Source organism: Ambystoma mexicanum, chromosome 9 (genome assembly GCF_040938575.1).
Source record: "Ambystoma mexicanum isolate Mex_15411 chromosome 9, UKY_AmexF1_1, whole genome shotgun sequence".
NCBI classification, from domain to species: Eukaryota; Metazoa; Chordata; class Amphibia; order Caudata; family Ambystomatidae; genus Ambystoma; species Ambystoma mexicanum.
In genome coordinates, this window is record NC_090931.1 from 1,080,550,339 (window position 1) to 1,081,127,054 (window position 576,716).

Consider the following 576,716-nt stretch of genomic DNA (forward strand, 5'->3'; position numbering starts at 1 on the left):
CGCCCCACTCACCTTGGAATGGGGCGGTAAATCCGCCATCCACCATGGTGTAAACATAGTTTACACCATGGTGGTAAAGTTGGTGTACTTACCGCCTGGGTCGTAAAGACCCCATTAGTGCAGCGCTGGAAACACACCCTGTACATGGTGTAAGAAAACATACACAAAGATAGGCCCCACATGTTTTACAATAGTGCTTTTTGGAATTTATCTGGATTGGATTGAAAAAAGAGACTGAGGCCCTCATTACAAGTCAGGCAGTGGACCATGGTGCTATTAGCACCATGGTCCATGCCGGATTCCGCCATAGTGGATGGCGGAATTACCGCCCCATTCCAAGGTGAGTGAGGCGGTAATTCCCCATTCACCATTTGCCCTTCCCCATTCCCATTTTTGCCCCATAGGGCATAATGGGGATGGGGAAGGCGCTAATTACGGCACCAAGGTCGCTTAGCACCTTGGACTTTAACGCCTGCAAAAAGCAGGCGTTAAAGTGTGAATCAGGCATTAAGGGTTAACGGCGCCGACGGCGCCGTTAAACCCTGAACGCCTGACTTGTAATGAGGGCCTGAATCCAAAGAAGGTTTATCAGAACACAGAAAAATCTGGTACAGCACAAAACACTTGTGTACATGAAAATATACATCAGTAAAATGCAAACTTAAGTGTCCCTGTTTTACGTAGAGTAACAAGGAGCATTTCCCATTCTATGCATTCCTGAACGGTCAGCAGATGCCAAAAACACTCTGACCTCCCACCAGATTACTTGGCAGGCAATGCAAAGTTATCTTCGAAACTTTGGAATGCTCTCTGTGGTTACGCAATCCTGCAAGTGAATGACCGCGAATGGAGAGCCAACCACTGTATTCTATTGCATAGAGAAAAAATGATGGTGTACTTTTAAAAATATCTTTCTAATTTTCTCACTCTTATGCTTAACAAGTGCTTTAGAAGCTCACTGTCCCCGTCGCTGACAGCGAGTCCCCTTCTCCAAAGCACACAGACCCTGTCTCTGCCCCCATCAACTACTGCAGTCAGCTCAGTGAAGGACAACCCACACCCTCCTTTCTCTGAAGGCAGACTTCCAACACACAACCACAGTCTAGCACAGTTTCAGCTCCTCGCACACGTCTTCCACAGCTACTCCGTATATCTCTGATCTTTCTTTCTTCTTTCTCAAGCCTCTTCTTGATTCCTCTTTCTCCTTGCAGAAGCCCCTACTTTCCATCCTCACTCCCGTTTTCAAGCCTTCTCTCTGCCATCCCACTTTTCGTATTGCTCCTTACAGAAAGCATATCACTTTCCAGCCCTGGCTGTGATGTCAGCTATCAATCAAACTTCCTCTGTCATGCCAACTGCCAATAGTTTGCCAGAAGGTTCTCAGCTCCTCCCTACTCACCTTTGTACAGTGTTGAGTAGCATTGCTTCCCCAACCTGGATGAATATTTGTAACACTTTAATTCTAATTTCCTGTGCTTCCAGCTCACAGAGAATGGGCTGTTTTAGGGCTCTTTAGGCAGAATGATTCTGCAATTTCATCATACTGTGAGCCTCACATGCAGGCTGTGGATTGGATTGCAATTTGTGCTATTTGATTTCTAAGCCATCATCCACAGTCTGTCTCTACAGTTTGAACTGGCAGCTTGCACGATTGGGTATGGCCTAGGCTAATCCCACACTAATCACTAATTATAATGGTTTGGTTAAGATTAAAGTTAATGGGCCTCATTACGACCCAGGCGGTAAGTTACCGCCTGGGCCGTGACTTTACCACCATGGCGTAAACTACGTTTACGCCATGGTGGTTGGCGGACTTACCACCCCATTCCGACCTTGGCGGGGCGGTAAGTCCCCAATCCCCATTTACCCTTCCCCATTCCCATTTTTGCCCCATAGGGCATAATGGGAGTGGGGAAGGCGTTAATTACGCCACCGTAAATTACGGTGGCGTAATTAACTCCATGGTCCCTTAGCGCCATGGATTTTAACACCTGCTAAAAGCAGGTGTTAAGTCCGCCATGGCGCTAAGGGACCTCGTACTCAGGCGGTAAGGGTCGGCGCTGTTTACGCCGCCGTAAAACCCTTACCGCCTGGGTCGTAATGAGGCCCAATGTGTTAGTACTTAGTAATCAGTATGTTAATGGCTAGCCTACACTGTCATACTGTGCTATGCTATTCTATTCAATCAATTCAAGCTGTACTATGCTCGCACCTTTCCTTGGTTTGTATGACTGTCATCAGTGCCTCACATCAGTGCTAAGCCACAGACATCAGCTGCAACACCATCAGCATGTGTACACTGGCACACACTTTCCATAGGAGTCTGAGGTGCTGATAGAATTCTTGCATGGTTTAAATTCGCACCACTTGTTCCTACATATTTCCCCCCTTTTGTTTCTGTAAGTTCCTAAAAAAATAAAAGGGCCTCTGCAGAAACAAAACTCTTGACTACATTTGTAAAGCAGATTTGAACTACCATGGCCTTAAAACACATGTGCTCCATTTAACTGACTTTTCCTTTTTTCAACAGTCAACAGTGTATTATCATGTATAGCTTGACTGCACGTACAATTAACTATACCAAGATGGATACCATGGACACAGCTACAATCACCAAACCCTTTTCTGTCCATGTTTCACATGTTTAAGCATCTCCCTCTGTCAAACCCATATCACTCATAGTGATATTATTCCTTTGCATATTCATTTTAAGCATGCTCACATTTGTAAGTCTTTACAAATAATATCAGGATCAATGGGGAATGTATCTTTCTGGAATAATTCAATATTCTCTGTTTTACCTTCCCACAGGTATGATATGGTATGATATTGCATTTATAACGCGCCTATGCACAAGTGTTTCAAGGTGTGACGTCCCCATCCATGTGAAACAATGTTAAACCCTCCACTGTCACCACTTTGTCTTTAGGGACAGTCATAAAAAAACACCTTGTACTGCAATGGTTTGATAAGAAGCGAACAATGAATGAGATGGGTCACCGTAAAATGTGATGTGCATGTACTGACCAGCCACCTGTGTTCAACTAATTTAGCATATGCCAACTCATCATATTGTGTGTTACTTATAGACACCTCACACCCTTCAGCAATAACATGATCTCCCCCAACCAAAAATGGCGCTTGATACATCAGGTAAAAACGGCTTCCCCCGTACATATGTAATTCTGTTCCTTAAAAGTAGAACAAGTGTCCAATTTTGGCACTAAATACAAGTCAGACTCCCCATCTTGAAAAGCCTCTGTTTCAGGAGTTACAATTTTGATGTGTTTGTACCCCTGCCAGAAGCCCACACCATTCACCAATTTAGTCTTATCAATAAACTCTGGAGTGACATAAACGGAAAACCTATCCCTGTCCTTTCAACATCTATATATAAGGGTATTGCACTCCCCATTTCAAATGCAATTTTCTCCTGGATTGTTTCCACCTCTCTCTGTGTGATATGTGCTATCATTTGATGGATGATGTCAGATGACACAAGGTACAAGGTACAAAGGAATGTGCCCCTGTATCAGTTGAGACACTCAGTTTTGAATTTCTGTTAGGAACTGTATCAATACGCTTTTCAGAGGATTCACCACATTAAAAATATCCTCTATCAATTTGTCACTGTTTACTACAACGTTGATGCTATGTTACATTATCCTGGAATGTTCAGTTAGAGTCAACATTGTTTGATTTATATACTGAATTACCTCCTTTTGTTCAAACTTGAAATCATCTAGCCTTTGCTGAATCACTTTTAAATCCTGCCCCAGTTCTTGGGCCTTAACACCCAAAGTACTCACAGGCATTGCATGTGCAGTTGAGACTGTTGTCCCTACAATAGCACCAATTATGGTCATGACAATTGCTGCAACCAAAACCCCAACCATTCTTTGCCCCCTCCTTTTCTAATAATGGGATGAGTCTTTTCCCTCCCTCCCCTCCTCCTATTCCCCTCGTAGGGCTCTTTCCCCTCCGCAGGGCATACCCCTGATATGTACCCCTACCCGGAAGGTCTTTAAGGCTGGCAACCTTCTTCATATTGCCACTTTCAACTCTTGCTCTGCTGTCAAACACTCCTCTGACATTTTCCACCTCCTTGAAGAACTAGACCTTGATGTCCTTGGTCTTACTAAGACATGGTTCACGGCCACCTCTGTCATGAGCTTTGACAATCTACTCCCTGATGGCTAGAAGATCCTTTCTGCACCCAGATCCTCCCGGTCTGGTGGGGGGGATTGGAGTGGGTAGCCTTGATCATTCCTGAGTGGATTCCTACCTCTATCATTCACAGACAGACCTACTCCTCTTTTGAATGCCTTGTCTGTAGGCTCTCTCTCTCTCCTAACCATTCTCTTACTTTGGCTACCATTTACTGGCATCCTAAATTTACAGTTAATAATTTAGCATCATAGAATGGTTATCCCTTACTGCTAGGAGACCTACACCCTCAGCATAACATCATTGAGCCCTGCAATTGGCTTACATCTACCTCATTGATGGAAGCAGCATTGAGTCGGAAGGAAAAGCTGGCTGAGTCCACCTCCAAAGGCCCAGGACCACTATCTGGACCTGTCTGGGATGAAAGGGCCTCCCGTCCGACTAACCATTAAGGTATTAGATTGTTCTGGCTCCCGATACATTGCATCCCCTTTCCTACCCAAACTAATGCCCCACTACTCTGTTATCCCACCAACCTTCTTCCTCCCATCAGCCATCTCTTCCCCTCTGGTCTGCGGCACCCTGCACTTCGCTGTATTGACCCACGATCCTGATCATATCAACTATGACATGCACGATACCGCCAGGCTCACCTGCCTGAGGGCCCGCACCAAACCCCCATGTGCCTCCTTACCTATATCGATACCCAATCGATATACAAGACTCTGCTCATGCACATTGCTTACCCGCTACTCAAACTGTGCCGCAACCCAGATCCCTAACGATTCAGTCACCCCAGCCTTAAGAAGATCACACATCCCTGGCCAGCGCCTCCTGGAACAGCAAACATCACCAAATTGATCCAATCGGTACAGCTTTCTCAGCACACGCTACCCTGCAGAACTATGCCACACAGATCATTAGCCTCTTCAGAAGCCAGCCTGCTAATTGTGCCACTGCACAGCACCCTGAATACTGACCACAGCATCAAGCTGAAATCACCCACTACCACACCACACTCAAATTGGTTTCCTGCATCTACCCATGCAAGCATGCCACCTGCGTACGCCAGCAACCCAAACTACTTTTTACTGCACAGTTCTGAAGACCATGCAAGATGTATGCACACTGCGGCTCTGAACAGTCACCTGCATACCAACTCAGCATAGCCCTCCAATAGTGTTGGAATCAACTCGCCCACATGCATGCACACCAGCCTTAACATGTACCTCCCCATCTACTTCCCCAAAACACCTGGCACCTCAGAGCATGTAGTTAACTAAAACCTGAGCCAAGCAATGTGGACAGTGCAAACAGACTGTCACCTGAACCTAGCAAGTCTACCACCAATGATCATCCAACCCCTTTTGCCAGTCCCCTGATCTGTGCCTCACATGACACCACCAACTACCTGCCTCACAGTAAGGTCAGAAGCAGCCTACCTGCCAATCCCACTTCACCACAGCCCTGCGCAGCTAAGGATCACTGAGGCACTTGTCCACCAGCACTCCATCTGCCCCCCTTGAGCAGTGCCCTAATCAATGATATATCTGTTCTATCTCACCCCGTAGACATCCATGACCTTATTGCATCAAACAATTTAGACCTCCTAGCCATCACAGAAACCTGGCTACTTGACTATCTCTGATCCAGCCCTTTCCATGGCTATCCCACCAGGATTTACTATCCACTGCAGTGATCGACCGAATGCCAGAGGTGGAGGGGTAGCTCTGATTGTAAAAGATAATCTCAATGTTAGAAAGTTCAGCTCCACTCAGGTACCCAACTGAGACTTACGCTCACTCAAATTATCACTGTCCCACACCTCCGCCATCACACTCCAGAACCTCCCCTTTCTTTTCAAGAGGATCTCCTGCACATTCTTATTTCCAACATTATGCCAACCTCAAAAACTATCCCATTAGGTGTCCTCAACCTAAGGCTTAATGATGAGGAAAACCTTAATGCATCAGCTGTAGCCATCTCTCATAACACCTTAGGATTTATACAACGTATCACTACACCTAGTCATGCAAAGGCCGTACCTTAGACTGGCTAGCAGATCTCAACTGCCATATCTCATTCTTATCCAACATGCCTTGTCTGTGGACTGACCACCACGGTATACTGTTCTCTATCCCTACCTCCAGCCCACCTACTCGAACCAGACAGACATTACTGCCCACCATCGCCAGGAGCTCGTAAAGCCTAACTAAAGCTAGAATCCTGCCCCTGCTAGGCACTCGTCAGCCCACAATTTCTCCTAGTACAAACCCAGTCACGCTAGCCGACCTAAATCTCGAAACAATCATAAACACAGTTGACACCATCACCCCTCTAGCATCATCCAAAACCAATCCTACTACTCATCGCAATTCATGGTTCACCCCGGACCTGCAAGCACTCTGAGCCAAAAATAAAGAGACTGAGGCCAAATGGAGCAGAATTCCCTCACACACCCACAAATCCTACTACTCAATGTTTGCCAAAGAATACAAACGAGCCATCCTTTTAGCAAAACACACAACCTAAAACATCAGAATTGCCAACGCTTAGTCAAACAGTCACACGCTATTTACCATCCTTAGAGAACTAAAATACCCATCTGCACTGTCCTCCAACTTCACCGAAGATGAGGCCTGGTGCACCAATATCCAGAATGCCCTTCTAGATAAAATCTCCATCCTCCACAAAAAAATAAATGTAAAACAAAGCACCATCAACTCCAACACACAGCCCCCCTTCCTCTACCCTCTGCCCACTGTCCAGCAAGACTTCCCGATATTTCACTTCAACCTGGTCTCCAAAGCCGATGTTGCCGCCATCCTAAAAATCTTGAAACCATCCAGATACAGAGGTGATCCCTGCCCATTAACAGTTATCAAGGATTGCTCTGAAGCCCTGACACAGTTTATCACTACTTTCATTAACACATCCTTCTCCTCTTGCCTGGTACCCACTAGCCTCAAGGAAGCATGAGTTCTTCCGCTTTAAAACTAATTATCCCTGGACCCTACTATACCTAACAATTACTGGCCCATCACTACAGTCCCCTTCCTACTAAAGATCCTGGACAGAGGAGCGTACCTCCAAATTCAGAAATATTTGGAGATCTACCGTATCCTAGAAACATGCTAATCAGGCTTCCATCCGGGTCATGGCACTGAATCAACTCTGTTAGACCTCAAGAATCAGCTTGACGAGATCAAAGATGCTTGAAAGCCTGCACACCTTCTCCTCATAGACCTCAGAGCAGCGTTTGATTGATAGATCATAAGATCCTCTTCAGGACCTTACTGCTGCAGCCAACTTCTCGCTTGAAGCTACTAATCGGATTACCTCCTTTTTAGCCAACAGAACCATTAGAGTATTCACAGAAAACACAAGTGCACACCCCTCTCCAATCACATGCGGAGCCCCACAAGGCATGCACATCTCCCACACCTTCTATAACATATTTACAAATTCTTTTTCACCTTCTGAATCTTCGCGGCAGCTCCTACATGAAATAAGCTGATGACACCCACATTTTTCACCCAATCTCAGGTGACTATAAAAATGACTCTTCTACACTACTTGAAATCTACCGCACTATTCAGGCATGGATGGCCTCCCACTTTCTCTGCAAGAAAGGTGAAAAGACTGAAAACTGTAGGATCCCGAGCTGTGCTAAAATCCTGACATTCTTTACAGCTCTTTCACTATCAACGCATCTCGATAATGTCTTGATTCTGTTAGAGTTAACCATTTTCACACACTTTATGAAGCATTTCTACATCTCCGGTTATGTTTACTACTTCTTGCAATTTGGGAGGTTTGACCTGCCAAAGCTTTTCTTTGATTGCATTATTGCATGTGTGCTTCATAAGCTGATTACATAGATCTTGTCCTGTGTTGTTTCAAATATAGACATCAGGGCCTAGAAAAAATGTGTTTCTTTCTAACACTCTATTAGTCTTATCTAGTTACTTGTATTCCTTCATCACACTCTTCTCCATCACTTACCACATTTGGTAGGTGAATACACATCCTTCAATCCTCCTTTCCCAGGCAATATAGAAGAGCTGCTTCCTGTTGGTCATCAAGCTACTGCCAAGAAGAGGCAATTCTACAGTTCGCACTCAATCATTGTCTCCCCTATAACTAGTAGCAAGGGTTGAGGTCAACCCGAAGGTTAGAAGTGAGACTTAGCAACAGGCTTTTAGGCACTAGGGAATGTCGACCTGGCAAAGCGGATAGCAAGATGGGCTTGGGGAATAGGATCAGGACTCTTTGATAGGAAAGTGAGGTCCTCCCAGCACCAACACGCTCTTCTGAGCTAGCTGACTTTGGGGAGCCTTTATGGAAGCTTCTTCCAAGCAGCATACAACTTTAAGAAGAACAGCATACAACTTTAAGAAGAGAGCCTAAGACACCCCAATGATGTGACATAATTAGAGACTTGCATGGGATGCTCACTCATCCATCAGACCTCAGTTCATCTGAGCAACACAGGGCCAAAGACTGTGTATGACTTGAGAAAGAGACCTGGGAAGATGCTATTTGTATCAGAAACATTCATTGTGAAGCAGGTAAGAGAACAGGCCTGTGAATTTGTTGACACATTTGGATTCAGTCTCTAGCAAATCCAGGGCAGACAGAGAGATCTGGAAAGGTGACCGCTGGAACCCATTGCCAGAGGGGCTTTGGGAATCTTGTGAATACTGACTGCATGGTTTAAGCACCACAGAGGAAAGTGAACCTTTGAGAGACTTTTGTATTCGTTAATGTCATCCTGACCAGAGACTTAACCACCCTTCCCTTACGAAAGGGGGCTTTTAGAGAGACAAATTCCTAGGGTTATTTCTATTTCTTTTATTTTGAACCTAAGAGAAAACCTTCATCACTTCATAAAGGCACAGTTACTGTGAAGTTAATATAAAGATCTCAGTCTTGCATTGCTTTAATGGCGATGTCGCTGAAATAAAGCTGATATTGAATTGAAAGATCTTAGTCTAAAACACAACTCGTTTGTCTGTTTGTGTTTTCGTCATGGCCTTGCAACATTTCTTAAACCAGCTAATGAGGAAACTCTTGCAAGATCAATAAAATGCCATCAGGCTTATTGGAAGCCTAAGAAAACGGACAATCTGCCCAACGTTTCAGCATCTATCCAGTGGCTTGGAATACCAGAGAGAAGGGAGGTTCAATTGGAATGGCAGACAGTGGAGTCCTTTCATGGTTTGGGTTTGGTCAACTTCAGGAATAAAATACCTTCTTACCATCTGTGAAAACACTTTGGCCTGGTCAGCAGAGAGATTTGTCAACGGTTAGCTATTAATGGGCCACATTTTGGGAAAAGACTTTTAGCATGCACTCATCTGTGTTCTGGAACATGCTGTCTGCCTGTATTCCAGTGAAACAAAAATCGACGAGCTTTAAACATCTCTGAAAAGGTTTCTGTCTAGATGATGGATTTAGTTACAGGACCCCATCTTTCCCTACACTCCGAAGAACTAGAGAGGGACAGGCCACTGATATTGTACTGAGTTCACATTATTAATCACTTGTTCATTCATTCACTCATTCACTAGACCAGTCACGCCCTCCATGCCTCTTTCCAGGCCAGTGCATTACTAATATACAGAGTGCATTACTTTATCGTTAATACCATAGGGGGTAGGGCAATAGGAGGGGTTTGTTGTTGCAACACAAGCAAACTATCCTGAACAAATTGAAACCCATTAACGGGCGTTAAGGACACTTTTTACTTTTAAGTGACCCCCTTCCCCCAAGGGCACTAGAGTTTTGCAGCCAACCGTGGGGCAGGTGTAATTGTTTTCACATCTGAAAATATGTTTGCTCACTGCATGCAAGCACATATTAATCCCAATGAATAACAACAGAAAGCGGGCTGCATCTGAAGTCCACTTTCCATTTCTAAAATTGAAATTTGGACACAGTACAATACTGAGAAGGATGCAGGATGCCTGAGAAGAAAGCAGGATGACAGGATCGAGAGAGACATTCCGCACGGGCTAGTAAGTGTAGGAAGGATGGGATTAGACAGCAACCAGCATGTGAGTCGAAGGTGTGTACAGGTACACAGCACTCAGAAGCACAGGAGGGGCAAGCAAAAACTTTTGTGTAGAGGAGGAGCGAAGTACCCCCACCCCAACCACCTCACCCATATTGCCTTTATGTTGGGAGCCCGAATGCGAAAACCGTGCAGTACCAGGGGGAATACCAATACCTAATGGAGAATCCTGGAGGCAAGGTTTCCATTGAGAAAACCGTACTTGCATACAAGAAAATATGATGGCCATTTGAATGAAATCCCAGAAGAAGCAGAGCAAACGAAGGGCAAAGACGAATGGTGATGTCACACAGAGCTGAGCTGACGTGCATGGAAATGATGCAGAGACTAGAGAATGCAGATATTTTAGAAGGCATCAAGAAAGTATCAAGGATAAGTGACATCTTGGGAGCAAGGTGAAGAAGCTTATGCCACAGAAATGATGAAGATATCAAGTCAGTTTACACGTGTACAAGTGCAGAGAAATGCAAGCAGATAAAGTATTCTTGAGGCTAGCTTCATAATGAATAGATTCCGGCATGCACCAATATATACATATATGCATAAAGAGTAAAGGATGGATGTTTCTACTAAGTATTGTAGCAGTGCTGGACTCTAGAAAGAAGGCTTCATTTTCAGTGTGTCGCAGCTAATTGAAATAATAAAGTGAATCTCGAAAAGGCGAGGTTGGATGAGCCATGAAGTCTAGTCAACTAACATTGGATACAAATCGTGGTAAAGCACAAAACTCCTGTTCAAAAGACATGAACAAATGAGGAAGACATCAGAGGCCTAACAGTATTTTAAAGACAGTGAAAGCTTGAAATCGTGGTCTTCAGTCACATGGAAGGATGAAGTTGGACGAGAAAGATGCTCACACCTACGCATGAGGGCAGAGCGTGCCTTCAATCCCCTGAATTCTCCACAGGTCAGAACAAGCTCAAGGCCAAGCTTCAAAGCCTAATTGACTAAACAGACCACTGAGGTGATGATGGATTGATATGCTAATTGGTGGAAGTTATGGTTAAGACAAGCTCACCAGCAGCTGAAAGGCCAGCCTCCGTGCTGCTATACGTGGGTGGAAAAGTACTGATGAAGGTTAGAGTGCCAACCAATAGTAGGGGACTGTTTAATTAAGGGTCCTATAGTTTGGGTAGCCAATGGGATGTCAAATATTTAGTGACATTCATAAGTGGTCATTTTAGAGGGAGGGCTTAGTTGCCTTACCTGATGATAAGGAGCCAATCACATATTCCTAATTTTTAGGGTGGTATTGATCGTATACTTAGATGTTCACAAAAGCCTATCACAGTTACTCGTAGGTTTTTGTAGTTTGCCATGTATGATGACGCTGGTAGTAACGTAGGTCGTTGTCAATGATGATGAGTTTTTGATATATGAGCTCAGTTTTTTATGAAACTAGTTGAGTAAGATGATCGGCCGAATTCGTTGATGTTCGTTGTAGTCCCTGTTTTAGGTAATTGATAATAAATAAAACAGTTATCCTTTTTGCCAACTACCTGAGTCATTTTGATTATTGATGTATAAATAAAATCGGCATCCCCATCCATCTCCAGGGTAATTGCTACTCATCTTAAAGGGCTGAGGTTATTCAGTTCACTTGGTAGTGGAGAGGATGGTTTAAAAAAAAACATCGACATAAGGAGTCCCGGCAATATCGCACAACCCCTGCCATTCGGCTAACAGGACGTGAAGCTACCCGTAGATCGTGCTTTAGTTTAAATTGCTAAAATCTTGCAAGCAGGATGTAACGGGTCCCTCCGGTTTCAAACGGAATCCCCTCCCACGGTCTACGAGAAGCTGAACGAACGGGAAGTTGAAGAGGCGTACGATCCCGAGATTCGGAAGACAAACATGCAAATGGTGAGTAAAAACAAAACAAGCTGGCAAAACTGTGTATGGGCAATGAGTGACAAGAAGTGATAAGGGAAAGAAGTATAACAGGGGGAGGTGGGGTAACAGTAACTTGAGAATAAGAGTGTTAAATATTGAGTAGAAGTTGACTTATGAGAAGCCAAGCAATTGAGAGTTATCGTGACTAAAATGCCACAATAATAGAATATTCCCTGTGCCTGCGTTTTAAAGAATGTAACAGAAGAAATCTGAAACTAAAATCCCATAGCGGATGATGTAGAAAAGGAGTTTGGTTGAAGACGTAACTTAAAGAGGTTGTGTCAGGAATCTGTCAGGTAAGGACAAAGGCAGTGAATATGGCAAGGGATATATGCACGATATCAAACAGTGAATAGCTTGAGTCAACAACATACATACAGGAACCAAGACTCAGGTATACTAAAACCCAGGAGTGCAAACAAAGTGTGACAACAATACAAATATATGAAAAGGGATGTGGGGTAAGCACTTAAATACTCCTTATGACTGCAAGGAAAGTCGGCAAGCTCCTACCCACAATTGCGATTACAGGTTCTGACAGCACTAAGCCCACGTAGAGGGCAAGCAACAACAGATCTGTGATCTAACACTCTTGATGGTATTAAATAAGGAAACTTAAAAACAATACTCACGAGGACGAGAAATACCACTTGAATGTCAGCAAGCCCACGAACCCTGTTGATCAAACAGGGACCCCGAAAGGCTGTAACACCAATGGGAGGATAACTAAATACATAAGACTCAAGACAAGGGGCAAGTAGGAATAGTGATTACAGAATAGTGAGGAAAACATAGGCATTCATACAGGAGCTAGCTAACAACAGAACACCACACCTAATGATCAATGGACAGTATATGCAGAGGTGCAAGGGAAAACATGGAATGGATTCCAAGAAAAGTAAAGGAACAGGAGTAGGGAAAACGAAATTACAAGGGCAAACGTTCCCCACCCAACCAAGGAAAAGGGCAGAAGGCTAATCTAAAAAGAGGAAAGACTAAAGCATCAAGGTATACAGCAGCAAAGGACAAGTCAGAGAAATATAGAACACAGGCAAACTGGGCTGCACCAAAGGGAAAAGCACTGAGAAATGCTGCCTTCAAACAGGGGAAAACAGAAGGGAAATCTGAGATGCAGAAATCAATTAAGCACATAAATTCAAAATCCAAGGATAAGGAACAAGCAATGGAAATTTGGAACTAGGCACAAGGCTAAGAACCAGGAACAAGGGGTCAGTCAGAAACAGGAACACTGCAACAATGACCAGCGCTGGACTGAAACAAACTGAGGCTTTTAAACATGCTTAACGAGCACACGCCGCAGGTGTGCAGCTTGCTGCACCTGCAGCCACAGGTGTTGCTTATCTTCCACCCAGCCTTGTCCTGCAAGGGTGGAGATGAAGCAGTGGGCCAGGCATTCTGGGAAGCATAGTCATTTGATTAAAGCAGCATACTGGCTGGCAAAAACCTGGAATGGATCCGGAAGGGAAGTAGTTTGGCAAATAAGGATTTAGCGCTCCCAATTCATCACAGCACTATAGCATAAGGTTCGGAAGGAATGTCCAGTAGGGAATAAACCCCAAATCATGCCCCCAAGCGGTGGGAACGGGAGCGAAGGAAGCGGATCATGACAGGTTGATTTAAACTCTGTAGGAGTATTGATTTAGAGGGCAAGATGAGTCTTAGAGAAAAGATCGCAAGAGATAAGAGATATATGTCACTGGTCGAGTATGTCTATTTGTCTGTTTTGTTTTATGTATTTATGTGTTGGTGATGATGTAATAGTAAAAAGTGATTGATGAAAAAAGGAGAAACACGATGTTGGAAAATTTAATTGTTTGTACAAATTCAAGCTGATGGTGTTTTATAGCAAGATTAAAGTAAAAAACGTGATTTAAAAGGATTGGAGTCTGCGACAATTGGTGCACGCTCATATTATATTGTTTTTCTGAAACATATTTTTTCCAAATCTGTGACAAAAGCAAACGAGTATTGATGGTCAAGAGTGACGAGTTACAAATGGAGGATGTTACTGCACTTGTGCACCTCTGCGAGCAATTGCTGAAACATGCACCTAAGCTTAGATAGTATAGTGCGGAATGGGTTAAGGGAACCGCAGACAAAATGTTAATGCTGTGGCCGCAAGGAGGGTCACTATCAAAGGTAGTCCTGCAGCATATGACGACATATTTGCATGCAGCATATACGGGAAAAAAGCTAGACAAGCGACTAGCGAGCTTAGAGCTTTAGAAAATGTACCAGGAGGAAATAGAAGAGCCGCTTCCTATATATTGGATTCTAAATATATACAAAGAGGGGGGTGAGGAGCCTTCTGCTACCCCTGCCCCAGCTGAAATAGATGGTGAAAACAAGAAAGACGATGAGTTATACCCATTGAGGGAGCTTAAGGCAGCAACATGGTACAGCAACCCGGCATACGAATCACCTGCGCAAAGCAGTGACGAGGGCTCGGAGAAAAATATTGAGAAAGATGTAATCCCTAAGGTCCCGAGGGACAAGGAGAGATGCGACAAGGAGAGAAGTGATTGAGCAAGCACATTTTTAGATATAGGAAGAGAAATAAAGAGATGGAAGGGAGAGAGAGATAAAGCTAATGAGTTAGCACTTCTACAGAACGAATGGATGGGTGGACAGATTTTGCTAAAACTCAATGGTAAAGACATTGAGGATGTCAGACAAAGAGAAGATCAAGATGGGCAAGATAAAAAGGATAGAGAAAGGGAGGAACGATCGAAAGAAGAAGAGGTGAAAAGGAAAGATAGACAAAGACCGTAGGAGTTATATGAAGATGAACAATTGAAGAAGCAGGAAAGAGCAGAGGAGCAAAGAAAACGAGATAATGGACAAAGGGCAATCAATGAGAGGGAAAGGTTAGAAAGAAAAAGAATAGAAGAGGATGAACAGAAGTTAAGGGATAAGAGAATACAAAGACGAAAGGATGAGGAGATACGAAGGGCAAATGAATGAAAGGAAATGAAGAAAAAGAGGAAGACAGGGTGAGGGAGGAAGCAAGCAAGCGTAGAGAGCTTGATGATGACATAGAACGAAAAAGAAGGTAAAGAGCATGTAACCTCAAACGCCTGGAGAAGGAGGTAAGGAATCCCGATCCAGAAGTGGCATGGAAGGACATAAAGGAGTTCTTCCTGGAATATGAGTCCTTACTAGGCCCATCTAGATTAAATCTAGAGGACTCTAGAAGTATTGGGGAAGCGATTGATAAAGTTTATCATGACATGAGAGCCCAGAAAGAATTAAAAGGGAAGGAAAAAATGATCGGCTCGAGAGTACACAGTTGCATGTTACAGAGGGAGCCTCATGTAGCACAAGACCCAAGTAGTTGTGTTTAGATAGACTTACTCTACACAGAGATGAAGAGGAGAGAAGTTATACAAGTTGGGTACAGGAAATGTCAGACGAAGACAGAGACACCTTCCGCGGAGAAGCGAGAGGTGACGTATGTGGTTCTGAGGGTTGTTTTACAATGGATAAGGAAGTGAGATGGTCAGATTTAGATGTACCTATACCTCAGGCATCAAAATCATTGATGCAGTCAGATCAACCTAAAGGGCAACCCCATGGTGAGAGGGGGGAGTCACCACCTTACGTGAGCAGATTAAGGTCACTGCCAGGAAGAAAGTGGTGCAGAAATATTGTCCCTGCATTGAATAGACAGACAATGGGAGATGAGAGTGCGTTTGGGGTTTCACAGTTTCCCTTACTAGAGAAAGGGGGAGCTAGACTACAGTATATACCTTGGCCCCAGATGGACAAGGATCATTTAAGATGTAAACTTCTGAGTTTAACTTCTGGCACTGGTAAATTGATATATGTATTAGAAAAGATAACAGGAGGAAATACATTGGCTATAGGGGACATTAAGGGTCTCCTGATTGCCATCCTTGGAGAGAGAGAGATGATGTTTGGTCCAGAGCAGGGTATGCTGGTGTTACTACGGATAACACTACTCGTGACGGTGCACCGTTCAATAACTGCAGAGCGGCAGTCTGGAAAGCGCTTAGAGTACTGTATTCAGACACGTCCGATATGGGAGTTATAATGACGAAAAAGATGCAGGAATGGGAAGACCCGCTTGTTTATATTCAGAATTTCCAAGAGCAATGAGCCTTGGAGACACGCAAGGCTTGTGGGAAATCTATACCTGTGTTCTATCATATATTATGCCAAGTGCTGCCAGACCCGGTACAGAAGCAGCTCAAGAAGCTATTGGATATAGAGGCAAAACCATGGTAAGAAATTCAGCTGACCATCGCATATTATTGCAGACTCTTGCAAGAAAAGAATCGCGAAAAAGATGATATCAGGAAAGGCGTAAAGGCAAAGTTAGTGCAAAATAAGTTATCTAAGTATGCTATTGAAGGGGCGATGATAACTAGTGGAGATGGATCAAATTCACAGCAGGTAACAAACCTGCCACAGATGAATAATCAAAGGCAGTTTGATCTGGACAATAATGGAGTTGCTCCACAAGGAAGAGGAGGACTTCAAGGTAGACATTTTCAATATAATCAATGGAATTGACAGAACAATCAGGGAAACTTTCAGAGGAATCAAGGTAGGTTTCAAAATATGCAGAATGAAAATCAAGATATGCAGGATGGCTAAAATAGGAGATTTCTGCCTCCTTTATGTTGGGCATGTGGAATGATAGGGCATTTAGCTTGTGTGTGTAGAAGTAAAGGGTTTGTGCAAAATGGTATATTTTCAAGGGGGGGCTTCAAACACGCCTGCGTATTCACAGCAGAGTGGAGATGGGTTTGCTCAGAGTTAAACAGTGCAACAGGCACAAGCGAGGAGAATGCAGCAAGGATTGCAAATGCAGCAAGCAGCAGTGAATCCGCCGCAAGGGCAGTCGCAGCATTCACCTATGCAGATACAGAAAAGCACAAGCATGGGGCAGTTAATGACTCTTAGGGTAGGGGGTGTCACTGCAGATGGAGGGAATCCTTTTACAGGTACAGGAATGAAGCTGTGTCCACAATAGGACAGCTCACTGGGAGACTTGATGTGTTCAATACTACCCCTGACACTGAATCCTCACGAGGAACCGAGGGTAGATGTCAGTATAGGAGGCAACCGGTTTTTGGTTTTTAGTAGACATGGGTGCAGCACGCTTGTGTATAAAAGAAGGAAAATATTCAATGTCTGGCAATGCCATGAATACTCAAGGTTTCTCAGGTGCTACAAGCAGGGTTCCTTTTACTGAAGAATTACCAGTCTCCATAGGAGAATGTGACATGTTGGTGCCATTGCTGTATTCAAGGTAGACACCTGTCAATATATTAGGTTGAGATTTGATGACTAAATTGAATATGACAATCTCGTTTACTGATGAAGGTATAGTATGTTCAACACCAGGAATGCATTATTTAAACGTCAGTGAATTTATTATTGCATTTGCAGGACAAGTGACTATACGAGCAGTTCCGTTGGAACCTGATGTTTTTCATTATGGAGTACTCATTTTGTTGAAATGGCTACCAGGCCTAGTAGGCAGAACTGTAAGAATACCGGATGAGTTTCTATGCAGGCCAAAGATGCCTATGAATGAAGAGGAAGTGCAAATCTTTCCCTTAGAATTACAAGTAGCTACAGTGCAAGGAGAAATGGCTTTGCTTGATGGAAATGATAATGAGGGCAGACGATGGTGCACAGTAATTACCATCAGGGAGGGATACAGATCAACTGATGTCACTGATGAAGATCTGTTTGGAGATCACCCATCTGATGACGAAGTAGTGTTTGAAATGAATATTACTTATTGGGTACGAGCCATCAAATGAGAGGTTCCTCAAAAAATGATGATAGCACAAAAGCGTCCTGAATATTTTGATGAAGACATGACAAAAGTGCCAGTCTCATTATGGACTACAGGCCCTTATGATGTAGGCCTATTGATGGGGGTTGGAGAAGTAAAGATTAAATTGAAGCCAGAAGAAATTTTACCTCGAGCACGACAGTATCCTATGTCTCGAGAGGCACATGAAGGTATTTTTAAAACAATTTCCGCCATGATGGATCAAGGCATCTTGGTGATGTCAGAGTCACTGTGTAATACATCAGTGTACCCTATCAAGAAATCTAAGAGGGGGTCATGGAGGCTAATTCAAGACCTTCGCCCAATTAACCAGATTGTAGCGGGCAAGTTCCCTCTAGGTCCTAATCTTGCTACAATCCTATGTAACATACCTGTTGAAGCACAATATTTTACTGTGATTGATTAGAAAAATGCATTTTTCTCAATCCCCTTACACAAGGACTCACAGGATCTGATGTAATTTACGTTCAGACAGATGACGTTAAAAATCATGAGATAACCTCAAGGGTACTGTGAATCTCCATCGATTTTCAATACAGTTCTCCAGATGGATATGAGCAATATTAATCTGGAAAGTGTTCTGTTGCAATAGTTAGATGACATTTTAGTTTGCAGCACTTCAGAGGAAGGGTGCAGACGTGATTCTATTCAGTTGATGATTACGCTCGCTAATAAAGGATATAAAGTTGACAAGGAGAAGTTACAATATTGGCAACAAGAAGTGTTGTATATAGGTCCCTTTATTTTGCATGAAGGAAAAAAGTTTACTCCTGAAAGACCTGAGGCTATTTTGAAAACCACAAAGCCACACACGATAAAGTACATGCAAAGATTTCTGGGACTATGTAACTATGCCAGAGCATGGTTCTTTAATTACAGCTGACATATAAGGCCTTTTACAAGCTCTAAAGAAAGCACAGGCAACATAAGAGAACATTGTTTGGACTGAGGATATGGAAGATGGGTTTGATGAATTGAAAAAGGCAATCTGTACAGCTCCAGTTTTATGGATTCCTAATTATGCTGAGAAATTCTTTTGATTCTCGCATACGGATGGTACCGTTGTGACAGCAGTCCTCACACAGAGAATCACATTGGGGTACAAGCCCCTTGCATATTACAGTGGGATTTTCGACCCAGTAATGAGGGGTCATTTCCATGCAAACAATCTTTGGCAGCCGCTGTGTTCGCCATTGAAAAGGCTGCAAGTATAGTGATGGGATGCTCTATGACGTTGTTTGTTGAGCATGCATTATTTGCCACCTTGGAGAAACCGAAAGGGACGTTGACTTTTCAAAGGGGTTCTGCCTACAAGGTAATCATATCACATCTGGTGATTAAAATAGTTTGATGCAAGCTAGTGAATCCTGCCATGTTTGTAGCTGAACCAATGGCAGAGGGTAAGCAGAACTTCGAATTATGATGAGTTCTATGATAGAATCCCTAAGATAAAAGAAAATGCTTTGGCAGGGGGAGAAATTGTTTTTATTCATGGTTCTTCGAGGATCGATCAAAATGATGGACAGAGATATAGGGGTGCCGCTGCGGTAAAACACACAGCCAATGGGGAGTTTCAGAAATTGGTAAGTGCATGACCGCCGTCTCACTATTCAGCACACACTGTAGAGTTAGTGGCGATGATAGTCATGCTCGAGAATCATGCAGACCAGGAAGTAACGGTGTACAGTGACTCCGCCTATGTGACATTGACGGTACACGCAGGATTAGCATGTTGGAAAAGGAGGAGCTACCTCTAAGCGGATGGCACTCCAGTGCAGCATGCCACTTTATTGGACAGACTTATTAAGGCAATGCAACTCCCAATAGCGATCGCAGTCGTTAAATGTGCAGCTCCCATTAAAAAGACAGACTTTATCTCACGTGTAAATCAAGCAGCAGATGATGAAGCCAAATGCTCTACATGTTCAGAAATGATCATGTCATTTGATACGCCTAATGTAAATAAAAAAATGGTGGTAATGATGAGTGTGTCTGAATCCTATAATAATCTTTCAAAGACACAACTAATAGAGGTCCAGGGGGAAGCACCTCAAGATGAGAAAAATGTATAGACACAAAGAGGGTGTTCTTTAAACCACTCTGAAGCATTAAGGCGACAAGACAGCAGTGGTAAACCTGTAATTCCTGTAGCCTTATTAAGGGTGGCGCTGGAACAGATACACTGCCCTGCGCATACAACTATAGAAAACCTTGCTGCAACTATTGCAGAGGAGTGGTTTGTACCAAAATTGTTAGAACACGTTGCATTCTATGTAGTGAATTGCATCATTCATCAAAAAGTCACCGCTGGGCACACACTGTGCACAGTTAGAGGAGTTATCCTGAGACCTAATGGCCCCTTTCAGCATTTGCATATCCTGCAAGTATGTAATGGATATAGATACATGATTGTAGTAGTTTGTCCCTTTCCATGATTCATTCAAGCTGGTCCATGTACACACCCAGGCTGTACCTGTGCAGCAAAATTCTCAGTGCAAGAAGTTTTTCCTAGATAGGGAATATGTGAAGTATTAAGATCAGATAATGGTCCTCATTTTGTGAATCAAATCTTTCAACAGATTAGCTTGTTGCTTGGTATAAAGCACAAGTTTTCTTAGGTTTATCATCCACAAGGAAATGAGATCTGTGAGAGGCTCAATGGCTTGCTTAAAGAAAGAATAGCCAAGTTGAAGCTTACCTTGAAGAAAGGGTGGTTGCATTGCCTACCACTGGCATTATATGCATTGAGGAACCAACCAGGTTCGGACCACCATCTTACCCCCCATGAAATAGTGACAGTGAGGCAAATGAGGACACCCCTTACACCTCCATCCAGAGTTAGAAGTGATGCCCAGCCAACATCAGAACTGTTAGGAATGGAGATACGTGACTACCTTACTTGTATGACTTCAAGTATCTCTGTCATTTGAGATCAGCTATGGCGAAAAGGGTGTGGGCCATTACAGAACACAGAAGGAGATGCTTCAACAAGTGGATTTCAAGAATTTTGTATTCCTAAAGTGTTCCCCGAAGATGCCGTCCTAATCCGCAACTTTACAAGGAAGAAGTGGGAGCGCGCGCTGCTTCAACGGTCCTTTTATCGATGAGGACGTCACGCAGTCTGCAGTCAATATGCAGGGCAGACACGCTTGGACTTTTCTCGGAGATGTAAAGATTTATGCAGGAGAGGCCCCTTCGTCCCCGCACCCTTAGAAAACAAGCATCGGGGAAGAACCTCATCACGTGCAGAATAGGTCTATTATGAGGAAGAAGGATGTGGAAGCTGTTGAGTAAAGATAAAGAGTTTATTGGACTGTGGCTTATTTCAAATACTCTTTTCAGTCATTCGGGAAACAGTCAAGGGAAGATATTTATTCTTGAGCCACAGGAGTTTGTGACATTGGACCGAGGCATGCTTAAGCCTTGATAAGAAGAAACATATGCCAGATCTTGATTTTGTTTTCTACAACTGGAAGAGGGTACAGTACCCTGATTCATTTCTCACTGAGTTCCTGTTTGGATTTGCCCATGGAAGTACCCAATGACAACGTTTCACGGATCATATTTGTAGTTTTTCTTTTTGTGTTGCGCACATATCCTGCAATTTTCTGGAGAACTACTAGCATTCATGCTTTCCTGCAAGATCCTAAGAATGGTCCGATCATAAGGAGATTGCTTGCAGCAATTATCGAGCAAGTTCTGCAGCTTCCTGAATACAGTGGGGAAAGTGCAAATGCCCATATCAGCTGATAACGAGCACAGACTGGTCGGTCTAGTTTTTTACTACTTGATTAAAAAATGCCCACAGCTTCTTAATAGACACACAGATGTACACACTTTCCTAATGGACCCAAAAAATAATGCAGCATTGAATGAGATTTTGAGAGACATTATAGTACAAGTAAATACTTATTCTGAGAGAACTCTGAGAACTGAATGAGAATTTCCCTCGAGGGACAGGTCCAAGATCCATTGGGAAAAATAACTCTTGTTTCATGCTGAAAGAAAATCATCATGTCGTCTGGTGAAAGGCCGATTTGTGGGATCCATTGAGAATTTGTGTTCATCGTCCAGTAAGCAGTCAGATGATCAAAAAAGTTTATCGAGTGAGATCAGCCATTTCCAGAAACAGTACATAATGTTGCCATATTAAAGTTTTATTTTTTCCTTCCTTAGACAATAAAAATGGGCAGCATTAGTAGTAATATCATCATGCCAGATCCAGAGAGAGGTTCACGTTGTGTAAAAAATCGTTGCTTTACGTTCTCATACTTGTGTGCTATGTATGCTTGCATTCTGTTCATAATAATACTGCTTTCACTCACTGTGTGTACATCCTATTACCTAGATGTACATGGAGCAAAGACTCATGAGAATATTCCTAAGCAGAAGGAAGGTATAAATGTGGCAATTACTAGGTAAACACAACCCTAAGTAGTTATCCCTGTTCCGAAGAAGGATAAAGAATTACCTAGGTCTGCAGTAAATGTTACTGATAGTCAGTCACATGCGAAAAAGTGTCTTAGAGATTATTTCTGGGCACCAGAGACAGGCTTTACAAGGGAGATCAAAGAAATGGGTGTTGAAAGGTGAACCTACTCAGTTAATGCATGCAAATACACCTAGTCCACTGACAAGTGTCCTTGTGATTTGTTCAGTTAGTAGAAACAATGTTGATATACTTCATGAAATGATAGAAGAAGGTCACAAGAGAAAAATTAGACCTAAGAGAGATACCAGTGAGGATGACTTTGGGCTAAATGATTACTCGGATAGTACAGCACATTTGGGAAACAACATATGAGGGAAGTAGGAAGAAGAACCTCATAGGAGGAATTCTTTGCATGTGTACTCCTGCCTTATAGTATGGGGAAGTCTAAGATCTTCATTGCTATAGCAATAGTCGTCCAGACAGCACATTGTCTTTCCCACATAGCACTTTGCCGAACAAGAGGCCAGTTCATGGGCCGAGATGCCTATCTCAAATGGGCAACTGAATGGACAGATCCAGATGAAGATGATTATGTGCAAGACTCTAAGACAAGAAACAAAGATCACACCAAGAATCATGTGATCAGGTATGAGAAACCTGGAGACAAAAGTAGCTGGGATCAGATGAGAAGTAAACAAAAGACTGCAGAGTCCAGGAAAATCTGCAGAAGAAATTCGTAGATGGAAGAACAGAGGCCAAATGCAGATCTGGGGATCAGTACTATCAACAGATTGATGGGATGAAGGAGTGGTGATCTGCAGAGCCTGGGTGGTCATTGGGTGTTATAAAACAGCCATTGACATTGTACAGAATGGCTACAAGCCACTTTGACCAAGACTTGCTATACTACTGACCTGGGTCAAAGACAGTGGAGGACCCTTGCACATAGTGCCTTTGGACAGTGCAAAGCTGTGCTTCAGAAATAATGGCACAAGAAAAGTTGGAGAGAATCAGAACTGTGGTCGAATCTTTGATGTACTAGGAATGATACATAGAACAGCAGTAATCATGGATCACTATTGGGCTTGTGGGTCCAGAGTATATATGAGGCTACCCAATGATTGGGGAGGACAATGCTCATTAGTGAATGTTCATGTTCCAGCATTGGTGATTCTGAAAAGTGACTTAAAACTTGACAGTTTTCCAAAGGCAGATGCTCACCTGTGAAAGAAGAGATCCGTGGAGCTGATAAGAAGAATGAAGAGAGAGAACTATTTCTAAGCAAAATCTATAGACATTTTTGATGCTATTCCTTATGAGCACAGACTATTTAGCCAGACAGCTTCAGTGTTTTCATTGATCTTCATGCCGGCTATCCAGGTTGGCGCAAATACAAAATGGCTGCAGATTACAAGATGGGAATTGCTACAGACAATCAACACGATTATAAAGGGATTCAATGCAATTAGAGAAGAGATGAGAGCCATACGATTGATGACTCTACAGAACAGATATATATATATATATTTTTATTTATTCAACAGGTCATTTGGTTTACAAATTGGAAACCGTAAACCCTTTATCCCATCATTTACATAGAAGCTTGTCATAGTCATAGTACAAGTTAAAATATCCATGTCCTGTCTGTACCTCGCCATGTTAGCAAGCTCACAGCTTTGGTACTTATATCCAGGTTCCTGGCTACCCCCGAGTACCTAGTCATGAACGAAAAAGGTGGCCTCTAGTTTCTTGAGCATTAAGATTACCAGTTTTATGAGGGCTAGATTGATGTTCATTTTCCCTCCTTCAATCAAAATTATCCACCAATTGTCCACACTTCTGGTTACATAACTTCTCAAGATAATCCCCAGACACTGCTCGCGTTCTTTCCTTAGGCCCGGGCAGCTTAGAATTAGCTGTTTCAGAGTTTCTATCACTCCAGGGACCTCACACATCCTGCACCCCAAATGTCTATTGATGATGTTTCTTCTTTGGAGTATTTCTCCGGTTGGCAGTACATTAAGTCTAAATCTCATAAAGAGTGACTGGAAGTACCAGTTCGGAAACAAGGTCAAATATCTCGGCATCTGATTTAATTTTCGTGGCTGTGACCAAAAGTCTTTGTAGCCTTTATATTTCCAGTTGTGCTGCTGGGTGTCTATCCAGTCCACCATGTACAGTTATTTTTTTGTTTTGTCTGGATTTTTCAGTAGCTCATCCTCTGATTCATGTAGACTTGCTAGGAATACTTGACAGGTTCTTTGCCATTCCGATAGTACTGCATCTGTTTGTTCTTTTAAGGCTTTGTTCAACACACTAAAGCCCCCATTTGCATCTTCCTCCTAGCATTTACGGTAAAAGCTCATTGTTTTCCAGTCCACTATGGCTTTCAGCAAAGTTAATGCCAACTCTCTCCTTATCAGCTGTATCGGAACTGATTTGGGGAGTTGTAGCACTTTCCGCCAGGATAGGACCTCCAGGACTGGCCATGTTTGTACTGATAAGGATGTTAGTGTTTCTGCTCCATAGGACAATATGGGAACTACTTTAATCCTATAGAAGTTTACCAAAGGAGTTAAGGTAAATCTACAGTATCTCCTAAGTAGAATTTTCCCTTGCGAAGCCAGGTTGGCCGCTTTCCGTTTTAGCCCCTCAATTCTGGGAGCTTCGCTTTTCGTGTTGTTAATGAAAACTCGTAGCTATGTAAAGGAGTTAACTTCCAGAATTGTCTTGCCTTTTAGTGACCAGCCGATCTTCTGTCTTGGACATGATCACAGCAATGGATGGAGGTGTTTGTGCAAAAATTGAAGAATCATGTTGCACATTCATTACCTTCTCACGATGACGAGAATGGAACCTTGACGGAGGCCATAGGTTTTCTGACAAAGCTCCATAACCAGATGATCGATGAAGTAGAAGACATTAATGATGACAGCAGGTTTGGATCACTCTTCTCTTGGGTTCCACAATGGATGGCAGACATTTCTAAGTTCCTTGGAGCTCTAATACTAATGATATGGCTTGGATTCTGTGTGATCAAGATAATAATCTCCCAATGCAAGAAAACAGCAAAGAAAAACATAGGGATGAAGAGTATGATTGATGTTGAACCAGGATGGAAGGCTAAAGACTTGACAGATGAAGAAATTAGACACTTTGTGAAGGCCAGTATCCATGCACCTGAGGGGACGAAGTTCCTGTAGCCAAAGAATCATAAGAAGTATGTGGGAAGATGGATCTATTGCAGTCCAATTAGACAGTGCAGGCTCATGACATGGAACAAAGATGAGCATGTGGAATCAGCAGAATGCCTGAAGGGAGTCATAAAGATATGGGTCCCAAAGAAGCTTTTTTCGGACCAAGATGTCTGGATATGAAGGATGATGAGAGAGTGGTCGGTAAATCGCCCAGAGGGGGGAATGTAGAGGAGGAGCCAAGTACCCCCACCTCACCCATATTGCCTATATGTTGGGCGCCCAAATGCGAAAACCGTGCAGTACCAGTGGGAATACCAATACCTAGGAGAATCCTGGAGGCAAGGTTCCCATTGGGAAAACCATACTTGCATACAATAAAATATGATGGCCATTTGAATGAAATCTCGTAAGAAGCAGAGCAAATGAATGGCAAAGACAAATATTGACATCATACAGAGCTGAGTTGACGTGCATGGAAAAGATGCAGAGACTAGAGAATGCAGTTATTCTATAAGACATCAAGAAAGTATTAAGGATAAGTGCCATCTTGGGAGCAAGGTGAAGAAGCTTATGCCACAGAAATGATGAAAATATCAAGTCAGTTTACACATGTACCGATGCAGAAAAGCACAAGCAGATGAAGTATTTTTGAGGCTAGCTTTATAATGAATAGATTGCGGCATGCACCAATGTATATATACATGTATAAAGAGTAAAGGATGTATTTTTCCACTACATATTGTAGCAGTGCTGGACTCTAGAAAGAAGGCCTCATTTTCAGTGTGTCACAGCTAACAAAAATTTAAATAATAAAGTGAATCTCGAAAAGGCAAGGTTGGATGAGCCATGAAGTCAAGTCAAGAAGCCAAGGTCTTATCAAGTTGAAGTTAACTAACATTGGACACAAATCGTGGGAAGGAACAAAACTCCTGTTCCAAGGACATGAACAAATGAGTAAGACGTCAGAGGTCTATTAAAAAATAGTATTTTAAAGACAGTGAAAGCTCAAAATCATGGTCTTCAGTCACGTGGAAGGATGAAGTTGGACGAGCAAGATGCTCACACCTACGCATGAGGGCGGAGCGTGCCTTCACTCACCTGAATTCTCCACAGTACAGAACAAACTCAAAGCTGAGCTTCAAAACCTAATTGACTAAACATAGTGACTGTCCCTGTGTGTAAGAAGTAGGTTGAATGATAATCATCAGCAGAAGAAATGTATGCAATACTAAAATTTACCGAAAAAGAAACTGCCACTGAACTCGTTAATGGAAAGCACAATGTTTATTGTAGTAAAGATATAAATCCATCACATGCTTAAATTCCATGCATAAGACATGAAACAGCAAAAACTCACCATCACCTGATTAACTATCTTCCAGTCTGGAAAACAAACAGGTCCAAAGGATATGGGTCAACACACAAGACCCTTCACTCATGCCCTTGCAGAAGGTACGTTTATGTTCATTTTTTTTAAATTTAAACATGTGTATGGATGCGTGTATGCTTGTGTTATGTGTGTGTGTAGGGTGATGGAGCGTAGGGTGATGGATGCTTGTGTGAATGATAGAGTGATTGCTGTATGAATGTGTGTGTGTGTTAGTTTGTTTTGGTCAGTTGAGCTGATTTTGGCAAGTGGTGGATAGAGGAGGAAGGAGGTTTGTACAACAAAGGCATTTTAAAAATGTCTAAATGCCTTTGTTGCACAATCCCCCTACCCACCTGACAAAATCAGCTTTCCTTCAAAGGCGCTGTGGAGTCCTGGGAACAGGGATGGTATGTTTATACTGGTTTTCTATCATAGATGTCCAGTCAAAAATACCATGCTTTCCCCCTTGGCACCCCAATTCCTTGCATACACACATATCATAAATGTCCAGTAAAAAATGTCATGCCTGCCCCATGAGCCCCCCCAATACCAATTGCAAACAGTTTGGCTATTTACCCATTTTTTTTTAAGTGTTCTCTACAATGCAACATTACAACCCATTATTTTAAAAAATAAATCACGGGAGAAAACCCCCCGATCTCCTCTTGATTGGTTCAGACTCCCTCACTGTGCTCAGTCGCTAATGCATTTTTGGGGAAAATAGTTATGCCCCTCCACTTCAAAGATGCACCAGCCGCCACTGGCCCTCGGACTGTGTTGGGAACGGGATGGGGGGAGCACAGGGACTGTGGGGGGAGCAGGAAGGGTGGGCATCATGGGATAGTGGTGGGAGCAGGGTGGGGAAAGCCCATGGTGTGTGATGGGGTGGGGAAAGCCCAGGGACTGGGTAGGAGTGGGATGAGGGAGCCCAGCAACTGTGATGGGAGCAGGTAGGGGAGCCCAGGGACTATACAGGGAGTAGGGTGTTGTGACAGCACGCAATAGTCGTGACAGCCCAGGAGGATAGCTCAGCAGCAACGTGCTCACCTTGGAAGCAAGACAACACGAAGCAACACAGGTTATATCCCTGGGTCCGTGCTTAGAAACTTCTGGGTATTAAGTGCGTTATAAATAACCTATCATATCATACATACTGTCCATTTGGTATTTTTGAGGGGTCCTGGCCTGCCCAAATTTTGCTACGGGGGGGCCCCGGCCAAACAAGTTTGAAGACCACTGCTCTAAACACTTAGAGGTGAGAGAACAGTGAAGAAAATAACTGCCTTACCACACAGTACTGGGTTATACCCTAAACCCTATTAATTGCTACAACTGAACTGTGCAGTGGGTTTTGGCCCGTCCTGCCTTCTGCAGGAGCAATGCTGATTTACATCTTCTATCTGGCTTCTAAAAGGTTTTTTCAACTTCAATGTATTGTTTATTTTTTCTTTAACTGCATGACATAGTCATCTTCCATCTTTGTCACAAAAGTCTTAAAAATGCACACACAAAATGAGGTGCAACACAAGCGAATCTCCAACTCGTAAAAACACTCGTAAAAAAGTTATCACATTACAAACACTTCTATCCTGATCCGCATAAAAGCATCTACTACCATTTACTGCCTGAATCTTTCTTTGACATCTTTATTGTACTTATTATCAAAACTAGTCCATTTACTTTGTACATATAGTATGTTGTATATTAGACTCTAATTAACAAGTTGCTCTTTAATGATCCCAGTTCCCTCATTAATTTACCATAATCACAATGTTCAATTCTCCCATTACGTCCCCAAAAAGATCTTCATTAAAATATATGTTTCCAGGTCTGCCCAATCTAAGTGTTATTGCATCTACTGTTGTGCCCCCAGTTTAAGCACTCCTTTCTTCTATCCAGGTGTCAAGAATCTAAGTGTTATCACATCTACAGTTGTGCCCTGATCTTAGGCACTTTTCACTCTATCCAGGTGTCTCAAATCTAAGTGTTATTGCATCTACTGTTGTGCCCACATTTTAGGCACTCATTCCCCCTATCCCGGTGTGCACAATCCAAGTGTTATCACAACTAATGTTGTGCCCCCATTTTAGGCACCTTTCACCCCTATCCAGGTGTCCCAAATCTAAGTGTTATTGCATCTACTGTTGTGCCCCCATTTTAGGCACTTTTCCCCTTTATCTAGGTGTCACAAATCCAAGTACTGGTGCCTTTTACTGCTGCGTCCCCATTATAAGCACTCTCCCCCTCTATCCAGGTGTCCCAAATCTGATTGTTATTGCATCTACTGGTGTGCCCCCATTTTAGGCACTGCCCCCTCTATCCAGGTGTCCCAAATCTAATTGTTTTTTCATCTACTGTTGTGCCCCCCTCCTATTTTAGGAACTTCCTCCCTCTATCCTGTTATCGCAAATCTAAGTGTTATTGCCTCTACTGTTTTGCCCCCATTTTAGGAACGTCTTCCCTATATCCAGGTGTCCCAAATCTGATTGCTATTGCATCTACTGTTGTGTCCCCATTTTAGGCACTTTTCCCTCTATCCAGGTGTCCCACATATAAGTATTATTGCACATACTATTGTGCCCCTATATTTGCCACTATCCCCCTCTATCCGGGTATGCCAAATTTAAGAGTTATTGCTGTGTCAGCTGTGTCAGAGCTGAAAGACAGGAAACCAACCCTCATCAATTAGCGAAAAAGAGGCAATCCCGCCAGGAACCTCAACACATGTAACACAGAATCCCAGAGACAGACTAGTTTGTAAAACTGCTCAAAGGGAATTGATTAAAGACCCCTACCAAGACCACCCGAACATAGACCGTTTCTCCACATGAATACCCAAGACAACTCTTTAAGGCTGCACACATTACAAAACATCCCCAACCACTGACACGACTCAACCACTCTCAACAACCCCTACTCTACCCACAGAATGAAAAATCATTAAGAAACCACCACTATAAAGAATCCATCTGGAAACCAGCAAGGAAGAAAACAACAAGGCAAACAGAAGCACAGAATAACTAACACAGGAAGGCATACGCCCGTGTAACACCCCCAAAAAAACTCATGATCACGGGAAGCCACTCGCAACTGTGAGTCAACCCAAATAACCCCTGATCACAGGTAGCTACTCACAACCGTAAATCAAACTGAACAAACAGCACAAACAAGACTACACCATGCCATGTGAAAGTATCAGATGACGCAAGAGAAAACTAGAGAGGATATCCGAAAGGGAACCACAGCTGACCCCTACTATGACAGACTCGAGAGCATCATCTGAACACACAGCTGCGACCAATGTACGAATAAGAACCACCCCAAGAACAAGACAAAAATCACTCTACCTTACACCTTACCTGGCAATACCGGATCAACAGAACAGATACCCGTACACAATAGCAGGATACCAGGACCCCATAGGAAAAAGACAAACAACTGGAATAATGAGAAGCTCCACCCTCACTATATACATCACCAAACCCCAAAAGAACTGCCTACACCATCCAGAATCGGAAGAGGAGCCTGAAATGGTCATGAACCCGATTAGTTATCTAACTGACCAATTCAATGACAAAACAATAACAGTACAATGTGAACAACCTAAAGACGATAAGGAGAACCACCAACAAAACCCAGCAACGATGCAAACCAGAACAAATCAATCTACTACAAAGAGAAACCTACACTGTAACCTAATCATCGCCAGACCAATGTCCAAACACGCAAACAAAATCAACGACCTACTCTGCGATGGGGCAATTGACATCCTATCCGTCACAGAAACCTGCCAAACCCAAAACTATAAAATCTTATTATACAGCTGTCTACCTGACAACTTCAAATGCATGCAGGCAAATAGAAAACAAACAATATGAGGGGACTCGTAGTTACTTACAAAAATCACCTAAAAATTTAAACACTGGAATCTTTAAGCATCCAGGAATGCAAATGCCCATCGTCCACCTTCCCACAGGACAGCAATCAAACCTCACATTCATACTCGTCTACAGGCCTCCAACCTATGACACCACCTTCACAGTCACCTTCATAGAAGCAGTCACTAATTTGGCCATCAAACATGACAACATGATCATTCTCGGGGACTTTAACATATGGTTCAAAGAAGTGAACCCCAACTCGCCGAAAACGTTAACCAAACAACTTGAGACCATGAACCTCTGTCAGATGGTGCAAGGAGCGACACACTCAGCAGAACACACCATGGATGAAATCTTCGCCAAAAGAAACTGATCACGACAGCACCCCCCATCCAAATACTATGGAGTGACCACCTCATCATCCCATTTGTGATCCAAATACCATCAAACCCTTCCGAGAATCCACTAAAATACCCACCAATTATGAAAATAAACTGGAGAACAACTGACATAGATGGAAAAGCAAACCTCATCCAGCAATGAATTTCAGAAACAATAGCTATCATCTGCCCAGAAAAATGCCTCACCCCTTCCGTGGCTAGATGGGCCACCCCTCATCAAGAACCAACTGCAAACTAGAGCATGATTGCAGGAAAAACTACAACCAAGACAAAAGAGTAAAATACCAAAGACAAAGTAGAGCTTACAAATCAGAAATTCTCGAAGCAAAAAGGAAGCACTTACAACGAAACGAATGGATCAGAAAAGCCACCAACACTCAAGATAGTTATTCAACATCGTAAATGAGATGAGAAACCCATCCAGATGCAACAACTCACCAGGGCCCTCCGAAAGACTATGCAAGGCACTAGCAGATCACTTCAAGAACAAAATCATCAACATTCACAGAGTCATACCAAGCAGATCAATTGACAAAACAATACATCAGCTACCACCGACCCCTGGACCACAAAGCAAAATGTGCTGCTTCCAACATATGTGCCAAGAAAAACTACTAAGCCTGTTTAAAAACAGTAACGAGGCAGGTTCCCCAATGCACCCCTGCCCTCCAGACATCTATAAATCCATCCTTGCACAGGACATGCCATCAAAATACTACCTAAACCTCATCAATCAATCACTTACAACATGGAGAGTACCGAGAGCATTCAACACAGCCTACATCAAACCTCTGCTCCAGGACACAACAGACAATGTGGATGACCTCTCAAGCTACAGATCAATCTCAAACATCCCATACCCAGCAAAACTATTAGAAACCTATGTCTATGAACAACTACTGGAGCACATTGAAAAAGAAACATGTACTGGACAAGGCGCAAGTACGCTTCAGACCATTGAGAGGAACAAAGACAGCTCTATTATCAATATTTGGCCTTGGTGAACAAGGTTTATCTCATCATCCAGGCATGGATGGCCACACACGGACTATGCCTGAATGATGATAAGACTGAGATCATTATCCTGGGCACACCCTCGTCCCTTAAAAAACTGAGCACCAAATACTCAACCTTCAATATCGACAATTACATCATCATAGTTGCCAAGGAAGTAAAAACCTTGGAGTTCTACTTGGACGCCACTCTATCCCTCAACAAACAGGTAAACACCATTGCCTCGACCACAGCCTACACCTGCAAACTGATAAGATTAGCCAAAGCCTTCCTTTCCAAAGACAGCTGCATTACCTTGGCCAGAGCACTCATACTCTCAAAGCTCGACTATTGCAATGCCATGTACATAGGGGCGAACAAACAAATAACCAAGAAAATCCAATTCCTGCAAAACAACGCTCTTAGAGCTGCTTTGGAAATTGCAAGGAGAGAACATATCTCTGAGACAAGAAGAGCCAACAACTGGTTATCCACATCAGACAAAATCAAACTAAAAGTTGTCTCGCTCACTCACAAATGCATAAATAAGGCAGCCCCACTTTATCTGTCGGACAGAATTGTCATGAAACCTGCAACAAGAATAACCAGACCTTCCAATACGAACTGCCTCCTAATCCCCAGATTCAAGCTAAGTAGAGTGGGAGGCAACAGCTTCCAGGTTAAGGCATTGCAGCTCTGGAATTCGCTCCCCCCCACCTTAGAATAGAGTAATCTTACCATAAATTCCGACAATGTATATAAGTGGCTCAAGGACGCTGATTTCTAAGCGAACCTATGAAAACTTGTTAAATTGGCCTCGCCAGCCACCGGTCACTGCATACACTCCAGGTAACCTGCTTTGCCATAGACTACACTTACCACTATCTGCCCAAAGTTTGAATTTCTGACTTGTAAATATGCTATTTGTAAATACTCTGTATATTCGAAAATGTACTTATTTTACCATGTGCAACTATATTGGATGTATATTTTTTTGTGTAACTAAGCTTTGAGTGATCTTATGCAATGCGCCCGTATACCCTTGGGTCTGGCGCGTAATACAAGTAATAAACAAACAAACAAACAAACAAACAAATATGGGACGATCTAAGGACCAACACAGACTCCAACACCAATTTACCACTGATATTACTGGATCTCTCAGCTGCCTTTGACACAGTTAACCACAACATCCTAACAAAAAGACTGGAAGATATAGGACTCAGAGACACAGCGCTTCTCTGGATCAAATCCTTCCTCTCAGAAAGTACAGAAAAAATCTTGTTAAAACCTTTCAAATTCACACCAAGGGACACCACCTGCGGAGTACCCCAAGACTCATTGTTATCACCTCTACTCTTCAACATCTACATGACACCATTATTCAACCTAATCAAAAAACACAGACTAACATGCTACAACTAAGCAGATGATACACAAATCATCTTCAAATACAGCAACATACTAGAAGAGAACGCACCTCTAATAGAATGTCTCAAGGAGCTCTACCAATGGATGAACATCAACAAACTCAAGATTATCCCAGGCAAAACCGAAATCATGATTACACCTGAAGACAGAGGAAACAACAAGCGTATACAGTGGCCCATAGAACTGGGAGACCCTCAGACACAGTCTGCAACAGTAAAACACCTTGGAATTAACAATAGGACCCCAAGTTAACACAATAATCTAGAAGTGCTTCTTCCACCGACAAATGGTTAAAATAATTCTATCAGTCCTTTCATTCATGCTCAAAACACTGGCCATCATATGCCTCATCATGTCCAGGAGAGATTATGCTAACAGCATATACCTCGGAATGCCAGACTACCTACCAAAGAAACTGCAATGAATACAAAATGCAGCAGCCATGCTTCTCCTCAAACTCAACAGAAGAGATCACATCACACGGGCTCTTAGGATGTTACACTGGCTGTTGGTAAAAAAAAATCACTTTCAAAGCGATGTGCGCAACGCACAGAGTGATACACGACTAGGGAGCGGAATTTATTCAAAACAAATGCTCCATCTACAAATCCACCAGAACCCTAAGATCTTGCAACAACATCCGCCTAAAACCCAAACAATACACAAATAAATAAGTGGGTGGATCAGCATTCTGATGCTTCGCCGCAAACCTATTGAACTCCGCCTCAGGGAAATTGGCTCTTCAGATCCGAACACAACAAAAACAACTGAACAGCGCTTGCACACATCGTAACAGACTTGGAACTGAAAAGTACTGAAGTAGCCCAAAATAACTGAGGAATGAGGGATAGGACTGGAAAGAGAGACCTAAACAGAGACGGCCCTCCTCTAGTCCCCAAAAAGCAACTACTAACGAACAGGAGAAGCTGGTAGACACAAAACGATTAAGCCAAGAAAGGAAGCTCAAGGGAAGTCGGGGGAAGGAAAATCAGGAAAGGGTGACTCCCAGCCCAGACACACCCACACTAAGAACTAAGAGCCATTGAACGAACAGGAGTAATGCACCTGACCCTCCCCAACAGATAATAGACAACACCCAATGGATATTGAGGAAAATGACTAACCATTCCCTGTGGATCCCCCACGGGCCAGTAAATGCATCACCCAGCCAGAAGTAGGGCTTGTACCATGATTTCAGACAGCCTAACAAACCCTGGTGAAGCTCAGGAATCGCGACCGCCGAGGTCACAAGGTAAAACCCAGAAAGTATAACTAGGGTAGAGACAAAGAACACAAATACCACATATGAAGCAGCAAGATATATCTCATAGGCAGGAAATTTGACGCAATGAGACGGATTTCATGAGTGGGAATTGTGATACACTGGAAAGGATATAGGGGATAGGAAATCTTGCGCAATTAGGCCATTTTCAGATGCAGGAAATGAGACACTGTTCCAGGAAGTATGACGCACTCAGAAGGATTGCCGGGGTGAGGGGGTGAGACACACCTTGATTAAATTTGGGCGTGGGAAGGGCGGCACACGTGGGTGAATCTGGGGCTGCAAGATACATAACAGTTGGTTGGAGCTTCAAGGGGGCAGAGGGTGTGTGAAACACTTGGATTGACTGCCAGGGTGGTGGGGGTGCAAGCCTGAGGGGGATGGGGTGCACAGGATGGAGATGGGGTGCACAGGATGGACTCCTATGGAGGGAGATGTGAAGAACTGGGGTGTTTTTAAGGGGTGGGTAATGTGAATCACTTGAATGGACTTCCAGGACCTTCATCAACAGTCATTACTAACAAACGCACTCCTCTGCATGCACCTCACAAACTCTGAACTTGACACAACCAGGCCTCTACAGCACCACAACCCACACCTACTTCACAACACCACAACAACAAAACAAATCACACCTAACCTCGCAGAAAACAAGACATGACGGCCAAGTTCAAAAAATCGCACCTAGGCTGAGTGAACGGTGCTTCCGAACTGAAGTGGCAACAGCACATCACAGCTCTCTTGCTCTTTTCCCACTCAATCCTACTAACCACCCATCCTCCCCCCTTGCATTACAGATCAACGTGAGTGCCTGGAGACCATGAAAGTGTCATCAGTGCACAATATAAAAACCTTTAACATTAACATTAACGTATGTGGATAATGCAAACAGGGATGTTAAGAATCTACACCCTATCATCTTAATTCTACTCACAACACATAGCATCCTCCTCTGAATAAAAAAAAGAGACATAGATATGGAATGTTACTGTCCTGAATTACACAACAAAATTACACAGACTCTATGCATATATGGGTCTCTAATTCATTGTGGTGAGTGGGACAAATAATTGAATTACCTCACTCTAAATACTGATAGTAAATTCAATATTTAATATTATCAAAAATGCATATAAACAACCTACTAAACTATGTATTGCCTTTTTACTACTCAATAAGTGTAAAGTGCAGCTCAAGAAATGTACTTGTTAAAACATTGCAAAATTAATGATTCTATAAAAAATTAAAAGCAGTTCATACATATAAAAAACCTCAATATCTATACAAAACAACAATGCATATACCCAGTGTAGGTGCGTTGTACTTGTTGTTATTTCTTATTCAAAACAACCCTTGACCAATACACAACTACAAGTGTCACACGCCTTGCGAATAGGAGTGTGAATTTAACCCAACATGTTTCTTTCCTTATTCACTGTTATGAATTTGAGGAAATTCTTCAGGGGATTTATTAGCTGTTCACTGCATGCACCACTCCAATAGTGGGGCGGCGTATAATTCAGTCACTATACATTGAATCTCCTCATATGCCAACTTCTGATGATACTGGATTCCATAACTGGTGAGTTTAATTGTTGTTTACATTGCTCCCTTGAGTAATTTCCAAGTTAGTAATCGAGGTATGCTGCAAAGAATTAATTCTCTGGATCTTTCCTTATATGGCTCATCATCTGTTTAATGAATTGTTGGGGGTATTTGATCTTTCCTTCTTAATTATCATGTTCTCGCATTACCTTATTATCTTCAACACATTTAGTTCACATGTGTGTTATTATAGAGCGGTAGCTCTCGTGGGTGTAGATATGGTGGGCCCTCTTGCACTGCTCCAGTTTCGCTGTGTCGACAGCCGTGGGTAATGTTATAAAGTGCAGGCTCTTAGTGCTAGCAAGAATTGAACACCCGAGCGCTTCCGCGTCTCGATCTCGACCTGAATTACTACAGAATTTCCAAAAACAAAAATCTATTATTTTCTTAATGGATAAATGGGCCACTGTAAAACAAAATTTAAAAAGAACCACAATGGCACCCAGTATGAGCACTAAGCCCAGCGTGCAGTATGTGACAGAGCCATTTTAAAATATGAGTACAAGTAGAACATGTCCATTTTTAACAGCTGCATTTGTAAAAGTAATTTTGGTCTTGTTACAGATATGGTGGTAATGGAAAAACATAGCGGTAATGATATTACCGCCACATTTAGCATTCTGCCAAATTAAGGGTTAGTAATACGGGTGTTAATTCTGTCAGTGGAATTAGAACCAGAGGAACTGCCTTTGGCGGAATTGCCGCTGTAACCCGGCCGAAATTTCACCGGCGCTAATTCTGTTGACAGAATTAGTGCCATAAATAAAAACAGCATTTTCACTGCATTACAAGTGAAACTACTACTGAAACAATGCAGAAAACGGATGGCAAATGCATTCAGGTGAAGATAATTAAGCCAAAGGTGCACCCAATGGACTTAAACAGTGTATGTAAGGGACGCACTTTCACAAACTCCCTTCCAATCAGCATTCAGCCCATGGCGGTTGCAAACTTTGACATCCAGGAACTCCTAATCTACATTGACCTACAGAGGATAGCACATCAGCAGCAACAAAGGAAAGCACCAGGGCCAAATCAGAGGAGGGGCATGGCAGGGAGGGCACCTAGTCCCAGAGTCAGACCATCACTGGGGGCTGACAGATGCACAGTTAATACGAATGTATTCCCTCAACCGCCAAACCATTGCAGACCTCCTCACCATTATTCAGCCTGACATTGAGAGTGCGAACATCCATACCACCGCTCCTGCTGGTATCTGTCATTCACTTGTGTGCCACAGGCTTATATTAGCACACCATCGACATGCTGCATCGCATATGTCACAACCAACAATTTCAAAAGTGCTCGGACAAGTGCTGGATGCACTACTGAAACATGTGCATTAGCCCATCTCTTTGCCCAGCACCTCCGCAGAATTATGCAACGAAGGCCAGATTTTACACTACTGTCCACTTCTGCAATGCAATAGTAGCACTGGACTGCACACATGTGGCATTGGTGGTATACCAAGTATCAGAGAATGTGTTCCGAAACAGGAAACAGTACCATTCCCTGAATGGGCAATGTACATGTAATGCAGATCTCACTGTGATCCACTGCTGTACCCGTTTCCCTGGTTCCAGTCATGACATCATGGTACTACGGAGCAACACCGTGCATGCGTACATGGAGACCTACAGAAGACAGCACACTTGGATCCTGGGTATGCATTCATAAAGGAAGTGAATGGGGGATGCCAAAGATCCACCATGCACATGCAGTACAAGCTATCCTGGGGCATGACGCACATGGCCATGGAAACACTCCATGACATACCCCATCCACTTTAAAGCAGTCGGGCTGAAGGGAACACAAGTCCCAGAATGCATAGGACACTACAATTAAAAATATTTTTAAATGGTAGAGCGCCTCCTGTTGTCCCCTCAGATTTGATGAAGACCCCAGGTGGCCACCCATGGAAGGAGAACGGACAGTACCCCGCCATTCCCAGTAGCACACAACTGTCCAGAGACACACAATGCAGCAATCAAACACATTGCCATAGGCACACATCAAAAACACTGCAATGGCCAAGAAAAAGGCAACACCGGCCACAATATAGCAACACCCATTCGGCTATGCAGGGATGATTGGGGAATGCAGACTTTAGGGGTACATACATATGTTGCAGAGTAGGATGGGTGTAAGTCATTGTGCATTGTCAAATGCAAGGGAAACACACACCAATGGCACTAGAGTGTACTCAAATAATTACATGGATGTGTAAAACATGCACCACCTATTCAGGACTGGGAGGTACAACCTTTACCTATGAGCATTTGGCCCGGTCTCATCCCATTTGCATGTGACTCTGGCTACCAACAACTACCATAGCTCATGACTCCTGCAAGGAACCCTGGTATGCCACAGGAGACTGCCTACAATGAGGCACACACAAGGACTAGGGTGTGAATAGAGCACACATTTGGACTCCTGAAAGGAAGGTTCTGGTGCCTCCACCAAACTGGAGGGTCACTTATGTACAGTCCGCAGGCGGTTGGGAAGATGATTTTCCTTGTGTGTGTGTGATGCTTTATAATATGTGCATCTGAAGGAATGTTTCATTGCCTGCTGAGGAGGACGTGGCACAGGCAGACTCCTAGGAGGAGGATGACAAGACATGAGCCGGCAAACAAGCACAGGATGGCCATGAGGAAGGAAGGGATGAGAGCATGCAGCATCAGGAACTGTTATACAATTATTCATTTGCACAATGTACAATTTAACTAGAGAAATCACTGTAGTTAAATCTATGACCGACCTAAAAGACTACCAGATCTTTACTTCTCATGCAAACTCCATTTATTAAGTCTGTGACACCCATGTCCTCCCGCTGGCCTCACTCTCCAACACCTTTGTCCCCCCGCCACCCTCAATCCCCAACATGCATGTCCTCCCTCCCACCTCACACAGAACTCAATGTCCACAGAAAGTTGCTTTATGTCTTGCCGTGCTTGCCTGGTCTAGATGTATACTTTGGGGCTTGCATGACAGTGCATTGAGACCTGCATCTTGGATTACCTGCATGGGATCCCTCTGTTAGGGTGGCAGAAGTGGAGCGAATGGAATCAAGTCCATGAATGTGCTGCAGTGTCAGTAATAGAGGCCATTGCATAGATGTATTGCCTGCAGAGTAATTGTCTCAGTTATTTCTCACGCTCTGTCCTAGCACGTTATTTGAAACAGTACTGTCTGTGAGGTGTATGCACTGGAGTCTAGTTTTCCGCGCCACCCAGCGAGATGCACCCTGCCCTACGTCCCGTATTGCTTGGGCATGCTGCATTTGGATGTCTGAGAGCTCCTCCCTTCCTTGCGGCTGTTGCTCCATCCTTGTGAGCCTTTCCCGTATGGCTGTCATGTTTTCTTGCAGCAGCTGCTCTGGTGGGTGAATAGGGGGAGGGTGTGTCACCTAGGAAGTGAACTCAAATTCCGTCATCTGCATCAGCTGCAGTCTCTTTATTCTCTGTGCCAATATCTGTATCTATATGGGGCTCCCAGAGTGGACCAGAGTGGATACGAGGAACATGGAGATGCAGAGGCAGGGGCTTCAGTGCTGGGAAGGGGTACAGGTGCGGGCAAGTCATCCTCGGAGGATGCACCCACCCGTGCGTTGGCAATGATGTTGGTGAGCGTGGCAGTCTCAAAAGTGCCTGTGGCATGCCCGGTAGTGGTGATAGCATGTTTATTTGCTGCAGCAGTGGGAGTGCTGGCTGCTGCTGTCTTGGGATGCGCTTGGATGGTGGATGAAGGTTTCTTGCATGGTGTTGTTTTGCGGGTTGCCAGACTTTGCAGAGCATGGGTTAAGGAGACACTTTGCTGGCTGTTGTTTCTGAGCCTCAGTTGTGAACTTAGCCTGTGAAGGTTCAGCTGCACTGCTGCTGGTGTTATGTGCCTGACTGCTTTGGGATCCTGTTGTGGGGAAAAGTAGCAGTGCTCTAGGTAGTTGTTCCCATTTGGTTCAAACATGCAATTTAGCGCCTCGTCCACATGCATCTGGGATGGACTGGCCGTGACACATCTCTGGAACTGAATGCACATGACGCCTCTATTGTGCTTTGTCACTGAAAGTGGATGTCCCCTCTTCAGTCATTAGGACAGTGATGCTGGACCACCCGAGCTGTCCAGAAAAACTGTCTGTTTGCTTCAAAGGCACTTTGATGATGTCATTCTCACATACTCAATATCACAGCCTAAAATATGGGCCTATTTTTGGTATTGAGATTAGGAGTTTGTGCGACTTACATCATCAAAGTCCCTTAGAGCCATCAAATAGGCATTTGTGTTATAACATGCAGTATGTGTTGGTGCTATGATTCACATTGCCTGAAACCTGTGTTTTTGGGGGGTTGCAGTGTTTTTGCTTAGTAGTGTGTTGTCTGGCACATTATTCACGGAAGGATTTACTTCAAAATGTAGGTTAAGGGACATATGATGTCATTCAGTAAGGTAGCATTCAGCTGGCAGCCTGGATTTCACGTTGCCATAATATATATCGGAGATAGTATGGCCCTTTGGGGTCCTTTCAATACTGCAGCATTTATGAAAAGTTGCTGCCATTTGTATGCGTCCAACATGCTTTAGGCTCATATGCCCTGCTGACTTCACATGACTGTACTTTAAGATGACACCAATTACATTGAGATGGGAGGTCATGGCATAAGGAGAGCATCAGCTCACATGATTAGATGGGGTGACACTCCTTTAGGGGCATGGACTCATAGCATCACTTTCTGACAGGTTGATCAGTGCTTCATGCAATGTTTCAGTGTTCACTGGACGATTCCTGTGGAAAATCCGTGGTAATCACCCTTCTTTCTGTAGGGTATCTGTCCATGTTTGTCAGTAGTAATGTGTTTTACTGTGGCAAGGCTGGCATAGCTGGTTGACATGATTGTCACACAAAATGGGTCACATATTCTCTGACATTAGGATGTTGGCATGTCATTGCTTCTCCCATTTCATGGTCCATGGCACTCATTTGGTGTTTTGGAAGCGTTTCCCTGTTTGGGGATCCAGGCCCCTGTGTTTTGGCAGGATTTCTATATTGGGGAGGAGGGTATACCACAGACTTCCATGGGGCGGTTTCATCATGAATGTCTTGTGGGAACATTCATGCCAGTGTTGAATGAACTGCCATTTCCACCCACCGCAGCATATTGGATGACTACACTATTTTATTTCCTGTGCCACGTGCAGCTGCACACAACTCATGGCCTTTGTTCTCATATGTAGCCTGCATCCTCATTTGTACACACCTGGGTAAACTTGATTCCCTGCTCCCGCCTCTGCTGTGTCAACTCCCTCTATGCCAGTCATGTCTATGATGCTGCCAACTTTCTCCTCCCAGGGTCTGAGGTTTAATGGCTCCACGGTTCCCCCTCCTATGGCTGCTGTTTCACAACACAAGTTGGCAAGCAAAGTCTGCACACATGCCTTCAGGCCATTCCAGCACTTCCTGCAGTCTTCGGCATCATGCTGCACTGTGCCCACTGCCACCAACTTGTCCTCTGATGTCTTTCCAGGTGGTGTTCTTCCTTTGTATGGGAGTCTTACTTTGCTGGCCACCAACCAGCTCAAAAGCATTGGCTACCAACTCTCTTCTAACAACTGTAGCTTCCTCTCATTGAATTTGAGGTTGCGGGCTCGCATTTCTCGTACCTTGCCCTTGACCTTTTCTCTTGACATCTTTCTTGTGTGTATGGTGTCTGGATGGCTACGGGAAATTGACTGATTTTTTAAAGATGGCCACCAGTGAGATTCCTGCTTTTCAGCATGACAGAATTTCCGCTCAGTGGTAATTGCACGGGTGATATTACCCTTTGGCAATTACTCCACTTTTACAGACGTCACAGTAATTGAGCTGAACATTGGAGTAATTACTGATCGTTGTTTATTTTTTGGCAGTAATATCGCAAGACAGAATTTCTGTTACAGCCAATGGTTCGTGCCCATACCTGTCTACTTGTGACATGGCGGTAATACTGCTGGACACGATGGCAGTAATGGTAATTCCATCCAGTGAAATTACCATATTTACACCACCCAACTAGTGATGAGGCCCAAAGTTCTCCACGCCCCTCAGAATATCTGTTCTTTCTGTGGTCATGTAGCAGTAAGTAGCGTCTAGCGTGGCTCTAGCACACAACCACCTGACTACGCAACTCTCACATAGAACAAGCCAGATGTATAGTATGAGACACAGAGAGACAGTGGCAGACAGTGAGAGACACAGGGCCTCATTATGAGGGTTGCGGCCATGGTATGAACGGTGCTGGTAAGGCACCGGCACAGTTCATACTGTGCCGCTGCCTTATGAGTTCTGTTCGCGGGTTCCTGACATCCCGCCAGGTCTTACCAGGCGGACTGTGCAGCACCCGCCTGCAGAACTCGTGATTGCACTGGCACCGTTATCAACGGTGCCGGTGCAACCATGCTCCCCACCTCCATTCTGTCCTATGGCACAGAATGGGGATCAGGAGCCCGGCATTACCTCCACCCACGAATGGGCAATTACCGGCCCATTCATCTCGTAGTGGGCCGGTTATTGCCCAGTCGTGGGTGGCGGGGCCGGTAGCGAGCATGGCGGTAGCCGTGCCTGCCATACAGGCACGGCTACCGCCATGCTCGTAATGAGGCCCACAGTGAGGCAAAGAGCAAAGAGAGAGTGAAAGAAACAGTGACCGAGAAATATCTTTCTGTGGTCATGTAGCTGTAAGTAGCGTCTAGCGTGGCTCTACCACACAACCACCTGACTACGCAACTCTCACATAGAACAAGCCAGATGTATAGTATGAGACACAGAGAGACAGTGGCAGACAGTGAGAGACACAGGGCCTCATTATGAGGGTTGCGGCCATGGTATGAACGGTGCTGGTAAGGCACCGGCACAGTTCATACTGTGCCGCTGCCTTATGAGTTCTGTTTGTGGGTTCCTGACATCCCGCCAGGTCTTACCAGGCGGACTGTGCAGCACCCGCCAGCAGAACTCGTGATTGCACTGGCACCGTTATCAACGGTGCCGGTGCAACCATGCTCCCCACCTCCATTCTGTCCTATGGCACAGAATGGGGATCAGGAGCCCGGCATTACCTCCACCCACGAATGGGCAATTACCGGCATATTCATCTCGTAATGGGCCGGTTATTGCCCAGTCGTGGGTGGCGGGGCTGGTAGCGAGCATGCCGGTAGCCGTGCCTGCCATACAGGCACGGCTACCGCCATGCTCGTAATGAGGCCCATAGTGAGGCAAAGAGCAAAGAGAGAGTGAAAGAAACAGTGACCGAGAAATAGAGAGACAGAGGAAGTAAAGAGAGAGCAAGAGCGACTTCTACATTAGCGAATGATATGCCAAGTACATCTCGTAATACATACTTTCAATCTGGCAAGATGCATGCTACTACATTTACTTCTAAATGTAATATAATATGTATTTCTGGGTGTCAGGTCCCACGCATATTGCAAGCTGGATTCCATCAGAATGTGCTGATGGGTGCTGTTGCCCCCAGACATTGTGGGATACTGGCATTACATTTAAAAACTATAAACAAACAGATAACAGGCAGACTCGGGCATTCTGAGGTACACATTGCCAGGCATGGATGCAGATTAAAACAATGTTCAAGTAAACACTTTTGTTGATGTCTAGGTTTCCAGGATAGAAATTAGTGTTAATCCAAACAATGGGCAATTATCTACTGGCTCCAAGGAAAACGCATCCATTGAATCCAAAGACAGTGTGCCTTTGTGGTGAGAGAACAGAGCCGCCATTGCACTTTGCTTGCTCTTAGACAGAAGTCGTTTTTGTTTGTCTGAAAGAAACAATGGTGATGGGTAGCATGCTGTTTTTGCAAATGGCATCTACTTTTACACAAGTTATTTGTAAATATCGGGCGCCTGTAAGGTTTTGTTAATGAAACTCATAAGTGAATGTATCCGAGTATTTACTCCGCACAAGACACCTATAAGGTAAACAGAGGGCATACTGAAAATAACGACCATAATGAAGGACTAAAGAGTGAATACACGTCCAATAGGGGAAGGTTTGATGCAGCTGTCATTTCAATGATATTCTTCAAGGTAGTCACTGTGTAGATCTGGGTTAGAGATGGTACCATCTGTCAAGCATTGCCTACAATGCCTACAATGGGCTGCCCTAAACAAATATTGCTTTCATGAATGACACCCTTTAAATGTGGGTGCGCATCGCACTCCCCCTACAAAACAAACATTGGCCAAGCCAGCAGGACATTGTGTGCGAAAGTACATGTCCACGTTTGAGGGACAGGAAAGAGCACTGGCGTGGTGCACAAGAGGGGGAGGTGCACACATCAGGGATGAATGAGAGGGGTAGTGGGCATGGGGCACGGCGTGTCACCGAATAGTTTCAAATTGGTTTTTGCTGATAATTAGCCATGATCTGTCCTGGCTTCTTCGACATCCCAGAGCAGGATAATTAAGTGTGGGAGTCATATGAGACGATGGAGGCTGGAAAGGGAGCTATGGGAATGGTGTTTGGGGGCAGTGAACGGCGGGATGCGGCATGTTACTGCAAATGAGGCAAGTGACAATGGGGACCATGCACTAGGGAGAGGCAAATAGAAAGGATCACATGGGGAAGAGCCAAGGTTTAAGATACAGGAGAGAGGAACATGGAGAAAGGTATGAAAAGGGAGGAGCAAAGGGGAAGTCACATAAGGGGCTTATGGGGTCAAGGAGTATTGGAGAAGGAGTTCTGGGGGAAGAAGCACCTGGGAAAGGAGCAAAAGGGAAAGTAGTACTGAATGAATTACTAGTAGAAGGGATAGCAGGGCAGTACTCAGAAAGAGGACTGGCAGGTGTAGAAGAACTGGGGCGCGCAGGTGTACTGGGGTCGGTAAGGGCACTCATAGGGGGAGGAGCGCTATGAAGGGAAGGATCATTGTGTGGAACACTGTTTGCAGAGAGCGCTGGTGCTTTGAGACCAGGTGGGAACAATTCAGTGAGAGGGAGAAGGAGAAAATGGATGGAGAAACCCTATCGGAAGGTGCAAAACAGCTGTATTACTGGTGTGGAAGGAATACTGCTCTAATGCATCCCTGATGCCAACCCCTCTCGACAGGTCGCATACCCACTACAGCGATGGGGAATGGTGCATAATACCACGGTTCAGTCAACGGAGGAGCTCCTTTCCCTTCAAGACTGATGGCCTGATAGACAAAGCCTTTTTCAATGGGTAAATCCCATTGAAAATGCTTTACAAATAAGCCCCAATATGTTCTCAAAACTACAACTACCCAACGTAGTCCCCGTGCCCTGTGCATGTGCGTCCTCCAGAACTGTGCAAAACACTCAGAAGATGCAAGACTCCTCAATGATTTTATGCAGACCTGCTTGTATGCTTTCTCTTCACTCTTAAGCGGATTCCTGTTTTCCCCATTGATCGTCATCGGATTTTTCTGCTTGCCCTTGAATTGCCTGATTAGCAGTTGCCAGCCTGGACTGTTTGCATTGCCTTTTCCAGCTTTTTAAAGCATTGCTTTGCCATTGCTGACCCACACTGTTTGGACTTGCTTTCTAATCCTGTTGTAGAATTGCCTTGCCGTTGTGAACCTTAACCATCTGGACTTTCTTACTCGCCCCTCTATATCATTGCCTTGTCACCTCCGAACTGGACCATGAGGATCAAGCTAGGGCTTTCACGTATAACTTTTGCGCCACTGTTTGTACAAAGAAACTCTGTTGCTATTTGTTGAAGTTTTTTAAAAATTATATTTTATAATTTCATAATATCAAGAAGTTTTTAGCCTTCTATGATTATAATTTCATAATTTGAAGACGTTTTTCAGCCTTCGATGAGACATGTGTTTCGGCATCTCTTGTGTCTTTTTCAAATCAGGGCAATAACCTTGTTTCTCTCAAATTTCTGGTCAGTCTTGTTTGTGGTTTGCATATCACAGGTTTAATCCCTCCTGCAAATTCCCTGTTCTGGTCTCTTGCGTCGGCTCTCATGAGGATGTTTGCCCATCCCAGCCCATATTGCGGCTTACACTCCTGGAGGTTACTGGTGTCCTCTCTCTCTCCCTCCTGGGTACAGCTGACTACGTGCTGTTGGCTATGTATTTAGATTGGAACTTCATCCCTTTGCTCCTGACTTTGTCCTCGTGCAAACCCATTTTCACCCTCCTTGGGATCTATTCTGAGCTCAACTGGACCTGTTAGTTCCCCTGAAACCACTTGCTCTTCTGGTCATCTCATTCCAGAGCAGCTGTCTCCCAGGTTTACTTCAACTTCCCAACACCAACAGAGGTGCAGCACTGTGGATTGATACCTACACATCCATGCCTTCTATCCTATTAGCCTTTTTCTAACTTGCTTTTTGTTTTATAGCTGGGAGAAGTGAAAAGTTGGGTAATTTCACTCCTATCCTTCATTGCAGTTCTCTCTGGCTACAGTGGTTATCACTGCCATAGAGACTGAAGAGCGGGCTCCACATTTGCTTCTCCATATCTCTACCTCTCCTGTCTGTCACTTCCCCTAGCATTCACTGTTACCCACAATCTTACCCCCTGGGTACCACTTGATCTGAACCCAAACCTTTAGCTAACCTTCATCACTTGCATTGCCACCTTCACAATGTGAAGATGCAGATGAAGTAAAGGCATGAAGAAGTAAACATATGACAAAGTAAATGCCTGGCGAAGTGAAGGTAAACTCAGGAAGTGTAGGGGAGGTTTTCTAGGGGACATAAAGGGGGGGACATCTCCATGAGGGACATTGATGCACTCAACTGTGGTGGAGAGAACACTGATGAAGGCATGTGGAAAAGGGGCATGGCCTATAGAAAGAAGTAAGATGATGTGGAATTGTCTTTACGACACAACTGAAGTCCTTGTGTGGGAACATTAAAAGAAGATGAACAGTACTATGCATAAGAGTATTGACAAGGTGCATGGGGGAATTGTCCCTGAGTGAAAGAAGCATATAGGTGTAGAAGCATGGGGGGTCCACTATGGGTAAAGTGCAATAGCGGTGTGCTCTATTGCACAAGGTCCCTGTTAAATTTTCATATATTTGATGTGGAACGTGAATTTCCTGAGCTTCACAACAAATATTTCAAGTGTAGTTTTATTCAACATCAGAAGATTTATTCAACATCGGAAGCTGACATGTGTTTCAACCTTTGTGGTTTTTATGAAGGCTTCATTCACATTGTGCAAAGTAATGACATTACCAAAAAGTAAATCAGATTAAACCATGAAATACAACATAATATGTATAATCGAAATACATGATACAAATCACCATGGTTGATGAGAGTTCACATGCTGTATCTATGAAACAACGCAAGTATACATTTGATTCCCAAGTGTATTATACCATTTGTATGTCCCAAATGTGAGAAAATCATGGAGAGAGAGATAGGGGAGGGGGGGTAGATAGGAGAGAGAAAGATATTAAACAAGAGATGTGATTAGGTGTGACCTTACATCTCACTATTGGTAAGGGGCACCGGACTAGGAAGGAGCCCTCTTGAAGGTTTACAAATGAGGCCCACTGGAAGAAGCTGCACAGCAAAAAACAGTGGGGAGGGGCATGGACGAAGAGAAGAGAAAGAGGTGCACAATGGGGAAATGTGTAAAAAAGGGGTGAAGACTGATAGGTGCACAGGCAGGAGAACAGAAGAACACTGAATAGCTAATTATAGGCTCAAGCCATATTCAGCTAGTCAGTGCCTGGCAACTCCGAAGCGACAGCGGTACGATAGAAAGGTGTCATGATTCATGCCCCTCATGTCCCCAGCCCTCCAAGATGTCAGGCTGGAGCAAGACCACAATCACCTACATGGCCCTCAAGGACCTCTCCATCCCTCCAAGGACCCACTTGGAGTCAGACTTGGCGCTTGTGGCACCAGTCTCACTCACTCCCATAGGATAACATTGGGGATTGGACTTGTAGTGCATTGATGGGGACAAGATGGATGCCCCCAAATATTTCGGTTCCCAGAACTGCATGTGCAGTCTAGTCTTTTGGGTGTGGTTCAGCCCAGAGACACCTGGGATACCCAGAGACTATTTAAGCCACGTCCAGGCTGAGAAACATGCTTTGTGTTTTCCGCACCTGCAGCGTGACACTCACCGTGTTCGGATCGGTCTCCAGTAGGCCTGCATCTTTCTTCTGCGCTCAGCTCCTGCAAGAACAAGAACAACGTTAGGAACAGCCTTACCTTGCGGCGCTTCTGCCCATCATTCCTCGCTCCTTCTGTTCTGTGGGCATCTTCGGCGGTGTCATTCCCATCCCGGCACGCCGCTTCCTAAGGAAAAGGGAAAAGAACAGAAAAAAGGCCTTAGTAAGCATTCAGCAAATCTTCGCTTATTTTTAAAGACTGTACGAGCTTCAAACACTTACCTGAATCCCAGCCTCTCTGGGGGAACTGTGTAAACTTCTCATCCATCTGCAAGAGGGAAAAGACACTCCAGGTTAGCGTGGAAACATCTAGAGGCGCAGCATACCGCGCTTACTCACCGCATTTCTTCTTCATAACCGGCATCCACGCTGAAAACGTTGCAGCACCTAAAAGACACAGAAAAATAACTCAGTTCAATACAAATACGATAGGGTTGCATCGCGCATCGCGCTCTCACTCACCTTCAGCGCTACTCATCTCAGCAGCACGTCGCCATCCCCGGACACTGGACATCATCTAAGTAAGGAAAGGAACGAAGTTAGAGAACTGTTCAAAAGACTCATTATACTTACCTGTCGCACTCTTGCCAGTGAAGTAACTAGGCAGCAACGAGCCCGCATCAATCAACGCGCCCCTGCGCTGAAAGAGGACGGAGAGCACACTTTCCAAGAAAACAAGGTGAGCTGTGGATCAAAGGGAAGGGTTGGACCCCGAGGAAGAAGGGGTTCAAGCACACAGAGACAATCGGGAGTTAAACTCTACCAATCCTGTGTTTCAGGCCATGCTCCAGTCGAGTAGACTCCAGGGAAGGGTTCGAGGTCGTAAAAGGTCAGAACAGGCTGAGTGACATCCCTGTGGATACCAGGTGAGCGTTACAGAACACAAAGCCTCACATCAAAATCCACCTGGGCGTCATGGAAACGTCAGAAACTGACTAGTTAGCCCACATGTTGGGGCAGCTACGTTCCGAAGTACATGCAGCCAGGCAGGAGACCAACACCCTGAGGAGAGAGCTGATAGTAGCCAAAGAACGCACTGATGATTTAAGCCGGCAACTTCTCCAGTCACAAGCAGGGCATGCACCATTGCCGGGAAGCGTGCCCTCGATGCCAGCACCATCAGCCAATCCCGTTCAGATAACCCTTCCTGGGGCAGTTCCCTTGGCCCCGCCCAAACGATTTACGGGGGATACCAAGAGGTTTGCAACGTTCATGAACCAGGGCCGCCTGCACTTCCTTTGTAGAGCAGGGGCCTTTCCAAAGGACCAATCACGGGTTGCTTATGTGCTATCCTACTGAGTGGTAGCGCCGGGGACTGGTCTGTACACTTTGTGGCACAAGACGATCCTTTGCTGCATGACTTCTGGGGCTTTCAGCAGGAGATGGAAAAGTTGTTCACCCGTCGTACTCATGGGCAGGCATTAGACAACTGACTTCTGTCCCTACGCCAAGGGAATAAAGACCTATTAACATACATAGCCACGTTCAATAGACTCGTAGTTGAAGCAGAATGGCCAGTGGAGAAGAGAACCACGTTATTTCATCGGGGGTTGCGGGGGGAGCTCAAGGATGTTCTCACACAAGTAGTGAACCCCCTGAAAGACTGCCCAGAATTCATTGACCTTGTTATTCAACTGGATCATAGGTTGCAGGACCGAAGAGCAGATCGAACCAGACCGGACCCTCGCCCTATGTATGTGCGTCCAAAGGACAATATTGCCCGCACAACGGAAGGTTCAGGAGAACCAATGCAAATCAGGGGGGTCCGATCCCTCTTGACTAAAGCGGAAAGGGATAAAAGGAGACAGCAGCAGTAATGTCTGTACTGTGGAAGGTCAGGTCATTTCCTTAAAGAGTACCCTCTGAAGCCACCGAGGAGGACGTTAGGGGCCACTGTCAAGGAAGATACCATCAAGGAATCGGAAAACTCCCCAGCTCGGCAAGTGTAGGGGTCCACTTGTCGAGCGAAGAAAGTGAACTACAGACCTCCCATTGACCCTCTGTGGTCTTGATCAATCACCAACAACCATCTCGGATGCACACAGTAAGAGCATACATTGACAGTGGAGCCGTTGGGAATAACATCGACCAGGATCTTGCGGCAAAGATGGGGCTTCCGTTACGCCCTAAATCAACCACCGACACTGTTACCACTGTCGATGGCACGGAAATAGCTTCTGGTCCAGTATCCCATGCACTGCAGCTTTAACCCTTATGTGCCAGGATGGACACCAAGAGTCTATCGTTTTCGACCTCATTAAGGCACCACAGTTCCGGTTGATTTTGGGAATGCCATGGTTGGTAGCTCACAATCCTCGAATCAGTTGGTGAGCAAAAGAATTGGCCTTTCCCGAGACTTGCGCCCACACATGTTATCGCCAAGAGAAACAACCAATAGACACCAGAACATCCACGCTTGCGACTGTGGCAATCGGCACCCTACCAAGTGAATACCAGGACTTTCAAGATGTCTTTCAGAAAGAACAGGCTAATACCCTGCCACCGCATAGACCATACGATTGCCAAATTGACCTGATATCCGGTGCACAAATCCCTTGTGGGCGAATTTACACACTCACAGAACCAGAAAACCAGCACCTGAAGGCCTATCTTGACCAATACCTGGCCAACAGGGTTCATCCGTCCCTCGAAGTCTCCAGCAGCCAGTCCTCTATTCTTGGTACCGAAAAAGGAGGGGGACTCGAGAACGTGCATCGACTATCGCGCACTGAACCAGATTACCATAAAAAAACGATATCCCCTGCCACTGATCCCTGAATTGCTTGATCAAGTCAAAGATGCCCAAATCTACACAAAACTAGACCTGAGGGGGGCATATCACCTTGTTTGCGTAAAACAGGGGGACGAATGGAAAACTGCTTTTCGCACCAAATACGGCTTGTAGTAATATCAAGTAATGCCCTTTGTCCTTTGCAACGCGTCTGCAGCATTTCAATACTTCATGAACGATGTCTTACGGGAATTGATTGATGTCTGCGCTCTAGTGTACATCGACGATATTCTAGTATATTCCGCATCAAAGCAGGACCACGTTAAACACGTCCAATCCGTATTGGAGAAACTCCATCAACACCAGCTCTACGCCAAGCTTGAAAAGTGCTCATTCCACGTCTCTGAGGTGGAATTCCTGGGCTTTATTCTCAGCCCGAATGGAATCCGAATGGATGTACACAAGGTAGATGCTATCCTGAACTGGCCATCTCCAAATTCATTGAAGGGGGTTCAAAGTATGCTGGTTTTTGCAAGCTTCCAGCGCCCGTTCATCCCAGGATTTTCGCAAATTGTGCATCCCATCACGACATTGCTAAGGAAAAGCAACAAAAAAGTTCCAGTGGACAACAGAAGCAGAGGAAGCTTTCCAGGAACTCAAAGCAAGATTCACATCTGCCCCAATCTTATGCCACCCTCGCCCTGATCTCCCATACCTGGTGGAAACTGACGCCTCAAGCATGGCTGTGGGAGCCGTCCTCTCACAAAAGGACTCCAAAACGGGCCAGTTACACCCTGTTGCCTTCTGATCGCGTAAATTCACACCCTCTGAACTCAATTACGCTTTCACAGACAAAGAACTCCTGGCCATTAAGTCAGCCTTCAAGGCATGGCGGCACTACCTCTTGGGCGCCAGGCACACAATCACCGTAATAACTGACCACCGGATCCTCCAGTACCTAAAAACGGCAAAGGCCCAATCCTCACGACAACTACGTTGGGCTCTTTTTTTGCTGAATATAACTACGTGATTACATTTCGACCAGGGGTGAAAAATGGGAAGGCCGATGCCCTTTCCCGTATGGGGGTGGAAGAGCAAGGGTATCAGACCCCTGACCCAATAGCAATCATCCCGAGTGACAAGCTCCTAGGAATCACAGCAACCATAACTCAGAAAGAATTACATGAAGAAATCCAAAACCTGATGAGTCCGGAGCAATTACAAGTGTGGAGTGCACAAGGAGAACATTACATGATAAAAGATCCGTTGCCCTACTTCAGGAATCATTTATTCTTACCAAACCAAGAACTACGAGAACAAGTCATGTCCGGTTATCAAGATTCCTTGATCGAGGGCCACCCCGGAATCGCTAAAACCCTAGCCAAGGTAAAACAAAATTATTGGTGGCGCACATGGCGTAAAGACATTATCCAATTCATCCTATCTTGTGGAGTGTGTACTCAAAACAAGTCATCCAAGCAGAAACCGGCTGGGCTATTACAACCATTGGAAATCCCACCAGCACCCTGGCACACGTTGTCCCTCGATTTTATTACTGACTTAACACCCAGTCAAGGGTTTCACACTATTCCTGTGGTCGTGGACCTAGTTTCAAAAATGGCACATTTCATTCCTCTTAAGGGGCTCCGAAATGCTTCCATCCTGGCAAAGGTATTTCTTGAAGGCATCGTACGGCTCCATGGGTTTCCTTCAGTTTTAGTCTCAGACCGCTGTACTCAATTCGTATCTAACTTCTGGAGAAAATGCTGCTCTATGGCCCAGATCGACATCCGGCTATCCACCAGTCACCATCCCCAAACTGATGGTCAAACTGAGAGGACAAATCAGATGCTCAAGCAGTATCTGCGTTGCATGTTACACCAAGCTGAAGGAAGCTGGTTCGACCTCTTATGGATAGCTGAATATGCTTATAATAATTCCCTACACACCAGCACTGGGCAGACACCCTTTTATACCATGTATGGCAGGCACCCACGTACTTCTGAGTTAGACGTTCCTACAACCCTGGAAATGCTAGCAGTCAAAACCTTTCACACGACCATTTCTCAAACCTTTAAAAGGGCAGCTGAACACCTACTTCAAGCTAAGAATCGCCAAAAGAAGTTTGCTGATCAACACCGAGCAAATGCCCCCAACTACCAAGTGGGAGACAAAGTCTGGCTGGCATCTAAACACCTGTCCATTAAAGGAACCCAAACTTTCTGTTCAAGATACCTGTGTCCATTCACCGTCACCCCTGTGATAAATCCTGTGGCGGTCAGACTAGCTTTGCCGTCAAACTTGCAGATTCATCCTGTGTTCCACGTGTCTCTCCTTAAACCTGTTCAACCCGGGACCCGGGTAGCAACGCCACCACAGCCAATATTAGTCGACGGGGAGCCAGAATTCGAAGTCAAGGACATCCTGGATTCAAAGTACGTCAGATCCAAATAATACTACTTAGTAGACTGGAAGGGGTATGATCCACAAGACAGGTCATGGGAGCCTTGTGAGTACATCCATGCACCTCGCTTGCTTAGATGATTTCATCAAAACCATCCAAACAAACCAGGACCACACAGAAGAGCCACCTTGAGAGGGGCCTTGGGGGGGGGAGTGCTGTCATGATTCCTGCCCCTCATGTCCCCAGCCCTTCAAGATGTCAGGCTGGAGCAAGGCCACGATCACCTACATGGCCCTCAAGGGCCTCTCCATCCCTCCAAAGACCCACTTGGAGTCAGACTTGGCACTTGTGGCAACAGACTCACTCACTCCCATAGGATAACATTGGGTATTGGACTTGTAGTGCATTGATTAGGACAAGATGGATGCCCCACATATTTCAGTTCCCAGAACTGCATGTGCAGTCTAGTCTTTTGGGTGTGGTTCAGCCCAGAGGCACCTGGGATACCCAGAGAAGAGACTATTTAAGCCACGCCCAGGCTGAGAAACATGCTTTGTGTTTTCTGCACCTGCAGCGTGACACTCACCGTGTTCGGATCGGTCTCCAGTAGGCCTGCATCTTTCTTCTGTGCTCAGCTCCTGTAAGAACAAGAACACCGTTAGGAACAGGCTTACCTTGCGGTGCTTCTGCTCATCATACATCACTCCTTCTGTTCTGCGGGCATCTTCGCCGGTGTCATTCCCATCCCGGCACGCCGCTTTCTAAGGAAAAGGGAAAAGAACAGAAAAAAGCCATTAGTAAGCATTCAGCAATCTTCGCTTATTTTTAAAGACTGTATGAGCTTCAAACACTTACATGAATCCCAGCCACTCTGGGGGAACTCTGTCTCCGTAACTTCTCATCCATCTGCAAGAAGGAAAAGACACTCCAGGTTAGTGTGGAAACATCTAGACTCACCGCATTTCTTCTTCATAACCGGCATCCCCGCTGAAAACTTTGCAGCACCTAAAAGACACAGAAAAATAACTCAGTTCAATACAAATACGAAAGGGTCGCAACGCGCATCGCGCTCTCACTCACCTTCAGCGCTACTCATCTCAGCAGCACATCGCCATCCCCGGACGCCGGCCATCATCTAAGGAAGGAAAGGAACGAAGTTATAGAACTGTTCAAAAGACTCATTATACTTACCTGTCGGACTCTTGCCAGTGAAGTAACTAGGCAGCAACGAGCCCGCATCAATCATCGTGCCCCTGAGCTGAAAGCAGGACGGAGAGCACACTTTCCAAGAAAACAAGGTGAGCTGTGGATCAAAGGGAAGGGTTGGACCCCGGGGAAGAAGGGGTTCAAGCACACAATGACAATAGGGAGTTAAACTCTACCAATCCTGTGTTTCAGGCCCAGTCTCCAGTCGAGTAGACTCCAGGGAAGAGTTCGAGGTTGCAAGAGGTCAGAACAGGCTGAGTGACATCCCTGTGGATACCAGGTGAGTGTTACAAAAGGTAACTTCATCTCTCTGGTGTGGGGGCTTTTGGAACAAAACAGGGGTCTGGAGCACAGAGTGGAGGGACATGGGGAATGGAGCATAAGAATAGGAGCAAGAGGGAAGGCGCACAGAGGGACAGTGCATTGGAGGAATGAGCAATGAGTATAGAGCATGGAGATACAGATCACAAGGCAAACGGGGATACACCAGCACGCTTGCTGGAACCAATGGAGAAATCATGTGTGTATGACAGTGAGGCAGCAAGACTTCCTCAATCCTTAACATGTGCAACACACATCAAACTCTTTACAATACAATAAGCACTCTGTATCAAACAATTATAGATACAAGAAATGTAAGCCACTAAAACACATTCAATTCATTGTTACTTTAAAAAAGCTCATTGGCATAAGGTCAGTAGGCCAATAGTGAGGTTTTATTTGACACCTTTGACCTCATTAACACAAAAGTAAGCAGTCATTGAAAAATATTTAATAATAATCCATACGATTGCTAGGATAAATCTGTGCGCAGGCATAATGGAGTTGGTTTTCTAAGTGAAACCCCATGCAGAAGCCCCATTGACATTTCTAAAGGCTCTGCCTGCTTCGTGACCTCACACTACTGCATCACAATGTTGATGGTGATTGCCCATACATATAGAGCAACCTATACCCTTCTGCAGCCACCTCTCCTCCCTCCTTCTCTGCCTTTCCCTGTTCTCCGCAGACAAGGTTTCTAGACAAGTCTGATCTATGAAAGTCTTGTCAAAACAGGTTCACCCCTGTTCCTCCAAAACCATCAAGGACCACATTGACACCCTTGCTCCTGCTCTGGCTGACTTCTGTAACCACTCCTTTGCCACTGGAGTCTTTCCATCTCCCTGAAGCACTCCCTTGTGCACTCTCTTCTTAAAAAACCCTCTGCCGACCCCTCCTGCCTGGCTAATTATCACCAAATCTCCATCACTCCCTTCCTGGTTAAGCTCCTGGCAAAACTGGCCATCTCCCAGCTTAATCTCCATACTGAATCCATTGGTTGTCTTCATGACCATCAGTCTGCCTTCAGAGCTGCCAGAAGCACAGAAACTGCTCTCCTGATCATCCGAGAAGACCTGCTCTCCAACCGTGATTCTAACACCCCCTGTGTCCTCATCTTGCTTGATCTCTCTTCTGCCTTTGACACTGTCAACCATGTTATCCTGCTAAATTGTCTCCGTGATAACCTTGGTATCACCGGTCAGGCCGTGGTGTGGCTGACTTCCTTTTGTAAGAGGATTCAATCCAGCACTACAGCTAAGTCAATGCCTAGTCTGGGATACTGAATGGAAACCCTTATTGATATATCTTTATGTCCAGTTCATGAGTTCTGGATGACTATCCCTATATAACACCCCTGTCTTGGAACCCCCCTGACCCCACTGAGCCAAGAAGTAGTTCTGTTTTGCAAGTTTAAACAGTTTATTTGAGAATGTAAACAATATATATATATCACACTTTATAATACATTAATAATTAATATCACACTTCAGAACATGAGCAGTTAACAACAATGGGTAATGTTCTACTAATAAACTGATTTGATTACCCAGGAGTAGTATAAAGGATGAGGTAGCACGCTTGGGAATAGGAACAGAAGAATAAGGTGGTAGAGAATGCTTTATCTAGTTTCAGATGGATGCAATGTTGAATGAAAATGCAATACAGAAAATACTCAATATGATTTCAACAAAACAATGTAATCACTTTTCTCTGGCAATCCACTCCCCCCCTTATGCAAGTAAATGAGTAAATGAAGGGGAGAGCACACAGTTCTTAGAAATGCAATCAAATGTAATTCAGTTCACCCCAGCAATCTTAGACTACAAATAGGAGTTTTGAAACACAGGCAAAATTCTTTGAATATGGTGACAATGCAGTGAGAAATATGCTGAAAATGCTTTTAATTCCCTTCAGGAGGTTCAGGGCGAGTGGTATCTAGTTAATATGAATTCAGGCTCACTCTAGCAATGATTCAGGGATGGTTCGTAAGAGGCAAACGAAATTTAGCAGTTCAGGCAAAAGCAGCTATCTTTTTACAAGTAAAGAAATCGTGCCAAATCGCAAATCGCGGCAAAATTCACGAATGCGTGAATCACGATTACGGACAGGAAGGTGACTTTGTCACGGATCCGGTCACTGCGCACAGCACTTCACAGCGATCTGGTCTCCGGTTCCGAGTACAGCTCTGCTTTCTGGGTCACTGGCACTGCTCCTGGATCTTGGGTTCTGCTGGTCTGGTCTAGCACCGGTCTGCACGGCTCCTGGTCCCGCTTTCTCCGGACACAGCAATGTTCTAGGCAGGGAATTCAAACAGCTCGCCCGGCTGTTGATAGTCTGCAAATGATTTTTGGGTCTGCTGACAAATACTTTTGCTTGCAGTGGGCCTTCTTGGTTCAAAGTTCTGTAGTCTCTGTTTAGCTTGGAAGTCTAAGTGTAGGATCTCTGGATGTGAAGTCGTCGGTCAGCATGCTCCGCAGCAAATGGAATTGAATGTCTCTACCTGTCCCAGCAGTCTCTTTTTATGTGTTTTGAAAGTGGGTGGAGAGGCTAGCTTTCTAGGCCCAACCCCTTCAGAGTTCTGATAGGTTGGAGAACTCTTTGCGTTCTCACTGGAGAACAGAATTGTGTGTCAGAATGATGTCATTTAATGGCTTGCAGAAAGGACACTCCCCTGTCAAATTACACACAAATCTATATTTGACCTAAAGACATATTTCATAGATACACAGTGGTTTGAAATTACATGCACCCATCACGTATCACATGAGGTATACTCTGTTCAAACTCTGATGTTTCTAAGAGCTTGCATTCAGAAACGGCAACATTTTGTGTTTTTTAACTGGTTTTGCAATATTGGTTTTTCATTAAAAATTATACACATATACACGGCCTGTCCATACATACTCCAATAAATTCCCATGTCTCTAGCTTAAACACAGAGTCTGTAGTATACATAAATAGCAGGGTTTTGCCCCAGAACATCACACAAATTCCCAACGCGTCTTAAAACGTGCACAGAAAAATCACAAGAATTATGGTATCATTTAAATAATTTTGACAAGTCCGCACCATGAGTTATACATCTTTCTTAAAATCATATTCTGGCCAACAGGGGTGTGTCTTCCCAGGTCACATGGTGGAGAAACCAGTTTATCCAGTGTCTGCCAAGCTCAGAGTGCCTGCCCCTCCCAGCTTCTGCCAAGAGGAAGCTATTTTACGATTCCCCCAATAAACCATCTGCCTGGGCCCTTTCTTTAGTTTCTTGCAATCCCCTGGTAATTCAATCAGAGAGTGTGTGACCTCCTTTTGGCAGGAGCAACAGAATGCAGCCAGGCCTGGGAATGCATTTGTTGAGCAAGCCCCCACTCCTGTCGGGGGTAGCTGTCTGGCAGAATTCCAGTTTAACTATTAAGCCAGGTTTCAGGTAAAATGTCACTTTTTGTTCCCCAGTTTAAGTCAAGACAATTTTTACATATGCAGCTAGAATGCTGATTCTAAGTTCAAAACTATGACATTTTAACAGTTACAAACTATGTGACACTCAAAAGTAGGTCACTCAGTTAATTCAAACATCTCGATTTTGGTGGTTTTAATCCAGTTTCAGTTAGGCGGCTGACATGCATAGCTCAGCCAGTTTTGTTATGAACATTGTTTTGGGCTCTTCATCTTCCCAGATTTAGTATGCACGCATACTTCATTCTGCTAGATGTCCGCTGGTGTTCAGTGAGATTTTTGGATGTGTTGCAATGTTTGAAAATAGGCTTTTTGAGCTGGCATTCAGAGAAACAAAAGGTGATTTTAAAGTGCGGTTTTTCCTTTGGCACACATTTCACTCAATGCACCCCGGCCCATCCTGCTCGCACTGGTTGGTGGCAAGTTAGGCAACCATTTTAGTGTGCACAAACTGCGTGGTTCTCCTGGATTTTGGCGCACATGTGGGCTTTTTGGCCATCTTGGATTTTCTAAGCCCACAGCACCAAATGTTGCAGCATGATAGCTCAAACGTGGGTCAAGACACCCAACAAGGCCCCCCCACGTGACTGCACTTTGAATTTGAGTCGATGGGGAGTCGGGTGCACAAAAGGTGATGACCCACGCACTGGTATGTCCGCATAATCTTCTTCCAATTCTGCAAATGGCACAGTTCAGCATCTTTTCCTCCATCCGGTATTGATCGATCGGTTCTCCTCGCCGGTCCTGATGGGAATATTGGGCGGTACCCCGGGCCCCTTGGGTCTCTGCTCCCGGTCTCCGGATCGTCCTCCTAGGACAGTCTCCAGGTTCTTTTTCTCCTAGGACGACAAAGGAAAAGCGGCAATACCTATTCATGGACATTTCTCCCCCACCTTTGATATATTGGGGTGGCATATATATTTTAGAACTCAACAGATATGAACATGCACATTTTTTTTAAATTAAGAGACAGGAACACATAAACTTGAGAAACACATAATTTGATAGGCTATACGTAGGATATTTTAAGTTTGGAACTGAATTACTCTGGAGCGGCCCCCTCTGGTATTGCAGAGGACTCCTCCAGTTGCTGCAGAGTGTGCCTGGGATGGCAACACTTTAGCTGATTTATATGTACCCACTTGTCTTCCCCCTCTGCCAAACTGCCTTTGGGGATGCGGATCTTGTAGGCCACAGGGGAGATCTTGTCTAAAATCTCAAAGGGTCCCTTCCAAATAGGCAAAAACTTTCGCTGTTTGGCCTGGTTCCTTTGGAAATTGTATAGATAGACCCGGTCCCCCACCTGATATTCCTTCCTGGAAGTTTTCAGGTCATAGTGGGTCTTCATACTCTCGGCTGATCTTTCTAGATTCCGCTGAGCATAGGCAAAAGCATGTTGAAGGTGTTTCCTTAAATTCTCCACATACTCATGAGTTGTGGAGGCATTTATCAACGTTTGCTCTTGGGTTCTGTAGAGCAAATGCTGAGGAAGCACCATCTTGCGTCCAGTCATCAACTCAAATGGTAACATTTTGGTTGCAGATGGAGGGGTAGATCTGATGGCCATTAGAACCAGAGGTAATCGGATATCCCAACTTAGCCCAGAATCTGCCACAAACTTCTTTAATATGCTCACAATGGTTTGGTTATATCGCTCTACTGCCCCAGAAGAAGCTGGCCTGTAAGCAATATGTAGCTTTCTTTTGACCCCCAGTATCTCCCACATCTTTGTCATTACTTCACTGGTGAAGTGGCTACCTCTGTCTGACTCAATCCTTTGAGGTAGACCAAAACGGGAAAAGATGTGGTTAATCATCAAGGCAGCTGCCGTTTCTGCCTTGCAGTTTGGGGCTGGGAGACATTCCACCCACTTGGTAAACAAGCATGTCACAGTCAACTTGTACTTATTCCCCCTATCGGAGCGAATCACGGGGCCTACAAAGTCGATTTGTAAATCTGACCATGGGAGTGTCATTCCCCTCTTTTGGAGAGGCGCCCGGTGTGTGAGGGATGTTGGCTGAAATTGTGCACACACAAGACAACCCTTCAAATATTGGTTGAGGTCCTGCCCCATATGTGGCCAGTATGCAACCTCTCTTAAGATTTCCAATGTTGTGTGAAACCCCCTATGACCGGCAGTGGCCGCATCATGGGCGTGACTTCGCATCAGGCTTCGGAATGAGGTAGGAACCACCCACTGATCGTGGCCAGCTTTGGATTTCCTTATCAACAAACCGTCTTGGATCCAGAACATTTTTGGACATTTTATCAACACTCTTAGGTCCTCTTTCCCAATGTACTCGGTATCCGTCAGGGGAAAGTTCTCAGGGCCCTCAAGGTGTTGGTAAAACTTACCAATAATTGGATCCCCCTTCTGAGCTGTAATCAAATCAGCATCAGGGGTCTCCTTGCTCCATTGGGCAGTTGAAAGATCATTGTGAGCATTTGTCTGGAACCAAGTGATAGCAGTGACCTGGATTTCCCCCAACAGGGACTCTATTTCGATTAGATCCCCTTGGATGGCCCCGGTTTTGGCCAGCTGATCTGCTAAGTCATTTCCAGTTTTGTCTGGTCCCTCTACTTTGGAATGACCCTTGATCTTCTTCCAATAGATGGTCATCCCCTTCGAGGTGACCAGATCATCAATGTTTTGGATTAACTTCCCATGTTTCAAGCCTTTGTTGTTAGCACATAACATGCCTCTGGTTTTCCAATTAACCAGGTGCTCCACGAACCCGTTCCGTACATAATCCGAATCGGTGATTATGACCAGTTCATGGAGTTGATGTTGGACAGCAGTGAGGATGGCCTGATGCACAACCATCAATTCTGCCACCTGACTACTTCGGGGACCAATTTTGTATCCGGCGGAGGGTTCTGGGAACTCCTTCACCCATGCATTCCCTACGCCAGCCACCAGTTCTTTCTCCCCGTTGTTGTCAACATGGTAAGAGCATCCATCCACATAGACAGTGGGCATTCCCTCACACTTGTCCTCTTCAAAGACTTTGTGTGGGGAATTAAGGTATGCCTCCATGTTGTCCTTGATTTTTAGACTTTCGTCCTCGAGACAGTTTTCTCTGGCACAATCATGCAAGTCAGCCAGACCTTGCGCGAGGGGACTCTTCTTGTTTTGGCCATATCTGACCTCCACAGGAAAGCCTTGCATTGACAGAATCCAGGAAGTAATTCGGGAATTACTTACATTTCCGGCCCGGATTCTGTCACTTTGGAGATATTGAAGAGGCTGGTGTGAAGTCTCCACGATGATGTGTTCCCCCTGGATAAACGGGCGGTAATTCTTCAATGCCCACACCGTTGCCATGAGTGCCTTCTCACAATCGTTGAATTTTTCCTCCACAGAGGATAAAGTTTTGCTCGCATAGGAGATTACTTTATTGACCTTGTCATGCTTTTGGTATAATACTGCCGTCAAGCACGTATTAGAGAACCCCGTCTCCAGGAAGAACTCCTTGTTTCTGACAGGGTAAGCTAGGCAAGGCGCTTGTGAGAGGCTTCTTTTGAGTTGTCTTACTGCCTCGGCTTGTTCTGGACCCCATTCCCACTTGACCCCCCCCTTCAGGAGATGAATCAGGCGTCTGGTGATCTCTGCGTAGCCCTCAATGAACTTTCTGCTGTAATTAGTCAGTCCAAGGAGGCTCCTTAGTTCCCGCAGAGTTGTGGGGTCTTTCAGTTTCAGAAGTGCTTCCACTTTCTTTTCCTGGGGACAGAGACCCTGAGGAGTAATCTCATGCCCCAAGAAATTAACACGGGTTCTACACCACTGTGCTTTCTGAAAGGAAAGTTTTGCTCCGGCGGCCCTCAACTGGGTCAGAACATAACGGATCTTCGCTATGTGTTCCTCCACAGATGAACTTTTGATGAGGACATCATCTACATAAGCCAGGTTACCCCTTGCACCCAGGTCGGGCATGGCCTTGTGTAGGAAAATGTTGAATTCATTGCCGGAGTTGAGGTATCCGAAGGGAGTCCGGGTCCATGTGTACTGCTGGCCCCCAAAGGTAAAAGCCAGCTTGTATTGGTCCTCCCTACTGACAGGCACGGTCCAGTATCCATTGGTCAGGTCTATTGGAGTGAATACCTGTGACCCCTGGATCTGGGCCAGCCCTTGGTCAATGTAGGGCTGAGGCCATCGGGAAGTATGGACCCGTTTGTTGAGCTCCCTGAGGTCGGCGCAGAGTCTCCACTGGCCGTTTGGCTTCAGTATTCCCAGCACCGGATTATTGAAGGTGCTGTGTATTGGACGAATTATTCCCCGGGACTCAAGGTTCTTAATTATTTCAGTAAGGGACTCCATGGATGCGAGAGGCAAACGATATTGCTTCACAAACACTGGAGTCATGCCAGGGTCCGTGGGGATTGTTGTTGTGTGGATGTCGGTGCGACCACAGACATATGAGTCTACCGCAAAGAGATCTTGGAAATCCAAGAAAACTTGTTTCAACTTTTGCTTTTGTTCCAGAGTCACACAGGCATCAGCTAGGTTGACTCTCTCTTCCACCATCTGCCTGAAACCTGGAAAGACTTCTGGTTTGGCTATTTCAGCGGCCTCCTCCAGCTGGGTGGAGAAGTCCCTGGTCAGAGTGCTGATTTGGACTGGAGGCTTCAGGTGGGAAAGGCAGCCCTCATGGACCTGGAAAATAGCCTCATCCCTCCTGAAGTCACAAGTCACATCTTCCTTACCATATGGGCAAGAAGTGTACACCAGGAAGTTCCCCCCATCCCGGGTAAAAATCCTGTCTGATGTTGTATTGTCATCACTGTCACTGTCAAAGCAGTCCTTGGGGATTGGTCCTAACAGTTCATTTCCTAAATCAATGGAAAAATGTCGGTCATCAACCGCCATTCCAATAATGGTGCCTGCGGCTAGAGTAATACTCTTTAATTTGCTGTTATCCACTTCTATTGGAATGGTGTCATGTTCTATGTTGACTAATGGAGTTGGGTTTACCCCCAACCCTTGCTGTTGGAGAGAAGCATTTAGATGTATGTAAGCATCAGGGTTTTTCAAATGTTGTCCTCTTTTAACTTTCACTTCCAGGGAGAATTGTCGGGTCCTTTCTGGGATGGTGACTTCCTCTTTGATCTGAATTTCAACTGCATAAGGTAGCAATTGAGCTGACCTAAATGCTTTTTCTAGATCATCAAAGCCCATGGGATTATCCGCTAATCGGGACCAAGCTTTGAAGTTTATTAGGTCCAAACTAATGGCAAAGCGATTGAGAATGTCACTGCCTAAGTAAAAAGCGGCAGTGACGTCTCGCACGACCCAACAATTGTGGACTATGCTCTTGTTGCCAATGGAGATTTTGAGCATACACCTGCTTGGCAGGAGATGTTTGGAATTGGGTGCTTCCAGGTCCATTTCGCATCTGTCTATCAGTTTGAATGTGGGAATGGCTGGATCTTTTGGGAGTTGGCGGAACATGGCTTCGCTGATGAAGCTCTTACCGTTGTTCACACACACTCGAGCGAGAACAGAGTCCTTCCCATCATTTAACTGAACAGGGATGAACAACTGCTCTCCAATTTGATGAATATCAGCCAGGCTCTGAGCTGATTTCACATCTTTCTGGACCATAGGCGTGGGAGTTTCTGATTGTGGATTAGTAAAGAATTTCAGAGTGTTTCCTTCCAGTGTGGAATACCACCTTAAACTGGAAGGAAGGTTGATTTTCAGAAATACAGAGGACCCCCCATCACCAGTCTGTTGTCCGACTGCTATTACTGTCACGTCTGGAATTTGGTTGTTCTGGAAGTGAAATTCTACTTGGTCAGATTTTTGTTCAACCATGTGGCAGGTGCCGTTTAAACTAACATGGTTGACACTCTGTTTTAACTTTATTGGCCGGCTAGCCTGGGTCCAGAGGACCTTGATTACACAATCTATTAGGGGTGACAACCTTCTCAGGAGGTCATTCCCTAGTAAACAAGGGGTGCCCTCTGGAATCACTACTATGACCGGGTGTTTCACCTTGTGTCGCCCAATTCTAATATCCAAGTCTGCAGTCCCCTCGACAGGAATTTCCTTCCCGTCAAAGTTCTGCAGTTGTCCAGGAAGAGAGGTGAGGGGAATACGGTAATTCTCCCCCCCTTCCTGCATTTAGTTCCTCAAAGGCCCTTTTGTACAGAAGGGTAGCTTGGGATCCAGTGTCCACCAGTGCCAAAATTGTACCCTGCCCCTGTACTTGTACCGGGGCATAGTATCTTCCCTCCTTCTCCTCAAGGGGGCACAGATAATGCACATTTTTGGACAACTGGTGGGCTAACTTTCTGGTTTTGGACATTGCTAGCGAAGAGATTTGGGCAGAATTCTGTGGAGAGCCTTGGGAATCTGAAAGAAAAAGTTGGCAACTGGAGATCAGAGCCATTGTGGGTTCCCCTGGTTCCAGTTCTGGGCCACCCCCTCCTTCTTGGAGGCAGTCACCAGGATGGGTTTGAACCAGGGGATTTCGGTATTGTGGGTTCTGGGATGAGATGATGGGCGGCGGTAGGTCAGTCTCCATATCTCCCCAGTCTGAATTGACATCCCTTGGGACCCATTTTTCCTTGGGAGGAGTTCCCCCATCTCTGAAGGAGAAGATCCTTTTCCCAGGATCTTCTGAGGATCCCTCTCCCTCAAATTGGAAGACCTGTACCTCCTCCACAAAGTGGGTCTGTTTGGGTCCTTTGTTTCCCCTAACCCCCCCTCTGCTCCTTGAGAGGCAGGCTTTCAGGGGTAGGAGATTTTGTTTCCGGTTCCTGGTTTTCCAGGGGCTGTTTACAAGTTGGGAAGGAAGCTTCCTCCAAGGCTTTACACCCCCCTTCCCCTTGTGCCTCCTCCCTGGAACCGGTCTGTTATCGGGGTGCTGCCCCCGTCATTGCTCTGGAGCACCAGGTCCAGAGTTTGGGGCATTCTGCAGTGGCATGCTCATCTGAGGGTTCTGTTGAGCCCTCAGTATGTGACCCAGATCCCGTGCCATATTTTAGACCTGGCGCTCTAACTGGGAAACCCGCTCAGGCTGATATGGGGCTCTATTTTCTCCCCTGGGCTGATCCCGGGAAGGGTAGCTATCCCTTTTCTGGTAGTACCCCTGGTTGGGAAGATTTTGGTACCCCTCCACCCTTGGCCTCCCCTCTCCCGGATTAGGTTGTCTGGGCTCAGGGAATTGGGGAAAGAAGGATGGATGATTTTGGGGCGGGAAATTGGGTGGATACCTGGGGAAAATGTTAAGCCCAGGATTTGGAGAATTTCTGCCCTCCTGGGGGAAGTTGGGAGGGAAGTTCCCCGGGTTAGGTGCTTGGCTGGATCCCCCCCTTGGGCTGGAGGAGTCCACACATAACCCAGGATTGGTCGGTTTCCCTTGTAGCGGGGACTTACATAGTCAGGGGTGCGGGTGACCCCATTTGTGGGACTACCTCCTCGACTCCCTGTCTGTGACTGGCCCGAGGGCCTTCTGGGCTGAAAGTTATTTGGTGCAGGCAGGTTTTTAGGCCCCCATCTCCAAATCTAAAACGGGGATGAACTTTACCTCTGCCACCTTGGCAGCAGCAGGGGTGCTGTTGGTCTTGGGATTTTTCTGCGCGTTATTTTTATTTTCTATGGCCTTCTGCACCTCATAGATACGGGTAGCCTGTTCAATGACCCAGTCTAAAGATCTTTTCTCGTGAAAATCTCTCACGAGCTGGGTCATGATGTATTTGGGCAAGGCATGGAAAAATGTATTGACAAATTCTCTGCTGTCTGTGCGCACCCTTCTGGTGGTCTGCGCAAAGGCACATTTCAGTTCTTGCACGAATTCTTGTGGGGCCTGAACCTCCCCACATTGCAAATTGTAGGCTGCCTTGCGAGCCTCTTGGGGATTTCTGTGAACAGAATTTTATTTTAATATGGCCGCCCTATAGGTGGACCACCTTGAATGATTTTGGTCCTCCAGCCCCGCAAAGAAACTGGAGTACTCTGGGGAGAATGTCCACTTTACATATTGGATACAGCTTTGGCTGTCCTTCAAATGAAAAGTCTCCATCATTTGCTCATAGAGCTCCAAGTGTTCCCAAACAGAGTACTTGGCGTTCTTATGATAAGGCGTGATGACACTCCTGATTGCCTTAATCTGTTTCAATGGGTCCTTAAGCAAGGCCCTTTTTGCCTTATTGGCCTTTTTGGTTCGGGTAACCCTGGTCCATTCATCCTCTGACTCAGAGGCACTGCTCCCAGAGGTTCCTGTCTGATCTTCCAGGTTTTCCCGGATTCTGCGAGCCTGGGAGTGGCTGGCAGAATGTGGGGACCTGGTCTCCTGTGTCCTGTACCGTTCAGAGGAGTCTTCAGATTCCTCTTTGCTGCCAGGATTTGATGGGTACCCACCCACTGACCTAACTGGGCAGAGGTTTTCAGGATGCCCTTAATGGGCCTATTCTCCTGGGGTTCCCCACTAAATTGCACTGTGCCTGGGTGCCCATACCCGCATGCCCGCCCATCCATTCCTGGGAGGTACTGGCCTATGAGCCCCATGCTTCCGGCTGGATAGTAATCTGCCATCCCTGTGGCCCGGTGCTCATGTGCGCCAGGGGACATGGGGGTGGCATAGTCCAGGGACTGAGAGAGATAAAGGCCTCTGGTACTAGGGCTCCTGAGGTTATGCTCAGGAGTTTCCCTTTCCCAGCGAACCTGGTCTCTATCCGCCCCTGCTCCCTGTTGCAATGCAAGATCCTGCGCCTTCAGTTCCTCAGTTAAGGCCTTACTAGACTCTATCAGTCTCTCCTGCATCGCTACTTGTTGTTGGAGCCTATCATTGTGCTGGCAGAGAACCTCATTCTCTCTCTGAGTTTCCTGATTGCTCCTGGAGCACTGGGCCAGTCTTTGCTGCAGGAGGGTTACCTCCTGAGTCCCATCCCTACTGGCCTGCTCCTGTCTTGCCAGAGCCTCCTCCACCCTCCTGGTGTGCTCTAGCAAGTCCTGGTGTTCTTTTTGGAGGTCACCCAGTCCCTGGTGGGCCAGGTGATTTTCTTCCATTTTCCTTTTTAAGTGGCAGACTTCCTGGCCTAAGGTATCCCTTTCCTGACCAAGAGCCTGCATTTGTGACGCCAGGTCGTCCCTCTGCCTTTGAAAGGCACCAGCTTTCTGGCGTTCTTCATCAAACTCTGCCTGGGTATCCAGGTCTTTCAAAATCAATTTGTTGCTTTCCTCTTTCTCTCTCTCTAGTTGGATTTGCAGGGTGGCTACCTGCTCTGTGCATGCCCTGTTGAAATTGATCTGTTGCTCCAGCTTTTTCCTGCTCTGCAGCAAGGAGTTCAAACTGTCTTGGTGCTCCTTCTGCAAAGCCAGAATTCTGGTATCCTGGTCTGTCTTTTCCTGTTGCAGTATATTCATGTCCTCTTTTATTTTAATGATATACTGCCTACTATCATTTTCTGACTCCTGGCTCCTCTGCAGCCTCTGCTCAGAAGAATCCAGATCAGATTGGGCCTTCTGTAATGCCAGCAGTTGCCTACTCGCCAGATCTTGACCTTCAGCACATTTGTCCTGCATGGCTCCCATATGTAAATATAAATATGCCGCTACCCTGGCAATCTTGTTGTGCTCATCCTTAGCCTTAGGGGCCATATATAGTTCACTCAGGGCCACATGTAAGGGACCCTGGTCTCTCCATGTATCTGACCCTGTTTCAGTGATCTGGGGTGCAATTGCCTGCAACCAGACCGTCTGGTCCAGATGAGTCCACTCACCTCTCACAAATAGCTTATGTAAGAAGTGCTCTCTGGCTATTTTCATATCTACCAAGGTCGTCATTCTGTAATTTGAGTTCCTTCCTGACTTACAGAAGTTTGTATTTTATTTTTGCAAAACAGACCTTTTCCTTAGAGCGTTCCTTTGAGGAGTGCTTTACAGCGTAACACAGCGTGGTGATCCGACCGGATGTATGTCTCCTGTCAGTTAGCACACTGTATTAATCTGCACAAGTGATAGATCTAACCCAAACGTCCCGGACGAGCCCCCAATTTGTAAGAGGATTCAATCCAGCACTACAGCTAAGTCAATGCCTAGTCTGGGATACTGAATGGAAACCCTTATTGATATATCTTTATGTCCAGTTCATGAGTTCTGGATGACTACCCCTATATAACACCCCTCTCTTGGAACCCCCCTGACCCCACTGAGCCAAGAAGTAGTTCTGTTTTGCAAGTTTAAACGGTTTATTTGAAAATGTAAACAATATATATATATCACACTTTATAATAAATTAATAATTAATATCACACTTCATAACATGAGCAGTTAATAACAATGGGTAATGTTCTACTAATAAACTGATTTGATTACCCAGGAGTAGTATAAAGGATGAGGTAGTACGCTTGGGAATAGGAACAGAAGAATAAGGTTGTAGAGAATGCTTTATCTAGTTTCAGATGGATGCAATGTTGAATGAAAATGCAATACAGAAAATACTCAATATGATTTCAACAAAACAATGTAATCACTTTTCTCTGGCAATCCACTCCCCCCCTTATGCAATGTAAGTAAATGAAGGGGAGAGCACACAGTTCTTAGAAATGCAATCAAATGTAATTCAGTTCACCCCAGCAACCTTAGACTACAAATAGGAGTTTTGAAACACAGGCAAAATTCTTGAATATGGTGACAATGCAGTGAGAAAATGCTGAAAATGCTTTTAATTCCCTTCAGGAGGTTCAGGGTGAGTGGTATCTAGTTAATATGAATTCAGGCTCACTCTAGCAATGATTCAGGGATGGTTCTTAAGAGGCAAACGAAATTTAGCAGTTCAGGCAAAAGCAGCTATCTTTTTACAAGTAAAGAAATCGGGCCAAATTGCAAATCGCGGCAAAATTTGCGAATGCGTGAATCACGATTACGGCAAAAGTATAAGGAGTAGCAAGTCGGTTCTAGGTTCCTCGAAAAGCTGGAATTCTAAGCTTTCAGAGGAAAGTTGAATCAAGTTCCTATCCCAAACGGTTCCAGAGATACGGACGATTAAATAAAGGTAGTTTTTCGGATTTGAAATTTTAAAAGTTCAAAGCGACAGGTTACAGCTTGCAGCTAGAAAATGACAGGTGACAGTTCTACTTAGGTTAAATAGATTGAATTATATTATATTAAACTAAGGGATAGGTTCTGAGTTTTGCTGAGTACTCACAAGAGATTTTGGACAGGAAGGCGACTTTGTCACGGATCCGGTCACTGCGCACAGCACTTCACAGCGATCTGGTCTCCGGTTCCGAGTACAGCTCTGCTTTCTGGGTCACCGGCACTGCTCCTGGATCTTGGGTTCTGCTGGTCTGGTCTAGCACCGGTCTGCACGGCTCCTGGTCCCGCTTTCTCCGGACACAGCAATGTTCTAGGCAGGGAATTCAAACAGCTCGCCCGGCTGTTGATAGTCTGCAAATGATTTTTGGGTCTGCTGACAAATACTTTTGCTTGCAGTGGGCCTTCTTGGTTCAAAGTTCTGTAGTCTCTGTTTAGCTTGGAAGTCTAAGTGTAGGATCTCTGGATGTGAAGTCGTCGGTCAGCATGCTCCGCAGCAAATGGAATTGAATGTCTCTACCTGTCCCAGCAGTCTCTTTTTATGTGTTTTGAAAGTGGGTGGAGAGGCTAGCTTTCTAGGCCCAACCCCTTCAGAGTTCTGATAGGTTGGAGAACTCTTTGCGTTCTCACTGGAGAACAGGATTGTGTGTCAGAATGATGTCATTTAATGGCTTGCAGAAAGGACACTCCCCTGTCAAATTACACACAAATCTATATTTGACCTAAAGACATATTTCATAGATACACAGTGGTTTGAAATTACATGCACCCATCACGTATCACATGAGGTATACTCTGTTCAAACTCTGATGTTTCTAAGAGCTTGCATTCAGAAACGGCAACATTTTGCGTTTTTTAACTGGTTTTGCAATATTGGTTTTTCATTAAAAATTATACACATATACACGGCCTGTCCATACATACTCCAGTAAATTCCCATGTCTCTAGCTTAAACACAGAGTCTGTAGTATACATAAATAGCAGGGTTTTGCCCCAGAACATCACACAAATTCCCAACGCGTCTTAAAACGTGCACAGAAAAATCACAAGAATTATGGTATCATTTAAATAATTTTGACAAGTCCGCACCATGAGTTATACATCTTTCTTAAAATCATATTCTGGCCAACAGGGGTGTGTCTTCCCAGGTCACATGGTGGAGAAACCAGTTTATCCAGTTTCTGCTAAGCTCAGAGACCCTGCCCCTCCCAGCTTCTGCCAAGAGGAAGTTATTTTACGATTCCCCCAATAAACCATCTGCCTGGGCCCTTTCTTTAGTTTCTTGCAATCCCCTGGTAATTCAATCAGAGAGTGTGTGACCTCCTTTTGGCAGGAGCAACAGAATGCAGCCAGGCCTGGGAATGCATTTGTTGAGCAAGCCCCCACTCCTGTCGGGGGTAGCTGTCGGGCAGAATTCTAGTTTCCTTAAGCCAGGTTTCAGGTAAAATGTCACTATTTGTTCCCCAGTTTAAGTCAAGACAATTTTTACATATGCAGCTAGAATGCTGATTCTAAGTTCAAAACTATGACATTTTAACAGTTACAAACTATGTGACACTCAAAAGTAGGTCACTCAGTTAATTCAAACATCTCGATTTTGGTGGTTTTAATCCAGTTTCAGTTAGGCGGCTGACATGCATAGCTCAGCCAGTTTTGTTATGAACATTGTTTTGGGCTCTTCATCTTCCCAGATTTAGTATGCACGCATACTTCATTCTGCTAGATGTCCGCTGGTGTTCAGTGAGATTTTTGGATGTGTTGCAATGTTTGAAAATAGGCTTTTTGAGCTGGCATTCAGAGAAACAAAAGGTGATTTTAAAGTGCGGTTTTTCCTTTGGCACACATTTGACTCATGGCACCCCGGCCCATCCTGCTCGCACTGGTTGGTGCCAAGTTAGGCAACCATTTTAGTGTGCACAAACTGCGTGGTTCTCCTGGATTTTGGCGCACATGTGGGCTTTTTGGCCATCTTGGATTTTCTAAGCCCACAGCACCAAATGTTGCAGCATGATAGCTCAAACGTGGGTCAGGACACCCAACACTTTCTCTCTGACCGACCCTCGCAGGTCCAACTCGGGTCCTTCCTCTCTGCTATCTTCTTCTCTACCTGTGGTGTCCCCAACGGTCTAACCTCTCTCCCTGGCTGTTCAACCAATACCTGGCACTCCTTGCCCATTGCATTGCCGCTCTCTGCCCCAACTTTCAGTGCGACGCGGATGACACTCAGCTCATTTTCAGGCTACCTTGGGCCACCCCCTCTCTGTTTCTCATCGTCTGTCTGCTATCCAGGAGTGTTGTGCCGCCAATGACCTCTGCCTTAATGCCAGTAAGATTGAGATTCTCCTCATCGGCACCCCCCACTGCCTCCATTCCTGTAGCTCTCTGGCCGGTCTTCCTTGGCCCTCTTCCCGCTCCCACCTGCAAGGCTAAAAACTTCAGGGTCATCTTCGACTCCACACTCTCTTTCTCTCCTCACATCTCTGATGTCTCTAAGAAGTCACACTACCAGCTTCACCTTCTCAGAGGTATTCTTTCTTTCCTCTCGTTCCCCCAGAAGCTCACTGTCTCCAGAGCTCTGGTTCTCGCTAGGCTGGACTATCGCAACAGCCTCTTTCTAAATCTGCCTGCTTCTACTCTACGCCCTCTGCAACTCATCCAGAACAGAACTGCGAGACTTGTCCTTGGACTCAAGCCCAGGGATCGTATCTCTCCGGGAGTGAAATTTCTGTACTGGCTCCCAGTGGCTGCGAGAATTAAGTTCAAAACCCTCTGCATCGTCCACAGGGCTTTCGAGGGACTGGGGCCTCAATACCTTCAACTCACTCTTCCTAAATATCTTCCCTCTCGAGCTCTTTGCTCATCCGCCCCCAACTCCCTCATAGTCAGTCGCTTCTCCAAGCAACGAGTTGGTGGCAAACCTCTCTCTTCAGCTGGGGCCTCCCTCTGGAACAGCCTCCCTGCCTCCCTGAAACTTGAGGAGAACCATCTTCGGTTCCGGAAGCACCTTAAACCTTCCTCTTCGCTTCTGCTTTCTCTCCCCCTGTCCCCTGCTGAAGTCTTGACTAATACTGAGACTGCACTGGTTAGCTGGCCACCCATTTTATCTCGAGCCCTCTCCCTGCCAGTTGTACGCCTACACTGCCCTCCGGGCAACCCCTGCACCTGGGGACTGTTTTCTGTATCTCTACAGTCCCCCCACCAACACTTATGTCTGTACTCACCCTGCACTGCCACCAGCTGGCCATTCTTTTATGAGATTGTTATTTATTATACCATGTACTGCACTTTCCACTCCCCCCCCCCGCACTTTTCCTTTCCCCCTTCCCTTTCGCGATCTGAATGACACCTTGCCTAGTTAGATCATTGTCTGTCTTCCCTCTGTTCTCCCTCCCTTGTCTCGTCGCCCCTTGAAACACTTGTGTATAGGGGCGTTATAAATGCCATATCATAACCTTTCCTGTGATAGGGAAAGACATGAAGTTATGACCAAACAATTTTTTCCCATTTACAAGTTTACAAAATGTGCTTATTTTTGGACCAGTTATAGTGGTTGTTTGGAAACCCCCTCCTAACACAAGTAAGGGTGTATTCTGCAGCCAACTCTCACATAACTGAAACTAGGTGTCTTGAGCTCTTTTGGCATACCAAGTGACAAATTCACACTTTACCTACCTGTAAGGTGGTACTTCTGAAGGTTGGTCTGTACACATGACAGTCTTTTGGAACCTGTACAGCAGAGCGTTATTAGGACAGGGGTTAGTTATTGCAGCCAGGTCTTTTTCTTGTTGAGGAGCATGAACTGAATGGAGTTGTGGCAAAGTGCGCACAGTGGAACAGTGAGGGTCACTTCCACCAGTTGCCACCAACAAATCTGCCAGTAGCAAGGCACCAAGGGACCTGCTGCAAATGAATTGTGGCACTCCATGAGGTAGTTGTCTCCACTGGGCTTGGAGACTACTACGCCTTGCTAAGATTGATGTATACATTGGATTGGAATGAACCACTCTCAAAGCCGCCTCAATGGGAGTGAAGACAGGAAATCAAGAATGGAGAAAGACCCATGCCCAACATCCTTAAGGAGCAGAGACTTGTTTGGAGAACGATTGTGTTTGCCGGCCATTTAGGATCAGGGATCCAGGACAAACCCATACTGAAAGGGCCCTGGTGTAGCTGGAGTTAATCTAGAAGGCCGCAGGCCTGAGAGGGTTCAGCAGAAGACAGCTACAATTCATATGGCATCTAGGCGAGGAGCCGCCAGCATCCCCAAAGTGATAATAATACGTTCTCTGACTGTTGCTGATAGGGGGAAAGAAAGGCGAAGACGTATAGAGTAATTAAAACATGCACCTGTCTTATTCGGAGCGCTATGTGCCCAGGAGATAATCCACAGATGCAGCTAACCTGGAATATTACAATGCATATATTCAATTGAGGCACCTAAAATAGGGAAGGCGAGAGGCTAAAAGGATTTTAAAAAAAGAGAAAAAAAGCAACTCTGTAGAAAAAGAATTTCCCTTGTGTCGCGGTGAGCACATCTTCCAGGGTAGGGCATGAACATGTTTCCTGGTAGCGTTATACCATGTGTGCTCACATTCTCCATTTGGAAGCACATATACGTGTCTGGCTCAGACAGGTGCATGGATGACTGATGTGGATGATGCTAGCAATTTAGAAGCCACAATGTCTGCTGCAGAAATGGGACTAAGAATGAAAACACGGCTGAAGAGTGCTAAGAGTGCAAGGATTAGAAAGTGCCTCAAAACAATGTTTAGCATTTTGTTCAAAAGGTTACCAGAGTCCACATATGCAACCGGTGGAAATATTAATATGAATAAAAACAAAAAGAGTTTCTGGAAATGTCTTTTTATGGAGCATAACCAAAAATGATTAGCATGTTATGATCACTGGGGCAAGAAACAAACCAAAGTATAAGTAGGGGCTCCAGATATATAATGTTACTCATGTAAAAGAACAGACCACACAACCTGTTAATTCAGATCATAAATATGATGTTTTTGAAGGAGAATCCACAGTGGCTCTTCAAGAAGTCTGTCAACGTTGCAGAGACTTGGAACATGTTTCATTACTTCCATCATGGTCTACTATGTGTTGTCTTGCAAATAAATGTTTTCAACCTAGTGGTGTATGCCCATGGGCGCTTGCATATTTGTCTTCTGGGACCCATGTTCTCATATTTCTGGTGGTCATTCCAACATTGATTTTTTCAAAGTAGACAACATTAGGATGTTTTGCAGTTGAAAATATATTGCCAGGTCCATTCAGCAAGTGAAAGGATAGGATGCACATTTTACCCATGGGTAATGCCCCGCTATTGCAGAAAGCCCCCAACATCTAGTGATGGACATGGAGTCGTTACAGAGTGTTTACATTGTGAGCTTGTTTACAAGCAAACAGGTTTCAATGTAAGTCCACTGTTTCCTGTAACATGGCACTTTTTATGGATGGTTGTGACGATCAGTGTGTGATGCCTGTTGTCGATACTCACACAAGTCATTCTGTTTGAATTTGTCATTGTACTTTTTGGGGAATGTAAATCCTTCCTATCACGTACAAGTGCTTTTTGGTGCAATTGTTATAAGACGTTTAGGGTAGCCACAAGTTTAAAGTATGTTGGGCAGTGTGTGAAATCAGTGGCTTTCCTACAGTTATGCATGATCCTGAGGAACTGCCCACATGACAAATGTTATTTTGGTAGTTAGGGGTGCTGACTATAGAAGGGCAATACTTCTTCCTATCCCTTGGTTCTCTACAAAGTGATGTGTATAATTTTAGATTTTCACATTTAAGCCACATATCATGGAACACAATGTTTTTGTTGCCATGTGAACATGTGAATTTCAAGTTGTTGTTGTGTGTATTAAGCCAATTTTGAAATAGCATAATGTCTGCTGGATTGCTTGAAAAAAATGCTTTCCTCTTCAAAAATTGTCACCAAGCGTGGGAACCCAATTGGAAGCATATGCAGTGATAAAAAACCTGGGAATACTCATGGAAAACAGGCTCTAACTAGAGACACACGTCAATGTGATAGCTAAGAAATGCTTCTATCTCCTCCGACTAATTAGAGGAATCCTACCTTAAACTCCTCTTCTCACACAGAACCTTTGCAATCATCTCCTTAGTTTTATCAAGAACTGACAACGAGAACAGCCTCTATCTTGGAATGCCAGAACATCTCACTAAAAAACTCCAACGCATCCAATATACTGCAGCAAGGAACCTGCTCAGACTAACCGGAAGAGACCACATCACTCCATCCATGAGAAGCCTACATTGGCTCACAGTGAGAAAACACATTGGGCCTCATTATGAGGCAGGCGCTGACGGAATGAAGGGGGCTGGTACGGGACTGGCCACCTTCATTCTGTCAGGGCCGATTACAAGCTTCCCATCGTGGGACCCAGATCGCAGTAACAACGGGACACCTGTAATGTGCCCGTTGTTACCTCGCTCCCCATTCCCATTGAGCCCTATGGGGACTCAAATGGGAAAGGGAAATGGTTCCTGCAAGAAAGAATTACCGGGTCCTCCAATGTTGGAATGACCCGGTTATTCCATATTGCAGGAACCCGGTAAATTAGCTCGGTTTGGTGGCAGCCATGGAGCTAATAGCTCCATGGCTACTGCCAAACTCGTAATGAGGGCCATTAACTTCAAAGCCCTCTGCATTGCCCACTAATCACTACACGAACAAGGAGCTGAATTCCATCAAGCCAAAATCAACAACTACCAACCAGGAAAAACCCTAAGATGAAGCAACAACTTCCAAACTGAAACAAAACACTCTGAAAAAAGGAAATTTGGAGTAACCACATTCACCCGTCTAATAGCCAATCTACGGAACTCAATTTCGAAGGAAATAAGAACGACAGAAGATCACCTTACCTTCAGAAAATGACTGAAAACCTGGCTTTTCAATTCACCAAGACTAGAATAAAAATGGGCACCTCCCACAATTATTCACTGTGAACACAAATCAATCAAGGGACAGTACAGATCCTTGAACCAACAATAAAACAACCACACTGTACTAATCAGAAAGCACTAACCACCCTGATCCTCACTCCTCTCCATCATACCTCACATATACATCACATGACCCAAAGGCCCAGACTACCACACACAAAACACACATCCACTGAAACAACAGGCTGCTGAAAACAAACAACCAAGAAACTGGACATTGGCCCTTCGGATACAATAACGTCAGTTCACACAATCCAAACATGCTCAGAAAGCCGGCATGCAAAGGCACCAGTTCCTCCTGGTTCTGCAAGCACAAAAAGAAGAGTACAGCCTCTATCCTATCCCTCTTCTCTTACTAACATACCCAATCCGCTTTCTTAGAGAGCCACTTGAGCGCCTTGAGACTATGCTAATGGTAGCAGTGGACAGTGTAAGTCAACTTAACATACCGTACATAAACTGACCAGATTGAAAGTAAAAAAGCTTTTACAGTGATTCCTCTTCTTTGTAGCTAGTATTCACTGTTATATATGAACAATCGTCTGACAAGTGCAATGTTTTAGCGTTCAACTATAAAAATGTGTTTAAGGGCATAGTGAAGACTTGCATTTGATGCTTGTTGTAGAATGTTGATATATAGCGACTCCACATCAAATGAGACAGGAGTTTCTGTCTCTGGGTAAAATGTTAAAATAAATCTTCAACCAGGATTATGGTATCACATGTATACTGTAGGAATGCATTGGTCTTGTATGCTAAAGGTTATAGCAAAATGTCAACATATTTGTGAACAGCCTTCGAAATGGAGGCACATGCAGGTGTCCTGTAGAATTCAGTGAATGCGTATGCATTGCTGGAAGAATATAAACAGGGAACACTCTGGAAGTTTCCGTGATAATGTAGTCAAACTTGGTAAGGTTACGTATTCCTGCATGCATGACGTTTTCTACTGTGTTATATCACTAACTAATGCCATTAATGTTACATCATATTTCTGTGCACTCACAACCGTTAGCCCCTTCCGTTATCCACTGGCTCGGCATCCATGGAATTGCTGTTTTTAAAGTCCTCATTCTGATTTTGAGAAATTTCTTTTTTCAAATGTATTATAAGAAATCCTTTTTAACTGTGATTAATACAAATGTTGTGGGAACTAAGTCAGTCTTCCGATAATGCTGGACTGGGACGGGTGGAGGGGGTTGACCATTGACGGTGATCTCAGGCCCTTGGAATCTGTTTGTTAAATATATACATGGTCCTGGAAGTAAGCAGTGATTATACAGTTCCTGAAGAAGTCTCTCAACTCCACTCAATGTGGCTGTGTAGCAATGGGAGTCGTTTAGTGAGTACTCAAATGCAGTCTTCAACCATACATCTTCTGCATGGGCAGTATGGTTTGCAACTAGTTGTGGCGCAAGTGTGGAGGTGCACTTTCTTGCTGGTTGGCATATTGGCATGGAGAAACACAAATACACATGTTGGAGTTGTCTTGTGAAGTCACAGGGTATCGGTTCCTGTGCATTTTGATAGCCTTTGTGCATCTCATTCACTTTCTTCTACATAAGTGAAGTGGACGCCCTGCCACATCTCTGCATGAGACAGACCCAGAGTATACCATTCTACCTTCTGCATCCCCTTTTGAAGATAATGAGTATAATAATAGGACTCAGTAACAAGACACTCATTCAGGTAGGAAGGTTTTTAATATGGTGTGATCATAAGCATGCCCTTAAAACTGCACAAAGAAAAACATGATTTTAGATCACCTGCACAATATAAGTGTTCAATCAATGAAAGGGAAGGGGATTTTAAAGTTAGGAATACTTTACGGCTTAAAACAGAACATTATCAATGCTGAAAAGGATCAATATGTCAAAGAAAGCAGAGGTTGTATTGAAAAAATACAAGTCAAAATATCTTATAATGACAACTGAAAGTAAACATCGGGTTTGACTCACTGATAACATCGTTAACCAGAATTCAAACTCACAGTAACATGCTTTCAAATGTAAGTGTGTGTTATTAGTAATCGGGTGTGACCTTTGCCTGTTCCTTTTACAAAATATAGTGTAATTGATGAGGTATCTGACATACAGAGCAAGGCTAATATAAGCGTGTGGTCAGAGAAGCCTGGAAGATACTGGCACTTAAAAGCAGTCAGTGTCACTTATGTGGATGTTAACCTAATGGCTTTGCTCATAAAAGAAAAGATAGAAAAGGGTGGGTTTGCAATGTAAACATGCATGCCAAAACACAAGAGATTTCTAGATGATTGAAACCTTTCCATACCTATCTCAGTGACACACAGCCATGCTGAGGTTTACTGAACTGTTAATGCAGAGGCCTTGCACAAACAGCCATTAGTGTAGCGAAAAGGGAAGGGTAAGCCGATGAACTGAAGAGAACACTGTTTAGGTAGCCCACAACATGACTATGCACACTAGTTAACAAACGGGTGTAAGGAACGTAGTTAGAAAGGAAATCAGCAGACATCTTTTGCAAAATTGAGGTTTGTGGCTCATGTTAAGTGAGAAATTACGCAAAGACATGGTTTGATATGTCTTTGTTAAAACTGAAAAGTTGGCCAAATGTATTGGGGGTCGCATTCATGGCCCAGGCGGGAGTTAAATGCTTAATCAGATTAGGGTATAGAAAGAGAATTATGCAGAATCAAATTCACATGTAGTATCTACATGCATCATACATTACGCGGACATGCATTTGTGTTGAGTCCTGCCTTTAGTCAGGGTTTCTGACCCAATTAAAACTCTTGTGCAGCAGATGATCATACAAATATGAATAGTAGAAATTGAGAATGTTGACATCAAGATGATGGTAAAGTGTTTGCCTCATCAATACTGCAAAGGAATATATCGCTAGCATATTTATTCAAAGACAGAGTCAGTGTCACGTAACTGCTTACTCCCCCCCCCAAGATCCTCACTATTTATTCTTTTAACAACAGACTTAGAACAATTGAGACAATGTGTGAACTTGGTGGGAGAGGACCAGCTCCATCCATCTTGGTTCGTGAATTACTGGCATGACCCTTTAGCCTCATCCTGTAATTAGGTGGGAGACGTGTATGTCCTTATTAGGGGAGGCAGCCTCTGGACAGCAACAGACAGCGATACCCTGTTGACAAATGTTGGTCAGTGTAGAAGGAGAACGTGGTAGCCCAAAGGGAGCTGGCAGGATGAGTTGTTTACACGGCGCTATGGATCAGTGTGTAATTAGTACAATGTTCTTAAAGAAAAACATGTGTTTCAAAATAGGGACATTAAACTAATATATTGAAACTGTAACAATTGCATTTAGGAATGTGTTGCTTGCCCATTCCCAAACACCTTTTTTAGTGCTATTGGTTGAAATTGTTTTTGGTAAAATTGGCAAGCTTTGCATCAAACAGATGAAGGGTTGGTCTGTCATTTAGAGCTAAAACTCATTTTAGATTTTACACAAAATAATATATTAAAGGTTGATTAATGCACACATCCGTTTTGAATTAAGATATTAGACAGCCATGTCCCATAAAGAGGTTTATCATGAAGTCAAGTCTAACTGATCATATAGGCATTCTCTAGCAGTGGAATGGAGGGTCTGGATAGTAATGTGGCACCCCTTACAGTGTATCCATTCCAACACAGCCCTCCTAATGAATGTGGGGTGGAGGGGTGGAATTGGCTGGCAACAGCTGTTTCCTTGTATTGCAGAATATTTGGAAGAATAAATAACATAGGCATATGTGCAATAGAATCATTCCTGGACCTATACACCCATAGGGTGTAGTACAAAGGGACGATGAGCCACTACACAAAAGGAAATAGATACCACAGAGAAAATCATCCTTAGCAAGACCTAATGGGTTGAGAAAAAGCCAAAGATCCAATGGACACGAATGATCCCCGGGCCACAGTGTATCTCTGAATTGCATCTGCAGCTTTTCTACCAAGTGGAATTTGGGGAGAGAGCAGAGGCCCAGATGACACTCAGCTGGGTGGACAGATAGAAATGCGCAATGGGAGGAAGCAACTATGCCCAATGCTGCTAGCCCTTCAGCGGACCCAATAAGATACAGAAACGGAACCCAGTTCTGTAGCCCCAAGCTTGCTGCAGTATTGACAAGAGTTAATATTGAGGCATCGGTTAATTGTGTATCACAAAGCAGCAACACAGTATGTTATGGCTGCTTGCAGATAACACAAAGACATCTTATAGCATTGAAGGCACAGAGGCAGTAGAACACATCAGAAGCATTTGAAAACGTTGTGAGGGTTAGTGCATGATGGTAGCTGGGGTTTATGTACAGCAGGCATGTGTAAATAGCCTGTGGATATGATTTTGTTTGATGACATTCAATTTAGTAATACGGTACCATGACTGGAGTTGAGAAAAAGTAGGGTTCATGGCCATTCGATAAAACTACTATTGTAGGAAGGACTATGACCTAAAGAATTGGTGCAGCCTATGCTATGTGTAGTGTGACATTGGGTACTAACATGTAGTATTGGGATCAACAAAGGGGGGTGACATTGGGTATTAACAAATAGTATAGGGGTGAGTTGTGTGGGCTAGACTTGTTAGGCCACAGAGTCTGGGTGTACTATGTCGTGCAGCAGGCGCACAAACAAAACGCTGACTGATCCTTGCCAGTTTCAGAAATGAAGTGAAAATTGAGAGCTGAGGCCAGCTCTTTGTGAGGCAGAGCCTGCAGTGTATCTGCTAAAAGAATATCATGTGCATTGTGTGGAAGAGGAAGAGAGAGGACAGTGATGCAACATTACTGGGAGGTGGTGTGTTCCGAATACTGTCATAAGGTCATTTAAGCCTTGGTTGGAAAGTTACACGAGAGGGAGGCAGGGAATGTGCTGGAAAGTGCTCGAAAGTTCTGCCACATGATATGACAGATGACAGCTGAGGTCACACGAGAGGCTGGAAAATGGTAAAGTGAAATATGGGGACATAGCATAAGAAGTATGTCCCGCTGAAAGGCTTAATAAGGCTTGAAGGAAGACAAGGACTTTAGGTTGGTTTCTGGTGGTTCCAGCTTCCGAGAACTGCTCCTTTCTCTTGGCTGGAGGAAGGTGGGGCAACCATGCATAGCTGTCTCATGAGATCGGTGTATCTACAGAGAGGGAGAAACTGCTTCTGCACAGCTGGCTGGCTGAAAGAGGGGACTGTCCTGGGAGGGCGGAGACTGGTGTAGCTGCAGAGATGGCTCCTTGAAGGACACATCTCGAGTCGGAGAAGTGTCCAGCGAGGAACGAGCCAAATCATGCTTGGTAGCAAGAAGGGCCTGACAGTCTTTCCAAAAAGCAAAAGAGCCCAGTGTAAGTATACATCGGTCAATCAATAATCAATTAGGACCCTTTTCTGAAGAGTATTTTAATTGGCAAAGTTGTCAGACTGGAAACGGAAGGCAGAACTGTGTTATTCCTTCTGGTACTAAGGGGTTAACAAAGTAACCAGAAAAAAAGTGCTAGCATGGGGGGTTCATTAGCGCACAAGGGATCACAATCACAATCTAGAAAGCATAATCTTGCTACTAATCCAATGTTAGGTAAGGCTAGGGAATACATGAGAACTGAAGCTATATCCATAATGCATTTGCTTTCATAGCCAAAGTGCCAGCTAGGATGTTTCAGGTTAGAGGGAAATCACTTATGTTTCAAGTACTTTGTTGATCCAATCCAGAAGTAATTATTGATTCAAAGTATGTTTTAATGTTTTTGACACATGTACCCAATGAAAACGCTTAGCACGAATGTTTCCATGTTTATCAGCTATGTTAATGGTCTGATTGGCTATTGGCTTTCTGAGTAATTAATATAAAGTTGCCCAAGTGCATAACTGTGAAAGTGTGCAGTGACTATTATTGTGTCTGGTTTATATTCGGTTCGCACCCAAAGTAAATGTGCATCTCGAATTTTAAAAAAAAGCACAGTACAACGTCTGCAGATGTCTAGCCAAGACCCTGTGGTAAAAACTGTGGCAACAGAGAAGTGTCAGGATTGATCCTACCCCACACAGAAATAGAGATTGCGCTACCACTCTACAGATAACTATAAAGTCCATCTGGAGCATGGTTTCATATTCTGGAGGGCTCGTCTGTAAACAAATTTAATGTAAACAATGCAGTGGACAGATACATCAGCAGGATAGCGCTTGAAAGGCAAGGCTATAGCTGAGGCTCTATATAGTTGATTTGCAAAGCATAGACAATAACATGCACAGGTAAATGGGCCCAACACTCTTGCCTATAAACTGAACATGTCTTGGTTTCGTTTAAGAAAGCCACTTGAAACAGAAGCTTTATTTTATTTTAATTCTAGGATGTATAAAGGGCAGATTCTGAAATGTGAACATTTGCTGAAATAACTGTATGCAAAACTGTAATAGTCTATTGCACACCTTTTAAAGTGGAAATCACATTCCTTTGTCTCTAGTTTACTAAGCAAACTCCCCTAATTGCCTAGGTCTGCACACCCTCCACTCCCCACCCCAGCTGAGACTGGGTGATCTTCTAGCCAATGTTCCCTCGCTTGGCTGCTTGTAGATCCTTTGCAGCCAAACGTCTGCCCTCCCCTCCCCTCCCGTGCACTCCCCTCTCACTTATTTCTCCGCTCTCCTTGCTGTGCTCTCCCCCCAACGACTGTAAAGCGATCCATTGCTTCCCAAAGCTAGGTCTGCGCTCAATAAATACCCTAATAATTATGAGTATCAACTCACTGACAGCAGCAAGGCATTTGGCAGAGCAGGTCCATCTGTGAGATTGTAGGACTATGAGCATTCGTCTTGATCTATAGGGTATGGGAGCATTGATGCAGCAGAGAAAACACGGACACCACAACAATTCGCTCAGCTGTACTGCTCCAGATAAAAGTGTCCATGTTAGTAAGCGCGGCAGAGTGTTGAAAAGACACATGAGAGAATGGATATAAGGCTGACTCACAAAAAGGTGAGCTACAAATTAGAGTGAGGAGAAAAGTCAACAGAAAATGGCAGGGGGTGTGGAAGGCAACGTGCTGAGAGACTGATGTTTAGTTGCCTTAAAGACTCGGTCAAGAAATACACAGTAAGTCAGAAGAACATGTGAAAGGTCGCAAAATAATGTATGCTACATTATATAGATATGAATATGTGCACATCTGTCTTTGCAAAACTGTGAAAGAGGAATCATGGCCTTCAGCTTTTACAAGCGAAACTTGGTTCATTATTTCATGTAAACAGAACAACAATGTAACTATCCAAAACGGTTATTACTTTTAGGAAATAATAATTTACACAATTAAATACATTTCACACAAAGGTATCAATCTTGTCTTCCAACATTTCTACCACATTCAAATCATGTATATATGTATAAGTACAGAATGTGTTTTCCCTTTTCACCATACAATATATAATCCAACGTCATCCATTAATGAAAGAGCACATAAGAACATTATTTAAAATATAGATTGCACCTCCGTTTCTATTTTTTCACATTTTAAAAGTATGTACATCTTCTATATTACCATAACGCAAAACGCACATATTCCAATGCAAATATATGTCTAATGTCCTTCAGATGTATTTGTTGCCCATGTATTTCTTCCATTCATACCCTGCTAATGACGTTTCTCAAGGCCACTGCATGCAAAGATCTCAAGCAAGAAGGCTATATTTAAGGAAAGGACAAGAGTGTGCCAAATAAATGGAAGCTCAGTTAATACAAAGTGCAAACACATACACACGTAAAGTCATTATTAACAATAACACCTGTTTAATCATGACCTGAAACAATAATGGATCTAAACCGCTCAAACATTGTGGGTTGTTCTATTCAGCCAAGGATACCGTGGCCTTACAGTTGTACACTTATTTACAGCCAATTTAGCTCTTTTAAAAGGGCCTGGGATGCCAGCCACATATTTATGTTTTCATCATTGTGGTGTAGTGCAAGTAAAGGCTTTTGTAACCTTACAATATCATCTCCCTAACAAAGAACGCACTAGGGATCATTCAGTACATTCTATAGGCACTTGTGTGGTTGCCAGTCAATATCCAACATTATATTAGCAGGTAATGTGGTGGGAGGCTCCTGGTCCAATTTCCACCTGCAACCATTTGGGAAAACATCAAATAGATCAAGAAACCCACGGAGTTAGAACCACAAGCACAATAACATTGGAAGACAGTCAAGAAAGAAAAGATAAAAATGACACATAGTGCACAGTGACACAAAGAAAGAAACCATACCAAAAGGAAAAACGAACATAAACCATAGGGTTGCTCCTAAATTAGTGAGGTTAATCCAGATGTGGCCCTTCACACCCTGTGCCCAAAGGGACACTCACCTCAATCACGACACACCACACTGAGACCCAACAAGGCAGAAACACGAGTATGGGGATTGAGTTTCTACACTTGTCAATCAAAGGACTGCCTGGCTTTTTGGTGCTATTGTCTTGGTGGATGTGTTCAGAATGATGAGCACTTTTGAAGTGATACAGCTCACAGAACACGTTATCGTGCCTTGTTTGATCTCCTTAGAAGGGGGCTTGCAACCTTTTGGCAAATGTTGAAAAGTACACTCGGAATGGAGATTGAGATATTGATGGCTTGCCCTCTGCGCCTAGAGAGAGAGGATGCACCCCAGTAGCACCTTGTTGATGACGCCACAAACAAGCAGGAACACACGTGTGGAGATGGCGATGCTACACGTGCTCAGAAGAGACTCGCCTGGGATGTTGCTGCTGAGCTGCCTTTGCTGGTGGAACTGAACGGACGTGCAAATGCATATGTACCGCCTGATATGGCACAGAACGCTAAAACAATGCAGTGATAGCTCCTTGTGTATGGCACCATCCCATGAAGCACGTTACTTGGACCTCTTTATTCTCTTTTTGAGGACCTCAGATTTCTCTACTCACAGCTCCTATGAGACCGCTTGTGTTATACCAGCCCTTGAAGCCAGGCTCTGCTGTCCCTGTTTATTTATTTGAATGAAAGGTGTACTGGTGGAAATTCCACTTAAGCATGTTGCTTTCCACTGGATTTAGATACTGTCGCATGGTTTTTGTAAATCTCTTGTGCTGCTACTAGGATCATTTCACTGGCAATTGTCCTCCCTTGCTGTGTAATGATGCACTCTGCCTGTACTTGTCTTTAAATCTCTAGACATCATCCAGCAAGCTGTACTCTCCCTCCCACGTGCCCCCTATTTTCCCTATTATTTGCCACCCCCTCTTTCCCTCACTCCTTGTTTACTATTGTGACGAGCTGCTTGCGCTTTGGGGTGCTGACAAAGTGCTTTGTGACGTTGGAAACATACAGACATTTCAAATCATAACAGTAAGACCATGAAATACATCCACACACGCACACATACAATTTAGTTGGCAGCTTGATGTGTGATAAAGAAATGTGTTTCTTCGCCAGTAAGTTCTATTGGTTCATGAATAAAGAAGATATACAAGTCGATTTACATAATAGGTTTCTTAAAAGGCTATGGGAAAAATACTGTCAGGCAAAGATGGACCAGTAGACTTACTTGTACTCACAACTTACTTCAGAATCCCCTAAACGTTTACACATGTTTTTCGTTTTATTTAATGTGTTATTGGGGCACTTGATGATGGCAGCATCGGCACATTTTACGTTATGCTTTCACATATGGCGATTATGCCAGTTGATGTTGCATTATTGGGGCATGTGAGACTGCACTTTGCATATGACGACCTGTAATTTGTTTTTTTTTCTTCTATGGCTGCACAAATGGTAGCTGAGGGTAGATGACTGCAGCATTCAGGTCGTGATTGTTGTAGAGGAGCAGTTTTCCAAAGGAGACTGGCCTGTAGCAAGGTGCTATTGGCTGCTGTGTCGAACTGGGCGGATCTTCTGAAGTCCTTGCTGAGGGCTGAGATGTACGCTGAGGTTCTTGATGTAGTGAGAAAATGTAATGGGGGCATTGAAAAAGTTCAGGGTTTATGGACAAATGAGCCCCATGATCACGGAGCATAAAAGGCCTCACTCTTGTAATATGGGTCCAATGGCCCTCCAAATTGCCTTCTGAGTGCACGTTTTTGTCTGGTGAGCGCTTTTCATTGTAGCGTGCGGAATGCAAAGGCACCTACATTATCATTGAAACAGTTGTAATGTGGGATCACAGTGGAAATGGCAGATCTTCGACTTCTGTAACAATTGGCCAGAATGAGTGGCAATGCCACCCACTTACACCCACATCACAGTATGCATTGCCTATGTGCATACCCTAAACATGTGCTGTTTCAGCTTTCACTAATGTAGTTGGGAGCCCCTGAGGGGTGATTATGGAAGACAATCTTATAGGGTACCCACTGCACCCATAAAATCCAAATATTTGCACAATATGTTGTGACCTATCCCACATGCAGAGTGATAGTACATTGAGCCACCTGATCAAACCCATGCAGAAAAAAGAACTCAGTGGATTTTCCTCAGAATATCAACACCAGGCACAGAATGATTTTCACACATACACTTTCTCAAGGTTTGACAGACACATACAGGCTTTCCGAAGTAATGTCCAGAGATTCCAGACTCTTCCTGATTCCATTGTATAGAAGTGTGTTCACCGTCCACCAGTTTAGTATTTCTGACATGATTTACTCTTCAGCTCATGACTTTGCTGCAGCAGTCCTGTAGAACATCTTCACATCCTTGTACAAGAATGCTTTCCCCCGCCCCCTTCTTTTGTCGTAGCCCTCATCCTTTTGCCAGATACTTTCCAAATTTCCACTTCTGGTACTGATTGAGTGAATCACACTTGTTTAACCGAAGGACTTTCTGAAGGGGGTTCACTTCTAAACACATTGGCGGCTGCACGAACTCCATGACAATGTGATCCGTCTGAATAAAAATTAGGAAAAAAACCAGAATTTCATTAAAGTCCCCATGTCGATGATCAACTTCCATTCTTGTGAAAAAAGAAAAACAGCTAATACCAATATTTATTTGAAACAAAGGTGAGTTTGGAGATTGAAAAGAAAATCTAAAAATCACAAAAATCCAAAATTGAAGCTATACTTTGTCGAAATACATAATTTATTTGGGTATTTAATAAAGCGCTAACACAGTATTATGAATTGAATCAGGAACGTCAGGTGCTTCAGACGAACAGCGCAGCGCAGCCTATTAGAGATCAGATCACAATATAGGAACCAGGTGCAGCCTATTAGAGATCAGAGCGCAATATAGGAACCAGGTGCAGCCTATTAGAGATCAGAGCACAAAATAGGAACCAGGTGCAGCCTATTAGAGATCAGAGCACAAAATAGGAACCAGGTGCAGCCTATTAGAGATCAGAGCACAATATAGGAACCAGGTGCAGCCTATTAGAGATCAGATCACAATATAGGAACCAGGATGTGTTGAGCAGGTGAAAGGTGGGGAGAAGTGTGGGCAGCGATAGGCACAAGTGATTAGAACTACATTCAGTGGTCGAAGTGGGCGGGAGCGGTCGGGAGCGGTGCTCCTCTACTTCTTTTAATTAAGTTTTACGGTTCCTATCCTTTTATTTTAAAAAGAAACCGTTCCGGAATGGTTTTGTTTAAAATAAAAATGTAGGAAGCAGTTGAAACTTGCACTTTCAGTGCAGTGCACTGGACATTCCCTTAAAAAGCAGGTGCATGTGTTTTGGGGTTTGTATTGTGCATGGGAGGTGGTATAGCGATGGGGTGTGTGGGGAGCGGTGCAGGCCATTAGGGAACATAGTCCCACTACTTCTTTTTGTCCACTTCGACCTCTGACTACATTAGACCATTCCACATACTTATTCTTCTCTAAATGTGCATTATATTACACAACACATATTTACCATGTCAGACACATGTAGATGAATCAGTTTGGTATCTGAACATTTCTCAAGATTCTGCCACTTAACTGCTAGACCACATCTCTGACTACTGTTAATTTTGCATTCATTCCCAACCTGGAGGAGGAATCTTCTGACTGTTGTGTGCATGCAGAATGCAAGAGATCAACAGGCAGAGCAGGACATCCTTGGAAGCCTGCCTTAATGGACATCACGTGCATGCATTTAGGGCTTAATTTCGTGGCCTGTGTAATGTCCATGAATGCTGTGTCACTCGTATCATGCATTGTTTTCACTTCACATGCACCCTGTTCTCCTGCAGCAGTTGTTATGTAAGGTGTCTGTTGATGACATGTGCTACCCACTTGGTGGCTGTCTTGTGGCAGTGTATTTCTACCATGCATGTGGCATGCTGGGTTTCCCATCGGCCCTCACTAGCCTTCTGGGGCCACTGGGTCGGCATTGCGGGCTGGACGCACCTGGGGACATGACTGTGCTACTGGCAGGGTTGCTGTTGTGTGATGCAATATGGCCATTTGTCAGCATTGCTTTGGATTGTGCATGTTGCATTGTGGTACCTGTAGTAATGTTTGTGTTAGGAGTTACTTCCGTATGTGTACATCAGCTTCGCTTTTGAAGTATGTCCGACATGTCCATGCTCCCTCAGCTGTACTGTGACGTTGGTGCGGGAGGTGGGCAGGTACGTCTATTACATTTGCTTGTCATGCCATGCTTTGTGTAGTCATTGGCATCCCCCCATTTGGCCAAGTGCTTCTCTGCACATGCATGCAGGCAATTTTACTCTCTCACTATCCACGTCCATTGTCCTCTGTGCATCTCTAGGTATCCGGGCAGTGTGCTGTTCAGTAGGACCATGGAATCATGGGTGGAACCAGCATATCGGGCACAGCAGTGGGTGATGTACAGGTTGGGGGTTGCAGGTCATCTGCACATTCTGGGAGTGGTAGTGCTTGTGGTTACAGTGCACTGCATCATGGGCCACCATCGCACTGTGGGTACAGACCAGAAATGCTATCACATTTGGCATTTGGGCAACGGCCTAGAACTGTGCCTTTATGGCATTCACATGGGCTGGGGTGGTAGGCTATGTGATTTGGTATTGCACTTGCCACAAGAGGGCTTCAAGCACCTGGGCCAACACTGCACAGAATTTGGGCTGTGCCATGCCATGCATCATGGCCACGGAGTGTGGGAGGGTGCCAGTTACAAGGAATTGTACGATGGATACTAGCTTCAGCAGTAGGGGCAGAGCTGTCTGGCTGTTGATCCTGATTCCCTATGTTGTCCTGTATTGTGGTGAGCAGCTTGGTTATGGTGTAACTGTTGAGGTGGTACAGGGTGACAATCTGGCTGTCAGTGAGGCGCCAGGGTGAGGGCCTGTATCCTGGAGATGGGTGTATGTCTTGCTTGGGCTCTCCTCCTCCTCCCCCACAGTACTCTCTGTGCCCTGGCCTGGTTGTCCTGCCTCTCTACTTCCAGGCGCAGCATGAGCAGCTGCCTGTCCCAGCTCTCATTGGGTAGTGGCAGCATGGTGTTGAAAACAGTGTTTGCGGTAGGGGTGTTCCTTATGTAGGCCTCTGCAGTAGATTCGGATCACCTGTGGCTTCATTTCTGGCACCTGTGTTAATTTACCTCCAGCAGGAGGCTGGAGGTAATTGCGCCGTGTATTTGGTGGTATTAGCATCTGTTTTCTGCGCTAATACCACCGTACATGGACTTGTGATATTGCTGTTATTGCGCTTCGTGTTTCCGGCGCAGATACCGCCGGCTGTAATGGCACCAGCTGTAATAGCACCAGCTGTAATAGTGCTCGCTGATTTCACATTTAGCTGTATTTGCTCCGGCTCGTGATCTGGAGGAGTGGTATTGCTGGTGCTAATTCTGTTACTGCCACATGGAGGGCTTACCGCCCAAGTTGTGATGAGGCCCACAATCTCTTACTAAACTTTATTTGCTTTATTTCTTCCCAGCAAAATCATTGAAAAATCAGAAAACAAGTTAAGCTTTATTTCATGAAAACTAGGCAGTAGATCTGATTTGCATCATATTTAAACAGCAGAATAACTGAACACTAACTCACATTCTAGCCACACCTAAATTGCTGGAACAGTAGTCTTCAAAAAGTAAATTAGCCATTGTTCCTGCAAAATATGTGACTATGTGCATGTACATATATATGACCAGGAACAAATCATATGCTAAGAAGTAAATTGAGATGTCCACCAGTGAAAGAAGTACAACTCAACTAAATTATGAAGGACCTTTCACTCATTGAGGGTGGTGGGAAAAAACAATTAAGGTGACACAATTCCAACATATGTATATATTGAGGCCAATTCACAGTAAGAATATCCCACATTTGTGTGCCATCGTTGGAAAAAACATGTGGTGCTAATATGAACAGATTCTCTAAAACAAAACAGCATGCAAAATGCTTTGACATGTAGAGTGTTGGCTCACACATACAATCTGCATGAGTGGCACATGTAGGTTGAGTGTTATACACATCCAAGAGCAAATGCCTTATTTACAAAGGAATTATTTATGGTCCGTCCCTTTACAATTCTTACAACTATGTTTGATATTCCCTAGAGCAGACTCAGTTCATGGGGAATTTGAAGTGCAATCTTTCCAGACCCTCACTTGTGGTGCTGTGACCTAAATGGAAATGTCCATGCAAAGCATTAGGGTTTCTACACTTTTTTAATTTATACAATTCCATGACTTAAATAGGGGTGTAAATATAAAATGTGCATCCACTACAATGCATACTTTGCACCTAAATAGGCATCATGCTAAACTCTGACACTTAGATATGCAGGGCGATAGGCTACAGAGGAGGGTATAGTGAAGATGGTGTTGGCTCTTCAAGACTGTCAGGAGTTGAAATAAATCCTTCAGTTGACCCGGCCTTCCCCTAGGTGCACAAATAAACAAAAAATGGACTACAAACTCTTAATTCTATTATTATCGTTAATAAACTCAAGTTATTCAGTAAAATACTGACGCCCCCGCAGAACATCACCTTTTAAAGACAAGGAGTCTATTTGGCAGGGACATATTTTACATGAAATATGCTCTAACATCGAGGAACTATTGGGAAATCCCAATTGAGTAAAACTAAAAATTACACATTGGGATTGGACTAATCAACATGATATACTTAGAAGATATAATGTATACAACCACTAGAAATGCACAATTAGGAAATTGAACTACCTTCCATCTTATCTAGTTAAATTTCCAGATAGAAGGTTTTGAACAACATTCTTTAGATTTTATTTTAGTGAATTGTGTACACTTGATATTACAGGCCCTCGACGTGGTCTCCTACGTACTGATAGACACTGTCGTCTTTGCAAATCTATTGACGATGAAGAAAGTTGAAAGCACCTCTTGCTGGAGTGTGAGGCCAACTACTTGCTTAGGCACTGACGGTCAGAAGGGTTTGTCTTTGATATTGCTCAATATTATAATTAAATGCTCTGAGGACGCCGACTGGTGGGAAATCACATATCGCTTATTTTAGCTCTGGTATGAATAATCAAATGCATACATACTCGTTGGGTGATTGGCCTGCCTTGTGTTATCTGGACCTATTGGGAGCCGGCAGGCATGAGAGCCGGCCCCCTGCATGAAGGCCCACACTAAGGCCCCTGTCTGGACCTGTCAAGAGCTGGTAAGAGAACCCCTCTCTGCAGCTACTCTGCAATGCTCCCTAATGATTTACACAGACGTGGTCCCCAGCACACTATGACCACGATCAAAATCTTGACTTCAATTTGCCCTGGTGGACAATATGGATCACATTGGTCCAGCCACCTTCCTTGGACACTATGGCTGCTTAAAACTGTTACCTGCTCCTATTCCTACCTACCTAATTGTTAATCTCTAATCTCTACACCATCTGTACTATACATTTTGTACCCTGCAACTGTCGCAATGTCCGCTGACCTTTCCAAGTGTGCGCGTGCAGGTGTAGGGGAATAAATGTCAACCAGGGCAGGGGATGTCGTTTGTAGTGGAGGCTCTCAAAAGAACCGTTTTGTATTTTTTTTTAAAGGTGCTTCCAGTTTGTATAAGTGTTTTTGTTTGTTGTACTTCGCCTCACATTCTTACAAGCGTCTTCAGTGCAGCCTGCAGATTGGAAAACAAAATGTCATTGCCACTGTGCGACAATGAACTGCCATTTCCATTGAGAAGGTGCACATATCGATAACCAATGTTGTCATTCCCACAGGAGTACATCCCAGCAGCATGTAAGAAGTTACACATGCTTCTGTTGATAAGACGCCTTCCAACCTCTGGCTGCCGACAACATTAATTGGAATTGTTGTATACTGGGCTTGGTGGTATACATGAGAAAAGCACCTTCACAGTGGGAAAAATGTGCTTCATCTTTTTGAGTTGACCGTACACACTTGAACAAGCTATGGAACCCAAACGCAATGCTCCATAGTGCAGGACCACAATGTGTACAGTAGCGAAAGTTGCCACTCGTCGACATTCAGCAAGCAAATGGTCAAAAGTACGGACGGCGACACCACACCACAAAGCGTCCACTTCCTCCAAATTGAAATTGCCATTAAAGCCTCTTTCCACAGCATACTGGAGCAGATCTACCACAAAGGGATCACCCACTATGAAAACTGTGCCTCTCGCCATCTCTGCCAGCCTCACTACACAGAGTAATGAATCAAAATATGTCCGCTCTTTCCTGTGACGCACACTCTGACCACCTGATTGGACAATTTGCACAGTCCCATTTTCATTGGCCTGCATGGTGAGAAACGCAGATTGAGGCACGTGCGCTCTCCATGTAGCACTCGCAGTTTTGTACAACAGACCCTTGCATACACACCACACCCAGAAATGTTGTTGCGCAATCCCTCAGCCTGCACAGTCCCATTTCCATGGCCACCGGCCTGAAAATCCCTGGATGAGGCTTTCGTGCTGCGTGCATGAGTGGGGGAAGAAATGTCAATCAGGGTAAGGGCTTTCATTTGTAGGGGTGGTTCTAAAAAGAGCTGTAGTGTTTTTTTGTTTTTTGTTTTTTGTTATTATCTGCTTCCCCACAAAGAATGTGTTTTCGGTTTTGCACACTTGTGTGTTTTATTTTCATCCTCAGAATCTGACAGGAACCTTTTGAGTGCATCTTGGAGATGAACAAACAAAATAGCATAACCAATAGAGAACAACAAAATGCCATTTCATTGGAATAACTCTGCATTTGCAGAACTAATGACGTCATTTTTACAAAAAAACATGTCACAAGCGGACATAAAATCAGACATGCTTCTGTTAATCAGACACCTTCCAGCTTCTTGCTGGGTACAACAGCCAATATGAGTGGTCCATACTGTTGTTGGTGGTATGGCGGACAAAACCACCTGGGCAGTGGGAAAAAGCCTCTTCACTGCATTCATCAGCCTCTTGAGTCGACGGAGCAAGCGTAAACAAGACACGTAACCTATTTGAAATCTCTCAGAGTGCATGATGACAACATGCACAGTAGTGGAACTGGCCAGTTCTCTTCAAAGTGCATTCATATTGGCTAAACTGAGGTCATCGACAGCGCACCACAATGCGCCCACTGCTCCAAACCGACATTGCAACAAAAGTTTCTTTACTCTGCATACTTGTGCAGATCTATCACAAAGGCATCACTCAAAGGCAACACAATGCGTTTCTCCATGTCAGCCAGCCTCACTATGCAGAATAATGAATACCAGTATTATCGCCCCTTCCCGTGACTCACACCCTCAGTAACTGATTGGATAATCCACACAGTGCCATTTCCATTGGCCAGCATGGTGAGAAGCACAGATTGTGGCCAGTGCCCATCCCAAAGTATTGTGAGGGAGGTGCCCTAGTAAAATACGAAGACTCATTATTCCCTTTCCACTATCCTCTTCCCACCACAAACTTATTAGGCATTCTTAAGTAGTCACACACGCATCCACCAATGCCATCCAAGACATCAGCATCTAACACTGTCAGTTCTCCACAAGATGTCATATGTACCGTTACAAAATCAGCCTGCAACTGTGCTGTTATTGGAAAGCATGTCCAGTGGAAAGTTCAGTCAAACATTGCACAATTTGTGCATGCACATTCATCAACATGAGCACCCATCACGACAAAAGAAAGATATGAACATTGTTTTGGCAGTATGTTTACATATCTGTTATAAGTGCATCTGCTCACGATATCTACCTCTAAGCGTGCATTATGTGTTTGAAAGGCATACTGGTTTTCCTCCCATCTCCTACCATTTAATGGTATTTGCTTGCAACGTTTTTATTTACCCATATCATACAATGTATTAGCAAAACAGGAACTCAGGAACTCGCTTCTTTCCTTCCGACAATCCTTCAAAATGTGTTCCCCACTAACCCACCTCCTACATAAATCGTAAAAAGCTGGCACCAAAGCCACCACTGAATGTATCTTACCAACCTAAAGTCATTTCCCAAAAGGTCAGTGTGTGCACGGCTGTGGCTTTTTGTATGCTGCACTATTGCCACAGCCTCTTTTGAAATCTGCCAACTTCCACTCTCAGTCCTCAGCAACTCATCCATAAGAAGACTGCACAACTTGTCCTTGGCCTGAACTCAGGAATCGTATCTGTGCTGGACTAAAATGTCTGCAATAGCTCCCAGTGGCTGTGAAGAATAAGATGAAAGCCCTGTGCATTATGCATAAGACCTTATAGTGCCTGGGACCTCAATACCTTGCACTCTCACTTCCTAAATATCTGCTTGCTCCACCTCTTCCCTCATCCGCCTCCAACTCCCTCAGGGTCAGTTGCTTTTCACGCAACCAGTTGGTGGTAGATGTCTTTCTTCTGCTGGGGCCTCCCTCTGGAAAATGCTCTCTGTGTCCCTGCAACTTGAGGAGAACCATTTTAGGGTCTGGAAGCACCTCAAAACCTTTCCATGTGCTTCTTCTTTTTCCCCTCCTCTCCCCTGCTCACTTCCTGCCTTAAAATGATTGTGCACTGGTGTCCTACCCACCCTGTAATCTGTGCCCCAGGCCACCTCCCTCCTTACAGTTTCACCCCTGCACTGGCTTTCTGCCAACCCCCGCACTTGGGGCCTGTTTTCTGCAACCTTAACAGTCCAGCCACCACTTGATGTCTACACTTATCTTTCCACTTGCCAGCACCAGCCTTAGTTGCACGTATTGCTATTTATTTTTGTTCCCATGTACTCCACTTTGCCCTCCCCCTTCCCATTCACTTGCACACTCTGTGTAACCTGGCCTAGTGGGATAAATGTCTCTGTGTGGCCTCTGTTACGCTTCCCTTTCCTCGTCGCACCTTCACACACTTGTTTGTAGGTGCCGTACACATGCCGCAGAATACCATATCACATCATATCATATGATACACACGCTGCATTCATAACAACAGGATGCCTGCCACGTACCTTGTAGACTTCACAAAATGGTCTTTCCACTGTAATGTATGTACTGCAAATGTTGGAAAAGTGATCCCACAAAATCAACACAGAATGTATGTTAGTAACGTTAAGCAAGTGCGTGCAGTGCATGTATGCAAACAGGATGCCTGCCCACTTTCCTCTCCATAGACTCCTACATTTCTCTGTACAAACATACATTCTGCCACAGTGTTTGTGTACACACCACAACCAGCAACCACATTGCACAATGGCTTAGCCTCCACAGTGCCAATGCCATAGCTGCTATCCTGAAAAGAGCCAGATGTGGCACATCTAATCCTCAAAGTTCTGCGGAATCTGCAGAGTTACCGGGCTAGGAGGGGAAGGAGGTGGGGGTGTTATTGGGGGCAGAGGGGGCATTTGAATATAAAACAGGGTAGGGGATTGTGTCTCTAAAAACACTTTTTTTTGTCGGGTTTATTTTTATGCACGTGCGTGAATACAAGTGGCAAACAAAACACCATTGCCAATGGAGGTAAAAAGAATACCATTTCCTTGGAACCACTGGAAATCTTGCTGGTTATTAATGCTTTCATAGTTGGTGCAGAACATCCCAGCACTGCACATAAAGTCACACATGCTTCTGTTTATCCAACATTTCCCGACCTCTGGCTATGGAAACATTACACCAGCATGGTCCTATGCTCCTCTTGGTGTTATTGATGAGAAAATCACCTTGGTAGTGGGAAACATCTGCATCACTGCTGACATCAACTTCTTTAGGTGTGCGAGCAAATGTGAGCACGACATATACCCGAAATGTAGTGCTCCAAAATGCATGTCCACCACATCAACAGTACCAACGGAGGGCACACATGTGCAAAGAAAATCCATGCACCCAAACCCCACTCATACACTGTGCCCCAAAAAGCTTGCACTCCTTCCAACTAAAAGCCAGTATCAAAGCCTCTTTCCATGGCATACCTGTGCAGATCGCGCACAAAGGTATCACCTACTATCAACACTCTGCGTCTGTCCATCTCTGCCAACCTCACTGAATTGAAGTTTGGGCAAATACGTCACAGCCACTTCCTGTGAACCACACCCTCCACACCTCATTGGAGAATCCCCACAGTTCCATTTGCTAATGCTCCATGCTCAGAAGGGCAGGATGTGGCACGTGCGCTTTCCCACCTACAGCGAGGGCCATGCCCCAGTAAAGCAGACACAATACTTCTTCCCTTTGAACTGGCATTTTTCCAACACTCCCTCATTGGCTGCTGTGAAATTTTTTAACACGCATGCACCAATCACATACTGAACCTCTGGATTGCACACTATCATTTCTGTACATCACTCCATATTTACCGTTAAACACTCTCAGACACAGTGCCTTTGCTTCCAAAGTCCCTCACCAGAAACTTCTGCTAAAGGATGCACTACTTCAGCATCCACACAGATCCTGTGGTGTACCCAGCACACCTTTGGCCATGCACACAACAGTCCACCCTCGCCCACACCCAGCACAGCACTATGGATCCAGGCATGCAACCATGTGGACAGCTAACATTATGCACAAATGTAACATACGTAGGTAGCAGCACTTCACCCCAACTCGCCCACACCATAAAACACCCATTCACGAAAACATGTCACAATTAGCAGAATCCACAAACATACCATGGCCTCCACCACCCCTACTCACAGCCATTCACAAAGTATTTTGTCACTGCCAACCTACCCTCACCATTTTCACAACATTGGGCCTACTTCAATAAATCTGCACACAGCATAGTAACCAAGCACATATAAGCTGCACTTCAACCATAACTTCTTCCATACTGACAGTATGCAAACACTGCACCCAGTGCCCACACTGCATGACTTTTCACAGCACCATCTCCCACCACACATCAAAACCTTTACCGCACTTCAACCATACCCTCTTCCATACTGACAGTATGCAAACAGTGCACCCTGTGTCCACACTGCATGAATTTTCACTGGACCATCTCCAACCACAGATCCAAAAATTCACCATGTTGTAACAGTGACCTCACCTGCGAAACCAAACACACATGCTTTGCAGCTCACTTCGGCTGCTCTATGGCATCTGAAATCTGCTCCACAACCATTCCTTACAGGTCACCACCCTCTAACTGATGCAATGTCAAAAATGCATTACTGCTGTGGGTGTCCTCAAGTCCTAGGCTCTTGAGTGCATGGCCTATGGCCTACGGCCTTTGGCCATGCACCCAATAGTCTAGTCCTTGAACACACCCACTGCAATGTAATGCCACCCTGCATGTCACCATGTAAACAACTACGAAAATTCACATACACACCACTGCTACCAGCACTCCTACCCAACATGTGCACCACCATGGAGCTATGCAGCAACAAATTGCAACAGTTACCATAATGTACAAAGAAAACACTCTCTCCTGCACCCCTATGCACATTCATTCACTTACTATGGGTGTACCCACTTCCATTCATAAAGTATTGTGTCACTGCCAACCTACCGACATTCTGTTCGCAACACTGGCCCTACTTCAACCAATCTGCACACTCCACACTATGCAAGCACCACCCTCTACCAGATGCACAGTCAGACATGCATTGCTGCGGTGGGTATGCTGAAGCACTACGCTCTTGAGTGCATGCCCTACGGCCTACGCCTTTGGCCATGCACCCAATAGTCTAATCCTTCCACAGATCCACCGCTATTTCATTCACCCATGCATGCCACCATGTGCCCAATTACTGCATTCCATCTGCAGAGCACAGCCACCCGAGCTCCCACCCAACCTATGTCATGTACAATTCACTCCCCTTCTAAAATTCACCTGCCACCACTCACCACGAAAACAGGTCACCGCAAACAGGTCGCGGCAGAAGCTACCGGGCCGTTACGACAGCTGCCTCCAATCACGGTACAAAGCGCTCACCTGTCTAGGTACCCGCAAATTGCTGCAATACGCATGATTACTGGAGGCACTCCTCTGTCTTCTTCCACCTATATGTACATGTCGCATGAACCACTTCTCACTCTCCCACCCGTTCCCTCCTTTCGTGCTGCCATCACATGGCGTACGGTACTTTTTCCAGACCCTTCCGCCGCCGCACTGTCCTCCGATATACCATGGTGTCGTTTCCCAAAAAATGTTGACGCACAGCACACTTCTCTCCAGCCAACCACCGGCCATGCCCAATGTATCACAAATGTTTTGGGACGTGCATTTCAGTCCTTTGCAACAAAAGTACTGGTCCGATTTACACCAAACACACAAATGTACGCTTTCTGACCCAAGCCCCTGGTCCTGCTGCAAATTTGGTGGAAATCCGTCCAGACGTTTGGGCTGTAGCGGTGCGCAAAGTTTTTCCCCATTTAGTCTATGGAAAAAATAATAATTTGGGACCCCACTATAACTTTGCCCCCCCTGCACAAAACCTCACCCATCTTGGCGAAAATATTCAGATCTGGCCATATACTTTTTTTTGCAAAGTTTGGTGAGGATTCCTCCAGTGGGAGCAAAGTTATAAGCTGCCAAAAAAGGGCTCTTCCTATGAGTTTAGCAACTTAACCATAACTACACGGCCGCTATATATATTGAAGAGAGCTGGGGACAAACTGGCTTCCTGGGGAAGGGAACAGATGGCGGCAGGGTCAGATCTAATGCCACCCCAGTGAACAGCAGAGACTCTGCCTGACAGGAAGGAGGGAAACCAAGACAGAGATTGATGAGAACATCTGCCTATATTTTGAAGTGAAGCAAGCAGGATGTTCTGGTCCAATAAATCAAAGGCTGTGGAGCTATGGATAAATCCAACACAATCAGCAGACCACATTGATTTTTATCAACCATGTCAAGCATGTTGTTTGAAGGTCAAGAGAAGGACTCTCTGTGCTGTGGTGGGCCCTGAAACTGGATTGTCTAGCACTTTCATAATTTTGAAGAGCTGCTTGGAGCAGTTGTTAGCTTTGACTATTTGTTGATTTATATACATTTTCTTAGCATCAAAAACTGCTATTTTGTAGGTTTTTGTCAAGTCCTTCCAAATGTTTTGTTGGTGGCTCAATTGAGATTTGGTCCAGGCACGTTCTGCCTGTCATTTCCTCATTTTTAGTTCTTCAAGTGCGGGAGTAAAACCAGCAGTTACGTGAGGTTCCGTCTCTGACTGTAGTTGTTCTAATAGGTGCAAAGTGATCTAGCATGCGAGTCATATGCTGCTGGAATGTAACTGCCAGAAGGTTAGGTCAGTCGATGTCTTTGGTGTCTTTAAAAAGCTGCATAGTACACGTCGAGAGGTCTGATGGGGTCATTTCACCTCAGGACTTTCTTGAGTGGTTTGGACTGCTTTCTGTAAGACTGTAGTAGTTGGAGGTCAAATTCGATAAAAGAATGGTCAGACCAAATCCATGGCTTAGTTCCTGTAATTGTGATGTCCAGATTCTGACTGAAAAACGAAACTGTTTAATTAAACTGTATTTGTCTAGAGATTATCTACATCACAACAACACTGTTCCACTGTAACCAAGGAACATACTGCCAACCTTTCTCTCTACTTGTTACTCTACTTTTCCTGTATCATCATTGTATTTTGACTGTCCTCGCTGTCATTCTTCTGTATAGCTCGTGCAACTAGGTAAGATTACTGCAACAGCGCCACAATGCCTAAGGGCCGTTTGTGCGCTTTACAAATATAAATAACTAAATAAGGTTGTCAGTGGGCTCCTGGTTAAATACCTCAAAGTCACAATTGTTAAGTTTTGTTTTCAATTGGATTGCTTCAGGATCAAGGCGGGTAGCCACGCCACCTATTAAGATCTCCCAGGACTAAGATGACACTGTCTGATTTACTTTGTGGTGATATAATTTGAGTGAGGTCATTGTTGAAGCTAGGCATAGTTTCAAGTGGTCGATACAAGAGAATGATGTTAATGCAGGAGGTGTAGGTGGGGGTACGTTTGATATGTAGGATCTCACATCCTGGGCAGGTGAGAGGGTTTCATAAAGTTGTAGCTCCTTCTTGGTAATAATTGCCACTTCTCCTCCTTTACCAAACTCACAATTTCTTGAGAAAAACATGTAATTATATGGCACAGCAATGTCGATTGTGGGGCCATTAAAATCTTGCAGCCATGTCTATGTAAGATAAAGTAGGTATACATTTTGTTCTAGTATATAGTCATTCACATCAATGGCCTCAGCATTTAACAATCTGTTATTAAGAAGTGAGGCCTTGGGGGTTTGGTGGTCCATGGCCTTCACATAAAAATGCATATTTTTGTGTGAGAGAGGTATATGGAGGCCTGAGGTAGAACCAGGAACCAGTGTGGAAATGGGGGGGAGTAGGGGAGCACTTAGGAGGGGGGCTTGCTGGTTGACACTGGACTCAAAAGCAAGGGAAACTGAGATGCCATTGAAAGCATGTTGATTAAGTATAGCACTTACAACTATGTTGGCGTCACAAAGGGCAGGAACTGTGTGGGCAGCCTGACCAGCGGGACATCGTTGGATGGTGCGGACCAGCTTAGACTGGCTAGTTGCTGAAGAGCCGGTGCTAAAGCGCCTGACGGTTCAATCTATACTGATGGATTCTTGGCAAATGTTGTTTCTGGACGGTCAAAACTACAAATCGCTGTAAGAGTGCTTTTTCTCTCTGCGCTGAAGATGGTCTCCAGAAAAGGAGGTCACAATGTCTAAAACTCACAGCAAGGTGAGTATACCAACGTGCAGTTGTCCAAAATGTACAATATACAAGTAGGTTAATTATTAGCGCAGCATCAAAATTGAAAAGATGGAAAAACTTTCATGTATTTCAAAGTACACAATATACAAAATGTGTTAATTCAGGGTGCAACGTGATCATCAAATGCTGAAGAACGTGTACGTAATTTTGAATACCCAGTATAAAAGTATAGTGATTCAGAATGCTACATAAAAATCATATGATACAGTACGTGCACATGCTTCTGTAAGGACAGTAAACAAAGTATGGCAATTCCAAATGCAATGCCAAATCGAGATAAGAGGAAGTTGCAGGATTACCTAACCATGTCTAGCCCAGGCAGAAGTATATCAATCTGTGTAAAGACATAGCACTTCTTTAATACCGGTGAAGACCAGCTAGTTGCTCAAGCGCTGGTGCTGAAATACCTGACATTTCAATCTATACTGATTGAATCTTGGGAAATGTATTTTCTGGTTGGTTGGTCCGAGAAACTACAAATCTACGAGAGTCTCCTCTAAACAGGTGCTCCCCTGCTCCTCCAGAACCATCAAGGATAACATCAACTCTCTCGCCACAGCCTTGGCTGACCTCTGCAACTACTCATTCGCCACTCGCTCCTTCCCTCAACCCTTTAAGCACTCTCTTGTGCACCGTCTCCTATAAAAGCTGTCTGCTGACCCTTCTTGCTCGGCTAACTATCGCCCTATTGCTATCACCCCTTTTTTGGGCAAACTCATGGAGAAGCTTGTCATCTCCCAACTGACCCTCCACATGGAAGTAGCTGGCTGCCTCCATGACCACCAGTCTGGTTTCAAGGCAGCCGGAGGTACGGAAACTGCTCTCCTGAACACCCGTGATGACCTACTCTCCAACCTGGACTCTAACACTCCCTTTGTTCTGATCCTCCTTGATCTTTCTTCTGCCTTTGACACAGTCAACCACTATGTCCTCATAAATCCCCTCCATCATACCCTAGGCATCACGGACAGGGCACTGGTGTAGCTTTTCTCATGCCTTTCAAACAGACCTTCCCAAGTACAAATGAGTCCTTTTCTCTCCTCCTCCACACTCTCTACCTGTGATGTCCCTCACCATGGCTCCTCAGGCCACCTGATCTCCACTTCCTCCACTCACTTCCAGATGACACACAGCTCTCTTTCGCATTGTCATCCTCTACCTCCTCCTCCTAGTTCTCCCTCATACCTGACTGCCTTACTGCTATTCAGGGATGGTTCTCAGCCAAGGATCTCTGCCTTCATACCGGTAAGACAGAGATCCTTTTCATTGGGATGCCTGCTCCTTGTTTCCTCCACTCTCTGACCTGTCTCCATGGTTCCCCTCCGCTCACCCACCTGTGATGCAAAAAACCTTTGGATCATCTTTGTCTCCTCTCTCTCCACACATCACAGACCTTGCCAAGAAGTCCAATTTTCAGCTCCACTTTCTCAGGGGCATTCTACCTTTCCACACATTCCCACAGTAGCGCAACGTCTCCAGAGCCCTGGTTCGCTCTAGGCTAGACTACTGCAACAGCCTCTTAATAAATCTGCCTCTTTCCTTCCTTCGCCCCCTTCAATTAATCCAGAATAGGACTGCAAGACATATCCTTGGCCTCAAGTCCATGTACCGCTTCACTCCAGCCATAACATCTCTCCACTGGCTCCCGGTGACTGCAATGACCGCACTCAAGACCCTTTGCATCATCCACAAGGCTGTCTGGGGCCTGGGATCTCTTTAAATCCAGCTTTCCCTCCCTGAAAACCTCCTGGCCATGGTCCTTTGGTCCTCTGCCTCAAACGCTCTGCAGGTCAAATGTTTCTCCAAGCAGAGAGTGGGAGGTATATCCCTTTATCCCTTTCCTTGGCTGGCTCCTCCCTCTGGAACGGCCTCCCTCTCCCCTCATACTTGAGCCAGATCTTCTTAAGTTCCAGAAACTTCTCAAGACTTTCCTTTTCTCCTCTTCCTTTCCTCTTTGCCTCCTTTGCTAACTCTCCCTCTGCCACTGCAACTGGGGCCTGGTCCCTTCATATTCATACAGGGGCCAGACCATCCCCTGCCAGTCCCCACAGCATCCTTTGCCAGCACTGCCCTCGGGCTCCATTTCCCAGACTAGCCCAACTTGGCCTCCCTGCCCACCCAACGCATCCTCCCTTTCCCCCTTTTCCCCTGGCACTTGCCACCTTGGCCTTCCCAGAACTTCCCTGCTTCACTTCCCTGGGGGCACCCCACTCCTGCACTTCTCCCTCTACCCGCTTCCCCCTGGCACTTACCACCTTGTCAAGCACTTGCACTGTAGGATTGTCACAATGCCACTATAACCATTTTTGTTGTTGTACTTTCGTGGCTCCCATGCCCCCGCCCCCATCTTGTCTTGTAGCGCCATACAAATGCCCAATAAAATAAAACAATCATTTGTAAGTCATTGTATTTATAAAAGAATTGTACATTTTACCAATGAACATATGCTTTATATTAAAACAAAATAATAAAAAAATATAAATAAACAATGATGAAGCTTTAAGGTGGGGGGATCACAAAAAGCCAACACCTGGAGATGCATTGTCAGAGATGATTTGAGGCTTCTGACTAATTTACAAGCAGTTTTTCAAGACTAGACTTGCATTAAATCAAGGACAGTGGATTTTAATAAGCTGTGCATGACAGGATGGCAAGCTTAACCAAATGCCTTATGGAAACAAGTCTTCAAGCTCTCCTGAATTTGAGGAAGTCACAGTCAGCATGATGGTGTGTCAGGAGGACATTTCATAGGATAAGCTTTAAACATGTAGAGTTCTTCTTATGTATTTTCTGTATTTTTTATACCCTGTTGACACGATATTGGATAGATTCAGATTTGCTGACAGCAATCTTATATTCAGTTGGTAGGGTATCTGTATTAATATGTGCGACTTTTAAAGTTCTCCATATCGCGTCTGAAGAGGCATCAAGGCGCTCAGATCTTAATACAGTGCAAGGTAGAAGGCACATACATTCGAATGAGATTTTAAGTTGATTATTAATAGCAAGATGATCATCCACAAAGTGTCATTCCAGTGGGTACGAATTCCATAACCTTGAGTCCTGAACGAAAAAGCACCAACATCCCCTACTTCGATATCTGAACCGAGGAATTGCCAGCAGGCCAGAAGATTCGGATCTCAAATGTCTGCCTCGCACATAATGTACAAATTACCTACTGATAAAAGATGGTCCAGGCAATGTTGGTAGCTTTATGGGCCAAACACAAGACTTTAAATTCAAAGCCCTTCTTAAAAGGCAACCAATGAAGGGCTTGAACTGACGCAGAGATGTGATAGTGATGGCTCAGATGCAACTGCAGCGTGGCCCTTGTGTTTTGTTAGATCCCTTTCCTGAAGCCCCAAATAGATGGTGTTGCAGTAGTGTAAATGACTAGCCACAAAAGCACTCAGAAGCTGAACTCTTTCGGGAAAAGTACAATGTCTAGGAATTTTTTAAGCGTTCTCAGTTGCAGAAAACAGCTTCTAGATAGTATGCAGATTTTACTGTCCAATTGCAATGCAGGATCCAGCCAGACCCACACATTTCGTACCAACTCTGAAACTTCAGGGCACAGGCCATAGACGAATTCTACTCCTGTGGGTGAGGAGGATTATTCACAGTGCTAAAATGAACGGGTGTAGTATTCTTTCTCCGTTTTATTAGCATGTAACTATATGTAGATATATGGTGAGGACATCTTGAAAGGGTATCCTGGTGTGCAGCTGTCGAGGGCTTTGTTGAGACAGTGTAGGATCATCATAACTAGGGTGATGTGGTCTCAAAATCAACATCCATATATAAGACAGGCAGAATTACTGTGGGTTCTTTGTAGATTGTGTAGTGAATTATCTACCAATGGCCTGCTACTGTAATCTAGTTTGTAGACCAGGTGTAAAGAGTTAGGAGGTTTATTGACAGAGCTGTACAAAGGAGAGATTTGCTTTATGTCAGTAATGGTGGAAGAAACCTTCCTTAGCAACCATGTTTACTTTCCTTAGCAACAATGTTTACTTGGGCATCAAATTTGCAAACCCTCCAAATATGACTCCCAAATTGAGAGCTTTATTGGTGGTTGTTCGAGGTGGGCCCAAGGAGAGTGGCGTGGTGCTGTGTCTCCATCACATGACGAAAAGCAGAACACTTTAAAGTCTGTCTTTCTTGTTCACAGTCACAGAGGTGGATTTTCAGTTCTGCAGGAGATTGAAAGGTTGCTGGAAAAACCGGAGAAGAGGGGTCTTGCTGGAGTGGAAGAGGGACAATGATGAAAAGTGTACTTTAAGAGGCAGAAATTACGATTGCAAGCTGAGGATCTGTGAGGGAGCTGCCATCCATGGAAGCTGCAACAGAGCTCCAGAATGACGCAGTGCTTGATGTCAGACAAGGAAGTCAAAACAATGTCCATGAGAGAGAACCCATGGAAAAGGAAGAAGGAGAAAAGAACGAAACACTGTTACAGAGAGATTCGCCATATGGTGTACAGTTGTCGAGTCTGCTCAGGTAAATGACAAAAAGTCATAGAAAAAAAAGTGTTCCTCAACATAAATGATACGTTTTATGTTCATATTTGTAGGAATGTGTCCCATTGACCAGAAAAACAAAAACTTGCAGAGAGACAATTTTTAACTAGCAAGCGAGAGATTTTGATCAATGTAGCACTTGAAACGTAGACAATTAAAACACATCCCGTTTTTAACCCGAATGAATCAATGTGCGATTCGTTGATGATCTCCTGATGGCTACCCCAGTTCCAGGTGAAGCGGTTTATCATCAACGTACTTACACACACCAATAGTGTGTGCTTTAATAGTATAGTTTAATAAGGTAATGTAGATATTGAAAAGGATCAGTGACAGGGCAGATCCTATTAAACACCATACACGATGGTAGTAGTCATGGAGAGAGCGTCATAGCGTGACGTGGTTGCTATGCTGCTGGAAGAAGGAACTGAAGCAATTGCTCCCCTTCTCTGATTTCCACCCATGTTTTGAGGTGCTCCAGCAGTCCCTTGCTGCTGATGATGTCAAGCTGAAGTAAATGTCTCTTACCCATGATGTTATTCCAGGGATGATTTATCTACAACACAAAATTATGCTGATGAAAATCTTTTTTATAAGGTTAAAATAAAGTTTTGTATTCGTATTACCTTCAGGAAAAAGTAATTTAAAACATACTGAGAATGAATCCATTATTCTGTTGAAAAACATTATCTGAACCTTTTGAAACCAAGATTTAACACTCCATATGTGCGTCCCATCCCTGTGCTGGTGGCATCTCTCGCCACACCTGCTCCTGGTTCTCTTCTTCCTTTTCTAGTCACTGCCAATTTGTCTCCCCTTTCTCCTCTAGCGTCATCTCTCATCCCTGTCGTGTTCATCAGGAGAGCTCTCTTTCCACCATTCTCTTTAGTCTCTTTGATCATTCCCTTCTTTCGCTCATTGCTACCTCTGGTTTCTCTTTCTTTCCCTACACCAATGGCACAAGGCTGCCAATCATTCAGGGTGGGAAGCTGGGTGCCACAGCTGCTAAATGTAAGTGGTGTCTTTGTTCCCGCTCCATCTGTTTGAATGACAACTCACTTTGCTTAAACTGTGACAAGACCAACAACATATGTCTTTGGCAAATCAATTGCTCTCCAGAGTACTACTTTCTGGCCTCCACCAATAAAATCGATCAAGTTTCCACTTCCTGTTATTTCTACCTCAGTCTTCTAGCCAGATCTTCCCATTTATTTAGCATTCCACCCACATTTCTGCTTCTTCTGCCCAGCTAATTCTATTTACCCTGGGCTTCCTTCTTATTCTAGTAAACACCTTCAAATTCTTCCATTCGCACTCGTGGGAGTACCTGAGAGTACCGCTTGGCCGCTTCCCCTGCTCCTGCTGCCTGCTGTTTGCTGTTCTTGTGGCTTTGGATTACTGCTTTGCGAGCCTTGCATTGATCTACTAAGGTGACTGTGGACTGTTTGCTTGAAGGACGTTGCCACACCCACGCCTATCAAGCTCTTTCAGCACTTTCAGCTCTTTCAGCTCGCTGAACACATGTTTTGTTTTCTTTTCTATAGGAGCCCGTTGCGAAACGCCTCCACTCTCACGTCATCAAGCAACTCCCATATTACGAGAGCGCTCGCGCACAGCGTGCGCGCACTCGTGGGAGTAACTGAGAGTACCGCTTGGCCGCTTAGCCACGCAGTTACGCAGCTGAGCAGCCCAGCTGGATATCAGTCGCGTTTCCCGCGATTTGCAAGTTTGTGAGACCATCCTATTGGAACTAAGATTTGTTTTCTTGTTTGTATCTTGCTTCTAACAACCCGCTCAATTGTGTTATACATTATCCCAAGGATGGCATATAAATTAACTACAAATATGCCGACTAATATTCCACATCTGCTACTAAGTTCAAATCAACGGTTTCATGCTGGCACGGAGGCTCCTCCTCAAATTTTCTACTCAGCTATTTCAATTACACCCACTTGCTCGTCCTCTCGGCCTCAGTTAAGATTTCCCTTTGATGGGCCTACAAAGGAGGCGATTGTATCTGTATCATCAGAATCAGCCTCATCCGTTGTAAGCAGTGGCACTCCTTCTCCACAAATGGGCGATGACGCTCACGCTCTTTTACATACACCATGTGCCCGTGTGAACCCTCAGCCATTGTCAGATGCCACAATTTTAGCCTCCATGAAAAATTTTCCAATGGTATCTACAACTCATATCCCAATTTCACCAATCAACTTCCCTCCCTTGTCCCATGAGCAGTCTGGCTTATCTATACATGCCAGTCAATTTGAGTTACTGATCGCTTGGAGGGAGGAGGAATGTCCAAGTGAGTGCTCCCGTGAGGGTGGCGTGGCTTCCTTTCAGTCTTCTGGAGATCATCATAACCCAATGCTACAGTCCTTTGTCTTGCCTACACCTAGACCTATTCAGCCAATTTCTTCTGACAAATCCTTACATCACCTATTAATGATCCAACCAGCGCTCACTGCTATTAATACCACCATTATGAGTTTATGTAAATTGTTCGAAGCAATTGATACTAAAGTAGCTCATCAATCAATCCAATTTGATGAGTTGGTTAAATGGCTGACAGCACAACAGCCATCCATAACGAGTAAGAATGACACATGACCACTGATTCTAATGTGTTGTATAGGTCGCTGGTGCACAATGACAATCAGAATGCGTTAGAGCATTCAATACAGGCTCGGGTTGATAATTACACCACTAGTCCTACACCATGCGTTCTACCCACTATTTCTGGTATTGTACGTCCCATCAGTGACCCACTCACTCTGTCCACACTTGAGATATATGAGCCACCTTCCGCTCAAGCAGTACATGGTGAAACTTTGGATATGTGCAAAAGCAACTTGGAGACTGAAAAAGGGGATCTACCAAGCACTGGCACAAGTCATTTACTCTTGCTTAAAGCTAGAAATCCTAAGCTCATCAAGAAAAGACCCTTATCATTAATAATGAAAACAAAGAATATGGCAAAACTGAAATCTACCAAAAGTACACTTAATTCCTTTTTCAAAGCACTTGGTAAGTCAACCACATTACACTCTGAGTTGACTATCTCGACAGAGTATGTGCCCCCCTTAGGGGCTCCACTCCCATTATCCATGAGCAAGCCACTGGTGACAACCTCTGCAGCTATTTCTGTTAAACAAGCTCAACCAAGCATGTCTCTCTCTCCACTTTCCCATCTAGTTCTATCTATTGAGCAGTCAAAGGAAGCTGAGGTTTTGTCCAATTTGGCGTCAATAAACAAACAAAATGTGGTACCTTCTATTCCTCCAGTGGACACCTTTAGTGATTCCATACCTGTTGACATGCTGCAGAGACAAATTCCAACATCACACCAGGTTGCATCAAAACAAGTGCCCTTGCCTGTTGAATCTCAGGCTATCAAGAAGTCTGCTATCTTTTGTCCACAAGTCACTCCTAACTTGCCTAGCGATGCCTTCCCAACACAAGCAATGTTTGAGGGTTTGAAACAGAGAGTGGATGGCTATCTGGCTGCAAGTATGGCTAAAGCTTTCCCTAAGCCATCAGATGCCCAGACAGTAGCTAATATAATCCCTCCCTCTTCGGCTGAGACATGTATTGCTCAAACCCCTAATATCCATCTAAATGCTGAATCTCTGTGTTGGGAGGAAGCCAACAGAGCACAATCCAGGATTAACACTGGCATGGAGCACTCTAAATTGAAATGGACACCTCGTAAGCATACCCTGCAACCTGTTTCCAGGCATTTACATCTGCATCGAATGAACTTCCACACATTTATTTTAAATGTAGAGAGGGAAACTTTCCAGTTTATGATCTGAACCATCAGAGTGTCTTGAACATGTTTGGTGATGTTTCGGAGTTGTATAATGTAACTACACAAGACATTGACCAAATTGAGTTTATTTCTGAATTTACGTGCTCAGTAGTGAGGCTGTGGATTCCATCAGGATTGGTATGGCAATCTATCTGGCGTTGTAGAATGCAGCTTTTTGAGATGGGTTTTCTCCTAGCTGAAGACCCAGAGTGTGGCCCATTCAAAACTCAAACCACCAAACCAAAGTCTAATATTTACCAATGCATAAATAGAGCAAGTCGGGATATCCCAACACCCAGAGGCATTAACCATTAATACAAGATGTTTCATCTATTTTAAAAATTGCTAGCTGGAACACCGTAGGTCACTGCCATCTACATCAATCCATTTCTAACTTATCTTGTGTCTACCATGTGATAGTGTTACAAGAAGTGTGGCTCACCACTCTACCACTATGGGATGACTATGATCTTGTTTTGCTCCCAGCCATCCCCAGTGGAGGTAGACCATCCTCGGGTCTTCTTGTGGCTGTTAATACAACTGCTGGGTTCGCTATCACACCTTGGTCTCATGTGGGGGCCCAGATCCAGCTAGTCCAAATCACCATTCACACACAGGTGATAGCTTTGGTCAATATTTATCGTAACGCTGCAGCAATGACAGACAATGCTTTTTATGATGGTCTATCATCTATACTAGACATGATACTGATGAACTTTAAAATCTCTCACACAGTCATTTTGGGTGATCTTAATTTGGACTGCTGGAATACGACACGAAATAATCACGAGGTGCAGAGATGGACTGCCTTTATGAGTGACCGGAATTTCCGCATGCTCAATGGTGCTGTTGATGGTGATTCTCCCCCTCAATTCACGTGGCATCATGGTTTGAGTTCGAGCATCATCGATTATGTATATGTTAATCATCAATTGTTCCAAAGTGTTACTAAATTGATAATTTGTGATCAACCGTATAGCGATCACATACTTTTAGCTGAACACTTTGTTTGGGACTTTTCCCAAGAAAAAAAAGGCTGTTTTTCAAGCTGAATTTGTAGTTAATTCAGCGAGATCTAGCCTACGTTGGAACGTGACCTCTTTATTGGCCTTTGAGAATAAAATCGAATATAATGCCACCGAGTCCAACATAAGGCAGTATTCAGATCTACTGCAACCTTTTGTTAAAACTGTAATGATACCCCGCTATAATAGAGTTCGTCATCCTCACTCTTTTGATGCAGACACGCAGCGTATCAAAGCTGAGTTCAAGAAAATCAAGAAAGACCTTTTAAATTCAAACCATCCATATCGCTGGTCACACTTACAAACAGCTAAATGTTGTTATAAAAATTGGCTGAGAAGTCGGTAAGCCTCCCAATTTCAACAAGATGCTGAAGCCATGGCAAGCGCAACAGCCAATAAAAATTCTTCAGGGATGTGGCATTTGTTAAACAATCAACCATCTCATCTCCAAAGAGACTCACAAATCAATGGTGTCCACGAAGATTGTTGGCTCAAACATTTTTCGTCCTTGTATGCTGATCCACACTTTGCAGGGACCACATTTGAGCTTGTCTCTACTTCTTCATGGTACTTTGAGATATCTCCTGACATCATTCAAGGTATCATAATGCAGGCCAGTTCCTCTAGGGCAATGGGCCCGGATGGGTTATCTAATTTTATGTTTAAAACACATCCGGTTGAATTGGCAAACATTCTATATAAAATCTTTTGTGGTATATAAAGAACACGCCTTATTCCGCCCTCTTGGAAAACCTCCATTATTATACCTATTTTTAAAAAAGGAGATCATAGTGTGCCTGCCAACTACCGGCCTGTTGCGTTGCTGGACGCACCAGGCAAGATATTCACAAAATTGATACTATGCGAATTTAATGCTTGGACTTTAAAAGCTAATTTACGGGACCCGCACCAAACAGGGTGTGTGGCTGGAATGGGCACAAATATAAATCGTCTAGCCTTAAAAGCCATTAAAATGCAATGTCATATGCATAAGCAGCAGGTGTTTTTTGCTTTTGTCGACCTTAATGCAACTTTTGATTCGGTTAGCTGTCTGCTTATTCTATCAAAGCTCCGTAAAGACCAATGTCCTCCAATGCTGTACGATGTCATCCGCTCTTTGCATTCGAACACTTCCATACGGGTCAGTTTATCCCTAGATGGTTTACTATCAGAGCAAATTAATACCACACGTGGCTTAAAACAAGTTTGCTTATTAGCATCTACGATCTTTAATTATTTCATTCAGGATGTCAGATTTTTTTTACCAATATTGTTTCAGACTTGCCCAAACTCAATAATCAGCTAATTCAAACACTCATGTACGCAGACGATATAGTTCTTATCTCTAAAACTCAATCAGGTCTGAGTCTTTTAGATGCCTTTTATAGTTACACTAGGGTGAATGAACTAAAAATTAATACACTTAAAACACAAATTGTATCCTACTCGCCTAGGCAAGTTGGACCATTGACATATGTTTGGACATTCAATCAGTCCGTGATACAAATGGTGCCACAATATACTTACTTAGAACGCGTGGAGGCTAGACTTGCCTCAGCCATCTCACAAGCGCTCCTTATCATGTATAAGTACGGAACAATTTAGGTCTTGCCAGTATGGCATTTTTGGAATATGAAGATAATTCCAGCGTTATTATACAGTTTAGAAACACTGCATATTAACTCTCCCTTTCAGTTTACAAAATGCGAAGCTAAATTTTGGCGGCAGATTCTACACCTTCCTCAATGTATACCTGCTGCCTGGATAAGATATGAACTAGGCCTGGTCTCCCTCCAGGCACTGTATAATTGGTGCTTATGCTCCCTGTTCAGAAAATGTTTGCTTTCAACCCAACTCAATGTTATGTTGAAAACCTTAACCAACTACATTTTCTCCACAAATCATGTGTTCATCAAAATGTGGCTCTCGAAAGTCTATCACATGCTAATTATGGCAGAGATTCAATTAGATCTATTACTTAAAACCCTGATGAAGCAAAATCTAAATTATTTGAATCTGATTGGATGGAAACCAGAGCAATTTGTCTCTTGTACAAAGATGAAGCAGGGTGCTATTTCCCGCATAAAAAAACTGCAAAATCTGCCCCCTTATTTGGTGCGTTGCCCCTCTCACAAATTACGTGATGGCATATTACGATTGCGTTTTTAGCCTATAGAATACTAGAGATATTCAAGCTAAATGCAAACTTTTGCCTGACCCAGATCATTTCTGGCGATTTTGCCTGAAGATAGACATACGAGAAACCTTGGTACATCTTATTACAGAATGTTGTATACTTCGATCGGCAAGAGAAACTTACTTTGCAAGACATTGTAAATACTTGACTCTTGTAGATTCACACAATTGTTGGTCACTCATTTTGGGGTCATGTAATTTACCACTTCAAATTGCCACTGTTAAGTTTCTATCAAGTTTAAAGTTAGATACTGCAGAAACATCTTGATATCTATCATTTGAATTGAGATATGCAGCACAATTCAAACATGTTATGAAGTTTTGAGACAGTCACAATGGCAAAGAATGTTAAATTATTTTTATTATATTTATGTGTATAGTATGCGATTCATATGTTTTATGTATAATTTGTAAAAAAAATTTTTTTGTATTTTATATTTGAAAGGTTGATTTAATTCAGCCAATACAAATTAAAAAAAATGATAATAAAAAAAATAATTCTTCCATTGTCGACGCCTCTTCCCTTGTTAGCTGAAAACGTGGCTTTTCACATCTGCCTTTAACCTTCAGTTCCTTGTGTCACTCTCTCCTTTACACTCTGGGCCAGCACCAGAACCTGTTACACATTGTCATTGACAGCCCTGACAGAAATAATGCGACCAAACTGTTTGGACTGGACAGCCCCTTTTGGGGTGTGACCAAGCCTGATTGCATTTGGTCTTTGCTCTTTCTGTAATGGCTTTGCAGGTGAAGAACAATGGTCTGGCGGACTATCCAGGGTAATACCAGAGGGTAAGTTTATTCTAAATTTTCCAGCCATCACCTCTTTTGTTGTGTTGTGATTTTCAGAGACACAGTGAAACAAACCAGTTCTGGCCAGTGCTATTGAGACAGTGGGAATTAAAAACTACACTTGTCTCAGCAACTACCCAAAATATACCTGGAAATATTCATACATTGTAATATACACAACCCACTAAAGAAATATCTACCAACACACAGCCATGACTGAGGCCATAAAAGTCACAATTTACTCAACATTTTCCATAGAACCAATTATTAAAACAGAGGTTGGACTTGTTCCATAGAACCAATTATTAAAACAGAGGTTGGATCATTTCACTATTGCCTTAACTTAACATTCTTCGACACATCTGTACATGCTTGCCAGAATATCAGTAAACCATAATAGCAAATGTGTTTATTAAACACAGAAGTGGTTCTGCCAGGTCACAACAGTCACAAGAAATTCTACATACATCTGTGTCGAATGTAACCAACACTCAAAACTGAGAACATATAACTACAGCCCTTAGTAAGGAACATTACTTAAAGACATTCAAGGAAAAAGAACACCCCCAAAACGAAGGCAGCAAGAAGTGAAGGAAAAACATTTTCTTCACGTGATATATGATATGACATTTATAATGTGCCTGTACACAAGTGTTTCTAGGCACCACAAGACAAGAGAGGGAGGACATCGGGAGGACAAGACAAACAACAAGATAAACAAATGATCCTACTAGTCCTTGTGTAATTTGGATCGTGCAAGTGCGACAATGAGAAGTGCAAGGGCGAGAATAGGGGAAAGTTCAATCAGGGCATGGCTCTGAGTAAGTGCAACCAGGGCAACATGGCTCTGGGTAGGCGAAGGAGGTAGCGGGGCTATAGGGGTTACAGTAACAGCCCCAAGTGTGCAGTAAGCCAGGAGGCAGTGCAAAGGAGACTTGTCATGGAGGAGCCATGTATCCAGTGAGACTCTGAGGGAACCAAGTAACCCGTCGGTACAGCAGACAGGTAAGTTAGCAAGGGAGCGAGAGAGAGAAGGCAGAGGAGAAAGGGAAGGTCTTGAGCTGCTTCTGGAACTTCATGTGGTCTGCCTCAAGTCTGAGAGGTGCAGGGTGGCCATTCCAGAGGGAGGCACCTGCAGAGGAGTGAGATCTACACCCCACTCTCTGCCTGGAGAAGCGTTCGAGCCTCAGAGAGTTGGAGGTAGCTAAGTGAAGGGCTCTAGAAGGAAGATATTTCAGGAGAGAGAGTTGGATGCAGAGCAGGCCCTGGCCTCAGAAAGTGTTGTGTACAATATAGAGGGTCTTGAACTTGATCCTTGCAGCCACCAGGAGCAAGTGAAGAGATTTCAGGGCTGGAGAGATAAGGTCCATAGGCTTGAGACCAAGGATAAGTCTTGCAGTCCTGTTCTTGATTAGTTGCAGGGGGCGAAGAGTAGTTTAGTTTAGTTTAGTTTAGTTTAGTTTATTTGCTTATATAGCGCACCGAACCCAAGGGTATCTGGACACTTTTGCTTGATGAAACAGAGGTTGTTACAACATGGAAATGCAGTTATCAGTACAGACAAGATAAAAAGAAACTTACAATGAACACGAGGTGCAGTCCCAACAAGGAATGCACCTGTGCACATATAATGTCATGAAAGTGCAATACTAGTTATGGAGGTATGGAAGGTAGCTGTCCTGTGTTACAGATCAGGATGCATGTCTTCGTATAACAGGGTGATATCTCCAAGGGCATTAAACTAGTGTTACACATCTAGTTGTAAGTCCTATTAAGGCAGGTTGTCTAAGCATCCATGAAGAAACAATGGTGTATTGGCAGCATTAGTTAAGCTGAGAGAGGAGCCGAGGAGGGTTTGACTCTGAGAGCAGGGGGCAAATAATTCCAAGTCTTGGCTGCCAGCACTGGGAAGCTAGATCCGCCAGCTTTATGCAGTTTGAATTTAGGGATGTTAAGGAAGTGAGAGTAGTTGGTTCTGGTGTGTTTAGAGGGTTGATTTATAAAGAAGTTGTCGACTAAGTACTTAGGGGCTACATTTGTCATGCACTTGTGGGTGATCATAAGTGATCTGAAGGTGATCCTGTCTTGGAAAGGGAACCAGTTGATTTCATGTCTGGCTTGTGAGATGTGGCTCAAATGAGGGATGCTTAAGGCCGTTCTTAGGGTTTTATTTTGCAACACTTGTAGCTTATTTAGGTGGTGCTTGCTAGCGCCTAAGTATAAAGTGTCGCAATAGTCCAATTTAGAAAGTATGAGAGATCTTGCCACTGTGATGCAACGGTCAGTGGACAAGAAAGGTCTGCATGAGTTTATTAGTTTAGCAGTCTATGCTGTTGATGAAGCTGTAGCATTTGCTTGTCTGGAGAGGGAGAGGATAGAGTTCAAGTAGATTCCTAATATTTTGGCATTCTTGGCAACTATGATGTTGTTTCCATCAATGTTAAATGAAGTGTATTGGGCGTCCAGTTTATTGAGTCGTTGCATAGAGCCAATGAGCAGAAGCTCGTTTTGTAATCATTGAGACAAAAAACATCTTGATAGAGTGATGAGAATTTGCGTATAGTCCGCATAATTTGTGTAGCATCCACCCAGGTCATCTAAGTGGTTAAATAGAAGCTTCATAAAGAGGTTGTAGAGGGTAGGGGAGACACAAGAGCCCTGCAGGACTCTGCATGTGATTGGGGAAGGTTCTTCTGAAGCTGAAGGGGCAAAGACCCTCATGGTTCTGTCTGAGAGAAAAGAGTGGACCCAGGCAGCAGCGTTAGTGGAAAAGGAGGCAGCTGTAGTTAGATGAGTGGTTAGGATGTTATGATCGACTAAATCAAAAGCAGCCGATAAGTCGAGCAGGAGGTAGGCATTTTGAGAAAGAGGCTGTTGCAGTAGTCCAGCCTGGAAAGAGCCAGGGCTCTGAAGACAGTGAGCTTCTGGGGAAAGTGAGAAAAGGTAGAACACTTCTGAGGAGGTGCAGCTGGAAGTGGGACTTTTTTGTAAGGTCCGTGATGTGAGAAGAGAAGGAGAGAGTGCAGAAAAAGATGACATCAACGTTTCTTGCCTCACAAGAAGGCGAGGGTAGAGGGCCCAAGGGGGGTGGCCAGAGTAAGAGAGGGAAAGTGGGAGCAATGGTCTCAATGAGAAGGGTCTCCATTTTCCCGGCATTAAGGCAAAGATCATTGGAGTCGCACCAATACTGAATCATGGAAAGACAGTCAGGGATAAGCGAGGGAGGAGAGGAGGCTGAGGGAAGCCTCAAAGAGAGCTGAGTGTCATTTGCATAACACTGAAAGTTAGAAGAGATGGTGGAGAACAGGTGGGCCAAAAGGGCCAGATAGACATTGAAGACCCAGGGTGGGAGGATAGAGCCCTGGGGGACACCACATGTGGAGATAGAGGTTGTGGACAGAATAAACCCAAGTTGGACCTGGGAAGGACAGAAGGAGGTCAGCCATGCCAGGGCCTGATCCATGATGCCCAGGTTCTGACAGAGTCAGTTGATCAGGGTGGCATAATTGACTGTGTCAAAAGAAGAGGAGAGGTCAAGGAGGATGAGGACAGAAAGAGAGCTGGAGTCGAGGTTAGATAGCAGATCTTCACAGGTCTTCAGCAGAGCAGTGTCCATGCCTCTGGCTGCTCTGAAGTCAGACTGATGAGTCATGGAGGCAGCCAACAGATTCAGTTGGGGGGGGGGGTAAGCTGGGAGATGGCCAGCTTCTCCAGGAGTGCAGTTTACACGTGAAAATACCTTGTGTGAGCACATTTGTGTCACTGACAACCTATTTCCTTAAATAAATTCTCTCGAGACCATGCCTTTCTCCTCTTCCTACTGTGTCTTTATACTGTTTGGATGATATACTAAAGTGTTTTAGTGACTGAAAAGGTCAAATGTCAATGTAGTAACATTAGTTCACCTTTCCCTGTCACAGGAAGAAGAAAGATGTCCAACATTATAACTATATAATTGCAGGCATATTCCAAAAGAAGTTACAAGAACCAGTGTGCACAGAAAGGTGTTTCAGCCAATATAGAAGTATTTTTGCAGTTGCAATTTTAGGATAATGCTTCCGTAAGCAGGACATGCCAATCTAGGTGGCACCTGCACCCTCCTTCATTTTGACAAGACAGTAAGTGGGAATTTGCTGATGAAGTAACATTTGTACAAAAAATGGGCACTTTTTGCTTTGAACATTTAATTAATTCATATCCTGATCAAAAAAAAATTACTTACGTTTTTGCTACTATCCCATCCTTACAGGATCTATTGTGGATTTTTCATTTTAAAATATCACAACATCATACTTTTTAAATTAGATTACAGTGAACAGACAATGAAAGGTCATTGTATAGAGATAGATTTTGTTGGGTATAACTGACAAGCCAAAAACCTCAGCATTGGCAAAAAGCTAAATGTTTTGAAAGCAAAATAATCAGGTACAGCGGAAAAGCTTGGATGTTAAAATATCGAAATTGCCATATGTGTAAAACGGGAAAATGCCATTACCTTACACTTTACAAAAAATATGAAACTACAAATATGATGCATACTTACCAGCAATGGCTGAAAGCTCACTAATGACTTGTGAAGCCATTTCATGCTGTTGCTTGCATTATCACAATTATGCAGTCCAAGCTTTCCAGCTCCATTCAAAGGCACTAAGCATATATCACCCTGTTTAATTAGTCTGAGCCAAGTGTAGTTAAACTGTTGGTTCTGTTAAAAAAAAAAAGTAGACAATATTGGTATTTTATTACATATGCAGGTGGTACATTTGTTGTACAGGTAAGTGATGCATGCAATGTTTTAATTAATGGACATCACGTTTGCCTCAATTAAAGTTGCGTGAATACAGATAAAAATATTGAACTGTTTTCACGTGACACAAAACATCCCGAAAGAGTGTACAAATGAAAATACACATTGTCAAATGGAATGAAATCAGATCTATCGTGATTTATTAATTGGACATCAAGAATTCTCCAAATTGACTGGTTAGATACCAGAAAATGCACTACCATCTAAATGAAGGTGTTTAGAGACAGACCATATCAGTTGCATTACATTTGTTAAGAGTTGCTTTTGAGAGTACATACTGGTCCCTAACAATACCTGAATGTTATTTTGCATATTAACATTTCAGAAACTGTTCTCTCAGAAGCTCCACGCATTTTAATCTACTGTTGAGACAACAGAGCTCATGGCACACAATGCTTTTTAGGCTAAGGCTTTTCTAAAGGTCCTCCATGGAAAGTTGAAAAAAACTGGTTACAGATGTATAGGTGTAAAACCAGTCAAGCATATATAGTCATGGAATGGAAGAGCTGAAATAAAGTCTATGGCTTGTCAGGTCAATCCTCATCCACTTTGGTGGTGTATTTACAGGGATTAACATCCATGAAACATTTTCACTTTTGTCACATTTTAAGGAGACCTTTTGGAGACATTCACATTTTACCAGAAAAGCTCAAGTCTGCCATAGCATGACCCTAGTCTTTCTCAAATTGTCCAGGAGTCCAATGAACTTCTTCAAATGATGGACTCAAAATTGGGGATGTTTTTCATTGTTTTACACTATGTGCCCCAGCCCTGGCTCCAATGCATTATGATTGAGCGTAAAGTGAGGTTTAGCATGTTTAACGTTGTAAAACATTGCATTCAACACTTGAATGAACACTCGTCTCAAGAGCCAATACCCTTCTCGGAAGAGCACCTACACCTGACGACTTTTTTTGATCGTGGACAAGTTCATACTTCTCTGTTTTTGATAGGTGACATATTAAAAAAACAATGGGGCTTCTTACAAATGTCTAAAGGAAATAAGTGAATGGACATTTCTATTTAGTTGCCTGTAAATCGATTATAATGACAACAGACGAGGAATGCAATTATCGAATGAGCAATGTGTAGAGTAAACCACTCACCTCATTGTCAGCACTACACCTCTCAAAGAAGACTGTAGAATTTTTAATAGACAGGCATTTTCTCAGGCCTATATTTTCAAACTGTGAAAGAAAGGAAATGCAATATGTTACAGTCTTAGTGTATATCATGCATTGCATTTTGCAATAATTCCATCATCCGTAAATTCCAAATCATGGTTGCTCATTATGTGGCCTTCCAGATGTTTTGATCTAAAACTCCCATGATCCCTGACCACTGACAAAGCTGATTAGGGCAAATTGGAGTCATACAAATCTTCAGCTTGCCTACTGAGTAACCTAAATCATTTGAAGAACACAGCATTTTGGACTATATTTTGTTCACTAAAGTGCAAAGAATATTATGCCATAAAAGTGAAAAACGGCCAGTAAAATGCCATTAGTCTGTAGATAATAGATAAGATAGCACTTGTTTTTTTCATTTCATTGTGACTAATCAAAATGCATAACAGAAAAAAAGGCCTGATTCGTAAAGATGTCCATTTGTACACAAAATATACAGTAGGAGCACAGCGCCCCTGTCACCTCACGCAAACTGTACGTGCATAGCAATTAATCAAGAACCATATGAGATTAGTGCATAATGGTACAAGTCCTGTGTCAATGGAAACGAATGCAGAGAAAAGGGATCACACAGTCATAAGAATTAAAATCCATGAAAGGTGACTTTTACATGTGAAAAGCGAACAAAACATACGTCCATTTTTTGCTGAAAAGGAGCATACAGCGTAAAAAAATAAAAAAAGGTTTTGTTTGTCCCTGTAGATTTGCATGAGCCGCAAATCTGATTTAAATGAATGCTGCACCAGTGCAATTTTACATGCTATTAGTACTAGGAAACATTCTATCAATGCTTGTTTTTACCTTGGCAATGTATTCTCTTGTACTAATAGGGAAATGTATTGGCACTAGTGCGATCATTTACTCAGTGCACAAATGCACCAAAGGAGTGCATATTTGCACTAGGGCAAGTTTTATGCTGTTGCAGATACCATACCAAATTGCCCTCCTATCGTGCACCATTTCTGTAAAGATGCCCATGCTTGCAACAGTGGCAAGTTGTTAAGAGGGGGAAAACAAGCAAGACAGTTTGCCCTTTTCTGTGAATCAAGATGTCTTACCTGCATTTACAGGTGTTTCCCTCGTTTGCAGTGCCTGTCCATGAGCACACCTCAGACACAAATTTGCAGTAAATACAAATTGGCTATTAATGGTGGTTCCTTGTGTGTGCAAACTGCAAAGATGCTGCATAATCTGAACACGTTCAGTTTTAATGCGACCAATTGCAAATGGCCTGTTTTGTGATTCAGGTGCATTTTTCTCAAGCAGTCTTTGTAGCCGCAAAGACAATCAACACCAAATAATGAATTGTGAATCACCCCAATAGGTCTGTCATAATGATAATGGTTCTCGGATAAAAGTCAATGGTTACTGTGCATAGTATCACCCAAGAGGCGCAGATATAAATGCTAAAAAGTAATCACAACCAATGGCAATGTCTCTGGTCAGCCGTCCATTATTTGTATGTTTACTATGCTATAGCGGAAGGGGCAAAACAAATGCAAATCAAGCTTGGTGCTATCCCACAAATGCAGATTTGCACACAATGTTAAGTGAAAGAACTTCTACAAGAGACCACAAACGACTCTAGGGGCCTCATTAGGACCCTGGCGGAGTGGGTTTCCGCCAGCGCTAATCGCGGCGGACCCGTCTGCCGTACTACGAGTTCCCTTAGCGCCATGGAGGTTTTCTCCGCCTGGTTTTACCAGGCGGAGAAAACCATGGCGCTACGGGACCTCGTTGTTAATTACGCCACCGTATTTTACGGTGGCGTAATTAACTCCTTCCCCACTCCCATTATACCCTATGGGGCAAGAATGGGAATGGGGAAGGGCAGAATGGGGATTGGGGATTTACCGCTCCGCCAAGGTCGGAATGGGGCGGTAAATCCGCCAACCCCCATGGCGCTATCGACGGCTTTCCGCCGTGCTTCGCGGTGCATTTAGCACCGCGAAATCCGCCAGGGTCCTAATGAGGCCCTAGGTGTCTAATTCAGCATTGTCAATGATGTGTGGCTTTGGCACTAGGTACAGCAAGACATGAACGCACGTCTAGCATAAAAAACAACACAAGGTCTTCTAGCGAGTGATCGGAAGTAGGCTTCCTTGTCTCGTCCAGAAAAAGCTCTTACCTATTGTCCTCTCACATTGATTTTTCTTCCGACACCACTACACCTGCCGGGACTTTGGTTACTTCTTCCGCGTAATAACAGGAGCTGACCCGCTTGGGTTGTTTTGTATGACTTGTCCAGAGTTGTCCCTTGAGGTTTTCCTAAACATTATTTGGAATTTCTGTACACCTAATGCGAGTGGTCAATAATCATTCAAAGCCTTCAATTGATACATTTTTGGGATTTTAGATTGGCTCCATATTTGAGAGAAAGTATGATGCATTGTGGGTCCTTTGCTTGCTGCACCATAAGGTACCACGCCACACCTCACTGAAGAGGTCCAAAAAGGCTAAAAATGAAATGTGGTTGCTTGAGCAGACGTGGCCTAGTACCTCAGGCCAGGCAACTCACATTGGTGCCTGTACAAAGACTGATTTACATATGGCTTGTTCAATGTACAGTGAGTGACGCAGAGGGGATAGAAAACGGTGTGATGGATGCTACACTTCCACAATATCAATATCCACCCATCTATACATTTTTGGGGGTTAGTTTATTGCATCTCCCTAAATGAGGCAGGGTATGCCCAGGCATGGGTCCCATGCTTGCTGCGCCATAGGGGAAGCGCAACCTTACTAATGAGGTTCAACAAAACGGACACATGTCTGGGGTTGCTTGTGTTTCTGTACAGATGTGTGTGCCCTAGCAGTTTGGGCTTAACTGCTCCTATTGGTAGCAGATTCACTAGAAATGGTAGTGTGGACGGTTGCCAATGGCAATGGCAATGGCAATGGTCAAGATTCATTTATAAGCTCCCACCCATCACATTGTCTTGCTATTGTTGTCTCCCTAAATGAGAAAGGGTATGCTGAGTTGCAGGACCCTTGCTTGACACACCATAGAGACTGAGCTGCACCTCCCTGATGAGGCCCAGCAAGGGAAAGACGTGTCTGGGGTTGGCTGCATTTCCACGCAATAGGGACACGGCTTAGCAGTAAGTGCTGGACGGCTCCCATTGGTGACAGGACCAAGACTGATTTGCACATGGCTAGTCCCCTTTTGTAATGCAGCTGACGGGCTAAATAATAATGCTGCAGAACATTGCCCGGAGAAATGCCAGTTGTTAAGATCAATACATAACCTTTCAGCCATCACATCTTTTGGTTATATTAGAGATACATGCAATGACCTGTAACGCCCATTTCCAACAACAGCTTTTCAAAAGGATTCTCCATGACCTAACCAGTAACCACAGAACTGAAATAGTCCAAAGTCTTGGTTCTTCCCAAATCAGACTACTGCAACATCCTCGATGATCTTCCCTAAAAAAAGCAATCAAATACACCACAAATAAAGCTGATCTTAGATTACACAGTTAACCAGACATGTTTATCTTTATGTGTGATTCCTGCTAGAGAGGCGGCTAGGATGCCTCAAAGCCCTCTCTTGGAGTGTGCAGCGTGTGTCAGTGTATGGGGTGGTAGACTAAGGGGGAAACGTGATAGTTAGGTCATAAGGAGAGACAAGAGAGGAGGGTCCAACAGAGGTCGAAACTAGAGAAATAAAAGGGGAGCACAGTAGGGAAGGATGGGGATAGAGAGGGAGGTGGAGTAAAGGCAGAAGGAGAGTAAGCAGCAGGTAGAAGAGGGGAGATACAGGAGGGACAGAGAGTAGTGAGGGAGAGAGAGGAGGAACAGGCATGTGTGAAAAGAATTAGAGAGAAAGGGAGTAGAAGGGCTAGTTTTGGGAGAGAAAGAAGGAGGAAGAAGGTGGGTGGGTACGGGATGTGCAGGAGAAAGGATAGGAGAGGGAGTGCATGAAAAAGACAGAGGTGTGAAAGGGAAAGAGGAGAAGGGAAGGAAGGTAGCATGATTGTCTTGAATGTGTGGTAGTATTTGCTGTATGGTGTTTCGACTTCTGTGTATAGTGTGGTAGTGTGTGCTCATTGTGTCATAGTATGTGCCTTCTGTTCTGCGCGCAATGTGATTTCTGCATTGTGATATGCATGCTGTGTGGTATTCATGTTGAGTTGTTGTATGTGTGTTTTGGTTTGTCCTGTGGTTTGTGCTCTGTGTTCTGTACTTTGCATTGTGTTCATTGGAGTGTCGGCTAGGTACCATGTGTGTTATGTGCAGTGTGTTCTATGCGTGCAGGGTAGTGTTCTCTGCATTTGTGAATTGTGTCTTATTGTGTGTAGATGGTGTGGAATATACATTGTGTGTTACAGGCATTTTGTAGTGGCTTGCCAAATGTTGTGTGTGTTGTGCCATGTGCAATATTTGACCTGTGTGTCAGGTGCTCAGAGTGTGTGCCTGTGTATTTGTGTCTCTGTGTGCGTGTGGGTGTGTATAACAATTGCAATGTTCTGTTTATAGTATAAGGTTAGTGTGTTGTTTAAAATGTGCATTGTATGTAGTATTGAAAGGGCATTGTGTGTAGTGCTGAATGTGCATTTTATTGTACGTGCATTTTGTGTTAAAGTATGTGCCCTGTGCATTGTGATGTGTCTATTGTATAAATATGCAATGTGTCTTATGCACATTTTGTAGTGCCTTGTTATATGTGTGCTGTTATATGTGGATTATGGTATGTGCATTGGGTTGTGGTATGTGCTTTCTCTTATGTGTCATCTGCAATATGTGAAATGTGCTACATTGTATATGCGTGGTTTGAAATGTGTGCTTTGTTTAGTGTGTGATACAAGCAAAACCCAATTTTGTTTTTTGTATTATTTTCTTATTGTGTAATGCTATGGCATGTGCATTGTGTGGTAGCGTGTTGTGATAAATGTGGTATATGTTTGCTGTGTTATTGCATGCTATGTGGTGTGGCATGTGCATTCAAATTATAGGGGGTTTTAAGGAATAAGAAAGCATACAATGTGATAGAAGGCATGCAAGGAATAGGATAGCATAAAAGGTGCATTAATAATCAAAGAAAGCATAAAGGACACACAGGTGCAGTAAAGGTAAATACTGTCATGGTTGCCATGTTCTTTCAAGACCTTCAAACCATTTTGGTTCATGTAGTTGTTAAACCCAATACTGGGTCCCAAACAATGACCATATAGAATCTTAAAGTCCTCCTTAACCAAAGTCATCAGTAACTTGACAATTATGCACAGTTAAGTGTGTACCGTACCAGACGATAACATTCTGTAGCCGTCTGTTGTGCTGTAAATCAAGTCCTTCTCTGTCCTGATGGCCAAGGATCCATGCTGGTAGAATGTTGGTGAGTGTTATGATTGGCAGCTCAGGAGAATGTTGGGTGAGTGTTGTATGTGAGTGTTCCATGTGTGTTAGTTGGGGGCCTGAGCTGGTGATGTGAGGATGGCCGGTGGATGTACTGCGTGATCTATGTCCTGGACCATAGCTGAAAGTAACTGGAACTGTACAAATGTAAATATGTACAATAGGGATCCCTGGAACTACATCTGAGGCTCCAAAGCTGGCCTGTGTGCGAAACCTGTCTTGATATTACCACACTGTCCCTGGGATTTATTATTAAACCAGCTGTGACATAACGTAGTACTTGCTTTCATTGTAAAAATAAGCAAATGTGCAAGGGTGTCTCCATTTTGGGACTTTCCCATTGGTCACTTTGGCTGTGATGCACCATCCTCCGGCGCTTTCTAGAGTACTGGCGTTTAGCTTCCTGAAGAAGACTCTTTTCAAAGTGCTGATGTGAAGCCTTTAGGGAGAGGGGCAATGGGTGGACTATACAACATACATGTCACAACACTGGTCCTGCCTTAATTGCTCTAGCTGTAAGGGAAAGACGATTCATCAGCCTTACCTGATAAGATTCATGTGAGGAACAACAGAATAGCCACAGGAAGCCCTGAGCAATTGACACCAGGACAAGTACTAAGCAGCACAGCAGATATAAAAGCATTGTGAGGACAGCAAGTATATAGCTGCTTCAACCCAAGCTATGACTAGCTAAAATCATTTTTAGAGGTTCATCTCTTAAGGTTCATGTCAAGATGCGTGGAAAGCATCATGCCTTTTTCCAAGCGTCGTTCGAAAAAGGTTTGCGCTAATAGAACATCATGGAGAATAACCAACTGGAGAAGTGCTCTATTCTGACCTGAGGACCTCATGTTCAGCTTCAGCCTTCGGTATTGGCTTTTCATTACCTCTGGTTCTCACAAATGCAGGTACCTGCCAAGCATATCGAAGGGTCTGGAGCCCTCTTGGGACATTGCCTACTGTGGTCCATCAGTTAATAGAACTAAGCTCCATAATTTTTCTTCAGTTCTGAACTCACATTTCTTAGTGGGTCCTGAAAACGTGACACTGCGACTTGGACCAGTCACGGTTCATATTTACTTGCTGATGTATTCATTAGATTGAATCATCCATAACAATTAATTGATCTTAAGAAAGATTGTCCATCCCTACACACGATAACCTGTAATTGTAACAATGAAAACATGTGGATTTTAAAAATTCTCTATTGGTTTATGAACTGCACATGCGAAATAAACATCATGATGCTACTAATGAATTATAAACAAATCGAAAGATCAAGTCTTCATTTAAGCTGGGGTCATGTTCTCTGTGGACACTGTCATTCCCCGGTTTGGTGGTGCTGATTGCGGTGGAAGGTGGGGGTCTGGAGTTCTTACAGTGCACAATCTAGGTTGTCTCAGGAGATAATTTTACTTAAATATCAGAGATTACAATGGCGAGTTGTATTGTTATTTTGAAGCATGATCTGTGTATGCATTTGCTCTCAGCCATCTGGGTAGAAGCAGACTTTCAGGATAATGTTTCATCGATCATTATTTACTCTTTCCTTATGTGCCTACATTTAGAAACACATGCAATAGAATGCAAATTATGTTTGCTATAGGGTAAAACAAATCCGTACTTTAGTCCGTAAATTGTACTTTTTGTGGTGAAGCGCCGCTCTTTCATTCATTTTGGCCGGTACTATACTGGATGCACATTATTTTGTATTTGTATTTTTGTATTTTGTATTTGTATTAAATTTATAAAGCACCTTTTCTCCAAAGGCGCTGAACAATAAAAATATTCAATAACAGTACAATCAAATGATATAAATGGATCCAGATAACATCAGCAGAGAAAAGGAGAAATATATAATTGTATTTCTAGGAAGCAAGAGATGAAAAAAATAGCATTTAAGATTTGTTTGAAAACTGCAAAGAGATGAGGAGAAGCAAAGAGGAAGGACATTCCAATGTTTAGGCGCTAACCGAGAAAAAGAGCGGAAACCCAACGAAGCACAGGGAGGCTTAGGAACAGTTAGAAGAATTAGATTCCGAGATCGTAACCAACGTGAAAGGACATGAAATGAAAGTAGGGCGGAAAGACAGGTTGGGGCCAAATCATGGGTGCATTTGAAAACAATCGATAGAAAGTGATACAAGAGACGAGATTCTAAGGAGAGTTGTGAGATTGAGACCAGGAAAGATTTAATAGAAGATCTAAGGGGTACAGTAATAAAGAAGATTTATAGATGGAACGAAGAGGAAAAAGAAGACAAGCAGGCAGACCAAGCAGTAACACTGAGCAATACTCAATACGGGAAAAAACGAGAGAGAAAAGGAGAAGTTTAGTAGCATGAAAAGAAAGAGAAGGTCAAGAGCAGCAAATGTTAAACAAGACATTTTAGGCAAAGAAGGTCCACGTGATTTTGCCAATTCATAATGTAAAAGCTAAGATAAACAACATTTCTGCTTGCCAATTTCTAGAGATAGTGAGCTTCACCCATTGCTCAGGTGGTCAGATGTGCTGCATCCATGAGCCTGCAAGCCATTGACAATCACAGAGCCTATGAGCTGTTACTCATTCCTCATGTAGAACCATTATCCATGCCACACTCTTCAGGCCGGGAGCTATTCTCCATTCCTGACCTTGAGAGCAATTCCCCATACCCCACCCCTGAACCCGAGAGATATACCCAATTCCCAATCTGTGGGTCGCACCCAAATTCTGAGGCTCAGCGCTGGGCCCCACCCCACTCCAAAGCCAGAGTTCTGTATCACCTTTCCTGAGCCTGTGTGCTACTCCTCTCTTCGAGCTTGAGTGCAGTTTCCAAGTTCTCTACCCTCCTCCTATTTTATGCCCATCATTTGTGTGTTGTTACCATGATATTTGTCTGGGCCTTCTATGGATTACCTGAAATGCTGTATCCTCATCTGAAATATGTCATCCTTGACAGACCGTTTTCTTAAACATTGCTTTCTCAAGCTGCTGTTTGCATCACATTTAATACACATGACCTGAATGTACTCCTTCCAATGTTTGTCTAGCCTTTCTTGTATATTTTTCTGTATCTATTTTAGAAGGATTGTATTCCTACTACACAATTTGATAGAGTTGAAGACAGCACAACAATAATAGGGGCTCCTATCTATCACAATCATATCACACTGACAGATGAGGTTGATTAATGCACAGTGTTGAATGATCTCAGTGACTACTGCACAGTGCTGACATGAAGTAATAATTGCACACTCTATGTTCCCTGAATATCACTTTGTTGCCTCATAATACCTCACATGCATCTCTTATATAATGTATGTAAGAAGCCAACATAACAAAAAGAAATATGTAACATCTCACTAACATGCCAGACAAGTTGGGAAGAGTGGGGATAAAGGCGGTGCAGGATCAATCCTTGATTACAAAGTGTGGCAAGTGAGGAAAATGTGAACCTAAAGGATTATTAAACCCAGAGATCAATTTGATCTCAAAGATGCTGAAACCCCGAACCAGTTACAGTTCGTGAAAACTGCCATTTCGACAGGGAAATGGAAGACATTCTTGTCTGCAGTTGTAGGAAGGACACAGTTAGCACAAGAATTCTTACAGGCACTATTTGGAATACGCCATGAACTATCCATATCTGCAGAAGGATTAATCTTAAAAGGACATAGAATTGTGCTACCACTATCACTACACGAGAGAGGAGTCCAATTGGCGCATGAAGGACACCAGGGCGTTGTTAAAACTCTGGCATACCTAAAGTCTCGCATCTATTTACCCCATATGCAACAGAAAGTAGTGACCCTTGTGGAAACCTGCAGTGCCTGTCGTTCCTCTCTATGGAATATTTACCAAGAAGCACTCGTAGGTGGGAATCTATCAGCATTGATTTTTACACTATCGCTAATGAAGCCTACCTATTAGTGGCAATGGATGAGCACAGCAGGTATCCTGAAATAGAACTAGTATACTCTACAGAAGCAGGAGAAGTCACCACAGCCCTAGAAAAAATGTTTGCTGCACATGGCATTCCATTAACGATTCGAAGTGACAACGGTCCACCATTTACAAGTAAAGAATTTCACTGTTTTGTTAAAGAAACAGGAATACGCCATCATCACATTACACCGAACTGGCCTCGAGCAAATGAAGATGTAGAACGGTTTATGGCGTCTATCAACAAAACCATTTGAATTGCAAAGGACAAGGGCCGTAGATGGCTTCCTGAACTTTACAGATTTCTACACACGTACCGTCTTACGCCACATTCCTCTACACATGTTAGTCCAGTGGATTTAATGTTCCAAGTCCCTATTCAAGGGGGGTTACCTCTGCACTATTCTTGGAAACCGACCCAAATTGACTGGGGTGACAGTGAGGTGAGGAGAAAATTATGCAACGTAAGAGAAGATGTATCCAGGAGAGCAGTGAGCAGTAAAATACAAGTTGGTGACACAGTTTTAGTAAAAACTCGAAATCGGAGAGGAAAAATGTCACTGCCATATGAATCAGAACCCTGGACAGTAACTCAAAGAAATCATGGCCTAGTAACAGCAACACGAGGGCGAGAGTCAGTGTCAAGGAATGTTTCACATTTTCAAAAAATACTGCCAACACTGTGGGAAGAAAGTAAAAGAAGAAACAGTATAAATGAAGATCTACCAATACAGACAAGAAGAAACAGTGTAAGTGAAGATCTCTCAACACAGATCAACAACTCTCAAGAAAGGCGAAATGAAGAGGCAGATTGTAAATCCCCAACCAACCTGAGGAAGGAAGAAAAGCTTGGAGACACGCCTCGCACTCTCCCACGGGAGAGGAGTGAGAGATACACATTAAGGAGACAACCACTACCGTCGACAAGGCTAAAAGACTATGTTCTCAATAGTGTACACATGAGGTCACGGTGGTGATTGGAAAAGAACACAGGAGACAACAAGAACATTTAAAGACTATGATAGTACTTTATGAATGCCCACAGTTCACACAGACGTTTTTAAATTTGAACAGTTTCCTGAAAGTTTTATTAATTTTCAAGTGTCTTGTTTAGGTACTAAAACATCATTCATGTTTAATTAGTTATCATAAAGTTGATGAGGAATGTGATGTACACGTGACCACGGTCACGTGCACATCGAAGGAATATAAAGAATAGGGGAGCCGGATAAACGGCAGTTCCTGCTCTAGCCTCACACACAGCGTCTGTGTCGTTTTTCCTCCAGTGAAGTTACGTGTGTCATGAAAATAGGCCGGGCCTATTTTCAATACAACATACATTAGGACCTGGAGAACCTTAGAGCCTGAAAGGTGCGGAAACATTAAACACGAGTGAAACAACAATCTGCAAGAACCACATAGGTGACAAGATGCTACACTTAAGGCGTGACAATAATGTGAGACAACATGTGGGGTGATGAGACTCTGAACCTTTAGAGAGTGGAAATCTTGAACAAGAAAAATTATGAGAAATCGAGCATGATAGAAAAAAGATGACTCATTCAAAACTGGACTAGGAAGGTGCGGACAACTCTAACTTGAGAGATTATGAAAAACTGTTCTGAATCAGTGCAGACACCTCCAATTTCAGAGATGATCAGAAACCGAGCTGGAGTCGTGGGAACCTCTATCTTGAATGACAGTAAGAAACTGCGCTGAAGAGGTGGGACTCTCTAATTTGAGAAACAATGAAAAACTGAGCTCGAAAAGTAGGAACCTCTAAGGTGAGAGAAAATGAGTTGGAGAGGTGTGGAAACCTCAAACCGACAGATGATAAAAAAATGGAGCTGCTTGGGTGTGAAAACCTGTAACTTGAGAAGTGATGAGAAAGTGAGCAGCAGCGATAGGAACCTCTAACATGAGAGACAATGAGAACATGAGCTGGAGAGGTCTGGAAACATCTAACTTGAAAGATGATGAAAAACTGAACTGCACACGTGTACACATCTCAAAATTGAGCGGTGATGAGAAAGTGAGCCGCACAGATGTGGAAACCTCTAAATTGAAAAACAATGACACACTGAGCTGCATCGAAGTGGTCACCTCTGACCTGTGGGATTATGAGAAACTGAGCTGTAGAGGTGTGGAAACATCTGGCTTGAGAGACGATGAGAAACTTAAGTCGAAAATGTGCAGAAACCTTGAAACTGAGAGAGGAAGAAACAATAAACCTGAGAGAGGATGAAAGCCTGTACTTTACACGTTTGGCACCCGTGAAGCTAAAAAGGCGGAAAGCACATGTAAAGCTTGACCTGGAGCAGTTTGTGAAAGTTAAAACCAATTATTTGCTGAGATGTGGTAAGAAATCGAGTTTTGCAAGAGATATGAAACAAAGTCGAGCATGTTGGCAATTAGGGAAGCCCACAGCCATATGCAAAAGAGCCTGATTCCTCGTTAAGTCTGCAAAGCCCAAATCAAGGCTTTGACTAGTGGCACAGACCCCCAGGACTAGAAGGTACTCCTTGCTGGAAGAGGTTCAAGAAAGGGGGAAGCCTAAACCACTGTGTGAGCAACTCAGACCCAATGGGAAAGCAAAGAAGATTACGTTTAAAGTGAAGGTAAACTACATGCCCAAAAGGGAGAAGAATGGAGAGAATAAGGGTTTAGGGGCTAGAGGCCCATTTGAAGCAAACAGGGGAATAATAGGGAATAGTTTGGGAAAGACTGAAATCTTGATGAATAGATCAGAATTATTGAGGATTAGCAATGAGAATGACACTCATGAACAATGTTGACACAAGTATTTAAGTAATTGTATCTAACACAGAACACACTTCATGTGTTTCAGTTTAATTAGTCACTAAATGGAGGCCTTCATGATTTCCATACTTTACTGTCTCCTGCACTGCAGAACCTGCACTTTTGTAGGAATGGGAATAAATGTTCTTGCCACTTACATTTTTCTTTACTGTTCAAATTCTGTTTCCAGATGTTGGCTATACACAGACAATTCTCTGCAGATTAAAGTTATTCTGGGCTCCAGACAGGGGGGTTCTGGGAATTAAAAGAGGCCCTGGAAATCATTACTGGAGACCAAAAGAGGCCCTGGAAATCATTACTGGAGACCAAAAGAGGCCCTGGAAATCATTGTCAAAGTGGCCCCATATGACACATTTTCAGCAAGCCCAACCCTTTTCCTATGTGAATATTTGGAAATGCCACACAATCTCCAGAGTTCCCTATGGGCCAGTCCACCCCTGGCCACAGACATTTTCTTCACCAACAACGGTGATAGAAAATAAAGATGATTTTCCAAAGAAACATCTGTAATACCTTGAACCATCCCAGCTAATTCAACTTACCAAGCCAGGTTATCAGGCAGGGACCACAAAACTAGGAGTCATTTCCAGCAGCATCTGACAGGCTGTCTATCAGCAATGCTTTCAAAGTGTATTTCTCCCTCGCGCAGGATCTCAGCAGATGCTCTGCTTGACTCTGAGCTAATCCTCATTGCCCCATGCCCTCTGTGCCTCCACTTGCTTTGTTCCACTCTGTCTCTCTGCTCCATTGGAACCCTGCTGCTCAGCCCGTTCAAAGGCAGCATGGCAGTGTATCTTTACAAAGCTTTGCTTAAAGAGGACCTACCAGCCTGAGAGGATAGCTCAGAGGCAATGCACTGGACGTGGAGACAAGCTAATGCAGAGCAGCACAGATTCAAACCCTGGTCGCATTCTTAGAGGCTGGACTCTGGCATGAAGCGTGATATGCAGAACAAAACACAAAATGATTAAGAACGTTTCCCCTTTTTCTCCTATCCCTCCTACTTCTCACCACCACTCGTTCACGTGCTATGCCAATATTGTGTATTTGTACAATACTCCTCCTTTAGTTTGATGCACCTGCCAACCTAGGTTAATGCTTTCTTTGGAAGTCACATGTTTGGTATATTTTCACTATCTGTTTTGTCCCACTTTGTTCACGCCATAATTAGCTGGCTTACCACGTGTTCTCATTGTCCGCTAGTGCTATAACATCCCGGTGCACGGTCTCACGTGCTGCAGACGGATAGACTGGCATGGCCAGCACATGGTAAGCTGCAAAATACCCACACCCTCCCGACTGGCATGACCTCAGTCCTCCCGTGTGGAGGATGCTCCAAGACACGCTCAAAAGTGCCCGTCACATACAATGGCCACAATGTGGTAGACGTGCCGTAGGCCAATGACACCCTGCCGCAGACAGCGTTCCCAACGACAAGGCTGTTCAAGTGGGTAGCAGAGCCATGCTGTTTGCTTTAAGTGTGTTACCCACGATTCTTTGGGGTGGAGTGCAAAGCGAAACGTAAGAGCACATTTACACTTTCATTTTGCTCTCCACCTCATTCTAGTAACTTTCCGAGGCGTAGGAGGGCAGGATAGCAGAGTTTGCGTCTCTGCTTTGCCTTTTTCACCCATGGAATAACACACAGTTGTTACACATGCGGTTTTCCTGCAGGAGTAATACCAAGGAATTCCAATGAACTCTGCCTAGCATTTACGCCCCGTAAAAAGGAGGCGGATTCCATTGGGGTATATTATAAAACGCAGTCTGCCAAGTGTAATGTGCAGGTGGGACTTTATTGCTCACACAACGGAGAGGAAACGTGAAGAGAAAAGGCAACTTCACCTTGATTCACTCTTCCCAGGTACACTGTGCTTTGAGGGTGTTTAAACTGCATGCAGGGGACCAGTGTTGGTGATCCCTGGCATGCACTTAGCAGGTGGCATTAAAAGGCACCTCTTTGAGTACCAAGATGCTCCAATGCAGAGTGTTTATAATTGCATGCAGGGGACCAGTGTTGGTAATCCCTGGCATGCACGTAGCAGGTGGCATTAAAAGGCACCTCTTTGAGTGCTATGATGATGTATTTTCCAATGCTGGCCTTAGAGTGTTTTCAGGATATTTGTCACTTTTGCTTATGTTTGCCTAGGGAACGGAGAAAAACGGGAGATTGTGGCGGGTTGTACCCAACATTGTCACCTCGGATAACCGATGGTTATTCGGGCTGCTGTTTGACTAACAGCATTGTTGGGGACAATTCTCCGTTTCCTCCAAGTTAAAAAGAGCCCGTGTTATTTGTGAGGATTTTCATTAGAGGATGGTTTGTTGTCAGAATAAATGGTCTTCTACCCCCCTCTTGTGGTCACAGTATATGCATTCATGCCAAAAAAAGAAATGGAGCAGTGTGATATAACAAATGATGCATACGCTAGGAACATGCTTTTATGGCTATGACGTTACTGTCGATATGTTAAAGTTTTCATGAATTATACGACCGGGACCTTTTGAGAAACACATTTTGCACTAATTCAGTGTCATGGCATAAACGCAGGTGGTGCTGTCCGCACCGCAGCATTGATCAAAGCTGTGATGAGTCTAATGCAGAGCTAAAGACGCACAGGCTTTTGGGAGAGTGCTCGTTATTTGGGGTGGAATGTGTAAACTGCGGAAGCATATTTAATTACGGTTAATTCATTTGCCATCCTTTCACCAACAAACGGCATTTCATATTTTGAAAGCTACAATTTTTAAGCACAGAAATCACATATTTCATAATTCAATATTTTAAATTTGCACACTGTTAAACAATACTTTAGTGCAAAATACATATTCTTTCAAATCAGATTGGCACCAGTGCACATTTCGCCCTATTGCTATTGCCAACCAACATGCATTCACACAATGTGCTTCTTTCAGTGGGCCAATTAATGGCTTAGTGGTCATTGCACTTGCATCGATGCAAAGTTTCTGTAATGTGGCCCAATGCTTTTTTAGAGGTTGCCAGCCATTTCATGTGCACATATACTTGTGTTTGGTGGTTGTGCGAGGCCTAATGATAAGCAAATCATACACCCACACCCCTGAATGCCTGATTAACAAAAAGCGTTTTCAATGGCGCAATTACAAAAAAATCTAATTTTTGTCCAGATTTAGACCAGGAGTTATCTTATACTATGACTGGGATAGCTTGCACCTAAAACAATGTACAGAAGGAAATCATGTGTAATTTTGCATGTAATTTCCAATTGTCAGAAAGTCTGTCTGAGGTTATCCATCCGGCTCAACCGTCTCCGTGATATCCTGAGTATCACCGATCAGGTCCTTGCTTGGCTGACTTCCTTCCTCTCTGATCGACCCTCCCAGGTCCAACTTGGGTCCCTCCTCTTCTCTATCTCTAGCGCTACCTGTGGTGTTCCCCAGGGGTCTAAACTCTTTCCCTGGCTGTTCAACCAATACCTGGCACTTCTTGCCCACTGCATTGCCGCTCCCTGCCCCAACTTCCAGTGCTATGCGGATGACACTCAACTCATTTTCAAGCTCCCTTCCGTCACCTCTTATCCTAGCCACAAATGATCTCTGCCTTAATGCCAGTAAGACTGAGATTCTCGTCACCGGCACACCTGCTCCCTCCTTCCCTGTCACTCTCTAGGTGGCCTCTCTTGGCCCTCTCCCTGCTCCAACCTGTGAGGTTAAAAACCTTGGGGTCATCTTTTACTTCTCTCCTCACATCTCGGATGCCTCTAAGAAGTCACACTACCAACTGCACCTCCTCAGAGGTATTCTCCTTTCCTCTCCTTCCCCCAGAAGTTCATTGTCTCCAGAGCTCTGGTTCTCTCTAGGCTGGACTACTGCAACAGCCTCTTTCTAAATCTGCCTGCCTCTACTCTTCGTCCTCTGCAACTCATCCAAAACAGGACTGTGAGACTTGTCCTTGGCTTAAAGTCCAGGGATCATATCTCTCCAGGACTGAAATCTCTGCACTGGCAGCCAGTGGCGGTGCAGATTAAGTTAAAAAACCCTCTGCATTGTCTACAAGGCCTTCTGGGGCCTGGGACCTCAATACCTTCAACTTTCTTTTCCTAAATATCTACCTTCTCGAGCTGTTTGCTCATCCGCCTCCAACTCCCTCAGGGTCAGTCGCTACTCCAAGCAGCGAGCTGGTGGTACATCTATTTCTTCTGCTGGGGCCTCCCTCTGGAACAGCCTTCCTGTCACTCTAAAACTTGAGGAGAATAATCTCTGGTTCCAGAAGCACCTCAAGAACTTCCTCTTTGCTTTTGCTTTCTCTCCTCCTCTCCCCTCTTGATCTCCTGGCTGAATCTGAACTTGCACTGGTTACCTAGCAATCCTCTGGTCTCGAGCCCAGGTCCCCTCCCCACCAGCTGCACACTTGTACTGCCTCCCTGGCAGCCCTTGCACTCAGGGACTGTTTCTGTATCCCTAAAGGCCCTAATAGCACTTGACCCTGTTGTCTGCACTTATCCTTGCACTTGCCACCAGCTGGCCTCACTTTTTATTTATTGTCTCATTTATTGTATTTATTGTCTTTATTTATTGTTATCCTTTGTATTGCACTGCCCCCTCCCGTTTCCCCTGCACTTTTCCCTTCCCACTGCCCTGCACTTGCTTGATCTCAATGTCACTTGGCCTAGTAGTCGCTGTCTCTGTCTTCCCTCTGTTTCCCCTCCCATGCATCGTCACGCCTTGAAACACTTGTTTATAGGCACGTTATAAATGCCATATCATATCATATCCTATTCACAAAAAAATGCCCACTTATTCTGAAATTAAGTAAGGCGAAGAAGTTTGCCACAACGTATCTTACTTCCTACCAGACAAGACGGAATGAACAGTTTTCAATAATTGGTGATCTTTTCTCTCTCACAAATATGTTCCACCGCGCAATGTGATCTACCTCAAATTCTGCACGTTTACGCTACATCGACTTTCCTTTAGTGCCAGAGAGCACAGCCATTTTGACACCTAGAATGTTCAGGTGCAACATGAGTGTATAAACCAACGCCTCTACAGGAAGTTGGGAGTTTTGTGACTACATGCAAAGTGACACTGTTAACTCGTTCCTGCCCAGGCACCTACCAAGCACCTATGACGCAGCCACCTGGAAAAGTTCACTTTTGTGGCTCTCTTGGTAATTGTGGCTTGTGCTCGATAGATGAAATTGGACACCAATAGGAAAGTCATAAATCCTTTTATGAATCATGCAAGTCCATTTTTGAATCCGTAGTTACTAACTCAGGAACAAGGTGCTACTTTTTCCAGAAGTAAATCGTTCTTATTCCTAGACAAAGATTAAGTGACACAAACTAAACTAAACGGTGTTATCACAACTAAAGCAGAACCCTTTCCCTTCACATTGGCTCACTTTAAGCTTGGGCGACTTTCAAAAGCCGCATGCATCTCTGTGTATCTTTAGTATGCAACTGAAGCAGCTTCATTATTGTGCTGCTTACTCATGAAACTGAAGCCGCTTCATTATTGTGCTGCTTCCCTATTTTTTAGGGATGTGGCTATTCTTCTCCTGATCACCAAGGATGCCAGACATTTGCATCACGTCTTAACAATGTTCTTATCTGAGGGGGCGTGGCCTAGAGCGCCTCTCCTTAAATGTCAATGGTTTGAACTCTCCCGCTAAGTGCAGATCAATTCTGCAAAGACTACGAGATGAAAATGCAGCAGTAATTATGCTTCAAGAAACTCACCTGTTACCAACCGACACACGGCACCTACATTCAACATACTTCCCAAAACAGTTCTTTGCCACCAGTGGCACCAAAAAGGAGGTACAGCAATCCTGTTCTAGAAAGGGCTAAACCCCCAAATCCTGGACACGAGACAGTGTCCTGACGGCCGTTTCATAGCAAAAAAAGTGCCTGCTCCTGGGACAATTATATTCTCTTGTAGCAGTATACGCCCCGAACACGGGCCAAGCAGCTTTCTATGAAACCTTGAGCTCCACCCTCTCCTCCTTCCTGGAGGGCCAGATAGTGATAGGCGGAGATTTCAACGGGGTCCCAGACCCAACTCTTGACAAATCCCACCCGCCTGCCGACGGGGATTTTGCTTTGGTATTAGCGCTCTTACAGCTATTTAGACCCCTTGAAGTGGTTGACTCATGGTGAGTACTCCACCCTTCAGAAAGAGACTTCTCCTTCTACTCTTATGTGCATAGAACTCTATCCAGAATAGACCTCCTCCTGACCTCCCCCCAACTGCTGGCATTCACTAACGAAGTAACCGTAGGCTCCCGAATAATTTCGGACCACGCGCCAGTATCCATGGAGATTCGGGCGCAAGACCCTGCCCCATCGGCCCGACACAGATGGACACTATACAACCCGATGCTCAATGAGATGCCGCAATGGGATTCCAAAGCAACAGTAATTAAACGCTTGTTTGACGAAAACCCCAACGAAGACACTTCCCCTGCTAACACCTGGGACACTATGAAGGCAGTAATCCGGGGGGAGCTGATCGCCCAGGGGGTCGCCTTACATAAGAACAAGAAGCAAACACGTCTAATTCTCGAAGAAGACCTTCGAAAAGCTGAAGAATCCCAAAAGGAGAGAGGCTGGTCTGCAACAAAAAAAAGGGCAGTCCGCATAGCAAGAAAGAAGATCGAAGCACACTATGTGGAACATAGAGCCCACTCATTAGCAAAAACATAGCAGTTTTATTATGTAAAGAGCAATAAAGCAAATAAACTCTTGGTGGCCAAACTCGCAAAGACCAGAAGGAGAAACATGATCATAGGATTATGAGATACACAAGGCGAACTACACTACGCTGAACAGGACAAACAACTTTTAGCAGCAGACCACCTATCGTGGGTGATGTCTGCGCCACCAAGGACCTGGCAGAACAGAAAGAATACCTACCGAAGGCAAACCTCCCCCAACTGCAAGAGGCAGCCTGAGACATCCTAGATGCGCCTATCACAGGTGAGGAAGTGGACAAAGCCATAAAATCCCTCAAACCTAGAGCCCCGGGCTCTGATGGCTACTCCACCAGATTTTACAAGATCTTTAAACCACAATTGCTCACTCCACTAGTGGGCCTCTTTAATTCCTTTAGGGTCACAGGTAACATAACCCCTTCTATGCAGGAATCAATCACCGTCCTCCTGCCTAAGCCAGGAGAGGACCTAAGAAACCCTGCATCATACAGGCCAATAGCACTGCTGAACATCGACGCCAACATATACTCCAAAATTCTGGCAACACGCCTATCTCAGGTAATACCTGACATAATCCATCCTGACCAAACAGGTTTCATCAGAAACAGATCCACAAATGACAACATCCATAGAGCACTGAATTTGGTGTATCTAACCTCTCAAAACTCTCAAAAACGGGTCCTCATGGCTCTCGATGCAACTAAAGCATTCGACAAAGTAGAATGGTCCTTCATGAAACTCACCCTGGAAGCCTTTGGATCTGGGCCAGAGTTTAGAACAATGATCCTAGCCAATTACCATGCACCGAAAACCCTCCTTAGAATCAACAGCTCCCTCTCCACACCAATCTCCCTGACCTGTGGCACTAGACAGGGCTGCCCCCTATCCCCTCTCTTGTTTGCATTGATCATGGAACCCTCTGCTCACGGGTCAGGCTAAACAACCTCATCAAGGGCCCCTGTGCCGGCACCTCTCCACACAAAATTGTGCTGTATGCGGACGATGTCCTTTTGACCATCTCTGAGCCCCATTCCTCACTGCCACACGCCCTGGCGGAAATAGGCAGCTACGGTAGAGTAACCGGATTCTCAATCAATTTTAACAAATCAGCGGCCTTGGGGATAGGCTTAACTTCGGCAGACAAGGAGACCCTCGCCGCCATGTGTCCAATTCAATGGAAAACGAAGGCTATCGCTTACCTGGGAGTCCAAATCCCGGATGACCCAAAGATGGTCTACCAAGCAAATTTCCCCCTGCTCTTTAAAGAACTGGAAGCCGACCTAAAGCGCTGGGCATCTCAAGAAATATCCCTGATGGGCCGAATTACCGCCTGCAAAATGAATCTGCTCCCCAGATTCCGATACACTTACACAACACTCCCAATCATGATTCTGTCACCCGTCCTTCGCGGCCTACACAGGAAAATGTTACAGTTCATCTGGAGGGGGAGGAAAGCCCGTATCCCTAGGGGAACAATGCTAGGCAGTGCAAGACTTGGTGGCCTGGAGGTCCCAGACCTGCAAAAATACCAAATGGTGGCACAGCTAGCATGCACACAAGCGACCCAGATGGGTGGAGCTGGAACAATTGCGCCTCCCTCTCCCCCTACGCTTCCTCCCACACATCCCACCCCTGATGCGGAAGCACTGGCAGGGTCTCCTCAGGTCCAGCAAACATACAGTGAACATCTGGGACAGAGCCCAGAAACAGAAAGGGATCCCGAGAGGACTAAGCCCCTCCTCTCCAATATTCCTGAACCCAGCCTTCTCACCCAGAGCACACCCACAAAACTTTAAAAACTGGATCGAGGGGGGCCTGGAAGCACTGGGACAGCTCTTCGAAGACAGACTACCCCACACCTTCGAACAATGCAATGAATCCTTCTGGCTTCAAGAGAGCGACAGATTCACCTACATTCAGCTGTGTCACTGGTGCTCATACCCGCAAACCCGCCAAGCAGCGACCTAAGCCCCCACAGCCCTGGAACTAACTCTCAAAGATCTCCCGTCCCGGGCCAAAATATTGACTCTGTACAAATGCTTCCAAACAGATTTCCTAGCCTCTAGAACCAGATCTATGGCACAATGGGAAGCAGACCTATGCCACCCAATGGAGGACCAGGCCTGGGTGGACATCTGGACTCGCACCCACTCTGCATTGACATGCATCACTAACAGAGAATGCTCCAACAAGATCCTACTACGCTGGTACTATCCCCACCTGAGACTCCATCACATGAACCAAACCCTCGATCCAACCTGCTGGAGACGGTGTGGCCAAGTGGGATCCTTTTTTCATATGTGGTGGACCTGCCCTAAGGTCCAAAACCTTTGGAAACAATGTCTAACGGTCAGCACAGAGATCACCCAAACAACACTCCTTCTGGAACCCGAACATATCCTCCTGGGGTCTCCCATCCCAGGAGTCTTCCACAGGTCAGGAGCCAAAGCCAAGCTTCTATCCCAGTGCCTCCTAGCGGGTAGAATAGTGGTTGCCCGCACATGGAAATCTGTTGAGGGCCCGCTCATGCCCCTTTGGTGGACAAAAATATGGGATGTGCTGATAGCGGAGAAGGTAACAGCAGCCAGAGCGGGCCGACTCCATCACTTTCAAAACACTTGGGGACCAATAATCGAGTATGACCATGAATTCCCAGCCCTGAACTATAAACCGCAACTTGTCAGAAGGATCCTCGAGGGCGGACTCATGTCCTAGGCGTCGGGGGAGGGAACAGGGAACTGCGACACCCAGTCGGGATAACTAACTGTGAAGAGGGGGGGCAGAGGGGAAAGGTTTTACATGTTTTGTCTTAATATGTACTGTTACCGCTCTGCCTGTTTCAAAAATAAACATATTTAAAAAAAAAAAACAATGTTTTTATTTTTAAATAGTTCCAAAAGCTGCATTGGAGTGTGATGGGCAAATACACTCAGAAGTGTGAATAGGCTCATTGCCACTAAAATGTCCTTTTTGTTAAACATGAGCAACTCACAATAACACAGGGGCATGGCCATCTCATGTTCCTAGTAACATCAAAAAGAGATTCACCTTTTGTGTAGTAGGATTGTTTTTTCCCAAACCATTATACATTACCAATGTCCCCTATATTTGTGTTTAATGATAATAATAGCATAGCAAGCCACACTGTTTTCTTAGCTTTCTTAGCTTTCTTGCAGTTCCAAGCATATTTACAGGTGTAAACTGATTACTATCTTCATCTTGCTTCCAGCTTACTTCTTGTATTTCGACATTGTGCTTTCACTTTAGTTCACGATATGCTTATTCATGGCGTTTCGTCTCTTTGTGACATTCTCAGGTCGTCATTTCTTCTATCTGTGAGTCAGTCCGGGTTCTTGTGACATCACCATTCATCTTCCATTAAGACCTTTTTGGTTTCTTCCGGGACTTGTCTTAGAAAATCATCATTTCGTCTCATTTATTGATAGGGTTTCCTCACTGGATACCTTACTGTCCATGCTTTTCTTGGTACTGGTACTTTAATAGGTGCTGTTTTTCTGATAGGCACTGGGCAGAGCCCTACTGCGGCTCTCTGCTGGTTTATTTGCTCATCATACGTCACATATCTCGGTGTGAACGTTCCTGGAACTTCAAAATGGACGATTGGAGTGCAGGCTTTATTTGGGACCTCCTCTACACTCCCGCCTATGGGTGATTCATCGACCACTTTCACTTCCGTCTTTGGATTCATCTTACTCGGTTCTTCTATATTCATCTTCACTTCATCACCTTGGTTCATTCCTTCTTCATCTTCTGGATCTATACATAATGGTTTGAAGAAGTGTCTCTTTGGAATCCATATCTTTATTACTCCTTTCAAGCTTCCTGTGGTCTTTACATGTTCGTCTTTATTCCATGTCATTAATTGACATTGTCCATTTGGGCTGCTGTAAACCCATCTTCCCACATAGTTCGATGTTTCCTGGGGTAGAGAAACGTTGTTCCCTCTGGTGCGTGAATGCTAGCCTTCACAAAGTCTCTTATTTCTTCATCAGTCAGGTCTTTGGGCTTCCATCCTGGCTTGACATCATGATCTTCATCCCTATGGCTTTCCTTGCAGTTTTCTGGCATTGGGAAATTATTATCTTAATCACACAAAAGCCTAGTAATATCATAACTAGCAGGGCTCCCAGGAACTTGAATGCATCTGCCATCCATTGTGGGACCCATGAGAATAGTGATCCAAACCAGCTGTCATCATCCACTTTGTCAGCATACCTATGGCCTCTGTTAGAGTTCATTTTCCTCATTTTCCTCATCGTGAGAAGGTATAAATGTGCAACATGATTCTCTGATTATTGCACAAACTCCTCCAGCCATAGCTGTGATCATGTCAAGTTCTGGAGAGTCATCAGTCGGATGGCTCTTAATTCTTCTTTGATTGCGTTGAATCCTTTTATTGTGGTGTTGATGGTCTGCAGTAACTCCCATCTGGTTATCTGCAACCATTTAGTGTTTGCTCCGACTTGGACTCTTGGCATAAAAATAGTAGTGAACACTGGTGAGGTGAGGCTGAACAGCCTATGTTCATACGGAATTGCATGAAAAGCTTCTTCTGATTTAGCAGAGAAGTAATTGTCTCTCTTCATCCGTGTTAGTAGTTCCACAGATCTCTTTTTCCTTAGGTGAGCATCTGCTTTTGGGAAACTGTCAATGTTTTCAGGATCACCAATGCTGGAACGTGGACGTTCACTATTGTACATATACCTCCCCTGTTTTCCGGCAGCCTGATGTATGCCTTGGATCCACATGCCCAATAATGATCCATAATTACTTCAGTTCCATGCACCATTCCTTGAGCATCAAAAACTCTTCCACAGTTCTGATTTTCTCCCATCTTCCTTGTGCCATTATTCCTGAACCAGAATTTTGGGTTCTCTAGCGGCACTATCAGCAGTTTTGCAAGCTTTGGCCATAATGGCTTTCATCCATTTCACACTATGTTGATGGTAGGCTCATAGTGACCGAAGACCATCCATTCTCAGCATATCACTACTCCTTTCTCCCATCCATCTGGTGAAAGCACTGTTCCCCAAATGTGCATTTGTCCTCTGTTCTTCCATCTCCAAGCTTCTTCTGGAGTTTTTCCTTGGACATTTAGCTTCTGATTTGCTTCGCTTCTGATTTCTGCTCCTTTAACTCCAGGCTTCTCGTATCTGATCACAATGTGTTTCGTCTTTCACTTGTTTCTTGTCTTCATTTGGATTGGTTGCTTCAGTTGCCCATTTCAGTGAGGCATCACTACCCATGAACTGGCCTCTTGTTTTGCACATTTCTATGTATGAGAGATAGTGTGCTGTCTGAACATCAATTTCTACAGCTACGAAGATCTTGGACTTCCCCATCCTGTACGGTAGGAGTGCACAAAAAAAGCATTCCCCTTCTGAACTCCGTCTTCCAAGTTCTTTCATATGCTGGTACCAAATGTTGTTTCCCAAATGTGCTGTGCTGTCCAAGTAATCGTTTAGTTCACTGTCATTTCCATGCATGCTTCTCTTGATTGTTAATGTTTTCCTGTAGTTTGCTATCACTACATCCCTGAATGCATCTGTATGGCTCCTTCTTGCTGGAGGGTTCTCAGGTATCCTGGTCCATGGTGCAGGCTTCCTCATCGGTGCCATTTGAGTAGATTGAATTCTGGAAGTTCTTTCCTGATCCTCATATATCTTTTTATTTCTGGCTAGGAATGGTCATATCCATACTGGCGTTTGTCTAGTATGTGGCTGTACTGTGGAACTTGCACTTGTCCCTTTCACTGGAACATATGGGTTTGTCCATGCTGTCTCTGTGGCTTTATTATCTAACTTCTCTTGTCCTTTTTGTGCTCTGAATCTGCTATCAGTTGTGTTCGTGCAAGAATCTTTTCCAGGTTTCACTTTATTTCCATAAGTGCTGAATCAGGAATGTCCATTAGTGTTGTTCCTGTTGGCGTCTCCTCCACTTTCTTTTGTTTTTCCACGAGTTCAGTCCCTTCCATGTGTATTTTCACCTTGCGTGTAGTAGGATTTCTTGTAGTATGTGTTTTTTTCCTCTCTGAGGCTTTGAGTTGTGGTTTTGCAGTCATTGACACTAGTCCTGTTGCATGTGCATTCCATGTTTGCATGCGTGTGGTTGTCAATAATCTTGTCACATTCATACTTTGCCGACCATGTCTCCGGCCTTTTGACTCCTCTGTTACCATAAGTGTGTCTGTGTTATTGCTAATCACATCCATTTCAAGTTCATCCATTCCACCATCAGATCCTCTAGGGACTGGAATGCCTATATAAGGTCTGGGTGCCTGTGTAGGCTTCATGCATTCATCATTAGGTAGGTGCACTGGAATTGGAGCACTTTGTGTACCAATGAAAAATGCAGTTCTGATTGTTAATGACAGTAAAACAATGATGAATACATTACATAAATACATTATGCCCCTGTATGTCAGGCGGCAGCATTTACTTCCAGAGAATCATGGATGTCTTTCCTCCTGCAGGAGGACAAGGTTGCTGGTCTGGATCCCCATCTCGATCATTCGCCAAAATGTCTACTTTTTACTATATTTCTTTAAACAATATAGTCTTTTGGATTCTGTGTTGTGAGTTTCAGGTGTTACACAACAATTGTCCCCCCTCTTGTGAGTAATGAATTGTCTATTATCTCGGGATGCAGTTCTTTTGCTAAACTATGGGAAAAATCAAATCAAATAACACTTTGTCACGTCCTTTTACTGTGCATGTTCAAAGTAGGTCAGCTCCCAGTCCACGCCTCGGATCTGCTTCAGTCCTGAAGACATGCTGTGTCCTGGTCAATATGAAAAATGGAGAAAAATAACAACAAATGGAATAATGTGAAACACTTGACATTGTTTCCTCGATCTGTCCCTCGGCGGAAAGCTTTTAGAATCTCCTCAGATAGCTCTGTTGATGGTTAGAGAGTTCTATTTGTAGTACGATCCCATGCAAGAGCATGCCCATCTGTGCAACATTAGCTGGATCTCTGATGAATGTGAGGACGTCAACATCAATCAGTCTCCCCACTAGCTCTGGAAAGTCACTGACTAGACGAAAGAGGACATTGCAAGCCAACCTGCTGTCATCTAGTGACAGGGACATCTGTCCTGTCTTGCTGAGTTTAAGGATTGTATGCTTTCTCCTTATTGTACAAGATAAGGAACAAAAGGAGGGTTCCAACCACAGAAGTATTTCTAAACACTATTTTTTGGTGTCTAAATTATTGTTTTAAAGTTATTTACAAATTGAGGTTTCGAATAGTAAACCTAGTATCTAAATGAGTACACAATCGTATCCCCTATTGTAGAAAATAAGGCACAAATACCCTATTTATGTAGAAAATATGTATATTTTTAATTCAATTTATTCTTTTTCAGTATTATTAACTCATACACAATCACAGACTATTTGTCTGAAAGGGTGAAGAAATCACAAAAAATCAAACCAGAATCACAAAGGAGAAAGGACCAGAGCTGGTATGCTGGTTATCTAAAAAGCACATGTTAGGTGGGTTAGTAACATTTGTGTGATGCAGAATTCATTGTACAACATCAAGAAAAGCATTTGAAAGAGAAAACAGTAGAAAAAAGTTAGCACTGTATGGCAAACATTATTCAACATTTGCACACTTGCACATCGTAATGAAATACGTAAGGGCACCAGATATTGGGTCCCTGACTGTTGGCTCAGGATGTTTGATAACCTGGTTTGCCTTTCAATGTCTAAAGGTTTATTTTGAAGGGTAAAAAGGAAGAAAGGAAAGAACTGGTTGGTCTGGTCTCGGATAGAGCAAGGCACACACTGTCTAGCTATGCTTTAAGGACCTTCGCGATCTAACCAGGGTGGCTGTAAAATTCTATAAACAGAGGACCAAAACCATCGGTCAATGCCAGGGGGAGAAGCCCCCTATCTAGTTGGAAAAAAGGCAAATTAAGCACGGTGTGTGCTTAGTCCTATGGCGTTTCGGCTTGTAGTTGGAACGCCTTCGTCTGGGCCTCCGGGATGGGGATCTCTGTAGGGAAGACGCCACTTGGCGGTGCCGCAAGGAAGAGTTGTCCTGTATTCATTAGTAATACACTTGAAGGTGGGAAGCTGCTAAACTGCTCGCAGTGTTCCTTCGGTGGCCAATGGGTCTGGAGCAAAGTGCTCGAAGGGTCACCATGGATAGGGTGAACCTTTGTGTCACGTAGCTGAGGGCTTTTGATTCCTGCTGGGCGAAAAGGTGTGAATCCTAGATTAGCTGTAGGCTAAATGGGTCTCTGTTGCCGTGTGTTGCATACGTGCAGAAACAGGGCAGAAGCTGTGTCCATAATCCTCGCTAAAGCTGAGTCAAAAGGTCTGCTAAGCGTCAGACCGCTGTAATCTCCGGCTGCCGCAAGTGAGCTGTGTCCGGGAGTAAACAATGTCTGCACTGACCGTTTGCGTGGAGTGCAACTAGGATCATAATTTTATTTAGGAGGTGGATTAGATGTTCTGTATTCGCTGGATCTCAAAGAAAGATGAGTGTGTCTGTGGTTCTTCCAACAAGATTTGGGCAGTCTTCGATTATGCAAAAGAACAATGTATTGATATGTTCATTTACTTCCTTCTCTGCTTGGGACATTTGGTTTCTCTTCGCTGTACTCAGGAAGTAGGAGAAATTGTTCGACAATTACAGTAAGCAATCTTCTATTGCCTTTTCGTTCTTGGGATCTTGAAGAAAGTTAGCAACACTGGTGATTCTCCCCACCAATGACGGTTATGATCTTAGCACTAGATTAAAGTACATCACCACGTCTTTGTTGATGTCGCTAGTGTGGGACACCATGAGTGACTCCGAATAGGGTCTCGGTGTGAAATGAGTCTGGATACTGTACTTTCTTCCAACTTATATGTCCTCGATCAAAATTTGGCATGTTATTTTCATCACGGTTTTAAGTGTGCCTCAGTCCAAAGTTCACAGTCAACAGACTGTTGTGGTTCATAAATGCAGCTTTCTTCTTCACCCTGCAACTAGGATGCACAGAGTGTCTGTTTAATATGTCCTTATCCTCTTTGTTGCTCAGAGGGATGTCCCAAGTGAAACCACAACTATCTCACAAAGGTTCTTTGTCTTTACTTTTGCTGCTTTGCTCACGCGTCCTTCTTCTTTGTAATGGATCTCGTCTGCACGTGCAATGGTTCTTCCCCATCGCTCATAGTCTCCTCGTGCTGGGGGTGCAGGCAGGGGGCCTTCTTCGATGTAGGGTTTGATATCGGCCAGGAAAATCCAAGCTCTCCTGCCTTGTAGTTTTACTGTGGGCGGAGTGCAGTCCTCCATTGTGAAGGGACGTGAAATCTTGGCTCATCCCACTTTTTCTCGTATGGTTCCTTACAAGGACGGTGTATCCAGGGAAAACGGATGGTACACAAAGTCCTTGAGCTGTGTCGGTAGTAGTTTCTCCTTCTGTGTTCCGTGCTGCCCTGCACCCCTTTCGTCGTCGCTGCAGCTGGTCTGAAATTACAGTAAGGCAAGATGTCATGCATTTCAGGTAATTTTGCATTTCGGACCCTAAAAATTCTCCTGTCGACGGGGCATCACATCCAGCTCTATCTCAGGGTGTCAGAGGAGTACACATTCTTCTTCCTGTGGCTATCTCGTGTGGCGTAAGATGATGGTTGGAACCCGGTTGGTTCCTAAGTGCATACAGTGCCAAAGGAAGGCAGTGCAACCATCCCTTTCTTAGAGTAAGCTTCAACTTGGCTATCCTTTCCTTTAACAAGCCGTTGAGCTTCTCACATATTCTGTTACCTTGCGGATGTAACACCGACGAGAACATGTGCTTTACACCAAACAGCAAGCTGATCTGTTGAAATACTGTATTAACAAAGTGAGGGCCATTATCTGATCTCATAACCTTGCACAACCCCCACCTGGGGAACACTTCTCTTACTAAAAATTTGGCCACAAAGGTAGAGTCTGGGTGTGTACAGGGACCTGCCTCAATCCATCTAGGGAATGGACAGACCACAACAATTAAGTATCTGTACCCGTTACATATTTGAATCATGTCGACGTAATCGACATGCAAGTGCTGAAAGGGCCCATTTGGCCTGGGGATGACTCCTCTTATTATTTTAATGTGTGCCCAGCTGTGAATTGTTAGCAGATTACACAGTTTACCATAAAGAATGCAACGTGATCAGTCAAATTCGGTATAAACTTCTCCGAGTGTTGCTGCTAAATTCTCTTTTGTCATGTGGGTTGGGTAATGTAGCTGCTCCAGCGCTAATTGTAATAGGGCTATAGGTATTACTGGTTTACCAGTGCTGTCTTGCCGCCACAAGCTTTCAGAGGGGTTTAAAGACCACCCTCGTCGTTTCCAAAGATTTTTCTCTTACTGTGGTGCCTCCCCTTGCAGCTCCATTAACTGTGTTTGCCCAAGATTGTTATATCCTTCAGGTGAAGTCCGTGCAATCATCATTCTTTCATTGGTATAGGTGACTTCCACTTCCATAATCGTCTCTCTTTAGGACCCCACAAGCTTGGCTTAGATGTCTGCTGCTTGGTTTCCGGGTGAGATAATATCTGTCCCCTTCATGTGGGCGGCGCATTTCACAACTGCTATGCCCACTGGGAGCTGTAGTGCCTTGATCAGCCTGTCCAATTAGGCTGTTTGCTGTAATGGCGTGACGTCCACTCGGAGGTAGCCCCTCCTTTTCCAGCACGCTAAGCTTGCGTGCACTGTTGATGTCACGTAGGCGGAGTCACTGTACACTGTTACTTCCTGGTCTGCGTGATTCTCAATGGCGAGTATCAGTGCCAATAATTTCGCAGCCTGTGCTGAATAATGAGATGGTATTCGTGCACTAAGTAGTACTCAAAATTCTTAATTTACGGTGTGTTTCACTACAGCAACGCCTGTATATCGTTGCCCATCACTTTGATCGATTCTTGACGAACCGTCAATAAAGACAACTTCTCCTTCCGCCAAAGCATTTTCTTTTCCTTTGAGGATTTCATCATAGAATTCTTCATAGTTTGCACAGTCATGTATTGGTTCTCCTTTGGTGACTGGCTCTGCTATGAACATAGCTGGGTTCACTATCTTGCATCGGACTATCTTAATCGATGGATTTGATATGATCACTTCATAGGCCGAAGCTCTCTGAGATGTCAGTGTACCTTTAGATTTCTCTAGGACAGCAAATAGCGAGTGCTCGACGTACAACGTCATTGAGCATCCCATTACAATGGTCGTAGCCTTCTCTATAACGAATGCTGCGGCAGCTAAACTTTGTTCACACAGGAAATGACCCTCCATCACTGGGTCAAAATTTCCACTGTAGTATGCCAGGGGCTTGTACCCCAATGTGGTTCTCTGTGTGAGCACTGGCGTCATGATGCTGCCATTTGTGTGCGAGAATAAATAAAATTCCTCGGCATAATTGGGGATTCCTAAAACTGGTACTGTGCAAATTGCTTTTTTAAGTTCAATAAGTCCTTTCTCCATGGTCTCAGACCATTCAATCCTTTTTTTCATCACCTGGGCCTTCTTTAGGTCCTGAAGTAAAGGCTTGGTGTAAGAGCTATAATCGAAGACCCATGCCCTAACATAGTTGCACAGACCTAAAAAGCTCTGCATTTGTTTTATCATGTGTGGCTTAGCAGTGTTCAATATGGCTTCAGCCCTTTCCGGGGTATTTTTCTTTCCCTCTACATATATTGCAGGACAACACTTTTGAATGCAATATTGCTTAAGTCCATCTGCAGGACTCTGTTGAAAACAGATGGAGACTCCCAATACCCCTGGTGTAGCCTTGTGCTTTTCAGACGCATCTGTCTGAACGTAAATGACGTCAGATCTTGTGAGTCACGGTGCAACGCGATTGAGTAAAATGCATTTTTCAAGTCAATCACCTTGAAATATTTTGCCTCAACAGGTATATTACATAGGATTGTAGTCGGGTTAGGGACTAAGGGGAACTCGGCCTCAACAATATCATTTATTGGTCGTGAATCCTGGATTAGCCTCCAAGACCCTCCCTTTGGTTTTTTGATCGGATAAACCACAGTATTGCATGATGACTCTGTCGTCACTAAGATGCCTTGCTCCATCATAGCCGAAATTGTCTTAAAAATCCCTTCATCTGCCTCTCTGGACATGGGATATTGTTGTGCTTTAGGTAAAATTGCTCCTGGTTTTAGTTTCATTCTCACTTCTCCAACCCCTTTTGAGAGGCCTACGTCATAGGGTCCTGTAGTCCACACTGAGACAGGCACCTGGGCCATGTCGTCATCAAAATACTCAGGACTGCTTCGTGCCAACATCATGCTCTGAGGCACTTCTCTTTTGATCCTTCTCACCCAGAAAATGAGACTCACTTCCACCATTGTCTCTTCCATGTCTATTTGCTCTTCAAACAGATTGTCATCAGTGACGTCAATCAATCGGTATCCTTCTTCAATGGCGATTACTGCACACCACGTTCGATCCTCGTCATCATTACCATCAATCAAGGCCATTCTCCCCCGTACTGCAGCTGTGTGTATCATCAAGGGAAATACTTGTCCCTTCTCCTTGTGCATAGATATTCTTGGTCTAAATAAAAACTAATCTGGGGTTTTCATTATTCTGTCTGCAAGGCCTGGCAGCCCTGCCATTAGTATGCACATACCATATGCAAATATTTCTGGCTCGAATGGTATAGCCCTCATGGCTGTGTGTCCTGCGTATGCTCTGATTATTTTGCATACATTTGAATAGTGCATTCCTGGAGTTGAACATACTATGCCCTCCTCTGTGAATGAGATTGTCATGTTTAACTTAAATCTCGACCCAAAATATTTACTGGGGTCTGGCGTAAATATAATCAAGGCACATTCATTTCCCATTCTCCTATAGAGACTGGAAGTGCATTTGTGAAGGGAACACGACTTGTGGCTCCTGTGAAACCCTGAGTATTTATGGCCTCGCCGGACAAGGAAAACTTGCCTTCGCGTATGCAGGAGCGTGTTGCACCCATGTCAACTAAGAAGGAATATTCTTTCTCCCCTATAAAGACATCCTCCCTAGGTTACTGGAGAGGGTCTGGTGTCACTGATAGGATAGAACACATCAGGGCTCCCAGTGAGCTGTCCTGGTCCATATACAATTTTGTCCCACTTTGTGCTTGTGGATTTCCCCCATTCCCATTTGTACTTCCCATTCCAGTGTTCAGGGTCTGTCCTGTGCTCACTGTCTGTGACAATTGCAGCAGTGATTGTTGGGACTGTCCTTGTGGGAAACTCACCACATGTTGGGGCTGCAGGTTTTGCTGAGCTCCTGAGGTTTGCTGTTGAACTGTGTGATTCTGTGCAACTCCCTGTTGTAAAGCTACAAGTGGATTCACCATGCCTGCTCCCATACCTTGGCCGTTCTGCACCATGCCTTGATTTCTGTATGTGCGCTCCAAATGCCCTGTCATCCCACACAACCAACATACTGGTGGTGGTCGGATCATTTGCTCATTTGACATATCTTGATTTCCATTTTGCACGTTTTGGAAACCTCCTTGATTATTCTGAAAACCTCCCTGATTACTTTGCTATCCCCTTCCTCTAAATCTTCTTCCCCTGGGGTAAAACCCAATATTGCCATGATTATTCTGTTGTGTATTATTGACCTGTTGCATGCTTGATTCAGCTGTGCTAGTTATCATGGCTCCCTCAAGAGCATATTTTGAAAATTTCTTCTGCACCAATTTCGCTTCCTCACCCTTTCGTGTAGCTTCCTTTTTGCAATTCTTTTCTTGCAGAAGCCTGCAATAGTGTGCGATGGTCAGCAGTATTTCTTCCCACGGTTTTGCCTTAACTCCTACCAATTTCTTGAGCTGTTTCTGTACTGGCTCTGGCAGCCCTTGGCACAATATATGGTAGAACACAGGTATCGTCCAAGATTCATGAGTCTCGAGTACACACGCGTCTTGAAAATTCTGTATGTAAATTAATGGATCCTCAGACTGGTTCATTTTACATGTCATTATAGCTCCCGTATCAGAAGTGTCTCGGTAAAGCACTTGTAGTGTTTTCCATACTGCGGCTCTGCAGTTGTTAAATGGAGCTCCGTTATGCACGATATTAATTGTGGTCACAAGAGGGTAACCTGCTCGTGTCCACATGTCGTCTGCTCTCTCCAAGTATGTTGATTAGGAGACCCTTGATATCCCCTATAGCTAGCGTGTTTCCTCCTGTCATTTTTTCTAACTCATGTATCCACTTTCCAGCTCCCGATGTCAGCATTGGAAGCTTGTTTTTCAGATTTTCTCGATCCATGTGTGACCATGGAATATATTGTGGTCTTGCTCCCCCTTTTTCGAGTAACTGAAATTGGGTTGAATAGCTCTCTTTCTCTTCTCTCATTGTTCTCCTGTCTATTGCAGGGGTAATATTCCTGCATCACCGCCTGCTTGGCAATGTCCTAAGCCTGCTCACATAGAGCGGTGGAGACACCCCCCTCTGACCGTGAGATCGGACTGTGTGGCTGACTCTGATGCCCTTGGCACAGATTCACTAGTGTCGGACCATCATATCCCTTTCTCCCTTGGGATACGTCTTTCACTCCTTCTCTCTTCCTCATTTTCCTTGTCTTCCTCCCCTTCTGAGCCGGACATCGTCTGTGCCCAACTCGTTCTACTCCTTGTGTCTTCTCTGTTTCTACTTATTACTTATTACGAGTCTATCCAGGGATAGTTCTCTATTCCCACTACTTCGGGAGACATCCTCAGTGTCATAGAGCTGAGTACTCTCTAGGCGCTCGTCTTCCCCCTCCCCTTAAGGTATTTGCTCTAGTCCCATTTCATCATATATTCTATCGATTGTTTCTCCGATGCGTCTGGTATAGAAGTCATCTTCCATATTTGCCCTCGACGTGCCTGGTACTGAATCGTATGCAGGAAAGAACTCCACATTGTCTTCCCAATCTACTACTGGAGCAGGTTTTTTAATGGGGGGCAGTCCTCTGCCACAGCAGTCCTGTTTCTATTTCTGGACTCCTGAGAGCAGTAACATGAGCACCATGTTGGGCAGAGTTCTGTCGCCTTGGTCCTTGATTTGTCGGACGGCTGAAATAAAAGATGGACCGGTCACAAAGCATTTTGGTTTCCATTCTCCGGAGGCCCACTTCACCGTTATTCAGTTTGGGACCACAGCGAAAGGTAAGTGTTTGGCCGCGCATGTTTGTCCATTTGAATGTGATACTTGTGAAAGTGAGAGAAGCTCGCTCACTTTGCCTTCTGTAGATCGCAAAAGGAGCAAACACACGCCAGGGCATGGGAGGAGTAAATATTCCTTTTTGTAAACATTTCCGCGTCCTGAACTGAGGCGGTCCGGTAGAGCAAGAGGATATTACATTAGGTCAGAAGACCTTTCTTTAGCTCTTTTCACATACAGTTGTCATTCCTAAATATTAGGATAGCTATTTAAGCACCAGATTTAAAACACAGGCTTTTCTATTGTTCTCTTCTTTTTTAGAGACCAATTGCTATTTACATTAATGAGATCAAGTTTGCGGAAGAAAAGCCTTTGGAACAAAGGTATTTTTTGCATTTTTCTGAATTGCGTGAGACCAATGTGTGTTCTTTTATTTATAACTGTAATTCACATTGTGGTCCCTGATTTCGTGTTTTCTTCAGATTAGCTGTAGCTTGGAGATTTACCATTGCAGACTTATACCAGAGGCTACTGGAGCACAAGCGACACGGCAAACCTAATTGGGTTTGCAGGTAGGATCTAGTTTAGATTCCCAAACTGAATCACGACACGTTGGGGGCGGGGGTGGGAACAGAGGGGGAGCTATGGCACTAATTGATAGTGCTAAAGATAGGGAAACTATGCTAATGTGCTTCCTATCTTCTGAACCATTGACCCCTAAATTACTAAAGCGTTTAGATGGACCAGTGAAACTAAGCTTATAGGTATGTTGTAGTTTCTTTGACATTTACTGGATTCAGGCATTTTGTGAACATTAGGACCCAAATTGTGTCTATAAGGTCCTGACTAAAGGCTGAACTTTTCGGGTATAGAGACAGACCTTATGGATTTCTCCCCCTTTTTTGGTCTAATGCAATTGCGGGATAAACTGAGGAAAGGGAGACAGTAGTTTATATTTTAAAAAGTATTTTAATTGTATGTTTATCCGTTTGGTTTTAGAATTTTGTTAACGTTCATCCAATCCTGATGAAGACACACACAATCTGTCAAACTATTTGTCAACTGGGAAGCCCGTTTTTTTTAAAGAAGATTCATATGGATGGGCACCAATAGTCGATATTTTGTTTGGAGTGAACAATTATTAGCAATGCAATGGAAATTAATTGGAATTTTCTAAATATCTTAAAATAATTAAATGTTTTAAAAATTCAATTAGCTGAATGAATGTATGAATACATGTTGTTTAGGATGTTTTCTTAAAGAATTAATTAAAAATGTTTAATGATTTTTTACATTCAAATCAAAATAAAATAAAAATAATGATTTGATCCTTATAATCTTCTGCCTTCTTTCACCAGTCGTTCTCGCTACCCTGGCACCATTCTCTGTTTTACTATGTGTCCTTACCTCAATTTGCCAGTGATCGTTGAGGTTGACACTTTTGGGTTTGTTTATTAGGTGCAGCACATTGCTGTGTGAGGAATAGTGATTATGGATTAGGGTTTCTTGGAGTAGCCTTTTTTGGGTCTTCTGGAATTTTTTACTTCTGTTTTTTCCTTACTCTTTTGAGCTTACTGTCCTTAGTTGCTCGACCAGCTCTCTGTCTCTTTTGCACCTTTGCCCTACCATGTTGCCATCAGATTATGTTTCTTTTAGTGAAGAATAGTTAGAGGAGATCATCAAGATCCCTTCTTTCTTTGACAAATTACAGTTAGACAATGTGACTGGAGACTATCTGAACATTACGAGCGATAGTATATTACGTCTCAAGAAAAAGAAGTTCAGAACAGAAATGCACAGTCATCTTCTAACCGAGTATTTAAAGAAGAATACTATCCCCACTGGGTTACTCGTCCACAACAAACCCTGTATTTTTGTGAACGATGTAGAATACAAAAATGCCTTTTCCGGTATAGGAACGAAGTGTAGTAGAGACTGAATGTTCCTCACTATAAACACAGCCCTGCAAAAAAGTATGGCTGTTGAAGAAGAGATCCAAAAAGCAGAATTGGCCTTTAAAGCCGATACTACAGTTGCTAATATTAAAGAGAAATTAGAAACTATTGAAAATCAAGTTACTGATTTCATCAAAATTACCACTGCCAAAAAAATGGAAAAGCTTATTAAGGATGTCAAAAACTTTTCGAAAGAAATGGCGTACCCCTACCTAAATGTGGACTATCAGGGCCCGGCAAATTGGAGAGATCCAGACAACAACATAGCAGGGGCACCTATTTGCAAAAAGGTCACCTTTTCAGGAGATGGAACCAAAAAAGTAGGAGAGGCAACCAGCACAATTATAGACAAAGGAACAGAGGTTCCCTAAGAGGAGGGAGAAGAGGGAGACAAAACATGTTCTTCCAATATCTACCATATTTCTACCCACAAGGGTTTGCACCTCCTGGGAAGATGCAGCCCTATCCACCCCAGGAACTTCCTTTTCCTCCACAACAAACAGGTTAATATGACCTTGAAGTTATGAGACAGCTTAACAATCGGGAAGTATGTGTCAAATTACAAGGAGACCCCTCCCATAGTATTCTGAAAGAAATTGAGAGGCTGGGGAAGCATGTCTTAGAAAGGGAAATTATCACTCAAAAATAACTTAGTTTTCTCGTCCCCAGTAATACTAGGACGCCCTTAATTTATATGCTGCCTAAAATACACAAGAGCATGAGCGCACCATGGGGCCGACCAATTGTTTCATTGAGCGGTTCCATTTTGGAACCGGTTGGTCAATATTTAGACTTCTTTCTGAAACCGCTGGCTAAAAACACTCCCACCTATCTGTCTGACTCCACAGATGTCATTAGAATGGTCGAGTCCTTTCCCTTCAACAGTAACAATGATATGCTTATCACTTTAGACGTGGAGTCTTTATACTCCAACATCCCTCAGGCAGACTCCCTGGGGATTATGAAAAGATTTCTTCAAACTAGGATAGATACCACTTCAGTCCCTAGAGACTTTCTGGTAGAACTATTGGAAATTGCACTACCAAAAATTTCTTTAGGTTTAAGAACATGTACTACATGCAAATAAAGGGGACGGCAATGGGTGCATCTTTTGCACCTAACTACACCACCCTGTACATGTGGGATTTTGAAGAATCCAACATTATGGCAGATTCCAATCCCTTTAAATCTGCCCTTAAACTACATAAGAGGTATATCGATGATATATTTATTATTTGGGACATCTCCAGATTGGACTATAATGTCTTTTTTCAATGGATCAATAATTTGAATCCCAATCAAAATGTACCATTCAAACTAGCAATAAGGAGATTTCATTTTTAGACCTGTTGATTAAAGTGGACAAAAATGCACTAGCGGTGGACCTTTACAGAAAGGAGTCCGACAGAAATACTATGCTGCACCACCAGAGCTTTCATGCTCAGTCTTTGAAGTCGAATAGCCCTTATGGACAGTTCCTAAGGGCCCGAAGAAACTGTACTAAAGTTGAAGACTTCACCAAGCAAGCTTTGGCCATTGAGGAGAGATTGACAGAGAGAGGCTACCCCAGAAAATTGTTAAAACATTCTAGAAAACGAGCTCGATACCAGCATAGGGATGTCCTCCTGAGAAAGGACACCAAAGAAAGAAAGTTGGGAGAGGACCAATTAGTTTGTGCCCTCATGTTCAACACACAACATAATAAAATCAAGAGGATTATATCTAAACACTGGCACTTACTCCAGTTGAATATGTTGGAATTACCTAAACCCATTTATGCTTTTAAAAGGGGCAGGAATATTAAAAACTGGGTGTCTAAGGCTGATAGAAATCACATACAAGACACTCAACCCACCATCACAGCCACTTGGGGTATGCCCCCATTGTGGGACATTACCCGTGTGGAAATTGTTGTAATTGCTCCAGTACTTCTGCCACTTCCATTATTAATATTTACGAAAGGGACTGGAAGCTGAGGATCATTCCACCTGCCTTAGTTCCAATGTAATATACGTAATAATATGCCCTTGTAAAAAGGCTTACATTGGAAAGACGTCTAGAGCTGTAAAATTACGTATAGGTGAGCATAAATCTAAGATCAGAACTGGACAGCTGAACGCTCCTCTGACGACGCATTTTGTGGAGTTGAACCATAGTCCAGAGGATTTAAAATGGTGGGCTGTTGAAAAAATGTTTGGCACGGATGCTGCCAATGTTGTGGTACGTCTGTCCCAGAAGGAACAGTGGTGGATATACCACACCAACAGTCTAAGTAGAGGTTTGAACCAACAAGAGGAATGGAACTGATGCTTTATTCCACTTTAACCCCTGTTTGCCCCCATAGTTCTTTCTCCTATGTCTCCCCGTTTTGAGCATGCACCCTTATGATACATGGGGTGGTTTATCCTTTGCCTGTAACTGGGGCAAAGTTTTTTGTCTTTTATCTTGATTGCTGGTTTTGAGATCATTCCGATTCTGGCCTTTAGGCCATTTTTGCAGCCCTTTGTCATCTTTTTGAGGCACCTAGTACTTTAATAATATGTACTAGTCTTCTGCCGCAGCAGTCCTGTTTCGATTTGTGGACTCCTGAAAGCAGTGACATGAGCGCCATGTTGGGCAGAGTTCTGTCACCTAGCTTTGGTCCTTTGTTAGTGTTGATTAGTCGGACGGCTGAAATAAAAAATGGACCATTCAAAAAACATTTCGGTTTCCATTCTCCGGAGGCCCACTTCACCGTTATTCAGTTCAGGACCACAGCGAAAGGTAAGTGTTTGGCCCCGCGTGTTTGTCCATTTGAATGTGATACTTGTGAAAGTGAGAGAAGCTCACTCACTTTTGCTTTGCCTTCTGTAGATCGCAAAAGGAGCGAACACACGCTGTGGCTTGGGAGCAGTAAATACTTCCTTTTTGTAAACATTTCGCGTCCTGCACTTCAGACCACAAGAAGCGGTCCGGTAGAGCAAGAGGAGATTACGTTAGGTGAGAAGACCTTTCTTTAGTTCTTTTCACGTACAGTTATCATTCCTAAGTATTAGGATAGCTATTTAAGCGCCAGATTTAAAACACAGGCTTTTCTATTGTTCTCTTCTTTTTTAGAGACCAATTGCTATTTACATTAATGAGATCAAGTTTGCGGAAGAAAAGCCTTTGGAACAAAGGTATTTTTTGCATCTTTCTGAATTGCGTGAGACCAATGTGTGTTCTTTTATTTATAACTGTAATTCACATTGTGGTCCCTGATTTCGTGTTTTCTTCAGATTAGCTGTAGCTTGGAGATTTACCATTGCAGACTTATACCAGAGGCTACTGGAGCACAAGCGACACGGCAAACCTAATTGGGTTTGCAGGTAGGATCTAGTTTAGATTCCCAAACTGAATCACGACATGTTGGGGGCGGGGTGGGAACAGAGGGGGAGCTATGGCACTAATTGATAGTGCTAAAGATAGGGAAACTATGCTAATGTGCTTCCTATCTTCTGAACCATTGACCCCTAAATTACTAAAGCGTTTAGATGGACCAGTGAAACTAAGCTTATAGCTATGTTGTAGTTTCTTTGACATTTACTGGATTCAGGCATTTTGTGAACATTAGGACCCAAATTGTGTCTATAAGGTCCTGACTAAAGGCTGAACTTTTCGGGTATAGAGACAGACCTTATGGATTTCTCCCCCTTTTTTGGTCTAATGCAATTGCGGGATAAACTGAGGAAAGGGAGACAGTAGTTTATATTTTAAAAAGTATTTTAATTGTATGTTTATCCGTTTGGTTTTAGAATTTTGTTAACGTTCATCCAATCCTGATGAAGACACACACAATCTGTCGAACTATTTGTCAACTGGGAAGCCCGTTTTTTTAAAGAGGATTCATATGGATGGGCACCAATAGTCGATATTTTGTTTGGAGTGAACAATTATTAGCAATACAATGGAAATTAATTGGAATTTTCTTAATATCTTAAAATAATTAAATGTTTTAGGAATTCAATTAGCTGAATGAATGTATGAATGCATGTTGTTTAGGATGTTTTCTTAAAAAATTAATTAAAAATGTTTAATGATTTTTTACATTTAAATCAAAATAAAATAAAAATAATGATTTGATCCTTATAATCTTCTGCCTTCTTTCACCAGTCGTTCTCGCTACCCTGGCACCATTCTCTGTTTTACTTTTTAACCTCTCTCCCCAGATATTCGAGATTGCGTGCTCTTTGTCTTTGCTTACTTTCTACATCGTCATCAAATTCTTTGTGTTTCCTCGCCTCTTTTCTGACCCTATCTTCTTCCTTTTTCTTTTCAATTCTATATTCATCTGCCCTTCGGATCTCCTCATCCCTTTGTCTCTTTATTCTCTTCTCTCGTATTCTTTGCTCTTACTCTAATCTTTGCTGTTTCTGTCTGTTGTGGTCATTGGCTGTTCTCTGTTTGCGATCAAGCTGTCTTTCTTGCTCTTCGCGATATAGCTGTTCTCGCCTTTGTCTATCTTTTTTCCTTATTCTTTCATCTCTCAATTGCTTCTCATTTTCCTTTCTCTGTACATTGTCTAGCTTCCCTTTTTGTTTCGCATCATCAATGCCTTTGCTAACTAGTTTCAATAAAATGTACCCTCCCATCCATTCGGTTTTTGCGAACGTTATCTGATCAGTTCTATCTTTGCTTCCTTTCCATCGTTTGCCCTCTCTCTCTTTGTCGAGAGATGAACTTGTCTGTGCCTGGTCCTTCCTCTCTTCATCGCATCTCTCCTTGTCCCTTGGGACTATGGAGGTGATATCCATATCCTTTTCTTTACCTTGATTTTGTGTACGTGTCTCATATGCCGGGTTGCTATTCCCTGTAGCTGCTTTAAGTTCTCTCAGTGGGTACAACCCTTCGTCCTTATTGTCGTCAGCTTTTGTTTCAGACGTGGCGGGTGGCGCGGTAGGCGTCTCACCCCCCTCTATGCATATGTTAATTATCCAATCTATTGGTGGCTCCTCTTCCTTTCCCTGTTCGTACATTTTCCAAAGCTCAAGAACAGCTAGGCGTTTGTCTAACTTGTTGCCCGTGTATGTGGCGTGAAAATATGTTGGGGGTTATTACGACCCAGGCGCTAATTGCGCCAACTTTACCACCATGGTGTAAACTACGTTTTACATTCCAAGGTGAGTGGGGCGGTAAATCCCCATTTCCCATTTTCCCTTCCCCATTCCCATTTTTGCCCCATAGGGCATAATGGGAGTGGGGAAGGCGCTAATTACGCCACCGTAAATTACGGTGGCGTAATTAGCATCATGGCAGGTTAGCGCCATGGATTTTAACGGCTGCTAAGAGCAGCCGTTAAAATCAGAATAGGCGTTAAGGGTTAACGACGGCGTTAACCCTTAACGCCTGGGTCGTAATGAGGCCCGTTGTCATGTGTTGCAAAACAGCTTTAGATAAGGACTCACTTTGTGGCCATGGCATAAACATCTTGTGGGCTGTTCCCTTAACCCACTCTGTACTATATTGTTTGAGCTTGGGGGCATGTTTCGGCAATTGTTTGCATAGGTGTGCTAATGGAGTTATGTCTTCCATGCTTAAATCTAGTCTCTTTCTCCTTATATAACACTTGTCAACGCTTCACGTGACTTAAACAACTTCCAACAGTATGAGCGAGCACCAAATACGGCAAGCTCCAATCCCAATTTTTTCTGCAAAATTGTATATCTTCTATTTTACTCAAAAACCATCCATTTGCACGCGATATTATCCTGGCGATTCAATCGCGTAACATTAAAATCAGTTTTTTCAAGGAAAATATTTTGACTTGTGACGTCACAACAAATAACATGTAAGACAGACATTCAACAGACTAGACGAACACCTGCCAGTCACAGATATCTCTGTCTCTAAATATTACCCCGACATGGAGTTTAAACATACCCCTTTCATGGCGTCCATAATCGCTGTGGTAGTCTATTTGTTCCACATTTAGTTGGGACTATGGATACACGTTTCTTCTAGCCGCTTGTATTAAAAGCGTAGGAATAAGGAGAATCTTCTCACTTCTCGGGTGTCCTCCCCGGTATCTTCTCTGTTTTCTTAATTATTCTCGAGTCATTATCCCCTTCCCCTTAGATATATACATTCTTCTCTACTTCTGACTCTGTTTTGTTTTTTTCTTTCCCGCCTCCCTCCATTACCTTTTCCCTTTACTTGTTCTAAAGCATGCACTTTTGGCAAAACACTCAGTCTTTTTCACTCACCATGTGCATGGTTCCTCTGTGGACCCTCAGGATCACCGCCTTTGTTACCGCCTCCTTCGGCTTTTCAACCGCTCAGCTGCCCGTAGGAATGGGAAGGGGTTGCGCAGGGAAACACGGGTTCCTTCAGACCCTAGTCTGCAGATTTTTCTTAGAATACCACTGTCTACGAGGAGCTTCACAGCCGACTCAGCTAAATGGCAAAGGACTTGTGATATTGCTGAAGACCTAGAGTTTCTTTATGTCGACGGTCAATGGGTGTCTTATCCTGATCAATAATTGACAATCAAAAAACCATCAATCTCTGCTACCAAGTGTATTCTGAGACCCCCGGCCTGCCCATAGAGCCTAGGTTTGCTCGGAAATACTTTAAGATGAGATAGCTGCACCCTTGAGATGGATGGGGGTGCAGATTTGTTACTCAAGAACCAATCAATAAGGACAACTCAATGGTTTGGCAAATGGATATCAGCAGTGATGCGATCGTCCTTCTCGCTTCAACTCCAACAAGCTTCATACAAGTTGTAACATTGATACTCAAAACTCGTCATAATTGATGTGTAACACTCAAAAGTTAATAGGCACTTCTATTGGTTAGGAAAACGTAACTTTACTGTAGGTACAATATCTGTATATGGTAACGGAGTGAGGGGATTGGGTAACACTGTCAAGTGGGCATCTAAGCCCTTCCTTCAACAATGACTACTGTAGATGTCACTAAAAGTACGACATCTCATTAGTTTTACTAACTATAGGACCCTACATTACTTGGTCCACTGTGATTGGGTTGGCACCAACCCCATGCATACTTTTCCACTTTGCTTAGCAGCACGCAGAATGATCAGCCAGGTGTGAGGTGCCCCTTAGTTACCCGGCCTTTCTCCAATTATGGTCACAATCAATCATCTCTCTAGTAGCTATGTGTTAATTAGTTCACTGTGGTTGGCCTCGAAACTGCATCTTCTGTCTGGAAAAGTTCTGATATCTCTGCCTGGTCCGGTGCCAAGCTTCTTCTTGCTAGGCTGGTCACGTGCTTCCCACACCATGAATTTTTCTCTTTTCTCTCAATTTGTGTATTTGATTCTCATTGAGCCTGCCACCTGCCTATGTCTTCTTATCTCGACCTTTCAGAGGCATGATATTCTGTTCTTAGTTTCAATTAAATGTAGCTACTGTTCGCCTCGTCTATTGGTATGACCTTGGCTTCCCTGGCACAAGCTGCCTCTGCCGAGTTTCCATTCAGCCGTCTCTTCTCATTTTTCTAGAATATGAATCTTTTCTCGTTTGGCCTTTAGTAACCTGGGTTGATTCTGCTTCTTGTGCAAACTAGAAATATACTTATAATACTGTGCTTTGTTTTGCGGTAGATTATGTATAATGGTGCTTGCCGCACTATTCTTCTACTTAGCATAGCAAGCCGCACTGCTTTCTTAGCTTTCTTGAAGTTCCAAGCATATTTACAGGTGTAAACTGATTACTATCTTCATCTTGCTTACAGCTCACTTCTTTTATTTCAACATCATCCTTTCACTTTAGGTTCACAATATCCTTATTCATGGCGTTTCGTCTCTTTGTGTCATTCTCGGGTCATCATTTCTTCCATCTGTGAGTCAGTCCGGGTTCTTGTGATGTCACCATTCGTCTTCCATTAAGACTTTTTTGGTTTTTTCTGGGACTGTACTTAGACAATCATAATTTCGTCTCATTTGTTGGTAGGGTTTCCTCACTGGACACCTTACTGTCTATGGTTTTCTTGGTACTGGTACTTCAATAGGTGCTGTTTTTCCGATACAGGCACTGGGCAGAGCCCTACTGCGGCTCTCTGCTGATTTATTTGCTCATCATATGTCAGATATCTCGGTGTGAACGTTCCAGAAACTTTAAAATGGACGATTAGAGTGCAGGCTTTATTTGGAACCTCCTCTACATTTGAATTGCATTTCAACATAAATTCAGTGGGCGAAAACCATCGTAAAACCAAAAATGAACTGAAGCAGTGTAGACATAGGCAAGTGGGCAGTCAAGCCTATGCCAATGAACAGTTTTCAGCTCAATAAAGAGGTGGCACAACAGAGGTCAATATCATTCAGCTGAAGGATGAATATTATTCACAGGTTCAATCAGAAAATGTAGCCGGTGGCCCGGATTGGGCCCGTTTAGGGAGGGCTACATGATTGTCTGCTAAGTGAAATATAGACATAAAGACACAGAAACCAGAGTGTCTGGAAAAACTTATGTTATTTAGTGTTTATGTGTGTAGTGTTTGTGTTTTACTGTACTGACCTATCTGGACTGCACAATTCAACCCATCATGGAGCTGGATGAAATCTAAAAACGAAAGAAAAACAAAACAAAGGACTGAGCTTCCCTTCCCAAGAATGAGCCGGACAGAGGAGATAGAACATTCCAAAGGAAACCATTTGGAAAAGAAAAGAAAATGCAGAAAGTAAGAAAGGGAGAGGCAGAAGAGATTGGGGGCTCCTGGAGGGGGCTGTGGCCTTAAGCGACATTCTCAGGGGTAAAAAACTATGAAAGAAGTGGGTTGCCTCTACGGTGGGGGGGGGCATAGCATAATGTACAGGCCCGGGATGCATGCACGGAACAGCCCTGGCACCCACCGGATTGTGAAGGCTGTCGGTCCAACCGTGGACCAGACCAGATGGGACAATCATGAAAAAGGCCCAAGATCATGTGTGTAGGGACCACGTGCATGTGGTGGCCCAAATCAGGTGACCTGGCCATGCCCTCTGTTTGCCGCCCTAAGGCATGTGTGGTGGGTGCAGCAAATAAGTCCTCCCATCCAATGTATGCCATGTGAGTCCCAGGACTAAAAGAGATAGAAGGGAGGAGGCACTAAAGTTCGCCCTTCCGGGGAGGTAAACCTGAAGTCTCGAAATCTCAAGCCGTTCAATCGAGCAGGCCGGGTGAAGCAAGTAGAGGAGGGAGGTGCTCAAGCATGTCCCACCATGTCGGGCGGACGGTGAAGAAAGCTCCTGGCGACATGGAACCCCCAGATGAAGAGAAAACCAAAGTTCTGAGCTGCCACATCCTGGCAGCTCAGGTGAAGTTGTGGGCTCTGTCACGCTAGCTGGAAGAGAGGGCGAATGGTCTTGAGATCTCACAGCACGCAGCAGGCATGGCTGTGTATAACAGCTGCCTCCCCGTGGTCAGGAAGATAGTATCGCAGGGATCAGCAGTGATAACGGGCAGCACACCGGTCATGGGGCCACCAGAAGATAAGAAAAGGTTGCAGGTGTGGCTGTGACAATGGGTGGCCTCCCAGGCCATGGGGTCAGCCATGATGATCAATCAGCAACGTATGTGGTGGTGACAGGAGGCCGCTAGGGCACGGGGGACACTGAAGAGCATGACCTGTGCCTCAGGACCGAGGCGTTGACATGGACTGTCCCGCGTGGCTCAAGTGGCTACCTGAAAAGACTATTGTGGAGGCAGGAGTTGTGCGGGGTGATCGGGTGGCCTCATTTGGTGGATGGAGAAACCCCAGAAGAATGGCAGGGAACCCCCAGACTGGGTAACCACTGTTTTATAATCATAACCAGATCCGCAACCATCAACAGACAACTCCCATAGATACTGAAAAGGGCTGCAGCAGTCACTTCTAGGCATTTTAATATGCCTTTATATGTCAGCGTTTGTACTACAGATAAATGTATATTTATGTGTTTATTATAGTTATGGTCATTAATAGTGGCTGCTAGTAGGGAGTAAACTTGAATATGGAGGACAAGTAGGTACCCTGGCATTGGGCAGATAAGGGAAGTGGCAGCCTGCCAGAGGCCGCTTGGGGAGTGGGGCTACCCACTGGGGCTATCTACTGGACCCCCTCTACAGTGCTGGTGCCAGGTGGGAAGAAAGGCTCTCTTCCATCAGTGCCACCGTATGGGTCTACATTTGGCCCCATTATGGGAGGGTGGGCTGATGGAGTAGATTCCTGAGAGGGACCTCATTTCAGGGGAACATAAAAGAGAGTTGTATACATAGGTGTATCTTTATAAGGGAAGTATTTATGAAGTTACTGGATACTTTTAATAAATGAAGTGTGGTACCCGTGGAGATTCCTAAAAAAATCTACTTTGGTGTCTGTGCCCCATTAGAGCAGGAAAGGTAAGGACTCAGAGCATAGATCATCTCCTGTTTCAACATGATTTTATTGGAAGGTTGTAGTGTGCCCCTTTCCTATCCAGAAGGTCTAGCAGTGGGGGGTGGATTGTTCCCATGGGGACTGCTCCTGGGCTGGGATGAGGGAGGTGCTCACCCATGTCCTGGACCAAGGCCAGGAAACAGTGGCTACACAATTGTCCGTGATCAGCCCATTTGTTTTTCGAATGGAAGGAAGGTGATAGCAATGCAGTATGTAACTTCCGTTTCACAACACGTCACAACCTACGAAAGCCAGGCCCCAAGTGTTGGAGGACCTACGGATCCACAAAGTAGCTATTCTACTCCTGATCTCCAAAGATGCCAGACATTTGCATCACGTCTTAACAGTGTTCTTATCTTTAACTAGTCCCAAAAGCTGCATTTATGTTTCATTAAAGACACATGAATATTGAATACTGTCCATTATCTGTGATGGGAGTAAAGCTATTATGCACTCATGCTCCATTGTGAAAATCCAGTTTCATATATTTGCAAGTGGGAGGCATTTTTACCTCCTTTCAGCCAATCGGAATGCTCGTAATGCAACCAATTGGAAATGACTGCATGCCAAACATTCTGATTTCAGACGAAGGCAGGAAAACATAAGGTTTTACCCTGCATTAAAAAAACAAGAGTCAATTTCACAGCAAAATGAGTTAACAAGGCACCTTCTCTCTCTGGAAGGATCTATTTTCACAGCACATCTCTGGAAGGATCTATTTTCACAGCACCTTCAACGTGACAGGCTGCATGCTCAGACTTGGAAAATGCTTCCACTTTTGTATAAAGAAACCTTTCACTTTTACTTTCCGCATAATGCTTACTCATGTTAAAACCGTTTGACTTTAATTAAGCTTCCTGGCCACATTCCATACTTGGAAATAAAACCTTGTTTCTTAAATATTGGAAAATATGAACAGGTTTACTTTGCTCATACATTTTCTGCATTTACTTTACTCACTGTGAAACTAATGGCTCTGAACCTTCATTGCCATTACCGCTACAAGTTTGGCGGTGCAGTAAAGAAGTGGTGGTAATTCTGTTGCCACCACCTTTTCGGCAATAACGGAATTACGGCTGCATTTACCACACTACCAAACTACGAGTTTGGTCTTGAAGTGGAGGATTTATCCCTAGCATGGTGCTGGGCTATATCCTCTACTTTAACGCGAAATATCGGCAGAATTACCACTCGCGGTAAATCTGCTAAATCCCCATGGAGCTCAGTGTACTCCAAAAATGGGGACTAATACCGCCATACCACCACTCAGAATCCCTTGCCAAGTCCAGGGGACAGAGTGGTGGATACGGTAACCAATATTGTTGGTCATTCAGTAGATTTATCACCAAATGACTGCCAAACTCGGAATGAGGCAGAGTGAGCTAAGATCCTTCCAGATCTTGCGAGGGATAATGATCACTTGGGATAATGACTCTACTCCAACGTATGGCCCTCGGCTTATCTTGTGTCCATAAACTGGAGCTGGGCCATTATTCCGAGATCAGGAGCACTCGCACTGCAACTCACAACTGGGGCATTTCAATAGTGCATTGACTAATGTTGTTAGTTAAAAAAGCATTTGTCGGATGCGTTTTGCAGGTTCTATATCAATAAGCTGTTCTTCAGGAGTTCCAGTCCAATGCAATTTGTAACTCGATGTCGCTTGTGTTTTCCAACACAATTGTGCAATAGAAGCACTGCACATTTGGTCGATCTTCTAGAAACAGAATTCAATTCTTCAATTCATAATTACCACAGGCCAGCAAATCAGGATCACTTGAGTGTGGGTTTTGTTTTCCAATCTAAGGTCATGCTCGACCATGCTGTCCAGCTTCTTCACCAAGTGGCCTTCATTTGTTGGCCTGTCCCTGAACTTCAGTCACTCTTCCTCCCCGTTCTACACCATCCTCCAAGCCCCTTCCCCACTCATCTGATAACCTACCACGCAGCCCCGCCTGTCGCTCCACACCCAGATCCTCTGCGGCGTTCGACTGTGTCATGCCACACCTCGCCCATCCCTAATCAAAATGATCGACGGGTCCTGTACTGGCCAACTCTTTTCTTTTTTCTAAGTGAGGCTGTCTCACATGCCTGCTACCTTCCAAGTCCTCTTCCCCTAAAAGGATGTTTTAGCCAATTAGCTGGAGTGCTGATAGCTATAATGCGGCATTTGGTGGGATGACGTTAGTGATAATGACCCATCCTCAATGTTAAAAGCCCCCACAAACCCTGTGGAAGGCCTGCCGGGTGCTGCATGATAGTTAATGAGGCTGTTTCAGTGGAACTTGAAATGAAGCACGTCGACTATTTGGCTAATTGCTGAATAGAAGCACATTTACACACTTTCGAAATGCAGGGATTATTGGCGTTAACTAATTTTTTACATGCTAAATGTGTTGAAAATAGAAATAATACCCACATTAGAAACCACGTGCAGACTGCAGTAAAAAAGGTGTGAGAACAGACATTTTGAGACGAAACAGCAAGACGAGAGAGAGTGGCCTTCTTGAATAGTGCCCGCACTTGGTGCCTCATTACAGGCGCACAGATTTTTTGGTAGAAATATAATGGTGGTAATTGCCACTGCCACCAGTTGTATTCCTACAAATGTCCCCAATCACTGCTTGGCCACTGATGCACTGCCAGTGCTACTTCTGAATCACCGCGTGGGGTATTTTTCATTTGCATGTTTTCTATCCATTCTCACGCGCATTCTGAAGGTGGACACAAATGTACAGTTATGTTCTACAGCAATGCTGCACTCTTTTTAATAAACAAAAGGGTGAATTATTACTCTTATGCATTATACGGGAAAGCTGGTAAGTGGGTGCACAACAGAAATGTCCACTCCCCCCCTTCAAATGTCCCCATTCATAAAAGACTTTTTCACTTGCACTTCCCTTTGTACAGATAAAAAAAAAAAAATCTGGGGTGGGTAAAACATGTGGGATTATCAGGATTAAATACCACCTTGTAATAGAGCAGCATTTGCTGCCAACGATATTTCATTAAAATACAGAAATGTACCTTCTTAGCTGTAACAGCAACAGAGATAAAACAGATAGGGCCTCATTACACGATAGGCGGTAAGGGTTTACCGGTACCAGTATTTTACCGGTACGGTTAACCCTTACCGCCTTACTACGGGGTCCCTTTGCGGGTTGAAGAATTTAACGCCTGCTTTTTGCAGGCGTTAAAAACCAACCCGCAAAGGAACCAGGGAGCTAATTACGGTACCGCAATTTGCGGTGCCGTAATTAGCACCTTCCCCATTCCCATTTTGCCCTATGGGGCAAAAATGGGAATGGGGAAGGGCAATGGGGGAAGGGGGAATTACCGCCCCACCAACCTTGGAATAGGGCGGTAATTCCCCTTTCCACCAAGGTGGTGCCAGTATTTTACTGCCATGGACCAAGGTGCTAATAGCACCTTGGTCCACCGCCGTCCGTGCAATGAGGCCCATAGTATTTTGCAAATACCGTTTTACCACTATCTTCAGCCGCTTTTTACAATTTTTACCTCCACATCTGGACTCGGTAAACATTGGTGGATTTTTAAGCCGAAATACCACCTTGGCATAGAACAGTATTTACTGCCAAAGGAATTTCCTTTGAATACCTTCAGAGGTATATACCCCTTAGTTGTAATAGGAAGTGAGATACAAGAGGCAATGGGCCTCATTATAACTCTGCCGGTCCGGTAATAAAATGACGGTATTTACATATAATGTCACTGTACCAGACCGGCCGAGTACAAGTATGCTGATGGGGGTAACCAGACTTACCTCCAGCCAACAGCTAGTGACTCAGGCCCCCACTGGCATAAAAGAGTCTGTATTTTGGGAATCGGTATTGCCAGTGCCAAAAAATACCAGAAAATGCCCCCATGGAGTCCTCTGTGACTCCTTGAAATAGGGATTTACTGTCCTTTCCGACACCTGTAATATCCCACTAAAACCGGGATTTAAGGCTGCGGAAACGGCAGGTGCGTTTGCCAGTATCCTGGCGGATTTTCCACCAAGATACTGGTAAACCTATAATGAAGCCCAATATTTTGCAAATACTGCCTGTTTTATCATTAACTGTAATGTGGCCTTAGTCTTGCCTAAAGTCGCATGTCCTACACTGGTGGGGCAATATTTAACCCTGATCACAGAGCAAGACCAGCTGTCACTGGCACAGCCCGGGGCTTCAGGTATATGAGGAAAAATGTACAGGGCTAGTCAGGAAGAGAGAATAGGCCCAGTGGCAAGAAGCAAATTGCAATTTGGGACCATTCACAACAAGCTGAGTTGAACCTTAAACAACATTTAAGGGATAATTTGCATCAACCTGTGGCTTGTAAAACACATTGATCAAGTGATATAGGGGCAAGTGAAATTGACACATTTTAATCAATTTTGTTTCACCAGCAGGGTGATCTTTTCCTGTGCTGGCACATTTTGATTTTCTCTAAAATTTCGATTGTTTCTCCTAAAATGTCACTTTTATTGGGACTGCAAATATTTCTGGACCCTAAAAATTAACATTTCGGAAAGAAACAACATTTCTGGTGGAAAATGATTAGAAATGTTGTGTTGTTTATGAATGTTCCTTTTTTATGCCCGAAAGGTTTTGCAGGCTCTAAAAGAAAACTTTTTGTGAAAAAAACGAAATTACAGGTTGGAAAAAGCCGGAATAGGTCAATTTCACTCCATCAGCAAAATTGGTTGATGAATTGTTGCTACATTAACACATTTTGACTGGCACTCACCAATTTTTCCACTGAAAAACTTTCGGCCTTTTCGCACTGCCATAATCACATTTAAAGCTGCTTAGTAGACTATATCCTTAAACTGTCCCATATGTCCACAGAAAAACAGCCCACAGTTGCAAGTTGGGCTGGCACTTCAGCCACAGACCTATAGTCTAGTCTGATCCTGGCTGCATGTCCCACACAGTCCCTCGATTAAATTGGTAAACTGCAGAGTAAGTGAGTGTAGGCTGAAACCAAGGCAACAAAGTGAAGTAAACGGGAACAGGGTGCAGTCTTTGCCATCTGCTGCTGAAATGCTGTAATGCCTCTTTCATTGGTATGCTCCCATTGCCTTGCTTGCTTCAGGCACCTCTGTAGTTATGCAGTAGCCAAGAGTCTTGACTCTGGAGTAGGTGTCAGCATGTGTACTTTTTTTCCTGCCACACAGGTTGCATGCTGGAAAAGACTCAAAGGCCTTAATAACGCAACAGCCCGTAAAATACCTGACATATTGCACTGTAGCTCACCTCTGTCTCTTTCTCCATTCCCAAGGCACTTTATACAGTAGAGAAATACTAGACAGCAACCTACGGCTCAACCATCAGGCAGTCAGTCACCAGGCTCTGTCTTTAAGCTAATGTAATGAAAGGGAGGTAAAGCAGGCATTGTTCTGAAGATGCTGCCTGTTTTGCCATTAACTCCCGGCCTGTCGTGAGGCCTTAATCTTGACTGAACTGACATGTCCTACGCTAGAGGAAAAAGATTTAACCCTAATCACACGGGACAAACAAACAAACAAAGAGGTTTCAGTCAAGCAGAACAAAGCAAAAGCAAGTCCAGGAAATCAGTGGTGAAGTCCTAAAAAAAATGGGGGGACTCGTTAACATATGCAGTGGGGTATGATGTCACCGGAAATTAGCATAGTAAGGTGACACGAACAAATTTCAATTGGGTTTCCATGGTTATGTGTACAGACCCTTGGTATACCCTTATGGCACCCATGGGTGGGGGTACAACTCTGTACCCCTAGTGTATGTTTTTAGGTACCTGTGTGTGACCCACAGAGCAGGGCATGGGCTGGTGGCAGCTCCATGCTGAATTTGACAGGTGCTCTGAGTAGCCTCCATTTTGGGATACCCAGACCTTGCCATTGGAATAAGTTGATTCCTGATAGTTGACAAGATGGCCCCTGTGGCCCCTTGCTTTCTATTGCTTGTTACCTTGTTTTCCCAAAGTCCTGGGAAGCCCTGACTCTGTCCCTTCCCCTGACTGGCTGTTGGGTGGAAGTTCAATATAGGGTATTGTGGGGAAGTCCAGGCCAGACTGGCTGGAGCCTTCCCAGTGACTGTATGTTGTAGGTACACCCTTGGGGTGGGACCTGGGTGAATGGAGTGTGTGACCAATATGCACTTCATGTTATGGGTGTCTGCTTTCTGGTATGTGACACAAAGACAGAGACAGCCCTATCCGAAACTGGTATGAATGCAGTGTGGAGTGCTGAATGGCTGGGTACTTGTCCCAATAGCCATTTCTTGTTGTGAGTGTCTGGATGGAGGAGAATGGCCTGAATGCACTGTGAGCCTAATTGGCTGCCTTCCTGCATGAATGCACTTCTGGATGGTTGGTTGCCTGGGTGTGACCCAGCAGAGTGAATGAGAGACCAAACAGTATATCTGGGGACCTCTCACTGATGGAAATTGTCCAGAAGCTGAATTTGAAACTTGATGCTTACAGTCGAAACCGAGCTGCTGTTCCCTTCGACGCAATCTGAAAGTAGCCGTGCCGTTGAGTACTGATCCAAGAGCGGACCTGGTGGAACTTTTATAGAAGGAAATAAGACTCTAATAGACAATATATGGACTGAGCTTGTCAATATACTTTATTTTACAGGTTGCCCAGGTGGGGGATCCTCAAACAGAACTGTGCTTAGTGGTAGGGGCCCCTGTATTCTGGCAATTGTTTAACCAACTTGTTTTCCTCCAAAGTCTTTTGTTGGTTCACTTTATTAATTGATTTGTATGCCATTTGAAACTGTCTACAGTTGATGCATTTTAATGGAATCTGAAGAGTAACTGTGGTACCACATAGAAACTGTATATATTTATCATTTTAGAATAGCCTGAGCACAAAGTGTGTTATTGTATGTGTACATATTCAAAGACTCATTTATATAAATCACTGTGTTTTCACTAACATAGTGTGTGGACATTCCTTTGTGGGTGCTTGGGGACTACACTGTACTTAAGATCCAGCACACCTCCTGATAGCTAAGCCTTGATTGCTTGTCCATTGCTACCAACAATAGAGAATATTGGCTGGTGTGCTCTGTGCTTCTGCTCTGCCATATAGAAGGCAGGAGTACACCCCCCTCCAGTCTTTACAGCGTCCACCCTCTGAAAAAAGTGGGTGCACTCTGTATCTTAAGAGTAAAATGCTATTCAATCATTGGAGTTAAAAAAAAAAAGGATTCTTCATTGCCTTCTTAAAAGAGAGTACATTCTGCAGTGTCTGAAGGGTAGGATGTAGGTTGGTCCAAAGTTCAGGCATACACACATTGAAAATTGTCCCACCAAAGCGTTTAGTCTAAAACGGAGATTTTGAAGTTTATATCAGATCTTAATAATATAAGTGCAGGAGAATCACGTAAATGATTGATAAGATAACTTGGGGCCTTCCCTGTTCTACACTTATGAGTGAGTGTAAGTATCTTGTGTGAGATCATGTTGCAAACAGGAATCCAGTGGTGTTTTCTTCTGGCTTCTGTAATGTGCTCCCTTCTACCTAGTCCACACACAACTCTTATTACTCCATTTTGAATGACCTGCAGGCTGTTAAGGTCAGATTTAGATGTGCCTACCAACAGACTATTGCAATTATCAATTTTCGAGTAGGACTAATGTGGCTGCCAGAAATCCAAGTTGTTGGTAGATACATTGGGCCTCATTAGGACCCAGGCGTTAAGGGGTTAACGGCACCGTAAAAGGTGTTGGCGCCGTTAAACCCTTAACGCCTTACTATGAGGTCCCATTGTGGGACCCGACCTGAACGGCTGGTCTAGACCAGCCGTTAAAGTAGGGGCCCGCAAAGGGAATCTCGAGGTAAGTACGGTACCGCAATTTGTGATACCGTACTTACCGCCTTCCCCATTCCCATTATGCCCTATGGGGCAAAAATGGGAATGGGGAATGCCATGGTAGCATGGGGAAATACCGCCCCGCCAACCTTGGAATGGGGTGGTAATTCCCCATTCCGCCATGGCGGACTCCGGCATCGACCATGGTGCTAATAGCACCATGGTTTTCCGCCGGAGTCCTAATGACGGCCATTGGGTCTAATCTGCTTAATCAGCTTAGTGGTTACGTGCAGGTTGATCTCATGTGTGCAGTATGTTTTTCATGGACAGGTTAGAGTCAAGATACACATCAAGGGTCTTAACCAAAGAGACAATAGGACAGCAACTCCCCAACAGCTACAGCATCCCAAAACAGAGACCGACCAAACAAGACAGGCTGAGGCCTCACAGTCATCCACAAGAACTTGTGACCATGCACCAGAATTGACGTTGACAACTGGCTCCTTTGTAGTCCTCTCCTGCCACTTCCTTGCTCTCCCCGGCAGTCACAGTCACCTTTGTGCCACTTCTTTGATCTGACATACACAGTCACCTTCCATCTCATTTACAGACCACCCAAACCCAACACCGCCTTCATCAGAGATGTCACCACCTTGTCACCACCATGTCCCTCACGCATGCCAACAACATCTTCCTCAGCGACTTCAACCTCCCAGGAAACAAGGCCACCAAATCAAGGTAGGAAGCACTCCTCAGTCTTCTTGACACCCTCAGCCTCACACAGCACATGCAAGACCTAACACACTAGAAAGGTAATGTCCACAACCTAACCATCACTGAACTGTCTTCCCTCCACTACGGCTCTCCTCTCACTATTCTGACCATCAAGCTGTGCCTTTCAACATCCTGAACACAACCACAGTCAAGCACTCCCAACAGAAACCCATCAGACAAGCCTTCAGGTCCTTGAAGAAGTTCCTGGTGGAAGACCTCAACAACCTCCACCTGACATGGACTGAACACCCCAAACAGAACTGCAACTCTCTACTGGAAGCACTCAACACCACCCTTTCAGCCTCCATTGATGGCACACGCCTCTGAAACAATGTACCTTGAAACCGAAACCATCAGCACCCTGGTACACCCAAGAACTCAACCTCAGCAAAAGAGAACCTCAGCAAAAGAGTCATCAGGAAACAAGAGAAAACCTGGAACTGCTCCAGGACTGCATCCGACCTGGCGCTCCTCAAGGAACTCTGAGAAATCCGCTGACAACTCACCACCACAGCCGAGGTTCCTACTATCAGAGCATCATAGCAGAAGGGGACAACAAAAGCAGATCCCCTTCAAAGTGATTGAGCACTGCCTCAACCAGCCACCCTCACCTGCCCTACCACACTCCACTGGAAAATCCACTGCCATCAACACCTTCTTTATCGACAAATTTAGCAAGATTTGCAAGCACATAGACATGAGCTCTGAATCCTCAGACCCACCTCATGTGCCTCCTCGCAAAATCTCCACACTGTGGACAACATTCAAGACCCTTTTGACAGAGGAGCTGGTAGAAACCCTGGCTGCCCTCAAAGCCACCTCATATAGAGACAACATCCTCCCAGAAGCTCTCCTTCCCTACCTGGAGATCATCAACAGCTCCCTAACTCAAGGCACCTACCCATCGATCGACTCTAAAAACAGGACGAATCATCCCTCTACTAAAGAAACCCACTTTGGATCCCAACAACCTAGGTAACTATAGTCACATCACATATCTTAGCTTGCTAGGTAAGATCTTCGAGAGAGCGGTAGGCACACAACTACAAAAACACATCAACACCAAAAATCTCCTCAAAACCTACCAGTCTGGGTTCAGACCCAGATGCAGCATGCAGCATGGAGACAGTAACCATACAGGTGGTCGACAACACCCTCAGCATCCTTGATGATGGCCACCCCTGCTTCCTGGTTCTACATGACCTTTCAGCTGCTTTCGACACAGTAGACCGCCAGGTGCTTACGGACACCCTAAAGCGGTGCATGGGGATCAGCAATCTTGTCCTATGCTGAATCAAGTCCTATCTCACCAACCGCCAGCAGTTTGTTCAGATGGACCCTTTTGTACGTTGGCACAAACATACAAAAGGGTTCCAATCCCAGTAAAAAAACATATACTTAGAACTTGGACTGCAGGAGCTCTATCCATTTTGAAACCTACATAAAAGCAGCCGGAGATAACCAGTCCACCACAAATCAAGCACCAACACAGACTCACAACCTAGCACAGAGATCCACAGTTCCTAAAAGCTCCAAACGCATTTAACAAGCTTTATATCAACCATTCAAGCATTGGTCCTATCCCATCTGGATGGTGGCAATGCACTCCTCAAATGCCTCCCATCGGCCTCCTTTGTGCCACTGAGATGTGTCCTACACATGGTTGCATGCCTCATCAAGGGTCTACGCTAACAAAACCACTCACCCCGGCCCTCATTGACCTTCACTGGCTCCCACAGCATGCACGAATCAACTTCAAGTCTTGCTGCATCATCTAAAAAGCAGTCGCCCTCAAGTCACTCAGCTACCTTGCGCAGAAACTCAGAATCTCCAGCAGACAGCGCACCACCAGAAGCCAGGACACGTGCAGACTTGAAATCCGCTGCTGCAAAAAGTAAAGGATCAGAAAACAAGCCTTCTCTTCCTATGTCCCAAAACTATGGAACCTCTTCCTCGTCAGCATTAGACTCGCCCCCATGCTCCTACAATTCAAAAAAGAACTCAAGGCCCACCTCTCCAAGCATTCGCTCCACCTCAACATCTAGGCCTTCAAATCCCCCCTCGCACCATCCGACTCGATAGATGCCGCCCGACCTTCTCCCCACCATCCGGTACAGCTGGAACCCTTCTCGTTGCCCGTCTGCACCCCAACCCTCCTATATATCTGTTCTGTTTTTACCTCTGAAAAGCGCTCCATTTTGCACCTGTACTGTTGTATACCTCTGTAAAGTGCTGCGTTATGTATCTGTATGGTTGTATAGCTAGGTTTGTGTTCAATAAATACAATAATAATAATAATAATAATAATAATAATAATAATAATAATAATAATAATAATAATAATAATTCCTTTTTTAGGATTGGGGTAAACCAAACCTCTTTTAAACAATAGGCACATTGGCAGATGCAAAAGATGAATTAACACATTTAGTAATCACTGGTGCGAGACAATTGAAGGCATTCTTATCTATCCGTGCTTGGCAGGAATCGCCCTTATAGGAGGTTGGCTTGAGACTAGAACAGATTTCAACAATTTTGCTTTCGGACCCCGACCGAAAATTAAATTCTGTGGGAGCATGGCTAGTGTCCCTGATGTCCCTCTGTGCAAGTTCTAGAAGATAGAGTGTACCCTGCACGTCAGTTTGGCGCTTTTTGATATTGTGTAGATGTTGCTAAATTTTTCGGGAACATTCTGACAGAATGTTCGGTCACCAGCTATCGTTCTTAGGGCACAAACTACCAAGGCTTGTTTTCCCTTCCAGTCCTTTAAGAATAGAAAACAGCTACCTAGCGCTAGATTTTGGACCGTGGATTTTATTACCATAGTTGTCTTTTTTTTGGCATTACTAATCACATTCTTATAGCCTATACGTGTTTTTGTCTCAGGGCAAGGGTCTTTCTGCCATTTTTGCTTTTTACCACCCTGGCGTTTTACGGGGCCAGTATTTAAATTACTGTACACGTAATCTCCTGAAATTGGTATGCTATGCCATCCAAATCTCAGGGTAGGGGCATGTTCAACAACATTGGTGTGAAGAGATCAGCAAAGGCCTCGGAGGTGACCTTCCTCAGATTCCGCGCCTCCTGATATAGTCTTGGGTTGCTGTTTAACCATTTCAAAGGAACGGGAAGATATGCCGCAAATGAGTTGCGAGCTGTCTACGAATAGGGGGCAATCGAAAGGGTGGAGATATGAATATTGTAATACAATTCCATCCCTATGGGCAGAGGATGAGATATGCTTAGTAAAACCCAGAGCACTAAGCGCTCAGCCCAGCGCTATAGCACCATGATCTAAATAATTGTACACCCAAAGATTAAAATCACCCAACACTATTGTGTGTGTAGTGGGTTTCAATGAATCACTCAACAAGGTAAGAAGTTGTTCCTCATACACAGGAATATCCAGTGGTGGTTTATAGCAGTGTTATAATCAACAAAGAAATGCTCACAGTTATCCAGTGTGCCAGTACTGGTAGTGTGCATATTCAGAGTGTCTTTATAGACAACACCTCCTCCTGTAGATTCCTTACGGTCTGCTCTAAGAATTCCAAAGCCCCCTGGAGTGGCTAGCAGAGCTGTATGAGTGGCAGCGTCATGGAGGCACGTCTCAGTTACACAAATGTCTAGATCTAGAATAGTTATCAAATCAGCAACTTATGCTGCATGTGAAACTAATGATCTGGTATTGAGTACCACTTTCAAATTCCTCGAATTAGTGCGGGAGAGATTGCTTTTCAATATTCTAAGTCCTGCCCCTGAGTTAGGATTCCAGTGTCGAGGGACTGGTGATCCCGGGTTGTGAATTGCACTTTACATACAGTTTCTGGGGCAACAGTATCACACAAGGCTACACTGAGTGGTTCAATATACTCTCCCCCCACATAGCCTGTAATCATGGTATCACACAAGGCTACACTAAGCCATTTGGCATGATCTCTCTCCAGTTAGTCCCCACGCACCAGACCATTGGTCTCACTAACCACTGCTATAGTGGTCAAAATGTCAGTCAAAGGAGAGACCCCAGCTAAAGGCATAGCATCAGAGTTCATAGTTATGGTAGGTATTTCACTACAGATATCTATCAGAAGTTGGGCAGTATCCCGGCGCTAAATATGCCGGGATACTGTTGCACTCAATTAGAGTTACCGCAACTTGGTCCAGCGCTATTATCGTTAGATCACAAGTTGCGGTAGCAGGGTAAGTCCCCATTTTTTTGGAGTCCATAGGACTCAATGGGGTATTTTCGGCACAATTACCATGCCGATAATTGCGCCACAGTAATTACGCTGAAAATGGGCAGAAAGTCAGTGCATTCACCTCCAGCTCAGAGCTGGAGGTGAATGCTTTGAGTTTCCCCCAAACTCGGTTCAGGCGGTGTGGTAATGTGGCAGTAATAGCATTACCACTACATTTTTACAGCTCCACCTAACTCCTGATGAGGCCTATTGTCATTAATAGCACCATTCTCCTCCATGTCCCAATATTGGGCCAATATGTCCGAATACTGTCAGTGTTTACCGAGTGCCGCATTACAACTAACAACCTCAGGGAGGTCAGCATGCATTTGTTCAATAGCATTCAGCGAATGCATTATGAAAGAAAGAGTACACATAGAACTACCTCGTTCCATAGGAGGAGTACCAGCAGCACTTAATCTTAATATCAGGAGGACGATGCAAACCAGGACTGCAAGAGGCTGGCGCCGCAAATGTCGCGGACCGGCGTGGACCAGCATGACTCAGAAGCGCTGGCGCTGAAGCGCCATATTATGGTTATTTAAAGAACAAAGGGCTGCTGGTAAATGCAGTCCGGCTCGAATGTAAATGCTAAGGTAATACCGGTGAACACTTCCCAATACACTGAAAAAGCAGAAAGCTGCAGGCAGTTCTAACAGGTAAAATCAATTTCTAAAATTGCCAGGCAAGGTGGTTCCCGTTATTACTGGCTAGAGGGGAAATATCTTTCAAGGCACCATCTCCAGCAATTCTCTAGCACATTCTCTACCATATTCAATTTCCACCCCCTAATCACTGATCAGGTTCAGTGTTTCACCACATGGGGCCTGATTTGCAAGGTGTTTTTCAATGAGCCATTGTAAACGGCTATTGTAAGTAAGGCCCATAAAATGTACACTCAAACCTTTCTTTCAAGGCAGAAGCGGTGGTGCCCAGACATCCCGCCCTTTCTGTCTACTCCTCATTGGGCCTCATTACGAGCATGGCGGTAGCCGTGCCTGTATGGGAGGCACGGCTACCTCCATGCACGCTACCACCACTGCCTCCCGTGATTGGGCAATAACCGGCTCATTACGAGATGCCACAGGGCAGGCTGGGGGGGGAGCATGGTTGCGCTGGCAAGGTTGCGCCGGCACCGTTGATAACGGTGCCAGCGCAATTACGAGTTATGCTCGCGGGTGCCGCACAGCCCACCAGGTAAGACCTGGCGGGCTGTCAAGAACCCACAAGCAAAACTCGTAATGCAGCGGGACGGTATGAACGGTGCCGGTGCATTACCGCCACCGTTCATACCGTCACTGCCAGGATCCTAATGTCTTTAATGTCCTCAGATTGCGCTGGTATTGTGCAATTCTGCACCAACATAATCAATGGGGCATTTCATCACAGCTGTCGAAAAATATGTTCCAGGAATGGATCTTTTCACCGGACCATTTTCACCTTAGTACAAATGCCAGCGCAAATTTGAACTACTTCCATGCAAATGTGTGCAATGTAGGGCCTGATGTTTGCAAGTAACTCTTACTGTGCTCGACTGTGCACACGTTAAGGCTGTAAGGGCCGAAAAGGTGTGAGACGCGAAAGTCATCTTGTGGGTATTCTTGTCAGCAAGGAAGGAGTAGGTGTATTTATGTCTCCGAGAGCAGTGGCATTTGGTTTTCATGGAACCCTCGTTTTCTGGCATGATCATACGCTTACATGGCTTATTTTGCAAGAGTATTTTGACGATGTTCTTTTTTCTGGGCTCTGCAGTGGCCTTGCTGTACATGGAGACGACTGTGATGTTTGACAGCTGCAGAGCTTGGCTGGCAGCTACAAATACACTTACCGTGTTCAAATATACAAGCCCTATTTCAGGGTAGATCGCTGGCAGAGTTTGACAGCCTCGGAGAAATGTTTAAACCTTTTGAAATGAAATGCTTCCTGTATTTACAAAATATTCAAGTCACTGGTAGACTATTTTCTATTACATCTACCAGTGGAGAGGAAGGGAAACAGCAGCAGCTACCGGGCCAGGCGAAAGGAAAAGAGGAAAGGTTGAAGTAATCCCCTGGAAGAAATAAAACCCTTGCACTTCTGTTGAAATAAATGCGACCTGTTATTTTATCGGACATTTATTTTAAAAAGTGTATGAAGAGTGGGCAACTAGTTTACAACTTGAACTTAAAATGACTTTACAACTAGAACAAACGAAATGCATTATGTTTGAAATATCATTTTCTTATTTTAATGAAGCACAGTTCTGCACATTGTTTGCTGTATTATGCATTCAAGAATGTGATGGACTATTATTTAAACAAAAACGTCATGATATTGACTAACTTCCTTGTAACTATTGTAATTATGCAGAGATTTCTTTGGGTCCATTAGAAGAAGGGGGGCTTGGCTTAGAAAGTGGCTATTACGGATCTTGGAGAGTAGTGTGGCTTGACGCTAGGCATTAGAGGGTGCTTTCCTCTGGCTTTTCGATGGCTGGAGATCAGGCGTGTAACCAGAAGAGCAACAGAGAGCAAATGGAGAGGGTTGCCAGAGGACTGCATTACGTTCACTAGAGGGCTGCTGTCGGGCTTGGCCCTGGTGCGAGTAAGGACACTGCTGAGATTACTGGATGAGGACGGAGGACAGTGTTGGACATGGTGTCTTCACTGGCCCCACACCTTATGCGTCAAACCGCCAGGCGTGGTAAAGCCAGCGAGGTTGATGAGGTTAGGAGGGGCATGGGAGTGTGTAGTGCTGGTTACTTCTAAGAGAAAGATTGCATTGTTGTCCCCCCCAGTGCTGCACACTCAGCGTTACCCGGCTGGTTCTTGTTCTCATTTTGTTTTACCAGCTTCCTTGTGATAATAGGGCAGCTAGCTCTGTAGTGGCTTGGCAGTTCGCTGCCTGTGCCGGGACCGAGTGTATTAAGCAAACCTGGACTATGGTTTCCCTGAGAGTGTTCAGCTGCGGCACTAGGAAGGTGGACACTCCGACTTCCTTTTTACAGTAGTGTATGTCGCCTTACAGACTGGAGCTTAAAGGTCCATGAAGGTGTTGGAGTATCTGCGTGCTGACCACCGCAGTGCGTGTTGTGTAGGTGGTCCAGTGTCCTCTCTCTTTTTCATTATGAAGGTTAAATACAGTGCAAAGTGCAGTGTACCTTTGCTTGTACTGAAGTACAATGCGTGGTAAATGTAAAAGGTACAATTTAAGGAACCGACTCCTCTTAACAAGGAGGCTACCCGTGTGCGAGTGGAGGCTGCTGGTACGGAGGTTATGGAATCGCCTCCCTAGTCTCAAATTCTTTCCTCAAGTCTTGACTAAACTTTATAGTCAAACTCGAAAACAACCATCCATGACCTGTGCACCTCAACCTTTGACAGTCGCCATAGCAGCTAGTTCAGCTACGGCTATAACCTCTACCATTCATGTGGGTTCTTCCATGGGATTCTCAGCTGGTGGGCATTGATGGGGATACTGGTGTGATTAATTTCAATACTTTGCTTCTAAATACATGTATTAGCCTGGAAGAGGAAATTATGGATATGAATATCCTTAGAACTGATTTGAGTGCTTCACCCAGCCTATTCATGAATATTCAATATGCTCCAGAAATGCATTCTAATTCGCAAGAGGTTTCTCCCTCTTTGCCCCACCAATACAGTTCTTATCAAACTCATCATGACACAGTGAATCTTAAGTATTAGACTCCTCTACTCTGAGGGGTCACTCTTTGTCGGCTTCAAACCTAGTGCTTCAAGGCTCTGTGAGACTCTACCATAACATTGGTTGTGAAGTCTCTCTCCCTGGCTCGGTCAGACAGTAATTTATTATTAAACATAATACCAATCAACCTGATACATTCCAGGTTTTCCCTGCTGCTCTGGATCCTCGAGTGGAAGAATCTGCTCCAGTTGCGGGTTTTGGTACATCTTGTACTTTGGCATCTAGAGCCGCCTCGTAATTGAAGAAGCTAGCTGCCCCTACCCGCAAAGAAATCTAAGAATGTGATACTATGTTGCGCTATTCATTCTCATTACAAAATCTGCAGACACCTGGGTCAGTGGTCAGTATTACAGTTAACAAAAGAACAGCAGCAGCGTCCCACTCCCAAGTAGAAGGGAGATTCTTTAATGAAAATAAATAGCACAATATGGTATCCACCACAAGGCACTGATTGTGCTGACTGGCTGTTGTTAATAAATAAGGTTTGACCTGATCCATTAATTCTGTAATGCATTCTGGTGTCACTGTAGTACATACATTTTGTGAGTTCACGATAGCTCAATTTAACTCACATTTTCACCTTTCTTTGTGAAATATTTTGATCATTTGCAGTAACTAAATTTGAAAAACATGTTGAGTTGAGTTCCACAATGCATCCAAAGATAGCTCATTGTTCTGAGCACTCATTGCAGGGGTCTGTGCTCATATTCCAGATCACAGTTTCAAATTCCAGCAAGCCAGACTTAGCTTTTTCTCTCTCTGGGGTTCATAAACTTGTCTTGTGCAGCCCATTCTAAAGAAGCCCTTGGCCCATCATTCCTCTCCGGCTAACTATCACCCGATCTTCATCACTCCTTTCCTGGGCAAACTCTTGGAAAAGCTGGCTATCTCCCAGTTTACTCTACATACTGAATCTGCTGGTTGACTCCATGACCACCAGTCTGGCTTCAGAGCTGCAAGAAGCATGGAAATTGCTCTCCTCAACACCTGTGAAGACTTGTTCCAATCTTGACTCTACTCTCACTTCTGTCCTCATTCTCCTTGATCTATCCTCTGCTTTTGACACAGTCAACAATGCAATCCTGCTCAACCGTCTCCAGGACAACCTTGGTATTACTGATCAGGCACTGGCCTGGTTGACCTCCTTTCTCACCGACCGCCCCTCTCAGGTTCAACTGGGGTCTTTCCTCCCTTCCATCTCTCGCTCTACTTGTGGTGCTCTCTCCCTGGCTCTTCAACCACTACCTGGCACTTCTTGCCCCCCGCAACGCTACGTTGTGCTCCAATTTTCAAAGTTATTCGGATGACACTCAGCTCTCTTTCAGGTTCCCCTCAGCCACCTCTGCTTCTTCTTTTATACCAGACTATCTGGCTGCAATTCTGGAATGGTCTGCCGCCAATGATCTCTGCCTTGATGCCAGAAAGACTGAAATCCTCCTCATTGGGACATCCTCTCACTCATTTCTTCTCTCACTCTCTAGCCACACACTCTAGGCCATCTTCCTGCTCCTTTCTGTGAGGCTACGAAAACTGGTGTAATCTTCGACTTCACCCTCTCCTTCTCTCCTCACATCTCTGACATCTTTAAGAAGTCAAACTATCAGCTGCACCTCCTCAGAGGTATTCTTCCTTTTCTCACTTTCCCCCAGAAGCTCATTGTCTCCAGAGCCTGGGTCCTCTCTAAGCTGGACTATTGCAACAGCCTCTTTCTAAATGTTCCTGCCTTTACTTTTCAACCTTTACAACTTGTCCAGAACAGGACTGCGAGACTTGTCCTTGGCCTGAAGCACAGGGATCGTACCTCTCCAGCTCTGAAATCTCTTCACTGGCTCCCCGTGGCTGCAAGGATCAACTTCAAGAAACTCTGCATTGTCCACAAGGCTTTCTGTGGCCTGGGACTGCTCTACCTCCAACTTTCCCTTCCAAAACATCTTCCTTCTCGAGGTCTCCGCTCATCTACCTCCTACTCTCCGAGGGTCAGACGCTTCTCCAAGCAGAGAGCTGGGGGCAGATCTATCTCCTCGGCTAGTGCCTCCCTATAGAATAGCCTCCCTGCCTCTCTCAAACTTGAGCAGAACCACCTCTGGTTCCAGAAGCAACTCAAGACCTTCCTTTTCGCTTCCACTTTCTCTCTTCCTCTTCCCTGCTGATGCACCTGACTGCTTCGCGCACTGGTCACCTGGTCACCCTGTGAACTCGGGCACAGGCTCCTGCATGTCCAGTTCCCCTCACACTGCCTCCGGGTTCCCCAGCACTTAAGAGTCTGTATCTTCAACCCTACCATCCCTTCTCTCTGCACCTGTGAGCCACCGCTGGCTGCACTTGTGAGTTAACTGCACTTCCCCGTCCCCTCCCCCCTGGCACATCTCCCCTTCCCTCTTCCCAGCACTTGCGCAATCTGAATGACACAAGGCCTAGTAAGATCGTTATTTTGTCCTCCCTTGTGTCCCCCTTCTTGTATTGTCGCACCTAGAAACACTTGTGTACAGGCACGTTATAAATGCCACATCATTTCATATCATATATACACACTTTGATGATACTAATACCTACCTTACGACTGATCCAACATATCTGGACCAGAAAAGGCTAGTTATAATAATTAACACATCATCAGTATGGTGAAGGTCTAGAGCTTGGTTCTCCAAACGAGGTTTGTAAACAATAGGCCAAAGAAGATTATAATGTTAGAAGTAGTGATTATGTAGTCACATTACAGATAATGGATTCACAGTGTCAAGGCCCACATCCTGCTTGGCCAACAAACAATACTGTGGTTCTGGACAGATCATTTTATCTCAGTGTATAGGGCTGTGATGTCTTTGGTGGAAGGGTGTGGTTTCTCACATTCTAATGGCATATATTACTGGCAGACCAAGTGCCGGTAATGGTAAAACCATTTGGTGGTATCCCGCCGGATTTACCAGCGGGATACCACCAATCATATATATAGGGCCATAGTGTCTAACCGGTCAAAATTGCCAGTCATTTTCACACAAAATAGTTCAGTTCTTAAAATCGACACTAAGGGCCAGATTCTCAATTTTTTTTTGGCGCAAGTGAGGAAATGCGCTGGCATTTCCCCCTTTGTGCACTTCCGCAAACAAGGGGACATTTCTGGGCATTTAAAAGCCAATCCCAAATTCACACATGGGATGCACTTTTAAATGGCCAGAAAGGATCAGGGACGGGGGAGGGGACACAATTCATCTCAGGGTCATTTTTTACCATGTCATGATTTTATTTTTGAAGTGTGACAGCCACGATTTGAACTGCGGCTGTCACACTAGTATTTCCAACCCCAAACAGGGATGGAAATGCTTTTTTTCCAGTCATTTCACTGAGACGGGCCAGTAATGCGCCCAAATGAAAGGAGCCCATTCTCCGAGCCCCTTTAGAATCACTGTTTAAGTGGCTGTAGTGATGCTTCATATAAAATAGTAGTGATCATTGGTAAATTGCACCCGACCATTTGTTTCTCGGCACGCTCATGGAAACATCATTAAAAAAAAACACAGCCCCTTCTAATCTCCGTCCATGTTTGGGTATATGTACCTTCCTCTCTTTATGCTGTGGTATGTGTTCATTACTCCATTGCTTCCAATCTTTCGGCTTCACCCGAGCTTCATTAATGAATAATCTTTTAGGGTGCACATTCCAATGCTGAGGTATGTGTACCCCTGTCATGCAGCTACTGGTCTGGGCCCTGCTTCTCTACTTCACCATGTATACCTTCCCTGTGACTGTTTATGCTAAATGTGTCCTGTTCCTTTTCCAGCACCCAAGTGCCCTCATTGTGAATAGCTATTGTTGCCCTTGTAATGTAACTTCTGTTTACTATTCATATTCCAGCATGGTTTACAGGGATTAGGGGACTACGTGGGAGTACCCATAATTATATAAATCACCTTATTCATCCAAGCCAATATATAAAGATATAGGTTGTGATTATGATGAAGGGGTGTGAAAGAGGAACGGAGACTCTTGGGGTATCTTCCTTTTTTCGTTTTATGGTGTCCCCAAAGTTGTCTATACCTGGTTCTTAAATTAAAAGGGACAGATACAATTTCTCAGGATGCAGAGGACATACTAGGAGAGAAATAAACCACCGGTGCCCCATCTGCAGTTGGGCTCTGTCTACAGTTTGGATTATTAACTCCCATAAAAGAAAGCAATGGGAGCCGCTGCAGAAGGAGCATACTGCTAAAACAAACCCAAATAAAGGCCAGTATGTCTGTGATATGCCCAGCTCTGACCCAAGCAGAAGGGTCTGACTGACCATCGGGTAGAAGGGAGCTAACACCTTTAATTCAGATATGCAATTATCCGACGAGCAGAATTAGCACCAGTGGTAATTGCTCTGAAGCCTGCCATGGATTTCCAAACCTACATAAATGGCGACTAACAACACCATTTTCACACGTATGATCTGGCTGTAATTCTATCACACAAAGTGCCCAAATGATCAACATGTTATGTGGTAATTCCCCTGCAAGTACAGCCAAACTCGAAATGGGGCCCTAGAAATCCTTGCAAAAAAACAGATTGATTTTGAATTCTAACAAAGTCAATCACATTTTATTAAGTTTTCATTTTCAATTGGTCCACAAAAAGGTTTACAAATGCGCATGACAGGTAATCAATTTAGTTGTGGAAATTTTATGGCGCATTGCATTGTGAGAAGTCTATCTCATCATTCACACAATTTCAATGTATTCTGAATTAAAATAATTAAGTGTAACTTACCACTCCACTTGCAATGACGACTGGAGCTTCCAGGTCAGGATAGACATTATCCAAGTACCACTTGAAGCTTTTGCACTGGAGCTCTTTCCGCAATGTTCTTTGCTGTGCTAGGTCTCCGAGATCAAACTCTTTGAGGTTCATGTGGTACCCATGACCGTAAAAGACCTCTGAGTATTCGTCCAGCCAGACCTCCGCAACGCGGGCCAAGTTTCTTTCCACGGTTTTGATCCGGTCTTTAGGAAAAGAGTAAGGATTGTCATTTCTGAAAATATGACCAACTCTGGAGCAGGGGAGGATTTCAATTTCTCCGCCACACATCCACACCTAAGAAGGAACACCAATGCATAAATATAAATATATAGGTTTAGAACACCCTATAAAATGACTTACTGCTTGCTTCTTTTGTGCTTTCATTGTTATTATTCAAAGTTCTGAGATGGGAAATGTGTTGGGGGCGTCCAGACACACAGAAGAACTAGGTGAACTGGGAGAATCACCTGGCAGAAGGTCCACGGGTGGACAGAACCAATGGGTTTTAAGACACTTTCTAAATGTCAGTGGGACTCATTACAACCCTGGCAGCCGCGGTATGAATGGTGCCGGTAAGGTACCAGCACTATTCATACCGGGCCGCCACATTACGAGTTTGCTCGCGGGTGGCGGTATGCATGACTGGTCTGGCCAGACGTGCATACCGGCACCCGCGAGCAGACCAGGATGCTGACAACGGACCCGTCATTAACGGGGCCGTTGTTAGCATCCTCCCCATTCCCATTGAGCCCTATGCGGGCTCAAATGGGAATGGGGACGTACCGGGTCCCGAAAATGGGAATTACCAGACCCGCAAAAGTCGGAATGGCCCGGTAATTCCCTTTTTTTGGGACCTGGACACGAGTTTAGAGGTAGCCATACCGGTAATGACGGCATGGCTACCTCCAAACTCGTAATGAGGCCCAGTGACTTTGAATTAACACAAACAGGAAGAGCATTCTGCAGTGTCAAGCTTTGAAAATGAAGTCAGCGTCCTATTAAATGAATGCACAAGTGGTGACCCAAAACATGTGGACTTCTGACGGACCCAGAACAGAATGGCATGTGCTTCAGGCAAAAGGTTCTGTGAGGGCTGTGGTACTTCATTGGTAGGCAGAGTGAGGTCTTCATAGTTCAGGCGACATTGTGCTTTCCATTGTTGTTATGATGATTGACAAACCATGCTTATTTGTAGTGTTGTGCCCATTTGTGTTTCTTCAGCTTCAATGCTATGTTTCCCATTGCTAAGGCAGATGTATATGCTGCAGTGCTAGAAAGTGACCACCATTGCTTCCTGTAGGTCTCTACTCTGTGCCCAGGCCCGGCTGGCAGGCAGAGCCACTGAACCGGGCCACAAACAATAGGAATCAGCCTGGTGGAAGTTCTTCGGCCAGGGAGACTACTTGCGGGTCTGCTACGGGGAAGAAGCAGGCAGTACTTTTGGTCTCAGAGAGCACACACAGATTTCTCCACTTGGCCTTGTATGCAACTCCGGGGGCAAGTCCTTTGGTATACACGAGGCAACTAGCGAGGTGTGCCGACAGCTTCCTCCTCCAAGTACTAAATCAAGCACCAATCTCTGCCAATCTGTTTAGTAATGATGGAGAAGAAGCAGAGAGGGGTGAGGGACGGCAACACCGGCAGTGACTCTGCCTCTAAACTTGGAAGTCCCAGTAGGGAGAGGCTTCATTGTCACCTCTCTTCATATTCATCTTAAACTTTCAGGAGGGAATGAGCAAAGACATAAAGTTGCAGAAAGCATAACAAATGGCATACTTGTTATAACTAGCGCTGTAAGAAAAAAATATTCTAAAACAACTGTTTCATTTCTCCAATGTCGTGCTTATTAAACTAGACAAAAGTTGTAATAATGGATTTGCTTTGCTTCTATCAGAATGACCACAAATTTGTATGGCACAAGTAGAAAAAAAGCAAACAAACATTTTTCACTGTATTTAGTTCAGGAACTAAACCAACCCTTAATAATATATTCTGGCCCACCTGCTGAGTGTATTAACCCTATCCGAAATATTATATCTGGTTCCTCCTTCCCTCTTAATCTCACCTTTATTTGTATGAAAGATCTCTATGGATTGAATTTCAATAAAGTGTGTTCTGTGATCATCCACTCACTCAATGGCTGGTGGACATTATATAAATACCTAGAAAAAGGAATCAAAATTAAACAACGTGGATGGATTTAAATATTGCCATTGCTATTCCTATTTTCGGAGCTGACTATATTGAATTTCTACAGGGCCCGAGGACATACATGAGCCATGGGTAACACAGAACCACAGACACAGGTAAGGTGGTGACGCAGTGAAAGCTCTCAAAAGATATCATTGGCTGGCACAAACATGAGAGCCCATAAGGTGTGCGGCGATAACGTCAGCTTCTGCCTAATGAAGGCAAGGCATTCTCTCGCCTGCGAACCGGAACCGGCGTCCAATGGGTGCTAGTTTCTATATCAGGTCCTGCTATGTGTGATGGAAAGCTAATGGTGGAGGGTCTGTCATGTAGAAAGACTGAGCAGAATTGTACTGGTCGTGCATGGAGCTGTAAAGCTATGCCCCATAAAGGCTGAAGGATCTTCTGGGAGAAAGTTCATTTTTAATGTAACCAACTGTGTGTATCTTATAGACTTGTTTTGTATAAACTCCAATACGTATTACCTATAGGAACCCTGAGGACTGGGAGCTCGGTAGCCACAATTTTGGGATGTGGATACTCTGACGATTCCGCTGTCGATTTCTGCACAGTTATACGGAAATAAAACCTGATCCTACTTTTGCTGCCTGGCCTTCTTATTGGATGCATTTGTAGGTGTCTACACTACACAGTGAATATGATTAATTGTATTTATGTTATTATAATGTACACTTCTTTTTTCCATTAAAGAAAATCCAATTCAAGAAAAATGAATAAGTCCTCTTTTTGTTTCAATGCTATTATGAAGTTTGTATACTGTTTTGTTTCTCCACCAGACCTCTATGATCCTGTTCCAGGTGCTCAGTACAGAACTACAAAGGCATGGTCAATATCATATCTCTTGACAATACTTGGACTGACATACCAATACAACTGCCTCATTTTTCTGTTACAGTTTAATGAATGCAAAAATGCGAATAGATTCCACTACATCTGTAATGGCAAATTGTTACCTTAAATCAACTTTTTGCAAAATAAGTAGCACATTTTGGTGAATATTAGGTACATCGAAATGGCTTAACAACAAAGTCAATATCTAAGTGAAATAAATGATAATTTCCTAAAATCACTACCAACAGTGATGGGTGAAATTGCCACTTGAAAAAAGAAAACGAATGCAAGCAGAGATTAGAATTGTAATTGCTTAATGTCATGGTTCCACCTAAAATGTTCTGTTTTCAGGTTCATTTTATAGAGACATGTTACATATGGGTCCGTACACTATGCATTTGAGAAAAGCTTCTCTGGGTACGCTCCCAATTTAATTTGAAAATGACACTTCTCTAAAGTCTTGGATGGATGTGGCATACCCATTCAGACAACACACTGAATGTTCTGAATTTTCAGGACATTCACCGTTCCCAGAGTCCTGTTGATGTTAAGAAGTATAGTTCACACATTCTTTTCACAGTACGTGCCTAGTTCCCTGCATTATAAAACTCGTGTCAAAATAAGAGATAGTGCTTGTCAAATGCAAAGCATGTAACAGCTTCTAATTAGAGGCACTTGGCTGCAATTCTCTTCAGAAGTATCTCCCAGTACAAATCGGACTTTATTTTCAACTATTAAAATTGAAGCTGAAATCAGATCCCAGAAGGTTGATCAGCCACTGCAGCTGTTTCAGAGCTATCAGTAGGTCATGAGATCAATTCCCAGTACGAAAACAAAATGGCCCCCTTAAATCTTGTGATTTGTAGGTTGAACACACATATGTAGATGTATGTATTTATTTATTTATTGGGCATTTGTTGGGTACTTATAGAACAAGCAAAATTGCGTTTCATAGCTCCCACATGGCAACATGGAGGGAAGATGGGATGAAAACAATGAAACACTGAAAGATAAAGACGAACTTACTAGGCCTTGTGAGCATTCAGAGCGTGCAAGTGCATAGAGAGGAGAGGGGATTAGGGAGAGGGGGTAAGTGATGGAGTGCCCATGCTAGTGTGTGAGCAGCAGGTGTAAGTGCCCAGAGTAGGAAGTGCTAGGGAATTATCATCTGTAAAAGATACAAATGAATGGGTAAGTGCAGGCCTACAGTGGCAAAGGCCAGTAAGTGCCTTGGCAAGTGCTGTGTGTAGGCGGAGGCTGAAGGCGATTGGGTGTGGCAGGCTAGCGCCCCGAAGGACACATTAGGCTCCTGGTCACCAATCACAGCGAACGTGAGATTAGCCGAGGAAGGAAGAAGGGAGAGGGTGAAAAGGAAAGTCTTTAGGAACTTCTGGAATTTGGGCAGGTCTGGCTCAAGACGAAGAGGAAGGGGGAGGCTGTTCCATAAGAGGAAGCCAGCTGAGGATAGAGATCGGCCTCCGGCCCTCTGTTTAGCGAAACGCTTGACACACAGAGAGTTGGTACCAGGGGGACGTAGCGGTCTAGAGGGAGAGTATTTAGTAAGAGCAAGTTGCAGATAGCATGGTCCCCGACCTCAGACAACCTTATGTATGCACAGTAACCGGGTGAGTTATAGTTGTCCATGACAGTTGCATGCACAATATGTCAGGTATGTTGGCAATGTATGTAGAGCACATTAGAAACTGAATTGTTTCTTAAAACATAATAGCTGGTGTTAAAATATATGACCTGAAGGTTACCCCCATCTCTCTTCAGCAGATGCATAAACCGTCCATACTACACTAGTTCATGTGATGTGTTATGTGGATAACATGAACAATGGTGCAGCACTCTGCGTTCCACGTGGGAACACCTTGCTAGTTTCTTCTTCCACTGCTTCATTCACTCTTTGCCTTCTAGAATTTTATATTGCATTTGAAGTTTGTTTAATCCTATTTTGGTATTCATTAATGCCCCCCTAAACATTGACCTCCTCTAAAGATTTTAGCTCGGGTTATTTATAATATTATGGCAAATCACCAGGCTGATTAGCTCATGCCGACCATAAACTCCCAATCACTCCAGGGAAGAACATTCCAACCCTCTGAACAAGAGATCCACATATGAAAGGTAATGGATAACACTTTGATGCACAGTTCTCTCGCACACACCCTACAGAAAGTTCTTCTGAAGGTGTGTGCTTCAGTTGTCAATGCAGGCTGTACAATTGTGTCTATCATGTGCCCCTCGTGCTGTCCATCTGCTTGATGCTGTTACCTACATGTTTAGCCTTTTGTACACTTCTGGCCATCATGAGGATCAAGGGATGTGCTTTTGTGCAAGTGTGTAATTATTGGACTTAGCATAAAAAGAATATGCACGTGATGTATGGGCATGTGCCCTGTGCCAGGCCTGCTGCATCTTGAATATTTACCCAATGCTGATTGGAACATATTGAAAGGAAACGTATCAATGTGTGTTACAAGCAGCATAGGTAAAACATGTAACCTAAATGTGAACATTTGAAATGTTGTCTTTAAAGTGGTCTTGCTGTGATCAATCTTAAAGATGTGGCAACATGAATATAAGGAGCACAACAAGCATTTCGCAAACTCTGATTTCAAGATCCAAATCACAAGCAGGGCATCCCCTCAAAATCTAAACAATTCAGAACCCTGAACCCCAGACAAAGAGATGTTTAGTAAATTCTATACACCCAATTAAGTGTTCCCCAGTAAGGTAACACCGGGCTGTGATATTACCTTAGTGCGCACAGACCCAGGAGCATCACCCATGAGTGTGGCCTGAGACTAGTCATATTATTATTAGGTGATCCCTTTGCAAGCCCTTCAACAAAGCTGGACGGATACCCTCTAGTAACCATGATGGCTACTAAGCCAAAGGGGACAACCGCTCGATTGTGGGAACAAGTAATATAGCCAGGGTTCTAAAAATACTTGCCCAGAACCCATTATAGGTAGGTATGATCCCCAGAGAGCAACTGGTGCCTGATAACTCACTTTAGAGGAAGATAAGTCTTGCACAGTTTGGCCTTAACTTTGATGCCATCAAAGTGGGGTTGGTGGTAAGCTACATTTTAAGAAGAATGTTTTGATCACTAGAGGGGTTTGATTAGGGTAAGATCTTTTTCTTTAAAATATCAGGCAGTGGACCACTAAGCTAAGAGTCTACTTACTTACCACAGTTCCTTATTAAGTGTATGCTGCTTCTTGTCACTGATTACATGCCTAGGACCAGTGGATCCTACATGAGTCATGGGACAGACTCAATGCTGGAAACTAAGTGTCTGGAGACTGAAGACCAGTGTTGGCATTTCTGCTGCTCCATTTCATGTTGTCAAATGAGAAGGCACAGACACTGCAATGGGACCGTCGTCTCTCTTTTGAAGATGCTTTTATTCAGAAAGCCCCCTTGGCCGTTTTATGCTAAAGCATTTTCTTCATTGTGACGTTTCAAAGGCATGAGGGTGATAACTCTGGAATACGCATCAAACATCACAGATGGCGGCCTCTGCTTAAGTAAACTAATCTCTATCAACGTTTTTAAACCCTTGTGCCATGGTTGTTGGTGACAGGTAACGCAGAGGGTTGGAAGGAGGGAACGAGGTCAAAGGAGGACGTGATAAATGACAGAGCTGAGGATCAGGAGGATGAGGGGAGGATAAAAAGGAGGAGGCAGCTGGGGGCATAATGGGGGTGAAGTGGCATAGTTTGGCCAAGGGGGACAGAGTCTGCTGAAGGGGCAGAATCTGGTGAAGGTGCAGAGGCTAGTAGCGGTGTAGTAACATTGGAGAGGCATGCACATGCATATAGTGGGCCCAGGGCAGCGGAAAGCCTAAATATGCCACTGTGCGGGGGTAATTGGGGATTGTTAGGATGACCAGGGCAAGTGAGATAAGAAAGTGAAGCAGGGAGAAGGGCTACGTCGCTTAGGTGCAAGTTATTGATTTGCAAGTAGCAAGTAATAGAACATCCAAGTGACGGGAGGCCCATTTGCCAGAGGCCGCTATGAGAAGAAGAATATATTGGAGAAACTGCATTCGCTGACAGAGAAGGGCACTCAGCCAATCAGGTCGCTTGAAGAGTGGGCGAGAATACACTGTATACTGCACACTCTTTCCAGCCACCAGAGTACCTTCCCTGGGTGGCGCCATCTTTTTATTTTTACTGTGGAGAGCCAACAGAGGCATCTCCAAGCTCCCTGTTGCCTCCCCACCCTCCCACCTTCTCCCCATCCCCAAAACAAAATATACTCTTTCCCCATCCTCTCTCTCCCTAACCACTTACCAGCTGGACCAGAGCTTTCCCACTGACAACCGCCACCATAGTAATAAAAAAGGGACTTAGTCCCTTTTTCTATGGTGGTGGCTATTTATTTTTATTTTTTGGGTGATTGGGGTTGTACAATAAGTGGAGTCAATCACCCGTATAAAAGAATAAACCATTTGCATCCGAGACAAACACCGGGGTGCAAATGGCTATCACCCCCTTGTTGGGGGGGAGCGGGCACAGCCGCTAATGGCCCACAGCCCTTGCATAGGCTCGGGCTGATGGGCTGTTACCGGCCATGTCTGCCCACCATACATGGGGTGATTTCAGTATAATTGGTGTGTATCATCTGGCAACGGGACCATAACTAGCAAGAGAGAAAAGGCGTGAGAAAGAGAGAGAGAGAGAGAGAGAGAAAGAGAGAGAGAGAGAGAGATAGTGATGAAGAGAGACAGAGAGACAAAGTGAGAGAGAGGAGTGAGAGATAGAAAGAGAGTGTGTGTGAGTTGTTGAAATTGTTCTAAACATACAATGTAAACACATGTATAAAAACTATTCTTTCACCCTTGAGAAATATATAGCACATTGAAGACAATAAAAAGGGCCATATTGTTTAAACCCTCATAAGTAAAAGTATACTACACACACTATTACAACATAGTCATTGATTAAATTACAAACACATAAACAACTTTAATACCTTAAATGAAAGTTCCATATTTTCACCACCCCAAACATCTAAGCCAGGGTCATATGTTCCAAGTTCATAGAAATACTTCTTATCAATAGAGAACAATCCACCAGCCATTACTGGACACCTAGAAAGGAACAATGTATAGTATTAATATCTAACAAAATGCCAGCCATTACTGTAAACCTGAAGAGGAAGATTAATGCAGTTAAATCAATAGTTTATACAGATGAGAAACAATCAGGTACAATGCTCGAGTAAAGTAACAAAATCTTGGCCGTAGGCATTGCGCAAAATGAATCCCCTTCATAATTCTGGGCCGTTTAGATGCTCTGACAATGTTCATCTTGTGCCACGTCCATTTGGGAGACAACCTGGAATAAAACGGTTACATGACCCTTTGGAAATGTAACTCTTAAATAAAATCACTTGGTCATTAGTTGTACGGCCTAAATATATTAAGATATTTATTTATTTATTTATTTAATTTCAATGTGTTTTAGTTATTCACAAACTTTACACATACCTATATATCATAAGAGAAAAACATGTAAACATCAATTAAATTCAATTTCAATAAAATCAATCATAAAAAAATTGGATCCTAAAATACAACCTTAACAAAAACAAAAAAAAGGGCTGAGAGTTATTACCTGTAATTATGATCAAATAATTATTTGTAACTGCTGTACAGCGACTTCATTAAAGTGCTAAATGCTTCACGGTACAGTTCACTCTAAGTAATTGTGTTGCTTACTTTACTTGGAACCATACCTAGTAAAGTGTTGAGTGCAGTGATCTATTTTCACTATTCAAACAATAGTGCTAAAAACGATCTTCTTTGCACTATCATAGTGGACCACACGTCTTCCTAGTATGTTCATATACATATTTCCCAATTTCACACACTGAGTCAAAACAAGCCCCACACTTTCTATTTCAGTTGTAATTTTACAGATGCGACAATATCTAGTCTGTTCCTCCACTGTTCCAAGGTGGAAAGAATAAATGTAAACTTGTTCCAACACAAAGTTATAAGTAAGGTCGCCTTACATCTTGGTTGCACCGCTATTTGGGAAGTAACTTTCTTCCCTGTGAAGTGGATTTTCTTCTTACAAGGCATTAACAACACGAATGGAAATTAACTATGGTACTCGGCCTAACAAAGTTTCAATTAGTGCAAGTGCAAAGACACGGATAGGAAGGAAATGGGAAACAGACAGGCGACTACTGTACTAGGCCTGATGACATTTCTGGTCGAGCCAGAGAATTACACAAGGTGAGGTAGAGGGGAAGAGAAAGGAGGGAGAGGAACAAAACAAGTGACTATCGTACTAGGCCTAACAACATTTCAGATAGAGCTGGAGGCGGAGGGGGGAATAACAAGTAAAGGAGGGGGGAGACAAACATTGTTACTATCATACTAGGTCCAGGGACAATTCAGATAGAGTAAGTGCATAGAAGAAAGTAAGAAGGGGAGGAGAGAGAGAGAAAGGGGAGGGAGAGGAGAAGAGAATGGAGAATAAAACAGTGAGACAAGCAGAGAAGCGGGGGGGGAGTGAAGAACAGTTGCAGAGGTCAGTGAAACACATAATGTTGCAAGGGAAACAGAAAATGAAGGCAAGGATTCACGGTGAGGATGGGCAAAGCATGATTCAGAGTCAACCTGAGTGCGAGATCCAGGGATGGTCCAGCATGATAGTTGAGGGGGAGAAGCCCCAAGGCTCAATGTGTCCAAAAGTCCAAATCCAAGCGTTGGCAAAAGTAATTGATGGTGAACCCTTCGTGAATCAAGACAACTCCTACAATAAATGGGGCTGGGGGGATTGGAAGAGAGGGATAGGGGGAGGGGAGGAGGGAGAAGAGATCCAGGAAATGGCAGGGGGAGGGGGCACACAGCAACATCATGGGGGACTAGAAGGGGGTGGGGGGCACATAGGAACATCACAGGGGATCAGAGGGGTGGGGGGCACACAGCAACATCATGGGGGACCAGATGGGGTGGGGGGCACACCGGAACATCACGAGGGACCAGAGGGGGGTGGGGCACACTGCAACATCACAGGGGAGCAGAAGGGGGTGTGGGGCACATAGGAACATCACAGGGGATCAGAGGGGGTGGGGGCACAAAGCAACATTAGAGGGGACCAAAGGGGCGGGGGGTACATAGGAACATCACAAGGGATGAGAGGGGTGTGGGGGGCACACAGCAACATCATGAGGGATGAGAGGGGTTGGGGGGCACATAGGAACATCACAGGGGATGAGAGGGGGTGGGGGCACACAGGAACATCACTGGGGACCAGAGGGGGGTGGGGGGCACATAGAAACATCATGGGGGACCAGAGGAGGGTGAGGGGCACACAGCAACATCACCGGGGAGCAGAGGACGATTGGGGGCACACAGCAACTTCACGGGGGACCAGAGAGGGGTGGGGGCACATAGGAACATAATGGGGGACCAGAGGGTGGTGGGGGCACACAGCAACATCATGGGGGACCAAAGGAGGGTGGGGGGCACATTGGAACATAATGAGGGACCAGAGGGGGTGGGGGCACACAGCAACATCACGGGGGACCAGAGGGAGCTTTGGGGCACATCGGAACATAACAGGGGACCAGAGAGGTGTGGGGGGCACACAGCAACATCACGGGAGACTTGAGGGGGTGGGAGGGGTACACAGCAGCATCACAGGGGACCAGAGGGGGCCACACTGCAACATCAAGGGTGACCAGTGTGGGAACGTACCTGAAGCAGACAGGGAGCAGACAGGGGCCAGGAACGGGCCTTGAGAGGAGGGCCGGCCAAGCCTACCATCTCTCCCATAGGCCGATATGTTCCTAGCCCCAGCCAATCAGGGGCAAGCTGCTGCCAAACAAAGGCCTAGGCACTCAGGTGCGCGTGGGGTGGCCATGATGGGAAGGCCAGGCAGCACCAGCATACAAAGAATATTCAGAACACAGAGCTGGCATGTGGCATGCAGAGGCCTTCTTTGCCCAGGGTCAGCACTGCACAATTCCAAGTGAAAGTCAATTTGAAAATAGTTTTAAGAATTTGCACTCCATGCGGATTTGCATGGCAAAGCCTCCAGGGAATACCTCATGTCCAGGTGTTGAAGAAATGGTGATTGTGTATCCCGATGGAAGGGGGAGGGAGGGAGGGGCATACTGAGTTAAGCGGACATACCCTTACCCTTAACTCAGTGACTTCCCCTTCTAGAGAAGATGATAGGATCTCCTGTCTTTTCACATGGGTTGGATTCCCAGGGAGGATTCCACCTGGTCCTGGAGTTCTTTTCCCAAGTTCTATCAGTGCCGTCTGTGAGACCCAGTGTGAGAATTGGGAACTTCACTCCCAATTGTTAAAGGGACTGGTAACGTGGGGATTATTGTAGCACTCACCCAAACCTTTGTTCCCAAAATAGTCATAAGGATTTTAGCCACTGGGTACTTATGTCACAGTGTACACACCCAACTTCTTTCTTCCCGGTCTTCCTCCAGTCTTTAGACAATAGCTCAGGTTTAAAAAATGCAAACGTTTTACACCCAGTGTCTAAGTGGGCCCATCCCGGTCTTCCCTTAATACTGGCCAGTACTTTATAGGTGGTTTTATTCCCGGACCACAAGTATTGGTCAGTCCGGGCAGATAGCATGTCAAGGCAAGAGGGGATACGGGTTGGAAAGGAAATCCTCGCATTTCCCAGTTGTTTCCTTTTTGCATAATACTCTGGGGTTTCCTCTTCGTAACCAGGATACCAATAAAAGGGATCATCCATAGTTTGGTAATTCATTTCGAGTTTTCGATTTGAGTAGTCTTCTTCAACTGCCAGGGTTATCTCCTTGGCTATCGCCTGGGTTATCGTCTCGGGAGGATAGCTCATGGGCAATGGGCTCATCTTGGAAGCAAGATGCCGTGAAGCAACACAGGTTCAATCCCGGGTCCGAGCTTAGAAACCTCTGTGTATTAAGCGTGTTATAAATAACCAATTACAAAAGAGGGGTATCAGAGTCTTCTTCATCCGAAGCACTTGGGGATCCAGTTTCCTGGTCATGTTCTTTAAGGGGTAATTTTTGCTCATGGGGGTTACCATCCGATCTGTAGAGGTGAACATTGCAAGGGAAATCCTTTTGAAGATGTCCAAAGCCTCTGCAGAAATAACACGTGGGTCTTGGCGTCTCTACTCGTGAGGAAGAGAGTCTCCCCAAATGATGAAGGCGTACAGAGACACACCTCAGCTATTGTTAGGTGTGTCACCATTTGAAAAGATAAGAGGTAGGAGGATATGTTCAAAATTGTTTCCTCAATGGCTGACAGAGAACAAAGTGTGTGATGGCGAGATAAGCGTCACTGAGGGAAGGTTGGTGCATGTGGGAGATTTTGTCAGTGTAAAAAACCATTCAGTGTACTCAAAGGGTGTTTGCATTTCTTCAAGCCCATCAAGATCATGCGGATGGGAAAGAAGCACGTGGTGACCAGCGCTGGGAAACGCTGGAGTATGGACCGGGTTGCCATTGTACGGCATCCGACATCAGGGTTACTGATGCAAATGAACGGTGTTCATATCGTTCTCACCGCAGCGAGCATGAATGCTACCAAGATTCCCCGACCAGGGAAGACATCAGAATGAGCAGCGAGAATGCGGCATTCATCATATAATGAGGGAGCCAAGGAGACGGCCTTTATGGGGCGCATGGTGGAGAAGATGTGTTGCTGCAGAATGATGGGTTGGATGAGAGAAGGAGCTACGATGTCACATCCGGTCGTTTGACAAGGCAGCCTTTAAAGTTCAATGAGTATGCAATGTCAAATGTGTATCATTCAGAATAGTTGCGTATACACATTTCTTTTAGTTTTTCCATTGTGTATTCCTCATGCTAACTGTAAGAGGAAGCAGATGTTGTATCATTGGGGCACACATTGGCATCTCCCTTTTCTCCGGGTGCTATCGCCTGCTCGCTCTCATCAATATTCAGTGTGCACGTGATGGTGTTCAAACGTTTTAATATGGAATGCCTAGCGGACCTTGGATATAGACAGCTGGATCCATTTTCGGCGGTTGGCAGATAGGTTCCGACATCCATATAGGTCAGACCTGTGTTTGGGGTCTTTATGTTTTAATAAACTTATTGGATGTTATTACCTTAGTGGGTCACTTAAAATCACATATATGCGCCAAGGGTGTGTTCTCAGGCTGACAGGTGAAAAAGCTGCTCCTCTTTTGTGGCCAATGAAACACCTGGAAGCTCTTGTCACAGGTTCAAAGGGGTACAGGCTTACCACCTATACGGCTCAAATCCTTTTCTGTCCTCATGCTTTCAGGGTCTGCCATGGAACGTTCCCAGGCTGGCCAATGTAGAGAACATCCTAGTCTTTTTGCTGATGAAATGTCAGGAAGCACACGCCGCACTCCTGGTTTTAAAGGGGGTTCACTCGCATGACCAACACCGCTCCAATCCTCACCTGCAATCATACGTTTGGGCCGGCCTATGGAAAGGTTGACCCTTTCTTGGCAGTGATGAAATACCAAGAAGCTACTGTGTTGCCTATTCCAGGTGCCATCAGCTTCTCCTCTGCTGGGTCCCTTTCCCTTATGTTCCATACTGTTACTTCCGCTGATTTCACCCCACCCCGGGGAGACTTATGACCTCTTCTCACTGGTCTCATTGGCTCACTGGTACTCAGCTTCCCCTCCCTGTCTCCAAACTCTACTCAAATTGTCAATGCAGGGGAGAAGAAAAAAGCTCAGGATGTCATGTTCGATTGTATTGTATTTTTCTCTGTGGAACTCTTTGGTCAGACGTGAGTGTTCTCTGTTCCCTTGGTTTATCAAGAGTAACTGCCTCTTGTTCTGCTTCTATCAGCACTTATATAACACACAAGGTATCTTTTATATGCATTGGTGACACTCTAAGAAGCCGCTCTGTTACATTACTGAGGTTGCTCCCCCAAGTGATTGGGAATTGCCCAACAATGTAAGAAATGCTCTACTGAGAATTAACAAGAACTAAATACTTCAGAGGGGTGTGACCCACTCACGAGGAGCGTAAATCCATACAAGCTTCTTTTTTTCTACGCACCACAGAGAATAACGATGTACATCTCAGTCTGATCCAGCTCGTAATGGCAGTTCAGCCAGAAATGTCACAGCACGGTGCACATCATACTACACAAGCAAGCGGAACCGGTCTCCCCTTTTAGAGGAGCACACCCCCCTTTAAAGACTCCAAAGGCTGGACATCCGAGGAGAGAAATATTCACTGCCCGAACTACAGTTCTAGATGGTTGACTCGTGGAAGCCCTGCCTGCATCCTGTTTCACTACGTGCTTTTAGACTGGAGGTGTACTTATGATAAGAGGTTACCGGTACCGCAAGTTAAACATTTAAGTAACTTTATCTACATTTAATTTCAGACCGGTTCAGAGACCACAAACACCCTGTTCATATCTTGTGTTATGTCCACGTGGCTACATATTCCACGACTCCGAAACTATGCATTGTGCTACCGTGCTGTGAGTGGTTTTACGTAGCACAGACCTAGCTGTGAAGTCACCTAGCATTGGGCATTGATATATAAATCAGCTGGAAGCCGACTAGGCAGCATGTTTCTTATGCATATATTGCATTCAAGGGAACAGGAGCAAGCACAGGGTGGGAGCCATTCACCTCCTCCACACTGCACGCCTTGGATCTCTGTTTACCGGTGCTGCCGCCGCCTCAGAAACACTCAATGTGTGCATAGGGACATCATGAAGGACATGTGCAGCAGTGGCACTTCAGAGAATTGCCTCAGCATTGGTGTCTAGAGTGAACCACCAGAGCTAGGAAAACCTGTCCATACTTCCACTATTGCTGTATTCTAAAACATTCCAAAGGTCTTCAGAAATCCTCTTAGCTCTTGTTTCTATCCCTTGAATCTATATCTATTCCATGCAGCAGTTTTTTTTTTAAATTGGAGCTTTTTTGATCTACCTGCTACTAACAAACTTGGCAACGTGAGGATTTGTGAAAGTCCCTTACTTTACTATTTATGCGTGATTGGTTTGAACATGAATTGGGTTCGACCAGTGTACAGTGGAGCCCATCAAAACAATTGTCGACTGCTGAATGAATGCAAATTTTGTAAATGATAAAGGTGACTGTATTATATCTGGATGTAATAAACTCTGTCCCTGTTAGCATCACTGGTCAATAGACATGAACAGCACTGACCGATGTACCAGGTGCTATCAAGGACACCTAACAGCATCACAGCATGTCGCATGTTGTTGCACAGCCATGCTCCTTTCTTTTACTCACCAACCCTAGTGCTGCCATCCAGTAGCCACCGCTCCGCTTTTCATAAACGTATACTGCCTCCCAAATACTGCTTTTTTCCTTCCTATAGGACCCTAAAGAAAGCCCCAAATTACAGAAATCTGCAGCCTTTAGCTCTACAGATATTTGGGGCTGCAAGGCCCATAAGCCCTAGCAATCATTGTATGAGGATACTGGGAGTCATGGTACTAAACGACTCAAGAGCGGGAGTTTGCTCTCTCCATTCTGTATAAGGATGAATGCACGTGAAGATAAGGGACATCGTTCTCTACCATAACTAACTCAGTGTGCATACAGTTTAGGAAGTAAGATGACTATTTGGGCATTGACCTACACAAACATGACAGAATCACAACCATTGTCTAGGTGACGAATGATCAGCCACTACCACTAAACACATGCATAATGCAATACAGTATATGCCAGAGCGAATTCTGGAAAGTATGACTTTATCAGAATCTTACCTTATTGGATCTGCTTCTTTGATGTTATGCTTCTTAATGTCTTCAGGAGGGATCGGCTTCCATCCAAAATTCATTGGCCAAGAGAATATTCCTCTCTGATAGTTGTCCACAGTCATATAGCTAAATGGAGAAACAGAAAGGTACATTTTCTGTGTCTAGCTATGCCATGCTGTTAACACAAGCTCATTACCTACCACAACACTTTATTATCATCATCACGTATTGATCAGAAAAAACCCATTACAATAACACACAACAGTAAGTTCATTAAAGACATAGCCAACTAAATAGTACAGAATTTTAAATCAAAACTCTACAATTGGAAAATAATAATCCTATGCCTCATACTGCCCTATGTTTGCTTCTGCCGTTCCATTTGCACGAGAGGAACTGAGCCATGACACATACCATTGCTGATCTAGCTGTAGTCTGTGACCAAACCATGGCCTTATGAAGATGACTCATATGAGCTCCTTCCTGAGCAGTGCTTTCAACCAGCTGGTCTTGGCTGATCTGTATAAATGTCAATATTAAACTTTCTGAGGGTCTATATCCCTCCATCTTCCCACCACAGCTTCTAATGGAAGAGAACCAATGCAGAATCTAATATAGAGTGAGTGTATATCTTTAATGTACATGGTGTGAGATAGTGTTCTCAAGCCATGATCCACATTCAATTCGAAATACTGGGACTTCCTCGGATGTAAAGATGCCTTCTCCAGGAAGACCTCCATTTTTCACTCTCAGTATCTCGCCTTGGGGTGCCTTGTGTCAACCTTACTTCTTGCTTCAGAATGTATCATGTGGGGCAAATCTACAGTTGTCAGGACTTCCTGATTGCCTTGAACCAGCCCAGATCTTCCTACCAAGGCTGGGATAGCAGGTCTGTCCAATGACACATATAGTGGAACCCTCAGCCATCACCCAAAACATCAAAGGTCAAAGTTCTATTTTGTGAGAGATATATGCTACCCCCAACTTTTCATGGGTTAGTACTGAGAATTTTGACCAGTGACTTTCAAAGAAACATTTTCCATGCTCTGTATCCTGGGGCAGAGTCTGAAACCCCACAACTCAAGACCACAAGCTGCCTCTGGCAAGCCTTTGGTTTGGTAAACCTCCAATGCGGGATAGATTAAATGATTCTCAAAACAGTGGGAAAATGAAGCATTTCTCCCAGTAATTTGTCTTATTGTAGAAGAACCCTCATCTAGCTGGGCTACCCATGAATCATTGCCAGTGAAAGAAATGCCCAGTTAATCAGACTAAGAGACTTGATGAGGGGTTAACCAGGGGCTGGTGCCCCGTATGTGATAGAATTGTTCAATATTTGTTTCTTACCACTATCATAGTTCTGGTCTTAGAGCCATTGATAGTGAGGCATTTTCTCTGGCACTATGTCTCCAACCCTCACACCAAAGTCCTCAATCCATTCGCAGTCTGAGAGATATAACGGTTATCCACAAAAACGAATACTCAAGGACTTACTTCACATATTTCCAATTGGTCCTCAACCCAGCCCCCTTAAAAATAGGTATGATTTGCGCTATTTTCCACAGAGGAAAAACCACACCAGTAGATTTTACTGTGTTATACCATATACACAGCTTTAGGGCCCATATAGATGCCTCTAACTTATATAAACCCGAGGGTGTTCCATCTGATTCCAAATAAGCGTACTGTGTGGTGTGCAAAACTTGAACTGGCACTTTTTTCAACTCTATTTCATACTATCATTTCAGGAGTTTGTTATAAAAATGTAGGAGATGCATGGGGTACTAAAAGATTAAGCACTGGGTGATTTTACCACAAAACCTTGAATACCTAATGACAAACCAACCTATTTTAATAGAAATGTGTATGTGTAAATGTTTGTGTCCTAGTCTCGGTATTGTTCCTTCCAATAGCTAGGGATTGCACCATTTCATTAGAAATCTCTGCACCTGACTAATGGGCAAGCATGGTGTTCAGTCATAATATCGAAAAAAATGCCGAAAGACAATAATTTCGAAAAAATAATGTAAAAAAAAAATATCGAATTCTTTCTTTTTTTATTTGTATATTTTTTGGGGGTTTCACGAGTAAACAAAGGTTAGAAAAAGGGGGGGTTGTTGGGTAACCCCCTTTTCGAATAAAAAATGTAGTGAAAAAGAAATTAGATTTTTTTTTTCTACATAATTTTTTCAAAATTATGACTTTCGACATTTTTGTATTCAATATTAACACTATAAACCGGGCAGCATGCCGCACCATTACAGAGTCATGGCTAATACAGCACACATACGATGTCGCGGTAATACCTGTAACTAAGACTATATGGTCATCTTCTAAGTAGTCCTGGCTAGACAATTGTCACTCTTCACCTGTTCTTTACAACCTCCAATGCATCTAAATGATTGGTGTATGTGTAGTGCTTTGCCTCCATCCCCCACTCACTGAATGGGGATTTAATAACTCAATGGCATAGTTGTCATTATCTCCACCTCTCTATGAGAAAGAGGAAAAGTTCAGGAAATCAGACACATAAAGGTTTTTACAAGTGAAAGTATTACTTCTTATTCATTTGAAAAATACAATTAAGGAATAGTCAAGCACTTGTCAATCTAGCTAAGGGAAAGACAAACATCACCTTAGGCACGACTACAAATTCCATCGGGATGCTGATTGCCATTCACGTTTTAATAATCAATTTACCTGAAGAACTGCACACCCAGGTTCCACTACTATTGCAGGGTCACACAACAGGACTTCTTTTATAATACAGGCACAAACACTTAACTCTGAACTAGGGTAACATTGTGGATCAAGCTTCGGGAACAGTTGCTGACTGAAACGCTCCTGGTACTGGGATCCTAGCACGGCACCTATTACGCAGTCTCAGTGAGATCCAACAATCTCTGAAGGGTGTGTGCAACCTCTGAAATATCTGTATGATGTACCATTCAACATGCCCTACTTAATATTCTCTCTTTTTCGCAACTATAGCACTTCATCAAGGTAACTTTATAGTGAGGGGGAGCCATATTGGAAGCTCACAATCAGCTGCTCCCAAAGGGTGCACCTTTTTAAAAGTCCTTTAATGGATCAGCACACAGAGGCTCCTGGAGGTGCCTAGCTCCGTACACCACACACATCACACCCCAAGAAGGTAATTTCACTCTGCGAAATCTACACTTATCCCTTCAATGCTTCTACTCTCCAAACAATTCTCAACAAGATCTGACTAGACCTTAAAGGGTGCCAACCTATGGTCAGTCACACATGAAAATCACTCCCTCCCATTTTCAATTCAGCTATCATTTCACTCAGAACTCTCCTTGGGGTGTGGTATTTATTCGCACACTGATACTGTGCCTCTGTGCGCTATCTGCATTACCCTTTCTGCAGTGTAGCAACTGTGTCTTGCACCTCCCTGGCAGGTTAGATCTTCACTCTCCCCAAATGTGGCAATCTGTTTTTGTGGCACCACTGACCTGCACTCAGGCATCCCTGATCTTATAAAACCATTCTTCTCCATCCAAAAAAGATACTCCTGAATGCAAACTATCCAAATAATGAGCATGCAGAGAGTTATCAAATAGGCGCATGCCTTCTGTCAGGTTATGGCGTGTAATACCTATGTAATGAGCATGCAGAGCGTATTCAAATAGGCGCATGCCTTCTGTCAGGTTATGGCGTGTAATACCTATGTAATGAGCATGCAGAGCGTTATCAAATAGGCGCATGCCTTCTGTCAGGTTATGGCGTGTAATACCTATGTAATGAGCATGCAGAGCGTTATCAAATAGGCGCATGCCTTCTGTCAGGTTATGGCGTGTAATACCTATGTAATGAGCATGCAGAGAGTTATCAAATAGGCGCATGCCTTCTGTCAGGTTATGGCGTGTAATACCTATGTAAACAGCATGCAGAGCGTTATCAAATAGGCGCATGCCTTCTGTCAGGTTATGGCGTGTAATACCTATGTAATGAGCATGCAGAGAGTTATCAAATAGGCGCATGCCTTCTGTCAGGTTATGGCGTGTAATACCTATGTAATGAGCATGCAGGGAGTTATCAAATAGGCGCATGCCTTCTGTCCGGTTATGGCGTGTAATACCTATGTAATGAGCATGCAGAGCGTTATCAAATAGGCGCATGCCTTCTGTCAGGTTATGGCATGTAATACCTATGTAATGAGCATGCAGAGCGTTATCAAATAGGCGCATGCCTTCTGTCAGGTTATGGCGTGTAATACCTATGTAATGAGCATGCAGGGAGTTATCAAATAGGCGCATGCCTTCTGTCAGGTTATGGCGTGTAATACCTATGTGATGAGCATGCAGAGCGTTATCAAATAGGCGCATGCCTTCTGTCAGGTTATGGCGTGTAATACCTATGTGATGAGCATGCAGAGAGTTATCAAATAGGCGCATGCCTTCTGTCAGGTTATGGCGTGTAATACCTATGTAATGAGCATGCAGAGAGTTATCAAATAGACGCATGCCTTCTGTCAGGTTATGGCGTGTAATACCTATGTAATGAGCATGCAGAGAGTTATCAAATAGGCGCATGCCTTCTGTCAGGTTATGGCGTGTAATACCTATGTAATGAGCATGCAGAGAGTTATCAAATAGGCGCATGCCTTCTGTCAGGTTATGGCGTGTAATACCTATGTAATGAGCATGCAGAGCGTATTCAAATAGGCGCATGCCTTCTGTCAGGTTATGGCGTGTAATACCTATGTAATGAGCATGCAGAGCGTTATCAAATAGGCGCATGCCTTCTGTCAGGTTATGGCGTGTAATACCTATGTAATGAGCATGCAGAGAGTTATCAAATAGGCGCATGCCTTCTGTCAGGTTATGGCGTGTAATACCTATGTAAACAGCATGCAGAGCGTTATCAAATAGGCGCATGCCTTCTGTCAGGTTATGGCGTGTAATACCTATGTAATGAGCATGCAGAGAGTTATCAAATAGGCGCATGCCTTCTGTCAGGTTATGGCGTGTAATACCTATGTAATGAGCATGCAGGGAGTTATCAAATAGGCGCATGCCTTCTGTCAGGTTATGGCGTGTAATACCTATGTAATGAGCATGCAGAGCGTTATCAAATAGGCGCATGCCTTCTGTCAGGTTATGGCATGTAATACCTATGTAATGAGCATGCAGAGCGTTATCAAATAGGCGCATGCCTTCTGTCAGGTTATGGCGTGTAATACCTATGTAATGAGCATGCAGGGAGTTATCAAATAGGCGCATGCCTTCTGTCAGGTTATGGCGTGTAATACCTATGTAATGAGCATGCAGAGCGTTATCAAATAGGCGCATGCCTTCTGTCAGGTTATGGCGTGTAATACCTATGTGATGAGCATGCAGAGAGTTATCAAATAGGCGCATGCCTTCTGTCAGGTTATGGCGTGTAATACCTATGTAATGAGCATGCAGAGAGTTATCAAATAGACGCATGCCTTCTGTCAGGTTATGGCGTGTAATACCTATGTAATGAGCATGCAGAGAGTTATCAAATAGGCGCATGCCTTCTGTCAGGTTATGGCGTGTAATACCTATGTAATGAGCATGCAGAGAGTTATCAAATAGGCGCATGCCTTCTGTCAGGTTATGGCGTGTAATACCTATGTAATGAGCATGCAGAGAGTGATCAAATAGGCGCATGCCTTCTGTCAGGTTATGGCGTGTAATACCTATGTAATGAGCATGCAGAGAGTGATCAAATAGGCGCATGCCTTCTGTCAGGTTATGTCAGGTTATGGCGTGTAATACCTATGTCTAGTTGACAGCCAGAGTCTCTAAAAACACGGCCTCACACACTTTCTCCAAACTGCTAAAGAGCGAGTGTTCTCTGCCAAGCACACACGTGCATACCAAACAGTACCTCTGTAGCCGACACCCCTCATTCATTTGCAGAGTCTGCACTGCACACATTCCTTGACCCCTCAGATCCAAGGGGTGTAGACCTGTAATGACGTGCCTGATAGTTACCAGAGAAAAAAACATAGCGGTGCTTGGTGTTTTCCCCACAATGAGAACACATGCCAAGTACCTGTGAGCACAATATCAAACAGTGCTTTGAGACATTCATTCAAGCATAACTTGTGCACAGTAATAGGACAGCTGGTTTAGGACTTCATCCCACTGTCTTGGCATGTGAGGTAGAGGCGGCGTGTCTGTTATTGGAGCTTTCATATTTAATAACCACATCCTTAGATCTGCATAATGAACAGTGTTCACTGAAAACTGACCTGCTGTATTATTTAAAGTATAAATACTTGGGTGTGTTACCTGTTGAAACCTTTTCAAGGGGTCCAATCAAGAGTGGAAAAATAACTAAACAAAATATGGGGGTCATGGGATTTACTGTATAGATTGTTTTGTTTCCTAACTTGATTCCCGTATGATTTTCGTTCCTGTTAAGCATGTATGATGTTCTTTCCTGTTAAGCACTCGGCCACACCACGTGCATTTTTTTTTTACATGCGCAAGTGTTTTTAATTCCCTTCACAATACCTAACCGATATCACCTGCCACACTCATAACACTTTAGTGACCCGCCCTTATTTCGCCATTCACTCTCTTTTGGATGAAAGGAGTGTTTGGTGTGAACATTAAATGTGGCTGGAATAGAGACCGGTAGGAAGGAGAGGCGATGAGCCCACCACCACCCCAAAGCGATGAGGGTGAAGACACAAGCCCAAAAACAATAAGAGAAAAGTTATATGAGACGCATTTCCGGTTCTGATACTTTTCAGCATGAGTCCTTCTTTGGTACGTAATGAAATGGTGGCTCTGCCTTTTATGCTACGGATCCCAGCTGTGGATCTCGGCTCCTTTAGCCATCAGACCAGGTAAGCTATTACACCGCGCCTTTTCCAGCGTATTCTCTCTGTTATGCACCTCTGCTTTGTTTGCTGCGACGTCTCCAGGTCTAAACGTGGTGGACAAATCCGTCAAAAATAACATAACATAGTGACTAAGGAGTATACTAAGGTCCTGCTTCACATAATGTTTTCCTATGGGGTTGCGCCATTATAAGACGCTTCTATGAATCAGGCCCCAAGTGTTGAAAAATAAAAATAAAACACAATAATATTTGATATTCTACCTAATCGAGAGGCTAGATGATTAGTTTCAATGAATTTCACATTAAGGAAATGAAAGGCTGAAACAGAAAATATCAAGTGTACTTATACATAGCAGAAATAAAGGGGAATTATACCAGTATGTATTTGTGGAATGCACATTTTTAAATGATGGAAATTTTTATTTTAAGAATAAGGCTTCACTCAGCTCAACGTTGAACCAAATTGTGATGTAATGTAATGCACATTTAAATTGAGTCATTTTAACATCTAAAAATACTGTATCTAAATGACATTATAACCACATATGTTTGCTAAAAAGTACATTACTGATTGCTTAATGAAGCTTGTTTATGGGCCTTATTATGATTCCGGCGATAACCCTCCCGGTGGTACCAGCAGGTTGCTGCCGCACTCGTAACATTTTATTGGCACCTAGCTTCCCGGCCGGTAAATGTAAGTCCCCCTTCCTGTGGAGTCCCATAGGACTCCATGGGAATGGTTCCACAGAAGCGCAGGCAGCGTTGCAACCGGTGCTTCCGTGACGGCTCTGCCTACCGTGGCCGCTGCGCCTGGCAGGGTCAGACCTGTTGGGCGCAGTGGCTCCGGCAGGCACACTCGGAGTGTGGTGGTCCGGAAACAAGGGTACCGGTAAGCATACCAGCAACCTTATTTCCAGACCGGCAAACCTATAATGAGGCCCTATGTGTTTATTTAAAAACTGCAATACACAATCAATCGCAATAAATGTATATTAAAAACTCAGGAATCATGAAAAGCCTGGGCACCATCTGCACATTTGACCTCATAATTCTAGAGGTCTCTTTGGGAAATTGCCATGAATCCCTTTTTAAGGACACAATACACACATGCGTGCAAAATTGCACATAATGTGTAATATGTTTAGAACTAATAGAAACCAAATACTTTTCTGTAAAGTTATGCTAGGGCAGGTAGATGTGAAATGATCACTTACATGTATTGGCTGCTTCTAAGCCTAATTCCCCCAAAATGACTTTAAATGGATTTGGCATCCACACTGCATGACATGTAATCAACATCGGAAACAAACTCCCAAAAGAACTCTTTCAATGAATTTCATAATTGTCTTTTCACTTTATTTTAACATGCAAAGCAAGCAAATATTGCCAGACATTAGGTAAGCAAATATAGAAGGATTGCTATATTAACATATCAAATATTTTTATTTCATGTCTTCGTGCCTTTCCCACAATTTCTAATTAAACATAGAAAAGGTTATTTTCTCAGTGTTTACTACAACATTCTATGTGGTAGGGTGACTTTCATGTTTCTTTCTGATGAACCTGTCTTTGTGAAAGGTTTCTAAATGTTCACACGTTTATCTGAGCGGTTATATCAATTGAAAGTGATATATTGCAGAGCAGTTTTATTTCCTCTGGCGGAAAACATTCACAGACCGACAAACGTGCGTATGTTAGTACAAATGAGTCGTTTGGCCGGGTCAGATGGACATATCTCTGCACGTGATGCAATCTATTGTTCTGATGTATAGTCAGAAGCTAGCAAACGCGCACAAAGTGTGATGATTGGAGGAAGTTAGATGACGTTTCACTGCACAATCCTGGATCTAGGCTCATGTGAAGCAGCGTTTGCAGTCATGGTGGTTCTTAGGATCCATTTCAGCGGGTGTTAAGTTGAGTAACAGGCTACTCTTTTTAGTCCACGAGCAGAACTTTCAATACCACGATTTCAGCTCAACATTGACGAACGTCTGACTTTGGCCTTTTTAACTTTATCTCATTCTGTAACATATGTAAGCTTCGGATTTTGTTTGATGTGTCTCTTTATCGTGTACCTGCACCAAGCATTGTTTGCAATGCCTAGTTTAAGAGGTGCGATATTTTAAATTGGTTAGTTTACAGATTGCTTGGCCTTTCAGTTAGCTAAACAAAATTTCTGTTTCACTGTACCTGTTCTCTGCCTATATCACATGAGTGGGTTTAATACTGTCACACCAATTCTGCATAGTGTATGCAACATAAAGTGCTAATAGGATATGCTTAGACACATGCAATATATTGGACATGAGCGCCCTAAGTAATGACTGACTACAAGTGGTGCGAGGCAACTATTGGTGCCAAGGGTCTCCTGAATGGCAATAGCTTCATGAATGATTCAATGTGTGCATGCCCTCTGAAAAAGGCTAGACCTCACATTCAGCAAAGCCATGTACTGTAGGATGTTTATTAGCGTTGCATCTAATTCAAAGGATGTTCCACCCACTGCAAATCAGATGCACACAATTTTTATTTTTTTAATAAAGTTCTTTTTATGGACCAAGGGCCCCAAATTTAGCAATATTGATTTCCTACAGCCTTCCTCTACTTTCGGGAAAAGAAACACACAAGGTTGCACAGAAGGTCTATTTATTAATAAAAATAGTAATAAGTATGGCTGCTAATGTTACTCAATCCATGAAGCTTATAGACATGTTTGCTCCTCACCGAATCTCCATGTTGTGTCCTCAGTCTGCAGATATGTACTGGTCATGTAATAGTTTGGGTGTATCCTTTAAACACATGATCTTTGAATGTAAGTTTGTTCAATTATTTTGGGCGTGCATATGTACCATTTTGCAAATTGTGATTTTACAGGAAACCAAATTAATTCAGAACATCCCTTCCTATTTAAATGTTCCTACTTTTTATTCATTGCTAATAACCCCCTCCTCCCACACACACACACACACACACACACAGACACACTCAGTGGACATATCCAACATTCAAACAGCATTTCAGAAAGCTCCGTAATAAGACAAGCTACTTAACATTCTTACATGTGAATCACTCACAAAATGAAAATATGTATTGGCTACATTTTCTTCAGTGGTGTTTCTATTGCATTACTGTGTAACAGTTTAAATTTGTCAGTTTCAATGGGCAACTTAAAGATCAGAAATGGTTGACAGTTAATAACCCTCTCCTTTCTCTTAAATGGATCAGCACCAGCAAACAGGACTTGGCTCTGTGATGTAACAGAAAATGAATTACATTATCTCATTTTCTAGGTATGTACACGATGATATATCCCTTTGGCTCCAAGAATACTTCTTCTGTGTCTGATCATGACACAGAGAAGGAGTCAGGACACCCAACAGTACACTCACCATTGAACCTATTCCATTTAGAGGCCGATTCATGGAATTAATGTGCACCGAAATGTTCAGCGCAAGCGTGCGAATCGCAGTGCAAGTGCGAAAATCGCAGCGAAACCCGCGCACAGCGATTCATGGAAGTCCGTGTGCGTGTAAATCCCTGGATGTGCGATACAATTCTGCGTGGCGCACGCTGGCGCACACGTCTCCAAACGGAGTGCGCTAAGCGCACAGCGAAAGCGCACATAGCGCAGCGCATACAACAAAAGTAGGCGGAACAGAGAGCGTAACACGCGGAATGGGGAACAACACGTGAAAATGTGGGCGTCACGGGGGAAGTACAGGAGGCAAATGCGCGGAACGCCCACACGCGCTTCTACAACTAGTATTCATGGAATCGAACAGGGCTAATGCGTGCGCCAAAAAAGACGCGCTAATCCGGAAACACGTACGCCAGCAGGAAGCAGGCGTACGTGGACCCGCGCAGCATAAAAGTGCTCACAAACAACAAACAAGCTCAGACGCCAAGATGAATACACCGTTCCTAGCAGCAGTGGTCGTGGGATACCGCAGGAGGAGGAGGAGGATAGTCAGGCCCAGAATTTTTACACCCAGAAGCAGCCTTTTTGAGATGCCTGATGACCAGGTGTATGGGAGGTACAGGTTTCCACCTCACATAATACTCGACCTTGTGAGTGAGTGGGAGGATAACCTCACATCACCCACCCCGTGCTCCCAATCACTCAGCCCCCTGGAGAAGGTCCTCAGTGTACTGCACTTCTTGGCCACTGGATCATTTCAGCGGACAAGTGCTATAGTGGGGGGGTGTCACAGGCCACGCAGTCACGCTGCCTACACCAGGTGTTGGCCATCATGACTGCACCCCCATCAGTCCGCAGGCACATATACCTGCCCAGAACACCTGCAGAAAGGCAGGCTGCCGTCCAGGATTTCTATGGGGTGGCACAATTCCCCAAAGTGCTAGGTGCCATTAATTGCACCCATGTGGCTCTACGTCCCCCCAGGGCATCTGAGCACATCTATAGAAACCGCAAGCACTGGCATTCCATCAATGTGCAGGTAGTATGTGATGCCAAGGGAATCATCACCTCAGTGTATGTCAACTATTCAGGGTCCACCCACGACAGTTTCATTTACAGAATGTCAACCCTAAACCGGGACCTAGAAGCTGGGCGGCATGGCGATACATGGCTGCTTGGTGAGTATGAATGCCACTGCACATGCATGCATGTCAGATGCAGAGTTATGTCACTACCCCACTAATGATACCCATCACCACCTCACCAGGGGACAGTGCCTACCCTATGAGAACCCACATGATAACGCCAATTCGGAACCCCACCACGCTACCCGAGGTAAGATACAACACAGCCCATATTGTAACCCGGGGCATAGTGGAGCGCACATTCAGAGTGCTCAAGTCACGCTTTCGCTCCCTTGACCGCTCTGGTGGGCAGCTGTTATATGCTCCCCCAGTAGTGTGCAGGATCATAGTGGCAGCATGGGTCCTGCACAACGTTGCAACACGCCGGGGCCTGCCGGTGGACGTGGTGGTGCCCCCACATCCCCAGGAATTATTCTGCAGGGGAAACCCCACACTTTGGTGATATTCCCTCCTACTGAGTGAGGATATGAGATATTTATTTCTACAAAAGGAAGGAACAGTCAACACATTCCCCTCCGATAGCAATTACAAGACACAGCCCTTGAACAAATATAGGCTGCATTCTGTGTTTCAAATCATCATCAGAAAACATTTTCTTCACAAAATATCATTTTTAATATATTAATCTTTTGTTAAGCACAGGTAATACAAAAATTATTAAAACACATATACACAACACATAGTCATATACAAAGTAAAAACACTACCACCTCACAGTATCGCAACTAGTATGCTGAAATATTCAACCAGCATACCACACTATTGGCAACTCAATAAATCTCATTTTCCATTGTGTGACAAAGCCCAACTTATATAAGTTTCAGTCCTCTGTGTTAGATGTAACCGGACATTCATCAGGGGCAGAAGTAGTCCTGTGCTTTAGGTAGAATCTTCCTATTCATACACCAATTGCTATCTAGTTTTCATACGTCTTGTACTGGTCGACTGGAGTGAAAGGACATTTCTTGGGCCATGCTTGACTTCAATTTGCATCCTTCTCCTGTGTCGATGGAGGGATTCCAGTGTCTCACCTCTCGTCACTTAGGTGGACCCAACCCTGATGTCCCTCCACTTTAATTGCTGTCGGAGTGGCAAAAATCATTGTACAAAGGTTTGAATAAAGGTGCAACCCCTGGGGAGCAATGGCTGATGCTGCAACTCTTCAGATCCGTTGACGCTGGCTTTCGTTGCAGTTGACTGTTGATGAACAAACTCAATTTTGACTGGATGCGGTAAGCGTTTTCTGCTGAGAGATCAGAGGGGGGGGAAACGGCACGTGGTGAGGCAGCCCGTACGCAGATGGTGGCTAATTACTTCACATAAAATCACACCCCTGTGGAGTGCACACAGCCCTGGCACATACCAGCTGACAATCAATGATGATGGCATAAGGGACACTCAACTGTCACAACCATACCATCCTGAGATTGGTCACCTGGAAGTATTACATTGTGTGCATCCCTACCTACCCAAACACCACCAATGCTGTGTCATCAAAAGACATACATCTATGCTGCTAAATTCATTACCCCCTTGCTAAATACAACATGAGAACAGCGCCATGCCACCCAACCCCTCCCCAGCTCCACCACCAAACACACCATGGCATGTCATGCAATGTGAAAGCAAACAAAGCAATGCACAAGACCTGACACAAGTGTCACAAAGTACTCTGTCCCTAATGGAAACTGCCCACACACAATATGCTCCCAGTAATGTAAAACTAACAGCACACATTACCAAATACTTACCACCAACACAATGCTGCAACACACCATGGAAAAATGCAAAAACATGACAGTACTAAGTTCAAGTAGTGGTAGTCTTACAACCTGAATACGCCAGCACATCGACCCCTTACAACTGTAGAGTGTTGCTGCCAAGCAAATGACTCAGTGTACTGCATACAACATGAACTGCATCTGCAAAGTAGACGGCCTTGTGAAGACATGAGGAAGGAACCCGCAGATTAGGAGGAAGACATGGATGCACAAGCACATATCAATACACCATGCAGTGTACAATACAACAACAATATCCACTAGGGATGCCCACACAGTATTGACTACAGACTGCCCACACAGCTCATGGGAGTCCAACGTCACTGTGTAATTCACTGTCACTTGGTCACACCCTTTGCAAGCCCATGGAAATGGGAAGCAGGAGGGGTGTGTGTCTCACGAACCCAAGCATCTAACCCAAACTCAGGACAAGCCTGAATGTGCCCAGCTGGAATACAGTGGATGCCCACGGGAGCCACACAAGGCAACACACTGTAAAAATCAAATCAAAAATGGCCATGTGGGAGCCAGCCAGGAGGTTCTAGGACAGGGTGCACACCAACACCCACTTGCGTGGATGTTGCAAAAAAAAATACCTCCTTGGGCTCATGGCCTGCACGGCTGTGCCATTGTGGGAGAACTGCTGTCACTCTGCTCATCCTCTGCTGCTGCATCAGGAGGCGGTGGGACTATGGGAGGCAGCCCACGCGAAGCCCTGGTATGGTCCTCCATGGCAGCAAGCATGCGGGTCTGGAAGGTCTAATTCTGGAGGATTAAAGTGCGGAGATCCCCATGCAGCACATCATGGGTTGCCTGCATTTCTGCACGCATGGCCTCGCGTGATGCCCGGATCTCCTCACGTGCTGCATGCAGCTCAGCTGAGAGCGAACGTGTGAGCTGCTCTAGCTGCTGTTCTGCCCTTAAATTACTGGAAGCCTCAAGTTCACCAGAGTCTGCCTGAGGTTATGTAGTTCTACCCTCAGGGCTTCCCTGTGGCCCTGGGACTCTATTGATATGGATTCGCGCAGAGTCTCCAGTGCCGCCCGTCTGTCCCTGTTGGACGCCAACATGTCTTCCCTGTGTGATTGGCAAATGGAGTCTGTTGCCTGCTGTTGTTGCTCCATCTGCCTTTCAGGGGGGATAATGGAAGTGGCCACCTTCTCCATTGCCTGAGCCATCATTTCTACTGATGCTGCCTGTTGGGTTGTGTTACCGTACATGGAGTTTTCCCATACAGTATTGCCTGGTGGCACACGGCCACCACGTTGACGGGCACCACACCTGTTTGGGGCAAGGCAAACTGCACCTTGCTGTGTGGGCACTGCCTGAGGCTGCAGGACTGCATTCCCCCTCTAATCTGCTGGCCCAGGAACATGATCAGATGCTGTGGAGTGTGACCCTGCATCCGTAACTGCCAAAGGCGGACCTACCAACACTGACATCCCCATAGAGGGTTCTACCCCTGGTCCAGGTGGGTTGGACAGAACAGAATCCCTGCCAGAAACACTTACCCGCGACGACACATAAGTCTCATCATCCGACTCAGCACCTGAATAGAGGTCTGGGGAGGTGCACCCAGAGGCACCCCGGGACAGTATGGTCTGCAGTAACATTGGGTTTTCACCCACCACCACACCACGTCCCCCACTGGTGCCCGGTCGTGCCTGAGATTCCTCCGGGGTCTGCACCATCTCCTCAACCTGAACCTCAACAGCACCAAGTGCGTCATCACCTGGGAAAACATGAAAGACAACAAATGGAAACAGGCATGAGCACCATAGCACACACATAGGCCGTGACAAGCCATAGATCCAGTACATGATTTACACATGTCCCACAAGACTATAACCCTGCCATGCATGCACTGTCAAAGAGTTGGAAGTGGAGTCAAAAAGGCAGACACTGGGGAGAGCAAGATGGAAATGCAACACATTTGCAACATGTTAGGTAGCACTGGCATCACACATCAGGCTGTGAGTGGCATGTCCAATACACATACATGACACATGCCATCACACAGACGTCATGTAGCATAGCCATAGTAAATTATAAAACTACAGCAATATGTCAGTGAATGAGTACTGTCACACATCCATGTCACATCAACATGATGCGAAGATTGATGCTGAATAGTGTTGCAAAATATGCATGTGCCACACACTGAAACACATCCAGTGTCCAATAACACAGTCATTGTGGGCTGATCAATGGTTGGTCACTTTAACATTACAGGAAACATCTATCATCTTCCACATGCAAACAGGCCCTAATAAAAAATGTCTGCAGCCCAATACTTCATCGGCCTAAATGGTGTAATCATTAACATAACCAAGTAAAAATAGTGGCCCAGTGTGGGCTGTAAACAATGACCGAAGCATATCATATATGTTGCAATAGGGCAGAATAATGTGTAGCAAAAATGGGAGAGTGGAAACAATCAGCCTGAATGAACACTTACAAAATCTGAACAATGTAGTTGCAAGATGACAGTTCAAGGTAAAGTGCACTAATGTGGACCTAATTGGCAACTGTGGGCAGAAGGGATACAGTCATACCCAAATCCAAGGCACGTGAATTTATGGGAGGAAGCAAATGGGTGACCCATAACACTCAGGAGTACACACCCTAACCTGGAACTCAATCAGAACCTGTCACCCAAACAACATACTCATGGATTACACACACACACACGCATGGGCACTCACCGGACAATGCGTCGTAATCAGGTAGTTCTCCCACACCTTGGATCTGGTCCTCTGTGACGAAGGTCCCAGCAACAGACTCATGTTCAGTGAGTTTGTTGTCCTCTTGTGGAGACCCACCGCCAGTCACCAGAGTAGTGGCATGATTTGAGGCCAGCTTGTTCTTTGCTCTGCGTTTCAGGTCATTCCACCGCTTTTAGCAATCATCAGCTGTGCACCTCACAAATCCAAGGGCTCTTATGCAGTCCACGATGGTCTGCCAGTGTGCCCTACGTTGACCAGGTGTGGTCTTGCACCCTGCAGTCACCAACATTTCGCGGCTATGTGCCGACACACAGCTCACAAGTGCATCAAGTTCGGGGTCATTAAAACTTCCTCTTTGGAAGTTTGCGCGCTGACATTTGTTAACAGCAGGTCATCATTCTGCACATGTTTTAAACTGACTCACATTTGTTTATATTATTCATTTTTTTACTTCTGTCTCCTTTGTTTCAACAATTTAATACATTTTGTATGTTTCTATTTACTTTTCTTTGTCTTAGTTCATTATAAACTACACAATTGGACATTGACAATAAAGTCAATTCATTCGTGATATTGATTCACCATTTTTCTGAGTACTGATTAATGTCTGATTTCACCCTTTTCTTTTTACCACTCTCAGTTACACTCTTTCTCAATAATGGATACACATTATATAGGTAGCAGTTTCTGAACCTCTTAGATACCTAATCTGCGGGTGGGTGGAACCTATAGGATCAATGAATTTGAAGACCATTTCCAAAATTTAGGACAGTTTGAACTTAGAACCTGTCCCAATATTTTGTATACATTAGTTGTACTTCCCAGTGACACACCTATTTGTTAATGTTCATAGGGCAACATTTCAATCTCTCCTTTCCCCGCCCGAAAGCTAATTAGACTGTTATGGATAAATATACCACCCAAGGCCATATCAGTAACAGGCACCAATAGTGTAAGAATGTCAGCATGTTGTGATGCCAACCAATTAGAGCACGGTCTCATGATGCCTTGCATGGTGGGAGGGACCCTGGCAGGCTCAAACATAGTGATTATCCAATTAGAAGAAGTAATGTATGTAGCACTGTAGGTGATTGTATCCTAACAACCAGCTTGTGAATATTGTGTTTTTATGAATATGATGTAATTTGTTGAGTTTATAACTCCTGTGCTAGCAGGAAGTAATTGAGAATCTCAGTGGACCTTCTACCGGCCAAATGGAGTAAATAAAGCTGATTTCTTCGTGCACCATTGTTTGGTCCCTTATTTTGCTTAATGTGGATTAATGTGAGCTTGTTTACACTGGGAGGCCGCAGCAAGATCATCAGGATCATCAGGAGGCCATAGGCTCCTAGCCACACCCTTTGGGTAGTGGTGTTGGCCTGTCGAGACTGGAATACAAGCACAAAACAAAGAGGTAGCAGGCACTGAGTTGTACAAGAGTTCTGCCCAATCTCCCAGGCAGCACCCTGGGTGGGAGGAAGGTCAGGCAGTTGAGGGAGGTTTGACATCGGGGACCTCAGCGATCTCAGATCGTGAGTATACCTGTGCACAAAGAATGATAGCTGTGTAAATATGTATAATTCGTAGTTTGTTTAAGTGTTGAGGCCAAGAAAAAGAGACTTTTCTGGTGGACTAGAGTGTAATATCCTGTTGATGTGACCCAGAGGAACCATGTGGTTGTAGAAGTAGAAACGATAAGGAGATAATGAGATATTGAAGAATGGGATAACCCTATTGAATTAAGGGTAGACAGCATTGCACAGTTTTAGCATTGTGAAGAAAGAGGATATTCCCTGAGGGGGAAAGGCATGCTGTGCAGCGTAGGAAGGTTCCATATATGAGGAGAGAACCTTGTTACATAGCAGTGGTGTTTTTGTATAGTTATTGATTATTGTATTTTAGTAGGGTAGGCTTTTTCTGTTGAGAAGAGTTGAGATTTGTGAGATGTATTTGAATTTTGTTCAAAGTGTCTTTTGGGGTACACAATAAAAGGTTGGAGGGTGATTTGAATAATGGGAAAAGGGGAATAAGTTGTTAAATACTGCAGGAAAAGTGTTGATTCATAAAATTGGTAAGTAGAGTACATTAATGTGTATTATGTATCACCCTGTGGCAACCTTGTGCAAATCACTCATCCAATTTCATAGAAGAATTGGAAAGTATCACACAGAATGGGAACAGAAAACGGCAAGTAAAATGTTTAGGCCATGGCTCAGGGAGGGAACACACACAGGGAAGTATGGTAACACATGTACACACATTTAACCACCAAATATAAGGGAACAAATTTAAAAAACAGATTAAGCATTCTCAAACTTTGGAAGATGTTTGAGGAAGAACATAAAGGGTGATTAAATATGCATGCTGCCAATTGCTCTTCCTCTGCAATGCTTTCCAGCATCGATCTTGCCTGAACAGTTCCAGCTACAGCCAGTCACAGGATATACCAATTTTCCGGTTTACACCCCCAATGAAGACCGTGTCTAAAGTACAGGACTGATAAAAGAGCGCACACAAAACTCTCTTGCCTTGCAGGTAGAGAATGGTGCACTGTGGCATTTCGAAGACCAGGTGCGAGCAGCAAAGCAGGAACTAGAGAAAGAGAGGCAAGAAGAGAGGGACAAGGAATAGGGACAGTTTCATATAAATGGAGAGCAGGACAAATGATGTTTAAGATAAACAGCAGAGCTGTCGACGACCCCCAAGCGAGACTGCCAGTAGAAGTTAATGTGCAAAGGCAGAGGGTAACCGCCGGAGTGTGTCGGAGTAGGTGAACGAATAAGAAGAAGAGAGATTGCTTTGAGTGTGGGTCACCCTCACAGTATTGATTATGATTTAGTGCATGGGGGCAAGGAAGACAAATGGGAGGGCAGGGAAGAGGAAGGGCCACCGGGGCATCCATTTTCCAAGCCCCCATTTAAATGAAAGGAGAGTATCATTATATAGAGATAGGATTTCACGCCTGCCAGGTCATATGGCCGTGGCAACAGGGAAAAAAGTAAACAATGTACCCACGTGCATGAAGCAGAGAACACAGCTTTCCTTGTTACAGAAGGGGACAGGATTGGCTCAGTACATCCCGTAGCCCCAGACAGATAAGGATAATTTAATAGCTAAGTTGCCGTCAACTACAGAAGGGACAGGCAAGTGAATTTATGAACTAGACAAGAGAACAGCAGAATAACTCTAGCTTTGGGGGGAGATGAAAAGTTTATTTACTTCGGTAATGGGAGACCAGGCAGAAGACATGTGGAAAAGGGCAGGATTTGCAGGGGTAACAGCAAACAGTAAATAGCACAATGGATTGCCATTTAATAAATGTAGGACGCACAAGTGGAAAGCATTAAGTGTAATGTAGCCAGATACATCAGTCATGAGTGGCTTAATTGTGGGATGTATCAACCCACTCATCCAAACCGTGCAACATCACTGTGCATTGCTGGCAGCAGAAACATCATGATGGCCACTGGAAAGCATGCTGCTCGCTAGAAATCACCAGAAATTGCGCAGGGAAAACCTGAAAAATAGGCCACTATCTACTTTTGCCTATGTCAATGTTAACACAGGAGACCACTCCCAAAAACCACCATTGGGTTACCCACAAAGTAGCCTGAAACCACTTGCAAATAGCAATGCTGACTGCAAAAGAAACACAGAGCTGTTTGAAAATCTATTTTCTTGATTGTCAAAAATGTGCTAAAATCATGGCTCACAAAAGCACCAAAAAGATCCAACCTCTTTGTTGGGTGTTCCACATTACTCTACTGCAATAATCCATATCAATACAATGTCAGCAAGAATCATCTATGCTATCAGAGCAAATCCCCTTTTAAAGATACTGATGGAAAGACAGCTGTCAAAATGGGTGTAGTACCGTTACTCGCCTCTGTCGGGTGCTGGCAATTTATAATTCTGACAGGAGAACTGGTGTTTCAGAAGGTAAATATGCCAAAGAAGAGAATTCCATCAAAATGCCATATAGAGTGCCACACATTGATTTAATGTGGAAAAAGACTGGATTTAAAGATATGTTGCTTATTTTAAATGTATAAATGTATTTGTTTTACAAGGAACTATGTTGCAATTGATCAGAAAGTAACCTGATGCAGTTAAAACTCCAAAAGGATTGCTTCCCCTGAGAACCCTTCACACCTTGGGCCTTCCCATCAAATGGGAGGATGTCGCATGGACATGTTAATCAGATGGGGAGGGGATTTTCTCTGCTGGCAGGAGAAAGAGACAATAGAGTCTTTCAACTGAATAGGAATATGCTAAATTTGGGTGTAACTGTCAACAAAATGTTGGCAGGAAACAAGACATGTGACCATCTGACTCAGCCCAGCTCTAGGGGCGGACCAGACTGAGATGTGAATTGAATTGAAAGCAAATGTATGTTTTATAAAAATGCTTATAACAAAGTGTACCAAGCTGACAAAAGAATGAAACTTTGGGATTATTGAAATGAAAAATTCACTCACAATTTAAAACTAAGCTGAAATCTGTGCAATGTTCTAAGACTTAATCCCGGAATGTATTCATCTTGTAGCTGCTATGTTTATGCTAGGGACAAGAAAAATTACAGAGATGTGATCAGATGGAGTGTGCATGCCTGTGTAAAATTTGGCGCAGAACCAATATTGGGAAACCCACCAAAAGCGCAAATAAGTGGTCATTTCTGAACCCAAGCTCGAAGGAACATGGGACTTGAACAGAGACATGCCTTAATTAATCTGTGATGTGTATATGTATTATGAACAATTTGTATATCTGGGAAATATGTTTTTTGGGAAAAATAGAGTTTCTATGAAAAAGCAAAGGGGAGGGATTTCAGTTAAGCCATAAAACTCAGCATCACTCTGACACATATGACACACTGCTCCTGTCTCAAATCAGGGGACAGGAAATTCTCTGACCTATCAGGATCCGTAGAGGGTTGGGCATAGGGAGGCAGCCTCCCCACCCACTTTGGAAATACATAAATAGGGACTGCTGAGACCCAGAGACACACACTCTTTTCCACTACTCAACTATTCTTGGCGAAGCACCCTGACGGAAGACTCCAGACACCAGATAGATACAGAGATCAGACTCTAGAACCAAACTCTAGAACCTTGAAGCAGAGAGGCCTAACCCACAAGCTGAATCCTTTTCAGCAGGCTTCAGAATCTTTTGCAAACCTGATTCTAACCCCTAAACTTCCACGGGGCCTAACTAAACCATTCAACAGCCTGGCTGAGCTGTGTTGCTTCTAGCTAAGAACCCTGTGCTAGAACCAAGATCCAGAACCAGAGAGAGCAGTGCTGTATCCAGAACCCGTCAGACCCAGACCAGACGCCATGCTGTGAGCAGAACCCAGTGCATGAGATTGTCCGGTGGTGAGAGAACCCAGCCAAACCCTTGACCAGATCTTGACGGGCCGATTCAATTCCCAAGCCTTGGAGTGAGTATCTAGTCTAGAACTGTGCATAGTCATCTCTTAGTCTAAAGTAATCTTATTCCAACCATTTCACTTATCCAGAACTGCATTATAGAATCTTGTGTCCATCCTGTATGATTCCAAATCTGTAGATCTGTCATTTTGAAATCTTGACTTTATTTCTGAAAACTCTACCTTCACAAAAGCCTCTGTAACTTTTGAACCGTACGCCCTAGAGCAGAAATGTAACTGTCATTTTGAAGCTAAGATCGTAAGCTTTCTACATTCCTTATAGTTTTTCCGTAATCGTGATTCACGCACGCGGATTGCAATTTGGCTCAATTTCATTTTCTGTCAAAATAGCTGTTTTTTGCTTTCCACTGCTGAATTTCGTTTTCAATCTGATAATCATTCATGAATCATTGCTAGTGTTGACATGTATCAATCCAAAGTCATTCTCACTAGTGCTGAATATCCTTTAGCGAATTACAATAATTTTAGCATATTTTCCCATCCATTGCGATCACTTTCAAAAGCAATTTTGACCTGTGTTTTAAAATCATACCTGTTCTCTCTAATCTTTCTGGGGGAACTGTAATTGAACTGCATTATTGATTGTATTCTTGAAACCTTTGTGCCCTCATTTCTATCTCTTCATATTGCATGGGGGGGAGTTAGTAGTCACAGGGGAAAAAGTGATCATATTATCTTTTGATTGAAATCATATTAAGTTTATTTCTGTGTTGCATTTTTCCTATCATTGCATTTCCTTGAATCATATAAAGTATTCTCTGCTACCTTTTCCTCCCTATTCCTACTCCTAAGTGATTAAAGAGATTGTTGATTTTGTAATATTACCCATTGTTGATTACCATCCATATTCATAAGTGTGCTATTCAGATATTATTTTGTTCATAAAAGTGTGAAATATATATTGTTTAATTCTTCAAATGAACCTTTTCATTTGCAAAACAAACCTACTTCTTGGCTCAGTGTGGTCAGGGGGATTCAAAGAGAGGGGGGTTATATAAGGGTTCATCATCCAGATTTAAAGAACTTTGACATAAAAATATATGAATAAGGGCTTCCATTGGGCATCTCATCCTAAGCATTGACTTAGTTGGAGTGTTGGATTGAAGTCACTTACAGATTGGGGGCTCGGTAGCCGGGACTTCTGGATTAGATCTACCACTTGTGCAGCTTAATACAGTGGGCTAAATGACGGGATACATAAATCCTGTTGGGCTACCATGCTGTGTTACACTGTAAAAGCACCCCTGAAAAGGGAACACTCTCAGGAAACGGTCTGTTTTGTAAAATAAAATAATAAACGTCTGTAAGTCAGGAAGGAAATCAATTTCCAGAATGGCGACATTGGTAGACATCAAGATAGCTAGAGAGCACCTCTTACATAAGCTATTTGTGAGAGGTGATTGGACTGGACAGGACCAGAATGTGTGGTTGCAGGCGATACACAACAGGTCACTGCAACTCGGTTAGATATCTGGAAAGATCAGGGTCCCTTACACGTAGTCCTGAGTGAACTATATATGGCCCCTAAGGCCAAGGATGAGCACGACAAGATTGTCAGGATAGTGCATATTTATATTTATATATGGGAGCCATACGGGACAAATGTGCTGAAGGCCAAGATCTGGCAAGTAGGCAACTGATGGCATTAGAGAAGGCCCAATCTGACCTGGACTCTTCTGAGCAGAGGCTGCAGAGGAGACAGGAGTCAGAAAATGATAGCAGGCAGTATCTAGTTAAAATCAAAGAGGAGATGGGTATCCTGCAACAGGAAAGGGAAGACCAGGATACCATAATTCTGGCCTTGCAGAAGGAGTATCAAAAAGGTTTGGACTCCCTACTGCAGAGCCAGAAAAACCTGGAGCAACAACTGGACCTCAACAGGGCATGCACAGAGCAGGTAGCCACCCTGCAAAGCAACCTAGATAGATTGAAGGCAGCGAGCAATAAATTGATTTTTGAAAGACCTGGACACCCAGGAAGAATTTGAGGAAGGCAGAGGGACGACCTGGTGGCACAGAGGCAGGCTCTTGCTCAGGAAAGGGACACCTTAGGCCAGGAAGTCTGCCACCTAAAAGGGAAGCTGGAGGAAAATCGCCTGGTGGAAGATGCTCTGGCAAGAAAGGGGCAGGCCAGTAGGGATGGGACTCTGGAGGTAACCCTCCTGGAGCAAAGACTGGCCCAGTACTCCAGGACAAACCAGGAAGCACAGAGAGAGAATGAGGCTCTCTGCCAGCACAATGATAGGCTGCAGCAACAGGTAGCCATGCAAGATAGACTGATAGAGTATAGTAAGGCCTTGATTGAGGAACTGAAAGCTCAGGCTCTTGCATGGCAACAGGGAGGATGGACTGATAGAGATGAGGTTCGCTGGGAAAGGGAAACACCTGAGCATAACCTCAGGAGCCTAAGTACCAGAGCACTTCATCTCTCCCAGTCCCTGGACTCTGCCACCCCCATGTCCCCTGGCACACATGAGCCCAGGGCCACGGGGATGGCAGATTACTATCCAGTCAGAAATATGGGACTTATGGACCAGTACCTCCCAGGCATGGTTGGGCGGGCATCTGGGTATGGGCACCCAAGTACTGTGAAGTTTAGTGGGGAACCCCAGGAGGTTAGGCCCACTAAGGGCATCTTGAAAACCTCTGCCCAGTTAGGTCAGTGGGGGGTGGGTACCCATCAAATCCTGGCAGCAAGGAGGAATCTGAAGACTCCTCTGAGCGTCCCAGGACACAAGAGACTAGGTCCCCACATTCTGCCAGCCATTCCCAGGCTTGCAGAATCCGGGAAACCCTGGAAGATCAGACAGGCACCTCTGGGAGCAGTGCCTCTGAGTCAGAGGATGAATGGACCAGGGTTACCCAAACTAAGAAGGCCAATAAGGCAAAAAGGGCCTTGCTTAAGGACCCCTTAAAACAGATTAAGGCAATAAGGAGTGTCATCACGCCTTTTCACAAAAACGGTAAGTATTCTGTGTGGGAACACTTAGAGCTCTTTGAGCAAATGATGGAGACTTTCCATTTGAAAGACAGCAGTAGCTGCATTCAGTACGTAAAATGGACATTCTCCCAGAATACGCCAGTTTATTTGCGGGGCTGGAGGACCAAAACCATTCAAGATGGTCCGCATATAGGGTGGCCATCTTAAAACACTTTTCTGTTCAAAGAAATCCCCAAGAGGCTCGCAAGGCAGCCTACAATTTGCAATGTGGGGAGGGTCAGACCCCACAAGAATTTGTGCAGGAGTTGAAGTGTGCCTTTGCGCAGACTACCAGAAGGGTGCGCATGGATAGCAAAGAATTTGTTAACACTTTTTTCCATGCCTTACCCAAATATATCATGACCCAGCCAGTGAGAGATTTTCATCAGAAAAGGTCACTATACTGGGTCATTGAACAGGCCACCCGAATCTATGAGGTGCAGAAGCCCATAGAAAATAAAACTAATGCTCAGAAAAGCCCTAAACCGACCAGCACCCCTGCCGCTGCTAAGGTGGCAGAGGTAAAGGTTGCCCCCATTTTAGATTTGGAGATGGGGTGCCTAAAAACCTGCCTGCACAGAATAATTCTAAACCCAGAAGGCCCTTGGGCCAGTCACAGACAGGGAGTCAAGGAGGTAGTCCCACAAATGGGGTCCCTCACTCCCCAGGAGGGCAGAAATTCACCAAATCCTGGGCAGAACTTTTCCCCCAGGTATCCACAAAACTTCCAACCCCAAAATCATCCATCCTTCTTTCCCCACTTTCCTGAGCCCATACAACCTAATCCAGGAGAGGGGAGGCCAAGGGTGGAGGGGTACCCAAATCTTCCCAACCCGGGGTACTACCAGAGAAGGGATAGTTACCCTTCCCGGGATCAGCCCAGGGGAGAAAACAGAACCCTGTATCAGCCTGAGCGGGTTTCACAGTTAGAGCGCCAGGTCCAAAACATGGCACAGGATCTGGGTCGCATGCTAAGGGCTCAGCAGAACCCTCAGATGAGCATGCCGGCACAGAATGCCCCAAACTCTGGACCTGGTGCTCGAGAACAATGACAGGGGCAGCACCCCGATAACTCACCGGTTCCCAGGGAGGAGGCACAAGGGGAAGGGAGGTGTAAAGCCTTGGAGGAAGCTTCCTTCGCCACTTGTAGACAGCCCCTGGAAACCCAGGAACCGGAAACAAAATCTCCTGCCCCTGAAAGCCTGCCACCCAAGCAGCAGAGGGGGGTAGGAGAAACAAAGGACCCAAACAGAACCATTTTGTGGAGGAGGTACAGATGTTCCAATTTGAAGGAGAGGGATCCTCAGAGGATCCTGGGAAAAGGATCTTCTCCTTCAGAGATGGGTGAAGTCCTCCCAAAGAAAAATGGGTCCCTAGGGATTCAAATCCAGACTGGGTAGATGAGGGGACGGAGCAAGCGCCAGCCATCATCCCATCCCAGAACCAACAACATCAAAATCCCCTGGTTCAAATTCATCCTGGTGACTGTCTCCAAAAAGGGGGGGGCAGAACCGGAACCAGGGGAACTCAAAACCGCTCCTATTTCCAGTTGCCAACTTTTTCTTTCCAATTCCCAAGACTCCCCACATAATTCTGGCCAAATCTCTTCTCTCTCAATGTCCAAAACCAGAAAACTAGCCCACCAGTTGTCCAAAAATGTGCATTATCTGTGCCCCCTTGCGGAGAAGGAGGGAAGATACTATGCGCCGGTTCAAGTACAGGGGCAGGGTACAATTTTGGCACTGGTGGACACTGGATCCCAAGCTACCCTTCTGTCCAAAAGGGCCTTTGATGAACTGAATTTAGGAAGGGGGGAGAATTACCAAATTCCTCTTACCTCCCTTCCTGGACAACTTCAGAACTTTGATGGGAAGGAAATTCCTTTCGAGGGGACTGCGGATCGGGACATTAAAATTGGGTGACACCAGGTGAACACCCGGTCATAGTAGTGACTCCAGAGAGCACCCCTTGTTTACTAGAGAATGACCTCCTGAGAAGGCTGTCACCCTTAATAGACTGTGTAAAGAAGGTCCTCTGGACCCAGACTAGCCGACCAATACAATTAAAACAGAGTGTCAACCATGTTAATTTAAACGGCACATGCCACATGGTTGAACAAAAATCTGACCAGGTAGAATGTCACTTCCAGAACAGTCAAATTCCAGACGTGAGAGTACCAGCAGTAGGACAACAGACTGGTGATTGGGGGTCCTCTCTATTTCTGAAAATCAACCTTCCTTCCAGTTTAAGGTGGTACTCCACACTGGAAGGAAACACTCTGAAATTCTTTACCAATCCACAATCAGGCATCCCCACTCCTATAGTCCAGAAAGATGTGAAATCGGCTCAGAGCCTGCCTGATGTTCAGCAAATTGGAGAACAGTTGTTCATTCCTGTTCAGTTAATTGAAGAGAACGACTCTGTTCTCGCCCGAGTGTGTGTGAACAATGGTAAGAGCTTCATCAGCTAAGCCATGTTCAGCCAACTCCCAAAAGATCCAGCCATTCCCACATTCAAACTGATAGACAAATGGGAAATGGATCTGGAAACACCCAATTTCAAACATCTCCTACCAAGCAGGTGTATGCTCAAGATCTCCATTGGCAACAAGAGCATAGTCCATAATTCTTGGGTCGTGCGAGACGTCACTGCCGCCTTTTACTTAGGCAGTGATATTCTCAATCGCTTTTCCATTAGTTTGGACATAATAAACTTCAAAGCTTGGTCCTGATTAGCGGATAATCCAATGGGATTTGATGATCCAGAGAAAACATTTGGGTCAGCTCAATTGCTACCTTATGCAGTTGAAATTCAGATTGGAGAGGAAGTCACCATCCCAGAAAGGACCCGACAATTCTCCCTGGAAGTGAAAGTTAAAAGAGGACATAAATTGAAAAACCCTGATGCTTACATTCACCTAAATGCTTCTCTCCAACAGCAAGGGTTGGGGGTAAACCCAACACCATTAGTCAATATAGAACATGACACCATTCCAATAGAGGTGGATAACTGCGACTAAAAGAGTATCACTCTAGCCGCAGGCACCATTATTGGAATGCCGGTTGATGACCGACATTTTTCCATTGATCTAGGTAATGAACTGTTAGGACCAATCCCCAAGGACTGTTTTGACAGTGATGACAATACAACACCAGACAGGATCTTTACCCGGAATGGGGGGAATTTCCTGGTGTACACTTCCTGCCCTTATGGCAAGGAAGATGTGACTTGTGACTTCAGAAGGGATGAGGTGATTTTCCAGATCCATGAGGGCTGCCTTTCCCACCTGAAGCCACCAGTCCAAATCAGCACTCTGACCAGGGACTTCTCCACCCAGCTGGAGGAGGCCGCTGATATAGCGAAACCAGAAGTCTTTCCAGGCTTCAGGCAGATGGTTGAAGAGACAGTCAACCTAGCTGATGCCTGTATGACTCTGGAGCAGAAGCAAAAGTTGAAACAAGTTTTCTTGGATTTTCAAGATCTCTTTGCGGTGGACTCATTTGACTGTGGTCGCACCGACATCCACACAACGACAATTCCCACGGACCCTGGTATGACTCCAGTGTTTGTGAAGCAATATTACTTGCCTCTCGCATGCATCAATGGAGTCCCTTACTGAAATCATTAAGAACCTTGAGTCCAGTGGGATAATCCGTCCAGTCCACAGCACCTTCAATAATCCTGGCTGGGGATATTGAAGGCAAACGGCCAGTGGAGAATCTGTGCCGACCTGAGGGAGCTCAAAAAACGGGCCCATATTTCCCGATGGCCTCTTCCCTACATTGAGCAAGGGCTGGCCCAGATCCAGGGGTCACAGGTATTCACGGCAATAGACCTGACCAATGGATACTGGACTGTACCTGTCAGTAGGGAGGACCAATACAAGCTGGCCTTTGGGGGCGAGCAGTACACATGGACCCGGACTCCTTTCGGATACCTCAACTCCGGCAATGAGTTCAACATTTTTCTACATAAGGCCATGCCCAACCTGGGTGAGAGGGGTAGCCTGGCTTATGTAGATGATGTCCTCATCAAAAGCTCAACTGTTAAGGAACACATAGAAGAGATCCGTTATGTTCTGAAACAGTTGAAGGCCGCCGGAGCAAAACTTTCCTTTCAGAAAGCAAAACTTTCCTTTCAGAAAGCATAGTGGTGTAGAACCTGTGTTAATTTCTTGGGGCATGAGATTACTCCTCAGGGTCTCAGTCCCAGGAAAAGAAAGTGGAAGCACTCCAGAAACTGAAAGACCCCACAACTCTACGGGAACTAAGGAGCCTCCTTGGACTGACTAATTACAGCAGAAAGTTCATTGAGGGCTACGCAGAGATCACCAGAACCCTGATTCATCTTTTGAAGGGGGGGTCAAGTTGGAATGGGGTCCAGAACAATCCGAGGCAGTAAGACAGCTCAAAAGAAGCCTCTCAATAGTGCCTTGCCTAGCTTACCCTGTCTGAAACAAGGAGTTCTTCATGGAGACAGGGTTCTCTAATACATGCTTGACTGCAGTATTATACCAAAAGCATGACAAGGTCAATAAAGTAATCTCCTATGCGAGTAAAACTTTATTCTCTGTGGAGGAAAAATTCAACGATTGTGAGAAGGCACTCCTGGCAACGCTGTGGGCATTGAAGAATTACCGCCCATTTATCCAGGGGTAACACACCATAGTGGAGACTCCACACCAGCCTCTGCAATATCTCCAAAGTGACAGAATCTGGGCCGGAAATGTGAGTAATACCCGAATTACTTACTGGATTCTGTCAATGCAAGGCTTTCCTGTGGAGGTCAGATATGGCCAAAACAAGAAGAGTCCCCGCGCGCAAGGTCTGGCTGACTTGCATGATTGTGCCAGAGAAAACTGTCTCGAGGACAAAAGTCTAAAACTCAAGGACAACATGGAGGCATACCTCAATTCCCCACACAAAGTCTTTGAAGAAGACAAGTGTGAGGGAATGCCCACTGTCTATGTGGATGGATGCTCTTACCATGTTGACAACAATGGGGAAAAGGAACTTGTGGCCAGCGTAGGGAATGCATGGGTGAATGAGATCCCAGAACCCTCCGCTTGGTACAAGATTGGTCCCCAAAGTAGTCAAGTGGCAGAGTTGATGGCTGTGCATCAAGCAATCCTCACTGCTGTCCAACATCAACTCCACAAACTGGCCATAATCACAGATTCAGATTATGTACGGAACGGGTTTGTGGAGCACCTGGTTAACTGGAAAACCATAGGCATGCTATGTGCTAATAACAAACCCTTGAAACATGGGAAGTTCATTCAAAATGTTGATGATCTGGTCACCTCGAATGGGATGACCATCTACTGGAAAAAGATCAAGGGTCATTTCAAAGTAGAGGGACCAGACAAAACTGGAAATGACTTAGCTGATCAGCTGGCCAAAGCCCGGGCCATCCAAGGGGATCTAATTGAGATTGAGTCCCTGTTGGGGGAAATCCAGGTCACTGCTATCACTAGGTTCCAGACAAATGCTCACAATGATCTTTTAACTGCACAATGGAGTAAGGAGACCCCAGATGCTGATTTGATTATGGCTCAAAAAGGGGATCCAATAATTGGTAAATTTTATCAACACATTGAGGACCCTGAGAACTTTCCCCTGACGGATACTTTTTACATAGGGAAAGAGGTCCTCAGAGTGTTGATGAAATGTCCAAAAATGTTCCGAATCCAAGACGGTTTGTTGGTAAGGAAATCCCTAGCTGGCCATGATCAGTGGGTGGTTCCTACCTCATTCTGAAGCCTGATGTTAAGTCAGGCCCATGATGCGGCCACAGCCGGTCATAGGGGGTTTCATACAACACTTGAAATCTTAAGAGAGGTTGCATACTGGCCACACATGGGGCAGGACCTCGACCAATACTTGAAGGGGTGTCTTGTGGGTGCAAAATTTCAGCCAACATCCCTCACACACCATGCGCCTCTCCAAAAGAAGGGGATGACACTGCCATGGTCAGATTTGCAAGTCGACTTTATCGGGCCCGTGATTCGCTCCTCTAGGGGACTGTGACATGCTTATTTCCTAAATGGGTGGAATGTCTCCCGGCCCCAAACTGCAAGGCAGAAACAGCAGCTGCCCTGATGATCAATCACATCTTTTTGCGTTTTGGTCTACCCCAAAGGATTGAGTCAGACAGAGGTAGCCATTTCACCAGCGAAGTAATGACAAAGATGTGGGAGATACTTGGGGTTAAAAGGAAGCTACAAATTGTTTACCGGCCAGCCTCCAGTGGTGCAATAGAACGTTACAACAAAACCATTGTGAGCATATTAAAATGTTTTTGGCAGATTCTGGGCCAAGTTCGGATATCCGATTACCTCTTGTCCTAATGGCCATCAGATCTACCCCTTCATCTGCAACTAAAATGTCACCGTTTGAGCTGATGACTGGACGCAGGATGGTGCTTCCCCAGCATCTGCTTTACAGGACCAAAGAGCAGACATTGATCAATGCCTCCACAACTCATGAGTATGTTTAAAATGTATGAAAACACCTTCAACATGCTTTTGCCTATGCTCAGCGAAATCTAGAAAGATCAGCCGACAGTCTGAAGACCCACTATGACTTAAAGTCTACCAGGAAAGAATACAATGTAGGAGACCGGGTTTATCTATACAATTTCCAAAGGAACCAGGCCAAACAGCAGAAATTTCTGCCTTACTGGAAGGGACCTTTTGAAATTGTAGACAAGATCTCACCAGTCGCCTACAAGATATGCATCACCAAAGGCAGTTTGGCAGAGGGGGAAGACAAGTGTGTCCATATTAATCAGCTAAAGTGTTGCCATCCTAGGCACACTCTGCAGCAACTGGAGGAGTTTTCTGAAACCCCAGAGGGGGCCACTCCAGATCCATAAAATTTCAACCCTAAAATATTCCCTATATAGTCTATAAAATACAATAATAAAAATGTCTCCTGATTCATAAAATTTATATGTCCGTCCCACTACATTAATAGTGGTGGGGAAATGTCTAAAAACATGTTTTTGCTTTGTCATCCTAGGAGAGAAAGAGAGAGAGATAAACCATGGAGACTGACCAAGGAGGACGACCTGGGGAACGGGAGCAAAGATCTGAGGGGCCCGGGGTATTGCTCAAAACTCCCATCAGGACTGGCGAGGAGAACCGATCGATCCACCCCTGATGGAGGAAAAGACAATGAACTTTGCCATGTGTGGAATCCAGAGGGATGAGGCTTACATCCCAGCCTTGCGAAGTTCCATTGATGGAAGTTCAACGGCCATCGCAAGAGGTTGGCTTGTGGGATGTATCAACCCACCCATCCAAGCCCTGCAACATCACTGTGCATTGCTGGCAGCAGAAACATCATAATGGCCACTGGAAAGAATGCTGCTCGCTAGAAATCACCAGAAATTGCGCAGTGAAAACCTGAAAAATAGGCCACCATCTACTTTTGCCTATGTCAGTGGTAACACAGGAAACCACTGCCAAAAACCACCATCGGGTTACCCACAAAGTAGCCTGAAACCACTTGGAAATAGCAATGCTGACTGAAAAAGAAACACAGAGCTGTTTGAAAATCTGTTTTCTTGATTGTCAAAATTGTGCTAAAATCAAGACTCACAAAACCACCAAAAAGATCCAACCTCTTTGTCGGGTGTTCCACTTTACTCTACTGCAAGAATCCATATGAATACAATGTCAGCAAGAATCATATGCTATCAGAGCAAAATCCCCTTTTAAAGATACTGATGGAAAGACAGCTGTCAAAATGGGTGTAGTACCGTACTCGCCTCTGTCGGGTGCTGGCGATTTAAAATTCTGACAGGAGAACTGGTGTTTCAGAAGTTAAATATGCCAAAGAAGAGAATTACATCAAAATGCCATATAGAGTGCCACACATTGATTTAATGTGGAAAAAGACTGGATTTAAAGATATGTTGCTTATTTTAAATGTATAAATATATTTGTTTTACAAGGAACTATGTTGCAATTGAACAGAAAGTAACCTGATGCAGTTAAAACTCCAAAAGGCTTGCTTCCCCTGAGAACCCTTCACACCTTGGGCCTTCCCACCAAGTGGGAGGATGTCGCATGGACATGTTAATCAGATGGGGAGGGGATTTTCTCTGCTGGCAGGAGAAAGAGACAATAGAGTCTTTCAACTGAATAGGAATATGCTAAATTCGGGTGTAACAAAGTGTTGGCAGGAAACAAGACATGTGACCATCTGACTCAGCCCACACTGAGATGTGAATTGAATTGAAAGCAAATGTATGTTTTATAAAAATGCTTAGAACAAAGTGTACCAAGCTGACAAAAATATGAAACTTTGGGATTGTTGAAATGAAAATTTCACTCACAATTTAAGACTAAGCTGAAATCTGTGCGATGTTCTAAGACTAAATTCCGGAATGTATTCATCTTGTAGCTGCTATGTTTATGCTAGGGACAAGAAAAATTACAGAGATGTGATCAGATGGAGTGTGTATGCCTGTGTAAAATTTGGTGCGGAACCAATAATGGGAGCCCACCAAATGCGCGAATAAGCGACCATTTCTGAACCCAAGCTCGTAGGAACATGGGACTTGAACAGAGACATGCCTTAATTAATCTATGATGTGTATATGTATTATGAACAACTTGTGTACCTGGGAAATATGTTTGTTTGGGAAAAATAGTGTTTCTGTGAAAAAGCAAAGGGGAGGGATTTCAGTTAAGCCATTAAATACAGCATCACTCTGACACATATGACACACTGCTCCTGTCTCAAATCAGGGGACAGGAAATTCTCTGACCTATCAGGATCCGTAGAGGGTTGGGCATAGGGAGGCAGCCTCCCCACCACTTTGGAAATACATAAATAGGGACTGCTGACACCCAGAGACACACACTCTTTTCCACTACTCAACTATTCTTGGCGAAGCACCCTGACGGAAGACTCCAGACTCCAGATAGATCCAGAGACCAGACTCTAGAACCAAACTCTAGAACCTTGAAGCAGAGAGGCCTAACCCACAAGCTGAATCCTTTTCAGCAGGCTTCAGAATCTTTTGCAAACCTGATTCTAACCCCTTAACTTCCACAGGGCCTAAATAAACCATTCAACAGCCTGGCTGAGCTGTGTTGCTTCTAGCTAAGAACCTTGTGCTAGAACCAAGATAAAGACCCAGAGAGAGCAGTGCTGTATCCAGAACCTGTCAGACCCAGACAAGAGGCCGTGCTGTGAGCAGAACCCAGTGCCTGAGACCGTCCGGTGGTGAGAGAACCCAGCCAAACCCTTGACCAGATATTGACGGGGCCCATTCCTTTCCCAAGCCTAGGAGTGAGTATCTAGTCTAGAACTGTGCATAGTCATCTCTTAGTCTAAAGTAATCTTATTCCAACCATTCCACTTATCCAGAACTGCATTATAGAATCTTGTGTCCATCCTGTATGATTCCAAATCTGTAAAGCGCAATCTGTCATTTTGAAATCTTGACTTTATTTCTGAAAAATCTACCTTCACAAAAACCTCTGTGACCTTTGAAACGTACATCCTAGAACCGAAATTTAACTGTCATTTTGAAGCTACGATCCTAACCTTTCTTACAACATTCCTTATAGTTTTTCGGTAATCACAATTCACACACGCGGAAAAGTTGCAGAGGATTGCAATTTGGCTTAATTTCATTTTCTGTCAAAATAGCTGTTTTTTTCTTTCCACTGCTGAATTTCCTTTTCAATCTGATAATCATTCATGAATCATTGCTAGTGTTGACATGTATCAATCCAAAGTAATTCTCTCTAGTGCTGAATATCCTTTAGTGAATTAAAATCATTTTAGCATATTTTCCCATCCATTGCGATCACATTCAAAAGTAATTTTGACCTGTGTTTTAAAATCATACCTGTTCTCTCTAAGCTTGCTGGGGGAACTGGATTTGAACTGCATTATTGATTGTATTCTTGAAACCTTTGTGCCCTCATTTCTATCTCTTCATATTGCATGGTGGGAGTGAGTAGTCACAGGGGGAAAAAGTGATCATATTTTCTTTTGATTTAAATCATATTAAGTTTATTTCTGTGTTGCATTTTTCCTATCATTGCATTTTCTTGAATCATATAAAGTATTCTCTGCTACCTTATCCTTCCTGTTCCTACTCTTAAGTGATTAAAGAGATTGTTGATTTTGTAATATTACCCATTGTTGATTACCGTCCATATTCATAAGTGTGCTATTCAGATATCATTTTGTTCATAAAAGTTTGATATATATATTGTTTAATTCTTCAAATAAACCTTTTAATTTGCAAAACAAACCTACTTCTTGGCTCAGTGATGTCAGGGGGATTCAAAGAAAGCGGTGTTATATAAGGGTTCATCATCCAGATTTAAAGAACTTTGACATAAACATATATAAATAAGGGCTTCCATTGGGCATCCCATCCTAAGCATTGACTTAGTTGGAGTGCTGGATTGAAGTCACTTACATAATGGTGCTGAAAATAAAACAAGATGAGGACCCTGTGTAGTACATTGAGGAGATGAAAGAAAAATCGTGCATAGAAATGAAAGAGGAATGGGACATAAATATTCCTGTGTTTTATCACATTGTATGCCAATGGCTTCCTGATAGCGTGCAAGTTGAATTATGAAAGGTAGAAGGGATCGAGATGAAAACATAGCCCAAAATACAATTTCATATTGTTAATTTTTGTAGTTTTAAACATGAGAAGGAAAGGAAGAAAGAAGAAGACAGAGTGAGTGAAGAAGTAAAATTAGTGCAAAAGAAGTTATCGAGAATAGCAGTAGAAGGAGTAGTGATTACAGACGTAGGAGAGACACAATATCAGCAGGGAAGGACCAATGGGATAAAATGGAGGAAGAGAAGAATAGATGTATTATCCCAGAGGCACAGGGAACTTGCAAAGAGGAAGGGGAGGAGGATGTGTACAAGCATATGGAGCGGGATTTGACAGAGGTCGACCTAGATTTGTTGTCTATGTGAATTGTGGCGGACCATGGTGGACACATGTGATGATAGCACATTATGCTGGAGAGAGAATGCAGCAGAAGAGAGAGGGCACCCTATGGATTGGTGCTTCATGGTCACAGAGGAAGGACAGAACATTTTGCACCCATGTACTGTCTACAGTAGCATACACAGTAGTCTTATGATGCACTCCAAACACAATTTCTTAAAGAGAGGGTGGGAGAAAAGATTGGTGTAGGTTGATCTTATTTAGGGTAGAAATGCATACCATGAAGCTTTAACCTTCAGGTAGCTGGGTGCCTTCCCATATAGGCATTTGTGAAGCAAGGTTGCTGCTTTGAATTGACATCCGGCCGTGACCGGTAGCCAGTGCAGTTCCCGTCGATAGTTTGAGATATGACGCCTTCTCAGGACTTTCTTGACGATCCGGACCATGTCATTTTGGATGATTTGAAGGTGTTGTGGGCTTTTTTTATCAGCCCCTTCTAGGAGCATGTTACAGTAATCTATTCTTGACAGAATAGTTGCCCTAGCAATAGTGGCTGAATTTTCCTCATTAAGATATGGGCGAATATTCCTAAGACGTCTCAGGTGGTATGAGCAGTTTTTTACAACTAGATTCTCATGGGCTTCGGCATTCAGTGCGCTATCAGTTTGTACACCAAGTGTTTTCACTTTTTCTTTGACTGAGATGCAACAGTCCTGGATGGAAAACGACTGGTAGTGGTTGCGAAGTTTAGCCCTAGCTTGAGGTGATCCAAGGATGAGAAACTTGGTTTTGCCATTGCTGCGGCACATTCAGTTGTCCATCATCCAAGTGTATATTTGGGGTGTAGATATTTTGGAGGAGTAAGCTATCAGTGGCATAGTCCCCCGAGATCTCCAATTGACAGCATAGTTGTTCCAAAAAACTAGGAGACTGCAGAGAGAGAGATAATATATAGATTAAACAGTGTGGGGACATACATGCTCCCTGAGGCACCCCACAGAAGGAAAGAATAGAGTCTGGGGTGGCGTTTGACCAGCAAACTTTGTATTGTCTACCAGTTAGGAAGGATAGTATCCATTGTCAGGTTAAGACAGATAAATGACAGGTGTTCCTTACGATATGCATGGTCTAATAAATCAAACGCAGCCGATAGATCCAATAACACCAGGAGACCAGTTTTGCCACAGTCCATGATGCTCAGCATATGGCTCTGAAAATATACAAAGGTGGTCTCAGTACTATAAGCGAGGAGAAAGCCTGATTGCCTGGGATGTAGCATATTTATAGTCTCTATATGGTATTGGATCTGCAGGTTGCTTTTTATCTAGTATTTATAGAAAAAAGTTGCAGTTCGTGATGGGTCTAAGGTTGGCTGTGTCCTTGGAGTCAAATCCAGGTTTTTTTTCAAAAGGGGGGTTAACTGTGAAATTTGTAATGACATCGGGAACTACATGAGTATGAAAATAGGCATTGACAAATCAGGCCAAAAATGGGAAAAATGTGTCCTTGTTATCTAGGATCAGTTTTGGAGGAGTTATATTATCCGGTACAGCTGTTGGGTGCATAGTACCCAGAGTGGACAGCAGATCAGAACTGGACATATGCCTGAAGCTAAAAGAGATGCAGTCATGTGGGGGTGCTGAAGATTGGGGAGAGAGGGTCAGCAGTCCCTGGGGTGGTGTGCCTGATTTAGCCAGAATCTGACTTTGAATTTTGTCCCTGGCTTTGAATATTTTGCCTTGTAATGCACCCTGTATTCTGGTGCAGTCTACAGTTGAGGTTGTAAACAGTGTCATTTGGGCTTTGGGCTTTTTGAGGAGCTTTAGTATGTAGAACAATTATTTAGGTTTGTTATTGGCCTCTGAAATTTGCTGGTTAAAGGAGTTCTTTTTGGCCGCTTTGATTGAGTCTTTATAAGTTTTCTCAAGAGACTTCCAAATGTTTTTATTGTCAGGTGAGGGGCATTTAAGCCAACACCTCTCTGCCTTTCCTTTTTAATTTTTAACAATCTGAGTTCTGGTGAGAACCAGTTTTGATGGTTAGGGTTGTCCCGAACGGCTCCAGACTTGAGGGGGGCCAGTTTGTCTAAGAGCGGGTGAATTTTACGTTAAAGGTCTCAATAAGTGTGTCAGGGGTTGATAACATGATGTTAGTGATGCATTCCCTAAGGTCATGGGTTGAGATTTTCTTCATAATAGTTTTAGGGGAGTTGGACAATTTGAGATTTTCGACTCATAATAGTTTTAGGGGAGTTGGACAATTTAGGAGGAGGTGCTTGAAGGTTGATGTCGAAATTGATCAGAAAATAATCTGACCAGATGCAGGGGGTGGGATTGTCTATATGGGCCTTAAACTTTTGTGTGACGATCCAGTCTAAAATATTGCCTTTGACATTAATGGGGTAGTAGTTCAAAACGTGATGGTCGATGTTGCTGAGGCTGGACTCCAGCAGGATGGCCTCTTTATCTGATGGATCCCCTCGCCAGCAAATTCGATCTACCAACAATAGAGTTGCACTATTTGTCCATTTAAGGTCCGCTACCAGATGCGAAATGTTGTCATTGAAAGAGTCTGTGGTGGTAGGAATGTGGTAAATTAGGATAAAATTAATACAGCTGCATGGAGTTGGGTTAAGTTTGAGATGCAAGATCTCACACGCATTGCAATGGCTGGGTGTGTTAAACGAGGAGAGGTGGTTTCTAGCAATAATTGCAACTCCCCAAAACCCCAGTATTGCTTCTCGATTTTTGCAGTAGATGGTGCAGCCATCTGGGACTGCAAGGGTTATCATAGGTCCGCTAGTACCAGATATCCAAATTTCAGTCCAAAATAATAAGTCTAAATCGTGATCAACAATAAAGTCATGGATTTTAGAGGAGTGCTTGTTTTAAGATTCTGTGTTAAGCATTGCTGCTTTAAGTGCTTGACCATCAGCCTTCAAACTGGTCGGAGCCCCATTATTGATGGCAACTTGGGGATTGGATGCTAAGAGAGGCAGAGTATGTGAATATGGGCTGTTATAAGTACTACTGAGCAATAAGTTCTGGGACAAGGACTGGTTCATTTGAGGGGCCTCTGTTTCTCTGACTGCACAATTTGAACTTGGTTAGAATATTAACACGATAAGCTACAACCTTTCTTTGGGATAATTTACATTTACTAATTTGTAATTTTTTGTTGAATATTTCTAGATATATGAAAAATGAAAATGAAAATGTATTCAGCGCACAGCCCCTGATGAAGAGATTGTATCTTGAAACGCGTTTGGCACTTAAATTTGGAATAAATCATGTTTGAAAAAGAACAAAAAGACTTTGTGAATGGTGTACTCAGGGTCATATCTGACCGATAGACCCTTAAAGAAGACAGTGACTTTAATTGTAATATTTACCTTTACTAAATACCTATTTCTACTATTCTAAAATTACTGGGCTACTCTAGCCATTGATAGTGTGCAGGGGATGGGAGTTCCCCAACTGGGAACTTACTTGTGTTCTATCATTTGAGGGGCCTTAACAGGCAACAGATTGAGACTGTCTGTGGGCCAGAGATAATCTGCAGTGTTTGGTGCACCTGGCATTACGCAGGCAGGCTCAGGAATTTGAGATTGAGATTTGAGATTTGAGATTGGTTTGTTACCCTGGGTGGCTCCTCGTGATAGTCTGAGGGAAAGCTCATACGCTTCCTGTGGGTGGAATGTTTGCTTGTGAAAATGGAATCTCATTCCGGGTGTCAGACCTTTGGCTCATGAAACGGGAGATTTTTTGCAATCGGTGAGCCTTCTGACAGGAGAGAAGGAGGTTGAGTATAGGAGGATAACCTATTGTGCAATGAACGCATTGCCACGGGTCGTTTTCAGGAGTGCAGTGACATTAGAAGGCAGCAAGGGAGGCTAGTCCCCCTAGGCGATTACCTGTTCAGGCTCCCGCGATGAGTTTGTCAGGGACTGCTGAAGACCATCTTGCCGTTGAAGCGCTGGGACTTCCTATTTGTGCAGTAAGGGTGTCTGGGAGATGTAGTTCCCATTATTTCGCACAACTACACAATAGGATTGCAGAACAAACAGAATCGATGAGTGTGCTTCATCTATACAATGATCCCCCCCCCGTCTAAATGGGGGTGAAGTATCAGAACAAGTCCGAGCAGTTCCTACTGTGCTCCATGATGGTGCAGGTAAGCTGCAGGCAGAGTTACAGTAGGCAAGAAATATATCCTGCGCCACCCAGTCCTGTGGTATTATCACGGTAGCACGCATAGTGGTAAGGTGAATGAATCCCCATTTGGGAGTCCATTAGATTCCATCAGTATTTTCAACGGATTTACAGCCAGCAGTCATATCGAAGGATTTACCTGACGCAAACTAAATCATCCACTTTTCATCCATCCCTGTAGTGCGGCAGTGCGGTAATGCAACTGTAAAATTGTGTCAAAGGAACTGCTACCACTTAACCACACCACAGTGCAAGTAATGAGTCCGCCCCACATCTCCTGTGATATAAACATTCGTCCGTTGTGGACGCAGTGTTTCTACTGGCCAAGCATTTTTATAAAGGCACATCAACGCATTTGCTGATGCATTAGAAAAACACTTCTGGGTACTGTGGCATACACTGAGGTACCATATTCTTTCCTAAAACTTCCCACCAGAGCCTCTCCTCAATTTACTATCTATTTTTCCAATATATTTGGCAACATCTATACTAAAATACAACATTTTGTTTCGAAAAGCAAATTTTGGTGGTTGAACCAAAGCCAATGTTATAGGTTCAAGTTTGCTTGACACGCTGGTTTATGCAACATGGTGCTAAAATCAACCCACACCTAAGGGCTGTTTTGCATTATATGTGAAAGAAATGGGGTCCCACGCTGCTTACTGTGTACACACACATTGGACACAGTAGGGAGGTTGACATTGTCAGCACTGTGATATTCATTTGCTTATTGCTGTCTTATTGACCTTGAAGACGATCAACATGTGCCCATTACATCAATCCCCAGAATGGCAGTGGTCTTTGCATTGGCAGTAATGTAATATTGTTTGTGTTATTTATTTATTTTCAAAATAGGAGAAGCTCCCCGTGCTCCCTTTTTCATTTTACATTTTCATTCCGCCACATTTTAAACTATTTGTTTATGCAGTTTTTTCGGCGATGCAAATAAGTCTTATATTGCTGCTGATGAAAATATGTAAAGACATACCTGCAATCTGACACAGATGCTGCCATGTGTCATAATCAATAACACTGGCTTTTGCCCCTGAACCTTCTTAAGAACCCCCGCCTACACAGGAGTACTGGAAGTGAGTTGGGGTCCAACACTGCCATAGGGCTTCATTACAAGTCCGGCGGTAGCCGTGCTGGTAAAACCGGCAGGCTGATACCAGACTTGCACATTTTTCCGGTGCCTGGCTTGCCGGTAACAGTGGGGGATTCTAACCCCGCCGGTCCGGGAAGTCAGGCGCTGAAAAAATGGAATTCCCCATTTCCATGGAGTCCCATCGGACTCAATGGGAATGGGGAACACGGAAGCCCCAGCACTGTTAATAACCGTGCCAGCGCTTTCGTGTAGGTCTGCAAACCATGGCCGCTGTGCTTGGCAGGGTCCAACCTGCCGGGCACAGCAACTTCAGCAAGCAGACCCGTAGTGTGCCGGTCCGGTAACAACGGTTCCGGTCGGCTTACCTGTACCGTTGTTACTGGACTGGCACACTTGTAATGAGGCCCACAGTATAACAACATTTCTATGTATGCGAACCCAGTAGTGGAAACATATGGACTGTGGATAAATTGATGTTTAACAGTGATAAAACATTGTAAATACAGTAGAAGCACGTCTTTTTAAATATGGAATTCTTTTTTTGAAATGTTGTTTAGCATCACTGCATTGTTTGCTACAACTTTCAATTGTATAGATTGGAGTGAATAGTATTTCTGTTTCACAGCAGAAATGTTTGTAAGCAGAAGCAATGGACTGTTTGTGATAGTCGTGCTATAAATGTTGTACATTGTAAACATTGAGCAGCTAAATGAGCCCACAACTGGAGATTAATCAGACTCTTACCTCATGTCTTTGTCGCTAATCACTTCAATTACTGGGCATGCGACTTTCTTTCTGTTTAAATACACACTCTCCAGAAGAGGCTCTAACCAACCCACATTGCATTCCACGTGTGAATCTAGGAAAGTCAGCACATCACCTAGAAAAAGTCAAAAGCAGTTCAGAAAATGCATGTCATTTAGTGCAGGTTTATAAACATGAGCTCAATGCATATGGTGTAATTATAAAATATCTATTTAGTATAGCGTGTGCGCATTGTAAGACATCAAAGAAGGAACAACGGTTTCACACTGAAATCACTGCTTGGATGAAACTTCTTAAATTGTGCAAATCTATATTTTTTTTTAAAGCAGGTGTTTTCAAATTTAGTGAGGGAATCCCTCAAATATATATCTAAAATAAAAGGTAGGTGAAGTGAAACGTTAAGAAATAAGGCACATTTCGATGGGTGCAAAGGTTAGCCAAGTCTTGCAGCGAGTAGCATTGCCCTCCTTGGAAGGCTTGCCACTAAAAAAGATCATGGCATCTTCATTAAAGGTGTTTCCGGAGTCTCTACTAGTCCCTTATCAGTTTTCTCTTGCCTCTCGTTAAGGTTAGCCTAGTTTCACGGGTACCAAACCAATGGAAAGAAACATGTTGCATTTACTGACCCGGACTGTGAGATGGATTAATATACTACGCTAACCAAAGCATCCACAATTATGAGGATTCATTCACATAAGAATTGGGCATCTCTCAGAAGCTCAAATAATGTGCTTTCCATAAATGCACATTTTTGAAAACACAGGCTGGCAGGAAGGGGGTGGGTGGTACAGGAATTGGGCTCCCTCTACTGCCACATTCAACTTCAGGGGTAGGACTGGCTCTGGAGTTGCCTAGTAGGCCTCCCACTCCCAATTATGAGGGTGTCCCGCCTCTCCTTTTCCATACATTTTGGAACTCACCAATTTCCTGCTGTCCTATGTGGTGAGATCCCTGGACTCTTGGATCTGTGCCAACCCCATATTAATAAATGACAGATACCATCTTAAAACTGGAAACCTCTTGTTAATTCTCTTCAGACTGGCACATAAATGGCACTGATCGAATTCAGTACTGCAAATACAGGGGCGTTAAATGTACTCTGCACAGGTCAACTCTTCCCCTAAGCTCCAGATCAATGATAGTTTCTGATAAGGACTCAACACGCGGTAAGGGAAGCCATAACTATCAGACAAAAATGGGCTTTATCTTAAAATCTTCAGGCAACGTCACAGGATTCAGGTCTGTCCAACCACAGTCATAAGAGCCACAGGCAAATACGCTCAAGAAGTCTAAGAAGATTTGTCTTAGTTGTCCCTTTTGTGACCAAATAAAGTAGCCAACTACAACCTGAGCCCGCAGTCGAGGAGCAGGTAGGACCTATCTTGTCAGTCCCTGACCCCTCACCACCGTTATATTGGAAAAGTCAGAGAAGAGCTATCGATGGGACCCCCTGTATTGTTCCTATACCGCATTGAGTGTATGAAATGCATTATGCACTCAGACAGCCATACTGAATGTACCCTCGCACTGAAAGTGTGGAATGATGTCGTATGGAAGGATGTTGCATGCCAGGGTGTCAGAATGCATCGATGAAAATCGTGGACGGACGTTAAAATGAAATCTGATGACGACAAAGTGATGTCATGAAGAAGACATATGAACATATTTTGAAACAATATGAAAATACAAAGTACTGAAGTAACTGAAGTACTAAGAGTAACATGAATCTGAAGTTAAAGTGATCATGAAACTAAAAAGAAATCAAGTTACTTATTGACCAATAACTGTAAATACACAGTAACCAAGGTAGAAAGACAACATATAGAAGCTTGCTGTAGAGGAATAAATAACATGGCAAGGACAGCCATATTAGGAAAATGTTCGACGGTTCACGTTGAATGTAACCAAACTACCTCAGAAATAAGCCAAAGCTCTAAGAATCAGAAGGCATGAAAAATGCAGCCCGGTAAGCAGACCTGCCCTTGAGTCAAGATTGGCCCAGGGCGAAGATTCTATTTTAAGGGATAAGTACAGAGCTCAAAGGGAGTAAATGGATAAGCTTTGAACATGAGACATTCTTCTTAGATGAAGGAAGATGAAAGGATCTGTGAGAGACAAGCTGCTGGTCAATTAAAATTGTATAAAGTTCATATGAAATAGAATGAGCAAGTCTCTAGAGGCCAAGAGGAGCAATAGTACCTTGCATAAATAAATCAAATAGCAGTAAATTGAAGGCTGGAATGGGCAAATTCATGGTCCACTCACATGTGACCCAGAAGTCGAAACAAAGAGTATTCATTAGAGCTTTTAGCTAAGATAGTGGTGTGCTCATACTACCTTGAATGTTCCAGAACAGTGACCAGCAACAAGGTCAACTACAAACGCGAGACTTTGGCTGATGGCCTACTGGTGACAAATGATGGTCTAATTGGGAAAATGGGGAGTTGTCTGAATGGGATTCAAACACCTAAGTTTTGTTTTACGCAGGCGCTGCTAAGGAGTTAAAAGTCCAAGGTTGGGATAGTATGCCAACCAATCAGTCGGGTTGCAGGACAACCTAACATACAACATTACAAGAAGCAATGCTCTGATGTTTTGTTCATCATAATCAGTACTGTATGCATTTAGAGGTAGTTTAAGGCATACTGAAGCACTAATACTTATATATTTTATAAGTTGATATGTTCCCTTAACCAATCCCTCCCTTCGCTAGGTTTTGTCTTTTTGCCATGCAGAATGATGTCATAGATGACATATATTGGGGTATAAGATCTCCATGTAATCAAAATTGGGTGTGAGTGTGTGAACATCAGTCCGATGTCTGCCATGATTTATTAAAATGATAATAGAGTTGTACTTTGCCATGTTCTTTGAGCCTGTCTAGTTATTTGGTGTAAGATCTATTATTTTTTATAATTCCATCTACCACAGAAGACATGTCCAAGTTCTAGAGCACATTGCCACTCTACCAAATTTGAAAACTCTGTAAAGCATTCAGAAAGGTAACATTTTTGCATTCTCTTCTGAGTGGAGGTGTCTTTTTGATCTGTGCATTCACTGGGGCTATTAGCAACTTCTGCAATTCTTTCTTTTTGGGAATTCTCTTCCTCATCATGTCTTCAATAGAATCCTCTTCCTCATCCTTCTCTGCCTGGAATAATATAAAATGTATTTTGTGAATGGACCAACCAATCCTTGGCTTGCTGTGGGTGTAAGGGATATATTGTAAAAAATTATTCTTAATTGGAATTAGTACATTTATACACATGTTCCACAAGAAAACAAACACCTAAAGTATATTACCAATAATGGAATTGTATAAATCAGCAGTATCAGGAGGGGAATGGATCATACTACCAATTGCAGTACTCTCGTTCAAGAATACCTGACATTGTTTGCAAGAACTCATCTGATGCCTTGACCATTTTCCTTCTTAGGGATAGAGTACACTGACTGGGGTACGCTTGGATGCACACATATTTCTTCAATTAAAGTTCATCTGTACATGGCATCAACTGAGCACATTTGAAGGTTTGTCTTTTATCATCAAAATCTTGAAGGTCTTCACAGAGTCTCACCCAGACCTTTTAGGATCAGCAGGTTTAGCATTATGCTCTTCCTGTTTATAATTGTATTGGTCACATGCAGTGACCTGTTTTTGATGTGCAAAATTATTTAAAGTGCCTCTCGCACTGAGCAGTAACCTTCTGACAGGTTCCCTGACCCAGATGCTGCCATGGACACCGTTACATCCTATATTAATCCTAATGGTGCACCTGCCACTGAATTTGTGCTCAAGAACCCTTTGAGCAAAACCAGGCACTTGTTGGCTTTTGATTGGAAACTAGAGTCTGATTTGTCCTACTCTTTATTGAATCTTTTGAACAATGCTTCATTAATAATGCGTCTTTCGTGCCCCAGAGACAATTCTGTATTGACCAATTCTGGATACCCATATACTTGCACCTGAGTACAGGGGTCATCTTTTTGCATCTGGATTTCAGCAATGCCTGAAGTACATCTCCATCATCCTTGGATAGAATGTGTCTGAGAAACACTACTTACTATGTAGCAATAACATCTCAGTGGGATTTAATCTGCCTGTGTCTGCCATTTCTACTTGTGGTCCCAATGGATCCTAAGTAGTGTGTCATCCAGTTCTGAATCACTCCCCATAATGATAGTGACATCTTGCATGCACCCACTGCATTCCTGGGCCTGTCTACTGTATAGTGCTCACATGGTCGGCTCACTTGGTGAACCACCGTCTGTCGCTTTAACAGTTTCAAGACCAAGGACTAAATCACATCATTTACTACATCACTGAAATGTGAGAGGCTCTTTAAACAATATTTGCACATCAAAAATAGTCAGAATTAACAATCACACAATATCTCAGTTTATGCCTGTCTGCCGTAATGCCAACCTCAGTGGATCCCTCCACTGAAATGGGATCCCTTTCAAAATTAAACACAGCCTGCTCTACAGGCTGCATCTTCAAGAGATGTGTTTGTTCTCTCCCTTCGTTAATACTGTCCAAGAGCTCACTTGACAGTATTGTGGTCTAAGTACCAGTATTAACCAGTGTAGAAAAATAACATTGTCCCTGTAACCATTAGTGGGTTATGGTACCTGTCTTTATGCTCTCTAAGAGCACACAGAAAGGGTGAGTTGTTGCTAAACTCAGAGCTGAACTTGCTTAACCTAGTCCAGCTTTTCACAAGACATAAGAGCATGTGGACTGGGGCCTTGTCTTCTTTGTGAGTGAATCAATGTTGGTTTATTTCCCTACATTGTTTGCTGCCACAATCTGAATATTTAGCTGTGTAATGGCTGCCACCAGAACATCCTTCTTTCAAGCATGTGCAATGCAACACATGCTCTCTTACCTTGGGGTTGAGAGTGGCACTTGGCCCAGTAACCTTTCCAGCTTGTTGTGGTGGTCATGAGCAGTCTCTTGGGGCACAGGTTGTACTTTGTTTTTGTACTGTACCTGTTAACTGTATGTCACCAAACAGCCCCACTTTAAAGAAATCCTCTGTACCCTGACTAGGTGAAGACTCTTTTTTGGAGGCGCCTGGTTCTATGAAGAGAGGGCTGGTTTTAGACAACCCATTATGTAAAGACATGCATCCCCCATATGCGGATTTTGTTCCACAATCTCCTTTGTACTTTTGAACACATTTACACTCCTTTTGTCTGCAAAAGGTTCATTGCCATTGCACAGGAGCAGGATCTGTGTCCTATTCTGCAAGAAGTGTCCTGGGGTTTGCAATTGAAGAAAGAATAGGAGATATTCCCAACCTTTTCTCAGACAACGTTTGCACATCTGAATGGCTGAGACTACTCTTTCTTGTGTCTTCCTTTCGATTGCACTTTTCAGCATTTGTATCATACGTTTTAAGGTTCTCACTATGAATGTGTGTACTAATCCTGGGCACTGTACTTGCACTTGGACATCGGCCTTTCTTAACGTTCTTTAGAGTCTTGAAATAAAACTGGAATTTAAACTGTGTTTTTAACTTCCCGATTCTTTTTTGCAATAGAACACTCACCCTCCCTAAATGGATACATTACTTAAACTCTAGATTGGATTTTTGTGCATTTTATGGTTTTCAGATACATGAATGCCTTGGGGCATTTATTTTGGGCTAGGGGCTTCTTTCGTGCCTTACTCCGAGATTCTTTACTGAAATGTATGTGACTGACCCTGCACACGGTTCTATGTGATACTCTCGAATATTAAAAGCCTGAATCAATTCCACACACTCCTACCCCACCATTGAAATCAGGGGTTTCACCCGCAAACTCCTCTTCAACCTCTACCTTTTCCCCAGCCCCACCTCACTTACAAATACACACAAACACACACACAAACACATTCTGTCTCCCCAGCCCCCTCCCCCCTACAAACCCTGTCCCCTTTCATACACACGGACACACTAACATACACTTACATGAAACCCATCTTCCCCTGCCCGCCTTGGTCAGCCTGTCAGCCCCTGCGTGCACTTGTGTGTGGCAGAGGCGTGACAGTTAAGATTTAGAAAGACCTCTCTGAGTGTTCTTATAGTGGTCTTTCTAAATTGGTCTTTTTAATTTTCGGGAAAATGAAAAAGAAACGTTCACTTAATACCCCCGCACACAGCCAGGCACCTTATTAATCTTGCTTGGGAGTGTCAACAGGTAGCCATTTACTTGCACATTTTGTATTGTCTCTCATGGCAATCTCATCATGCTGTGAAAGTTGCTGACTAACAAATAACTTTCCCCACAAGTTATGGGAACATGTTTACTTGGGCATCATGTTATTTCTCTTCCCCACTAGCATTGCTCTGTTGTAATCTAGGCCCTAGTAGGAAAACGCTTGATTGCGTTCAGATGCGTGAGGAAATACCTTTTGATCTGTGAGAATACAAGGATGAGTAGTGGCTAAACCGCCTGCTCTACAAGCCAACAGTGATCCCAGTCATACAGATAATACAGCCATAGCTAACAGATATAGCTCCTTTGCCTTTTTTGGTAACATGCGCTGAGGGAAGGCTATACTCTCAGAAGGGGTGGGAATGCGAGCCAATAGCAACCCAAACAGCAACGTGAACCGGTTCCAAAATAAAAGAATGTATTGTATTTTGCTTTCTAGTTTCGATTTTCTCCCTGCTTTTTGCATGGCTGTAGTATAAAGATTCACATTTTCTGATTGTTTTTTGTAATGCAATAGTTTCATTGATGTATGAGATATTTATGGGGCAACAATTAATGCACAGAGATTGTTCCCCCCAATCAAAAGTGCAACACCAATATCAAAATATTGGTGGGTTCGTTACTAACACTGGGCCTCATTACGACCCTGGCGGAGTGGGTTTACGCCAGCGGTATTCGCGGCGGACCCTTCCGCCCTACTACGAGTTCCCGTAGCGCCATGGAGCCGTTTTCCGCCTGGTTTTTCCGGGCGGAGAAATCCATGGCGCTACGGGACCTTGTTGTTAATTACGCCACCGTATTTTACGGTGGCGTAATTAACGCCTTCCCCACTCCCATTATACCCTATGGGGCAAAAATGTGAATGGGGAAGGGTAAAATGGGGATTGGGGATTTACCGCCCCGCCAAGGTCGGAATGGGGCGGTAAATCCGCCAACCCCCATGGCGGTATTGGCAGCTTTCCGCCGTGCTCCATGGTGCATATTGCACCACGATCTCCGCCAGGGTCGTAATGAGGGCCACTGTCTTTAATACATATAACACCACTATTATCCCTCACCCCTTTTCCAATAGGCAAACCAAGAATCGGCTGGTGTGCAGAAAGAATATATATTTATTATTTCGTTGACATTACTCTTATCAAAATGCACGCCACCTTACTCTGTGGCTCACAACCTTTCCTTCCAGCAACTTCAATAAAAACAAGTTGTACACAATTCACTATTCGGTGCAAAATTCGCAGAGCACCTACAACAGAACAACATATGCATTCTGTATCTTTACTTTGTATTCACCCTTGTTAACTAGAAACACAGGTCTAAAGAATACTTCATATTTTTATTTCTTGATTTTTATATAAGTGCTTTTGGTTTTACAACAAAACCTTTTGCACTACTCATTCGATTGATAACAAATACCCAGGTTAAGAATATCTATATGATCACTATTACAATAATTGTCACATAAAAAATTCTTATTAAAACATACATTGTGCGAATGAAACAAATGTGTATCCTAATTACTGACAATGGTGACATATAAAATAGAACACTAATAATTACATCTACATAAAAAAACACTAACAATTTAGACCTAAGGTATGGTAACGAAAAGTGCAAGATCCTCTTTATGCGGCTGAGGTGATCACCAAAGAGTCAGCCACATAGATGACACTCTAAAATTGATCAGTAAGCAGACTCTCCTCATGGTCGATAAAATTACAGTATCCCTTGGAATCTTTCTCTTTAAGCACAATAAAAGAAGTAAGAACATGGCAACTAGTTTCTGTCGGTTGATGGCAAAGACGACAATCTCTCTTCTCATGAGAGATGCCTTGACAGAGTGGGCAAAATGTTAAAACATAGATGAATAATACATCTCCTCCTAAATTTAAGCAAGCACATTTTCATAAGATAAGTGTGGGGCACCAAGGGAGAATCTTTGTGTGCGATATTCAGTATATCCATTTTTAGTGCTCAATTTAGCAGTGATGTCAGATCTGCCCCAATCCAGGGTAATGTTAGGCAAGGAAAGGGTAAATGCTAAAGTCATACCAATACAATGTAGATGAACCAATACTGATGCTTGTAAACCAAGAAAGAATGGGTTTGAAGCATTGTCGTGAGCGTGGATAGCAACCAATCCTAATAGAGTATTGTTATCAGGATAGGAAGAGCATAGGTTTATGTAAAATGTACATCGCAGTATTAGCCAGAGGGACCTAATAGATATGAGACCAAGCTCATAGCCTTTACAGGGACTGTGCTAGAAACACCCAATAAAGAACGGAGGAGTTTCCCCTCTATTCTCTTGAGCCATGCAGCATATCACGTCAACAACGATTCAAGTTCATATAACAAGTCAGGTATCACAGTCATTTCGTGAATAGTAAGTAGAGCTTCCATATTGGATCCTTTTGATAACCAACCATATCATTAACACTTGAGGTAAGACAAAATCACCATAAAAGGGTAAGACTGGGCACATTTTGATAGGAAATCCCAGGTAAACGTAGCTATCAACTGTTTCCAATGTTTGTGTCCAAACTTCAATTAAATGGAAACTTGGTAGAGGACCTGTTGCCAATAAGCATGATTTTGGTTATCCAATAGTTTATTTTGAGTTTATTCTCGATGGCGAAGGCAAACAAGCCCTCCATGGAATGCAAAAGACCAATCAGGGTTAAATCAATTAGCTCTGTGTCATCAGCATAAGCCAACCGTGTGATACCTTCCTTCCCTGTATGTGGGGGAAAATAATGGCTAGACCTGATTGCCATGTCCAGGTCTGATAAGTAGAGATTAAACAACACAGGGGCAAGTATGCACCCCTTTTTCAGATCTTGGTTGGTGGGAATGGAGCTTGTAATGGTTACATCCTGACTGACACAGATGACAGCAGTAGTGTCAGAATACATTAGCTCGATAAAATGAAGCAAGTAAGGGTCTATGCCCAAACATTCAAGCTTACTCCATAATATAGGGAGCAAGACACAATCAAAGGCATTTGTGTAGTCAACAAAACAAAGAAACAGTTTTCTACCAGGGCAGCACAAAGCATAGGCCATCACATAATGAAGAAACCAAATATTTTGAGAAGTATTATGGGCTTGCCTAAAACCAACCGTATACCTTTTTGGCAAATTGTTCTCTTCGGCCCACTTATTCAGTTTACGTAGAATTAAAGAGGAGAACATTGTACCACTATAATCTATCACACAGAGAAGCCTTTAATTAGAAGGATCAGTTCTTTCACCCTTTTTAAAAACCAGAATTAAAATGGACTCACGCCAAATAGGAGGAATTATTCCCTGAGCAATGATTCAAAAGAATAAATGGGCAAACAGACCTGACCAAAATTTCAGATGTTCTTTTATTACAATCTTCGCCACTCCGTTGGGGCCTGAGATGCGAGAAGCCTTAATTTTCTTACTGACCTTAAGTATACCTTCCTCTTCAAAACCTTGCAAAGAAGGGGAAACCTGTCTCCAAGAGGAATTCAGAGTGCCAACCAGGCTATGATCATAATAGAGTTCTGTAATATAACTAACCCAGACTGTTTCAGGTATGGGATGAAGTTCCTGTAAAGTATTCCATACCAAAAATGCTCTATAGTTATACAAGAATGATTTACTATTGTTCCCTTCAAGCAAGCGGAAGAGACATTTCTAAGTTGCATTATTCACGTTGTGCTTATGGCTATTCAGCCAGTCCTTGTACTGAGTAGAGAAGGAAGTTAACTGCTTTTCCCTGTCAATTTGGGGCAAGGATCAGGATCTTTTAACAGGTGCAATCACCCTAAAATGGGTCTTTTTTCTTCTATGTATGATAACATAAAACAATCCCAACGATACGTTTTTACTATTGTGTAGGACTCGGTCCGAATTGATCAAGTCCAAAAAAATCACAATCAATAGTTGTATGCACCAGTCATTCTGAGAAAGCAGCAGATCAGGGGCATAATGATTATATGTGAGCAATCAGTTTGTTTTGTTTCTGGACATTATAATCACACCAAACCCTGGATATTCACATCAATATCTACACAGAAACAAGCAATTTGCTTTTTATAAGGTAAATTCTTAAGCCATGAGAGACCTATGTGGTCACTAAGATCTGTGAAATTGATCATCTAGTCAACAACATCAGTGAGGAGTCAATAAAAACATTATCAAGACTAGAAAAAAGCTTACCATTAGTCCAAGTATGTTTTACAGCCATCCCACCAAGGTCCTTTATATTTAAGCAGCTCAAATCAAACACTTTCATAGATTTCCCCCACTCATACCCCGCATAAATCCCTTTGCACCAGATAAAGACAGTACAACCTCAGTGCATAATTCATCAGCAGTGTCAACAGGAGAGAGAGCGCAACTGGCGACAAAATTATCTGCAACAATTATATTGCTACCAGGGAACCTGTCAATCCAGTTCAACAATAGACTTTCAATAGATTTTTTAATGTTGGTAGTAAAATGACCCCCAGCGGGGTCATAAAGATTGAGAATCAATCTCTTATTAACCGATGGGCATAGTCCTTCAATTACAGTACATAGAACATGCTGATCGACAAATGATGATATAACTATCAATTTCAAAATCACTGCATGCCCAAGTTTCCAGAAACATAAAGATATCACTGGAATTAAGGATGAAAAGACCAGATGGATGATATAAAACAGATTTAAAACCCTGGGCATTACATGAAATCCACTTAACAGCATCCAAATATGAAATGTGCCAGTGATTACTGTCCCGCAGAAAGTCAGGAATCCAGCATTCCACCTTGCTCAAAAGAAATCTCTTTGACATTGGTTTAGAAAAAGAGGGCATGAGACTAGCTATTTCCGTCGTAGGGCTGTGCGCCAATATAGATTGCGCAATCAAAGAGTGAACCAGCTGGATAATCTCTGTGGGCGGATTATTCAAAACATGTTTACGACATAATCACATTAAAGTCCAGTGATTTAAATGATGCATACACAAACATAACAGCCCCACAACTATAGGATCTATAAATTCTATTACTGCCCAGTTCGATACACTGTCAATAGCATGTAGTTCAACATGGACTGGATCATCAGAACTAATACTTCATATACTTGGGATCACTCACAAAATACCCTTGATATCAAGGTAATTTAGGCAGCACCCGAGAACATGACATGGCAGTATTGCTTTACCATAGGGATTGTAAATTGTCTGACCTTAAATCAAATGTAATGCTTTTCTCTTTGGCAACAAAATAGAAATGCAAAGTGCTCTTTATTTTGGTCCTCCCTGCACAGTTTTCAGTTCTAGCAAGAGTCTGGCACAATAACATTCATTAACAAACCCTTTTCTCAATATATAATTCACAATTTTCCTTTAACCTGAGGCATTGAATAATCTCTCATTCAATTTGGAGTCAAAAGAAATACAAATAAGAACAAAGTTAAACACACATGTGTTTATTGTAGACACTCTTTATTGCAAAGAGTTAGCACACAGTGTAAAGGTACCAACCATAGTTAAGCATTACATTACTTTCTATTATTGTTACGGTCACATAAAGGTACCAGACATGCAGATAACAGTGGAACAAAAATACATTAAGATTGTGGAAGGGGGAAAAGCCGATCAGGACCGGAATTAGTGTAAACAAACTACAGTAACACTGGATGTCATTGTAATTTTCTCAGATAGATGAAACCCTTCTTGTCACTCGATCATCTAGGGCTATCATTTATCTCAAGAATACATTACCTCAGCTCTCTTTTTGTAGCAGCTCCCAAATATATAATCAACTGCTTTCAGTCACTGATTAACTCTCATGCAAGGATTATTACCAATACCCAACCAAAGACAACATATGTCCCCCGTATGACAAAGTATACGCTGTCAAGTTTAAATGTCTGACCATTGTTCATAAATCAAGGTATCACAATATCTTAAGCGCTGCCTGAAAATCTACAGCTTAGACAAACCCTGAAGGTCATTGGCCAAACTTCTAGTTGATGTACGCCAGGTTCATCAAGCTCATGCCATGGGATGTAATTTTTCCATCCAGGCTAGTAATCTTTGGAACTCCCTCCCAGTAGCGATGCGCCTGACTCAAAATCTACTGAAATTCTGATGGGAATTTAAGCCACTGCTGTTTTTACTTAGCGCCTAGATGTCATTAAATATGCGTAACTGTCGTTGGAGCAACTCCAAAACATCATTTGCAGAATAATGCAGAAACACAGCATGTGGTCCTTCACAGGTGTTTAATGAAATCAGTGGTTGGCACGATAAAAAGAAGACTATAGATTCCACAATTTGCCCCACAAAGCTCGATGCATAGGGGGTGTTGTGGATTCAGAAAGGGAAAGAGAAGCATGGCGGCAGTGAAAGAAAGGCAATTGACAGCAAGGTAGTTGGGTGGAAGGATGGCAAATTGCAATGCTGCAATCTAGTTTTTGCAGTACCTATGCAATCCACTTAGCTGAACTGCTAAGTATTCAGAAAATCAACTAGTACTGAATAGTAATTTGTAATAGTAATTTGTATTCTTTTCAGATACAAATACTAGGAGTTGACTGAGCACATTTACATTACAAAGGGTGTCCGGCAAGGGTGCGTACTGACCCCACTTCTATGTAATCTGTATGTCAACTCTCTTTCCGATAGTCTGGAGGCCATTGGCATGGATTTACCAAGATGTGGGAGCAGAAGAATCCCGGTGTTGAGTTACGCCGATGATGCAGTAATTATGGCAACCACTCCAACTATTAGTTGTTGAATATAAATGTTATATGTCAGCTAGGGGACTACAAGTACATTGCCATTTTGTGCCGACCACGAAAAAGCATTTTGCACCTGTGACTGTGGACGGCCATAGACTGTCTGTACCAACTTTGATTATCTTGGCCTAAGATTCAATTCCAGGTTAATTTAGGGCAACCACATCAGAAAAACTTCATCCAGAATAAGACCGGTATCGGGGGGGGGGGGGGTATTATCAGATCTGCAAAAACAATACAAGATCACTCACCTCATCATATGCTTGCAATATATAGGGGCAAGGCAATCTGGGCAGGATCATATGGGTGTGAAATATGGGGCTATGATAAATGGAACCCTCTTCAGAAAGCTGAGAATGGCTTTTTGACATGATTATTGGCAGTCCCACAATGTACATTGGTTTAATGACCCATCTTGAGATGGGCTCAAACTCTCTGGCTGATCTGTTGTATTCTAGACCCATTTTTTTCTGGCAAGCCCACTGGACAAATGAGGAGGCGAACCTGACAAAGCTGATCCTTTCAAATATAATTGCACATTCAAACTGCCATAGAGTGGACTGGCTTGCTAATGTAAGATTATATTTCAATGTTACACAGCTTTGTTACACCAGGTCCCAGTGCACATTTGGAAGCATAAGATTATGCAGCATTTTGCTCATGTCAGGCCGGATGCAATGATGCATAAACACCAAGCAAGACTATACCATCCCCTCCGTGGAGGCTGCCGTATATTTTTCAATTGTCACAGATGACCACCAAAGGTTCTTTCTTTCTAAGGCCTGGCTAAACGTCCTACCTCTGTGGGCTGTGATGGCTAAATGGAGTCATGAGCCAATATCTGTGATGCCTCCTCATGTTTATATGTGGAAAAGGAGATATTGGTTAGTTTTGTTTTGTTTTGCCGCCGGTATGTTCAGATTAGAAAAACGGTGTTATTGGGAGCTCTGAAAGGGTCCGGTTTTAGACATTTGACTCTTATTTTTATTGCAGTGCTCAGTAGCAAAGGTGGCGGTTGCTCTGGTAAGTTACCTGAGGAAGGCCTAGACTAATAGAGCACACCTGTTACACAATCCTCAGCGGCAGGGTATCCGCATACTTGGCCACTGAATTCTTAATTCTTGTCTATCTCCTGTACTCATTTTTATTACAGATATTCTTGTAATTGGATAGTGTGGAGTGCATATTTGTTGCTGTTTTTATACTCGTTTTTACTGATTTTATGGACTAGGACATAGTTAGTACTACAGTGTATGAAAATGCATGTACCAATTGAACTGATATATGTTTTTACTGTGTGATTTATGTTTTTGAATACATTGTATGGATCATTGAATCAAAATAAACATTTCTCAAAGTCAAAGTACTTGCAGTATCTTTAGACCCCTAGTAGGTACTTAAATATTATAGATGTCATTGGAAAGCTCTGTGCAAGAGCCTATCTATTAACCAATTTGAATGGTAATGAGATGGATGCTCCCACCTCCAAAGAAAATCAGATTTGGTGCCCCAGAGGCAACAAATGTAAAGGCTACTCTGGTGGGTCAGATGAAGGACACAGACTATTGTAAGATATTTTGAGGTGATACTTCTATGGGGTATTCCCTACCTAACTAATAGGTAAGGTGCTCAATATCCATCAGTGAATGTCTGAAAAGAATCTTAAAATAATCTATCCACTGTCCAAACTAACCATAACTGGCCCTACCACTATCTTAAAAACTAAAGGCTGGAGAATGACTCCCTTCTCCTAGAGTCTTGCATCTTACAAACTTCTGAAAACGTCTGTTCAATAACTGTCCAATAACTGATTTTCAAAATTCTCTTGTGACCTCTTTAATCAGTTCATACTGTTCTCTTAATACTTTGTTAAACTGTTGCTTCTTCTCAACTTGGGTTTTCCTTGGACCTGTACTGATATCTTTCCTCTTATCAGTGGCTTCTTTTTGTTTGTTACTTTCCTCTTCAATTCTATTTCCAAAAGCTGCTCTTCCATTTTCTCAGGGTAAACCCAAATTCTCATGGGCATAAAATCAATGCTCAATAATGGAGTACTCAAAGTGCACGGTAACCCCAGATTTATTCAAAGCATAGAATCTCAGCTGGGACAGCATACACACAGCTCTCTCCAAATACAATAAGTACGCAGATTTTGTACTACAAATATGTCAACAGTGATGTCATAGTATGATTTCAGTTACAAAACTTATGAGGAGTTATGATTGGTTAATTTCTTAAGATACATATAGGGAGTCATTACAACCCCGGTGATAGCCGTGCCAGTAAAAATGGCACAGCTGCCGCCGGAGTCGTTTCTTTTCCAGCACCTGGCAATGGGGAATTACCGGGGCATTACAGCCCTGGCAGTCCCGGTAATTCCTCATAGCCAGGCGCGGGAAAAAATTACTTCCCAATCCCATTTGAGTCTCATAGGACTCAACGGTAATGGGGAGGATGTGCATACGTCAAGGTCGGCGAGCGGGTGCCTTTCCGCCCGTCAGGTCAGACCTGGCAGCGGGAAAGGCAGCCACACGCAGAACTTGGAGTATGCTGGTCCAGTAGCAACGGTGCCGGTAGCCTACCGGCACCGTTGTTATCGTACCGGCATACTCATAATGAGGCCCATAGACTATATAAGTGGTACTTTCTTCATTGGGCTATACATATCTGATGGCTCCACCTGAGTCCAGCCCATCACAAATAATATTTTCACTACATTATTATTTGCACCACTCATTGGCTGGCATTATTCATCATAAGTGGTATGGCAAGAAGGATTTGTACTGGTTGGCACATTTTCATCAACCATGGGCACTTTGACGAAATGTCAAAATATGAGAGACACATAGGTTAGGGAGTGTGAAGTCCATGGTCTTCACTCATTTCCAATTAAAAGTACTCATGCTTTCCAGGCCATTTGGTCTTGTGCATCATCTTGTGTCTGTACGTGCTGTGCAGAGTTTCAGCCAGTGTCTTATCTGTACTTGGCTTATAATTAATAGATAGTGTTCTTCATGTCTTGATCACATGTTAGGAGACCATGTTGGAGAACTAATTTCTTCCTATTTACCATATTTTTAGCTAATTCTAACATGCATGTTGTACTCTTTGTGGCCAATGGAGACACACATCATCTATAAGCGACTAAGTCTTTTAACATTCTGATCTCATCTGCATATCAATAGCTGTTTGTGCTCTTATTGTAACGCAATTAACTTGGGAGTCTGTGCTTATCGTTCTGGGAACTGTTATCTCGCCCCTGCGCTCTACTCATCCATTACTCCCTTTTGTGCATCTGACCATGGCACTTGCTACAAACTGCCGTCTGGGCAGCTTCAAGCTTCTAAAATAAATGTGTTTTTGTGAATTTCGTATCTTTGTCTGAGGCCTTGCTACTCTTAGGCCTGCTGAAGCCTCTATGCTAAGATAAGGGCTGTACTTCTGTGCTTCTCGTCTCCATATTAGAGACCTGTATTTGTCTGTTCATGTTACATTCACTTGTGCATCTGTCATACGCTGATTTTCCTGCCTGTGTATTCTGTATCTATTCTGCCTATAATTCGATCTGTTCTATCAGTTTAGTGATTACCCCTCTTGGTATCCTGGAATCCTCCTTCCTTCTATACTAGACACAGAGCACAATACTTGTGCTTTCTACTATCTAACTGTAATCCCTACTAGTGTCTCAAAGGCTAACTAATTCTTTATGGCAGAAGCGTGTACGTCGACTATTTAAAATATTGCTTCCTAGAATCTGATTTAGCTTGTTTCATCACTCACCCCTATCTTAATGGGGTGCTAGGGCTTCCTCTGCTGGTATTGTTTCTCACCTGTACGGTAAAAGTAAGGGGTAGGGGAAGGAATTGGTACTTGCATAGCAGGGACAGTTGTCAAAACCTGCATATTTATCTGCCCTATTACACTTACATTTTCTCTCTTTTTGGCAATGATGCCATCCTTACTTTGAGTTTGACAAGTATGAGTACTCTCATAACGATTACCATTCAGTTCATTTACAGTCAGGATTATATTCTCAATGTATTGACTGAGATGATTAGGACTAGTGCTACAACTATTCCCATTTACTTCTCTTGTTCTCACTGTTATATTCTCACTATCTTGACTGTGATGAGTATGAGTACTCTGATACTGATTCTCATTCATTTCTCTTATTCTCACAGTTATTTTATTGTTGCCTTGACTGGGACAAGTATGAATATTCATAGAACGATTCTTCTCTTGTTTTCTTGGTTGTATTCTCATTATCTTGACTGGGATGAGTATGCATACCCCCATAACGATTCTTCATCTCCCTCCCAGGTCTCACGTTTTCCCGTTATCTGACTCTTTCAGGGATAACGCTAAAAGGGTTTTGCTTCATTCGGCTTGGGTTCTTTCCTTTGGCCGTTCAATTCCTTTTCCTCTCTCGATACCTCACACTCTGAATCTTCCTATCACATTGCTTTCCGGTATCCCAGTTACCGGGACATTGCGTGGTCCCAGCCTCGTATTGCTTTCTGCATGGTCACCAGGACCACAAGTCCACCAGTCATTCTTCATAGTCACGCCATGACTTGCTGGTTCTCTCTCTACCCAGCTGACAGGATGCTGCATTTCCAATACTTAGATTATAGCTTAGCAGTCGGGTTTTAATTAATGGCTTCTTGGACTTCCCAGTCTACTCCCCTTTCTGAGGTTGAGTAGTAGTGGGCCTTCTGTGGCTTATCTCTGAATCTATCTCTTTCAGCCTGTTGAGGCCTTTCATCCCTTTTATTCATCCTTCGCATCTCAGTTAAATACAGTTCCTCATTTAAAGGAATATTCACAGTTTCTGGTTTACAATAAAACATACTTGTTCCTTCTTTGTACCAGTTCTTGCACGGTATCGCTGAAGAGGTAATTTTAGGAGGATCTTGAGAGAGTTCCTCACAGGAATGGCAGTCCTTGTCCCCACCGGGTGAGTCTTTCCCGGTGAAGTCCTATTTGCCTCTACCCCTAGGAAGGGTATTGATGAGTGGGCTCACCTCTCTAGCCTCCTCACAGGAGAGGTTCCCCCTTGGGAAGAAGGGACAAATTCCTGTCATTCGTCACACTACCTATATACATTTTCACATTAGTGCTAAAGCTGTGACAGGGTAGTCTTTAACGTGCCCCACAGACCAGCATCCATCGTCCCTAAGTTTGGGGCTCCCCAATTCTCAAAAGAAACATGCATTCTCAAGAAGGTATGCATTATTTATCAAAGTTTTGGGAGTTTTCCTTTCAGAGATAGTAAGGGGCTGGAGGCAATATCATCTGCACAAGATGTTAACTGTTTCCACACTGGGTAACCTAGAGTTAAGGAGTTACCGCCTCACCCACCAACAGATATTTTTCCCAATAAGAGGGTGGAGGAGATGCCTTACTGGAAACAAAAGATATCCTGACTGAAATAACACAATTTGGCAGGATTTGTAGGACAAGTGTTGAAAATGTTTTTGTGTAGTTTGGAAGCTAATTCCAAAAGCTAAGGAATGACAAATGGTTTAGCCATTCAGGATCATTTTGATTGGCTCATCAATTTCCAATCATCGATTCAGTTTTCTCTGAGGGATTTGAACAACTACATTCAGTTGTCTGTGAACGGCTTTATAGGATGCAAGACCCAAGCATGTATTGTGTAACTTCAATTCACTATTTCATAATTATTTCTTTAGTTTTCTGAAACATTCTGTTGGAATGCTTCACAGAACTAAATTAGGCCCATGGTGTACAGATTATACAAAAGGACCATGGATACAAAGCCAAACAGAATGGAGAATTGGAGACGGGCTCACAAAGGCGTTGAAGTAACCATCCCCACTCATCAATTCTTAAAATAATATTTTTTGACAATGCAACAAGAGGGAGAGCAACCCAAAGAAAGTGAGCTACTGATCTGCCTAACTTATATAATAAAAAGAAGGACTTTTGCCACTTCCAGACTGGCCTCCTTATTATGTGAGGCAAGCACCAAAGGTGATGAAATTATTACACCAACATTCTCAGGTGCAGTGTACAAGGAACTACTCCATAAACGTGAAAATGATTGTGCAGCGCTAGGTGACACTCAGCTATTAATAAATCTGGTAGGCTATGTTTTATAGTATTTGTGCCATAACATCATAATACACACACCAGTGACTCCTTAACCACAATATTTAATAAAGACACAAGTGGTTGAATACGTTCAGACTATTGTGGATCTCTCCATGGACCCAGGAGTCAAATTAAGGCAGACACGCTCACATTAGAGCAGTGGAGGATATTTGGTCCATGCCTTCCAAATGGCAATGTGGCAAGATGGTTCAAAAAGATTTGATCAATGGGGGATGACTTGAAACCAGGCCAAAGTAAGCTATAGGACAATGTCTCCCTCTGGGTAGTTTCGATGTCCTGGTCAAAATGTTCCTGATTGCAGTCAGGTTTCAAGCTTCAGCTGTGGGTCTCTCTCTTCTATGAGACAGTTGAAGGAAAGGGTCTTTCTCCCTTATTGGATCACAGGCTTCACTCATATGGAAGAGAACTTTGGGATGTCAAAAAAGCCAACAAGAATCAGCAGTGTTTTGGTATCCCAACCCATTTACTTTGGAATTCTAGGATGGATTGGTGCATTTTCCATCCCCCTACCAGGATTCAATCAGGATACCTCCTATTGACGGTTCTACTCTCTTGTACTTTAGTGTGTCAAGGTAATTCAAGATTGTGAAATGAAGTTGTTTCCATGTTTCTATATTTCCATATTCTGTCTCCTTGGATCAAAAAGCTTCTCTTTGTAATGATCTTCTCTTGCCAGGCCACTCCTTTTGATTGATAGGCTCCAGTGGGATGTGTTTGGTTCAGCCCACTCCTTAAAACCAGCCACCTTCCCTCCCTCAACCCCCCACTCGTGGTCTGAGTGTAAGAATCTCACAGGAAGCAGAACAGCCAGTACTTACCTTCTTTCTGCCAACCCAAACGTACTATCAGGCACCTATTGAGATGGATGTGGTTCTGCCCTGCTCATAGAATGGTGACCCTCCACAGGTGGGTCGGGAGTTACTTTGACAATTGAAGCTAACACATGGGTTCCTGGGTGGAGCTGAACTATCTGCTATCAACTTGGGAAGAGGATAATGAATCCAGGTTTCATCTCTTTCACCTGAGCAGCCAACGAGTGGTAGGCAACATTTATTGGTAACTTTAAAACAGCAAAATCAGGCAATCCTTTTAAGTCTCTCAACATCACAATATTCTGTATTAACTTAACTTCACTTTATGTATAGGATACTGGGATTCTGCCATCAGGGTTGAGTGGCAAATGAAAAAGTTAATGTTATTTCTTGAGATCTGTGTTGCCTGAGTGAATGATGTCGTCATGAGAATGCTCCTGAGTGCCTGGAATGTTTGCTTGTGAATAAGGGTTCTAGCTCAGGCTGTTGGTGCCAGCTAGCCTTGGCGGTGGGAGCCAGTGGGTCCCCTCTGGGGCTCTGTCCCATAACTGAGTCATCTACGTGTGTCATCTGAACTGTGTTAATTTACCATCAGCCTCATGAAGTCTTACTTTGAAACAGTGTTGACGAGCTGGTCAATAACTGGACCCAAGGAGAACAGAAGCTGAAGGGAAGCACAGAAGCAAGTGTTACCTGCTGCGGAGGGTGAAGGGAAAAGGATGGGAGACCCACTGACCCACTGCCCCAGATGAAGAGGCCCACCACCCACGGCTGAAATGTAGCTGCCCAGGGCTAGGCTATAACCACCAGGGGCATGGAATGGGGCCCAAATGGAAGTTTCGGGGCCAGAGAGATTTTAGCAGACACCTAGGGCAAAGAAGCTGCTGCTCTGTGCAATGAAATCACCCAGGGCTATGCAAGAGTGCTACCCAGGGAGGGGAATAACACTAACCCTTCTCTCGGGTGCCAGGGAGCACCCTGAGAGGCTACTGGGTGCAGAGGGATGTCAAAGGGTGCTCAGCATGGGTGACTTGGGTGCTGCTACACAGAGTACTGATTGCCCCCAGGCGGATGTTGCTTACAGGGCACTCAGGGAATCTGCACTGCTGGCCTGCTGGGTGGCAGAATTCATAGAGAGAAGGTCATATTTAAGCCGCTCAACCTATATGTTGGATAGTATATGGTACCAATGAGCCGGGTGGCCCGGAATTACTCTTACCTGCTAGCTGAACTGGAGAGTGACCGTTGGAGCGGTGGAACTGTTGGAGCTCCATCCAACTCTGTGATTGACTACATACTGGTTATGTCAGCTTGACGTCTGCAGGGTACGGCAGCCATCAGAATACCTGCCTTTGCGCATTCTGCACCGGGTGTTCCATCTCTGCCATCAGTAATCAGGAATGTGTGGAGGAAAGCACCTTCTGGCGTGGGCAGAATGTGTTTGTATCATAGTGCATCAGTATCAGTGATGGTGTGGAAACATCTTTGAACTGCCAACCGTTGCTAGAGTACTGAATCCAGCTCCATGGCGGCACGGAACTAAGATGTTTGAGGTATGAGAGCCACAAGTGTCTATGTATTGCAATGGATGTAGGTTTGAGGGGAAAAAAGGAAACAGTACCACTATGGGGGGAGTCAATGACTGCATGTATAGATATATATGTCAAAATATGAGGAACTTTGAGAGGGATACCAACTTCTAGGTCCCAGTGCCCTACGTTCACTTGTAGTTCAACACATGTGTCGCATGTGTATGAAATTGAAACTGAGAAAACGTCCCTCTACTCTGTAACTTGGAACAGTCTAAAGTTATTTCATATTAATCATGCGCCACAAAGGATAAGCTTACACATGGTTGTTTTAATTTGGTAATAACTGGTGATTCAAAAACATGGCTCTATGTGATAACACGTGTTTCGGAGAACAGTGCCTTTCTCAAATCAAGGCTAGTGTCCAACAACAACAGAGTTCAATGTCACTCGTCTGTATACCATATTTCCATTTCAAAGGTGCTTGTATGCAGACTGGTCATGGGTTAAATCCCTCCTGCATAGATTCTCTTGGCTTCAGCGTCCCTGCGTCCATGCATGATCAAGCGCCAGTTTCAAAACTGACGAGTGACACTAAACTCTGTTATTGTTGGACACTAGCCCTAATTTGAGAAAGGCACTGTTCTCTGAAACACGTGTTATCACATAGAGCCATGTTTTTGAATCACCAGTTATTACCAAATTAAAACAACCATGTGAAACCTTATACTTTGTGGCGCATGATTAATATGAAATAATTTTAGAATACATATATATGTGTTCTTTACATGAGCATACTGTTTCTTGAAATTATTGGTGTGATTCTAAAAGGTCAGCACCACAACTATTGTGTTGTATCAGCAGTGCTGCTGCGGTCTAGAGGTTTTATAACTTCCCATGAAGTGATGCTCACTGCTCTCTAAGGTATTTGGTCATGGGTAAAGAGGTCTCTCTTCTGTCCTGCTTGTGTCATAATGTGTGAGAGTCACGAGTGGCTTCCCATCCTCTAGGTGCATCATTAATGTATATCACAATGGCACTATCTTGGCCCAAGCTTCTCAACTTACTCTTCTCCTTCGTGACCGCCACCTGCCCTCTCTAATTAACTTTCCCCCTTCACCTGCTACTCCTCCTTCCCCCTCTCTAACCTCTCCACCACCACTGATGGGAGCACCACGCCCCTGTGCTCCTCCTCAGAAAACTTTCAACGGTGGTAATAAGCTTCACTAAGTTACTTTGAATGCTAGTTCCACTGTCAAACACTCCTCTGACATCTGTCTCTTTCTTGAAGACTTTGATCTTGACATCCTCCCCCCTGCCGAGACGTAGTTCAATGTCAGCTCAATCACTGCTCTTGGAACTCGCCTTCCTGGGGGCTACAAACTCCTCTCCAGACCCAGGCCCAACTGGCCCCGAGGTGGAGTGGCCTTGATTTTCCCTGAGTGGGTCCCTGCCTCTATCATACCTACTCAATCCTACACCTCTTTTGAATGCCTTGTCTGTAGGTTAGGGATCTCACCTACTCTCTCACTCATGCTTGCTACCATCTACAGGCACCCTGGCCCTATCCCTCTCTTCCTCTGTGAATGGGCCTACCTCACTTCCTCTCTCTTGACCTCTACTTCCAAATTCCTCCTCCATGGTGACTTCAATAGACATCTCGACTCTCCTGAATCAGCTGCTTCACAGTTCCGGGACCTCTGTGCCTCCCTCTCTCTTACTAGCCTTCCTTCTGCTCCAACCCACTCAGCCAGACACACTCTGGATGCCTTCATCTATGGCGACATCTCTATTACTAACCTGGTCATCCGATCTCCCCCCCCCTCCTGGTCCGACCATTCTCTCCTCTCCTCCCACTTGGGTTTCCTCTGTCCTCTGTTACGAGCCACCTCCTCTACTGCCAGCCTCCTTTGCTGTCATTCGACCGATGAAGCAAGTATCAGTCGCTGCCTTTGCCTCCACTTTCATCCCATCTCCCACCCCTGCGTCTGACTCTTTCTCTGACTCTGACCTTATCAACCTTCACATCTCCATCTCCAACACCCTTGAAATCCTTGCCCCTGTCCTGAGGATCCGCCTGAAGCCGGCCTCCAAGTGCACCTGTTGGTATGACTCCAATTTAGCCTCTCTGAAACATAAATGCAGAGTTGTGAATGGAAGTGGTAGACCTCAAAACTGACCTGTCGCCTGCTCCAAAGACAATATTGTTTCTCCATCCACTCCAAGAAGGGGGCTCAAATTCAAGCCCACATCTCTGGTGCCACTAGCAACATGGCTGAACTTTTCAAAATCTGCAGTAATCTCACCAATCCAACTGCATTCTCTACTCCTCTACTTTCTTCCCAGGCCTCTGCACCACTGTGGCCTCCCCCTTCACATCAGAAACTCAGGGCATCCTGTCCTCACTCTCCACCACCACCCTCTCCACGCCTGCTTCTGCTCCCCTGCCTCCCTTGGCTCCTCTCCCTCAAACCCCCACACTCTCATCCCTTCTGCCCATAACACCTGCTGAGGTCTGTAAAGTTGTCTGCTCTATCAAGGTCTCATCCAAACAGGTGCTCCCCTGCTACTCTAGAATCATTAAGGACAACATCTCTCTTGCCCCAGCTCTTGCCAACTTCTGTAACCACTCCTTCACCACTGACTCTTTCCCTCTATCCTTTGTGCACTCCCCTGTTCACCCTCTTCCTGGGTAAACTCTTGGAGAAGTTGGCCCTCGCCCAATTGATCCTTCATACTGAACTTATCAGTTGCCTCCATGACAATCAATCTGGATTCCGGGCATCCAGAGGCATGGAAACTGCTCTCCTGAACACCCATGAAGACTTGTTTATGAATTTTGACTCTAACTCTCCTGCTCTAAGTCTCCTTGACCTCTCCGCTGCTTTTGACATGGTCAACCATTCTATCCTCATAAAACGATTCCATGATACCCTTGGCATCACGGACAGGGCACTGGACTAGCAGACCTCTTTCCTCACTAAGTACCCATCCCAGCTGCAACTGGGCCCCTTCTTCTACACCACTTCGCCCTCTACCTGTGCGCCCCTCAGGGCTCTATCCTATCACAGTGCTCTTCAATATCTATCTCACCCCTCTTGCTCACCTTGTCTCCTCCTTCTTGCCTCATTTCCAGTGTTATACTGATGACACACAGCTTTCCTTCAAACTTCCCTCTTCTTCCTCCTCTTCCTCCTCTCTCATCCCCAGCACTCTGACCACCATCCAGGCATGGTGTGTGGCTAATGATCTCTGTCTTAATGCAAGTAAGACAGAGATGCTTCTCATTCGGACACCTGTGCCTTATTTCCCTCTTACCCACTGGCTGGCCTCCTTGGACCCTCTACCCTCACCATCCTCTGAGGCCACAAACCTTGGGGGCATCTTTGACTCCGCTCTCTCCTTCACCCCTCACATCCTGGCCCAATTCCTGCTTCACCTCATTAGAGGCATCCTCCATTTCTTCACCTTTCCCCAGAAGCTCTACATCTCCAGAGCTCTGGTCCTTTCTAGGCTGGACTACTGCAACAGCCTCTTCCTCAATCTCCCCCTTTCTTCCATAGAGGCAGGTCTCTCTTTGGCTGGTGCCTCTCTTTGTAACAGCCTCCCTGCCTCTTCAGACTTGAGCCGGACCTCCTTAAATTCTGGAAACTTCTCAAAACTCTGCTTTTCTCTACCTCTTTCCCTCTGTTCCTTCCCTGCTAATCGCCCCACTGCCGCTGAGACTGGTGGCCTGGTCCTTCATGAATCTAAGAGGTTACCAGGCCCTCCACCCAGTCAACACCAGCACCCACCCCCCGGCACTGTTCCTGCGGGCGCTCTGCCTGGTGGCTGTGCATTCCACCCGTGGGATTCCTCCGCCTTAGCACTTGCCATTGGCCTCCACCCTGGCCCCCCTTGAACTTCCCTGCTGGGCTCCCACCAGCACTTGTCCATACCTTCTCCCTTCCCCACTCCCTTCCCTATCTCCTGCACTTTTCTCCACTGCACTTGCACATCCGAATGGCACAAGGCCTAGCAATACCATGATTGTATATGTACTGTTTTTGCCATCGTTAGTTTACTCTCCTTGCTCCCTCCTCACTTTGCCTTGTGGCGCTTGCAAACACCATTCAGTTGTATAGGCGCTTAATAAATGCTAAATAAATAAATAAATAAATGAAGAAATTGGTCTGCCGGCCATCAAACTAGTGACAGAGCAGTAACAGCATGCGAGTCTTGCAGGTTAAAGCAGAAAAACTCTGCAAGGACTTCTAGTCACTGTACTTATTATAACTGTTTTTAAAAAAAAATTAAAATAATGTTTTCTACTGAAGGCTGCGGTAGGATTGTGACGGGTACTTGCTAAAGTATTTCACTATATATATTGTCAGTGGGGTACTTAGTGAAGGGTAGACAACTTTTAATGGCATTGTTCTGTATGTGTGTTGTCATATTAAGCTCTATGGCTGCTTAAAGGTGGCAGTTTGATAGTTACTTCTTGAGGAATTTTAGGGTTATAGTTATTAACGTAAAAAGACGTTTAGGCACTATGTACATTTCAGCAGGATGTTGTGCCTATATAGATGTGTTAGCTGTACGGAGTGCATGGTAGTGAATAGTGATTAACACTGGGGCATTTCAGGAGGACTACAAAGACTTTTAGGGACTATGTACATTTCGGCAAGATGTTGTGTCTAATGTAATTCTGCAGTGAGTGAGTGATAACAGTACATGCATGTTAGCATTGTGTATCTAATTGGACACGCATGCGTGTGTACATGCGTGTTTGCTGCTGGAGCAGAAAGTTAAGTGTTTTGAGGCCTGAATGTTAACGTTTCTTTTTCGAACTTTCATGTGTAATTGGACTAGTCTATTGTTTTTTTTTTTTTAATCCATATCGTGGTAGTTTATTGTGGATGGGGACGCCTCCCACACTTTTAGTTGTTATGTTTTCTATTTTTACAGCACCTCTCTGGCGAATGTCTCAATCATTTTTGCTACATCCTTGTGGTTGCCTGTGCAACCTCTTAGGTTACATTGATGTGTGACACCTGCATTTAGATAGAGTTGTGTCTCCATCTTTGCAGATAAAGAGTACAGGTATGTGCAATGGTGCCTGTGTCCCAGCTCACCTCTTAGTTGTGGGCGTTTGCTACTGTCACTAAAGCGAATTGTAAGATTTACAGGGCTAAAGTAAGTCTTGGCCAACCAATATTGTGTTTGCCTACCTATCTTTAGCTGGTTCCAGCGAATGGTTTTGTATTTGATTGAGGCCCTGTCTGTTTTTCATTTCCATCTCTTGATTACTCTCCTTTGTCTGTTGTGTATCACAGTATTTGTAGTAATGTTAATAATGTTAATGGGTGGCTGTGAGTGGCTTTTAGATGATAAGGTAGGTTTTTCTTCAGTGGAGAAAACACCCAGAGAGTTTCATGCTGTGGTTACTTAGTCAAAGGATGAGCAATAGTACACGGTGCACACCTCCAGGAATATTGCTAGAAAGTAGGGTTTCTTTTGAAACTGTTTAATGTGGGCTCTGCTGCCTGGCCAGTGGCTCAGTATGGATTGTAGTTTTGAGTTGGTGGTTCTGTGTGCAGTGATTCACCACCCAACCTGTACTTTTCGGTGCACATTATTTTTCTCTCCCATCATACACCGTTTTAATATTAAGAGGAGATGTGTGTGTGTGGTGTGAATGGTGTGTGGCTGTGATGAATTTTCCCTTGGTAAGTTTCACTCTAGTAAAGAAGTTATGGAGGTTGCAGTGTTATCTTGGTCATGTCTGTGTCCATCGTTTGCACTAGGCTGCACTTGCGGTCATTTGTACTTTCTCTTGTATGGCAGGGTTCAATGTTGGAGTGTGTGTTTCGTTCACAACTGGCATTAAACTTCAAGCTCGAGAGTGGCAGTCTCGCGACTTGCGGGTAGCAGGATTTTAGTTTCTTTGCAGAGGGTTGTGTTTAGGTATCTCTGTAGCCCATTGTATGTGGCAGGTTGGTTCTTCAATGTAGCTGGATCATGGTCCAGGGGTGGCAGCTCTGGACAGGAGGGGTATGGTTTATTTTGTAGTGTCTAAGAACATTGGAATGATATTTGGGCATACTTGAAATTTTAGGGTTCATTTGCTGAGAGTGTGTGTGTTATGCCGGTTCCAAATGTGTACTTTTGTTTATTGAAGAAGGGAGATGTGTTATGTCTTCAGATCTGTATTGTCTGAGTAAATTATATCATCCTGAGAATGCTCATGAGTGCCTGGAATGTTTGCTTGTGAATAAGGGTTCTAGCTCAGGCAGTTGGTGCCAGCTAGCCTCGGTGGTGGGAGCCAGTGGGTCCCCTCTGGGTTTCTGCCCCTTAACTGAGTCATCTACTTGTATCGTCTTAAATAGAGGAACCCCTGTGAATGTACCTGCAGCCTCATAAAGTCTTACTTTGCAACAGTTAATTAAGCAATACCCCAATGTGCTGGCCCAGGACCAGAGTTACAGCTACGAGTGAAGTGAGAACCCAGGCCATCACCTGACAAGTAATGCCCTTTCACTGAGTTGCCCATTTATATTAGTATCCCAGTATGCTTTTCAGAGGCCTAATAGTGTTTTATAAGGTGGAGAAATGGCACAGTTGCTTTTCCTGCACTTAAAACACTACAAAACAAAATGGCTACCATGGATGAAGGGAGCTACATGTAGTCCCTTCTCCCTTTCCAGGGTGGCCATTGCCGCGTTGGGGAAGCATCAAAACAGCATGTGTTTCCAGCACCTATAAGGGGTGAGGTAGCTGCAGGTAAGCAGTTTAGATCAGTTGGTGGGGGATGGGAACGTTGGGAATCAGGAGCAGCAGGGGAAAGGGGCAGTGGAATTACTTACCTTTTGCCAGTCAGTGAAGATGGCAACCTCCCACTTCTGAGGAGGCTTGGAACATGGAACATGGGTAACATCATGAGGAATAGCATGCATTTCCATATTCCTGGTTGGCTGGGAGGTCTCCTGAGCTCACTGCTAAGGGGAGTTAACAAGACTGAATTATTTCAGACATATGGCTTCAGCAGATAGTGTTAAATTATATCAAATATTCCTGTACTCTGCAGATTTACTTTAAAACACTGAAAATTGTCAATGGACACCTGTTGGACATTGATTTGTTCTCTTAGTGCCAAATGAGCTTTTAAAGGGAAACTTACACGAGAAGCTGCAACAATGTTTCTGCATGTGCTTATTTGAAGTGTCATAATACTTTTGTACCTGGTATGTGGTCATGTCACATTTCTGCAGTTAGTGTTTTTTTGGACTTTACAGGTCAGAACATTACACGCATCCATAATATGAATTGAATTGATCATGATACATGCTCGTTGAATCTGACATTGGCTCCTGTTTAACCATAGACAATACATTTTAGAAAATATGCCTACAGAGAAATTGTGTCGGTTTGCAGAGCACAATTTCCTTCAAAGATACCACTGTAAATTTGCATTGCAAAGATAGCCTACCCTTGTAGATGACATTCTGTCACAGCAACTATACATTCACATTTTGTTACATTTATTAGGTGATTGGTTGTTTTTTCCTTTTTTCAATCTCTGTAAACATACAACAGCCTTTCATCACATATTTTTTGAAGATATATGACCAATGGACTGGAGTTGGGAATCAAATGTAGTGTGATATCCCTTTGTGAGTTCACATTGGGAGGCCAAAAGGCATGGGATATCACTCCTGCTGCACCTATGATTTTGGTAAAATGGCACCACTGAGTTTTCACCTTAAAATACAAAGGCTTCAGCGCAGATCTAGATGAGGCTTTGATGCGAGATTCTTCATAATAGTTAAAGAGTGCACATTTGACCCGGTTTCTGCCATTATTTTTTGGTATCATCAGTGATTGTTTTCACAAACGAAAGTTACCCTGAATTGCATTCATGTTGTGCCACTTATGTGATATTCTCTGAATTCATAAACTGTACATTTGAAAAACTAAATTGGTGGAATGGATTTGATAATCATGATCAGCCTTTCTGGCTATAACGAGAAACTGCATCTTAGACATTAGCAAATTGGATACTGGCTTCATTGATAATATTTCCTGTTCCAATCTGACTTCTTTGAAATCATTTGGAAATATGCATCCAGATAGCAGGGCTCCTTCCTGCAAGATAATGCCCTATGAGAGCCACTGCGACAATCTCATATCAATGATTTCCCTGCATCCTTTGGAACAACTTTATTCCAGGAAAAGTCATATTCTTCAAAAATTTCCCAACAGAAATATACATATTCAAAAGAAAACATGTTACCTGTAGCAATATTTGCTCCTGCTATCCTTGCTCGTATTAATCCATACCTCTCCTTGAGGTGAAGAATTTTAACCTTGGAATATTGGGCCATATATTTGTCTAACTTGTCTTTGAGATGTTCTAAATTTAAAAAAAAACAAACGTTAGTCAATCAATAATTGTATAAGTGCAGCATTTCTAAAAATAAGACACATTACAGGTGCTGTATATAAAAAGTGTCTATCAGACGCTTAACAAAATGTGTGAATTTCAAAAGTAAGCTGAAACACTGACGTATGTGGTGCTGTTTGCAAATATTGGTTTGCAAATATGAATGCCTTCCTCCCCTTTAAGTGTCATTGTTTTTACAGCTCACTAAACCAATCCATCAGGGTTTAAACAAAACTACTGTTTCATTAACAATCTGAATGTGTGTTCCTAAAATACAAACCAAATGCACAATTAATATTGAGTTTAATTCAAGTAATGGCTGCATGGTGTTATTTCAGAATAAATAATGCACCTTGGAATTCCTCTCATGCCTCAACTATTATGTACAAACCAACATGTTTTTCAAAACATAGTCAAGCAAGTTTCAGACATGAAAGAATATCAGACCCTCCTCAGGGGTCTAAACAAGCACCTAATTAAGCTTTATAGACCTCGCTCCAGGGCCACACTGGGAGTTATGGGCCCTGAAGTACAAGTTAAAGGCCAAGCTCTGTCCTTATGCGGGGGAAACATACAAAAAAAGGAAAAAGGCAATGTGCCTGGAGTGGCTGCTGGGAACTGGCTCGTTCCCAGCAACCATGTAAACAACCACAAAGTGATGTGGAGGGAGGAGAGGGACTTACAAACGAGCCAGGCCACTGTTGAGGCAGCACAGCAAAGATTTCGGCGTAACAGTGGGTGGTCATGGAAACAAGAATCCCGGCTCTGTCTTCCTGGTGCAGACTGGCAGAGATTTTATCCAGGGGAGGGGTGGGCCCATCCCCCTAATACAGTAATGAGCAGGAGTGGGGTTGACATTGATGACTGGGCTGCATCTGTCAAGTATGGCCTGTGGGAGGAGCTCTGTAACGAGAACCCCTATGCTGGCAGCAGTGGCTATCAGAATGGAACTACCATGATCGCTTGTTTTGCCGGAACAAAGGCCCCTGTGCTGATAGCCGGCTGTCAGCACAGTGCTCCTGTGATTAAATTGAGCACTTCGCCGAGAGCCCCTGCGCTGGCAGTAGGGCACTCATCACAGCGCTCCCTATGATCCCAGAGTGCCGCACTGAGAGCCCTGAAGGAAGTGTAACTGACAGGAAGGCTCTCAGCACACCGCTTTATGATCAGAGGGAGCGCCACGCTGAGTGCTCTGCTGTCAGCGCCACTCTTACCATGGGAAATGACACAGCATCCCCGTATTGGCCAATTGTTGGGCCATATGAGATGTGAGAGCCATACATGCTCGTATGGCCCAGAAATTGGCCAATGGGGGAGTGCCACATCACTCCCCCAGGGCATAATTCCTATAATCATCTCTGCAATTTCGGCAAGAAACATTGACTGAGCGTATGGGGTTTGACAAGTTTCTCCGAAACCATAAAAGAGGGACTGAACTCAGAAGATAAATTAAGGATTTACTTATTTATTAGGAGGTTTCAAGGAGCAAAGAGTACACTGCAATCTTAAAGAAAAATCATTGCAGTAAAGTCCCCCTATACAAGACTACTTACACTCATGGTTTCCTCCGTTTGAGCCTCATATTGACACGTGCTCTTTCTTCCCTAACGTGTAGAACAAGTCAGCAGAATACCCCAGTTCCAATACATTGTTTCAGTTTATTTTCTAGCTGAAACGCATTTCCCAAGCAGGTAATGAATACATTTTGGATCGCCATTCATAAGTTAACATTCCCGTAATCAGTTTCCACTTAGCCACAAACAGACTACAGGCGACCATTGAGAGGCTCAATATAGTCACCCAATTACCCAGGTGCATGCTGCTCCCTGGGGCTATTTCCAACAGGGTGAAAGGGCCCACCAAATTGTGTTCTCTCCCTAACCTTTTTGTTTATTCATTTGATATGTTATGAAGCACAAACTGTTTTGATGAATATATTAGCTCATGTAAATAAGCAATGTTAACATATTGCAGTCTCACATCAAACAGATTATTAGTAGCAGGCCAGAGCCCTCAATTTTAAACATGGTAGAAAAAAAACATGTCCTTGTCCCTGTTCTGGAATTATATCTCTAACACAAAGAGGAAGTATCTTGATACACTCGGGAAAACTATTACAGTTTAAGGTACACTGAAGTCTGCATTTCCCTTTCATGCAACCTGATCCCACTTAACTGCAGCCACCTTTAGCTTATTTGAGCATATAACTCAATCTCCAAGTGCCCAAATATAGCAATAACACCCGATCCGGGGGACCGGATAGGATGGTAATGCCCGGGGCTCAAGTTAACGATGGACCCTGGTGCCATTACCACAGGATCCGGCCTGCGGATCGGGTGTGATTGCTATTAGCGCCTCGAGTTTGCAATTTGGAAACCCAAGGGGCTCACAGCAATTTACGAGGCGTCCCATTCATTCAAACAAAATACTTACTGAAGATAGCTGCCATGGAGCTGGAAGACGGGCTTCATACGGGGCCCCTCTTCCATTTCCATGGTGGCCGTTGGCGATACGAAACAACAGGAGTGGAGACGGCGGGGACGCCATTGCAGAGATTAGAGAGGAATGGAGGGGAGGGTAGCTGGAAGATGGCAGGGCAGAGAAGCAGCCTTCAGGTTGCTTGGAATGCGAGCTGAAACTGTGGAATTCAGCCCACAATCCGAGCAACCTGATTGGTTGCCGCCCCGGCCCGGGTGATAATTGTGGTTAAACCCTGGTTATGTACGCACCGTTTACTGCCTAACTTTCCAAAGGCTGAGAACTCCACCTAATAGGGTACCTCAAAAGGCCCTTTCTGATCTAGAGCTATCGATCTGTGCAGATAAGGGCCCACCCCCGTATTCCTATTGTGCTTTCTTGTCTATGTGCAATTTGTAATTACCTGTACAGCATATCATAAAAACTTTTCTAAATGTCGCGAGGGAGCACTTGAAACAAAAACAAGCACTGCATAAATATCTTAATTTGTATCATAATTGTGCATTCATCAAACATGATTGCAAAGTTCTGAGATCTACATAAAATAACTCTGCTTTTGTTTTATCTAGTAGAGAGTAGAAGGCTATAAATTAGAGCAAAACGTTTCTTATTCAGAGCCAATAGTCTGATAGTAGGGGTGCCTAAACAGCAGTGTTTTGAGATCATTTCTGAATGTGTGTCGAAATAGTGCTAGTTTTCCCCATGCCTTCTTAGCCTATTATTGTCAGTCTCTGAATTGGGGTGACTGTAAAACTGCTTTGCGTGTGCTTCTGTCAAAACAACTGCACAAGATGCTCCTCTCCCTGCCAGGACGTCATTTCACCAAAATGCCAGGGGTAGTGGAAGTGACATCACACGACCCTTGAACCCCCTGATGACATCACAGGAAGTGATGTCATTTGACCCCACCCCAAAGTGATATCGAGGGAAGCAATTGAGCATGACCTTTCACCAGTTGACATAGCATTGTACACTAAGAAAAATATGGTTATGATATCACTATAATATGATGTACATTTCATACAAGAATGGATCCCCATATGTATCGTTAACATCAGTGTGTATAGGCCCATATTACCAAATAACTGTGAATGGAAGTAGACGTCCATGACCAAATGATAATGATGTGTTATTATATAGCTTAAGCGCTTTATGTAGAAATAATATACACCCAATATCACCCAACCTGTGTTGGTACTCATTTATCGACCACAGAAGGATGAAAGGCTTAGTTGAGGCGTTTAAGAACAGACTAAATCAGTGACTCACCCCCTGAAGTGTGCCTGAAATAAACCTTTAATGGGTCTAGCAATTATTGTATAGAATTCCAGAAAGACACATTATTTGGTATTCCTACTCTTTCTTAATTAGGGTCAGTGCTGAAAGTGTAAAACTTGTGGCACCCCTGTTCTTATTTTTCTTATTTTTTTTAAGGGGCCTGAACAAGAAAGCCAGTCACTCCAGAAGTAATGAGCCACATGTTGCTGGCCACAGCCCAGGAGGTTGCATTACAAAAAAAAAGGTGTTGCTACCTCTGGCGACCCCTAAATGACATCGCTGCTCCCTGGATTGAAAATAACCGCACCTATGAGCTTCTTCACAGTGTAGAGTGAGGTGAGCTGTCTACACTTTTGATGTGATCCGCAAAACTAGGCCCAGAAATGCTGCAGATACATGGATGCAAAACCACAACTGTATTTAACTTAACAGTGATTAACAACAAGCCAAAACAAGTTATCAAAAAGCAAAGGGTGACATGAAATGATTACGTCTAACCTGTCTGTGGACCTTATTTGAACACCTACTAGACAGGCTTTAAACGCATTTACATGTATTATGAATTCAAGCATAAGAAAATTTTTGAAATCCCAAAATGTAAAGCCGTTTTCAAAGTCAGATGTGTGGCAACTTCTCAATCTGATTTAGAAGCTATTTCTAAACCTTCCTCTCAGGCTTTGGGATGTTTTCAGATTTCCACAGACCAGCTTTAGAAATCACTACAAAAGAGTGGCGCTGAAAAGTAGGCGGCTATTCCATTTAAAACTATTCAGAAAACTGCCACTGCAAAGTGGAAGTTGTTGTTTTCCAAATGAATTAGAAAGTCAAAAAACATACAAAAGGGCTTGTTTAGCATTCACGAGGCTGTGTCGCACATTTGTACAGCTGGGGCAGGGAATCACAACCTGGTTACAATTCTACAGTACATTAGCCAATATTTGCCCTAGTGTTAGACAACACCAAGATGTGCCTTTTCCAAGTTGCCAGAAAATTATGGGGTTGCAGGGCCAAATCGGACATAGTGCCATTTTCGGCAATTCATGTTATTTAAAGTAAAGTGCATGTTTTGTACTTAAATAGTGTAAGGACCCAACAACTTTGATATAGCATGGACAAAGGCTAGATTTGTCTCTGTATATTGCAAACAGATTGAATTTCTGAACTGGAGGGAGCAACCGATTGCAGTGAGGGAGCCCAAACTAAACAAGGAGGTGTTCGGAGGGGTGCTAGCACCCCCGCCACCCCCGAGAATGTTTCAAATTGTGCATTGTACATCACTTTTTTGGAAAATTGTGACAAATCCACACATTTTGCTATAGGTTTTGTATGGTAGCACATGAAAACAAAAGTAGATGAAAATCAACAGTGCACATGAGCATTTTTCAATGCATGTTCATGATGCCTTTGCTCACAATATCTGTGCCCATACATGATCATGCAGGCTGCACCAATATATGCCAGTATTACCATTTAAGGACTTAGCTAGTAAAAAATGCCATGCCACAGAAAGAGGTGCATCCAGACTGGCTATACCAAAATATGCCAGTGAACCACGTAATCACACTTCTTTTTTTATCACATTAGCACTATCCTTCATGCCATGTAGAAAAGGTCATGCCACATCCTCACTTTTCCCCAAAAGTTCACCGTCTCCAGAGCTTTGGTACTCTCCAGGCTGGATAAATGCAACAACCTCTTCCTTAATCTTCCTTCTTCCTCTCTCCCCCCATTCCAGCATATCCAGTATAGGACTGTGAGACTTATCCTTGGCCTCAAGCCCAGGGACTGTATCTCTCCAGCATTAAAATATCTTCACTAGCTCCCTGTTGCTGCAAGGATTACATTCAAAACCGTCTGCATCATCCACAAGGCCTCCCCTCCCATAGCACTTGCCCTTGGGCACCCACTGGCCTGTGTTGCCTCACTGGCCTGCACTTACTATTAGCAGGTTGATCACTAATGATCTAGTGATCTCTGCCATGCACGTACGTACTGCCTGCCACTGGCGGACTCCCTGGCACCCCCCTGTGGATTCTCCTTGCATTTACCCCTTTCACCTCTCCCTCTCTCGCTCTGCACTTGCATGTTCTGAATGTTCACAAGGTCTAGTAGGACTGCCTCTTTCCTGTCCATTATTTTTTTTTCCACTCGCCTGCTGTCCCATGTTCCCTTTCCCCTTTGCCGTGTGGGCGCTTTGAAACACAAATTCTTTTTGTACAAGTACCTTAAAAATGCACAATAAGTAAAATAAATAAATAAGATAGTAGGTGCAGACTGGCACTGCTATTGTAGGCCAGGCTAGCCAAGTAATAGCACTCATCATGTGTGCTTCACGCTTGATGGCAAGTAAAAAATGCCATGTCACACTAAGAAAGTATAAGGATGCATGTATACTAATGCAGGTCAGTCGAGCCACGTAATAATACTTATCGTATTTACTTTACACTTGATGCCAAGTAAAAAATGTCATTCCACATTAAGAAAGTAAATGCAGACTGGCACTACCAACGTAGACCAGTCTAGTTAAATAACACCATGTATCATGTTTGCTTTACCCTTGATGCTAAGCAAAAAATGGCATGACACATTAAGAAACTATATTCAGACTGGCCCTATTAATAGGACGTTTCTCCTGTCATCAAAAGTGTCTTTATTGCAATAAACAGAGGAGGAGGGGCCAGGCTTCCGATGCCCTACTGCCTCTCATTCTATGTGCTATGTTCATACCTGTAGCACAAACGCAAAGTCCACTGGATCCAAACACAGGTATTGGACCCCCAAAGCAGGCTAACATTTGTCAATTGAGACTTTTGCTTCTAAAAGAATGGGCTCCCACTACTTAGATCCACCTTTGAACAAACACTTAAGGAAGAATTTCTTGGGACCTTTGTTGTGATAGTTGACTTTCCAAAGACCTCAACCGGTTACGTGAAGACTGAGTGTCCAAGGCAAAGGTGCATCCTGTTCCCTATTCGTCTCCAGCACACATTGGGGATGAATCTGTTACTGGAGCAACACCTGCATCTCTGCCATTCAAGCTGCTGTCCATGAATGTATTATGGTGAATGACCTGTGGAAGTGCACACCATCTGCCCTTGTCCTGGGAGCCAGAGAACAAGGACTACACTTGTCCCTGTGACCTCTGAGAGAGACTCACAATACCTGAGAAGCCAAGACAGCCAGGATCCATGTTTATTTCCTCACATCAAACCAGTTGAACTGTCATCGGACCAAGTTGTCTGAATCTCAAACTACCCGAACCATCCAGAGCTGGCTTTGGCACTCACTCAGCTGTACAAACTCAAACTGCACATTTGAACCTGTTCACCACCACACTGTGCTTGCTAAACTTGTCATTCACTTTGCTCAAACCATAAGCTTTTTGTTGCATCAGCCGCTTTCGAACCGTTGCTTGGTACGCCAGCACCTTTGCTGCCGATTGTCATCACCAGTTGAAACGACCCTGGTAGGTCATCAAGCGCTGATCAATAAATGCTCCATTAGACTGTCCAAACTGAACCGTGTATGAAGTCCCCATCCTCTTCACTGTCTACTAACCATTGAACTGACCCTGGTGGCCCTCACAATCCACAAACTCCTTGAGCACTTAATTTAACAGATCCACAGTTCAGCTAGTCTAGTCACAATCATCTTCACAGTTGAACTGACCATTAAATCAACCCTGGTGTCCCTTATGATTTGCTCTTCTGCACACATCATCTTTGAACCGCAACACAATCCTATTCAACCTCTGCTCCACAGTTTTTCTATTCCGTTTTCTTGTAGATGATGTGTTTAATTAAAGTACATATATTTGTAATAGAACCTTGATTGGACATTCCCTTTATTTTGGACAGTTGTGCATTGCTGTTTTGGTTGCTACTGAATCACATTCACACCCCTCTTGAGAGTATATCCTTCCCAAAAAGGGGAAGGGGGCATATCTCTTATTTATTTATTTATTTATTTGTTATTTATTTATTCATTTATCTATATTCTGGAAGGAACAATGTGCTTTTTAATCACAAAAGAACATACAATAGATAAGAAACCAGATTCGACCAGAAGCAGTGAGCTTCTTACAATAGGGCAGAGATCTTCACACTGTAGGGCATGCCCGCCCATGGGGGCGTGGCCCATCACAGGGGGTTGTGCTAGAGTCCAGCATGAAATTAAAAAAAAAGTTTTTAGATTTGAAGAGCAGGGGTGGCTGAGGGAGTGCTCCTGGGGTGGCTGAACTGTCAAAGGGAAACACTTTCCTTTTGACAGTTCAGTTCCCCAGCCCCACATGCTCACTGAGCCATGCACGGATGGGGGCGTTTTGCTTCGGCAGCCTTGCATAGCTCATTAGAAATTCTGGCTAGGGCACTGCATCTCTGTATGTGTGAGGGGGAGCTCCTGCCCCTCCTCGCACATAGGGACAGAGCCACCTGGAGCAGGGCTTTCAGCACCCACACGCAGCCACCTGCAGAAGGTACGTTTATGTTCATTTAATTTTTTTAAATATGTGTATGGATGCGTGTATGCTTGTGTTATGAGTGAGTGTATGGTGATGGGTGCTTGTATGAATGATATAGTGATTGTTGTGTGAATGTGTGTGTGTGTGTGTGTGTGTTTGTTTTGGTCCGTTGAGTTGATTTTGGCGAGTGGGGGCAGAGGGGGGAAGGAGGGTTGTATAACAAAGGCATTTTAAAAATGCCTTTGTTGCACAATCCCCCTACCCACCTGCCAAAATGAGCTCTCTTTTTGAGGTGCTGTGGAGTCCAAGGGATAGGGATGGTATTTGTTTTACTAGAAATCTATTATACCCCGCCTGTTGTATGCATGGGATGCCGGTATGCCTGCCTGTTGTATTTCGCTACCCCCATCGTTGTATGCATGTGATGTCTGTATGTCTGCATGTTGTATTTCACTCCCCTCTGCTGTATGCATGTGATGCCTGTATGTCTGCCTGTTGTATTTAGCCCCTCCCTGTTGTATGCATGTGATGCCTGTTTGCCTTCCTGTTGTATTTCGCTACCCCCCGTTGTATGCATGTGATGCCTGATTGCCTGCCTGTTGTATTTAGCACCTCCCTGTTGTATGCATGTGATGCCTGTTTGCCTGTGTGTTGTATTTCACTCCCCCCTGCTGTATGTGATGCCTGTATGTCTGCCTGTTGTAGTCACCCCCTGGTTGTGTGCGTGTGATGCCTGTATGGCTGCCTGTTGTTTTTCGCTTCTACCACTTTCTGTATGCATGTGATGCCTGTATGTCTGCCTTTTGTATTCCCCACCTGTTGTATGTATGTGATGCCTGTATGCCTGCATGTTGTATTTAGCACCCCCTTGTTGTATGCATGTGATGCCTGCATGCCTGCCTGTTGTATTTCCCTCCCCCTGCTGTATGCATATGATGCCTGTATGCCTGCCTGTTGTATTTCACCCCCCACTGTTGTATGCATTTGATGCCTGTATGCCTGCTTGTTGGCTTTCGCTCCTACCCCCCTTCTTTATGCATGTGATCCTGTATGTATGCCTATTCTATTCCCCCCTGTTGTATGCACGTGATGCCTGTTTGCCTGCCTGTTGTATTTCGCTCCCCCCTGTTGTATGAATGTAATGTCGGTATGTCTGCCTGTTGTATTTCCCCCGTTGTATGGATGTAATGCCTGTATATTTGAATCCTTTATCTTGCTGTCCCCTCATCCCTTGGTAGCTCTCTCCTGCTATCCCCCCTACATCAGTCAAGCCCTCCCTGCCCATTGTGGGAGTTTGTATTGACACATTAAGGTGACACCATCACCGCCTTTGTTGCTGATGCTTTGATTTGGCTTTTTGGACTCGTGTGACTCATGTTGGTTCACCCATCTCGAATCTCGTCATTCTCATGCTGGACTTCCTTTAACATCACGTAATCATGGTGGCCTTGAATCATGCTGTGCCCATCTACAACTTGAATCTTGGCTTGCACTTGCCCTTCTCTTGAAACATTATGTGTTCAGTATTTACCCCTGCAACTTGATGTTCTCTCTCCACTTGCTTTTCTGCCCTGCAACACTGTATTTCGCCGGCTTGCCTCTTCTTCTCTTTCACCACCCTCACCGCTTCTCTGTTTTCTCTTCCTCTCCCATTCTTTTTCCCTGCCCCTCTCTCCCCTCCCCTTACTATATTTTATGCACTTACTCTATCAGAAATGTCGTCAGACCTAGTACGATAGAAGCTTGTTTGTTCCTCCCCCTTCAGTGCTATCTGAAATGTCGTCTGGCCTAGTATTATAATCACTTGTTTTGTTCCTCTCCTCCTCCCTCCTCCCCCACCCCTCACCTCTTGTCAATCTCTGGCACTACCAGAAATGTCATCAGGCTTAGTATGATAGTCGCTTGTCCGTTCTCATCTCCCCCCTCCCTCACCTCCTTATCATTGTCTTAGCTCTTGCACAATCTGAAATGTCACCAGGCCTAGTACGATAGTTAATTTTCACATTCTTAATGTCTCAAGGCCTTGTAAGAATGTTGTATTTTCCCTTGCTACCTCTCTTGCCTTGAAGTGCTTTGAGACACATGTGTGTATAGGAGCTAAACAAATAAACTATCATCCATTCATTCATTCATGCATTCATGCATTCATTCATTCATAAATGTCCAGTCAACAATACCATGCTTTCTCCCTTGGCCCCCCGGCGCCAATTGCAAACTGTTTGGCATTTACCCATTTTTCTTTTAAAGTATGCTCTAAAATGCAAAATGTTAACCCATTATTTTAAAAAAACTGAACCCGCCTTGATTGGTTCCGGCTCCATCACTGCGCTCCGTCAATATCGAATTTTTTTGGGAAATATTTATGATTCACCATCTCCCACTGACCCTCGGACTGTGTTGGGAACGGGGTGGGGGGAGCCCTGGAACTGTGTCGGGAGCAGGATGGGTGGGAGCACTGGGGTAGTGGTGGGGAGAGCCCAGGGTCTGGGATGGGGTGGGGAGAGCCCAGGGATTGGGTAGGAGTGGGATGAGGGAGCCTGGCGACTGTGATGGGAGCAGGTGGTGGAGCCCAGGGACTATACTGGGAGTAGGGTGCAGTGGCGGTGCATAATAGTTCATAGCCATTTGTATATTCTGTCCATTTGGCATTTTTGGCGGGGCCCGGCCTGCCCAAATTTTGCCCAGTGGGGCCCAGGTCAAACAAGTCTGAAGACCACTGCAATAGGGTGAGTTTGAGTGACATTCTGACCAGGTTGTGGAGAGGATTAAAAGGAACAGTCACCAGGGATGATTGATGGGTGGACATACAAAGATTAAGTACAATCAATATTAGCCATTTTTAAGTGCAGGCTGGCAGTACAGCCAGCTGCGTTAGAGATGTGACTATGACGGATGAAGTGCTAGAGTGGAGGCAGAGAAAGTGTAGGACAAAGAAGGTTATAGGCAAGGGTTAAAAGGTTAGCTAGAAGGCAGATAAGAGGTAGGTTAAGAGGGTAACTCAGAGGTGAGGAGGAGGAGGTAGGCTTTTAGTTTGGTTTTGAACAAATCAGTGTGGACTGTTTCTTGGATGCTTGGAGGAAGATAATTCCATGCAAGTGGAACAAGAAGAGGAAAAGAGAGGAAGTGAGAGAAATCACAGGGAGGGCGAGAATAGATACAGTAGTGCCTTACCATGGATAGATCTGTAAACAAGGAGCAGAATTTTAAATTTTGCCCTGTTTGCATCATCATCCATCCAGCCTGGTGATGGTACTATGAAGTAGGTGTGAAATGTGCGAGTTCAAAGAGAGTCCTGGTAGGGAAGTTAATGATCTTGTTCAAAGGACAGAAAGCATAGTTGGGGAGACCAAAGAGGATTCTGGTACAGTAGTCCAGTTTAGAGAAGACAAGAGTGGTTAAGAGATCCTTGGTGGTTTTAAAAGGAAGGAAGTGTCATCATGTGAGTAGTGCGAGGTGTCCGAAATGAGAGGTGGACACAAAGTTGTATTGTTTTCAACATCAGACATTTTAGAAACTCAAATGGGTTAGAAAAAATCCTTTCTATCCCTATCCTAAAGATAGTTTTGCTAACTAGGAAACTAAAGCTGAAGATCAGTCCCAGTCTTGTCATCACAATTATAAAAACAGTGCTTGTGTCCAAACTGTATCTGACCCTCACACTTAAATAAACAATCAAAGGTGCAAGGTAAATGTTCAGAATTTTACTTCAATAAAAGTGTAGAATATTCAAAAAATTATCCTTAAACCAGGAGGGGTTCCTTTCCCCTGGATTATTTCTGGTAGGATGACCAAAGTGTTCTCTAAAGTTCGGGTCTTTATCAGTAGCTGAAAAGTCTCTTTCATAAAGCACTTTCTTAAAGATGACAAAGAGTGTCCTTTTCCAAACTATGATTCCTTAGAAATAGCAGAAATGTATTTTCCCACAAGACTGAGCAAAAGGAAGTCATTTCAACTTTACTTAATGGAAAAATTGCCTATTTTTCACAACTACTTCAAAATGTAAAGAATGCCAAAATGTCTCTTTGACATTACTTTTCCGAAGATCGTTTCCTGGTATACTCTCTTGCCAGGTATCTTTAACTGTGTCTCTTTCTTTCCTAGGAATTAGGGTAGTAGATCTGGGGTATTCAGGGAGAGTCTCTCTGCGACTAGTTTATTTATTTATGAAACTGGCTGTGAGGATAAGCTTTGTCGCATTTGAAGTGTCGTAGGAGTGAACCCTTTGCTCCATAGGAATATGAACAAATTTGATTTGACACTTTTCATGATGTGCCAAACATATTTAATCAAAATGCATGCCATTAGGTTAACACGTGTTTCCGCCTTGAGGCCTTTTTCAAAACTGGACATGCACCCTTCTAAAAAGGATCGCGGTCGTGTGGAGATCTAAGTTCCTGAATGGAATACTCCAGGGACTTAAACCGAGATTGACATAGAAAACACATTTCTCTCACCCACTCTATGATGATAATAGACAAAAGTAGGGTGCATGTCCGGTTTTGAAAAAGGCCTCAAGTCCGAAACACGTGTTAACCTAAGGGCATGATTTTTGATTAAATATGTTTGCCCCATCATGAAAATTATCATCCCAAATTCTTTCTTTTATAGACTTGATGGATTACCCGGTATACTCCCCTGCCAGGAATTTAATGCTGAATGTGTTTTGTTCACCAGGTATTTCTACATTTACACTCTGTCACTGTTTATACCTCTTTTGCTTCAGGTACCACTTGTTTCAACTTCCCCCATACGGACATCACATCCATGGAGGTTTGTACAAGTTCTTTCTGTTAACCTCTTCATTAATATCTCGTTGATTGTGGCAATGCATGTTCCAAGTTTCCCCAACTTGATATTTCATATATGAGAGATTTGTACAATTCTTGCCTTTTCCACTCTATTTTGTCAGTAATCAAAATGACTACTCAATTGTTCATTAGTTTGCATACATGTCCCGGGACCCCCAAATTCTCTGGGCCCACTCACCAGTCTGAGGTTTGGCTGCGGCAAAGGGCCTTCTATCGGAAGGCTTCCCCGATTGTGCAGATCCTCTTTTGGTTCCTGTGTCGGCTTCCCAACTCCTTGCTGATGGAACCAGGGCAAGACCACCTCTCTTGGAGCCGTGCAGCAGCAGTCTGCCTTACTGCTGTTCTCCCACTGCTCTCCCACCAGTTTCCCGTTCCTCATGTGAAAAAGGCCTCCAGACGCATTCCTGTGAGCGTTTGGCTTTGCCAGCAGGGCTTGTCTACTCATCTCTACTTCTGCTGTTAGTCATGCTTCCCACTTCACCTGCTCTGCAACTCTCCTCTACTTTCTTCCATTGAAGTTTTGCATCAGGTTTAAATGCTCCACTGATTGCCAGTCTGACAACTGGTCTACATGTTGCATTTGATGTTCCTTTCATTCCACAATGACTCCTTCCTCCTCTTCCTCATCTCAGTACTTGAGTCGTTATGGGTGTTGCAGTCCCTAGGAGTTTCAAACCTTTTTATGTTTAAATCAGAAACATTAGTGATAGAAGATGGTATGTTGGTGTTATGCACACATGAAGTGGTAATGGCATTTCAGTTCAGCAGTACACTATTGATATGTTAGAGATTGTGTTTTCAGAAGGGTGGAAAGAATGCTGTGTTTTTTCTGGAGGAGTCATTTCCTCATGTTATTTGTCCTCTCCCACATGATACTCTCTCACAATACCACCCCAAGGGTCAGGATCAGGTAATGGCTGCAGTCCCCTGGCCATGTGGGAGGAGATAATCACTGGAGAATCAGTGACAATTCATAACAGTAGGTACACTCCATTTGCGCAGTAGCTGACGCATGTCTGTGGGGAGACAGCGTATGAATGGGGTGAGCTGGGGCAATCAACTGTGTCTGTTTTACCTTTACGATTGGGACTGGAATCACTGTTGATTTGTAGAAGTATGAGGATTGATAAGGTGGTTGATTTTCTACTCACCGCTATGCTCCTGCAGAGCAGAATTCATTTAGTGAAAGTGTCTAAGGCTGTTTTTTTAATACTCCTCAGTCAACAAAATGGTTGTTCACCTAAGACTGCCTTTGCATTCTTCACTGCCTACAAACTGTGTGTGTTTCTAATGCGGCATGTCTGTACTCCCCCACCTACAGAATCAACATTTTCATTACACTGCTTTGGCATACTGTCTCTCTTACAAAATCCATGTGTGGTATGTTCTCCCCACCTACAAGATTCTGTGGTCCCAATACTGCTTTGGCATGCACCCAAAACTAAAAATATTCACATGTGCCTTGGAATGCATTGGTGTGTTCCCCAGCCTACACAATTCATGTGTGCCTAGGGCTGGTGTGACTTACTGCTCAGACTCCAAAACTAACATGTGCCTAAGACTGCTTTGGTACTTCATGTACTCCTCCACCTACCAAATTCAAGTGTTCCAAACATGACTTTGGATTTCTACCATACCTACTAGACTCATGCATGCCAAATGCAGCCTTGCAGCTCTTGCACCCTGTCTACAAAATGATCATGGGGTTCTCACTGCTTTACTGGTCTCTTGCTGGGTGTGCTTAATCTCCACCCACAAATCATATTCCCAAAACCCCCCACAAAATGTTATTCTAATTCCCTCATTCCTCATATGCCCCATTTTGGATGTAATACTATTATAACCTACTCTATTACTAATCCTAGATTACCTCCTAAGAAAATACATTTCCTTCCCTTTCTTTCCAGGGCTCCATGGTTATGCTCCGGTCTCTTCAAACACTAACGACTGAGTGTCCTGATTCTCTATTTATCTGCCTATATATGAACGCACGGTCAAAATCAGGAGACTCGTATAACTCAAGCATTTGCAAATCACCATAAAGTTAAACCTGGCTGAACCAGATGAAATCCGAGAGGTTTGACCCCTGCAAAAGCTGTATCCCTCACTTCTAATCCGAAAATCAGGGCTTCAATTTGGCAATGACAATACTAGGTGGTTGCCTAGGACGGCACCAGCACTTTGTGGTCAGATTGACTCCACAGACAGAATATGTGTGGCCACTTTACCAAGACAGGGGGTAAGAAAATGTTTGACTAGTGAAACAAAACAATGGTCTTGCATAATACTTTAGCTCACGTTATGCAGTACTATAAAACAGAGACTAAAACGGAAGGTATGCACATATCAAATATAACATCAAGGCTTGAGTCCCCAATGATAAGGCTCCAAGGTACAATTTATTTGTAGCTGCTTGAATGTGGGTTCAGGCAGTGAGTGCAATGTCAGTTCTGCAATCTCTTGCTTCTGTATCAGACAGAATGTGACTGCTAGCCGCACCCAAAATCATAGCCCTATAAATATGATACTTGAGAATCTGCTCTTGTTTTACTATCAGCAGTTACTGTGGCTATGTGACACCAGATAGATTGAAAGTGTTGGAACATACTCCCTTTGATGTAAACTCTAACCACTACTAGGTGAGCATCTTCTATGTCTACTTCAGGACATTCCAAGTTTTATATATATTCCGACAAACTATGTAGCTGGTACAGTAAATACTTTGGAATTGTTGAGATGAGACATGTGTCACCATGAATCTGGAGATAAGCATATATGTATCATGTTTTAAGAGAACTCCACCCCCTCTCATCCCTAACATTAAGGAAAGCAGGACAATGTTGAAAATCTGAGGGAGAATGTACATTCCTGATGCAAATTATTTCTAAGTGGGAATTTATTGGTGTGTCTACTCTGTCATTTTAACTATAACACTTATTTATTGCATACAAATAAACAACCACAAAAGCTGTCTCTCCAACATCACCAACTGGATGGCCATCTACTTCCTCAAGCTCAACTCTTCCATAATGGAATACCGCCTCACCTGCTCCTCCAGGCACAACACTGACCTCAATCCCTGGATCAAAGAACTCACCACACATAACCCACATATATCCCTCTCCACACCTGTCAAATCCCTTGGCTTGACCATTGACACCCACCTTTCCTTCATGCACCACGTAGCTGCTGTAACCAAAACATGCCATCAACAACTACATGTCCTACACACGATCAGACACATCCCTCCCACTGATGACTTCCACACTGCAGTCCAGGTACTGGTCCTGACCAAATCGGAACTATGATAATGCTCTTCTCAATTGACTCCCCAACAGCATCCTTGCCAACTTGAGAGTCCTACAAAATACAGGAGACAGATTTATGCTCCACCTACACAAACATTCACACATCAACCCAGCTCTCACCCAACTCAACTGGCTCCCTGTACCCTCGGAAAATTGCCATCAAATGACTCAGCATTGTATGCAAAGCCATCCACCTCAGAACCCCGTTTTACCTACATGACCAACTCAAACCCATCACCCACACAAACACCAGACAAGTGAGCCAGCATCATCTGAACATTTCACTCTGCAAACTACCGTGCACACAAAAACAAGCATTTCCCCAGTGGGCACCCAGAGCAAGGAACATCCTACCACTTCATATCTGCACTGCACTCTCCAGCACCACTTTCCGAAAGAGCCTCAAAACATACCTTTTATCCCATATGTAATCCAGGCACTCCTCCTCCCCTGCTGCACTTGTCTATCCTGATCTCCCTATCCTATTCTGAAAACATGTTGTAACTTTTGTTTCACCTCCCATGATTTGAACCTTTGAACGTTGTAAAGTGCCCCGAGACCCTCTGCGGAAGGACAGTGATAAACTGAAAATCAACAAAAATAAAATCAACATTAAAAAGGTGTCAATCCGTCTCCTGGAAATGCCATTATCCAGCAGATTTTACTACAATACATTTCAAAGATTCTTTTCAAAGGTGGCATATGATTAAATGATTTCTGTTTGTGTCTACCTATTAGATGGATTACCATGTGCATGCACCTGGTCTTTGCTGATTGGGCCTTCTTGATTTCAGCCTGTATGCTGGTAGCACATCTTCAGTTTTTGACCAGGTGTGCTCACTCAACATTCCTTTTGCACATGGTTGGTTCAAAGCATGTAGCAAAGAAATTAATAAATATGAATATGGAAGCTAAGTAGTCACCCTAGTTACAAATAGAGGCCCCAGTTATACAGAACCGTGAAACATGAACCTGGAACCCTTTTTAAAAATTATTTTAGCTAAAGTAGGGAATAAAAGTATATTCTACTATGTTTGCTTTGCTTTAGGTATTGTCAGGATCAGGGACACATTTGTTTTTAATGAATGTTGTATATTTTCTTTTTTCACTATCTGTGTGTCCATCTTAGAATCTAATTGAGAAAACAGGGAAAGTGATGCATGTTACAATAAAGATATCAAATATTTTTCAGAATGGGCTGAAAAGCATTCAACGAAGATTCAGCTATCCTCGTGGCTTCAAGATAGCCCTTGCAACCATTGTGATTTCTGAAACATATGCAGAAGAAAGTGTTCAAATGTCTCAGCTTTGGTGCCCTCTAGGATACATGTAGATTTCGAGGCAGTGGTAGGCATTGGGTATGATGAGGTACTTAGCCAGAATACTGTTTAATTGGGCTTGAAAGGACCCGGTGGTTGATACATATGTGCTAGTTGAAGTAATTTATTGTAGGACACATTTGTCATATTGAGTATTTTCATAACATAATCATTGGTATAGCTTGATATTGGTGTTCATTCCAAGGAAATAGAGAAGAATAAAAAAAGTGTCCCAACTAGATTCAAAATCATCAGACAATAAAGGGGATACCCAAGACCTCCTACCTTCCAGCTAAACCAGTAGAGTACAAACAAGAAACTCAATTCACAGTAAGATAATAATACTCTTATATGTTCACCAAGTTGAAATCTAGAAGTCCAACAGAAAAGACTTATCAGATAACCACTATGGTGGCGATTTTGAATCTAACACACAGCTCAAGGTTTTTACACTAGCCTTCTCTGGAAACCTGGAGATACACATTTTGAGGACTACTGTGGGGAACAATATTCTCAGTTTTCAAAACTCTTTATTGGACTCAATATGGGAGTTCCATGGGAACAATAAGGTAGATTGCCTTCCCCTACTCCTTACTGTTTCTGACAAATATCCTTTAGACATGATCACTGGTACTATATTTTGTTAACTTGCAGATATAATTTGTATTTTGCTCCTGAAGAAGGGATGGTTCAGTCTCGAAACATGTTGAGTTGGATCCTACTGTTTTTTTAAGAATAAAGCTTCTGTATGGAGAGATTAAACAAAGGACATTATACTTTTTAAGTCAATGTTAGAATATATCTGATATCATCAGAAAAACAACATTGAACTATATTTAACTTCTTGGCGTTTAGCCTTTGATAGAGTGCAAGTGCCCTTAAATTGGGACACTATTCTTGTGGTGTGCAGTGCGCAATTTGTTAATATGTAAAATTGTTTTATAAGGTCAGGGAGCACCAAGGTGACTTGCAATATCCTTATGCTTATAGTAGCAGGTATTCTATTCCTTATAGTACATGTCACAGCGTATTTTACACAAACATAATTTGTAAAGCTTGACATGGCTATGATGGCTTTAATTTAGTGCTGGCTTTAATTTAGTGCTGGATTTACAACTGGCATTCTGGTAAAAGTATAAGGAGTAGGAAGTTGTAGGCTTGTTGGAAAGCTTAGATTCTAAGCTTTCAGAGGAAAGTTAAATCTCGTTCCTAGCCCAAACAGTTCCAGAGATACGGACGATTAAATAAAGGTAGTTTTTCGGATTTAAAGTAAACTCAAAATGACAGGTGACGGTTGTGCAGCTTTAAAAATGACAGATGACACGATTTCTAGGAGGCAGTTCTACTTAGGTTAAAATAGTTTGGATTAGATTATTTTAACTAAGAGATTGGTTCTGAACAGTTCTGCTAGGTACTCACAATATAAATTTGAACTAGGCCTCGTCACGGATCTGGTCAACACGTCCGGCTGGGTTCTGTCTGCTCGGCGGGTCAATCAGGCACTGGTTCTGCTCACAGCGATCAGGGTCAGCTCTGCTCTGCTGGTCTAGCCTCTCTGGATTGTGGATGTAACACTGCTTTCTGGGTACTGCTACAGGTTCTTGCAAAAATTCTCTGCAAAACTTCAAACAGCTCACCCGGCTGTTGAATAGTTTGGTTAGTTTTGAGGCCTGCTGAAGAGGATTCAGCTGGTGGATTCAGGCCTCTCTGCTACAAATTCTGGAGTTAATTTCTGCTACGGGTTCTGGAGATTGATGGATTTGAAGTCTGGATCTCTGGATGTGAAGTCGTCGGTCAGCATGCTCCGCAGCAAATGGAATTGAATGTCTCTACCTGTCCCAGCAGTCTCTTTTTATGTGTTTTGGAAAGTGGGTGTGTGCGTTGGTCATAACTAAACCTGCCCCTCTCACTTACCATTGGCCAATTCCTCCTCTCTCCCTTGATTGGGGGAAGGAAATGTGAGTCAGAGTGATGCTGTAGGTTCTATGGTCAGAGGAACCTCCCCTTGTCAGATTGCACACAAATCTATTTCTGACCCAAATACATATTTATCTATGTACCATTTTTCTAATATTATAGGTTCAGTTAACATATTTTCTGTAGCACCAAACCATCCGATCCCTGTCTTTGTACGATGTCGTGTCCACTGATGACAGAATTCTCCCCTTTTTATCCAGATAACGACCTCTAAACCTTTCCAGATTTTACACAAATGTGCACCAGGGATATGGGTTACAGATGATAAAGTGTCAGATTTGTAACATGCATACATTTGGAGTGAGACCCTATTTTCCGCTAGCAACCCCCCAGAATACACCACAGGGTCCTAACGCCTCTTAAAATGTTCACAGAAAAATCACAAAAATAATGATATTACTTATATAATTCTCACAAGTCCGCACTATGAGTTATCTATCTTTTTAAAATTATGCTCTGGTCAAAAAGGGGTGTGGCTTCCGACATCACAGGGTGGAATAACTGGTTTATCCACTTCCCCCAAGCTCAGCTGCTAGCAGAGGCACTGCCCCTCCCAGTTTCCCCTAAGAGGAAGCCACTTTACGCCCCCCCCAATATAACATTTGCCTGAGTCCAGGACAGGCCTTTGTTCAACTCCCTGTAGTCCCCAGCTGCCACTCCCCTTTCAATCAACAGGGCCATGTGACCTCAGGATGCAGCCAGGCCTGGCAGCCAGGCCTGGGAACACAGCTGTTGATCCAGTTTCAACTCTTGTCGGGGGTAGTTGTCAGGCAGAATTCAGTTTCATTAAGCCAGGATTCAGCTAAATGTCACTTTTTATTCCCAGTTTTCTACATTCAAATCAAACTGACAATTTTTACATATACATTAAATAATTACTTCCTTCAAGTCTTTTCAGAATATAGTTTTACTTTGTATCCACCTCTTAGCAAGTCTTTCCTTGGCCTGGTTTTGTTTCATTTGTTCAGTTTTACACAAAAGTCTGGTGGTTTTAAAACGCTGGCTTTCTGATAGTGGTGAGTACTGGTAATGCAACCATTTTTGGGATTAAGAAAATGAATTCCCCACAGTTCTGGGTTGCTTTTGGCAATCAGCATTGCCATTCTCAATGGTTTCAGGCTACTGTGTGTGTAGCCCAATGGTGGTTTTAGGCAGTGCCCTCCTGTGCTCACAACATAGGCAAAAATGGGTGGCAGCCTATTCTTCATGTTTTCCCTGTGCACTCTCTGGGGAGATCTGGCCATCATGATGTTTTCCATGCCAGTACTGCACCGTTTTATGGTAGGGCTTGGATGCATGGGTAAAAACATCCCACAGTAGTTAATCTCGCTCTTTGATCAGGGCCAGAGGTGTTGCTAGGCGGCGGGGGCTGAGGGGGCTACAGCCCCAGGTATTTTGGTTGTAGGCCTGGATAGGAGCTCAGGTGCTGTAACCAAAAGGCTATAGGTAGCCCTGAGTCCTGCCAATACCGGCATTAGCTTAGCCCCTGATCTTTTCCAGACCAAACAACACCTGTTCTATGCCAAACGCTGGCTGAAAACTCGATTGTCTTATCTTCAAGGAATTAATTTGTTTCCACGTTTTCCACATTTTCCATGTTTACAAAGCATTTACTTTATACGGTAGCTGGCAGTGCACATTATCTGTGCTCTCAGGATGAGGGGTTTAGTCAATACTCCCTAATACACTGCTCTAACCTGAGGTGCCAAATATGTGGAAAAACAAAGGGAGCCTTAATATTGCATGGCCACAAATTGTGCTCACCTATAAGATTTAGGCCCCTAACGGATCAAACCTGGACTGTCCAAGCAGCAAATGTGCTTTACATGTATTCAGTGTAGCAGGGTGAGCACCACTTGTAATATAAGTGTTTCATTAGGATATAGGTAAGCTATAGGTAAAATACCATATATGATGCAGGATGCGTTAGGGCCTCTTGGGATTGTATGCATTTGCACTGTGAACTTCCAATATATATGCTACGTTTATGCTCACTTTCTACATAGCCACCACTAGACTGCAGTTCCATGAAGATGCTATAGTGATGTTAGACATGGCTTCCGAGATCTTCCGCAAAGGGTTTGAAGATACAGCATCATCTCAACAGCCTGTGAGTTTAGATGAGGGTTATCGAGTTGTATGCACTTTTATGACTCTTTCAAAAAAGCAGTGGCCTGTGATGACAAATACATTGGAAATTGGGACCATTCTAGCACTCCTCTTCTACTAGGTAAGATGTATACAGTTCTTTTAGTAAACACTAATTAAGTAACAGTTATGTGAGTTAGATATCCTTTTTACTGTGCCAAACCACCATCATGGTGGTCTTGAGGTGCACAGGCATGTCTGGAAGTTGGTGGCTTGCTCCACTGCTCAGGTGATCAGACCATAGTCTCCAGAGGAAAAGAAAAGGGAAGCGATGCAGCAGTGGGGTAAAGAGGTTCCAGATAAAACAAGCTAGGTGGTTCAAATTGAGGTGGGGCAGGCTAAAGCGCAAGGATGCTGTCAGTGAGAGCTTGAATGCATGTTTAACCAGCCAAAGTAGATCAAAGATCAGAAATGCTGAAATTAGGAGGGTTAATTCCAAGGTGTCAGTAGGAGAAGGGGATGTTTACATGAAGTCAGTTTCCGAGAATGTTACTTAGCATAGGGTTGTCCAACTCCAGGCTTATTCATAAAATAAATATGCATACAATGATTGTAAATGTATGCACATTTTTGCTCATGAATATTAATGAGGGATATCTTGAAAACCCATCAGATTTCCAGCCCTCGAGGTCTGGAGTTGGAGGTCGTTTGTTAGGGAATGTTAGGCGGAAACCTGTGCAGTTCCTTCTGGGACCACTGCAAAAGATTTAGGACTACAGGTGTTTGGCAGTAAACCCACTTGGTAGCAGTCTGTACCACACAGATTCACTTGGTAGCTGTGGCTGAGCAGTCAGACTTCTCTCAAGAAGAGGTAGGCAGTATGTGGAGTATACAAGATAGGGCAATCTACACAGTACAACAAGCAAACACGGAACAAGATTTCGGTGTAAAGATATAAAGGTATTTATTTATAACAGCACATCTATGAAAAACACTCTGGTACTAATACGGCAAACAACTCAATCACGATTACTATACGAAAAAGATCAATCCCCCTAACAATAGTTCGACAAGTCTAGGTTCAACGGCACCACTTATTTGCAGACAGAGGTGAATGCTTTAACCTAGATGGCACTCTAGTATTCGTTAGGTCGGGAGAGAAAAATAAGGCAGGTTATGAAATCAACTCGGTAACAATACTTTACGGACAAATGCAAGGCAAGTAAGGCAGGGTCTACTGCAGATCACAAAGTTCAGAGGCCAGGCCCACTCGGAGAGAGGCAAGGTGATATGTCCCAAAAAGTGTCTCAGTGGAAATGCGCTTCGAGTCTTTATCGCAAATTGTTATGGAAAGTTTGGAACAGTTCAGAACAGAAAGTCAAAGAAAGCTTAGAGGCGACCCAATGGAGAGGCAAGGATTAAGACACCTCACTCTATCCGGCAGAAAGGGAAGCCAGGCGGACACGGTACCTTGTTTGTGGAGAGACAGCTCCGGCGGGGGCAGTTGTTCCTGGTGGTGGATGCACGTCGGGTCTTTGCCAAGAGAAGAGATGATCTCGTCGTCGAAGGAAAGTTGAAGATCGTTGCACCACCAGGGAAGAGACCAGCTGCGGAGTGCTCCGTCACAAGGCACCACCTTTTGGTCGCGGTACAGGGGTAGTAGCTATCTGGTTGCCGAGGTGCTCTGCACTGGCAATTCGACCACTGCGTCCTGGAGCTAAGAAAAAGCAAAGGGGACTGGTTGTTCCCACCAGTCAGGAGAAGAGACTCTCCGGCAGGGAGATCTGCTCTGCCGTTGGGAAGTGGTGAGTCGGTTAAGCAGGGCTCCACCGGAGGTGTCGTCGTTGCAGGTCGGCTCAACTTTACCCTCGTCGGATTCTTAGATCCTGTGGCGACTTCTGAAGATCCAGTCCCAAAAGCCCTGCTTTTATGCAGAAAACCCCCATTCATTCAGCCTAGCTGTCAATCAAAACACGCTAAGTGGTGAGCGGGGTGGCTCACCACTTGGGCCAATCACACCAGAGTGCGACTGGAGTTGGCAAGGCAACTCAGTCCAGGGTGCCTAAACCCCCTCCCACACCCCTCTGGTAACCCAGACAGAATGGCACCACTTTGGAGGGTCTCTGTACAGAAGCCCGCCAAAAGTGGAACAAAGGGCTCAACCTTTGGTTTAGGAGTCACAGAGACGAACACAGACGCCATTTTAAAAACCGAGTTCTGGCAGAAAATACCACCCGATAGACTTATTTAAGATAAGTAAACCGGTGGTATGTTAGAGATTAACGAGCAAAAGTATTAATCTCCAACAATGGGAAGAATCCCATAGGGTTATATTCGGGGTCGAATATAACAAGTAGTTTCCACTGCCACCAGCCAAAACTCGACGAGGGGGGACGGGACAGTGCCCCCTCGAATAACAGACCCACGAGTAATCGAATTACCCCTATTAGTACGTCGACAATAGGATGGTTTGTACTAGCTCTGTTAGTAAATTTAGGTCTAGTAAAGCCAATGGTGACTTTACATGCCCGGGGAGACAGTAGTCAGTCCCCGGGTATGGAGTCTATGATGGAGGTCTGCTAGGACGCCCCAGTGTTACGGCACGGAGGGTGCATTGTAACACACATAGAAAAACATATGAGACCCTATGGAGTAAAAGACCCCATAGCCCATAGAACACATTGACATTCAAAGGAATTACACACATTCATGTCCAAGAGTGGGAGAGAAAAGAGCCTCACTCTTGGCAGGATGGAAAAAACAAACTCCAGAAATCCAGCAAAGCTGCTGGGGGACTCACAAGGTTAGGAAATTCAGCCTAAACAGAGAATTCTCCCTAACAGGGAATTCATGTTTCATTCAAAAACACTGAAGAGGAAATGTTTACCAGACTGGCCACCCTAACACTTCCTTTTGTCTCACTTTGCCATACCTTTGGAGATACCATTTCTCTTTTCCCCACAAATGAGTTTTCCTTGATGGTTTAGGGTTCCCTCTGAGTGTGCCAGTATATAATGGCTTGAAAGCGAGTCTTGTGATGCCTGAGAGCAGGGGTGTTGCTAGGCCTGGAAAAGGCCCGGGGCTATGCTGATGTTGGAACTGTCAGGACTGGGGGCTAGCTAGCCTTTTGGTTGTAGCTCCTGAGATTCTATCTGGGGCTACAACCAAAAGACCATGGGCTATAGCCCGCTTAGCCCCCCCCCCCCCTAGCAACGCCTCTGCCTGAGAGACACAACCATTTTCTCTGAACATTGTGGATGAAAACAAAGCAGATGTTATATGCACATCATGGGGGAGGTGCAATGTTGCATAGCATTTGTACTGGAGCGAAAATTGCATGTTTGCAAATAGGCATTGTTTCTGGGCAATTTGGCATCAGGACACGTGTTCCGCCTGTGTGAATACCATGCAAAACCGCAACACTAACGCAGGCATTGATATTTTCGTTGAAGCCTTCCCTGACTACTCGGAAACATACGTTTGGGTTCACGAGCCTCGATGAAGCTGATAAAGGACAAATATCACCTTGAAGTTAGACATAAAGTGTCCCGTTAGTGTTCCTCTAGGATGGAAATAGCTGCTTGAAAAAAAATGATTTATTATTGAACATGAAAGGGTTCTGCTAAAAAATGTCCTTACAGATATCTCTTGCAGTGAAGTCTCCCACCAGAAATATCTATTGGATGAGGCGAGGAGGAGAGTACATTTTATTATAACCGATCATTTTTGTCTTAACAAAACTAATTTAGGAAAGGAAAGAAAAGCATGGAGGAGAAATGCCTGATTGTCTGCAGCTGGAACGAAAGCATTCCATGCTTGCTCTGCTGCAACAAACACAAATATCCAACTCACAACATTTTTATAAAGCACTATTATTAATAGTACGTAGAAAAATGACTCAAAATTGTTGTTTTTTTGGGAAATAAGGCAAACCTACGAAATGAATGCCTTGATGTGAAACTGGAAAAACAATGATCTTGAAAAATAAAGCAAATCATTATTTTGGCCGATTGCTTTATTTGGCAAGGAAAAGACGCTTACCAACCTTTGGTACTGAAGTCATCCACCAGAATGATCTCTTGTATAAGGTGTGGAGGAGAACGGTTGAGGACACTCATGACAGATCGCAACAGCGTCGACCACACTTCATCCACAAAGCACATTATAATGCTGGTCGTGGGAAGGTCATTATGAACCAGTTGCTCTGCACACCTGGAAAAAACACAATAAAGCATATTTTTAATACACTATTTTCGTGGATGATATCACTCTTCATTTCCTGGAGCATTATTCATGGGCAAGCAAGTAAGCTCTGAGCTCTGCACATATATATGTACAGACCTCATGAGAAGCACGCACATAGTCTCTCCTGAAGTGCTGCTTGCTATCAGCAGAGGCTATCCACCAGCGGAGCAAGCCAGGCGTTCTTCAATGAGTGGCTCTGTCTTTGTCATTCATAGAAATATCGCTGGCACATGATTCAACCTTCGGGCTGGTTACGACCCATTGTCTATCCGAGTGCTTATTATATATAATATAATCGTTTATTTATAACGTGCTTAATACCCAAAGGCTTCTAAGCATCAACCTGGGGATGGAACCTGTGTTTCTCCACGTCGTCTTGCTTCCAAGCCGAGCGTGTTGCCCCTGAGCTATCCTCTCAAGATATTGAATAGTATATTTATGTTTTCCATCGCTGATGGACATAGGAAGAAACTAATGGCACCTTTTCAACTCCTACATGGCAGGGCGCTAGACACAAACTGCACTGCCCACGTGGAGCTTTATGGCTGAGCTGAGTGAATGGAGACCCATTTTCCCTTCATATTTTTCTCTTGTGCGGGAATGGTTTGCTTTTATGCAGACATTATTTTTGATGCGCACAACTGACTAACAATGTAAGCAACTTCATCAGCATGCATCATTATTGAGCCATCATCTCTGAAGGGATTGTAGAATGCTGTTTCCACCTCTCCAGACAATGCAATTATTTACAAATCAGTACAAAAATCTTAGAGCACTTTTTCCAAATATATGGATACAAAATGTTTTATATGCAGATCCAAGAGAGCAAATAACCCAATCCAGCACATGACTCTCCCACAATACCGAGCAAAAATATTCCTGTGCAGAGGAAAATACATGTATGCATTAAATGAAAGCACTGGCAGCTCGGATTAGCTGTATGTATTCATTTGGCAAGTGGAGTGGCAAGCAACGTTAAGAGGCCACGAGGCAATGCAGAACATGTTCAAGGCCATTGTAAAAAAAAACAAAGCTTGCATGTTACAGACAACACATATAGCTCATCATAAGGATTGTGGCTGGCAAAACATGCAGACGTAATAATGCCAGCCAAAAGAAGTATTCCAGAAGGAAATGCTGATAAATGTTCATGTACCACCAGTGCAAAGTAAATCATGGGGCAGGAGAGCATGCCTCTCATTATTTGAGTCTGGAGAATAATTGCATCACAATTGCTGCAGCACTGAGTATGATATGCAGAGTTTCTGTGCAACTGATTATTACCAACATGATATTGCCCTGGGGAAAAACACTGGCAACACTTGCTCATAACTAGGAGCGTATTGTGATTGGACTTAATTTTATGGACATTAATCCAATATGGCGAATGGGTTTGGATTCGTATATCACTTGTTGTCATAAAATTGAACTATCAGACCAGATTGATCCCCCTACTCTAACCTGTATCTGTTAATTCTTTCCTTACAGGAGTGTTTGTTCAAGCTCAATATTATTGACATACATGGAAAAGGGAATGTTATGATATACATGAATATTGGACCAGCCTTGATAAAAACCTTTAGCACGGTCGAAACACGTGTTGACACAAGGGTGGCACAAGCGTATGGATACAAACATTGGCATATAAAGGTATGGATTAAAACACTGATATATTGTTGTAACACAGTGTACTGTGTGGAATATTGACACAATTGAACATGCACTTAACAGAAGTATATGCTGGGACTGTTCCAGTTACATTAACCTGCTGCTGATGTGCATGCTGCAAATGGATATGACAGCTGTTTTACAATCATGGAATGTGCAGGCAGGCAGAGCTGCCGCTGATAGTAATGTGGTCTTAGTGTATTGTATGGTCAGGACTGGTAGGGAAGGTGTCTGTTTATTAATTACACTGATTGTCAGTGATATGCACCATATGAGAATATACTATAATAAAAGCTATACACTATCTTTTAAAATTATCTGGTCATACCAGACTCTTCTTTTGAAACTAACACGAATTTGATTGATTACGATAATCCAGATTGCCCTATGCAGTTTGGTGTAAATTCCATTAGTAAGTCATCATCATTACCTTTATTTCGGCTGAGCGCCATAGAATTTGCATAAACACAATTTCTACATCGCAAAACAGGCCTCGAGACAGACATTGACTACTAAGAGTTCCTGCTTCCAGTCCATAACCCCTCTGATCTTTGCCCCAGTTCAACTAGGTTGGCTCCGGTAAGTGTGAATGGCTTGGGTCCAGCTTCCAATGCGGGCAGATTTCCAATAAGGTCGATGCCTTTCCAAGAGGGGGGAGGCACTAATGACTATAGAGGTGCTGGGCGTTGGGCCCCACCGGATATCAATTCCCAACAGACCACTAGCCAAGTTAGAGTGCCTTCATTCTATGCAGATCGCGTTTTACAGTCTTCTAGTATTGTTCAGTAGTCTTTTGCACCAAAGAATGTCCTCCCTGATCAAGGACTGACAGCAATGCACTCTCTGCAACCAGTGAATGCACTTGTTTGCAATGGAGGCTCTTGATTTGGACTTGGTGGCAGCGCATATGGGAACCCTCTGCATGTGGACCACCCCTGATCTTCGAGGCTTCCATGGACTTCTGTACTCCGGGTCTTGGTACTGAGGGACTTGTGGATTCGGGGCCTGTGGGTTTGATGCATATATCATTATTGGCTTCAGGTTGGCCAGGTTACACCATACCAAGCCGAACATACACACAGTAACTCTGATATCTGAGCCTAGGATCACCAACTGTAGCCTTACAACTTTACATAACCATTTGTTTTGTTGTTTACAAAATACAAATAATTCGCTGATTGGGAGCCTGGGGGCTAAGCCATTCTCTCTTTGCGAACAGTTTTGGCTGCCATTTTTAAATGTATTTCCACCTCTTTCAATTGCCCATAATATCAAATTCTGCATTTTATTTCCCACTCTGCAAATATCAGCACTATTTCAGTACAGAAAACAGATTTCCTTTAAACCATTTACAATCCTTCTTACTATTTATAGACAAAACAGTAATGGGTTACAGCTTATGTGACCTTGGAGCAGCAATTAGCCAGAGTTCTGTACACTCACTTGCTCACTGAAGATAATTCTTCCATCTGCAGAAATGCCCAGAAAGGGTTCATTTATTCGAACCAGCGGTCTAATGGCACATATTAAGACTACGGTTGTTTTTTTGTCTCTACAAAATTCTGAAAGTTACAAATTGTTTAGTCCACCATTTTGTATTTATTTCCTTTGAATTCTGAGTCCAGTTTTGGATCATGTCAACTCCATTGCCACTTTCCTGGCACATTGCACTTTGGCATATTGTATTGTTGTCTTTTTATGGTTATGTCTACTGCAGTTTTGGCCACCTTTTGAAATTTCTCTCCTAGGAATTTTGGGTCTGAGTGGCTGTGGGGTGAAGGTACTCCACAAATAGGAAGATGTGAACTTTCTGCAGGTGATCGATATTGTCTCTTGCCTCTTGGAAGGTGTTAACTCCATTACACATGGATGACTACTATCTGCCAAAGATGGAACATGTCCATAGGCTCTGATTTAGGCACGAGTGAAGGCTGTATTTAAAATAGTAATCGAACAAACAATTAAACTGCAGACCTTTCAACGCCCTTTGCACCCTTCCAAAGACCCCATTTTGAAATTGAATGAACATTTATTCAATTTGTTTTGCACGTGAGCTACTTCACATTCTATAGTTGCCATACCTCCAATGCATATAGCCATAAGCTATTTGGAGGGAAGTATTCCATAACTGAACACTGCCTATGGCGTGTCAGTCTCTTCCATTCCGTTACCCTCTCTGCCATAAACTTCCACACCAGTGGAATGCACCACTCACAGAGGAGGGTAACTAAGCATCAGGGTGCATGCATGTACCGTACACTGTAGCAGGTGGAGTTGCTGTGGGTGTTGTACTGTATACTGCAAGCGCTGGACTCCTAATGTGTGCTCTGTTCCTCCTGTGTCCCTTCTGAAATAGCACTCATCGCGATGCAAATTAGTGGGCATTTTCATTTCTCAACTGTACCCTCTCAAAACCTAGAAAAAAAATAGGCACGCTTCTGAACACTAACACTGTTGTTCACATGTACTTGTATGTGTGAGTGAGTTCATTAACCTTCATTATATGTAAAAAGGCACTTAAAAGGTTAAAGATGGCAAACAAAACGACAGCTCAAATCTCTTTTGACCGCTCATCACATGATCGGAGTTAAGGACAGAGTCATGTACTGTGCTCAGCGAGCTTTCAGTTAGAATTGGAACAGCATTACTTAGGCTGGGGGGGGGTGAATGAAGGCAGGTTGTCCTTTGTTTTTAACTTGTATTTTGCCAGTAAACATACATAAATAAACTGTATGTGCCAATTCCTTTAAAATGGGTTCAAATGTGTTGGCGCTTATCCAGTGCATCCATTCACTTTGCAGTCGGAGTTTCACAATGGAAAAAATGTAATCTTGTTAGTGGGGCTGTAAAGTGAGGGGGTGATATAGCAGCGCTGCATTTTTCTGATGTTTATGTGCATTTTTATGTATGCAAATTCCAGAAATGGTTTCTTTCTATTACTTTGCATGCTTTTCTCTTTGATCCATACTTCTAACAAAAAGGCAAGGTTGCTGCATGCAAAACAGTCAATCAAGTCAGGGGAGGACTTGGACGACATGCTATAAATAGAAGATACATGCATTGCACTTGAGATGTTCAACCGCATGGCATGTTAGAGAGAGGGCACCTGCCCAGAAATCCAGAGCCAAAGTATCTGGTGAAAGTCTATCCCTCCAAAAATTGCCAGACTCCATCCTAGCCTTTGTGGACACAGCCTTCTTCAAGGAGCACATTGCGTGTGGGTTGCTGACCCCGTATGTGATTAATTATCATGCCCAGGACCCCAACAACAAGAAAAATCTAGACAATGATCCCAAACATTCTTCTGCTGGAAATGTATAGAAAGTGGGTTGATACTCTGTCTGAGCCTCCAGGCTTAAATCTAATTGGGACTGTGTAGATGCACCTCAAGGTATATTTCAAGAGGGTTCAAAAACCCATGAACAAGGCTGTGCTCATCGAGGTCATCTGCACATTTTGGTATCAAGTACTCACATACAAGGCTCTATTTTAAGTTTCACAACTAGCTAATTGGAAATTCAAAATGTTATTAAGCCATTTTGAAAAACAGATCTGTTGTTATTACTTGCCTGTTAAATGTCTAGCTTTGATAACTAACTCTACAGGACTGGGTTTATAATTGCAGCACTGATTGGCATGTCAAATGTTTTGCTGCTGAGGTCTACAGCAGCCAAAGAGCTTTGTTTTTCTGGGCCCTCTTTCGCCCTTAGTATCGTCCCACCTCCAACCTTACCACCCCAAACTGCCACTACTGGGCTGTTCTCATGGGTTCCATTTCCACTTTGCGAGTGAAATGTTTATAAATTGCACATACCTTTGGGGTGGCTGCACATATTTTTACAAATGGTTGTATCCTTGAACAATGTGGTCAAAGATAATGGCCCTCATTAGGCCTCCGAGGGGAAAGCCATGGTGCTATTAGCACCATGCTCGATGCCGGAGTCTGCCATGGCGGAATGGGGAATTACCACCCCATTCCAAGGTTGGCGGGGCGGTAATTCCCCATGCCACCATGGCTCTTCCCCATTCCCATTTTTGCCCCATAGGGCATAATGGGAATGGGGAAGGCAGTAAGTACGGTACAGCAAATTGCGGTACCATACTTACCTCGAGAGTCCCTTTGCGGGCCCCTACTTTAATGGCTGGTCTAGACCAGCCGTTAAGGTCGAGTCCCGCTAAGGGACGTTTAGGGTTTAACGGCGCTGACACCTTTTACGGCGCAGTGAACCCCTTAACGCCTGGGTCCTAATGAGGCCCAATGTATCTAAACCATTGACAACATTAAAAGATGTGGTAAAAGTCAAGTACATTGCTTACAGGTTTAAATGACTCAACAGAAATATGTTTTCGTCACACTTTTTCAAAGTGATAAGAATGCTCGTGAGAGCATCCTGTTCCAATTCCTGCTAGAAGTTTCCTGGAATCAAAGAAGCACATTTGTAGATCTAGTTACGCATAGTTTGCTTTCTTGCAGAGCTAATGCAAAGCAATGTAGCATGGACTTTGCAGTCAATTAGCATGAAGAGAGGGCACACTGCATCTGATTGGTCCACTGAATCTCAGCATTGTTTCCTGATTATAGTGAGGAAATTACACAGCGTGTGCATGTTGACATGCAAAGGATGCCTCCAGGCACGGAGGCTAGCTGCAGCCGCAGAACTTAAATACCTATTTATTATTTATGTCTGCACCTTTTGATTTTGGGATAAGGTCATGGATGACTCCTGGGTGAGTGGTGGTGCTTGCTAGCAGAACATGTGATGGGTTCCCGCAGGGCCTCATGGAGTGGCCGAAGGCTTTGGAGGTCCCTCACAATAAAATGCCCCACCACACCTGCATGCTCTGCAAAGCCTTCGCAGTTGGGCATATTATCTCAGCATTGGAGCACAAGCCACTCCAGACATGTTCTTGCCCTGTTGGACCACATAAATTAGTTGTTGCTTGAGCTCTAGGCACTGTGGGAAAGAGACCGACATTTGGGTATGACACTGGGTGTGACACTGCCGTAATAAATCCAGAGTTACTTATGTGCTGGGCCTGACCTAAGCTTGTCCCCTTTAAGGAAGGGGTGTGGCCTATGATTTGTCTTTTGGCAGCAGGGCAAAAGCTCTTTGTCTATGATTTGTCCACTTCAGTTATGTCACAAAAGAGGCTGGAAAGGAAAAGTATCCATTAGAATTCTCATTGATTATAATTAAGTGTATATAACATAGGGCTCTGCATATCATTCAAATCACCTGCTGTAGAATTTAGTAAGCCACTGTGGCACACAGTTTTACTTCCAGCAAGGCAGCTTACATTCCATGCTGTATTCTTTGTCAAATCATGTTCTTCCAGATTTTCATCTTGACAACATAGTGTGAAACAGAGCAATTCATTCTCGCTCATTACTTGTGTTCGCTTATCGGCCGAAGTCGCAGTCACCTTGCTTAACAGGATATAATTCAGCAACAAGTGCTATTACAACTAGACATAATATCACTCTAGCTGGAATTTTAGCAGGTTGAGAAGGCCCTCATGCAATGCCCATCCTACCCCAGGATGTGATTTAGTGTCTAATTTGGCTGATTCCCCACTTCAACAAATTGTGTGATCAAATCACTATCTTCCAGCTTTCTCTCAAACAGCATTATACTAGGAAAATAATTTTAAACTAGAAGTGTTTCGAAACCTGTTCGATCTTGCACAATCCCTCAACCTCAAAAATTTCATTTTTTTGCAAGTGCAGTATGTTTTTCCATGCACAGTTTTACAGAACACTACACTGTTTGACAAGGTCAAGGTTGGGACCTCAGAGATGCTATCACGAAGTAGCAATATTGCATTTGCTGTTATTGTACCTCATGGTTGAAAAAAGAGCTCCTTGCAAGTCCAGCCTTGTGATGCTTCGTGCGTATCCTTTCTGCAAACCGCTGAAAATAACATGACCAAAATGCACACACAAAAGACACACTCACACTATGTGCAATGGCTGTAAAAAGCTTTTTAAAACATTTTTGTTCTGGGCATATATTGATCTCGGTGTTTCTCACTATATTGGCTGTTCATACACTGTTTTCCGTACCAGCAGCAACAGTTTGTCACCAGCTGGTTGACAGAACTTTATTGCCTTGTGGTTGTTGGCGCTATACACACTGCTATTAATGCTACATATAGCGATCCATTCTTGTTTGAAATGTATAGCATATTACCCTGATATCGTAACCATATTTTTCTTAGTGTATTGTAACAATGATATGTGTTGCAACTTCCTGTTTGAAAGGTTGTGTGCCATCAATTCCTGTGATGTCACTTGGGGGTGGGGTCAAATGGCATCACTTCCTGTGTTGTCAACAGAGGTCAAGGATCGTGTGATGTCACTTCCGCTACATGTGGCATTTTGGTGAAATGACGTCTCTGTCTTTTCACTTTTTGAAAAACTGGGGGGAGTGCCCCAATCTCACGCCCCCGCTCCATTGTGCCCTGTAGCATTCTAACAATCAACACATTTCTTAATTTTGCTCCTGGCTGGGCCCTCGGCACTTATTCAGATGGGAACAGGTGGGGGAAGGGAACAGCGAGGGGAGGGCAGCAAAGGGAGGAGTCACACAATCAATGTCAGTCTGACATGTGGGATGTTTTTACCCATGCATCCAAGCCCTACCATAAAACTGTGCATTACTGGCATTGAAAACATCATGATGGTCAGAACTCCCCAGAGAATGCACAGGGAAATGCATGAAGAATAGGCTGCCACCCATTTTTGCCTATGTTGTGAGCACAGGAGGGCACTGCCTAAAACCACCATTGGGCTACACACACAGTAGCCTGAAACCATTGGGGATGGCAATGCTGATTGCCAAAAAAGCAACTCTGAACTGTGGGGAATTCATTTTCTTAATCCCAAAAATGGTTGCATTACCAGTACTCACCACTATCAGAAAGCCGGCGTTTTAAAACCACCAGACTTTTGTGTAAAACTGAACAAATGAAACAAAACCAGACCAAGGAAAGACTTGTTAAGAGGTGGATACAATGTAAAACTATATTCTGAAATGACTTGGAGGAAGTAATTATTTAATGTATAGGTAAAAATTGTCAGTTTGATTTGAATGTAGAAAACTGGGAACAAAAAGTGACATTTAGCTGAAACCTGGCTTAATGAAACTGAATTCTGCCTGACAACTACCCCCGACAGGAGTTGAAACTGGATGCTCAGCCACTCTGCCCCTGGCCAAAAGGAGTTAACACCTCTCTGATTAGATTAGGGGTGGAGCAGCTGGGGTCTACAGGGAGTTGAACAAAGGCCTGTCCTGGACTCAGGCAAATGTTATATTGGGGGCGTCGTAAAATAGCTTCCTCTTAGGGGAAACTGGGAGGGGCAGTGCCTCTGCAAGCCAGCTGAGCTTGGGAGAAGTGGATAAACTAGTTATTCCACCCTGTGATGTGGGAAGCCACACCCCTTTTTGACCAGAGCATAATTTAAAAAAAGATAGAAAACTCATAGTGCGGACTTGTCAGAATTATATAAGTAATATCATTATTTTTGTGATTTTTCTGTGCACGTTTTAAGAGGTGTTAGAACCCTGTGGTGTATTCTGGGGGGTTGCTAGCGGAAAATAGGGTCTTACTCCAAATGTCTGCATGTTAAAAATCTGACACTTCATAAATTAATGTCCATACTCCTTGCGCACATGTGTGTAATTTTTGGGTAAATGTCCGATATTGCAAAACCAGTTAAAAAGTGCAAAATGTTGTCATTTTTGAATGCAAGCCCCCAGGAAGATCAGAGGCGGACAAGCATGGACCATAAGGAATATATAATGTGTACATGTAATTTCAACAAATTGTGTATCTGGGAAAGATGTATTTGAATCAAATATAGATTTGTGGGCAAACTGACCAGGGGAGGATCCTCTGACCCATAAATCTACCTCATCACTCTGACTCACAACTCAGTTCCCCCAATCATGGGAGAGGGGAGAATTGGGCCAATACCAAGTAGAGAGGGGCAGGCTTAGCTGAGCCCAGGCACACACCCATTTTCAAAACACATAAAAAGAGACTGCTGGGACAGGTAGAGACATTCAATTTCATTTGCCGCGGAGCATGCTGACCGACGACTTCACATCCAGAGATCCAGACTTCACATCCATCAATCTTCAGAGACCAGAAATTTACTTCAGAACTTAAAGCAAGGACCTAAATCCACAAACTGAGAACTCTTCTCAGCAGGCCTCAGTATCCTTAAAATCATTTGCAAACTATTCCACAGCAGGGCGAGCTGTCTGAATTCTTTTGCCAAGAACTCTTGCCAGTACCCAGAAAGCAGTGTTACATCCAGAATCCACTTGATCCGGACCGGAAAGCAGAGCAGTATCCAGAACCAGAGGCCGCCGAATCCAGAGAGGCTAGACCAGCAGAGCAGAGCTGACCCAGATCGCTGTGAGCAGAACCGGTGCCTGATTGACCCACCGAGCAGACAGAACCGCAGCCGGATGTGTTGACCAGATCTGTGACGAGGCCTAGTTCAAATTTATATTGTGAGTACCTAGCAGAACTGTGCAGAACCAATCTCTTAGTTAAAATAATCTAATCCAAACTATTTTAACCTAAGTAGAACTGCCTCCTAGAAATCGTGTCATCTGTCATTTTTAAAGCTGCACAACTGTCACCTGTCAATTCTGAAGCTGCAATCTGTCACCTGTCATTTTGAGTTTTACTTTAAATCCGAAAATCTACCTTTATTTAATCATCCGTATCTCTGGAACCGTTTGGGCTAGGACTTCCTACTCCTTATACTTTTTCCACAATCAGCTCAATTCTTTCCTTTGTTAAAATCTGTTTGCAACTTGGTAATTACTCATAGAGCATTGCTAAAGTGAGCCTGAACTAATACCAACACGCATCTCCCACTCACCCTGAATCTCTAGAGGGAATTAAAATCAGTTGGCACATTTTCCCATCCATTGCCATCACATTTAAAAAGCATTTTGGGCCTGTGTTTCAAACTCCTACCTGTTTCCTCTAAGCTTGCTGGGGGGGAACTGAATTTCGTATTGTCTTTGATTGCATTCCTGAGAACTGTGTGCTCCTCTTTCCATCTCCTTCCATTTCTTACATTGCATAGGGGAGAGGGGTGAATTGCCAGAGAAAAAGTGATTATCTTATCTTTTGCTAAAATCATATCAAGTATTTCTGTACTGCATTTTATTCCTCATTGCTTTTCCCTTGAAATCATAAAGGTATTTTTGCTACTTTATCCATCCTATACTAACTCCTTGTTGATTGTAAAGAAGTGTGCTAGTGCCAGATTACCCATTGTTGATCAACATCATATGTCTAAGTGTACTATCAGATATTAATTTATTATAAAGTGTGATATATATATATTGTTTAAATTCTCAAATAAACCTTTTAATTTGCAAAACAAACCTACTTCTTGGCTCAGTGGGGTCAGGGGGATTCTAAGAGGGGGGTGTTATACAAGGGTGGTCATCCAGAGTACTGAACTAGACATAAAAATACATTAATAAGGGTTTTCCTCAGCATCCCAGACTAGGCATTGACTTGGCTGTAGTGTTGATTGAATATCGCTTACAAAAGTGGGGGCTCGGAGCCGGGATATTCTGGGTTAGAATTACCACTTGTGCAGATTAATACAGTGTGCCAACTGACCAGATACACATATCCGGTTAGATCACCACGCTGTTTTACACTGTGAAAGCATCCCTCAAAGGAACGCTCTAAGGAAACGGTCTGTTTTGCAAAATAAAATACAAACTTCTGTAAGTCAGGAAGGAACTCAAATTCCAGAATGACGACCTTGGTAGATATGAAAATAGCCAGAGAGCACTTCTTACATAAGCTATTTGTGAGAGGTGAGTGGACTCATCAGGACCAAACGGTCTGGTTGCAGGCAATCGCACAACAGGCCACTGAAACAGGGTCAGATATATGGGGAGATCAGGGTCCCCTACATGTGGCCCTGAGTGAACTATATATGGCCCCTAAAGCCAAAGATGAACATAATAAGATTGCCAGGATAGCGGCATATTTGTATCTATACATGGGAGCCATGCAGGACAAATGTGAAGAAGGCCAAGATCTGGCAAATAGGCAACATATGGCGTTAGAGAAGGCCCAATCTGATCTGGACTCTTCTGAGCAGAGGCTGCTCAGGAGCCAGGAGTCAGAAAAGGACAGCAGACAGTACATCACTAAAATAAAGGAGGATATGGATGTGCTGCAACAGGAAAAGGCTGACCAGGATACCAGTTTTCGGGTTTTCAGAAGGAGTACCAAGAAGGTTTGGACTCCCTACTGCAGAGCCAGAAAAAGCTGGAGCAACAATTAGATTTCAATAGGGCATGTGCTGAGCAGGTAGTCACCCTGCAAAGCCACCTAGATAGGGAAAAAGAGGAAAGCAATAAATTGATTCTGAAGGACCTGGATACCCAGGCAGAGTTTGATCAGGAGCGCCAGAAAGCTGGTGCCTTCCAAAGGCAAAGGGACGACCTGGCGGCACAGATGCAGGCCCTTAGTCAGGAAAGGGATACCTTAGGCCAGGAAGTCTGCCACTTAAAAAGGAAAATGGAAGAAAATCACCTGGCCCTCCAGGGACTGGGTGACCTCCAAAAAGAACACCAGAACTTGTTAGAGCACACCAGGAGGGTGGATGAGGCTCTGGCAAGAAAGGAGCAGGCCAGTAGGGATGGGACTGAGGAGGTAACCCTCCTGCAGCAGAGACTGGCCCAGTACTCCAGGACCAATCAGGAGGCACAGAGAGAAAATGAGGTTCTCTGTCAGTACAATGCTAGGCTCCAGCAACAGGTAGCCATGCAGGAGAGACTGATAGAGTCTAGTAAGGCCTTAACTGAGGATCTGAAAGCGCAGGCTCTTGCATTGCAACAGGAAGCAGGGGCGGATAGAGATGAGGTTCGCTTGGGAAGAGAAACTCCTGAGCATAACCTCAGGAGCCCTAGTACCAGAGGCCTTCATCTCTCCCAGTCCCTGGACTCTGCCACCCCCATGTCCCCTCGTGCACATGAGCCCAGGGCCACGGGGATGGCAGATTACTATCCAGCTAGAAGTATGGGGCTCATAGGCCAGTACCTCCCAGGAATGGATGGGCGGGCATCCGGGTATGGGCACCCAAGCACAGTGCAATTTAGTGGGGAACCCCAGGAGAGTAGGCCCATTAAGGGCATCCTGAAAACCTCTGCCCAGTTAGGTCAGTGGGGGGGGTACCCATCAAATCCTGGCAGCAAGGAGGGGTCTGAAGACTCCTCTGAGCATTACAGGACACAGGAGACCAGGTCCCCACATTCTGCCAGCCATTCCCAGGCTCCCAGAATCCGGGAAAACCTGGAAGATCAGACGGGCACCTCTGGGAGCAGCGCTTCTGAGTCGGAGGATGAATGGACCAGGGTTACCCGAACCAAAAAGGCCAATAAGGCAAAAAAGGGCCTTGCTTAAGGACCCATTGAAACAAATAAAGGCAAGAAGGAGTGTCATCACACCTTATCATAAGAACGCCAAGTATTCTGTTTGGGAACACTTGGAGCTCTATGAGCAAATGATGGAGACTTTCCATTTGAAGGACAGCCAAAGCTGTATTCAATATGTAAAGTGGACCTTCTCACCAGAATACTCCAGTTTCTTTGCGGGGCTGGAGGATCAAAACCATTCAAGGTGGCTCGCAAGGCAGCCTACAATTTGCAATGTGGGGAGGATCAGGCCCCACAAGAGTTTGTGCAAGAATTAAAGCGTGCTTTTGCGCAGACCACCAGAAGGGTGCGCACGGATAGCAGAGAATTTATCAATACGTTTTTCCATGCCTTACCCAAATACATAATGACCCAGCTCGTGAGAGATTTTCATGAGAAAAGATCTTTAGACTGGGTCATTGAACAGGCTACCCGGATCTATGAGGTGCAGAAGCCTATCGAAAATAACAATAACGCGCCGAAAAACCCCAAAACCAACAGCACCCCTGCTGCTGCTAAGGTGGCAGAGGTAAAGGTTGCCCCGTTTTAGATTTGGAGATGGGGGGGCCTAAAACCTGCCTGCACCAAATAATTCACAGCCCAGAAGGCCCTCGGGCCAGTCACAGACAGGGAGTCGAGGAGGTAGTCCCACAAATGGGGTTCCCCGCTCCCCTGACTATGTAAGTCCCTGCTACAAGGGAAACCGATCAATCCTGGGTTATGTGTGGACTCCTCCAGCCCAAGGGGGGGGGGATCCAGCCAAGCACCTAACCCAGGGAACTTCCCTCCCAACTTCCCACAGGAGGGCAGAAATTCTCCAAATCCTGGGCAGGACTTTTTCCCCAGGTATCCACCCAATTCCCAGCCCCAAAATCATCCATCCTTCTTTCCCCAATTCCCTGAGCCCAGACAACCTAATCCGGGAGAGGGGAGTTCAAGGGTGGAGGGGTGCCAAAATCTTCCCAACCGGGGGTACTACCAGAGAAAGGATAGTTACCCTTCCCGGGATCAGCCCAGGGGAGAAAATAGAGCCCCGTATCAGCTTGAGCGGCTTTCACAACTTGAGAGCCAGGTCCAAAATATGGCACGGGATCTGGGTCACATACTGAGGGCTCAACAGAACCCTCAGATGAGCATGCCACCGCAGAATGCCCCAAACTCTGGACCTGGTGCTCCAGAACAATGACAGGGGCAGCACCCCGATAACCCACCGGTTCCCAGGGAGGAGGCACAAGGGGAAGGGGGGTGTAAAGCCTTGGAGGAAGCTTCCTTCCCAACTTGTAAACAGCCCCTGGAAAACCAGGAACCGGAAACAAAATCTCCTGCCCCTGAAAGCCTGCCTCCCAAGGAGCAGAGGGGGGGTAAGAGAAACAAAGGATCCAAACAGACCCACTTTGTGGAGGAGGTACAGTTCTTCCAATTTGAGGGAGAGGAATCCTGAGAGGATCCTGGGAAAAGGATCTTCTCCTTCAGAGATGGGGGAACTCCTCCCAAGGAAAAATGGGTCCCAAGGGATGTCAATTCAGACTGGGGAGATGTGGAGTCTGAGCTACCGCCGCCCATCATCTCATCCCAGAACCGACAATACCGAAATCCCCTGGTTCAAACCCATCCTGGTGACTGCCTCCAAAAGGGGGGGGGGCGGCCCAGAACCGGAACCAGGGGAACACACAATGGCTCTGATCTCCAGTTGCCAACTTTTTCTTTCAGATTCCCAAGGCTCTCCACAGAATTCTGCCCAAATCTCTTCGTTAGCAATGTCCAAAACCAGAAAGTTAGCCCACCAGTTGTCCAAAAATGTGCATTATCTGTGCCCCCTTGAGGAGAAGGAGGGAAGATACTATGCCCTGGTACAAGTACAGGGGCAGGGTACAATTTTGGCACTGGTGGACACTGGATCCCAAGCTACCCTTCTGTCCAAAAGGGCCTTTGAGGAACTAAATGCAGGAAGGGGGGAGAATTACCGAATTCGTCTCACCTCTCTTCCTGGACAACTGCAGAACGTGACGGGAAGGAAATTCCCATTGAGGGGACTGCAGACTTGGACATTAAAATTGGGCGACACAAGGTGAAACACCCGGTCATAGTAGTGACTCCAGAGGGCACCCCTTGTTTAATAGGGAATGACCTCCTGAGAAGGTTGTCACCCCTAATAGATTGCGTAAACAAGGTCCTCTGGACCCAGACTAGCTGACCAATAAAATTAAAACAGAGTGTCAACCATGTTAGTTTAAACGGCACCTGCCACATGGTTGAACAAACATCTGACCAAGTAGAATTTCACTTCCAGAACAACCAAACTCCAGACGTGACAGTAATAGCAGTAGGACAACAGACTGGTGATGGGGGGGTCCCCTCTATTTCTGAAAATCAACCTTCCTTCCGGTTTAAGGTGGTATTCCACACTGGAAGGAAACACCCTGAAATTCTTTACTAATTCACAATCAGAAACTCCCACTCCTATAGTCCAGAACGATGTGAAATCAGCTCAGAGCCTGGCTGATATTCAGCAAATTAGAGAGCAGTTGTTCATCCCTGTTCAGTTAAATGATGGGAAGGACTCTGTTCTCACTCGAGTGTGTGTGTAAGAGCTTCATCAGCATCAGATCCAGCCATTCCCACATTCAAACTGCTAGACAAATGGGAAATGGACCTGGAAGCACCTAATTCCAAAAATCTCCTGCCAAGCAGGTGTATGCTCAAAATCTCCATTGGCAACAAGAGCATAGTCCATAATTGTTGGGTCGTGCGAGACGTCACTGCCGCCTGTTACTTAGGCAGTGACATTCTCAATCGCTTTGCCATTAGTTTGGACCTAATAAACTTCAAAGCTTGGTCCGGATTAGGGGATAATCCCATGGCTTTGATGATCCAGAAAAAGCATTTAGGTCAGCTCAATTGCTACCCTATGCAGTTGAAATTCAGATCAAAGAGGAAGTCACCATCCCAGAAAGGACCTGACAATTCTCCCTGGAAGTGAAAGTTAAAAGAGGACAAAAATTGAAAAACCCTGATGCTTATATTCATCAAAATGCTTCTCTACAACAGCAAGGGTTGGGGGTAAACCCAACTCCATTAGTCAACATAGAACATGACACCATTCCAATAGAGGTGGATAACAGCGACTTAAAGAGTATTACTCTAGCCGCAGGCACCATTATTGGAATGGCGGTTGATGACTGACATTTCTCCATTGATTTAAGAAATTAACTGTTAGGACCGATCCCCAAGGACTGTTTTGACAGTGACAGTGAGGACAATACAACACCAGACAGGATTTTCACCCGGCATGGGGGGAACTTCCTGGTGTACACTTCTTGCCCTTATGGTAAGGAAGATGTGACTTGTGACTTCAGGAGGGATGAGGTGATTTTCCAGGTCCATGAGGGCTGCCTTTCCCACCTGAAGCCTCCAGTCCAAATCAGCACTCTGACCAGGGACTTCTCCACCCAGCTGGAGGAGGCCGCTGAGATAGACAAACCAGAAGTCTTTCCAGGCTTCAGGCAGATGGTGGAAGAGGGAGTCAACCTAGCTGATGCCTGTGTGACTCTGGAACAGAAGCAAAAGTTGAAACAAGTTTTCTTGGATTTCCAAGATCTCTTTGCGGTAGACTCATATGACTGTGGTCGCACCGACATCCACACCACAACAATTCCCAAGGACCCTGGAATGACTCCAGTGTTTGTGAAGCAATATCGCTTGCCTCTCGCATCCATGGAGTCCCTTACTGAAATAATTAAGAACCTTGCGTCCCGGGGAATAATTCGTCCAGTACACAGCACCTTCAATAATCCGGTGCTGGGAATATTGAAGCCAAACGGCCAGTGGAGACTCTGCGCCGACCTTAGGGAGCTCAACAAACGGGTCCATACCTCCCGATGGCCTCTGCCCTACATTGACCAAGGGCTGGCCCAGATTCAGGGGTCACAGGTATTCACAGCAATAGACCTGACCAATGGATACTGGACCGTGCCTGTCAGTAGGGAGGACAAATACAAACTGGCTTTTACCTTTGGGGGCCAGCAGTACACATGGACCCGGACTCCCTTTGGATACCTCAACTCCGGCAATTAATTCAACATTTTCCTACATAAGGCCATGCCCGACCTGGGTGCGAGGGGTAACCTGGCTTATGTAGATGATGTCCTCATCAAAAGTTCATCTGTGGAAGAACACATAGCGGAGATCCGTTATGTTCTGACACAGTTGAGGGCCGCCGGAGCAAAACTTTCCTTTCAGAAAGCAAAGTGGTGTAGAACCCGTGTTAATTTCTTGGGGCATGAGATTACTCCTCATGGTCTCTGTCCCCAAGAAAAGAAAGTGGAAGCACTCCAGAAACTGAAAGACCCCACAACTCTGCGGGAACTAAGGAGCCTCCTTGGACTGACTAATTACAGGAGAAAGTTCATTGAAGGCTACGGAGAGATCACTAGACCCCTGATTCATCTCTTGAAGGGGGGGGGTCAAGTGGGAATGGGGTCCAGAACAATCCGAGGCGGTAAGACAACTCAAAAGAAGCCTCTCACAAGCGCCTTGCCTAGCTTACCCTGTCAGAAACAAGGAGTTCTTCCTGCAGACGGGGTTCTCTAATACGAGCTTGACTGCTGTATTATACCAAAAGCATGACAAGGTCAATAAAGTAATCTCCTATGCGAGCAAAACTTTATCCTCTGTGGAGGAAAAATTCAACGATTGTGAGAAGGCACTCCTGGCAACGGTGTGGGCATTGAAGAATTACCACCCATTTATCCAGGGGGAACACATCGTAGTGGAGACTCCACACCAGCCTCTGCAATATCTCCAAAGTGACAGAATCCGGGCCGGAAATGTGAGTAATTCCCGAATTACTTCCTGGATTCTGTCAATGCAAGGCTTTCCTGTGGAGGTCAGATATGGCCAAAACAAGAAGAGTCCCCTCGCGCAAGGTCTGGCTGACTTGCATGATTGTGCCAGAGAAAACTGTCTCGAGGACGAAAGTCTAAAAATCAAGGACAACATGGAGGCATACCTTAATTCCCCACACAAAGTCTTTGAAGAAGACAAGTGTGAGGGAATTCCAACTGTCTATGTGGATGGATGCTCTTACCATGTTGACAACGACGGGGAGAAAGAACTGGTGGCTGGCGTAGGGAATGCATGGGTGAAGGAGTTCCCAGAACCCTCCGCTGGATACAAAATTGGTCCCCGAAGTAGTCAGGTGGCAGAATTGATGGCTGTGCATCAGGCCATCCTCACTGCTGTCCAGCATCAACCTTACAAACTGGTCATAATCACAGATTCGGATTATGTACGAAACGGGTTCGTGGAGCACCTGGTCAACTGGAAAACCAGAGGCATGTTATGCGCTAATAACAAACCCCTGAAACATGGGAAGTTAATCTAAAATATTGATGATCTGGTCACATCAAATGGGATGACCATCTACTGGAAAAAGATCAAGGGTCATTCCAAAGTAGAGGTACCAGACAAAACTGGAAATGACTTAGCTGATCAGCTGGCCAAAACCGGGGCCATCCAAGGGGATCTAATAGAAATAGAGTCCCTGTTGGGGGAAATCCAGGTCACTACTATCACTAGGTCCCAGACAAATGCTCACAATGATCTTTCAACTGCACAATGGAGTAAGGAGACCCCTGATGCTGATTTAATTACAGCTCAGAAGGGGGATCCAATTATTGGTAAGTTTTACCAACACCTTGAGGACCCTGAGAACTTTCCCCTGACGGATACCGATTACATTGGGAAAGAGGACCTAAGAGTGTTGATGAAATGTCCAAAAATGTTCTGAATCCAAGACGGTTTGCTGGTAAGGAAATCCAAAGCTGGCCATGATCAGTGGGTGGTTCCTACCTCATTCCGAAGCCTGATGTTAAGTCACGCCCATGATGCGGCCACCGCTGGTCATAGGGGGTTTCACACAACACTGGAAATCTTAAGAGAGGTTGCATACTGGCCACACATGGGGCAGGACCTCGACCAATACTTGAAGGAGTGTCTTGTGTGTCCACAATTTCAGCCATCATCCCTCACACGCTGTGCGCCTCTCCAAAAGAGGGGGATGACACTGCCATGGTCAGATTTGGAAATCGACTTTGTAGGCCCTATGATTCGCTCGTCTAGACGAAACAAGTACATGTTGACCGTTACATGATTGTTTACCAAGTGGGTGGAATGTCTCCCAGCCCCAAACTGCAAGGCAGAAACAGCAGCTGCCCTGATGATTAACCACATCTTTTCCCATTTTGGTCTACCTCAAAGGATTGAGTCAGACAGAGGTAGCCACTTCACCAGTGAAGTAATGACAAAGATGTGGGAGATACTGGGGGTTAAAAGGAAGCTACACATTGCTTACAGGCCAGCTTCTTCTGGAGCAGTGGAGAGATATAACCGAACCATTGTGAGCATATTAAAAATGTTTGTGGCAGATTCTGGGCCAAGTTGGGATATCCGATTACCTCTGGTCCTAATGGCCATCAGATCTACCCCTTCATCTGCAACTAAAATGTCACCATTTGAGTTGATGACTGGACGCAAGATGGTGCTTCCCCAGCATTTGCTCTACAGAACCCAAGAGCAAACGTTGATAAATGCCTCCACAACTCATGAGTATGTGGAGAATTTAAGGAAACACCTTCAGCATGCTTTTGCCTATGCTCAGCGGAATCTAGAAAGATCAGCCGAGAGCATGAAGACCCACTATGATTTAAAAACTACCCGAAAGGAATATAAGGTGGGTGATCGGGTCTATCTATACAATTTCCAAAGGAACCAGGCCAAACAGCGAAATTTCTTGCCTACATGGAAGGGGCCGTTTGAAATTATAGACAAAATCTCCCCTGTGGCCTACAAGATCCGCATCCCCAAAGGCGGTTTGGCAGAGGGGGAAGACATGTGGGTCCATATTAACCAGCTAAAGTGTTGTCATCCCAGGCACACTTTGCAGCAACTGGAGAAGTCCTCTGCAATACCAGAGGGGACCGCTCCAGATTAATTCTGTTCCAACCCTAAAATATTCCACATATAGCATATAAAATTCTGTCACCCTTGTATATATATATGTTCTTGTCACCTAATTTAAAAAAGAAAATGTATATGTTCATATCTTCTGATTCATAAAATGTATATGTACGCCACACCATTAATAGTGGTGAAGAAATGTCTACGAATAGGTATTGCCGCTTTGCTTTATCATCCTAGGAGAGATGAAACCATGGAGACTGACCAAGGAGGACGACCGGGGACCGGGAGCAGAGACCCGAGGGGCCCGGGGTACCGCCCAATCCTCCCATCAGGACCAGCAAGGAGAACTGATTGATCGACTGGAGGGAGGAAAAGATGCTGAACTGTGCCATCCATGGAATTGGAAGAAGAGGAGGCGAACATCCCAGATCTTGCAAGTTCCATCAGCGAAAGGACAGAATGGCCATCGCAAGAGGGGGGGCTTGTGGGATGTTTTTACCCATGCATACAAGCCCTACCATAAAACTGTGCAGTACTGGCATGGAAAACATCATGATGGCCAGAACTCCCCAGAGAATGCACAGGGAAATGCATGAAGAATAGGCTGCCACCCATTTTTGCCGCCTATGTTGTGGGCACAGAAGGGCACTGCCTAAAACCACCATTGGGCTACACACACAGTAGCCTGAAACCATTGGGAATGGCAATGCTGATTGCCCAAAAAGCAACTCAGAACTGTGGGGAATTCATTTTCTTAATCCTAAAAATGGTTGCATTACCAGTACTCACCACTATCAGAAAGCCGGCGTTTTAAAACCACCAGACTTTTGTGTAAAACTGAACAAATGAAACAAAACCAGACCAAGGAAAGACTTGCTAAGAGGTGGATACAATGTAAAACTATATTCTGAAATGACTTGAAGGAAGTAATTATTTAATGTATAGGTAAAAATTGTCAGTTTGATATGAATGTAGAAAACTGGGAACAAAAAGTGACATTTAGCTGAAACCTGGCTTAATAAAACGGAATTCTGCCTGACAACTACCCCCGACTGGAGTTGAAACTGGATGCTCAGCCACTCTGCCCCTGGCCAAAAGGAGTTAACACCTCTCTGATTAGATTAGGGGTGGAGCAGCTGGGGACTACAGGGAGTTGAACAAAGGCCTCTCCTGGACTCAGGCAAATGTTATATTGGGGGCGTCGTAAAATAGCTTCCTCTTAGGGGAAACTGGGAGGGGCAGTGCCTCTGCAAGCCAGCTGAGATTGGGGGAAGTGGATAAACCAGTTATTCCACCCTGTGATGTGGGAAGCCACACCCCTTTTTGACCAGGGCATAATTTTAAAAAGATAGATAACTCATAGAGCGGACTTGTCAGAATTATATAAGTAATATCATTATTTTTGTGATTTTTCTGTGCACGTTTTAAGAGGTGTTAGGACCCTGTGGTGTATTCTGGGGGGTTGCTAGCGGAAAATAGGGTCTTACTCCAAATGTCTGCATGTTAAAAATCTGACACTTCATCAATTAATGTCCATACTCCTTGCGCACATGTGTGTAATTTTGGGTAAATGTCAGATATTACAAAACCAGTTAAAAAGTGCAAAATGTTGTCATTTTTGAATGCAAGCCCCCAGGAAGATCAGAGGCGGACAAGCATGGACCATAAGGAATATATAATGTGTACATGTAATTTCAACAAATTGTGTATCTGGGAAAGATGTATTTGAATCAAATATATATTTGTGGGCAAACTGACCAGGGGAGGATCCTCTGACCCATAAATCTATCTCATCACTCTGACTCACAACTCAGTTCCCCCAATCATGGGAGAGGGGAGAATTGGGCCAGTGACAAGTAGAGAGGGGCAGGCTTAGCTAAGCCCAGGCACACACCCATTTTCAAAACACATAAAAAGAGACTACTGGGACAGGTAGAGACATTCAATTCCATTTGCCGCGGAGCATGCTGACCGACGACTTCACATCCAGAGATCCAGACTTCACATCCATCAATCTTCAGAGACCAGAAATGTACTTCAGAACTTAAAGCAAGGGCCTAAATCATTTGCAAACTATTCCACAGCCAGGCGAGCTGTCTGAATTCTTTTGCCAAGAACTCAGAAAGCAGTGTTACATCCAGAATCCACTTGATCCGGACCGGAAAGCAGAGCAGTATCCAGAATCAGAGGCCGCTGAATCCAGAGAGGCTAGACCAGCAGAGCAGAGCTGACCCAGATCGCTGTGAGCAGAACCGGTGCCTGATTGACCCGCAGAGCAGACAGAACCGCAGCCGGACGTATTGACCAGATCCGTGACGAGGCCTAGTTCAAATTTATATTGTGAGTACCTAGTAGAACTGTGCAGAACCAATCTCTTAGTTAAAATAATCTAATCCAAACTATTTTAACCTAAGTAGAACTGCCTCCTAGAAATCGTGTCATCTGTCATTTTTAACGCTGCACAACTGTCACCTGTCAATTCTGAAGCTGCAAGCTGTCACCTGTCATTTTGAGTTTTACTTTAAATCCGAAGGTCTACCTTTATTTAATTGTCCCTATCTCTGGAACCGTTTGGGCTAGGAACGAGATTTAACTTTCCTCTGAAAGCTTAGAACCCAAGATTTCCAACAGGCCTACTCCTTATACTTTGTCCGCAATCACGATTTCATTTACCACTCACGAAATTTACTGCGATTTGCGATTTTGGCTCAATTTCTCCACTTTTCAAAATAGCAGCTCCATTCTTTCCTTTGTTAAAATCCGTTTGCAACTTGGTAATAACTCATAGAGCATTGCTAAAGTGAGCCTGAACTAATACCAACACGCATCTCCCACTCACCCTGAATCTCTAGAGGGAATTAAAATCAGTTGGCACATTTTCCCATCCATTGCCATCACATTTAAAAAGCATTTTGGGCCTGTGTTTCAAACTCCTACCTGTTTCCTCTAAGCTTGCTGGGGGGAACTGAATTTCGTATTGTCTTTGATTGCATTCCTGAGAACTGTGTGCTCCTCTTTCTATCTCCTTCCATTTCTTACATTGCATAGGGGAGAGGTGTGAATTGCCAGAGAAAAAGTGATAACCTTATCTTTTGCTAAAATCATATCAAGTATTTCTGTACTGCATTTTATTCCTCATTGCTTTTCCCTTGAAATCATAAAAGTATTTTTGCTACTTTATCCATCCTATACTATTCTCTCATAAACCTTTTAATTTGCAAAACAAACCTACTTCTTGGCTCAGTGGGGTCAGGGGGATTCTAAGAGGGGGGTGTTATACAAGGGTGGTCATCCAGAGTACTGAACTAGACATAAAAATACATTAATAAGGGTTTTCCTCAGCATCCCAGCCTAGGCATTGACTTGGCTGTAGTGTTGATTGAATATCGCTTACAAGGTCCTCAAAGCAATGAATCCATGTGTGCATAGAGAGCTAGGCCGATGGGGTGGGGGTTAACAGGTGGCCTTTGTAAGCTAGAGAAATGAGACCTGTCTGAAAAGGACCAAGATTAGGCTTTCAGGGTTGTAGCTTTAATTTTGCCAAATAAGGTTTGCTGACCCATGTCCTGTAAGAACCAGCTCACTGCTAAGGTCTCCAAGCACCTTACACTACACATGCAAATCCCCCACAGATGGCCGCCACAGTCTTAGCTTTTAGCACATCAACACTAGCTGCATCACAACAAAAGTGTCCTCTTTAGCACTCTGGCGCTCTCTCTCCTCATCAGTGGCTAACCCGACCCACATTGCTGTTATCCACCAGATGTAGGGTTCTTCCCTATAGATATCATACCACATTCCTCTGCCAAACCCATAGAGCACAGTTTGGCACACGGGAACCGGGTACTTATGACCTGCACTCATCAACACTAAATGTTTGGCATCTGTCTCTCCAACTGTCCCACTAATGATCCCCTCACTGCCCGTATTACTTACAGATCCACATGCAGCAAGGCGACCAATAGTGGCAGAGGGGAGCTATGCAAGGCCTCTTACCTCAAAGAACATTTGCAGAAAATCTAGCTCACCACTTCAGTGATAAAGCTGAATACATCAAGCAAAACATCTCCATTTGTAAGATTAATCTCGGGACATGTGTTAAAACTGGGGAATTCACAGTACGCTGACTTTCATTTACTTCTCTCCTGTCACTCACAAAGTTGATACAAAGCTGGCAAAAACGCAAACATATCCATGCTCCGCCAATCTACCCACACCCCCAGGCTCCCCAAAATATGCAAGTTATCTCTGGAGTTAGGAACTCTTCCACTGCCAACAGAATGTTCTACTATCACACGCCGTCTCAAAATGGCAGATGCTGATAATCCAGACTAAACATTCCTCAGGACCTCTGCCAACCTAGCAATTCAAGCAAAAATCTCCCAACGAAAGACTTCCATACAATATGACTGCTCCAGAAGACAGCAGCACAACTGGTCCTCATCTAGTCAAGTATGAGCACATCACCCCGGCCTGGAGACCCTCCACTGGCCCGCGATCCAGCAATGCACGATCTTCAAAAATCCACACACCTTCATTGAGTGTGTGAATGAAGTAAAGTACCCTGCAAATACACCTTTTCACAGCTTCTGGTAAATGCCTACACCAAGCCCCCTCCTACTGGAGAAACGTTGCAGAGGTAAATAGATGGGCATAAACTGACCTGACCTCTGGCACACCCTTCCACTCTAACTTGGAGAGGAACACATAGAAAACAATGTTATTCCAGCATGCTTCCTCAGAAACCTTGCCTCAGCGTGAATTCTACCCACATTTGGGTTGGATTACACAATGTTATGTTTTGACCATTTTCACCTACCCTTCTATCACCCATCTCCCACCCCTATGTACGACCTGCTCATGCCTTCATTGAAGTGTCTTTGATATGCATTTATCAGGAAAGCAAATGAATGAATGAATGAAAAAAGAAAGAAATGGTGAGGTAATACGACACTACCCTTGTGGTGGACAATATTGCAGTACAATATAAAGCAATGACATCATTTGATGTAGGGCTGGGTATCCAGGCAGTACTCCAACATATTTACCGCCAATCCAGAACGCAATTTTTGCAGCAGAGTTTTGTATTTGAACACCGGAGCAGGCAGGGTGGGAGGTGGTATCACAGGAGGCCAGTATACGCTCCTCTGAAGTCAATTAATGGAAGCAAATGGGACAGGCTAGAGGCGGGGACACTGCAGATCCATAGAGCCAGATTCACAACGCATGTTTGGGAGCAACAGATGTTGCAAGGATAGCACAGGGGCAGCACATTTGTCTTAGAAGCAAAACAACACAGTGCAACAAAGGTTCGAATCCCGCTCATGCACTTAGACACCACTTTCAGATATTAAGCATGTTATAAATGAACAATAAAATAAATGCTCAAGGGTATCTTGTCACTCATGACGAAGAAAACTGCACCCCCAATCCACAAATGCCAATAGCTATCCATTTGTGCAAATAAGGTTGCGTTTTTGCACATTTTAATGCGCATCCCAAATCCAGAAATTGGATGTGAATTGAAATGTACAAAATTGAAAGAGATGCCCCTGTGCCTGTTTGGACAAGGTGCAGGGGAAGGCGCAATGGATGAGAGGTTCATTTCTGAACCGTTCTTGCATTTTCTTTGATAAGGGAGACCACTGCTCTCCAATTTGCTTTTCCTTTTCTGCAAAGAAGGATAGAAATGCATTTTCTACAGCATTTCACAGAGACAGCTGCTCCAATCAAGTATGCAGGCAAGGGGGTTAGGCAGCACGTCTTCTGTGCATCAGTCCGACCCCACAGAAGTGCGCAGGGGCCAGAGACATTTTTATGGGAGGGCAAAAGGGGCACTTGCCCAGGGCCCCCACCTTGGAGGGGGCCCCCACAAGGCTGCCCGATCTAAAGTAAGATTCCATTGTTCACCAGACTTAAATAGCACACGCCAGGAGATTTTATGGCATGCTGCTGAGGCGCTAAACACATTGCCTGTCTGTTTTGACAAGTGCATCCTGCCTTGATCAATTAATCATGTAATGCGTTCTGTATTCACTGTGGAATACATAGTATGTGCGGCATAACTTCTCTAGCATTGTTTCCTTCCTGTGGGAATTATGTTGATCATTGCAACAGCCAAAGTTGAAATCCATATTGATAAATTGAGTGCCACAATGGTTCAGAAGTTAGCTCAGTGTGCTAAGCACTCTTTGCAGATATATGTGTTCATATGAAAGATTACAAGAGCACATTCCTACAAGGCTGGCTGAACCTTTCCTATGTCTGAAGTTTATAAAACTACAGCAAAAGGACCACCATGGGTGCCAATCTTTATGAAAAAGAAAGGCCCAAATGGCCAAATAAAGACGCCAATTAATTCAGCAGAAAAAGTAACCAAGAAAATAGCACCAATCTTCCTGAAACGCCTTTCACAGGCGCACCTTACGCCTATCATGGATAATGAAACTAAAAATGGGCAAGGTAAAAGGAAGTCTATTCACAAAGAAATAAATGCCACTGGCAATGCATGCTCACCCGGGAAGGAAAATCTAGAGATCCTTCAGCCCCAAGTCAATTTGGTGAAAAAAACGATACTGGAGCAGGAGGAATTGGATGGGCTTTATTAAGCTGTGCCAAGACCGTGGCTTAAAGCAACAGGTAAAATCCCACTGCATACTTCTCTTTGTAGAGGGGAGATACTTGACTACTTTTTAAAAAAATACCCAATCTCCATCTGTTTGGATCAGGAGATATAGAATATGTGTAATTCCCAAATAGAAACACTATGAACTTGATAGAAATTTGACTCACATCCAGAAAGGCACACAAGGCAATTGAAAACAACAAAAAGGAACTGGAGAAGCATAACTTACAGGTGTTCTTGTTAGCACCAAAGGAAGTAAATTGTGCTAATGACAAAAGCAAGTCTCCAGAATCTGGCATGCCGCCACAATGAGTAGGAGCCCAAGGCTATACCAACAGAATTGATCCACCTACAAATAAGCGGGAACAGCCACAGGCCAACATGATTGCGGCATTAGCCGAGATTCTAGTTCAAGTATTTCAAAACCTATGACTGGGTCGCAAAACCTTTAGGCAAAATACTTTGAATATGATAAGCTGGAATACATGAGGCCCAATAACATTCACAACGAAGACAATGAGAAATACTCTATTCAGTAACACTGACATTGTTCTTCTCCAAGAAACTTGGTCAATACACCCTATAGAGATTGAGGGATACACAGTATTCACAGCCCTAGTTCAGCAAAAGGCAAAGGGCCGACCATCTGGGGCACTTCTGTTGGCAATTAGAAACTCCCTCAGAAAGGATGTTCCACTAATTTACAATAATGCAAAAGGTATCCTGGCTTGTAAAGTTGACATGCGAACACCCACAGGATGTGTTCAGTTAATAGTTGTGAATGTTTACTGGAATCCGACCCAGATTAACCTCCAGAATTTTCACTCCCTTCTATCACCACTAATGGAAAAGATAGCATTGGACTTTGGGGGTGCTTATATAATCCTGGCAGGGGACCTAAATGCTCAATGCATTCAAGCCCAAAGACATAAAGACATCGCAAGCTAGGCCGGAATATCTAAGAATGGGAAACAGTGGGTCAACTTCTTGAATTCATGGGGTTTAAAAATGCTGAACGGGGCAGTGTCAGGGGATAACCCGCCCGGTATTACGTGGTCACGAGACAGATCTGCATCCACTCTAGATTACATTTTCATGATTGAAAGCCTCTTGGTGAAAAATATACAACTTGAAATTATCCGGGGAGGAGGGAGTGACTATGCACGGCTTAAAACAGCTATAACAGATATTAACGTTACCCAAGTAAACAAGTACGCCCATGACTTGGCAGTAAGAAAGGGCAGAGTTCTCCTTGTAAAATAAAAGAGAGGGGAGAAAACTAAATGATAATCTCTCTGCTATTACACTAAGAAAGCAAGAATAAAATTGCCACCCTACAAAAGTTCATTTGGTCAGTCTGCCCCCCAAGTGCAGGAGGAATGTCGAAAAATGCTCAGCATCGCCACTCCTTTGATGAAGAAACAAGGTCTAAAAAATAAATACACTGAGGTAAAATCAGAAATTTAAAGAACCTTAACCTCAGCCAGAACACCCTATGAGAAGAGATAACAAATCTCAAAAGAGCATTCAAGCATTGGACCTTCTCAAGGAAACGTATGCGTCAACAACAGGATAATGAGCTGATGCTGGAGGCACTCTGCGAGGACGGTTCCAGAAATTTCTGGTCAATCATTAATCGACTGGAAAAGAACAATAACAATGCCCAGTGTAATTTAGTCACAGACAAGAGATGGACAGACTATCTTACAAAAAACTTTGAAAGTCACCATGAGGATCAGGGAAGTGGGCAAGAAAATGCAAATTGGGAACTAACCTTTGATGAACTGACAATAGAGAAATTAATTACAAAATCCTGGACATCAAGGGCAACAGGTCCTAATGGACTAACTTACCAGGTTCTGAAACACAACAAATAAATCTGGTCTAAGTTACTATGTTGGCTATACAGAGAGATCTTGGCGAGACACACCTACCAACCCTCCTGGAAACCAGCAATAAAAATCCCATTTTACAAGGGGGGCGACCGGTCACAACCAGAAAACTATCGACCAATCGTTCTCTTTCACATAGAGAGCATTATGAGAATTCTGCTGAAGGAACTGGAGGGATAGGCAAAGAGCACAAACATTCTATCAGAATTACAAACAGGCTTTAGAGGTGGGATGTCTACAACTCTCAATGGGTTGGTACTTAACCTGTTGAATGAGCACACAAGAGATATGGGAGATGGGCAAATATATGGACCCTGGGTCGATTTTTCAAGGGCCCTTGACCTGGTGATTAGAGAATACCTCCGGGCCAAACTGAGGAACTGGGGTGCCCCAAGGGGTTTGGCTGAAAAAGGAGTAAGACAGGGCTGCCTGGGTGCACCTTTCTTTTTCAATCTATACCTGGGAGATATGGGTCCCTTTTTGCAGTGTTGGATGTTGGCGGGTCTAAGGTTCAGGATAATGAAGGTCCACTGGCTCGCTTACGCCAACAACATCGTTCTGTTAGATAGGACAGCAGTGGGTCTGCAACGCCTACTGAATGGGTTGAGTGAGTATGCTAAACTAAATGGCCTAACTATTAACCCAAAGAAATGTAGGCTAAATAGTATTTTAACACCCACGGAAACAAGTAAAGTTTGCACATTGGGCACTAGTAGATCCGGTCATTCCGAGAGTGGAGGAGGTACTAAATTTGGGCTATGTAGCATATGCCTCACCAACAGTATGCAAAATAGAACAGGACATAAGGGAACAAACAGATAGATTAGGGCCACAGATGAAGAAGATCTATCACAAACTCTGCAAATTCTCCATTAAGCTTCTACTCAAATTCTATGTAGCAAAGATAGTACCAGTGATCCTGCATGGCCTAGAGGACAAGTCAGCATTATGGGATACGAACTGGCAAAAGTTTGAAGGCTTGATTTGGACGGGGACTCTTGGGTTGCCAACAAGCCTTCCAATGTTAGGCCTTAGGTTTGAATTAGGCCTCAAATCATTGGGGTCAATGGCTGACTGGAGGCTACTCTCCACGTATAGGCTTATCATCTTGCCCTTGAAAGAATCCCTTTATGAGGGCATCAAATTACATCTATTATCCCATAATTCAAAGATGCTAGCCCATCTGGAGCAAAAGGTTCAGAAAACCATGGAAGAGGCTGACACCTGCACTGAAGTCCTGATTTCCAATCCACTGAAAGTCAAAAAAGAAATAGAAATAAGGGATTGGATCAGAACTTTAGAGAAGTCACGCCAAACCAAACTTTGGAATAGTTTCCTGGTAGTAGACAAGAAATTAGACTTTTTACCAAACTACCTGACGAAGTGTCCAGACTGGGAAACTAGAAATACATTTTTAAGAGTGTGCCTCAACATTATTCACATTGGGGAAATACTAAACATAGAGGACAACGACAAAATGCAATCAAACTGTGTAGTGTGAAAACCCAGCCAAGCAAAGTTTGAACCACCGGCTGATGAACCATGAGGGCACATGGGACATAAGAGTTAAATGTTTCTCCAAAGTTGTGGAGAGAGAAGAATGGCTGCTTTCTGAAAACGTTTGGAATATGCTGATCTCGGGACAAAATACAACTATAACAATAGCAGTTGTCCAGGTTTTATCAAGGAGTGGAATCATCTGTGACCAACAACCAGAGACTTCAGAAAATAACTTAATAATAAGATAAAGATGGCAAAGTAGCAGATTTTGAATACTTTTTTTAAAAGAATGTTAAGCAAAAGAAGAATTGAATGGAAAAAGGAAAATTCTGTGTTATGAAAAAGACTGACATTTGACAAATATGCCTGACATACTCTCTCTCTGCTCCAGTAATATTAATTTGCTCCTTTTCCCCTTTGACTTCTTTTCTTCCTCCTGATAGTAACTAGCCACTAAATAGTGTTTTTGTTCATACTGAACATTTTTCTTTAATAACTGAATGCAGCAAACAAAAGTATTTTACCTATTTTAAATGTTTTTAATTTATAAAGGTTGTTGAGCAAGCATAAACAAATAAAAAAAATACAGTGATCCTTGTCAAATAATATATCTCTTGCATTACTGCGCTGTCTTCTGTGAGGTTTGCCTTCTTGCATGTTGGTGGCATCGTTTAGATCATTACTTGATCTGTCTTCTTATGTAGGCCATTTGGGTGGAAGGGGGGGGGTAGACAGGAGAGAGTGGACCAGATGTTGTGGACCTTGGGAAAGCATATTTTAAGGTCTGCTTGTTTGACACAAAAAACGTTTTGTTTTTTGTATAAAAGTCAAAGGTTTCTCTGCACATTTATAAATGAAAATTTCACAAGCCATTGTTTTCGAACTATTTAAAGCTTACATGTACAAAAGACATAACTAGATTAAATCTGTTAAATCACATCAATTCGTATGCTGGTACTTATGTACTTCCCTTGATGTTGGAGAGAATGAGGCTAGAATCATTCCCATTTTGCGTAACACCCTTCAGTAATATTTTGGTTTTAAAAATGATCAGGTTTGGAAATGTGATTTGTGTACTTTGCAAATCAGTTTTATAAACTGAGATTGTTTTAGTACATGTTAAGAGCTGGAGAAGAAAGTGTTTAAATGCAGAAATTGCAGAGTTGCCAAAAATCCCAGATCCACCCCTTATACAATGTGTGATCCTGGGCATCTCATGTAATCTTGTATTGCGTAACCTCTCAGAATTCCCAGTCCCTAATCCTTTCAAAATTATCAGCCCTTCAGAGTGATTTTCTTCTCAGGGTACAATCTTCATAAAAGCCTCACTCATGGTTTCACTGGCTATAGGGTTGCTTCCACTATAATAGTGAGCATTGATGTACTGCACACCACAGGCACTTGTTCCCTTGATCTCTAATGGCAACACTATTTGAAAACCATGTCCCACTTCTAATCTCAGTCTGTCTGGATAGAGAAACCTTCCTGGTAGCTTCTAATCTGCATTCACTATCCATGCTATGCTATGCGTAGCTTTCTCCTTCTTTACAATTGGTCTACTCTATCCATGCATGAGCACTTTTGCATTCTCTGAGGCAGCTAATGTGAGTTCTCTGACTATTCTGGGTTAAATGTACCTTTTACATACAGTCCTGCATTAATACTACAGGCTGCATACCTTCCCAGATGCTATTGATAAAAAGTATCCTGTCTCTATACTAGAGGAGAAGTAACCTCTTCGTAGATTGCTAATGTTGGCCTTCTAATTCTACTTGTTTATCATTCTGATTAGAGCAAGTATGGAGAGGGTAAGGGGACTTAAAGAGAGTAAACATGCGTATTTTGAATGCTGCGAGGCAGCATATCAACCTTTAGCTTATGAACACGTGGGGGAGGGGCACCCAATATTCTGGATCACTTAATTACTTTGGTTTGGTGGAGGGGGCCCCAAAGATGTCCATGCCCAGGGCCCCAGAAATGCTTAAGATGGCCCTGCGCAGGGCACCTTTAAGAATAAGGTGGCCTGCGCAGTTCTCAAACGAGTGCAAAAAAAATAGGCGCATCCTCTGCGCTTTTTCCATCTGCACTTGTTTTTCAGAATCTGGTCCACAGGGCACTTGCACTTTAGTGTCTGGAGATGATACTTCAATGAAGGCAATCAGTTTCAGATACTGAATAGTAATTGGCAATTCAAGAAATGCTTTCACTACTGAAGCCCGTGTTTGCTAGGAAATAATATATTTTTGTTGGTCTGCATTTCCTTCAACGACGTGGGGAAACATCGTTTTAGCAAACCAGACAAACGGGTTTTAAAGTGGAAACAGAAATAGTATGGTCAATATTTTGACTCACCCGAAGGCGCTGGCATAAGTCCACAATTCATGGTCTGAACAAAAACTACTTTATGCTTCAAAAAATTACGGTTTTCACTCCCTTTACTAGAAATAAGCTGAATAGGCTGTCAAAGGTTTCTTTATTTTCGCCGGCATCTTTGCTTTTCATTTGGGGTTAACTTTGTGGCAGAAGTCGGACAATGGACACTAGACCCGCAGTGTTAAATACGTCCACATCCGACAGCAACAGGATCTGAATGTAGTCCATCAAATATGGAGGGCTCCGGCGGAGCAGATCAGGTGATAAGCAGTCCTCCAGTCCTTTGAATGTGTCATTTTATTCCAGGAATATGACAGTCAAAATGTGATGTCTGGGTCAGGACTCTGCCGTCAGCATCCGAACAAAGGCTAGATGCGAGGCGCTTCTCCCGAAGCATTTGCAATTCAACCAGTGCTTTGAAGGGGGTCTTCTGGGGACCTGCACTCCCTCGGCTCCGGTATCGCGGAGAATATCTCGCGAATAAAGAACACCTTACTCGCACGACTCAAAGCTGGAGCATTTTCATTTCTCCTACTTATTGCAGGTTTAGGCCCCTGACTGGCGAGAAAAAAAGCCCCTCTTTCTGTCAGGGCACGGAATAGGCAGGTGGGCACCCCCTCTAGTTATGCAGGCAACTCAAAGGAGCGGGAAACTATTTGGCGAACAAACAGACACGTGACCCGGCTCACCTTACTACCCTGAAAGAGTGTGAAGGGGCGCCTTGATCCGCCGTGATGCATATTTTCAATGGCATTAGGTGCCTGGTTTACAAAAAGCCTTTCCCTATGGGAAACCCCATTCAAAAACGCTTTGTGAATCCGGCCCTATATGTCTGTTTGGTCATAAAATTGCATTGGATTTCCACAGATTCTGTTACTGGACACGAGAGGTGACCAGGTCAAAAAGCAAGCGAGAGGGAAACATTTGAAGGTGTGAGTCAAACTGGCTTCTCCCATCAAATTAAGCCTGCATAAACTGGACGTGTGCAGTGCCAAAGTTAGGGATGAATTCTGGGTGAAGTTTCAGAGAGTGACATGGACTTCAGCATGAAGTAGACAGAAGCCGCAGAATAGCAGTCTGGCATCAGGTCCTTCGAACAACAGAGCCCTCCCTCAGCAAACCACTCACTAGAAACCTTTCTGGCTATTAAAAAGAAAACAACGTTTTGATAAATAGACAAACTATTTGGAGACAACAGAAATCTATTTTTTTTACTTATTATTTATTTAGTTAGGGTTTTTGTAATACTCATCACGCCACCAATGGTCGCACCAGATAGTAAACGATGTTCAAACAGCCATTGACAAAGCCAATAGGTCAGGATTTTTATATCTGCATATGGGGCACAGTTTTATTAGGAGTGTATGAAGGGAGAGGTTTTGGGATGTGTTTTTGTGTGTCACTCTGTGGGGGTTTGGGGGCACGATTCCTATATGTCAGGTTGAGTTACTGGATGTATGCATGGTTAAGTACCTTACACAGTTCTCATGCAGGTAATCACACCATATGCAAATCGTTTCACTTCACTTAACTTTATTTCGGCTACAAAGCCATGAAAGTTCACACAACATAAAACATATAATTCATACAATAAAAAGCCGGTTCGTTGCAATCAATGGTACACAGAGGTACACAAAGGTAACAAGAAACTAAGTATTCTGAGGGACCAATCGCCTCACACTACAATTCAATGTCTTTTGGTCTAGGTCAATCTGCCGGGGGCACCAGCTGACAAGGGAAAAAGGGCCTAGCAGGCCTTACCCCCAATTGAATAGCATTTGCTCCAGTCAGAGCTGTCCCATGAGACTTTGTTCCCAGGAGCTATGGGCTCAATACAATTGTGCTGCTTACCAGATGGTTACTCGAGTTAATGATGTTCCATATGCCCCTGGCCACTCTGATATCTCGAAACCTTATCTCGATGGAATCAGAGTCTTCCTCCCCTACATAGGAGGTCCTGGTGCAGGGTACAATCTGCTCCCTACGTACGAAGTGACAACCCCTCACCGAGCGCAGCCAGTGAAGGCACTTATTCAATAGTGCTTCCCTTGGTTCGTACCCCTTTGTAGGCAGTTTAGGCAGTTCATACAACAATAAGGTCCTGGATGCTAAGAACCCTGTTGGCCAGATATGCTCACCAGATGAATTACACGTCTCTTGAGCCTGCGCTTTACTTGCCTTCCAAATGACGCATTAGCTCTGCAGATAATATTTCCGTGAACTACCAGTCTGCCTCATAGGAAGCAGAGCTGCTAAGTGTGGGGTCTCCATGTGATCAGGGCCAAGTGGTATTGGGGTGCAAACCCCCCTTTGCCCCTTTGGGCAATTGCCCTGTCAGATTTAGCACTATTCTCATCAGGAAGCTCATTCTCACCCTTACTTGCCTCAGGGTGGCCAGTGTCAGGTTCTTGGCAGGGGGACCAACTATCTTTAGGTTGTGTGGTCTGGTCGCCACCCTTATCTCCCTCCCTTGGCATGGCATGGGGTTCCCAGCTTCAGCTTTTTTCCCCACCGCTTCCATTAGAGACCGGAGCAGATTCATTATTAATAGCAATTCAGGGAGCACTAGGCTGCAACAACAACTCACCCTTGTCCCTGTGCCCCCCTTGCCCTTTTCCACTAAGCTCATACTTGCCGCACCCTTTGTCTTTGGTGGTGGGCTCGGCGAAGTGTCTGGCAGGACTACATCAATTATCCCTGGAGCTTGCGCCGATCTCCCCTCAAGCTCACGCTCACTGTCCACGTTCACAGATAATGGAAAGTGGAAATGGGAGGGCGGCCCATCAACAGTAGGAGGGGTGGCAACAGGGGATTTGTTTTGTCGAGGGCCAAGTGGACCGAGGCTTGTAGTTGTGCATGAGTTGGCAGAGCAGCAAGCAGAGATGAATTCACTTGGAGGATCACTCAAACACAATTGATGGTTATGTTGAGTTTGTGAACCGCACCAAATCCCCCAGCCCTTCCACTCTTGGATGGACAGAGGACATACAAGTTGGGATAGAAGGGATAATTCCAGATGGAGTGTCAAATAATTTAGCAGTGATGGTGGCATCATTGGTAACAGAAACACTGTTGAATGAGAGATAAGGTAATTTGGCATCAGCAATGGTGCTGTTAATGTCAATGCCAATGTCAGTAAATTCCCCCTCACCATGGAGCAAGCCGCCCAAACTACTGAAGACGCTGGGGGTGCCCAGGAATTGCTGGATTTCAGTGATTGACAGATGGGCATTCCCAAAGGAAGAAATGGCATCAAGTGCACCCAGGTCAGTGGAAACAACAGCACCAGAGAGGGACAAAGAAGATGGATTAGTGACTTGCTTTTTCCTCTTAAGGGATAGAATCTTTCGTTAGGGGCCCAGACCGAACACATGGCCCAGGCCAAGTCCTGGCCCATATACAGGGAGATGGAGATATCTCTGCCGATTCCACTGCTGGACCCTGAACAGATTCCCGAGCAAGGGAAACTGCCATGATGAATGAGTGATGAATGATAAAATGAGAGCGCCTCCAATCTCAGGAGCTTGGTGGCTCGATGACACAACTTCACTTTTACAATGCTGCAATGTGATCCAGACCTCAGGGAATCAAAACAGCAGTTATTCCCTTCCTTATTAGTCCCACGTTGAAAACGATGGAAGGCAAGCTGGGGAGAAGAATACAGCTTCCAGACCATGAAACGGTCACATTTAGCCAAAGGCAAGTCGGGTGATTACCTCCGGTGGGCCCACTAACACCCCCAGCAGGACGCCAACACCCCTCTCCCTTGCCTCCTTGCAGGCTTCACCCTCGCGGGGGTGGGGGCTGGGAGTGCTTGCAGCCTGGAAGCAGCAGGTGGGAGGGACTCTCGGGGAGCAGAGCAGCAGCAATGGAAAATGCCTCAGAGAGGCCCATCAGGATGCCAACACCCCCCACCCTTGCCTACCCGCGGGCTTCAATCTCGCAGGGGGAGCTGGGAGCCCTTGGAGCCAGGAAACAGCGGTTGGGAGTGGCTAATGGAGAGCACCGCAGCAGCAATGGAAAATGACTGAGAGGCCCAGCGGGATGCCAGCACCTTGCACCCTTGCATCCTTGCGGGCTTCACCCTCGGGGTGGGAACTGGGAGGCCTTGTAGCCAGGAAACAGCAGATGGGAGGGGCTTATGGCAAGCACAGCAGCGGCAATGGAAAATGCCTCAGAGTGGGCCAGCGGGATGCCAACACCGCATGCTATTGCCTCCCTACGGGCTTCACCCTCGCAGGGGGAGCTGGGAGTCTTTGTAGCCAGGAAACAGCAGGTAGGAGGGGCTCAACTGAGCACAACAGCAGCAACGGAAAATGACACAGAGGGGCCCAGTGGGGCGCCAACACCCCACGCCCTTGCCTCCTCGCGGGCTTCAACATCGGGGGGGAGCTGGGAGTCCTTGTAGCCAGGAAACAGCAAGTGGAAGGGGCTAAGGAAGGGCACAACAGCAGCAACGGGGAATGACTCAGAGGTGCCCAGTGGGGCGCCAACACCCCACACCCTTGCCTCCCCATCATGCAGACAAATATTCTCACTTCATGCCAGATACTATAAAAAGCCAGTACCTGGATTCCTGGTATATGATAGCAGCAACTAGCTGTAAATTGGTACTGCCCAAATGGAATATGCTATGATTACCTGCATGACTTCAGGTGTTCGAACCACATAGCAGGTATAAACATCAATCACCCAGATACTGCTGTGATAGCTCATGATCATTCACCACTTCCATGATACGCCCATATTCTGCATGTAAAAGTGATAGAATAAATGTGATCACAAATAACAGTTGCATGTGGAAATCTAGTCTTTTATCGCTATTGAAGATGAACCCATGAACTTTAAGTTTTCTTATACAAGCAAGTCGCTTTTGGGGTGTGCAGCCCTCACCGACGGCTATCCAGCACTTCGGTCCAGCCTTGGTCCTTCTTCCACATTCCTATTTAAAGTGGACATTTTTAAGGCTGCCTGAAGAACGCTTTAGCTCTCTGTCACAGCCTTTACAGATGCATGAAAGGGACCATGGCAGGGATATCATTTCACCAAAATGCCAGGGGTAGCGGAAGTGACATCACACAACCCTTATTAGGCCTATATTGCCAAATTATTATGAATGCAAGCATATGCCCAAGGCCAAATGATAATGATGTGTTTTTGTATAGCACTTACACTTTAGCACTTTATATAGAAACAAATATACATACAATATCATCCAACCTGTGTTGGTAATCATTTATCAACCTCAGAAGAATGAAAGGCTGAGTTGGCCTTTCCGGGGTTCGAACCTGCATCCTACAGATCACACACACATTGCAGCAGCAACTGCTCAACCCTCTGAGCTATCTTTCCAGCTATAGCCAGTTTCCCGGCTATAGTCAAATGAGCAATTACACGTCTGAATGTTCTCAAAGTCAGAAAGAAAATTACACTCTGTAGTGGGTACCATCAAACTGGTAACTGAGATTTAACAGCAGGCAAGTTCATCTGCAGGTTTGGAGCAAAGCTGGCCACATGTCAAGCCTGCGTGGAACTACTTTTCAGGCTTCAGAGGTTGGCAAAATACATACCAGTGGGAGGGTTCATAACTGTGTACTAAATCATTGAGAGTAGTGCAGGGAAAACAGCACACTCACACGGCATCTCATCAGGGACCTCATTTCACCAAAATGCCAGGGGTAGCGGAAGTGACATCACACGACCCTTGACCCCTGGTGACATCACAGGAAGTGATGTCATTTGATCCCACCCCGAAGTGATATCGTGGGATGCGATGGAACGCGACCTTTCACCCGTTGACAAAACAGGAAGTGCTATCGCATAGCATTGTACACTACAAAAAATATGGTTACGATATCACTATAATGTGATGTACATTTCATACAAGAATGGATCGCCATATGTATCGTTAAGATCAGTGTGTATAGGCCCATATTACCAAATTACTGTGAATGCAAGCACCATGACCAAATGATTATGTGTTGTTATATAGCACTTATGCTTAAGAACAGACTAAACCAGTGACTCACCCCCTGAAGTGTGCCTGAAATAAACCTTTAATGAGTATCAATTATTGTATAGAATTCAAGAAAGACTTTATTTGGTATTCCTAATCTTTCTTATTTAGGGTCAGTGCTGAAAGTGTTAGACTTGTGTCAATCCTTTTCTTCTTTTTCTTCTTTTTTTAAGGGGCTTTAACAAGAAAGCCAGCCACTCCAAAACTAAAGAACCACATGGTGCTGGCCACAGCCCATGAGCTTGCATTACAAAAAAAAAAAAGTTTTAAAAAAACAAAAGTTTAAAAAAAACAATATTTTTTTTCTTTTTTTTTCTAGAGGTCGCAAGGGTGACCACAGAGGTCGCAAGGGAGACCTCAGAGGTCGCAGTTGCGACCTCTGGCGACTCCCAAATGACGTCCCTGCATCTCATACTTACCTCCTACATGTAAACAAACATCGTACTCAAGAAAGAGCCCCTTATGTGGGCTGATCTTCTAAAAACTTTTTTTTCAGCCATATTTGTATAAAGAGCCATTTCCCAAATTCTTGGCAGCATTCAGTCTTGATCCCAGTGTACAAACAGGGCCTTAGGATGGAGCCGTGTTGTTACAAACTACTAGCAATGCTAGATTGTAGCTCAACAATCTTTTCTACGATCCTGCTTGACATGCTTGTATTTTGGGCCCATATAAGCCACATACTCAGCAAGCATCACTTTGGCTTTAGAAAGGGCTTTGGTACTAATCATCCGTTATGGGTCCTCACAAACGTAATCTCAGATATCTTTAGATACCCTGGAACGTCGTTACATGTCTGTTTTGTTGACTTCAGCTCAGCTTTTGACAGTCATTTGTTCTAAATTGTGGGGAAATTGATAAAAATGGGACATTGATCCATCACTCCTTTATTTCATCAAACACTTGCATCATAAAACTCATGTCCAAGTTCAGCTATCGCAGGATGGAATTCTACCCCAGCTTATTGTGACATGCATTGGCCTAAAGCAAGAGTGTGTATTAGTGCCGTTATTATATAATCTATACATCGCAGACTTGGACACTGCCCTGATGACAGCTCATAGCCATGCTCCACATTATGGTTGCGAGGTAGCAAATAGCCTCACTTATGCTGTTGACATTGTCATATTAGATAAAACACCTACGGGGTTACAGCATTCCCTGAACATGCTACATACATGTGCTGTGGAGAATGGCTTAAGGATAAACATGAAGAAAAGAAAGATTATGGCCATTGGTAAGAAAGCATATGGGGGAAACAAGCTTACCTGGCAGCTGGGAGTGTCTAAATTGGTGCAGACAGACACATATAGGTACTTGGGCTTTCAGGTAAAAGCATCACCCTCCTTTCTGTATTTGTATGATACCATAATGCCTAAAGTGTGGGCCAAATGGCTTGGTTTAGAAGGGTAATCGATATGTTGGCTGGTCGTTGATTGGAGGCGAAGATCTTGGGGATGTAATATGCCATAGCGTTTTTTCCGAAGAGGGTGATTTGCTGGCTTTGAAAATCGGAGGCACAACTCTTACCGTTTTCTTTCTGGGCTTGCCAGGATCTGTACCGGTGGAAGATTTAAGGTTGGAATTAGGTCTCCAATCACTTCTGTCCATGTGGATGACTGCAGTCTGTAAATTATGGGTTAGTATAAAATTTGCTGAGGGCAGGTATACATATTTATTGCATTGCACTATGGCTCATGCCGAACGTTATACTCGTAGCACATGGTTTAGAGACCGGGAGAGTATGGCTCTTACACACTGCCTGGATATCTCTGTAACATGTTGCACGGAACAAGAGGTCGAGGTGTTCCTGGGCAAACTCATTCTTAGGAGTCGGGACCATAATCGTGTGCTCACATTGGCCTCGCTGGTGGGAAGGCGCAAATACATTCAGTACACCCAATTCAATTATTCATTTATGTATTACATTGGTATAGCGCACAAACAGCGAGGCGCTGTTACTTGCAGGAGCTTAGTTACAACCGTGGGTTTTACCCGGGGTCCGAGGCAATACTTAATAAAGCGGCATCTTCCTATGTTGATCCGTGTTATTATGTTCTTGCGCCTCGACATATTACCAGTGCATGCCATCAGGGGAGCCTGGCAGGGTATTCCGTTGGAGGAGCCGCGTTGCCGGCTATTTGGTCAACAAATTGAAACTGCCTGTCATATTGATGCGCTGTCCTATTTTCGGAGTCTGTTATGACAAAGCCTCTGCGCAGTTTGCCATAGACGAAACGGATCCATTTTGGAGTAGTCTTTTTGCGGCTGAATCTTAATATGCTAATGATGTATTGCCAAGTGCATGTTTCAACCCTCTTTAGTGCATTGATTTTGTTTCCATGTATTTGCTGTATTTATGTTTGTCCTTGTTTTTTGTAAAAGGAGCAGGCTGATTCATGATACATGGATGACTGGATCTATTATAGCATCAGACATGTTGTAGACGCCAGGCCTTCTGTGTAAGGTATGCGAGGGGCGAGTTGTAGAATTTTTACCATTTGTCAAGGGTTCTTTTTGGGAATTGTGGTAGATTTGGCAAACTCATATATGCCTGGCATCCAAAATTGTTCAAAAACGTCACGATTCCAAAATATAAGCACTGGCTTGCATTAACATGCCCCTTCCTCAACACCATGCAAGGACATATATTACAATTAACAAGCATTGGCAAAGTCAATAGTTTTGGCGTATCTAGTTGTCTATTGCCTTTTACACCTAGCACGGAGGGAAGGAAGGAGCAATGACATCACAGGGAGGAACACATGATAGCATGGGAGGGAATAAAGGGCAGCACCATGAGGGAAGCACTGTGGGGTGGGGGGATAAGAAAAAAATTGCAACATGAGGGAGAATAAAAAAAAATCCAGTAGATGAAAGCTAGGCCAACAACAGTACACAGGAGCATTGTACAACATTTGAAGGAAGGAGTGACAGCGCAAATGGGGAAGGAATGACAGTGAAAATGGGGGAAGGAATCACAGTGCAAAAGGGGAAGGAACGACGGTGCAAGGTGGGAAGGCGCAAAGAGGGAAGATAGGACAGCGCAAGGGAGAAGGAGGGACAGCGCAAGGGGAGGTGGGACAGCACAAGGGGGGATGAGGGACAGCACAAGGGGGAGGAAGGCAAGTGCAGGGGAAGGACCAGTGGAAGGGGGCGAGGAGGGACAACACCAGGTGGGGAATAGGACAGCACAAGGGGGAGGAGGGACAGCACAATGGGGGAGGTGGGACAGCACAAGCAGTGAAAGGAGCAATAACGCAGGGCAGAAGGAGCAACAGTGCAAGGTCGGAGGAGCAACAGCACAAAGGGGAAGGAGCGACAGCACAAGGGTGGCAGAGTGATAGTGCAAAGAGAATGGAGTGACAGTGCAAGGGAGAGGAGCAAAATGCAAAGGTGAAGGAGTGACAGCGCAAGTGAGAGAGAGAAAGTGTAAGGGAGTGAGTAGGGAGATCGAAAGAGCGAGGAGGAACAGCACAAGGAGCAGTAGGGACAGCACAAGGGGTAGGAGGGACAACACAAGGGGAGAACGGAGAGCTCAAGGGGGAGGACGGAGAGCACAAGGGGGAAGGAGCAACAGCGCAAGTAGGGAAGGACATCTGTTGGTTGTATGGGTGCAGCCTTTGGTATTAGTTTTCCATTATTGTAGTTTTGATCTCAATGTGATTTCTTACAAGGACACCTGTAAACATGCAGGTGTCAGTGGTACTGTACCTCGCCGATGTCCTCAAAACCTATTTTATCGCAAAGGTGTGCAGTACCAATGACAACATAGAGATGTCCTAATACGAAATCACAATGAGGTTGGAGAGGTGCAGTACTACTAACAACATTCAGATTTTCTAATAGGAAATGACATTGAGATTTATTATGAGGACATCTGTATGTTGTTAGTTGAATTGCACCTCTCAAAAAAATAATCCACTCCCTCTGGCCGGTATTTCAACATTAGCCCCTTGCTGACACAAAAGGATTAATAGTGTTCGGTAGACCTAGTGTTCAGCTGCCTGCTGGCTGGCTGCCTGGACAGCTATTTAACCCCTGGGAGTTGCTATGATGTATGCATCAACAAACATTTAATTTTCAAAGAACGCTGTATAAAATAGCCCACAATAGCCAAAAAAATAGACACTCAAACGGGAAATAGCCCAATCTAGCAACCCTGCACAGTGAAACGAAAGCAGCTCCAGCTTTAAAAATGATGCAGACACGTGACATGGTACAGTACTCCTGATTGGGAGAAAATGAGTTATACAAGTCACTATTGGATTATACCGGTGAAATAGGACAAGAAAGTGTTTTGGCTGATCAACCCGCAGCATATCCAGTTGTCATGCCAGCCACAAAGTCAGCTTTCTGGCACCCCTTCACTCTTTCTTTTGTCTATAGCAATGGTGTTGGGGATATTATGGTTGCTACGCCACCGAAATACACCAAAGCCAAAAAGGGCTAATAGGATAGGACAATGAATTGGGCTCTGCAAGGAGAGAAGTAGATGAAACAGTCAAGACACATTCACGTGTGTAGTTGCAGTGCCGAGTTCTCCAAGTGGAAGAGTTGAGTTTCACAAAGAAGGTCTAATATCTTTGGGGATGTGCGCTGTATAAAGAAAACAATAACATAACATAGCACGTTATGTCCCAGAATGGGAAAACTGATAACTGTTGAAAATAAAAATGGAAAGAACGCAGTGTCCATGGGTGGGCTCAAACTACAGACCTTTGCTTGACAGCTGCACGGGCCAACTGTTTGTGCCACAGAGACAAATGCTCCATCTTGCAAAATATATAGATACACGTGATGTGGGTTCTGTTTAACCTGTAGCAATGGTATCGGTACAGAGCGCTTGACTCAAGCTTATCAATGCAGATTGAAGAGGAAAGCCCAGCACAGAGATGAAATCATGTCATCACATGCACGCTCCAACTGAAGGCGAGCGGAGACGAGAAAGCCGCTATCAGCAGAGAAGGGATGCAGCTTTGCCATCGCCATCTTCCTTTCCACCCCCTGCTAAAACACTCAATGCACGGCGGCATCAGCTGTGTTACTTCCTTTGTCTGCGGTTTCATATTTCTGCAGTGTCTCTTCTGTATCCATGGTCTACCTCTGATCTGTTGATTCTGTACCCCTGAACAGTCTCCATACTGTCTAGGCAGTACCTATGTTGTGCCCCTACATTACCCGTGCGGAATCTGTGCTGTTGTATGATATCAGGCTCCCCTGATGTCATACGACACGGTAACTCATAACTCTTCTGCACCAATGCTCGACCTATTCTGGGCCCCTAAATTACCTCTTCTTCTGCTCTATGCTACACTACATCTGCTCGTTCCCTGCTGTAGTTGTCCTGAATCACCTGTTCTTCAACACTCCTGCAGTCTCCATATCCTCTCGCTATCATATGCTGATGATGTTGCTTTGATAGGGTGCACTCCTGGTAAATCAGCACAAAAAGGCAGATGGTTGTTAATATTGCTCAATCAAAGGTTCTGATTTACCAGTCCGTATAAAAGCAACCTTGCCCCTTCTATATTAAAGATCATAGATTAGAAACTGTTAGTAGTTTTGGCTATTAAGGAGTCAGGTTTTGATCTAGGAACTGATGGTCTCAGCATATAGAGAAAGTTGCAAATGAAATTAAACAGGTTTGTGGAGGTGCCTTAAATTTCTCAAAACAAACACACAGGTGGGGCTTCTTATCTTACCTCGACATGAGGGATTATGAATCTAAAGGTATGGCAAGATATGCAAGCAGTGTCTGGGCCACATCCCGTCTTACTACCCTTGATAGATGGGAATTTCAATTTAAACGATCTCTTTTGGGGGTTGAGCAATCCATGACAAATTAGCTTTTATACCTACAATCGCAGGTAGCACAATTATCGAATGTGCTATCAATAATGCCAGCAATTTTATGTTGCTTGCTTTGGCTTAATGAGAAATGTATTTTGAATAGGGACATTTTGTCTGATGCTTTAAAACTAGAAAACTATAAATCAACTGTGTGGCCTAATGGGGCTAAAAGTCTTTTCATTTACAGGCATTTTGGATTATTATCTAAAACCACATCTCATAACCCCCGATGTCAAAGGGCTATTGAAAAAGACCATCAATGAAATTCTTTCCTCTTCCTTCCATTTGTAATATCCTTTCGCCTACATTCATATTTAAAGAATAATTTCTTAAATTATGTTTCAGATCCTATGTAAAGATGGTTTATCATATTATTCCACATGAATCAATCGCCTACGAGAGCAAATATAGCAAAATGGCCTCCTGCTGGTTTGAAATGTTGTCCCTGCAAAAGTCTTGAGGAAGAAAATGTGATGTACGTTAGGCTCTTTTGCCAAATTTAGGAAGCTCCAAGATCACAATATCTGAAACCAAATTTTAGATTATATAAGATTTTATCACGTTGTTTTGCATTGTTTTTTCTGCTTGATGCTAAAGATCCATAATTCTGTTGGCACTTGAAGCATCATCGTGTAGTTGCAACGAGACTGAGAAGCATTTTTGATCTAGTTATGCACTTTGTTGGCAATGCACTTTGTTTGTAGTCATGTTATTATTACTAGTTTTACTGATTGCATGCTCTAAATGTTACTCTTTATGCTGTTGATGTTTAATGATATTTTTACGAATAAAGCATATTTGACTGACTAACTGAAGTCTTCATATTACATTGCAAATCTTTCATAATTATGCCCCTTGTTCCAATATGTACCAACACACATTTAACTTTCAAATAACTACATATAGTAGTCAAACATAGCCCAACAAAGTAGACACTTGTTAGGGAAATAGCTCAATCTAGTAACCCTCCACAATGAAAGAAAGATCACTGTGCAGCCCCAGCTTTGAAATTGACACATACACGTGACATGATGTAGTACTCCAGAATGGGGAGAACATGAGTTAAACAAGTCACTATTGGATTACATTGGTGTAATGGGGCAAGAAATACAATTTTGTGTGTCGTCCAACCAATCCATAGCATTTCCAGTTATCATGACAACCACAAAAACAGCTTTCTGGCACCCATTTACTCTCTCTCTTTTCTCTGTAGCAATTGTGTCGGTGATATTCTGGTGGCTATGGCACCAAAATGCACCAAAACCAAAAGGAGAAACTGAAACACAGACAGAAGCATGAAATGTCCCTGAAAAGCTGAACATCTGCAGCTGAGTGCATCATGGTAAAGGCTTGATTACAGGATTGGCCAGTTTGTGACAGACAGAGCTACTTTTTAAGTTGGAAGTCGGCAGAGTTGTAGAATGTTGCCTCAAGGAGAACCTTCATTTTCTCGGGTAAACATAAATCAGTGCTCAATGGGATTATTTTTAAGCATTTGTATAGGTCTTGAGCCATTTCATTGTGCTACTTAAATTCATGCCCTGCAAAATGCATCAAAACTATCACCATTCCAAAATTACCCCTAAGCAATGGCACATTTTTTGGGGGGTGCACAATTATGTACCATTATTCCCCTCAGTCAACCCTACACAAGAACATCTCTTCCAGTTGAGGAAGAATACCCCAAACACCAACTAGAAGCAGGAAATCATCTTGAAAACTACTACATTATCTGTACCCTTCAAACTGAGGAAGTCAACTCTGGACTGACGGGCTACTGCCCCTGTGACCTGGACCCAGATAACCCTATTAGAGTACAGATCGGGCAACCTCGACCATGCAACATTGTGAGTGGTGGTTGGAAAAGGGTGACAGCTGTTTCTTCCACTTCATTCACCCAAAATGCTTTGGTACTCCCATAAAGTCCTCCAAAGGAAGCATCTATAAACTTGATCAGTCTTTGCTAAACTAACTCATGGGTTGCTCCTCTCACTACAAGTGCATATGACTAAGATATTGATTGAACATGACCTGCTGGGAGGTATCTCACATTCTTCTCTGTGAAATTGACATATTGAAAGGTGCATTCTCATACCCTAAGCTGCCACGTTATGTTTACATCAACCAGAAAATGAATTTGTATCTCTGTCTATTGTTATTCCGAGCTGTTTTCATCTGTATTTCAACATTGGGTATGTGGCTCAGTGGACTAATGCATCCTCCATGAATGTTCTGATCTCCTCAGACATCCCCCTCTCCCCTCTCACCACTCCTCTCTCCTGGAGTGATCACTTTCTCCTTTCCACTCATGTCTCTCTCTCTACCCCTCAGGCCAAGCCTACTCCAGCACTGCCACCTACCTTCTCGGTCATCCAACCCATGAAGGGTGTGTCAGTTGAGACTTTCACTGCCACTTTCTCTCCTCCCTCTTCACCTTTGGCTGACTCACACCCTGACACAGCTCTTTCTAACCTTCACTGCTATATCTCTGACACTCTTGATGTACTTGCCCCTGTCATGAGGATCCGCCTGAAGCCCAAATCCAAGTGCAACTCTTGGTATGACACAGACCTTGTCACCCTTAAACGCAATTGTAGGGTGGCTGAGAGGAAGTGGAGGGCATCAGGTACACCCTCTGACAAACTGCCCTGCTGCCTTCTCCAAAGGCAATACAGACTCTCTGTCCTTGCTGAGAAGAGAGTGCACATCCAAGCCTGCATCTCTGCGGCATCTAACAACTCCGCTGAACTCTTTAGTAACTGCAAGCAGCTGGACAATCCTGCTGCAGCCTCTGCTTCTCCTGGACCCTCCCAGACCCTCTGTGTGGCGCTGGCTTCTCATTTCATCACTAAAACTCAGGACTTCCTGTCCACTCTCTCCTCCTCTCCATCCTCCTCCTCCTTTCCTGGCCCCTCTGTGAACGCCTCTCCTCCTCTACCTTTCCTGTGTTCACCCCTGATGACATTTCTAGACAAGTCCGATCTATGAAAGTCTTGTCAAAACAGGTTCTTTCCTGTTCTTCCAAAACCATCAAGAACCACATTGACACCCTCGCTCCAGGCTTGGACGATTTCTGCAATCACCCTTTCGACAACTGGAACCTTCCCCTCCCCTCTGAAGCATTCCTTTGTGCACTCCCTTATTAAGAAACCTTCTGCTGATCCCTCCTGTCCGGCCAACTATTGCCTGATCTCCATTACTCCTTTCCTGGGCAAACTCCTGGAAAAGCTGGCCATCTCCCAGCTTAATCTTCACACTGAATCTGCTAGTTGTCTCCATGACCATCAGTCTGGATTCAGAGCGGCCAGAGGCATGGAAACTGGTCACCTGAACATCCATGAAGACCTGCTCTCAAACCTCTATTCTAACCTTCCTTCTGTTCACATTCTCCTCAATCTTTCTTCTGCTTTTGATACGGTCAATCATGCCATCCTGCTCAACTGGCTCTGTGATAACCTGGGTATCACTGATTATGCCCTAGCCTGGTTGACCTTTCTCACTGATTGACCCTCCCAGGTCCACCTGGGGTCCTTCCTCTCTTCTATCCCTCTTTCTACCTGTGGTGTTCCCCAGGGGTCTAATGTTTCTTCCTGGATGTTCAACCAATACCTGGAACATCTTGGTCAACGCATAGCCACCCTCTCTGCCAACTTCCACTGCTATGCGGATGGCACTCAGCTCTCCTTCAGGCTCGCCTCATTTGCTCGTTCCAGACTGTCTTTCTGCAATTCAGGAGTGGTTGGTGTGCCACCAGTGATCTCTGCCTTAATGCCAGTAAGACTGAGATCCTCCTCATCAGAACATCAGCTCCCTCCTTTCTTCTCACTCTCTGTCTGCTCACTCTGGGCCCACTTCCTTCTCCTACCTGTGAGGGTAAGAACCATGGGGTCATCTTCAACTTCCCACTCTCCTTCTCTCTTCGCATCTATGTTGTCTCTAAGAAACTACCAGCTGTATGTCCTCAGAGGTATTCTTCATTTTCTCACTTTGCTGCAGAAACTCACTTTCTCCAGAGTGCTGGTTCTCTCTAGAATGGACTACTGCAACAGCCTCTTTCTAAATCTTCCTGCCTCTGCCCTCTACCCTCCGTCTTCTACAACTCATCCAGAACAGGACTGCAGGACTCCAAGACTTGTCCTTGGTTCAAGGCCAGGGATCATATCTCTCCAGCTCTAAAAATCCCTTCACTGGCTCCCAGTGGTGGCAAGAATCAAGTTCAAGACCCTTTGCATTGTCCACAAGGCTTTCTGGGGCCTGGTACCATAATACCCCCAACTCTCTCTTCCTAAATATCTGCCTTCTCAAGCTCACCGCTCTTCCACCTCCAACTCTCTGAGGGTCAGTTGCTTTTCCAATTAAAGAGTTGGGGCGGATCTCTTTCTTCGGCTGGTGCCTTGCTCTGGAACAGACTTCTTGCTTCACTGGAACTTGAGCAGAACCATCTTCGGTTCTTGAAGCAACTCAAAACCTTTCTCTTGCTTTTGCCATCTGTCTTCCTCTCCCTTGCTGATCACCTGTTCCATGCACTGACCACCTGGTCAACCTCTGAATTTGTGCCTAGGTCCCTACCTGTCCAGCTGTGATCCTGCACTGCCTCGTGGCTCCCCTGCACTTGTGTTATGTATCTGTAACCCTACAGTCCCCTCCCTTGCACTTATTTGTCACCCCCTGGCTGGACTTATGAGTACCCACACTTGCCACCTGCTGGCTGCACTCTTGTTTTTTTTCTCCTTTGTCCCGCACTTCTCCATCCTACGCCTACCTTTAGCACTTCTCCCCTTCCCCCCTTCCCTGCTCTTGCGCAATCTGAATGACACAAGGCCTAGTAAGATGGTAGTTTTGTCCTCCTTTTTGTTTCCCCCTCCTTGTCATGTTGTTCCTAGAACCACTTGTGTACAGGCGTGTTATAAATGCCATATCATATCATATCCACTACAGGGGCCAGTGTTTGATCTCATTGTCACGGGTTTGAATGCCAGCAGGTGCACTCAGCCCTTCATCCTTCTGAAGTCAATGAAATGAGTACTATTAAGTTGGGTAGCAATAAACATCTGTTATTAGCACCAGGATACCCCTTTGTGGGTGAACGTGCGCTTTAAAACTAAGCCTGTTATGTTTATGTTATGTCCTAAGACTTACTATTGTATTGACATGAATTGCTGTTTGTCTTACTTGTGTGTCTCATTGCCTACCCTTGCTCCTCCTGTTGAACCCACCCCTTCATTATCCTCGGGCTGCCCTTCATCCATCCCTCTCGCAGTTAGGATCTAGAATGCAACATCTGGGCTTCTCTGTAAAGGCCCATGACGTGTCCACCTATTTTCTCATCCATTTCTCAGTCTTTATCTGGGAAGTGACACCTAAGCTGTGAGCTACCCTAAATGTTGCGCGTTTCTTCAACCTTCCTCACGCGTTAAAGTCACTTTATTGTAGCGTGTTGAGTGATGAAGGACCAACAAAAAAATAAATAAACAAATCAGGGTCATTTTGATCAGTGCTGTAATGTCAATGGAAGAAGTAAAAACCTTGTGTAAGACTTTTAGGCTGTGCATTGACGCTGCAGCTCATTTCTGCCACTTCCCTTCCTCTCCACCATACAAATGCCTCACCATTTCATGCCAGCGCAAATGCTGGGGATTTCTATTGAGCCCCCTGGCTTCATGCAGCAGCATAAAGACGACGGACTGCATAGGGATCCATTGTACACGCCGCCTGCTATGCGGCGGAGTGCAAATGTGCAGGAGAAAAGGTGTCCCTTTTGCCCTGCACATGTGCACTCCTCCATGCAAATGACAGAAGTGGGGTGGCGGGGATCTGCCTATCTGTACGTATGCACGTAGTGGCCCCCTGCCACCATATTACGGCATGGAGCGATATGAGACCCATTATGAACATAGATTGTTTGATTTAGCGGCAACATGGTTCTAATTGCACACCACCACAAAATGTGTTGGCTAAAAGAATATTTTTCAGTGTTCAGTTGTTACTTTTAGGAATTGTGGAAGGCTGTGTGAGCTGTTTTCGTGTTTTTTGGTCAAGCACATCCATCGGTACTAAACCGCTCAAACCGTAGCTCTATTCATATAAAATGCCCTAAGCAATAGTTTGCTCCCCAACACCCATAGAAAAAAATCGGCATGAGATGTCTGCCTGTGGACACATGCTTCGAAAAGAAAGTACGATCAATAGGTCTGCTCAGATAAAGCCTTACTCCATCTCAGAGGTATTGCAGAAGTGCCTTGCTTCTTGACGCAGAAGCTGCATTTTATTGGTCCATTTCTTCAAGCTGCACCCCCTGTCATGTCTTCCTCTTTGTTCCTCTCAGACCCTGACAGATGCAGGACCTGCCTACTCTGCCAAGGAAACTGCCCCCCTTCACTGGTCTGCTTCCTCTCAGTCTCATCGCTCCTTTCCCCCAGCCTTTGTGCTCTGCATGGGCGCCGAGTACAGGGGGGCTCCGGGGCCTGAGCCCCCCCACCGGCAAAATCAAGTCGGGGCTGAGCCCCCCCCAGCCAGAGAGAAGTGATGCAGCACGATACTGCATCACTTCTCTCCGGCCGGGTATAATCGCGAAAATGTGCGATTATTAAACCCTCCCCTCTAGGACTCATATTGGTGTATGGTCCTGGAGGGGAGGGTTTAGCGCGCAGCTGTATTCAAACTGTGGGGGGCGCCCCTCTGGTGGGCCGCAGCCTCATGCCCGGGGGGGGGGGGCGCGCATCCACAGTTTGAAAAGAAAAAAATAAATTAAAAAAAAAAGAGGATAAATGATCAAAGGGTCGGGCTGTTGCTTCATTAACAAGCAGCAGCCCGATCCATGGCCCCTGCCACACATGCTTAGTGCGACAGGGGCCCGGCCTTTGTGAGGTCTCAGGCTCCATTAGGAGCCTATTAATGAAGACAAAAGAAAAAGCGCACACCTTCTTTTGTCTTGATGATGGTCATCACGGCAAAAGAATGTGTGTGCTTTTTTTTGACTTCATGAATAGGATCCTAATGGAGCCTGAGGCCCCACAAAGGCCCGGCCTCTGTCACACTATGGGTGGTGGCAGCAGGGTCGGATTGGCCCCTGGCCGGGCCGAAATCGTTCCTGGGGAGTAAGGGCCAGTTTCAGGCCATGCTTGGGCCGGTTTGAAAAAAAAAATTCGGAAAAATTCATTTTATTCAAATTTCTTTTTTCATTTTTTATTCTTCAAAAACCTTTCATCCTTCTTGGGCTGATATAAGTACCAACACAGGTTGGGTGATATTGTATGCATATTTGTTCTATAAAAAAGAGCTTATGGGTAAGTGCTATATAATACCATATTATCATGTGGCCTTGGATGTCTGCTTGGAGTCACAGTATTTTGACAATATGGATCTAAACACACAGATATTAATGATACGTATGGTGATCCATTCTTGTATGAAATTTATATCACCTTAGTGAAATCATAACCATATTTTTCGTAGTGTAGTTTACTTAGGAACAATGCTATTTGATGCCACTTCCTATTTTGTCAAGGGGTGAAAGGGTGTGTTTCATCGCTTCCCGGGATGTCACTTTGGTGTGGGGTCAAATTACATCACTTGCGGTGATATCATCAGAGGTCAAGTCTCGTGAGGCAAGGGGTGGGTCACTTTTTTGAGGCGAGGGGTGGGCCACTTTTGTTTGGGTGACCAGGCCTATTTCTTGTCCCAGTCCAACCCTGGGTGGCAGCAGTGGTGTGGAACTGCCCAAGTGTCACAGAAGTGCAGAACATATTTGGGCACAGGCACCTACTGTTTTACAAATTAAGCACTTGGTATACACATGCAGTTGCAATTAAATGTTCATTAAAAAAGTATGCCCGCAAGAGTATGCTATCACAGAGAAACGGTGACCCCAAAGCCAGTTCAACTACCCACTCCCAGGTGTGCTACTGAACAGGTAGATAGTCGAGAGCCAACCAACCTCTTTCTCCTATCTGTGCTACTGTACCATACAAATTAGGGGGAATCGCTCTCCTGCAGACTCTCTCCCAGTCATCGATTCTTGATGATTTACTGGTGCAGTCACAAAAAAATGATTTTTTGGGGGTTCATTTTGTTTACAAAAATAGCGCATTGCTAAAAAACCCCTGTTGCCAGTTCATTGTCCTTGGAGCGCCCCAGCACCAACCTTGGGTGATGTTTTATAACAAATGAAAGAAGCAGACAGAACAATAACTGTGTGAGTCAACTGAGAGATGAATGCACTCATGCTCCATTCAGAGAAAGGCTTTGAAAATGTAGCGCTGACAAATCAGAGAATCAGAGGTGCAAAGAAGCACTGCACATCTCTGCTCCCTCTTCATGGGTTTACGGTTGCCACCTGAAAGGTTGCCAGCAGCTAACCTGCCATCTTGTCCCAACTCCATGCCTCGTGTGCTATTCCCTGGTCAACCAAACCCTGTGAACTCATAGGCCGCATACGACCCACAGAATTCTTTTTACCGCCCGTCCTGAACGTCTGTTTCTTGCACTAGTACTATTGATGCATGCAGCTCCAAGGTATAATATTAACAACCAGTGTTTGTGGGTAAAGGGCCGGCATAAAGTCTCTATTTCAGAGCCAGAGTCAAATGATAAGCTGCTTGTGGCAGTATGGAGTTCCTGGCCTCTGCTTGGACGCCGGGTTCTGCAACCTTTAGCTCTGTAGATGTGTTGGACTACAATGCTCATCAGCCCCAGCCAGCATAGTCAATGGTGATGTATCATAGGAGTTGTAGTCCAAAACATCTGGAGAGCCACATGTTTAAGACCCCTGGCTTTAAGGAACAGGAAGTAAAATAATCCATGAAAGTAACAGGAGTATGACGTTCCTGGATCTACATGGGTAGAATAAAAGTAGACTAGAAGAACAGCCTGGGGGTATCAAGTTTATGTAGGATGGAATGGTGGGGGTCTGAGGAGACAGGGGTATTTTACAGGTCTGAAACTTGGTAATCCACTTTACAATAAAAGACAGCATGGAGAGAGGTGATGTCTACCCCCATAATCCCAAAATTCTCTGTAATTTTATGCAAAGCTGCATTTTATTTTTATAAGGTTATTTTACTCACTGAATGTTGATCATGTGTTTTAAGTCTGAACTTTATTAACTGGGTGCTTGTAATTGCAGCACAAGCACTCTTTACAATCTAAACTAGAGGTGTGTTTACAATGTTGATTGTTCCAAAATACATCTCCTGGTGTGCTGCTTTGGGTCAGGTGGCCCCCTTTAAGCTGGACACAATGATACATTGTGTGGTTGACATACTATATGATTTGTGTATTTTATAAAGGAAACTAAGACTAGAAGAACTCACCAGCCCAGAAACTCCCAATCCCACCTTTGGGGGCATTCCTGTGGACATGGGAACAAAGATGAAAGAAAGAATAAAACAGTATTTGCCTTATTCTACTCGATCTCTCTTCTGCCTTTGACACTGTCAACCATGCCATCCTGCTCAACCGTCTCCGTGATAACCTGGGTATCACTGGTCAGGCTCTGGCGTGGCTGACCTCTTTTCTCTCCAATCGACCCTCCCAGGTCCAACTGGGGTCCTTCCTCTCTGACATCTTTTTCTCCACCTGTGGTGTCCCCCAGGGATCAAATCTCTCCCCTTGGCTGTTCAACCAGTACCTGTCACTCCTTGCCCACCGCATCGCCGCTCTCTGCCCCAACTTTCAGTGCTATGCGGATAATACCCAGCTCATTTTCAGGCTACCCTCGGCCTCCTCCTCTCCTTCCCTCATCTCTGACTGTCTGTCTGCTATCCAGGAATGGTGCGCCGCCAATGGCCTCTGCCTTAGTGCCAGTAAGACTGAGATTCTACTCATCGGCACACCCACTCCCTCCTTCCTTGCAGCTCTCTGGCTGGCTTCTCTTGGCCCTCTTCCTGCTCCTACCTGCACGGCAAAAAACCTCGGGGTAACTTCGACTCCACACTCTCCTTCTCTCCTCATATATCTGACGTCTCTAAGAAGTCACACTACCAGCTGCACCTCCTCAGAGGTATTCTTCCCTTCCTCTCCTTCCCCCAGAAGCTCACTGTCTCACGAGCCCTGGTTCTCTCAAAGCTGGACTACTGTAACAGCCCCTATCTTAATCTGCCTGCCTCCACTCTCCGCCCTCTGCAACTCATCCAGAACAGAACTGCGAGACTTGTCTTTGGCCTCAGGCCCAGGGACCGTATCTCTCCAGGACTGAAGTCTCTACACTGGCTCCCAGTGGCTGTGAGGATAAAGTTCAAAACCCTCTGCATTGTCCACAAGGCCTTCTGGGGCCTGGGGCCTAAATACCTTCAACTCTCTCTTCCTAAATATCTTCCTTCCCGAGCCCTTCGCTCATCCGTCTCCAACTCCCTCAGGGTCAGCCGTTTCTCGAAGCAACAAGCTGGGGTAGATCTCTCTCTGCGGCCGGGGCCTCCCTCTGGAACAGCCTTCCTGCCTCCCTGAAACTTGAGGAGAACCATCTCCGGTTCCGGAAGCACCTCAAAACCTTCCTCTTTGCTTCTGCTTTCTCTCTCCCTCTCCCCTGCTAACTCTTTGCTGAATCTGTACCGAATCTGCAACTGGGCCACTCTCCCCGACCTCGGTCCTGGGCCCAGCCACTCTCCACTTGCACTGCCTCCCTGGCAACCCATGCACTGGGGGACTGTCTCTGTATCCCTACAGCCCCCGTTCCCAGCACTTGTCTGCACTTACCTTGCACTTGCCACTAGCTGGCCCTATTTATTTTATTCTACTTACCTTGTACTGCACTTCCCCCCTCCCCTCCCCTTGCACTTTCTCCCTTCCCCCTACCCCTGCACTAGCGCGATCTGAATGACACCTGGCCTAATAGGATCGTTGTCTGTCTTCCCCTGTTCCCCCCTCCCTGCCTCGTCGCGCCTTGAAACACTTGAAACCCTTGTGTATAGGCGAGTTACAAATGCCATATCATATCATATCTTCAAGAGGAAGCTACACCTTTGCAAAAGAACAGTTGGAGCTGGGCAAGCCACCTAGCAACATTAAGGTCCAGCTTTGATGAATACTTCCCTGAAGTAAATGCTGGCATTAATGACTGGGTGATACAGACTCTTCTGGCAGAGGAGGTGATGCATCATCCATTTGATGCCCAGGAAGAGCTGATTGAGGTTCAGTCGGACACTACTCTGCAATCTGAATTTAGGAACATTGCAGTGGGTGAATTTTGACTGAAGGTAATCCTGGAGTATCCTACATTGGCATGGTCTGCTATACAGTCGCTCTTACCCTTTGGGTCCTACTACTTGTACGAAATAGGCTTTTCAGCATTGGCTTTTTTACTGACTCCTTGATTTTGTGAATAAGGGGTGTTTCAAATGAATGTTGAAAACCCGGAAAGTGGGAGTTTTTAAAACATGGAGACAACCATGGCTACAACATTTAGACACTAGTGCTTCCATCAGTCCCAAACATCACCTGGGTGCAGGGTGAGCCTGGGTAACTGCTTTTTAACATTGTACACTACTTTACCAGAATTTCTGGTAAACTAAAATGTTAAAAGCAGTTAACACACTTCCCCCCAAGTCTGAAACCACACTTGATTGCATTATACTTCAGCCAGGATTGCATTATACTTCAGCCAGGATTGCATTATACTTCAGCAGCACATCTGATGTGTCCACTGAAAGGTTTAAGATTAAGCTACATCCCTAACTCTATCTGGTTACCCAGAGGTAACATCTTAGCAAATTTCACTTGTGGCTGGCCAATCTACAGCAGCACTATTGAATTGTTGATGTTTTACTGAACTCTTGAACCACACACGTCTTGCTTGGTAGTTTTTAATCGGGAAAGACTTTACTTCTCGTTTCCCTTGAATTGGGAACTTTTTTTGTTGTTGGTGGTGGTGGTACTCCAACTTGCAGTTGTACCTTCTGTTTAGCAAGCATTTCATTCTCCCATCCTAGTTGTGTTGCTGGACGATTATAGAGCGGTGGAGTAGGGGCAGTGATGTCTTACTGGAATGCAACTCAAAGGCTTAAATCACCTTCTATCTTGACTTTAGTATATGCAGTGCATGCTAGCCACTGTTTCCACTGTTCTGCGCTGCGCGCGCCAACACCCGCCCCCCTGCGCGCCTTTGCACCAAGTTGGCGACTACATGCAAATTTGCGGTCATATAACTGCCAGTGATGTCACTTCCTGTATTCGCCCCCCTGCCCCCAGGAAATTCATAAGTCGGCTCCCCTGGCGCTCTGGGCACATTTTCGCTGGGCATACCCTCCGCTCCGCTGCTTTCTGGACACTCCATAGAACTGGGAATGCAGCTGTACATACATGTCTTGGCCTTTGCCTGACTGACATGTAAACAATAAGGTCTCTTACAGAACGCTGATAATTGATGCTTTTCCATAAATTCACACTGGGGGTATATAGTGAAGGCGGCCGGTTTTACGATAAAAAATGGAAGTGTATTTAGAAATAACCAGGTTGCCTCTTTGGAAATGCTTCACTGAACTAGCCACGAAATAAATGGACAGTTCCAGCACCAAACTTCCAACATTGTTTTACCGGGAACGTAAAACTGTTGAAATGGTGCTAACGTGCCTTTCTAGTTACTGCTTTTACCAACAGGAGGCGGAAAGTACTGTTCCTGGTGGCAGCCATAAGCCCTGCCTCACCTCTCGCTTTGAACTCAGGTCACCAACGTCTCTAGAGCGCCGTTCTATCGCCGGAAACTCGCCCTATGACCTCCCTACTGTCGTCGGCACGCCTCTAGACGCACTCCTTGAATACGGTAATGCACTCTGTGAAGATTTGCAGAGTTACCCTACGTATAAACTTCAAAAGATTTAAAAGACTGCTGTGCGACTGGTTTTCCCGCTTCCAAAATCCGCTGCTATTTTTTCCTACCCACGCGAACGCCATTCGCTCGCTATACATCAACGGATTTTCTTTAAAATTCTTTGATGGGTCTTTAAATACAAACCTGCCTTGGCAACCCCTTGCCATGCCTCCCTTTTGAACTGGTGCCAGCCATCCAAAAATCCGAGGTGTGCTAATGGTAACCTGCTGGTTATTTTTCCACGCTCACCCGGCCTCTCTAGAGGGGACAGATGTTTTTCTGTTGCTGGACCAACACTTTGGAATGGTCTGGCCATCGACATGAGTATGGCAGCCTCCCTGGATATATGTATTTTAAAAATGAAAACTGATTTGTTCTGTTGAAATCTACCTTTTCTCTATATCTTGGCAATTCCCAACATCAGTGCCTAGATACAGGCTTCCTCTCAGGTTCCTTCGCGATGAGCGCTATATGTAAACGTCTCAAACATGGAGCATCACTGAGGAGCTTGGAACATTGCGGTCCTCGACAACCTGTTTTTCCAGGAGTACTTTAGATCTGCACGGTGGCACAGTGAGCACATTTAGAACCAAGCAATTTGATTTTTCTTCAGTGCGGTTTCTGCCTTTCTCACGTGTACTGGATGGGAGGTGCAGTGAACACATACAGCTTTTCATAAAACCAATGGAGGAAGCCTGATACAGGGGTCTCAACTAGACCTGCGGCAGGTAGTTGTTGCCAGACTTTTCCCGTTTCATCTTTGCAATCTGTGACTTGAAATGCTCCATTCACAGTGGGAAAAGCTGAGCTACAACTACCATTAGTGCCAAGATCAAAATCTGAACTGGGTGGGATGTGAACACCGGAAGAGATGGGATATTTAGGAGCAATTGCCATGCAGTGTCAGCCCTGCTAATGAGCCAGCATCACCAACAAACAAACTTCCTTTAATAAGCAGGTTTACCTGGTGCCAGTATCACCCACAAAGCCACTTCCTTTAATCAGCACATTTCCCTGGTGCCAGTATCACCCACAAACAAACTTCCTTTAATCAGCACATTTACCTGGTGCCAGTATCACCTACAAAGACACTTCCTTTAATAAGCACATTTACCTGGTGCCAGTATCACCTACAAAGACACTTCCTTTAATAAGCACATTTACCTGGTGCCAGTATAACCCAGAAAGACACTTCCTTTAATCAGCGCATTTTCCTGGTGCTAGTATCACCCACAAAGACACTTCCTTTCATCAGCACATTTGCCTGGTGCCAGTATAACCCAGAAAGAAACTTCCTTCAATCAGCGCATTTACCTGGTGCCAGTATCACCCACAAACAAACTTCCTTTAATCAGCACATTTACCTGGTGCCAGTATCACCTACAAAGACACTTCCTTTAATAAGCACATTTACCTGGTGCCAGTATAACCCAGAAAGACACTTCCTTTAATCAGCGCATTTTCCTGGTGCTAGTATCACCCACAAAGACACTTCCTTTCATCAGCACATTTACCTGATGCCAGTATCACCCACAAAGACACTTCCTTTAATAAGCACATTTTCCTGGTGCCAGTATCACCCACAAAGACACTTCCTTTCATGAGCACATTTACCTGGTGCCAGTATAACCCAGAAATACACTTCCTTTAATCAGCACATTTTCCTGGTGCCAGTATCACCCACAAAGACACTTCCTTTCATCAGCACATTTACCTGGTGCCAGTATAACCCAGAAAGAAACTTCCCTTAATCAGCATATTTTCCTGGTGCCAGTATCACCCACAAAGATACTTCCTTTCATCAGCACATTTACCTGGTGCCAGTATAACCCAGAAAGAAACTTCCTTTCATCAGTACATTTCCCTGGTGCCAGTATCGCCCACAAAGACATTTCCTTTCATCAGCACATTTACCTGGTGCCAGTATAACCCAGAAAGAAACTTCCTTTAATCAGCATATTTACCTGGTGCCAGTTTCACCCACAAAGACACTTCCTTTCATCAGCACATTTGCCTGGTGCCAGTATCACCTACAGAGACACGTCCTTTCATCAGCACATTTACCTGGTGTCAGTATAACCCAGAAAGAAACTTCCTTTAATCAGCACATTTACCTGGTGCCAGTATCACTCACAAATACACTTCCTTTAATAAGCACATTTTCCTGGTGCCAGTATCACCCACAAAGAGACTTCCTTTAATCAGCACATTTACCTGGTGCCAGTATCACCCACAAAGACACTTGCTTTTTATAAGCACATTTTCTGGTGCCAGTATCACCCACAAAGTCACTTCCTTTCATAAGCATGTTTACCTGGTGCCAGTATCACCCACAAAGACACTTCCTTTTTATAAGCACATTTTCTGGTGCCAGTATTACCCACAAAGACAGTTCCTTTTTATAAGCACATTTTCTGGTGCCAGTATCACCCACAACGTCACTTCCTTTTTATAAGCACATTTACCTGGTGCCAGTATCACTCACAAAGACACTTCCTTTCATAAGCACATTTCCTGGTGCCAGTATCCACTGCCTGAGTGCATCACCACTGCTGCGAACAGGTGCCACCAACTTGTGATTCATATGACATCGGCAAACATTTATTCTGATGAAGAAATAACTTAACTGGTAGATCACAAAATCAGTGGCTATATTTTTTAAAGAGAATGATAAAATCAAAAACATTGACCAAGAGAGGAGCCATAAACAAATATGTGTTCACCTGGGAAGAGAGTCCATTGTCTAAAAGGAAAAGGAACTTGGGAGAGGACTTGCAGATATAGACGAGATAACCTGGCATAAAGATGACGTTGATGCCAAAGAAGGATTTGGTCTGATTAATAAACCTGTTGATGGCCCCAACTGGTACCAACCCCCCACTCATAGAACTCTAGCTCATGATATAAGATTGCTTACCACTTTATCATAACGTCCCATCTGCCCTCAATAATTGCACAATCATTTAAAAAACATAAACATTATGTAAAATGTTCTGTTGTACGAACAATGATTCCAAACACTTTCTTCTTTTTTTATTCTTTTCCATCACCCCCATCCTTTATTTTTTCATTTTTTATTTTTATTCAATGGTTGTACTTTTCTTTCTGTATAACTGCAAATAAATACGCAAACTGTTGCTACCCATGATCTCCTGCTGTTTAAACAACCTCTGTCAGAGCAGTTTGAGAAGGATAGGTGCACACTTGCAAATTTATAGTCACATCCAAAAGCATACTTCTCCTCCCGTTCATTTGGCAGTTTCCACGCACCTCAGGCTCACTTTCACCCTCATAATGTACCCAAACCTTCAGTAATCTCCACCAGATGTATCCTCCCAGCAAGCCTTCTTGGATGGACTTCAAGAAGTCCAACTATCAGCTCTTCCTTCTCAAAGGAATTCTACCTTTTCTCACTTTCCCTCAGAAGCTCAATGTTACTCAAGCCCTGGTTCTCTCTAGACTTGACTACTGTAACAGCCTCGTCCTGAATATTCCTTCTTCCACTCTGCGACCCCTTCACCTTATCCAGAATAGGGCAGCCAGACCTATCCTTGGCCTTAAGACCAGGGACTGCATCTCTTCTGCACTAAAAAGTCTTCACTGGCTCCTAGTTGCTGCAAAGATTAAATTTAAAACCCTCTGCATCATTCACATACGGCTGTATCAACCAGAGGACCACACTATTTGCAACTTTATCTCACTAAATACTCTCCCCCTAGTCCACTTCGCTCCTCTGGCACCAACTCAGTGCGTGTAAAGCGTTTTGCTAAACAGAGGTCAGGGGGTCACTCTCTTTCCTCTGCAGGATCCTTCGTTTGGAATAGCCTCCCCCTGTCCCTGTGCCTTGAGCAGGATCTTCTCAAATTCCAGAAGCTTCTTAAGACTTTCATCTTTTCCTCCTCCTTCCCTCCTTCTGTTCTCTGCTAATCTCACAGTTGCTGTGTTGGTGTTCTTGGCCCTTATGCATCTTTGGAGCTTTGACCTCCCACACCATTTCGCCCCAGCTCCTGTCTATCCACAGCACTTTGCATCTGTACACCCTCTGCCCTGGAGACTCGCACTTACACCTCCCGTGGCCCAAGCCGTGTAGCACTCAACATTCCTAGCATTTCGTCCATGTCTCATCCTCGAGCTGGGATGCCCCAGCACTTACCCCTCTTCCTTCTTCCTTTCTGTACTTGCACGTTCTGAATACTCACAAGGCATAGTAGGTCCGTCCCTCCCCCTCTTCCAGCTCTGCTCTTAGTATTGTGTTGTAATTGTATTTCCCACCCTCCCTCCCTCCCCTGTGGGCGCTTTGAAACAGTATATTCTTATTGTATAAGCGCCTAACAAGCAAACAATAAATAAATAAATAAATACATGTCTTTACTTCTTCAGCACTCACTTTGCCATCCAATCACTTCTCCACATTTACCTCTCAATAAGTTTCCTTATTCAGTCTTACCCTTCTTCTAACATTCACTTTGTCATTACAGGGGGCAGACCCCCTGTAACCCCTGCTTCTTTTCTCCCCTAACCTCTTCTGACTTGACCCAAAACCTAACCTTACAGCTAACCTTACCATATCCATTGTCCCCTTGATAATGTGCAAATGCATATGAAGTAACAGTAATTAGAAGTAAATGCATGAAGAAGCAAATGTCTGACAACTTGAATGCTGAATAGGTATGTGTTGAAGAAGTGTTTATCACCATGTAAGAGCTGCACATCTCTACTGATTTAATACGCTTTCCATCCAAAATGTTTGGTTTAACCCGATTTGGATACTCAGCAGGTTGATTTTTTTTTTCTCTTAAGGCATTTGGCCACAAATATATTCAGGGGGGAGACGCCCTGCAGTCACCCTTTGCCCCCACATTCATTATTACCCTTACCCACCCACCCATATATTTGCAGCCAAATTAGGCTGAAATGGTTCGATGAATTTGGCTTCTACCAAATCTCCTGGGATTAAACCTCTCTATCCCGACTATTTCACCTGCATCTGTCAATTAATTCTCCTTGATCTATCCTCTGCTTTTGATATGGTCAACCACACCAACCTGCTCAACCCTCTCCGAGACAACCTGGGTATCACCGATCAGGCACTGTCCTGGTTGACCTCCTTTGTCACTGACCTGCCCTCCCAAGTACAACTGGGGTCCTTTCTCTCTTCTATCTTTCTCTCTCTTCATGTGGTGTTCCCCAGGATTCTAACCTTTCTCCCTGGCTCTTCAACCACTATCTGGCACCTCTTGCACTCTGCATTACTAAGCCCTCTTTCAGGCTCCCCTCAGCCACCTCTGCTCCTTCTCTCATCCCAGCTGTCTGGCGGCAATTCAGGAGTGATGTGCCGCCAATGATCTCTGTCTTAATGCAAGTAAGACTGATGTCCTCCTCATCAGGACACCTGCTTCCTCCTTTCTACCCTCTCTCTGGCTGCCCACCCTGGGGCCTCTTCCTGCTCCTTCCCGTGAGGCTAAGAACCTTGGTGTCATCTTCGACTCCACCCTCTCCTTCTCTCCTCACATCTCAGATATCTCTAAGAAGTCAAACTATCAGCTGCACTTCCTAAGAGGTATTCTTCCTTTTCTCACTTTCCCCCAGATGCTCACTGTCTCCAGAGCCCTGGTCCTCTTTAGGCTGAATTACTGCAACAGCCTCCTTCTAAATCTCCCTGCCTCTAATCTTCGACCTCTACAATTTATCCAGAACAGTACTGCAAGACTTTCCCTTGGCCTCAAGCCCAGGGATCGTATCGCTCCAGCTCTGAAATTGCTTCACTGGCTCCCTGTGGCGGCAAGTATCAAATTCAAGACCCTTTGCATTGTCCACAAGGCTTTCTGGGGCCTGGGACCTCAGTACCTCCAACTTTCTCTTCCTAAACATCTTCCTTCTCGAGCTCTCCTCTCATCTACCTCCAACTCTCTGAGAGTCAGACGCTTCTCCAAGCAGAGAGTGGGGGGTAATTCTCTCTCCTAGGCTGGGGCTTCCCTCTGGAACAGTCTCCCTGCCGCTCTCCAACTTTAGCAGAACCACCTCCGGTTCTGCAAGCAACTCAAGACCTTCCTTTTTGCTTCCGCTTTCTCTCTTCCTCTCCCCTGCTGATGTCCCTGACTGCTCCGCGCACTGGTTACCTAGCTAACCTCTGAACTTGGCCCCAGGCTCCTGCATGTACAGTTGCCATTGCACTGCCTCTGGGCTCCCCTAGCGCTTAGGGTCTATACCTGTAACCCTACAGTCCCGTCCGTCCGCACTTATGAGCAGGTGGCTCTTATTAGTTACCTGCGCTTAGAAGACACCTACTGGCGGCACTTATTATGTACCGGCACTTCTACCATCCCCTTAACCCCTGGCACTTCTCCTCTCCCTCTTTCCCACACTTGCGCAATCTGAATGACACAAGGCCTAGTAAGATTGTTGTTTTGTCCTACCCCTGTTTCCGCCCTCCTTGTCTTGTCACGCCTTGAAACACTTGTGTACAGGCTTTTTATAAATGCCTTATCATATCATATCATGTATGACGTCATGGAAAGCTACTTGCTTAAGCACTGACTAAAAGCAGGAAACTTGCCCAGTAAGCACTGTCCCTCAGACGTACACCACTGTGCATTTGGATACTTGTATTCCTAAATGTAGAGCAGGAAAATAAAACTACTCGCGTGCAGAATGAGCCAAGAAGCCAGGATTGCAGAAGATCTCCAACCTGACATTAGGCAACCCTAGAGCTCTGCTTTTGCGTATTTTTTTTAGAAATGTGTGTACATCTGTAGCTCTATCAGCAGAGTAGTCTTTAGTCCCCCTCCCTGAAGGTTATATCGATGTTTGGAAGTGACAGCTCAGATGCCAGAGAGCATTTTTCTGTCCAAGATAAAAAAAAGTGGCCCTCAGAGCAAATTTGGCAGTCGCAGTAAAACATCTGGTCATTGCCAATGCTGGATGCTTTACCACACTGACAATGTAAGAGTTGTGTTACCAAATCCTCTTTTTAATGTCTGCTAGTGTGAGGAGGTAATTACATCCACGCCAAAGCATTACTACATGCAGCAATTACCCTGGGCGGTAATTACCATGTGCAGTAATTACCGCATGATATAAACACCAGTCCCCAAGGAGATCTATGAGAGCCAGGAAGTGGGAATGACAGAAAGGCCCGCGTGACTTAGAATCATGCAGACCATTCCATGAGCCTGGTATTTACTGCATTCATGCGGTAATGGTAGATGAGTTTGGCGGTATTTACCGCCCAAATCCTAATCACGCTAGGTGACTACATGGGGAGATGTACATTGCAGAAATAAGTGGATTGCAGGAAAAAAGGAGGCTACTGTGGAAAGCAAAAAACTGAATAAATAGTGACTGTAGCAGAAGGAGGGATAGCAGGGGAGACAGAGGAGACAGAGTGCCTGGGGTGAAACATGAGAGAAAGAGACAGACTGTAGTAAGTACATTGAATGCAGGGGAGACATACTGCAGGGCGGCAATGCATGGGAGTTATAAACTCAGAGAATATAGGGAACGAGGGTGGCAACTGGGCACAACTGAGATAAAATGGGAGCAAAGGGAAAAGGCAGTTGAGATAGCACATAGTCTGCATGGGGAGGTAGAAACACAGCACATAGAAACAGTTATACAGCAGAGGCAAGCTAGAGAAAGAACATGGGCCAGTCCCTTCTAGGGAGATTGCAGGAAAATAAACACTGCTGGGGCAAGAGGCTGCAGAGGAAGTCTAAAGGGTAAGAAAATAAACGCGGCAGGGGAGAGAGACTGCATGGAAAATTAGAATATTTTACAAAGATGCTGACTGTTTCACTGACATTGGAGTAAGTAATATTCAGAGAGGATAAGGTAAAAAGAAAACATAAACAAATATGTTTTTTGCTAAAAACAGATGTACATGTGCATTCCATTGTGGTGGGCTGTGGCTCTAGTAGCCTACCTTTGTTTTTGTACAGAATTATGAACCTGAAATATGTGTCATTGACTTCTAAGTTAAATATTGTAATGAACTGATCAGTTTCTTTTATTTTTCTGTCTTCCTTGGTTCCTTTTGGCAATTGTGCTGCTTTTTTTGTATTTACTGTATTTCCACATGCTCTTTGTGTTTTACGTTGTTTGTTCTGTATGCGCCATCACACCTATGGGTCTATTGAGCGCGGCATAAGTGTAATAAAGTAAAGTAAAGTAAACATAACAGCGCACAATCATATATTTGTACACATAAATACCCACACATGCATACATTGCAGAACCAACAAACACAAAGACACACACATTGCTCAACTACACATCTATCCAATTTCCATCACACCATGTATACACTGCAATGAAGAATCACAGACTTAAACGAACCAGCTGTATTGGCTTTGCCAATGCTTGTTTTGTTTGCACCACTTGATTTTTTGTGCTGGTCGCGGCAAGGGAAATAGAATCGAATGGAAATAGAGAAAACAAAGAAATGTAGAAAATGTGAGGAAAGTAGGACATGTGGTCGAAGAAAAAGATTTTGAAGAGGGTAAATATACTACAAAGGAAATACATTTTATGTAGTAATACCTAGGAGTGTTGCATTGAAAAGCTTTGAACTCGTAATGAGCACTGTTAATTTCTCTGGGAAGTTTTCCAGCCACATTTTTTAACCTGCTGTGTTACAAAGTCATATGCAAACCAGGCTTTGCCCCATACAAAAAAACAACAACATTCCAGTTCCAAAAGCTAAGCCCCATCCCTTCTGCCGAAACCAAAAGCAACCCAAAGAATGTTGTGGATTCATCAATGTGGTGTGCCCTGGGACTGTGGCATAGCAACTTCGGGAATCACGTCTGGGCATACCTGTCCACCTTATGCTGATGAAAGCAAAACTGAAAAGTGATGGATTGAAATGCTTTGAATTGATCATAACCACTAACAATTACTCCAAGAATCCTTAAAAACAATGTTTTTCAGCTTGCTGTTCAATTACAGAAGGAAAACATGTGCAACTTGTTGCCAGCCCAAAAGGGGCAGTACCGCTTCAGCTACTATGGTATGATGATATGGTATGATATGGCATTTGTAACGCGCCTATACACAAGTGTTTCAAGGCGCGACGAGGCAGGGAAGGGGGAACAAGGGGAGACAGACAACGATCCTACTAGGCCAGGTGTCATTCAGATCGCGCAAGTGCAAAGTGCAAGGGGGAAAGGGAGAGGGGAAAGTGCAGTACAGGGTTAGCAATGAACAGGATAAATAATAAGGGCCAGCTGGTGGCAAGTGCAAGATAAGTGCAGACAAGTGCTGGGAAGGGGGGCTGTAGGGATACAGAGACAGTCGCGCAGTGCAGGGGTTGCCAGGAAGGCAGTGCAGGGGAGAGTGGCTGGGCCAAGGACCGAGATTGGTGAGTGGCCAGTTGCCGATTCAGTACAGTTTCAGTGATTTAGCAGGGGAGAGGGAGAGAGAAAGCAGAAGCAAAGAAGAAGGTTTTGAGGTGCTTCCGGAACCGGAGATGGTTCTCCTCAAGTTTCAGAGAGGCAGGAAGGCTGTACCAGAGGGAGGCCCCTGCTGTGGAGAGAGATCTCCCCCCAACTCGTTGCTTGGAGAAGCGGCTGACCCTGAGTGAGTTGGAGGCGGAAGAGAGAAGTGCTCGAGAAGGAAGATATTTAGGAAGGGAGAGTTGAAGGTAATTTGGCCCCAGGCCCCAGAAGGCCTTGTGGACAATGCAGAGGGTTTTGAACTTAATCCTCGCAGCCACAGGGAGCCAGTGAAGCGATTTCAGTCCTGGAGAGATACGGTCCCTGGGCTTGAGGCCAAGGACAAGTCTCGCAGTCCTGTTCTGGATGAGTTGCAGAGGGTGGAGAGTAGAGGCAGGCAGATTTAGATAGAGGCTGTTACAGTAGTCCAGCTTCCAGAGAACCAGGGCTCTGGAGACAGTGAGCTTCTGGGGGAAGGAGAGGAAAGGAAGGATACCTCTGAGGAGGAGCAGCTGGTAGTGTGACTTCTTAGAAACGTCAGAAATGTGAGGAGAGAAGGAGAGTGTGGAGTCGAAGATGACACCGAGGTTTTTTGCCTATGTCACTTCCCTTCTGAATGAGACCACAAACAGCCTCAGACATGTGAATGCATCTTCGGGCATAATCAGTGAGGTGTTGCTTGCAACTCTAGGCATAGCAAAAGCAAATACTAGGCACACATAGCTTGATGCAGTAGTGGTAAAACAACATGGAATATTCATTTGCTGTGAACAATGGCAGTCGTTGGTATTAATTAAATGCATTTCATCTGTCACTTTTTGTTTTAGTTTGGCTCCCTAAGTGACAGAGACTATGCGTGAAAGATTGCCACCTGGTTAGGGTGTAGAAGCATTGGCATGTTTTATTTGTATTCATAATATAATGATCTAAAGAGAGGGTCCCAGGAATTCCCCTCGTGATCCCTATAAGCATGACATCCCAAAGAGTCAGAGATGCAAGATGCCAGTCGCTGTTTGGAGGACCACTGACAAACACATATGCAAACCGATATTCTCTCAGTCAGCCATTCAAACCTAAGAGGCTAACGTTCTCATGGAAAGAGGTGCCCCAACGCTGATTAGGGATTCAGATACCTCGATGGACCTGACCGACTAATGACAAATATCCTGCGGTGCTGATGTCATTAGAGACACCACGACATAGTAACGTTAGCCATGAAGCACACTTGCATCCATGAACAAAATTACATGAACACACACGTGCATACATGAAGAACAAGCATACACAGTTCTGTAGATAGAGGACATATACATATATATTCTGTCAAAAGCTTTTATTATTTTTTAATTAGCCAAATGCAAAAAAGCAGAAACGCAAGGCAACAAGAGATGCAGAGCAAGCTCGCAGCAGCTTATTGCAACTAACCATATAGAACTACAGGATTGTATAAGGAACCTGGAACAACCAACATACTGCTAACCTAACAGAAGAATAGCCCAATACAGACATATGGCACTTATAGGATAATTATAGTAGAATTACATGAAGCCTCAGAAGGAAAGACGAAGCAAAGCAGAATTAGGCTGCACGAAGCACCAGCCCAGGATTTACAGACAAGGACAGAAATGGGAAGCACATTCCTAAATTCAAAGACAAGGGGCCATCTGCAGAAAATAAGAATAAATGCTCACTAATTGTAGACCCGAGAGCTCAATTTTGCAGTCTTCACCCACGTGGTGCAGTCAAACTGAACAATGGCCATTTACCCGCAGTGAGAAGAGGAGCAGTTCCCAGCGAAGCAGACACAAAATGATACACATATTGTTCTACAATGTTGCAACCCTGCAGGTACTCCTAAAGGCAACATGGTATGACTGATGGCAACAATGGGAACACATAGTCTTTCTCATCACCTTGAGAAGGTGCACTGAGCGCTGAGAACAGAGCTGGGTCCCAGGCCTGGCGACATCAGCTCCAGCAAATCAGGGAACACAAATCCAGGAGTGGACGGCAGAGGGCAAGGGCCAATGGTAATTCTGTGACCCTGCAAGAATGTATTAGATTGTTTTTGGGGAAGGATCAAGCAAGTCACCTGACATGTGAGGGCCTGTAGAATAACCCCTATATTGGCCAGCTATAGGTGATACCACACCAATCACCCGATCAGGCGGGCTCTTAGGTTTTTTGGGGAAGAGCCCTGATTTGTGATGTCAGGATGGAACAAAAGCCCCTGACACAGGCTCCTGAGCTGTAATTGCTGGAGAATTGTTTCCTATATGATCCCTGGCTGTTATGGAAAACAAAGGACAGTTCTAACTTGCCCTTGGCCGAGTCCTCCATTTGGATGCAGCAGGAGGGTTCTTGAGCCAGGGGCGCTCTGAGCAGTGATTGCGTAGTGTGAACACCGGTCCTCACTGGCATACCATATACAGATCCATCTCAGAAAAGTTGTTCTGCTAAACAGAATACCCTTTTAGAAAGCTGCATGTCAAAAGCATGGTGAACACATGTGCCATGTGCCCTGTTGCATCAGTCTCCACATCAGTAGGTTCAAAGTTTGCATGTGCCGTGTTTGACAGCTGGTGTGACACCAGGATCACTGCAGACAGAGTTTCCATTTAAATCATCACTTCTAATCCAAAACCATGATAATTGTGCAGACTATCTGTCTGGTGGTAGGGTATGGTGCTAATTTCAACCCTTTGACTTTAGGCCTATTTTAAAAAAGGTTACGTGGTTTTATAGCCAGACTGCCTGTCTCTGCCTCAGCAAGCAGGATAACAGGCAGGAATGCTGGCTCTCTTTAATCCTTTTGGAGGTTAGTTAACATGTCGGTCCAGCCTGGGAAACTTCCATCGGAAGTGCTTCTGGGAACCATGCTTCAAGGAGGCACACCCATAACAAAAGGGCTAGCCTCCCACCAGGGTGGTGCATATCAAAGGGCCTTTAAGGCTGCAGGCTTGGGATTGGGGCGAACAGAGTTAGAATAGTCAGAAAAAGCAGAAAAGACTAGATGAAGGCTTCCTCCATCTTTGTTTTCTGTGGGCTTCGCTCTCCTTCTTGTCTCCTACACTTCATACAGAGGAGAAACATTTTGTGTATGAGGTAAGAAAAGTCACTTGTCACCTTGACAGCGATTGGACCCCTTACAACAAGCGTGTTTTTATCCAATACACTGGGTATTATGGGTCTCTATCTCCCTCTTTGATTCATCTTGGACTTTTAAGAACAGAATAATACATTTGGACCCTGTTGGGAGAGCAGTCCTTTCCAAAGCCTCAGCCAGAAATGAAGACAGGTGTTCCAAAACAGGGGCCAGTTATGTCCCCCAACCACCCCCAGAGAACATTGGGGGTGATTGCTGTAAGTCTAAGACCGGCACCCTTTTGCCACCTGCAATGGTATTCAGGCTCCTTATTGGCAGTGAAGGACTCCTGCAGGTGCCAGCTAGCCTCCCCGGACTGGGAGTGAAGTTGAAAAGGACTCATCTTATCCCAGAGCCCCTGGAATGGGACTCACAGCACCAGTGAAGCCAAAGCAGATGGAATCATGTGTTCTACTAATTCAAACTGTCCTTGCGTGAACACTTTCAGAGCATACAGGACCTAGGGTGCTGCCATTGGCAGTCTCTCTGAACCTCAAACCGCTGTCTTGTTGCATACAACCAGTTTTCTGCCACATTGCACCAACAGAGCACATCACCTGCTCCGGCTCAAAAAAGTAGTTCATGGCTGCAGAAGTCCTCAACCCCTGAGTCCTCAAACAGCACATCAAACTGCCACAATCTTCCCATTGAACCAACCCAGAACTCTACTTGAACCGCTGGAAGCATCATTTCGCCTGACGACTCGATCCAGTGATACACATTGCATCCAACCAGCTCACCCGACAAACCTAACCTGATGGACCCTTCGATCTGCAGCATCCTGATGCCGCATTGAACCACACAGAGCTACTCAATAAACCCGACTCAATGCTGATTTGCCACTTTGAGCACCACATCCCACTGCATTCGATCCAAATTCGACCAGATGCACAATACCGAGAAACCCAGTTCCATCCTATCAAACCACCAGCAATAACAGGGTACCTTTGAGGGGCCCAAACCCAATTTGCACCTTTGTTTTTCAAATACACATCCATTTTCGGTGTTCATCCCACAGGGGTGGGTTTTAGCTAGTGCCTTTATGGTCAATTTTTTGCATACTGGTGTGTTTAATTAAAGTATATCTATTTTTATTGAACCTTGAATGGACATTCCTTTATTGTGAAGTCTTGTACTATTGCTGCTTGGGTTGCTAGTGTTAACACATTCACACCCCTCATAAATGTATAGCCTCCCCTCGGCCCACATTGCCAAAAAAGGCGTAGAACATATATCTCTTGACAGTACCTGTTTCACATTTATGACTCGGATCACTGTTGGTTTGTAGTAGTGTGAGGGCTGAGTCGGTGGTTTAAGCCATTACTCAACCTTGTACACCTGCAGGGCAGCAGTCATTTCATCACAGTATGCCCAGAGGTGGGTCCCTTACTCGTTGCACCATAGGGGACCAAGATGCACCTCAATGAAGAGGCACATCAAGGCAGAAACATTTCTGAGTTAGTTTGTGTTCTTGTTCAGTGGGGATGTCGCGTAACAGTTCTGGGTGGACTGCTTCCATCGGTGGCAAGACCTGGACAGATGTGCATATGGTTGGTCCCCTCCTGTAAAAGCTTAGCCCACTGGTGGCAGGACCAAAACTTATTTGCCCATGTCTGGTCACATTTTGTAATGACACAAGGAGGCTGAAAATGATGCACAATGTTTGTGATTATGAAAAATTTAAAAGGATCTAACCATCCGTTTTTTGTTCCATGTGATAATGTTGCTGTGACTTTTTTTCTTGACCCCTAAAATGATTTCCCCAAATATTCTAGGAGGGCTACAATGATATATTATTACCTACAATCCTAGAATATTTGGGGAAAGTGTTTGTCTGGAGGGTGCATTTTTAGGGAAATTTCCCCAGCGACATTATGACTGGATACCCAGTGTTTGGTTTGGGGCTATAGTAATGGGAGCTCGTATGAGTATAAAGGTTGGACCTGGGCTGCCTTCAAGTGAGCAGGCCACCACGGGGATGTGATTTTATGCATCTTAATCTGGTGAAATGGTGTGCCATATATCTTCCAAAACCACATTTTGATCCAAAGAAGACACATCACTTCGTTTGACAGTTGTTTTTACTAGATCCAACTTTACAAACACACGTCGTGGTCTCCACAGCGACTTCCTTGGGTCCTACGAGACTGTTTCCCGGAGATCCTTCCACGTGGCATGCTATTATGGCAGGCTCTGCACATAGTTCTGGGAGCAGAAGGTGGGTGGAGGAGAGGATTAAATGCAGACATGCCATTCCTGGAATTGTATTCTACTGTAGATTTGTTAGAACACTACCTCCATGGGAGAGTTAGAAAAGCAACTCTCCCATGGATCTGTGGTCTGTAGGTACGCCATGGTGTAGGAAGACATGGGGAAAGTGCTCTAATCCCTGAAATGCAGGTAGGAACGACACACCCTCTGACGAATGCATTCTTCTGCCATCCATGCACTCAAGGGATTGGATGTGGTCGTTTAGAAAACATTCTGATACCTAGCGTCTACAAACCACAAAGCCCGATTAAAGTAAAGCCGATTTGCGGAAATATCAAATTTAGGAAAAAAATGCAACTATACATACAGAGTAATCCAGTTGACCGGGTAATCAACCACTCCCATAATCCACCTCCACGCAGAGACCTACACTGTCGTTTAATCATTGGCAACAAGACAACTTCTAAACATGTCACTCCTCATGCCTAACACAAACAAATTTCTGTGTGCTTTTGTGAGTTAGCTCTGCGTAGATATGTTACAAAACACCAGTGTAAAAGACATGTTCTCTTTCCTCTAATATTTCTTACCGCTATTATCTTTATATTTCTACCTTAACTGAAAAAAACATTGCAAAGACTTCAGTACCTAGCAGTTTGTCTCCTCTCCTCTCCTCTCTCCTCTCCTCTCCTCTCCTCTCATCTCCTTTCCTCTCTCCTCTCCTCTCTTTTCCTCTCTTCTCTCTCCTCTCCTCTTCTCTCTTCTCCTCTCTCCTCTCCTCTCCTCTCTCCTCTCTTCTGTCTTCTCTTCTCTCTACTCCTCTTCTCTCTCATCTCTCCTGTCCTCTCTTCTCTCTTCTCTCCTCTCCTCTCTTCTCCTCTCCTCTCCTCCTCTCCTCTCTTCTCTTCTCCTCTTCTCTTCTCTTTGCTTTTCTTTCCATCTTTTCCCTCCTCTCCCAGAAATTGGCCTCTCAGAAAAAGTGTAGGAGGTTAAGTTATGTTACAACTGCATTCATTTTGGTTATGTTGATGCTGAATGTTTGATTATTTAAAAATCCTCATAAAACTTCTAAAAACTCAAAATATTTTTAGTAACCTCAGTCGCGTTTGCCATCTACTGAAAGTTACTCATCAGCAAAATGAGCCAGAACGTCTGAACACTCTCGGTTGCCCTATATGGTTTTCATCCTTTGGAAACGACATTAGTGGAAGGTGTCTATCAACTATCATGCCGTTTCCTGCTCTCCGTAGTAACCTACCACCCCTCTCGCTTCCAGATACACAAACAGACCGTGTGTGTCACAACACGTGTGTGTGTGTCTCAATGCATTTATGTTCTCCTTTTGGTGGCTTCTACGTGCAATCTAACAGCAATGTGTATGGAATTAGCCTGCATTGATAATGTTTCTTGAGTCGACTACAGTAGTTAGACCTGAGATCATTGGACTGGGTCAGGGTTTAAACTGAATTAAAAGTACTTAATTTGAGTCAGTGGGTATTGCAGGGGAGACATGGAAAAGTGTGTTCATCTGGGATAAGTGGCAACACATACAGTCTTAGAAGACTTCAGAGGGGCGACTGTGAAGAAATCAGAGGAATCAGTGGCATGCTGAGAGCGAGGGGGTTGCTCCGTGTTCTCGCCTGGGTGACATTGGCATGATGGTTGTGCCATGCTCGGTTGCACTGGAAACCGAGGATGGTTGGAGCCACGAGGTGAAAGAGGGAGTGAGCACACACAGAATGTCGTTCACTTCTTTTCTTTCATCTTAACTTGGGCTATGGCGAGGGGTGCTATGAGAAACAGTGCTGATCAAAACAGTAGAGAGAGGACTGAGCGGCATATATGCCGTGGCCAGGCATGGCGTGTCTATGGCAATGTGAAGGGATCCTGGTGAGCTAGGGCAGGCGTTCAGGAGTCCCACAGTGGACCTGTCCTACCCCTTTCTAGTGCAATGTAGCAGGACTGGTAAGGGTGGGAGCCTAGAGGTCAGAACTTCAAGGAGGATGAACGGAGAAGTGCTTCCAGGGAACCGTGGTAGAGGGGACAAGCCATCAAAAGAGAGCTTAAAGACAAGGGCAAACATTAAAGAAAGGACACAAGAAAGTGGTCACCACAGTCTAGGAGAGGCGAGAGCCTGACCATGGCACCAGTGTTTACAAAGAGCACAAGAAGTGTGGTGAGGGAGACAACACCTTGCCCCAAAGGTAGTACTCAAATAGAGGCGGTCACGGTTGTCCATAACATGGGTGAAGTGGGCTAGAGCAAAGACTGGATGAAACCCTGATACAAGAGGATGCAGTAGCGTTTGCAATAGCACATTGCAAGCCACCAAAGGAATTCAGGAGGATTGTGAAATTCGCATCAGAAATGGAAGACAGTTGCGCACATCAACAAGGAAAGGCTATAGAGGGCTTGTTTATGTTATTTATTTATTTATTTATTGGGTACTTATAATGCGCCTATACGCAATGTGTATTAAGGAGCAAGGGGCATGTAGCTGTGTGAGAATATGTCTTTTAAGAAAGGTCATGGTCCTAATGAATTAAGCAAGCAGAAGTCAGAGGGAGGAGTGCTGAATGGCGGAGAAGTAATGGGAAGGAAGGACATTACAGCGACGAGAGTAATACGTTCTGAGGAAGCGGCAGCAGGACCTGGGGCTAGCTAGCTCATCGAACCGATTGGTAGTTAATGGACAAGGACAGACATTGAAGTCATTGAAAGAGCGAATCCTCCATGAGCGATGAATCAGAAAAGCCAGACAGGCTGCAATGATCCTGTACTGCCACCATAAGGAGTACAGGTAGGAGCCTGACTCCACTTTGGAATGAGCAGGAGCTGTTCACAAGTAGAGCGATGGGTTATTGTTGGGACAGCGTGATGAAGGATAGAGGATGATTTCACAGGCATGGGTGTACAAAATTGTCATGGGATGCTTGGGATAAGGTTTAAGAGAAAGATGTTAGGGGGAGAGGAAACTGCTAGATGGAGAAAGCCAAAGAGGTGGAAGATTGTAAATGGCAGGCGAGGGAAATCCAGATACTTGGGTGCTGGCTAGTGTGGTAGGCGTTTTCAACTGTCCTAAGCAGCTATAGGCAGGCAGAATAACATGGGCAAAGAGGAGCCCTCACATGAAACATAAGTTAACAAAATAATGTGAAGAGGACAAGAAGGTGGGGGATCATAAGTACCCCAATACGGGCAAAGAGGAAGTCATCCATGTCTGGCCCTCAGGGACCACCGGATAATCTTAAAACATTCAAAAATAAAGGACAGAGTGTTTGCTGAGATTTTCAAGTTGATGCACTAAGGCGTGTGATGCGTGCAGAGCCTCTGATCAGAAAACATAAAGAATGGGGTGTTTGCTGAGATCTGTAAACTGGTGCACTGAGGCGTGTGATGCATGCAGAGCCCTCGATCAGAAAAGATAAAGGATGGGGTGTTTGCTGAGATCTGTAAGCTGGTGCACTGAGGCGTGTGATGCATGCAGAGCCCTCGATCAGAAAAGATAAAGGATGGGGTGTTTGCTGAGATCTGTAAACTGGTGCACTGAGGCGTGTGATGCATGCAGAGCCACTGATCAGAAAATATAAAGGATGGGGTGTTTGCTGAGATCTGTAAGCTGGTGCACTGAGGCGTGTGATGCATGCAGAGCCACTGATCAGAAAATATAAAGGATGGGGTGTTTGCTGAGATCTGTAAGCTGGTGCACCGAGGCGTGTGATGCATGCAGAGCCCTTGATCCGAAAATATAAAGGATTGGGTGTTTGCTGAGATCTGTAAACTGGTGCACTGAGGCGTGTGATGCATGCAGAGCCACTGATCAGAAAATATAAAGGATGGGGTGTTTGCTGAGATCTGTAAGCTGGTGCACTGAGGCGTGTGATGCATGCAGAGCCACTGATCAGAAAATATAAAGGATGGGGTGTTTGCTGAGATCTGTAAGCTGGTGCACTGTGGCGTGTGATGCATGCAGAGCCCTCGATCAGAAAAGATAAAGGATGGGGTGTTTGCTGAGATCTGTAAACTGGTGCACTGAGGCGTGTGATGCATGCAGAGCCACTGATCAGAAAATATAAAGGATGGGGTGTTTGCTGAGATCTGTAAGCAGGTGCACCGAGGCGTGTGATGCATGCAGAGCCCTTGATCCGAAAATATAAAGGATTGGGTGTTTGCTGAGATCTGTAAACTGGTGCACTGAGGCGTGTGATGCATGCAGAGCCCTCGATCAGAAAAGATAAAGGATGGGGTGTTTGCTGAGATCTGTAAGCTGGTGCACTGTGGCGTGTGATGAATGCAGAGCCCCTGATCAGAAAATAAAAAGGATGGGGTGTTTGCTGAGATCTGTAAGCTGGTGCACTGAGGCGTGTGATGCATGCAGAGCCCCTGATCAGAAAATATAAAGGATGGGGTGTTTGCTGAGATCTGTAAGCTGGTGCACCGAGGCGTGTGATGCATGCAGAGCCCCTGATCCGAAAATATAAAGGATTGGGTGTTTGCTGAGATCTGTAAACTGGTGCACTGAGGCGTGTGATGCATGCAGAGCCCTCGATCAGAAAAGATAAAGGATGGGGTGTTTGCTGAGATCTGTAAGCTGGTGCACTGTGGCGCGTGATGCATGCAGAGCCCCTGATCAGAAAATAAAAAGGATGGGGTGTTTGCTGAGATCTGTAAGCTGGTGCACTGAGGCGTGTGATGCATGCAGAGCCCCTGATCAGAAAATATAAAGGATGGGGTGTTTTCTGAGATCTGTAAGCTGGTGCACCGAGGCGTGTGATGCATGCAGAGCCCCTGATCCGAAAATATAAAGGATTGGGTGTTTGCTGAGATCTGTAAACTGGTGCACTGAGGCGTGTGATGCATGCAGAGCCCTCGATCAGAAAAGATAAAGGATAGGGTGTTTGTTGAGATCTGTAAGCTGGTGCACTTTGGCGTGTGATGCATGCAGAGCCCCTGATCAGAAAATAAAAAGGATGGGGTGTTTGCTGAGATCTGTAAGCTGGTGCACTGAGGCGTGTGATGCATGCAGAGCCCCTGATCAGAAAATATAAAGGATGGGGTGTTTGCTGAGATCTGTAAGCTGGTGCACCGAGGCGTGTGATGCATGCAGAGCCCCTGTTCCGAAAATATAAAGGATTGGGTGTTTGCTGAGATCTGTAAACTGGTGCACTGAGGCGTGTGATGCATGCAGAGCCCTCGATCAGAAAAGATAAAGGATGGGGTGTTTGCTGAGATCTGTAAGCTGGTGCACTGTGGCGTGTGATGCATGCAGAGCCCCTGATCAGAAAATAAAAAGGATGGGGTGTTTGCTGAGATCTGTATGCTGGTGCAATGAAATGTGTGATGCATGCAGAGCCCCTGATCAGAAAACATAAATTTGTCAACTGATAGCTATCAACAACTGGCAGGGTGTCCGCGACAGGGGATCTGAGTCACGTGATTGAAAAAGAGAGCGAAGCTTCAAATGTCCATGATGTCCCTCGAAACCCTGCAGAAGGAAATTCCCAGTTGTTAGTACCTACACATTAACAACTTTTCATATCCTTCGAGATGTCCATGTAGAAAAGCATTAGGGTAGGACAACTAGGATCACAGGCAAAAAGAAGTCTGGTGTCCTGCCACTCTGCCCTTCCTCCCTCACCTGTCTTGCCTCCTCCAACCTAAAAAGCAAAATGTACCTTGACCTTTGACACCCTCATTGACCTGCCGCATGCGCTTCCCTATTCTAACCTTTCATTCCCCCTATCTATTTGATCTTTCTTTTCTTCCTGTCTATCCATCAGTCTAATTGTTCATTTCAAGATCACTACAAACAGGTGATATAGGCCCACTATTCACATCCCCACTGTGATTTTGGCAGATCACTTTATCTCCATATGGGTCTGTATGCCAAAGGCAAACCCATGTTTTCAGATCTAGGCCTTTTTCGAGGAGTGGGTGTTCTTTACCATTTTAAATTCCAAGGATAATTTAAAAATTTTAAAAAGCAGCAGACAATATTGAAAGATGATTACAAATACCTGAAACTCTATGATTGCTAACACGTTTAAAGGACTGCGTGCAGCCTACTTTTCCTTTTGCTCGGTTTTTTTTTAACAAAAAACACTTTTCATCAGTTTAGACGATAGGCCCTTCCTACTGTTCTAAATTCTGATCCGTGCTAGTGAGTCTTCCGAGTGTGCATTTGAGAGGTTGACTCTCTCAGCGTTCAGTGTCAACGAGAGTAGCTAATCATGTACATACAATGACGCGTAACACACATTTTATAATATTAACAGAAACGCCAGGGGTTATCGTCCATATTTACTATATTCACAGGTGTTTGACTGCCAAGCCAGGCCCGGGATTCGCACACTTATTCACAGGAAGGATGGGTTTGGATGCATACTCATTGACAGCAAGGGTGCACAGAAATGTTTCGAAGATGTTAGGTGCACAACCCTGTTCACTGGCTGCATGCTGTCAGCATCGAGATGCTCTCCTGAAGAAAGAACAGCCCTTTACAGAAGCCCCCTTGGGGAAGGCACATTATGCCAACTGGAGTGGTCTCTAAAGGGAAAAAGACCAACATCAAATGTTCAGGGCAAGCAGGGGTGGATGGTCATTAGGAGACTCTGCAGATTTCCTGATAGGCCAATGCACCCTGGGTCTCTTTTGTGTGATATTTCCAAACGTTCTCATAGGAAAAGACTTGGACTAGCTGAAAATGTGTAATATGGGGCCACTATGAAAATTATTTCCAGGGCCTCTTTTGGGTCCCAGTAATTATTTTCCAGGGCCTCCATTGGTTCCCAGCCCACCCCTGAGGGCAAAGAGACCTCAAGTACACTGGCAAGTTTCGGGTATAACGCAGATGAGTAGAAGAGAAGTAGCACACCTTCATCCCATCACCTAATTCCTCCATAATATGTTCTAGCCAGTGACAAAGCCGACCATGTACAATTATCAGCTGTGATGTGACTGGGAAGCACCACCAACCAACACCTGGGCGTAAAGGAACAACCAGTACTCCACCGATATTTTGACAAGCAAAGAAAGCAAGTCCTTAAAAGCTTAAAGATCCAACTCTATAGTAGTCAAGACTTGCATGGAGCAGGACCTTAGGCTTTGACCTTTCTCATTATAATATTTATAATCACTCTAGCGGTTCATTGATCAATGGAGGATATAATGAACAGTCCCCAAGGAAGATCACAGCCTCACTTCGAAGAAACAATGATCATCCCCTATCATCACATATGTCTAGGAGTCCATCATCAGTTTTTGATCAACAACAAGATTGGTCCTGGCTAACGTGGGCCTTGTCTGCAGAAAGGAACCCAAACTTCTCTTAGCTTCTCTAATCTTCAATCTTCGGATATGTTTTTAAGTCTCTTGTCGCGGAATACAAGGGGACATTCTTCATTGACGACTAATGCCACAGCAGAGCAATTGTTAAACAAACATCATATCATTTCTCTTCAGGAAGCATGATGATGTCATGCTTCGTATTTGATAGCTATACATTGTCCTTCAAATCTGCTAGAAAGGGTCAGTTAGGCTGCCCCTCAGGTGGTTTACTTACCTTGGTTTGTTCTTGTTGGTATGTATGTATTGTAAATTCATTGGAAATTACATTTGGTGTACTGGGAACACATGCTAGGCTATCGCTGGTTTCCCCCATCGATACCTTTATCCTTAACATTTACTGGCATTCTGGCATTGCTTAATTCGAGATGTTTGTTGTTATAATTACGGCCTGTGTCAATGAATGGCAAGTAATTAATCCTAGTGGTCAGATTATCTCACTGTTGGATTTACATGCTTGCTGTCTTTCTATTCATTTGGTGACGAGCCTTGAATGTTTAGACTCTGGCAAAAAGCAACCTGGCTAGGTGTGGTTGAATAGTCTGGATGGCCTGGGTTTGAATGTACTGAACGGCTCCATTATTAGAGATGTTCCAGGCCATTATAACTGGACGAACGGTTCAGCCCAATCAACATTAGATTATATTTTCACCAGCAGGGGCTTATACGATAGATGTACTTATCTTTACATTTCTCCAAATGACTACAGTGACCATAGTTATTTGTGAATGGTTTTTCAATTCAATCAGTTTAAGCAAGAGCAGTCTCCATCCATCTCCCTTACTATAAGAGTTAACTCAGTAGGAAATCGAGTCAGCTGGGACAGGTACACTATACGTAAGGTAAATGAGTCTGCCTCACTCCGTCTGATCGCCTCTTCATTGGATTAGCAGGACTTCACATTTACAGTGGATAATCATGGTGACCTTCTGGAGGACCTCCTTTCATATAGTTCACATAACTCTCAACAGAGTGTAAGTCCTTCCAGGAAGCACCTTCATGCTTTTGATCCAAATGTGGCTAATCAGAAAAAGGCCATGCCCTCACAGCTTAAATTCACAAAATCAAATGTGTCCCTTAGTCCATTTTCCAAGACTTTCCAAATTAAAAAAGTAAAACAATTGTGCAAAAACTGAATGAAAAATAATTGTGCATTAAGTTACCAACGAGATGTTGAAAAAATGTTACTGGTGTTGAGGAATAAAGATGTGAGATAATTTTGGTATATGATGAATGACCTAACCCGCTCTCAGCCTGAGCACAGAGTTTCCTCTGTTTCAGAAAAACAATGGGCTACTCATTTTGGTCAAGTATTTAGTACTCATACAGAAGCAGCTATAAATATGCCCCCCTCGCTCATAAATCCATCATGTGTTTGGTCTGTGGTTATTGTGATGGATCAAATCTCTGAAATTATACATACATTTTGTTCTTCGAGGGGCCCGGTCCTAATAACCTTTCCAATATATCATTTAAGGTGTATCCCGAAACTTTGACATCTATATTGTATGTTCGTTTTAACAATATTGTCACCATTTGTACTTTTCCCAAATCTTGGTCTATTGCATACATTTTACCATTTTATTTTAAGGGTTTACTTTCCAATTCACTATATTTTCGACCCATAGAAATTATTGATGCAGACAGAAAGATTGTTGCTGTTCTGATGCTCCAGCATTATGAAACATGGCAAAAGTCAAGTAACAGAATTCCCTAATGGCCTGTTGGTTTCCGAAAACACCATGGGACAACACTGAATGGGTTTTAATTGAAAGCTATTGTTAGTCAAGTTCAGCAGCACAAATATGGAATTGGTTTGCTTGGCCACAATTGACCTCTCTGAGGCTTTCAACACAGTTAATCGAGGTATCTTGTGGACCAAGCTGCAGGAATGGGGAAGCTGGGGAATCCCTCATTATTGGCCTTCATGCTAACTCAAAAATACAGGTTCTATTAGACCATGATGCTGCCCTGTAGTGTTGTAGTCCCCCTTTTAGAGGGGTTAGGCAGGGCTGTGTACTTGCACCTTGCCAATTTAATTTATATTTTAGTCACATTGGCGAGAACCTAAATTCTGCAGCCTTGGCCAGCCCGAAGATTCAACATTTATAACCAATATGGCTTGCATATGCCAATTACTTTTTAATTTTGGCATACATCTTCTGTCTGCTTTTTCCAAATGTGCTGAGCTTCATAAATTAAAGATGAATAAATCCAATAAAAACTAAAATAATGCATTGTACCAGCAAACAAATAGTTACAAAAAGTCCAACCATCTTACCTTTATTATACACCGAACTTAATATGGTGTTGATTGAAAGAAATTACGTTTTTTTACATGAATGTACCGATTTTTGTAATCGCCTACTTGCTGACTTGGGTCTTCTACCGGTTGACCTTATAGACAATCCATTGAGGGTTAATAGATGACTTCATAGGCAATATTGAGTTGAGACAACTAATTTGTTTGATTCTTATGAATCACTAAAACATTTAAGATTAGATTCTAAACCAGTCGGAACTGTTGCCCCTTATCTTACTGTGTACCCTCAAAGTTCTGTGAGACAACTGTTTATTATGTTTCAATGGAATCAAGTACCCACCAAGGAGACATTGATTCGTTTAAACATGATGTCGGCTGATCAGGGTGTTTTCAGGTTTTGTGGATACTGCAACTGTGTGGAAACCGTGGAAAATTTAATAACATTATGATTTAACCATCAGTGCCTTCGAGAAGTAGATTTTAGGCGATTTTTACCAATAATAGCTACAATGTCATATGACTCTTTTATGCAATTTTGTTTAGCAGGGGGAATCACATAGTGTCCAAACAGGCACGCTGACATCAAATGTAAACAAAAAACCTGAAAGCTGACCAGGCGGTCAGTGCGATGCCTGTTTCAGTGCATCTTAAATAACTTGGACGTATAATATAGTGTGCTATAGTTAGGTCTATTAGACATCAATTAATAGATAATATACATGGGCTGTTGTGTATGCATATAGAATATTAAATTACTGTTGCGTACAAATATAAAATATTCATGCGTGTGTCCTGTATGATTAATGGGATCACATTACATGATGAAGGTATTTCTCGAAATGATCTAAAGATGGCTGATAGCAAACTCCCTGTTAATTCAAAGTACAAGGATGATACTAATTAACAATTAGCATACACATTCACCAGCATATACTACTTATTAATGAACATGTATGGAATTAGTGACCAGTAACTCACATTGTACACCCTAGTAATACATTGGGTGACAGAAAGTCAATAAAGGTACATTTCATTGGTGGCGCTGTGGAGCATCCCAAGATGGCTGCTTAGCTTTTGAGTTCCGTGCGGCTCCGGCCCTCATCTGCCCACATCTGCGAACATCGGAGCTTGCTACACTCCTATTGCGGCCAACCATCTGCCCCTGTCTGCTGGGCAGCTCCTGGCGGAGTCCCGGCCTTCTCTGACTGCTGGGAGACTTGCTACGGCCACATCTCTCTGGAGGCCTACCCGGGCTGCGGCGGTTACTCGAGGCCTCGCCACTCTTTCGCGGCCCGCCCGCCCCTGTCTCCCACCCTGGGGGACCCCGCGGGGCGGATCGCTGCCGGACGGGGGGCTGGGACCGAACCGACGGCTGCGGCGGCCTGTGGGGTGCCCCGCCACATCGACACTCGCCTGGCGGAGGACTGCACTGTCGAGGTGAGGAGCGGAGGGGTGACGCATCCGGACGGGGCACGGTGGGCCCGGCCTTCACCTCGCGCTGCCCCTGGACCTGCCCTGTGGGCGCCCCTGCCCCCCTGGTGCGCCCCGCTCTGTATTGCCAGCGTGATCCACGTCCACATCGGTGAAGATCCCCCCGGGCTTGACTCGACTCCTGGACCCTGTGCCCACCACCTCCACGTGGCTGACGCTTGATAACCACGGCGGCCGTCGCTACTCTTCGTCATGCCAAGTAAATCGAAAGGAAACTGCAGGGGAGGATCGATGGATAGATTTGCTAGAGCGGTTCCGAGATCCGACGCTTGCTCATCCCCACCCCCGCCGGAGGAGTCCGGGGTGGAGTCGCGGGCCGGGCCGCCGGGACCTGACCTCACGGTTATCATGGAGTCGATGGCCAAAAATTTCGCTTCCTTCCACGAGAAGTTGGACGATATACATGCCAATGTTGCCTCGCTCAAGACACGTGTAGACCAAGCCGGGACCCGAATAGCGGAGGCTGAAGGCAGGATCTCTACTAACGAGGACGAACTACACGTGCTGCAGTCCACGGTCGCGGCCCTGTCCCGGGACATGAAGGCGGTTAAATCCAAATGCGATGACTTGGAGTCCCGCTCTCGCAGGAATAATCTACGCATCATCGGTGTCCCCGAGAACGCACTCAAGGGGCGCATGGAGGATGCGATCGAGAGCTTGCTTAGGGAACTGCTCGACAACCCGACCCTGTCTCCGCACTTTACGGTCGAGCGCGCACATCGGGCCCTGTCCCCTCGCCCTAGACCGGGTGATCTTCCGAGACCCATCATTGCCAGGATCCTGAACTATCGGGACAGGGACCTCATCCTACGCTTGGCACGGGAGAAGGGAGAGCTGCGCCTGGAGGCCAACACCGTCAGGATCTTCCCCGACTTTTCCGTAGCGGTCCAGCAGGAAAGGCGCCAATTTCTTGGTGTCAAAAAGCTGCTCAGGGAACGCAATGTCCCATACGCCATCCTCTTCCCGGCGCGATTGAAATTGACCCACAACGGCAAACTCTACTTCTTCACGGTCCCCGAGGAGGCAGTGAAGTTCATTGAGCTGGAGATACCATTACCTAATCCGATAAATGCTCCCGTGGCCGCTGAGTGAGCACTCCCTGTAGTGCCCCACTCTCCTCGCCAGCTCTCTCCGCTCATTTTGGATGTGTTGCTGGTAATGCTGTTCTTTGCCCCAGCGACTCGAACCCCGTGGATGGCCATCCGGCCTGGGGTTTCGCCCTGGGCCCTTGGACACTACTCAATACTCCTCGTACACTGTATGCTCATGCGTTAGATCGCCTATTGTTTTCCTGTTATCATCCGACCTCAACTCCTGGGTTCGAACTTGGATCCTTCACCGCAGAACTTGACTTGATGGCCCATGTTGGCCTACATGATGCTTAAGATGCCGTCCGCACGGCTACAGCGCCCCCACTGCGTTTGCAATGTGTGTGTTTGTGCTTGGTTTGCTGTTAGGGCTGGGTGGCCACTGTTGGGCTGAATCGTGGGCGCATCCCCGTTGGGTGGTGCCCTCTGTTCCTCCCCGGTTGGGGAGACCCTGTCACTCCCCTGGCTTAGCTGGGGACCTTGGGTTTGGGTGGGGGACGATACCTACTGCAAGTTGCGGGTGGGCAGTGTGGGTGGTGGGTGGTGATGTTGGGGGTGTGTGGGATTGTATTACAAAAGACGGAGGTAGTGTGGCAGAATGCATGACATCGGGGCACCATTGTGGGGCCCATTTTAAACTACTGGCTGGCTCTAGGCAGAGAGTATGGGATGTACCCTAATTCGATGCAATGACAACTGTTGTGCTGTCTTGGAATGTATGGGGCCTTAGTAACTACACCAAGGCTCGTAAAATTATGGCTTACGCCAACAGACATTGTTGTAAAATTTTGTTCCTGCAGGAGACCCACTCTGGGGGCCACCTGGCCAGATGCATGGCCCCTTCCTGGGGCCCCAATAGATATTTTACCTCCTACTCCTCCCGGGCTAGGGGGGTCCTGACGATGGTTCACAGATCGCTCAAGTTTTCTCTACATAAGAATTATGTTGACCCTGAAGGGAGGTATGTTATCCTGCATTGTTCTTTGGCGAATAGGGAATACCTGCTGGTCAATACGTATGGCCCTAATGTGGACTCTCCTGATTTCGTTGACCGGGTGGCGGCGATACTGCTGGGTTATGTGGGGGTACAGATTATCTGGGGGGGGGACATGAATTTCATTATGGATACCACGTTGGACAGAACGGGCACTGCCCCCAGATTGCTCTCGGGCGCAGCGCGTAGACTATTAGCACACGGGGTGACACTAGATGTTCGAGACGCATGGCGGGCGATGCACCCGTTGACGCGCGAATATACCCATTATTCCTCGGTACACGACAGCTCCTCGAGGATTGACATGTTTTTCGTGTCCAGTACGCTTCTGGGCAGGGTGGCTGAAACTCAGATCTTGGCGCGTACCCTGTCGGACCATTCTCCTGTCCGGATGTCCGTGGACCTGGGAGTCCCGGTTCCCACTATTAATACTTGGCGCTTCAAGTCTGCCGCCCTGCAGGACATAGTATTCAAGGCGGATATTCTTGCTGATATACAGTCCTACTTTGAGTTTAACTTGTCCCGGTCCACCTCCCTGGGGGTCCGGTGGGAGGCCTTCAAAGTCTTCATCAGGGGAATGTCCATATCGAGGGAGGCGGGAGTACTCAAGGCTACACGTGCTGCTCTTGCCCGTTCCGAAACCAAATTACGCGACCTGGAAAGAGCGCATCCCACTTCGGTTGACCCAGCCACCCTCTCCCAGATTAGTGAGGAGCTCCAAGCTTTTAATGACCAGGCCATCAGGGAAGTTCGATATTTCAGTCGCCCCCAGGCGGCTCGCAAGTATGGTGAGGGGGACAGGCCGGGCAGGACGCTGGCTGCTGTGGCCAGGGGCGAGTGGGGTCATTCACAGATCTCCTGTATCAAGGACAGGTCAGGGCTGAGCCAAACGTCTGACCAACGAATCTTGGAAGTCTTCGCGGACTTCTACGCTGACCTATACTCCCAGCCCCCTGAACATAGCGAGTTCCAAATGCGCGATCTCCTCAGCCAGATCCCCACGACACTCATTTCCCCCACAACCAAAGACTCACTGGACTCCCCCATTCTGCTGGACGAAATTGTCGGGGCAATCTCCAATCTACCCAAAGGAAAAGCTCCCGGTCCGGATGGGCTAACGGCAGAATTTTATCAGGAGCATGTGGCCATCTTGGCCCCCAGGCTGCTGGAGGTCTGGAATGAGTCGCTCCGGCTGGGCACCCTCCCTCCATCATTGCGGGAGGCCGCCATTACGGTCCTTCTTAAACCTGGGAAACCTGCTGATGAGTGTGAATCATATAGGCCCCTCTCGCTAATGAATCTAGATACCAAAATATTCGCTAAGGTGATTGCCAACCGCTTCCTCCCGGTCATGTCCTATATGGTGCATGATGACCAATCAGGGTTCGTCCCTGGGAGGTCGACGTCCCACAATATTAGACGGCTATTCAATGTCATGGCCCGCATAGATCATGGAGTTGGCGCTGTGGCGGTTACGCTGGATGCCCAGAAGGCTTTTGACATGGTCTCCTGGAAATATACCTGGTTGGTGCTGGAGACCATGGGTGTAGGGCCTAACATGATAGCGTACATTAAGTTGCTATACACTTCCCCGGTGGCTAGGGTGCGGGTTAATTCCCAGACGTCAGCTCTGTTCCCTCTCTCTAGGGGCACCCGTCAGGGTTGCCCGTTTTCTCCGATCTTATTCGCCCTGGCAATAGAGCCGATGGCCGACTATATCAGGGCCCGGCACGCCCACCAGGGGATCCGCCTGAAGGACGCTCCCGAAATCGTCTCGCTCTATGCAGATGATGTTTTACTTTTCGTAAGAGACCCGGATGTGCACCTGGACCCGATCATACGCGGTATCACCCGGATTGGCACTCACTCCGGGTTCACCATTAACTATACCAAATCCGAAATTTTCCCTCTTACTAGCTCCACCGCCCAACCGCTCACGGAGTACCCGCTACGCTGGTCCCCAATGGGGATTAAATATTTGGGGGTCCGGGTGTCTCGGTCTAGGGAAACACTGCTAGCGGATAACTACCGAGCTGTGGCGGAACAAGCTGAGGCCAAAATCACGCGCTGGCGCGCTCTCCCGCTGTCGCTGGCCGGTAGACTCTCGCTGGTGAAAATGATCCTGCTCCCTAAGTTCTTGTATATCTTCTCTAACGTCCCTGTCTGGCCGGGTGGGAGATACTTTACAGACCTTCATAAAGCACTTGCACAATTTCTCTGGCACTCTGGTGCGGTGCGTAAGAAATGGTCGGACATGTGCCTCCCATATGACAAAGGGGGCTTCACGGCCCCGGACCTGCTTAGATACTGGACGGCTGCACAGGCGCAATTCGCCTCGTACTGGTACCCCGGACCCCCACCTCGCCCCCACGTCAAATTGGAGACTCTGGCGGGGGCACCCTGTAACATAATGTCCCTGATTCTAAATAGGAAGTATGTTCCGGACTCGCCTATCGATCCAGTCCGCGCCACTGTACAGGCCTGGGGCCGGCTGTTTAACACGTGTGCCGAACAACACCCATACTACAGGTGGCTTCCCGCCTGGAACCTTCCCGGGCTTGAACCCACGTGTGACATTGCACTGGCGCGGCACTGGGAGGCGCTGGGTTACCGTGCCCTCACTGACTTTTACCCAGATGGGCGGTTTATAACACTGCAGACGTTGAAGCCGGGGCACTCCGGTTCAGTCATGGAGCTGCTGCAATTCTACAGGCTGCGCGCAGCCTTCCGCAGCGCGTGGCCTGACTTCCCAGCTGAGCCTCCGGACTCCCCCGGGATTGCATACATCGCCAATTCGGGAGGGGCGCGGGGTGTGGTCTCCTCATTATATGGATTGTTACTGACCGGCCCCTCTCCCCGCCCATCCAGGGCACGGGAGGACTGGGCCGCTGAACTGGGGACGGACCTTACAGACCAATTGTGGGGGAAAATGTGCTCTCATACCAGTGGGGTGGCCTTGAACTTTCGCTACCGCACCATACAGTATAAATTGCTCAATAGGCTGTATTTTACACCGGGTAGAATTTCGAGATTTGCACGCTCTGCTCCCCGGCCCTGCCCTCGCTGCGGAACCGATGGGGCTGACCATCTACACATGTTCTGGGCCTGCCCGGAGCTGGCCACATTCTGGTCCAAGATCATGCAGACGTTGTCGACAATTATTGATGTTGATGTTGACCTCGACCAGCTGGGGGCACTGTTTGGGGTGTGGGGCCTCGGGGAGCCTAGAGATGTGGTCAAGTTCCTAAATGTAAGTTGTGTGGTGGCCAAGAAATGCATCTTGCTGGATTGGAAAAGCTCGACCACCCCTACATACCAGAAATGGTTGAACCTGCTCACATGGTCTAGGAATTGCGAGGAGGGGTTTTTGGATATGCTCCCGGCCCGGTCCCGCCCCCGTAATATCTGGTCTGCCTTTAATAGTTATTTGAACGGTTTGGATGACATCTCCACGGTGGGCGGATCTCCCCGGCCTTCTACTAGTGTTGTCTAAAGTGTTGGTGTCTCATGTTATGTTGCTGATGGTCCCTGACAGCTTACGTTCCGCAGAAAAGCCCTTGCATTAATGTACCTGTATACTGTATTTGCTCTTGCTGTCCTGATGTAAATGTGTATGCTACCTGCCTCTGTCAACAAAAATAAAAGTTTAAAAAAAAATTTTAAAAAAAAGGTACATTTCATTATGGGGGTTGTCTCTCCATATGCTCTACTGTTGACTGGTGTGTAAATACCTGTTGATTTGGAGTACCAAAAGAGTTCACATCTTCATTCAACCAGATGTACTTCGTGTGGATAGACATGTATGTGGCATTATGGACTGGCTAAAATACGTAGTTGGTCCTAGACATATATTTGGTGATGTGTTAATAATTTTATTATACATCAGATACTAACATGAATCACTATTAGCTATTACATTTACATGCAGGTCTTATAAACCAACATTTAGAATGTACTCAATTACAAACTTTGTATTATGTAACTATGTTGTTACACAGAACGAGATCTTCAACTTTTAGCATTCAGAATGGAATCAGCTGAGTACATACATTAACATAGAAATGTTTTTTAAAGAAAATGTGTGAGTGAGAATTCCTCATTCAGTCCAAGAGGAGCCATGGAATCCAGACTGTGGATCCAGAACATTTCTCTTTTGCTAACAGTGTTTGTGTATTGCCACCTCCTGCTGGAGTTCTAACTGTTTCTAGCACAAGCATCTTTTTCCTCACTAGAGGACACTATATGATCCACCCAGAGGCACAATTGCATTGCATGGATACTAAATAGTTATATCTATAGTTTCTTTACAGGTGCACAACCATTTGTTTCGCCAATTAAATATATTGTGATACAAATGCACCCTTGCATAATATGAGGTAAGATTGTGATTCTTATTTAATTAATTGTCCTGCTTCTGGATAACTATACTACACTGTAAATCTATTAAAATGTGGGTTTACTATGTCTCTAAACCCCAGGTATATACTGTGGAACTCTACATAGAACCCACACACTTTATAAGTGTGCCAAGACTAACACAAATAGAGGTATGCTTACTTTCCTTCCCATTTGTAATATACAGTTTTGCAAATATCTTTGAGATGTTATCCATTCAACAGGAGAATTACAGATCATTTTATTAGATACACATTATCTAGAATTGAAGAGATGATACAAAGCATTCCATCTCTTTGGGAGATCAGAACCAGGAGGTCCTTTTTTTGTTACTGAAAAGTAGATTGATATTTTGTGGCATTTTAAAAGGTGATGTACTTGGACACGGACATACACTCTTTAGAATAGTGAGACAATTATATTCTCAACACTTACTTGATTATTTGATTTACTTTGTAGATGAGAGTTGAAGCTTGAAGATTTAAATAAACACATGAACTGTATGAATTATTTGCTCCTGATGAAGGGACTTTATTTCATGAAATGCGTGGAGCTCTTGTTTTAAAAAGCTTTATAAAAACAGTGTAATTATTATTTTAACTACGTTTGGTGAAACCTATGATTAAATACAATACGGTTCCATCCATTGTACAGACCAATGTAAATTACTTGTATATGACAATTGTGCTGGGACATTGAACTAATTTAAAGAATTGGGAAGAACCACAGTAAGACATGACTGAGTATATTGTCAATATATGAGGTGTGCAGGGGGAAGGAGTGTCCACTAATAGAGGACACTAAATTGTTATGTGATTGCAAATTGGTGACTTTTTGAGCTAGAGCCGCATTTTTCACCCCTGCACCTGCTAATTTTCATGAATTGTTTTCTATTTTTTTTTCTAATAGAATACATCATACTTAATTACAAACAAGGTATGCACTCCCAATCCCTCTGCATACATTTTGTAAAGCACATGCGCTTTACCTTGGGTGTTGTATGTGATGCGATTGAGGTGAGCATATGGTAGAATGTTTGGATCTGTATGACTGGAGGATGGTTTGGCAGGTACGAGAGGTGTACCATTGATTTTAATATGAATATCCCCAGTATGTTTTAATAAAAGATGTATATTTTTGCACTTGTGTTTTGCACATGTTTAAACATATGGGACCTCATTACACTGTGCCAGTCCGGTAACACTGGTGACGGTAAGCTTACCGGCACTGTTGTTGCCAGACCAGCACAGTACGACACTGCAGGCGGGTGCCGTCCCACCCACCAGGGTCAGACCTGGCAGGCTGAGCAGCACCTGCCCGCAGAGTTTCACGGAAGCACCAGCACCATTGTTAACAGTGACAGTGCTTCCGTGGTCCCCATTCCCAGTGAGTCCTATGGGATTCATAACGGTGCCGGTGCTTCCGTGGTCCCCATTCCCATTGAGTCCTATGGGATTCATAACGGTGGCGGTGCTTCCGTGGTCCCCATTCCCATTGAGCGCTATGGGATTCATAACGGTGCCGGTGCTTCCGTGGTCCCCATTCCCATTGAGTCCTATGGGATTCATAACGGTGCCTGTGCTTCCGTGGTCCCCATCCCGACTGAGTCCTATGGGACTCTGATGGGAATGGGGATTAACAATTTACCGGTACCTGACTTGCTGGAATGCCGGGGTCGTAATCCCCCAGTGTTTCCCGCAAGCCAGTCACCAGTAAATATTGCAAGTCTGGCAGCAACCCACCCGCAGCACCGGCAGGGTAACCGCCAGACTTGTAATAAAGCACACGGTTATGTTGAATTGTGTATTAACTTTGTACTATGTTGCACATTTAAAAAAATTATTCTGAAATAAATAAAGCATGAAAAATTGGTTCACGTCAGTGAGCATCAAATTTATAGGACTAGTGTTTAACACCATAAAGAATATATGTTCCTATTTATATAATTGTTCTAAGTGCTCTCTCTTTCTTATTGCTTAATGTGATTCCCACTGAGCCCCTAGGTTAAAATTCTTATTGTGGGACAACATCGTATGTGTGTGTTTTTATGATGTCTGATGCCTTTGATCTCCATGAAATATTGATCCGTTATCATTGTTACAATATTCAATGCAATGTCAGACTACTGCAATGCACTATGTACTGGCTTATTAGGTATACACATGTCTAGACGATGGAGGGCTCAGAAGGCATGATTTCGAATTATATTTGTGCTTACAATGTTTCATAATGTTTTGCTGGCAAGGCACACCTCCAATTGCTCCTAGTTGCTGCTTGAATCTGCTGTAAGCTCAATTATATGGCCTACAAATGTAAACACCAAACATCACTGCTCTACCACAGCAGGATAACATGCTATATTCCCTCTTGATCCCTATTGTCAACATAACAGACCTATCAAAGCAGTCACGAGTAGCACACCAGCGTTATTGCCGGCTAAGCTCCACACATCTGCCGGCACACGCTTCTTGCGCAGCAAATCGACAAACGGGCTTGAATCACAACTTGCCCCTAAAGAGAGAACCTGCAGAAAATCCTTCTCTTCTCGTGCACCCACTCTCCCGAACTCGTTCCCGCAGTCGGCTCGGAGTGCCCCCACAATTCTCCAATTTTGCAAATCTCTCGAAACATGGCTCTTGCAACACCTGACCGAGGACTGATTCTAATGGACGCACATACTGGCACACGGACCTCACAATACTGAGCTACTGTTAAAATATGGCAGCCTAACTGTCAGCTATGCACACTCTGCATAGCGCTCCGCTGCTCTGGAGTTAGGTTTGCACTTTGAACAATGAAATAAAATAAAATAAAATAAAAACAGACCACCTTCCTGGTCGAAAAATATCCTTTGGAAACTAGAGGTGTCTCATCTTCTTCAAAACAAAAAAAACCCTGCCTGCAGGTGTCAAAACATTGGAAAACACTTAGACATCAGAAACACCACATCAATCACAAGCTGCAGTCTAACCTTGAAGCAGTAATTCTTCTCGCGAACGCACTGTGTTCTCTCCACACAGGCATTCATGGACAGCCATGGTACACTTGTACAATGCATGCATACACATACATTGTTAGAGACAGTTATGTGTCCACATAATGAGTCTGAAGCAGCATAGGTGGGTGCACATTATCAATAATGGGTAGTATTGGTGCACAGAGATTTGCAAAACTTGAAGCCATCGTGGAAGTGGAGCTTTAGCCCTACACAGAGAACAGTATGTGCTCTTTTGGTACCACTAACCATGACCGTCGAGCACAACAAAAGATCCAGGGTCTAAATATGTAAATGCCTTTGAATCTATGTCACTGATAATGCATGCGATGTGACATAGCAATAATGTGTGTCCATGATCAGCTTCTGCGTTATATAAATCTCTCTATGGCCTTCCTTGATGATTGGGTGTGGACTTTCATCACTATCTGGCTAACTCATAGCTTATTATTAGGCTGTCTGAATCAGATGGATTTGAGCCACATGCAGTGGGGGTTCACTGAGGTCCACCAGTGGATACAATCCAACATTGAAGCACCCATTAGTCTAAGCAAGCGTAAAACCACATTACTACTAGTGTTATTATTATTATTATTATTATTAATATTATTATTATTATTATTATTAGGGTATTTATTGAGTTGGACTTTGATTCCGGAAGCAAAAGAGCGCTTTACAATCATAGAGGGAAGAATAGGGGCAGGGAGCATAGAAACAAGGGATTGGGGATCTAACAGAGGAGGGAGGACAGTAGTCAGCAATAGATCTACAAATAACCAGCTGAGGAAACAGGGGATCAGAACACCCAGTCTCAGGTAAGGTGGGCAGTGGAAGGTGTATGGACCTAGGTGTTAAGGAGGAGCCATTCCTTGAAGAGGAGGGTCTTCAGCTTCTTCTTGAACTGTAAATGTGAGGGGCGAGTTGGATGCTGATGGGGAGGAGGTTCAAGAGTCTTGGGGTATAGACAAAGAAGGACCGTCTTCTGTTCTTTTTCCTTCCTGCACCAGCGGAGTTCAAGTCTGCGCATATCTTTACTTCTGGTGGATCGTAGACCTCCGAAGATGATGAGTTTCTCAGTGAGGTACCTTAGGAACTTCAGGGTGAAAGGAACCCGTGCAGCTCGATGAGGGTGATGTGGTCGAATTTCTAGAGTCCTTTGATGAGTCATGCTTCAGCATGCAGGTTACATCTCAGGGGAGCCAGAGTAGTTACAGGAAGGCCTTCCAAAAGGGCAATCCCACCATTCAGGTGGGAGAGGACCAAGGCTTGGACACCAGATCTCAAGTTATTTTCTGAGATGAAGGGCTTGATTCTATGCAGGAGAGAAAGTTGGTACTAAGCCATTTGTGTCTTCCTTGCTATGTGCTGTTTGAAGCATAGGTGTTTGTCGATGTCAAACACATGGCACTAGGCACAGGTGTCCAGCTGGGGTGTGAAGCGCTCGAGGTGAATAGCAAAGAGCCAAGTCAAGATGTACAGGTTTTCTGTGTTGTTGGTCAGCAGTAGGAAAACAATGAGAGGCAGGCCTGTGGATGTCTCTGATGGAGGATATCTTGAGGTAGAGCTACATGTCATCTGCATATTGGTGAATGTGGATTTAGTGTAGTCCAAGGAGGGCTGCAAGAAGTTTCATGTAAACATTGAAGATTACAGGGGTGAGCATGGATCTTTGCGGGACTCCACAGGAGATGGTAGAGTTGGTGATCTGGAGGAATCCATTTGTACACACTGGTGGCGATTAGCAAGATATGAGTTGCTGTCATTCGTCTCTGTGAACAAGGAATCATATGTTGCCTAAATTCATTATAAAACCTCTGATGTAATTTTAATGTAAGATTATTGAGGGATCTGCAGCTGAATTTAGTTGGGCTTGATATTATTTTCTAATAGCCAGAAAGAAGTGTTCATAGACAATATCTGGGAGCTAATACCAGAACCACCATATGTTCTTAGTCAGATTACTATATCTCTCCTCTGTAAGGTTAAGAGAGGGTCCTAGAAATTCCCCCCTAACTCCCATGAACATGATGGCCCGAAGAGTCGAGAACGCACAAAGTCACTAACTATTTGGACAGCTCCCAGAAGAAACAGTGACTGGCATATGCAGAAAGGTATTCCTTCAGACAGCCATTCAAACATTATCCAGTGAATGTTTTTATGGATACATGTGGTGCTTCAACAGTGGTCCTAGCCCCAAATGCCTTAATGGATGACATTTACTAATGTTAGGAAACCACTGTGCTAACATCAGTAGTGACAACATGACATAGCCAGGTTAGTCATGACGCACACTCGCAACCATGCACAACCTTATGCAAACACGCACTCGTGTACACGAAGAACTTGCTTAGACAGTTCTGCGGATGGAGGACAGATACATATACATACTGTCAAAGCTTTTATTATTTTCTCCTTAGCTAATGGCAGAAAAGCTAAACACAAGGCAACAAAGAAATGCAGAGCAAGCTTGCAGATGCTTATGGCAACTAACCCTATGGAACTGCATGATCGCATAAGGGGCCTGGCTGGACCACATACGACTGACCTATAGGAAACATAGCAGGACATAGGTGTGCAGAAATCATAGTATAAGTATAACGAAGATCACATAAGGCCAGTAGTCGCAGGACGAGAGGCGAGAGAAAAAGCAGACCCAGGCTGCATAGAGCAGGAAGGCTAGGGCTCACAGCCAAGGTCAGAGACAAACAGCACATTCCAAATCTGCAGAAAAACGGAATAAATCCTCATAATTGCAGTCCATAAGAGCTTGATTTCGTGGTCCTCAACCACGTGATGTGGCCGAGCTAGACAATGGTCATTCATCCACGGTGGGAAGACACAGTTTCAGCAACACAGACGTGAAGTGAAACATGAACAATTTAACAACATTGCAACATGTAGAGCACTCTCACAGGCAAAAGTGGTACTGCTAACAGATAAATTGGGTACACATAGTCATTCTTATCACCTTATCGAGGTGTACAGCGCACTGAGAAACGAGCTGGGTCCCAGGCCTGGGAAGACCGGTTCCAGCCAATCAGGGGACATGAATTCAGGGGTGGATGGCAGGGGGTAAGGGCCAATGGTAACCCTGCGACCATGCAACAATGTAATAGACAGTTTCTTGGAGAAGAGGCAGGCCAGCCGCATGACATGGAAGGGGCAATTGAGTAAGATCTATAAGGGCAATCCATAGTGTATACTACTCTTAGCACCCAATGAAAAGGTGTGATAGGTTTTTCAGGGAGGGCTCAGGTTGTGAAGACATTCTGTTTCAAAACTGGTTGACACGAGTTTGGGGATGGAGATTCCAGAGATTTTTGAATGTGCTGTCTGATCCTTGTCAGTTTTTGTAATAAACATCAGTTTTAACTTGCCCTTGGCAGAGTCCTCCATTTGTTCTGGGGGCAGAGTGTTTGGGCCCTTGGGAGCCGAATAGGTAAGATTGTAGTAACCCCCAGACCTCTGGCATACCAGACCTCATGAACAAGTTGGTAGCAGAGGAATGGTTTACTATGGATGTTTTACTATGCCCGTTTGGCATAAAGTTGCCTCTTCCACCACAGCGCCTGGTGGGCTGCGGGCGCCTCACGGAAAGAGAGCCAGACGGGGTCAGCACCCCCGTGCAAAGGCTGTCAGGAGCCAGCTTGGAAATATCCTGCCCGTGATCTGTGAGGAGTCCAGCAGCCAGAAAGGTGGTGTGGCAGCTTTGGAGAACCGGTAGCCGAACAGCGTCAGTGGATCACTGAGTGTAAGGCGAATAGAAAAGTAACGGGGGTGCAATGGTGGTAATGAGTATTGTTGAGTATCTTTGAAGTAATGTTGAGTATTGTCTAGTAGTGTCGAGTACTGTGAAGTATAGTAGCAAAAGGAACAGAGGTAGATGTCATTGTTGTAGTTAGGGCACATTCAGTCTTAAGGGAAAAGATTTTGGTGAATAACCTAAACTATTGACTTAAGGGCACAGATGACAGAAGTTATGTGAATAGTGGATTCCCTGTGGATTGGGCATTTTAGCTCGGAACATGGATGGTGGTATACCTGTATAAGGGATTAGCAAAGGGAGATGGCCTATATTGCGGAAAGGTGTTCATCTCAATAAGTCCTGAGGAGGCGTTCTATTTGCAAGGGGACACTGTAGGTACAGATTGAACACGAAACATAATGGTATGCCCTGTTAGACGGCAGGAAGACAGCTTTGGGGTCATGTTGGGGTTGTGTAAATGTTTGTGAAGTGGGACATTAGCATTGTGAGTGTTAGGCAACACTGTATGCAGTACCCTGTGGGAGACTGCACCAGCATTGTCCTCTTAGCAGTAGATAACCCCCCCTTTGGTATATGCATGTACTACACAAGTTGGTAGAGTGACTGAGCAGCCAGGCCTATCTCTAGAGGGGTCAATGTGAGCTGTAGGGTTATCACACAGAGATGCACAATGACAAGTATCCAAATAAACACTTAGGGCCTCATTACGACCCAGGCGTTGGACCATGGTGCTAATAGCACCATGGACCATGCCAGTAACTTACCGACTCCGCCATGGCGGAATGGGGAATTACCATCCCATTCCGAGGTTGGTGGGCGGTAATTCCCCATGCCGCCATGGCCCTTCCCCATTCCCATTTTTGCCCCATAGGGCTCAATGGGAATGGGGAAGGCACTAATTATGGCACCGTAAGTTACGGTGCCGTAATTAGCTCCTAGGTCCCTTTGCGGGTTGGTTTTTTAATGCCTGCTAAAAGCAGGCGTTAAAGTGCAACCCGCAAAGGGACCTCGTAATCAGGCGTTATGGGTTTAACGGCGCCGACACCTTTTACGGCGCCGTTAACCCCTTAATGCCTGGGTTGTAATGAGGCCCTTAGAGTCTGATTCATGGAAGTCTTTTATAATGGCGCAATCCCAATTGTTGATTAAACAATTATTTATTAATTTAACCGTCAGTTGAATACACCTCTTTAAAAGGGAGCACAATATGTGGCACAATAATATACTACAAAACTACACACTCTCAGTTTCAATAAATCAGTAGGTACCCATTAGGGATGGCACACAGACACTTCCTACACCCTGAGATGACTTAAATAACTAGGACACTGCGGACATTGATCTATCACTGGCACATTTAGTGCAATACTGAGATTAGTGTCAAAAGGAAAAGATGAGAGAATAAAACAATGGTTAACAAATATTCTTCAGCAGGTAAGTACCTTTTGACCCCTTCGGTGCAAAGTAAATTAACACTTTCCCAGCTACACAAGTTATCTAATGTGTGACTTTTGTTGAGGGATAGTTGAGGCACAAAGTCAGAGGTAAGAAGAGTCTTTCAGGGAGCCAGGACAGCCAAAGTTAATTGAGCAAAATTCTAGGTGAGCTGAAGCACTTCTTGCAAGTAGGTAGAAAGTCTTGCACAATGTTTTAGAAATCTTTGTAGAAAATTAAATCACAGTAGGGCCACAAGCTGGGAGGTTTGGGAGGGGTAAAGCTACAAGCAACTCTGCGAAAGCAACCAAGACAAGTCTCAAATGAGAGCTAGCAAGGCTAGACAACAAGAGGTAAGCAACCCCTCATTTTTACAGTACCTTAGGTTTGAAGGCATTGGTTCCAGCTGGCTTCTGTTCCAGTTGTAGGTCTGCAGATCCTATGTTTCTCAGCCTCAGTCGTGGGGACAGGAGGGAGGATGGCTGGGGACTCCTGCTTTATGAATTGAAGTTCGGCGGCAGCAATGGGCAAACTTCAGATCAGCGGCACTTCACGGTTTCAGCTTCTTGCGGCTCTCGTAAACAGCACCACTGAGGTTCTCGGATACCTTTATGGACTTTCCTCGCATCTGGGGTCCAGCACTCTGTTGAGGTGGCTCAGGCTTGGTCAGCCCTGCTTCATGGGTGTCTGGAGGATCTTCCTGGAGCTCTGGTCTGATTAAAAACAATGCACTCTATCTGGTGTTTCTCTCCCTGGCAATCGGTTCCTGCAGCAGCAATGGAAGTACAGACAGCTCCGAGAGGATGTCCAGACGAGTTCGTTTTGGGGTTGATTGGTCCCACCAACCCAAGGGGAGAAGTCATCCGTTGCAGGGTTTCTCTATTCGAGGCAAATTCAGAGCTTCAGCAATGCAGCAGGGCTTCACTGGGCAAACCACCGGTCCAGGATTTGCAGCAAGCGTCTCTTCCAAGTTCTTCTTCGGATTCCTTCGTCCAGTGGTCGACTCTGCTTTCCAAGCCAAAAGCCTCGCATTTTATGCAGGTTTGTCCTGTTCATCTGAAGCCTAGATGTCACTCACACAGAAGGGGGGATGTCCTCCAAGGACAGCCAGCTGGCCAATCACCTTTGGGTGCATTCCTATAACCAAGGGGATTAAGCACAGGGAGTTTCAAGAACCTCCCTCACTTCCTGCCCTGCCAGACACGCTGGAGCCAGAGTCGGGCTTCAGCAGTGAAACCTGCCAAAGACAAAATGAACAAAGGGACAAAACCTGGTTTGGCACACAGAGTGAATCTCATGAAGAACCTTTCCAACAAGAAATGTCGAAAAAGAGACCAGGGCCATTTTGACAAAATGTAGCATGGGTATTTTACTGTATTTTACTTTACTGCAGCTGCAATTGCAGCCTGCGGTAGAAACACACAATGGTAGGAAAAAGTAAACCACTGCCACCAGTCATTAATTGTAGAAATGGTAACATAAAAATGTTATATGAGAAACTAGACAAAGGGGATAATAAGTAACCCCTCCAGCACCCTATTGTATAAAGTTACAATGTAAGTAAGCACCCTATTGTATAAAGTTACAATGTAAGTAAAATCAATTTCACTTCACTGATCTTGGAAACAGAAGTTTAACCAAGAGAAGATATTTAAACCTTTGAGAAATCTGGAAAACTTCCCTGTGTCACTGCACTGAAGGTGCTGTGTGACACAATGTAAAAAGATGATGCCTATGGAGTTTGTCAGACTCCAAACTCAAATGAAACACAGTGTTCAAATCAATGAAAAAATACATGATAGAGTGGGGAAAAAGGTCTCACTCTCTAGAGGTTAGAAATTAAAAGTCCTAAAGTCCAGCAAAAGTGCTGGGGATCTCTAAGGCAGAAGGGAATTAGCACATTTCTGAGAATTCTCCCTAACAGTGAGTATGGTAAGTGATCTCTAGCACTCCCTTGGCTAGTCAAGTGGTGGTGTCACCCATTAGGTCTGTGAATAGGACTCGGAGAGCACAAGGTGTTATAGAAGTTGGTGTTGAGAAATTTAAAATTGACCGAGGAGGCATTCAGTGGTGGGGTGCGGAAGGCGCATTCGCGAGATTGGTGGGTGTGCTTGAGGAGGCGGAGAGTTGCAGAAGGGCGGTGCGTGGAGCACGCATGACAGGTTGTTTTAGAGCCAGAGAGGCCCGACAAGAAGTGGTGAAAATTGGTATTTGTGATATTCATGAATCTGAACTGCAAACATTAATTGTGCTTGTGTTATAACAGAGTGGCGAAAGACTTGACTTGAGGTCAAGTAAGTGTAAAAGCAATGGACATAGGGAAGTGCAGGGGAGACATGCCCCTAATGCACTTGTGTAAGGCCCTTCACTGCTATAAAGATTTATAAATTTAGCTCAGAATGGACAAAAATTACAGAGGGTAAATTGACTAAGCCATGGTCACAATGCATACGTGTCTCCAAAAATATGCAGCAACCACTGTAGACACACATACAAGACAGCTATAAGGGGAAAAAGTTGACCAATCGTATAGCGATATTTGAACTCTGGTGAATGTTCCTGGAGGACGAGGAGGAAGTAGCGAGTTGTCAGTGGATGCTTAGCCAACAGGAGACACCAGAGCTAGCGGACCCACTCGCCACTCCCCAACTTCTCCTGTCAGCTAGAAAGAAGAGGATGCAGAAGAAGTATAGGGGTTATACCCTATTTGGGAGATAAAGGCAGCGGAGGGGTACATAAATCCAATATTTCAACTGCCGCCATATATAAAGGAGGAGGGGCAGAAAGAGGCTGAACACACAGACAGTGGGATGGGAGCACGCGGCGAGACACAGACTAGCACCAAGGCGGGGCTAGAGGGCATAGCATGAAATTAATGGGTAGGAGGGCAGATACTTCTGAAATTGGATGGGAAAACAACGGGAGAAGCAGCAGTGGCGATTAAAGGAATGTTGGGTCATACGGGAAGCAGTGAAGCACAAGACTGGGAAGAGATAATGGAAGAAGTAAAAGAAAGGAGAAGGAAGAAGAGGAGAGATGTGAGAGAGCATGTAGAGGAAAGCAAAGGGAGGAAAAGAAAGAACGGGAGCAGCGAGAGATGAGGAGGAGAGAGCTCAAAGAGATAGGGAGGTGAAGCGAAGAAGACGAGAAGGCAAATTAATTTTTTGTAAAGAGGGGGTGGAGAATGTGGGCAATACAGTGACTTGTAAGAGAGCGCAAACGAAAGGACGAGGATGAGTGCACAATAAGAGACATAAGAACACAGCACGGGAGACAACAAAATGGGCACAGGTAGGTGAATAGAGCCAGACAGTACTACCACACAGGCTAGGACTGCCAATCCATCGAACAGGACAGACTTGGGGTCCTGTGGGGGATGGGGTAGTGAGGACATGATTGACTTTGGAGGGAAGCCCAGCAAAGTCACAACCTCTAGGAGGCTGTGGTTCACAGATGATTTCTGCAGTGATATGGACACCGACTCAGACGGGGATGTAGAGGGAAGTGAGGATGAGGGAAGAGGGCGAACCAAGCATCGGTCGATGGGGTAAAGCGCAGATAGAAGTGTGACATGGGAAGTAGGAAAGAACACAGGGTGATTTAGGGGTGACAAGGATGATCGATCACACCAGTCCAGAGACACATCACACAGTCTGGATGAACTGATCCCATACGTGCAGAGGTTTAGGGATCTTCCAGTGTGAAAGAAGGGAGGTGGCCAAGGCATGTACTGACATTAAAGATGGTGGGACACCAGATAGGCAGATTCAATTGACACGTGGAGCAAATGAAGAGATCGCGTTCACCCAATTTCCCTTACTGGAAAAGGGAGGGGGAAAACCTTAATACATAGCATGGAAGCACATAGACAATATAAACTTGAGGTGTAGGCTACCCTCGTTAACCACGGGTACAGGGAAATGGATATACAAAATGGAAAGGATGACAGCAGGACAGAAGCTGGCAATGGGAGACATAAAGGGGTTACTAGTAGCAATCCTCGGGGAAGCCGCTGAGGACGTATGGAAAAGTGCAGGGTACCCAGGACTATCCTCCCAAGACACTGTGCACCGTATGGAAAGCTCTAAGGACACAGTAACCAGACACATCAAACATTATTTCGATTATGGCACACAAAATGGGGGAAGACGATGATTCAAGAGCCTTGGTGCATTGAAAGGCCAGAACCATGGGACAAAACAGTAGCATTATTCTACCACATATTATGCCTGGGGTTGCCAGAGCAGATGCAGAAACAACTGAAGAAATTAGTGGGGATGGAGGTAAAGCCTTGGACAGAAAAACAGCTCACAATAGTACTTTATTGTAGGCTATTGAAAGAGAACATGAGGAAAAATCTTGAGGAAAGAAAGCAGGAGGAAGCGATGTTAGTACAGAGGAAGCTATCTAAATATGCCATGAAAGGGTCAGTATTGATGAGCAGTATAGCACAAGGGGCACCACAGATGCAGTACACACTGCTGCCTGTGGGTGGAGGACTCATGGGGCGGGGGAATGCACAGCAAGGATTTTGAGGAAGAGGGGGGGCACCTAGAGGATGTGGCTATGGTACCATATGCAGAATAACCACAGGGTGTCCCCGAGGAGGTTTCAAGGATATGGACAGCAAATACAGCAGGGGTCTGGGGGGTTTCCAAGGGCTGGGGAGAGATTCACTGCAATCATGTGTGTGTGGACAGATAGGGCATATAACAAGAGTGTGCATAAGCAGGGGAGGGATGCAACAGATTGGGGAAATGCAATACTAGCAAGCATAACAAGGGAAACAGTACGAGTACTTCATGCAGGATCAGACACCACAACAAGGACAGGCACCAAATGCATACCTGCAGATACACCAGCTATGACACAGGCGCCACAAATGCAAGCACCTATGCAGCAATATTTGCAGGTGCCACAGATGCAAGGTAACACACAACATGCATACACGGCACAGCAAATATCGCAAATGCAGAACAGCACACCACCAAACGACAGGACCATGGTAAGCACAGACCTCCTGGCAACAACTCCCATTCTGAAACTGGGGGGGTCACTAAAGAGGGAGGCAAACCATTCCTGGGGAATAGGATGTCCTTATAACCCTCAATTGGACAGCCCATAGATGGACTTCATGTGTTGCATCCTATTGATTACACCCAACCCTGCGGAGGAACCACGTATAGGCATGACGATAGGAGACACAACTTTTTCCTTTCTTGTAGACAGAGGGGTGACTAAATCCTGTATCAGGAAAGGGAAGCATAGTATGTCAGGCGATGCCATGAATGCTCAAGGGTTCTCTGGGGTGACGGAAGTGGTTCCTTTTACCAAAAATATTGCACTTTCTATAGGGGAGCATGATCTATCATTGCCCCTACTCTATTCTCAACAGACACCTGTTAGTATACTGGGGAGAGACATCATGTTCAGACTTAACATGACCATTTATTTCACCCAAAAACAGATAGCGTGCTCCAAACCAGGGTTACTCCTTCTAAACCTGAGGGAAATCATTCAAGCTTATTGTGAATGAAGGGTACAGAGGAGGGTGCCAGTGGGCGAGGAGATGTTCCAATATGGGACTGAAATCAAAATAGCATGGCTTACAGGGATTTAAGGAAAAATGTGGTGACTTCCAAATGAGTACTTATTCAGTCCAGAGATACCATTAGATGAGAAGAAGGGACGATAGTGCCACTAGAATTAGAGGCAGTAATCATAGGAGACGATTGGATAACAGTGCACAGGACAGATGACACAGGGAGACCATGGAGAGCAGTGATCATCAAAGCTGAATGGTACAGGATGACTATTCAATGACAACAGATCAGATCACGAGATGGTGTTTGAAGTGAGCCTCACATATTAGGTGAAAACAGGGAATTACCACAGAGAATGGCGATGGCGCTGAAAGCACCACTGACCATTCATGAGGAGGACTTAGCAATGGTACCCAGCATTGTATAAACCACAAGTCCCTATGATGTGGGGCTTCTGAAGGGAATAGGAGCAGTGAAGATAATGCTGAAGCCAGGAGCTATTTTACCATGAGTTAAACAATACCCACTCTCAAGGAAGGCAGACAAAGGTATCTATGAAACCAGTGCAGCAGTAGTGAAGCAGTGCATCCTTGTGCCAAAAGAATCACCATGCAACACAGCTGTGTACTGTGTCAAAAAGGCGACGGGGGGGGATGGTATTTTATACAGGACTTGCGCCCTCTTAACCATATTGTAGAAGCAGAATACCCTTTAGTTCTGAACACTGTGACAATTTTGTGCAGCATCCCCACAGAATCTGAAGAATGCCTTCTTCTCTATACCATTACATCCAGACCCACAAGGCTTAATTTCATTTCTATATAGAAATAAAAAGTGGGAACATACAAGGCTCCATCAAGGGTACTGTGAATCACCTTCAATATTTAATGGGGTCCTTCAAATGAACCTGGTCAATGTACAGATGGAGAGCACAGTTATACAGTACACAGACGACATATTGATTTGCAGCAAGAGAGAAGAACCATGTAGAAATGACTCAGTACATATGTTAACAGTACTGGTAGACAAAGGATACAAAGTGGACAAGGCTAAAGTACAATATTGCCAGACAGAAGTGTTATACATTGGACCGATGATCTCCCAAAATGGCCAACGAATGACAACAGAAAGGGCAGAGGCAATATACAGAACTGCAAAACCCACAACAGTCAGAGAAATACAGCAGTTTTTGGAGCTATGCAATTACTACAGGGCATAGGTTTTTGATTACAGCACCTATACTAGGCTTGTATTAGGTGCATTAAAGGAAGCACAGAGAGGGGAGAAGGTTATATGATGGAAAACAGAAATTACTGAGGCATTTAACAAGCTGAAGGAAGCAATATGCACAACTCCAGTGTTAGGGATCCCAGACTATCAAAAGGAATTATTTCTGTTCTCACACTCTGACGGAGTAGTGATGACTGCAGTACTGACACAGAAGACCAGCTTGGGGCACAAGCCACTAGCCTACTACAGTGGAAAATTACACCCATTAATGAGAGGACACTATCCATGCGAACAAGCCTTGGCTACAGCCGCATTCGCAGTGGACAAATCAGTGAGTATTAGCATGTGATGCAGCACCACTCACTATGTGGAGCATGCTCTCTTTGCAATACTGGAAAGACCAAACAGCACACTGACAACACAGAGGGCCTCAGGGTATGAGCTGTTACTATCTAACCTCGCTTTATAAATATTGAGATGCAGGCTAGTCAACCCAGCGACATTCCTCACCAATGCTTTAGAAAAGGGTGACTATGCACATGACTGTACAGCAAACCTAGAAGAATTGAGTGACACTCGTAAGGTACTGGAGGACACCTTGGGGGGATGTTCTTTATATTGAGGGATCTTCAACAATTGACCAGATGAGTGAGGAAAGACATACTGGGACAGCAGTTGTGAGACTGAGAAAGGATGGAACAATTCAGGTAGTGACAAGCGCAGGCCTACCATCACATTATTCAGCACAAGCAGCAGAATGAGTTGCCTCAATCTTAGCATTAGAGCACAGCAGGGGAAAACAAGTAATGATGTATTCAGATTAAGCCTATGTGACATCCAGAGTTCATTGTGGGCTGTCACGTTGGATGAGGAGGGGCTTCAGACGTGCTGATGGATCCCCAGTGCAGCACTCACTCCTATTGGGCAGATTGGTAGACGTCATAGGCCTCCCACGGCAAATAGCAATTGTGAAATGCCAAGCACACACAAAAGTAGAGGATTCTATCTCAAGGGGAAATGAAGCAGCAGGCACAGAGGCGAAACATTCCACCTATTTAGGGACATTTAAGAAATTGAGGCTTTGTCACACACGCGCGATTATGCAAGAATCATGATACTAAAATAAGGGGTACAACATATAACCAGTGACACAAATTATGGAGCTGGAGCAGACTGCACCCAGGGATGAAAAGGAACTGTGGCTTAGGAGGGGATGTACAGTATCTCCAAAAGATGCCCTATGGTGACAAAACAAGACAGGGAAGGTGGTAAAGCCACTTGCATTATTGCACACAACACTGACACAACTACATTCTCCAACCCATACAGGGAAGGAGGTGCTTGCCGTTCATGTTGGATAAACATGGTTCTGCCCAAACTTGGCAGAACACATGGCCGAATTCATGATTAATTGTTTGACATGTAAACTATATACTGCAGGTCATATATTTAGAGTAGTGAGAGGAGCCATACCTCACCCATTTGGTCCATTTCAACACCTCCCATTGTCTATGATGACATGATCCAAGTTTGCCATGGGTACCGCTACATGATAGTGGTTGTGTGTCCTTTTTCCCGAATGATCTAAGCCGGTCCTTGTTTCCATGCTCACGTCCTTAGAGCATGGAAATTCCTGGTCCAGGAAGTATTCCCACAATGGGGCGTGTGTGAGGTCCTGTGGTCTGACAATGGCCCTCACTTTGCCAATGAGATATTTCAGCACATCAACCTTGCTGGGGATCCAACAGTAATTCTCCTGTGCCTATCACCCACAAGCAAACGCCAAGTGTGAACATCTCAACGGCTTGCTCAAAGAAGCTATATCCAACACTAAAACGAGTTTGAACAAAATGTGGCTCCATTGCCTACCCCTAGCCCTGTTCGCACTGTGCAACAAGCCCGGGTCCGACCACCATTTAATCCCACATGGGGTGGACACAGGACGGTGCATGCAACTTCCCTGGTTCCTCCCATTAAAGCAATTAATGATGCTGAGAGTGTAGAAAATGTATTGGGTCAGGAACTTTATGAATATACAGCTTTCTTGAATGCTAGTGCTTCTTTTATTTTTCACCAGCTGCAAAGACACCAAGAGAGGCCTGAAGCCAGAGTAGAAAACAACAGTGTTAAGAACAATGAGGAATTATTTAAGCAGCCACTTGCATACTCAGGAGACCAGGTCCTCCTAAGAAACATTTCCAGAAGGTGGGATGCACGAAGGTTCACGGGTCCCCACACCATTGATGGCGTAACTGAAAGAGCTATAAAGCTGGTTGGAAAGAACTATTTGAGCCATTTAGGTGACATCTAGCCCTACAAAGCTATGACCTCTCCTGGTACCAACATTGACAGGGCCAATGATCCTCAACAAGAACAAATGAACAATTTGTAAGCAGCACTGTCGGGCAGAGGACACCCAATGGTTACTCGCTCATGGGCAGCACAGTTAGGGCAAAGACTTCCTACACATCCAGAGTGAGGGTACACAGTCTGTTTATTATTTTTCTTTCCGCACACATTCATCACGAAGGTGCAACTGCATCTATTGCATTTCCTTCATGCTGCCCACTGATCCTCAGCCTGATATCTTCGAAGGCCAATTTGTCCAATTTATTAGATGATCCTACAGGTCTCGAGAATGCCATCCTAATGTGTATTTCCATGTCTTCATAGCATATCTGGCCCAAGTTTGCCCACAACTAGAAAGAGGAAACACATCCATCCTTGCAGTCCTCAGAGACCCTATAATTAAGGCTGTATTAGAAGAACTATTCATTTTTGCCATGACAGATTACATGATCAATGGGGCTTGAACGAATACAACACTATCACAATAATGCTAATTTCTGCGCATTTCAGGCAGGCAACTGATATCTTCAAGCTGCATCGGGATCCAAGCAGCATAAGTAAGGGAAGGGGTTATTAAAAAAATGGTTGTCAATAGGTGCACACCTAATTATCTGTCACTGTGAAGAGTAGTCACATAAACATTTTACAAAATCCCGGGTGCTGGGGAGGAATGCAGACCCTGACACTCATTCCCTATATGTTTTACTTGATGGTTGGTGAACCCTAATTCTAACACCGGTATGACTCCAAAAAAAAAGAACTAAAAAAGCAATAGTGTAAAAAGTTACCTCTACCGTGTCTTTATATGTAGTCTATCCCACTGAATGAATAGTATGTAAGTCAAGAATATCCACAGCTGTCTTCTAATCTATGGGGAATCCATCAAGGATATCTAATTTAGACAGGAGGTCATGCTCACTAATCAAAAATCCGAACAACAAGTCCTGATTCAACTAATCGTCAACCAAGGATGTGTAAACCAAAAATAGATAACTAAAGACCCAAGAGCTTACCCAAAGGTTTGGAAGATAGGGAATAATTCCCAATGGAACTTAAGTAGGAAAAACAACCAGGTTGTACAATCTCCGTTTTAGATATAATCGAAGTATCCTAAGGCTCGCAGAAGTCCTAAATGAATGTAAAAACTCACAGTTAGTGTTGAAATTAATCTAAATGAGCGTATCAATATCTCGCTATGGACCACCCTTACCTCAGTGAAGTATCTGTTGAACATACAGTAACTCCCAACTAATCGGCAAAGATAATTCGACTCGTCATAAATGGATGACACCAGTGTTCCAGTCAAAACGTCTAGGCACTTGCAGATTCAAAATCACGTACTGTTAGACCCTAGAAGGGGTAAGCATACAACAATGCTCATTATAATTCAATGAACCACGATGGCCCCATATTAAATACAGATCCAGATACTTCTAAATGAAGTCACCATCGTGATGCTTACAACAGATGAAAACGATCTTCTGCTCAGGCAAAATCCCGGCGATTAAATGTAACGTGCACCACTCGCACTGTGTCCGCGTACTGAATGAGCATTTTTTGCAGGATTTAATTAAACCAGGAAGAGGTAGGTCACATTACCTAAATTTAAAGACATTCCCGTCCCCTGCACACCATTAAAGCTGAAATAAATCAGTCAATACAGTATTTAAAAAAATGCTCATCTTGCCTTGTCTCTTATTTCCAAGTGGTGTCCTTGCATTTCTCTATTGGCGAATATCCCTTGTATTTAGTGCTGCCCCTGTATCCTCTACTAACATTACCCCAACTTCAGCATGTGGAAAGACCATGTCGGTAGACAGCAGAGCACTGTAAGCACAGTAAAGGGAGGTAAGCGCAGTGCTGATACAGACATGGGAGGGGTAAACCAGAGGAAGATTCCAAGGGAAAACAGCAACATTGAGATGGATGTCTCAGAAAATGTCCCCTATGAAGACAGTTATATAAAGACTCTTGACATGATGAACAATTACTGGCAATTAGACTAGGCAATACAATACGTAACTGATGGCCCACAGAAAGGAGAGACAAAAACAATAACACTGAAAGAATTATCCTGCCCGAAGAGGGGGGTTCAAGGAAATTGGAGAACCAGGATGTTAGAAAGACCACAGATGCTTGTGTATGTATACAGAGCAGAAGTATGGTAAGAGGGAGTAGTAGGAAGTAAAACACACACCCTAGTACAAGCACCAGTAAACACAGTACAGGGAGAAAATGACAAGTGCCTGAAAGAATGGGATGCAAGCACCAAGCTGCTCACTTGGGTAGAAAATGAAGCTGGACCAATGTCCATAATACCACTGAAGAAAAAGGCATTATGTTACCAGCATGAAGGTGCAGTTAAGGTTGGAGATAACACAGAGTGTAGGTACACAGAGAGGCATCCAGAAATGAAGGTTGGCACAGCAGTATTAATGGACCACTATTGGGTGTGTGGGTCCAAGGCATATGAGAAGCTGCCACCCAACTGGGGAGGAGTTTGCTCATTGGTGCACATCAATATGCCAGCAATGGCAGTGACACAGAAGGATGTGAAGATATACAACTTCCCTAAAATGGATACTAATAAGAGACAGAAGAGATCAATCGAAGGAGAAGAAAGGGGAAGAAAGAAATGGTATGTAAATAGAAGTGAGTAGAAAAGAGATAACGATTTCTCCTCAGAATCAGAAGCAGCACTATCCAATGTGCACCTGAGCATCGGTTGTTCAGTAGGACAGAGATGTGTTTCTCATCAGTAGTTCCATCTGTCCAGACATATACAAACACAAAATGGTTGCAGATAACCATATGGGAGCTTATGCTGATGATAAACTCTACAGTAAATGGTTTCAATGCGATAAAGGTAGAGCTCCGAGCAGTAAGGTTAATGGCACTCCAAAACAGATATGTTCTAGACCTTCTCACAGCAATGGAAGGAGGAGTTTGCACCAAGATCGGGGGTTGCTGTTGCACATTTGTGTCTGCAAATGACAGAGAGAACGGTACACTGGCAGAAGCAGTGGCAAGATTATCGAAAATGCATGCTAAAATGGAGGAATTAGTCAAAAGGACAGGAAGAGACCAGAACTATTGTCATACATATGGTCTTGGATGCCATCATGGTTAGCATATGGACTGAAAGCATTACTAGGAGCCCTAATACTAGTACTAGTAGGACTGTGTGTGGTTAAGATATGCATTACACAATGCCGCAAAACCACTGATAAGACAATAGGAATGAAGGTGTTAGTAGATGTGAACACGAAAGAACAATAAGACAAGATAGTAGAAGAATGAAATACCTTAAGAGCCAGGATAAAGGAGTTTTCACTGTTCCTGACTGAGATGATTACTTTCGACAATCCATTCAACAATAACAGATACTAGGGGAAATGGGTATGGTGCAACCCAGAAGGAGACTGAAGTTATATGACCTGGAGTTTCTATGACCATGCAAATTATTATGGACATCTTGGAGGAGTGATGAAGATATGGCCACCAAAAGAAATTGTGAAAAAGTATGGAGGTTTGGCTGAAATGTCGACCAGAGGGGGCACTGAAGAGAGGGTCCCAGGAATACCCCATCTCATCCCCATGAACATGACAGCCCGAAGAGTCAAGAATGCACAGTCACTCACTATCGGACAGCCCCCAGGAGCACCAGTTACTGACAGGTATGCAGAAAGGTATTCTCTCAGACAGCCATTCAAACCTTATCCAGTGAATGACTTTATGGATACAGGTGCTTCAACAGTGGTCATAGACCCAAAATGCCTTGATGCATGACGTTGACTTATGCCAGGAGACCACTGTGCTGACATGAGTAGTGACACCACAACATAGCCGCGTTAACCATGAAGCACACTCGCAACCATGCACAACTTTATACAAACACACACTCGTGTACACGAAGAGCATGCTTACACAGTTCTGTAGATAGAAGACAGATACATGTACATACTGTCAAAGCTTTCATTATTTTTCTCCTTAGCCAAATGCAGAAACACTGAACGCTAGGCAACAAAGAGATGCAGAGCAAACTTGCAGATGCTTATGGCAACTAACCCTATGGAACTGCAGGATCGCATAAGGAGCCTTGGAGGACCACATACGACTAACCTATAGGAAACATAGCATGACATAGGTGTGCAGAAATCCTAGCATAAGTATAACAAAGATCACATATAAGGCCATGAGTCGCAGGATGAGAGAAAAAAAGACCCAAGCTGCACAGAGCATGAAGGCCAGGGTTCACAGCCAAGGTTAGAGACAAAGAGCACATTCGAAAAACTTAAAATGACCAGGGGCCATCTGCAGAAAAAGAGAATGAATCCTCATAATTGCAAACCAGAAAAGCTCAATGTTGTGGTCCTCAAGCACGTGATGTGGCCGAGCTAGAAAATGGTCATTCATCCACAGTCGGAAGACAAACAGTTCTCAGCAACACAGACATGAAGTGAAACATGAACAAATTAACAACGTTGCAACATGGAGAGCACTCTCACAGGCAAATGTGGTACTGCTAACAGATACATTGTGTACACATAGTCATTCTCATCACCTTGAAGAGGTGTACAGAGTGCTGCGAACAGAGCTGAGTCCCAGGCCCGTGGAGGCCAGTTCCAGCTAATCAGGGTAGAGAAGTCCAGAGGTGGATGGCAGGGGGTAAGGGCCAATGGTAATCCTGCAACCCTGCAACAATGTAATAGATAGTTTCTTGGGGAAGGGGCAGGCCAGCCACCTGATATGGAAGGGGCAATTCAGTAAGATCTATAGGGGCAATCCATAGTGTATATCACTCCGGGCACCCAAGAAAAAGTTGTAATAGGTCTTTCGCAGAGGGCCCAGGTTGTGGACACATTCTGTATCCAAAAGGGTTTGACACAGGTTTGGGTGATTCTGGAGATTTTTGAATGTCATGTATGATCCCTGTCGGTTTTTTTAATAAACAACAGTTCTGACTTTCCCTTGGCTGAGACCTCTGTTTGTTCTGGGTGTAGGGTTTTTGGGACCGTGGGAGCTGAATGGGTGTGCTTGTAGTAACCCCCAGACCTCTGGCATACCAGACCTCACCAACAAAAGACTTAAATAAATATTGCAGGTGCTCTAGAATGCAGGTACAAAGGCAATCACAAATGTTCCTTAGTGGAATAACATTTTTCTAAATGTATGAATGCTCAACTGGCTCTCAGTAAAAGAAAGAGTGAAGTGTAAAGTGTTTTCTATTGTTCATTGGTATACATATGGTTAATCTCCAGCCTACATCAAGAGGAGGGACAATCTATGACAAATGGAGATAGATCTTGGGTCCAAAGGTAAGGACCTACTGATTGTGCTCAGGTTGTGGACAGGGTTTCTGTGGTAAAGAAAGCCGAACTGTGATACTCACTGCCTTATCTTATCTGCTGACTCAACAGTAACTTTACTTTCACACAATTGGATTAATGCACACAACTAACATCATTTGTCATAGAATGTCTGGAACAGAATTTAGATACCTATCACTATACAAATATTTATTGAATTGCATAAGAATAAATAACAGTTAAAAAGTCACAGGTCTTGGTAGGATAGCTCAGAGGCAACAGCCTCGCCTTGGAAGCAAGACGACGCAGACCAACACAGGTTTGATACCCAGGTCCACGCTTAGAACCGTCTGGGTATTAAGTGCATTATGAATAACCAATTACAATCACAAAGGCAGCGTAGAAGGAGACATAATCTCAGGGCATACAGTGCTCATGCTACCCAAACTCCCCTACTTAATATGGGAGGTCTACAAACTCTGTTCCCCAATTAACCCCCTTTTCCAAATCTTGTACCCAAGGTGGCAAGTGGCAGTGCAACAGATGAACAAAGGGAGGGATTAAGAACGGAGAACGAGGTGGTTTAAAAAGGAAGGAGGAAATGAGGAAGAGAAAGAATTTGAAAGAGGAAGCTGATACAACAGAGTTTAGGAGCAAGAGGAGAGATTAAGATCAGAGCAGATGACTGAGAAAGATGGAGACACATTCCTTCTGCCAAAGGGTTATGGGAGATTAGTGGCAGGAGGTAGGCAAAGTGTCGAGGAGATGCACAAGAAGTTGGGAGAGGAGAGCCAGAACCCCAGATAAAGAGGGACTAAAGGTCACCTGGGAATGAGTTTAGGTTGGGGCAATGAGGAGGAAGGTCGGGGTAGCTGTGTGTACAGTCAGCCAATGGCCCTGAGAGAAATGAGTCTGAAAGGGACAGAAAGGCTACTTTTAGGACATTCTAGTGGAGTCTGACTTGGGACTCAGTATTCTATACTGTATTCCCTCTTTCAGATTACCCTACTATGCTTGGGTTCATTCTGAGCCTATTAGAGTGCATGTGGGGGTTACCATACGGAAACAGATGGTCTTGTTGTTCATAATTTTAGGACATCCCAGCCAGCCTCAATCCTGACGGCCACCGACAAAATAACCCAATAGCGATTATAGTGGTACAAGGGCTAGCAGTACCTACAGAAGACTGCCTAGCACTGGTATGATATTCCCAAGAACAGGGGTAATGGAATCATTGAGATTCTCCAACAGGAGTTCTGAAGACAAAACCACGCTAAGAACAAATGACCTCACCACCATCAGCAAGAATAAAATAGAACCTAGAGGCTATGAGTGTTGCCAGGAAGAGACCTGGAAACCCTTAAGAGACTTTTCTATTGGAAAACGAAAGACTTGCATTATTTTCAGACTCCAGTCTACTGTTTGAGTTGTGTTATCCAGATTTCATCCAGAGAAGGGATCCTTGAATAGCGAAGAGACTTGCCCAAGTCTGTTTGTTTCATTTTGTCCAAAGGAGTGTCCTTCCGACAAGACAACATAATACTTTAAGACCTGTTGGCTCGGCTAGAGGGTAAAGACCTTTTGGCCTAGGGCGGAACTTCAGTACCAAACTAAGTACCATCTTGGGCTTCGAGGATATGTCAGGGGCAACGTGTTTGTCTTGGAAGCAAGACAACGCAGGGTGTCACTTATTTGAATCCCGGTCTAACGCTTGCAGGCATGTATCTAGGTGATATAAAATCTCCATTTCATTGATAAGTTCATTTTTACACTATCCCGGCAAACCCATCTGTTCTGGAATACCTTTAATAAATCACTGTTACAGAATCCAATCTCGTATCATGACTGTGATTATCGTATCCGACTTTGTGACAGGAGTCACTGAACAACCCTTTAGGGGATGGACGACTTTTGAGCCGCAGACCAGTCATGGATCATTTATGGAGCACAACACTGTAGCAGTTAACCAATGCCACTTCTGATATCATGCAGAATGGTGATTCTGCTAGAAGAGCAGAGTTCGCTTCACACCCATGGCAGCAGGGGGATGGCAGCCCGTGCTGTCCACCATAGCGTGGTCTTCTGAAATTATTTTATTTTAGGGTCCTCACATCTCACCATTTTGTTTAATGATTTTATAATGTTTGTCATGCCTGCCTGTCACTAATATGCCCTTGTAGTTCTCTATGCTCGTCTCGGAGTGCCTGATCACATATCCTTTGCTTCTGGAGTACTTGCGACACCTGGAGTGAGGTTTAATGTATACATGGGAATATAAGCAAGCATCATGTGTGATGGGTTGCAATGTGTTATGAACAATGTGGTGCTACATTGCATCTAATGCATGTGCATTCGTAGAATGAGAGGCCTAGGTATGTGTAGATGAGATAGGCAGATACTCCCGGATCCTGCGGCCCTTCCTCCCAGCAATATGGCGACATGTTGATCTGTAGAGATGGGTATCTAATGATTTCTACATATCCCTGTGTCTTAAGGAGGAATAGCCTAAATTTGGAACCTACATCTGATCATATTTAGAAACATATTTCTGCTTTGTACTTCATGGAATTGATTCTGTTCTATGCACCTCAATAGAAGCAAGGTACCTTTTCACAACCAAGTGTGTCCAGTTTTCAACTCTGTCGTTTTGGCATGTATGGTTTTCATGAATAACTATTAATCTACAAGATTCAAATATGACCCTAAATGCCCCTAAAGGGGTACACATCTTGAATGCTCCTAAACAGACAATAGATACCCAGATCTACTTTGATATGTGTTCGCGTGTAACGAATTACAGAACATGAATCACTTATTTATTGAATGTACTATTGAAGCATGCAATGTCTGATCATGTCAGTTTTTCTAAAAATAGACTTTGTACACCAAAATGGCACAGTAGAAATCGGTGCACAGTGTCATTGTGTGGGCATTGCCACAATGGTGTTGCTACAAGTGATTTAGATGGGTACTCAAGCGATCGCAGGCATCAGGTAGCATCAGTTAGCAATTAGCCAGCCAGATCATGGGCCTCATTACGAGTCAGGCATTAAGGGGTTAACGGCGCCGTAAACGGCGCCGACCCTTAACGCCTGATTCCGAGGTCCCTTAGCGCCATGGTGAGTTTAACGCCTGCTTTTTGCAGGCGTTAAAATCCATGGCGCTAAGGGACCATGGTGCTAATTACGCCACCGTAATTTACGGTGGCGTGATTAGCTCCTTCCCCACTCCCATTATGCCCTATGGGGCAAAAATGGGAATGGGGAAGGGTAAAATGGGAAATGGGGATTTACCGCCCCACTCACCTTGGAATGGGGCGGTAAATCCGCCAACCACCATGGCGTAAACGCAGTTTACGCCATGGCGGTAAAGGTACGACCCAGGCGGTAACTTACCGCCTGGGTCGCAGTTGAGCAGTTCATAAAATGGATATCATTCTAGTTGATGCAGATGCAGGGAAAAGTCACACAAAATAGGTACCCCAAATTTCCACTGCATCTCCACAGTCACATTTCTTTCAGGGTGTGGTGATCCTGCTACCGTGAGGGATTCTGCCACAGATCCTGAGCCATAAACCCGTGGAAGAACATCCATGCTACAAGTTATCAGCATTTGGATTCACATGAAGGGGAAGAGTTACACATATTCTATTTGATTTTATTATGCATGGAAAAAACAGGCATAATCTGTGCAGAACAACAGAGAAATAGCAGCTGCAATGTTTTCTATGGCAAACATCACTGCTGATCTCTGCCGTGTGCATCGTTATGTTGTTGAGATCACCACAGATTAATTGCATGCATGTGATGAATGGCAGGAAATCCTATGTTTCTACACACTTTACTCCCCTGGAGATCCTGCCAGGACTGTTGGTGGAGTGTTACAAGAAGGCGGGCCTTTTTATGGTTTTTTTTATGGTTTTATGGTTTGTGCAATAAACCTAGTGCTAAGACAGATATCTTTTGGCTCCTGATGTGGCGTCTATCATTACAAGGGTCTTTCAGTGCAGCCACTGACAAGAGTGCAATGCACAGGTCTTCTATGCCTGTGTTCTGCCGAGGGTCAGAATGGGACATAAAATCATCCCTGACACCAATCAGGTGATTACACTGGAAAATAAATTCACAGCAAGAGGATACGACTCTACATTGATCTCAGATGTATCAGGAAAGGTCCGTGAGATAAACAGGGATTCACTACTAGTACCGAAACCAACAAAATCTCGAGAAACACTGACATATGTTACCACCTACTCGGTCCAGAGCACAAGAATTAAGAAAGCCATCAAAAAAAACTGGCCCATGCTACAATTGGACCCACAATTGCAACATCTTTTTCCTGATCCTCCAACGTTTGCCTATAGAAATAGCAAATCTATACGAAAGACCCTAGTGAAAGCTGAGATCCCAGTTGGGGGTCCGTCCACCCAACACAAAGGCACTATTCCATGCCACAATTGTCAACACTGTGGCAACATCATAAAGGGCAATCACATTACACACCCCCATTCTGGCAAACCTTTACAATTAAAACACTCCTGTACCTGTGATGCTCAAAATGTGATATATGCACTGAAATGTCCATGTGGACTCTATTATGTAGGAATGACTACTCGGAAAGCGAAAACAAGATGGACTGAGCATAAGTCCAATATTCGGAACAAGAGTCCCAAATCACCTGTTTCATTGCACTTTACAGAGGCACGCCACACGGTGGCGCAGTTAAAATGTGTTATTTTAGAACAAGTGACATCAGGTACCAGGGGGGGAGATATACAACGGAAATTAGCACAACGTGAAATACTATGGATTGATCTTCTAGACTCACTGCACCCTCGGGGGATGAATGTTGAATTTGATTTAATGTGCTTTGTATAAATTAGCCTGAATCGCCACAATGTCTGCCCAGCTGCAAGGGTAACTGACATATGATTGTTTCATGGACTACAATGCCTCACCCCAAGCGGTAAATAGGGTTGTCCCCACGCCATTGTGACTCTGAGCTCATATTTCCACTCTCTATATTCCTTATTAGGTTTTCGTTCTCAAATACCTAGAGCCTGTGTCCTTAACAACTAGATTGTGTGATATCACATATTCCCCTCTTTGTCCACTCGATTCGTCACCATGGACTTGTCGATACATTTACTCTATGACTTTGTCACTTGGTGATTAGTAGATTAGGAATGCACATAGCTATATTGGCTTGACTCGCCAGTTCAATACCTCTTTTTAGTACAGAGATGCGGCCACCTGAGATACCCCCCCATGGAATTGTCATTTAGATTGATGCGAGATGGGGGCACCCCGCGAATCCTTTTGGTTTCGCGGTGGTGCCCCCACTCGCATCCCAGAGTAATCAATTTCTGTTTGAGTGCTTTCCTCTACATATTTAATATAGAGACCCCGCTACATGGGTTACATTGATTCCAAGGTCCTCTTACCTATTACTCTATGGAGTTCCTCTCTCTGCGATGAGTGGCCCACACCAATATGGCGGATTTCCCGGCTGGCCCAACGCGCATGCGTGGGGTTACCGGGACAACAACTAATGCCTACCGTAGTGGAGCCGCTACGCTTACAGCGGTCGGCTCACTCGGTGTTTATCTGCAACCTAGGTAAGTCTTTAGACTCCGTTTGGAAGGCGCACCTGCGTCTGCACTTTTTTGCACCCGCCTTTTTACACTTGGCGTGATGCATTGAACTTCATGTATCTCGTAGCGAGATACCAGGCTGGCGCTCCTATATACATTTAATATCTGTCTCTATCCCCTCGGTGGATAGCTTAGACATAGCTCGTTGAGAAAACTTTGTTATGACCATCTAGATGACTCACGACTGTTTGGTCTGATCATTACTCTGTTACTATTCCTTATAGGGTGTCCCGGCCGCATTCTGTCACTTCCCGGCCTCCGGCGCATTACAGCTGTTGACTGGGTCTGAATTGGAACTTTATCAGCCTCAGATTGAGGTTAGTACCCATTACCTCTCTGCTTATTTCGGTTCAAAATTATATCAGTTAACCTCACTGATTAGCTTAAATGGTAATGTTTATTCTTTTGAATTCCCCGCAGGAAAGGCTTTTAGAACGCATTTAACAATCACTACCCTACTACATACAGGAACAGTGAAGTCCCCACCCTGAAGATGGATCATTCGATCCGAAACGCGTTGGTTACCTATGTCACCTATTAAAAGGGGCTTCCCTGAATGGTGTTACTTCACAATACAAAACCCCAAGAGTGAACTTATTGCTGTTTGTTAAATTTATATCGCTGGTTTACAATTGGTTAATGAAATGTATACATGTCCCTTTGAACATTTACAGGATGTGAATAATAATGCTAGGCTTTGAGCTACTTGCTTTCTGCTTTTGTTGCATTTATGTACCTTTACAAACCAGGATATACTCTGTTTGTTAATTGGAATGAGAATTCCTGGATGCTTCACCATTGTCTGAATAATTCTTTTGTACATTGTTCATTTGTTTGAAAAAACAGACCTTGAGAGGTCTATTAAAAAGTATCAAAAAGTATTGGTCAGTACCAGATCTGTATAATTGGTTACATAAGTGATCTTACATGCCCGATTTACCCTTTATTGATGTTATGTATTTTCTATTTTGTAATTTGTTAAAGTCAAGACTCAATTAACACTCTTTCCACATGAGAGTATCAATTGATCAACTAAGAGTCAACATTTAACTCCCGAACGAAGATTCGGTAGGAGTGCATTTGGGCTTACTGCCTAGCAATAGGTAGTTTAGGTTGTTTAGATATTTTGTCCCAAGTGGTCTTGTGACGTTAGCCCGCCTGCACCTGAAATTTCACCATAAAATTCATTGACATTATTTCTTTATTTAATAGTGTGAACTAACACCTTTGGTGTGCTTCTACTCCACATCAATTATCCTGATTTACATTAGCTGTGCATTCCCACCCCATAGTTCTCTTGTGTTTTCCTTCTCTGACCACACAAAGGGAATTGCACGCACCTCCTAGATATTCGGTATTATATAATACCTGGATCTGTTCTCTAGTGAACAGTATAATATGTCTTTCTCTAAAATAGACCAGACTACAAATAATAGAGCTGAAACCTTAGCTTTCAGCGAAGAAGAAGCCACGAGAATCCTGGGGCTAATTAAGATAGCAGGAACTGAACTGACAACCACTGACAAACCAGAAGCCCTGATTCGACAATTAGAGTGGAAGATTCGAAGGGAAATCAATCTCAAGTTACATGCATCAACTTTAGCTCAGTATTTCACCACAAAGAGGATACCAAGAGGCCTGAGGGTAAACCTCGAACCCACCTTATGCAAAGAAAATCCTGCCTTTGTGAAACGTTGGCATTTGATCCTCAATAAATGCTCACTGGATTTGATCATTCTAACGATTGAAGAACTGGCTCGCTCTTTGACTACCTTGAATGAAGATATAGAAGGTCTCAAAACTTCACTAAGCAAAACCTACACGGCAGATCAACTTAAACAAATTCTTGAAGAAACCAATCAGAAACTAGCAAACTATTCACAGGAACTTGAAGCTAAAAAGATCAGGAAGTTCAGAAGGGACACGCAAGACTATAAGTTGGACATAGTCTATAGCTGGCAAGCCTATTACGGGTATAACCCGTATAAACAGAATAGTAGCAATCCACGGAAGACCGGACACCCCTCGACTGGGAACACCTCTTCTGACGCTTCCAGCACAGAACTAGACGCCATATCAGGTCAGACCGCGGAAACAACACAAGGTCCCTCAGCCAGCGAGCCCACGAACCATGAAGCTACGACTTCCCCTTTTTTAGAAAAAAGCCGACTCGAAGAGGACAAAAGAAAAAATCCACAGAGAAAGAAGGGGACGAAGAAACCCTGATAGTCAATATTTCGTCATACCATCTCTCGAAGATGGAGACACAAGTTCTGAGGAAAGGTTTATCCTTTGTTCCAATGAATAGCAGTACCTTATTGAGGGAAAAGATTGATTTCTTTAAACTTATGCGCAAATTGAAGCTTAAAGTATTCTTCAACTCTCTGGAAGAAGACAACATCGAAAAGGAACCACATGAATTCCTAGAGCTTACTCCTAAAAGTACTTTTAATCCCCCAATCCATAACCATATACTATCCACTTTTGAGAAGACCGTACTTGAAGACTTCAAGAAGATACGATTCAAAACTAAGGCTCAAGGAAACTTCACTAAAATCGAACGCCAGACATTGAAAAATCTATTAGACAATCAAACTATCATCTTCAAACCAGCAGATAAGGGAGGAGCCCTAGTCCTGATGGACAAACAGGATTACCTCGATGAAATTGAAGGCCAATTAAGAGACGAGGAAACTTACCTTGAGGTCCCTATGAACCCAACAGAAACAGTGCGAGCTCTGATTGAAAAAGTCCTGGATGAGGCCGAAGAGAATGACGTAATCTCCGAGAAAACACGCCGGTTTCTCGACAATAAACATCCCATCATGCCGGTGATGTATATCTTACCTAAAATCCATAAGAGACTGTTAAAACCTCCAGGCCGCCCCATTATAGCAGCTACTAATAGCATCCTTGAACCTTTGGCACAATATCTGGACAAAATACTTCAACCCTTGGTCCAAGAGACGCCGACTTATGTGAAGGACACCATGCACTTCCTGCAACTGTTGAAGAACACGCAGTTTGTGGAAGGGAGAGATATATTATTTACTATGGACGTTACGTCCTTATACACAAATATTGCCCATGAAGCTGGCCTAGAAGCTATAGAATGGCTTATTTTGAGATCGGACAAATGTCAAGGAGACCGGCTGTTCATTCTCTCCCTCTTGAAATTGGTACTTAACAACAACTTTTTTAAGTTTCAGGATAGATACTTTATCCAAATTTCAGGCACAAGCATGGGTGCAGCTATGGCACCGTGCTATGCCAATGCATTTATGTACTATCTGGAATACGAACATGTTCTTACATCACCAAGATGGATGAGACACCTATCCCTGTACGTGAGATACATTGATGACGTCTTTGGGGTATGGACTGGTCCTCAAGACGAATTGGTCAATTTCTTTGACATGATGAATCGGATGAATCCACGCATTAGGTTTACTACAGAGACAAGTACAACAACCATACATTTCCTGGATGTGGAAATTTACGTGGCTGGAGCTAAATTGGAGACCAGGATTTACACCAAACCAACTGACAGGAATAGTCTATTACTCGCCACAAGTTTCCATCCTAAACGAACCATTGACAGTGTGCCACTGAGTCAATTTCTACGTTATAGGAGGAACATCTCAGAACCCACTGAATATGAACGTCAGGTGATTACACTGGAAAATAAATTCACAGCAAGAGGATACGACTCTACATTGATCTCAGATGTATCAGGAAAGGTCCGTGAGATAAACAGGGATTCACTACTAGTACCGAAACCAACAAAATCTCGAGAAACACTGACATATGTTACCACCTACTCGGTCCAGAGCACAAGAATTAAGAAAGCCATCAAAAAAAACTGGCCCATGCTACAATTGGACCCACAATTGCAACATCTTTTTCCTGATCCTCCAACGTTTGCCTATAGAAATAGCAAATCTATACGAAAGACCCTAGTGAAAGCTGAGATCCCAGTTGGGGGTCCGTCCACCCAACACAAAGGCACTATTCCATACCACAATTGTCAACACTGTGGCAACATCATAAAGGGCAATCACATTACACACCCCCATTCTGGCAAACCTTTACAATTAAAACACTCCTGTACCTGTGATGCTCAAAATGTGATATATGCACTGAAATGTCCATGTGGACTCTATTATGTAGGAATGACTACTCGGAAAGCGAAAACAAGATGGACTGAGCATAAGTCCAATATTCGGAACAAGAGTCCCAAATCACCTGTTTCATTGCACTTTACAGAGGCACGCCACACGGTGGCGCAGTTAAAATGTGTTATTTTAGAACAAGTGACATCAGGTACCAGGGGGGGAGATATACAACGGAAATTAGCACAACGTGAAATACTATGGATTGATCTTCTAGACTCACTGCACCCTCGGGGGATGAATGTTGAATTTGATTTAATGTGCTTTGTATAAATTAGCCTGAATCGCCACAATGTCTGCCCAGCTGCAAGGGTAACTGACATATGATTGTTTCATGGACTACAATGCCTCACCCCAAGCGGTAAATAGGGTTGTCCCCACGCCATTGTGACTCTGAGCTCATATTTCCACTCTCTATATTCCTTATTAGGTTTTCGTTCTCAAATACCTAGAGCCTGTGTCCTTAACAACTAGATTGTGTGATATCACATATTCCCCTCTTTGTCCACTCGATTCGTCACCATGGACTTGTCGATACATTTACTCTATGACTTTGTCACTTGGTGATTAGTAGATTAGGAATGCACATAGCTATATTGGCTTGACTCGCCAGTTCAATACCTCTTTTTAGTACAGAGATGCGGCCACCTGAGATACCCCCCCATGGAATTGTCATTTAGATTGATGCGAGATGGGGGCACCCCGCGAATCCTTTTGGTTTCGCGGTGGTGCCCCCACTCGCATCCCAGAGTAATCAATTTCTGTTTGAGTGCTTTCCTCTACATATTTAATATAGAGACCCCGCTACATGGGTTACATTGATTCCAAGGTCCTCTTACCTATTACTCTATGGAGTTCCTCTCTCTGCGATGAGTGGCCCACACCAATATGGCGGATTTCCCGGCTGGCCCAACGCGCATGCGTGGGGTTACCGGGACAACAACTAATGCCTACCGTAGTGGAGCCGCTACGCTTACAGCGGTCGGCTCACTCGGTGTTTATCTGCAACCTAGGTAAGTCTTTAGACTCCGTTTGGACGGCGCACCTGCGTCTGCACTTTTTTGCACCCGCCTTTTTACACTTGGCGTGATGCATTGAACTTCATGTATCTCGTAGCGAGATACCAGGCTGGCGCTCCTATATACATTTAATATCTGTTTCTATCCCCTCGGTGGATAGCTTAGACATAGCTCGTTGAGAAAACTTTGTTATGACCATCTAGATGACTCACGACTGTTTGGTCTGATCATTACTCTGTTACTATTCCTTATAGGGTGTCCCGGCCGCATTCTGTCACTTCCCGGCCTCCGGCGCATTACAGCTGTTGACTGGGTCTGAATTGGAACTTTATCAGCCTCAGATTGAGGTTAGTACCCATTACCTCTCTACTTATTTCGGTTCAAAATTATATCAGTTAACCTCACTGATTAGCTTAAATGGTAATGTTTATTCTTTTGAATTCCCCGCAGGAAAGGCTTTTAGAACGCATTTAACAATCACTACCCTACTACATACAGGAACAGTGAAGTCCCCACCCTGAAGATGGATCATTCGATCCGAAACGCGTTGGTTACCTATGTCACCTATTAAAAGGGGCTTCCCTGAATGGTGTTACTTCACAATACAAAACCCCAAGAGTGAACTTATTGCTGTTTGTTAAATTTATATCGCTGGTTTACAATTGGTTAATGAAATGTATACATGTCCCTTTGAACATTTACAGGATGTGAATAATAATGCTAGGCTTTGAGCTACTTGCTTTCTGCTTTTGTTGCATTTATGTACCTTTACAAACCAGGATATACTATGTTTGTTAATTTGAATGAGAATTCCTGGATGCTTCACCATTGTCTGAATAATTCTTTTGTACATTGTTCATTTGTTTGAAAAAACAGACCTTGAGAGGTCTATTAAAAAGTATCAAAAAGTATTGGTCAGTACCAGATCTGTATAATTGGTTACATAAGTGATCTTACATGCCCGATTTACCCTTTATTGATGTTATGTATTTTCTATTTTGTAATTTGTTAAAGTCAAGACTCAATTAACACTCTTTCCACATGAGAGTATCAATTGATCAACTAAGAGTCAACATTTAACTCCCGAACGAAGATTCGGTAGGAGTGCATTTGGGCTTACTGCCTAGCAATAGGTAGTTTAGGTTGTTTACCAATCCAAAAGTGGCCCGCAATCACAAACTGAAATTCATTCATTTTCGGAACAGACTGTTTGAATACTACCCAAGTGGGAATGATTCGTAAGATATACTTAAACTAGAGCATTTGAAGAATATTTATTAAAACTATTGTATAGACTTATGAAACTATCCCATTCTGGCTGAAAAGTGGCCCATTCTGGCCAAAATGGAACTAGAATCATGGCCTGTCATTTCAGGCAATGCTCTATAGGGCAGTCCAAGCGTGGTCCCACCCCTTCTAGAAAGCCACGCATCAGTAAGGAGTGCAGCATCCCTCTTGTCCATCTGCTCCCATGCTTTCATGGCCCTAGGCCCAGAAAGAAAGACAGAGGTAGATTAGAGCAGGTCACATAAACTCCACTGCTCTTGAGTGAGTAGAAGTGTGGGACAACGTACCACTGCTCTCCTTGACCTGCCCACTCACCTCTGCCTTTGGTAGCATGATGGGGGAGCTAGGCAGAGATTAGAGAGCCCAAGAATGCCACACTCCCCTAGCACTGCTGGCAAATTCATTGTGCTTGGGAAGAGGAAAGTAGTCTGGCATTGCTACTGTCACAGTTACACAGCCCCTCCACAGCTGATGGCACGAGCAGCCTTCTGGGTCGGACTTTTTTGGAGCGAAGGCAGTGATGTGGCAATCCTCTCGTGAGCAGGCCCAGATATGAGCACCAGACCATAGGATTACAATATATGGCAGTACATATAGCCTGACAAAATGGTGGAATAACCTTGGGTAGCTGGCTGGCAAATCATGTGACTAACTGGGCATTTGATGGGAATATCTGGCATATGGTGTGAGCACCTGGGCATATGACTGCAATTTCTGGCATTTAATGTAGCATGGGAAAAAGATTAAACAAACCGACAAAAGGTGGCAGAATCAGGGAATATGCATCCAAAATGGGCAACTGATGTGGGTACCTGGACTTTGGCTGTGAATCCGTGGCAAATGGTGTCAGTATCTGCACAAATGATGACAATAGTTGGCAAATGGTGTGTGGCATGTGATGCCAGTACTTCACACAAATAGGTAGTTATCATTGCTGTCTGGAGTATTGTAAATCAAGTACAAATATACATGTACTTTTAAAACAGATGTTTTTGTTTAATCGATGCTTAGTGAACTGATTAATTACTGTAAATAAGTAGATGCATGTTCACTTTCAGAGCTCCTCTCTGTGACTCTTTCTACAGATGGGGTTAATCTGAGCACATACACACAGACATGCAGGTGGCATTGGGCGGAAAACAGACGCCTGCTTACAGCTATTACCTATGTTACTATGGTATTACTAGCCCGATATTAAGGAGTAAATTGACAAGGGAGCTTCCTACGTAGGGCCCTCTCAGTACCAATAACTGGTAAAAAGCTCCAAAATCTTGCATATGATACGAGCAAGCATGCGTACATATGACTCTAAGAACTGCCATATGATGTAAGAGCCTTAGCATGCTATGGCAATACCTGGTTTATGCTGCCAATTCCCAGCGTATGATTGTATTATTTGGGGAACAAGTGTACCTGGGTATATCATGGCAATACCTGGCAAATAGAGCAGAGCCTGAGACGTGAAAGGGCCTTGGGCATTTGATGGCAAAACCTGTTGCATAGTGAACGTGTTTTGGTGTATGATGGCAACACCTGGCAAATGGTGTGTGCGTGAGGGAATTTTACAGCAATAACTGGTAATGATGACAGTACCTAGGCCTTTGATGACAATTCTCGGCTGTGTTCAGATTCTGCCACACACCTAATTAGATCCTGAATAGAACCGCTTCTCTTAAGCGGCACGGATCACCTGGCAGACAGGCTTTCAAGAGATGCCTAATGGTGGGGTTGTCAAAAATGAAGATTGCAAAGGGCCACCGTGGAAGTGCCAGGAAGCTATGAGCAGAAGATAGCTCAGTATCTTGAGCTTCATTTTTACAGGACCCCTAACACCACCAATTAGCCACCCCCTCTCCAAAGAGTGAAGCAGAAAAACAATGTTCTTTACCATCGAAGATAGAATACGGGCTGCACTTGAGTCCCTTCAGCCAGCGTCTGCAGCGCTCATCTCAAGCCCCCCGTCACACATCCAGAAGTTCAAGCCTTCTCCCTGGAGCACCGTCACACACTTTAATGTCATTTGGGATCACATCACTGTTATTGCCTGACGCGTTTGCTTAAGGACTATCCTCTAAAAAAATAAAACCATCAAAATAAGGGAAATAAACCTGTACTCTGTGTGTCAGTACATCTCCCAAACGTTGCAAGTCACTCTTAGACTTCACGAGTCTAACTAGATATCCTAAAAATAGCAGGGATTATCCCCTAGATTGAAATCACACAAAATTCAACTTTTCATAGCTTTTATTGGACTAACTGAATATATAATAATTTGCATTCATATAGCACTACGAACCAACAGACGTCTGAGCACTGCTTATCATTACCCATAGTGTGTGGTGCTCCTTTCTCAACCTCAAAAGGATGAAAGGCTGAGTTGGGCCCTGCCAGGATTCAAACCTGCATCTGCAGGCTCTGCATGGATCTCAAAGTGAGCGTTCTACTCACTGTGCTATCTGATGGGCGTGAACATGATGCTGGGATAACTAAATTAATTTGATGTTGAAGTCTCATTGACTCCTTCTTCGGATGGTGGCCACACAATGAAATGTGTATAACAAAAGACACAGTGATGGACATTTCTTTGAAATAGAGAAAAAGGAACGATTGTTTCAATGTAAACTCCATTGGCTGAACCAAATAAACAAACAACTACTCATTTTCCCGTTGGTGCAGCATCAAACCTTTCTTTGCACATTACTCTGGTTTGAAGAAAGCCTGCCCAGGCCCTAGAATCGTGGTTCAATATTAAAAAGATCAAATATCTATTGTGGTTATCCAAGACCCAAGAGCGTGCACTGATAGCAATGTGATATGCATTCATGAAGGATAATTCTTTGTTAGAGCTTGCTCAGCAAGGGTCAAACCTGGAAAACAAGACCAATTCATCTTTAATTGGACATCAGGGATATGTCACTGTCACCCAGAAACTGGGAATACTGGCAATCTTAAATATGTAGAGTTCTCAACCGGCTTTGATATGGTGGAGCGCATAATACTATAATCTAGACTTGAATCTTGTACTGCAATGAAAGGCACACCATTAAGGTGGGTGAGATGATTCTTGAAATAACTCGTGCAAGAGGTGAATTTCAAGTCTCTTGCCTCTCCCCAATTGTATTCACTCTTTACATCTGACTAATAAAGTTAGCCAACGTCAGAATGGGTTGGGAAAAAGGTATGTCGGGTGACATCCAATCACGGGGAAAAGCACAGACGACCCATTGGGAGAGAATGCGCAATTCAATAAATTATATCAATGAGTGGATGAGAAGGAAAGAGCAGGTGCTTAACGAGGATGGTACAAATTTTGGGAAGTTGATCACAAGACTCAATACGCGCTCCTAAGAAAGGCTCAGAAGTCTGGGCGCACTTTAGAGAGTGACGTCCTCTTCAACACTTATGTTAATCTGGTTGTCAATTAAGAATACTTCTAACCGATTTGCAGACCAGGGTTATCGATGTTGCCACAGAATGGATTGTAACACAAGAGATTGTCCCAACCGGAAAGTTATTTCAATCTGGAAGTGAATCACTATTATTTGTAAGGTGTGAATAAACTAGAGAATCTTACCCAAAAAGTGATTGGTGGGCCCAGTTTGGGTTGATCCTCCTGTTTGTGCTAATTTCAGTTAGCTTTCTAAGCATTATGGCCCTCATTACGATACCGGCGCTAAACCATGGCACTATTAGCACCATGGTTGGTGCCGGTATCGTAACGTGTACGCCATGGTGAAAGGGGGAAATACCGCCCCATTCCAAGGTTGGCGGGGCGGTATTTCCCCATTTCCCCATGGCCCTTCCCCATTCCCATTTTTGCCCCGTAGGGCATAATGGGAATGGCGAAGGCGCTAAGTACGGTACCGCAAATTGCGGTACCATACTTACCGCGAAGGTCCCTTTGCGGGTCCCTACTTTAAGGGCTGGTCTAGACCAGCCGTTAAGGTCGGGTCCCGCAAAGGGACCTCATAATTAGGCGCTAATGGGTTAACGGCGCTGCAGCCTTTTACGGCGCTGTTAACCCATTAGCGCCAGGGTCGTAATGAGGCCCTATGTCTGTGTATAGGTCAATGCACTAGTATGACTTTGAAGGTAAATTGCAAGTAACCTCTTCAGGTTATAATGACATTTACTACACATCGACCTTTCTACTTTGTTGCATTTTCTCCTTGTTTTTTTGTTGGATGAATACAATTAAAATGTATACCTAACCAAATGCATAATACAATTTGAGACTTGGTGAAAAATGAAAAATGTTCACAAATACGTGTATATGAGCGTGACACCGCTAGATTACAGGGTCACGTTAGATGGGCGTTAAATTGAGAATACGCCACATAGTAGCAGACTTTACAAATAATAGACAAATAATAGCGATTCACTTCCAGATTCAAATAACTTTCCCGTTGGGACAATCTCTTGTGTTATAATTTTGGATGCTGCCCCAGTCCCAATCAGACTAGGGGATGGTCCTTAAGTACCAAACAGAATGGATTGGCTGCTTGAAAAGTGTGGTTATTGAAATGATGTTAGATCCAGAGGTGAGCTGTATTTTATGTGGATGTTCGCTGTTTGCAATTTTTCTTACTTTGTTTTTTCAACAAATGAAACCAATAACACATATATTATTAAACATGAAATACGCCATGTCTTCACTAAACTCTGTCACAATATTCACCAATTTCCAGACAAGAAACAGAGGCAATGTAATATGCACAATGATTTCCTTGTTGATGCAGGACTACTCAGTCTAGATGAGGTTTACCAGCAGATCATTAAAGATTGCTCTGGTGCCAAATAAAGTGACTGATCTCATTCTGCAGCCCCCCCCCCCGTGGCTACTTGTAAAGAGGAGAGTTAAGTTCAAACTACTGTGTGCAGTTCATAGAACAACACGGGCTGTGTTACTTGTAGTCCATAAAAGTTACATACATGTCAAATGAGCATACTTAGGTAAACACAAAAGAGGTCGCAAGGTCCCAAAACCACACAGCCATCTGGCCGGGTTGGCCTCTTTTTAAGTCCAAAGCCCTATCCACTGGTATGACAAGTCCGTAGATCTCCAGGCTACTCTACCAGGGAGATCAGACTATTAGAAAAAGGATGAAAATGTGCCTTTCCTGCATGTCTATTCCTGAAGTCTGATTCCTTCAGTGGAGGTATGTAGGCATCCAACTGGATAAAAGTGCTTCGTAGAGGCCCTCTACAGGCAATCAGTGATGTACAAATGCTGCAGGGTTATACATACATACAGGCATAATGGAATAAGGAATTAATTTATGGGGTATCTGTGAGGAATTCGACCATCCACACGGTGGGTGTGCGCTCACCGAGGCTTTTTTGAAATTTTGCAAGAAGCTGAATGATGGTAGATCAACCTCCGGAAAATGTGTTTGGCTAATTTTCACACATTTTTCTATGCTCACCGCACGACATACACATAGGCCTGTGTACTATTGGTGGACACAGCCTACAGGCGCCGCCCTCTGTCATATTTAGTTGGAATATGACAGCCAAGAGTACACCATGTCATCTCAGAAGGGGGAGGGCAAAACTTTCCCCCTGCCATGGCCAGCTTAATTAAATAACAAAGACTGCATGGATCTGCCCTTTCCCTTTGTCTAAGCTCTGCTGCGGGTGGCATCTTTGCTTACTAATCAAAGTTTAATTCAAACAGGGCCACATGTGGCCTGGCTGTATAGGCTAAAATAAAGGAAACTGGAAAATGCACTGTGTCAACCTAAAGCCAGCTCCCGCCTCTCAGTATCAAGGGCAGTGACCTGTCATGTCTGGAACTATGTATTTACAGTAGTCATCCCTGCAGGGGGACCCCATTCAGAAGGTACGAGTATGTGGTTTGGCGGAGACCAAAAGTCTGGTCCCACCACAGCTTCAAGGGAGACCAGCCGCTTTAATCAGGAACCACAGAGAGCGCAATTCACTAGAGGGACCCTTTGATCCACAATAGACAGGAAGATTGGTGGGATTTAGTATTACATGTGTTCACCCGTTTACCTTTTCTGTTGCAAAGTACTCTGGTTATGTTCTCATACATACAGAAGATAGTTGGTGGGGACCCAGGATTGGTTCATTAAGGTAGGCTTAGCCTACATCAATCACTGTGGCCCACTTGGCTTTAAAAGAGTGCAGAACCCCTCTTGTGAGGAGATCATCTGAAGACTTTGATAGGAGTAACAATAAGAACACATTAGTACCCTGGCTGAAGGTACAGTCTGCCTTACAGCTTCCATCAGTGAAGGAAGGCCCAGACTTTCAAAGAGTGAAGCTAGATCCCTCCCCTAAACATCTTCCTGGGAACAGAGGGAGAAACTGAATCCATAGGACCCTCCAGCAGCTCCAGAAACAGTACCCACCCAGCACACAACGTGCCTGCTAGACTCTGCAGGCAAGCTTCCTAGGTGGGAAGTGCCAGAGAGTCTCTGAAGTAAACCGAGGACAAGGCTGCTGCCTGCAACACTCTGCTCATCTTTGGTCCATACATCTTAAAGGACAACACAAGCCCAATGAAGAAGCTAGGAGGAGTGCATCGACAAGCATCAACCAGCGTCTGCCTTAAAGAACATTTTCGAGCAAGTCGAGCCCCTCGAGCTTCAACCGACTGCACTGCTGACTGTCACACCACAGTTGCTAACGTCACCCGAGACGCCTCGACCAGTGCTTCAGACCCGCCAACCAACACTGAGACAACGACTCCTGGCCTGAGTTGCCATTTAGGCCAGCCTGCAGTCGTCTGTCCGGCCTCACTCACCAAACTCCCTGCCAGCTGATACTCGCAGGTGTCTCCTGTCTTGCACTGTGTTGCAGGAGCTGCAAAGCGTCCTGAAACCGACTCGACCCTGCCGAGCACCAAGACCTTCTACACGCACAAGGTACATTGTGGTTCTGTCCCCCTGGTCCTGAAGGCCCCTACTGACATTTTATGACCCATTGCTCTCTTTGTGTTGAAACCAAGTATACTTAAACTAATTACAATACCCACTACTCTCCTGTCCATATCCAGACTGTAGCCCTTTTTCTTCTTTTAAACTATCTGTCCTCTGCATTCCTTTACAGAGTGGGCTGTATTTTGTAGTGTGCTAGAACTGTCTGTTGTGATAATAATAAAGTAGAGATTTGTATACAACCATGACTGAACAGTTCATTTCATCATTGAGGGTTTATCATTGAGGGATAATTGTATTTTCACTGTTTTGCAACTAACCAACGATCCACGACCTTTCAGAGATAAGCATGCTGTTCCATCCATGTTACCAAAATTGGACACATAGGTTTATAATGTGCTTGTGTTTCCAATTTGTTTGGATCCCTTCTGTTGTTCTAGAGGTGTGGGGCTAATTGATAGTTTAGAAGTCGATAGTCTTCCCTGGATCCCCGGAAGTTGATTTGTTACAATATCATCAATATTAAGGTTATTTATTATCAAGTAGAGAATTTTGAATGTGATACTTAAATGATGTGTCAGTGAGAATTTGTGGTAAATTATCTCACCTCTAAAAATGTTGCTTGGTCAAGGTGCAAGCAAAATCTCTCCAAAACTGAACTTGGTGTGGCACTGAAACTTCACAACCAAGAACCTGCCATGTTTGTTAATCTCCACCCTTAAGGCTCTTGATAATGCATGCAGTCAGATCAATCCTCAATTAGTCAGCCATTCCACCCCAGCACCTGGAAGACCAAGTCATTAAGGATTGGGAATCAGATCCCCATGACCCAGAGAAGGACCCTTTCATTGAAAAGAAATTGGAGGCTGACGATCCATTACAAGCAACATTGATGATGGGTGAGTACATCCCTAGGGTGCAGACAAGGCATACCTTTGGCTTGTCTCGAACAGCCTTTGATGTTTGCTAGTGAATACCTTATTCCTTCACTTGTCTTTCCTCACTAGAAATCCTGCCCTGGACACTTCAAGTTGTTATGACTTTGTGGTGGCTCAGAGGTTCCCGACTGAAGCCCAGAGCCCTAGATTCACCAGGAAAAGAAAGCACTAGCAAGGGTCCCAACCGTCTGGTCAATAGTGCCTTTGCAACTTAATACCATCTGTAGATCAGTGGCGTGCCGAGGGGGGAGGCAGGAGGGGCACCTTGACTCCCCTGTACCCCAGTGGCTCTTTTCAGAGACAGACCGGGACATTAGCAGGACAATGAGGGTGCCTGAGCAGCAGTTCCTTAGTTTATTATGTAATGTGATTTGCTTCCAAGGCATTGCTATATATAACGTATTATTTAAGCAGATGAAATGCAAAGCAAAACCTTAATAAATAGTTTTATCAACTACACCTGGGAAGATGTGTTCAGTTGCTTAAATTGCCCACATCCCGGTTTCACCATTTAACCAAAGTGTGTGATCCTGGGCAAATTGTATTATCGCACTGTTTCTCATCTGCAGTTCTGTAAGTGATTCACTTCATAGCTTATTTTGATATATATTTTTTTAAAAGCCTAATGACTATAGAGTTGTTCCATATATAATAATAGTGCAATTTAGGTATTTTGCACCACAAAGTTATTTGTAACTTGGATTATTTATGGCAACTTATTCTAAAGTCACTTCCATGGTGCCTCCAAGTATCAACGACTGATGATGCTCCTTGCAATGTCCTTTTCTGGGAAGTCACTTCTGTTGGTGCAATACATATGCAAATTAGGAGGTTTCCGTATATTTTTTTTTAATATGGTTTATTACAAACCTTTAAAATACGTGTATTGTGTGTATTTTGTCCCACAGAGCCTGGGCAGGCTCTAATAGACGAGTTCCCTGCAACTCTAATGGTGCTGCAGTTTCATTTTTGTTGTTATGTGCATGTGTTAAAAAGCCATCTGCCTCTAATTTCACCAAAAAAGTTGATTGGGGGTTGTGAATGAAACCATATGGACTTGCACACACTACAGGGCGCTTCTGATGCGCTACCACGTACACAGTGTCCTGCAAAACCATTTTGTACAGTAGAGCACCCTAACAATTAGGGTGCTGCCATTGGAGCAGGAGCACACAGCAAACAGGTGTCCATGTGCCACCCCTCTCTGGGCCACTGCAGCAGCTGCAGCCTGGAGTGGTGCAGGACACAGACACCAGACAGTGCTGTGTCTCTGCCTTCACCTCCAGTCCTGCACGCATTCACTAGCCTGACTTCAGAAAGAAGTTAGGTCATTTCTTTCTGGAGTTGCAGAGCATCCGACTCCAGAAAGGCATTATTTGACTTATAATGCGCTCAGTGACTTAAGAAAGTAATGTTATAGTTGCACTGCGTTCCACCCTGCATCATATGGTGGCCGGGAGCGATTGTATGTCAGTTTAGCATTACTTTCCATGTTGCATTTGGGGGGATTGGGAAAGTAGCAGGACTTCTTTCGTGGCTGCCTGCCCCCCCCTCGCTCTCCCCGACTCTTGCAATGCTGGATACTCCCCTGTTGTAGATAACGAGGCATTAATGGCCCATCCCCCGCACGCCCTATAGGGCCTTCTCTAACCCCAGCTGCCATGAGACTTCTTCCCCCAATCACACAATGACCGATCCCCCTACCCCCCCACCTACTGCGATTCAATGCTACTTCGAGCTTGGCCTGGCGAGTAGTGGAGGCCTCCTCAGGTGTATTAGAGTTGTAAGGGACTTCTTATGTGTGAGTATTGGTACTGTGGTGTGAGTGGAAGGTGCTCATGCTCACATCCCCAAAGGCTTGCTTTTGGAGAAGCAGACGCCCTCTGACCCAGGCCCCAGGCCGCATGAAATGCGGGACCATAGAGGGTCTGGGAGCTTAGGCGCGGGGTGGGGGAAAACGGCGCGAAAGCATAGGGAGGGGCGTCCGAACGGCACCACAAGAAACAAAAGCCCAGGAAGGGCAGGAAACAGCACCTGGGAAGGTGCGAAATGTAACACCAAGGGGTCAGGGGGGTAACCCGGCCGGCCCCAGGAAGGAACAAAAGGCCGGGGGGGTATAAGTAAGCCTGGAAAAGGAGAGGCGGCACAAACCAGGTAAGAGCACACCTCTCTGCAGTAGGCTCTTAGTGCCTGGAGAAGGGGAAGGAAAAACGTTTGCCACCCAAACCACCCTACAATAATAACGGAAGAAGAAGGGTGCAGGCAGGAGTAGGTACGCCGAGTACTCTCTCGGTACACGGTCCAAGAAAGAAGGAGCAAGCAGAAGTAAGAATGCCGAGTACTCTCTCGGTACGCGGTCCAAGAAAGAAGGAGCAAGCAGAAGTAAGAACGCTGTGTACTCTTTCGGTACACGGTCCAAGACATGTCGTAGGCGGCATGTGCCCAGGAACGAAGGCCCAGGGATAACAAGGACTCAGGAGGAGCCTTGGGCAACTTCGGGACTGGACACAATGTGCCCAAAAGCATATGGCAGTGTAATTGTTTTGTTGTGTTGTATAAATGCCTACGGCCTACAACTTTTTCATACACTTAAGTTGTCTGTGATTTATTACCTAGGTAGGGATCTGGTAAGAGAAGCAAAGTGAACCCACTCTACTCAGCCTATGCACAGACTGACCTATATGCGGCTTGCAGGTCCCTCGTGGCGTGCTACCTTATGAGTTAAGAGGATGGTGTAGGTGTGTATACAACCATAACAGTCTTACCGCTCCGGGAAGAATCATGCGCAGTGCAACCGCGGCACGAAATTACATGCTCAAGAGAAAAGGCCTTACCCTGGCGGCCTGGTGTCGGCAATGGCCCTGTCAATGGGTATCAAGTCACTTAGGTAGACATTGAAATGGCCTTCCTTCCACCGCCGCTTCGACTCCTCTTCCTTTTCCTTGGGCACCTCCGCTGAGCGCCCATACTGCCCGACGGCGTTGGGATCTCTGGGCGAACCCGTGACATCAATAGTTAACACTTTGTGCATGCCCCTATCCCTTGTCCGGGGAGGCAAATCTGTGCCAACATCCTGCTGGTGGTGTGCTCCAGCTGACTGCTTCGCGTCCGGGCCAGTGCCCTTTCCCAGCCCCACGCCCTGCCTCGCACGGGGCTCAGAAGGATGACTGGAGTTGACTTTGCTGGATGCATTGTTTGCCTTGTGGGCGTTCGGCAGTTTAGTAATGGACACCTGTTTGCGATTGCCCTTTAATTTATTCAAAAAAATGTCTTTGGGCTTGACTGTGGCACTTCCATTAGCAGGGCCCAGGGGAGTTTTGGAAGCAGACGTGTTCACCGAAGCGTGAGTTCCAGGTGCATTCCCGCTTTTTGCAGTCACATTCACACTGTGCTTCTGGGGTGTCGCCGTAGCCACGACATCAATGTGCACAGCGCCTTCGCCACCACCCTGCCCATCAGCTGGCGCTATTTTGTCCACCAGCAGCACGTGTTCGTCCACCTCGGGGACGGCAGGCTGTGCTGGATGCTGAGTCTGGCGGGCACTGGTGTTGAACAGCGCCGGCTCCTTTGCTTTCACTTCACTTCCTGGCCCGGCTGGTGACATGGCAGCGGGCAGGAGGTTACCTGCGCCCTCCTCCTCGGGCTCCTCTCTGACAGGTCCGCCCGCATTCAGTGCTGCTGCCGCGGGGGCCACAGGCTTGTCGGCTGCCCTGCTTGGCGTGGCCCGCAGAGTCTGGCGAGGCCCCGCAGAGCCAGCCTGCTTTCTAGCGTCCTGACCCCTGGCAGGCGCTCTCCCCTTGTCATCGCGGGCCATGCCAAAGGCAGGAGCTTGGCTGCCAAGACGCGTCCCTGCCAACGGCCCGGGCAGAGTGGAGGACTTGTTGAGGGCACGCTGTGAGCCCTGGTTGCTTATGTTGGCCTCTTCCTTTGCTTTAATAACTGGCAGGAGAGGTTTCTTCCTCTGCTGGCGATTCCTGCCCCGGTCTTTGAACCTGTCCTGGTTGGGGTCCGCTTGGGGGGGTTGCCTCGCCTCTCGCCTGTACACGGGACCTGTTAGGAGTCTCTCCTGCAGGGCTTTCTCCTGCCACCCCTTGAAGCCCCCTCTCTCGGCCCGGATCAGCTCATCTTTGAGAAGTTTGCTGTTGATTTCGCTGAAGGAGAGCTTTAGGGCTGCCATGTCAAAGATCAGCCAGATGACTGAGGCGGCGAAGATGAAGCCCAGGGCCCGGCCGCTCCCGCGGAAGAACTTCCTGACCCTGTTCATGGTGCTGCCGCCCGGGTGTCCGGGACGCCGGCGCTGACCCCTGCTGTGCAGCGCCTCCCGAGGCGCTTCAGATCCCGCCGCTCCCGCTCATTGCCTGCGTGGCACTCCAGCGCTGGGCATCAGCTACCCTCGCAAACCCATCTGTCGTCCATTGACGGTTGCCTCCGGTGCAGGGACAGTCCTCATCAGGGACCCGGACTGATCAGAATCGCGCAAAGTCCCAGCAGGGGCGCAAGGAGGTTGCTGTGGCGCCGAGTCGGTGCAGGGAATGCACACGTTGTCTCCACAGCAGCGGAAAAGGTTCCTGTTCAGATGCTGCCCTCCACCCCTCCCAACTTTCTGTGCTCGTGTTGTAACTTTACACCGCTGCGTGTACGTAAGGAGCGCCTTCAGTGTGGGAGCAGGCGGTGACCTCAGCGTTGCTGTCGCCTGCCTCCCTTCACATCGGACTCGTCCCCTCCCTCCAAGTCTCGGAGTTCACCGCCGGCTTCCGACTCAGGTGAACTCAGCCCACTGGAGTGAGTTCCTGCTCGAACGGCTTTCGAAGGTGGCACTGTACACGTGGCCAGTTAATATGGCTAACCGTGAACATCTCTGTTTACCAGATATGTCTGGGTCTAAAAGGCAGCTTTGATGGTTGCCCCCTCATTCTACGATACACGGAATAGTTTTTTTTAGTGCGCAGGTACGGTGTGCCTATGAACACTGCAGTCATGTTTTAGTTTTACAATTGATGTGGACATTGCCATCGTTGTGATGTTTGAGGCGCCCAAAGGTTAACGCACAGAGCTGCACTGCAGGCATTTTAAGGACTGGAATCACCAACGAGCCAATCACAAGATTCTTTAACATCGGGAGTTGTATGCACATTGGTGTAATATCCCTCGCTTCCACGTCACATGCGCCCCGCCTTCTTCCCCAGGTGTCACCATGCATGCACAGCAGTGCAGGTTTTGACAGCAGAGGCTGTGGCACGAGTGCTTGCAGCCCACAGCTAGCCTGCCTGTCCCTTTTGAGTGTGGGGTGCTTTATTGGAGCGACTTAAGGCCCCCTCGTAGAATCTCCACTGATACACACTCCAACTTTTTCCCAGGATGCAACCACACAGGGCCCACTGTGCATTCACAACAGTACACCCACCGCGGAGACTGTCGCACAAGTGCATGCAGCCCCACAGCCTAGTGTTACTTCTTGCATGCAGGGGCTGCTTTATTGGAGCGACTGACGTTTCTGGAACCAATCACCAATCACCTTTATTCAATAAGTGACTACAACTAGTAATGATGGATTTGTGGACTTACCCTCGCCATCTGCGAACTGTAAAAGTTTGGGGTACTCACCACCCCACTGCCTTTCTGTACAAGTCAAATCTGACCAACCGACTGTTCTCTATACTCATTCCATCATAGCATGGGGCAACAGTGTATTTGTATTTATTGAGTGCTGTACGCCAACGCGCTGTTCAAATCCTCACATCACAGGACTTTAAAAATGAACACAATGACTGTTAAGCAAAAAAGGCTAAGGAAGATGAGCTTTGAGGGTAGAATGAAAAAGAGAATAAGAAGAAATAGAGCGAAGAGAAAGAGGAGTGCGTTCCAATGTAGAGGGCCAAGCAAAGAAAATGAATGAAATCGGGACTGAGCACACGAGGACGAGGAAAGAGAAAAAGAAACTGAGTACGAAGAGAACGAGAAGGGAAGTAAAAGGATACCAAAGACGAAAGATAAGGAGGAGAAAGATTGAAAAGAGATTTAAAGACCACGCAAATAAAAAGACAGGAGTGAAAAGAAAGCCACAATGGAGAAGAAATTGACGAAGAAATAGAATTGCAGGGTGATAGAGAAAATAGAAGAAGAATAGAAGAATTTAAAATAGATTTAAGAGGAGGAAGACGAAAGGCCGGAAGGCCAAAAAGAATACAGGAGCAAAAAAAAAGCCATGAAAAGAGCAGGGAGGAGATTAGTAGCTTAGCTGCACAAAAAATAAGAAATGCCCTTGCCTTACGAACATTATAAAGGAGGGCCAAACAGGAACGTGAAAGTAAGGAAATGTGAAGAGAAAAAGAACACTCCAAGTCTAAGTGAATACCCCGATTGTGAGCAGAAAAAAAAGAGCAAAGAGGGGGGAAGAGATAGAAGCAGGAGGAAGGGGAGGAGCAATAGTAACAGGAAAGAAAAGTGTGTCAAGTTAAACCAAAGCAAGTAGCTATGCATTCACCAAGGACAATAAATTGCAGAGCCATCTAATGCTCCCCACCCACTGTGACTTATTTTAACTGTGGCAGACTAATTCCAAAAGTGTGGCAGGCTATCATCTCTGAACCCTCCTAAAGGAAAAGGATATTCACTGCTCATGGGCTGAGTCATGCACTCTTACTTTGTAAAGGACGCCACAAGACACCAAACTGCAAAACTCAGTCGCTCTGGTTCAATGTTTGGCAGGTCCACCACTTAAGTTGCAGTTGCTTGGAACCTAATGGGGCCAATGGAAATTGATGCTCGTAGTTACAAAGACACTCTAATTCACACAAACAAGAATGGGGGCCCGCTCCATAAATGTGCTAAGGTCCCAAGGACGGAAACATTTGACAAATCTATTGACAGTCACAGACAGTGTAGGAGCAGAACTCAGAAACGTTTATTTGTAAGCACAGGGAATAAGACAAAAATATTAATTCAGCATGCAAGTGACAGTGAGACAGACGTTTTCCACAAGATTGAATGCTCCCTTGCAATACCTTAAAGGAGAAGTTCTCTCAGGAATTTGATTGGCCCAATGGATCAGGCATGTATTTTTGAGTATATAACAACATATCCAAAATGTTCTTTCCAATGCATCTTACCTTTGGTTTTTTCACATTTCCACATGCAACATTCACGGGTCGGAAACCACCATCTTGTGCTAATCGTATCCATTGATCTATCGCACTAAGTTCAAGTGCCCTCACGGCAGTTAATCCAATCACTTGTCCATCAAATTGACAGCACCATGTAAAACCGATATGCTCCACCTCTTCTCATGATGTTTGTGGACAGCGTAGTCAAACATACCTGTATCATCATGTTACCTAACGCAAATCTATGAAGATCAACACACACATACGCACACACCACACACACACACACACCCACACACACACACACACACACACATACCATAAAAGATGTCTTTCTTTCTTCCTCTCTCTCCTTTTTTCACAAAAAGAGGAAAACAACTTACACTTTTGAGAAAACACTAATAGTTGGGAATTTACCAAGTTGTTATATTTTTCAAATTAAAAATTGAAGATTACATCCAAGGAATCATTGAAAACATTTGAGAATATAATGATTGCAAGAAAACGTTTACTACAAGGCATAGTTCCAATGTTTAGTTCGACTGTCGCATCCCATCAAAGCTTTCAGATTGCCTTCATCGATCTGCACCTGAATTGTGAAGTCAAAGTTCTGTGTGGTAAAATGTAATGCAGTTGTGTTCCATCTTCGATTTAGTATTGAAGCATATGACATTCCGTTTGTGAGAACAAAGGTCTCCTTTCACGTCAAAAAGCAACACTTTGCCATCCGCACATCTTCATACCATAAATGCTGGCATGTTCCTCTGTATCAGTGGAAGCGCAAATGGGCAAACTAATGCCTCACAATTGTCCCAGAATATGGATATTACAGTTCCATTACTGATGGTTATTCTCCAGTTCTGGTTAAAGAACCCATTCATGAGAAGATCGTATCCATGGCACACGCACCTCCCAATGACTTAACTATGTACATTTGGGAAGGTAAAAATATATATCAGTATCTAATTTAAAAAATAAGTTAGACAATAAATCAACATGTTAATAAAAAATACATTTTTGTTAATTTATTTTATTTTGAAAGTATTTTATTGGTTTTGAAACAGAAATTGATGAATACAAACTTTACGAACTATAACAAGAAATAAAAGAACAACAACAAAAACAACAGTCTTCGTGTGATGGTATATTTAGAGTCTGAGATGGCTCGTGATTAACAAAATACTTATTATTCGGGAAGTGAGGGGAAAACAGTTTCAGGGGGCATCGACTCTGTGGTGGTGCAAAAGGACAATACTGCAAAGCGTTATGGGTTCTCAGGGATGCTTATGGTCTGCGTTGAAGCGCATGTCTCTCAGGAGGGCCTTCCAGGAGTCCAAGGTGCCGCTTGTGGCGTCCCCACTGGTCATGGTTCCTTCTTGCCAGGCTCTGGTTTCGGCAGCCACCTATCTTTCCAGCTCATGTAGCCACCGTTCGTACCTGGGACCGGCAGGCGTCTTCCAGGCCATTGCTATGGTTCTTTTTACTAATATGCAAGATAGGTCCATCAACTTCACAATATGTTTGAGCTTACTTGGTCTGGGGTAGGTCCCAAGTAGACATTCTCCGGGTGTCCAGTCGTATCTTTCCATTCCAGCGTCCTTGCAAAACTGTTTGGCTTTGGACCAGAGTGACATCGCCCTCGTACAAGTCCAGAACATGTGGATCATATCCTCCTTGTCGTTCCCGCACCATGGGCATGCCGGTGAGACCCCCTTGTTGAATGAAGCAACCCTTTGGGGAGTCATGTAAGTTCGGTGAAGTACGTTCAGCTGTATTTGGCCAAATCTGGAGTTTCTTGACACCTTCTTGGGGTGTATTAGTGCTCTCTCCCATTCCTTGTCGGTGAGTGGTGTTTCAAGGTCTGCTTCCCATCTCGCCTTCAGTGTCAATCCTTTGGGATTAGGTCTATCGATGAGCTTGTTGTAAAGCCTGGAGATTGGTCTCCAACCATCCGAGAGGTCATGCAGTTCCTGCAGCAACGGGTCTGGGGTGGGTTCCTCTGGCCAGCTGTTCCACTGCTTCTTGGCAGCCTGTTTGAGTCTGTGGTACCAGAGGAATTGGCCCCTGGGGAGTCCTTCAATGTCCTGTAGCGACTCGAAGTCCCTGAATCCCTCTTCTCCGAACAAGTCCCCCCACGTGTATATGCCAGCTTCTTCCCATCTCCTAGCTACAGAGAGGTCTGCCCTCATTTTGCACACATCCACCACTATAGGGTTGTCAAGGGAGTACGGGTGCTTCACCTTCCTCGTGTAGCAGGTCCTGGCCCATATCTTCCTGCCGAGCTCAACGATTAGGGGGATGTCCAAGGGTTGCCGGAGAGGGTACCACAGAGTTTCTTTAGGGATTTGGTTGGTGTGGTATTGTTTCAGTAGCTCTAATTCGGCCGTTGGTTCATCCGATAACCATTTCGAGATGTGGCTGAGCTGAGCGGCCAGGTAGTAGAGCTGTAGGTCTGGGAGTTTTATTCCTCCCTCTTTATGTGGCAGAGTTAACGTGGCCAGTGACAGTCTGTGCCTATGGGGGCCCCACAAAAAGTCCCCGATGATTGCCTCTAGTTTCCTGAAGAAATGCGGCGGAACATAGTGGGAAATGTTCATGAAGAAGTATAGGAATCTGGGGAGAATTATCATTTTGGTGATCGCTGCTCTTCCCACCATCGCTAGTGGGAGCTTGGACCAGAATTTTATGGATCTTCGGTGCATTGACCTCGGGATTCCTTAGGTAGAGAAGGATGTCGTCTGCATATAGCGATATTATGTTGTAGACGTTGCCCACCTTTATGCCAGCATCAAAGAATTGTTGTCGGAAGTATATGGTGAGCGGTTCTAGACCCAGTATGTATAACATGGGCGAGAGTGGGCATCCCTGCCTCGTGCCCCTCTGTATTTCCCAGGATTCCGATAGTGTTCTGCCCGTCTTGACCCTGGCCGTCGGGGAGTTGTAGAGTACCTGGATCCATCTAATGAATCCTTTACCAAAACCAAAATTCCTCAAGACCTCCACAAGCCACTCCCAATAGATGGAGTCAAAGCCCTTGATGGCGTCGAGTGACAGTATCGCTAGGTCTTCATCGGACTCGTAGGTTTCGGCCATGATGTGCTGTAGCCTCCTCAGGTTAGCTGTGGTGTTACGTCCGGGAACAAATCCATTCTGGTCTTCGTGGATTATGAACCCCATCACTTTAGCAAGTCTGCTGGCCAATATCGAGGTGAGGATCTTGCTGTCATAGTTTAGCATAGCCAGAGGTCGATAGGAGTCACAATCAGTGGGTGGTTTGTGTGGCTTAAGCATGGGGATGATTATAGTCTCTTTCATAGTATTGGGCAAGATCCCGTTCGCATAGGCCTCCTGGTAAACTTCGTGTAGGATGGGAGTGAGAATAGATTCATATGTTTTGTAAAATTCCGGCGGGAGGCCATCACTGCTAGGGGCCTTGTTGGTGGCGAGCGACCTGATAGCCTCCCTAACATCTTCTGGAGAGATCTCCAGCTCCAGTTCATCTCTCTGCTCGCTGGATATTCGGGGTAGGCCTATCTCTTCCAGTTTCTATTAATGACTCGGTGGGTATCTGGGCTTCATGGGCATAAAGTTTTGAGTAGAATTTAGCGTTGATCCCCATTTGCGTCTTGTGAGATACTCCTTCATCATCCCTTATCTCCGTGGGCAGATGTTTGGGGTGTTCACGCCTACACAGCCAGGGCAGCAGTCTGCCCGTTTTGTCTGACTCTTTGTGGGACCTAGTGGTGTATGTTGCAAAGTCAAATTTCTCCAGTCTATCCCAGGATTTCTGACAATTTTCACGGGCTATTTCATTTTCACTTCGACCTCTGGAGAAATGTCTGAGGTGGCTTCCATGCGGGTGATCTCTGCTTCATGTGTCTCCAGGGTCGCCTTTAACTGTCTACGGATGCCGCCAGCTCTGGATATGATTTCTCCCCTGGTAACCACCTTCATGGCTTCCCAGAGTGTGCTCCAGGTGGACACCGATCCTTTGTTGATTTCGACATAATCCTCCAATCTGTCAGCAAGATCTTCTCTGAACTCTGGGTCGTCTAGTGTCGCGGTGGGCATCCTCCACAAGGGAATCGGGGGTATGGGTCCCCTTAGCTGCCATTGCATGCTCAGAGGGGAGTGGTCAGAGATGGATCTCCCCAAGTACTTGGAAGCCATTGCCAATGGGACCTGTTCCCTGTCTATGAACAAGTAATCGATTCTTGTGTGGACTCCATGGGGGGCTGAGTAGTGTGAGTAGATCCTGTCAGCTGGGTGTTGTGCCCTCCAGATGTCCACCAGGTTAAGTTGGTTGATTGTTTCTGTCAGGGTGCGAGTTGCGGGGTTGCTTGATTGGGGGGGAGGAAGGGATCTGTCCATGGCTGTGTCCATGACGCAATTGAAGTCTCCACCCCATATGAAGGTACGGCCACGATGGTGTGCCAACTTGGCATTTAATACGCTGAGGTATGACGGGATTCCGTGCTGTGGGAAGTATGTGTTGGCCAGGCAAATCGGCGTCTGTTCTATGGTGCCCCACATTATCACAAATCTTCCTGCCTTGTCGGATTCACACCCCTGTAGCTGGAAGGGCACGTTCGGGTTCACCCATATTAGTACGCCTCTCGCATATTTGGAGTATGGGGACCCACACAAAGTCCCTTCCCATCGGTCTGCTAGTCTGGACATTGCGTCCTCCGTGAGATGGGTCTCTTGTAACATCGCAATCGAGACGTTCTTTTTTCTGAGGTATGATTCCTTCTGAGGTACGAGCCCATTCCCCTCACGTTCCACGTCATCACGGTAAGATGTGACGCCATTGGTTCAGTGTTCTGGATTTGGGATGAGATACAATCCCTGTGGCCTGGTGTGGTGTCAGGCTGCGGATAGCGGGCTGCATGGTGGCGGCATCTGGTTCGCAATCACTTGGTTTATCACCTGTGTCCATCTTGTGTCTTACTGGCATTAGTGAAACGAAGACTGTGAAATTAACGTAACTGGTAACATAACTCAAACTGGTGCACCCAGCGACTACAACACTGTCGCGGTGCTCAGGTGCGCTCGAGCCGTCTGAACCCATCCGGGGATCGGGCGCGAGTCGGGTCGGGCGAAGAACTGGCCCGATTTCGTTTTTCGCTGGGGGTGGGGCTGGTGCGAGGTGGCAGGGCCGAGCGAGGGCCATTTCCTATGGCAAACTGTTGACTGGATTACCTTCTGGGGTCCGGCAATGTGCGTTTCATGCACGCTTTATGGCCGCGTGCGGGCGCCGTGAAAAGGTCTATGGGGTTTAGTCTTCCTTCCGTGGAGCGTCTTTGCCTTCAGCAAGGTTATTATCTTCTAGCCACATGTTGGCTGTCTCCGGGTTGTCGAGGAATACCACTCGGCCGTTGTAGATGACTCTTAGGTGGGACGGGTAGAGCAACCTGTATTTGAAGTTCAGTTGGCGAAGCCTAGCCCTGATAGGGACGAATGAATTCCTATCCCTCTGCACCTTCTGAGTGTAGTCTGGGTATATGGAGATCTTGGAGTCTCCTCGATCGATAGGACCTGTTTCCCTGGAGTGTCGCAATATGATTTCCCTGTCTTGAAAATTTAATATCTTGGCTATTATTGGTCGTGGGTGTGAGCCGGGGGGCGGCCGTTTCTGGAGGGACCTGTGGGCCCTTTCGACCGCGAAACCCTGCGACAGCTTGCCGGCTCCAATCTCCTGTATCAGCAGGGTTTTGACGTAGGATGTGGTGTTCGAGCCTTCGTTCCCCTCTGGGATTCCCGGGATCCTGATATTTCCCCGCCTGGCCCGACCTTCAGCCTCCTCAGCCCTTTCCTCGAGGATTGCGACCTTCCTTTTCAGGTTCAAGACTTCGGACTGTAGGGCTGCGGAGGTCCCGGACGTTTCCTCTGCCGTGTTCTCTAAGGTCGTCACCCTCTCCGCCAAGTTGCGAGCATCCTCTCTGATGAGTTGTATATCTATCTTAAACTCATCGATCTTGGAGTCGATATGGGTTTTCAGTGAGGCAATAGCGTCGAGGATTTGGGAGTGGTTGTCACTGGCCTCCGCCTCAGTCGGCCGAGTGTTTTCGGTGGGGCTAGGCTTGGCTTGGGTGGGGGTCTTAGCCCTAGTTGAAACAAAGGAATCCATGGTGGCAGCTTTAGTTTTGTTTTTGGCGGCCATTTTGGGGGAGCAGGAGCAGGTGGGCTAAAGTTCGAGATCTGTGCAACCTCCGGAGTAAAAGAGTTTGGGGCCATTTATGTGTCCAGAAGGGAGGTTCTCGAGTAGAGCGTACCCAGAGTGTTCGATGAGTGTAATTGGGAGAAATCTGGGGCGCTGGCCGCCAGTGGCGTGAGTACTCCAGGCCTCCGCAAGCTTATCGCTGCCCCCACTGTGTTTGCAATCCGGTCACAGGCGTATAGGCGTTGGGGCGCAGCAGTGGAGATGCTCCAGCCTAAGAGGTGGGCACAGGCGGCGACAAGGGAGGGCGGAACCTGGGGTCCCGCTAGCGGGTGTCTTACGGTCACACGCACCTTGTTCGCCAGGCTCCTGCGTCCCGTGTTCACTCCGCAGTCTCGACCATGATCTAGGATGGCTCCTGGGGTCCAGAGGCTGGCAGCGTCGGTGCGTTCTTCTGTGTGCTCCTCCGTCTGAGCGCTCGCTGTCTGGTCGTGGTGCAGGGGTCCCGAAGCTCGGGGACCCTCGCGTGTTCCCTCGTCGGCGCGTGATGCCAGCCGGAGCCGATCTCTGCGGTGGAGGGGGAGCAGGGCGAGAGCTCGGGGTTCCAGCGCCTGCCTCGGTCGGGTGTCGCTAGTTGACGCCTCCTCTCCGATCCCGACTGGTGCACAGGCCCGGGAGCGCGGAAGTGTGTGTGCACCACACGGGGAACCCGCCAAGCTGTTCAGGCCGCCATCTTGGAGCCGGGCCCGGCGGGGGAGGGAGCATATTCCGGGCCCACCACTGCTGTCCAGGGGGTCCGATAATCAACCCTTCGAGAGATTCTTGGAGGGAACCGCTTCCCCCACAACTGCGTTCTTTTGAGCGGGTTGTTGCTTCTCGTATGCCGGAGAAAAAGGATCAGGAAACGGCCAGAGCTCAGCGGATCAGCCGCTGCACGCCATCAGCTCCAGGCCACGCCCCCCATTTTTGTTAAAATTGACATTTAAATGCCCACTCTTTGCGCCAACTTGAATATCAATCTGGCACATCGTTAATCATCAAGCATACAATTGCATATATATTATGTAAACATTTCCTTACTTTGCTGACTTTCCATTTTATCAACGTAAAGTTGAATCATCATCTCGCTCTCTCGAAAGCTCTTATGAATGGAAATGTAACTTTCGTAAGTTATGTTTTATTATAGTGAATCATATTATATTTTTGTGGTTACTCGCCACATTGTGTCCTTGAAAAGTTTAGTATGAGGGATTCAGGGACAAATAACAAGGAGACCCTGTATTGTGTGGTCACATTGCCAAAGGAAGGTCATGTTTTTGGGAACAAATACCACAAATATGAACAATATTATCTTCCATTTTCAATTGCAAGCTGTGCTGTGAAAATAAGAAAATTATTTTAATATTCAAAAGAAGCAAATATGTTCTTTGTTCTTTACTATAAATAGACACATTCTTAATCTAACTTAGTTTAATTATTTTAATAATGTTAATGTGCAAGGCTACATGCAGACATGGAAGTGTTCATCTGGTCAGCTAATTTTACAATGCAAATAGATTATAATTTGTCATCAAAATCAAATTTATTTTGGTACAATCATTAATGACTAACATCTTTCAACCCAGTTCAAAAAGTGTCCTGCAGTAACATCGACAATTTTATCCATGGTGGCATGTGATACAATAGCAATCAGTTGTATCATGAGAGGTGGGTACTAGGAGAGCTGCTTGGTGTCCCTCTGCAAAGACAATTACTTTGCTGTCCGAGCAGGAGCACACCGGAACAGTTGTCCATGTTATGTTATGATATGTTATTGTGATTTATACCGCACATGCTGCCATTTCAATGGTCTCCAGGTGCCCTGTCCCACCCCGCTCTGACCCACTGAAGCAGCTGTAGCCTGAAGCAGTGTGAGACATGGACACCACACAGTGCTGTGTGCTCAGGGCCATCCTGAGGCACGTGCAGTTTGTGCTGCTGACCAGTGCCCCATTGCAATAGGGCCACACGGACACCAGCTACCTGCTGCCAACTGCCTGTCTGCCTGCTTACTATGGAATTACTTTTTTTTTCTGGGACATTATGGTACGGTTTGTCATAGATGCCCAGAACAGAGGCTGTTGCGCAGCAGTTGGGGGTGGGGTGGGGGCTGGACTGTCTGCTCCTAAGATTCCTTACTGGATAGGTGGTGAGGCATAAAAGAAGAAAGTAGGGAAAGCACACCCTATCTTATGTGTATTTTCTATGTACAATACTTTAAGTATTTTTTGTTTTTTCTAGTCCATTGACCCTCATACAAATCTGTTTTTTCTGGGTGCCGGGGAGAAAAGAATGACTCTGGTATCAAAAAGTCAAGAAAGACATGAGAAAAATGTGTAGTTCCTGGTGGTAATAGAAACTCCCGTTCCCTGCACACCATTCAAGATTGGAAAGAACATTTTCCAAACAAATCTCAATATTTTCAGTAATTTCAAATATTCGATATATCACTCTTTCAAGAAGTTATTTCGCCACAATCAACGTAAACAAACATTGAAAGTAAAGTTCAATCAACAAATTTTCACCTTGAAGGTATTAGTTTTTTTACCAAAGATATTTATCAAAATTGTACAAATTAATATTGTTTTTTCTTTTGAGTTCAATTCACTCAAACCATTGTAATTCAACAAATAACCAAAAGTAATTTCTTTTAACAAATTCAACAAAATTCAGAAGAATTGATACAAATTTCTAACAAATTCAAGGGAGTCAAGACTGTTAAAAAAAATAGATTTCTAAAGTAAATTTCTACACAAATTTCTAAAAAATGGGGGATAGTAATGAGCTCAACGCGTTTCGAGAGATTTGCCTCTCTTCTTCAAGAGCAATGACTTACTGCTAACCAGTACACTAGTCACTAATTTCAACAATTATTCAAGTGGTGGTGAGGCATACAGTGCTTGGTTTAAAACCAAGCATGGGATGCATTGTGGCTTGGCTAGAGTGCAGTTTGTGGCTGTAGAACAGAGACCTGGAGCAGGACATGGACAGCAGTGTGGCCGTATGCACCTGCTCTGCACCCCACATACACAATGGTTGGCACAGCAGGAGTACAATTCGTGTCACACTACAGGCCGTTGACAGCACGGCAGGCCTAATAAGGGTCAGAGCCATATGCAGAACATTAGCACACAGCTCCATGTCCCACCCCTGTCCAAATGTTGCAGGGAGAGGGTACTGAGTCAAGTCACATATGTGTGGCAGGAATGATGGCGTATAAGTTTATTATTAACTGTCCAAGGTGAATTTGTTGGGAAAAGTAGCACAACTTTTTACGTGGCATGCCCCCCCAATCTTGCAACACTGGCTATTCACCTGATAGTACCAGTTTGTAATATACCACCAACACCTACACCCAAATGACAGGTGTGTTAATGTATTTTGGTACTTGCATCCTCTTTATATAGACAGGTAGCATATATAGAAAAAAAATATACAGCTGTAAAGCGATGTCAGTCTACACAGAGAAGCAAAAAGAAAGATGAATATAAATATGCGTATGGCCTTTAGGACAAATGTACACTGTCACATTGATAGAGTCCTAAGCATGCGTATAATGCAAAGGCACAGATGGATATATGTAGTTAGAGAGATTCATATACATCTGTAAATATCAACACAGATGTACACAGATGAAATGATGTTGCACAATTTAACTGTTCATATGGAGACCAGCGAACGCTGATCGACAAGGACAGAAATAGAGAGATGGATAGAGCGAGATATACAGATGCATGGATATTGATGGAGAAAAAGAGGAGGGTTGGTATATAGAGACAGACAGCCAGTTTCTTGCGTGCACCTCATTAACCTAGCTTTTCATCTTTCCTTGAGTGTCCATATCTCTTGTATGGCTGCATTTAGAGTTCCATTTGAGGCCTCACCATCAGGTATGGTCATACAGCAACTTGTGTCAAACTTGGGCCTGACCCCTCTTTCAATGGCTGTTAGAAGGTCCAAGATGAAACAAATTTGAAGGACCAACACGCGCAAGGCCCTCATCTCCACTTTAAGTGTGTTCAAACATTTTGGTGTTGAATTGGCCACCTGCAATAACTCATACAGAGTCAACTACAACCATTTTTAATTTTCTGCAGCCTGTACTCCTGGAAGCAACAATGAAGTGTAAAAGGTGGCAGCTGTGGAAAATAAAAAGTACTCATCTGGGATAGCAGTCAGGTTTTCTGCGCTGTTTCTTGAGAAATAATTGCTTTCTCATTTTCTTCTCCTCATTATTTCTTGCTGCTCATTTTGCTGCAGCACTTTTCCCTGCAGTGCAATCTTCATGGCAGTCCTATTTTGAGGCATCACTAGTGCAGGGATGTGCAAGGTGATGAGAGCGCACACTCTGCTCCAGTCAGGCAGAAGCTGGGTGTATGCTTTGGATCCGCAGGCCACCAGAAATCCATCATCGCTGCTGTTCCCAGCGTCAGCGCTGCATTCTTCACCACCTTGGTGCAGCCCGAATTAGTCCCCAGGAAATTGGACCCACTTGACCTGAAACACAAAGGGAATCATGTAAAGCTCCTTATGTCAACTGGTTGATGTTTTTCATGTAGCCACATTAAGGCATGCACATATTGTCCTCATGTTTTTCCGCAACTGTCTTTTACCTTGGCTGCCACGTTTTGCTAAAAACCCACCAATCCTTCAGCACAACACTGCATTATTCCCCCCTCCCAATTGTCCCCATATCTGACTGATCCTTCTATCCTCATCCATTGCCTTGTGTGACACCAGGGGACACTTTACCCTTCTTTTGTTTTGCACTTTTATGGTCTCTTATTTGTAATGCCCCCTTGTTTAGGACTCTCAATGACATATTCCACCACCTTATGAAGGCTTTCCTCATTTTGAAGCATTTGTGTTAATTTTACGACATTTCCTTCATACACATTTTCCCCTCCATCCACCCAGTGAGCAGCTACTTTTTTCCCCCGGAGTAAACCTTTAGCTCTACAGAGAGACAGGTGCATAAGGCATCCTGTCTCCTCATATGACAAAGATTGGGGCAGAAAAATCTTGGACACTCCAACTACGTATGGAATGGAGAGCGGACACAGCATGTGCCATTTATTCTCTCCCTTCCCACATGCATCATTTCATCATACCAAATGGTTCCAGTTAATGCATCATGCTCCTCTTCAGTGCCATGGCGGAAGCCCTCCCAATTGATCATATTTCTTTTTCCCATTTTCCTTTTTTCATTCTTTTGTGTTTCACTTTTTTCTTTAATAAACAAATATATCAAAAGTATTAGTACTCTACTAAAACATATGAACATCATTATGCTCCAGAAAATGGAAAATGTAATTTTCTTTGCTACACCTTTACCATTAGAAACATATTCAACACCCTCCTTTGCTGGTTTCTTATAGAGCCTAATGGCTGTAAAAAAATTGAAAGAAATTTCAGAAATACTCCCCATTATTTTGTGCTTGGGGAGACGGTGCTCTTGTCTTTGCGAATGTAGGTGATGTGAACCCATCCCCGCAGACCTTCAATCTTGACAGCAGTCAGCATTGAATGGATGACTGTATGTGGACCAATGAAACACTCCTCTTTCCACTTTCTCTTGTGGTTCCTCACGAGGACATAGTCAGCCGGATATAGAAGTGCTTCTGATGGAAAGTGTCCTTTTGGGTCACCTGATAGTCCAGATTGGTTTTTTTGGCCTCCTCTGCAAGGAGATATATTTAAGGACCATGGTAAGTTCTTTGAGATACGTATCAAATTCCCCTTCAGAATAGCAGAGGAAGAGTGGGCAATTGGAATAGGAATAGGTGCATGCATCCTCCACCCTATAACATTATCTGCCCTATAACAATCCCATGAGAAGTGAGATGGTGATCTCCTCCAGGCGTATTTCTTAGCGCAAACAAAGCATGAGGCAGTCAGTGCACCCATCATTTTTCAAGAGTTTTCAAGCATTTGCGTAAGATTAGTCAATAGCATCTTGAGCAATACATTCAACTTTTCTACTAAACCGTTGGCTTGAGGATGGTAAATGTGCATAGTTTATGCTTTATCCCCATTAGTGTTGTTATCTCCTTTATCAAATCATTGGCAAAGTGCTGCCCATTACCAGAACGTATTTAATCTGGAATCCCCCACCTCAGGACCACCTCCCTCATAAGAAATGTATCAGCAGGGCAGGCATCCTCCACCCTATAACATCATCCGCCCTATAACAATCCCATGAGAAGTCAGATGGTTATCTCCTCCAGGTGTATTTCTTAGTGCAAATAAAGCATGAGGGAATCAGTTCACCCATCATTGTTGAAGTGTTTTTCAAGTGTTTGCATAAGATTAGCGAATCCCTGTCATGATGCCTACTCCCGGGGATCCAGATCAAGTCCAGCAACCCCGGCGGAAGCAGGCATCAAGTTATTCCAAGTAAGCCCAACAACCCCTGCTAGCGGCTATTTGGATGCAGTCCTGGCGTCAATGGCGCCAGGCTCATATGGAGAGTCAGTCCTGGCCCCATAGGCGCCAGGCTCATAGATTAAAACTTACCTGATGCAGAGCATGCTGCAAACTTACCTGATGCAGACCATGCTGCAAGAGCTCCAAGCCAAAAGAGGCTTGGAAGGGACTACTTTAACTAGGGACTATTTTTTACTCGGGTGGGGTCGAGGAGGAATACTTACCTGGGACTACTTTGGAGGCTATTTAAATTATTTAATTTATTAAATATTAATTTAAATTTTAGATTGCTAACCTGTGTCTTTTCTCTCCTTGCAGGTGGTGATGTTCCTCGCCGAGCGCCGTAATATTCCAGCAATGATACTGACCAGGAGATGACTACCCAGGTAAGAATTGTGTGGCTTTCTTCATTCGGGAGTTTCGTAGTGTTCTTTCTCTCTCTGCAGGTCCTTGTTTTCAGGTAAGCTGGCATCAAAGTACTGGACACGGTGAGCGTTACACTGCCCATAGCAGAATAACGCAAAGCATGTTCGGCTGTTTGGGTGTGGTTTAAATAGTCTCAGGTAAAGTAGTCCAGGTAAAATAGTCCCAGGCCTGCCACACCCAAGGTAGTCCAGGTAAAGTAGTCCCAGGCTTGCCACCCCCAAAAGACTAGACCGCATAGCTCAGTTCCTTGTAACTGAGCTATGCGTGACTCCGTGTTGGCTGAACCCCCCAAGTTAAATAGTCCCAAGTAAATAGTCCCATTATAATATTGGTCTTCATGATGGTAATGAGCCTGGCGCCAAAGGTGCCACGACTGACTCCAAGAGAGTCTTGGATGAGGTTTTAAGGCCTTTGACCTGGCCCTAACTGGAAGGCTGACTTGCCAGTGAGGGCCAAGGGCAAGGGTCATGACAAATACTAACTGTGGGTGCATATCTAGCAGCGACTATATATTCGAGAATGCACTACTTGAATAGCATATAATATACGATGGGTGCATATATGGTAGACACTTCTTGTCTGAGGATACACAGAGTTAAGAGCAAAAATGGCACGGTGGGTTCTTATCTGGCAGAGACCACATGTCCGACCATGCACTGTAGTAAGAGGAGAAAGCTCATTGTTAGCACCTATCTGGAAGACACTTCACAGCTAAGCGTGCACTGTATTAAAAACAGAAAACTTACTGAGGGTGCATATCTCTCAGAGTACACATTTCAGAAAGTAGTGCATTAGAGCAGATCTCTCAGGTGGGCAGGGCACGGCCATCAGCTTTGGATTTAGACCCTCAGGTGGAACAGTGCGGGAGGATCACTTGGGTGATGGATCTTCTGGTAGTGGGGGTGAGACATCCGATGGTGAGAAGTGGTGTCCTCTCCTTTCCCGTGCCCATACCCCATCCTATTTTATAGGATTCTCCCACGTTCCAACTCCTCCCCCCCTTTTGACACAAACACTGGGCTGAGGAAGAGGAGGATTGAGAGTAAGGAGGCTAACACTTGCATATCCCATTTGAAATGTCCCTTTAATAAGGTCAGGCAAAGTCAGGCACTTGACCTTAATCACATACTTCTGATACCCATTAGCTACCCTCACATGGATAAAAGGCGGAACATGGAGATACACTCGGAGCAAGGTGAGACATAAGAAGGAGCAGATCTTCAGGGGTGAAGGTGGACCCACTAAAGCAGGATGACCGATCAAGAGACCAGAGCGAGGGGTAGGAAAACCCTGAAGATCCCTGTAGGAGGTTGTTGCATCTGGGAAACCATAAAGGATACGCAGAGAAAGCCAAATCCCAGATAAGAAGAAGCCTGCGTTGTGTTTCAAGGATGCCAGTGACCCTCCCGGGTGATTCGCAGCATTGGGGTGGTGAGACCAAGCCTGTGATATCAACCTTAACTTGTGAATCAAAGCCGCAGAGAAAAGAAAGGAATGACCTTTCCTGAGTGGATTCCCGCCACTATCATCCCAATTCAGATTTACTCCTCCTTTGAATGCCTTGTCTGCAGGCTCTCAACCTCTCCCAGCCACTCCCTTACTGTTGAAACTCTCTACCAGCTCCCCGGAGAAATCACCTCTTTTCTCTCTGAGTGGGCTGACTTCTCCTCCTCCCTCCTGGCCTCAACCACTCAACTCCTCCTCCTTGGTGACCTCAACATCCACCTCGATTCTCCCTGTTCCTCATCTCTGCTCTTTCCCAACCTCTGCGATTCCCTCTCCAACTCTATCCTCCCCTCTGGCCCGAGGCATTCTGCAGGACACACACTTGATGTCTTGATCTCCCCTGGCCTTGCCCTCTCTATCCCTCTGACCACTCCTCTCTCCTGGAGTGACCACTGCCTTCTCTCCTCCGATTTCTCACTCTCTTCTCCCCAAGCCAACCCCACCCCAACACTGCCACTTACTTTCTCAAAAATTAATTCAAAAAATGTGTGTAGTTGTACTTAGAGTTCCCTTTGTGAGCCGACACGAGGAGACAGACAGCAGATACTTTGTGGTGGGATTAAATCCGTAAAATCATGCGTCAATAGTCATACTATAACCGAGCAAATTTGAAATTATGGCTGGCCCTGATTGAAAAGGGCATTAATTTGCTGAAACACGTGTCTCACAAAGGGCAATCCATTTAGACATTATCCAGCAATGTCAGTTTATCCAATAAATATTGGAATTCACTAAGCACAACTACAAACATTGTTTGAATTAATTTTTGTGGTGCTGCAACAACAAGTGAAGAAGGAGGTTTTCCTCCTGTTTTTGGTACATGTTTCACGGAGCAAGGGGTATTTCTCCGTAACTTCACCAGCATGCAACACTGTTAATAGCGCTGGGCAACTTATGTTGATAATTTAAGACCTCGACATACAATATCCTCCTCAGAGGTATTCTGCCTTTCCCTCCTTCCCTCAGAAGCTCACTGTCTCCCAAGCTCCGGTTCTCTCTAGGTTGCACTATTGTAACAGCCTCTTTCTAAATCTACCTGCCTCTACTCTATGCCCTCTGCAACCTATCCAGAACAGGACTGCGAGACTTGTCCTTGGCCTCAAGCCCTGGGATCGTATCTCTCCAGCCCTGAAATCTCTCCATTGGCTCCCACTGGATGCAAGGATTAAATTCAAAACCCTCTGCATTGTTCACAAAGCTTTCTGGGGCCTCGGTCCAAAAAACCTTCAGCTATCCCTCCACAAATACCTCCCCTCTCGAGCTCTTCGCTCCTCTACCTCTAACTCCCTCCCGGTCAATCGTTTTTCAATGAAACGAGCTAGGGGTAGATCTCTATCTTTGGCTGGGGCCTCCCTCTCGAACAGCCACCCTGCCAATCTATAACTTGAGGAGAACCATCTCCGGTTCCGGAAGAACCTCAAGACCTACCTCTTTGCTTCTGACTTTGGTCCCCCTCTCCCCTGTTGATCTGCCTTCTCTTGGCATTGTGCACCTGGCTACCCTCTGTCCCCTGGGCCCAGGTACCTGCTCACCCTGCCACCCTCCTGCACTGCCTCCTGGCCACTCATTGCACTGGGGACTGTAGCTGTACCCACACAGCCCCCCCACTTTTCTTCTTTTTCTGCACTTACCCAGTTGGACATCCGACCTATAAAGCGTGTGTCAGCTGAGGCTTTCGCTGCCACCTTCTCTCCCCCTCCTCCTCCTCTGGCTGACTCACACCCTGACACAACCCTGTCCCTTCTCTACTCTTCTATCTCTCATACTCTTGATGCTCTTGCCCCTGTCACGAGGATCAGCTTGATCCAAAGCCAAGTGCAATTCCTGGTATGACTCCCACCTAGCTACACTTAAACGTAGGTGTAGGGCGGCTGAGAGGAAATGGAGGGCTTCTAGTTCATCCTCTGACAAACTGGCCTGTCACCTGCTCCAAAAGCAATACCGACTCTCTGTCTGTACTAAGAAGAGAGCCCACATTCAAGCCCCTGTCTCTGCGGCATCCAACAGCTCGGCCAAACTCTTTAAAATCAGCAAGGAGCCTGCCAACCCAGCGGCAGTCTTCACCCCTCCTCTTGCCTCCCATGCTCTCTGCAATGCCCTTGCCTTGCACTTTATCTAAAAAACCCAGGTCATTCCTTCCACCCTCGCCTCCCCTACCACTCCCGTTCCCACTCAGGTTGTGTTTGCAGACCCCCTTTAACCACCCCCACCTTCCTTCTCTTCCTGTCCCATTTTCTCCCCTTGATGAGGTCGCTAGACAAGTCCGATCAAAACAAGCCTCAAAAAATCAAATGATCAAACAAGCCTTGTGAAAACAAGTTCATCCCTGTTTCTTCTAAAACCATCAAGGTCCACATTGACACCCTTGCTCAAGCTCTTGCCGACTTTTGCAACCACTCCTTTGCCTCAGGATCTTTCCCCTCGTCTCTGAAGCACTCCCTTGTGCATCGTCTTCTCAAGAAACCCACTGCTGATCCTTCCTGTCTGGCTATCGCCCAATCTCCATTACTCTGTTTCTGGGCAAACTCCTGGAAAAGCTGGACATCTCTCAGCTTAACCTTCATTCAGATTCTGTTGGCTGTCTCCATGACCACCAGTTTGGCTTCAGAGCGGCCAAAACCATGGAAACTGCTCTCCTGAATATCTGTGAAGATATGTCCTCATCCTTCTTGATATCTCTTCTGCCTTCGACACCGTCAACCATACCATCCTGCTCAACCGTCTCCGTGATAACCTGAGCATCACTGATCAGTCTCTGGCCTGGCCTACCTCTTTCCTCTCTGATCAACCCTCCCATTCCAAACCTGGGTCCTTCCTATCATCTATCTTCCTCTCTACCTGTGGGGTTCCCCAGGGGTCTAACCTCTCACCCTGGCTCTTCAACCGATACCTGGCAACTCTCGCCCACTGCATTGCCATTTTCCTGCTCGAATTTCCAGTGCTACACTGATGACACTCAACTCATTTTCTGGCTGCCCTCGGCCACCTCATCTCCCTCTCTCATCTCTGACTGCCTAACTGCCATTCAAGATTGGTGTGCCGCCAATGATCTTTGTCTGAATGCCAGCAAGACTGAGATCCTCCTCATCGGCACACCATCTCCATCCTTCTCCCTTACCCTCTGGCCGGCCTCCCTTGGCCCTCCTCCTACCCCTACCTGCGAGGCTAAGAACCTCGGGGTCATCTTTGACTCCACATTTTCCTACTCCCCCCTTATCTCTGAGGTCTCTAAAAAGTCAAACTTCCTACTGCACCTCCTCAGAGGTATGTACCAAAAGCAGGCGGAAAACCTTCTTATTCACTTGTTGCAGCGCCACAAAAATTCATTCAAACAATGTGTGTAGTTGTACTTAGAGTTCCCTTTGTGAGCCGACACGAGGAGACAGACAGCAGATACTTTGTGGTGGAATTAAACCCGTAAAATCATGCGTCAATAGTCATACTATAACCGAGCAAATTTGAAATTATGACTGACCCTGATTGAAAAAGGCATTAATTTGCTGAAACACGTGTCTCACAAAGGGCAATCCATTTAGACATTATCAAGCAATGTCAATTTATCCAATAAATATTGGAATTCACTAAGCACAACTACAAACATTGTTTGAATTAATTTTTGTGGCGCTGCAACAACAAGTGAAGAAGGAGGTTTTCCTCCTGTTTTTGGTACATGTTTCACGGAGCAAGGGGTATTTCTCCCTAACTTCACCAGCATGCGACACTGTCAATAGCGCTGGGCAACTTATGTTAATAATTTAAGACCTCGACATACACTATCCTCCTCAGAGGTAATCTGCCTTTCCCTCCTTCCCTCAGAAGCTCACTGTCTCCCAAGCGCTGGTTCTCTCTAGGTTGGACTATTGTAACAGCCTCTTTCTAAATCTACCTGCCTCTACTCTATGCCCTCTGCAACCTATCCAGAACAGGACTGCAAGACTTGTCCTTGGCCTCAAGCCCTGGGATCGTATCTCTCCAGCCCTGAAATCTCTCCATTGGCTCCCAGTGGATGCAAGGATAAAATTCAAAACCCTCTGCATTGTTCACAAGGCTTTCTGGGGCCTCGGTTCAAATTACCTTCAGCTATCCCTCCACAAATACCTCCCCTCTCAAGCTCTTCGCTCCTCTACCCCTAACTCCCTCCCGGTCAATCGTTTTTCTAAGAAACAAGTTAGGGGTAGATCTCTATTTTTGGCTGGGGCCTCCCTCTCGAACAGCCACCCTGCCAATCTATAACTTGAGGAGAACCATCTCTGGTTCCGGAAGAACCTCAAGACCTACCTCTTTGCTTCTGACTTTGGTCCCCCTATCCCCTGTTGATCTGCCTTCTCTTGGCATTGTGCCCCTGGCTACCCTCTGTCCCCTGGGCCCAGGTACCTGCTCACCCTGCCACCCTCCTGCACTGCCTCCTGGCCACTCATTGCACTGGGGACTGTAGCTGTACCCATACAGCCCCCGCCCACTGTTCTTTTTTTTCTGCACTTACCCGGTCTGTTGCCTTAAACACAGCACTTGCCACTTACTGGCCTCACTACCACTGTTAATTGCCTCTATTTTTCTATTTATTTGTATTTATTATTATTTGTCTGCTCTCCTCTGCTCTGCACTTTCCACTCTCCCCCTTCCATGCACTTTTCCCTTTTCCCTTTCCCATGCACTTGAAGTGCAAGCAAAACTGAAGTGTACTTTAAAGTCACCGATAACTGTGAAGCCAGTGATACAGAGTAGCAGAGTGGTCCAGCGAATGGAAATAGCCCATTCGAAAGTCTCTGTGAAATGTTTGATGTTTTGTTATGAAGTGACAAAGTGAACGAACTCTGAAATGCACAATGGTCAAGATTAACCCTGATGAAAGGAAAGGTTAAACAGTGATTGCTCTAAGAGAAAGATTACTTTGAAGTTTTCTGATTGTGTTGTGGAACTACCTAGACCAAGAGACACTGTGGCAAATACCATAAGGGAGAGCTGAAGTGAAAGTCGAAGTGGTCCTGCGGATGGCTATCGAAAAAGCCTTGCACACTCGAAAGTCTTTGACATCAGTGAAAGGTCCTATCCCGACTGAGGGAGACCTGGAGGAGACCTGGAATATGAAATAAGTTAGGAGAAGGGAATCCCTTGGCGAAGGTGAATAAAGCTTGTGGCAGGGAACCCCTAATAAAGGGGAATAAAGCTTGGGGAAGGGAACCCCTGCAAATTCTGTGATAGCGAGGTACGAGCCCAGCTGAGGGAGATCTGCGTTGAATTAGGTACTTTTTGCTGAGAGGTCCGAGCCCGACTGAGGGAGTCCTATGTGAATTGTTGATGCCTTGAGAGGTCCTAGCCTGCTAGATGGAGAACTATGTGAACTTTTGTTGAACCATGAAAGAAATTTTGGTGAGCTAAATATAAGTGACTTTAACGTGCAAGGCCAAGCGGGCCTCGGCCCACACTTTGAACTGCCTTTTTTTGATAACCTGAGCCAGAGGGTGTCATTCTGTCTATGGGGGCTGCCTTACTGCAGGCTGTCCAACGTGAGGAGGGGAGCTGACTCAGCCATCTTAATCCTTTATGTTATAACACTGACTTTCCTTTGCATACACATTCCCCTTAACACACTATGGACCTCATCATGAGTTGGGCGATAACGCTGGCGCTATTAGCACCAGCGCTATTAGCCCTACCGCTAAACCCCCGGTGCTATTAGTGTCGGATCACGGGTTTGGCAGAACGGTTAATGCCCATTCCCGATTGGGCACATTTGGGAATTCCTCATTCCCCATTGGGCCCAATGGGGAAAATTTGCGCTATTAGCGGCAGCGGATTTCCCTCCGGCGGTAATGGAGCCGATAATCGGCAGATTTGCAGCGGATTTCCCCCCAGCTCTGGGAAATCCACCAAGGCCATGATCTGGCGGACCCGTAAATGTGGTGATAATAGTGCTACCACTGCATTTAAGGGTTACCGCCAGACTCGTGATGAGGCCCTAAGTGTATGAGAGATAGGGCAGGTATTCTTTTTTTTTAGCATAGGCCATTTTGCTTTGACATAGACTGACTAGGACTGTGTTTTTCTTTATAATTTGATGGTAGAAACTAGTCCCATCATAGCTACAGAGCAAAGTAGGAGTTATTTTCCAAACCCCAAGAATGCAATAAAGGTTTTGAAACTTGTAGCTCTTGTGTCAGTGTCATACCTGTGAGACCATGCTTCCCTTACAACCTTCCAATTGTTGATCAGAGCCTAAGTATTACAACATTGGTCTCTGTTCCCACTGTTCTAGCTAATGTAAGCTTCCTTTCTTTCCTTCTTATTTTATTTTTATTATAATTTTTATTTAACGCTGGCCCTACCAAGAGGGCATCGGAGCTCATGGTTCAAAGTTTGAAAGGTTGGTAGTTGAAAAAAGAAGTTACAAAATGTTTTCATCATCAGCATCATAAATATGCTTTTTCAGATAAAATCCATTAAACAATGTACATAAATTTATGTCATGCAATATGTGATGCTGGAAATGTCTTAATGAAGGACAGGGCCTCCTAGTCCTTGTCCTACCACTTCTCTGTATGTGTTTTATCTATGTTTTCTGCCACTGAGGTCCAGCCTTGACCTCTGGCAGTGCGGCACTTCCTGTTTTCCTTTTGGTGAACAACATCCATGGGATACCCTGATGGCACCCATGGGTGGGGATACACCCTGGTACCCCTTATATGTGTTTTTGCGTACCTGTTTCTTGCACACAGAGCAGGGTGTGGGCTGATGGCAGTTAAATGCTAACTTGGCAGTGGCTCTGAGTGTTCTCCATTGTTGGGAAATCCAGGCCCTGCCATAGGAATCAAAGGATTCCTGAAAGAAGGCAAGATGCCCCCTGTGGCCTCTTGTTTTCTATTGCCTTTTACCTTGTTTCCCAAAGTCCTGGAAAGCCTTGACTCTGTCCCTTCCTCCTGACTGGCTGCTGTGTGCAAAAACCATAAATGGCACTGGGGCTGCCTCCTGTGAGGCTGACAGGAGCCTTCCCAGGGGCTGTGTGGTGTCGGTACTTGGGGTACCCCTTGAGGTGGGACCTGTGTGAATGGATTCTGAAGTGAACTCACACTCTGTGTTGTGAGTGTCTGGTTTCTGGGTGTGACACAATGAATAAGACAGCCCTGTGTGAAACAGACATGAATGTAATGTAGTGTGCTGAAAGGCTGGGTGCTTACTCCAATCCACATTCTTTGTTATGTGTGCCTGGGTGGAGTTCATGGCCTGAATGCCTGTGAGCCTGATTGACTGCCTGCCTGCATGAATGCCCTTCGGCATGATTGGTTGACTGAGCCTGGCTCAGCCTGAGTGAATGGGGAACACATGTGTACACCTAGGGTCCCTGCACTCACCAATTTGTACAGAAGCTTAAGTCGAAACCGAAGCTCAGTCCAGCTGGAGGAAGAAGATTGTGGCTGCTACGATTAATCAAAATCCAAAAGCTGATGTGCCACTCCAAGGACTGATCCAAGAGAGGACCTGCAAAGGAGACCTCTCCCGAGCTATGAGGGACAATCGTGCAACCTGCTGCTCTTCATCTGAAGTACCCTGGGAGCCAGTCCTGTGTGCCTGCCGTCCAGAGTAGGGGTCTTCGTGAATCCGGAAGAGGAGTGCATCGACAGTCGAAGAAGTCTATTGGTGTGACACAGGGTCTGGAGGGGTACCCTGACATAGTTCTGCTTGACACTGGAGCTGTGAAAGTTCCAAACTGCTGAATAATACTTCAAAGGACATCCTTGCCATCATCACTGATCATCGGAGAAGGTCCAGGGTTGCTGAGTGCAGAGGAAGATGTAACAAGGGTCCAGACTTGGTGAGGGTGTGTGGTCCACTCCAGTAGTGGAGTCCAGGATGCCAGAAGCCGTCCAGAGGTTTGTGCTGCGACTTCAGCACCGAAGAACCAAAAGTCGCAAAACCGTGAATTCCAGAAATCCGACAACAAAAGTCACCTCTGCACCCGTCAATGCGAGAAGTCATCAAAGGTCCCCATGGGTCTTACTCTCATCCGCCAAGCCTTTGAGGAGCCCACAGCAAGTTTTATCTTCCCATGATTCCTACAGTCGGAGAATATTGATGACCAACTGAGAGCACTGCGAAGAGCAAAACTGCTGCACTTCAGAAAGACTTTGGTTCCATTTTTCTTCTTGGACTCAGCATCCCAATGGCTCCTTCTTCCAAGGGGGGTCTATCCTCAAAGGGAATCATCAAGTGGAACCGAGAAACTCTGCCACTTCGCCTGCTAATGCACCAAAGGTACTGTGATGAGGAAGAGCATCTTCTAGCCTCAGGAGTCGTCCAGGGATCCCAGAGTCATCTTGGATCTTGTTCTCCTGTGGCCTCTCAGGTACTTTGGGGGTGGAAGAACCTTAAAAAAGAAAGCAGAGGGTTATTGAGCATTTTTGGACTGGGGTGAAAAGACAAGATACGTTACTCCCTAACTTTTCCATTACAGGTTGCCCAGGTGGGGGGATCCTCACACATAATTGTATATCTAGCCTAAAGGAGCATTCTGCCACTGTTCATTACTAACCTGCCTTTCTTCCCTAATCTATGCTGGTACACTTAAGAATTTGCATGCCTATTTGAAACTGTCTGAAGTTGGTTAATTTTTTACAGAATTTAAGTATTGTATGGTACCAACTATCGCCCCATATCTATTAGCCCCTTCCTTGGTAAACTCTTGGAGTAGCTGGCTTTCCCCCAACTGACCCAGCACACTGAACCTGTTGGTTTCCTCCATGACCATCAATCTGGATTCCGAGCATCCAGACACATAAAAACTGCTCTTCTGAACACCTGTGAAGTACTGTCTGCATCTATTGATTTCAACTCTCCAGCTGTTCTCATTCTGCTTGATCTCTCCTCTGCACTTGATATAGTCAACCACTCCATCCTCATAAAGCGGCTCCACAATACCCTAGGTATCTCTGAGTGGGCACTGGACTGTCTGACCTCCTTCCTCTTTGACTGTCCATCCCAGGTTATTCTGGGTTCTTTCTTCTCCCATCCTCTATCTCACCTGTGGATTCCGCCAGGGCTCCAACCTTTCTCCCTGGCTTTTTAACACCTATCTTGCTCTACTTGCACACCTCATCTCCACCTTCTCCCCTAACTTCCAGTGTTATGCAGATGACACACAACTCTTCTTCAAACTTCTTTCTGACACTATCCTTACTTCCTCCATCATTCCTGACTCCCTATCTGCCATCCAATACTGTTGTACTTCCAATGATCTCTGCCTCAATGGCAGCAAGACTATTGGGATTCCTGCTCCCTCTTTCTTTCCCTCACTCTGGCCATCTTTTATGGGCTCTCCCCCTTCATCTGAAGTCAGAAACCTTGGAATCTTCTTCAACTCCTCTCTTTCCTTCCTCCCTCACATTCATGACCTTTCCAAGAAGGGCCAGTTTCAACTCCACCTCCTCAAAGGAATTCTTCCTTTTCTAATTTTACCTCAGAATCTCAATGTCTCCAGAGCTCTAGTTCGCTCTAGGCTAGACTATTTCAATAGCCTTTTCCTTAATCTACCCTCTTCTTCTCTATGACCCCTGCAACTAACCCAGAATAGGGCTGCAAGACTTATCCTTGGTCTCAAGCACAGGGACCATATCTCTCGGGCACTAAAAACTCTCCACTGACTCCCGGTTTGTGCAAGGATCAAAATCAAATCCCTCTGCATCATTCAAAAGGCTGTCAGGGGCCAGGGACAAAGTGCTCTCATTAAATACTCTCCCTCTAGATCTTTACACTCCCCCAGCACCACTCTCTGTGTGTCAAGCACTTCGCTAAACTGCAAAGTGGTGGCCGATCTCTCTCCTCTGCAGGCTCCCTTCTATGGAACAGCCACCTCCTGCCTCTTCGTCTTGAGCCAGATCTCCTCAAATTCCGTAAGCTCCTGAAGACTTTCCTTTTCACTTCCTCCTTCCCTCCCTCCTCTGCTAAACCCCACAGTTGCTGAGATTGGTGACCATGGTCCTTATGTGTCCTCTTGGGCCCTGGCCTTCCACATCCAATCGCCTTCAGCCTCTGCCTGCTCCCAGCACTTGCCTTGGCACCCACTGGTCTATGCCACCACAGGCCTGCACTTATTTATTGACAACTGACCACTCACCTATGCACCTACAGCAGCTCATTCCCTGGCACTTTTCTCTTGGTACACCTAGCACTTAGCCTCCTCTCCCTCATCCATTCTCACGCTGTCTCTGCACTTGCATGCTGGAAATGCTCACAAGGCCCAGTAGGTCCGCCTCTATCTTCCATTGTTATGTTTGATTTTCATTCCCATGTTCCCTCCCCGTTGTCCTGTGGGCGTTTTGAAATACAATTTACTTGATATATAAGGACCTTACAAATGCACAATAAATAAATAAATACATAAATCACCTAACATAGTGTGTGGAGTTTCCATTATGGGGTCTTGCAGAATCGCTACTTTAAAACCAGCCTGCATCACCACCTGATTGCTTAAGCCTTGTTTGCTCATCCAAGCCACCATATAGAGATCCTTGGTTGGGGTGCTCTGTGCCACTGTCCCAACCATATAGAGGTCAGAAGTACAGATACCCCCTCCAGTCTTTACACAATACATTAAATCAATATTAAAATATGTGATACATTGCATACAAAGCAACAGTTCACCAACGATATGAAGACCAATTTAAAATAAATTTAATAAGTCAAACAACAACATAACTTAAATCATTTGCCCACTGTATCTTTATACAGCCATCAGTTATCAGTTAAAACCCAAGAAGGTTATCTATATGCTCTTTCCTCACTTGTCATGCTTCTGAGATAGGACAATAATACCCAGTCAACACAGGTTGGTGAATCAGCCATAAGGAGATGATATAAAGCCGGCCGACATTGTGCAACATGCTGTTGTCTTAAGACAGGGAAGAATGTTGCCTAATATATAAAAATGCTTGGCAAAAAAGAATGAAGATCCGCCACAACTTCACTACAAAAGGCAGAGCTAGAGTCAGCAGGGAAGCTTTGCCATTTAGTGGTGTTAACTCTAAATAAAAGGCAACTGAAACAAGCTTGTGTGCTCAGCCTTAGATCTGCTCTATTATGGCTCAAAGTAAGATACAATTGTATAGAGTCCACACTGCTAACAATCACATTTCCTGTTGGCATTAACTGGACATTCTCTGGCATCACGCTGTTCCTTGACAAATGGTGCACATTTTCTTATACAAATTATTTTGATCAGGATAATATATGATGAAAAAAGTTATGATGCATTCAGACTTGATCTAATGTAGCACAACCAGGGAATTTTAGTCAAGCTTTCTCTAGTTAAGAGCTCCTTAATTAGATACTGGGTAAGAGCCACCTGAGGGTTAGACCAGATATGCAGCCAATAGAAGAGTATCCCCAAAGGCCATTCATCTTCTAGAAAACCAGCTCCCAATTCGGCATGCACTGCAAAATTAGGTACAGAGTTCGGAAGACCCAATATTCTTTTAAAAAATGTATTCTCCATTATTTGCAACTACGACATATTCACATATACCCATAGCTTGGCACCATAATTAACGTGCCTTTGTCAGAATGTCATAAACCTTAAGATTCATGTGAAGTGGATGACATTGGCACAGTGGCATGAAATGGGACATGCACCCCAGAGATTGACTCCTCTGTGTTTTCTGTTAATTAGTGTGAACTTTGACTAACAACATGGAGGAAAAAAGTATTCCTAGTTAACCAAATTCATCGACCCTCGTTATAACTGCCCGATTACTCAGCATTGTATTCATTTTAATGTTTTTTATTTCCTCAAATATATTCCATGACAGCAGATTTGACTGAGTTTACCATTAGATCCAGATTGTTCATGAATTGGGTGTACACAGCAATCAGCTTTTGGAGTGTGTTGGGGGTGCGAGCTTTTAGAATGTTATTGTCTGCATAAACCAGGATAGGAAACGCCCTATTTCCTAATCTGGGGTAGTCCACACTGGTGTTTAGTAGGGCTCCTATAGGCGTTTATGTAAAGAGTAAACAGAACAGAGGCAAATACACATTCTTGTTGCAGTCCCAAATTTAAATCGAAAAAGTGTGTACATTGACCCTGCCCACGACTTACACATGCCTGGTTATCCCTGTGTAATGCCTGGAGCATAACTAACAGCTCCACAGGACAGTCCATAGACCTGAGCACCTTCCAATGCTTCTCCCTATTTACTTTGCAAAAAACGGTGCTCAGGTCCTTGAACGCAAGATATATGGGCTCCTTTTTGATATATACTGATTGTGCTAACAGCGAATAGAGAATTAGCTCTTGGTTCCCTGTGCCAACATCTGGTCTAAAACCAAACTGAATGTTTGAGAGTTGTGGTATACATATACCCGCCCAACAGAATTCCCTGCATCACGAAACATCATTTAGCAGTTGCAAAGAAATCATGGCTGCACTGTATTTGCTGAGCACATATTCCCTGGCATCACAAAACTTCATTTTAGCAGCTACAGAAATAATGGCTGCCTCTGTCTGCTGAGCACATATGGGGTGAGATGGAACATAGCCCCCAAGAATGGCTGCACTTTGTTTTCTTCATGTCAATCCAAAGAAAATAAATTAAATGAAGAATGGCACTGCACTGCTTCTGTCATTTGAAAACCCAAGGCTGCGCCCAGAAATGATCTCCATTTAACATGACCCTGGTGCTTCCTTCATTGTGAACCTCACACAGCTTTGTTCTAATTCAACACAGCACTGTTCATATGTTTCAACTTAACATCATCTAATAAGGCTTTCCTCCCCAGAACAGCATTGTTATCAAGTGAAATCTGTGAAGAGAAGCGAAAATCAATTTCAGCCCGTACGGCTGGAATTTACTATGAAAACTAAGTAACACATGCAAAACATTTCAAGAGAAGCTCTCTCTCTCATTTGACTGGTGTCAGTTTCAAAGAACCAATTTCTCAAAAATATTCCTGTGTATAAGAAATTGACCAGAGCTAGGGAAATGTTCAGAATGAAGATGCAGGGAAAACCGCATTTGTAAATGACCAGGAAAAGTAAAATAAACCTGTGTTGCACTGCTCTGTAAAGCTCTGTATTGACATTGTACAAGCTAAATGGAAATAATACTGTAAAATGCCCAGAAACAAAACTGTATATGCTGGGAAGAAAATCTGCCAAAATATAGGTAAATTGTCCTCTGTGTAGTTTATTTTTCCCCACACAAAGAACTTCAATATCCTGGCTAGGCCCGGGAATTGCAGTCAAACCAGTTTTGCAAGGCAGGCACTTCTAATGTACCAGCCCCATGGGAAAGGAAGACCCTTTACAACATGAAAGGCCCATAGGTGTGGGAAGTGGTGACTTCTTCAGACTGACCGGCATTGCTGCAGCAGGGGACAATGGACAGACCTGTCACTGAAGTGTGAATTCCTTTGACACCTCTCCTCAGCTTCAACTGCCTAGGATCAAACGGGAGTCATAGCAACCTCTGGGCAAAGATGAACACAGCAAGACATTTGGCTGGGGTGTTGCTAAGACTACCCACTTTTGGGACCAAAGCCAGCCTACTTGATTTAAAAGACATGTTATATTAAGACATTTATTTCAGTAATCTGAAACGCAGTTATGTGAAATTAGGATGGTCTTATATAATTTTTGCGCAATCAAAATGAGACGATGTGGGTTATCCTAGCTTGTGTGGGACGCGAACAGCATTAAAGGGGCATTTCTGGAAAAAGCATACATGACACAGTTATGAAAGTTAAATGAAAATATAATCGACATTAATAGGCTTAAGTGTATCTATTTTTAGAATTTTAGGGGAAATATTTCCCATAGAAATTGTGAAAAAGTGCCAGAAGGGCAAAGCAGCATCGTACAGACTTGGTGTTTGAATCAGTATACTCCATGTGAAATATGGTATTTGCCTATCTAATTTTTTATAAGGATGACATTTATAAATGTAATGGTCTTGTTTCATAACTGATTTTGGCAAAAGAAACTGTGGTTAATCAAAGCACCTCATAAAAACACCCACACTAAAACTGATGTCACTTCCCTGGGTCCAATCTGCTTACAGAGAGGCAGCGACATCCTCAGCCTGACCTTTCCAATCTTATAGGTATGTCCAGCTTAGTTCTGCCCACATAGTAAGAATCCTATGATGTCATCCGGTTTATAAAAGGAGGACGCTTAGGGAGAATCAGGACATTCAAAAATCCGAGATTCAAGAATCATTCATTCACAAATCAACATCCAGAAATCCAGACATTCCACATTCACCCTGCAAGACTCCAGTTCCAGGCCATGGGTAGCTGATCAAGATCCAGAACCTCCAGATCCATGCAGTACCTCCTATCCAGGCAGAATCACCATCCAGAAATAAACCCTACAAAAATCCCAATAATTCAGGGAGAAAGGAGAAAGGATCCTGACCCAGGGGGAAAATCTGTGACCAGACCTGTTCTTGCCCAGCTGATGCACCCCGCTGCCCATTGAGACCAGACCCTGGTTGCCTCACTGTGTCCCTAGAGTAGAGCCACCACCGCGCAGTGACCAGACCCTTGCCCTGCTGTCCAGGGACCCGGTTAGCTGTCCAAACTACCCAATCAAGTGCTTCTTGTAAATATCACCCATCCCCAAAATCAAAAATCTGCATAATTTGCTCTGTTACCTTGCCATTTGTCAAACCCTATAAGAAACCCTATAAGAAATCCTATAAATACCTGAATAACTTCTTAAATTGTCAGAATCCTCTGTATATCCTATCCTTAGAAAAACCTGTGTTAGTCTTCATGTGTTAGCACAATTCTTTCTAATCATTTCAGTCCTTAGTACTATTTTGAATAATTTCATTAATTTCCCATAGAGATGAACGCAGCATGGATAGATTAACCTTGCAAGTAACCTCCTCATGTACCGTGTCTTTCTTTAAATACCTAGCCACTAAAATATAGTAGCAGTAGAATAAATCCTTTTTCTAACAAAACCGAGTTGCCTGTGAAAGTGTTTCCTGTTTAAAAATCAGATTTTTCCCTTCCGTTTAAGAATCCCATATTTTCACCCATCCAGAGTCACCCTTTCACTTTAGTATCATACCTGTTATGTGCCTTTGTACCGCTTTAGCAAAACCGATTTTCGATTCTGTCTGTTTAGCTCATTTCTGAAGTTGTTTGCCTATTTTAAACCCATGAAAACTAAGAAATTGCATCTTTGCCACGTGTGATTCTTGCTGCACTGTTTTTCCTCCAAAGTCGATTTTCTAAACTGTATGTACTTTGCCTTGTAGCTTTTAGGATTTCTTGCTTCTTGAGTACAGTCACACCAATTCTTGTTTTATTCATTCAACCATGCATGTAAAATAACCATTCAGTAATTGCGAGTGTCATTTTGCTCATTTTTCAAGGGAGCGCAATCCGATTTTGGAATGCCATTCAGGGGTGGTAGGTGGGATTTTCTTTATGATTTTTGTCTAGTATACCTGACTCTTTGCTACTCCTCTCCACCCACACAAAACCTGTTTAACAGGGGTTTGAGGGAGTGTTGCAGTGGGAATGCTTAACTGTGGTGCCATTTAAAAACACTACTCAAAAGTAATCTTGCTTTCATTCAATTGTGCATTGTTGTGTCTGAAGCTAGAAGGTTAAGCTAAGTGTATTCTATCATTGTACTGTGTAATTATCACCACACTGGTGATTGCTGCCCTCTATTGAATGTGCTTGATTTTTATTCAAAATTGAAAACAAATAAATATTTCATTTATTACACACTGGCCTGCTTCATGGTCCATTGTGACACAGGGTGTACGTTAAGGGGGGTGTGAGACGGGTTGGTTGCCTTCTCAAAAACTGAATCTGAATGTAATAAACTTAAAAGCGTTTTATTGTGCGCTGCATCTCTGGCCAGTAGAAAGTTTCCTGGTCTAGAGTGTGCCGCATCTCTAAAATCCTTAACAGAGTATGGAGTTAGTTACAATCCAATCTTTGAGCCAGAATGAACTTAAATACTACCTGGTTAAAAGGTATTTTGTTTAAAGTATCTATTTAAAAAAGGTAGATTATTTCCTCTTTGCACTGTGCACCATGACACTCTTGTATTTGGCCTCAATGAAAAATGAGATTTATGGAAAGTACTTTATTGTGGAGATTACATTGATTTATAAGCATTGCTCATACAGGTGACAAGTTCATTTGGTTTAGCATAACAGGGTGCGCTGCCTAACAGTCTCATTGAGATGTTATCCATTCCTATAAGAAGCGAGGTATGAGATCCATATGGTAATCATGTTATTTGCTTATTTTCATTGCTATTTGCGATATTTTCACTGAAGGGCCGCTTTTAATTACTTATATCATGATATTTACTTATATTAGCACCCGAGATGATTTACACTCCTCAATGATAGTTCAAAAGAGCTTAACTTTAATGGCATAAGCATTCAGTCATACAACTAAAGAAAGGATTCACATCCTGCAACTCCTGAATGTTCTCAATACAACACCCTCCCCAAAGGTATCCAGACTGATAGATGCCTCTGTGTCAGACACTTTGCTACCAGTCTCCAGAATTACATGAAGTCATTCTTATCAATTGCCTCCGATAGTTCCAGTCATGCCCTCCAGAAGAACTCATCTTTTGTAATTTCAAGAGTTCTCTACATGCCCTATGCTTCCTTACAAACAGCTCCTTACTTGGGCTCTGGGGTAATTGGGAGGATGGTTCTATCCATATAAGTCTCCCGAGTACAGCTCACGGGCAACCTACTCGCCTTGGAAGCAAGACGATGGAGGAACACAGGTTTGATCCTCGGCTCTGCGCTTAGAAACCTCTGGGTATTTAGCGCGTTATATAATTACATATCATTATAATAATAAGTGACTCTGTAACAAACACAGCTTGCTCCTAATGTTACAATAATCGTTATAAAAAGAGTTCCTCCACATTTAGGCGGTAATTCATACAATCCAGCGCACAAGTGGTGCACGCGGCTGGCTCACAGTGTGCACGGCAGTCTGCGTCAGCCGCGTGCGCTAAAATCCATTTCCGTGCACAGTGTATTCATGGATTTAAACATCCAAAACCAGCGGTGGCGCAGAGTGGCACAGCGACCCTACAGCAGCGCCAGTAACGCCCGCAACCCCTCCCCGTGCGCCATGCACAGCGCACAAATCCTGTACATGGCGCACAGGCCATTGGACCAGCATACAGTCCCCCAAACACGAAAACGCCTGTAAAACACCCCGCGCACCCCTCCGAATACATGGACACCCCTGCGCGGGGAGTATGACATGCGATTGGCCCTGTGCGAGCGGGGTACGTGTATCGCTGGGGTTTGCAGGGAGTTTCATACACGATTGTCCCTGTGTGAGTGGGGTATGTGTATTTTGGGGGTTCACAGGGAGATTCACATGCGATTGGCCCTGTGCAAGCGGGGTACGTGTATCCAGTGGGGTGCGCGGGACGTTTCACATGCGATTGGGCCTGTGCAAGCGGGGTACGTGTATAACTGGGGTGCGCGGGAAGTTTCACATGCGATTGGCCCTGTGCGAGCGGGGTACATGTTTTTCGGGGGTTCATGGGGAGTTTCACACACGGTTGGCCCTGTGAGAGCGGGGTACGTGTATCCAGTGGGGTGCGCGGGAAGTGTCACATGCGATGGGCCCAGTGCGAGCGGGGTACGTGTATTACTGTGGTGCACGGGAAGTTTCACACGCAATTGGCCCTGTGCGTGTGGGGTACGTGTATCACTGGGGTTCGCATGGAGTTTCACATGCGAATGTCCCTGTGCGAGCGGGTTACGTGTATCCAGTGGGGTGCGTGGGGAGTTTCATACGCGATTGGCCCTGTGCGAGCGGGGTACGTGTATCTGGTGGAGTGTGCAGGGAGTCCCACACGTGAATTGGCAGTGTGGCTCCTCCCAGGTGCGCCCTCTACCCCTTCCACGGCCCCTTCAGGCATCCCAACCACAGGGGACTACCCTGCACCCCTGGTCATGTCCCGTAGGCAGCCCATCCACCATGGGCATGCTCCCCAGCCAGGCCACATGTCACCTTGCACTAGTGATCACCAACTCATGTCCCCCCGAACCCTCAGCCCCCAGCAATGAGGGGCACCTGCCAGCAGGCCCCCACTCATGTCCCCAAGCACCCACCCCCCAGCAGCGAGGGGCACCAGCCAGCAGGCCCCCACTTATGTCCCACTCATGTCCCCCATCACCCCCACCCCCCAGCATTGAGGGGCACCTGCCAGCAGGCCCCCACTCATGTCCCCCAGCACCCCCTGCACCCCCACCCCCCAGCAGTGAGGGGCACCTGCCAGCAGGCCCCACTCATGTCCCACTCATGTCCCCCAGCACCCCACCCCCCAGCAGTGAGGGGCACCTGCCAGCAGGCCCCCACTCATGTCCCCCTGCACCTCCACCCCCCAGCAGTGAGGGGCACCTGCCAGAAGGCCCCCACTCATGTCCCACTAATGTCCCCCTGCACCCCCACCCCTGAGCAGTGAGGGGCACCTGCCAGCAGGCCCCCACTCATGCCCCACTCATGTCCCCCAGCATCCCCACCCCCCAGCAGTGAGGGGCACCTGCCAGCAGACCGCCACTCATGCCCCCCAGCACCCCCACCCCCAGCAGTGAGGGGCACCTGCCAGCAGGCCCCCACTCAAGTCCCCCTGCACCCCCACTCTCCAGCAGTGAAGGTCACCTGCCAGCAGGCCCCCACTCATGTCCCACTCATGTCCCCCAGCACCCCCACCCCCCAGCAGTGAGGGGTACCTGCCAGCAGGCCCCCACTCATGTCCCACTCATGTCCCCCAGCACCCCCACCCCCAGCAGTGAGGGGCACCTGCCAGCAGGCCCCCACTCATGTTCCCCTGAACACCTACCCCCCAGCAGTGAGGGGCACCTGCCAGCAGGCCCCCACTCATGTCCCACTCATGTACCCCAGCACCCCCACCCCCCAGCAGTGAGGGGCACCTGCCAGCAGGCCCCCACTCATGTCCCACTCATGTCCCCATGCACCCCCACCCCCAGCAGTGAGGGGCACCTGCCAGCAGGCCCCCACTCATGTCCCACTCATGTCCCCCAGCACCCCCAGCCACCAGCAGTAAGGGGCACCTGCCAGCAGGCCCCCACTCATGTCCCCTAGCACCCCCTGCACCCCTACCCCCCAGCAGTGAGGGGCACCTGCCAGCAGGCCCCCACTCATGTCCCCCAGCACCCCCACCCCTCAGCAGTGAGGGGCACCTGCCAGCAGGCCCCCACTCATGTCCCCCCCTACATGACATAAAGATGCACCATCAAGGCCCACTTCTAGACCAAAATACCACAGCACCCCACCCCATTCTTGAGACGCAATGATTTCCCAATCCACCCCACACTGACATGCCTATCTCAAGACACAAACCAAAACTCAACTATGTACAACAACACATGTCCGTCACGCACACACACTGGTTGGCATTGCTTGTGTAAACCCACATGTTCACATGCATGAACCCAATGAGCGAATTACACACACGGAAGTAAAATATCAAAATGTATTATGGACAAACAAAAGCAATGAAATGAAAGCATAACAAAATAGCAAACATGAATTGAAAAACATGTGCAAAAGATGAGTAAATGAAAAGTATAACCAATCCAAAGAAATCCAAAAGAAAAATAGTCCAAACTCTCCCTCCACCAAAGCAAATCCAAAGGAACGTAAAAAGAAAAATCCAATAATTCATGGTGAAATCCAAAGAAAAAGTTCAAAATAATCCATTGTCCAACTATGTAGAATCCATTGTCAATAAGAACAATCCATAAATACATGGTCAAATCCAAATAAAACTTCCAATAAATCCAATGTCCAACTATGTACAATCCATAGTCAAGGGTCCATGAGCCCAATGAAAGAAATGAAACCTACCTAAGAAACTACCTAAGAAAAAAAAACTATATACAAATGTGTGGGGCATAGTCCAATCACCCCAAATCAAAGGAAAACGAAAATGAAACCTAACACTAAAAACTATTTACAATGGTGGCGGGTTAGTTCAACGGCTCACTTTTCGATGTCCCAGGCCAGGGCATCATCGAACTCCCGCTCAATGTCCTGGAGGCGGTCCTCTTCCATGGCCCTGAGGGTTCGCAGGGACGGTGACATGTTGGACTCCAACTCCCCGCGAATTGCCTGGAGGCACTCGACCCGCCTCAGTGCCCTCCGCACGGAGTTCTGAGCCCTGACCATTGTGTGCCGTGCCTCTTCCGCCCGCCGCCGCTCCGCACCTATGGCCTGGCCCAACCGCTGCCACACGGAAGACACTTCCAATCCTGGGTCCTCCTGCCCTCTGGCCGATGCCTGCCCCTCCGATGTTGAAGGCCACGAGCCATCATTGCTCCCACCTTGTTGCTGCTGCTGCTGTGCCTGTGCCTGCGCCCTGGATCTTGCTGCCTGCACGTCCTCACCTGGCTGGGGTGCAGTTGTCGTGGTGGCCACCCCTGCTGGACGTCCGACTCCCGACTGTGGCAGGGATGTGTCCTCCACCAGCCTGGCCGCTGGGTCAGAGGCAGCTCCACAGGGAGCCCAGGTGATACATGGTTGGGAAGATGGCCTGGAGGACGACTGGCGCGCAGAGGTTCAGGTGAGGAGGGGGTCGCAAAAAGGTCCAGCACATGGAGGAATACAGCACTGGTGACATGTCCCAGTAGGTCAACGCGGTCAAAGAGGCATCCGAGATGACGTGCAGTCTGTTCACGAAAAGACTGCAGGTCACCTCGCATGCCCCGTTGACGCAATGCTATCCCAGCCAGGACAGGCTCAACACAGTCCCGGATAGCCACGTCCGCAGGGAGAGGAAGGCCAGTTGTTGTGCACTCACCCCCTCCCTGAAAACGGGTCTGGACCTAGGCATCCCTGCTGGTGCCAGATGATGCAGTCACAGGATCAGGGACAGGATTACACACAGGTACCTTGCGGCGGCCTGTGCTGCCTCCTGTCCCTGCCCCTGCACTGCACTACTAGCACCAGTGGAATCCCCACCTCCAGACCCCATGTGTGTCCCTTCCGCGGCCTCCTCCTCCACCAAACCCCCCACCAACCAGGATGACTCCGTGCCATCTTCCTCCATCGGACCCTGTGGGGTCTCAGCTGCCCCTTCTGCTGCCGAGGAGTCCACCTCCGACCTCTGCCTCTTGGACCTACCCTCGGCAGCTGCGGCCTGAGACGCGGCACAGACTCCTAACTCCCTGACGAGATGACAACCTGGGAGGGGAGCTGGGCCTTTTGTGTCTCCGGCTGGTGGTGTGATCCCTGCCGTTTTGCTCCACAGCACCCTTTAAGTGTTCTTCATCAGTTGGCGCTGCAGACAGGGAGAGATAAAACACAGGCATCAGGGCACTGAACAATGGAGTGATACACACATACCAGTTGCACATGAGTGGCAGTGTCAAACTTCAGACATGGCATCACACTCCCCAACACACATGTCATTTCTACTCACACACATGAGCAATTCCACAGCAATATTGCACCACGCAGCGCCATCCATAAACATACAACAGCATGAGCATCCGAAGGTGAGCCTGACGTCACATGAAACACGGGGAGTGCACAACACATGCACACACGCCACCACACTTACATGCAAGTGTATATGTCCACCAACTGTCACAGTGATGAGATCGCCATCCATGACACATCTGGCATTCAGCCTTCTACATGTTAGTGCCACATGCATCCATGTTGCATCACGGTTGCACACTTGTCAAATACATACACATGCACATGTACACAGTGCTGATACATGCAGCTGGAACCACCATCCATGTGTGACACCACAACCATGCCAATGTACATAAACAGTAATGCAAACTTGTGTGCTCCCAAACCTGCATTTGGCCTGCATGCTTACCAACACATGCACCATCCATGTGTCTCACACATGAGAGGACTCACATGTGTCAGCCGCATGCCCCTGTACATACACATCCATACATGGCCCTACAAAAACACATGCATAACCTGCACACTACTGGCACACCACAACACGCACAGTGTCCAATCAGTATGCATATACACTTACCGCCTGACTCCAGACGGGTCTGCTTCTCAAGGACGTGGATGTGGAGCGCTGGGCGTGTGCATTCCAGGACCCTCATTTGGTGGTCTGACAGCTGGCCTCGGAGCCCCTTGGCATCCGCTGCCTTCAAGAGGTGCTTGGCCTTGTCAAGGGTCCTGGACCTGAAGTCGTCCCGGCGCTTCCGGACATGTTTGATGTTGTGGACTGCCACCCCCTCCTCGTTGATGGCAGTCACGATGTCCATCCAGATCCTGGTCTGTCCTTCATTGTCGGCATGCAAACTTCCAAAGAGGGCATCATACTGCCCCAGGACTTGCTCCACCAGGACACCAACTTCCCTGGCACTGAAGCTGGTGGCCCTCTGCCTCTCTGGCTGGGGGTTGCCAGTGGTGCCAGATGGTGTTGTGCACAACATGGCAACCCCAGAGGCAGGTGTGGGTGGGCAACTGGGTCGTGGGGCTGGGCTGTGGAGCGATGGTATCCCAGTCGGGAGTCTTCGGTTCCAGCAGGGGTGGTCACAGCAACTGCACCCCTGGCTGACGTGAGGCAGCAAATAGCAGGGCACGTGGGCAGAAGGCAGGCAGGCAGCAGCAGATGGCAGGTGGGAGCGTGCTCAGGGCTTTTGGGGGCTTTTGGGGCCAGGAAAATGGCCGTTTGGGCAGGAGCGTGGTCTTCCATGTGTTTTTGCGTGGCCAGCTTGATACCGAGTGATTTGGCACGTGAAAAAATTGCACGTCAGCGTGAAATCCGAGGAAAGGCCCTTAGCGCGTATGCGCGTCAGTGACGTTATGCGCACGGGTGCATCGTGAATCAGCACGTGAGAAAATTGCATGTCACTGTGCTAAGGGAGGAAAGGGCCTTAGCGCGTAAGTGCGTAAGTGACGTTTCACGTGTGGGCTGGCTTAAAAGGTACGAGTATCACGCTATTTCCTTGTACGTGCTTTTTTGTGGAGAGCGAGCGGGTGTATCTTGTACTTCTTGTCGGTTCACACGCGATTACTTCACAACGTTTCCAGTTCGTACTCCCTGTTTCCTCAGTCTGCGTTATTTTCTTCTTTTGGCGGGGGTGTTGCCTACGCGCACACGTGCGTCTTGTTCACATTCTTTTTCAAGGCAGACGGTGAGTTGCCCCCGTGTGTCGCGTACCCCTTCAGAGGTCATTGTAGGCTGCGTGTAACACACGTACGCTTATTTTTGTGTTTCTGGGTGCCACAGCGTAGTGCAGGTTTATTTTTCCACGCACGCGGTCTACCAGGGGTTGCGGGCACATGTGCTTTTGTTTTTGAGTTGCCTGTGCATTGCGTCACCCGTCATCTTCCCCCAGGGGTCACATACAGCCTTGCTAGAGCACTAGGTACGAATTCCATCTAGTACCCTACCCCTTTCACCCCAACTGCCCAGGACAATTGTTTACAGCTACTCACAATCACTCAACAACATCAGTGCCATGGTTGGGAGGCAACCAAGCAGTAAGGGAGGCAAAAGTGGATGACCTCCAAAAGGTGGGTGTGGTGGGTGCGGTAGGGGACATGGCCAGGATTTGCAGGGTGCCCCTACACCCCCGTGTGTGGAGGACCAATCAGGAGCTCAAACAATTTTGCCTAGTGCACACCTTTTTCTTAAATTGAGTAAAAGTATTAAGATGCTTAGTGGGGTGCACCAAACTATGTGAAAACAGCAGCTGTCCAATCAGGGACCAATCCGGGACACCCATGCCCCCCCCAATGGTTGTGGGAAACGTAGCTGACACCATCCCAGCTCAGCCCTTGTTGGACCGGCCCATTTTGGCACCTGAATCGGCACAGGATGACTCCCAGGCTGACTTCCAGGTCAGCAAGTCTAAGCCACGTGTGGTGGGGAAGGTTGCTATCGCCAGGCCACGTGGATCTGGGGCAGCAATGTCATCTGCTGCCCCAAGTAGGCAGGGTGGGGAGGCTGCAGGGGCAGCTGCAGCTCTGTCCACACCAGCTCTGAGTCTCCCAGCCGGGACAGTGTCGGTCCAGGTCCATCAAACCGACGTTGGCCTTGCATACATCACCCTGCACCCTGCAGCCAATGCCTACTCCAAGACCTATGGTCATAGTGCCTTCGCACACTTCTAGTACCCAGTCCACCTGCGCTTCGGCCCCTACTGACCAGAGCGGCGTAAGCCACTCAGGATCTGCACCACCTTTGAAAAAGAAGAGGAAGGGTGCTCTGGCACTACAGGCTGAGACCCTAGACACAGCTACACACTCCGGCACGTCAAGGAAGCCTAGCTTTAATGACCCCGAACTTGAGGCACTTGTGGCCTATGTGTCGGCACATAGCTGCGAAATGGTGGTGACTGCAGGGTGCAAGACCACACCTGGTCAACGTAGGGCACACTAGCAGACCATCGCGGACATCATTAGTGCCCTTGGATTTGTGAGGCGCACAGCTGATGATTGCTACAAGCGGTGGAATGACCTGAAACGCAGAGCAATGAACAACCTGGCCTCAAATCATGCCTCTACTCTGGTGACTGGCAGTGGGTCTCCACCAGAGGACAACCAACTCACTGAACATGACTCTGTTGCTGGAACCTTCATCACAGAGGAACAGATCCAAGGCGTGGGAGACCTACCAGATTACGACGCATTGTCCGGTGAGTGCCCATGCATGTGTGTGTAATCCATGTGTATGTTGCTTGGGTGACGGGTTCTGAATGAGTGCCAGGTGAGGGTGTGTACTCCTGAGTGTTATGGGTCATCCATGTGCTTCCTCCAAAACATTAACCAGCCCTGGATTTGGGAATGACAGTATCCCTTCTGACCACAGTAGGCAATTAGCGCCACATTACTGCAGTTGCCCTTGGACTGTCATCTTGCAACAACATTGTTCTGAATTATTCAGTGTTCATTCAGGCTGATTGTTTCAATTCTCCCATTTTTGCAACACATTTTTCAGCCCTAATGCCACATATGTGACATGCTTCTGTCATTGATTACACCCCACATTGGCCCATATGTGTTACCTTGTTATGTGAATGATTAGACCATTCAGGCTGATTGAGTATTGGCCTGCTCACATTAATTTTTGGGGCCTGTTGGAATGTGGAACATGATAGTTGTTTCATGTCATGTTGAAGTGACAAACCATTGATGTGTACATCTGCCTGCAATAACTGTATCATTGTACACTGGATGTGTTGCAGTGTGTGGCACATGCATATTTTGTCACACTATTTTGCATTTTTTATCTCATCATGTCCATCTCACATGGATGGGTGACAGTACTCATTCACTGACATATGGCTGTACTTGTTAAATGTACCATGGCTATGCTACATGCCATCTGTGTGCTGGCATGTGTCATGTATGTGTATTGGACATGCCACTCACAGGCAAATGTGTGATGCCAGTGCTACCCAGCATGCAGCAAATGTGTTGCTTTTCCATCTTGGTGTCCTCAGTGTCTGCTTTTTGCCTCCCCTTCCAACTCATTGACAGTGCATGCATGCAAGTGTTATTGTCATGTGGGACATGTGTAAATCATGTACTGGATCTCCGGTTTGTCAAGCCTATGTGTGTGCTATGTTGCTCATGCCTGTTTCCATTTGTTGTCTTTCATGTTTTTGCAGGTGATGACACACTTGATGCTGTTGAGGTTGAGGAGATGGTGCAGACCCAGGAGGAATCTCAGCCACAACCGGGCACCAGTGGAGGACGTGGTGTGGTGGTGGGTGAAAACCCTTTCTTACTGCAGACCATACTGTCCAGGGGTGTCTCTGGGTGCACCTCCCCAGACCTCTATTCAGGTGCTGAATCGGATGATGAGACTTATGTGCTGTCGCAGGTGAGTGTTTCTGTCAGGGATTCTGTTCTGTCCAACCCACCTGCACCAGGGGTAGAACCCTCTATGGGAATGTCAGTGTTGGTAGGTCCGCCTTTGGCGGTTACGGATGCAGGGTCACACTCCACAACATCTGATCCTGTTCCTGGGCCAGCAGATCAGAGGGGGAATGCAGTTCTGCAGCCTCAGGCAGTGCCGGCACAGCAAGGTGCAGATCGCCTTGCCCCAAACAGGTGTGGTGCCTGCCGACGTGGTGGCCATACGCCACCAGGCAATACTGTATGGGAAAACTCCATTTACAGTATAGCAGCACAACAGGGAGCATCGGTTGAAATGATGGCTCAGGCAATAGAGAGGGTGGTCACTTCCATTCTCCCCTGAAAGGCAGATGGAGCAACAACAGCAGGCAACAGACTCCATTTTCCAATCACACAGAGAAGACATGTTGGCGTCCAACAGGGACTGACGTGCGGCACTGGAGACTCTGCACGAAGCCATATCAATAGAGTCACAGGGCCGCAGGGAAGCCCTGAGGGTAGAACTCCATAACCTATGGGAGACTCTGGTTGAACTTGAGGCTTCCTGAAATTTTAGGGCAGGACAGCAGCTGGAGCAGCTCACACGTTCACTTGTAGCTGAGCTGCAGGCTACCCATGAGGAGATCCGGGCATCATGCGAGGCCATGCGTGCAGAAATGCAGGCAACCCGTGAGGTGCTGCATGGGGATCTCCGCACTATCATCCCCCAGAATCAGACCTTCCACACCCGCATGCTTGCTGCCATGGAGGACCATACCAGGGCTTTGCGTGGGCTGCCTCCCATAGCAACACCACCTCCTGATGCAGCAGCAGAGGGTGATGAGAGCGACAGCAGCAGTTCTCCCACAATAGCGTAGCCGTGCAGGGCATGAGCCCATGGAGGTAATTTTTTTTCACACCATCCACGCAGGTGGGTGTTGGTGTGCACCCTGTCCTCGAACCTCCTGGATGCCCCCCCGCCCCCCTGGCCCACACATGGGCATTTTTTTTTTACAGTGTGTTGCCTTGTGTGGCTCCCGTGGGCATCCACTGTGTATTCCGGCTGGGCACATGCAGACTTGTCCTGTGTTTGGATTAGATGCTTGGGTTCCTGACACACACACACCCCTGCTGCTTCGCATTTCCATGGGCTTGCAAAGGGTGTGACGAAGTGACAGTGACATTGGGCTCCCATGAGCTGTGTGGGCAGTCTGTAGTCAATACTGTGTGGACATCCCTAGTGGGCATTGTTGTTGTATTGAACACTGCATGGTGTATTGATATGTGCTTGTGCATCCATGTCTCCCTCCTTATTGGCAGGTACCTTCTTCATGTCTTCACAAGGCCGTCTCCTTTGCAGATGCAGTTCATGTTGTATGCAGTACACTGACACATTTGCCTGACAGCAACACTCTGCAGTTGGAAGGGGTCGATGTGCTGGCTTATTCAGGTTGTAAGACTTGCACTACTTTGAGTTTGTACTGTCATATTTTGGCAATGTTTCATGCTGTGTTGCTGTATTGTGTTGCTGGTAAGTATTTGGTCAGGTGTGCTGTTTGTTATTGATTATTGGGAGCATATTGTCTGGCCTGTTTCCATTTGGGACAGTGCACTTTGTGACACTTGTGTCAGGTGTTGTGCATTCCTTTGTTTGCTTTCACAATGCATGACATGCCATGGTGTGTTAGGTGGCAGAGATGGGGAGGGGTTGGGTGACATGGCGCTATTTTCATGTTGTATTTTGCAAGGGGGTTGCCATTCATGCTGCATAAATGTCTCTTTTTGTGACACAGCATTGGTGGGAATGCACACAATGTGACACTTCCAGGTGACCAATCTCAGGCTGGTATGGTTGTGACAGTTGACTGTCCCTTATGTCATCATCACTGATTGTCAGCTGGTATGTGCCAGGGCTGTGTGCACTTCACAGGGGTGTGATTTTAGGTGAAGTAATTAGCCACCAGCTGCGTACGGGCTGCCTCACCACGTGCCCTTTCCCCTCCCATGCGCAGTGGCCGTGCATGTGGTTGGGGATGTGGGGGAACCACCATGTCCACTGGCAGGCCCCGGCGTGTTGCAACATTGTGCAGGACACATGCTGCCACTATGATCCTGCACACTACTGGGGGAGCGTATAGCAGCTGCCCACCAGAGCGGTCAAGGGAGCGAAAGCGTGACTTGAGCACTCCGAATGTGCGCTCCACTATGCCCCGAGTTGCAATATGGGCTGTGTTTTATCGTACCTCGGGTGGTGTGGTGGGGTTCCGAATTGGCGTCATCATGTGGGTGCTCAGAGGGTAGGCACTGACCCCTGGGGAGGTGATGATGGGTATCATTAGTGGGGTTGTGACATTACTCAGTATCTGGCATGCATGCATGTCCAGTGGCATTTATACTCACCAAGCAGCCATGTATCTCCATGCCGCCCAGCTTCTAGGTCCCGATTTAGGGTTGACATTCTGTAAATGAAACTGTCATGGGTGGACCCTGGATAGTTGGCATATACTGAGGTGATGATTGCCTTGACATCACATACTACCTGCACGTTGATGGAATGCCAGTGCTTGCGGTTTCTATAGATGTGCTCAGTTGCCCTGGGAGGACGTAGAGCCACATGGGTGCAATCAATGGCACCTACCACTATGGGGAAGTGTGCCACCCCATAAAAATCCTGGACGGCAGCCTGCCTTTCTGCAGGTGTTCTGGGCAGGTATATGTGCCTGCGGACTGATGGGCTTGCAGTCATGATGGCCAACACCTGGTGTAGGCAGCGTGACTGCGTGGCCTGTGACACCCCCCCCACTATGGCACTTGTCCGCTGAAACGAACCAGTGGCCAAGAAGTGCAGTACATTGAGCACCTTTTCCAAGGGGCTCAGTGCTTGGGAGCACAGGCGGGTAATGTGAGGTCATCCTCCCACTCACTCACCAGGTCGAGTATTATGTGAGGTGGAAACCTGTACCTCCCATACACCTGGTCATCAGGCATCCCAAAAAGGCAGGTCCTGCGTGTAAAAATTCTGGCCCTGACTATCCTCCTCCTCCTCCTGCGGTATACCATGACCACTGCTGCGAGGAACGGTATATTCATCGTAGCGTCTGAGCTTGTTTGTTGTTTGCACGCACTTTTATGCTGTGCGGGTCCGCATACGCCTGCTTCCTGCTACCATATGTGTTTCCGGATTAGCGCGTCTTTTTTGGCACACGCGTTAGCCCTGTTCGATTCCATGAATACGTGTTGTAGGCACGCGTGTCGGCTATCCGCGCATTTGCCTCCTGTACTTCCCTCGTAATGCCCACAATTTCACGCGTTGTTCCCCATTCTGCGTGTTACGCCCCGTCTTCCGCCTACTTTTGTTGTGTGCGCCGCGCTATGTGCGCTTTTGCTGTGCGCATAGCGCATGCTGTTTGGTGCTGTGTGCACCCGCGTGCGCCATGCAGGATTTTAGTGCACATCCATGGATTTACACGCGCACGGACTTCCATGAATCGATGTGCATGGCTTTCGCTGCAATTTTCGCACTTGCACTGCGATTCGCACGCTTTCACACGCTTGCACAGAGATTTTCGGCGCACATTAATTCCATGAATCGGCCTGTCAATTGTTTGACTTCATCCAAGATAAAAGGAACAAACATTCCCACACCCAAGTCCCCAAAATACCAGCACAGATGTCAGTGACAGAGGCTTTTTCACTAAGAAACACGCCACAATATTTATCAGGCAATGATGACTACTGGAAGAGAGGAAATGGAGGCATATCATCAAAATAGCAAATTATAATCATGTTTCACTTAATATGGGTGTGTTGCTGCTTTTATAGAACAAATTAATAAATGCATTCTTGTACACAAAATTGTATTACAGAATTTGAATTAGATTGTTAAGAATACGATTGCGTGTATTGCAATGTTACTTGTTATAAGGTTCCAAATCCATTTTGATTATTCTATTTTCCCATTTTATGGGGTCATAGGTCCTGCTAGTCACCATTTTGTTTCATGTCCTTTCCTTTGTTTAGGGAAACCATGAACCAGGACCAAAATGTCCATTGTGCACACATGGGCTGATGTTGAGCCTAGCCATACACCCTATATTGTGGCTTGTGCTGATTTTTACTGGTCTCTGGCTCTGAAAAGGCCAATAGACATCCTGTGTGGGTAGACCTGAGTGTTTTATGGTTTTTGGGGTCAACCATTGTCAGATGTGACTAGCAATGGTGAGTCACCTCAGCAATTGTTTTTGTAAATGGGCCATATTTAACTGGTTGGCTGCCCTGTCTTGACTACTGAGCTGTCAGAATCTGCTTGGCTGAATTCTTCTGTCTTTCTGGAGCCAACCTTGCACTTTTTTCACTCCTGGCTTGTGAGTCTGACTCCTGTGAAGGCCTGTTCTTCTTCTTTTGCGACTCTTGGTTCATCTTTGGTCCCAGGTTCAAGTCTCTTGGTGACTGCAGAGGAAGACTTGTACTCAATGGATTGCTTTGCTGGTCCAGAGCCGTCTTTTCAGGGTCTGAAATTGTGAGTATTTACCTGTGGGCCCTGGGTTGGTGGGTTATTTGAGATGTGAAATAAGCTGACAAAGGTAAGTCATTAAACAGCTTTATTTCCTGGACCCCCGGTGCAGCTGCCACTGGAGAAGCTCATAAACTAACTGACCTGTGTAGAATGTTGATCCATGAAGCTGGAACAACATTCCACACACGCCAGCACATACAACCAATTACAACATATCCTCTTCCCTTCAACAACAATGGAATGCAATAATACTATACTTCTAGTGAACAACAAAGATAAAATAGCAGAAGCAATAATAATAAAAACAGAGAACAACATTTAAAATGCTTCAGGTAAAACAATGGTTGTTCGTGCACCACCTTAATAGCAGTGGATCACCCTTGATGGTAAGGACAATGGTGCGCTACAAAACATAGGGCCTCATCACGAGTTTGGTGGTAACCCTTAAATCCGGCGGTCGCGCTATTACCGCCGGATTTAAGGGTCCGCCAAATCAGGGCTTCGGCGGATTTCTCCCCAGCTCTGAGCTGGGGGGAAATCCGCTGAAAATTTGCGCTATTAACGCCGGTGGAAAATTGAGCCCAATGGAGAATGGGGCATTCCCGAATGGGCTCAGTGGGGAATGGGGGATTCCATTACTGCCAAACCCATGATCTGGCTAATACGCCCAACTCGTGATGAGGCCCATAGTCTTTAAATTTGACAGGAGGTCCACAATGTCTAGCCGGACGCCCCTCCTCAACACGCTCTTCTTCAGACATACTTCCAACATCACCACCATCCTGGCCAGCCACAGCATGTTCCGCCCCTGCCTCACTCACACCACAACCAACCTCCCTGCCCACTGATCCATCCACCATCCTGGGCGTAAAATCCAAAACATCACCTGCTTCATAGGTAACTCTTTCATTGGCATGTCTCTTACCACCATCAAGGACCACTACATGTCTTTTGCTCCAAGTGGAACCATCCTCCAACCGTACATGCCCTTTCCCACTTTTGACCCCTCTCCTGGCAGGTAAAAATGCACTCCCACCCTTCTGAACAAATCTGGGATTTTTTACGCAAACCGTATCACCCACCATCACTTGCAACTCCTTCCTATTCTTTTGGGACAATCTCACAGCCTCCTGGCGGGCCACAATTCTCCGATGAACATTTTCCAAATCCATCTCACACGGGCCATCGCCACCCAATGCCAAAGGTTTAAGGGTGGCACTCGGTTTTCTTCCCCTCATGAGTTCAAAAGGTGATCTCCCCGTACTGACTGACGGGGATCTACGGTATGCTGCTAAATACTCTGAAACAATCTCCTTCCAATCTAGTCCATTCGCCAAAGCCAATTGTATGGCACCCTTAATGGTACCATTGGCCCTTTCCACCATGCCATTGGCACTTGCATTAAACAAAGCTGTGCGATGGTGTTCCACCCCGCACCGCCCCAAAAACTCCTTCATGGCCTTTGAAGTAAACTGCACACCATTATCAATGACCAGACTAGCTGGTATCCCTTCCCTATCGAATATCTTCTTTAGAAAAGCAATGACATCATCAGTGGTAACTCTTCCAAATTCCGCCACCTCTATCCACCTGGATGTGTAATCTACAAGGAGCAACAAAAACCTATACTCTTGCTGCAAACACTCGAAAGGACCCATGATATCCAACGCTACCTTCGACCAGACCTACCTAGGAACTTCAACTGGATGAAGGGGCTGGGGATACACCACCTTGCTCTTATCGCTAGAAGCACATGCAAGGCAATCCTTCACTACTGCCTCAACATCCCGATCCATGGAGGGCCTCCAATATTCCTCCCTTAGCCTCCTCTTGGTTAGGGAACGTCCGATATGTCCAGCATGGGCCAAGTCCACAATTCTGCCCCTGAAACTAACCAGCGGCACCAATTTAACACCTCTGGACACACCCCAAGGGCCTTCAGCCAACTCATTCAGCACCTGGCTGTACCCTCTCCCTTCCGGTCTATCCTTAATAGATTCCCAGCCCTTGCTGAGACCCTCTCTTATCCAGTTCAATTCTGCATCTCTGTCGCTCCCAGCGTCCCAAACGGATTTATCCACAGCTGGGGTGATACAAGCAATCTGACACCCTTGCAAATCCTCCTCTTCATTGACATCACTGCCATGACACCCTGCCTGCTCCAACACAGCAGCCGCGACAGACAGTCAGCTACCACATTCTGTTTCCCAGGGACATACTGCATGGTAAAGTTGTATTCCTGCAATTCAACAGACCACTTAGCTATTCTTGGAGATACAGCAACAGCACCACGGGTGGAAAATACCTGTACCAAAGGTTTATGATCAGTTCTAACCACGTATGGAATGCCTCACAGGAACGTCCTGAAGTGTTTTGATGCCCAGACCGCAGCCAATGCCTCCCTCTCGATCATGGAGTACCTGCTCTCAGCTTCTTTCAATGTCCTCGATGCAAATGCCACCGGCTTATGCTCCCCATCACTCCATTGCTCCAAAACCGCCCCTAATCCTACTTCACTAGCATCAACCACGAGCGTGGTTTTGAGTTTGGGGTCAAAGGACTTTAGACATGGGGCATTTTCAACGTCGTTCTTCACTGCAACAAACTCCTTACCACACTTATCAGACCACACAAACCTGGCTGACTTCTTCATCAAAGCTCTCATGGCCACAGCCTTCTCAGAATAATTTGGTACAAATTTTACGTAGTACTCCACTAAACCCAGAAATGCCCTCAGCTGATCTTTGCTGGTGGGGACCGGGGTATCTTTCATCGTCTGAACCAGTCCTGCCTTGGGACTCACTCATTCAGCGCTCAAGGTTTGGCCCAGATAGGTTACCTTGTCCACTCCTATCTGGCACTTTTGACAATTTCACAGTTAGACCCTTTTCTTTCAACACTTTCATCACTTTCCGAAGCCTGATGTCATGCTCCTCCCTGCAACTATCCCACACCAATATGTCATCCTGAAAGAAACACACCCCAGGCAAACCTCCAAACAGCTCTTGCATCAAACGTTGGAACATGGCAGATGCTGATGCCAGTCCAAAGGGCATGCGACAAAAGTGATAAGCCCCAAATTTGTTCAACTCCACTTTTAAACCCTCCCTTGCCATCACTGGGACACTTCTCACCTTATGTGCCTTGGGTATGGCATCCCTCTTTAGAATAATGCGATGGGAAAATCCCTTGAGCTTACCCAGGGTATCAGAAAACACCTCAGGAAACCCTGCTCTGAGTGACTCTGCTGTCCATTGACCACAACCTTCTCCCACCTCCAGAAAGCTAAGTACGGGAACTTCCCTTCCTGGGCGTATTTCCATACCCAAAGCCCCTTGTTTCTCCCAACCCAGGATACTGGTACCTTTGTGTGCCACATACAATTTGCCAGTGGCCTGTCAACCCTTGAATTCAAAGTTGGACAAATTATAACCCAACACTTCAATGGGATTCTGCCCATAAGCACTAGGTTTAATATCAGGCGCCTGCAATGTTGAGATCTCCTTTCCCAATTTTTCCACATACACCTCTGGAGCAACCAAGGTATATCCCGCGACCCCGAATAAACCAACATCTGTATAGGATGACCATCCACTAATACTGAGACCCATGTACCTTTGCGAGCCATCCCGTCCACATGCAGAATCACACCTTGCTCAGGCTTACTAATAGCCACAACCTCCTGAATAGAAGCACCCTTCTCCGGTATTACATTGGCCACCCCATTGAATTTGCACATGCGGGCATAATGGCCAGTACGCTTACATTTCCTACATTCTATATTAGCAGCAGTGCACAATTTAGAGTCGGTAGAGTGGCTTGACCAACCACATTTTCGGCAAAGCGCCTTCCCCTTAGACCATTTTCCACCTTGGTTCCCATTCTTTTCAACCCCTTTTCTATTTTCCATTTCCCCACCCCTATTCCGAGGCAAAACAGCTTGAACTCCATCCCTGGAGCTTTCTGTCTCGGTGACAATCTGCACACTTGCCCTGGAAGCCTCAATTGATCTGGCAATCCAGTGGTGGATCACTTTCGATCCAGAGTCTTTCCCTGATTTTCTGGTTGCTTGTTTTCATCATTATTTGGTCTCTAATGTACTCATCCAAGTGGCCAGAAAATCTACAAGTAGCCATAAGGGCTCACAATGCCGTCAATGCCGTCACATAAGCATCAATGCATTCTCCAGATCCTTGTGCTCTGGAAAAGAACTTGTATCGCTCAGTACCACATTAATTATTTTTCCAAAGTGAACTTCCAGTTTTTTCAACGCAGTTTCATATGGGCTCACTATCCTCTCCGGGCAGGTGTCGGAAAACTCTTTATCCCTCAGTGCCAATGCAGTTTAATAATGCTGCCTCCTTCTCATCATCATTAAACTTGGAACCACCAGCTGCTCTCAAGTACACTTTAAAAGAGTCAACCCACTGGTCCCAAGTAGCAGCAGGTTCACCTGGTGTCGGCAGAAATGCAGGTGGAGGTCTGGCCGCTGTATGCAACATGTTAATTAACCAGGTTTTTGTGTTCAAATGCATTAGTGACTGTAGTTCAACAGTCGCCACATTAGGCAAATTGCACCTCACTATGCTCACTTTGCATACGCTCACCTCGTGTGAAGTTGCGCAGACCCCAAGATATATACAGCTCATTTGAAAAGGGCAGTCAAATGCCAAGCAATCCAAAATAAATCGCTGAGAGCATCGGGAGCACTCCCCGCCAGCACCCTCTTACACCAATGCTCAAACAGGTCAGAGTATTCTCACCAGCGCTGGCCACTCCCACTCTGCACTGCACACGCCAGCCACACTTCCCATGCCAGCTCCTGCTAGCCACACCCGGGGGGCGTGTCCCAGGAAATTGTCACCGGAGCTGCCGAAACTACAACGCTCTGGGCGACGGGCTGTCTGACAGGACAACCAACACCGGTGCAGGAGAGCTGGTGTGCCCTGTCAATGTCACGGTCACGCGTTGATGTACCCGGCACATATGATTTGCAGGCAGATCTGCGGCCGCCCTCTTGGGAGCCGCGCACCCCACTGGAACCTGGGGAGCTGGGCGAATCACACCAGCAACACAACAGAGCAGTACCTTCTACGCTACCTTCAGATGTGCCCGTATGGCACCCCAGGCCTGGAGGACTGCCGCGGCCCTCCTGCTCACATAGTTTGAGGGTGGACGTCACTCGAATCCGCAGTGCCTCTGGCCCAAGCCTGGCTTCGTAGCGTCTTCTCCCTGCCAACTGGACCGGGGCTACAGGCTTGCCCACTCCTGCACGCTTGGATGCGGGGATCCAGGCACGTCGCCAGTGAAATAAGCTGACACAGGTAAGTCATTAAACAGCTTTATTTCCTGGACTCCCGGAGCAGCCGCCACCGGAGAAGCTCATAAACCAACTGACCCATGTGGAATGCTGATCCATGAAGCTGGAACAACATTCCACACGTGCCAGCACATACAACCAATTACAACAAGATGCTTATCCTCCAGCATCCCCATGGTCTCTGGTTGAGGGTTTCTACAGGCCCCTTCAATTGCATTTTGTTGATGACTTACATTGGCCTGAATCCTGCTGTGCTTTCTTTCTTCCTGAGGCTACTGAGTCTCGAACCTGGCAATGGAACTCTTCTTGAGGGTCTCCTCTGGTTTCCCCTGGGTCAGGTTTCTGCCTTCTCCACACATTCTGTGTTAGAACTGTGAGTTATCTTGCCCCCCCCCCAATAGCCTATGGCTCTGTCTACAGACTGTATGGCTTGGTAAGGTTGACTTTAGTTGGTGACAGAAGTGAAGCAGTAGCTCCCATGTACAATGGGAAGATATCATTATCCTGGTATAGTATAATCTGGTAGCACTGATGTCATTATTAACGGATCATATGATTATTGTGAACTACAACTGATATACCTTTTATGCTACACCCGTTTCCATAATATGTGTTATAACAGATTGGTCCTGCTCCTAAGTAATGTAAAAACACATGGGGGAAATACCTCAAACTGTTTGTTATAAGGACATCATTGCAAGTCATGGATGAGATTTGTGATCAAATTCAAACTGACAGGATTCTGACACAACTTAAATTACCCTTTTTTATGTGCGGCAGATTGCATTTTATTCCTTATAATATATAGTCAGAACGTCATCCTGTTCTGTACTTAATCTTGTATACAAGATGATTCAAGGTATTATGATGTATCCGGTGGAGCCATCACTGATCTACCAGCGGTAACCTCCTCCCATGTGACTAGGGGATGGCAGCCGCTACCTCATCCTGACCCTAGGGGTGGCTACATAAGGGAGGATCACAGGGAAGGAGACAGCCTCCGGGGAGATGCCATGGATCCATCAGGAGAGACATGGTATCCCCCATTTTCCTTGAAAAAAACATCCCCATGTCTGAAACCCTCATGGCTTAAGTCATGCATCTACCCTTTTCCTGTGAAGAACAGGAAAACCCCTTTCAGCAAATCTATAAACCAACCATGCCAATCTGATGCAATCACATTTTTCAATTCCATTTGTCAATCAATCAGAACTGACTTTCCATCAAAACATTTTAAAATGCTTATTTAAATCCGACAAGTTATTGCCAACAATGGACTTCAGTTCCCAGAATCCCCGAAATACTGGTACGAGGAAGAGAGATCGAGCAATGTGGATTGGAAGAGACTGCAAGCTTATCGAGTGCTCTAGTGTTTCCTGGCACACACCTGTGCCCTGGAAATTTAAGCATCCCAAACCAAGAATCAATGACAGCTGCTGTGGCAACTGGTGAGAGAGTGCTGCACTTGTCTATGAGGAGCGGAGAACCGAAGAGTGGGTACCAGCATAGTGGAGCTAGGTGGCTCACCAAAATGGAAGCAAGAAGCTGCTGAGCTGAGAGAAGCTGCAGGAATGCTAGGAGTCTGTGAGGGACCCCTGGGTGTTCGCAGACAAAGGAAAGAAGCGTTCCACACGCGTGTCCAGTGGAAGCCGGTGAGGACCAGGGAAAGAAGGAAAGGCAGCTGCGAGAAGAAGGCAGATGGAAATCTTCCTTCTGCATACCGCAAGAGAATGAACCATGGCCAAAGAAGACTGGTGAGTCCAACCAGAAGCAGCGGGGACACCAGGGCATATCGGTGAGCATGCCGAGTGGGAACATATGAGTACCACTTAATTAAAAAGCAGATAAAGATGGACATATTGAAAAAGGGGAGTTTAAATAACAAACTACCCCTGTTCTTTGTGAATGTACAGAGAGCAAATAATACTTGAGAACCAGAGCCAGGATAACATTATCCAACATTATATATAAGCAGTGTTTGGAGTGGGTAAAGACCTCATTGAACAGAAGTCCTGGCAGGAGAGTATACCAGGCAGTCACAAGTGTGTGGACACTAGAAGCCCTGTCAGGAGAGTGTAGCAAGCAGTCACAAGTTTGTGACAACCAGAAGACCTGGCAGGAAAGTATACCAGACAGTCACAAGTGTGTGAAAACCAGAAGCTCTGCCAGGGAAGTATACCGGGCAATTTCAAGTCTGTGAAACAGAAGTCCTGGCAGGGGAGTATAAGAGTCAATTGGAAAGGATTGTGATAAACAAGAAAAAAGAAAACCACACCTACTGAGTGAAATACCAGGTGTCCTGAAAAAAAACAAAAAGCCAGATAGTTTTTGTGTACAAGTGTGGTAGTTGGCCAAGAGAGGCCCAAAAAACATCATGTATAAACACCTCAAGGAGTAGAAAAGAATCCAGCGGAAGGGAACTGTCCTCTGGAGCCAAGGCATTCTTCCTTGAAGAACATAACCTTTGTTTGAACCATTTCTTTTTGGAACCTTCCAAGGTTAAAGACATTTCCCTTTTCAGCTTGTAGTTTAGTTTATAATGTGAGGTTCAGAAAATAACTTTGGACCCAGGACAGTTTTGATTTTGGTATCGTGACATTGACAGATACTTACTTCTGGTTTAGGTAGGGAAATTCCTCTTAGAGTAGGATCAGACAGGCCTTTTCACAACCCCTTTCATTTTAATAAAAGTGTTAACCAAAAACATGGCAAACGTGTGTCCGAGTTTCGTTCTTGACTCCTCACAGTATCTTCTGAGATTGAAGTAGAATACACAGAATAATTTAAGGATGGCAAAGAAAACCGGACCAAAGCACAGGCTGTAATGTGTTGCAAACAAATATTGCAAGCAGAGTAAATAAAATACATTTTTATAAAAGTGGTAATGTGTCTCGCGGAACTCTGCACAAATTATGCTTTAAATAATATTAAACAGGCTTCAAATGGGTGGCTGAGAGGGAGGCCAAAGTCAGAACAACATAAAAACAAACATATATCAAATTTTATTAAATATCAAAAAGATAAAAACCATTGATCTGAATATTCTGCCCATAATTCATATAGGGACTCCATGGTGGATAAAGCAATCAAATGTCAAGACATTCCACATTATAAATCTGTTGTGCAATGTACCCCAAAAGGGAGTAAGCCGAGCGACAGAACTCGCTCCGTGTGAAAGGCATTCACAGGGAAGGAGTCTTGGGGAAGGAGGCTGTGTCTCGCTGAATTATGACAACATACAAATACAAAGAATGTCATTAAATAAATAAAAAATGCTGCAAAATGAAGGTGCATCTAACAAATCGACCAGAGTGCATGGAAACTAGAAAACATGGAATCTAGAATCAGTTTAAAGTGCAGCAAATCGCTAAAATGCATTAAATCTGAAAATCATTCAATCTAGAATCAGATGAAGTGCCATAAGTCAACTACACGAAGTGGGGACAACATGGATGTTCACCAAAGTGTCACGCTAGTAGATCTTTGAATTGGTAGTTTTGGCCGTTGGATCAATCTAGTCTGTTATGACTGATAAAGGTCTTCCTCAGGACAAAGCACTCAAATGAAAAAGCCCACAAATTGTTCACATTCAAATTCGTGATGACTAGTGCTGAAATTTCACCACTTGTTCTGGAGTGACTCTACTCTTCAATCAGCAGTTTCTTGTAGCAATAAAAGCACACATTCATGGTCTCAACCCAAATTGTGGAACTCCGCAAACAATTTCTTCAAATGTCGAGTTCAATCCCAAAAACACATATAAATGAATTAATCTGTTTGGGTGTCTCCACATTTCGAGAGTCAAAAATCGACCTGAAGAGCCATGTACACATTGGAAACCGGAAATGTTCTAATCCAATCCATGGCAACTAGTATATCGTGGTGGAAATCTCAATAAATGAAGACTTGTGTGTGAACCAATGCCCAACGGCATTGACACCGGCATAAGAATTTCAACACAACAGCATTTGCCAACAAAAGAATCTTAAAAGTTGGGTACAACTTTAAATACTCCAGTGGCAGCTGGAATTCTGCCCTGTGCTAACTCAGCACGCAGTATTGTGCCATTGAAAAACATCTCCTTTGCCACATTACAATGCTCAATATGGGAAGGAGGTATTAGGCTAGCACATATGTGATGCTACTACTGGGTGAGCCAGTTCAAGACTATTAATGAATGGTTCCACAGTAATCCACAACTACCCTATATAGGGGCAGAGAAAGTGTGGATGGAGGGGACCAGGATGACTCAACTCGTGTATGGGAAATTAAGAGAACTAACCCTTCATGGTGTGACCCAGCATGCTATACTAATATGGACTGAGGTATATAGCCATATTGGGTGGGAGAACAGACTGACACTGGCATAACCACTGTAGGACAACTCACAGATGTCCGAAGTGAACAAAATCAAAAGATGTACAGTATGGGTTACCTCTAGTATAATGACGCTCGGCAATAGGGGAAGCGTATGCCCTTTGCAGAGCTATACCACACACATGGGCTACCTTACACAGAACGCTACCATTATTTACAGTTATCTCATGCCCTACCCACACAAATAAGAGATCCCACAATGTTCACTGCCAGAACCTATTATAACCAAGGTCACCTTCACACTCTACCAAGCCATTTATACCTTTGCAAACACATGAGCTCTCCTGTCTAAAGACAAGCTGGAGTCAGATGTTGGAGCAATCAAATCTGAGGAATGGGTGGAGGCATTTATGTTTCCCGGGGGGATCGTGATCTCATCGAGATTTACTCTGGTGCAACTCAAAATACTCCATACGGAATATTAACCTTGTACACTGATCTTCAGATGGAGACAGTCTAGACACTCAAATTGTTCGAGGTGTGAGGTGGAAGAGGGTATCTTCTTTCATATTTTATGGGATTATCCACAGATTCACCATTTCCGGGGTGCCTGCCTTGATAGATTGACAACTATTATGGGAACTGCGAGGATCCAGGAATGAATTTGGTGAAAGACTTTTATTGAAAATAAAAGGTGCTGGGAAAATGTATCTCTGACCCTGCTCTAAGAGGGATTTCCCTACCTAAACCAAAACTAAGGATCTGTCTGTGTCAGAAGGTCCAAAACAAAACTGTCCCATGCACAAAGTTCTATTCTGACCCTCACACTATGAACTCAATTCTAATGTGAAACTGTTTAGAAAAGTGTTCACAAAAGAAGAATAAATTGCTCCACCATAAAGGTCCTTGCTCCAGAAGGTGGTTCCCTTCCCCTGAATTCGTCTTTACCCTGTGATGTTTCACAAACAACAGATAATTGTGCCTTTCTTGGCCCACAACAATATTGACATGCACACTTGTCTAGCTTTGCAAATGAGTCTCTTTCAAGACACCTGTTATGCTTTACTGCCAGGGTTTTACTTCTTCTCTCCTAGTTAACACAATCCCTTTTATAGTCCTGATGTTTCCCCTCGGGACCTCTTTATTTCACACAGGTATAATTGCCTTGTATACTCTCCTGCCATGGCTTCTTGTTTTCATGCACATGCCATTGCCTGATATACTCCCCTGCCAGGGCTTCTTGTATTCACACACTTGCCTGGTATACAAAGTTGAACATATACTTTGTTTGATAACATGTCTTCCAGATATATTATCCTGGCCAGGTTTCCTCTAACTGCACAGTATATATTCATATGTTTGTAAGGGTTTTGCTTGTAATTTATCTCCCCTTTTAATTTTAGGTTTATTTGCTCTTTTTATCTCGGTTGATTGTGGTGTAATCACTGGCATTCTGCTGATACGACCCGGGGTCCCCGCTGTCTCTTGGCATTAACAGTAATGGCGCTGCCAATAATGTTCTGCCCGATCATGAGCCAGCACAAATACTGCAGACTGTAAAAGCAGGTGGTGCTATTACAGCCGGTGCAATTAGAGCCAGTGCTGTTACAGCCATCCACACGAGGTGCAAATATAGCTGCATCACAAGTCCATTCATGGCAGTGTAAGCATCAAAAACTGGCAAAAATACAGCCGGAAACATGGCACAGTTACCACCAGCATCCAGCTGGAGGTAAATGGACACAGCAGGCAGAAATCAAGGCACAGGTGCAACCAATGCACTCCAATGCACTCCAAATGGCTACATATCGTAACCACCTACCCAAAACACTATTTTCACACCATGCTTCCATTAGCTACTGCGAGCTGGGACAGGCAGTTGCTCATGCTGCTTCTGGAAGCATAGAGTCAGGAGGGGAACAGGAAGCACAGAGGGGAGGAGGAGGAGAAAGAGAAGAGCACAGCACAGCGTGTAACCATCCCCAGGGACAGGCCCTCACCCTGGATCCTCACTGACACTCAGTTGGTGACCCTGCACTGGTTCAACAGATCATTACTGAGCTGCTCAGTACAATGCACATGCACATAGCGAGCATGATAAACATCCATACAGCTGTGCCCCCACTACTCATGATAGTGTCAGTATTGCAATTCCTCTGTATTGGCCCCCTTCCTGCACTCTGTTGCCATGATGCACGTCATGACATGGCACAACCCACATTCTGTGCAGTTATTGCCCATTTGCTGAATGCCCTCCTGCGGCATGTGCAGCACCACATCATACTTCTCACCACTCCACCCCAGGTCAATGCAATGAAGGCAAAGTTCTATGCCATAGCCCAATTGCCTAATGTGATTGCAGCCCTGGACTTCACCCATGTTGCGTTGGTGCCCCCCCAGGCCCACAAAGCAGTGTACCGAAATCACAAGCACTACCAGTCCCTCAATGTGCAGGTTACCTGCAACCCCAACCTCATCAACGCCAACTGCTGTGCCCACTACCCAGGTTCCACTCACAACTCCATGGTCTTGCAGAACAGAACACTGCCGGGATACATGGAAAGGCACAGAGGACAACAGAGCTGGATAGTGGGTGAGTAAAACTGACAGCAGCTATGCACTGTGAGGCACCTGACCAAATTGGGACATGGGGGATGTGAATAATGACACAAAGCATGGCATGACAAATGCAAAACCAGTACCTGGCCAACTCCTGCACCAATAACAGGGCACAGCCAAGGGAGCATGCACATGTTGAACACGCCTGGACAGACATGCAGATGAAGCCATACAGCAGTAAATTCATTCCACACACATGACTACAGGTACCAGAATATATCATGCATGATCAAAAGCAATAACGAAAAAAGTTTGACATTGCAGCACACAACAGCGGCAATACCAGTGCCACACCCGTGTACCCATGTACACCCACCCTGCAATGCTGCCCCACTGCCCCCAGAAGTGTAGGGAATGCTGATAGCAAGCCACATGCATGAGAGCAATACCCAGCCACAAGACAGCCACCAGGTACACATGTCACCGGTAAAAGACACATCACAATACATCTGCTGCCACGTAAAAGGTTGCATGTGATGCCAAAACAATGCATGATACCAGTGACACAGCATGTACAGACATTGTACGGGTACATGCCATGGGATGGAGCCCCATAGGCTGCATGCACATGATGACCATTGCCATGATGCTGTGTAAGTTCACTCCACACATTTCACAGTGACTAATATCTGTGCCTCTCCCCATGCAGGTACCTCCGGATACCTGCAACTGCCATAGCTAATGATCCCTGTGTGTGAGCCATGAACACTGCACAACATAGCCTACAACAACACACACAGCAGGACCCGTGTGTGCATTGAGCGCACCTTTGGACTCCTGAAGGCACGTTTTCACTGCCTAGATTCTACAGGTGGAGCCCTTATGTTCGCACCAGAGAAGTTAGGAAAAATAGTGCTTGTGTTTGCCATGCTAAACAACGGCTGCATGAGGAGGAATGTGTCCCTACACACTGGGCCTCATCACGAGTTGGGCGGTAATGCTGGCGCTATTAGCGCCGGCACTAATAGCCCTACTGCCAAACCCCCAGCGCTATTAGCGCCGGATCACGGGTTTGGCGGAACGGTTAGTGCCCATTCCCCATTGGGCCCATTCAGGAATTCCTCATTCCCCATTGGGCCCAATGGGGAAAATTCACGCTATTACCGCCGGCGGATTTCCCGCCGGTGGTAATAGCACCTAAAATTGGCACTTTTGCCACAGATTTCCCCCCAGCTCTGAGCTGGGGGGAAATCCGCCAAGGCCATGATCTGGTGGACCCTTAAATGCAGCAGTAATAGCGCTACCGCCGCATTTAAGGGTTACTGCAAGACTTGTGATGAGGCCCACTGACATGTACATGCCACCCCCAGAAGATGACGATGAAGTGCCTGAGGCAGGAGCCAGAGCAGGCAGCGTCAAAGATGACGTGAGGGATGGGAGACTGGCTCACCAGCCACTGATTGACAATTTATTTTAAGTCATTTCCATGGCACAAGCCATTCACCACTGTGTGACTGTTACTTCTGTAAATAAACTCTGGAATGACACAATAAGGAATGTCCTTACATTGATGTAGTACAACTGTTCTATTTTAACTCTGTGCCCTGACTCCCACCAACTCTCCAGCACATTATCCCCCTTCCACCACAAACTCCCTAGCACACTATCCGCCCTCCCCCTCCCACCACCAACTCCTCAGCACACTACCCCCATACCCCTTCCACCACCAACTCCCCAGAGCACTATTCCCCCTCCCTCTCCCACCACCAACTGCCCAGCACACTTTCCCGCTCCCCTTTCCCATAACAAGGCACACTATCCCCCTCTCGCCTCCTCCCACCAACTTCCCTGCATGGCCACTCATGGCGGACAGAGTCCCAATGTCATTCACTGTCGGACCTCTTCCCCCCTGTCGGCCACTGGTGATCTCTGGCACAGTAGTTGCTGCAGCTGTTCTTGTGACATGCCCTGCTGTGAATCCTCTGTGGGCATGGTGAGGTGGATGGGACGGAGTCTGCCACAAGGTTCCGCCGCTTCTGCAACTCATTGCCCTGTCATATGGCTTCCACTAAGGCAGATTCTACCTCTGTCTTTTCACCGACACATTGCACATAGAATGTCAGGGCAGATGTGTTTGCATTGGTCTTGGCCCTGTTCCACACCATCTAACCCACTACCATGCGGGTGGCCCCCTGAATACAGTCCCTGGTGGCCTGCAGGTGTGCAGAGTGAGTGCGCCCGATCGTTTCCATCTCGTGCTGCCTGCACTCTATTACATCCAGCCTTTGCAGCAGTATGCTGCAAGATGGACTACAGTGTCTGGGGTGGGGGCTCTGCACTGTGCCAGGGCTGCGGGCAGGTGAGCCATTGCATGGGGGTCCATGTCTGGCTCAGGTGCCATCAAGCGCTGGCGGTGCAGAGTGCTCCCTGGGGATTGATGGCTTTCAGCAAGTGGTGTCTCCGGGCTGTTGTCCCCCTGTGGCTCCTCAGTGTCTGTGGCTGCAGGTGTTGTCTCTGTCTCCAAGGCTATGGTTGCTGCTGTTGGGGCAGGGACTGGGGGGCCACCTGCAGGCCTGGCCTTGCTGGGTGCAGACCTTGCACAGCAGTCCATGCACCTAGACATGGACTGTGTGTCCCTATGTGGGGTGGTGGTGGCAAGGTCTTGAATCACCACAGCATGATGGCCCGGTAGCATCCTCATCCTCCTCTGAAGACTCTGGTGATGCGTGAGTGCCTGTAGGGGACATAGGGGATGTCCTCAGGTATGGTTCCCCCACGTGTTTTGACATGCAAGACAAAACTGCTATGGTACAGAGTGTGAACCCACAAATATGGGCATATGGGCATGGTTGGCCATGGGAGGATGCATGTGGGACCACCATCATGGTGTAGCATGAGGCAATGGATGTGTGACCCATGGCCTGTTGGTCATTGACCTGTGTTTAGGTAGGGCAGGGTGTTCATGCTTCGGCGGATGTGGTCAGACATGCATGCTTGGGATCCTTCATAGCCCAGCATCCTCTCCCCAAGTGGCAGTGACATGGTAGGGTTGGGGAGGGGGTGGCTTGTTCCATGCCATCGTCATGGCTCTATGGGGCACTGATGCCCAGCCAAGAGGGTTGTTCTGTATTGCACAGTGATTGGCAGGCTGGGGACATGCCTGTTTGTGGGATGTGTACTTCCCTGTGGCCTATCTGCCATGCCCTCATGGGGCAGGCCTACTGGGTCCGCTACATATTGGGGTGACTGCTGCACAGTGCCATGGTTGCTCATGCACTTCACTCCCGCTGGCACAGGGTGCACCAGTAGGGTGTAGTGCGCATGGCATTTGTTTGGTTCACTTGCCTGCCCTTCCCGCTGCTGTGACACTTAGTGGTGCCCTTGGTATCATGCCCCATGGATGATGTGGAGGGTGGTTGATGTGCCAACCCATCACTCTGCCCTGTCGGTGTGCTCAGCTTCGGGGTATGCTGACTCGTGTCCCTGTCCACTGAGGCTTCCTATGCTGGGTTGTCATTTATGTATGCATTTTGGGCAGGTCACTCACCTCCTACCTCATGGATGCTGGCCCCAACCTCTGCATTGCGGACTCCCTCTTTAACCTCGAGGTCCAGCACTGTGCTGCATTTCTCCTCCCAAGAGGTGAGTTCCAGTGGCTCGGCAGTGCCTCCTCCTGTTGCCAGGGACTCCCGGTGGTGTTGGGACAGCAGTTCCTGCACCCTTTCCCTCAGTTCGGTCCACCTTTTCCGGCAGTCCTCACCATCACGGGGTACCCTGGCAACTGCTCTGACCTTCTGGGTGATGTTGTTCCATAATGCAGTCCGCTGCTGCCCACTGGTGTTTCTTTGCCTGTCTTCATACAGCTCCTCACAATGGGCCACTACCTAATCTGTGAGAACCACAAGCACACCCTCATCAAATTTGGGCTTTCTTAGGCGATGTTTGCCCCCATTCCCTCTCAGCTTCTCCTGAGACATTTGGATGGTTTGCAGTGCTGGCTGGCTGCAGGTGGTGGAGATATTTAATGGATTGTGTTTTTCCAAATGGCCGCCACAATGCTTCCCGTTCCGGCGGTGACTCCATTTCCACCAATGCTAGTAGCGCCGGGGTCGCTGGCGGTAGTGCTATTAGTGCTGGTTTTCCGGTGATAGCCCTTATTTCACCACAATAACTGCCAGGCACTAATAGTGTTACCATCAGAACCGGGGGCGCATGCATGCCAGGTTGTGGTCTGGCGCTAATACCGCTGCACAACTCTGCTGTAACGCTATTTGTGCCCGATGGTAATTGAATCGATTTACCACCAAACTTGTGAAAAGGCTCTTGGTGTCATGTTTCCATCTTTCAGTGTATTTCAGTAGTCTAGTTTGTTGTGTTCAGTGACTGATGTCCTGCTTCTTTGTTATCTGCTCCTCTCTCCTCCCTTTGGATCTCTCTTTTGTCTAGGCATCTTCTTTACGTGTCCCAGATATCTTTTGCCCTGCTCCTAGCTGCTAGCGTTGCACTATATTGGATCTCATTGGTCTCACAGTTTGTCATTGTGCAGGTCCAGGCCTCTAGGCCTTATAGTCTTCCATACTTTAGCCATTAGTGACCTACCTAGCACTGATGCCATGCAATTTTCTGGTCTTCTCATTTTCTTCCTATAAAAAGCCAAGGAGCCAATCCTGCAGTGTCTCGCGTAGTGCATCACCCACCATTTCCCTTGTGGCATTTATTACTTGGTGCCAGAAGCCACTTAACGCTATGCATTTCCATGCCATGTGTAGAAAGCCAGCATTTGGGATATGGCATTTACTACAGTCTGCCGACCTCTCCGGGTAGTGTGCATGGAGTTTGAGTGGGGTATGATAGGCTTGGTGTAGGAACTTATAGGGTTAAGTCTAAATCTATTGTTCATTGCTACCCTTCTAGTCTGCATGCACGTTTGTTTCCACTGGCGATCCATGAGTCCTATTCTAGCGCTTCCTCACAACTCTCCCTGGTCTTATCTTGTATGTATTTTGTTTGTGTTTTGATCATTCAATAGATGGAGGACGCCAATTTGGTATATCACAGTGTGCTGTGATGTAATCAGCAATGGGTGATACGCGTGGCTCCTCAGGCAGGTTTGGCATATGTTGGTTAAGTGCGCGCTTTAGTCTGAAATATAAAAAGGACGAGATTTCGTTCCAGTCACCTTTCTCCTATAGTTGCTCCAGTGTGATCGTTGTCCAGTCCCATCTATGAATACGTCTTGCAATGTGTTTATACCTAGTTCATTGAAGTGTAACTTGAATAGTTTCTCAAATGTTATGTCAATCCCTTCGAGCGAGTAGATTGTGGAGTCAAGTCATGCTATGTGTTCTTACTCCCCATAACACGGCCTCCAAGTCAACTGGACGATTGACAGTTTTTTCGTTCCTAACATATGGGTATTCACGTGTGTTGGTGTACCTACCCACTTTGGCAGTATTCTGTGTGGATTGGGTCAATTCATATACGGTCTCCACTGTCGATGCATCTACATCTCACAGGGAATGCGTGAAAACCACCCAAACTAGCCATGTGCACACAACTTCTTTCCTATTCCAATCACTTCTGAAAGCACCCATGTGCAGCCCACGTGTGGCCGTCATCCATCAATTGCCTTTAGCATAGTAGCGGTATATGGTAAATAGTCGGTCCCTAGGATACCGTTGAGAAAATGTACATCGAAGTACACTCGGAGCTCGTGTTATCCTCCCCTGATGACGGAACAGCCCTGTGCATCCATTGGTCTGCAATAAGCATAACAGTCATATCAATAATTCGACACGTCGATCATTAATCGTCCGGAAAGTCGACGTGCAGTGTTTTTCAATGCCTAATTGTAATCGAATATAAAAGAATGATTGCACAAGGCGGGCTTCCACCCCTCTTCCCTTAATAAATCAAATGCATGACCTGCCCAAAAAAGAAGGGTACTTTTATTCCTGCTTCTATCATGGCAAACATGGCGGAATAATATATAATGATCAATCGCATTACAGACAGTAACGTCTGCTTCTAGGGATTCCGAATTCAAGTCAAAAACAACATCAGCTCTGTGTAATTTGCATTAAGGTCATGCCTTGCTAATATGTGTCTTGTAGAAAGCAGGCAGCATGTGGAAGAGGGTGGTAAAACTTGACCCACTGACATTTCTAAATTTCAAATTATGCATAAAATGTGCATTAAATTAATTAGCGAATTCATTAAGAGAGGAAAGTCCAGAAAGCAGTCAGCAGTGGGCAGCATTTAGTTACACAAGACATTTTCTATAATTGTTCAATATAATTTGCCTCTTAGTGTTATGGTTTGGCAAATTAGTACATCATAATACACTATATTTAGCGTCTTAGCAGTTTCATTAATTACATCTAACTGTAATTGTGGTTTGCGATTTCGTTCATGCAAGAACTCATTTTGAAACAGAGGCAACCTCTTTTGTATTGAATGGAAGTTGAAATGTTAACACTGTCGGCTCTATTTTGAGATTTGCAAATCTAGAATTAGTAATTTTCTTTTACAATCCAATTGATACGCACAACTATTTTATTTCATGTTTAATTTTGGGTATTTACTGTGTTGAATGGTAGCACAGCATTGGAAAGCAACACACAGCTGTACATTTGTAGCGGCTACAGGCATACATTAGAAGGTTTCAGCGCTGAACACTCCCTATAGAATAGCATTTATTAGTAGCAATCCATTTTTGTTAGCAGGGAATAGTTAACATTTACAATGTTTGGCAGTCCTTAATTTGTGGGCGTGTTTGGCAGGGTTCAGCCCTGGCACTTATTTCTGAGAACCCGGCACTTTTTGTCTCAGACTCAGTTTGATTAGTAAGTGGTGTTTTGGCAACTTTTTTTATTTTAACTGCCAGTCACATAATAAACACCTATAGAATCAGAGCAAAATGTAAATGATGATTGTTTTTAAAGACACAATGAAACATTTGTCTCATGCCAGGACACAACGTGTGAGTTATTTTATGTGTATGTTGATAGGTATTTGTAAATCAAACATCTGCCGTAGTGAGTACATCCATCAACCACACTAAGCCTGTGAGAGTTCCAGCTTTAACGCCATATATGTTGCCAACATGGGGAGCAGCCATGGGTGGTGATACTGTGGACGGGGAGTTGCCCATCCTGACATGTCATGAGCGTGTTAGAAAATATTTGAGCCCTGTTTTTTTTTTTTTTTTACAAATTAATTTCTGGTTATTGGGGAGAATGTGAGAGTATGGGAACAGTGGTGGGCTACAGAGGCGGCTCATCAGGAGGGATACTGGGTTGCAGGGTAGACTCGGGCGTAATGTATTTTAGAGAGTGTAAAAAAGGTACTGAAAGGGGAGCACTCATTCACCTCTTTAGGATAGTATAGGCCTAGGACAGGCTATACTCTTCAAGTCTGGTCCTAAAATAAAAGACATTTCCAATCAAGGTTCTTTAAAAAAAGTTTTTAAAATAATAAAAACACTAACAATTCACCCCTGTAATGAAATACACAGGATATGCAGACGTTTTGTTCAAAGAGTTAATCTAGGTATCAAGGCAGGTGTACCCAGGACATTTTCTTTAAGGCAATGTTCAATTTTAGGGATATTTATTTTTATAAAGGCCCGACATCGGATTTTAATTGCCACTAGGGACCATAGGACAAGATCAGGGGGATATATCGATATCCTATTTATGGAACTCAGCAGTGTCATGTCAGGGTTCCGGACACTTTTCTGTGCATGGAATTGGGATTGAGGTGGTTGAAACAGTGCAATGGGATTTAGCAATGTGTTGCAATTCAGCAAGAGGTAAAAGCACTTGGCTCGAAGAAGCTTGGGACAGGCATGCCATATTCACCCCGGCAAGGCGAGCAAGAACTCTAAGTGGTTTAACATATAAATTACAAAGATTCAAAGGCATCTTATTTTGCTCCTGGGGTGCTGTGAGGTTCTGCTCTGTGGGATGTTTTACCCATGCATCCGAGCCCTACCACAAAAACTGTGCAGTACTGGCATGGAAAACATCATGATGGCCAGAGCTTCCCAGAAAATGCACAGGGAAATGCATGAAGAATAGGCTGCCACCCATTTTTGCCAATGTTATGGGCACAGAAGGGCACTGCCTAAAACCACCATTGGACTACCCACACAGTAGCCTAAAACCATTGGGAATGGCAATGCTGATTGCCAAAAGCAACCTAGAACTGTGGGGAATTCATTTTCTTAAATCCCAAAAATGGTTGCATTACCAGTACTCACCACTATCAGAAAGCCGGCGTTTTAAAACCACCAGACTTTTGTGTAAAACTGAATAAATGAACCCAAAGCAGGCCAAAGAAAGACTTACTGAGAGGTGGATACAATGTAAAGTTATATTCTGAAGTGACTTGAAGGTTTATAACAAAACTGGCTGAGCTGTGGATTTCAGCAGTTTAAGTAAATTTGGACTGAAAGACACTAAAAATCTAAATGTTTAAAAGAAATGAGTGACCTACTTTTGAGTGTCACATAGGGGGAAACCACACCCCTTTGGGGCCAGAACATAAATCTAAAAAGATGGATCATTCATAGAGCGGACTTGTGAAAATGTTATAAGTGATATCATTATTCTTGTGATTTTTCTGTGCACATTTGAAGACGTGTTAGGACCCGGTGGTATGTTCAGGGGGGTTTTTAGCGGAAAAGAGGATATTACTCTAAATGTATGTATGTTAAAAATCTGACACTCCACCACCTAATGCCCACATGCTTTGCGAACATTTGTGTAAATGCGGGGACAAATCCAATATTGGTAACCCGACCAAAAAGTGAAATATGTTGCCATTTTTGAACCCAAGCTCCTAGAAACGACAGACTTGGAACAGGGGCTACCATCAGTAAATGCATGATGTGTGTATGCAATGCCAAACAACTGTCTATCGGGGAAGTATGTATTTGGATCAGATATAGATTGTGTGTAAAGTTGACAGGGGTGGGTTCTCTGTATTATAAACAGACCTCATCATGATGACACTTCATTTCATTCCCCCAATCAAGGAGAAGAGGAGGAAGTGGCCAATGACAAGTGGAGAGGGGTAGGGCCTAGAAAGCTAGCCTCTCCACCCACTTTCAAAACACATAAAAGCAGACAGTCAGGACAGATAGAGACATTCAATTCCATTTGCTGCGGAGCATGCTGGTCGACGACTTCACATCCAGAGATCCAGACTTCAAATCCATCAATCTCCAGAACCTGTAGCAGTACCTGGAAAGCAGAGCAGTATCCAGAATCCAGAGAGGCTAGACCAGCAGAGCAGAGCTGACCCAGACCGCTGTTCACAGAACCAGAGAGCTGACCCAGATCACTGTGAAGTGCCGAGACCAGAACCGGAGTCCAGTCCAAAACCTGACCAGATCCGTGGCGAGGCCTATTTCTAAATATATTGTGAGTACCTAGCAGAACTGTGCAGAACCAATCTCTTAGTTAAAATAATCTAATCCAAACTATTTTAATCTAACCAGAACTGCCTCCTAACTGTCACCTGTCGTTTGCAAAGCTGTCACCTGTCATTTTCTAGCTGCAAGCTGTAACCTGTTGCTTTGAACTTTTAAAATTTCAAATCCGAAAAACTGCCTTTATTTAATCGTCCGTATCTCTGGAACCGTTTGGGCTAGGAACTTGGTTTAACTTTCCTCTGAAAGCTTAACTTAGAATCTCAGCTTTTCAACGAGCCTAGAACCGACTTCCTTATACTTTCTCCGTAATCACGATTTTCGCACCCGCGAATTTTGCCGCGATTTGCGATTTGGCCCGATTTCTTTACTTGTAAAAAGATAGCTGCTTTTGCCTGAACTACTAAATTTCGTTTGCCTCTTAAGAACCATCCCTGAATCATTGCTAGAGTGAGCCTGGACTAATATTAACTAGATACCACTCACCCTGAACCTCCTAAAGGGAATTAAAACCATTTTCAGCATATTCCTCACTTCATTGCCAGCACATATCAAAGCACTTTTGCCTGTATTTCAAACTCATACCTGTAGTCTAAGCTTGCTGGGGTGAACTGAATTACATTTGATTGCATTTCTGAGAACTGTGTGCTTTCCTTCCATTTCCTTGCATTGCATAAAGGGGGGGAGTGGATTGCCAGAGAAAAGTGATTACATTGTGTTGTAGAAATCATATTGAGTATTTTCTGTACTGCATTTTCATTCCAAATGGCATCCATTTGAAACCATAAAAGTATTGTTGCTATCGTATCCATCCGATAACCACTCATCATTGATTATAAAGAAGTGTGCTAGTGCTGGACTATCCATTATTGATTACTGCTCAGATTAAGTGTGATATTAAATTATTAATTTATTATAAAGTGTGATATATATATATATTGTTTAAATTATCAAATAAACCGTTTAAACTTGCAAAACAGAACTACTTCTTGGCTCATTGGGGTCAGGGGGATTCCAAGAGAGGGGTGTTATATAGGGGTAGTCATCCAGAACTCATGAACTGGACATAAAGATATATCAATAAGGGTTTCCATTCAGTATCCCAGACTAGGCATTGACTTAGCTGTAGTGCTGGATTGAATCCTCTTACAGCCCTGAACTGTGAAGAAAGGAGAGTCTCTCCTCTGCTGTGCACAGCCAGGGCAGTTTCCTGGGACACTTGCAGGGTTTATCACTTTGGGAGTCAGAATCCTGGGTACCAGCACGGAAGCTGCAGGCAGGTTTTCCAAAGGCAGGTCCTTGGTGTGAGACCCCTAACAGTGTCCACGAGGAAAGTTCAGTGATTGCAGGTTTGCCACTTCAGCAGGCAGATTCCTGGGCATCAGTGATGAAGCAGCAGGCAATCCTGTTTCAACAGCAGGTCACATCAAATGTTGATTTGAAGCGGGTAGAGGGAGGGCATTTCCCTCACCTTTGAAATCTTGATTGTCACCCCCGTGGCTTGGGACGTGAGGCAGACTTTACCCCAACAAGGTTAGAGTTAACTCCTCTTCAAGTGGTTCAAGAGGAGGCTTCAAGATGGCCCACCCCCTTTTATAGTCATTTTGCCACAGCGGAGTGGTCAAGCCTTCTGTAAGGGGCAAATGTCAGATGTTGCAACACAGGGATTTCCTTCCTTTGTCAGCTCCAAGAGTGCTTTGACAGCAGAATGTTGGGAGGAGGCACGGATGGTGTGGGGCATAAGCAATTCCAAGTAGGCAGGACCTTTCCTCTGGTGAAAGACCCTCTCCTAAGCCCCAATATACTTCTCCACTCCTCATCCCTGAAGGAGCAAAGAGACTACTGTAATTGTCCCCCTGGTATGATTTCCATGTTGTGCAGGTAAAACTTCCTTTGAATACCTTGCTTCTACCCTCCCAGATGGGAGTATGTGCTGTTTCCCAGGGAAGATCTTAAACTTTTCCAGCAGAACAAAGGGCGCATGGAGGGCTGGGCCAAGCAACCTGATGTGGCTGAACCCAGGCCCCAGACAACAATGCATTCAAGCTCTGACATTTGCAGGAGTCACTGGAAATTAGTTGATAATAAAATTGCATCAGATTGGTTGTGGCAAGATAACTGTATCACCTCAAAGGTCATAATATCAAACCAGATAAGGTATATAGTTACATTTTTACTAAAGAACTGTCATCACATCTTGGGGATGTACAGTTATATGTAATATAAATCATGGGTGTCCACTTTTATGGGTGGCCCACTGGTGTTGTAATAGGTTGGATTCCAACAGACTGTTCCATGAATGCAAATTTTACTCTGGGGTTGCCATGTGGCCACTCGACATGGCAGTTCCAGGTATGTCAGTAAACAGGGTTCAGCAATGAATATGCATGTATTATATACTTGTTCACCATGGAGCCTTTACAAAGTTAGGTCTGATAAGCAGAGAACACTTCCTGAGAGGGAAAAGCCAGCATGAGTCTACATAGTAAAATTCAAATAAGCTTGAACTTGAACTGGCACATCCACACAGATGGCATTTCCTCATAGGACGGTATATAATGTTGACAGGTATGAGGGTCCACAGTTTGTCAGAAGAGGCAAAGTAGCGCCATTTCCTGTATTTATTTGTTGCATTTTGTCAACTCTATTCTGTCCTGGTTCTGACTTCTGGTGATGTTGAACAAGCCACAGATGGTTACTTTCGCTGCTAGCTAGGATGGAGCCAACAGGAATGTCACAAGGCATTCATTCAAATGTGTACTTGTAAATATAATTGTTCCACGATGTACACATTTGCCCTTACCAGTAGGCATAACTTGACTCAAAGTACAACGAATTGCTGGAGTACTGACCTCTTTCTGTCATTTATTCACTGCATATTGCTCAGAGCAGAACATAACACTGGTATCTTGATACCAATACATAAGAAAGAGAGCATGTCAAACTCTTTAATGTGTTATGCTGGCCATCTATTTTGTTGTATGGAAAATGGTGCCTTTTGGGAAGACACTTCCTGGAGGCCTTTGTACACCCACTCTAGGTAAGTTCGTTTTTTTGTAGTAGTAGGGCCAATGGTGTGATCTCAGTGAGGGCCAATTGTTGGAGATCAAGGAAGTGAAGTGGATGTTTGGGCATTAGGTAAGTCACTGACGATCTGCCTTCTACTGTTTTTGTTTTGGAATCATGTGCATGGTAAAATCAGAGGTCACATAATCTATCAATTTGATAATTTTGTCAAATTTGCTCGGAATCAGTGAATGCCCCACTTCTAAACTTTATCTATGCAAGCCAGGGTTGTGATAGGTTATATGTATACATAAATATCAGCAACGTGTAGGTTAGGTAGACAGGCAGGGCACATTGAGCTATGAGCCTGGAAATAAAATCCCTGGGCTGTAAAAAAGGTTTTGTGATGTCTGGACCCTTCCATGGAAGGTGTGCATGCAACATACAAAGTCTGTCGTCCACACCAGTGCGTCACAATCACCTCTGATCTGCAGGAGTCCACGCGTGAGTAGTGGTGAAGGGTGAAGGCAAGCGTCCCCAACAAGCACGATCCTCCCCGCAATGAGAGACAATGAAGGACTCTCCCAAAATGGGAATAAGGCCAAGACAGAGTGCGGGTGAGCGTAAATGGGAGTTTATCGATCAGAATAGGGCATGCAAAGAACTCTGCAAAACTCCGAGAGCGCTCTGCCTGACAATAGCAAAGGCAGGCGTATATATTTACAAAAATCGTCATAAGAACCTACACACTATAGGGGGCAGAAGTTCAATGGGATTGGGTGGCGACGACTAACTATAGGTGCTGCTGCGATGTGGTTGGCTTCGGCTGGAAGACGTCACTGGTCAGCCTCGTGGGTTGGGCTGGGCCTGGCAGGGTGGCTGAGTTCATCCAGGCGGTGTTGTGGGGCCATCGCGGCCAGTGGCAGAGATGAATGTCTTTTCCTGACTTATTAGCCCTAGGCCATGCACACCGCAGTCATTCAGGCATTTTGATATTATCTTCTTTAGTAAATCTTTCAATAGGTTATACAACAGGTTAATGCAACACAGGAGGAATGCACCTTGTGAGGGGACTGGAGGTAATACGTCAGGGCATGGTTACCAGTGTCCTGTTGACCGGGGCCATAGGTCGAGGGGCTAAGCTTCAGGGCCTGGGACGGGCGGTACATGTCTTTCTGCCTTGTTAGAAGTTGTTATGGATGTTCCGCTGTGTGTTGTCAAAGTGTTGGGTGTCCTGATTGCACAGGGCCATAAGTCTGAGATGGTCCGGTGGGTTGCGAGGTTTACGAGGGGGCGCGTGTGTTCAGGCAGAGGTTTACTGCTGTGCTGTAAATAATGCAGGTGGCGGGTGGCGGCCTTGGGTGCTACAGAGGGGGTTACAAGTCTTTGAAGCGGCTCCAGTCTGGTTGGGGGAGGTAACGCAGCGCGGCGCGGTCTCTGCTCTCATGCCTTGGCAGCCTTCGCAGGGTGGGAGGGGGAATGGCCTTGCACGTATTTCACAAAGGTATTTCCCTCGTGTGTTGCCGATTTAGGTAAAGACATCACAAACATTTGAACACTCTCTAATACTTATTCAAAACAATACAAAACATGCATTTAAACTTTGCTGGATGTGTCTCGATTATACCCAGTCTGAGCACCTTATTCATACATTATGTTTCAATAAGTACAGTATTTAGTTATATGCATATATATATATATATGTGCAATAAGAGAGGTAGAATTAGGATTGGTGGAGAACATAGAAAGTACCCCGCCACTATTCGTGACGGTGGTGGCACATATAGGACCTGGATATGCACACATGACATGCGCCTTCTCGTGCCTCCTTCACATGAGTCCTTGGTATGGTTACATTTGTCTTTCTTGTGTCCTCTAGCAGCATTAGTTCAGTTATGGCGCGAGCCCATGGGGTGTAAGTTTCCCAGTAATACACGTAACAAATAGATTCCTGGTGCGTTCCTTTATTACTAGCACCCGACTGCAATGGTGTGGGCTCACCCTTGCTTATATCCTGGAAGCATGATTTCTTGTACTTATACATTTTACAGGCTTTTGTAATATAAGGGATTTCGTGGAAGAAAGCATCCTTTGCGAGTAGTCTCAACATTAATATATAAAGATTGTCTGTCATCTATTGACTATTTTACTGTTCGTTTCATTGCCTAGGCCTGCGGGCCGGGTCATGCTGGGAGCGATGATACACTGCGGGAGGTGAACTGTTACAATGTTAGTGTATTACACTAGCTCATGTCCGTCTTGTTCGTGGGAACGTGCTCGCAGCGGATCTGCCAGGGTGCTGCGGCAACAAGGATGACTGAAACCCTCCAAGGGTGGGGGCCGCGCTACAGTGCGCTGAGCTCACACCACTTTTATCAGACAAAATGGTTTCTGGGCCTAGCTGAATTTTAATACATGTGGGCATTTAATACGTGCGGGCAATGTCTCCAGTGGGTGACCCCTCCACCACCTGGGCCCGGGTGGCATGAGGGGACGCCCAAGAGAGCCATAGTCCTCACCTGGGGAGAAAACGCAGGCGAGGGGTTCCTCATGGACCAGTCCTCCCCTACATTTCCCCCCTTTCGTTACTAAAGTAACAAATTCTTCAAATCTTCTATCCTCCTACATTCTGCCTCGTCCATCACCGCCTCATCCCATGCAGGAGTTCCTTTGATGGGCATCCATGCTCTGCACACCCCCCTTAAGCTCTCACCTCTCCTGGCATATTCATCTGGGGTACACGTTAGATATATACACCCACCATCTCCTTCCAAATCTACCCAAACTTCCTCGTACCATTCTAGTATACGGGGCTCTTTGATGGTGGTGTGCCACAACTTATCTACAATATCTTTATCGTGGTATATAGGCACCAGTTGGTACCTGGGTGAGTTATCTATCCCTGTTTGTACTTGTGCTTCTTGCATCGTTTTTATTGTACCGTGTGAGTTGCCCATTGTCACCATCATCATTGCACCATTTGGTACTGCGTTAGCACAAACTCGAAGACCCACCTGGCACAGGCAAAAAAGTAAAAGGAGGAACACAACAGCTGGTATTAAAAATTTCACAGTTGTTCCAAGCCATGAGGGAACCCAGGAGAAGATGTTGTCGAACCATGTACTCGCTTCTGCTCCACCTTCCATTTTCATTTTCTCTCCTAGGTTGTGGACTGCTTCGATCACATGGGACAGGGAGCCATTCTCTGCGTCTTCGGAAGGGACGAAAGTGCAACAGGCACTTCCTATTTTTCGGCAAACACCGCCGTCCATCGCCGTCAACAGGTCCAGGACATACCTGTTTTGCATGGTCATTAGTCGTAAAGCTCTTAGTTCCACTTTTATTATGTTGAATCCTTCTTCAGTGTCGTTTGCCAGCTGAATCAATTCCCAGCGTGTTATCTGGAGCCATTTTGCGTTTGCCCTTGCTTGGACACTTGAGACGAGTGAGGCAAAAAATGTTTCTGCTGAGCTGAATAATCGATATTTGTCTGGGATCTGGGCCAATAGTTCTGATGATGCCTTTGATATGTAATTTGATGCTCGTCTGTTACGGGTCAGCACTTCCCCCTTGCTTCCAGAAGACAGGACATATATTTGTGACTCTGCAGTTGGTTGAGCCACACTCTGCATGCGTTCCTGTGTCCTTTTGCTCCCATCGATGTGGCTTTCCGGTATCACCATTAGGGCTGAGTGCAGAGTGGCCATTGAGCAGCTGCAACTCCATGACTGGGGGAGGTGTAGGTATGCCTGTTTGCCGCACACCCAGTACGTGTCCATCAGGGCCGCTGTCCCTTTCCTCAGATCTGGAATGGTGAGGGTCTTGTTGCAGTTCTTGTTTATTCCCATGGGGGTTCTCCCTTCTCCTTTAAAGCACAGTTTATAGTCCATTTCGCTCTGCAGTTTGAACGGCTTTTCAATGGCAGTTAACCAAGTTAGTTTTGAAATGTGTTCTCTCCATACTGGTGTACATGTTTCCTCTATCCACTGCAATTTATCCGGTGCCACACCTCTTAGTGCTTCTGCTTTGCACAGTACTTCTTCATCCTTCCGCTTGTTGTCAGAAAAAAGTGTCCCTTCTATTACAAAAAATGGTTCTTTCAAACATACCACTCCTGCCGTTTTTGGGTAACACGTTTTCTCGTTCTGCAGCATTTGAAAAGTCACTTCGTGTGCCTGGAAGGTGTTCTTAATCCTGCACAACGTGAGATGAAGGAGACATTGGGCATCCACAATAGGCAACTCTTTGGGTAACAATACTTTGGGTGTACCTGATGCATGAGGGATGAGGGAACAGACATAACAGCTCTCGTTTGTTGTCTGTTTAGCTGTGGCACTCATGTCTGCATACCACTTATTTGTTTGATGGGGGTGTCGTGGGTCTTCCATCTTATCTAGACCTAGCCCATAGTACTCATCATACTTCCTCCTCCCTGCTTCTCTCTTCCGTCTGTTGTTCTTGTTACTCATGTACTTCCCAATCCCCTGGGAAGTGGACAAACTAGACCCCCCTTTTTCATTCCCGCCCCCCTTGGCCCATTCATCATATAATATTTCGTGCATTGCTAGTAGCTTTTCGTCTTCTTTCCTGATGTTATCTGGCAGATTGTTTTTTAGGATGGGGGCAGGCTGGCTGGTGGGGGTGTTATACAACCATGATATGGCAGACGGGTTTCGGTCATTGAGACTGTGGGCATTGTAATTAGATACCCCAGGTGGAGACACTGTGTTGTTCTGCATTCCACCTTGTGGCTTTTTTCTTTGTGAGGTGACAACACTGGATGGTGTGGTATGATACCCCCATACAAGTTTAGTTCCGTCCCATATCAAAAAATCACCTTCCCTGGTATTGACACCTGCAGTTGCATTGGGCCCGGTGGTACTGTTAATTCGTCCAGTAGTGTTGTTACTCCCTCCCCCCTCGTACATCTCGATAGAGATGAACGCTATAAACCAATATGTACCCAGGCCAAACATTATCATAAAAAACAATGTGATGCATACTGATAATCCACACTCATACGAATATCTACATCTCTCATATACTAATTCTCTCATTCTACTAATTCTATCCGTTGCAGGCTGCCCGTTAGATGCCATGGAAGCTCCTGTTTGAGATATAAAAGTGCATTAAGTGCATGCATGTAAACTTTTTGCTGGCACCATCGGTGCCAATATATTTGACGGGGAATGGAAGTGGGTGGGGATGCGGGGAGGGGTATTCACAGACAAGGGTGTATACAGCTATAATATTGTTATTTCATTAATTATATACCATTCAACAAGATAAAAAAGAAAGCACACATTTTTTTTTTTTTTTTGTGTAATATCCTTGTCAGTCATTATTCCACTCTAGTCCAGTGCTGACACACACACACACACAAGTTCATATTTAGACATCCTACTTATTTGCATCGTTTGCTGTTGTCTGTGCCTCCTCATCTATCTCCTCTTGTACATTGCTGTATGCTTTCCGTACGTTGGTCAAATGCACCCAGTACCTCAAGCCCTTCGCCTTCACTGCCGTGGGCGTGCAAAATATTACCTCGTATGGGCCATGGAATCGTGGTGCATTCCACCGACGCACAAAGCTTCTAACATAAATTGAGTCGCCTGGCATCAGCTGTAGCTGTTGCTCTGGCTCCGTGACAGATCCTGTTACGTTTCCCTCTTCTCTAGTGAAGGGTGGGGAGAGTTGTTTTGATATGGCGCGCGCTGCTCTTGTCAATTTTCGTAAATAGTCTGTAAACTCGTCTCCCAATATTGCGGCACTTCTGTGAGCATCTGAGTGTTCGCGCAGTGGAGAGTGTGCTGTATTCATTCGTCTCCCGGTCACGATCTCGTGCGGGGACAAATGGTGGTCTTTGCTTGGCTGATTTCTCAATTCAAATAGCGCCAGGGGTAGACAGTAAATCCAATTTTTCTTCAATGAGAAGCATAGTTTTGATAACCTGCCCTTCAACAGTCCGTTCATCTTTTCCACTACGCCATTACTTTGGGGATGATAAATCGAACACAATTTATGTTTTATACCCAATAATGTGGTGACTTCCTTGAAAAGTTCATTCACAAAGTGAGAGCCGTTGTCTGAGCGAATCACGTCACAAATTCCCCAGCGTGGGAACACTTCCCTTACTAGGAATTTGGCGGCGCTTTTGGCATCAGGTCGCGCACAGGGTCCTGCCTCCACCCACCTTGAAAATGGGCACACAACCACGATCATGTACCGTGCGCCATTGCACCTTTCCCCCATGTCAGCGTAATCTATATGTAGTTCTCTGAATGGGCCAATGGGTTTAGGAATTGTTCCCCGGAGTGTGCGCAATGTCATTCCTGAATTGTATATTTGGCATGTTGTGCATTCCATTGCCAATCGAGACACATGCTCCTGGAGACAGGGCACGAACCATTCTTCCTGTATTTCCGCTGCGATGTGCTGTTTGGTATTATGTGCAGGGAAGTGTAGCTGTTGAAATGCAACTTCTAGTAACTGTAGTGGCATTACTACTTTCCCTGAGTTATTTTGTCGCCACAGTAGGTCTGTTCCCGACTGGCTGCACCCCCGTTTTGTCCATGTCAATTTTTCCTCGGTGCTAGCTCCTTCCTGCAATTCTAGTATTTGTGATATGGACATCATGTTGTACCCTTCTGGGGGTTCTTCGGTTGTGTTGTTCTTAAGCATGTATTCACCTGTGTCATATTTCTGAAAATAAGAAGCCTCCTTGGCGGCAGCGTCCGCTGCCGCGTTCCCCAAAGACACAACATCTGTGTTGGATGTATGGGCTTGGCACTTCACTATTGCTACTGCAGTAGGGTTTTGAAGGGCCTCAATTAACTCTTTTAACAGTTCTGCATGCTGTACTGGTGTTCCATCTGCCCGTCTGAATCCCCTACGCCCCCATCTTGCTAGACCTCCATGTACTGTCGTCGTCATGTAAGCTGAGTCTGTGTATATTGTCACTGCACAACCCTTTGCTGCATTTAGTGCTTCTATGAGCGCAATCAGTTCTGCTGCCTGCGCAGAGTAATGTGATGGGAGACGGTACTGTACTAGTGTTTCATACTCACCTTCTTCTAACCTTACTACTGCCATGCCAACGTGTTTTTCTCCCGTGTCCACATCAATTGATGCCGACCCATCCACAAAGTACACTTCCCCCTCGCTTAGAGCGTTCTCACACACCACTGTGTCCTCCCCTCCTTCTCCTGTGTAGGTGGCGCAATCGTGGTTCTGCATGTCCTGTACTGTACACGCTTCTGTAATGAATGTGGCGGGGTTCACTGTCTTGCATCTCACTATGTGGATGTTGGCGCTGGACAATATAATCTCGTAGGCTGTCGCCCGCTGTGTGGTCAGTGTGCTCTTTGATCTCTCAAGTATTGCAAATAATGAATGTTCCACAAACAATGTCACTGGGCAACCCATTACTATTGTGGCACTTTTCTCAATTGCGAATGCGGCTGCAGCGAGTGATTGTTCGCATGCGAAATGGCCCTGCATCACGGCATCTAAATTACCACTATAGTAAGCCAATGGCTTGTGTCCTAAGGATGTTTTCTGTGTCAGTACTGCTGTCATTAGTGTTCCCTTGCAGTGTGAGAATAGGTAAAATTCGCGTCCATAATCAGGGTTTGCTAATACTGGAGCGCTTGAAATTAGCTCTTTCAATGATTGAAATGACATGCTCATTTCTTCTGACCATTTTATTTTTTCATTCTCCTGTTGTGCTTCCTTCAGTGCTTGTAGGAGGGGCCTCGTGTATGCTGCATAGTCTAGTTTCCATGCTCGGCAATAGTTGCACATCCCCAAGAATTTCTGCATATCTTTCACTGTCGTGGGTTCTCCTACTGATCTTATTGCCTCTACCCTGTCGGGAATTGTTCTTTTTCCATCTTTTGATATGAGCTGTCCCAGGTATAGGACCTCAGTCAGGCAGTACTGTAACTTCTCCTTGTCTACCTTGTATCCTTTGTTGGCGAGTAGAGTCAGGAGCGTTGTTGAATCTTTTCTACATGTTGCTTCATCTTGTGCACACACTAATAAATCATCTACGTACTGAATAATCGTACTCTCAACTGATAGGTTTCCCAAGTCTTCATGCAATATGCGGTTGAATATGCTCGGGCTCTCACAGTATCCCTGTGGTAGTCTGCAGTGTTCATATCTCTTACCCCCCAGTGTGAAGGCTGTAAGGTACCTACTCTCCTCAGCCAGGGGTATTGAAAAAAATGCATTTTTCAAGTCCACCACTGTGAAATGTGATGCCGGTTTTGGGATGCTGCATAGTATTGATGCAGGGTTCGGGACTAGAGGGAACTCTTTCTGAATTACGTCATTGAGGGGGCGTAAGTCCTGTATCATCCTCCAAGATCCCCCTTTCGCTTTTTTGATTGGATAAATGCATGTGTTACATGGGGAGTTTGAAGGCACTATTATCCCTTGTGCTAGTAGTGCATTTATTGTTTCTTTTATCCCTTCTTCAGCTTCACGGGACAATGGATATTGTTTGACTCGGGGTAAGATTGCTCCTTGCTTTAGTTTTATTATCACAGGTTGTACTCCGTGCAACAGCCCTACATCATGGGGGCCTGTTGTCCATAGATTGTTTGGTACGAGCCTCATGTCGTCATCAAAAAATGACGGTGGTGTTCCTACCACTGCCATCAATTGGACGGGGATCTCCCTGGCTTGGATCAAAATGTCACAGGGCATCGCTATTTCCATTACTATTTCACCATCCCCTTCTATGTCTGAAAAGAGATCCTCATCTGTTACTTCGCGTAGGGCGAGGTTGGCGTTTGTACACAGCACTGTGCGCCACTCACATCCTTCCCTGTCCATTCCAATCACAGCGATCCTTTTCGTTGATACCTGCACGGCGTGCAAATCCAACGATACCACTGATCCTGGTGCTGCGTTTGGACACACTATGGGGCGGAAGAGGAACTCTGCTGGAATCCTCCAATCCATGCTTCTTAGCTCTGGAATTACGAGGGCCAAAGTCTTTAGCCCTTCAATAAACATTTCCTCATTTTGTGGCAGCCCTCGCATTTCCTGTGTGGTTGTGTAGGCTTGCACTACCAACATCGCACGCAAGGGGCATATCCCGGGTGTAGAACACACTATTCCTCTTTCCGTGAATGATATGGTCATGTTAAGTTTACTCATAAGATCCCTCCCCAACAAATTTATTGGTGACTGTTCGTAATACAGTAAGGGTGCCCTCACAGTCTTGCCCCCCACCGTTACATCCAAAGCTTCTGTGTAAGGAACTTCAATTACAGCCCCAGAGAACCCCTGCGTCTCTAACTTCCTGTTAGATAACGGGAACCGGCCCTCTCTAACACATGATTTCTCCGCTCCCGAATCAACCATGAATATAAACTGCTTGTCTCCTATCTGCGCCCCTACCAATGGTTCCTCTGCTGCACTGTAGGTGGTAGATAGAACTGGACACGCAAGTGTTCTCTGTGGGCTGTCCTATGCGGGGTGTCTCATCGCCCCCCCTCATTAAATACGTTACCTGAGACCACTGACATGCCGTTGTAAGGTGCTGGTGCGGGGGCCCCGTTTGCTGCTGTCGCGAAAGGGTTGCCTGGTGTATATTGCATGCTGTCGTTGTTTTGTGGGTGGTTCTGTGTTCTATACTGGGGTCCCTGTTGCTGGCCGGCATTACCTTGGCTTGGGTTTCTTAGTTGTTGTTGTCCCATTGGGAGGCCATATGGGCTTCCCGGGTGGGGATGGCCATATTGTTCTACCTCTTGGAACCCGTTATTGGGTCTGCTTCTGCACTCTCTAGAATAGTGCCCCCATCGCCCGCAGTTCCAGCAACTTCCTTGTGCACCTCTAGGGCCCTGCCATCCATTTCCTCCCATTCCCCCATACCCCGTTCCGCCTCCTCTTCGGCCCCTGTACCCACCTCGTCCCCCTCGAGGGGTCCACTCTTGCCACTGCGGACCTCCACCTTGCTCTTGCTCATTCCACTGCCGCTGTCCTGCTCCCGCCCAATTTGCTGCTATCCTTCCTTGCATTGCTATCAGCCCCTCCTCCTCATCGTCTTCCTCCCTACTGTGTGGGAGCGCAGCCACTGCTGCTGCGACCTTCACCAATTTTGTCTGTACTAACTTCGCTTCGTCTGCCAATCTTTTCTGAGTCACCTCCCTCTCCCTTTCCTTTATACGTTTACAATGGTGTACTATTATGCTCTGAATTTCTGGCCATCCCTTCGCTTCAATACCTGCTATCTTGTCGAGCGCTTTCTGCACTTCCTTTGGGAGCCCTCTTTTTATAATGAAGTAGAATAAAGATGTCGATTGATGCCAAGGCGTGCCCGTCTCCGCTCTCCACATCTCTTGGACCCGAAAAATGTAATCCATAGCCTCCTACCCGTCATTCATTGTACATTGCATCACTGACTGTAAGTCCGGTGTATCTGGGAATGTTTCGCGTAAGGCGTCCCATACCCTAGCCCGCACTGTGTTAAAGGAGGCCCCATCATGGCGGTCACAATCTAATGTTACTCCCGGAAAACCGGCTTTAACCCATACTCTTTCAGCCTGATCGCCCACCGCTGATACGAGCAGACTTTTCACATCTCCTATAGCTAGGGGTACCCCAGCAGTATGTTTTTCAAAGGCGTATATCCACTTACTTGCCCCTCCTGATAATGGGGGCAATAGCTTTAATAAATTGGCTTTATCCATCTGTGCCCATGGGATGTAGTTAGGTCTCCCTCCTCCTCTGTGTATCAACGGGAGCTGTAGCTTTCCTTTCGTTATGGCATCCGGACCCGATTTGGATGCTGATGTTTCTAGTGATGCCATTTTCCCCACTCTGTTCCTTAGTCGTCCCGACCACTCATCGTCCAGTGTTCTCACTGAACATGTGCCATCCCCCCCCTCGCTTCCCCCTCCCATAGCCATGCTCAACCTGTCACTTTCTTCTAACTCGTCCCTTATGTCGCATAGTAATTCCTCTCTATCCCCCATAGGCCTTTCATCATTGTCAGTATCTCCCTCACGTGTCTCTATTTCAATTATTCGTGTTGGTTCTTCTTCAATTCTGAACAGTATCTCACCTTTCTTCCACCCCTCTTCAGGTCTTCTTGTCTCGCCTGGCGCTCTAGACGTGCGCCCTGATCTAGTCGCATTAAGTGCTGTTTGTCCGCACATGTCTTTTATCCTCGAGAGCTCATCTTTTGCTATTGAGAGTCTTGACTGTAAATCATCTGTGAGTTTCTCTATGTCCACCCTTTGTGTACTCGCCTGTCCTCGCTCCCTCGTACTTTCATATGGTGGGGGTGCAGTGGGCCGGTGGGGTGTAGTGTTTGTCGGGGGAGGCACATACGTCGGATCACTGTATCCTTCTGCGGGTACAGGCTTTTTTAATATCGGGTACAAACTTATTACCTCTACTGGTGGCGCTACACTTGACAATTCTTTGATATCTTTCTGTATCATCAGTGGATTGTCTGTAGTGGATGGGAGATCAGGATTTACTGCTGGTGCTTTAGGCGGTGGTATCTCTTCAAATAACCTCCAAAGATCTAATATTTCCCTTCTATTTTGCAACTGTTTTCCTTTGTACTTCAAGAAAATGCATGTGACCACCATATCCAGAACGCTTTTATCAAATGACCCTCCCTCTGGCCATATCTGGGGTAACCCCTCTCCCTTCAACTCAGTTACTCATTGGTCGTGATATTTTTTAATCCGCTCCGCGTACCCTGGGAGATTCTTACAAATATGTGATAAGGGTGTTTCAGCCCCCATCTCTGTGCCCTCCTAGTGCTTGTGTGTCTCTGTGTGTCTGCAACTACAATGTGAATGTAGTATCAATATTATTTTTCGTATTCTACTTCACATTCAATGTTATGCTCGGTTGGGCTCTCCCCCCCTTGACTGCACAATACAAAACTGACTGTACACAGTTTCTACTTGGTTCTCTTTGGGGGACACATACAAGAGCAACCCATCATTTATTTTGACAATATCAACCCGGAAATCAAAAGGCACCCACTCACGTCACTGTATCAACGTTGCCTTCAAAAAGTTTTATCCGGTCACACTTACCATGACCATTTAACAATTATACATTTATAGCCGTTTTACACATTCGCAACATCAAATCGTCCCCTGACACATACGAGGTGCACACACCTCTTGGTAGCATTCAATTCACCATTCGAGCTGCCCTCCCTTTCCTCCCTAGCCGGCTGTCCCTGTCTGTCTTAATTAGATAAATGGATGCGCATATACATATATTTATGTTTTTTAACCTGCTCTCCCCCTTCTAGTAGGACCCTTTTTCTCTTACTTCCCTCCCAAGTCCGTGCTAATTCCGTTTTTTATTCTCCCCCTACCCCTAAAGAAAAAGAAAAGAAAGAAGTAATAGCGATCACTAATATATTCTCAGTGCCCCCTTTTGCTGAACACTTTTATCTTGTATTTCACTTCGTCATATATTCCCAGTACTAGTCAATATAGCACTATGCGGCGCCGCCTTCCACCCCCTTTCGGAGCTAGGTTCCCGTCACCTTTATCTCTTATTCACCTCGTAATCCTAATGGCCATATGCAAAGAAAAAGAAATGAAATTTTAGAATGATCTTTAGTATATCTTCGTACCCCCTTTTCGTTCCCTGTCCTACACTTCTCTCCCCGCTCCCTTTACAATCGCTCACACTCAGTACTCACGTGCCCGTCTTGAACCGATAGTCTCCGAAACTGGGTCCATCCAGGCAGTGTCGCCGTCAGCTCAACAGTCAGCCCCGACTCCGGCGAGCGGTACTCAAAGAGGATTTTTCAACCGGGATCCCGTGCCCTCTCTCTATTGAGTGCGCACTTCTTAGTGTACCGGTCGCCGTTGGCGGGCAGCCTCCCGGAGCCGGCTCACCGTGCGTATCCCTTTTCGACCGGAGATTCTCGTGCCAAAAGGGACGGTTATAATGAGTTAGGAAGAAATAATATCACGCTATCGGGGTCACCACTGAAGGCAAGCGTCCCCAACAAGCACGATCCTCCCCGCAATGAGAGACAATGAAGGACTCTCCCAAAATGGGAATAAGGCCAAGACAGAGTGCGGGTGAGCGTAAATGGGAGTTTATCAATCAGAATAGGGCATGCAAAGAACTCTGCAAAACTCCGAGAGCGCTCTGCCTGACAATAGCAAAGGCAGGCGTATATATTTACAATAATCGTCATAAGAACCTACACACTATAGGGGGCACAAGTTCAATGGGATTGGGTGGCGACGACTAACTATAGGTGCTGCTGCGATGTGGTTGGCTTCGGCTGGAAGACGTCACTGGTCAGCCTCGTGGGTTGGGCTGGGCCTGGCAGGGTGGCGGAGTTCATCCAGGCGGTGTTGTGGGGCCATCGCGGCCAGTGGCAGAGATGAATGTCTTTTCCTGACTTATTAGCCCTAGGCCATGCACACCGCAGTCATTCAGGCATTTTGATATTATCTTCTTTAGTAAATCTTTCAATAGGTTATACAACAGGTTAATGCAACACAGGAGGAATGCACCTTGTGAGGGGACTGGAGGTAATACGTCAGGGCATGGTTACCAGTGTCCTGTTGACCGGGGCCATAGGTCGAGGGGCTAAGCTTCAGGGCCTGGGACGGGCGGTACATGTCTTTCTGCCTTGTTAGAAGTTGTTATGGATGTTCCGCTGTGTGTTGTCAAAGTGTTGGGTGTCCTGATTGCACAGGGCCATAAGTCTGAGATGGTCCGGTGGGTTGCGAGGTTTACGAGGGGGCGCGTGTGTTCAGGCAGAGGTTTACTGCTGTGCTGTAAATAATGCAGGTGGCGGGTGGCGGCCTTGGGTGCTACAGAGGGGGTTACAAGTCTTTGAAGCGGCTCCAGTCTGGTTGGGGGAGGTAACGCAGCGCGGCGCGGTCTCTGCTCTCATGCCTTGGCAGCCTTCGCAGGGTGGGAGGGGGAATGGCCTTGCACGTATTTCACAAAGGTATTTCCCTCGTGTGTTGCCGATTTAGGTAAAGACATCACAAACATTTGAACACTCTCTAATACTTATTCAAAACAATACAAAACATGCATTTAAACTTTGCTGGATGTGTCTCGATTATACCCAGTCTGAGCACCTTATTCATACATTATGTTTCAATAAGTATAGTATTTAGTTATATGCATATATATATATATATGTGCAATAAGAGAGGTAGAATTAGGATTGGTGGAGAACATAGAAAGTACCCCGCCACTATTCGTGACGGTGGTGGCACATATAGGACCTGGATATGCACACATGACATGCGCCTTCTCGTGCCTCCTTCACATGAGTCCTTGGTATGGTTACATTTGTCTTTCTTGTGTCCTCTAGCAGCATTAGTTCAGTTATGGCGCGAGCCCATGGGGTGTAAGTTTCCCAGTAATACACGTAACAAATAGATTCCTGGTGCGTTCCTTTATTACTAGCACCCGACTGCAATGGTGTGGGCTCACCCTTGCTTATATCATGGAAGCATGATTTCTTGTACTTATACATTTTACAGGCTTTTGTAATATAAGGGATTTCGTGGAAGAAAGCATCCTTTGCGAGTAGTCTCAACATTAATATATAAAGATTGTCTGTCATCTATTGACTATTTTACTGTTCGTTTCATTGCCTAGGCCTGCGGGCCGGGTCATGCTGGGAGCGATGATACACTGCGGGAGGTGAACTGTTACAATGTTAGTGTATTACACTAGCTCATGTCCGTCTTGTTCGTGGGAACGTGCTCGCAGCGGATCTGCCAGGGTGCTGCGGCAACAAGGATGACTGAAACCCTCCAAGGGTGGGGGCCGCGCTACAGTGTGCTGAGCTCACACCACTTTTATCAGACAAAATGGTTTCTGGGCCTAGCTGAATTTTAATACATGTGGGCATTTAATACGTGCGGGCAATGTCTCCAGTGGGTGACCCCTCCACCACCTGGGCCCGGGTGGCATGAGGGGACGCCCAAGAGAGCCATAGTCCTCACCTGGGGAGAAAGCGCAGGCGAGGGGGGTCCTCATGGACCAGTCCTCCCCTACAAGGGGAGCACTGAGGCCTCACACTGCTAAAAAACAAGAGGGATCCCAATCATAAAAATAAAACAGGCACAGTTAAGAAAAGTACCCCTTTGCGTTTGTGATATTGTAGGCCAAGGGAACGCTACACTCTAAAAAGGAGTGTGAATGTGATCCAGCAGCAACCCAAACAGCAATACTACAACAGTGCAGAATTAAAGGAATGTCCAATCAAGGTTCTATAAAAATGGATAGACTCTAATTAAAAGCGCCATGTGCAAAAACTTTTAAATAGAAAAAACACTACAAAAAACTCACACTGGAGGAAAGAACACAGAATATACACAGATAGAAAGATGTAGCGCTCTGGGTAATGAATCAGGGATGAAAGGCAAGTAAACACCACAATGTTCTTAGAATGGATATGTTCTTGAGTGTAAAAAGGGAATAACGGGGACCTAACCATTCTATAGAGCCCAAATGTAAACCAAGGGGGCAGTTAGCAGTCAATAATACCTTCTTTGGTTCTTGGAGATGGGCAGCAGTCTTCTCGGTGCTGTTCATGCATGGTTCAGGTACAGTGGTCGCATTGTTCTAGATGTGGAGCAGTGTCGAGCAGAGTGCAAACAGGAGCTTGTTGCGGTTAGGAGGCAATGCTTACAGAAGGTTGGATAGTGAGAATCACCAGGATCGGTTCGACAGTCGCTTAGACTGTGAAGCTGCTGGTGACTGGATGCGCTGTTCTACGTGATTGGTTTGTTGAGAGGCAGATGAATATGTCACCCATAGGTTTCACCCCATTTCGGCCACAATACCGCAATGGTGAGGAAAATTACTCACTGGCTCAACCGTGCTGCCTTTATCGCAAGCAGGTACAGCAAGACATAGAGACCAATTAGGCTGAAAATGGTGAAAGAAGTCAAACTACTGTTGCAACAGTACATGTGAATGCATTAGACGCAAAGCATATGTGCATTCAACATGCTGATATGCAGATACTAGATAAAATACAGATACGAGGTGTTCAGAGTAAAATTGCCTAACATTTCAATGCTGGACTGCTCTTGTGGGTGGGACAAAGACTGATATGCAGATGGATATGTCTCCTCTGTAAAAGGTACGGTGAGCTAAAACGGGGTTGCAGACCCTCCCAAGTGGGCACCTTCCCATAGAACAGGTTATTTGTCCGTGTTTGTTCTCGGTAGAGGGCTCCCAGACCATTTTGTGGCTTTTTAGGAACTTTGGGTATCACCCTAAGTTACCCAGGGAAATCCAGACGTGGACCCCTTGCTCACTGTGCTTAGAGAGGCACAACTTCACCTCACTGATGAGGTCCGACTAGGATGAAACAGGTGTCTAGGGTTGCTGTTGGTACTCTTGTTCAGAGGAGAATTGCCTAGCATTTTGGTTCTGAACTGCCCTTGTGGTGGGACAAAGACTGATATGCAAATTAATATTTCTCCTTTGTGAAGGTATAGTGAGATAACGTGATTGTACACCCTCCCAAGTGGGCACCTTACCATAGAAGTGGTTGTTTGTCCGTGTCCGTTCTCAGTAGAGGGGCTCCCAGACCTTTTTGTGCATTTTTAGGAACTTTGGGTATCATCCTAAATTACAGAGGGTAATCCAGACTTGGACCCCTTGCTCGCGGTGCTTAGAGAGGCACAACTTCACCACACTGATGAGGCCCGACTAGGCTGAAACATGTGTCTGGGGCTGCTGTTGGTACTCTTGTTCAGAGGAGAATTACCTAGCATTTCGGTGCTGGACTGTCCTTGTGGGTGGGACATAAACTGATATGCAAATAGATATTTATTCTCTGTGAATGGTACAGTGAGCTAAAACGAGGTTGGAGACCCTTCTGAAAGGACAGCTTGCCATATATCATGTTATTTGGCCACGTTTGTTCTCGGTAGTGGGCGCCCAGACCTTTTTATTCATTTTTCAGAACTTTGGGTATCACCCTAAGTACCCCAGAGTAGTCCAGACGTGGACCCTTGCTCACTGTGCTCAGAGAGGCACAGCTTCACCTCACTGGTGAGGCCTGACTAGGCCAAAACACGTGTCCTGTTTTGCTGTTGGTACTCTTGTTCAGAGCAGAATCGCCAAGCATTTTTGGTGCTGGACTGCCCTTGTACTTGGGACAAAGACTGATATGCAAATGGATATTTCTCCTCTGTGAAAGGTACAGTGAGCTAAAACGGGGTTGTAGACCGTCTCAAGTGTGCACCATCCCATAGACATGGTCATTTGGCCATGTTTGTTCTTGGTAGAGGGGCTCCCAGACCATTTGGTGCATTTTTAGGAACTTTGGTTATCACCCTAAGTTACCCAGGGAAATCCAGAGGTGGACAACTTGCTCACTGTGATGAGAGAGGTACAACTTCACCTCACTGATAAGGCCCGACTAGGGCCAAACACGTGTCTGGGGTTGCTGTTGGTACTCTTGTTCAGAGGAGAATTGCCTAGCATTTCGGTGGTGGACTGCCCTTGTGGGTGGGACAAAGACTGATATGCAAATGGATATTACTCCTCTGTGAAAGGCACAGTGAGCTAAACCGTGGTTAGTAGACCCTACCGAGTGTTCACCTTCCCATAGAACAGGTTACATGGCTGTGTTTGTTCTTGGCAGTGGGGCTCCCAGAAACTTTTGTGAATTTTTTTAACTTTGGGTATCATCCTAAGTTACCCAGGGTAATCAGACGTGGACCCCTTGCTCACTGTGCTTAGAGAGGCACAGCTTCACCTCACTGATGATGCCCGACTAGGCCGAAGCACGTGTCTGGGATTGCTGTTGGTACTCTTGTTCAGAGGAGAATTGCCTAGCATTTCGGTGCTGGATTGCCATTGTGGTTGGGACAAAGATTGATTTGCAAATGAATATTTCTCCTTTGTGAAAGGTACGGTGAGCTAAAACATGTTTGGGGACCTTCCTGAGTGGGAACCTTGCCATAGAACAGGTTATTTGGCGTGTTTGTTCTTGGTAGAGGGGCTCCCAGTCCGCTTTGTGCATTTTTTAAGAATGTTGGGTATCACCCTAAGTTACCCAGGGTAGTGCAGACGTTTACCCCTTGCTCACTGTGCTTAGAGGGGCACAGCTTGACCTCACTGATGAGAGCTGACTAGGCTGAAACACATGTCTGGGGTTGCTGTTGGTACTCTTGTTCAGAGCAGAATCACCTAGCATGCCGGTGGTGGACTGCCCTTGTGGGTGGGACAAAGACTGATATGCAAATGGTTATTTCTCCTCTGTGAAAGATATAGTGAGCTAAAACGTGGTTGTAGACCCTCCCAAGTGGGCACCTTCACATAGCATAGGCTATTTGGCCGTGTCCGTTCTCGGTAGAGGAGGTCCCAGACATTTTTGTGCATTTCTTAGGAAATGTGGGTATCACCCTAAGTTACCCAGGGAAATCCCGACAGGGACCCCTTGCTCACTGTGCTTACAGAGGCACAGCTTCAGCTCACTGATGAGGCCCGTCTAGGTCGAAACACGTGTCTGGGGTTGCTGTTGGTACTCTTGTTCAGAGGAGAATTACCTAGCATTTCGGTGCTGGACTGTCCTTGTGGGTGGGACATAAACTGATATGCAAATAGATATTTCTTCTCTGTGAATGGTACAGTGAGCTAAAACGAGGTTGGAGACCCTTCTGAAAGGACATCTTGCCATAGATCATGTTATTTGGCCACGTTTGTTCTCGGTAGCGGGCGCCCAGACCTTTTTATTCATTTTTAAGAACTTTGGGTATCACCATAAGTACCCCAGGGTAATCCAGACGTGGACCACTTGGTCACTGTGCTTAGAGAGGCACAGCTTCACCTCACTGGTGAGGCCTGACTAGGCCAAAACACGTGTCCTGTTTTGCTGTTGGTACTCTTGTTCAGAGCAGAATCGCCAAGCATTTTTGGTGCTGGACTGCCCTTGTACTTGGGACAAAGACTGATATGCAAATGGATATTTCTCCTCTGTGAAAGGTACAGTGAGCTAAAACGGGGTTGTAGACCGTCTCAAGTGTGCACCATCCCATAGACATGGTCATTTGGCCATGTTTGTTCTTGGTAGAGGGGCTCCCAGACCATTTGGTGCATTTTTAGGAACTTTGGTTATCACCCTAAGTTACCCAGGGAAATCCAGAGGTGGACAACTTGCGCACTGTGATGAGAGAGGTACAGCTTCACCTCACTGATAAGGCCCGACTAGGGCCAAACACGTGTCTGGGGTTGCTGTTGGTACACTTGTTCAGAGGACAATTGCCTAGCATTTCGGTGCTGGACTGCCCTTGTGGGTGGGACAAAGACTGATATGCAAATTGATATTACTCCTCTGTGAAAGGTACAGTGAGCTCAACCGTGGTTAGTAGACTCTACCGAGTGTTCACCTTCCCATAGAACAGGTTACAAGGCTGTGTTTGTTCTTGGCAGTGGGGCTCCCAGAATTTTTTGTGCATTTTTTTAACTTTCGGTATCATCCTAAGATACCCAGGGTAATCAGACGTGGACCCCTTGCTCACTGTGCTTAGAGAGGCACAGCTTCACCTCACTGATGATGCCCGACTAGGCCGAAGCACGTGTCTGAGATTGCTGTTGGTACTCTTGTTCAGAGGAGAATTGCCTAGCATTTCGGTGCTGGATTGCCATTGTGGTTGGGACAAAGATTGATTTGCAAATGAATATTTCGCCTTTGTGAAAGGTACAGTGAGCTAAAACATGGTTGGAGACCTTCCTGAGTGGGAACCTTGCCATAGAACAGGTTATTTGGCGTGTTTGTTCTTGGTAGAGGGGCTCCCAGTCCGCTTTGTGCATTTTTTAAGAACTTTGGGTATCACCCTAAGTTACCCAGGGTAGTGCAGACGTTTACCCCTTGCTCACTGTGCTTAGAGGGGCACAGCTTGACCTCACTGATGAGAGCTGACTAGGCTGAAACACATGTCTGGGGTTGCTGTTGGTACTCTTGTTCAGAGCAGAATCACCTAGCATGCCGGTGGTGGACTGCTCTTGTGGGTGGGACAAAGACTGATATGCAAATGGTTATTTCTCCTCTGTGAAAGATTTAGTGAGCTAAAACGTGGTTGTAGACCCTCCCAAGTGGGCACCTTCACATAGCATAGGTTATTTGGCCGTGTCCGTTCTCGGTAGAGGAGGTCCCAGACATTTTTGTGCATTTCTTAGGAAATTTGGGTATCACCCTAAGTTACCCAGGGAAATCCCGACAGGGACCCCTTGCTCACTGTGCTTACAGAGGCACAGCTTCAGCTCACTGATGAGGCCCGTCTAGGTCGAAACACGTGTCTGGGGTTGCTGTTGGTACTCTTGTTCAGAGGAGAATTGCCAAACATTTCGGTGCTGGACTGCCCTTTTGGGTGGGACAAAGACTGATATGCAAGTGGATATTTCTCCTCTGTGAAAGGTACATTGAGCTAAAACATGGTTGTAGTCCCTCCCAAGTGGGCACTTTCCCATAGAACAGGTTATTTGGCCGTGTTCATTCTTGGTAGAGTGCTCCCAGGACTTTTTGTGCATTTTTAGGAACCTTTGGTACCACCCTAAATTACCCAGTGTAATCCAGACATGGACCCCTTGCTCACTGTGCTTAGAGAGGCAAAGCTTCACCTCACTGATGAAGCTCGACTAGGTTTAAATACCTGTCTGGGGTTGCTGTTGGTACTCTTGTCCAGAGGATAATTGCCTAGCATTTTGGTGCTGGAAACGTGGTTGTAGACCCTCCTGAGTGGGCACCTTCCCATAGAAAAAGTTATTTGGCCGTGTTCATTCTCGGTAGTGGGTGTCCCTGCACTTTTTGTGCATTTTTAAGGAACTCTGGGTATCACCAAAAGTTACCCATGGTAATCCAGCCGTGGACCCCTTGCTCACTGTGCTTAGAGAGGCAAAGCTTCACCTCACTGATGAGGTCCAACTAGGCTGAAACACGTGTGTGGGGTTGCTGTTGATACTCCTTTTCAGAGGAGAATAGCCTAGCATTTCGGTACTGGACTGCCCTTGTGGGTGATATGATATGAAATGGCATTCATAGCGCGCCTATACACAAGTGTTTCAAGGTGCGACGAGGCAAGGGAGGAGTAACAGATGGAGTACAAAGACTACGGTCTTACTAGGCCTAGTGACATTGAGATCATGAAGGTGCAGGGGAGATGTGAGGGGAAAAGTGCCAGGGGCGGGGGAGGATGGGCAAGTGCTGGACATGGTATCAAAACAACAAGTAGTGCGGCCAGTAGTTGTAAGTGCAAGGGTTAGGTGCAGACAGTAGGTGTCCAATAAGTGCAGGTAAGGGGACTGTAGGTTTGCAGATACAGACCCAAGTGCTACGGTTGCCAGGAGGCAGTGCAGGTGGGCAACTGGGTGGGCAGGGATTAGGCCCTAATTCAGAGGGTAGCTAGGTGACCACTGCAGTATCAGAAAGGAGATCAGCAGGGGAGAGGAAGAAAGAAGACAGAAGCAAAGATGGTGGTCTTGAGCTGCTTCTTGAATCAGAGATGGTTCTGCTCAAGTTTCAGAGAGGCAGGGAGGCCATTCCAGAGGAAGGCACCAGCCGAAGAAAGAGATCTACCCTCAAATCATTGCTTGGAGAAGTGACTGACCCTGAGGGAGTTGGAGATGGAGAAGCGAGACGCTCAAGTAGGAAGATATTGCCAAAGAGAGAGTTGGAGGTATTGCAGTCCCAGGCCTCAGAAGGCCTTGTCGACAATGCAGAGGGTCTTGAACTTGATCCTTGCAGCCACTAGGAGCCAATGGAGAGATTACAGGACTGGAGAGATACGATCCCTGAGCTTGAGCCAAGGACAAGTCTTTCAGTCCTGTTATGGGTAAGTTTTTGAGGGTAGAGGCAGGCAAATTAAGAAAGAGTCTGTTGCAGTAGTGCAGCCTCTAGAGAACCAGAGTACTGGAGACAGTGAGCTTCTGGGGAAAGGTGAGGAAAGGAAGAATACCTCTGAGGAGGTGTAGTTGGTAGTTTGACTTCTTAGAGACATCAGAAATGTAAGGAGAGAAGGAGAGTGTGGAGTCGAAGATGATCCTGAGGTTCTTAGCTTCACAGGTGGGAGCAAGAGAAGGGCCAAGGGACGTGAGTCAGAGAGTGACAGGAAAGGAAGGTGCAGGTGTGCCGATGAGGAGGATCTCTGTCTTACTGGCATTAAGGCAGAGATCATTGGGGCCCACCACTCCTGGATTGCAGACAGACAATACTGGATGGGAGAGGGAAAGAAGTGGCAGAGGGGAGCCTGAAAACAAGCTAAGTCTCTTCCGTATAGCACTGAAAGTTTGAGCACAGAGCAGCAATGCGGTGGGCGAGAGGTGCTAGGTATTGGTTGAAAAGACTGATATGAAAAGGGATATTTCTCCTCTATGAAAGTACAGTGAACTAAGATGTGGTTGTAGACCCTCCCCAGTGGGCCCCTTCCCTTAGAACAGGTTAATTGGCAGTGTTTGTTCTTGGTAGAGAGGCTCCCAGACCTTTTTGTGCATTTTTAGGAACTTTGGGTATCACTCTAAGTTACCCAGGAAAATCCAGGCGTGGACCCCTTTCTCGCTGTGCTGAGAGAGGTACAGCTTCACCTCACTGACAAGGACTAACTATGGTGAAACACATATCTGGGATTGCTGTTGGTACTTTTGTGTAAAGGAGAATTGCCTAGCATTTTGGTGCTGGACTGTCCTTGTGGATGGGGCAAAGACTGATATGCAAATGTTTATTTCTCCTTTGTGAAAGGTACAGTGAGCTAAAACATTGTTATAGTCCCCCCCAAGTGGGAGTCTTCCCATAGAACGGGTTATCTGGAGTGTTCATTCTCGTTAGAGGGGCTATCAGAACTTTTTGTATCACCCTAAATTACTCAGAGTAGTCCTTACGTGGACCCCTTGATCACTGTGCTTAGAGAGGCAGAGATTCACCTCACTGATGAGAGCTGACTAGGCTGAAACACGTCTCTGGGGTTGCTGTTGTTACTCTTGTTTAGGGGAAAATTGCCTAGCATTTTGGTGCTGGACTGCCCTTGTCGTGGGACAAAGAATGATATGCAAATGGATATTTTTCTCCTCTGTGAAAGGTAGTGAGCTAAAACGTGGTTGTAGTCCCTCCCAAGAGGGCCCCTTCCCATAGAATAGGTTATTTGGCCGTGTTCATTCTTGGTAGAAGCCTCCCAGACATTTTTGGACATTTTTAGGAACTGTTTGTATCACCCTAATTATCCAAGGTAGTCCAGATGTGGACACCTTGCTCACTGTGCTTAGAGAGGCACAGCTTCACCTCACTGATGGAGCCCGACTAGGCGGAAACACGTGTCCAGGGTTGCTGTTGGTACTCTTGTTCAGAGGCGAATCGCCTACCATTTCGGTGCTGGTCTGACCTTGTGGGTGGGATTAAGAGTGATATGCAAATGAAAATGTTCTCCTCTGTGAAAGGTACAGTGAGCTAAAATGTGGTTGTAGTCCCTCCCAAGTGGGCACCTTCCATAGAATAGGTTATTTGGACGTGTTCGTTCTTGGTCGAGTGCTCCCAGACCTTTCTGTGCATTTTTAGGAACTTTGGTTATCACCCAAAGTTACATAGGGTAGTCCAGACGTGGAATTCTTGAACACTGTGCTTAGAGAGGCACAGATTCACCTCACTGATGGAGCCCGACTAGGCCGAAAACACGTGTCTGCGGTTGCTGTTGGTACTCTTGTCCAGAGGAGAATTGCCTAGCATTTCGGTGCTGGACTGCACTTGTGGAAGGGAAAAACACTGATATGCAAATGGATATTTTTCCTCTGTGAAATGTACAGTGAGCTAAAACGTGGTTAGGGGCCGGGGTTCGGCGAAGATGCAGTGGAAGCTGCGCCGACCTGTGAAGAGGAATAGTACCCCCAGTGGTAAAATCGGGTAAGTCTATGGGGGGGTAACTAATATTCCTCTGTGTATTCCCTTGGCTCACCTTGCTGTTCTTGTCTTCTCCTTAGGTGCCGGAGTGCGGCGGGAACATGCAGGAGGATGCAGTGGAGTGTGAAGATGCTGCGAAGATCAGCGCGGTGCGGCGCTGCAGCAGGCGAGGCGACGCGCATAAAATAACTTCTTTCTTCCAGCTCGAAGGCGCGATGGATCGGGAATTCAGGTAAGGATCAAAGGTATTGCTCTTGTTCTAACCTTTTCTCCCTTTTTCTAGGAGCTCCAAACTCGAGGCGGCGTGGCAGAAGGCTGGATGCAGACTTGCAGACACGGTGAGCGTTACGCTGCTGGATGCAGAATAATGCGAAGCGTGTTCTGCTCTTCAGGCGTGGTTTAAATAGCCTCCAAAGTAGTCCCAGGTAAGTATTCCTCCCCAGCCCCGCCCGAGTAAAAAATAGTCCCTAAGTAAAGTAGTCCCTTCCAAGCCTCTTTTGGCTTGGAGCTCTTGCAGCATGGTCTGCATCAGGTAAGTTTGCAGCATGGTCTGCAACAGGTAAATTTTAATCTATGAGCCTGGCACCAGGACTGACTCTCCATATGAGCCTGGCGCCATAGGCGCCAGGACTGGACCCAAATAGCCCCTCGCAGGGGTTGTTGGGCTTGCTTATGATAACTTGACGCCTGCTTCCGGGGTTGCTGGACTTGGTCTGGGTCCCCAGGGGTAGGCATCATGACAGGTTACATCGCCAGGAGCCGAGAAGACAACTGTATTGTATTTTGTTGAGTAGTCCTGTTTGGATTGAATCCAAGTCCTCTGGGGAATTTATGACTTTCCTGGGACATCTTAACAGATGGTAGCAGAGGTGATGGTTTGATAAGTGCAGTGAGACTGTCGAAGGGTCGCCACTGGGTCCCATGAAGACTGCAGAGGCGACCTGTGGAGAATGGAATTATGCGCAACAGTGAACGGTCGACCGGAGCCCCCTTGGAAAAAGTCCAGTCCGGTCCCAGCAGGCTGCTCCGTAGGGCATGGCTTTACAGCTGGCTGTTGGGAGAGACTCGATGCCAAAGACCTTCAGCAAATCCTGGAAGTATGACATAGGCATGGCAAAAGTGGGAAAAGGCTTTTTTGTATATTGTGGACTTATGTAGAAATAAGAGTTGAAAGGAGATGGTTTTCGACAAGAGTTGGGAAGGTTCATGTGATAAGTTTCTATATGGGGCAGTAATAACAAAAGAGACGGGTTACATCACTAGGAGCCGAGACGACAGCTGTATTGTATTTTGCTGTGTCGTAGTTGCTGGTGACATCCTCTTGTTATTATAAGATAGCATAGACCCAGTAAAAGTGGATGTTTGTGAATTTTGTAGGATGAAAAGGGGTGGTGTGGACCAAAGAGTGTGGTCCGGTTTGGGAGCAGCAAGGTGCAGCTGCTTGGAGAGTGAGTGGCATTTGGGGTGCAGATCAGAAAAGGTGGGTGAGGCAGGAGTTATGGTCTCAGAGGGAGACACAGAAGTATTAATTGTGAAAAAGCATTGTTGGGGATGGCTGTGAAAAGGAGAACAGGAGAGCGAGAATTGAAATATAGTTTGGCAAGCATTGGTTAAATGTATTGTGAAGTATTATCATGGGAGACACGCCAATAATCCACTTATGCAAGTCATTGCCCCGATATAAGAACGCCAATTTTAAATACCACATGCAGTGGGTTTTAGACACTGCAGGCAAAATGTTAATGCCCTGGCCACAAGAGAGCACTCATTCAAAGACAGGGACAAGCGCTGGTCTTGGAAGCAAGACCACACAGAGCAACAGAGGTTTGAATCCCAGATACATGCATACAAACCAAACTCAGGTATGGTATTAGGCACGCTATAAACAAATCAAATAAATAAATAAATAACTGAATAAATAAATAAATAAATAAATAAATAAATGTGTACCTATTTACATACTGTCTATAAGGGGAAACAACTACAGAACATTCTAGGTATACTGGGACTATGGAAAGCTTATAGAGAAGAAAAAGCCAAATACAAAATAATGGATCCTTAATCAGCATGACAAAGGGTGTATGACACCCATAGCTCCTCCTCCTCTTTCCCAGAGAGAGAAGCAATCCTCGACTGGAAAGGGATTATACCCATTACATGTATTAAAAGCAGCGGCAGGATATACTGATCCCAGATATGCACCTCCTGCATAAAGTAGTGAAGACATTATAAGTCGAGAGAAAATAGATAAACAGGGACTGGTGTCCACACATGTAGAATATGATGAGCATAGCAAGTTGCAAGCCACGCTAACAGAAGTGGAGGAAGAAGAGGTTCAGAGAGAGAAAGGCATGCTGGATGACCAGAGAGTGACAACAATAGTGCCCAATAAATGGGTGGGAGGACAGATCATGCTCAAATTGGCTGGAAAATGCATGATTGAATGTAAGGAAAAAGCAAAGGAGGTTATGAACAGGCAGGAGAAAGAAGAAGAGAAAAAGATAGAGGAGGAGAGAGAAAGTGAGTGACAGAGGGAACAGAGAGAGAGAGAGAGAGAGAAAGGGAACATGGAGAATGAGAGATGGGAAGCAGATAGAGAAAGAGAGAAAAGGCGAGAAGACAAAAAAAATTACAGAGAAGGGAAGAGAGAGAAAAAGAAAAGAAAAGAGAGGGAGAAAGTGAAAAAAGGAAGAAAGAGAAAGGGAGAGACAACAAGATGCATAAAGAATTAGAGAAAGGCAACAAAAAGAAGTTCATGATATTATCATGGGGGCATACGCTCCCAGACAGAGAAAGAGACAGGAAGCGGGAACAGAAAGAACAAGAACAAATAAGAAGCTTAGAGAGACGCTGCAAGGAAGTTCATGACATCATAAACAGATGTGAGTTGTCGGATAACGAGAAAGAAGGGGTTATGAGAAGAAGAAGTTACATCCCAGAAAGGATAACATTGGAACAGCAGGAAGTTGGAGGAAAATGTAGTAGAAGAAGTCATGAGTGAGACATAAACAAGACTTCCCCTCGGATGACTAGATGGTCAGGACAGAAAGGATGAAGAAGATGAAGACAGCGATGATACAATGTTTGGAGATAAAGAAGCCCAGCAAAGCGAAGCAGATGTGGCACAAGCCCCTCCATGTATACACAGATAGAGAGAGAGGTAGTGTGGAGAGAGATAGAGGAACTGGTGATAAGGCCAGAAACCATTCAACAAACAAGACACCCAGCGATGCGCTTGAATGGTTTAGAAGAGCAAATGCCATATATCAACAGGATGATACATTTATCAGGGCGGAAGTGAGTTAGCATGACAGACGAGGTGACAAAGACCAAGTGTGCTGCCACGTTGGATGGGGCAAAGGGATAACACAGTTCCCCTTATTAGAGAAAGGAGGAGTTCTAACACAATATATACCATGGCCGATACAAATAACTTCATTTATAAATTACCATCACTCACAGCAGGGGTGGGAGAGTGGATTTATGAATTAGAAAGAATGACAGCTGGGATGACACTAGCCTTAGGCGGCATAAAAAGCCTGTTTGACACCATATTGGGTGAACAATCAGAGGACCTTTGGAAATGGGTATGGAATCCTGGGGTAACAGCCTAAAACACTGGCCATGACAGGGCACCTTTTAATAATTGCAGAGCAGATACTTGGAGGGCGCTCAGAATACAATGCCCAAGCACGTCAGATATGGGTGCAATTATGACACAGAAAATGAGGCCTGATCAAGACCCCACTGCTTATAGACTAGAGAACCATTGGATTAAAAAAAAAACATTTATCACATTTTGTGTCATGGGCATCCATAAGAGGTGCAAAGACAATTAAAAAGGATTGTGAGGATCGAACCAAAACCATGGCCAGAGATACAATTGACTATTGTCCATCATTGTAGATTAAAACAAGAGAACAACAAAAAGAAAGTCAATGAATGAAAGAAAGAAAGAAAGAGGAAGCGAAGCTGGTGCAAAAGAAGCTATTGAAATGGACAATGGAAGAAGCCATATCAATGAACACAGGGGAAAACAGTGGCGTACAGGAGGCACAGCAAGCAGAGCCAGGGCTAAATGGAAACTTTGCAGGGAGGAATATAATTATTACCTCAAGGGATGAGGGTTTGCACTCAGAGGTAGAGGGTTTGGATTTCAAGCTCAGAAAGGAAGGCAGTTTAATGGAAGGCTACCACGATTTGGAGAACCACCACAATAATGCTGACCATGTGGGGAAATGGGGCACATCTCACGTGTGTGTAGAACTAGGGGAGTAATGCAACGGAATTGGCAACAAGTAGACAACCAAAGAGGGGGCCATCATACACCCTACCATACAGCACAGAGCCACCAACATATTATGCCCAACATCACATGCAGTATGAGGCACAAGTGCCACAAATGAGGCAGACACCATAGGAGATGCCACCACAAACACAGTAAGCACCAATGTAAACACAGCAAACAGCAATGCTAACACCGCCAACAGAGGCACCAGCCCAACAGAATGCAGTGACACAGTGAAACTTGGACATAATACCACATGCACCTAGAATTCGGGATGTGACAATGTTGGGAGGGAACCCTTTCACAGGTATGGGACTAAATATGTACATGCAATAGGACAGCCCACAGACAGACGTGATGTGTCCCATCCTATCTGTTAGACCAGACCCACAAGCGGAACCAATAGGTAGAGTAGCAATAGGTGACAACACATTCTCCTTTCTAGTAGATACAGGGGCGACTCGATCCTGTGTTAGAGAGGGAAAGTTCCCAATATCATATCTATCCACAGACGCGCATGGATTTTGTGGGGCGATGACAAAGGTTCCTTTTAAAGACAGCTTACCCATAACCATAAGAGAACACAACATGTCTATGTCATTGTTAAATTCTCGCAAGATACCTTTAAACGTATTGGGGAGAGACTTGATAAGTAAATTAAACATGACAATATCATATACGGAGCAAGGGATCATATGTTCTACCCCAGGGATCCATTATGTGAATGTACAAGAATTCATAGCAGCATTTTATGGTCAGAAAGACCATAGATGGGTTCCACTGGACAATGAACTATTCCTTTATGAGGTACCCATATTGCTAGCTTGGCTTCCCCGGATACAAGACAAATTATTGAGGTTACCCACAAAATTTTTGTTTTACCCAGAAGTACCCACTGATGTGGTAGATGGGACAATAAATACAATTGAGCTAGAAGCAGACATAGTAACGGAAGACAAAGTGATTTTACACAGAGTAGACAATGAGGGGGTGAGTTGGCACACATTAATAGCACTTGATGAATCAGAATGACTGACTTGAAAGATGAACATTTATTTACAGATGAGGACTCAGATGACAAAATGATATTTAACATCTGTTTTACATATCAAGTAGAACTTGAGAGCAGGGAAATACCCCAGAGAATGTCATTGGTAAGGAAAGTACTGTCCTTTCTCCAAGAGGATTTGGTGCATGCACCTAACACAATGTGGCCCAGCAGTCCATATGAGGTCGGTCTACTAAAAGGAGTAGGGGCTGTTCAAATTAAACTACAGAAGGGGGCTATTTTCCATAAGTAAGACAGTACTCCATGTCCCAGGAAGCTGATGAGGGTATCTACGAAACCATTGCTGCCTTAGTGCAACAAGGAAGATTAGAGCCTTCAGAATGCCAATGTAACTCGGCTGTGTACCCAATAAAAAAGGCAACAGGGGGTCATCGAGAATTGTTCAGGATTTACACCCCTTGAACAATGTTGTTGAGGCAGAATTCCCATTAGTGCCAAATCCAGCCACGATAATGTGTAACATCGACTCTGAAGCAAAATATTGTGTACTGTGATCAATTAAAAGAATGCTTACTTTTCAATCCCATTACACAAAGAGTCACATTATTTGACCTTGTCCACTTACGTGGAATTAAGTTGAAGAATACCCGTTCACTGCAGGGGTATTGTGATTCACCCTTGGTCTTCAACCAAGTGTTGCAGATGGATTTAGGGAATGTACAGCTTGGCAATGCAGTCATCCAATATGTGGACGACATATTGGTTTGTAGCATCATGGAAAAAGAGTGCAGGAGAAACTCAGTAAAACTAATGACCGTATTGGCAGAGAAGGGCTACAAAGTAGACAAAGAGAAAATGCAATATTGCCAGGAAGAAGTCCTATATATAGGTCAGCTGATATCAAAGGAAGGGAAGAAGGTGACACCTGAGAGAGCAAAAGCAATAATGAAGACACGCAGGTCAGAGACAGTGAAGGAATTACAGCAATTTCTAGGCCTTTGTAATTATTGTAGGGCATAAGTCTTTGATTACAGCACATATGTCAGGCCGCTCTTATAAGGACTCAAGGAAAACCAACACAACAGTGATATAGCCTGGACGGGTGAAATGATAGATGAATTTGATGAGCTGAAAATGGCATATAGCATAGCTCCTGTATTACGGATCCCCGATTACAATGAAGAGTTCTTTTTATTTTCACTTTAAAATGGAATAGTGATGACTGCTGTCCATGCACATAAACCTGCATGGGACATATACCATTAGCATTTAACAGTGGAATATTAGATCCAGTATTGAGAGGTCATTACCCATGTGAGAAAGCATTGGCTGCTTTGCAATTGAAAAGTCAGCCAGCATAACAATGGGCTGTCCAATCACATTATCATTATAATTGTTATGATATAACACGCTTAGTACTGGAGATCGGTTTCTAAGCATGAGACCGGGATTCAAACCTGTATTGCTATGCATTGTCTTGCTTCCAAGACAAATGCGTTGCCCCTGAGCTATCCACCTGACCTATCTTCCTGGTTGTATGTTGCGCATATTTTATTTGCCATTCTTGCAAAGCCCAAGAGTACATTATCTAACCAGAGAGCATCAGACTATAAGGTAATTATATCATATCCATCAATCAAAAATGTCAGGTGCTGAGTGGTAAATCCAGCCAGGTTCATAGCAGAAACACTGAAGGAGGGAGATTACGTGCATGATTGTGCCAACTACACTGAATACCATGATGCGATACCCCATGTCAAAGAATATGCCCAAAGAGGGGGGATAATTCTCTCCATTGGCGGGTCATCCTCAATAGAACAGAGCATGGGCAAAAGACACAGAGGCACTGCAGTGGTATAGGCAGGAGAGAAAGACAGCTTTGAGACAGTGACACATGTGAGATTGCCAGTACATTTCTCAGCACAAGCGGCAGAGTTGGTAACATAATTGGCACTTGAAGCACAGGATGATGAGGCAGTAATGGTGTATTCTGACTCTATCTACGTAACATCAACAGTACACGTAGGACTGTCACCATGGAAAAGGTTGGGCTTCCAGTGCACAGGGAGCACATCCATGCAGCATGCACCATTATTAGAAAGGCTCATAGAAGCACTTCAGTGTCCATCGGCTATCACAGGCGTGAAGTGCATATCGCATACCAGAGGTGCATATTTGATTTCCTGCAGCAATGAGGTTGACGTAGAAGCAAAAAAGCAGCATATTTTCCAGAAGTATCTGATAGTGTGACTGCAACAAACAAATATACATGTGCACACAATATGGTTATGAAGGCTTTGATATGTTACCCATAGCACAAATTATATATTTACAGAGGAGGGTACAGGGGAGGGCACCACAAGAAGTGCAGGAGCTATGGAAAAGAAGAGGGTGCTTATTGTCCCCCACAGATGAAAAGTGGTGGCAGGAAAGCAATGGAAAACCTGTGATGCCACTAGGGATGCTTACAGTAGAGTTAGAGCAGACTAGTTTGTCCCTAATCTGGCAGAGCACATTGCTAATTGTGTCATCAATTGGTTGATATTTCAGAAATATACAGGGGGGCATACTATGTGCACAGTGAGAGGAGCAATACCCCATCCTACAGTACCTTTCAACATTTGCATATTGACTATATAGATATGCTTCAAATTTGTAACGACTATAGATATATGCTAGTAGTCGTATGTCCCTTTTCCCGATGGATTGAAGTCGGTCCATGGACACATCCAGATTCCACATGTGCTGCAACGTTTCTCAAATGTGAGGTATTTCCAAGATGGGGAGTGGGCAATGTGCTAAGTTCTGACAACGAATCGCAGATGTTTGAGGGCATCACTAACCTTTTGGGTATAAAGCATACATTCTCATTGGCTTACCACCTTCAAGCAAATGGCATTTGTGAGTGTCTCAATGCCCTGCTGAAATAAATAATTGCCAAGATAAAAGAGGCTCTGGAAAAGGGTTGGCTAAAGTGGCTCCCTTTAGCATAATTCACTTATGTAATCAGCCAGGCTCTGACCATCACCTGACTCCACATGAGCTGGTGATGGAACACTGAATGCATATGCCCATTGCTCCTCGTACTCGGCTCACGCTGACACAGATAATGTTGCTGCTGTATTAGGGAAGGAAATTCACGATTATTTGACAGCTATGATGGAATCTCTTAAATGTACATCTCAACGGTGGGTTCAAAGAACACAGATGAAGATAAAGAATGAGTAAACTCTGATAGTCTGTCAAAATGATTGTTGTGGTATCCAGGTGACAGAGTCTTGTGTAGGAATTTTGCAAGGAAGTGGCACACACCACGCTTCCAGGGCCCACATATTGTGGAGGCCGTTACACAGTTTGCCGTGAAAGCAGAACCAAGGCGAGCCTGGTTCCACAATGGCAACCTCAAACCCTACAGAGGAGAGACCACTCTGACCACAATTACTGAGTCTGAACAGGAAGAAGAGGTGCACGGACCCCAAACAAATGCAATGATAAGAGACAATCAGCAACAAGAAGAATAAAAACTGCATTGAGTCTTTCTTTACCCACATTGGCCCAACCTTCCTTAAGGACACTTGTCTAAAATTAAATCATGACCCGTTTGAAGATAAAAAAAAAAGAAGTCAAATAAGAAACAGAAAATGTTCCCCACAGCTAGTGAAAAAGGGGCTGGGTCTTGGATGCAGCGATCTACCCAAAAGACTATCGAAAGATCCAATCACAGTAGATTAATTAAGTCCATTAAACAGACTTTTTCACATGTTATAAATTGTTTTATTGTCCCAAAGAAATATCTGCAGCCGACACGCATTTTGACCCTTATAGAACGTCCTCAAGGCTGACATTGGACATATATTTAGCATATTCCAATCAAACCAATAAAGCACATATTTATACAGCATGTATAAAAACAAAAACAATAATAAATGTAGTTTCAATTCAACCACAAATGTAGAGTGACATATGTATTCACAAAAATCAAATAATAACATCATTAATACATCTTGTTCTTCTTGGTTTTATCATTCTTCATGAAAACATATAATAATAGTAATTTTGAATATTTGTCTTAGAATGTTATTATATTCAATTAAAAAATATACATTGTTTTAGAAAGAAATTTCCTTTCAATTCTAACACACATTTTCCTTGTATACTTGTTTTTCAAAGAAACCAAAGAAGAATATCTCCTCGTGGGAAGAATGGGACTTTTAAATAAGATTAGATATTCACTTTTAGCACTTAGAAGGAATAATGCCCATAGTTATTTGCAAAGGATAGACACATTAGCCATAATGCTTGTAGCCACATATTTTACATTTTGAAGCCTTTATTTTATTATTCTTATGGCATTAAGAGAACTGGTCATTTATAATGGAGCTAGACCAACAAACAGGAGCAGAACTACTGTTACAATGAGAAATTAAATGGCAACAGAAGAATTCGCTATAGTAAGCACACAGAATACAAGATTGAAAAGAAGGGTGTTAGATGACTCAATGTACCTGACGAAGTATATTGAGGATTCTGTCCATGTCACTAACACATGAGCAAGGTGGAGAGAGAGACGTCTGATAAGAGTTGTTTTGTGCATACCTTATCCCTATATGAGTGCCTCCAGAATGTTCATAACCACAGAACTAGCTGACAGCACAGAACATTGCCTAACACACCTTGCACTATGTATGACCTGTGGACAATTCCAGGGTCAGACAGCCTCCATTGAGTGGGTGACAACAGAACATTCTCCACATGAGGATAATTTTATAAAACAGAAGAACACCATGATACATGCTCAAACACAACACAAAGTAGTACAATACCTAACAATAGAAGTGAATGGGTGAGGGATTAAAATAGAAGATCACAAAATGCTACAATGTAATGATGTGCAAGGAAAAGAGATACTGGCTGGAACAGAGGACATTTAACAATAAAGGGACACATATTATGACAGAACGGTAGGGGAAAGGATAGCCGATGCAAGAGGACCAGTGCCTACACTACCATTGAAAGATGCCACCCTGTACTTTAGAAATAATGGCACAGTGCATGTTGGAATAAACACAAAATGTGGGCCTATTTTGGATGTTCCGGGCATGAAAGTAGGCACGGCTGTATTAATGGACTACTTTTGGGCCTCTGGGTCAAAAGTCTATATGCAACTTCCCCCAAATTGGGGAGGCCTGTGTTCCCTGGTGGTAATAATTACACCAGCCTTAGTAGTTCCCCAAAGTGAGTTCCCCATTTAGACCTAAGAGGTCCCCTACCCGCAAGCGCACAAAGGGGTAACGATGATTCAACAGACTTGGCAAAGGCATATGGTGAAATACCAGTTAAGAATAAATTGTTTAGTAGAACAGAACTGTTCTTCACCGCCCTATGCAGGAAATCACTAATGCCAAATGGTTGCAAATAACATGATGGGATCTGCTGCAGTCAATAAATACAACTGTACAACTGTTAAGTGTTTTAATGCCATAAGGGAAGAGCAAGAGCAATAAGTCTCATGACTCTTTTCAAAATATATATCTAGTCGATCTGATAACGGCCATGGATGGGGCATGTGCACAATTATTGAACTTTGTTGCTGCACGTACACACCCGCCCACGATGAGGAAAATGGGAACCTCACATAGCCACCTTGACAGAAATACACACAAAAAAATGGAAGAGATGGAAGATATTGCAGATGATTACTGTTTTAACTACCTGTTCTCATGAATACCCACCTGTTAGGCTAATGCATTCAAAATACAAGTGGCCATATTGGTACTATTAGCATTCTGTGTTCCAAGAATAGCAATAAGTCAATGCAAAAGAAGGCAGAAGGGATGAAAATAGTATCAAACCTGGTTACTCATGTGCATGTGTGTACACAAATGGTTGACTTCCCCCATTCCCAAGCAATGGCAAACTTTATCACACCTCCAGGTAAAAAAAATATATATCCTCTGAACCCTAACAATTACACAGAGCACTGGGTATATTGTGAGTCTGTCAGGGCTGAACACAGAACTCTGTTCTCAAAATAAGCCCACCTCTTAAGAATTGAGTGCACACTTGTTAGCAAAGCAAGTTAATTGTATACAACCGGCCGGAAGGGGCTAGACAGCTCCTTAGAGACTGAACTGACATGATTCTCCTCAAACAACTCAGAAGTTACACTTTATATACATTGTTGCAACATTTACCACACACACACATATTTAGTTCCAAAGTCATCCCCCACAAATATGATTGGCTAACCCAGTACAAGGAAATCTAATCCCCCTAAATTCCAACATTCTTATTGGATACATTCACCTAACCACCATCCCGTTGAACAAACATTTGCATTAGCTCATATTTACAGTACAATCCCTTTTTGGGCTCTTTCCATAGTCGGTCGTGACATCATCACATGATTACATATTCACCTACAATAATCCTAATTTCCTAAACGTTCCATCTGTTTGAGGACCTCTTAACCTGAGGCATGATGCACATGGATTTTACAACAACACTTAATCAATATGAGGAGGGAGAGAAATAAACAAGTTTCCTTTCAACCAGTGATGGCATCCCTGGTATTTCTTGTTTAACGCTAATCTATCACAACTACCATTTCAGCTCACATGACCTCTGGCCACATCCCAGTAATTTCCCTGCGAACCTAATTGGAACCCATAAACCATTTGACACCTCTACCCTTAAGCACCTCTTGCACCAGGTTTATTATCTGGCCCCAAGTCGACCCTGCCATGTGACCATACTTCCCTAGTCACTGAATAACAAACTCCCAAGTTCTCAGGAAGATTACATTTCTTATCCACATCAACACCATCTCCTAAACCTATGAACCACTACCACATAATGTCTTCCTGGCAGCAACTGACCATTTGATATTGACCCTGCAAACATCTCTCATACCAGTCCCATTATGGGCCTACTCCTCTGATGAACAACTCCAACTTGTCCCCCCACCGCTTCCTCAATCTACCACTGTTCCACACAACCATCCCAATTCGGTGGATGAAATAGCACAGCACCTGGAATCCCACCCAACCCTGGATCCATTTGGTATAAAATGGCAGTGGCCCTAACCTTGGACAGCTTCACAGTTATCATGGCAGCTGCTTTCACTAGCTAAGAGCATCTGACAGGTACAGAAAATAATAAGCACACATAAAAATCAGCATAAGGATCTTCAAAGCTATGCTCATCCAAAAATGTACCAAAGAAAATAGAGAGAGAGAGTCCAACCAAGGGGTATTCATAATTCATGTTTCTTTCTCCATGACCACCATACGTTTATGCAATGGGGCAATTGTCTGTGTCAGAGTCCCATTCTCTGAATCAGTAGGGGGCACCATGTCCCTATTTTTTAACAAACACTCCCCTCCATGGCTGTCAGGAGGTCGAGGGGGGTACCTGTTTTGCAGCGCCATAAGCCTCAAGGCCCGCAGTTGTTCTTTTACAGCAGTGAAAGTGGATTCTGAAGAGTTGACAAACAGTAAAAGCTCATAGCGAGAGTCCTGGAGCCACTTCACATTAGCAATAGTTTCAACACTGCATGCAAAGATAAGAAAATACTATCTTAGTTCTACTAAACAATCTGTATTGTTCAGGAACATTCATCAGGGCTTCTGTAGATGCAGTGGATATCTCATTTGATCTTCTAGTCTGATTAAAAGATTCCACTTTACTTTCTTATGACCAGCCAAAGTAAATAGATTGTTCATATTTGATGAAACAAGGGATGCAAGGGCCCCCCTCAGACTTGAGCCGGATCTTCTTAAGTTCTGGAAGATTCTCAAGACTGCTTTTCTCCTCTTCCTTCCCTCTCCCCCTCCCATGCTAATGTCCCTATGCCACTGTGACTGGTTCCCCCTGAGTCATACAAGGGAGAGACCATCCCCGACCTGTCTCTCCCAGCATCCGATGCCAGCATTTGTCCCCAGGGACCTTTCCCTGGACTAGCTTGAATCTTGTCGACCTTGTCCATTGCACTTGTCTGCCCCCCCTTTTTCCTTGGCACTTGCCCTCATGGCTCCCCTCAGCACTTGCTCACCCCCCTTGAGCCCTCCACTCCTGCACTTCACCCCTCCCCCATCCCTGTCCCTTACCTAAATATACCCTTTGTCACCTTTGTCTGTGCACGTGCACGGTAGGATTGTCACAAGGCCAATATAACCATCACTGTTGTTTCTTTTTCCTATGTCCCCCTCTAATTTTTTGTCTTGTGGCACCTGGAAACACTTGTGTATACGCTCCATACAAATGACCAATAAATTAATTAATTAATTAATTAAATGGTGCCCCATCACAAGTGTTTGTATCTACCAGTTTTCCTGCATACCCTACGACCTCCAAAGTTCATCCGACTGTTCCTCCATTAAAGCCGTAAATAAGCTTTCATGTCCGCTATGGCTAACATAACACCTACAGTCTGATTTTCCAGTGCATACATCCACGTACCTCTCACTACAGCCAAGCGAGCACCATAGCATGTCCTAAGAACACATGGTATGCTTTCTGTAGCTGCGGCTGCTGGAGTGGGAGGTGGAGCTGCTGTACCTTGTTCTCTCTGCTCAGTATCCATTTCCCATTTCTCCTCCTTTTTATCTTCCCCTGCTATCACATCCCTTGGTCTTTCCGTGGGTACAGAATCATAATGAAGATTACCCCTGCTAATAGTGCAGGGAGTCTTGATTCTATTAAAGACAAGGAGGTGAGTATTATGCTTCATCTTCCTTTATTTTCTCTCTCCAGCTGTTTCAACAATAACACAATTTCAACATTCCATTTGAATAAAAACATTTTTTTTTACTTTTTCCAAACTAAAACTACATTTCCCCTCAGTCCTAGGCCAACTGTAGTCCCAGTGTCTGGCCATGTGACCTTAGTCCATTCACTTCCTGTTCTCTTCCACTTCTTGACTGCTTTCCAACTGCAATCCAACTGAAAACTGAACTGACAACTAGACCAACATAGAATTTGTTCCTTCAATACTCTGCTGAGCTGCTGTCCTGCATCCCAACTTGCGGTCTTGTTCACCACATCGCACCTTCCTCAAAGGCAATGTCAACGGTTCTTCTGATCATCACCTAATGACATAAACAACAGTTCATGTTATGGGGCGGATACACACCCTATTCTTGGAGAGAATTATTGTAAGCACATTGATATAAATCAGACATTACATCGTTATGGATCAAAATTAACTCTTCCGTGTATCTAGGGCAGGAAAGTAATGCTCGCCTCCCTGTGTTTAATAGAATTAAGACTCCCTGCGCTATTAGCACGGAAAATCTTCATTCTATGTCAAGACGGAGGTGAGCATTATGCTTGTTCAAAGCTTCTTACCACTGACCCTGCTATTGTATGAACAGGTTTAAAGTAGAAAGTTCTAAAAGTGGTATCACTAGTCCAATCAGCTGCTCTTAAGATATCTTGCGAAGTCGCGCTGTATACCAATGCCTTCAAAGCTATTGCGCCCCTAACAGAATGCGCTCCAAACGTAGTCATATCTATTCCTGCCAAGAGCATCACTTTCTCTGACCCATCTTGCTATAGTGGCTGTTGCTACGCCCTTGTGTGGTTTCTACGCACTATAAGTAGATGGGTCATCCCCATCGGCCTCATCTCTGCTGTCCTACACTCATATTCTTTTATGCACGCTGCTACACGCCACTTGGGGTGTTCTTGCAAACATGGATAAACTATCGTCGAAGTGCCCATCTTCGTTCTCCTGACTAAGGTATAAGTCACTCCTTCTGGCACATATATATTCCTATTTACATCTAATGCTCTGACGTCTGCTACTCTTCTACATGACACCATACATAACAGCATTGCCAATTTTCCTGATAGTTGCTCTAATATCAGATATTTTTTTCCGGGCCAGTCCGCTAGCAATTTCAGCACTACTGACACATCCCATAATGAGTCGTACTTCGGTTGTGGAGGTTTTCTAAATCTTATTCCTTCAAGCAGCCGAATAACTACTATGTTCTCTCCTACTTGTAAGCCTTATATTCGTGTGTGACCCTCTGATATCGCCGATCTGTATCCCCCAATTGTTCTATAGGCTTTCCCATCCTGAAGTAGCTCCGCTAAAAGGTTTAGTATCTCCACTAAAGCGGCTGAAACAGGATGAACAACTCTCCTTTTGCACCACCGCAACCATCTGTTCCAAGCTGCATCATAGCTCCTTCTAGTCGATGGTGCCCATGACTCCGTGATGAGACTAGAAGCCAGTGCTGAAATTCCAGGGAGATTCAGGCGTCTCCTGCTAGCCTGCACACCATCAGTGGGAGAATCCACTTCACTCTCAGAGGAGGATACGGCCCAGCTGGGTCCATGAGAAGGTTTTCTCCTGGCGGTAGAATTCTAAGGTAATCTGTCACTAGCTCCATAAGTGTCAGAAACCATACTTGCGATTTCCATATCAGTGTCACTGCCTCCCTACGTACTTTTGTTAGGACTCTGCTCATCATCATGAATGGCGGAAATGCATAGAACATCTCTCTTCTCCAGTCTTGCAGAAATGCATCTACGCCTGCCGCTGTTGGGTCCAGTCTCCAGCTGAAATATTTGCTCTTCTGAGTATTGAGTCTGGACGCAAACAGATCTATTTGTACTGGTCCCCAGATCTCCTCTATTTGCTGAAATATCTCTCTGTCCAGCATCCAATCGCTTGAATCTGCTAAGTGTCTGGAGTTCCAGTCCGCTACTACATTCAGTGCACCTGGAAGATATTCTGCCACCACTGATGTCCCCGCCTCTAGGCATGAATGCCAGAAGTCCTTGGCTATTTCCGCTAGTAATCTGGGCTTCATCCCTCCTAAATGATTGATGTATCTGACCGCTGATATGTTGTCCATTTTCAGGAGGATACATGAATGCACTTTGTCTTTTGTGAAGGCCTTGATCGCAAATGATCCGGTTAATATTTCTAGACAGTTGATGTGTAGCTTGAGTTCCTCTGAACTCCACCTGCCCCCTGTTTGCAGCTCCCTGCATTTGGCATCCGATTCTATCACTATGTCGGGCCGGTCGCCCAATATGGCTCTCCCGTTCCAAGCTTTCATGTTCTGTAACCACCATTCTAGTTCCGTCCAGGATTCCGGATCTAAAGGTACTAGTTGGTGGTACCGTAAGCCTTGCTGTAAGTGTTTTATCTTCAGCCACTGAAGGGCTCGATAATGCAGGGGCCCTGGAAATATCGCCTGTTTTGATGCTGCCAGTAAGCCTACTACTCTTGCTATCATCTGGAGAGAGATGACCGGTTTGCTGAGGCAGCTCCTTATCTCTCTTTTTATATCTCTTATCTTTCTGTTTGGCAATTCCAATGTAGGTGTCCTGGTTGTCTATGATGAAACTTAGGAACTCTATTCTCTTCACTGGTATTACCTCTGACATCTCTCGATACACCAGGAACCCAAGTGAAGTCAGGAGGTTTGCTACCCAGTTAATCTGGTACCGGAGAGTGTCTCTGCTGTTTGCCATCAGCAGAATGTCATTTAGGTATATGATCATTCGTATCCCTTTCTCTCGGGTTGCTGCGGCTATGGGCCTCATGAGTTTTGTGGATGCCCATGGTGCTGATGCTAGCCCAAATGGCATCATCGCGAATTGCAGAATTGCCCATCCCAATCGAACGCCAGGAAGGGACTGTACTCCTCTGGCACTGGTATTGTGAGATAAGCATCTTTCAAATCTATCCTCGAGAGCCAGTCGCCCTGTCTGAGTGTATCTCTGAGCTGATGGGTCCCTTCCATCTTGAAATGATGGTAAACTACCCAGCTGTTCATTTCCTTTAGATTTATCACTGGCCTTATGTTCTCCTTCCTGTCAACCAGAAACATATTGCTTATAAATTTTGGAGTTGCCTTGCAAGGTTCTATTGCTTTCTTCTTCGCTAGGCTTTGTAGCTCTGCGTGTAATGTTTCCCTCTCTGCTTGCACTGAGTATAAAGGGTGGGGAGGTGGAATTGGTTTGGAATCTCTGTAAATTTGATGTGCAGGCCTCTGGCTGTCTGCAATACCCAGGCGTTGCTGGAAAGCACCCCCCAGTTATCCCAGAATCTCACTGTGCTCCCCCCTACTGGAAGATATGTGTGATCTCTCTCCTGTGGGGAAGTTCTGTCCTCTTCCCTGGCCTCTCCTTCGCCTTCCTCTTGGGAAAAGGCCTCTTGTGGGAAAAAGGTGTCTGGCTGTTTGTTTTCCCAATATTGGGCCCTGTTGGACTGAGGCCTCCTGGAGGTTTGATAGAGACCGGTCACTCGGCCTAAGTACCGACCGGTCCCGCCAAAAACTCTCCCGGGGAACATTTTCTTTATAGAGGCTTGCGCCTTCTCCAGGAAAGTATAGGTTCCGATGAACTTCCCCATTTCCTTCCCGAAAGTCTCCCTGAATAACAGTCCCTGGGCTGCTTCGCCCACTTCGTAGGACGCCAAGTCCCCCAGTTCGGGGTCTACTTTAAGGAGCAGCCCACTTCTGCGCTCGGATGAGATGGTGCAGTTAGTGTTCCCTAAGAGGCAAACTGCTCTCTGGACCCAGTTAGCAAGCACTTCCAGGTCTACCTCCTCCCCTGTGTCCTTTGCTCGCTCAGCCAAGTCCATGATTTTTGCTAATGGTCCCACTAGATCCAGGACCTTCTCTTGGCAGCTTTGCCATGATCGGTCAATCCCTTTTCTGGGATATCTGTTGGTCTTTGCCACGAAGGCCAACATCTTCGGCTCCAGCTCCAGGGCCTCTGCCACCTTCCCTGGCAGTTATGGCTTTGGGCATTCTGCCCTCATCCTTTGTCTCACTTCTTTTTCTAGTGCTTTTCGCAACCTCTGTGTCATGTACTTAGTGACTCTCAGAGATGGCAACCACTCTAAAGAGTTTGGATTACGGATGTACTCTGGGTGGAACATATCCAATGTCTCCTCTTTGTCTTCTATATTGCTGAGCTTCCTCAACCTTTTCTTTGGCAGAGGCAGTACCTCCTCTTCACCCTCTTTGCTGGTCTCCTCTTGCGATGAACTCGGGTACTTAGTGGGTTCCTCTTCCGGGAATCTTTCTTCTTCGTCGCCCATATTATCTTCCCCTGGGTAGCGGGTCTTGAGGCTCGGCACCCCCAACTTAATCATGAATACGTCTTGCAATCTGTTAAATGTATCGGTAGCCTCAGGGGCCTTTAGGTCTGCCCCGTCCATCTGGCCCGGGGGTCAGAAGAGTTCTTGCTCTTCCGGACCTTCGTACACCCCTGGGGGTCTTCTGGTGTGACCCTTGTGGACATGCTGACCTTTGCTGGGGTGCCTGTCTCATTCTCGCCTAGGAATAATTTGGTTGTTTCCAACCTGTCCTGGAGGGGCTTGACCCCTTGAGCCACTGCCTCAATTAGTGAGTCCCCCAGCACCTCTTTGAAACGAAACTATAGGCTAGATCTTCTGTATAGGCTACCTCTTCCTCATCGCTCCATTAAAAATTGGCCATGACTTTGTGCTGGTAAGTGCCTTATGGTACCTCTGCAGGTGTAGTGTCACGTCCACTAGCTCACTTTGCGGTGTAGTAGAGGCTGCAACCTGGTCTGCCAAGCAGGCTTCTAGCTTGTGTTGAGACTGCCAGAAATCAGCTTATCAGCTGTCAGGGCTATGCGTTCTTTTTCTATAAGGCAGACTTTAATGGTAAAATGTCCACTCTGCGTGTGTGTGGCACACTGTAAATTACTTTTTTAAACTCTCCGGAGTTTTCAGAATGTCCGATACCTGCGACGAGGAAAGCGTTATGTTCCGCTTTCCTTGTTCGTTAATGCTCCTCCCCCTGATGGTGGGGGCACTTCTCCCTTCAATGCGCTCTGTGCTTCTGCCCAGCACTACCTTGATCGAGGGGAGTAGTTCTGCCCCCACGAAGGTGGAGGCCGATTACTCTGCTTCGTGAGGCATGTTATTTCACGCTGGGGGGGGGTCTAGCTTCACCCCCACGAGGGTGGGGCCATTCCCTCTGACTCGCACTGAGCGCGCCTTTGCTTACTCTCTATATGTGTGAGTTTGGCAAGCCCCAAACATGCCAATAGTGTGGCACAGGCCCACCGACTCCTCTAAAGTATTAAAAAAATTACGAACACCTAAACCATACATTGTGTGCCCCCTTTTCCCTATCCACGTTACAGGTGATGCGTGCGCTATTGATCTGTACTAATGAGCCTTCTAGCACACGATAACATACTATTATAGATGTCTATACTGCGCAGCTAGAAAAATAGGTACTTAACTTTTGGAGAGCAGGAAAAGAAGAGGAAGAGAACAGGAAGTGACTGGACTAAGGTCACGTGGCCAGGACACTGGCACTACAGTTGGCCTAGGACTGAGGGGAAATGTAGTTTTAGTTTGGAAAAAGTAAAACAAAACAAAAATTCTTTTTTTTATTCAAATGGACAGTTGAAATTGTGTTATTGTTGAAACTGCTGCAGAGAGGAAATAAAGGAAGATGAAGCATAATGCTCGCCTCCGTCTTGACGTAGAATCGGTACTAGAATGGTATGCCAGTTCCCACTCCTTCTGTTTAAGTTCTGTACCTAAATCAACGCTTTCCTCTTCAAGTTCCATTTGGACATCTTTTATAACTGACCTATCGAGCCTAACGAGGACCTGTTCATACGCCTACCCCTCTCCTCCTACATTGTGTACCTGCCTATTCCCTTCTTCCCACTCTTCACTTCTCTGCTGCTGCAACAGCGCTACCCCTTCCACTGCTAGTCTCAATGCTTCTTCCAAATTCCTTCACTCTTGATTTTCCACTACCATTCCCAACCTATCCTCTATCCTAGTAGTAGGATGCATGATTCTTCCTTTTTCACACATTCTCAAACCTTCAACTAACCTTTCTGTTGATGACATTACTCTCTCTCGCTTCTCCATCCTTAACCTCTCTGCTAGCCTAGCGGTTGCAGGAGTTATTCTTCTTTTGTCCCCCGCTGTTCTCAATCTCTCTGTGGCCCTAACCATTGAAGGAGTTACCCTTCCAGTTTTCTAAGATATATACGCATTTCTCTAACTTTGATGCCTTGTGCCTATTAACTGAAAAGCCTGGTCTCCAACATTCCCTTGTCATATTTCCCCTCTTCAGTCCAAGAATTAAGCACTTAACCCTTAGTTTCTCACAATAATTCCCAATGGTATTTTGAAATGTTTACCTTGTACCCTTGATGCACCTGACAAAAGTGAGCAAGTCGAGTCTCCATACTCCAAACCAGCCTAACTTTAACAATCTTATTCTGGAAATCAACAATCTGAACACAGAAGCTGAAACCACAGCACAAAATTTAAAACCAAAAAAGCCTTTTTTTTACTCCCGAATTTCTTTAAACCTCCCTACAGTCAACTCATTTTATTCACTTTCACCACAATCACCTCACTAGCTATTTACTTTTAATTATATTGCCCACTCTTACACAACAGACAGCATATAATGAAAAAAACACAATGCCATGGCCCAAATCCTCTTTACTTCCTCTTCATCACTTCCATAGCATTTTTGACTACAGTGGTGTCTTTTTCTCAGTGCAGAAAGATACCCTTCACTACTTCGACTAACCAAGATGAAGAAAACAACAAACAAGGTAAAACTAGCTATACAAAAGGACTTACAACACATAACAGTTCATCCACTCACCCTTTTATCCCACCTAACCTTATCTGACTCCACACAAACATTCCTTATTACGCTGCCAGAAAAATGCAAATCCAAGAAAACCCTCTATTACCCTATCACTTTCCTGATTTACCCACAAAGTTCAATCATGTAAAATGCTCTCCGAACTAGTTTGACGCAGTGCTCCTTCAACTCGCCCTGTACTGCTGGACTGCAACACAGAGCTTCAGGGAGAAAACAGGCATTTAACCAATATGGCAACAGTATACCTCTGCTTTTAATGTGCACAAAAGTCTGGTCCACACAGAGAACTGCGTGCAGCCGATTTGTGCCGACAGGAAACTCCCAGAGTCTCAGAAAGCCTGGAGATCATGTCAGGCCATCTCCAAATGCTGGGGGTGATCTCAAACCTCTCTGCTCAAAATAAGCCCACCTCTTAAGAATTGAATGTACGTTTGTCAGCAGGGCAGGTTTACTGTATACGACTGCCCAGGAGGGTCTAGACGGCTCCTTAGAGACTGTACTAACACTATTCTCCTCGAACCACACAAAAGTTACACTTTATATACATTGTTGGAATATTGAACACACTCCCACATATTTCGATACAAAGTCATGCCCCCAAATATGATTGGCTAACACTCTACAAGGAAATCTAATCCCCGTAAGTTCCCACGCTCTTAACAGAGTCACATAACCATCATCTCCTTAAACATACATTTGCATTAGCTAATATTTACATTACAACCCCTTTCTTTCTATAGTCAGTCATGACATCATCACATGATTACATATTAATCTACAACCATCCTAATTTATTAAACATTCCATCTGGTCGGGGACCTCTAAACCCCAGGCGTGATGCACATGGCTTTTACAAGAACATTTCACCAATATGAGGAGGGAGAGAAATAAACAAGTTTCCCTTGAACCAGAGATAAACATCTTATCCACCCAGACTTGCTAGCGTCACTGGTATTCCTCGTTTCATGCTAATCTATTACAACTACTATTTCAGCTCACATGGCCTCTGGAAACATCATGGTCATTTCCCTGAGAACCTAATTGGAATTCATAAACCATTTGCCAGCTCTGCCCAACCTCTTGCACTGGGAACTCCCATGTTCTCAGGAAGATTACATCTCTTATCCACATTAGAACCAAGCCATAAACCTATGACCCATTAGCACTTCATTTCATCCTGGCCACAATAAAGCAAAAAGTAATTGAAGCCACTCACATCAAGGGAAGAACCCTAGATTGGGTAGCTCAGTATAATTGCACAGCTACCATAACATCCATTACTCCTCTATCCTGGACGGACGACCACCTGGTATCCATGATCCTATCCACTATCAGACCAACTATCCAAACTCCACAAATAGCCCCATTGTGTCTAACTAGAATGAAAAAGAACATCACATTCGACAGAGTGATTCCAAATATTCTACCCACTTTAAATTCTCTGCCGGATAACCTTGACCCTAGTACCTTGGTGCAGGAATAAAATAAGATTATGATCTCCACATTGAATAAAATTGCCCCCCTAAAACTAAGACCAAGCAAGCCTAAAGCACACCTTAACAAATGGTTCACCCCTCAACTAAAGGACTTGTGGCTACTAAAAAGAAAATGTGAAACGGCCTGGCGGCTCTGTCCTTCCAGCGAGAATAAAACCAAATTAACGTCCTCCGCATCATACTACAAAAAGGAAATTTGTCTGGCAAAACAGAACTTGTATAACGAACGTATTGCCAACTCCAACTCTAGTATGAAAGAACTATTCATAATACTAAGAGAATTAGAGCCCTCTATTTCCATACCTGATATCTGCATCAAAAACAAGACCTGGTGCTCTGAAATCCAACAAGCATTAACCAACAAATTAAACACCCCACAAACTAAAATAAAGTATAAGAAAGATTCCCTGAACCTATCACAGCCAGCTAATCCTCTCCTACCCAATACCCAATACTAAATTCATTGGTCATAATAATAGATTCCACTTCACTAAAACCTCTGTCCTAGAAGTTGAAAAAACAATCCTCTCTCTAAAACCCTCTCATTGTAAAGAGAGACCTCTCTCCATTCATCTCAAAATTAATCAACGCCTCATTTGCCTCGGGCACCATCCCAGTCAACCCTAAACAATCTTGTGTTCTCCCACTCCTGAAGAAGCAAACTCTAGACCCTCTCATCGCCACAAACTACCGCCCTATCACAACGGTAGCATTTCTTCTTAAAATCTTGGACAAGGTTGCCTATTCACAGATCCAAAAACACCTGGAGGTACACAAACTCCTAGGGTTCAGACAATCAGGTTTCCGTCCACTACATGGGACGGAAACTGCACTATTAGAATTGAAAACACAGATAGATGAGCTGAGAGACAAAGGGAAAGCAGCACTTCTGTTGTTACTTGATCTCTCAGCCGCATTCGACCTGGTGGACCACAAAGTCCTCTGCAGGCACCTTGACTCAGCAGCCCACTTCTCCCCAGATGCAGTCAAATGGATAGACTCATTCCTGAGTGACAGAACTATCAGTGTATTCTCCCCATCAGCAGCGGCCGATCCCACCCCTATCTTGTGCGGAGTCCTCCAGGGCTCCTGCGTGTCCCCAACCTTGTACAACATATTCACCAAGCCTTTGTTCGATGATCTGTACCTTCTGGGTGTCACCTACAATAACTATGCAGATGACACACAGATTCTCCTCCCACTTTCTGGGGATCATGGCAAGGACTTGGCATTGGTGAATAGGATCTACCTCATCATTCAGGCATGGATGGCCACACATTGCATATGCCTGAATGATGACAAGACAGAGTTGATAATCCTTGGCATCCTTTCCTACCTATCCAAATGAGGCCATGAATACTCCTCCTTTATCATTGACGGCAACAACATTATAATCTCTAAGGAGGTAAAAAGCCTAGGTTTCTACCTGGACGCCACTATGTCATTCAACAAGCAATTGAAATCCTTAGCCTCTTCCACAGCTTACACTTGCAAGCTTATTAGAGCTGGCAAGCCCTTCCTTTCCAATGATAGTTGCATTATACTAGCCAGAGCTCTGATCCTCTCCAGATTAGACTATTGTAATGCTCTATACAGTAGCGCTAACAAAGCCAGTATCCAAAAACTCCAAATCCTACAAAACAACGCTCTCTGAGCCGCACTAGGCATCAATAAAATAGCACACATGACTGCAATCAGACACCAGTTTCGTTGGCTATCCACCCACAACAAAATTCAACTAAAATAGCCTCCTTGACACACAAAGAACTACATAACGCTGCCCCTAGCTACCTAATCAATAAACTGTCCAGAAAAACTTCCAGCAGGCCCACTAGAGCTGTCAACTCAAACTGACTGGTGGTACCAAGATTTAAGTCCTCCAAGATAGGCAGCAAAAGCTTCCCTGTGAAGGCCGCCAAACTTTGGAACTCTCTGCCCATCGAGCTGAGAACTGATCTACCCTATCCACTCTTCAGAAAGAACCTTATCACCCACCTTAATCTATCCAAAGACTAATCCCTTTCAACTTTCTATTACATGGCACTCCACCCCTAGAGTGTAACTTCTGTATATTACTATGTAAATAAATCTCCTAGTACATTTACTTTATATGCATACCACTGTATACCTCTGCACATTACAATGTAAATAACTTTGCTGAAATCTTGTAACGATACATTCTGAGCTCTAACTTTTGTGTATCTCACTTGTCAATGTATACGGTTTACCATTATGTAACTTTGTAAGCTTTGCATATAATTGTTGCACCCTGCTACCTTCGGGTCCGGTGCGCTTTACAAATTCAATTCTTTGAGTCACATCTGCAATTCTAGGCTGAATGGCCACTAAGTATTTATTATCATTTCCTCTTACCTCAACAAAAGTAGGCGAACACGGGGGATAACACGCAGAATGTGGGCGTTACGGGGGAAGTACAGGTGACAAATGCGCGGAACTCCCACACGCGCGCCTACAACACGTATTCATGGAATCAAACAGGGGAAACGCGTGCGCCAAAAAAGACGCACTAATCCGGAAACATGTACGCCAGCAGGAAGCAGGCGTATGCGGACCCAAGCAGCATAAAAGTGCGCACAAACAACAAACAAGCTCAGACGCTACAATGAATATACCGTTCCTCGCAGCAGTGGTCGTGGTACACCGCAGGAGGTGGAGGATAGTCAGGGCCAGAATTTTTACACCCAGGAACAGGTTTTTTGGGATGCCTGATGACCAGGTGTATGGGAGGAACAGGTTTCCACCTCACATAATACTCGACCTGGTGAGTGAGTGGGAGGATGACCTCACATCACCCACCCTGTGCTCCCAAGCACTGAGCCCCTTGGAAAAGGTGCTCAATGTACTGCACTTCTTGGCCACTGGTTCATTTCAGCAGACAAGTGCCATAGTGGGGGGGGTGTCACAGGCCACGCAGTCACGCTGCCTACACCAGGTGTTGCCCATCATGACTGCACGCCCATCAGTCCGCAGGCACTTATACCTGCCCAGAACACATGTAGAAAGGCAGGCTGCCGTCCAGGATTTTTATGGGGTGGCACACTTCCCCAAAGTGCTAGGTGCCATTGATTGCACCCATGTGGCTCTACGTCCTCCCAGGGCAACTGAGCACATCTATAGAAACCGCAAGCACTGGCATTCCATCAACGTGCAGGTAGTATGTGATGCCAAGGGAATCATCACCTCAGTATATGCCAACTACCCAGGGTCCACCCATGACAGTTTCATTTACAGAATGTCAACCCTAAACCGGGACCTAGAAGCTGGGTGGCATGGCGATACATGGCTGCTTGGTGAGTATAAATGCCTCTGCACATGCATGCATGTCAGATACTGGGTAATGTCACAAAGCCACTAATGATACCCATCATCACCTCCCCAGGGGACAGTGCCTACCCTCTGAGCACCCACCTGATGACGCCAATTCAGAACCCCACCACACCACCCGAGGTAAGATACAACACAGCCCATATTGCAACCTGGGGCATAGTGGAGCGCGCATTCGGAGTGCTCAAGTCACGCTTTCGCTCCCTTGACCGCTCTGGTGGGCAGCTGCTATTCGGGCCCCCAGTAGTGTGCAGGATCATAGTGGCAGCATTTGTCCTGCACAACGTTGCAACCCACCGGGGCCTGCCGGTGGACATGGTGGTGCCCCCACATCCCCAACCACACGCATGGCCGCTGCGCATGGGAGGGGAAAGGGCACGTGGTGAGGCAGCCCGTATGCAGCTAGTGGCTAATTACTTCACCTAAAATCACACCCCTGTGGAGTGCACACACCCCTGGTACATACCAGCTGACAATCAATGATGACGACATAAGGGACAGTCAACTGTCACAACCATACCAGCCTGAGATTGGTCACCTGAAAGTGTTACATTGTGTGCATCCCTACCTACCGAAAGACAACCAATGCTGTGTCACAAAAAGACACACATTAATGCTGCTTGAATGACTACCCCCTTGCAAAATACAACATGAAAACAGCACCATGTCACCCAACCCTTCCCCATCTCCGCTACCCAACACACCATGGCATGTCATGCAATGTGAAATTAAACAAAGGAATGCACAACACATGACACAAGTGTCACAAAGTGCACTGTCCCAAGTGGAAACAGGCCACAGACAATATGCTCCCAGTAATCAATAACAAACAGCACACATGACCAAATACTTACCAGCAACACAATACAGCAACACAGGATGAAACATTGCCAAAATATGACAGTACCAAATAAGTAGTAGTGCAAGTTTTACAACCTGAATAAGCCAGCACATCCACCCCTTCCAACTGAAGAATGTTGACGTCAGGCATTTGTATCAGTGTACTGCATACAACATAAACTGCATCCGCAAAGTAAACGGCCTTGTGAAGACATGAAGAAGGTACCTGTGAATAAGGAGGAAGACATGGATGCAAAAGCACATATCAATACACCATGCAGTGTTCAATACAACAACATCCCCACTCGGGATGTACACACAGTTTTGACTACAGACTGCCCACACTCATGGGAGCCCAATGTCACTGTGTAAGTCATTGTCACTTGGTCACACCCTTTGCAAGCCCATGGAAAGGGAAGCAGGAGGGATGTGTGTGTCAGGAACCCAAGCATCTAACCCAAACACAGGACAAGCCTGCATGTGTCCAGCTGGAATACACAGTGGATGCCTATGGGAGCCACACAAGGCAACACACTGTAAAAAAAAAGAAAAAGATAAAAATCAAAAATGGCCATGTGGGGGCCAGGGGGAGGGGGCACCCACGAGGTTCGAGGACAGGGTGTACACCAATACCCACATGGTGGATGTTGCAACAAAAAAAAATACCTCCATGGGCTCATGCACTGCACGGCTACGCTATTGTGGGAGAACTGCTGCTGTCGCTCTCTTCAACCTCTGCTTCTGCATCAGGAGGTGGTGGTGCTATGGGAGGCAGCCCAAGCAAAGCCCTGGTATTATGGCAGAAAGCATGCAGGTGTTGAAGGTCTGATTCTGGAGGATGATAGTGCAGAGATCCCCATGCAGCACCTCACGGGTTGCCTGCATTTCTGCACTTATGGCCTCGCGTGATGCCCAGATCTCCTCCCGAGTTGCCTGCAGCTCAGCTGAGAGCGAACGTGTGAGCTGCTCCAGCTGCTATTCTGACCTTAAATTTCGGGAAGCCTCAAGTTCACTTAGAGTCTGCCTGAGGAAATGGAGTTCTAACCTCAGGGCTTCCCTGCGGCCCTCTGACTCCACAGAAATAGCTTCCCGCAGAGTCTCCAGTGCCGCCCGTCGGTCCCAGTTGGATGCCAACATGTCTTCCCTGTGTGATTGGCAAATGGAGTCGGTTGCCTGCTGTTGTTGCTCCATCTGCCTTTCAGGGGGGAGAATGGAAGTGGCCACCCTCTCCATTGCCTGAGCCATCATTTCAACTGATGCTCCCTGTTGTGCTGCAATACCGTAAATGGAGTTTTCCCATACAGTATTGCCTGGTGGCGCACGGCCACCGCGTCGGCGGGCACCACGCCTGTTTGGGGCAAGGTGATCTGCACCTTGCTGTGCCGGCACTGCCTGAGGCTGCAGGACTGCATTCCCCCTCTGATCTGCTGGCCCAGGAACAGGATCAGATGTTGTGGAGGTTGACCCTGCATCCGTAACCGCCAAAGGCAGAGTTACCAACACTGACATCCCCATAGAGGGTTATACCCCTGATGCAGGTGCGTTGGATAGAACAGAATCCCTGCCAGAAACACTCACCTGTGACAGCACATTAGTCTCATCATCCGATTCAGCACCTGAATCATAGAGGTCTGGGGTGGTGCAACCAGAGACACCCCTGGACAGTATGGTCTGCAATAAGATTGGGTTTTCACCCACCACCACACCACGTCCTCCACTGGTGCCCGGTCGTGCCTGAGATTCCTCCTGCACCATCTCCTCCACCTCTACAGCATCAAGTGTGTCATCACCTGCAAAAACATGAAAGACAACAAATGGAAACAGGCGTGCGCACCATAGCACACACATAGGCCTTACAAGCCAGAGATCCAGTACATGATTTACACATGTCCCACATGACAATAACCCTGGCATGCATGCACTGTCAATGAGTTGGAAGGGGAGGCAAAAAGCAGACACTGAGGACACCAAGATTGAAAAGCAACACATTTGCTGCATGCTGGGTAGCACTGGCATCACACATTTGCCTGTGAGTGGCATGTCCAATACACATACATGACACATGCCAGCACACAGATGGCATGTAGCCTAGCCATGGTACATTTGACAAGTACAGCCATATGTCAGTGAATGAGTACTGTCACCCATCCATGTGAGATGGACATAATGAGATGAAAAATGCTAAATAGTGTGACAAAATACGCATGTGCCACACACTGCAACACATCCATTGTACAATAATACAGTGATTGCAGGCAGATGTACACATCAATGGTTGGTCACTTCAACATGACAGGAAACAACTATCATGTACCACATTCAAACAGGCCACAAAAATTAATGTGAGCAGGCCAATATTCATTCAGCCTGTATGGTCCAATCATTCACATAACAAGGTAACAAATGTGGGCCAATGTGGGGTGAAATCAATGACAGAAGCAGGTCACATATGTGGCATTAGGGTTGAAAAATGTGTTGCAAAAATGGGAAAATTCAAACAATCAGCCTGAATGAACACTGAAAAATTCATAACAATGTTTTTTCAAGATGACAGTTCAAGGGCAACTGTAGTAATGTGGCACTAATTGGCTACTGTGGGCAGAAGGGATACTTTCATACCCAAATCCAAGGCTAGTGAATGTTTTGGAGGAAGCACATGGGTGACCCATACCACTCAGGAGTACTCACCCTTGCCTGGCACTCAATCAGAACACATCACCCACACAACATACACATGGATTACACATGGCACTCACCTGACAATGCGTCGTAATCTGGTAGGTCTCCCACGCCTTGGATCTGTTCCTCTGTGACGAAGGTTCCAGCACCAGACTTCAGTGAGTTGGTTGTCCTCTGGTGGAGACCCACCGCCAGTCACCAGAGTAGAGGCATGATTTGAGGCCAGCTTGTTCTTTGCTCTGCGTTTCAGGTCATTCCACCGCTTGTAGCAATCATCAGCTGTCTGCCTCACAAATCCAAGGGCACTAATGATGTCCGCGATGGTCTTCCAGTGTGCCCGCTGTTGACCAGGTGTGGTCTTGCACCCTGCAGTCACCACCATTTCGCGGCTATGTGCCGAAACATAGGCCACAAGTGCATCAAGTTCAGCGTCATTAAAGCTAGGCTTCCTAGACGTGCTGGAGTGTGTAGCCATGTCTGGGGTCTCAGACTGTAGTGCCAGAGTACCCTTCTTCTTCTTTTTCAAAGGTGGTGCAGATCCTGAGTGGCTTACGCTGCTCTGGTCAGTAGGGGCAGTAGCGCTGGTGGACTGGGTACTAGGAGTGTGCGAATGCACAATGACCATAGGTCTTGGTGCAGGCATTGGCTGCAGTGTGATGTTGGCATTCAAACATGTCCGGAAGCGCTGGGAGGACTTCAGGTCCAGGACCATCGACAAGGCTCAGAGCCTCTTGAAGGCAGCGGATGCCAAGAGGCACCGGGGCCAGCTGTCAGGCCACCAAATGAGGGTCCTGGAACGCATATGCCCAGCGCTCCACGTCCAGGTCCTTGAGAGGCAGACCCGTCTGGAGTCAAGCGGTAAGTGTACAAGCATACTTATTGGACGCTGTGTGTGTTGTGGTGTGACAGTAGTGTGCAGGTTGCACATGTGTTTTTGTAGGGCCATCTATGGATGTGTATGTACAGGGGTGTGAGGCTGACACATGTGAGTCCTCTCATGTGTGAGACACAATCAATGGTGTTTGTGTTGGTAAGCATGCTGGCCAAATGCAGGTGTGGGAGCACACATGTTTGAATTTCTGTCTATGTATGTTGGCATGGTTGTGGTGTCACACATGCATGGTGGTTCCTGCTGCATTTATCTGCACTGTGTACATGTGCATGTGTGTGTATTTGACAAGTGTGCAACTGTGATGCAACATGGATGCACGTGACACTGATATGTAGAAGGCTGAATGCCAGATGCGACATGAATGGCGATCTCATCACTGCGACAGTTGGAGGAGATGTAGACATGCATGTAAGTGTGGTGGCGTGTGTGCAGGTCTAGTGCACTCCCTGTGTTTCATGTGATGTCAGGCTCACCTTCAGCTGCTCATGCTGTTGTTTGTGTATGGATGGTGCTGCCTGGTGGAATATTGCTGTTGATTTGCTCATGTGTGTGAGTTGAAATGACATGTGTGTTGGGGAGTGTGATGCCATGTCTGAAGTTTGACACTGCCACTCATGTACAACTGTCACGTGCGTATTAGTCCATTGTACAGTGCCCTGATGCCTGTGTTCTATCTCTCCCTGTCTGCAGCATCAACTGATGAAGAGGGCGGAGAGGGTGCTGTGGAGCAAAGCGGCAGGTATCGCACCACCAGCCGGAGACGCAAGGCCCGGCTCCGCTCCCAGATTGTCATCTCGTCGGGGAGTGAGGAGTCTGGTGCTGCATCCCAGGCCGCAGCTGCCGAGGGTAGGTCCAAGAGGCGGAGCTCAGAGATGGACTCCTCAGCAGCAGCAGGGGCAGCTGAGACCCCACAGGGTCCGACGGAGGAAGATGGCATGGAGTCATACAGGTTGGTGGGGGGTTAGGGGAGGAGGAGGCCGTGGAAGGGACACACACGGAGTCTGGAGGTGGGGATTCCACTGGTGCTAGTGGTGCAGTGCAGGGGCAGGGACAGGAGGCAGCACAGGCCGCCACGGAGGTGCCTGTGTGTATTCCTGTCCCTGATCCTGTGACTACATCATCCGGCACCAGTAGGGATGCCTACATGCAGACCCGTTTTCAGGGAGGGGATGGGCACACAACAACTGGCCTTCCTCTCCCTGCGGACGTGGGTATCCGGGACCGGGTTGAGCCTGTCCTGGCTGGGATAGCGTTGCGTCAACGGGGCATGCAAGGTGTCCTGCGGTGTTTTCATCTCGGATGCCTCTTTCACCGCGTTGATCTACTGGGACGGGTCACCAGTGCTAGATTCCTCTGTGTGCTGGACCTTCTTGCAACCCCCTGCTCACCTGAACCCTCTACGTGCCAGTCGTCCTCCATGCCATCTTCCCACCCATGTATCACCTGGGTACCCTGTGGAGCTGCTTCTGACCCAGCGGCCAGGCTGGTGGAGAACACATACTTGCCACAGTCGGGAGTCGGACGTCCAGCAGGGGTGGCCACCACGACAACTGCATCCCAGCCAGAGGAGGACGTGCAGGCAGCAAGAGCCAGGGCGCAGGCACAGGCACAGCAGCAGCAGCAACATGGTGGGAGCAATGATGGCTCGGGGCCTTCAACATCGGAGGGGCAGGCATCGGTCAGAGGGCAGGAGGACCCAGGATTGGAAGTGTCTTCCGTGTGACAGCGGTTGGGCCAGGCCATAGGTGCGGAGCGGCAGTGGGCGGAAGAGGCACGGCTCACAATGGTCAGGGCGGAGAACTCCATGCGGAGGGCACTGAGGCGGGCCGAGTGCCTCGAGGCTATTCGCAGGGCGTTGGCGTCCAACCTGGCATCGTCCCTGCGAACCCTCGAGGGCATTGAAGAGGACCGCCTCCAGGACATTGAGCGGGAGTTCCATGATGCCCTGGCCCGGGACATCGAAAAGTGAGCCGTCGGACTAGCCCACGCCATTGTAAATAGTTTTTAGTGTTAGGTTTCATGTTCGTTTTCATTTTATTTGGGGTGATTGGACTATGCCCCACACAATTGTATATAGTTTTTTTCTTAGGTAGTTTCTTAGGTAGGTTTGATTTCTTTCGTTGGGCTCATGGACCCTTGACAATGGATTGTACATAGTTGGACAATGGATTTATTTGAATGTTTTCTTTGGAATTCACCATGGATTAATGGATGTTTCTTTTTACATTTCCTTTGGATTTGCTTTGGTGGAGGGAGAGTTTGGACTATTTTTCTTTTGGATTTTTTTGGATTGGTTGTACTTTTCATTTACTCATCTTTTGGACAAGCTTTTTATTTCATGTTTGCTATTTTTTTATGCTTTCATTTCATTGCTTTATTTTTGTCCATAATACATTTCGATATTTTACTTCCATGTGTGTAATTCGCTCATTGGGTTCATGCATGTGAAAATGTGGGTGTACACAATCAATGCCAACCAGTGTGTGTGTGTGACGGACATGTGTTGATGTACATAGTTGACTTTTGGTTTGTGTCTTGAAATAGGCATGTCAGTGTGGGGTGGATTGGGAAAGCATAGCGTCTCAAGACTGGGGTGGCATGTTGTGGTATTTTGATGTAGAAGTGGGCCATGATTGTGCATCTTTATGAAATGTAGGGGGGGCATGAGTGGGGGCCTGCTGGCAGGTGCCCCTCACTGCTGCGGGTTGGAGGTGCAGGGGGACATGAGTGGGGGCCTGCTGACAGGTGCCCCTAACTGCTGGGGGGTGGGGGTGCAGGAGGACATGAATGGGGGCCTGCTGGCAGGTGCCCATCAATCCTGGGGGGTGGGGGTGCAGGGGGACATGAGTGGGACATGAGTGGGGGCCTGCTGGCAGGTACCCATCGATGCTGGGGGGTGGGGTTTCAGGGGGACATGAGTGGGGGCCTGCTGGAAGGTGCCCATCAATGCTGGGGGGTGGGGGTGCAGGGAGACATGAGTGGGACATGAGTGGGGGCCTGCTGACAGGTGCCCATCAATGCTGGGGGGTGGGGATGCAGGGGGACATGAGTGGGACATGAGTGGGGGCCTGCTGGCAGGTGCCCCTCACTGCTGGGGGGTGGGGGTGCAGGGGGACATGAGTGGGACATGAGTGGGGGCCTGCTGGCAGGTGCCCCTCACTGCTGGGCGGATGCAGTGGGACATGAGTGGGGGCATGCTGGCAGGTGCCCCTCACTGCTGGGGGGTGGGGGTGCAGGGGGACATGAGTGGGACATGAGTGGGGGCCTGCTGGCAGGTGCCCCTCACTGCTGGGGGGGGCGGTGCAGGGGGACATGAGTGGGACATGAGTGGGGGCCTGCTGGCAGGTGCCCCTCACTGCTGGGTGGGTGGGAGTGCAAGGGGAAATGAGTGGGGGCCTGCTGGCAGGTGCCCCTCGTTGCTGGGGGGTGGGGGTGCAGGGGGACATGAGTGGGGGCCTGCTGGCAGATGCCCATCAATGCTGGAGGGTGGGGGTTCATGGGGACATGAGTGGGACATGAGTGGGGGCCTGCTGGCAGGTGCCCCTCACTTCTGGGGGTGGGGGTGCAGGGGAACATGAGTGGGGGCCTGCTGGCAGGTGCCCCTCACTACTGGGGTGTGGGGGTGCAGGGGGACATGAGTGGGACATGAGTGGGGGCCTGCTGGGAGGTGCCCCTCACTGCTGGGGGGTGGGGGTGCAGGGGGACATGAGTGGGGGTCTTCTGGCAGGTGCCCCTCACTGCTGGGGGGTGGGGGTGCAGGGGGACATGAGTGTGGGCCTGCTGGCAGGTGCCCCTCAATGCTGGGTGGGTGGGGGTGCAGGGGGACATGAGTGGGACATGAGTGGGGGCCTGCTGGCTGGTGCCCATCAATGCTGGGTGGTGGGGGTGCAGGGGGACATGGGTGGGGCATGAGTGGGGGCCTGCTGGCAGGTGCCCCTCAATGCTGGGTGGGTGGGTTTGCAGGGGGACATGAGTGTGACATGGTTGGGGGCCTGCTGGCAGGTGCCCCTCACTGCCGGGGGGCGGGGGTGCAGGGGGACATGAGTGGGGGCCTGCTGGCAGGTGCCCCTCAATGCTGGGTGGGTGGGGGTGCAGGGGGACATGAGTTGGTGTTCACTAGTGCAAGGTGACATGTGGCCTGGCTGGGGGGCATTCCCATGGTGGATTGGCTGCCTGCGGCACATGACCAGGGGTGCAGGGTAGTCGCCTGTGGTGTGGGCTGCCTGCAGGGCCCATGGAGGGGGTTGAGGGCGCACCTGGGAGGACCTACACTGCCAATTCACGTGTCGGACTCCTCACGCACCCCACTGGATACACGTACCCCGCTCTGACTGCAAAATTGCGTGTGAAACTTCCCACGCACCCCCGAAATACACGTACCCCGCTCGCACAGGGCCTACCACGTGTGAAACTCCCTGCGTACCACCCAAATACACGTACCCTGCTCGTACAGGGCCAAATGCGTGTGAAACTCCCCGCATACCACCCAAATATATGTACCCTGCTTGCACAGGGCCAATCGCGTGTGAAACTCGCCGCGAACCCCAGTAATACACGTACCCCGCTTGCACAGGGCCTACCGCGTGTGATACTCTCTGCGTACCACCCAAATACACGTACCCTACTCGCACAGGGCCAATCGCGTGTGAAACTCCCCCGAACCCCAGTAATACACGTACCCTGCTCGCACAGGGCCAATCGTGTGTGAAACTCCCTGTGTATCACCCAAATACACGTACCCTGCTCGCACAGGGCCAATCGCGTGTGAAACTCGCTGTGAACCCCAATAATACATGTACCCCGCTCGCACAGGGCCTACCGTGCATGAAACTCCCTGCATAACACCCAAATACACGTATCCTGCTCGCACAGGGCCAATTGCGGGTGAAACTCCCCGCGAACCCCAGTTATACACGTACCCCGCTTGCACAGGCCTTACCATGCGTGAAACTCCCCACGAACCCCAGTAATACATGTACCCCGCTCGCACAGGCCCTACTGCGTGTGATGATTCCAGCGCACCCCAGGAATACACGTTCCCTGCTCAGCGTTTGCTGTGTAGCGGCCCTGTAAGCTGGTCCAGGGTTAGCGCAGCCCTTTGCGCTGGATTGGGGATTTTGATGGCTTTTCCTTGCACGAGGGGCGTTCTTGGGGGCGTAACTGGCGCTGCGGGATGTTCTCTGCGCCAGGGCTCTTTTTGCCTTGGGAATTCCATGAATACGTGGTGCGCCAGAAAACTGTTTAGCGCACACGGCTGGCGCACGATCCCTCTCTGCGCAGCTCGCGTGCGCTGCCTCTGTCCTGAATTCTATGAATTACCCCGATAATCTCATTGTTGTTATTGCCTATAGATACCCAGGAAGATTAAAGTATTAAAGAATTTAAGAATTTTACCAATTGGTGCATACCAGGAAAATACCAAGTATACACTCCTGATGAAGGGAAAACATTTCCCGAAACGCGTTGAGTTTCTCTGTACCATTGGTAAACATCACACTGACTGTCATTTGTTTGTTTTTTACAATATGATGTTAATTAGTGAAAACTTGGACATTTATAGATGAAATTGGTTTATGATAATTAACTGAGCTACAAGGACAGTATCACCTGTGAATAAAACAGTGAAATAGTTCATAATAACATTTGTTTGAAAATAATTGACTTGAGAAGTTTCAATTTTATGTAAGCTATATACTTACCTTTAACCCATGAGTGAAATGTTTATTTACTTATATATTGAACAATGTATCACGCTTTTGTGAATTAACATGTTGATAACTCTTTATCTATTGTCTGTCTCAGGATAGAAACCCGGAGTGTGCAGGGGACGCGAGGGTTCCACCGTCCGTGTACACCCTTTCTTCTTTGTGTCTTTCGACTTCACAACCTAGTGTCAGGATTGTGTTTTCTCCTCTGCACCTCGTTATTTGACTAAAAACCATAAGAAGGTTTATTATATACATACTAAGGTGTGCATGTGTGTTTAGTTTTCTTTCTCGTATATATTTCCACTCCCAGAGTGTGTGACACATCAACACATACTGCACCCAACAAACAAATTATCTTTTGATGATATGTCCTTCTCTAAAATAAATTCAACCACTGACAAACATGCAACAACTTTTGCATTTAATGAGGAAGAAGCAACACGTATTTTAGGCCTAATAAAGGATATTGAAACCACCACCCAAGCAGCAACTAATCAGGAACAAATTATCTTTGACTAGAGAAATTAATACGCAGAGAAATCTCACAGAAGTTACATGCTACCACCTTAGCTCAGTACTACCGGGCACAAAGAATACCAAAGGGCCTGAGGGTATACCTGAAACCTACCTTGTGCAAATAAGTGCTTGACCTTGTGAAAAAGTGGGAACATATACTAAACAAATGCTCTTTGGATTTAATATTATTGACAATAGAGGAGCTGTCCAAATCTGTAAACAAGTTGGACACGAAATCTGCGAATTGAGTGAACAACTAAGTACCTTTCAAACTAGCGAGGAGTTAAAAACAATATTGGATGACATCAACACATGGTTAGAACAATATAAAAAGGAAATAAAACAAAGGAAGGTCTGCAAATTCTGGAGATATACCCTTGATTACTCGCAAGATATTGTGTACTCATGGCAAGAATTTTATCAGACTAATAGACCAACTCGTCCGAATAGACCGCCACCAGGGTAACAAAGACAAGACACTAACGACAAAAGCAGTGACATCCCCTCAAGTAGTAAAGAATCAAGATGAACAAGTAATACAGCAGGGGAATCTACAGCAACCCCGAACCCCAGAAGTGAGAATTTCCATAATTCTCAAACAGCCACGACATCAGCAGCATCACAAGCTTTTTTAGATGCAGAACCACACAAAGAGGGTCTAAGAAATCTAAGGTCAAAGAAAAAAGCAAACAACACCTAGTAGTTAACTTATCCTCTAAACAACTATCTAACAACCAACTTGAAGTATTGAACTTGGGCCTCTCCTTTACTCCCACTCAAAACATAACACATTTGGAAGAACATGTTAATCTACATAGATTAATGAGAAAAATGAGGCTAAAGGTTTTTTTTTATATACAACCTTCAATGGATAATCCTCCACCGACGGAATACTTGGAAATCAAACCAAAGAGCACGTTCGACCCTCCCATCCAAAACACTACTCTAAGACTTTTTGAAACTCAAATGTTAAACCAACTAAAAAAACTGGATTACAACAAGGTGAAGAAATATATCACCCGGAAACACCAGAATAAAATAATCAAAGAGCTGGCAGATGACAGCACACTGACATTGAAACCTGCTGACAAAGGGGGAGCAATAGTAGTTATCGACACTTCCTTCTGTAATTCCCAATGTGCACTACTTCTGGATGACAGAGACACTTATATCTCATCAATGAGGATCCAACCTTAAGAATACCAACAATGATGGAAAAGGTACTCGAGAAAGCATTTGACAATGTTTGGATCACAGAAAAGACTGGGTGATTCCTCAACAAAGCCAACCCCATCACACCAGTATTTTATGGTCTCCCAAAGATCCACAAACAAATAGTTCAACTACCGCTAAAACCAATAGTTGCTGGAACAGACAGCTTATTCCATCCACTTGCAATTTATGTTGACCAGGTACTTCAATCCATAGTACAAAAGACCAGCACTTATTTACGTGACACTACTCACTTTTTGAACATCTTACAAAATCTACAAGAGTTGCAAAATGATGATCTACTGGTGACATTTCATGTGCATATTCTATATACTTCCATTCCCCATGATAAGGATTGGAAGCATTAGAATGGGCACTGCTACAGGAACAAGACTGTAAAGCTGAGAAAACATTCATACTGGAATTGGGTACCATTATTCTACAAAATAACTTCTTTAGGTTTAACCGGCAATTCTACCTACAAACATCTGGTACCTCATTGGGTTCAGCAATGCCCCCCCCCATACGCCAACTTGTTTATGCATTACTTGGAAACACGGAACATAATCGCACATCCGGACTGGGGACCCAAACTAATTTGCTGGATGAGATACATCAATGACATGTTTGTCATTTGGAGAGGGGACAAAGAGTCACTTGAACATTTCTTATTACACATCAATTCTTTAAACGATAGGATTAAATTGACAATGGAAATAGGTGATCCGAAGATTCATTATCTGGATGTTGAATTGGAATTGATAAATGGAGATATTATTACGAATCTATTCACAAAACCAACTGATGTGAACAATAGTCTACATTACCAGAGTCATCATCCGGGACACCTGAAAAACAACTTGCCATATAGTCAGTTCCTTTGGGCAAAAAGGATTACTTCTGTTGATTCTACACTTACAGTTGAAATGTAAATGATGACAAACAAATACCTGGAGAGAGGATATCCTGAAAATACTATAACATCTGCAAAGGAGAGATCCACACTTAAATCAAGAGAAGAATTCCTGAGGAAGAAACCTGAACACAAGGATATTCCCTTTCTATATACTCTCAAATATTCCAGTCAGAGTCATCAAATTACCCGTCTGATAAGAAAGAACTGGAGGATTATACAAATGGACCCTCAACTCAAGAAACTTTTTCCAGAACCACCTCTGATTGCGTACAAAAGAGGGAAAAGCTTTAGGGACCAACTCGTGAAAGCTGAACGTACACCAGATCAACGGCAACTAACACTACAGACCAAGAAATTTGGAACTTTTGCATGCCTACGCTGTGGAAACTGCAATAATATCACCAAGGGTGATTATGTAAGACATCCTCGAGCAGGAGCCAAGATCAAACTGAGACACTATGCCACCTGTGATTCAAAGTCACTAATTTGTGCATTGAGCTGTCAATGCAGGATTTATTATGTGGGACAGATAACAAGGAAAATGAAAGAAAGATGCAATGAACATTAGAGCAACATCAGGACGTAGAATGACCGGTCACCAGTGGCACAACATTTTACAGACAAACGACATTCAGTAGCTCAACTACGTTACCAAATACTAGAAGTAGAGACAAGAGCCTCAAGGTGTGGCAACAATGCCAAAAGATTTGACCAACGTGAATTGGTTTGGATTGATAAATTGGACAGTATGAGCCCTTATGGGATGAATGAAGACTTTCACCTGGGAGCTTTCCTTTAAAACAATGGGAACCAACCCTTGGACACCAACGAATGAAACCAACATAATAAACATTGGATAATCTTAATCACTAATTTAGTTTCAAGCACAGGGTTACATTACAACCCAGGAGCACATTGATCACCAATGATTATCAAGAGCTACCTCATAGAGACACATATATATCATGACAGATATATATATACTAGTAGTTCTATTTGTCTTACCATGACCATCTTAGATAATCATTAAGAGTACATACAGAGAGCCGGTGATTGTCAAGGGGAGGATGTTTGACATCCAAACAGTGACCTAATACGCAATGGTCCATATATCCTGTGACCTCATAGGTGACCCATATAATCCACACTTGAGAAGACTGCATCACTCATAGGGGCTCATAACACATACCTGAGTGTAATAGAATGCTAATTTCAAAGCAATGGTTGATTGAGGGCAGATGTATTAATGGCAGGTGTATTAAGTCACTAAGCAAAAATGTGAAATGGTACAAAGAATTCCTCTTTTTATAATATGTCTGTTTAATGGCGCTAAGAAAATGAAGGGAGATTGTGAACATAGGTGCCCTAAGGTTTGACCTGTCTAAACTTGACTCGGTTAGAGCTATATCTCACGTGAGATCTCTATCTGATTAGGGGTAATTTCCCATACTCGTAGCACTGGTCTATTAAGCACTATTGGACTCCCTATAATTTTAATAATGACCAGAACATGACTAGTGAAGAATTTTTGATCTAGCATTAATTAATTTATATCACCTCTATATGGCTCTTCCCTCACTTTGATTCCATTACAAATCTTATCATAATGCACCAGGAGGCATAGATCAGATGTATGAAATAACTAGGATTATGACCTACTAATACACTGTGAACACATTGACTCTAGACACTGGGTAGTGTTGGATACCTTTCAACATCTGAAATTGACAGTCCCGAGCGTAGATACTATTGAGCTCCTGATGACAAGGTCTTCTTCCACACCACAATATGAATACCTGGAACAGACTGTAACATTGTAGCAGTTCTAGAGGAAGGTAGGCATTTCATAGCTCTGGCAGAAATCTCAAAAAATTTACAATGTCTCTCACATGACTGTGACTTTCTTGCTGCATTACCCTTTACCATCAGCTGAGTATTTATAAATAACTATTGTAGGTTATCTGTGAAGAGTTAGATAACATCGGAATTTGAAATCCATCATCACTGACACTACAGCACTAGGAATAAACATTGGGGCACCAATGTGAGATAGGATACTGTACTATTGGTAGAAATATGAATATCTATAGTCAACTTCTCAATACGATACTCACAAGAAATAATCTCATTGTTGTTATTTCCTATAGATACCCAGGAAGATTAAAGAACTAAAGGATTTAAGAATTTTACCAATTGATGCATACCATGAAAATACCAAGTATACACTCCTGAGGAAGGGAAAACATTTTCCGAAACACGTTGAGTTTCTCTGTACCATTAGTAAACAACACAGAGACTGACATTTGTTTGTTTTTTACAATATGATGTTAATATAATGAAAACATGGACAATTATAAATGAATTGGTTTATGATAATTAACTGAGCTACAAGAACAGTAGCACCTGTGAATAAAACAGTGAAATAGTTCATAATAACATTTGTTTAAAAATAATTGACTTGAGAAGTTTCAATTTTATGCAAGCTATATACTTACCTTTAACCCATGGGTGACATTTTTATTTACTTATATATTGAAAAATTCATCACGCGTTTGTGAATTTACATCTTTATAACGCTTTATCTATTTTCTGTCTCAGGATAGAAACCCGGAGTGTGCAGGGGACGCGAGGGTTCCACAGCCCGTGGACACCCTTTCTTCTTTGTGTCTTTCAACTTCACAACCTAGTGTCAGGGTTGTGTTTTCTCCTCTGGACCTCGTTATTTGACTAAAAACCATAAAAAGGTTTATTGTATACATACTAAGGTGTGCATGTGTGTTTAGTTTTCTTTCTCAAATGCAGTTAGCCACCTTCCCCCATTCTTCGACCTCGTTCAACCAACTCTCTAGGTTGCACAAAGTTGATCTCACCAACCCAGGTTTCTGCGGTCTACACAAACCCTAGCTATGAGGGACCTGCAATACACAACCTTCCCATGTTTTCACCTTGTACGCCCTGTTCCCCAACTGTCCCAAAAACATTTCTTCGAAAGCCCCTATGTATATATGCCTGTGCACGTGTGTTCAAGAGTAACGTGTCCCTTCACAGTGGCTTCCCCATCTATGAATCTCTTCTCTCGTGTGCGTATATAAAACTCCTTGCTTCCCATCTTTTGGCACTACATTGAATGCCACACAACTACATTGTGTTTACACTGTATCCGCATACTTGTCATTATGTTTCTATGGGTATGCACATCTTAAATATATGAACATGCACAGAATAACAGTAATAGTACACTCATCCCATTTTCATTAACTACCAGATTTCAAAATGGTGCTAACATCGCCTCTACCCCAGTCACCAATATGGCACGTGCAACGCAAACCCTTATTTCCCATTGAAACTACTATCGACTATCCCACCAATTCCAATGGGGAGTGCTGCTACATGACCTGGAGTCCAAACGAACATGTGAGACATGAGGGTATCTTCAGGGGGTGACTAATATATGGACACCCAAAGAGCCCTATGTGGAGGAGAACAGAAGGAAGAGTGTGGTCGAGGACACGACCAGAGGGGGGAAATGTTGAGGGGCAGATGAATACGTCATGCATAGCTCCTGCCCCTCCCCAGCCCAATGCCGCACAGATGAGAAATGTTACTCGCTGACACAACAGTACTGTCCCTATCCCAGGCAGGTAAGCAAGACATAGAGAACGTTTAGGCTGAAGATGGCAAAAGCAGTCAAACTACTGTTGTAACAACACATGAGCATGCATTAGACACAAAGCAAATGTGCACTCAACTTTGGAACACAGACACTAGGTAAATATGCATTTATACAAGAAGAATATTAACATAGCACCTATAAGACATGAAGAATACTAACATGCCAAATGTATATGGTGAATGCAACATAAATGATATGGAAATATAATTCACTAGCATAGAAACAAGTGTGTAATTGGGCAGCCATCTTCTTCAAAATGGAACCTGCAGCATGCTTTTGATTAAATGAAAGACCTCAAGGCTTGGAGAGAACTCAAAATGCCTACTCCACAAAAATACATATCAATGCAGAGCTCAGACAGTAGCTAGCAACCCAAGCCAAGGTTACCATAAATAAGGTAGGATAGGAATGGCAGAGAGAAAACACACGATAACGATTCCCAATATGCAAGTCATATATTCTCAGATTAATTAAGATTGCAACCAGTCATTGTGAAACCAGGTGCAAGGACACGGTAGACCAAAAGGCTACAAGAAGGATAACTCAAGATTATCCCCAGTGGCAACAGGAAAGCAGCGGACAAATGTGTGGAACAGATGAGAAGGTGGAGCAAATGAGTGTATGGAATGGATGAGTCTGTGGTGCCGATAAATATCTGGAGTGAGTGAATATGGTGGCGACAAGTGTGTGGAGCGGGTCAATACGTAGAACGGATACATTTGCAGAACAGATGTGTATGTGTCTGTGTGTGGAACGGACGAATGGGTGAAACAGACAAATGGGTGGAACGGACGAATGGGAGGAACGGACGAGTAAGTGGAGCGGACGAATACATGGAGCGCATCAGTACGTAGAGCGGATGAATTCATAGAACGGATGAATGAGGGGAGCGGACGAATGTAAGAAACCGACAAATACGTAGAGCGGTCGAGTAATATATCAAGCAGACGAGTAGTATGTTGTGCCGATAAGTGGATAGACCAGATGAGTGTG

At 45.0% G+C, this 576,716-nt stretch overlaps 1 protein-coding gene and 1 long non-coding RNA gene across 2 annotated transcripts; one reads left to right on the forward strand and one right to left on the reverse strand.

The window, feature by feature from the left end:
- Positions 1 to 78,570: 78,570 nt before the first annotated feature.
- Positions 78,571 to 437,571, reverse strand: GALNT5 (polypeptide N-acetylgalactosaminyltransferase 5). Its single transcript, XM_069616407.1, has 10 exons — positions 435,776 to 437,571; positions 300,626 to 300,792; positions 274,716 to 274,835; positions 244,979 to 245,114; positions 203,634 to 203,753; positions 195,863 to 195,980; positions 187,802 to 188,125; positions 120,161 to 120,241; positions 118,791 to 118,952; positions 78,571 to 87,758 (listed from the first exon to the last, which is right to left on the reverse strand). The coding sequence occupies exons 1-10, from the start codon at positions 437,203 to 437,205 to the stop codon at positions 87,615 to 87,617; spliced, it is 2,802 nt and encodes a 933-aa protein (XP_069472508.1). The 5' UTR covers positions 437,206 to 437,571; the 3' UTR covers positions 78,571 to 87,614.
- Positions 418,797 to 419,504, forward strand: LOC138488951 (uncharacterized). Its single transcript, XR_011274733.1, has 2 exons — positions 418,797 to 418,940; positions 419,044 to 419,504. It is a non-coding gene; the product is annotated as an uncharacterized lncRNA (long non-coding RNA).
- Positions 437,572 to 576,716: the final 139,145 nt, after the last annotated feature.

What these genes read in the sequence shown, in the direction of transcription:
- GALNT5 (XM_069616407.1), bottom strand. Translation starts at nt 437,205, where the DNA reads ATGAACAGGGTCAGGAAGTTCTTCCGCGGGAGCGGCCGGGCCCTGGGC. An exon ending in GGATGACTTCAGTACCAAAG is followed by an intron (nt 274,836 to 300,625) that starts GTTGGTAAGCGT and finishes TTTTAAATTTAG; the next exon opens with AACATCTCAAAGACAAGTTA. An exon ending in ATATGGAACTTTCATTTAAG is followed by an intron (nt 188,126 to 195,862) that starts GTATTAAAGTTG and finishes GTTCCTTCTTAG; the next exon opens with GTGTGGATGTGTGGCGGAGA.